At 41.0% G+C, this 576,716-nt stretch overlaps 1 protein-coding gene across 4 annotated transcripts; it reads left to right on the forward strand.

Moving 5' to 3' along the window:
- The first annotated feature begins 58,380 nt into the window (after positions 1 to 58,380).
- ROBO1 (roundabout guidance receptor 1) lies at positions 58,381 to 372,604 on the forward strand. Of its 4 annotated transcripts, XM_069945645.1 has the most exons (29): positions 58,381 to 59,132; positions 123,706 to 124,032; positions 252,211 to 252,368; positions 273,520 to 273,640; positions 281,805 to 281,943; positions 283,765 to 283,892; positions 293,678 to 293,802; positions 298,954 to 299,125; positions 303,231 to 303,436; positions 305,719 to 305,800; positions 307,862 to 308,030; positions 308,122 to 308,288; positions 310,526 to 310,647; positions 311,054 to 311,285; positions 313,299 to 313,420; positions 316,313 to 316,484; positions 325,004 to 325,201; positions 327,674 to 327,700; positions 333,216 to 333,258; positions 334,427 to 334,581; positions 340,103 to 340,438; positions 348,391 to 348,498; positions 349,689 to 349,833; positions 350,904 to 351,149; positions 353,490 to 353,899; positions 357,250 to 357,393; positions 367,208 to 367,504; positions 367,656 to 367,849; positions 369,657 to 372,604. In XM_069945645.1, exons 1-29 carry the CDS (start codon positions 59,072 to 59,074, stop codon positions 369,669 to 369,671), a joined length of 4,821 nt encoding a protein of 1,606 aa, XP_069801746.1. In that variant the 5' UTR covers positions 58,381 to 59,071; the 3' UTR covers positions 369,672 to 372,604. The 4 variants fall into 4 exon arrangements, with proteins under 4 accessions (XP_069801746.1, XP_069801747.1, XP_069801749.1 ...); XM_069945646.1 differs by lacking the exon at positions 327,674 to 327,700; XM_069945647.1 differs by lacking the exons at positions 58,381 to 59,132; positions 123,706 to 124,032 and adding an exon at positions 245,608 to 245,649.
- The last annotated feature ends 204,112 nt before the right edge of the window (positions 372,605 to 576,716 follow it).

Raw genomic sequence — 576,716 nt, forward strand, 5'->3', positions numbered from 1 at the left:
TCACGTCCCAAATGTGGCCGTCACCAGGGGGCCATATCCCCGCTGCCCCCCTTGTTAGATTCCTTATGGGGTGTAGTTTCCAGAATGGGGTCACTTGTGGGGGGTTTCTACTGTCCTGGCCGCAGAGAGGCTTTGTAATTGCATCATGGCAAGTCTCTAATGGGAATGGCGGCCATACCTATTTAGCTGGGGAAAAGGGACAATTCTAATTTATTTGGGGTTATTAGGCCAATTATTAGTTTATAAGGTTGAAAATGACAGGTGTCCATCAAACTCAATCTGTGTTGATCCAGAGGAAGGCAAAAAACCCTCGTAAGGCAGACGACAGTAGCTTTATCACAGGGGAAAAAATCCTTCCCGACTCCATAATGGCGATCAGAATAATCCCTGGATCAACGTGACCCCTGAAATAGGAATAAGGGACAGAATTTAGATAATGTAGAACCCCAATGACGTGTGGTACGCCTTGAAGCGATCCAGCATCCAGCCGGGGGGATCAGGACAGGTGGCACACTGGAAAATAGTGTCCTTCCTGATCTCCCTGTTACGCCACACTCTGCACTTCTTCTGGAGTCTCCTGTTCTCCAGTGTGGGGGACGTCACCTGGAAAATGTTGTCCTGGTGCGATACGGGGTCCCTCATATCCAGAAGCGCTGGTCCGCTCCATGGCTGCTAAATATTAGGGATCTATTACTGCCTCTGATTTAAATAAATAAATAATTTAAAAAAAATGCATAGGGTCCCCCCTATTTTTATAACCAGCCGGGTTAAAAACCAAACGACAGCAGCCTGGTAACACCAGGGTGTTAAGAGCCATTGTTTTAGGCCCTCCCCAGCCTAAATCTTACCAGCCTGCTGCCGCCCGGTCCAGGAGCGCCAATTTTGACGCTCCGGGACCACTGGCACCCGGATTTTCCCAGTACCCCTGGTGGCATTGGGTACTGGGGTAATAATGGAGGGTTAGTGTTAGCCATTTTATACCGGCTAACACTAGGCCCCGACTTAGTAATGGATTCCGTCTATTAGACGGCTTCCACTACTAAGTCTATAAAGTAAAGAAATAAACACAACACACAAGTGAATTTTTTTTTTATTCAAATTAAAACACCCCCACACCCCTCATTGACCATTTTATTAAATAAAAAAACAACAAACAACCGCTGGTCAACGACGTAGTCCACAGAATCCGACGTAATCCACAGGATACCAATATCTGAAAAACAAAAAGGGAGAAACACACAAAAAACACACAAACAGGAGCACAACACCCATCATTGTGAGCGGTGTTGTGCACCTTACAGTATGCAGCATCTTTACAGATCGCTGCTTACAGTCTGGCCCCCAAGGGGTTAAGGGAGGATGTATTGCATCCCCCTTAACCCCTTGGGGGCCAGACTGATGTCAGACTGCACCCATCCCAGCAAGGAAGGGGTTAAGTGACCCCCTTCCTTGCTGGGAGGGGTGCAGTGCAGGGGATGGGGTGGGGGGAGCTCTATACTCACCCCGATGTGTCCTCTTCGCTGGTCTGCAGCACAATGAAGTCACTGTGCTGCGGACCCGCTAATTATACGTGCGCTCAGCCGATCAGCCAATCAGCTGAGCGCACATATAATTCTAAATGTTTCTTCTAATAATGCTATTGTGATAACATAATTAGAAGAAACATTTGATGTTTTAATTAAAGTAAAGTGATGATTAGTACAGAATGCTCTATTGCTGGCAATATGAATTAACGGCTTACTGGGGCTTCCTGTACTAATTAATATTTAATTAATAAAACACATTTTCGTTGAAATAAAATCAGTTTTGTTGTTCAATAATTAAATTTAAACGAATCCATCATTGTGCAATTAAATATACTGTCAAAAAATAAATATATATATATATTTTTTTATATATATATATATATATATTTATTTTAACTGTATATTTAATTGCACAATGATGGATTCGTTAGAATTAAATTATTGAACAACGAAAGGGACTTTATTGCAAAGAAAATGTTTTTTATTAATTTAATATATTAACTATTAGAGGCATCGGCATTCGGCATCATTGCCAGCTATTTTTGAAGTACTCCGTACGGACCGCCTGTCAATCCACGGCCGCATTTCCAGCCGCAAACAATGGTCTTGTTCATTTTTTACGGGTCCGTTTACGATCGGGCCGTAGATTCATACATAGTGTGCACTGTGCAGCCGTATATCGTATACTTTCCAGCGTACGCATGAACCGGAAAAATCCGGCCAATGATTTACCGCCCGCAATACAGCCGCACAGATACAGAGTGTGAACCTAGCCTAAACCTGAACAGGTCCCTAAAAATATCTGATTTTGAAATTTTACTGAAAATTTGGAAATTTGCTGCTAATGTTTTAAGCTTCCTATTGTCTAAAAAAAATGAAAGATTGTTTAATAAATGCCGCCAACATAAAGTAGACATGTTGCTAATGCTATTTAATATATAATTTATGTGGTATAACCACTTTCTGTATAAGCAAAAAAGTTTAAAAGTTGGAAAAATGCATTTTTTCACATTTTTTCACGTTATTTGGTTTTTTTTTCATAAAGATTCGTTATGAGTATCAACTCCAATTTTCCAGAAATGTAAAGAACAATATGTCACGAGAAAACAGTCTCAGAATCAGCCGGATAGGTAAAAGCATCCCGAAGTTATTAATGAATAAAGTGACACAGGTCATATTCATAAAATTTGTCTCTGTCATTAAGGCCATTTCAGGCTCTGTCCTTAAGGGGTTAACAGCCAAATTGCTTACCAATCAAACTAAACACTATACCATCTCACATGTCAATGCTGTACCAGGGCCATATGTAACTCTACCTAATGGCAACTGATAGATTACCCTCATTATGAATAATTTTATTTATTTATATTTTTTGCATGGATTGAGCATATCTCCATCTTCTACCGCTGGTGTCGTACAATGGCTTTTCCGGTAAACCCAAGATCTGACATAATTAGCTGGTAAATCTGGTAAATCTTAGATTATTAGTTCATCCTATGTACAAAGTTACAGAAATGTTTGCCTAATAGAAATTATAGATACAGGGATGCCTTTTAGAGAAGACCACTCAAAGTTGCAACGGAAAGTTGTCTTCTATAAGGGTGGTCTTCTTAAAGGAATGGCCATTGTGCATAATGTATGGTGGACTGAAAATCTGTCTTATAAAATCTGTTCCTTTAAAAAGTTTCAATACATAAGGTTAAACTTAAAGGGAAACTAACAGGTTTCTGTGTCTTTCCTATGTTCCCCCAATTTGACTTTATTATATTATATTATATTATATTACTTTTTATCAAGATGATAATGAAGGTTTTTGGTGCACTGGTGGAGCTACTCTACTTGTTGGGACACCCAATCTGGCAGGTTGTACTAAAGGTAAATTAGTACTTAGTGTTCCCTGCCCTTTAAGCCCATAACAGCAGGTTAGATCTTTCCAACATGTTATTAGTTTTCCTTTAAATGCCTCATTCATCACTGTCCTGGCCATCAAAACAACAGACACCACAATGTAACCTAACAGACCACAGTGTAAGCAATTGGGGTCCATTGGGTGCTGTTGTTGTCCATTGTGGACGTATCTGTCATAGCTTGAATTATATTTTTGTGCCCCTATAATGGAAGAGAGTAATAGTATTCACAACACAGTCCTGGTACTAGTTGTAGACGTGGCAGTCGTTCTCTAGAAGGGAACCGTGACATATTTGACAAATCTGTTTTCAAAAGGATCCAAACATAATTACATCTGTCAGGTTTCTGTTTGTGTTCTGGTATTTGATGGGGGGGGGGGGGTCGCTTTTTAGACTGTGCTCTTTTAGCCATCAAAAATAGCATAATAACTATAACAATAGTGCTACTACTAGTCATAATAGCAGTAAAAATCATAATAATAATATTTCCCTGCTTGACCCCATCTATTTCTATGCCACATTTTATATTAGCTTTATAGACAGAGAAAGTTTAGTCGGGCAAATAAGGTCCTATAAATCCACAATAGCTAATTTAGATGATAAATGTAGGAAAATTGGAAAATAATTCAGTAACCATATCCAAGCTACTCGGCTGGTTTGTCCTAAAGTTTAACTTCAGTTCACATAATGATTATTAGGATTAAACAATAGCTTGGGTGAATATTATATTTTTCAATCTAATCCAGAAACTGCTTGGGCTTCACAAGAGTAAAATGTAGAATGTCTGAGCTCAGTACTTTCGATCTAGAATATCACGGAACCCAAGACGGTGCTGACAGATGTATTGCGTTTTAACTTTCAAATGCAAGAACAGAGGAAGAGTGTTTCCTTACCTCCTGTTTCCTGAAACACTCATAAGACAACATTTGTGTTTTTTTAGCTCCTCAAGGCGTTATCATGACTTCTCTGAAAAAGTCATCACGTTTCTGTTCTTTGTTGCTTTCAATCCAATTTTTCTCTTTACGGACTTCTATAAGATTTTGTTTTTATTTTAAAGACAAAAACAAGACTCTTGTAAGATATGATGCCTGTAATATTATCTTATATATCATTTTACATCCACTTGCCCAAATTGGAACCACATCTAAAGCTGCTTTTGAGTAGTGGCTCCACTGTTTAGTTTATTATTAGCAAATTGTCTAGAATGAAGCTCAACCACCAGAGTCAGCTTAAATAATATTGCATCGACTTCTCTAATATTATGTTGTCTTTGAAGCAACTGTCTTTAGCCACAATTTTTAGTAAAATTTTAAATTAGTTTTTAAATTATTCAGTCTCTGGTCAAGTTCAAATATTACTGAAAAAGTTAATCTGCTACATTGCGGTTGGGTGCAGTCATTAGCATCCTTGGATGTTGTTGGGTGAAACTATTACTATTAGTTGCTGTTGGGTGCATTTATTTGCATCCTTGGTTGTTGTTGGGTGCAATCATTTGCATCCTTGGCTGCTGTTGGGTGCAATCAATGGCATCCTTGGGTGTTTTTGAGTGTGGTCTTTGGCATCCTTGGTTGTTCTTGGGAGTGATCATTGGCAGCCTTGGATGTTTTTGAGTGTGATCATTAGCATCCTTGATTGCTCTTGGGTGTGATCATTGGCATCCTTGAATGTTGTTGGATGTGATCAGTGGAATATTTTATTGTTGGGTGTGATCATTGACATCCTTGGCTATTGTTGGCAGAGATCATTGGCCTCCTTGGGAAGTTGTTCATAGCAACTTTATTTTCATCTAGCTGAACCTTGTAAATTTATGACAAATGACAGATGTGTCCTATGCCTCGTGAAATTCTTAAAGGATAAGTCCGGCTGTATGAAGGATACCACAGGAGACAGGGGAGAGGATAACAAGCAGTCCTAATTTAACTCTCTTCGTGCCTGTGTTGCATCACATGACCAGCTCTGGGACCCCCTCCCAAAGGCATTTTCCCGGGTTGAGATAACATCATGACTCGGGGGAAAATGCCCATCCCGCCTAATGGACAGACCTCTTAGACAAATAGTGAGTGGAGCTCCCTGCCCCAGTCACTAATTGGCTAAATGGGCAGTCCATCAACTGGGTCATGATATTGGCTCTGGTGGATATCCCAGAGCCTGGTGGGGGTCCCAGAGCAGTGATCCATCACTGCAGAGGCACAGTGAGAGGTGAGTTGGTTTACTATTTTCCCCACTGTAGCAACAGCGTCTTTGGTGGATGTATTTGTGGAATTCAAAAAAGTTTCCTCTTTGCTAGCAATAAGATACTAGCATTTCAGAGAGTCCTAAAACCATCTTCAGGGAGAAGAACTATGAGAGTCCTAAAAAATGGCTCCCCAACAGTATTATTTTTATTTAGACACAAACATGTAAAAGCAGAAGTCTCAAAAGTCAGTTAAATAATCTAGGCTAAACATATAATAACTTTTTACAAACGGAATATTTAAAAAGCCGACATAAATGTTTATTCAGAATTTCCCATTGGAAGCATTGTTTAGTTTTTACCCCCCTTTCTAACAGTGAAAATGTTCACATAGCCATAAGTAACACAAAAGTAATAGTAATACATAATAGACACTTACTAATGGAAAGGAAAGCTTTGTATAAATAGAAGCCGGCTTTGTATATAACTAGTAGTTTGATGTATTTGACATTCGCTACTACTAGAATGAGGGATGGTTGGATGAAGTGTATCAACACTGTCAAACATTGGTGCTTTGTGTGTAGGAGCATAGTGCTGAAATTAGAGACATTGTAAGCCTCGAATTAGGGCCATGCATGCTATCCAATAACTATGACATATTGTATGAATTTCTCAAAAGGCTTTCTAGTTAGTTGACCATTTTCCAGTTCTTCACCTCCCCCCCCCCCAAGTATCATAATGATTTTCTTTCTCTAAAAATTTACAGTATAGTAATAATTTCAAGTATAACCTATTTCGCTATATTCGATTATGTTGTATTTTGTTAAATTATAGGTCCCAGTACTACAGCTGAAACATTTAATCTCTTGCCTTCTCTCTATAAAGCCCCATTCACATCTCACTTTTCCAGTCTGACGCCAGTATACATCAGGATGCTGGTAGGAAAGGTAAGCTAATGTGATGTAGACCAGGCATTAGGGTGCCGAACAAAAAAATTATACGTTCAGGAAATTGACCAAATGTAGAAACTGGTAAAGTGTATTGGGTAAATACGTTCTAAGGGCTTGCCACGGGTGCAACACAATATACATTGGCATTATTTTTGCTAGTACCCTCATATATGTCTGGCAAAAGAGACATGTGTAAAGGGCTTAACCTTTAAGGGGACGCTAAACATGTTATTGCACATGTCTTTATGTCTTAAACCAAGTCCTTCCATCATTATCATTCATTTATCCCTGGTAGTGCCTAAGTTATTGTTAACACAGTGTATATATGTTTTGGAGAAATTCATTGTCCCCGTAGCACAAGTGGTTCTGAATGAAATTGAATGCAATCAGAAGCTGGTTTTAGAAGCTGTCTGAGCACTCCCTTTGATAGAGAAAGTCAGGTACAGTACAGTAAGTATTCTGGGCACTAATAACTCAATAACCTAATAACTCCCAAAATCATACTGACAGATCTGTGAAGGTCTTTGGCATTGTGATCCAGCAAGGTGAAGGTAAGCTACAAAACTACATTATGAATTGAGTGAGACAACTTAGTGCAGTTCTTGATTTTAGATTCTATCTGTAACCAGAAATATAATACATTGAAAAGAATAATCAAATATATTACTCCAAACCCTTGTAGTAAATTACCTATATTTAAAAGGGCACTCCAGCAATGGGCATGGGGGGATAAAGGGTGCCCTGCTTCCCCCAACAATTCACATGCTAAGTTATTTAGGGAACCTATGGAACATGTAGCTGTGCAGTGGAACAACAGACCTCCCAGTATCATGTATCAGTATGATGCGAGGAGAGCCGAAAGTTTTAAAATCTTTGTGGGACTATACTGACAAAGCCACTGTACAGCTTTATGCTCTGTTGGGTCTGTAATTCACAAAGTATTTGGATGACCCCCTACCTAACAGACTTACATTAAAAAGTGCGTTCTGGTCCATCCACAAACACTGTTGGTAACTGGCAAGTCACACTTGGCAGCAGCAGGACTGGAAGTGGCTCTGTATCGGAGGACTGGTGCCCCCAGTAGGCAGGGGAGCAGGGCAGCCATTTACCCCCACCAGCCTTATGCTAGAAGGTGAAAATCCATTTGTTGCTAGAGTGTTGCTGTACATTGTCTTGAGTTTTCTAAGCTCAATTACTTTTAGGTGGGTGTCCTACCTCTGTGGTCAATTGGCAATACAGTAGTCTGTTGACTTCATTTGTCTATATAAAGATCCATTGACTGACTTGACTTTGAAGAAAAGTTGTTCCCACCATAGACTCAGCTATGAGACAGCCATGCATAGCAGCACCCTCTTTTCAATTGAAGCAAATACAAGAGCTGTGCACTGGTAGCCTGCATGAACATGAGGTTTGGATAGACAACCACTGCAGATATTCAATGAAAAGGGAAAATTCATGGTCAGCTAATATTCATGTTCCAAACTGGTTGACAGTAAACTAAACATTTATATTACCATCACCGCCCAACCCCCCCCCCCCCCCCCCCCCCAAAAAAAAAAAAAAAAAAAAAAAAAAAAATATATATATATATATATATATATATATATTATTATTATTTTACCTTGGGATATCCAGAGGCTAGAGGAAAATATTCTGAGATGGAACATATTAATAAATACATTCCTAGTGAAGTACATTACACCTTACACTGAAGCTTAAAGTAAATCACATGTGGATGACGCCGGCCTTGAAAAGTAACCTGAACTAGATGCCGGGGATTATTTGTCTACTTTCATGTGAGCATTGCTTTGTACCGATGGTTCTTACTTACATCTGAGTAAAAGTGTTGACAACAGTGGGAGCTATCAGCAGATATCAGCAAGATCTCCTTTTAATCTCTATAACCAGAATAGGAGCTTAATGCACTAGAGTCCACTGAGAACCTGTACTAACTAGAACTAGGCTAGCAATTTCAATTATCTCAAAGAAGGGTATCAGTGTCAACAGCATCACTGCTCAATATAATCTAACAAAGATGTGTTCTTTATATGAGAAGAAGAAGAAAGAGGGAGAGATTGAGAGAGGGAAAGGGCTAAGAAAGTTTGAGTTCTTCCATGGTGACCATTTCTCAACGACTACACAAACCTAGGTCTGGATTTATTCACAAAAATATTTTAATAAGATGTAACCTTCTACGATTTATGTTGTATAATTTAACCAATGGCAGGTCATTATAATGATAGTGGTTTGTTCAGGAACGTAGGTCAGATAAGACTAATTGTCCCTACTGTCCCTACTTTCCTTGTGCATTCCCATGTCCAAGATGGGAATACTCCATTAAATAAGCGCTGTTGTTTCAATAAACTTTGCCTAGATCAAGTTAACGAATATGAGAAACTTTGTAATATATCTTATCAGACAAAAATGCCTTCTCCTGTTATCAAGCATCTTCCCTGTCCCACTTACCCTGCTAAACTGTCTTCCAGTACAATCCTGTAGCTAATTTTGTGATCAAGTAAAGAGCAAAGCAACTCTATGAAACGAGGGGGTAGGAGGGGGAGTTCCTGGGTTCTTAGGCAAAGGGAAAGACAGCTATGAGACATCATTGTAAGTAAGAGATTTCACAGGAATTTTCCAATTTTCATTTTTGCATTTAATTTTTTCCCTCCTCGCTACAGTATAGCGCTTTTATTTTTCCATCTATAGGGTCATGTAAGGGCTTGTTTTTTTCTACTTTGTAATTAATTACACGATTTACTATATGGAAATAATATTCTAATGTTTTTGACAAGATTTGACAATATATTGACGATATATAATATGTCTATTTATTTTATTATTTTTGTGTGTTTTATTTGTAAAATGGGAAATGCTAATAGCAGCCAGCCCTAACCCTCTATGAAGTGAGCTAAGTTCCTGAGCCAACTTCATAGAGCCCCTTGGACACTATGGCTATGTTCCCACAATTGTTTTCCCTCTCCATATTTGAAAAGAAAAAATTATGTTCGTCATTTTAAGTTCAAAATGATGTCAAATTTTGCTGTTTGGCCCGAACTTTGGCTGTTGATGTATTCTGGTTCTGGTGGACAAATTGCCCTTTGGATGTGTCCTTAACCCCTTTACATCAGCAATTTATATATATACGTTCCTACTGCACATACCCCATGCAGTAGGAATGTATATATACGTTCCTGCTGTGACAGGGTTAATGATGTGAGCGGGAGCATAGCAATCCCACTCACATCAAAGTCCAGGGCCGCAGGTAATGAGAGTCAGCTGCGATCCCGCAGCCCACTCTCATTAAGCCCTTAAACGCTGTGATCAACAGCGACCATGGCGTTTAAGGTGCTCAGTGGCAGATCAGTGATCAGGACTGCTGCAGCCTGACCCCCTTACCTCCTTACCTCCATCCTGTTGGATGGGTGATCCATGTATAGAGTCTGCTCTCAGGCAGGCTCTATACAAAGATCGCCAATAACGCTAGAGATCATGGCACAAAAAATGACACCCCAACCAGCCCTGTAGGTGGAAAAATCAAAGAGCTATGGCTCTTAGAAGGCAGGAAAGAACATTGCAATAATTTGACTCGGACTTTTGTGCATCAAACGGCTCTGTCTTGAAGAGGTTAATTGAAAAATCCATTGAATTTAATAGTAAAAAACGGAGTAAGGACGGTGAAAAAATAAAAACTGTGTGAACAACTAAAAAATAATGTCCACTGTTTGCAAGATAAAATAATTGACATGATCTTTATTTTAACGTCCGCGTAGACAACATCCGTCATTTTATACACTCTGTGCATTGGATGTGCATTGACTTCAATGCATTGCAAAAAACAACGTTTTTTATATAGATAAAATGGACGCCTTTTCCCTTTTTTAAACATAGTATGAACATATCCCATAGCGTACTGGTAAGGCCTAGGTCTTTGAGAACAGGTGGTCATGCAATTCCGAATGGCATGGGTCATCTAGGGGTTAAACAGCATTGGGTTAACAACATATCATAAAAGCTTATCACAACTAAAAAACAAAAGTTTATGTCTGTCCATAATAATAATAATGTATCCTTTATTTTCACTCATACATAAAATAAACTAGGTATTGAGCTGAGCAGGTTGTGACCAATCACCAGGGTCACTAGTGACCAGAGAACTACATGTGTGCTCAAACATTGCCAGTGATCTTTAGCTTTTATTGGTTTAATAACAAACCTCAAGTGTTCTCATAAAGCACACACTGTTTATTTTATCCACTGCTGAACTCAAACGAAAACCGTGTTTACCCAGCTAATAGAAAACCACAGCTCTTTCAATGAGGATATATCCTAAAAGTGTCAAACCTTTACAGGCGATGGACATCTTTGCATTTTTATTCTTCATGTTTTGCATGAATTTTGCAGAATGAAACATCTCTGCAATAGATTTTAAAGAGCACGATCTCTGGTGGAGTGTAAACTGGCCCCAGTACCTTATAGCTCCTGCACACAGCATCCTGGCACCATGCCCAACAGTCTGCAGTGGGGCAGCAATTTCAAAATATAATTTTTTTAAATGCCTTCTGGCATCCAGTAGCTAGGCATAGCGGTGGAGCCGCATAGTCACGCTGCCTCCACCCTCCTCTCAGCCACTCACACTTGATTGGCAGTGCGAGCACTGGAATTTTAAAGGAAAAGTCGGGCGAATTTTTTTTTTTAAAGTATTGTACTGCCCCCCAAAAGTTATATAAATCACCAATATACACTTATTACTAGAAATGCTTATAAAGTTCTTTTTTTCCCTGCATGTACACAAAGATTAAAAAAAAATGTGCCAACACATTTCGGAATGACTATTTCTTAATCATGGCCCCTAATTAAGGAATAGTCATTCCGAAACACGTCAGCAGCATTTTACAGCTTTCTGCTGCTGCCGCTCCAATTCCATGGAGCGACAGCAGCAGATCGCTGCTATATGAGTCACTTGTCTTACAACATGTTGAAAGATAAACAACTACAACAATCAACCGACATCGTTCATGACGGCTGATCATTGTCTTCTATTACACAGGACGATTACAGCCGATAGGGCCTTTAGCCCAATCAAATGAAAACAGAGGAAGACTGGAGACTGAACCCACAGTGAGACCAGTCAATGAGATTGAGACTGAATGGAAATGAGCAGCTTGCTTGTATTGTAACACATGCAATAAACATGAAAAAAATAAAACTGTGTCTCTAAGGTTATAGTTGACAAAAAATAAATGAATAAAAAAAAATAATAATAACCTACATAAAATATTTCTACATAATTGTATAGCTTAGATTCTGAAAGGGAGACAATCACAAAGTTTTTCTCAGTAGGTTATGCTTTTGGGTGAGCAAGACGCCGTATTAAAGTTTTGCAAGAAATTCAGCACAAGGAACTTGAGAGGCGCACTAAGGAAATCTGAATCCTGTTTTCTATCTTTCTCTTAAAATATATAAAAGTCAACAGCAGCTTTAGACAAGAATGTGTGGAGATTAAGGTTCGGATGATGCGTGTCTTTTAAGATTGATTCTACTGGCACCAACAGTGAATCAGGGATTGATCTCGACAAGCATTTGGAAAAGTCATGCTGGCTTTATTCTCTTTTTATTCTACTGAATTTTCTTAACTGGAACAAAATTGGATTTTTGTATGTTGGTGTTTAGAGGAGAAATATACATTTAGCAATTTCAGTTAATCTCTTAGTAAGTCTATGTACTCTTGTTTCAAGTACTTGGGATCAAGGGTAGAGAGATATTGCGCCATTGGCACATACTGTAGGCTTAGGAGTTGCCAAATGTCAAAAGTTAAAAAAAGAAAATCAATTACAGAAATTCATCCCATTATGAATTTCGTGTATAGTCCACCCCTGGGCTCTAGTGCCTAAGTGGCATTGAAAGGTGGCAAAAGGTTCTATAAGCTTTTAGAATTCTTAACTAGGGCTTAATTTCACACCTACCCTATTTGTCCAAAAACAATCCCTTTCCCGGAAATATGCCATGGAAGGGTTTTTAGAGTAGGCTTTATATTTAAGCCTTACTTCAAAAGGAAGACCTAGTTACAGCCAGCGTCTACAGTGTTAGTTTATGTCACATGATGTCACAGAGATGGAGAATAGGCACACCTTAGCTACCAACCATCCCGGCAAAATGTACTTACCTCCTTCCTTCCTTGGGGAAACCATATTATAAAATCTCAGGGACATCAATTGAATTATAATTGACCGGCCTTGACAAAGTGATTAATTTAAGGCTTTCAGACATCGCACATTATAAAACCTAGTAAAAGAATAAAAAATATCTCGGTCTAACCATAATGCAGATGTCGCCGTAATGTTTTCATGCTATTCTCAATTTCACTTTGCAGTATAGGTTCAAGTAAAGAAGCTTGTTCATGTCAGCTGAAGGCTGTGTCCGCATCATGGACATGGCATTAAGGGATGAGCAACATGACCATTGTTCATACAGATGTCAAGGTTCATTGGCTCCCACTTTGGTGGACCTGGCGCTTTCATAAATTAAAAAAATCTCATAATTTCATAATAATAACCAGATGCAAATTAACTGGTGATAACAGCTGATATTAAGTAACATTTTTTTATGTTTTAGAATAACTTCCTTAATAGACAAGCCATATTTAATAAAAATGGTGTCTGAAGGTTGCCAGTGGACCTGTACTATTATTAACATCACACTGGAACTCCTGACAGAATAGAATATTAAAACAACATTAACAAAATTTACTTTGAAGGGGTTACCTATCCACAGGATAGGTCATAAGTAGAGATAAGCGAATCTCGAGCACACCCGAACACGACCCAAGTGTGCTTGATATTTGATCTGATCAGTGGGCGGTCTGACCACTGGAACCCCCATTAATCACTAGAACAGGGGTCCATACAAATGGAGCAATGGTTAGAGGGAAACTTCTATGGTGGTTACATGTGGTTTTACAGTAGTCTCTCTCCTCTGATGCATACTGATAGGTTTGATTATAGGAATTATTAGGGAAAGGGACTGAATTAAGTATTGAAAATCTATGTACAGTGCTACAGAATATGTTGGCACTATATATATAATAAATTATCATTGTTGACAAGCCAAATTCAAATAAGAAATATTCAATAGTTCCAATAGGTCCAATATCCAGTTCTATCATCATACATGTTGGTGAAGGCCTTTAAAATAAATCTGACACAAGGTTTATCCCCATTATTTTTTTTGCATGTGTTGTACTTACAATACAGCCATAGAAAATCCATAAAGAACAGTATAAACGGAATTCCACGTCTAAAAGCCATTGTGTCGGTGATAAAGCTCTTGGTAGTTGACAAAATCAATTTTTTGCTTCCAGGGATTGAAAACCATAAAATGATGGATTTAGATAAAGCTTGATATTTCATCTGTTATTGTCAGCGAGTAAGGAACCCAGGAAGGAGACAGTAACAGCCGCAAAGCCTCCCGATAGCATCTAATCCTTCAAAGCCCTTATCAGCTGTTTATAATTTTCGATATTTTTTTGCAGCCAGTTGGATGTAAATTACTTTTTTGGTGCTCAGTGTAGTATTTTATCAAGATCTCAATGCTGTCATAGTGTATCTAAGAAGTTTTAAAATACTCAGGTTTGCCTTTGGCTAGGCTCATATTGCATCAGAGGTGGCAAGTGGAGATGGCCGGGCTGCTGCATGCCAGACACCAATGGAGCACTGATGACTCTAATAGGATTCATCAGTTTTCTTTATGGTGTCTGTTAATTTGAGAGGATTTAACCAGACAACGGAGCCTGAATCATAGCTATTAACTTGGCCTTAAAGACCAATATGGATGGCTACAATTGCTTCTTTAAACCTAGACACAGCTAATATATGTCATCCAATGAACTCATAAGGGGACATTTAGGTAGACCGGCATACTGTGAGTATATTGGTCTTGAATAAATCTGTGCCCCCAATTGCCCGGCTGGATTCTCTTAGTATATCTGGCCTGACCTGCGCCTGCCCACTGTGAGCAGGTGTAAAACTGCCTATTTCTAGGCAGTGCCAGGCCGCATGGCTCATCTGTAGTTATCTGCTAGAAGCTTTTGATCAAACTGAAGCAGCGAGTGATGGATGGGAGCTGTAATGTATGGTGAATTGAGCATCTTTTGGAAATAGGACATTTTAGATACTATAATGAATGTATGTGTATGTACATGTATGTGTATGTACAAGATGTCCAAGCACAATCTAATCTATAAGACTAAATTTGCAGAGAAAGAAAGAACAACCTATTCTTCTTGAAAGTAGTTCTGTAAGAACAAAACTTTTTTCACAGCTTTCTTAGCTAACTCTTTGAGTGTATTGGCAGTGTGCCTGTCTGCAGTACAGTAGGATTCCGCACCATTGCTTGTAAATTCCCTTTTTACAATGCTGATCACATACTTTGTTGTGAAAACCTTAATCCATTTTCTGTTTTGAAGAAATCCTTTTAAACATATGGATGTTTTGCGCCTATTAAGCGATTTGGAAAAGAATGCTGTAATGTAGAGCAACCTACGACTGCATCGCTAAGAGGCTGCTTACTAATGTGATTACATGAGCGGGAAAATATACAAAAGCAACTCTGCCAACACATTGTTATCGGCTCTGACTACTCATTGTATATCAAATTGCAAAAACTGAAGCAACGGTTTCCTTTTTTTTTTCTTTTTTTTAATTTTAAATATGGAATTTACTTCAATGCTACGTTAAATCAGTATTTCTTAAGAAAAAAAAAATCTCTTATAGAGACTTCTCTTGCACTATTAAATCCTAAAGAGTGGTGCCCCATCATATGTAGTATTTAGTTCTGGGAGGTATGTTGAGCCACAACTCTATGAAAAACTTGTAATTGGTTCCAGTGTCCTTAAAATGTCATCCCAAAGTGAGTAATCATAAAAGATTAAGGAATATAAGCACAGAATTGTACAGATTAACTAAACAGAACTTGAGTATTTAGTAAAGGGCTGTTTCGGGACTTCTTTGTCCATTGGGCATTTTTGGGTAAAAAAATACACTATGTGAACATGACCTAAGAAAAACTAAGCAGGTCTAGAAGGTCTGCTGTGCTGGGACTTGTAGTTCATGACAGCAGAAAAGAGGATTGCTTTTACTATAAAAACTTTTATTAGACAGACAGACACAAAAAAACACACATGCACACACTCACAGATAGACAAACAGACACAAACATTCCCTAGTGATTTATGAAGGAGGGAGTCTCTTCCTTCTTCAGAAGATCCCCTATGCTACTTCTTATGTAACTCTGCCCACTAGCTTAAGGACCTGGGAGATCATGGTTTTTAAGCTCACTATTCACTTTTTGTTTTGTCTTTTATGTTTTGATGCTGAAATAAAGGAATTTACTTTTTAAGAAGCTGTGGAGATCAACCTTTTTTCCTTTTTTGGAGATCGTGGTTTCTACTTCCTGGAGTTTAAGGACCTTTAATGATGTCATTAAAGATCTCTAAACTCCTGAAAGTATGAAGCATACATTGGTAATGCAAAGCTGCTATTATCAATGTAGAAAAAAAAAAAGACAAATTTGGTCAGCTCTCCTAGAACACCATTCACACTAGGCAGGAGCACGTTGCTATGGATGAAGTTGCAAACACACAAAAACACAAAGAAATGCAACAGCTCACCGCAACGACAAGATACAGACCCACTGCAGCCCCCCCCCCAAAAAAAAAAAGAAAAAAAAAACTTCAAAGAAAAAACTTCCACAAAAATAATGAGGCTCTTGGTTACCGTTTGAAAATGTTGTAAACTACCCCACCACGTTACGGTGGCCTCATAAACGGGCCAGACCCTACACTGTACTATGGCCTCTCCATGGCATGAAATACGCCTTTGCTCTGGGCATGCAAGATCTGTCTTATACCAGCACAAGTAATTACACCACTTTGTTTTTTGTGTGTATTATCAATGTGGTGTCTGTCTCGAGTCCCTGCTGTATGCCAGTTTCAGGCACAGACAGGGACCAGTGATGTCCCTGCAAATTGATGTGAGCAGCATTGTAAGCTAATGTTGTAGTTGAGTAACAATGGCCTCTGAGAAGCCATTGTAAGTTGAATCTATCATACTGTATGTTAGAAACATCATATGTTGGGGGACCACCGTACAAAACTTTTTGTCTTTTAATTTAATTGGCTTATTTTATGGTGTGACCCCCCCCCTACCCACCTTTCTTCATAAGGAATGTCTACGATATATCATACAGTAGCATCTGTCAGCAATAGACTTTAGCATACACCAAGCAGATTCCAGTGGATGGAATAGATCCAGTGACAGTGAGGCTTTCGTGTGGCATTCTCAGAAATCTACACCATTTTCCTCCATGAATTACACCTATGAGCAGACATAAATCATGGTATATCAGGCGCTTAAGAAGGCCACACTCCCTCATGCATCCATTTTACATACATGAATGAATCCTTTGGGGGTGGGGGGGCAGGATTTATATCTAATCTGTGATCAACATATGTCTACAAAAAGTTGCAGATTTTATCAGAAGCCCCTGCCACCTATCAGGCTAGCAGGGGCTTGACAAAGCATAGAGGGGGTTGTGGCCCCTTAAGCTCCTTATATACCATGATTTATGCCTGCTCAGGTGTAAATCATGGTGAAAAGCTAAACCACTTCCAGATTTCTGAGAATGTTACAGTAAAGCCTAAGCTTCACCGGATTTACCAAGAGGCATGCTATAGTACATATAGAGTGTTGTCAAACTCGTAGTCTTCAAGGTATTGCAAAACTTTGACTTTGGCTCTTAAGGCATGGTGGGAATTGTATTTTTACAACAGCTGGAGGGCCACAGGTTTGAAACATGATTTAGAGTAACCCTAGATAGGAACACCAGACACACTACATGAAGCTCAATCAGTTGCACGCTTAGGGTCCATTTACACAGAAAGATTATCTGACAGATAATCTGCCAAAGATTTGAAGCCAAAGCTAGGAATGGATTTGAAAAGAAGAGAAATTTCAGGCTTTCCTTTATGGCATGATCTGTTTATAGTCTGTTCCTGGCTTTGGCTTCAAATCTTTGACAGATAATCTGTCAGATAATCTTTCTGTGTAAATGGACCCTTACTCCCATGCTACATGGGCTAAAATATAGCACAGTGCAGGACATACTGTAGCGCCACGGTCCCAGATTTGTCAAATAACCAGGTCAAAGAATGCTGCATGCAACATTTTCAATCTGGTACAACCATGCTGGAAGTAAGCTATACTGAATCACTGTACATCTGTGAATGCACCATAATGTCTGTAATATTCCAGCTTTTCAGCTAATACAAGCAAGGCATTTCTTTAATGAAAAATGCATGTCCTGTTGTCGGAATGAGCTAAGTGCGTCTTGCACTGTTGGAACATTTTACCGTTTCAGCCTGTTGTTCTTCAGACTAACAATAAGATTTAGCTGTGAAATATACTGTACAGCTGAATAACACCTGGAACGTTGAAACTTCCTTATTTCTGGACTGTGATATTCGAGCCTCTAGCCTCGAAAAATAAAACTGTTACTATCCCAGATGTGGTTTAAACAGTATCATTTTTTTTCAATCCTACCTATTCCTTATATTTTAATTGTACCCTGATGTGTCTTGAAATGTTAAAAAGGTTTTCTTTGCTCTCCGGTTTAATGAGCCAGCTGTTGTTTTAGAATGTAACTTCCTGTACAGGCAGGTGGTACTTTGTTTCCAGCTATAAACCAATGTAATGTTTTGATAAATGTGTTATTGAAGTACGCTTCCCTGGAAATTCGGATACTCCTCATGCTCCTTGACTTTCTAAGTGTCAGTAGATGAATTTTTTTTTTTCTAAAAATAAATCTAATAGTTTCCGTAAGAAAATGTAATTCAGATGACCTGGCTTTTATTAAACACTTATGAAATATGTGTTTATGGTTTCTCGGATATGTTTGCTTTATATCCAAGCCTCCAAATTCTACATATGATTCAATCTGTGATATTTACATTTCGAGGGGCAACTATGACGGTAATTGAAAAGTAATAGCAATTTTATTAAAACCAAATACAACTATTTTCTGTGTGGTTTTAAGTACACATATCAAATGGAAAGAAGTTATTAAAGTAGCTCTCATGGTTTACTGACTGGGTATCATTGCACATAACACAGAAAATTGTAAATGTCCAAGATGAGACCTTTTACAATAATGTTTTTTTGGGAGTGGAAAACTGTGTTTTACCTAGCACAGTACTAGATGACATGTGGAGGGAGAAGGGGTTACTGATGCACTGGGTTTGCAAAGTAATATGTAACACAAAAATCTGCAGCATCACAGCAAGGAAAAGGTTACAATAAACTGCTCTTGTTGCTGCTGTGGAGAAGCTAAAGGGGGGATTACACTGTGGACATACGACAATAGATTTTTGGCTTTTACTCCCCTCTCCTGCATAGAACTATTGCTAAATTTTGCCCCAACTTCCTGTAGTTTGTCCTGATGTAGTTGTTACTAGAGACAGATTTGCCTTGACAGACTGCAACAAAGGGAGACACCTGGTTACCAAGACTATAGAGCTGTAATTCTCTGGTAAGAAGTAATTTTTGGAAAGTTATGTCCATTACCCCTACAGCAAGGTCTGCTGTATCACATTATTACCTATGCTCGAACATAGGTCTTGGGCTGAAATGACACAATGGCTTATACATCAAGTCTACTGGTAGATTTTAAGGTCGTTGTTTATTTTAAGGCTACTTTCACACAATGTCAAATTTCTATCAATGATTAGCGATTAATAGAAATTTCACGTTGCATTAGAGTCAGAGGGAATTCCGGGCAGAGTGTATACACATAGGGGGACATTTATTAAGTCTGTTTCTTTTTACGCCGGACTTATAAATGTCCCTGCATCTCCGGCGCTACGGAGATTTACGTAGAGGCGGACTGCCTCTACATAAATCCCGTGCGCATTGGTGCGCACAGGCGAAAAGCTACGCCATCTGAGGACTGGAGTAGGTTTTCGGTGTACCTTTTTGCGGAATGGATGGTGAATCGCGCCCTCCATTCCGCCCCCTTCACACCCCCTCGCAGCCCCCCCCCCCCCCCCCCCCCCCCGACGTACCCGGCGGAAAGTGCCGATTTGCGAATATTTTATTCGCAAATCGGTCATTTGCGCATAAAATAATGCACAAATCGGCACTTTCCGCCGAATAACCCCTGTACGCCCGTTGATACATGTCCCCCATAGTATACACATTGGCCGGGATCCCTAGTGACCGCAGTAAAAACTGAAATGTCAGTTTTGTGCGGCCACTATTTATTGAATAGCGGCCGCACACCACTGACTGTTCATACAAAGGAAAATGTGACTCTGGCTATGGTGTGCTATGGTGAAACGGGATGTGGGCACACATGGGTGTGCCTGCATCCCAATTCAATAGAAATTAAGTTTATCCGGCCAGTACTGCAGACACTCAGCCTAGTCACAGAACGGCCGGTGTCTTATGTAGTGTGATCCCGGCCTAAAAATGTAAGATCGAGAAAGCTAAGACATATGGATTGCAGTTGGAGCAAGGTTTAGCCTAAGTTCTATGTAGGTGAGGGGAGTAAAAGCCAAAGAATGTCTGTAATATGTACCTGTAAGGTCATCAAACTGTTCCTCGAAGGTTGATCAAGAAGTATATCTAGAATGAAGAATTTGACAAATAGATTGAGGAAACTATGGGAGAGTTCTAGGCCAGTATCAATTGGCTACATTGGCTTACAGGCCATCGGCTATTGGAAAGTCATACATCCCACCTCTTACCCTTTGACCTTCATAGCTCCATCAAGGGGTAATTCCTATATATTATGGTCATAATAAAGCTAGTATGCTCTTAGCTTTTCTTTTCTTTAAATGCTGCCTAGTTTAACCTTATTTAATTCTTACAATCTGTCTCTTTCCCCCCTTAAGTGTTTCCATATTCATACGTTGTTTCTGATTTGGACAGGGCATAAAATCAAGAAAAAGAATTTGAGAAGCGCAATGCGATCTGCACTTGTCTCTCAAATTTTAACCCAAATAGATCATCTCTTGAAGAGGAGTTTACCAGAGCCGGTGTTTTGATGAATAAGTATATCATTTGTCATCAGCTGTGATGGTCTGCTGAAATATTTCATTAAATCTTCTTTCAAGTTTAATCTAACTCACAATTTCCCATTCTCTATTATTTCATATATAATTACACAGATCATGATTTCCATTATTTTAATAAAACATTTTGGAACTTGGTCAATACAATTCCAGTGAAAATAATCCAAGCGCAGATTGGTCGTAACTTCTCTCTCACCCAGGGTGACAATAATGTCTGGCCCGATATTAGACAATTATGTGTACTTTACACTTATTCCAGTTTGCACGGTAATTTCATCGCTCTAAGAATAGATGGAGCTAAGTTTAATGAAAACCTGATGGCGTTACGTGCTACGATAAATACCGATGGAGACGTCAAGTGATTTCTTTTGTGCCCTACACAATAACGGTGTATGATTACAGCCGGGATTGAACAAATTGATTTGACCAAAAATTTTATTTTTTCCAAATATCAAAAAATTCTCCAGATTCTTCAGAATCTGAACTTTAGTAATTTGTTTCAGATTCATTTTGTTCATTCTCCTGCACACTAAGCAGCCCCAAGGGACGGAATCTGGGGCTAGTGTACTGTACATGAGCAAGAATTCCTGCCTTTGACAGGAGTATTTGTTCCTGTACATACATGGGCAATTGTGGAGCATTTGTGGAGCAATGAGAGAACTTTTGAATCTGAATCAAGATCTCAAACAAATCTAACAGATTAAAGATCCACAGAATTGCACCCATAGCAAACCTAGGGAGATGTTTTCATCACTTTTTTTAATGTCGAAAATGACAATGATGAGTATTCACTTGCTCCATGCACTTAATATTGGGGTCATTTATAGGATTTTATGTAAAGGAAGAGAGCTATGATGCTTCCAGTGTAAATTTAAAAATATGGCTATATATTTCCAAAATCGAAATAGTACGTAAAGCACAGAATGAGTGACACCAGTGTGTTTCCACGTGTGGTCAAAATTTACACCCATCCCCTTTTACTTCCTAACACAGATTCAAAGGAAGAGCACACCCAGTAGCAGAAGGCTTCAGCCATCTTCTGCTCCCCAGACAACCACTTTAAGGTGGGGACAGATTCCAAATTAAGGCTATGTTACTGCACAGTAAAATTATGCAGTAATCATACCGGCTCGCGGTGCTTCCTGGTGTCCCCGGCCGTCATGCGTGATCGGAGAGCGGCGCCGGCAGGGATTCAGCGATCACATAGAGTAAAGTTTGGCCGGAGGAGGAGGGGGGTAGTGGAGGGGGGTGATAGCTGCAGAGTGATGAGCGGCTCCCCCTGCGCCCATCAGCAGCAGCACCAGTGGCGGCGGCAGCGGCGATAGAACCCAGCTACTACTCTCTCTGATGAGAGTAGCAGTTGAGCGTAGTCCAGAGCGGCGGTTTGGCGGGCGTTCGGTAGCGGCGGGCGTTCGGTGGCGGCGTGCTTACTGTTATGTACTGATTGATTACATTTATGGAATACTTTGGGGAGCAAGGACACTTGCTCCCCAAAGTATTCCATAAATGTATTCAATCAAAAACACTGTATACTGTATTACATGTACATACACATCCATTGTAATTTCAATGGAGTGTCCAGCAGGGACGCACTATATAAAGAAGTCAATGGTACTCATTGACTTCTATATATAGTGCGCCCCTGCAGGCGATCCATTGTAATTACACCCCCGGTTCGTGACGTCATCTCTTTTTAGAGAATCTGAAGTCTCCCTGATCTACTAAATTAAGGGAAATAGCCATATATGTGCATTTCCCATAATTAATGTACATTAGAAATTTGTCTAACTTTCCGTAAGTAATAACATATTAAAAAATAGTTTTGGCCGGAGTTGTCCTTTAAAGCAAAAAGTATTTTCAATATACCGTATTTTTCGCTTTATAAGACACACTTTTTTTCCTTCCAAAGTGGGAGGAAAAACTAAGTGCGTCCTATAAAGCGAAGACGGCTCCCAAGCAGTGCCGAGCACCGCATGTAAGCCGTCCCGCCCGCCCCCTCTATTGCCGCTCACTATGCATATGCATAGGAAGCGGCCCTGAGCGACCCCCTCCGTCCGCCCAGCCCACCCCTTCTATCCCCGCTCAGCTGAGCCGATCAGAAGCCCGGAAAAGTGCAATGAGCAGCACTTTCCTGGGCTCCTGATCGGCTAAGCGGCGATGGAGGGGGCCGGCTGGGCGGGCGGAGGGGGTCGCAGCAGCTCCTCTCCCGACACTCCGGTCTCCCGTCATCCTCCGGGCACAGGCAGCGGGGTACAGAGAAGCTGCCTGTGTCCCGGAAGTGTTCTGCAGCTGCAGTCTCTCTGTCCCCCGCTGCCTGTGCCGGAGGATGACGGGAGACCGGAGTTTTGGGAGAAGAGCTGCTGGGGCCGGCGGACAGGTGAGTAGTCTGTTTGTTGTTTTTCTGGTCGCAGGGGGGATTGGCTACTATGGGGGGCATTGTATGGGGGCATTGGCTACTATATGGGGGCACTGTATGGGGCATTGGCTACTATATGGGGGCACTGTATGGGGGCATTGGCTACTATATGGGGGCACTGGCTACTATATGGGGGCACTGTATGGGGGCATTGGCTACTATGTGGGGGCATTGTATGGGGGCATTGGCTACTATATGGGGGCACTGGCTACTATATGGGGGCACTGTATGGGGGCATTGGCTACCATGGGGGGCATTGTGTGGGGGCATTGGCTACTATATGGGGGCACTGGCTACTATATGGGGGCACTGTATGGGGGCATTGGCTACTATATGGGGGCACTGACTACTATGTGGGGGCATTGGCTACTATATGGGGGCACTGGCTACTATATGGGGGCACTGTATGGGGGCATTGGCTACTATATGGGGGCACTGACTACTATATGGGGGCACTGTATGGGGGCACTGGCTACTATATGGGGGCACTGTATGGGGGCATTGGCTACTATGTGGGGGCACTGTATGGGGGCATTGGCTACTATATGGGGGCACTGTAAGGGGGACTTGGCTACTATATGGGGGCACTGTATGGGAGCATTGGCTACTATATGGGGGCACTGTATGGGGGCATTGGCTACTATATGGGGGCACTGTAGGGGCATTGGCTACTATGTGCGGCACTATATGGGGGCACTGGCTACTATATAGGGCACTGTATGGGGGCATTAGCTACTATGTGGGGCACTATATGGGGGCATTGGCTACTATGTGGGGAACTATATGGGGGGATTGGCACCAATCACACTGCTGCTATCTCTAAACTGTGACAATGAGCAAAATATTTTTTTTTCTATTTTTCCCCCCTAAAATCAGGGGTGCGTCTTATCAAAAGGTACGTCCTATAAAGCGAAAAATACGGTAATAATTTTGGTATTATTTTACTGTGTGAAATGTCCCTCAATTGATTACAGAAAGTATGCTCATCATAGCAACCAACAGGCAAGCAGACAAGCAACTTTCCTTATTAGTGTCACCTGTGTTTTTGGCTTAGAAACCCATCTTAAAAAAAAATGGAAAATTCTTGCAGGTACAGCCCCATAGTAGGCACTATGGGGAGAGATTTATTACCAATGCACCCCTAGCGGAGAAGGTGCAGATTCTTGCCTTTTCCCTGGCGTTTACATGCTGTAACCCCTGCTGATGGGTGGCAAGGCGGGCAGGGGGCATGGCCTCCTTTTGCACCTAATTTATCAAGGTTTACACCAGGAATCAGGTGTACACCAGGTAAAAATCTACACCATCTCCAGGGCAGGTGTAAACTTTTGCACAATGCCTGCACCAGGGGCAGGGCTTAATGGATTCAGCAAGAGTGTGGAGTTTGGTGTGGAGAGATATAGCTCATGCCATGGGACATAGGAATACAGTTAGCACACAGTAATGTTAGATGACAGACAAAAACAAAGATCAATCAATTATCTATCAAATCAAAACAAATAAAAAAAAGTCTATGCCAGAGTCTACATATTTTATATGTATGAATATTCTAATAAAATGTGTCCAGTGAATGAAAGATATAAGATGTATTGTAGAAACCAAAACCATTAAACTTTTAGCATTGTATAGATTCAAAATAGAAATGCGGTCTCCTATAAAAATGTATGGACCCAAGATAAACATTCTATAAGGAAATCTGGTTTTGTTTCTCGACAGCAACACTTTTTTCTTACAGTTCATTTCTAACCATATAGTTTTAGCTGATTTTTATGTCGAAATCAGTTCCAAAAGCAATAAAGTAGCAATGAAGCCTCTATCTACATGGTTTTGGCATTTACTATACACTTCTTTAAATTTCAAAGTATAATTCTGTTTTTTCGGTTGAAACATGAGATTTCATTTGATGCGTAAATGTCTGAAGCCTTGACAGATCACAATGCGATTGTTTAAATATTTTTGGTGCCCCTCGAAACGACTGAGAATTTCATATATTATGTCCCGAGTCTAATTGCATTAAAGTGATATTATTCTAAACTCTAGGTAAACATAACCAAGCTGTAAAAACAAGGTGTGGGGCTTGGCTCTACTCTCTGTATGTCACTTAACATCTGCAAAACGATTAGGCTTTCTTAAATGAATCTCATTCCAGCTTCAACTACATGTATGAGGCTCTGTCCACAACTGCGTCGGAGACTCTGTTTGGAACCTCCACTGCAGATTGCATCATATTTGATAGAAAAAATAGGACTGCTTGCATTACTACATCTAAACAAGCTCAATATCAAGGGGCTCAGATGTTGGAGGTATCCATTGTGTTGCGGAATTGGTTGCGGAAGCCACAACTCTAGACATTGTAAAGGAAATTCCCGGCACTCACTCAGCATAACTTGCAATTATACTTTTATTCCATCCAGGGGTAAAGGTAAAAGACAAACAGGACGCGTTTTGGCGTGGTCCGCCTTTCTCTGAGAAAGGCGGACCACACCGAAACGCGTCCTGTTTGTCTTTTACGTGCACCTCCGAATGGAAAAAAATTATAATTGCAAGTTATGCTGAGTGAGTGCTGGGAATTTCCTTTACTGTATCTACGTACTTAACCACGCAGCACCACACTCCAGAGTGCCGACGACTTGTGCATACAACTCTAGTTATTGTCATTTACTTTGGAAAACATGGTCACTATCTCTTCCCTGTTTACAATCTATAGGGGATAAAAAAAAAATCACCTTTGAATCGATCACAATCACTAGAACCTACACAACTACAGAAGAGATGGAATTATATTGAGTATACATGCATGCTCCCCCTCCATACAATCTCAATGGCAGTTATGGATCAGGAACCTCATCACTGGTACTAGGGCTCACAGTGACCAAACATTATGGATAAGAATTCAATGTATTTGGTTGCAAAGTCCATTCTAGGGGAACCTGTCACCATTTTCCGTCTGAATGAACCAAAAGTCATCACAGTGGTCCTTGGTGGCTTCTTCCTGATAGATTTCTCTCTCTATACCCATATGGGAACTATGATTAGAGGAGTTAAACAACTACTGCAAAGTAAGGGTCCGATTAGAAGAAGCAATTTTCTCTTTCTCTCGTTAACGATAAATGATTTCAAACTAGCATTTTATGAACAACCTGAAATCATTCACAACAATATACAGAACTATAGTTGTTAAAGGGGTTATCCTGGGCTACAAAAACATGGCCACTTTTTCCCCTACAGTTTGCAATTAAGCTCCATTTACTTCAAAGGAACTGAGTTTCAAAACCCCACCCAAACTGGAGACAACAGTAGGGGGAAAGTGGCCATGTTTTTGTAGCGCTGGATAACCCCTTTAATATATTCTAGTATATGAATGATCGCAATAACGAACAATGTGTACATACACTGAAAGATTTGCAAACGATTAAAGAATAATTAAGTCTATGTTCACATGTCTTACATGCAACGGACGCTGTTAAACTGCTGGCTGGTTCCTACAGCCGATACCTCTGTTTCGGCTGCAGGGACATCCTCTTTTTACAATTGACTTGTGGGCACCGTCAGGTATGCCTGCAAATCAATTAGCCATTCACTTCAATGCAAAGTACGGCCACTGGCCGACTTTATATTATGTGAATAGCTATTATATCCGGATGCTGTTCGGTGGACAGCGTCGGGAAATAATATTTACATTATTCTTTAGAATGGGCGTTAAAATAATGATGTGTGAACAAAGAGGGCGGCATTGCTTTGACTTCAATGCAGTGCCGTCCTGCAGAACAGAACAGATGCTGATTCCATAGCAATTAGCATCCATTCTTTACTGAAATATTACGTAGTGTGAATATAGCCTTACAATAACTTTAGGGTCAGCTCAAAAGATGTGATCAACGGAAAACGAATGGATTTTCGTTAGTTGTTTGATTGATGATGCATACACGCGGAAATATTATCGCTTAAATTTGAATCTTATAATAGTTTTTCGCATTAATAATCTTTCCATGTAATAGGGCCCTTAGACATCTAGGAAAACGGAATTCATGTAGTATGATGTGAAAGATGCAAGTTTGCAGTTTTTTAGTAAGGAGAAAACACAGGTTGACGGTGACCCGCAAATTGCTACAAAAACATCAATTTAACATGGGTCACCACAAAGTCCTGGGACCCAACAGATTATAAGAAATGCATGTTTTTGTCATGAAAGAAGCTCAAAACTGCAAAAATTCTAGAACTACTGTATGTCTTTTATTTAAAAAAAATCCTAAACTTTAAATGAAAAGGTCTAAGCTGAGAGCATTTGAGCTGCGGAGAGGACACAGTTATGAGTGTTTATGGTCTTGTATGGGGGTCGAGAAGGGCAGAGTTTCACTTGCGTCTGAGGGAAGCAGAATGACTCTGCATGTTTCCAATTTGAGCACAATATCAGCCCATTTGTAAGCACAGTAGGACTGAAATATCACATTTTCAAGATGTTGAGAAGGAGCGAGAGAGAGAAGCAATTCCAACAGTATTTTTTTTTTCTTTAAGAAGTGCACCTACATATGGTGATTGCTTCCAGGGGCTACAGCAGTAATCCGGAGTATTCAGTCTAATAATATAATTGGTACTTAAGATATATTGGGTGCTGTAAATAAGGAATGCATATAGGAATGAATGAATGAATGAATGAAAAAAATAAAAGAAAAATATTTTATCTAGGAAAAAAAAATTAAATTAAAATAAAGGCAACCAAGTCTTCTCATAATCTGCTTTTTTCAGGCCTCCTTGATCTTAAATTAGGGAAGATGTTTTTAGAGAGGCTAGGGCTACCAGCAATCACTGTGTCACAACGCCTCTTGCTCTGCCTAGTCACATTGTGGTCTTATTGTGACTTGCAGGTGGCTGAACCCAGTGACAAATCAAATTCAAAATGGAAGTAGTAGAAGATTTGCAGGAAACATTATTTATCCAGCACTGTGAATGCCACTTTAGCGCTGCAATAGTTGTATTGCGTGTGTATGTGTATGTGTGTGTGTGTGTGGGGGGGGGGGGGGGGTAGCTGAACATCTCAGTATACAGTAGTGCTAAGCCATCTGGTATGTAAGTAGTATTTATATATGCATACCAAGTAACACTGGGGATTAATGTCACAGGGCAATTAAATTTGTGAATGTCTGTCAAACAGCTATCTTGCTGAACTTTGAGGACAGAAGGTGGTCAGAAACCCATTTCAATAACAAGTGTGTAGAGATGAGCACAACCAACTCTATGGTGGTATCCAGGGGCGTAGCTAATGTCTCCTGGGCCCTGGTGCGAGAGGCCAACTTGGCCCCCCCCCCCTCCTTTCACGACCAAGTGATGCTATTGTTGTGTGTGTGTGTGTGTGTATATATATATATATATATATATATATATATATACACAGTGGTGCCTTGGATTATGAGCATAATTCGTTCCAGGACCGTGCTTGTAATCCAAATCCATTCTTAAACCAAAGCAAATTTTCCTATAAGAAATCATGTAAATGCAGACAATTGGTTCCACACCCCAAATATATTTATTATTCTGTACTGTACAGTAATGGAGAGGATGGGAAACACAAGGGCTGACAGAGACTGCAGGGAACATGAAGGAATGAGCAGGGCAGATGTGGGCACATACATGCAGCACTCTCTGTCCGGGGAGAGAGGGGTTACAGCTATGGAGAGATTACCCCCCCCCAGACAGTCCTGTCCCCTGATGTAAGCCCCAGCCTGAAGGGGATCTGCTATGATTTGGAAGGTGTTTAGAGTACAGTGCTGTAGACCCCGCTATGCAGGCCATGCCCCTTCTCCACTCGCGCTCCCACCCAATACAGGAAGTTCTTAAACCAAAGCAATGCTCTTAAACCAAGTCACAATTTTGAAAAACTGTGAGCTCTTAAACGAAGTTACTCTTAAACCAAGGTACCACTGTATATATATATATATATATATATATATATATATATATACACACACACACACACACACACACACACACACCAAGACAGATATTACCTATTACCGCCATACTGTTACCGACCAAATCCTGTATACTGAGACCAATATTACCAGTAATACCAGTATATAGGGAGGAAACATTACCACCACACCACAACCACTACCATCACCACCATATTGTTACTGACCAAATCCAGTATACTAAATCACCTCATCCAGTCATATAGAGGTGGCCCCAGCTCTACACAGGCTCTATACACCATATACATTACTGTGCAGTTATATCAGGTGACTCACAGGAGACGTCTTTTCTGATCGGAGTTCTTTCCTTTTCATCATCTTCTCCATCCGTCCTAGGCCGTTATGAGAACTTCTCCAAGCCACGAATCCACAGAATCTGCCAGACAGACATATTAGGCTCCACACTCTGACACCATCTCCATCTCTCTACACACTGCACATCTGTACTGTCCCCTTTACACCCTCATTTAGTGGGTAGCCCTGACTCTATGTGACCTCCTAATAATATATGCCCCCCTCTGTGTATTCCCTCTCCCCCTATGTTGCCCCCCCCAAATAGATGGCCCCCTCTACCCCCTCCCTTATAGATGGCCCCCTCTACCCCCTCCCTTATAGATGGCCCCCTCTACCCCCTCCCTTATAGATGGACCCCTCTCTCCCCCCCTCCCTTAAAGATGGTCCCCTCCCCCCCCCCCTCCCTTATAGATGGTCCCCTTCCCCCCCCCCCGCCCTTATAGATGGTCCCCTTCCCCCCCGCCCTTATAGATGGTCCCCTCCCCCCCCTCCTTTATAGATGGTTCCCCTTCCCCCCCTCCCTTATAGATGGTCCCCTTCCCCCCCCCCCTCCCTTATAGATGGTCCCCTTCCCCCCCTCCCTTATAGATGGTCCCCTTCCCCCCCTTCCCCCCCTCCCTTATAGATGGTCCCCTTTCCCCCCCTCCCTTATAGATGGTCCCCTTTCCCCCCCTCCCTTATAGATGGTCCCCTTTCCCCCCCTTTATAGATGGTCCCCTTCCTCCCTCCCTTATAGATGGTCCCCTTTCCCCCCCCCCCACCCTCATAGATGGCCCCCCTCTTTCCCCCCACCCTCATAGATGGCCCCTCTCTTTCCCCCCACCCTCATAGATGGCCCCTCTTTCCCCCCACCCTCATAGATGGCCCCTCTCTTTCCCCCCACCCTCATAGATGGCCCCTCTTTCCCCCCACCCTCATAGATGGCCCCTCTTTCCCCCCACCCTCATAGATGGCTCCTCTTTCCCCCCACCCTCATAGATGGCCCCCCTCTTTCCCCCCACCCTCATAAATGCCCCCCTCTTCCCCCCACCCTCATAGATGCCCCCCTCCTTCCCCCCCACCCTCATAGATGCCCCCCTCCTTTCCCCCCACCCTCATAGATGCCCCCCTCCTTTCCCCCCACCCTCATAGATGGCCCCCTCTTTCCCCCCACCCTCATAGATGGCCCCCTCCTTTCCCCCCACCCGTACAGGCTGATAAAAAACCAAAACTTAACTCACCTGACATCGCGCTCCCACGTTGATCCTCACTCCTTCGATCTGTCCCCGGCTGCTGCGTGGCTGCCGGGGGTGTCGCGTCTTATCCCCGGCAGCGCGTGCATCCCAGAACTCCCTGCGCGCCGGAAACCGGAAGTCAGGGCCCAAGGCGCGCAGGGAGTTCTGGGATGCGCGCGCTGCCGGGGGTAAGACGCGACACCCCCGGCAGCCGCGCAGCAGCCGTGGGAAAGACGGAGCCAGACTCTTGTGACCGCAAGCAAAACAATGCTTGCGGTCACAAGAGTGATTGATCGGGGGGCCCCGCGGGCCCGGTCGCGGCGGCGACCCCCGCGACCACGGTGGCTACGCCACTGGTGGTATCTATGTTTTCCTGGACTCCCTAGGGCTGCATACAACTTCTTTAGCCGCCGGTGTTTAAATGTGGAGTGATCAGACACAAGCATGCTCGAGTTTCGCTCATTTACAGTGGGGAAAAAAAGTATTTAGTCAGTCACCAATAGTGCAAGTTCCACCACTTCAAAAGATGAGAGAGGCCTGTAATTGACACCATATGTAGACCTCAACTATGGGAGACAAAATGAGAAAACATATCCAGAAAATCACATTGTCTGATTTTGTAAGAATTTATTTGCAAATTATGGTGGAAAATAAGTATTTGGTCAGTAACAAAATTTCATCTCAATACTTTGTTATATATCCTTTGTTGGCAATGACAGAGGTCAAACGTTTTCTGTAAGTCTTCACAAGGTTGGCACACACTGTTGTTGGTATGTTGGCCCATTCCTCCATGCAGATCTCCTCTAGAGCAGTGATGTTTTGGGGCTGTCGCTTGGCAACACGGACTTTCAACTCCCTCCAAAGGTTTTCTATAGGGTTGAGATCTGGAGACTGGCTAGGCCACTCCAGGACCTTGAAATGCTTCTTACGAAGCCGCTCCTTGGTTGCCCTGGCGGTGTGCTTTGGATCATTGTCATGTTGAAAGACCCAGCCACGTTTCATCTTTAATGCCCTTGCTGATGGAAGGAGGTTTGCACTCAAAATCTCACGATACATGGCCCCATTCATTCTTTCATGTACCCGGATCAGTCGTCCTGGCTCCTTTGCAGAGAAACAGCCCCAAAGCATGATGTTTCCACCCCCATGATTTACAGTAGGTATGGTGTTTGATGGATGCAACTCAGTATTCTTTTTCCTCCAAACACAACAAGTTGTGTTTCTACCAAACAGTTCCACTTTGGTTTCATCAGACCATAGGACATTCTCCCAATACTCTTCTGGATCATCCAAATGCTCTCTAGCAAACTTCAGACGGCCCCGGACCTTTACTTGCTTAAGCAGTGGGACACGTCTGGCACTGCAGGATCTGAGTCCCTGGCGGCGTAGTGTGTTACTGATGGTAGGCTTTGTTACATTGGTCCCAGCTCTCTGCATTTCATTCACTACGTCCCCCCGCGTGGATCTGGGATTTTTGCTCACCGTTCTTGTGATCATTTTGACCCCACGGGGTGAGATTTTGCGCGGAGCCCCAGATTGAGGGAGATTATCAGTGGTCTTGTATGTCTTCCATTTTCTAATTATTGCTCCCACAGTTGATTTCTTCACTCCAAGCTGGTTGCCTATTGCAGATTCAGTCTTCCCAGCCTGGTGCAGGGCTACAATTTTGTTTCAGGTGTCCTTTGACAGCTCTTTGGTCTTTACCATAGTGGAGTTTGGAGTCTGACTGAGGGTGGGCACAGGTGTCTTTTTATACTGATAACAAGTTTAAACAGGTGCCATTACTACAGGTAATGAGTGGAGGAAAGATGAGGCTCTTAAAGAAGAAGTTACAGGTCTGTGAGAGCCAGAAATCTTGATTGTTTGTAGGTGACCAAATACTTATTTTCCACCATAATTTGCAAATAAATTCTTACAAAATCAGACAATGTGATTTTCGGTATTTGTTTTCTCATTTTGTCTCTCATAGTTAAGGTCTACATATGATGTAAATTACAGACGCCTCTCATCTTTTTAAGTGGAAGAACTTGCACTATTGGTGACTGACTAAATACTTTTTTTCCTCACTGTATGCAATTGAGCCTTTGCTCAAACTGCATTGCATCTAGGTATCTGCTATGTTTCAGCATTATCCATACAATAATATTTTAGGGTGGTTTCACATGTAACAGAATTACAGTGGACTTCAGTGCGCTGCCCCGCCACAGCCACTGATTGGATGAGCAGGACATCCAGACGCCGGGAGCCCCTAAAGCAAGCCGTAGCGGGGACCCAGTAATGTATGCTCCGGGCCGTGGAGGATTAAGCGGGCTGCATTTTACATACTCAAAGCGGGATGACAATTCAGCTGCAAGTATGTAATCCTATAAAGTAATTGGAATCGCAGCAAAATTCGCTGCAAACGCGCAGCGTAAAATCTGCTATGATTCCATTACGTGTCAACCCTCCCTTAAAAAGGGTTTTCAGGAGCAAATGTATAGCCATAGAATAAACAGAGCTAAAGATCTCCCACAGACAAATGCAAACAGTATACATTTATTAAAAAATTAAAGCCTTTTATATAAAATTTGCAAGCATAATATCTATGAATACTTATACTGTACTGCTATTATTATTATTATTATTATTATTATTTATTGTTTATAAACTGTAAATGCACCAAAATCTTGCATAATTTCACAGCTGTCATTGAAAACATTGTATGCAAAGGCAGCAGAATGGAGCATGAAAAGCTCATAATTGTGGCGCTAAAAATTCATATTCTACAATTACAGCTTTTGTTAACTTGTCATTTTAATTGTATATCATTATGATCTTTATATTGTTTTTTTTTTTTCCTTTTCTTTATACCCTTTGTACCTTTCAAAAATTTTGGCTAAAATTTTAGGAAATTGTGTTCTGTTTATATTATTGTTGTTAGACAAATCCCTAGTCATAGAGCAAAGCAGCTGTGTGTAATTTTCTCCGACTCCTCTCCTTCTATCGATAGGATGTTAAAGATGTCCCTATAACCAGAACACAGACTGTCATAAAGTTTTGTAAAGGTAGGCATTAAGATGATGGGTCCGCATTTTGCCTGCTCTTATTGAGGGTCATTCGCTTAACAATAATACATAGTGAAATTCCTTAATTCTGACATGTCATAGAGAGATGTTTGTGTGTGTGTGTGTGTGTGTGTGTGTGTTTGTGTGTGTGTGTGTATGTGTGTGTGTGTGTGTGTGTGTGTGTCGGGGGGGCTACCTCCTGTTGGCTTACACTCCACCTATCTCTTGTGGGTGTTTGAAACAGATATTAGTTGGATTCTTCATACCCAGTTTGTAGGCTTAATGCGAGTCCAAGAGAGGCCATCGCTAGTATAGGACCATCTCCTTCTTAGGGCACCTTGGTGTGCTCAATCAGCACTGTGTCTGTTTCATTCGTCTGACATCTGTTTCAGTCTTATAAAATGATAGACAGAAGTCCCAAAAGTCAGAAAGTCAGAACCTCAGCAATGATAAAATCATGGCATATTGTAGAAAAATGCCATCATTTTATAAATTTATACTATTGATACTATGCATACCATTTTTTCCCCAAACACACTGCCATGTCTGTTCATGGAATGTGCTTGGTATAGCACCTTATCTCCATTAAGGTAAATATGGTCAAATTGCATATTGGGCAGGGTAGGCGGCTGTCCGGGGGCCCATGGCTCACAGGGTGCCCCTCTGCCCGACATCAAAACATTGCTCCAGGGGGAGGAGATGTCTACATGTTGTGGTTGCCCTTTCTCTGCTCTGTGTGTCTACATGTGGTGCTCTCTGTCACTCTTTCTATATGTGGTGCTGCTTTACCTGTGTGTGTGGTGTACCGACCAATTAGTAAGTGATGAATTATCCCATCATCTTCCTGGCCCTGGACTTCTTCCACTTGGTCTGCAGCTGCACTGTGTGTGGTGTGGCACATGGCACAGTGACTTTATTAACATCTGCACTCCAGCACTCTAGTATATTCTGGGGGGGGGGGGGGGGTTGTTGCATGGCACATTGACTTTTTTAGGCATGGTATTATGGACTGTAACAATGACCACCATTGGCGAGAGGAGTGATGTGTTGGGTTGCACATGGCTGTACCATGACCAATGAGTTTCTTTATCGGATTTCATATGGATCTAGACAGTTGGATGTTGCTTGAATGTTGGGAGGGTTGGCAAGGTTGGAGGGGTTTTGACAGCTCTGCCCAGAGGCCCATAATGCTTTTTTTTTTTTTTTAAGCAGACCCTTTTTCAAATCAGTGTCACAAGGCAAAATTCTTTCTATTAGATATACTTTTCAATTGCTTGTTCAAAATTTCCGTGTTCACCAAACATGTCTGCCATACAGTGATATATAACAACCTTCCACAGAACATATGTTATTACAGCTTTTCTTTCCATTGTAGCTTATATAACAACATATGGTTCTGTAATCACAAATCGCTAAGCAGTACCCTACGTCATAGACTGGGTTTCATGGTAGACAAGTGCAGTAAAATGGCTCCAACCCCATCGATCATCGCTGGTACTCCAGACTGACATGTATAAAAAGCAATGTCTACAATGCATCTTCATAATAAGCTGTGGTTTCTCTGTAGATCTGTAAACGCCGGATAAAATCAAAGGGGAGCGCACCTCTCACAAACGACATGTCAGATGATCTGACGTGAAAATCTTACATTTGCATTACTGCTTACTGTGGAATTGCTGGATATATTACACAGATCAAGAAAAATGTGGGATTTTCAGCTGGTTACAGATTCCAAACCACAAACTATAAAGGCCGGCTACACCCTTCAGGAAATAACATTTTGTAAGTGAACATTCAGAAAAAGAACACAAGGGAAGGATCCTACCGTATCCAACAGAGTGACACTTAACTTTAAGATATAGCGGATTGTTACATTTAGACTCATTTAACAGAGCGGTATGGCTTGGATTGTTATAGTGATGTGAAGCACACTGTGAATAAGATACATTCTCTATGCCTATTCACATGATGAGAACAATGCACTGCGAGAAGATAACATAAAGGTGTCTACCAGCGTGATAGCTCAGTGCTCAATCTCCATACAGCTGAATGGGTTCACACAGAGGAACGCAAGCAATGAAAAGTAATATAGCCTATTATGAAATACATGGTGTTAGGAGCTATAAGTATTGCTATGTAAAGAGCCGTGATCTGAGAGTTTCTTTTAAAAAGAAAGACGCAGTCGGAGTGATTTCGAGAAAATTCTTTACTTTTTTTTAACCAAACTGTACAATAAGCTTAATGATTTCAGAACACGCAATGGGTACAAAGGCTTAATGGTTACAACACACACAGTGGTGCACTGACTTTCAGAATGGTACAGTACTTTAAAATTGATAAACTACATTTGTTGCCCTATAGAACCTCTGTGACCATTGTACTTATAGTCGAAAACGCTGAAAAAGTGCTAACTTTCTACCATGTCAAAATGGTTTGCATAGATCAATAGTACAAGCTGATTTAAGAAACATTGTAATACATCTTATCAGATAAAAAGGCTTCCTTTTTTTTTATCAAACACCTTCCTCACTAACCTCTCAGTCTTCAACTGAGCAGATGCCTTTCTCTGCTGCTAAGAGGATGCCAGCTCCATTCTGTAGTGTCCTAGCACACACACCATCTTCACCAGTATCAGGGCCCACTGAGGTCCGCACTATTTCCAACAAACCTCCCTGGAAACCCCCAATTCTCACTATTATAGAAAACAATATAGTCTAGGAGCACTGCCAAACAAGTCAGTCATCCCTCAACAACTGAGTACAGAAGGGCACCAGCAAAAAAGAACCCATATTGTATTATATGAACTGGCAAACATTGACAAAACAGTCCTTTGTGTTAGTGGCTGAGCAGTTTTAGTCCTTGTAAAGGGATAACCATTCATAGCCCCGTATGAATACACCAGTAGTTGGTTTACCCATGGGCACTTTCAAGGCGATACAGGTGAAGCCATGAGTAGAGGCCCTACGTGGTGGCACACAGAATCCCTACAGAGACACATTATAGACCTGTAATTGGTCTCAACTATCTGTCGCCATTTTCTTACCATAAGTAAGGTACTGTTATTAGTGTATTACCTATCACTGTAATAGGGCAAGAAATGGTGCATGTTACAATTTTACATTTACAAGCAGGGTTATAGGAGCTGTAGTTATAGAGGTCTAAGGGTGCCAGTTGTACCCTTGCACTGGTGCCTTAGTGGGTCAAAACACTTTATGCAACATAGAAACCATGTTAACTTGTGAGACCCAGTTACCCTTAGATGGCCCAACAAGACCTTTAAACAAACATCGATCTTGTAGATTGCCTTTCATTTACGACCCTATTACAAGGCTCGACTACCTTGCCGGGAGTGCTGCACAAATGTTTGCAGACATTGTTTATTGGCCATATATCCCCTATTACACTGGGAGAGGAGCAGCTAACAATTCATGTAATTTTTTAGCACGGTGAAATGGTGCATCATTGTGTTTTTGTTGGATGATCCCTGGGCAATATCTATCTGGTCGGCCGATAACTGGTTCATCTAATACAGTTTTTGTTTCGGAGCCCAGTAGCTTCAAATTACGGTAAGGTAATCTGTAATAAGGTACAATAAGTTCACAGTGTGCCCCTGTACAGGTCCTGTGTACATGTCTCTATATAGGGCCTTATCCAAGGGGGGGGGGGAAGAAGTTCCCTTTCTTCTAAAGACAGCACCTCTCCAATGTGGGTATGTTTTGGTTACTCAGTTCCATTAAGGTGAAAGAAGCCTAATTTCAAAACCCCATCCAAACTGGAGACAAAAGTGGTGCTGTTCTGGAAGAAAGTGGCCACGATTTTCTAAGTTTGGATAACCCCTTTAAGGCCCTATATATAACAAAGTTGTGTGCACAGAGACTGTCTTATGCTGAATAACCCCTTTAAATTGCATACCCTTTGTTAAATGGTAAAACTATTTTCTAAGTATGCTTGCAATCAGACATCCAAGTCTGCAGCTCCTCTCTTCCCTCATCACAATTCAGCACTTGCAAGAATGCCCAAAGTGGGCAATCCCATTAGTAAAGCACAGCATGATCATATGAAACCATACAGATTTTTCTCTGTTTCTGCATATAACCGCCATCACCTGCACAGGCCACAAATCTCGGAAGGCTTGACAGCTCGTTATCAACATAATATTATAAAATGATGGGTTCGTATATGAAAATGTATTCTGCATATCCATCATGTAAATATATTTGTGATCCAGGTTTGCTTGGCGATGGGTTTTAAGTACTCCTTCTGTGATGCATTTGTTTATATCCCGCAGCCCTTATTGATTTTATGAATGACCTCCTAATAGATATAAATGACGTGTTTCACATGTGATAGCTAAAATATCTCTTCATTAAATTTGAAGTATAGCGCTACTCCGTGGGTAATCGTATGGAAAATTAAGTGTATGGCGTCTCCAGCTATCTCCAAGCGGCGGGTGAAAGAATCCTCAGAAAGTGTAAAAATTATAAAATGCTTATAACCATATCCTGATCTGGTCTAGAATTTTTGACAATATTATAAAAAGCCCCTAAAAAATTAAGATACAGAAGTCGTCTTTATGTTATTATTAGCGCCTACGAAACCCAGATTAGTAGGCGAAAGGCAATCATTTACTTAACCGCTGCAATATTTATCTTTGTTTCCTCAGATACATTTAGTAGAAGTTCATTTATCTTCAATTATTTTCATGGGTTCTAATTAGTTTATTTGTTTGTTTGATTTATTAGATATTCTAGGTATGTGAAACATTGTTTTCTTCTATTAGCTTTATTAGATATTTGATCATGTAAGATTTTCTTTCCTGTGTTAGCTTACAGAGCTTTTTATCTTTTATTAGTTCTCATCCTCATGGGATTTTCGTGACTTTATATGACCTTCAGCTGCAAGGAGCTGTGTGATACGGTACATATAGACTTTTATGGGTTTTGTGCAGAATTCAAATTCACAGATAAAGTATGACACTAAATATTTAACAGTTTAACATCTTGGTTTTAACATATAAACCTCAAAGATGTAAAATAAAATTATTGGAATTAGTGGAAAAAAATATGAAGTCATCAATAACAAATTCCTCTTGTTACTTTTTTGCTTTTGGGCTTTTATGACATCTGAATTCTTTAAAGTTTACCTGTCATTATAAAACTCACAGAGACACGACAAAGGTTTTGATCGGTCTGGGTTTGAATGTTCAGACTGAGATTGATCAGAAGAACGATCCTGGAGAAGTGGCATGCAGCGTGGCCTCTTCCGATTCCATGTTATGTTACCGGACAGCTGCATAATGTAAATCTATGGGACCTTCCAAAGGACACAGAGCAGGAAGAGGAATGCACAGCCTCCCGGCTTGTTCTCCTGATTGGTCACGGTGCCAAGTCAAAAGTTTTTTATTATAACTTTAGGACCCAGATTCAATAATGACATAGTCATACAGTACAATAGTCTTATGAAGCTATGTACTTTAAACTTTCTTGAAGAAAGGTGACAGATCAGCCCTGTTGACCTTGACCTTTTATAAATGGGAGATCCAGACTGTTTGAAGCTATGCACCATTGGTTTATAAGCCATTCCTAAAAGAACTCTTTGCTTAGTGGTAAGATGCATTCTCATCCTGAAAAATGAGTTCATCATCTACAAACCTATTTTCCATTAATGGAATGAGAAAAGTGGTCAAAAATTTCACTGACCACCTGAGCATTGACCGTTGTGGTAATGATAACCATTTCTCCTGGTCCTAAGCTTAAATGATCCTAGCATAAATGATAGAAAATGTGATTTTCTTCAGGCGTCATCTTTGTATATTTCATTAGACTAGAACCAGAAAAATGTTCCAATGTTTTCTCCTTGGCCAATGCAAATTGGTGATTCATCACTTTCACCCAATCCTCCATGATTCTTCTCTTTTTCTTTCCTGTAACCTTGTCTTCAACCTTGTGTTACTGTTGGCTTTCCTTTGGCTCTTCTTAATGTAAATTCAGCTTGTTTCTTTCACACACATTGATCCCAGTTTCCCCCATTTGTTTTATTGTGCATCTTCTATTTTTCAGGTGTTATGTCTTGGATCTTGATATTTGACTAGTGTTGAGTGGTCTTGCCAAACTGTTCAGGTACAGCAAGGGGTTTGGCTGGAGAAGTTGGCTGCCACCCTATGAAGTCATATGGCTGTATCCATGTTTTTCTTGCAGCCCTAAGGTGGCATCCAGCTGGATGTCGAGCATTCAGGTTTGGCAGCTCTATAGTTGACGTCTTGCTTTGTCTACCCTAATCTTATCCTTAATAGCGTTTTAATATTACACACAGCTGACTGGGAACAACCAACATCTTCTTGAAAAAGATGTTAAAATTCCATTTTGAACAAGCTGTATAATCTTATTCATTGTTCAAATGACGACTCTCTGCAAGCACACTTGCACTTTCCCTTTTAACCAACCATTCGATTATCGGTGACTAAAGAAGTTGGATGCAACTCCAGGGAGTCCTGGAAAACATAGATACAGCCTATAGCCTATGTCTGTATCCATATTTTCAAGGCAGAATTAGAGCTGCACCTAACTTTTTCAGCCACCAGTAATCAAATGCTGAGACTTCTGGCTTCGGGTGGGCTTGAGCATGCTGCTCTCTTCTCTAATCTAAATGTATATTACAAGGTGAGTCCATAAAGGTCCACAAACACTTAATATTTATGTCGAACAAACCCGCAGCTCATGTGTATGAGACTTTTCCAAGACTTCATCAACTTCATTCTGCGAATTTCACTGCCCAATCCTTTTGTTCTTGATGAAATGTGTTGCAGCCAGAGCTGTCTGGTGACAGCTTATCCCCCTCCCCAAAGAGAACATTCAGGCATGCCAAACATTCATGTGTGTTAGGGAAGGGATAACTTTTATTGAAGGACTAAAGCCAACTTACTTTTTTTTCTTAGCACTCTCTACATGTCCTTATTTTTATTTATTTTTTTCAGAGTTCACATAATCAATTAGCCTCTAATTATGTAAACAACAAAACTACAAATGTGGGAACATTGCCGTAATACGATGGAAACCATCAAACCAAACCAAAAGCCTTTGGGAGTTTTTAAACACCTGAACTGAATTATTCTCCGACTCTGACATTTCTGTGTTTCCAGGAAACTATATTTGTCTTCTAAACTAAATGGATGCTATACAGCGTAAAAGAAAAAAAATATCTTGTTTAATCAATTTCGATGAGTTTTCGTATTAAACCCCATAACATTTTTATTTCTATTTAATATAATCTCAAGCCGGAAACTATTTCACCAGGGTAAACAATGTTATTTTCAACCTCCACTAGAGCATTGTAGTGACTTATAGAGCGGGGAGATAGACTCCTCCAGTTATAACTGGGATTAGAAAAACAAACACGAGTAAACCTCCCGCTATATAAAGCCTGCACGTATATGTGACCTCTGTATTTTAACAGCTGGACGTGGATTCACGTGAAGCTTTCTCTTACCATTTGACATGTATCTTTTAATATTAAAGTAAACAGTGCAGAGCTCATGACACGACACAACATTGTCCGAGTAAACAGGACTCTCCTTGTCGACTGATAAAGCACTTCCATTGCTTTTGGAAGAAATTAATAAAATGTGGCAATTTTCTGCATAGGTGAAGTTTGTTTTTGTCTGTGATCGGGGCCCCTCACACTAGTACTGGGAAACCAACTAAGACTTACAGCTGTGGTGGATTCAGTAGCAAAAAATAACAATATCATAAAGCTAAGGAAGCAAAGAGGGTTGATCGTTTCCACATAAATTAATGTTATTGTGCATGAAGGTATAATATCTTTTTATAACTACTCGGAGGGCTGAATTTCCTGTTTTGCAGAAATGAATTAAATAGAAAGTGGGAAATAGAACCTGGTTGTTTCTTGGTCCAGTTCTGAAAAAGGATCATTTTTTTTTTCCTTTCTCCCGTGAATAGCGCTGGAGTAGCATCTCGTATCACAGCTCAGTAATAGTCAAGTCAAGGATGCTAAGCTGCAATACCTGATGAAACCCATGGACAAAATAGATGCCGTTAAAAAAAAAACAATAAACACTCTTGTAAATTCTTTAGGGATGGTCCGAACCGAGTTCGGTTCGGGTTCGTACGAACCCGAACTCTCGGCAATGATTCCTGCTGTCTGCCCGCTCCGTGGAGAGGGTGGATACAGCGGGAGGACCGCCTGGAAAACTGGGATACAGCCATAGCCATAGGCTGTATCCCAGTTTTCCAGGTGGTCCTTCCGCTGTATCCACCCGCTGCACGGAGCGGGCAGACAGCGGGAATCGAATGCCGAGCGTTCGGGTTCATACGAACCCGAACCTCAGCAGTTTCGGACCATCCCTAAAATTCTTCCTTTCGAATCCTAAATAGGAATTGCTACTGTATGTTGAATCTGTATGCATTATAAGTAGGTTCAGCATATTCCCTCCTTTCACCCAGTTCTAAACTAGCTCTAAATAACAATACCAAATGTCTGTATTCAATGGCACACACAGCGAATTTTGAGTACAGAATCCAGTAAAGTTGCTTACAGATACTTGGTGCTGGGAACAGCCGAGTATACCGTGCAGGTGCAGCTCTGCTATTCCCTGCTAGTGCCCATATTGCTGAGTTCGGGCAGTAGCAGGCTGTGCCTGGTTAAGTGTATCTGTGAATAGCTTTACCAAATGCCATACCCTGGTGTTCTCTATTTCTGGCATTGCATATGGCACCTGGTATCCCTGGTAAAAAGAACTGAGAGCAGGGAGCTATACTGCACTAATATACAGCTAATGTGTACAGATTCAGCATAGCAATTTAGGCTATTTAGAGGTGGGGCATGGGTTAATTGTATAAGTCACTAAGGGCCTTATTACACCAACAGATTATTTGACAGATTTTTTTTAAGCCAAAGCCAGGAATGGATTTGAAAAGAGGAGAAATCTCAGTATTTCCTTTATGACCTGTCTCCTGTTTATAGTCCATATCTGGTTTTGGCTTAAAAAAAAAAAAAATCTGTCAGATAATCTGTTGGTGTAATAGGGCCATAACAATTTTTTTTTTCAAAAACGCTGTTTGTAAAACCACCCTATTTATACAATTTAGGATACAGCCACACCTAGCAAAAGTGTTTCTAGATTTTCTGCTCAAATGCAGAATTATGTATTTTAGATAGATTCCATAACGGGCGAGAATGTTTTCTGGAAGTTCTTATTGGAAATTCTCATTGTAGATACAGATCATGTGCTGTAAATGCTGGGAGAAATCTGTAAACTTTTCCACATGGTGAACCCCTATTCTTCTTGCACGAACTAGAGAGAATGGAACGGCTGCACATCCCATCTATGGCTGATACTAATGCCGCTAGGTCTATATTAAAAATCAACACCAGAGTGTCTGTATATGAATTGATCAAGCCATATTGCCCCGTGTACCACCGCGCAGGTCCTCTGGTCCACACGGGTCCCTACGCTAACTCCACACCGTGTCGGTCAGCGACCACCAACCCCGCAAAGCGTGCACGTGCAGGGAAGGGAGGCCATGGAATGGCCCTGCAACCCCAATGTCACAGGACCAGACCCAAAAAGCCCCACCAAAAACCCGGCCAGCACCACCGGCGGGGAAGGCTGCCCCCAAACGACATAAGTATGGATATGGTATTACACTTACCATTGCTGCTCTCACAGAATGGGGAAGACATAGGGTCCAGACATGTGAGCACAGGCATATCCTGCTAATTTTGGTCATGTGGGTCTTATAAAGGAGTGCTAGCTGTTCAGAGAGGGAGAACTGTGAAACACGAACTGGAGAGAATGGAACGGCTGGAAGGTACATGGGGCAGTATGGCTTGATCAATTCATACACAAAATTCTGATGTGTTTTTTATTTAGCCTAGGGGCACTAGTATCAGCCATAGGTGTGAGGTGCAGCACTCTTTTTCTTCCCTGAACCGCCCTATTCTTCTTGATTGGCAGTGACCCCAAAATAGCTCTCTACAGATGGGTGACTTTACCTTTACCTTTCTGGCTTGGCTTACTAAATCCTCATTTATGTTTTGAGGTTTCTTAAAGGAGAATTCTGGGCAGAATGATTTATTACAAACGTCCCAGTGAGGGTGAAAAAAAAAACAAAAACAGTGTTGGTGCCCAGAGCCATATTTACCACTAGGCAATTGTGATCCAGTACCTAGGGCAGCAACAGGGAACAGGGGGAAGAAAATAACTTTTTATTGTTTTTATTTTTTTAGTCTCCCACCCTGTTCAGATTTGCCAGTAAATCTGGTGTCTTTTCGAGGGGGGTGGGGGGTATGGTAGTCCCTAGGAGTCATGTGCTTTTACCAGGATTATTGGCCATACTCCTATTGGTTACCACATGAAGGTCTGGTTTCTACTGCATGTGGTGACGTACAGTAAATGTGGGAAAACTGCCTAAGACTGATCAGATATCAATATGATGTTCAGAAACAAGAAAATCATGATGCTATTTGGTGAGTGAAGATGGGGCGTCTGCAGGTTTAGTGCCTAGGGTGGCAGCAGCTGTTAATACGGTCCTACTGGTGCCCACTTTCCGATGCTGTCCCCCAATCCCATGCCGCTTCCTGGTTAGAGAGAGGACCATGGACATAATGTGTTAGAGCCGCTCAACCAGTCAGTGGCCGTAATGGGATCCCCTCTGTGCCGCTGACTGGCTATATGGGCCTGAAATGTCCCAATTCCAGGTCCCCTTTCAGACCAAGAAACAGCCAGGGACTAAAGCATTGGTAATCGGGTAACAGCACTGGAACCGGGGAGGTAAGTGCATGCCAATTTTTTGATCCTCCCTGACACTTTTATGAAAAATCAGTCTGCCTGGAATTTTCCTTTAAAGGAACACAAAAATTATCTTAAAGGGAAAACTACTTCCTAAAGGTGGTGCCAGAAAGATAACTTGTATATTCATTTTCCCTATTTTAGAGAACCATTTTTTTATTTAAAAGATTGCATTACAAGGAGACCCAACGGCCATTGTCTCTGTCTGAAAAGATAGACCTTCTTGATTTATTCCACCTATAAGTATACCCGTCTTGCTTCCGGCTGTTGGACCTGTTAATATTCCATAGATCCTTGGTAAATAACTTATGATGATAGAATATATATGCAGGAGTCATGCCAGTTCAGTCCTCTTGTGGCTGATGTCTGGCCAAGAGTGATCCAAGATAGAAATGAGACTTGTTTATTAACATATGTGACATTCCCCATGCCAGGCCCCTGAATGGCACTCTTCTAATAGATTGGTATTATTAAAATGAGCTAATTTGCATCTATTTTACACATTTATGCCATCGGGGCCGGTGTCAGTAGCAGGAAGACCTGGGTAGGTGCCAAGCCTCACTGTGCTTAAAGGGCTTGTGATGCATAGGATTAATATTGTAGAGCCTAGGGAGTCTAGAAAGACGGTCTACTGTGACCACACAAGGACATGCATACAGCTGAAGCCGGCCTTCTATGCCAATGTAAAAAATATATACTTTCTACAAGAGATAAAGAATATGCAACAAAGCAGTAAAAATGGTATTCAGAATAAATCATGTAATAAAAGTGAGACATAGACATAAACAGCGCCATGCATGGACACGTCTGGTATTGCATCTATTTCCTTGAAATTTACAGACCAGTGGCAAGAGGGTGCTGTGTCTTACCTGTTTCTCTGTTTCCCTGCTGTCTCCTCATTGATGCCTCACAATACAGAAGCGCAGGAATTCACCAGAGCTTGGATAGCCCAAGGCAATAGGGCAGAGGAGTACACCTAGAAGACATGCCCCTTTAATTTTGCAGACTGTGAATAAAAATAAGAATATACAATATACAGGTAGCATTATAACTGTTACAAGCACAGCTCACTAACATCATATACTGCTCATGGGGCTGGTTCTAGGTGACAGATTCCCTTTAAGTGTTATTCTCATGATAATTGTAAGTAAATTGCGACCCGCACTCAACACAACTGCCATTCATATTCAGGTGATATGTTAAACAGGCGGCAAACAAGAAAATAAACAAAGAAAAAGAAACAGAACAACAACGTGAATTGTGAGAAGAGATAGGAAGAGATGTGCACAAGAGATAAGGCACAGAGGAGCGGAAACATGATATCAGATGACTGCACATAATTCACTGACAACAAACAAATAGTGAAGACATATAATACACAGGGTAGATGGCAGCACACCACCGACCGGGCACGGGAACAAAAGAGTAAACTGAAATCTAACCGTACACCACAAAGCTCTCTAGCCCACCAGTCACCGATTGGGTGGTCTGTGCCCAACAACTATTTATTACTATTGTTAGAGTATCCTCACATTCTACTACAACAATATATTTTATAAAAGATATGCAGTACATACAATATAAATATATATAAATAAATAAATATATATATATTCCCACCCTTCCTTATCCCCAGCATAGAGATGCACATATATCATTAACAGGAAAAGGTTAGAAAGACTCTGCCAGTCGATTGGTAGCTAATTCTTCTGAATACATGAGGACAGGGCGGTTGAAAATAAACATATCAATTGTTCTATGTTAGGGATGGGGAACCTTCAGCCCTCCAGCTGTTGCAAAAATACAATTCACATCTTGCCTGGAGAGCCAAAGCAACAAAAAAAAAAAATATATATATTATTATTATTATTATTATTATTATTATTATTATTAATAATAATAATAATAATAATAATAATAATAATAATAATAATAATAATAATAATAATAATAATAATAATAATTAGTATTTTTTATTACTTTATCTATTTATTTATTTATTTATTTATTTGTTAATTTTATTTTTACACTAGCAGCACTAAGGGTCAATGTGATTTTTTTTTTTTTTTTTTTTTTTGCTGCTACCAATGGCTGTGTTTGGGAATCCAGACCTTGGTCCCCACCAATCTGCAAGTCATCTCCTATCCTATGAATAGTGAGAATACCCCTTTAACTTTATAAGTCCATGAAGCACAGGCCGTTCTGTGACCTGACCGGGCCGCACAAAACTGACATGTCACTTTTTGTGCGGCTGCTAACGATCCCGGCCGGAGTGTATACTATGTATATACATTCCGGCCGTGATTCCATAGACAGCAGCACAACATACATTTCCTATTAATCACGGCCGTCATTGTAAATCTGCCAGATTGTGGGAACATGGCCTAACTATGTAATATATCTGTGTAACATGTGATATTAATAGACAAAATGATTATCATTATGGACCATAAAATCTTGGCATCTATCGTCATAATAGTTGTCTCCTGGAGATATAACATTTATTAGGACATACGGACATCATAGATGATGATCTGCTACTCAGGTTTCGACCAGAGCTGATACTTTGAACAATAAGCAATATCTGCCTCTTCCATGTACAGCATTGTGTTGTCGCCCATTAATGTAAATAGCCTCTATAAATGACTACAGTGGCTGTTAGAGGCATCATCAGCATATGGAGATAAGCTAGTAAATCAGAAATGGGGCCTTTGTGAGCCAACCACTTTAGTAGCTTTCTATTTTTCCTTGTTTTAGAGTAAGGATAATTGAAACCATTATAGGTGGATCATTATATAGACATCTGACAGGTGCACCATTAGCATAATATTTGATACCACCATCCTATAAGTTATTATGCATCTCCTTTTTTTTCCATCTCTTACAATGCATACCAAATGTAATACTCGCCAGCAGTGCGACTCCACTGAAAGAATAATGTATTGAGTTTCCACTCAGGTACAAAGGAAAGGACGAGAACCTTGCATCAATGTTAAAATGGATTTCCCCCTTTGTTTTCTTATAAAGAAATAAGAGAATTAATATTTTAAAAACCCAGGAGAGCTCCCCATTGTTTGCATGTCACTCTCAGACACTGGTGGGAGACGTAGCCGGCGCGAGCTGTACATGCAATTTCCTGAATAAACAATCATGACATATACTACACTCTGTAGAGTTCATGTCATCTTTGTGGAAGGTGAATGAGGTTTGATCTAGAATACAATTGTATTTTAAAACATTGACTTTGTATGCAGAGCTCTATAGCCGGCATAAAACAAGGGCCGCGCATCGGGTCACTGAAACCTTCTGCCTATATTTCAGCTAATAGAAGGGCTGATCTCTATGTATTTGTAATAAACCTGGCTGGCTTTTCATAGCAGCTATAAAGTATACTGTAGTAATTGCATTTTGCATGCCTAACATGTCCTCTTAAAGTAGCTTGCTCCATACCATCTCTATTTTATAAGGAGTGAGGACGATAAGGCATAAGCTTTTTTTTTCTTTTCTATCCTTTATAAAAACACTAGCAGCAGTAATTGGCTAAAATGGAGGATGGGATCTAGATCCATGTGAGATCTGTAGACTTCTATATTGTATATTGTGCTGCCACAACAATGCATATTGCATATGCATAGATGAGGGAGTCTGCCACCAGGGACACCCCTCAGCGAGCCAGAGAGCAGAGACACTAACTAGCAGTTCTTACTTTGGCGGATTTGGTCCTTTCACGTGTTACATGGCTGCCATATAAAGGTTGCCATACACAGTTGGATAAGCATTTGTTTGGCCGACAGCTACCTTTCCCAATACCCCCATAAACTGAACATTCTGCATGCCCAAATGTTTATTTGTTCTCTATGGCGAGAGGAAGGGTAAGCCAATGTCAGACAGCTTTTATGGGGGTTTACCTTTACAAGTACAATAGGGCCACGCAGTATAAAACCAATATGCCCAACGCTTCTGCTCACTTAACCTCATCTGTCAGAAGAGAGTCAAGGGGATCCATAAACTTAAGACAACCAGTACTTCCAAAGTCAGTGGGTTTGGATGACTTTTGACAGGGGCATGTCAAAATGTTTGATCAGTAGGAGTCTCACTGCTCAGGGCGTCTCTGATCAGGAGAATGAGCGGGGAGACACATGCAGAATTAGTCTACTCTTCCCTGCTGTCAATCCACTCTGTCCAGGCAGCCCCATAGACCTAAACTAGAGCTTAAATGTTAAAATCCAACATGCCCAACCCCTCTTTTTCCTGACTTAAGCTACTGGGAGACAGTAAGGAGCAAGGGTGCACTGGCCCACTAGAATACCAGAGGATTCTTTAAGCTGTGACTCAATAATAAATGCCTACTGTGGTGCCCACCAAAAAATTTTGAAACCTCATTGGAGCTGACTTCAGAACCCTATTAACCCATGGGTGTGCAGTGATCACTTTACAGTGGACTTTAAAAAATATATAATGTTGGTCCACAGAATCATTTCATCTGGTGACCACTATAAACATGAGATTGCCGTGTCCTTGAACCCATATGCCACTGCTAGGTCTCTGAGGTTTATTGTGATGGGTTCTTTTATGTGTCTTAATGGGAGCTGCAATATTACTTTTTCACCACAAGATGTCATGGGTATTCCCCAGCACATTTAAGGAAATAGGGGTTAAAGTTACTTAGTATGTGCAGGAGAATAGTTGACAGCCATGTCTCACTAAGCCTATAAGAACCCTTTCTAAAAGGTTCTACCCTATAGGATGTGGAGTTGTCTCAACTGCTATCCACTAATAGAGAACTAGCCAAGCCTCAGCCCATACCTAGCTGGCGGAGTTTATTCCTTGGTCTTACTCAGCCTACACTACTGCTGTTTCTGAGAGAGGTTTCTACCAGGGCCTGGCTCCTGTGGCAAGGTGCCCAAGTGCCTTAAACTTTATTTTTACTAGGCATCTACTAGCAAGATTATAGCCTTCCAAACCCTAACAGGAGTAACTGAAGGGGGACCCAAACCTGTCTATGTCTAGGGAGACCATTCTTCTCTTGAAGTTCTTTAGTAAGTCCTTCAGCTACATAGAACTATCCCCAGTGTGTTGGTTACGATTGCTGCTTTGCCGAAGTACCCCGCTGACTTTGCTCAATCTCCTTGGATAATCTTGAGGGATTAGCTCCATCTGGATGTATGCTCCTGGGGCCTGTATTCCTTGATCTGGCACTCCATGATCTCTTCCAGCATTGGGTGGTACTCTCTAATACCATGGGTAAGTAACGCAAGAGTCACCCTGACAGAGTTCTGCACTACCTAAAAAGGTCCTTCCCGGTAACTTAGTCACCTTTACAGGTCTGCTATTACTAAAACTATTCTAGAGTCTTTCTATTCAAGTGTCCTTATCAAAAGTTCAAAAATACCTAAAAACCTATCTCCCATTTTCAAGGAAACATCAGCAATGATTCTAAAGTGCAAACTGCTTTGTGTAAACTTATTGCTACAGCTGCACTGTACTGTTACTTTACAAATTCTGCTAGTACAGCTGTTCAACTGGTTAAGTGCTGTAGACTCTGTGATTACTCAAATGTACCTATAAACTGCCAGAAACACCAGGGTTTACACCTGTACCGTCATGTGTTTAGATCCCGGGAGGGCATATACCACTCCAAGTCCCATGATAAGTGCCACAGTGATACCTTAACAACAAACCCTTGCAAGCAACACCTAGCACCCCTGGGTTACTCCAAGATCATAGATCATGTCAACGTAAATATCCAAAGCCTTTTACGTGACAGTAATTCATTTTGCAACTTTATTCTTTTGGGAGATTGGGAGAGGACTGGCGTTGCTCTTTAATTATTTTATGAGAAACATTTCCAGCCCTCCTTTGATAGTTGGTAGCTTATATCAATGTAAGTCATATCCTTAACCATAGAAACTGAACAATAAAAGTGTATTGTTTTGCCAGTTTGAAGAATAACAATATGCAAATGGCTACATGCACAAAAACCACAGGCGTCTGTACCGCGGCACAGCGCTGCTTTTCTTATTGATCAAAGTCCAGAGCCTCGGATGGGAGACAGACGTCCAGAGAGACACAGAAAACCTCTCAAGTTTTGAGAGAAATCTTTTCTGTTCCAATAAGCACAGCCCAACGCCGTGTAAACTATTAATATTTTTGGAAATCCTATAAGTGTGACCTCCGGTCAAAGTATAAATAATTAATCCAGTGATTAGTAAAATCTATGTGAAAAGCTATCGGTAAATCACAAACGTCCTACTAGCTTTGATCTCCCCGCGAGGCTGAAATCTGGGCATCTAGGAAACCTGCTGGTTGTTTTCAGACTTGCACTTTTTTTTCCGAGATGTTGATGTGTTTATCACTAAATTATTCAGGAAGGATGCCCATGTTGCGGATTCCGACAGTATGTTCCCTTGATCTCTGCATGACATCTTCTGTATATGCTAATTCTATTTGATACTTGATACATACGCATATATATACAATCTGCTAGATAAAATCACTATTAATCTGAAAAAGGAAATATTAAATATCTGCCAAGCTACCACTTCCATTAGAGTCTCATTCGAAAATTAGCTTTCCTAATGTTAAGTCCTAAGAGGAATGGCATCCTGATGACCAAAGCACATTGACATATATTACCATTAAACTGGTTGTGAGAGGTTAGCAAACAGGGTCGGATTGTTTTTTTTCTAGAAACAGCCATGTATTGCAGCTTCAAAGTTCGGTATGGAGAAACAGTTGATGCCAGACAAGTTCCATGAATATGCCTTATTAATTACAATGTATGGAAGTCATTAATGCACCATATAAATGCAAAAAACAATCAGGTGAACGATCTTTCAATGATCGCTTAAACGATTTTCCCCACCGATTTATCCCTTCGTGTAAAGGTTGATAGGCGGAACAAAACAATCGGCAATGCAAAATTGTTAAACGATCGATTGGACTGTGGACAGATTCCAATTAAAGCATATCTGTCACCCCCTGGCTTCACTACTGGATAGATATCAATGCATTTTTTCAGAGAATACCTTTTATGTTTATTCAGGCTTTGAAAATTGTCAAGGAGGCGGGCTTAGGGCATACAGCACAGTGATGTGTAGTGGTGTTAAGGCCAAGAGTACCTAGAGAACCTAAGGTCCAGTCCCTTGACACTTGGCACAAGGAATGCACTGAATGCCTTAATGTATCTAGAAGTGCTGCCAGCTCAATAGGTGGTCAAGGGAGACAGATTTGCTCCAAATTGAGCTGCAATTATATATATAGATAGATAGAACAAGAAGCCACAAAGTAGTAATTTTAAGCACAAACTTCCTTTAATAAAATCTTGCCATATTAGATCATATTCTACATTGCAGGGAAAGAAAAATCAAAAAAGACAAGGTCCATGAATCTGTCAAACAATATAAAAAAGAAAACCCCACAATGTGCATCCCCCGTTCCTACCTCTGAGGTAGCCCCCGCTGTCAGTAATTTATCAGATTTTTACCATCATTTTATTGGTAAACAATTTGTCACCATAAATCAATCAATGAACAAATCTAGAAGCTTAATCACTGTGACATCTGAAGATTGAATGTTCATTTACTGTCATAGTCCAAGGTCACATGCCCCAAAGCAAAGAGTAAGCTCCTTGGATTAATCAGACTCCACATGCTATTCCCATATTATAATAACATCTATTGCTATCGTCTATTCTGCAAAGAAAAAAATAAAAGGAAGATTTTTTTATAGGTATCCAAAGATTCCAACTTTTTTATCTCACAAATTTAATAAAATAAATGCCAAGTTGTAATAGACTTTAGGAGAGTCCTGGAGATATTTGATACTACTGGTGTTAGGACCATAGAACATTATATTAGGTAAGAACCTTTGGGCTATGAAAAAAATCATCAATGCAGTACAAGAGTCAAGGTGTTATTGCTTTCAGAGTCCACATCACATTATAACATATCTTATATTTGACTCCAAAGCTGCAAACAAGGTCTAAAAGAACAAACGTTACATGCAACATGTTGGTTTATGCAACCCAGTTTCTGTATTGTCACTACAGCTGGTGACACATGAAAAGATATGTTCTTATTTCACCCTTATCCCTCACTGCATCCACACAGCTCATCACTCCGCTGACCCTGTCATGGAGGAAGGATAGTCCTAGCATGGTCAGTATTCAGGCTTAAAAAGAATCTCCATCAAAAACTGCATAAATCCCACTAGGCTAAGGCAAGTCTCAACATTATTTGGTCAGCTTTATACAGTATGCCACAAAATGTAATACTTCAGTAGATTTAGGCATCTGTTCACATTGGTGTTAGGCCTTGGACGAGGTTCCATTGATGGTTTCAACTTTTTCCAGAAAGAATAGCACGGTCAAAATGACTTTAAGGAGAAGTCTGGCAAAATCAAAAGCTACACTGCAGGCAAGAGGGTGTAGGAATCATAAAAAAATGTATACTTACCCATCCCAGTGCCCCCACAGCACTACATTACCACTCCTGGACCCCGCCAGTATCATCCTGCTTTCCCTCCTGCAACGTCATGACCCAGGTAATAAATTGCCAGCTCTGTGGGTGGAAAACAGCTGACTGAGCGCACAATCCACCAGGTCAAGTACTTTCCCTCCTAAGTTGTGATGCAGCAGAAATCCTGGAGAAAATTAGTTCCGGCGATGGTCAGAGCTGGTGATGCAGCACTTTGGGGGCACAGGATAGGAAGTATACATTCTTTATCATGTTCCCCCTACCCCTTGCCTTCAATATAGTTTTTTTATTTTATCACACTTCTCCTTTAAAGGGGTATCCAGATAATTCTTTTTTATTTTTATTTAAGTGCTCAGGCTGTGAAGAGTAAATATAGCATGTGGTCACCTCCTGATGATCGTTTAGTGTCAGTCTGAAAGTGCTATCTCCACTGCTTGGTGATTCCAGTTTTCCATTCTGACTCATAAAATGTGCCAAATCAGCCAATCACTAGCTCATAGCTAGTCATAATCATAGTTGCAGCCAGTGATTGGTTAAACAGCATTTCCTATGTGTCAAGGCAGAGAGCATTGGGGACGTCGCTATCGGAATGGCAGCAGCAGGGGATCAGTAGCAGGTGAGTACAGCTATATTTATTTAGTCTTCACTTCATTTGCAGTCTAATCTATAGAAATAACTATCTAGACCTCATCAGAGCCTCCATTATAACTCAATATTGTTCAAGGGTCAAGGTTTGCATATGTTAAACTACAATCATGGCTTTTATTATAAATATGCAGGAGGAAACACTGAGAAAACATCTAAGCTCTATATGTAGAGCACAAGAACCAAACACATAATATAAATGTGGCAATAGAACCAAGCTCTGTACATGGAGCATCAGAACCTAGCTTCTAATATAACTACAGCACCATTACCGAGCTCAGTACTTAGAGAGCCAGAATCAAGTGCATAATATAAATGCAGCAACAGAACTAAGCTTAGTACATGGAGCAGCGGCATTAAGCTTATAATAGAACTACAGCACCATAACTGAGCTCAGTACTTAGAGAGCCAGAACCTGAACCAATCTCATAACATAAATGCGGCAACAGAACCAAGCTCAGTACATGGAGCAACAGAACCAAGCATATAATATAACTACAGCACTATAACTAAGCTCATTACTTAGAGAGCCAGCATCTGAACCAATCTTATAATATAAATGCGGCAACAGAACCAAGTTTAGTACATGGAGCGAAAGAGCCAAGCTTATAATATTACTACAGCACCATAACTGAACTCGGTAATTATAGAGCCAGAACCAATTCCGCAATGTAAATGCAGCAACATAACCAAGCTCACTAGATGGGGCAACAGAACAAAGCATATAACATAACTACAGCACCATAACTGAGCTCAGTACTTAGAGAGCAAAAAACAATCCCATAATATAAATGCAGCACCATAAGCAAGCAGTACAGTTTGTGCATCATATAAAACTTAGGAGACCTGTGTGGTGCAAAGTGTCCAGCAGCAAATCCCCCATCTTTCTGCAGTTTATTCTCAAACTGACGTTTTTAAGTACAAATACAGTCTCAGACTTAAGCCTAATGCAGCAGAACTAAGCTCATAGCATAAATACAGTAGCAGAACCAATCTCAGCCCAGGGATCAGTTGCAAACTCAGGTTAACCTGCTTCCATATAAGTTTGTACTCTATGAAACAAAACCAGCATGACCTTAGAAATAAATTCACCAACTATAGCATCCATAAATAAGCACAATGACTTTCATTGACTATGATTCTGATATGGGGAACACCCGCCTAGCATAGGCACAGTGATTGTTTCATGCCCCTGTATCAAACTGTACAACAAGCCACAGAGTGCAGCAGCCAGTGTCAGCTGCTATTGTGTTTAATCCTCCAGTTGCCTAATAAGACATAGCTGAAAGCGACTCTGTACCCACAATCTGCCCCCCCCCCAAACTGCTTGTACCTTTAGCTGCTTATAATCCAAGATCTGTCCTGCGGTCCGTTTGGCAGATGATGCTGTTATTATCCTAAAAAACAACTTTTAAACTTACAGCCCTGTGCCCTACAGGCGTGGCTTAGAATATCTGTGCCCTTACTTTGCACCACCCCTCCGTCCCTCCTTCCCACCCTCTTCATCATTAGGAATGCCACTGGAACATTTTCTCCATGTTAAACATTGCACAGGTGTCTTAATGATCCAGCCCATGTTCAATATTCACACAGGTGAGGAATAGGAGAAAATCTGCCTGGAGCATTCCTAATGATGAAGAGGGCAGGGAGGAGGGACAGAGAGGGTGTGCCAGCCTAATGCACACACAATCTAGGCCACTTCTGTAGGACACAGGGCTGCCAGTTTAAAAGTTGTTTATTTAGGACAATAACTGCATCACCTGCCAAACGAACCCCAGGACAGATCTTGGATTAAAAGCAGCTATCTGAAGGTACAAGCGGTTTCGGGGGGTCAGATTGTGGGTACGGAGTTGCTTGAAGATCACAGCCTATTTATTCAGGAGGTGGAAGCAGTCCAGGCAGCGCTATTGTACTTGTACTTATTGTCTGCTGCTGGCTGTTCCTGGGTATTTCATGCTGTTTTAGGCCACATTCACACAACGTATAACACAGACCGTTCTATGACCTGGCTGTGTCACAGAATGGCAGGTGTCAGTGAAGTTTATCCGGATAAACTTAATTTCTATTGAATTGGGATGCGGGCACATCCGTGTGCGCATGCTTCCCAATTCACCATTGCACACAATGGAAAGTGTGGCCGGAGCCGCACTCTCTATTGTGTGCACTGTCAGGGTTTGGGCGGCCGCTATTCAATGAATATAGCAGCCACGCAAAACTGTCAGTTTTCGTTGTGGCCACTTGAAATCCCGTCTGGAGCATATACTATGTGTATACACTCCGTCCGGGATTCCATTTATTGTTAATGCAAAGTATCATTTGAATTAATCACGGCCGTGGTTGCAAATTGCAACAACGGCCGTGATTAATTTAAAAAATACCTTGTGTGAACGTGGCCTAATGGAGGATTGCCTAGGCATACTTCTGAATGGAGTTTTGGCCTTGGCCTAGGCTGGTGGTGGTCAGTTGATTAGCAACACTGCCAATCGGGCTCCCACTTCCTTTCTTCTTCTTGGGCCTAGTGTAAAAAGGAGGAGTAGTAGGCGGTGCTGGATATGTGAGAGGGTAAGTAGGTGCAAAGAAAGTCATGACAACTAATCCATATGTAGTGGTGAACTGGGATTAATACCATACAAAAAAGTCAGGAGATAAAAAATAATAAGCCTAGAGCTGTGATATTTGACTTCTATATACTTACAGTGGTTGCAGGGAGTCTGAGGTAGTCTGAGACACACCTCCTGTCTATTTATTGGCTTTGATTTCTTACTTTATCCCTTGCCCTTCAGCTCTGACTCTTCTTATTGGCTGCTGTATATACTGGTTGCTGTATATACTATACAAACAAATCAGCAACAGGCTAACAACAAAATCAGTGCTAATCTTCATTATGGTAAGGAATGAATAAATAAAGTTCAGATAACTAAACCATAACTAAAGAAAAGAAGAATATTAGGCAATAACCGTACATATACTAGGATAAAAGCGCAGTAGTAAAGTGTAGTCAGGGCAGGCTATTTTAAAGCAGTGGTACACAATCTATGGTCCTCTAGATGTTGCTGAACTACAATTACCATCATGCTTTCACAGGTTATGGCTTTGTTCACACAATGTCAAAAATAGAGAAAAGGCGGCCGATTTTGCTATTTAAAGAAACGTCCAGTGCACACAATGTATTGAATAACAGATGTTTTTACCACGGACGTCAAAATAATGAACATGATCATTATTTCCGGACGTCTTTTGCAAACGGCGGACTTTTTTATTAGTTGTTCACACACAGTTTTTCTTTTGTCACTGTTCTTTCTCCGTTTTTATTATTAAATTCAATAGACTTTTCGATTAAGTCGCAATCAAAGGCCAATTAGTAATCCCAAACTAGACTTATGTACAAACAGCCGTCAGACAGCTAGGGAGGAAAGACAGCTAAATGCCGTCCGTTATTTTAGACTCAAAATGACTGACATCATTTTAAATGGAGCTGAAAAAACATTATGTGAACGTAGCCAAAAAGTGTCCACCTTTGCTTTAAAGCGACTCTGTACCCCCAATCTGACCCACCACAAACCACTTGTACCTTCAGATAGCTGCTGTTAATCCAAGATCCGTCCTGGGGTCCGTTCGGCAGGTGATGCAGTTATTGTCCTAAAAAAAAACAACTTTTAAACTTGAAGCCCGTGCCAAACGGGAGTATTTGTGCCCTAACTTTGCACCACCCCTCCGTCCCTCCTCCCCACCCTCTTCATCATTAGGAATGCCACTGAAACATTTTCTCCATGCTGAACATTGTACAGGTCCTTAACAATCCAGCCCATGTGCCGGGCTTCCACAGGTGGGGAATAGGAGGCAATCTGCCTGGAACATTCCTAATGATGAAGAGGGTGGGGAGGAGGTACAGAGAGGTTGTGCATAGTTAGGGCACAGATAGGCTATGTTCACACAACGTCAAAAATATTGTAAAGGCGGCCGATTTTCATATTTAAAAAAACTTCAGTTTTTGCCATGATTTAACTGACTGCAATGGCAATGCATTGAAGTCAATGGGAAGACGGACGTCCAATGCACACAGTGTATTGAATAACGGACGTTTTTACTGCGGATGTCAAAATAATGAACATGATCATTATTTTCAGATGTTTTTGCAAACAGTGGACGTTTTTTTATTAGTAGTTCACACACAGTTTTTCTTTTTGCACCTTTCTTTCTCCGTTTTTACTATTAAACTCAATGGACTTTTCAATTCAGCCGCATCCAAAGGCCAATTAGTAATCCTAAACTAAAATAATGTACAAACACCAGTCATTGCACTAAGGTGAGGTCAGACAGCTAAATAACGTCCGTTATTTTAGACTCAAAATAACGGATGTCTTTTTAAACGAAGCTGAAAAGACACAGCCATACTCCCATTTGGCACGGGTTTCAAGTTTAAAAGTATTTTTTTAGGACAATAACTGCATCACCTACCGAACGGACCCCAGGACAGATCTTGGATTAAAAGCAGCTATTCAAAGGTACAAGTGGTTTGGGGGGGTCAGATTACGGCCTACTAACCATGCAAGCAACTGCAATATAATATAAAAATAACAATAAAAAAAAAAAAAAAATATATATATATATATATATATATATATATATATATATATATATATACTGTATATATATTCATAGCATACATGCAAAACATGAATCTTTAAAGGACATGCAGTTCACCAGTGCGAACAGTAGATGGCAGCAACGAGCCTGATTTTTAAACGCATACAGGCTACATGTGTATCAACAACAAAAGAGCAGGGGAATTGTAGGCGGCTCCTTTAAGCAGAGTTGCTAGTAAGCTGCATGCATCGCATGTATAGAATGAAATGGGGATCTGCTCCGGTCAGAGCAGGAGACAGGAGGGATAAACACAGGACTCTACAAACTTCTCAGCCCTCTAAGAACAGGAAGACCAAGTGGATATTGCAGCATCCCCTATGACCACTGCCTCCTCCTGTCTTATTTCCCAAAGAAGGAGCAAGTAGAGAAGGATTGCAGAAGTTGATGTCCAGGATCAGCCCGGGTTGTAGGATCTGTGCAGCAGGAGGATGGAGGAAATGCTAATGTGATGTCCTAGCAGGGACTGTGGCACACTAAGGGTGGCAGCTAGACTTCACTCACAAGAGGATTGGCTATTTACATGTGCTGGGGGTCTTCCCTCCTTGGCTGATGAACTCACAATCTAAACAAGAAGTTGGATCCTTTTGGGAGCTGTTCTATAGTTTGGGAGATTATTTCCTGGTGGAAGCAAAAGAAAACTCTCTTTACCTTTAAATCTTGTGGGATTTCAGTATTTCTGGAGCTGTCTGTTGACTGGAAGTTCTCAGGACCCCCTCCTCCTAAGCATCTATGCCCACCACCTTGGGATTTTAAGGAAAAGCTTGCTTATATTAAGCTATAACTGGATATACAATTCTTGCACAAGGAATTATTGGGTATATAAAGCATATTTTTTGGGTCCCCCCCCCCCTGGTATGAGATTCCTATCTGACAGTACTGGACTACAATGATTGCAGCATTTGCTTACTTTTACCTGCTGTGTGGATCACTATGCATCTCATCATCAGGTATGAATGGGATGAGGGGGGGATATGTTCTATTGACAATATTATGATTTACTGATACAATGAATAGACTTGTTTTGTACTGTATAACCACTTGGTTGTTCTAAGAGGTTCTGCAGCAGCTTTGTGATTGACAAATGACTTCCATGATTAAAATGACACCAGATGGGAGGGGAGAGGCCAATGGGTATCCTAAAGCCTCCAAACTTCAGTGAGGTGCCTTGAATGTTCTATGTCTCATGTTCCCTGGAGCATTCATGTTAGTGTGATAATCCTATAATCAAGCCCAATTACCTGCCTAATACCTTGGTCAGAGGACTGTGAATGAGATCCCACTCCAGCCCTGGAGCATAGTGCATTGTGGTCTACAATGGCCAACTCTTCTGCTAGGTAGCATGGCTTGCCAAGGTCTTCAGCTCAGGGGTATAGATGAAATAGGACTAGGGGCAGGCATTGGGACCATGGGCAAAGCTGGAATATTTCTGGCTTGGGGTGACATGAACCCTTCTCTTACACATGTTAGAAATTAGTCTGATTATTACAGACGATCAGGTTCAGTGGGAAGAAGCCATTGCCTCCTCTCCTGGACTGGAGAAGTTTGGGGGTCTGCTAACTCAATGAAATCCAGGGAACAAGCTAATAGACGTGGCCCATTGTTATTCCAGCAGCAGGGACAAGTTTCAAGCAACAAGCTATTCCTCTGTAGTGTTTGTTGTAGCCCAAGGTTGTAATTAGAGCAGATCTGAAGGGGGCAACAGGAAACCAACCCCCACCTCTAAGTGTAGAGACAGATAATGCAGCAGGGCGCAGGGCTTAGAGGAATCCTAGAACTGGAAAACAGGATAGTGGAGAGTATCTTGTAGATATAAGATTCCCAGGTTGTACACTGACTATATAGAATATATACTGGCTGGTGGCTCGCAGTAAACTTTTAAGATGTTGCAAAAGTTCAGCATAGTTGAGGTCTGAACTTTTTGGGAGGAGAACAAGAGAGGAGGAGAAAAAAAAATCATTGTAGTTGGGTTTTCTTTGAATAGATAGTTGGAGATAGATGGAAAGATAGATGGATGTACAAAAATATAGATATGATATAGATAGATAGATAATAGATAGATAGATAGATAGATAGATAGATAGATAGATAGATAAGAGATATATGATAGATAGATAGATAGATAGATAGATAGATAGATAGATAGATAGATGAGCGAACCGGGTTCGGGCTCGAGTCCATCCGAACTCGAACGATCGGCATTTGATTAGTGGCGGCTGCTGAACTTGGATAAAGCTCTAAGGTTGTCTGGAAAACATGGATACAGCCAATGACTATATCCACATAGCCTTAGGGCTTTATCCAAGTTCAGCAGCCACTGCTAATCAAATGCTGAACGGGTTCGGATGGACTGAAGCATGCTCGACGTTCGCTCATCTCTAATAGATAGGAGATAGATAGATAGATAGATAGATAGATAGATAGATAGATAGATAGATAGATAGGAGATAGATAGATAGATAGATAGACAGATAGGGGGAGATTTATCAAACATGGTGTAAAGTGAAACTGGCTCAGTTGCCCCTAGCAACCAATCAGATTCCACCTTTCATTCCTCACAGACTCTTTGGAAAATGAAAGATGGAATCTGATTGGTTGCTAGGGGCAACTGAGCCAGTTTCACTTTACACCATGTTTGATAAATCTCCCCCTATAAGCCTTTAATACATTCACCAAATACCTCCAAAAGGCATATACATGAATACTATTATCTATTCCGGATGTAGGAATTGGGAGTGATATATTCAGTCTGCTCCTATACACTGTATATCTATATAACCCCAATTGGGTTATAGCCAGCATGTGACTGACCATTGGATAGGGTCAGACAATGAATGGAAAGTTGCCCCCACATACATCAGATCCTAGGTGCTTCTCCCTGATATTGTGAGATATCTAAAGCTCAGTGACATAAAGTGGCACCTTGTATCTTCTCTCTGTCCTATCTTTGGTGTGTGTATCTCTATAGCTATGATAGTGTTGGTGCTTGCTGTGGCTCAGGTGCTGTTGTCCATTTCTATCATGTACAATGTGGTGGGAAAAATGTATGTGATGTAACGTAGCGCCAACATATTCTGCAGCGCTGTACAGGGCTTACCTAGTCTTCCTTGCTTGTAATGTAGTTCAATGCAGCTCCAGCTTTTATAGGATGATGCTTGCATGTGTATCAGTGTTCCCAAACTCCCATCATGCAACTGTCAGTGCATGATGGGAGTTGTAGTTTTGCAACAGCTGGAGAGTTACAGGTCGGAGAACACAGAGATGTATACAGAATACTTTGAGGATATATATGGCAATGCAGATTTATTAGGAAGCCAATTCACATACACATGGCTTTAGAGCAGGGGTAGGGAACCTTGGCTCTCCAGCTGTTGCAAAACAATAACTCCCATCATGCCTGGACAGCCAAAGCTAAAGCTTTGGCTGTCCAGGCATGATGGGAGTTATTGTTTTGCAACAGCTGGAGAGCCAAGGTTCCCTACCCCTGCTTTAGAGTGTGAAAGTAAAGTTCATATAAGAAGCGCAGACTACCATAGAAGTAAAAGCTAGTCCTGAGATGTGCTCCATCTCTATAGAACACCCATAAGTTATTCTCACTAAATGACTCTACTTGTGACAAGACGACAGAACTTTTTGTCTGGCCCTGTTGGAATGTGCGGGTTACCTAACCCTAAAAGAAATAAATAACTTTTCTTCCTTGTGTCTCCCTCCTCCCCCCCCCCCCCCCCCCAGTTAATTTATGGTGGTGGATTAGCTTCAAAAGATTCCGATCACTCTCTGTGTAAAAGTTTATTTGCATGTTTAAAGACAATTGTCAGAGTGATGTATAGAGGAAGGGGAGATTAGGGGCAGATAAGGGGTTTGGGGGCCATTAGGGGCTGTTTGAATTTGGGTAACTGACCGCCTGAATGTTATCAGGACTCCTGTGTGTTTGTGTGGATGGAGATAATGGTTGCAACAGTATAGGGTCATTCACTGGGTATAGGCTTACCAAGAAGCCACAGATGTTGGGGGACTACTAGTGTCAGCATGCCCTACCAGCCAAATTACTTACAGTGTAAGCTTACTACTGGTATTTGCAACTGAAACAGGAGATAGCAGCCATGTCTTAAAGGGAATGTGGCATCAGAATTTTTTTTTCTTTTTTAAACATTTTTGATAGATATATTTTTTTTTTTACTTCACTAACTATATTATAAAATAATCCTGAAATCTTTCAGTGTTTTCAGTCTGACTACTAGGCCTAATATTAAAGTGAATGAACCATATTCCGCAATAATTTATTTTTTCCATATTACCAAGAGACGGTGCTTGGATCCTGGTTGTGCCGTCTTTTTTCCAACTGACTCCGGCCATCTGCGCCGCCTTTTCTATAGGGCTGCTTGGTGCACAGGAGGCGGGCCCAGTGACCCCATTGCACCCATGGCTCCTCCCCTGGGTGGCGCAGCTCATAATGAAGTGTGGGGAGGAGGTATCGGGGTGCTGCGCCCACCACCAGTGCGCTGAGTGGCCCTATTTGCATATAGAATAATCATTGCAGATGGTGGGAACCCAGCCAAGGTTTGAAAAATGGACGGTGCCACCAGGTATGAAAGAAATTATTACGGTACGTGGTATATTCACTTTAAGCTGATACTTCCTGTTCTGTCAGTGATGATACATTGGAGGCTGCTGGAAAGTGATCTGTATAGTATTACAGCAAAAAGTGACTAGTAGATAGAGCAGACAATAGATGACAATAGATGAAGCTCACTGATCAGCCTCCCCTTCCCTAGTAGAGGTCACAGAGCATGCTCAAAATGTGTCTCTATGTAAAGAATAGGGTCTGCAGATGTTCATTGTGTCTGCATCTATGGGGCTTGCTGTAAAGAGTATCACTAAATGCTACTAAAAACAGCTCAAGCAAGATGTCTGCCCCCATAATAATATACCAAAAATAAACTAAAAAAAATGCAATCAGACAGATTAGAAAAAAGGAATCCCAGTATCTGGTTCTAACCGGTAAAAATGAAGGTGATAGATTATTTTAGAAGGGGTTCCAAAGAAGTCCAATAAGACACTGCTATTATATGTGACTTATGGTAGGTGGCAGGCCCAGATTTTAGGAACTTCAAGGCAAGCTTATGAATTCAAGCACCATACTTATTGCTTGTGGGGTTTTATAGGATTAGAAGAACACAGCTGCCTTCTTTTAAAAACAGCAACACACGTGTCCTCAGGTTGTGTGTGATATTACAACTCTGCTCCATTCACTTCAATGGAGCTAAGATGCAATACCATGCACAAACTGAGGACAAAATTGGCGCTATTTCTGTAAGAGCTTTGCAATAATCACTAATGGCATACGGCACCAATCTTGTAACATGTATACATTTCTAAAATGTGCATCACATAGACTTCATATTATGTGTGGATCACATAATGCAACCACAACATAACTATTGCAATTTTGGTTGCGTGCATAGACTTTAGTGTACATTGCCTGTGATATGGTTCTTTAAAATAGTTCCATAATACAAAAAAAATCGTACCAATTTTTGACTTGCGACTTTGGTCATGTGACCAAATTCCTATATAACCTGATATGACTAATACTCACTCTGCATATCAGCTTTCCTCTTCTCTATGTAGGAGGCTTGGTAGTGTTTTCTAATAATTTTTGAAACCTTTTTATATTAGCTGGACTATTTGATATCACTTCCACCCCTGCACAGACCTCAATCTGATGTATTACCGCCATATAAATATAGATGAGGATACGCAGAGGCTTAGATTGCTTCAGATCCCCGCACACGAGCCTCATCTGCACTGGGGTCCTATCTGTTCCCTTTATGGAGGCGTCATCAAATATGGTTTATTTCTAATTTATGCATTTATTCCTTTTTTCTGTTCCTATTCAGCAAGGCCGTTGGCACACATGGGGCGTCATGTACATGAGCGCTGCTTATTGTCTGCTCTCAATGCCTTCTATTTATACACAAGGTTGAAGGACTTATAAGAAAAACATTTTTTTTTCCCTTCCCTCTCGCACAGATGGGATTGTAGCATGGTGTGGCATCATTTCAGGAATGTGATATGACTCCGAGGGCAGGTATTGTGGACTTACAGAATGCATGGCTATTTGGAACAAGGTCAACATTCTCATTTTATCCTGAGATTTATTTATTCTGTATTCACGCAGATCGGGTGCTCTGCAGCTGGCATAGATTCTTAAAGGTTTACAAGACTGTGACTTTTAAAGATCACGGCCACCTTTGTAGATATGCTATAGAAGTAGCTGGAACTTGATGAGAATCACTGAAAGGTACATGAATATTTCAAGAATAGCAAAACAAATAATAAAAATAACACTCCGTTCTCTGGAACTTTTTGTGTTTTTTTTTTTGTTTTTTTTTTTTGCTTTTTAAACATTTCTTTCGACATCTGATTTATACCTAATATCAATGGGCAAAAATTTAATTTTTTGTTTTCTGACCTACGGATACAGTAAAGGTTACATGTATGCGTTGCATTTTGGGCCACTGTTTTGGAAAGCCGTTTTAGGGCTCTAAAGCACTCATTGGATTCTGTTGGGTTTAATGGGAAAGTGGCTTTTTTCACAGATATTATTTAGTTTTAATTGTGGTCTTAAAATTGAGTACTGGGCCTTTTATCAAATGGTTATGTAACAAATTATGTCTGATTAGGGGCATAAACACCCCAGTTAAAAAAACAACCATTTTGGGGGCTATAGCTCTTGGAGAGTCCAATAAAAGGTCTAAAAATTAAAGCTGAAAAAAAATGAGCATGCGTAATGGTGCGTTTACACGAAACGATAATTGGCCCGATCGTACGATTAACGATGTCGGAGTAACGATTTTTTTTTTCATAACGATCAGCGTTTACACGGTACGATATATCGTACGGAAAATCGTTTTGCGATCGCTTAAGCCTATCTCGCACATTGGTTAAATCGGCGAACGACTGTTCACACGGAACGATCTGCGAATTTTTTGCAAACGACGAACGACGATTTGATAGCATGTTGAAAGATCAAAATGAACGATTTCTCGTTCGTCGTTTGATTGTTCGCTGCGTTTACACGTACAATTATCGTTCGAATTCGATCGTTATCGCGCAAATTCGCACGATAATCGTTACGTGTAAACGCACCTTTAAACACAGCTAAAAAGGTCTAAAATCTTAAGACGTTTTTGGCTTATGAAAATAACCATTTTTTTTGTGAATGCAGCCCTATAGTAGTAACTTTAAAAGGACTGTCCATCACCATTTTTTTATTTGACCAGGTTGGCTTAATAATAGAAAAAAACCTATACTTACCTACCATGACCGCCAACCACTGATGTACAGATGGTGCCTGGTCCTGCTGCACAGTGTTTCCTGTTTTCCGTTTAGACACAAGGTTGAAAGCAGGTAGTTTCGATCAGCAGAGACCAGTATGTGCAAATAGTTGCAGTGGGAGATTGTGACATTGTGAGTTCAGACACTTGCACTGATCGCTAGTGCTCACTCCTTGGCCTGCTGCTCCCCATGTCTCATTGCAGAGGATAGGTTCTATAAGGGGCCTATCTCCTGTAGCAAGATGAGCAGAACAGCAAATTATGTGGACTCTTTACCAGTTCTACTGGTTGTCTATTTAGCATATGACTTCAAAAAAAAACTATTATTATTATTATTTTTTTTTTTTTTTAGTAGTAGTAGTAGAAGTAGTATTTATGCATGTGGCACATTTGCACACAGGCTTCTTACTATCCATACGCTGCCATATGGTCCTTCTTTAACTACATGTGGCTCCATGATACATGATATTGCTTGCCATGATTTTTCTTATTCAATAAAATTGGAGCGATGCAAAGGTACAGGCCAATAGCAAGCAATGGGCCACATATTAGAGATCCACATAGTAATCGTATGTAATATGGCTGCTTGCATGTGGCCTAAAGCTACTTCTAGGATCCTGATTTAGGACTCAGGGAGAATTCACCCATTTAACCATTTCCAACACTTGGCAGATCTGGCAGACTCTTTTGGGGCAATTAATAGCCACTTTGGACATTACACTATGGTACACAGGTTGTGTTTTGTCCCTAAGAACTGGTCTTTGTTTGACAACTATAGGGTGGATGGATATATCTAACAAGAGAAGTATGATATATTTATAGGTCCATATCCCAATTTTTATTATTTTTACACTCTACAAAATTTCACCTTTTCTTATTTTATAAGTTGAAAAATAACTTTTTAGAACTAGTTTTGTCAGATTGTGTCCGGGAGAAGGTTGTAGAAGTGTACAAGTCTCTCCTCAGAGAACTACCCCCTTTTTTCCGGATTGCAGTTGCTGTGTATTTTTATACCCAGTTGGTATAATAAGGAGCACAGACTCCTCTTCCCAAGTGTTCATTAATTTGTAACATTATCTTGTCCCCATGCTTAAACTTCATGCTGAAATTGGGGCTGTAGCGCATGAAACCACCTGTCAAAATGTCAACTGAAAATAAAGCCCCCCATAGAATGTGTAAAAATATTTGTCAGCTTATCTCCATGGTATTTAAGAATCCGAGCGTGAAGTGTTGATTGGTATATTTTTGGCCAGATTTTGGTCATTCATCTTTCAACGTTGTACTTTTTCATTAGGAATTACCAAGTGCTGATCTATAGCGGGAAAAAAAAAAGGCAAAATGTAAGAATTGTTTCAATGTGCTTTTTAGCCTCTTCATTTGCCATATAAACAATATATAATGTCATTCAAGCAATTTCAGCTGTTGGAATGGACACTATATGGTTTGCCTAAGTCTCCCATCCTTCCCATACACATGAATGTTCATAGAGTTTCTTATGTGAATAAAAGCTCTAAAACATGGGCCGATGCTCATGAGGAAGTGAACGCCGACCTGTCAGATTAGCGCTTGCTTCCTCCTCATTTCCTGCTTACTGTCTGTGCTATTACGCAGACAGACATTGAGTGGGGGGGGGGGGGTGGAAAGCTACAGGGGGACTGCCCGGACGATCTAAAGACTGCTGCCGCCGCTCCTGTTGCTTGGACCCATGCACAGCAGACCATTACTGTGCTAACCATGTTGTAAAATTACGATCAGCCGACATCCTGCATGCCTTATTACAAAAAGCCATTATCGCCCGGAATAGGCCAAGTATGGCCAATAATCACATTATGTAATAGGGCCTTAAACTAGAGCTTACCAATGGATCTAATCACTTTCTGGTTTCTTCTCTGAACTGTGACCCTGCTGTTGCCAAGCAACAATGTGCACACTTTCTTACAATCCATGTTGCATGTTCAATGAAGACCAACCACCAATGCTGAAAGGACAGAGCAGATGACTTCAGCTAAACTGAGCAACCACCTTAACGGATGGCCAAGGCCGTGGTAAATTAGTCTATATAACTCAAATAGGACATTTTCAGAAATGCTTGTACCTGCTTCACCTTTGTGGTATAACTTCTTTAAAATCCTCAGCAGATTAGAATAACAGGTGAGTGGATGAGAATTTTTTCATCTAAGGCTAGGACTATAAAGAGATTTTGGCTAAAACAGGGGTAATGCAACCAAACATTACTTTTTCATAATGTATTGATGACATGCATTGCTTCTATGGTCAGTGAATGGGGTCACGTTGCGATCTTCAAGTTGCCATGACCTCACAGAGAGATACCTTGCACCTGCCAGGTCGTGGTCACTTCCACTTTTGGGTTGCATTGTGACCACGTTTATTTTCTGATCTACCTAATGCAACATGATGACCCTTGGTCTGCTGGCTAAAATTGCTCCAGCCTGATCCACATTCGTCAGACCTTTCCCACAGACTGGATATTCGATGGAGAATTTAGAATCCACAGCATGTCTTGTTCTCTTGTCTTTTTTTATATATATAGAGGCGAAGTCCACAGTGAATCTGAATTAAAATTTGCTCATTACACATTCAGAGACTCGCTGTCAATTTGTAACAAAATCTGCAACAAAAATGTTCCGCCACATCCGGACCTTGTCTTAGACATGTAAGGTCTAAATTCCGGTCGACAAGCATAAGGTCTAAAAGACAACAAGTCAAAGTTCACAAGAGGCAGAAATGGCAGGAGCTGGTGGTGTAAATGACCATGTAGTAGCCTCAGCGGCAAGAGCCAATTAGTACAAGTTTGTAATAGCTGAGATGTAACCTGAAGAGGAAGCGCAGAACATGTGGAAGAGCATGACAGTATATATACTCCTTATGTCGGGGTTCATTAGTGACTTTGCAGCAGATTATCTTTCAGCTTTTCCATCACTTATATAACACATGTGACAACATGGAGCAATATCCTTATTTAGTTAATTGCAACTTTTTATTTTTTATCATTAAAATACGAGGATTAGTCCGAAATCCAGTCTGGTTCTAAATGATAGTCAATCAGCTTTGGTTGTTTGTGACTAGGAATATATATATATATATATATATATATATATATATATATATATATATGTGTGTATGTGTGTATGTGTGTGTGTGTGTGTGTGTGTGTGTGTAAAGGCATATCGTAGACTTGATAGAAACCAATCAGACCTTAACTTTTTTTTAACATATTTTATGTTTAACAACACAAATTCATACTTGCTATGCATTCCTTGCAGTCCTTTCAAAATCAATAGTACAAACGATTGTAAGAAATATATATCTTATCAGAGAAAAAAGCTTACTTCTCCACTTATCTTTCTTTTCACCTCCTATTATCTCACACTATCAACTCACTAGTCTTTACAAGACGTATTAGCAGTTTACTGAGAGATCAGATTACATGCTGCCTGTGCAAGTCTACGGAGAGAAGAGTGGCAAGGATGGGCGAGAGCCAGAAACAAGTATTTTATTCTACCCTAGGTATTGATTAATGGCTTAGATTGATCTATAATATCCTCCATACTGCAGCTGCTTCTCAGGCAGTGCTATAGAGTTCCCCCCTCCTATGTTTGTGCCTTGTATGGCCAGTGATAGTAAAGCTTTGAGGGGTTATCCAGAGTTAGGAAATGCACAGCTACTTTTATTTTGCAAAAACAAGGCCACCCTTGTCCTAGGTTGTGTAAAGCATTGCTATTTTGCTCCACTCACTTCAATGGAACTGGCTTTCAAAACCCACACCCAAACTGAGGACAAGAGTGGTGCTGTTTCTGGAGGAAAGCGGACATGTTCTTTTTAAGCATGGATAACGCCAATAATTCTGTTTTACGTTAAAATATTCCAACTTAATATTACAAAAATCAGGTGGTGAAGGACTGCAGTCCCTTTAAGAGTCATATGATTGACATTACAGACGAGAAGCCTATGCATTACAACAACTTAGTGAGTTTGACAAAAAAAAAAAAGTCAGATTGATTGAGTTGTCCAAGAATATCTCCACCGAGACTCCTCCACGAAGGAGCAAAATTAAATGTGCAAAAGTAATTGTACATGTTCTAGTCAGATGAGAACAGAGAGGAATATGCCAGGGGTGCATTAAAGAGGAATGCTATTGATTTAATAGAAGTGAGGAGAGCCCAGATGAGCAATTAAGTTATGGGAATGTAACACACCTGGTCTGCCCATGAATGAAGTTTGTGAAATCTCCAGTTTCATATGATGCCTGGAGCACTAAATCACAGATCTATCACTATTTAATGTAACACCAGTACTCAGAAATATCCCTATATTGCTTTTAATGGCTCCACAAAAATGAAAATTACTAATGTCGAGCAACAGAAAGTATGTGAGAGCTCACCGCTCTGAAATTAACGTTGTCATCGACAGCCAGGACTTGGCTCTTACCCTGCTAGAGCAGTGCTGTATCCTTGTAAAAAAAAAATCAATGTAACTTTTTTTTTGTACATATTATTTGTAAAATTAATAAAAATTCACAATACGATGTAGATATTTTATCATGTTCTACCCCAAATTAAAGGGGTTATCTGGGGTTAGAAAAAAAATATGGCTGCTTTCTTCTGAAATCAGCGCCACTCTAGTTCTCAGTTTTTGTGTGGTATTGGAAATCAGTCCCATTTAACTAAATGGAACAGAGTTTTAATACCACACACAACCTGAGGTCAGGGGTTGGTGCTGTTTTTGTAACAAAGCAGCTGTGTTTTTTCTAATCCTGGATAACTCCTTTAACTGCAGTTTTTACCAACAACCCCCCACCCCTTTCCAAAAATAAATAAATAAATAAAAAATATTGCCTGTTCTGCAATATTATTTAAAGGGGATGTCTAGGATTAGAAAAGCATGGCTACTTTCTTCAACAAACAGTGCCACTTGTGTCCTCAGGTTGTGTGTGGTATTACAACTTAGGGCCCCATTACGCCAACAGATTTCTGACCAATTTATCTGACAGATTTTTTAAGCCAAAGTTAGGAATGGATTTGACAGTTTCCAGTCTTTCCTTTATGACCTGTTCTCTGTTTATAGTCTGTTCCTTGCTTTCGCTTTATAAATCCGTCAGACAAATTGGTCAGATATCTGTTGGTGTAATAGAGCCCTTAGCTCTATTCACTTCAATAAAATTGATCTAAAATATCAGATACAAACAGATAATAAGTGGCACTGTTTCTGGAAGAGAGGACCTGTGTTTTTTAGAGATGAGCGAACCGGGTTCGGGTTCGAGGCGATCCGAACCCGAACAATCGGCATTTGATTAGCTGGGGATGCTGAATTTGGATAAAGATCTAAGGTTGTCTGGAAAACATGGATACAGCCAATGACTATATCCACATAGCCTTAGGGCTTTATCCAAGTTCAGCAGCCACCGCTAATCAAATGCCGAAAGTTCGGGTTCGGATGGACTCGAGCATGCTCGAAGTTCGCTCATCTCTAGTGTTTTTCTAATGCTGGATAATGCCTTCAAGGGCAGCTTCACACGTACCGGATCTGCAGCAAATTTCACGGTTTGAGTTGAAAGCTGAATGGGTCCCATACACGCAGCCCTGGCCCCTTTAACCCCCCGGTTGCCCGTCCGCAGCCCTGGCCCCGAGCCTACATTACCTGCTCGGCGCCGTAGCTGTGTGCGACGCTCCCTACTCCCCTCGCTCCTCATCAGCCAATCAGTGCACAGCAGCGGTGACTAAAAAAAAAAAAAAAATGTTCCCCCCTGCTTCCTGGTGCTGCCCCCCCTGCAAGGTGCTGCCCTGGGCACTGGACCACGGGTGCCTAGTGGTAAATACGGCCCTGGGTGAGACCACTGGGTGACCTTAAATCTTCAGAGTAGAAAAGTGATACACAGGCACAACCTGGGCTACATTATTGGAATTGTAGGGGGCTTTGGCTGTCACACCTCCCCACAGTTATGTCCCATATGAATGAATAGAGTGGCAATGCATGACCAACATATATATATATATATATATATATATATATATATATATATATATATATATTATTTTTTTAATGATATTTTGATCTTATTTTTTTTTTTTTATTTGTATTTTACCCTTTATTCACTGCGGTGTCATTGTTTATAATACAATGCACCAAAGAAACAAGATCCAAACCTTGTCCACCAGACCTCTGTGGTTTATCATTGCTGTTTGTCAGGATTCTGTCAAGGTTTCCATCATTTTGGCAGCAAGAATAGGTCTGCATGCTGTGCCATTCTTCCCATGCCGTGATGAGACCTCTAAATGCCCATGAGAACAACGTTACTGGTTGATACATCTAACACTTCCCATGTAGCAGTGAACATTGAGTCAGTGACGTTACTCAGATCTGTACAACATCAAAATACTAAAGAAATTACAAACTTTGGGGGAGATTTATCAAACATGGTGTAAAGTGAAACTGGCTCAGTTGTCCCTAGCAACCAATCAGATTTCACCTTTCATTTTCCAACGAGTCTGTGAGGAATGAAAGGTGGAATCTGATTGGTTGCTAGGGGCAACTGAGCCAGTTTCACCGAACTCTCACAAAGTCGAGTCCTTTCCTCTATATCTATGGTGGCATCTTAGAGGGGCTCCCTGCACTGGAACATCTATTATCTAGAGCAGAACTACAACTCCCATTATGCTAAGGTATGATGAGAGTGGGAGCTCTGCAACAGCTGGAGAGCCCCAGAGCATAGAGAAAAGTCTCTAAAACCACATAATAAATAGAGTGTGATAGAGTCTGTATATTTCTAATAACAACAAGGTCATCTGGTCTCAATAATCCGGGCGAGAGCTGTGCGTGTCAGACCACGATAATCCCATCTGGCACTTACTGAAATTACAACATTGGGCATAACCCTCATCTATGTAATGGGTTCAGCAGGGCTCATATGCTGTACTTTCTGAACTGGAAACCTAAATGTAGCCATCATATACACCATGGTCCATGACATCCTAGCGGGACGCTTGGGAAAGGTTTGAACGGGATAGGTTACTTTGCCCTTATTTTAGTAGATACAGTAGACTTATTGTCCCATTCCATTAGCGTCTGATTGTGAGCAGTGATGAGATCTTGAAAAACAAAATTTGTTTACAAAATTATATTGAGAAATTACCTGTCACTTGACTATTCATTGTACTTTATTCCCATCTCAAGTTTAAAAGGTACTGGGTACATATTTTTCTTTTTTCTTTTAAATCGACTGCTTTTAGAAAGTTATATAGATTTATAATTTACTTCTACTTAAAAATCTCAAGTCTTCCAGTACTTATCAGCTGCTGTATGTCTTGCAGGAAGTGGTGTTTTCTTTCCAGTCTGACACAGTGCTCTCTGCTGCCACCTCTGTTCATGACAGGAGCTGTCCAAAGCCGTCCAAAGGCTCAGAAAACCTTTACTGCTCAGGACAGTTCCTATCATGGACAGAGGTGGCAGCAGAGAGCACTGTGTCAGACAGGAAAGAAAACACCACTTCCTGCAGGACATACTGCAGCTGATAAGTACTAGAAGACTTGATATTTTTAAATAGAAGTGAATTACAAATCTATATAACTTTCTGACACCAGTTGATTAAAAATACCCCCCCCCCGCAGTAGAGTACCCTTTTGAGTATGTTTGTACATACATTCATTCATCTAGCAAACTTGCCTCTTTCTCTTAATATGCCGCTCTTTTCCTTCTAGTGTTGATAAAATCATTCTCTAGGTTATTGACCACAGCTCTGCTCTAAAAGCAGTGATCCTTATATTTGTATACATAAACTCTATATCTATCTATGATATATATGTATCAGCCAGACCACTGCTTTAAGAGCAGAGCGGTGGTCAGTAACCAAGAGACTGAGCTATCAACACTAGAAGGAAAAGAGCGGCATATCAAGAGAATGGAGCAAATCGGCTAGATGAACGTGTAACAATAGGAATAAAAGAGCAGCATATTAGAAGGAGGCAAGTTTGCAAAAGGAATGTATTTGCAAAAAAATATTTAACTCTAAGAACCCTATGACTATGTTAGTTAGGATAGGAATACGCCTTTAATCATGGACACAAACTGACATTTATCACTGTATGCACATGAGCTAGCTGTCAATCACTGATTAGGACCACCCACTTGACTCCTAAGCATTGAAAAAACAAATATTTCAATAAACAAATTACAAGTTCTACTTTTTTCCCCTCTAAATTATACATCAATCTGTCCGGCTTCTCCTGTTCAACATGTCAGGATCCCTTTAATGGGGTGGGGAATTTGTCAGGATCCCTTTAATTTGGGCTGTCAGTGGTTTTTTGGCTCAGTTGTCTAGAGGAATTGATGAAACTCCCATTTACAAGCACAGAAGTGGATATAGAAACATCCCGAAACTACTATACTACACTGGGATATCTTATACTATACTACTAAGAAACCATACCCAAGAAGTATGTAAGAAATCATAATGTCCTGATAAAACCTATAAAACAATCCGCACATTATATTTTATCCTGCAAGGACCTAGAGGCAGAGGTCACCAAGTGTATACAAGAAAGTAGTGGTGTTTATTTAAGGAGGCAGCCATCCAGGTTTAAGGCGGCATCAGGAATGATTAAACGCTCATTATAGTCATTTTTCATGCCGTTTTCTCTGATACTCCAAATAAAGTCCCCAACATAAAAGCCCCCTTTCTGCCTGATAGCGTATGCATTTATTCAGCTAAGTCTTTCATTCCGGCTCAGATTAAAATAAAAAGCTTTCAGCCTTTCGCAGACCCCCCCCATCCCGATAGCAGAAAAAGGGCTTGAAATCCCTGGTCTATGACACTCAAAGCGCAAACGTTCAGAGGCTCTAAACACCAGGGAGCCTGAGCCAGAGAAAAGTCACACTTTACAGGAAACAAAAGTGCTGCCTGCCTGAGATCTAGTCACATTTCAAAGCAGTAATAATAAAGAGGAGATCCCGGCCCATGAGCTGTAACCATATCCTGGCTCCCAGGCCTGCATCCCCCAGCCGGTGGGGACACACTTCTACATCATTGTCTGCAGTTATAGGGCCAGATTTATCAAACATGGTATAAAGTGAAACTAAAGCAACCAATCAGATTCCACCTTCCATTTTCCAAAGAGTCTGTGAGGAATGAAAAGTGGAATCTGATTGGTTGCTAGGGGCAACTGAGCCAGTTTCACTTTACACCATGTTTGATAAATCTCCCCCATAACGTTCTGGCCTCTTTGATGTATACAATACGCAAGAATACAATGTACAGTTTTCATTTGTTTTTATTATAAAACTTTTATGATATATTTGTGTTAGAAAAAGTAAAGAGCAAACTTTGTTATCTGATAAGGCGGCAAAGTCAAAAGCCATAAAGCGTCTCACAGCTGAAGATGCAGTCGTAAATCCCCAGAGGGGGGGTCAGGACACTGGGCAGGTTCTCCTGCCAGTATATAGCCTCAGAGGTGATAACCTTGTTGTTATCTCATGGTAAAGGGGTTGTTCGCCCAATTTTCAACTGATGCCAGAAGGTGACAGAGATTTGGAATTTACTTCTAATAAAAAAAAAAAAAATCTCATTTTTCCAGTACTTATCAGCTGCTGTAGGTCCTGCAGGAAATGGTGTATTCTTTTTGACACAGTGCTCTCTACTGCCACTTCTGTCCATTTCAGGAACTGTCCAGATCAGTAGCCAACCCGCATAGAAAACCTCACCACTTCTTGCAGGACATATAACAGCTGATACAGGTACTGAAAGACTTGAGGTTTTTATTTAAAAAAAAAAAATAGAAGTACATTACAAATCTCTGTCACTTTCTGGCACCAGTTGATTTGAAAGAGAAACAATTTCGATGAACGACCCCTTTAATGGGGCTATCCAGAATATGGGATATGGGAAAGAAATCCAGATATTTTCTTCTAAAAGTAGCATAAGCCTTTTCCACAGGTTGTGTGTGGTATTACAACTCAGCGCCATTCACTTCAATGAATGTGAACTGCAGTACCACAGGCAAACTAGACACGAATGGCACAATTTAAGGAAGAAAGGAGCTACATTTCTAATCCTGGTTAACCCCTTTAAGCCAAGTTTGCACCTTATTTTCACTGTTTAGCAGTCGGCTTTCACAAAACTGCTACATTGTGGCTAATGGTCAGGATGTGCTACTGTGTAGCCAGATATAAGGAATGAGAGGAAGCATTTCTGTAATGTGCAGCACTTCCAGCTATAGCAAAGGCGCTGCAGCCAGCACAGCACCTATCTATCTATCTATCTATCTATCTATCTATCTATCTATCTATCTATTTATTTATCTCCTATCTATCTATCTATCTATCTATCTATCTATCTATCTATCTATTTATCTATCTATCTATCTATCTATCTATCTATCTATCTATCTCCTATCTATCTATCTATCTATCTATCTATCTATCTATCTATTTATCTATCTCTTGTCTATATTCTTTCTTTCTTTCTTTCTTTCTTTCTTTCTTTCTTTCTTTCTTTCTTTCTTTCTTTCTTTCTTTCTTTCTTTCCTTCCTTCCTTTCTTCCTTCCTTCCATCCATCCATCATCTATCTATGCATTTATCTATTAAATTACATATAAGCAATTCTCTCTGCAGTACTTATTCCTGTATCTAGGTTTCTCCCCGTTACATGGCTCCCACCAATCACTGGAGACATTTAGATGTTCCCCATGTAATCTAATGAGGAAGTAGTCCCCGTCCTCCTCTTCTCACCGTCCCTACATGAACACAGTGCCGGCTATGTGTGAACTCCCCATCCTCGCCCGCTGTTCACATTGCGCACATTGCATAATAAAGAAGGGGGAGAAACAGGTTTATGCACTTCTGAAAACAATAGAGCAGTCTGGACTTTTGGGAGCCTTGCTAAGCAAATAAGCAGAAATCCTATATCTATTGGTCCACAATAGAAAACATAACACAGGGGTTTATTTTTACAGCTTTAGGTTTAATGCCTTTGCCAGTATTCAGGGGGCTTTGCGTTTTATAGCTCCTGGTCCCTGATAAAGTCTCGGGTTGAAGTTGACCCTGCTCATAAGGGGTAAGAGTCAACTTCCTCTTTGTCTATAAAAGTGATAGCCTGCAGAGATCAAAAGCCTTCGCCTCCTCCCCTTCCATCTTGAATGAGGCCTGGTAAACAAGCATGGAGGCTGAAGTGTACTACATGGCATAAGTGGCACCATATCATTTTGCACCTGCATGGTCCCTTTGTCTCCTGCGTGGCTTCTGAGAGGATGATTTAGGAGCTTTCATGTGCACTATTATCTTTGATGCCTCATTTCCATCAGGGGTTATTATTTGCAGACAGATAAGCAAATATCACAGCATTTGACTTTGGCTTTTTGAATAAATAAAAAAAAAAAAAAATCATTTAAGTGCTCAAAATTAAAATAGAAAAAAAAAAAAAAAATGCCAAATCTTAATATATATATATATATATATATATATATATATATATATATATATATATATATATTAATGTAGTATAGAGAACTCCACATAAAGGGCAACCCAGGGGTGCCTATTATTTCCTGATCATTTACGATATAATCTACTCCTTTACTGTCATGTTGTAAAGATTATTCCCTTCATATAAGGGTGAACCTAAGGGATAGGGGTCCCCAATTAAAGCCTTGCCCCATACCAATTTTGCAGTGCCTGTGGAGAAGGTAAGCTCTGCAAAGGTTCATACAAGACAGAAGAAGGGATTTTGGTAGGGTTGTCTGTTAAAGGGGTACTTTGCTTTAGATCACCTCTTTTTTTTTTTCTTCTAATCCCCAGGAGGTCATTTTTCAACTAATAGGCAATTTCTTGTTTAGGGCCCCCGACCATTCAGCCGCTGGTAATGGGACCTGATATTGGAGTTTCATCCATTTTACTTCATGATATTCTGAACATTTTTTATTTTTTGCAGAATAAAGTTGAGTGACCAAACCTGAATGAAGTGGTAGAACTAATTTGGCTACGTCTAATTTGTATTAGTTGCCCTCATTTTCTGCTTAGTAGTCACTAGCAAGCAATGTTATCCAGTGCACCCAAAAGCTATTTATCTAGGTATGGTGTACATGAAGGGGGCTGAGCTGGAGTGCAAGGAAGAGCCACACTTAATGGGCCACTTATTTTAATGATGATAATAAGGGATTCTGGGGAGTGGACCTCCACCAATCATACATTGATGGCCTATCCTAAAGCTGGCCCCACACTTCAGGTAGTTGACTTTTGGCCTACAGCTTTGTCTAGACCCTCTTATATATTTATACACATGACTAGGTATGTATGAATGTGAGCTGAATTGGGAGAAAGAAGTAAGCACTTGTCTTGGCTGAGCATGAATGCGAGCTTAGTGGGGAAGGGAAAGTAAACGCAGCAATATTGTTGTTGAACGCTTAAAGAGGTATCTCTCCCAATCCCCCATAGACATGAATGCCTGGCTTGGAATGGAGAGAAAGGGGGTGAGTAGCTGCCAGACTAATTTGGTGGTAGCTTATCTACCCAAAAACTAAAGGATCAAGCAGTTGAAATTAATCATACTTGATTATTTGGGACTAGAGTTGGGAGCCCCTCCATACACAAAAGACAGTTGACTGGTCCGGACAAAATTTGGTTCGGCCAAATTATATCTGTCTAATGTGTATGAAGGCCTTAAGCCACAACATCTCTGGCCGCACTCTATCTCAGAGACCAGGACGGATCAGCCATATTGAAATCCCACATACCTGTCTCTCAGCTGACATCTACTGTCGATGGAGACCAGAGTGAGCTTTAGATGGTGGACTTGTGCCACCAAAATCAACAGGTTCATATTAATCTATGGTATATAAGCAATAAATTACAAGTCCCCTCTGACCCTTTTAATGACTTTGACTCTATGTACATTGTCTCCATTAGAAAAAGACCCCCATAAAGTAATACATGTAAGGCGGAGGACACAAAGCACACAGTTTCTTCTCATATAGTAGCATCCATGGATGGTAAACTCGGTAATGTTTGCCCAATGTGCAAATACGTTACAAGGTCTATTAAGAAACAACACTACTTTAGTTGTTAGGGAGATCCTTCTCGGTATCTTTGCTCCTGTCATTCAGATGTGTGGCTGCTGTCATAGTTGCTTCCTACTGTGCAGGAGGTCAAGTGGCTCTGCCATGGCCGCGTCTGTCAACAATGCTTCAACTGCTGAAGGAAGACCTGGCCTGCCGGAGGATCACCGACTGTGTTTGTTTGGGCTCCAGGAAAGAAAAAAAAAAGACCCTTTTGTCTAAAGAAAACATATGCAAATAGACTGTTCCTTTTAATGGAACCTAATGTCTGCTCCTTTAATTGTGCAGCTCCGTGACAGTGTGATGGATGATGCGGCCATTGAAATATATTGCTATTGGCCACACATCCCCGTTTGCACAGGGAGTCCGATAGCAATATATTTTAGCATGGCTTAAAAGATGCAATCAGCAGATGATTGGGCATTTTTTCCTTGGCTCCTTGCCTGATCACTGACACTTTTACCCAGGCCGATTATTGGCCAAAGGAGCGTTTCTAGCATTGCTCCTTGTTGCTAATCTGCCCATTTAAAGAGGGATTAAAGGGGTAGTTCAGCAGACAATGTTTTCTTTCAAATCAACTGGTGCCAGAGATTTGTAATTTACTTCAATTTAAAAACCTCGACTCTTCCAGTACTTATCAGCTGCTATATGTCCTGTAGAAAGTGGTGTATTCTTTCCAGTCTGACAAAGTGCTCTCTGCTGCCACCTCTGTCCATGTCAGGAACTATCCAGAGCAGTAGCAAATCCCCATAGAAAACCTCTGCTGCCCTTTAGACAGGAAAGAATATACCATATCTGTAGGACATATGGCAGCTGATAAGTACTGGAAGACGAGGTTTTTTTTAATAGACATAAATTACAAATCTCTGGCAGTTTTTGGCACCAGTTAATTTGAAAGATTTTTTATTCCTGAACTACTTAAGAATGCACTAGATTTATTACAGTGGCTCATCTTCAGTCTATCTAGTCTAAGTTTGCACGTTCTGTTAGTCGGTTTACCTTGATGCCAATAATGGGTGCCAACAAGTGGTATATTCTTGGCACCTTTAAAGTGTCCCTGTCATTTAGAAAAACTTCTGAAATTTAGGATCTTAGTGCTGAGACCTTCACCGATCAGCAGAACAAGCAGGGAGAAGCACGTAGTAGGACGCCTCACTTTTTGACTTGCAGTTATCTCCGTGCAGCTTCACTGAATGGCCCCATTGTAAGTCAGTGGAGCTGACCAGTGAAACAGCAAAACAGCAATGTTTTGGTGGGAATTTCACCTGTTTTTTGGCAGCTTTGATCTCCCCCACTGTGTATACATGCCAGTTAACCAGCCCAGGCAGGTGTAAGCAGAATGAAAGACCAGCATATAAGAAAGGTGTAAGAAAGACCAGCATATACTGGTCTTAAGAAGAAACCTAGCGGGGTAAGACACAACCAGTGTATTAAGAGACACTTGTCTGATATGACAGCTATAACCTGCATGAGCTAGGTGCCACCCTGGTGTTTCCCCCAACCGAGTGGGACTTAGGGGGCTACGTATCAGGGTGGTTTGGTGATCTCCCCACTGGGAGGCACCCCCTTGGCAATAGGCTTTCCTCCTCTGGAGGGATATCTGGCTATTCCCGTGTTTTGAGGCTCCACGGACCCTTTTTTGCATATTTGCATTTATAGGGGGTAATGCATCAGTGGAGACTCTTCAGTGAGTACTCCATTTGATTTTTTGTCGCTGGTCTCCCTGAGCTCAGCGATTGCTGTGTTTTGATGAGCTAGGTGCACCAGTATTGAGGTAATGTATATACTTTATTATTTTACACTTTTAAAGCAAGGGCTGCACGGACATCGCTAACAATCTCCATGCAGCTCTTGCTGCACGATTATCGAGCCACGTAATAGGTTCAGTAAACTAGCAGATTGGTGCACGTTTACATTACTAATCGGGCCATGTAATACGGCCATAAATTCACCCAACCCCTGGAGGTCATGTCCCTTCCCTCTAAGTACCATCCACTTCTTTGGACAGCAGCATAAGCCAGGCAAATGTGGAAAAAAAAAAATCCCTTCTTTTTTTTTTAACAAAATGTATGACTTAGTTTTCTAGGTGACTGGAGGGTATGGTATGTATTCCCTCCATTGACCCTTTGCTTTAGCAACTCAATCCAGGTGGTATGTGGTCAGTAATAGTGATGAGCGAATACTGTTCGATCAAATAGATATTCAATCGAATAGTAAGGTATTCGATCTATCGAATATTAACGAATAGTTCGCCGCATATTTGATAAATATTCGATAAGTGTTCAAATCCCCCAGTTTCCGATTTTTTACCTCCAATTGGTCAAATAGATGTTTTTCAATAATCGAATACTTGTTCCCATTGACTTTAATGGGATCGAATATTTCACCATTACTAATCTGACAAGCTTCTACCTACAGTAGTCTTGAAGTTCAGCTGTCATATGGTTTTACTGACAAGGGACATGCATAGATTAAACAAGACATATAGCAAAATTATACTATGCAGGTTCTGGTCATTGCCACACACCTTCTTGTAGGACAAGCATGCAGCATGAATATGGAGTCCATGCCCTTCTCCCTTGATTCTGTATAGAGGAGAAGCCCTTCACTGGTTTACATTGCCCATGGGAGCAGGGGGATGGGGCTAACCTGAGCCGAGGCCATCCCTCTCTATGATACATATGCCCTTGTGTCTCTGCATCTATGTGGAATACTCAGTACTCCGCGCTGCAATACATTACAGCTAATTGTTCTAATAATTATAATTTATGCATGCATGGCCAAAGGGAATGTGCAAGCGCTGGAATGAGTACACACAGAGAGCGGAGACCGTCAGCCCTGCGCTCGTAAGGGTTTATGGCTAAAAACTCTGCAGCCGCTAATGAATAAAATCTCAATGTGACATCAATTAACCGTCCGGGGTTATATCTTTTACCAGCGCCATGTCGTTTCTTATTACTTTCAGATTGTTTCGACTTGTCCTGCTATTTATATTTGTCTGTAGGATTTGGAGACAATTTGCGCCGGCCATTATTTAAAGGGTTCCATCTTACGGTGGAAAGAATTCTTCACATTCTTTGAATTTGCTGAAAGTGACTGGCGGGCTATAATGAGGGTAAAGAGGAAGAAAAGCTACAATGCCGCAGTGCAGGACACAATAGAGTAACGTGATACTTGTTAACTCCGGGTTCAGACATTTCAATGCGCACGCTGAAATAACTCTTGCTTCATATTCATAGCGCCATAAGTACAGGCTGGAAGCGTCTGGAGTGAAGGGGAAATGGGAAAGGTTTGGCTGCGCTGATCTGAGATTGATGCCTTCAGTATTAGCTTTATAAGACATAGGAGTGGTGAGAATCTAGACCTTGTTATTGCGTAGGTGCTGGAATTGTGGATATATATTAGGTCGGATAACTTTGCAAATGCATTACATATCATAGAATACGAGTTACATCCTGTATTATACTCCGGAGCTGTATTCACAATTCTGCAGGCTTCAGAGACTAAATCTCCCAGCAAGGTAATCTTTTAGGGACGTGTTTTAAGGTGGATTTTAAATGTACAATTCCTCCAAGGTTCCACCGTAGACAACCCTTTGACGTTACAGAAACATCACAGATGTAAAAAGTTTTTGTCATTGGATCTAATTGCATTTCTCCCCGATCTTCGTATACGTGAGCAGGACAGACTTATAAACTTAAAGGCATACTCCAGCAAAAAGTACTTCCTGCAGGGCATGCAGCAGATGATAAGTACTGGAAGACTTGAGATTTTTTTTAAATTAAGTAAATTACATATCTCTGCCTTTTTCTGGCATCAGTTGATTTGAAGCAGTAAAATTCCATCACATTTGATCCCTATCTCCACTGACATCATCCGTCGGTGAAGTTTTGGTGATCCACACACACTTTATACTGATGGCTGAAGCCCACCATGAGCAACTGGTTTGGCCAATATACGTATAAAGTTTGACCTTTACATTACCTTTATCTTAGTCACATGACTTTGAGCTGAGAGAAATGAAAAGTGGAATCTGATTGTTTTTTAGGGGCAACTAAGCCAGTTTCACTTTACATCATGTTTATCACCATGTTTTTGGGTTGACATCACTAGTTTGATTCCGGGAAATCCAAGACTCTTAGGCCTCATTCACACGATCCAAGCCGCGACCCCCTCAGTGATCTACGCTGTGAAAAAATCGGTCATGCCGGAGGAGGTTTGCGGTACGGATCCTGCAATAGAAGTGCATACCCCCCCCCCCAATATTACAGGAGCACATAATCTGACGACTACTCGACTATTTCCCCTGTGCCGGCCAGCTTACATGCGTTCACCGAAAGTCACGCGGGCTACGCTGGTTTGTGCTGGTGCCAGGAGGGACCACGCCACTCCCGGTGAACATGTGTAGCCGTCCGGCATGGGGGGAGTAGGCAAGTAGTTGTCAGATTATTTGCTCCTGTCATCTCTGCCGCCGGGCGGCAGAGGGGCTACTTTCTTTCGGGGGATCAGTACCGCGATCCTCCTCTGCACTAGGATATGTCCTGTTTTTGTTTTTGCAGTGTACATCACGGTGGGGGTCGTGGCATGGATCATGTGATTGAATGAATTGAATCAAATGGGCCCTAAAATTGTCTATGGTCCCGGATCCGTGACCACGGACAATTTTAGGGGACGTGTGAATGCAGCCTTAGGGTACTATTACACGGAAAGATAATCGTCTGAATTGGCCCGATTCGGCCGATTATCGCTCCGTGTAATAAATGCAACGATCAACCGATGACAACGATCATCGGCTGATCATTGATATAGGTTAGACCCTATTTTCGTCGGGCGCCGACCGTGCACCGCTGCGTGTAATAGCGGTGCGTGGCCAGCGACTAACGATATTCATTACCCATCCACGTTCCAGGGCTGCTCCTGCCGTTCGCTTCTCCCGGGGTCCCGTGCGCGCTCTAGCTTCACAGAGGCCGCTCAGCCACAGCGGTCCCGGCCTGTGATTGGCTGAGCGGCCTACCAGCTGACAGGCCGCTGTGAAGCTAGAGCGCGCACAGGACCCCGGGAGAAGCGGACGGCAGGAGCAGCCATGGAACGTGGATGGGTAATGTATGCTCTTGTTAAGCGATTATCGGGCTGTGTAATAGGCCCAGTAAACGAGCAACGATCTAGCAGATCGCTGCTCGTTTACAGGTATTATCGGGCCCTGCTCGGCCCGTGTAATACCACCCTTACTCTACCAGTTGATATCAGTGACTCCAATGTCTTCACTCCTTTTCTCACATAACTTATTTTGACTTGAAATCCTTATGCCAGTGGTTGCGCAATGATGTCACCTTACAGCTGTGTATGTCATGCGCCTTCTGAAAGCCTATTTGAAGTCTCCATGTTTTAATTGTACCCTGAAATTATCCAGCGCTTACATGATTTAAGGCCGGCCTTTGAAACATGAAAGAAAGTTCGACTACAAAAAGAACCCTTGAAACGCCATAAAAAGAGCAAGCTGTTATTACCTCTCAGCCTCGGTGCATTCAGCCGTAGATCAGGTGCTAGCCGTTTTGTTTATAATGTGTAAGGGTTTAAAGGTGAGATTATTCAGAGGCTCGGCTGGGCGACTCTTACAAATTTAACTTAGGCCCCTGCAAACAAAGAAGGACTTGTTTCCCAACTTGTCCGTACAATAAGAACGGAGAGCGAGCATTGCCCATGACTGTAGAAATGTGCAAATTTACTTGTTTTACAATAAATTACAACGGCTGACAACCGCTTATTTATGTTTCACGTCTCTAGAATAACCTTTTTTTTTGTCGGTCCTTTGTTCCAGCGTTGTAATTATTAACTATTAAGTATGCCGCGTCTGTCGCCGTGATTTGTATTCTTAAGTTGCTTTAGGAAAGTTGATTGGTTTTAAACCCGGTAATTATTCCACCTTTTTTTTTTTTTTGCTAGTAATGTAATGTAAGGATCCAGTGTCCACGGTGAACACATGACAATGCGCCGAAGAAATAAGGCGGAAAAGAAAACAAAAATATGTTGTGAATACGGTGTAATTATCTTTAGCCCGATAATAGATTATGACAGGCTGGAGGCGAGGTTTACGTAGACTGGAGAAGCTATTATTACAGGTAGAGGCAAATAAGGAGCACAGTGGATACTTATTAAATGAATGACAGTTCTGTAACAATTAGTATGGCGGCTTAAAGCGACTCTGTACCCACAATCTGCCCCCTCAAACCACTTGTACCATCACATAGCTGCTTTTAATCCAAGATCTGTCCTGGGGTCCGTTCGGCAGGTGATGCAGTTATTGTCCTAAAAAATTGGCATGGCCTAGAGTATCTGTGCCCTAGGCCTGCGACACCTCTCCGTCCCTCCTCCCCGTCCCTCCTCATCATTAGTAATGCCACTGGCAGGATTTCTCCTATTCATCACTAGTCTGAACACTGCACATGAGCCCTAATGATCCAGCACATGTGCAGTGTTCAGACAGGAGAAATCATGCCTGCGGCATTCCTAATGATAAGAGGGCGGGGAGGATGAACGGACAGGTGTCGCAGGCCTAGGGCAAAGACACTCTAGGCCACACCAATTTGACGCAGAGCTGCAAGTTTAAAAGTTGTATTTTTAGGACAGTAACTGCATCACCTGCTGAACGGACCCCAGGACAGATCTTGGATTAAAAGCCAAGACCATTCTCTCGGCAGTAGGAGACCTCATGTACATTAGGTGGTTGCTATCTCCCCTGATTCCCCCCACAACATAAATTTTCTATTAATCCCGGCCGTTGTTGCCAATTTGCAACAACGGCCGTGATTTATAGAAAATTTATGTTGCATTGCAGTCAATGGAAGTCAATGCAGTGAAGCTGAAGAGGTCACGTGAGCGCCAGCAGGATCCAAGTGCCGTCTTAGGACGGCAACGAAGCTGTGCCATGGGACACCGATCATCTTGGGTAAGAATATGTGGCAGCCTACAGCAGAGGGAACAATGAAAAAACAACAACAACATAAAAAAACGGAATCCTTCTTTGAATCCAGCATCTCCGTCCATTCCCATGGGAGTCAGTGGATGGGATAATACGTACAGTGATGCCAGAACCATTTGTATAGTTTGCCTATAGCATGACATGTTGCATGGTTCAGTTTGTTCACACCTCACTTTCAGCAGCTTTGTCTGACCCTTAAATGTGTATGTCTGATGGCGAGGAACTAACAAGCTGAAGCAGGCACCATGAAAGATGTCATGCAATAAGGAGACTAGATAAATGGTTCCAGCATCATTGCACAAATGGGGAAATCAAAATTTGTAGCTGTGTCAAAGAGTAGCACGGTATATTCAGGACTAATACAGAGAGATAGTGTCATCGAGAGAACCTATTCTCCAAAGCAGCTGCCTGGTGATTTACTGGTAGTTGTGGGTCTGGATCCTGACACCAGCAATCTGGATTGTCTCATTCTTACATGCATTTTTCCCTGCAGCGCCCACTTCAGTTAAACTGTAGTATTACATGTATTACATTGTTGGGCCTTGTATGCTTACTTTGTCTCTCTCTGCTCTAGTTCTTAGGGGAGTTTTTTTGAGTTTGAATCAACCATTTCTATTTAATCTCCATATATTTTAATGGTTGATATGGTTAGGTCCTTTTTCTATTTGGATCGAACATAGTCTAATAGTGACTATTTTAGTGACTGTGCTTGGTCTATTTCCCATTTGTTTTTTGGTGCAGAGTCCAAAAGGCTCATTTACTTTGCTTAGCCCAGCAGGGGTGTGACTATTGTGGTTGGTAACTTGGCACCCCTACATATAACATATTAGTTGTTATTTACCAGATATACTGTATGTGTAACTACTAGGAGTTTAAAAGGGTTCTTCTATTTAAAAAAAATCAAGTCTTACAATACTTATCAGCTGCTGTATATCCTGCAGGAAGTGGCGTTTTCTTTCCAGTTTGACACAGTGCTCTCTGCTGCCACCTCTGTTCATGTCAGAAACTGTCCAGAGCAGGAGAGGTTTCTATGGGGATTTGCTACTGCTCTGGACAGTTCCTGACATGGACAGAGGTGGCAGCAGAGAGCACTGTGTCAGACTGAAAAGAATACACCACTTTCTGCAGGACATACAGCGGCTGATAAGTACTGGAAGGCCTGGGATTCTTACTTGAAAGTTATTTACAAATCTTTATAACTTTTTGACAATTTGACAATTGACTCTGGAGTCACACATTAACACATTACTATTATTTTAGATGCTTTTAGTTTGGAGACAATGCTGCGTAATAACCCTTTAAATTGCTCACTGCTTCAACTTGTAGAGAACAATATTTAAAGATTCCACTTCTTCCCAGGATCTGTTTCCATTAAGATAATCTTGAATAATACCTTTTTGCTTTTCTTTGTGTAGGGATTGGAATCTTAATAATTTGTTTGTGATTGTGTTGTAGAGTAATCCGGCTCCACCCTGCATATCACAACAAAGAAGCCGAGTGGGTAGGCCCTTACCATTATATAAGAGCCAACAGGTTGGAGCAGGAAGTGCTGTGCGAGTGGGTTAAAAGTGCAGACATTGTCTCCGTGATTAAGTATAGAAGTGTCACAGGAAAAGATTACTTGTATTTACTCAGTATATTTGCCTTGTATTGTAAGGTCGTCATCAATTCAGCCAGAAGCTAAACCTTTTCTTCCCTTCTTGTGCTCAACTAACAATTATACAATTATTATGTCTTTGTATGGGTCTCCTTCTGCTTACATAAGAACATCTTGTGAAAATCAATGGCAAGGCTGAAGGAAAGATGGAATATGTACATAATGTTGGTAGCATGATACCTTTTTACTGAATAAGCAAATCAATGGACTATACAATTACTGAAATAATAGCTCTTCGAGGTTCTCATTTCTGGTAGAGTACGGTCCTTTCTGCGTCATCAAGAAATACTCTACTGACTATTCGCACGGATGGGGGGCTGCAGGGAAATAAACCTCTGGTGGTTCATGGTTTATAGAAATTGTTTAAGTAGCAGTTTGAAGTCTCCATCCACTGTCAGAACTGTAATATATGGGTCCTTTGTGGTGTAATATACAGGTCTCTTTTTTAAGTATTTTAAATGAAAAATAGGATTTTAAGTCTTTTTTCCATAAATACATAAATCTCTGGTGGTCACTTATTACTGCAGTCTGGTGTGATCAATCCATGTAAATGCATGGTCATCTATATAATGCCTGGCAGTCGTAGGTACATCGGAAGAGGAGTCACGATTACAAAGCAAATCTCCATTCTAACATATATATGAATTTAAATTGTCATTAATAGACAACCCCCTTAAAGAAATCCCTTATGCTGCCTAAACCATGAGCCATGAGTAGGGATGAGCCATCTACGAGTACGTTCGGGTTCATTCAAACCTAAACTCTCAACATTTCACTTCCAGTGGCTGAAGAAGGATGCCAGGAAAACATGGATACAACCATAGGCTGTATCCATGTTTACCAGGACTCCCTAGGGTTGCATCCAACTTCTTCAGCCACTGGTAATCAAATGCAGAGAGTTCAGGTTTGGGCGATACTGGAACCTACTGAAAGTTGGCTCATCTCTAGTCTAGATTGATACATCTCTTGCTGTTTGAGAATAGGTAGTGCAGACAGAAACCTCTGGGGACTGCCTCAGTGATTTAAGAATTGGGCAGAATAAAAGTGATTATAGGTTCCCATTACAGCTTACCTCTCACAAACTAAGAAAAAAAAAGTTTCATATATTATAGGGAGCCTGACTGAGCCAGAGAAGTACACACTTAGCGTATTCTCTCCTAGATCTGTGTCACGTGACCTGGATGGACTCCCAGTGAAAGTGTATTGAACCCACGACAGCACCGATACCGTGTTTAAATAATAATTTCTACTCCAAAACAGGCACTATGTCTTATTTTTGGGGTATGTCTTACTTCTTCCCCCCCGGCTGGGGGGAGAGAAATAAGACATACCCCCCCCAGACCTCGCTGGAATTGCAGCACGAGTGCAGTGGCGGGTCCTTGCAGCAGGGTTGTCTGTTGGGACATACTTTGTGCGCCAGGTCCTTGCGGTGGCAGCGTTGTGCGTGCGGGACGATGACGGCGTTGTGCGCCTGCGCCCCATGAGGGGATTAGGGCGGCCTTACTTTCGAGAGGTGCCCTATTTTGAGTGCCTTATTTTATTTATTTTTTTTTTTGGGGGGGTGACTAACTTTACTCTATAGGATAGAGTAGTAGGGGTGTCTTACTTTAGGAGGGTGTCTTGTTTTCGGGGAAACAGTATCATGTTTATGGCCTTTTCTTATGATAGGACTATTACTTTTCAAAGCTTGGGTATAGCTTCCAAGGAGTTTTTTTCTAATCTATGTTTCTTCGCTAAATAGAGCAAATTATGGACAAATTATGGAATTGTTAATAGATTTTTCATGAACTTCTACTCTTTAGTAGATCAGTAAGATGGGTTCCATTCTTTATATTTGTATCTTTAATCACAGATTTTATGGCAGTATATATTATCAGGAAGCAATGAACAGGTGGTCAACCACTTGATATGTCACTAAGGAAGTCCCCATTTACTTAGGTAAAATAGAAGCACTTGATATTTAACAGAAATATTTCATCACTTTCCGCCGAAAGATTCAGTAGAACGGCAATAATGTCATTGATAAATGTTGTCATGCATTAGTGTTGCCGGTCACACGTTGGTGGATATGGTATTCACAGTTTGCTTGCAGCCTTTTAATAATGGATCAGGCTTCCCAAACTGATAAAGTTCCTCCCCCGACGCTCCGCTCTGTCTTTACTTTTTGTAAGAGTGTGACAGGTGTTGCATGTAATAAAAACTTGCCTCAGGCCTCTCATCCTTAGACGATTATTATGGGAAAAGCTTTATTGGATGCTGAACGCTCTTCCCTGACAGAACTTTAACAAGTCTGTCGGTAAATGGACAAAATACTTTATTCTGGAGTTGATTAAAACGATTTACTTTCAGAAACTCATAAAGTCAAGGAAAAAAAGCAACTATGGTGTATAGGTGGCGAGACGCTCCGTGGCCTAAAACCTTCCACTTGGTCCGGATTCTCTTCCTAAATTACTAGTTATATTATTTATATCTCATAGGTGGGAGAACCTCTTCAGGGAATTTTGCGTATTGAAAAAAACGAGGGTCCCCTCCGGTGATGTTTAAAGGGATGTATGTTCCATCAGTAGACGTGGAGCTCTAATTATCTGACGTTAATATCAGATCCTATTGTAGATAGAAGATAGAAAAGAAAAGAGAACAAGGACCTGATGGAAACAAATAAAGTAAAATGAATGGTTTGTTCAGTCTTTTACTTTTCTCATTTTTGAAAAATGTTATTAGCACATCTTAGGTTTATTGAGTCAGGTGCCGAATTATTTATCATGATTATTCTTTTAATAAGTAGTAATAATGGTAAATCACTGCTTAATTAAATCACATTGTTCCCAATTCAGCAGCTGAAACTATGAATGTGGGGATACAATTGTGGACACACACAAAAGAAAAAAAATAAATAAATAAAAAAAAATATATATATATATATATATATATATTAGATGTGACTACATTGAGTGGTGGGGGATGCTGTGTAACATAAGTTGGGAGTATAGAGTTTCATGCAGTATGGAGTGGTCTATGTTCTATTTACCAGCTGGTGGTAGTCTGAGGTACAAAGGGATCTATCTATCTATCTATCTATCTATCTATCTATCTATCTATCTATCTATCTATCCAAGGCAAAATACTGCAGCACTCCAAATTTCGGTGAAAAAAAGTTAAAGTGGTTTATTCAATCCATAAAGCAGGCAATGCGACGTTTCAGTCTCACCATTGAGACTTTTTTCAAGCATGGTGAAAAATGGTGAGACTGAAACGTCGCATTGCCTGCTTTATGGATTGAATAAACCACTTTAACTTTTTTTCACCGAAATTTGGAGTGCTGCAGTATTTTGCCTTGGATATATACATAACGGTTGATCTCCGGTTTACAGCTGGCACCCGTGCATTTACAAAGAGTGCTGCGTTATTTGCTACCTTGTATCTATCTATCTATCTATCTATCTATCTATCTATCTATCTCCTATCTATCTATCTATCTATCTATCTATCTATCTATCTATCTATCTATCGCATTAGTAAACTTGCAACTACTTTTCCTACCGACACCTATCGATCTGGATCTCCCCCATAGACATGAATGTATTTTCAAATAAGAGATTTCATACAGTATGTGCTGTTAGATTCCTTGGCTAGATTGTCCTGATGTGCAACCTGTAGCTCTCTAGCTAAATGTAGCTATATAAGTCCGGCTTTATACCAATCTCTATAGCCATGATCCATGACCTGTAGGTCTCCAGCTAGTGTATGTATATGTCCAGCTTTAAAGTATATCAACCTCTATAGCCATGATCTGTGACCTGTAACACCCCAGCTATGCATATGGCCAGCTTTATACCGTATCAAACATACTACATTTCTTGAAACTCTTTAGAGTACCTCAAGCACTTCAAGCCCTAGGGGTCCTCCAGGTAATTTAGAGTAGCTAGGGTAGGCTATACATGAAGTATAATAGAAATGTATGTACCAGCTGGTGTGCATACATAGTGACGTGTAAGAGATGATCTAGTTGCTCATTTCCTATTCTGACCCTTGAACAATATTTCCACCTTGTAACTTCCCATCAGATATCCATGTCCGTAGGCACTGTGATTTATCATGAAGACAGAGCTCCTGACAGATCTCATGACATAGCCCGGGTGACTATAGAAGCTTCTACGCCACAGTATGGTCCTCTCTAGACACCCAGATACTTCATATACCTGCCTTTGTTATGAGAACTCCTTGATCTTCTCACATCTAGTTAATCTCTTTGTTATTTCTAATCAGTATCCAGGACGTGTTGCACCTTGACTGCTTAATGCTTATTAATGTTTCTCCAACAAAGGATGACAAGATGTGTATGATAAGGAGGTAGTGTGTGCGTGGAAACTTTGTATAAGCTCTGTGTTATCATACAAAGCACAAGTGCAAACAAAAGAAAACACATTTGTAATTACTCCGTGTATATCATACACCTGGGGACTTAAAGGGATTTTCCCACCATCGATATATGTAGTATGTAAGCAGGATACTCTATAGGTGGGGGTCCTTGAGGCGAGGTGGACACCGCATCATGACTTTGGTTATTAAGCATAATGAGTTACTCTTGAATTTCAACTTTTTATTTGGTTGTACTATATTTATATAATATTCTGAGACTATACCAAGTGATTTGTGGGGTGCTTCAGATCGAAAGAGGCATTTTTTTCAGATATAGAGCTACAAATATCTAGATGCTGAGTCTATAGTTGCCATTCTTGACAAAACCTATAGAAAACAGTGCTTCTAAGATGGAAAGGGGTCAAAGTTTAAAGGTACCCATACACACCCAATGGCTGTCAGCTAAATAGCTGTTTCGTCCAACCCTCCATGCCTATACAAATGCATGTCTAGCTGGAAAGGGGAGGAAGCCATAGTCAGAGACGCTTCTAGTTGATGGTTATCCTCATAGAGAACCAAAAAAGTGGAGCTTACATTCAACGTACCGGCTCCTTATTTTTCCTAAATATAGGTTGAGGAAGGCCCCCATATGGGTTTGTCCACTTTCCACTAATGTGTTTGGGACCATACAGGGGTATTCCCATCTGGGACATTTTAGACATATCCACAGGGTATATCATGAATGTCCCCTAGAGCTGGAGCCTGCTAGGATCCTTGGCAAGGAGTGATCAAGAAGTTAAAAACAGCTGATTTGGGTGAGTTATGCAATTTTCTGAACTCATATTAACTTTAATGGAAGTTCTAGAAACAGCAAAGCCCCACAAGCTACGTCTTTAACGTAACTCTTTGTGTTGGGTGGATATGTCTAGATGGGAATACCCCTTTAAGCATATGACACGGATGATAAAGATCAGGCTTCTAGAAAGATCAACTTATTTAGCTTCTTTAAGAGGTTCCATAGTTGATGGTATAAAGTTATATATAGACAGTACACAGCTTAATACCATCATACAAACAAAATCAAAGAGTAAATAGTGGGCAGAGACATGTCAGTGGTTCTTTTAAAGGGGTTATTCAGCGCTACAAAAACATGGCCACTTTTCCCCCTCTCTTGTCTCCTGTTCAGGTGTGGTTTGCAATTAAGCTCCATTTACTTCAGTGGAACGGAGTTCGAAATCCCCACCCACACTGGAGACAAGAGAGGGGGAAAAGTGGCCATGTTTTTGTAGCGCTGGATAACCCCTTTAAGGTATGCTAAGTCATGATTTTTTTTCTGGGTGTACAGGAGATTCGCCCTATAAATTCAGGGGTGATTTGCTACTTAGTTATGTGTCAGGAATTATACACTGCATGTGAATGGAGTTTTGGACAAACCATTTACAAACATTGAATAGTAGAGTGTTGTCGGATTTGATGAAAATTTTTGATTTTGATGACAAATCCAACATGTGTGAACATGCAGGGGTGAAATACAACCCATGTTACTCTTGTATAGTGTAGATACACAAATCTTGCTTATTAAAGTTAGCCTCTTCCTTGAGCCCCAGGCTTGGGAAGCCTAGTCATAGACAGTAAGCATAGGTGAAGACGGTTTGTAATGAACTAAAGATCTTTTAGTTTTAGTTCTTCAAAACACAGTACAGCCTCCTCGAAACAACATGAAATAGTAAATCTCCTTTCGTATGATTTATGGCTCCTGCCGTTACTAGTGTCTTTAAGTCGTTAAAAACCCCCAAAGGTCATGTCTCGCGTTGTCTGTTCCCGCTGAGATGACGCACCCGTCTTCTTAGAAATCATGCAAGAAACACGTTAACGCTCCTTGGATGAGAGTCAATGGATGTCGATGTCATTTCCCTTCTAAGACACCTCTTTGCATCCTGTATTCATTGGCTCACTGTCTGGGTCCTAATAATACTCCCAAAAGACGATGTTTCATGAAAAGAAGCTAAGTCTAGGGTTGTGTCCACTAAAGTCATCATGTCGTCCATCACCGGAGACTTACTCATCCTTCCAAATAAAATGACCTGTGATAAATGAGTCATCTGAATGGATGTCTTGGAAGCTGTAATCGAGTTCAGCTACAGACTATAGATTTTACTGTTTGTAGACGCACAAATAACCCGAAAAATGTCCGGAGCGTTGAAACCTGTGAGCGATTGGCTGAAAAGTTGTAATTTATTTCTGTTGCTTTTCTCTAAGGAACCTTTGATGATTTGAAAAGCAGAACTCGTCCAGGTTTCGGGTTTCTTCATTTCTGTTTTTTTTGTCTTTTCTTCCTTAAAGTAATAACATTTCTATCTTGCTCCACTGAGCAGTAGTACAAATCTGAAACCCTGTATTCACCAAGGGGCATGACTGGAATAATGAAACACGAGGGAGCGCTTGTTGCTTAATATTGCACACTTGTGAATGGAATGGTCTGAGCATTCTGTGTTTATAATAAATATAAAAGTGTCATGTGCATATAACATCTTATATATGAATGACTATAAGGGTGTAAGGGTTGATCAGTTTCGATCAAAGAAACACTTTAAGCAAAATTGATACCCTAAAGGTGCATTTACACGTAACGATTATCGTGCGAATTTGCGCGATAACGATCGAATTTGAACGATAATCGTAAGTGTAAACGCAGCGAACGATCAAACGACGAATGAGAAATCGTTCATTTTGATCTTTCAACATGTTATCAAATCATTGTTCGTCGTTCGCAAAAAATTCGCAGATCGTTCCGTGTGAACAGTCGTTCGCCGATTTAACCAATGTGTGATATATGCTTAAGCGATCGCAAAACGATTTTCCGTACAAAATATCGTACCATCTAAACGATGATCGTTATGAAAAAAAAAATTGACATCGTTAATCGTACGATCGGGCCAATTATCGTTTCGTGTAAACACACCTTAAGGGAAACATTGCATGCTATCTACCTTTTGAGTCAATTATCTCCTCTTCGAGCCTTGCTTTAGTTAAGTATGATTTTCTCTATGTGTTTCCCTTTAAGAAGGGGGCTCTAGATGTCCATTACTAGTAGGTCACTACTGGGGATAAATATGGTTGTGTCAAGCTCACCAGAGCAGGAGATTCTATTTTAAGAAACTATGCATTACAGCAACTGGACACCTGAGTTGATGTGCCCTAATATTTGAAGTGAGTATATTAGAAATTATGGGCATATACAACCCAATTTTGGTCAGCCAGTCCCATAAAAAGGAAGGAGCAGAGTACACTGAAAAGTGGTCATTTTCATTTCATTCAACCCCATTCCTAGGCTGTGGCTTAAAGGGAGATTTTATTTATGGGGGTCAATGCCCAACATTCCCTCCAATGCACCATTTTCCAAAGTTACAGTCCAGCATATAGAAAGAACAGAGAAGGAAGCGGACAGCTCCATACATTGCGTAGTGGCCATGTTGGGTTACTGCAACTCAATGCTCTTTCATTTCATCAAGAGCTGACCTGCAGTATCCCAGAGTGGCCACTATACAATGTATGAAGTTGCTTAATTCTGTATATACTAGAGCCCCAACTGGACCCCCTGTCCTCAGGACAGGCCATCAATAGAAAGAAAAAAGGCCCAGAAAATTGTAAATCCCTTTAAATGTCACCGTAATAAGTTTCCTGTTACTTTAACCCTTTAAGGACATGGCCTATTTTCGTTTTTACGTTTTCGGTTTTTCCTCCTTGTGTTTAAAAGGTCATAGCACTTGCATTTTTCCACCTAGAAACCCACATGACCCCTTATTTCTTGCGTCACTAATTGTACTTTGCAATTACAGGCTGAATTTTTGCATAAAGTACACTGCGAAACCAGAAAAAAATTCAAAGTGTGGTGAAATTGAAAAAAAAAAACGCATTTCTTTTATTTGGGGGAAATGTGTTTTTACGCCATTCGCCCTGGGGTAAAACTGACTTGTTATGCATGTTCCTCAAGTCGTTACAATTAAAACGATATATAACATGTATAACTTATATTGTATCTGATGGCCTGTAAAAAATTCAAACCGTTGTTAACCAATATACATTCCTTAAAATCGCTCCATTCCCAGGCTTATAGCGCTTTTATCCTTTGGTCTATGGGGCTGAGCGAGGTGTCATTTTTTGCGCCATGATGTGATCTTTCTATCGGTACCTTGATTGCGCATATACGACTTTTTGATCGCTTTTTATTACATTTTTTCTGGATTTGATGCGACCAAAAATGCGCAATTTTGCACTTTGGGATTTTTTTGCGCTGACGCCGTTTACCGTACGAGATCAGGAATGTGATTAATTAATAGTTCGGGCGATTACGCACGCGGCGATACCAAACATGTTTATTTATTTATTTATTTGTTTACTTTTATTTAAAACCTGGGAAAAGGGGGGTGATTCAGACTTTTATTAGGGGAGGGGGCTTTTTACTATTAACAACACTTTTTTTTTTTTTTTTACACATATACTAGAAGCCCCCCTGGGGGACTTCTAGTATATACACTTTGATCTCTCATAGAGATCTCTGCAGCATAGATATGCTGCAGAGATCCATGAGATCGGCACTCGTTTGCTTTCGGCTGCTGCAGCCGAAAACGAACGAGTGCCGAGCCGAGGACGGCGCCATCTTGGACGCGTCCCCGGCCGGCATCAGTAACGGAGATCGCTCCTCCGGGACAAGGTCCCGGAGGAGCGATCTCCCCCACTAGACACCAGGGAAACGTTGCCTCCGGTAATCGGAGGCAGCTGTCAACTTTGACAGCTGCCTCCGATTAGCTAATTAGCGGGCACGGCGATCGGACCGTGCCCGCTAATAGCGGCGGTCCCGGGCTACACACGGCACCCGGGATCGTGGCACTTCAAAGCGGGGCCGCCGCGCGGCCCCGCTTTGAAGTGCTAATGAGGACATAGGACGTACCGGTACGTCCTATGTCCTTAAGAGGTTAAAGTGTAACTGTCATTTCAGGGTCATTTTTCTGAAAACATTAAATATCAACAGTACAAGCGATTTTAAGAAACTCTGTAATAGGTTTTATGTACTAAAAGAGTTTCCTTCTGTAGTGAAAAAGCAATCTCCCAGCCTCCCCCCTCACATCAAATGAAGCAGGATTTCTGTCTCCATTATGTGGCTATGGAGAGGGGAGGGGCTGTTAGGAGTGACTGAGCACGGAGCAGTCCTGCACAGCACAACACCCTGCAATCTTCTCTCAGTAAGTTCATAGATAAGCACTGACCTTTCTGACCCCTGAATCCAGCGTTTTAGGTGCCCAGACAGTCTACAAACAGCTGACCTTCATGTCACCTCTTCCTGCTCCCTCATCTCCCTCAGCCCCTCCCCCCTTCATAGGCTTAGGGCCCTATTCCACGGGACGATTATCGTTCAGATTATCGTTAAATCGTTCGAATCTGAACGATAATCGTTCGGTTGAAATGCAGTTAACGATTAACGACCGAACGAGAAATCGTTGATCGTTTAATAAGACCTGGACCTATTTTTATCGTTGCTCGTTCGCAAATCGTTCGCATTGAATAAGACATCGTTCGGTCGTTCTCAATAGATACGAACGCAATAGCGAATAAATAGCGAAGAGAAACGATCGCAATTACGATCATAAGTAACGATTATCGTTCCATGGAAATGAGTGAACGTTTTCAGGTCTTTCGCAATAGCGGTCGTTTGAGATCGTTAATCGTTAACGATTATCCAAACGATAATCGTCCCTTGGAATAGGGCCCTTACAATGGAGAGAGCAGAACCCGTCTTCACTGGCTTCTCTGTAATGAAGACGTGTTTGCCTGATAATGCACAGATAAGAAGTCAGGGGAGAGGCTGGGAGATTGCTTCAGAGTACAGAAGGAGGCTTTTTTGGCTGATGAAACCTATTACAGAGTTTCTTAAAATCGCTTATACTACCGATTTCTGCAATAAAAAAAACATGACAGTTACGCTTAAGGATATTTGTAAGACTTCACAACTCTATGCAGATTTTACCCTAAACCCTAATAAGAGTCGGTTGTATAAATACATGGCTTCATGAAATCTTTATATGTAAATTACGCCTGTCATCTCATCCCCTCTTCTCCTCCTTTCTCTTTCTCCTAAATTACCTCCAGGGTGACTGACTGCTGACAACAAAAGTGGCAAAAACATACAGGAGAATGAAGTAATGTCAGAAGGAATTATACGTCTGCATTCATGGCTGTATGTGCTGAAAAGACAGAGTTAACTTATGCTTAGCAGGCATTTGCATTAAAATGTATCCGAAAGCAGCTTTCAAAGAACAGACATAGCAATTAACTTGTACAACACATTTCTAAATGGCGTCATCATTGTTAACTTGTGTGCAGCAGTGCATCAAACAAACAGATGTATTCTTGAGCTATACGGGGAGAGGAAATGGCATGTGAAGCATCTTACCATGTCGTTTTTATTAAACCTTATTTTTATTCTCTCCATGAAAACGTGTGGGGCTCTGCCTAGGTATTAATAGCAGGAATGTATACATTTCACATAGCTTTCATCATTTCCTTATGCTTAAGGGGGTTACTCCGAAGACTAAAGAGTTCACCCACTAGGAGTTGCTTGTAACCTACATTCAGTATGTGACTAGATCACCTCTGTTATAAAAGCATTAGCTGGGAGTGGTTGGGGCTTCGTATTGATGGTGGTCCTTCGTAATGGCTGTATGACCCTGGGGACTTTAAAGGGAACCTGTCACCCCCCCGTGCCGGGGTGACAGGCTCCCGACCCCCCGTTAGAGCCCCCTATACTCACCTAATCCCGCCGGGTCCCGCTTCTGGAGATGGTCGGGTCACGGAGATTTCAGCCGCTGCAGCCCAGCGCGCGCGCTGAGAGATGAGTCCAACGCTCATAGAGAATGACGGAGCGCTGGACTCTCCTGTCATTCTCTATGGGTGTTGGACTCATCTCTCAGCGCGCGCCGGGCTGCAGCGGCTGAGATCTTCATCACCCGACCACCTCCAGAAGCGGGACCCGCCGGGATTAGGTGAGTATAGGGGGCTCTAACGGGGGTCAGGAGCCTGTCACCCCGGCACGGGGGGTGACAGGTTCCCTTTAAGGCTTTTTTGTCCCATAAAGGATATTTGTTCCCGATCCATAGAATGGTGATCGGTGGAGGTGCAACCACTGGAACCTCCATAGATCACGAGTAGTGTTGAGCAAACTTGCCAAATGTTCGTCTGAACCCTGAACACTCAACATTTGACTTCTGGTGGTCGGAGAAGTTGGAGGTCACCCTAGGTTATCCCGGAAAACATGAATACAGTCTTAGACTATATTCATGTATTCCTGGCAGCCCTAGAGCTACATACACGAGCAGTGTTCAGCAAACTTTCCGAATGTTTGCGTTCACCAATGTTCATCTGAATGCGAACGCTTGGCATTTGACTGCCGGCGGTAGGAGAAGTTAGAGGTCACCCTAGGTAATTCTGGAGAACATGGATACAGTCATAGGCTATATCCATGTATTCCTGGCAGCCCTAGAGCTGCATCCATTTTCTCAAGCCACTGGGAGTCAAGTTTCCTCGACAAGTTTGCCCAACACTAATCATACACAATCATTCATCAGTCGAGAGTCCTTGCTTTTGTACATACTTTGCCTGGGCAATTGCTTGGCAACTGGGGCATGGCAGAATGCAAACCAGAAGGGTAGGGATTGGGAGATATGAAGTTTATTGGAGATTTAATTGATAAGTAAAGACCTTGGAAATGGAGAAAACTACAAAAAAAATTAAGAATTTATCCAATGAACTGTAGTTTTCCCAAAAAATTCCAAACTGCAATTATAATTTAGGAGAAATCAATGAACAAATACAATCTTTGACTCATTTCCTGATTCCTAAATTGCGGTCGAAGCAACTAATGTTATATTTGACCTGTATCATGTGTGTAGTGTGTATTATAATAAATAAATTGCAAGCTGATTGGGTCAAACACCAAAGGTCAATTACTTCCTTTATAACATAGTAGTGGCCCTGTATACAAGCAAATCTAGTAATTCTTATCATTAATAATATCTTTGTAACCACCACAATGAAGTATACTAGGTTCAGTAAATAATGAATGGTTCCAGTAGGCATAAATGCTCTCCTCACCATGACCGTCCTTCCTGCTACGTACGTGTGACCTTAGGTGTAAGAGGCTCATATGGATTGCATTATTATTCTGTACAGTGAATAAATCAGCCAACTTCAAGAAAGACAAATACTCAATGTAAGATAAAACCAAGATAAAGGGGCTTTCCCATATCATATCACTAGATTATGTCATCACTTTAGGATCGTGAAACTTTAACCTCTGGGACCCCCACAGATCACAAAAAAGATGAAGGCACAACTTTGACTCAGCACTGTAGGCCAGTATTAAAGGACATTAAGGTAATGTCTCTAAAGATAGTTCCAAATGTGGATTTCTAGTAGGTATTTTGTTACATATCCCTTATATACGGTATAGAGCTTGGACCTTTTTGAGGATCTTCTGGTACTAGTTGAGCTAGTTGGACAATGTTTAGAATGTGCACTTTGTAGATGATTGCTATTGTATCTCGATTTTACTGACTTATTCTAAAGGATACCTAAATTTGCCTTTAAAGGGGTACTCCGGTGAAAATCTTTTTCTTTCAGATCTACTGGTTTCAGAAAGTTTTTTAGATTCGCAATATATTTTTATTTAAAAATCTTAAGTCTTCCAGTACTAATCAGCTGCTGTATGTCTTGCAGGAAATGGTGTTTTCTTTTCAGTCTGACTCAGATTTCTCTGCTGCCACCTCTGACCATGTCAGGAACTATCCAGAGCAGTAGCAAATCCCCATAGAAAACCTCTCTTGCTCTGGACATTTCCTGACATGAACAGAGGTGGCAGCAGAGAGCACTGTGCCAGACTGAAGAGAATACACCACTTTTTGCAGGACATACAGAAGCTGACAAGTGTGGGAATATTTTTAAATAGAAGTTAATTGCAAATTTGTATAACTTTCCGAAACCAGTTGATTTGAAATAAAACAAATTGAAGGGGAATTAGTGATGTTGATTATGGTATCTTCTCTACCAGGATTGTGCTATAGTGCAGGAGGAGCTAACTAAATTAATATATAGTTTTGTAAGAAAAGATTTTGTAGAACTAGTTAATAATCCTTCAAATTCTTGTTAATTCTGGGCTCAGGAGTTCAGTGGGCAGTTTACATTCAGAGATAACTGTCAATCATTGAGTGAGACCGCCCACTGGACATCTAAGCTTAGCATGAGCAGCGATTTAAATTAATTAAGTTCTACAAATTTTTTTTCTCCCTATAGCAATCTGCTCAGCTACTCCTGCTCTCTCACATAACCCCGGTAGATCAGACTCGATAATTAATTTGATGGTTCCCTTTAAGAGTATTTTTACCAGTATTCCCTATCTTTTCTTATGTTGATAATTCAATTAAAAAAAGTTACATCAAACCATTTGACAGCACAGTGCTTTTCTGCCTTCTTTCAAACCAAAGTTTTCTGTTTATTGTGCTGGATTTCCAAAGTCTTTTATAGGACAAGTCAAAATAAAGGACTCCCTGTAGCCTGTGGGGCCAAAAAAATAAAAAATGAACTAAGTCATGTTTCATAAAAAAAAAAAAAAAAAAAAAAAAGTTCCTTACGAATAGAGTTGAAAGAAGGTACAAAAAAACCTCCGGAGCCTATAAAGCTTGAATTTTTGTTCTTTATTTTAAAGATTAAACATTCCCACAGCTATGGGAAACGATGTGAGATATAATGTTAGGTGCTCTACGTTTGATCGGTAACTTAAGATGGTGTGTACCTTTCTTCTAGGTAGGACCTTTTTTTTTTTTTTTTTTTTTTTTGGAAGGAGGGAAGAAAATTTAAATAGTTTCTTTTAGTAAGCCTACATTTCAGCAATTGTTCAGTTCACAGCTTTCAGCACATAGTCGTGGGCTCTTTAGTTGGGAGAAGAACAGCAGGCCGGTAATATGAGTAAGGTCTTGTGCATTTTAATTAGTTTAAAAGCCAGTGGTGGATAAAAGCTTGGATTTTCCTTCATTTTTATTTCACATTGACTGGTTTAAAGATGCCTTTGTCAAGCGATCTGGTTTACCCTAGCCTAAGTGACCATCTTTCTATAGAAGCCGCGTTGCTTAGGCCTGCTTTTAGTGGGGTAAAGGGGATTAGAAAAAGCTAATTAACAAGCAGCGAGATCTTTGAGATGCGAGAAGGGACGTTGCATCCATCCGTGAGAGGCAAATCTGCTCCGGAGACAATTATGCAGCTCCACCAATTAATGCCGGAATATTTTAGGCGCTCCAATGTGTTGGTTTACATTTTGTTCTCCTACTGGAATACCAGCACTGAGTCTTGTATACAGCTGGTCTGACAAGTCTGCCCGGTGTATATGTTTCAGAGTGTGTGTATGTATACGTATGGAAGATAGACCTATTCATATCCCGCCGGAGGGAACTGTCATCCTTACCTTTTTTTTTTTTTTTTTGGCAGCGACAGTTTCTTCAGTGTTCCGACCTTCAATAATCCCTTATATTTTAGTGTTAGAAGTCACTGTGGACAATTCAAGAAACAATAAATGTAGTCCTTCTCTCCTTTTAGTGTAAAAAGTTTCTGCAGGCAATTGAATTTGAAGCTCTCAAAAAATGTGGGAAAAAAAGGCAAAAAAACCCAACAACAACAAAAAACAACGGTTGTATTGAGAAGATGGCAATCTTCTTCTTGCCTGGTTCCACCAAGCTTGGGCATGTACAGTGATGCAGTTGCCTCTAATAGATCCTACAGTCCAGCCAAGGTTTTTTTTTTTTTTTTTTACTCAAGTGGCTAAGTACTTTACGACATCTCTTCACCTTTGAAACGAAGTCCCTTAAAGGGGTTGTCAGGTCTTTTTTTTTTTTAATGGATAAGAATGGTTTATAATAATTAAAGTCATACCCATATTACCAATATTACCTCTGCCAGATCCTGGCATCTGGTTCAGAAACATAGTACCCACCTTGCCAATGCCTCATGCTTTGGTTCTCAGTGCTTCCCGGGTTTCCCACTGGTTGATAGCTGACACAGAAATGTGACCTCTGCAGTAAATTACTAGCTGTTAGGGATCATGGTTGCAACCATTGACTTGCTGCAGTGATTCTATGTTTTTGTCGAGAGGAATGAGATCAGAGGCCATAGGAACTATTCAGTTTTGTACTCAGTACACTGTACTGAGCTTTTCAAAAATATAAAAAAAAATATGCTCTTCATAATTTCTACAGCGATATACCCTATTAAGGCTTTATGGGTGTATTGGTTCTATATCTCCTCTGCCACAAAAGGCAACACTAGTGTTATACAAGTCACATGATATGTGGGGGCCATCATCAGGACCCAGGAGCTTAAGATATATTTCTGCACAGCTTCAAAAACAGCTTGTTAATTACATATATATATATATATATATATATATATTTTTTTTATTATCATTGCTGTCAATAATTTGCATGACAGTAATTATTACATTTGCAATGTGTTAACAGGAGACGCATCAGTGTAACACTATATGATGACAGAGCCTTGTACCGTTGCTCTGCTAGCCTTAGCTCCCCCTTTTCCGGAGCCATATGTTTCATGATGTGAACATTTGGTTGTGACTTAGTCATAACTACAAGGATAATTAGCATATTGCTCTTTTTACATATGGATTGTAATGAAAAATATGCTATAATTAAAACAGAGACTAACACTGTCACAGTGCCACCGTACGTAGGCACAGACATTGTGAAAGCCATTGGGATATCGGGGATGATCAGGATGGAAATTTATAACATAGAAATCTATACATTCCGTCATTTAGTAATATTATTTATTTATCTGTTTGGTCATGTGATCATACCTTATGTAAATTTCCTAAACTGGCTGGAGTTACTTTATCACTATGTCTAACTACACGTTGGCTCCTGGGTAGCAGAGAGAAAAAAAAGAAATTAGTTTACGATTTGACGTTTTTGTTGAAAAAAGCATTATGAAAATAAAAGGCGTACATTGCTACAGTGTAAAAACTATAATGTAACAGTTTCTAAGTTTTAAGAATGTATGGTTAAAAATTTGGCCAACATAGGGTGTTAAACCAGGTCCAGCCACTACACAATGAATGGAGACAACTGCTTCAAGCCCGTTCATTGTGTAGTGCAGGTGCTGAACAGTTGCCGATTGTCGGTACCCCGCCATTCAGTGATTGATGAGCTGTCCCGCAGATAACACATCAGTATGTTTTAATTGTCCTTGGTACAGTGAAACCTCCTTATAACGGCCACCTAAACAAGTGGTCTTCTAAGGAGGTTGTCATCTCAACGAAGATGAAAATTGGTCACAGGAAACATAGTCTTTCTAAGGGGTTGGTCTTTTGGAGAGGTTTTACTGTATATTAACTTATCTTTGTAGGTAAAACACATAGACACTAAGTTGCTGAGAAGGCAGAGACTAATTACTATCATTTGCTTCCCAGGCTGGAAGAGTTAGGAGAGGCCTGTCATCAGCCGGGCCAAAGGTTCTAATTAATAGTAAGACAGATGTTGACTGTGTCTACAAAGCCCTAGTGTTTGTACATGAACCGCTTGTAAGAGTTAATAGACCTCTGAACCTGAATTAGCTTACAGTCAATAGCTAATTCACTTGTTCCCTGGCTTTGGCCATACAGCCAAAAGCAAACAGCTCTGACAGTTTTATATGGTGACTGACTAACCAGCTATTAACAATGAGATGTCCAGACCAACCTATTGTTTGCATGCTGTCTTCTGTATAGAAATCATGTGTAGGTTCATAAGGATCTACCACTCTTATTCTAACAATTTGTGAAATGTTGCTACATTCAGAGGACTCATTTTTTAACAATTGATTATAAGTATGAACTTACCTCTCACTGTGCCCATGGTAAGCAGCTGGACCCTCGCCAGAAGCCTGGCCTGGCTGATAAACTTGCCGTTCAGCCAATCAGTGACTGGAGTGGCGTCCCACCTCTGTCACTGACTGGCTGAGCGGCCAGTCCATCAGCGGGGTTGGGACATGTCAGCGCTGGAGATTACAGAGCCTGAGGGGGTCCAGAGTCCAGTCCCACCTCTCACTGTGGGCACGGGGAGAGGTAAATTAGTACTTGTAATCAATTTCCCCCCTGTCGGCTGCAGGATATCATAAATTGCCGCACTTCTCCTTTAAATATTAAATAGGGTGTCTTGTTCTAAGAACCCAACTTATTAAGAAATGTGTAATATTTTATTTCTCCAGTGGTGACAGTGTAGGGAAATTGAAAACATGTTGCCTTGTTTCCCTACAGATTACAGCTCATTGATAGGATCCCCAGCAGGAGGCCACTTTAATCTGTCTGTTTGTCAGGCAACCTTTCTTTTATGTAGGGATTATGCAAAAGTGGAGTTCCCCTTTAACTTAAGCTTCTTCACTTCAGTTCTTCTTGAGAGGTAGAGGCCATTCTGTTTCTTTTCTGGCACTGGGTGACAGTGATTTGGCCAAAAGTGTGGAAGTATATCTGTATTACTTCTAGGCTGTGGCCTACGAGAACATACTGTGGAGCTACACCAATAGGTTGCTTTGGGGCCTTCAGGGGGGATCCTGGGTTAATTGGATTGACCCCCCCTTGCTAATAAGTGAAGAAAACACATACAGGACTTCCCTTTAGATTACATTAATGGCAAATAATGAAGTAGGGCATTGCTCATGTCTAGTGAGCTCCTCTCTATTGAGCTTTGTTATGGCGCACCTTCTCTTCTGTGACTGTTGGACTTTGTTGCTATGTAGAAGCATGGACGTACTCTAAGCACTTCTTAGTCGACATCATGATTCAGTAATGATTCATACATACATGAAATAGTGTTATTCTTTCTAAGATGTTCAGATCTGGTGCATTACTGGTCATTATATAAGATAATAACCACTAAATATTACTTAAGAAATTCCTCTGCATTGTCTGACAAGTTGTTAAAACCCGATCTTTATTTATCCGCTGTGATTTATCAGCATTCTTTAGGAAATATTACTTACATCCTGGATCCTGTATTCTAAGCTCCTGTCGAGGGATCATGAAAACCACGATAGAGAAACATTTCTTATAAAGACATCCTGCACTTCCACATTTCACTTAAGATAGTGTTGAGAAGGAAAGTCTCACACTTGGTATTTTTTTGTAGTGTAGGTCAAAGAAGTTATCCCTGAAATTAAAAGTTATTCCATATGCACAGAATAGGGATAAGTAGCCAATTAGTGGGGATCTGACCTTCGTTGATCACAGGAATGGAGTCTGGTTGTCCCCTGAGTAAAAAAAAAATTGTGTATGCTCGGCCATACTATATCTGTGGGACTTCTTCTGAATATAGCCGATCAGTCCCAAAGAGGATAGAGCAGTTTTTGAGCATGTGCTCTGCCAGACCATTTAGCATTTGACCTCTGTTCTTGTAATTGGTGGGGGTCCCAATTAGAGATGATCAAATCTACAGTAGGAACAAAGATAATCGCTTTGTTCCTATCTACATTCTGCTCATCAGACTGCAGGTTTTAAAGTCTGCTCCACTTCGTGCCACTCCACCCTAGGTAGTGGGAAAAGATGGACCTGTTTGCCATGACTGGATCCATCTTTTTCAGCACCCGGGGAGGAGCGCCAGGGAGCGGAGCAGACTTTAAAGCCTAATGAGCAGAATGCACATAGGAACAAAAGAATTTGCTTCTATTGTAGACTCACTTGTCTCTAGTCCCAGTGGTCAGACCCCACCACTCGGCTAGTTATGCAATATACTATGAAGAGGGAATGACTTTTGTCGAACATGCAAACTAATCCCCTATCCATGAATAGCTGAAACCTATCTGATCTTGTGTGGCCTAACTGCTGGGACCACTCCATAATTTTGAGAATAGAGACCCACATTTCTTGTTAAAATGGTCATGCACATCACCACTCCATTCATTTACTATGGGAGCCGCAGGAATGTACACAGCTATCTTAGACTACTGCCATACAGAATACTTGGGTCCTGTTCTCGAGATATTATTGCAGGGGGTCCAAGCAGTCATACCCCTTGTGATGAGATAGTTATCCACTATCCTATAGATAGAAGATAACTTTGCAAGTTGAAACAAACCTTTCATAGAGTCTTCCTGCTTATCTACATCATGCTCTTCCTTGGCTGTAGGGCTAAGAGGGAGTTTACAGACATCCACAAAAAACTTTTGACTTTATTGTGATGTGTAAATGTCAATGCAACATGTATATGTATCCTAATCTAGCCCTGTCTCAGGATCACTGGACACTCCCTGCTTCATGTTTTATGACATGACCTACTGACATGTCATTACCCTTGTGAGAAAATCCCTTTAAGGTGTAGAAAAACCAGGACTGCACAGGTAAAACCAGGAATAAGGTATCCAGGTAATCAAGGGGATTATGCAGAAGAAAGACTGGAGAAGGGGATATGGAGCTTGTCTGCTGAGTATAAGTATAGGCAGGCATGTTTTAACAAAGCTCCGAGGTTAATCAGCATTCTTTACGTCTTGTCGCCTCCATTACGTTGGCCTATTTATACGCCGTCTTTGATGCTCCTGCTTGTTGTTATTTGTACTTAAGATCAATTCCCGGGCCCTGCTGTGGGCAGCATTACCAGGTATGACAGTCTCTTATCCATCGGCTTTGTACTCATCTGTTCTCCATAGCTATATGAAAAAATGAATCAAAATCCATCAGCAGGGGGTCTCACGGCCAAGCAGGGGGATGCTGTTCCGAATAGGAGAGTAAACTAAAAATACTTTGGTTACACAAGATTGAGCCGATACACAGATACAAAGCATCTGCTCAATGTGGCTTACTTCAACCGTCAAGTTTGCGAATCAAAAGACTCTTAGAAGGCAGAATAGGATGTGATGTCACAGGAATGTCAAATAAACACGAGAGTGGCCATTGATTCCATGTGTTGAGGCCGGGAAGTATGGAGTCCTGCGTGAGGCTTCCCACCTGAAGGCTGCTTAGAAATGACTCAGAAGACACCTTTAATTGCTCCCCAGTGCTCCTCCTTCCCCGTCACTCGTCTTGACTGGAGAGAAAAAAAAATAAAAATCTCAGAGCTTCAAGGGATGAGTCACAGTGGATTTTCCCCCATTTTCATGTTTCGCATCCTGTAATGAGGGTTTAGAGGGAGTTCATGTAATCTCCTAATAAAATGGTGACAGTAAAAAGCCTTGTCAACGGCTTCTTAAAGCTTTCAGTTCACATGCTTGTTTTGTCTTCTGTTTCTTGTCTCGAGGATAAAAGCTGTGATGGTGATTATAAGAAATTTGTTATCGGTTCAGGATCTTGTATGGTGTGTGTGTGCAAAATGTGTCACACTCTAATAGGTTAGACACAGATGGAAGTCATCTTTGTTCTCGGCTACACTGCTTGGTACATTACTTAATGAGGTTATATCCGGGCATAGAAAAAAAATGGCTGCTCTCCTCCAAATATTGCACCACTCTCGTCTCCAGGTTGGGTTTGGTGTTTTGTAGCTCAGTTCCATTTAAGAAAATGGAGGCGAATTGTAATACCACATACACCTGAGGACAGGGGTGGTACCTTTTTTCTGGAAAGTAGCTGTGCTTTTTCTTTTGTTATTCATGTTCTTGAGTTGAGATGTCGTAACCTCTTAACAGGAAACTACAATTAGTTTCATTGTTACCTATTTTTTATTATTGTAAAAGCCAGCATAACATTATATTAAAGGCGATTTTAGAAAAAAATTGGTTGGGGTCTGACCACTATGACTTTTAAGGGTTTGTTCACCATATATTTATTTTAAAAGGACCATTCTAGGAAACTAAGGAGTCCTATTGGTTGAACCCTAATGTTCTTGTTATAGAATATGTTTATCATATGACAAAACTTTAAAGCGTACCTGTCACTTTAAAAAAATAAAAAAAAAAGGCATGTCCCAATCACTTGTCAATAGTTTTGGTCAGGATTTAAACATTCAGAGTCGTACGGCTAGTACAAGCAGGGAGAAGCGCACGATTGAGCACTTTTTTCCCTGCCTCCTGTGGTCACGACACAAGAGAGTCCCATACACTTATATTAGGAGTCAGTTATGTGCACTAGGTGGGATGCAGAACAGGCCAAATGTCAACTTCTCCCTGCTCTATCTAGAGAAAGGTATCCTTATAAAAACCTTAGTATTATTATTATTATTATTATTATTATTATTATTATTGTTATTATTATTATTATTTTTTTAAGTGACAGTGCCCTAGTATTAACAGGGTATTTACCCTAGAAAAGGGGATAACCTTTGGGTATGAGCTGGTTATAACGTCCTTGGGGCTGGAGTTCCCTTTATGTAATTTCCTTCAGTAAAAAATAAATGGGTGTTAGTATTGATTGGTTTGTATAGTACCAGTGCTGTACCGATCTCTGACATCAGCCCTGATCCCTAAAGCTTACCATATACATTGGGTAAGAGTTGACTGAACCTGCCGGATTCGGTGGATCTGGCCTCCTGACTCTTTCATACTTCTATCCTGACTCTTTCATCTATACTGTCCTTTTATTTTCTTCTGGGTGACTAAATGATCAACACTCTTGCTTTGCACCAGGTTCTGGGCACATTTCGGCAATGTATTGAGTACAGCTGGTGGGACCAGCCAACCATGTAATGTGTGTTGGGGGGGGGGGGTCTTCCGACTTTGATAATCATTTATCGGGAGAGAGAAGGATTGGGCATGCCGGATTTCAACTACCCAATGGCTTGGTCTCAGAGAGTCTGTCAGTGCTGTCAGATTCCATGTCGGCAGAAATGATTCAGGGATCATTCATGCGGCCTGGCCCCTCGATTAATTGTGCTATGTAAAGGCACTTGCAGATGAGCGCTGATCTCACGGATCGGCACTCGTTGACATTGTGGCACTACCCCATGTCCAGCCATATAAAAGGACCCTCAGAGAGTAACTTTTTCCCCTCTTTGTACCAAGAATGTAATTGGAGGGGGGGGGGGGAGGGATAGATATATGCTGAACAGGTGTTCAGCCAACAGCTATCTTATGTGTATACCCAGCTTTATAGGGTTAGTAAACTAATCTCCCTCAAGCTACTCTCAGACACAAAATGACCTTTTTTTTTTTTTTTTTTCAAACTTATTAGTATGTTTTGTTTTGTACTGTACAGTGTATGAGTGTGCCATTTACAGTGTAGTTTGCTAAATGTATTCATGCAACAGTGACACCTACAGACCCTGAGAAATACGACTGGCTATAAAATAAAATGGCTACCAGTGTGTACATATGAAGTGCCGTACTTGTGGTAATGTAAAATCCGGTGCTGTCCCATCCCCAAGCTCAGTTCATTTTATTTATTATAAAAAGGGTTACAGTTAGGGACCCTAAACTTAATATTCTTAAATTAGGCTTAAGACTACAAAGTCATAGCATTAAATAGCTTGGATACAATTGGATACAGTCCTAGGAGACCTTAGAGTGTTATATGCTACATTTCAAGGTAATCAGGAAACTTTGGGAATTTCCTTGAATCATTCTTGAATCCAATGACTGATTTGTCTGAATTGGACCCAAAACTATTTTGTGGGAAATTTTCTTATTGCTACATGTGAGATACTATGGGAGTATTATAGCAACTAAAAAAACTAGTGTCTGATTGTGCGTGTGTGTAGGGTCCAACCTTTTGGAACGGGGACTCAACCTTCCCGTCTGAATGAAGCCGTGAAGGGGGCAAGCACAGTATTCATTTACTATAGAGTCGCTGAAGATAGCCCATAATCCCACACTGATCCTTTGGATAGGGTATATGTTTTTAATAATAGAAACAACTATTTACATTAATAAAAACATAACCAGTTATGCTTAAAAATGTATTCAGTTAGAGATTAGTTTAAAAAAACCTCAAGTTAAAGCCAGTTTCTAAATTCTTAAAGCGGCATTCTGGGATTTTTATTTTTATTTTTATTACTGACCTATTCAGAGAATGCAGTGTAAAATGCCGATTTTTTTTTTTTTTAGGTAAAAATACAACCATATTTTTATAATTACAGTTGTAAATAATGATCATGATCATTATTTTCTTAAAATACATAAGGGGAGATTTATCAAATCGTGTAACATGAAGCTGGCTCAGTTGCCCCTAGCAACCAATCAGATTCCACCTTTCATTTTCCAAAGAGTCTGTGAGGAATGAAATGGTTGCTAGGGGCAACTGAGCCAGTTTCACTTTACACCATGGTTGATAAATCTCCCCCATAGTATTTTCGTCCTAAAAAAAGTGTGAACATACCCTTATTCTAGAGGGCAGTAGCAGGAATTAGAATTCCCTGTGGCTTCTACTTTCTTTTACCATTCTACCAATACATACCTATTGGAGAATTACTGACAATCTTCTTGTCTGTATAGTGACAGGTTAGAAGTTTGTACTACTTAGAAAAAAAAATCCCCAGATATCTTTTTTGCACCTAGGACTTAAGTGAGTGACTTGATCAGTCCACAGCGGGGGCCTTGTTGGTGGTGATGTGTCATATCTCTTCTTGAGTGTTTTATCTACTATCCCGACCACACTAAATTATGTCCTGCAACAAGCACCAGACATAAAATGTAAACCCCGGCAAGAGTGGAGAGATTTTAGTGTGCAGAAGGCATACATCTTCCTAACAATGTAACTTCTGTCGTTTGGAAGCGCTCCAGGCTCCACAGGCACTTGAAAGTGTTTATTTTTAGTGACTTCTGTCTTCCCTTCAGATGATCCTAAGGAACCAATATAAAGTGTTACTAGAAAATCGAATCCGTGATCGTAGTTTACAGTGGTCGCTGCACGGTTTCTTTTGCCTTATACAGTGGATATAAAAACATGCAGTTCCGGAGGATTTGAGACGGGGGGAGTGTGACTGAAGTCTTATATGAAAAGTTTTTGAAAATTCAAAGAGCTAAAACTTTTATTTGGAATAATAGATGATTATTATTATTATTATTATTATTATTATTATTGTGCTGTACATCTACTAATATGCTGTTTATATAGGTAATATAGGTACACTCTAATATTTTAGCATATCAGTCAGGCATGTGGAGGGATTGAATTGATGGCAGTTTACGGGGAATTACTTTTTTTTTTTTATATCAACTGGTGTCAGAAAATTATTCAAATTTATAAATTACTTCTATTTGAAAAGCTCAAGTCTTCCAGTACTTATAAGCTGCTATATGTCCTGCAGGAAGGGGTGTAGTCTTCCCAGTCTGACACAGTGCTCTCTGCCACCTCTTTCAGTGACAGAAAGCAGAAGCAAATCCTTATAGAAAACCTCTCCTGCTCTGGACAGTTCCTGACATGGTCAGAGGTGGCAGCAGAGAGCACTGCGTCAGACTGCATAGAATCAACCACTTCCTGCAGGACATACATTAGCTGATAAGTACTGAAAGATGAGGTTTTTGAACAAAGTATATAAAAAGTCTATATAACTTTGTGGCACCAGTTGATTTTAAAGGAGAAGAAATCACCGGAGTTCCCCTTTAAGAAGCTGGCAATGGCATCAGAAAAGATAATGCTGAAGGTGTTATAGTATAGAGCATTATAGATGGGTGATTGTATCACATGGCTTTTTAGAGTTTACACATGGATGTTTCTATTACTAACATAAAAAATTAAATGAAATGATAGAGTCCATGGTTGTTCACCACTCCATTTATAGTTCTCATTGTCCTGGTTGTGTGGCTGGTGGCAACAAAGGTCCTCCATTCTTGTGTGATCAGTAAGAGGCCTATGGGATTATTAGGAGGCTATTTTTTTTTTTAAACTTTTTAGCGGATAGATGGAAAATGTTTGTGATGAGAACACTTTCTTAGGCTATGTTCACACGCTGTATGAGACCGGCCGTTCTGTGAACCAGCCAGGTCACAGAAGGGCTGGTCTCATTAAAAATAATCCCATCTGGTACTGCAGTACCGGCTGAATGATCTTTAGTGCTGCAGAGTTCTGATGCAGGCGCATCTGTGCAATCTGTTGCAATCGGCAACAACGGCAGTACTTTTACGAAAATATACGTTGTGTGAACATAGCCTTAGGGTGCATTCACACGTACAGGATCTGCAGCAGATTTGAAGTTGCAGATTCAAAGCAAATCGAATCTGGGCCATCAAATCCGCTGCGGATCCTGTACGTGTGAACAGACCTTCAAAAATTATATATAAAATAAAGGCAAAAATAAACATTGTAATTTACAAACTCCCAATTCAAGTCAAATAGACAATAAATGTAAAAAAAAAATCCTGGTGTTCGGAAGCCAATGGATAGAGAAAAATTCAGGTAGACAAGAAATATACAAAAATTCAAGGAGTCAGGTAGACAAGAAGTCTAGAAAAACTCCAGAACTCAAAAAACAAATTTGCTGCTAGCCCTTTAAATTTTTGAAGTTTTTTTTTTTTTATTATTATTATCTCTTTTGTTTTCATTGCACAGCTACCAAAACAAACAACTAATAAACTCTTACTTGTCTAGACTTGCGGAGAGTAAGAACTGGAAATTCCCTTGACCATTCTCTTTCTGAGTCACTCCTGAAGATATTCCACTAATAACAGGGAAGGGAACTGCCGTATTGGTGATCCCCTAATGTATCCTATTGGAGATGGAGGTGATCTTTTCCAAACTACCTACAAGAACTTATATGAGAGCAGCTCATCTGACAATCAGAAAGGAGACCATTTCCCTGTCAATGTATAGGCTAGCATAAAACATTTAGTAAGTCCATTGGGTAACAACATACAGCAGCTGTGTGCCTACAGGCCTAACTGCACATAATTAATCCCATAGAAATCCCTCTACCTTTCAGGAAAGCTCGCATGGCTATCAAGGCTTGTTTGTGTTGTAAGAGTTGTTTATAGTGCCATTTGTAATAGACAGAGATCTTTGATACAGAATTATAAGGTTTCTCTTCATCGATGTGACCGGAATAAAAACAGAAGACCCACTCTCTTTCCAGTCAACCCGGCTGTCTATGATTTTCTGTGTATTTATTGATGTAGGTTAACCCTGGTAACTGGCTCGGGGGGGAAAGTAACTCATCTAAAGAATTAACAAGAGTTTGTAAGGATATTCCAGCATTTATTTTAAATTGCATCTTCATTTACTAACATAGGTGAGATAAAAGAAGATAAAAAAGTACAACGGAATGCTTCTTTTATCACCAAGAACAAAGGCTTACATATCCTAAGTGTTTCTTTGAACTTTTTAAGGCCATGTTCTATTACAGTCCTTGCCTATTTCTTGGGGTTTTACAGCTAAAAAAAATTGCTCCTCCCCCCATTGGATTCTGTTTAAAACAGTGAGAAACCGGTTGTGTGTTCAAACACCTGTGAATTTAACAGCACTAATTGGCTACAATCTAAATAAGGAGACTAAAAATGTCCCAAATGTACATTTTTAGATGTTTTTTGTTTAAAAATAAAAAAGGGACATTTTTGATCAAAAAGAGTGTGTGAACATAGTCTAAAAGTTATGAGCCCTGGTGCTAGATCGGTGCTCACCTAAGGTTCCCGTGCTCGCAGCAGGTTTATCTGTCGGTATAAGGTATATGTGGCTCTCCCGACCAACCACCAACAGGATGTTGGGGATATAGGAGTAGGGCGGGATGGAAAGACACATTTGTTCTGGAAGAGATAGGCTGCAGTCAGAGCTCTTTGGTTGTGCCTTAACCCTTCCCATGGAGAACAAAGGATTACTTGGCCATGCTAAACGTTCCTATGTATAGGGAGGAAGGTTGGCATTGGAGGTAGGGGGTAAAGGCCAGGAGAGGTAACTGACGGCTAAACGATCATACGGCTGTCAGTTATTCAAGACATATGGCCACCAACTTCAGGAAAAGGTAAAAAAATAAAACTTCTGCAGAAGCATAACACATTACTTACCTATCTGTCCCAGTTTTGAAACTACCAAACTACCAAAAATCTTCCTGATTGAGCAGCTCCCAGAATGCAGTACTGGTTCCAGAATGTAATGCTTTCCCTCAGCTGTTCATCACAGTCCACAGTCCTTGCAGCAGTTGCTTCTGGCCGGTCAGAGATGGGGAATCACTCAGGGGATTGGGGGATCCAGCCAAGGCTCCTGTGACATCACGCCCTGCCCCCTGTCTGCATCATCAGCCTGATCTCAGCAAACACACACAATGGGAGACAGAGGGATGTAAGATTTGTCTTCTAAGGTGGAAGAGCAGAGGGAGCAGGAGACAATGTGAATTGGCACAGAGGCCATTTTTCTTCACTTCCTGGATTTCTATCAGCTACCAGTGTGGCAGAACCACACAGATATTGTAATACATTATATATACACATCTATATAACTTTTAATGTACTTTTAATAGTTTTTTTTTTGCCTTATGTGGAGTTCCCCTTTAATCAGTCACTGGTAGCAGATCTCAAATTACATGGAGAGATATGCGATTGACGGCAAAATATCTTTTTGACAGGTTTCATGATCGGCCGATGATTGGGCTGAGCTCTATTATACAGGGTGCTATCTGCCTCATTTGGCTCTGTGCAATAGGGCCTTATATCTTGGTGACTGTGCCCACTCTTTACAGTCGATGGGCGCTGGAAAAAGTTTTTAGGAAGTTTGGCATATGTCAAAGGCACAGTTAGCACAAAAACTGGTATAAACTGATCAATATATGTGGGCCCATTTACCTTCACTATAATCGATATTGATCCACATTGGTTATGACATGAAGACTGTGTGAATGGCCCGGGGGAAGGTTAGAGTTTGGGGGTCAGCACCTAGTCCCTATAGGTATTACAGACCTATAGACCATATGGAACATGGTATAATTTTTATTTCTTACAGAGCTTAGTGTATAGTTTTTGTTTCTTAGGGTAGTATTACATGGCCTAATGGGGGCCCGATAATAACTGTAAACGATCGCCGATCTGCTAGATCGACGCTCGTTTACTGGGCCTATTACACGGCCAGATAATCATTTAACAAGGGCTGCATGGACATCGTTACCGATGTCCTTGCAGACCTTGTTTAAATTGCATACATTACCTATCCATGGTCCAGGGCTCTTCTTGCAGTCCGCTTCTCCCCGGGTCCCACATGCTGCAGCTTCAGAGCGGCATGTCTTAGCTGCGGCCAATCATTGGCTCGGAAGCTGCAGCGCGTGGGACCCGGGATGAAGCAGAGCAAAGAAGGAGCCCTGGACCATGGATAGGTAATGTATGCACTTTGCAAATCGTCAGCCGTCGGCCGCGCACTGCTATTTTACGTAGCGATGCGAGGTCAGTGCCCGACAATTATAGGTCCAAACCTATATCAACGATCAGCCGATGATCGTTGTCATCGGCTGATTGTTGTGTTTATTACACGGAACGATAATTGGCCAGATAGGAACGATTTGTCCGATTATCGTTCCATGTAATAATACCCTTACAGAGTATAGTGTGGAGTTTTTGTTCCTTTAAATATATTTAAAAATATATATTATATTGTCTTTGCCTACCTCCTTATTAGATTTGTGATAGTTGGAAATACAGTACAGGACAATAGCTCTCCTTTGCCAGGTTTATTTTTTACCTGCTCGTATCATGCATGTGATTATTCCCAAGCAGCAAACACGAGAACAAACACAAATGGCTGGCCAAATAGATTGGCTTACAATATCTGGACATTTTGAGGAAGTCCAGCTCTGAACTGGGCTCTCATTCATAGCGGAGCTATCTTCTGTGCATGCAGATAACACGGTCAAGGACACAGCCGTTTGCATAAAGCGCAGGAGGCTGGATGGGTTGTGAAGGGGATTGAGTGTCATATCCTGGTGTGTAAGGTTCTATTACAACTTGTTATCAATGGGCGTCGGGAACTTGTGCAAGCATGGAATGAGTGTATTAAAAGCCCTTTAACTTCTGTCTCCCCCTGCCAGACAAAAGTCTGTAATGCAGCTGTTTGCGTATATATAGATCACGCGACAGGAGAGATCTCATCTGTCACCTCAGTCTGCTCATTCAGGCTGGTAAAATTCCAATAATCCGGAACCCTTGGAACTGCGGTGATGACGGATAATGGATAATTCTATCAATTAACATTACATTAAAAGACCGGAAAATGTTAATTTTACTTGGAGGTTAAAGGCTTCTTGTGACTCGTCGGTGAGTCATCTGTACCCCTTCTAATGTTTTATCGCCTCTAATTATTCTTCCCATCACATGACATAGAAACAGAACTTGTGCTTGTTTTATTTTACTACTTTTATGGCTTTTTGCTTTCTGGCATGTTTCCTTCTGTGGTTACATATGTGAGTTTTATAGGCAAGTCTTTCACTATATGCAGACCCAGGATGGTCGCAGATTTTATATACACCTGAACAGTAAGGGTCTTTGCCTAGAATCTAACCAGTTGAAGGATTGCAAATAATGAAATCTTTGGGTTCCTATACACCTTATACTTTCTCAGCTGTACCCATCACTTACAGTATGAGGTGTATACAACCACCAACAATTGATGTCTGTGGTGATAGGGTTCAAATTGACCCCTTTGTTGTGGGAGTGAAAAGCTGCAGCCAGAGCTCTCTGGCTGCAGCTTTCCCCTTCCCTCACCATAGAGAACAGGAATGGTTGTCCATGCCAAAAGAGACTGAAGAGATAACATATGTCTGTTACTGAAGGTGTATGGCCACCTTTAGACTTCCAGACACTTAAAAGGGTTGGCCACTTTATAGTAAAATAGTTCAGTGTACAGTATTAGTAAGTTTACTCACTGTACATACAAGCAGCAGCTTCCTGTGTGCCTCATAGATCTAATATCAGGTTCCCCTTCTCCAGGCTGTGCTGTCCTGCTCTGTGGTGAGGCTGTCCATAAGATGGCCGACATGGAGGAGCATGTGACCATGCTCTACCCCCTGTGTCCTCCATAGAAATATACAGGATCAGTGGTGGACACTGCGGGGCGGGGCATGGTCACATGCTCCTCCATGTCAGCTGTTTTATGGACAGAAACACCACAGAGCAGGACAACACAGCTTGGAGGAGGGGAGCCTGATTGTAGCTCTATGAGGTCCTAGTCCTAGATGTCATCGGAACCTTGGGCTTGCTTCTTATGTGGGGGGTAGCTATATACGTCATCGAATGAGAATTGACAGCCATTTCACTTAATACTCCTGTACACATAAATCAGCTCAGGAGATTCAAGTCTTCAGAATAGAAAGACCTGAGAAAGCTGCTAAAAGACACCTCCGGTAGTGGCTTGTCTCAAGCAGTTGAAATTCAATTTCTGATTCATCTCTCCACTGACATCATCTGTCAAAAGCCTCCATAAACTTAAGATGGTCAGACAAAATTGGAAGGTTCAGCCAAAACATGTTGGTATCTAATGGGATTGTCTGTTGTCGTGGAATAATCCGTATGAATCCAACATAAACAATACCTCTGTGTATGAAGGCGCGGTCTAGTCCCATACACTTTGTAGATTGCCTTAAAGGGGTTATCCAGCGCTACAAAAACATGGCCACTTTCCCCTTACTGTTGTCTCCAGTTTGGGTGGGGTTTGGAAACTCAGTTCCATTGAAGTAAATGGAGCCTAATTGCAAACCGCACCTGAACTGGAGACAACAGTAGGGGGAAAAGTGGCCATGTTTTTGTAGCGCTGGATAACCCCTTTAATAACGGCTCCATACAACTCTGTTGCTGCCATGTGTATGAGGCCAAGGACAATTATAACATTATATAATTATAACGGCTCCATACAACTCTATTGCTGCCATGTGTATGAGGCCAAGGACAATCGGCTAACAATATATAGTGGCCGCCATGAATGAGATTTGTAAATAAACGTAGAATTCCTCATTGTTCAATTACAACAGGTAAAAGAGAGGAATATTTCTGTCCGCTTCTAGAACATGGACCTTGATTGTTATAATGCGGCATTGTCTAAGCGTCAGCTTGTTATGAGTATTATCCCCGATGCTTCTCATTCACGTCCCTGTTTCCTGAGCTCTCTGCTCAATCACCGAGAACTCTTCATTCATCACTCCGCGCAATCACACAGATGTTGTTCATTTTGTTGACAGCTTTCTTTGCGTTTAAAGCATCTCTGGTGTGGGAAATCGTTTTTTTTTTTCTCTCTGTTACCATTTACTTCTTTGTCTGCTTTTCATTATATTTCACTCCTCGTGGTTGAAAATAAAGTCATGAGGACGAAAGACGAACGCTATCCTTTCTGTTTCTTATCATATAATCTCTTCAAGGCCGGGACTTCCCTTCTGTGCCGCGAAACATCGTTATAAATATGTATGATGTTACCCAAGGAGGAATAAATGAGGATCACTGCTCCTTTTGTTTTTGCATCTTGCGCACCTACTTCAATGCTCTGATAAGCCGGAACACATGAGAGACTATTGGAAGTATTAATGATACTTGAGCGTGTTTCCAGTTCATGCAAATACGCAACGTTTCAGAAACTTACTAGGTTTATACTTTTTTTTTTTTTTACATTGAAATTGTGTGCTTTCTGGTTTCAAATAAAGGGGCTTTCCATGCAATTTTTGTTACTAAGCTATCCTCATGATAAATAATCAATTTGAGATCTACACCAAGCATCTCCAACTTATCAGACATAGCTGTGGTGCAGGAGGAAGCAGACAGCTCCATACATAGTGTAGTGGCCATTCTGAGTTACTGCAGCTTAGCTTTCATTCACTTCAATGGGAGCTGAGCTGTAGTAACCCTGCTTGGCCACTACACAATGTATGGAGCTGTCTGCTTCCTGCTGTGTTGGTATCACAGCTATTGCAGGAGGGCCATACGTTGGATTCTGGTATTGAAGACCTTTCTTTAGAATAGATCATTAGTACATTTTCTCAGTAAAAACCCATTTATTTAATTTGGGAAAGCATGAGCTCATCCATTAGACATCCATGACATTTCACCAGTGACAGCCCTTTAAGGAAATCAACTCTTGAACACACAATTATAGTTGGGGAGCCAAGCCCCAGGGGAAAAAATTACTATTGGGGAGCCCCTCTAAAGGCCCTATTACACGGAACAACTATCGTTTAAAAATTTGCTTAAACGATCAAAATTATCTGTCTGTGTAACAACACCCAATGATCAAACGATGAATGAAAAATTGTTCATTTTTGTCTTTCAACATGTTGAAAAATTATGTTTGGTGGTTCGGTGATCATTCGCATATTTGATCGTCTAATAAGCCATTCGCCGATAAAACACGTTGTGTGGGTTGTCCTGAGGAACGATTAGCGACCATATAACGGCATAAAAGTAACAACCCCTTTGTAACCAGAGAGGAAGTGTATGATATATTCATAATATAAATGTATGCCCACAGCAGTCATCTACATAGCTAATCTACTGTCCTAGTTTGAGGCATCATTTTCTGGGCATGCAGAATGACAATATGACCTATTTTGTCCCAATTTTCATTTCAACTGTTGGCAGCGCGGAAGATGTGACAGCTTGGATGCTGCTAGTATGAGAGATAGGCTTCTGATCGGCACCATACCAGTTACTGATTGTTATTATGCAGCTGTAATACCTTTAATAAGGCAAGAGGAATATTACCCAACCTGCACCATTAATGGTGATAAATAACGCCAACCATCCATCTGGGTACGCCGTTATTGCTCCCGAGGCCCTAAACTCTATAGCGAATGGAGCATGAGCCTTATAGTTTTACTTTTATACAGAATACCATGAAGGTCATGTGTAACAAATTTGGATTGTATGAAATTTAATTATGTTCTATGGAGGAATCGGCTTTCTTATAAAGCTACAGAATTCTGCGTTCATGTGAATAATCCCTAGAAACTGGATGATTTTGAATGAAAAATAAATTGTATCAGTAAATAGCTTAGGGCACTCTGATCACACAGCTTTTTACAGCTCTTTGACAATCCCTCCTGATCCCAATATATGTGAGTTTATAGTTTGTCTGACAATTCAGTTAATAGTCAGATGGGCGTAACCAAGTGATGTAATGATTATACAGCCAGGGGGTATGTATTAGGCATACTTGCACCTCTATGTGAACATTCATACACCCTGACTGTATAATTACACCGATCACCTGATATTTACTCTTATTTTTAAAACTAAGCCCATCTGACTTTTAACTGAATTGCCAAACAAACTTTAAACCCACATATCTCTGGAATGAGAAGGCATATCAGGAAATCGTACAAAGGTGTGTGATCAGGGCACCATAAGCTAGTGAATGTTGACCCCACAGCAGCTCATTTTTCAAGGTTGGCTACAGATCTCCTTTAAGGGTTGGGTCCCATGGTGCAAAAGAGGTGACCAATAGATGGTTTTACCTCTACTACAGGAGTTTGCCCAAAATCATGCAGCAATTGTAACTGTCATTAAGAAAAACATTTGACATGTTTCAGGGATAACATTTTTTATTTTTGTTAGGGTCTCCCATAAGTTAGGATAATGAAAGAAACTTCACTTCCACCGTCAATCATCTCCATCCACCAGATTTATACACTTATAACAGAGTGACCTGGATGGAGATTACTGTCATTATTATCACTATTATTATTATTATTATTTTTTTTTATATGACACTGCCCATTTAAGTTATGCAGATTTAGGCTGGGTTCACACTATGTATGACAGAACGGCTGGTGTCGTGAAGTTCATCCCGGGTGCTACTGCAGTACCATCCAGATGAATTTAGTTTCTTTTAAATTAGGGATGTGGGCGCATTCGGATGTGCCCACCTCCCAATTCACCATAGCACACAATGTTAAGTGTGGCCGAAACTGCACTTTACATTATCTACACAGTCAGTTTTGTGCGCCTGCTATTCAATGAATAGTGGCCGTACAAAACTGACATGTCAGTTTTTCGTGTGGCCCCAAGGAATCCTACCCAGAGTGTATACACTCTGGCCGGAATGCCATAGACTTTAGTGCTATGTATATTTTTAATTAATTATGGCCGGTATTGCAGTTTATGATTACAGCCGTGATTAATTAAAAATATATGTTGTGTAAACTTAGCCTAATAATATAAAAAAATATACCATGGCAGAGAGTTTTTAAGGCTATCTAACATATGGTGCAAACCTAGACTAGACATTCCACAAATGCACCAGATTTATTACAGTGGATAAAACTTTTGCATCTTTACACTTTCTAGTCCAAGTTACAGTCGTCACACACCTTCCGTCAGTTAAATCATATATGTAGTAAAATATCTTTGCATAGAGATTTTTAGCAAATAGTCCAGAACCATTAGGTCCATACTCACGTCTCTGCTCGGTAGCTTGGTCATCTAGCCCTGCATCTGCATTAGACAGACCATAGCCATAAGTTGTGGCCTCCTTGAAGGTCCTATAGATGACATCTTTGGGTGACAGGTGCTCTTTAAAGTGTCTGGATTTGCGTTTCCTGTGTTTCGCTGGAGGCATTTTGCTTTTCTGGCTACATCTGCTTATCGTCTAGTAAATATGACACACCTTGTCAGTTATTAATGCGGAGAAGAAATTCAATCCGTCATATACGTGCACAGAAAGAAAAGGACTCGGTCATATAGATTACTATGTATTATTTACTAATGGGGAACCGTGCTGCGTGCAGATCTGTATCTCTCCATATAACAAGTTTGTCAAAGGATGTAAAATATGGTTATACGAAAAAAATACAAGATCTCCCTGATAATTGCTGGGTACAGAGTCCCTATTTTCAATAAATATTCTTCAGCATATAGCAAATCTGACAAGAAAATGATAGGATTGGTGTTGATTGCAGGATTTATATAATATTCCCGTAATCCATGGTCTCTTGTTCAGTGAAATGCACTTTTAATAGGACTTAAATTGTGCCTCAAATGCATTTAGAATTTTTTTTTTAATAACTTTTACATAAAGAGGAAGGTTATAATTCACTCATCAAGGTCATTACATGCCTTAGGGAAATATGTCACCGACATTCCTGCTAATACCGAGTATCTGCCAATCATGAGGATTTTAGATTCTTGGTGCCTTTTCATTTCTATGACTTTTCTAAGGTTTTAAACCTCAGGTCAAATTACAGAGCGTCATTCATGGAAATACAGTACTTGTTACATTATCTTGTGCTGTTAATCCCCGAGACAACAAGGAAGAGCAGAGGCATAATTCAAATCTGTTCAATGCTAAAATATTTTTAGGTCCCCCAGCCTACCATGTGGCATTTGTAATTCTTATGTTTTATTATGTAGAATCCCTTTGATACTATATGAATGCCAGCTCTAGGTGTAATTAATACTTCTGCACTCTATAGAGCCACACCCCCGAGGAACTTTTTTTTTCCTTATTGCATTTGACTTTGTTATGATCAACGACCACAAACATAAATGGAATAGATGTGTCTCTGTGTTATCACCTACCCCATACACATTAAACTCTTGGCCCCCTTCTTGTTGAAAGCTCTTAGTAATATAATTTTTTTTATGGAAGATAGTTGCCCTTGCGTTTCTTTCTATAATAAAAGTAGAGGGGTTCTTGACAACAACCCTTAGGGTATGTCCACATCAAGGAATCTCGGCCGGTCACCCGCCGCAGATTCCACAGCTTGTGGCCGCACACTTCTCCGCTGGTCCCATAGGCTTCACTTTATGATTTGGGAGATTCCGCCGTCCACCTGATGAATAAGCCTGTTCATCCTTCAGGCAGATGGCGGAATCTGCCAAAGCATAGAATGAAGCCTAAGGGACCAGCAGAGATGCGGAGCGGGGGCGAACTGCAGAATCCACAGAGGGTGATCCAACGAGATTATGTAGTTTAAGTATGTTTTAAGAGATCAGAACAAAAGTTATTGTTTTTTCTTCGGAAACAGCACTACTTCTTTTTATGAGCAGGTATTGCAGCCCAAGTGAATAGGACTCCACTCTAATACCAAGTGCAACAATAATTTACCCCCAAATGGTTATACCTTTTTGAGAATTTAGGTTACTGTCAAGAATCAGACGTTCCCTACCAATCCCTTCAGGTCAATGGAATTTCTGTGAAATAGACCCTAATGAGTGGTTTTTACAGCAAGATTTGAGGATTTCCTAAACACAGAATTACCTTTCTAAATGTTTGTTTTTCTTTCTAGGCTCACGACTTCGCCAGGAAGATTCCCCTCCTCGTATTGTGGAACATCCATCAGATCTTATCGTCTCAAAAGGTGAACCAGCGACACTAAACTGTAAGGCAGAAGGCAGACCAGCTCCATCAATCGAGTGGTATAAAGGAGGTGAAAGGGTAGACACTGATAAAGATGACCCCCGCTCCCATCGAATGTTACTACCAAGTGGATCTCTATTTTTTTTACGCATCGTCCATGGACGTAAAAGCAGACCGGATGAAGGGGTATATGTCTGTGTTGCACGAAATTACTTGGGAGAAGCAGTCAGCCACAATGCATCCCTTGAAGTAGCCAGTAAGTGAAGTCTGTTTGTCATTATTTTTACGTAATATAAAAATTGGTCATTATTTTTACGTAATAAAAAATTGGTCATTATCTTTACGTAATAAAAAGTTAGAGCTCTAATTTTCCAGTGGACTGAAAAGCTTTATTTTTATTAGCATTTTTTGCTACTATGTTCAACGGAGCATATTTTTAGAAAAGTTGATATGTTACCCATAATAACCAGACTATTTTTTTTTTTTACCAAAAATTGGATTCCTATGGATTCCTATGAGTAACACCTTTTCTTCTTTATACTGGGTCGTTACTTATTTAAGACACATCAGGTATCCCCTCTGTGCCCTAGGGTCTACTTACCCTGCCGTCAGTGGCTCTGACTGCACAAAGGATAGTTAAGTAGTGGATTCGCTAAGATTCATGGGAACTATGTGAAATATTAGAAAATAACTGCACAGATACAATTCCGTTTAAGCCAAAGACTAGACAGAAACTTGTGCAACAAGTCTGAAGAAGCAGGACAAAACCTGTGTATAGTCCCCATTGTACAATAAGAATTCACCCATGTCAGTTACAATATATCCATTGTCTACCAATGGGTGAGACTCTTGCAATAATGGTTGAATCACCAGCAGAATGCAACTCTACTGAGCTAAGATTGTACAGAGATAATGACTAGATTTACATATCTATCTTGGTTATAGATGAGCGAACTTCAAGCATGTTCATGTTCATTGAAACCCAAGCTCTTGGCATTGGATTACTGGTGGCTGAAGAAGTTAGATGCAGCCCTAGGGAGTCCTGGAAGCCATAGGCTGTATTCTTGTTTTTCAGGACTCCCTAGGCCTGCATCCAACTTCTTTAGCCACCAGCAACCAAATGCCAAGAGTTTGAACAAACCCCAACGGGCCCGGAGTGCTCTAATGTCTAATTTAATTTAATTCCAATGGGACATTGAGTTCATGATATAGGGAGGAGTCCTCATGTGCAGGACAAGTATCTGTGAAGCCCTAATATAAGGATTCCCTTATGTGGACATATTACAGCTATTACAGCTTTTGTATCCCTATTATGGCCACAAGTCCCAGCCTGAATATGAACGGCTGTCATTTTGGGTCATCCGACCCACACTCAGGCTGGGACTCAGGGACACAAAAATGCAACCATAATATGTTTCCTAAGGAAAACTCATATCAACACATATGTATGAAATACTTGAAGTAGTTCTCATCCTGGGGGCTCTGTATTTGAAAGGATATATATCCACCATATACTTAAAGTGGTAGTATCACTTTGACATGTCATCCAGGAGTCAGGCTACCTAGACTGATCTATCCATAGACAGATTGAGTGGCCAGCCAGGAAGTGAAGCTTGCGGCCATGTGCTTCAGCCTGCTATAACACGATGGGAACGGATCTTAGTCCAGGACGACATGTCAAAAGTTTTGCAAATGACACTAACACTTTAAAGGGAAACTAAAAGTAGGTTAAAGTACTTGAATCTGCTGTTCTGTTCCCATTGAGCAGAGGTAGGAACCTTGGCTCTCCAGCTGTTGTAAAACTACCACTCCCATCAGGCCTGGACAGCTAAAGCTTTGGCTGTCCAGTCATGATGGGGGGTTGTAGTTTTGCACCAGCTGGAGAGCCAAGGTTCCCTTCCCCTGCCATACAGCATACTGCCCTTGTTGCACTGATCAGCTCTGCCTGCCCCTCCTCCATGAATTTTCAACCAATGCTTTCCAATGAGGATCGGCAAAGTGATGTCACTGCAAAGCGCTGCCTCAATATTCATTAGGAGGGGTGGGTCAGATTAAGGCACTGAGGGAGATAGCCCTGTCCCCACTGTACCAAACTGCCTAATTTACATAATAAATTGAATATTTAACAAAAACGGAACTGACAAAGAAGGAAAAAAGTTACCTTCATTCTCAGCCTCCTCCACATTTAACTATGTACAGTCTGATGTGTGAATGTTTTGTGAACATGGTCACACACACTTTAGTATACAGTTGTTTAAATTGGCCATAAATGAGCAATGACAGCAGGCGAAGAACAAATTATCTTTCTGGTTACATTCCAAGAAAAAATTCTTTCCTGAAAGATCCTTCATAGACGTAAGTCCAAATTTTTTAACCAAAATGATAATCTATCATCATATGACTAAAATAATTGTTTATTGTTAAATTTCACCAACCTTTTTCTTTAATACCTTTTATCTAATATGTATGGGTGCCTTTAGAGCTGACTATTTTCTTTGGCCATCAAGAGAGACAGAGGTTTGAAAGTAGAGAGCAGGAATTAAATAGTTGTTGATTGAACTGTTTGTATGACCTTCAATAGCACCAGGTAACTCCGGGTTAAAGTGGGTCACCAATTCAAGAACTAGGGATTAGGCCATAGTGTTAGGATATTATCAATGGATTTGTAAGAGTAACAAAGAAATCATAGCAATGCATAGAAATGCAAACTTCATGTGTGATCACAACACTCAGCTACTTCACCTTGAGGTTGAGTGGTGGAAGAATTGGCTTTGCTGATCAGCTGGGAACAGGAAAACTCCTCAGTGTCTGGAAAACTTTCCATCCACCCTTTCACTGTAATCTTATCAGGATGACTTGGAACAGAAGCCGCTTGCGCATTTAGAAACTGTCAAGTGAATTTAATAAGTTGAAGTAATAACTTTGACTTTCTCACGAGCCAAACCAAACGGGACTGTTGGCATAATCCAGAAATACTAAACCGGGCTCTATCGTTAATTCACAAAATGCTGCGTAGTAAATATTTTATATCTTAAATAAGCAAGACGGCATTTTTCGAGTGAAACTTCTTGCCAGGGTTCATTTATTTTACACAATCACCCTAAAAAAACAACAGAAGAAGAACATTAAAATAAAACGTGAACTAATTATGTTCTCAAATTAGCAGTGGAGTGTCCCGACACTGATAGCGGGGTTCAAGTGTGTCTAAGCCTGCCGACATTGTTATTCTTGGGTTTATTATATCAATAAACAACATTAGAGTTTTTATTGGTATTACGGCATAAAACATATTTCATTGCATTCACTGCCAGTGCCAAAATGGAAGAATATCTGTGATTTAATAGTCAAGGGTGTATTTAATAGTTTATTGTGGCCAAACGCCCTGATTACTTGGCCTTAATTTCCGGGTGCAGAATTTGAACTATTATGCTTTTGTTTTTTTTTTATAAAAATCAGAGTTTAAAGCTGATGAATAATGCTGCAGTTTCTACTGCTTGTAAAGTCTTTTGTGTACCGATCACCACTGAAGTTTTTGACATGTCCTAGGGACATTTCAAAAGTTTTTGTTATTTGTGTTCAAACCCTGACCTAACGGCACAACGAGTGGGGAGGTGATCACTATGGGGACCTCGGTGGCCACCTAGACTTGCATTGGGACTCTGTCCAGGCCATGTGACACTAAGCCTTACTCTCTTAATTGGCCGCAGGGCAATGGATCTAGAGGACAGCAGTACTAAACATAAAAAAAAACTAATTGTGGCTTTCTTTGAAAATTCTTGCTAACCTATTCTCAGGATGGGTCATCAGTATCAGGGGTACCTGCATCGGGAACTTGTGGTGATCAGATGTTTGTCAGACCTGTGGATCTGACATACATGGTGAACAAAGCTGAAAGCAGAGAGCCCCATACATTATATAGTGGCCACACTGGGTTACTAAATGAGAGCTGAGCTGCAGTAACCCAGAACAGCCACTACACAATGTATGGAGCTGCTTGCTTCTGTGTACACCACTGCTAATTAGGTTTTTTTTTTGTTTTTTTTTTTTGGGGGGGGGGGGGGGGGGTGCTGGTGGAGGGGGGTTGGTGTCTGCAGAAAACCCCTTTAATATAATTCTTCTTCTGTACGATAGTTGAGGGGCATCTACCCAGTAGGTTCCTCATCATCACAGTGACATGCCGCCTACCATGCCTGCCTACCTCTATTCTTTCATAAATACAACCAAGACCCCTGTAGACCAAAGTTAATTCAACTTCTGCAATCATCCGTCTGAATATTTTTTGAACTCCCAGTCATAATTTAGTAACTTCCTATGTAATATGTCTTCTAAATACCATTATAATCTCCTTTACATTTGGACCCTCCAGGGTAATTTCGAAGTTGCCGAACTATATAAGAAACATGAAGAACATGAGAATCATAAATTATGTGCATCAAGACAAAAAAAAAAACTTAATGTAAATCCAGCAATGTCCCATTGTTTACTGTAATAAATCATTTATAGAGTGCGTCCAGATCCTTTCAGTAAAACTTGATTAAAGCTCTTTGAGGTCCCAGAATATTTTAAATGACTAACATATGTAGAGAGTCATATTATTCCACATATATAAATTGTTTATGAAGGTGGACAAGCGATACAGACTAGAACAAGTCAAGGACTTGTCCCGACAATCACTTTGCCTACATTTTTTTACAGAAGAAAGTCAAAAAGAACCTATAGCTCTTATAAAAGCTCAATGATGTAAGAGCAATTTAAATGTCACTTGCTATGAATAACATGTTACTTCAAAGTGCATTTTCTGGTTGTGAAGACAATTACATATAGTTAGAGCGACTCTATTGTGGATTTTAACGTTTTTTTTCATGATGGATTTGTGCTTTAAGGAATGTGAAGAAGCAATCATTTTACTCGGGCAGCACCAAAGGTATAAAACAATAAAATTTCCTGAAGAGAACATAAATACACCAACAGGAAATCAAATAGAGCAAAACACGTTGTATGCCAGGAGGGTCTAGTAAGGTATTGTTGGACTTGCTCAAATTTCCTCACGTACATGCTTACGTCATTGTGCCTTTATACAGTATGAGCTTTAGGTTCTTTTTAACTTTCTTCTGTAAAATATGTAGGCAAAATGATTGATGGGGCAAGTCCAGGTGCATATGAAATGACCATGGGGCTCATAGCAAAACTTGAAATGGGGTCCCACTCATGAGCACCTTCAGAAGCAAGTTCAGAACATAGAAAGGTTATGAGCATTTCGGTTTCGATGTTACAGCACAGGGGCGATGTAAACAGTCATGTCACAATATACTGTTGGAATAATACGTATGAAATAGTCGACAAGGTCCATTCTGTTGAATTTTTATTAAAATATTGTATTGCCCCCTAAAAGTAAAAAAAAATTACCAATATACACTAATTACGGGAAATGCTTATAATGTGTTTTTTCCCTGCACTTACTACTGCATTAAGGCTTCACTTCCTGGATAACATGGTGATGTCACTTCCTGGATAACATGGTGATGTCACTTCCTGGATAACATGGTGATGTCACGACCCGACTCTCAGAGCTGTGCGGGCTGTGGCTGCTGGAGAGGATGATGGCAGGGGGACACTGAGGGACACAGGGCACTGGAGGGACACTGAGCATTCCTCTGCCATCATCTTCTCCAGCAGCCACAGCCCGCACAGCTCTGGGAGTCAGGTCATGACATCACCATGTTATCCAGGAAGTGACATCACCATGTTATGCAGGAAGTGACATCACCATGTTATCCAGGAAGTGACATCACCATGTTATCCAGGAAGTGACATTTCTATGTTATTCAGGAAGTAACATCACCATGTTATCCAGGAAGTTAAGCCTTGATGCAGTAGTAAGTGCAGGAAAAAAAGCACTTTATAAGCATTTCCCGTAGTAAGTGTATATTGGTAATTTGTATAATTTTTGGGGGGCAATGAAATACTTTAATAAAAATTTTTGCCTGACTTCTCCTTTTAAGGAATGTAATCCTGTGCACAACCTTTAAAGTGCACCTATATGTTTTTCAGCTATGGGATGGACTGTACTGGGTATTTCCTCTATAACCAGAGACTAGTGACATAATGGACACACAAGGCACCATGTATCTCCTATATAAGTGATGTTTCCTTAGAAGCCTTTGTAGCATTCGCACTGGTGTACTCCAAACCCCTTTTATGAATATTTCATAGGCGCGGTAAGCATAGGTAAATATTTTACATACTTGAGCTTGCTCATTCTATTCTAGCAGTGATCTCTTCTACTTAACGTCATCAGTTAAGCTGCATACAGTCAGCATATGGCGGCTCCTTTCTCAATTTAAGCCGTTTTCTCCGGAGAAAGGAAAATTCCCCATTGACCTGCCAGACATCTGCTGGTTCTCTTACCAGCAACACCACAAGGACGGATAATGATATCTTCCCTGTGATTAAAAGAACAGGATCTAAAGAAAGCCCCTGGCTTCTGTCTGATTAATCAGACTGCTCAGCGGACGCAGATTTCCAAAGCTCGCAGTGAAACATTTTACTTTTTTTGTCGTAGAATATTTGATGGGGCATTGTAATATTTATTCTGTATGAACATTCATATTCAAATTCAGAAAAAAAAAAGAATTTGGGTTGAAATCCGGCATTGATCTTTTTGTCGGTGCAGTATAAAAGGACTAGAAATATCTGGAAAAGATCCCATACACTCAAAGTTTACTTTGTCCTATCACTACAAAACATTGCAAAATACAAAACCATGTTTTCCTGAAAATAAGACAGTGTCTTATATTTATTTTTGCTCCCAAAGATGCACTAGGTCTTATTTTCAGGGGATGTCTCATTTTTGCAAGAAGAAGAATTCACATACCACATGCACAACAGTGACAGAGCGTACGGCATGGTGGCTTCAAGCCACCAGCAGGAGCTCAACACAGCACAGTTGTACAGCGCAGCAGGGACAGTGTACAGTATGGCGGCAGATGACGGAATAAAGGCAGACTGTGGCAGCTATACATCTTGCGGTAGGGAACAACAGTAATGGCAACAGACAACAGGCCTCTAGATTAGAGATGATCGAACAGCACTGATGTTCAGGTTTGTACGGACTGGAACCATCAGTATTTGACTACCGCAGTCTTCCCGTTCTGCGGGGAAGGTGGAGACAGCTCGAGTCCCGCCTGGAAAACAGGAATACATCCTGGGCCATAGGTTGTATTCCTGTTTTCCAGGTGGGACTCGGGCTGTCTACGCGGGACGACTGCGGGAGTCAAATACCGATGGTTCGATTTTGTATGAACTTGAACATCAGCGCTGTTCGATCATCTCTACTCTTGATGCCTTGCCTGAACCTTTACAAGTGGCAGCCGCGGAAGGGAACATTGGCATTGGCAGCTTTTGGGGATAGCCCTCTAGTTAGTAGTTCAGCAAAACTTCGACTAAGTCTTATTTTTGTAGAAACAGGATATGTATTCAAGGTTTACCTCTTTGTTCCCATATTCCTGATTTATTCTTTCTACTCTATAACAATATGTATGTCTACTTAATAGTACCAACTCCTGATGTATATTATTCATTGACTCACCCCCATAAATACCATTTGTTCTAGCTCACTTTGACTCACTTTGAAATCATTAAACCTCACAGCGTAGTTGTGAAAATTTGAGGGATATCACAGACTGCACTTCATGTATATTGGAGATGACAACAGTCAGTTCATTCATTTGGTTGCGGAGTATTCAGACGTTTACCCTACACATATAGGTCAAGACTTTAATTGTCAGAATCAGGACATTTAAGGGAGTAATCTGGCTATTAATATCTATTCTCTATTCATAGGATAGGGGTATGTGTATGATCACAGGATCAACTGCAGAATACCCCATGATATCAAGAATAGGGTCCTGAGTCTTCCATCGGAATACCCATATAGCAGCCAGCTGGAAGCTCGCGTAGACAACAAAAAGCATGCATGCTATCACTCTATTCCATCGGGGGACTCAGGATCCAATTTAAAACCCCATTTAGATCATGTTAAACACATAATAAAGGAGATGTGTTGTCTCATTTTCCACTTTACTGCCTATTAGATATGATTGAATCTCGAGCATGCTCTGGTTCATCCAAACCCAAAGTGTGACATTTAATTACCGGTTGCTGAAGAAGTTGGATGCAGCACTATGGAGTCCTGGAAAACATGAATACAGCCTTTGGCCATTCACAGTAGGGGAGGTTCAGAACTTAGCCTCCCTCTTCACTGCACAATGACCACTGTATAATTCACAGAGCATGCCAAGAAACATTCCCATTGAAGTGAACAGGGTGAGCTCCAGTCTATTGTGCCTGTGTCCATGGGCCCTTGCTAAAACATCAGCTTGGGCAAGATGGTAACACATATGCCCAAAATTTATTTAAAATATACATTAGAAACAGAAATGGAAACAGAAGGAATATACATATAAAAAGAAGAATCTAAATGATGCTTGCACTGTAATAGGATATATGGACAGGAGTTGTCTTCATAAGATGAAATGGGGTCGTCCCCATATAAAAAGAAGAAATGGCTCAGAATATTTCAAAATTCTTGAAATATTTATTTTTGAATATCTATCCTTAGCATATTTTTTCAAAAAAAAATCAGTTTTCATACACTTAAAAATCTAATTCTAAAAGCTAGCCCTGGCAAAACAACAATAAGCAAAATCTAAACCTCTGTTCAAGAATCTTAAAAAATACAATTTTTGTCCCCCCCCCCCCCCCCCCCGACATTTTCCAGTGAGCATTCCTCTGCCATCTTATTAACATCTAGAAAATGGCTCCTGTAATCCTTGCAGCACATACAATCACATGTCACATGTCAGGCCCAAGAACAGACTGGGCCCAATGGGATCATATGCAGTGAGCCATGAGACAGTCTTATTATCTCTTGGCTGTGAAAGCGAGCCTGTCACGAGCGGGCATCATTGTGGGTATATGACCTGTATATACTAATTAAATGATGGATCAGAGGGAGAGACTTCATGCTCGCTCAGGCGTCATAAGATTTGAAGCTTTGTTAAATTGAGGCTGCAGGTGCTTAATGACACCGTGTAGACGGGTCTCTGGAGGGTAAAGAGTATATTTTAATCACATTGAAAATATTATTGCTATAGACTTAATTTGTCTCTCAACAACGCACTTCTACAATCTACTTGCCTGTGTTTTTACGTGAAATTAAAATAGATTGCCAGATGTGTCGACACTTTACATAAGCTGTGAAAATATCCCCTTGTAATGGCCGTATTTGGCTGACATTGGAGGTCTTCTCTAACGCTGACGAAAAACAAGAATATTTTTTGAAAATAGTGAAATGTTCTAGTCTGCAGACTGATGTTCTGTACTGTTTAGACTTTTAAAGAACGATCTGTGGTCAATATACACAAATTGCATTTTTTTTATATCTTGTATTGTAGCCTCAGGTGCAATGTTTTTATTTTGTTGGTACCCCCCCTGTTTCTGAGATACTGGGATTTTATTGTTTGGTTGACTACCAGTACTTTTCCCTGAATAGTCAGGTGGACATGAACTTAATTATATGAACATGGTGAGCCTGATTCATATACCGTCGGCCTTATATTTACTGACCCCCCCTTCCCAGCCAGATTCACACCCCTTTGTCTCATATACAAACCCTTCTCAGCCTCATTTACACCTCCTTAGTCTGATATTCACATACTTTAAGCCTGATTTTTACCCCCTCAGCCTCATAGTGCTATACCCTAGCCTGATTCTTATCCCTAAGCCTCACACCCCCTGCGTCTAAATCATGCCCCCTCAGCCTCATAATTATACCCCCTGAGCATGATTTACCCCCCCTCAGTCTCATATCCACAGCCCTCAGCATGATGTACACCCCTAAATCTTATTTACACACCATTGAGCCTGATTTATTTCCTTCAGACTCTTATACACACACCATCTGAGCCTGATCCTTACCTCTTGGTCTCATATTCACACCCCTCAGCCACATACTTACACCCCCCCGAGCTTAACATTCACACCACTTCTTTGAAGCAAAGTTCCCACCTACCTGGCTGTTTAAATAGATAGATAATCAACCAAATAATTAAATCCTTATGTCTCAGGAAGGGGGGGGGGGGCAGCAAAAATAATGTTCAATGGAGGCTATAGGACATTTTGCATTGACCACATGGCTCTGTGTACGTGTGAACAAGCTCTAGCACTGTAGGGCTTTGGATGACTACCACGGTTGTTTGAGATATACCACACCCATTGTCACTTTTAGACCAACATAAATTGCCAATATCCATCAATATGGGGAATAGGTTGATCAACTATTGAAAAAGGCAATGGGTGATAAATAATTGAAACAATTATTACGTGTCATCCTTCAAAGAGGGTTTGGATCTATCATGACAAGACCAAAACACGGGGAGATATGCATCTTGGAGCCTTCAAGACCTATCTTGGTGACCTCCTAGTGCAATGCCATGGGGGCTGTAAGCCATGGCTAGCCCTAGCCTGATATTTATGGCAGTGGCAATACTTCTGTACTGTGTTACTAGTCTGTACGTTGACCTCATACTTTGGAGACCAGCCTTTGCCCAATCGTTCAGCCGTTCTGCAGACATTGAGTCATTGTGACTTGAAAGGAAGGTTTAGTTGTGGTTACTGAGATCACAAGATCTTATGACTTACAGTATAAAACAATACATCTATGAGTAACCAGTTCCTATTCACAGATATACAAAGGCACGGATTATTCCCGACGGCAGCCGATCCAGACGACATCTCTGCCAAATTTCATATTTCTTAGTCACGGACGGCAACCACTTGAGGCCTGAGCCTCGCCGAAATAATCATTCATTCATCATTGAGATGCATTGATATGTGTTATCTTTTATTTCTCTCTATAGCACTGGTAGTTATTATAGCAGCACTAACCAATATTTGTTTTTCCATGTGTTTTTGACCCCACTATGGGCCTTTAAGTCTAGCTGCGAAATGATAAAGAATATCACTATGAGTAAACGCCTGTATCCGTATGTCAATGGAGTATTATTCTGTAATATTTCTTATTTCTCAGAGGAAACGACATAATTTCGCTGCTGTACCCTGGCCTTATCACTGCTGGACTGTTTTCATTAGAACTTAGGTTCAGATAAGCCATATGAGATGTGTATGTATGTACTTGAAGCTATGTTCTATAGGCTGTATATAAATAGAACACAAAAAAAAAAATCGGTAAAATACCCAATCCACTTGGAGTCTTCTATTCGTCTTGACACATCTTGGTAATAATCCTCCCATCTTAGAGGAGCACAGGGCTAATTAATAGGACGGGATAAGTCTATTGATTCAGGGTTATGTTCCTATTCTATTGGATTTCTAGTTATCGCCTGAGAAGCCAATAACTATGGCAGAGAGAATATAGAAGTGATGTATTAGAAGGTGTCTCCAAGCGCTGTAAAATGTATAAAATATCTCCAGTGGATTATTATGTACCTGCTTCCCAGAGCAAATCAGATCTACAGTATATGAGTTTCCATTAGAGGAGGTGGAGGTGGCTGTAGAGCATGGATAGAGAACCGACCGCCATCCAGCTGTTGCAAAACTACAACTCACATTAGCCAAAGCTGTCCGAGCATGATGGGAACCGTAGTTTTGCAACTCTCCTGACGGAAATTGTTGAGAGAGAGAAAGATTAAGCAGTTACAGTGCAGCAGGCCTGAACTTTTTTTAGGGCAGATAGGCTACTATCAGAGGAGTTCTTCCCTATTCCCATTGAGAACACATGTAAGTCATTGTATCAAATCTATTGTATATGACAGTTCTTTAATCTACTCTATCTATCTATCTATCTATCTATCCATCTTCCATCTAATCTATCTATTTATCTCATATCTATCTATCTATCTATCTATCTATCTATCTATCTATCTATCTATTTTCTATCTATCTATCTATCTATCTATCTATCTATTTATCTCATATCTATCTAATCTATCTATCTATCTATTTATCTCATATCTATCTATCTATCTATCTATTTATTTATCTCATATCTATCTATCTATCTATCTATCTATCTATCTATCTATCTATCTATTTTCTATCCTATCACAGTATATAGGTAGCACTATACCAGTAGTGGATCCGAGTGCCAGCAGGGACGGCTTTGACCAGGAGCCCGTTGTATATAGCAAGGAATTCCCCACAGCACAGCTTAGAATTCAAATGTTGTGATTTATTTCATATCCAAAGCAGCAATAAACAGTGCAACACAGCAAGGTAAGTCTGATGCGACGTTTCTGCGGCCACCGCCGCCTTTCTCAAGCATACCCACATGTACTCAACTACTCCCCTATATACAGGTGTGCAAAACAACAGTGAACAGTGATAGGAAGATCGAGATGTCACTCAAGTAGATTCTCGAATCAAAAACAGTGTCTCCTGTGAAACCTGATACTAGGAAGCCCATTTGCAGTCCCGGCTGGAGCTACACAAACAGTGAGTTCCGATCCCCGGAGGATTAACTCTTTCTTGTCTTCTAGTGGACTTTAAAGCTTTTTCCAAGCGGATGGACATTTTTTACACTGTTCTTATGGACACTGTTTTCACATATGGACACTTATATTGTGAGAGTATAGTAACATTACTGGATGACATTATAGATAATTATTGCCATCATTAGACACTGTTTTTGATTCGAGAATCTACTTGAGTGACATCTCGATTTTCCTATCACTGTTCACTGTTGTTTTGCACACCTGTATATAGGGGAGTAGTTGAGTACATGTGGGTATGCTTGAGAAAGGCGGCGGAGGCCGCAGAAACGTCGCATCAGACTCACCTTGCTGTGTTGCACTTTTTATTGCTGCTTTGGATATGAAATAAATCACAACGTTTGATTTCTAAGCTGTGCTGTGGGGAATTCCTTGCTATCTTCTATTCTATCTATCTTTCTATCTATCTATCTATCTATCTATCTATCTATCTCATATCTATCTTTCTATCTATCTATCTATCTATCTATCTATCTATCTATCTATCTAGGAAGTAAATTCAGAGTTACACCACTTCTGTATACTCATCCTGGTGTAATCTGTATATAATATATAAACCACATGAGGGGCAGGAAATGCAGACCCTGGTTACACACTGCAGCTTCTGTATTATTGTATACGAGTGCTTTGGACATGCCAGTAATTGCACAGGAATCTGAGTATTACGCTGTGTATTATACTGCTGTCAGAGTCTGCTGGACAGAGGCGGATGTGACTTATCAAGTAGCTTTATGATGCTGCTAAGAATCATTAAAAGGGAATGTCCAATATTTGAAAAAAATAAAAAATAAAATAATGACAGTATTCCTCTCCAGCCCCTGCCCATCCAGCACAGATGCTCTGGCAGCCGCCTGCCAGTCTTACAGGCTGTCAGCTGTCAGCATATGATCACTGCAGCCTGTCTGTTTCCTCATTGGTCAAGTGATGTACTACAATGCTTCCAGAGAGTATAGTGCCTGACCGCTCAGGCAAGTAGAGTTTTTTTTTTTTTTTTTGGGGGGGGGACATTTGTGACTCCCCTTCCCCAAATATTTCCCCTTACCAGGGAAGTGCCAGGGCCCACAGCACCTCCAGGGGCCCAGAGAGGGAGAGGGAGATAGTGTTCTATTGTTCAACCCCCTCACTGTAGTGGAGGGTGAGGACTGAACATCAGAAGACAGAGAAAGAGCAGGACCTGCCGGCCTCCTGCTGAGGGAGAGAGGGATAAAGGACCTGAATCACATGACTTGCAGGTCCTTAATACTATTGTGTGGAGATTGGATAGAAGAAGAGGGTGGAGCCTGAGCTGTAAGGGCTGTGTGTTTGTGTGTGAGTGTGTGTATGTGTCAGTCACTGCAGTTGGTAATGTGTGTGTGTGTGTGTCAGTCAGTAAGTGTGTGTTTGTGTGTGTGTGTGTGTGTGTGTGTGTGTAAGTCAGTAAGTGTGTCAGTAATTGTGTGTTAATAATGTGTCAGTAATGTGTGTATTAGTGTGTGTTTTCATAACGTGTGTCAGTAAGTCAGTCAGTCAGTGCGTAGTGGATTGATGGGGAGACCGCTCAGGCTCTGCTGCCCAAGGGCCCGCAAAAACCTGGAGCCGGCCTTGGATAAATAGAAAGATAGATAGATAGATAGATAGATAGATAGATAGATATATGATAAATATTGTACAGCATAGATAAATAGATAATTTATAATTATATTTTGTATATAGATTATTTATTTAGTGTTATCATCTATGTATTTGCCCATGCTCCTAATACTATTTGCATTATTATTATTATTATTATTATTATTATTATTATTAATAATAATTTTTCAGGTTTAACAATCCCTTACCATCCTGCTTCCTTTGCCATCCTCATGCTATGTTTTCTGGCTGAGGTTACTAACATTTTTTTCATAACTAACAATTCATCTTGTTGTAGAAGAAAGCTCTCCAGCACATGACGGAGTGATATACTGATCTCCCCTATCATCTTCACAAGTGATTTCCTGTTGTGCGCTCTCTCCAGATCTCAGTAGCTGCTGATCCCTTAAAGCAATACGTCCCCTCCGCTCAATTCTCTTTTCTTTTCATCGGCAATTGTTTTGTTGTGACAGAATTCAATAGGCCGGTATTTGTTTTTTTCTCTTCCCTTTGGTTGACTGAATTTATGTCATCTAAAAAACGCAGGCTTATTCTTCTCATATTATTTTTACAGCCTGGCTTGTTGTCAGTGCTCTTCCTATGAGCCGGGGCTTGGAGTAGAAGAAACGGATACTTTACGTGTGAGCACCACTGGATTATAGGACACTCTTCACCCATGAAAAGGACCTAAATTAAAACCAATTCATATGTAGCGGATGTAAGAGGCCATCTGGGGGCGGAAATGTGCGCCGAGCCAGAGCTAAATCATAGACATGAGCGCGGATACAAGTTACAATTTAGATTGTTACCTTTGGTCACTTTTGTGTGAAAGTGGGAATACATGCAGATGTAGCAGAGCTGAGATGGTTGTATAAAAAATTGTTCAATATCATATTATTTTTGCACTCCTATATAAAACCACCAGTTTTATATATCATCAATTCACAATGGAATGGGCCAAATTTAGTTAAAAGGTCACATGGTCTCTCCAGTCTGCCCTTATATTACCGCTTTTATTGCATCTTACAAAGGCGGAATAAATAGAATTGTCTTCTTAAAAAGAATTTATTATCTTTTATATCCGAGACCCCACTAAATCTCTGCTCTTTCTTGACCCCTTTCCTCGCCTGAAGAATAACTCAGTTGAAACAAATTGCAAAAGCTACATATGGCGCAAAATGCATTTGATATGTAGTGAGAATGTAATGCTAGTACTGCGGTAAAGACCGACACATATACAGAGTGGTAGAAGAACATGTGTTATTCAGGCTAAGAAAACTATGGTCGCTTTCTTCCAGAAACCGCATGACTCTTGTCTCCAGTTTGGGTGTGGTTTTCTGCACAGCTCCATTAATGTGAATGGAGTTTAATTGTAATACCACACATAACCTGAGGACAGGGGTGGCACTGTTTTTACAAGAATAAGGTTGTGCTTTTTATTAATCCTGGATAACTCCTTTAATATTAGAACACAAACCAGTGAGTTTTAAAGTGAATGTGTATCAGCTTCCACCCCAAATCGCCAGTACCTTACTCTAGTTGCACCAGGCCATGTACAGTCTCGGGGTTGAAATTCTTTTTGGGACCAGTATCGTGGCTAAAATCAAGTTTTAATGGGGACCTCATTGGGGCGGGGCCTAGAGAATCTGTGCCCTCGGCCTGTATCTCCTCACTCCCCACCTTTTTTCATTTATTGGCGCGCCCCTGGGCTGGAGAGAGGCGCTTAAGGCCTAGTGCGCAGATGCTTTAGGCCACGCCCCATTAACTCCCTGCCTCACCATGCTGCTGGAATAAAACTTGTATTTAACCTTAATACTGCCCCCAGGAGGAAGGCCGATCCCAGGACGGACATGTTCTGGCATGGTGACGACTAGAGAACTCTACCAGCAGTTTGGAGTTGGTGGCATCTGGTACAGATTCGCTTTAAAGGTGCTGTCAGCCTAAGGCTTGTTTAGCCAGCAGCTGTTCTTCCCATCACATGCACGCTTAGCTCATAAGGGTGTACATATGTTTTTTAGTGGGGAGAAGGGAGTGATCGCCTGCCCATCACCTTTATTGAGAACAAAAAGATCAGGCATTGAAATTCAACATATCCGATCACTATTTTACATGACCCTGAGATGGAATCTTTATAAAATAATACATCTTTAAATATATACATAGGATGCACACACACACACACACACACACACACACACACACACACTCAGAGTATACGCCAAAAGAAAAGTTTTCCTAAAATATAGTGCCCTATCTCCTACTGTTTACTCATTACCGAGGCCATAAAATAATTCAATAATCTATAGGACTTTATATTGACATGTGTTGCCTAATAGTCTTTTTGTTCACTTGTGTACCAAATGGTCCCAAGGGGGAAGATCCCCGGAGCCCTAAACACTGTAACCTCGGTCCGATGGGTAAAATTACTACTGTAAACAGATATAAAAATAGATGTATTGTTTAAGGATGCCATGGAGATGTGTGTTTGTGTGCTATTATAGACTGGTGTGGGTATATGTCAGGCACCGCACAGGGCATAATATTGCTATTATTTCTCTATATGTTTTATTTTAAGTGTTTTTTAGTGTAACACTTTTTTCGTAGTTTAGTAGAAATCCACTTCTTTTTTCCATGATGCTACAGTATTCTTGTTATCATTCCGATGAGAAAATAAAAAAAATTAAGCTCCACCCCTAAGAATGTTTGGGAACTCCCATGAACTACTCAAGATCGCCACTTTTAAAGGGGTACTTTAGTAATTTTTTTATTTTTTATTTTTTGGTGTATTCTTTCCAGTCTGACACAGTGCTCTCTGCCGCCACCTCTGTCCATGTCAGGAACTGTCCAGAGGTTTTCTATAGGGATTTGCTACTTCTCTGGACAGTTGATTTGAAAGAAAAACATTTTCCACCGGAGTACCCCTTTAAGCTAACTTTGCAGTCACAAGTTACAAACACTATAAGGGTTCATATAAAATTAATTGTAAATGTGCAATGCATTTTCTATCTCCTCCATTTTGAAGGAGAAGGTAGAGCTATGTCACCCTCTACAACTACCTAGATTTATTATAATGATATTAATAATCAATCTGTAGACCCTCAACCCCTCCCCCAACAGTCTTTGATGGGGTGGGAGTTTTCAAGTCCAATTCACTAGCGGTTTCTAGAGGTTTTGGGGTGTTGTTCTAGTAATTCAGGTAAATCAGCAGTTACAGGGTTAAACCCATAAATAATAATAAAAAAAAATCCAACTTACCCATCTCATTTTACACATTAGATCATGTTGAAAGGTCTGGAAATTCCTTGCAAGATCCATCATCAAAGTCTGTAGGCATCTATAGTATTTTGGGCTATCCGGTGTGTGCCATAGCCAAGCATCTTGATTAACTTTTTTATGTATGGAAAAGGGTTGTAAATGTGCTTAAACAACCAAATTTGCATAGGGTCCCCCCATCTAGCATGCATTATTGATAATATTGGTATTTTCTATGTGGCCTTTGGATGACCACAGGCAACAGGGCCCAAATGTGAACACTAATTTGATGGAGTATTTTTTTTTTTTTTTTTGTGATTGTTTCTCAAAGAAATATAAAGATATTATGTAAAAATTTGGAAACAATTGAGAAGTGAAGAAAAATTAATTTATTAGAAAAAAAAACTGTCATTTATCCAAATTATTCCCAATCCTTTTGCATTGATAAATTTGGACTGTGACTGCCTAGACTTAAATTATAATGTTCATCAATGTAATAACCCCAGTATAAAAGACGGCAAGCATGAGCTTGCTCTGAGATTTTTTGCTATGTTTTTTTATTATTTATTATTATCCCTTATGTACCTGCATCTGTTTTTAGATATGTTTTAGCTAACTATACTTGGCATCAGATGTGTCTGAAGCAATATCTTATTGATCTAAGATCATTCTTGTTGATTTAAAAGCAGCTAAGCACAGGCAAGACATGTGTTTACTTCTTTGAATTGAGTCTTCAAGGAGTTGATTAAGTATTGGGTTCTTGGTGATGCTGTTGCTTCGTGATTAGTGTTTAGACACAAGGTCGCTGTTTGTGTTGTTCTAGGTGGAGTCCATGTATAATTTTACCCTACTTAGTACTCATTATCGGGTATATAAAGTGCTGTAATGAATGTTACCAATGTTTTCGATGCTAAAAAAATAAAATAAAAAAAATTACACCCTATATGTTTTTTTTCCCTTTGGTTGTATATATTTACCTTTTTCCAGTGACCCAGTTCATGATGCTGGAACAACTGATTTTGCATATCCAATTGTCACGGTCATTAAAAAAAAATTCAATATGACACCGCAAACTGATATTGCATCGTTCCGAACATGTCAAATGACACGTTTCCCTTCCAAATGACCTTTTCAAGCTTTCTTGGGTTAAGCAAAAGGTCAGAGTTCTTGAACAGTTCTCTTGGAATACTGTATGTTCTGCATATACAGATGTTGGTCTCGAAATTCTTAGGTGCTCATTAACATTTTGTTCCGTAAGTTTCAGGATTGGTGTTACAATCTATGGAATTGTTGTTGTTTTAATGTTCAAGGTTTTTTTTATGTTTGTGTTAGAGAACATATGGTTAAATTGCCCTCATAAAGGCATTGGAAATAAAACTGAAAGAGTCATGTTGGTTTTAGATCTGCTTTTACTCCTTCTATTAAAACAAAATCTCACTTGCCAGGCATCCCACAATGCAAAGATCTATAAAGTTCCCCAGCCTGGCTTTCTTTATAGGATGACACATTCATTACCTACATTGAGTGATGTTGTGGTTATCCCCTATCCTCTATATAAAGAAAGAGTCACTTGGCTGAATCATCAGATTTAAAGGGGACCTGTCAGCTCTCCGTATTTGCTGTTTTACTATACACCACTATTCTTTATGAAATAACAACCCCTGAGGCATCTATTCTCTGCATTGTACCATTCCTCTGTTATTCCTTTGAGAAACTTCTGAGCAAATTGGTAACTGGGTGTAACCACATCTACAAATACTATAAATGCTGACACTCTCCAATCTGTTCTGACAGTGCCACACAGTGAAGGGACACACCCCCTTGACCAGGTAAATGTTAACACCCAGTTGACAATTTATTATTCATAGGTTTTCAGAAAGAATAACAGAAATTGCAAAACACAGATATCTATGTGAAATGATTTAGAATTGATGTTTAAAATTAGACAAGAAAGGTATATCCTCACCCCAGTTTTCCTGTGTGCTGTTATTGGCACCATCAGTTACAGACAAGTGTCATTAAGGCAGGCCTTAATGTTCATTGATTCACCTCTTCCTGCCTCATCACAGGGAGTGTGGATAACAGCAATGGACCAAGGCAGGGAGAGGAGGCTCAACAGATGCTCAGCCCCGCCTTAGTGATACTTGTCTCTAACTGATGGCATCAATAACAGCACACAGGAAAAAATGGGGTGACAGTATCACTGTAAATACATACATAGAAATATTTTGGATATGTCATTAATGTTGGAGGTAGGAATACCCCTTTAAAAGGAAACTATCATTAGAAAAGATGTCCCAAACTGTTTACTGTTTATTGTAGCTGTTCGACGCTGCAATCTAAAAAAAGAAAATTATTTCTGTCCTGAAGTGTCATGGAGGCGTGGTCAGGGCACGGAAGTGCATTGAAACATGCTGGACACACCTCTATGACTTCAGAGCTTCAACAAAAAGCATTTTTTAGGTAATTGCAGCCTTAAATAACTGCAAAAAAGGTAAAAGTCTTATTACCTATATAGCTAGGTTGCCATGTCACCAGTTTAGAATGTTTTATCTAACCCTATAAATTCAATACATGTAGGAGTGAGCAAAGTCTAATTGTTCTTAGGAAAAAAAAAATTGAATAGAAAATATTAGCATATGTACAGTTAATACGTGATCATAGGCAAGATGGCGGAACAAGACCCTGTTTTGTTTCCATCACACTATACAACCTTCTATAGAGACTTTGCATTAAAATCTTTCATTCATCCATCTTAATGAAACCTCAATTATGGGATCTAACCAGTTTGGCCTCTTTACTCTTACCGCTTGTCAGCATTGGCTTGGGTTTTCAATTCTTGGAATCGCTGCCCAATTGCTATTGCCAAACTGATTTTCTTGCCGGAATTGTGAGTTCGGTCCCTAAATTAATTTGTGTTACATTTCCCAATGTCCCGATGCTTCAATTCCATTATGCAAAATGAGGTTTTTGTTCACGTTGACTTCTACGGTCATCGCCGGAGAATTTAACTTGGGGAGATGGATATTTAATCTTCTCGTCTTCACTCTCGAACAATATAAATAACATTTATTTGTCAGCAATCTGCTGTAATGTCTCTTCAACTTAATTATACATTAGAGCGGCGATACAAGCAGTAAAACAAGAAAGCACAAGTCGTTCTTTGTTCTCTGACAGCTTAAAAAAAAAAAAAAGAAAGAAAAAGTAAAGCAGTGGAAAAAGCACACTTAGTGGTTTAATATAACGTACGGCAACATTTGTTTCAAAAATATTTACAGATTGGCTTTTGCCAAAATTCGTGACATTTCGCTGCTTTTTGCCAAAAATTCCCGAGTCCGCTGCCAATGAACTTCATTGTACACAATGTATTTCTCAACTTGTATTTCCAATCATAATCACATTTGTTATGTCGAGTATAAACCACAACTTTTGGTCCCGACGGTGTTTTTAGGGTAATTTGGATAGTCCGTGGAAGGACCCAAAGGGGAAATACGGACCCGGCAGTGAGCTCACTCTCATATAATGTAACAATGCGCCTGCCCTTCATAATGATGATTTTTGACAGGAAGCAAAAGTAACGTTCTCAAGGCAACTGAACCCGTCTCGGCATCGGGTCACTTTTATTGGTAAGATTGATGAGTTTAAAAGCATTCTCAATCTTTTGTTTAGATAGCCAGGATACACTACTGCCAAGCTGTATATTATTTCAATAAGCACATTTTGGCTGTTGTCCCTCTTTTAAGAACAGGGTTCTGGGAAGATAGAGGGAGCAGAGTAGCATTTCTTTCCCCCTTTTGTTTATCTTACCTGCCATTCATTGACATCAAAGTTGTTCTCCAAAAGTCGAGTCACACAAAACGTCTTTTGAATGACTTTTAATAGTAATGTATTGTTTAAAGGATTAGAAAAATAACTTCCACAATCTTGATTCAACTACAAGGGTAATAAAATACGGCCTGTAGTTAAAGGAAGACTCCAACGTTGCCCTGGTGTGAATGGAGACTTTGTATTGTTCACGGGGTTGAGGATACAACTATTCAAATCAGTTAACACTGGAGGGTTTAATCACTGTCATAAGAGTAATAAAAGTCATAAAAGAGGACAATATGGTGGGATTTCACTCTAAACCAAGGGTTAAAGGCTTGTTTCTGGGATTTATAGCCAATCCTTAAGCTGGCCATATACATTAGATAACTATCGGATTTGTTTGACAAACAGTTATCTCTCTAAATTCCTCAATCGATGAGGAGAGAGGGGGAAAGCCTTTGCCATATTACTCTGGTTGTGACTTATTTCCCTGAGAGCAGAAGTATTAAACATATTGAAATCCAACTCTATGATCTTTTTCTCCACTGACGTCATCTGTCAATTAACAGTCAGACATTAGATGGTCGCCTGAGCTGCCAAATGCAATAATCCTATGTGTATGACTAGCTTTGAGCTAGGCCTCAAAGTGTCATAGGGGCTGTCCCCACCCATAGGCTAAAGCTATGCAGCAGAAGAAAAAGGCAAGAGCTTTCTCTTAAACACTGTACTCCCTGTACTACAACAGGACATATGTAACTCAGGGCCCTATTAGGTGGTCTGTCTTGTTGTACACGAGTACCGATCATGCAGATTGGTGCCTATATACTGAGCATATTAAATTATCAGAATAAAAAAGACAACAACTTTCTCTAAAGCACTGCACTTCCTGTTTAACCACAGGACTCAAAACGTGCAACTTAGGGCCCTTTTAGAGGGCCTGATCTGCTGTAATAGAGTACAGGTCTTGTAAATCAGTGAGCCTATTACGATGCTCAATTATCGTGTCAGGAGGGCTGTATGAACAATCACTGGATCACCCATGCCATCATTTATCAGCCACACATCCCCTTTTTTGTGGCCAAAGAAGAAGGATTTCTTTCCACAGCAAAACCATGTTATTACCTAATGAATGAGGGTTTTCTTGTTTGTTGGCCGATCACTGGCCCTATTTTACCGGCCTGTTTGGCAAATTATTTTGCCATGTAATAGGACCCTTAGCCGTGTTCTCGTAGATGACTTGAGCAGCCATTCCAGCACATCCATCATTCATTGTTCTGATGATGAATGGGGATTAAAGGGGTGGGGCTACAGCAATCTCACATGGGGGACCTACACCATAAATAGGCCAACACTGTAAAATTCCCAGAAACCCCTATAAGGGTATGTTCACACTGAGGGGTTCCACGGCGGAGCCCCCTTCGCGGAATCCCACCTGCCTCTGTGTGTCAGTGGGATGTTGCACGCGGAATCCCATTGACTCACCGAGACCGGCAGAATTCTTCGGCGGATTCTGCCACTTTTACTCTATGTGAACATACCCTACGTGTTAATAATCTTGTGTAGCATCATAAGTGAATAGTAAATGTCCACATAAAAAAGTGCATATTTATTGTTTGCTTATTTTGCATTTCAGAAATGTCAACTTAGTATCACAAAAAGTTGTCGTAACATGAATTCGAGGGACTTGGTTTATTTTCTGGATTTCCTTCCCTTTACGACAAAAGCTCTATAGCAACCAGTGTTTGCTGTCATCATGGAACCTGCATCTAGGGAGGACATTTTTTTCTTTACTGAACTTGAAAAATTCAAAACATGGTGGACTGAAATGAGGGGGTTGAGGACTTTAAATGTAGCATTGGGCGCAGAACGTATAATTTGGGTGGAGGCAAATATTGCAGAGTACAGTCATTTTTCACTGTCATATTATGCTTTCCTTACATCATACAGTACTTCTGCTGACTGTAATGATAACAATAATCTGAGAGGGGCAGAGTTATAGGGGTACGTCCACTCTGATTAATAGCTCAGTACGTGTTGTTGACAGCTACAACAGAGTCACCAGGGTCTTTACAGTAAATGAGAATTTTGCTTGGTGCTTTTTATGCTTACTTACAAAATTCAAAAACTGAAAAATATACCAACAAAAATATGTAAAAATATTTAAACTTTCCAAAATGATATCACAATTATTGTTGGCCATAGAGATTTCCAAAGTATAGTTCCTAAATGTCTCGGCATTGTGGGGGTCATAGCTAATTAGAGCTTGTACTTTTAAAAAGATTAGGCAAGATAACCTACAAAACAGGAATTTACTGATAGCTATATTGAGACTATGTTAGGCTGTGTTCTATTGAGATTAGGATCCGTTTTAGGCTGTGGTCTATTGAGGTTATGATCAGGCTGTGTTTTGTTGGAACGTACAAATCACCTATGCTTGAAGCTCATTGACTCTAGTTTGAAGGCTACTTGATTTACCACCACCTAACAACCAAAGATGCCATATGCTTTCATTCCTTGTATAAAAACCATATGTAGTATATCATATGTCTTTATACCTCCAAACCTCTAGGGGTGCTCTTCTATCTTCATAGTCGTGTTTTTTTTTGTTCTGCTAAAGATGTTAGTGGGTCAGTCCTTCCTTGGCCTTCAGTGATATGAGCGGAATGTATCTGCAACCTCTGTGGCCTCTGTCTGCTACTCTTTATTTTATAGTATGCAACAGTTATATACTATTTTACACTAAAAAGCCATGTGAAAACACATTTCAGGCCCCAAAGTAAGACAATACATATAACTCTCTAATTCTGTTGAACTTTAGCACTGATAGAAGTTTGAATAATTTAAAAGAGGTAAAAAAAAAAAAAAAGATAAAAATAAATCTAAAAGAGGTAAAAATAAGCTAAAAGATAAAATCTCTCTCTCTCTCTCTCTATTCTGTGTATATATATATATATATATATATATATATATATATATATATATATATATATATATATACACATGCCTATAGTTATGTATTCCCTGCAGTTACGCAGTCTTTTGTTGAACCGAGTAGATTTATTTTATGGCCTGTGCTACACACGGTCATTCTGATTTAGTAACATGAAATAAAAGTAAGTGACCACAAATGCTGAAAATGAGAGAAAGCCGTACACTTTAAATAGGTTGGTGGGTTTAACAGCATCGTGTTAATGCACAATAGCGAACCCTTGAACTCTGGTCAGCTGGATTATATGGTTCACTGTGTAAACACAAAGAACAATGAGCAGTGACTCCAAGCATTCTCTTCCACTTGTGGTTGTATCGAATATATGGGAACCTTGATATCTTGGAAAATAGGCTAAAGGGGATAAAGTAAGTGTGTGTGTGTGTGTGTGTGTGTGTGTGTGTATACAGGGGATCCAAAGTAATACATGTATATACATCCATAAAATGTAAGCCTCTTGGTATACAACAGAATTGGGTAATTTAGCATTGTGTCAGCTATTTGTAGACTTTATGGTTTCATTCCTTACAAACATATTGTTATGGACGTGACCTTGTTTCAGTATTACATTACCCCCTTAAACTGACGAATCTGTATTGTATCTAGGGATACACAAGTAAGTCAAGAGTGTATATAGAGGAGAGGTTTAAAAGGGTGGCATTGTACAAAAAGGGGGAAGCATTACCCTGTTGTTGTTTACTCCTTACCTTTGTGTAAATTAACATTGAACAGTGGTGCCCCCTGTTGTTTCCCACCAAGGATGTGGACCTATAGAGGACTATTGAAAAAGGATGTTATTATAGGAAAGAGGCATTACCCTGTTGTTGTTTACCCTTTACATCTATATCAACTAGCATAGCAGTACGTTTTTACAATGGTGCCCCCTGTGGTTTCTCACCAATGGATGTGGACCAGAAAACGTGATCTGTCTATATAGGACAGGAACTAATGGCTGTGATTATAGGAGGAAGAGAGACATTACCTTGTTGTTGTTTACCCTTTACCTCTATATAAACTAACATAATAGTACCTTTGTAAAGTGGTGCCCTCTTTCTCTTCCCACCAAGGATGTGGACTGATTTACTTTATAAGGGTCTGTACAAATTGCAGCATTGTAGGAGAAGGGAGGCACTACCTTGTTGTTATTTACCCCTTACAATACCTTTGTACTGTGGTGCCCTGTAGTTAGTTCCTACCGGAGCCAAATATCGGAGCCGGAGCTAAGTATCAGAGCCAGAAAAGGACTGACTTTTTTAGGGGGATGGTCTGTCTCTCTCTTTTTTTTTTTTCTGTCCTACCCCTGCGGTACAGTCATTGTTGCTGTGATTGTAAATAGGGGGAGCTCTGTGCATGTTCATGAACCCCTAACACCAACAAATAAGTCTAAAGGAGACCCCCCTTTTATAAGCTTCACCGCAGCTACCATCTATGTGTTGATGTAGACTATAGGAATGCTTATATGCTAACAACACCGGCATATTACACTACAGATAGTCGGATATATATAAGCACTTTTTATTGAATTATCTAACAGTGTGATATAAGAGTAGGTGCTATATGAGCCAGCATTGCAGCTTACCCCTAGATCAGCCTTTTTCTGCCTTCAAGCATCAGACCTTTTGCATTTGGCTTATGTTAATGCACTAATAGCTGCTTCCCTAATTCTCCTTCAGAATTCCTTAGCCCTTCTTTCATGTACGTTTTTAGTAGGTGATATTTTTCTTTTCGTGGGAGAGAGAACATGCCCTCATACTGAAAGAACTTGGTTGATCTAGATCAGTATCTTTACGTCCTCACATCTGCAGGGCTTTGTGAGTGCCTTTTTGTACCTGGGTGTGGTCCTAGGGAAAGAGAGGAGTCTTTTGTGACTTGTACAAAGGAGCGGGTTTTATATTTTTACTTAAGCAGCGTTAATCCCCTTCTTCGGGAAGCATTTACCTCTGTCTCTCACTGAGAGTTTGGTATACTTTATGGAATCAGAAGAATGCCCCTAAATGCTTTTTAATGCATTTTCTCTTGTAAATTGTTAGCACTAATGCTTACCTCGAAGAAAACACCGTAGGACTCAAACATTTTACTTTTTTTTTATTTTGTACAGAGAAATTTAACAGGAAAATACAGCCTGAGGCGGAACAGAAAATGTGTTTTGTTTTGTTTTTTATTAATTTCACAGCTATAGAACGCAGAATATAAACTTTTAAATTAGATAGATAGATTAGATAAAAGATAGATAGATAGATAGATAGATAGGAAATAGATAGATAGATAGATAGATAGATAGATAGAGAGATAGATGATAAATAATAGATAGATAGATAGATAGATAGATAGATAGATAGATTAGATAAAAGATAGATAGATAGACAGATGATAAATGATAGATAGATAGATAGATAGATAGATAGATAGATAGATAGATAGATTAGATAGATAGGAAATAGATAGATAGATAGAGAGATAGATGATAAATAATAGATAGATAGATAGATAGATAGATAGATAGATAGATAGATAGGAGATAGATAAATAATAGATAGATAGATAGATAGATAGATAGATAGATAGATTAGATAAAAGATAGATAGATAGACAGATAATAAATGATAGATAGATAGATGGATGGATAGATCGATAGATAGGAGATAGATAGGAGATAGATAGGAGATAGATAGATAGATAGATAGATAGATGATAGATAGGAGATAGATAGATAGATAGATAGATTAGATAAAAGATAGATAGATAGATAGATAGATAGATAAATAGATAGATAGATAGATAGATAGATGATAAATAGATAAAAGATAGATAGATAGATAGATAGATAGATAAATAGATAGATTAGATGATAGATAGATAGATAGATAGATAGATAGATAGATAGATAGATAGATGAGAGATCCATAACCCCATACCTTGGGGGACTGAGACTATATTGCCATCCCACTTTCCTGTACATTGTAGGAGAAACCTATCCCCCTTGGGTTTCTTGCCCCATCTTGCGATAATGTTCTATATTCTATGGAGAGTTTTGTATTCACCAACCACCTGAATGGGGAATAGAACAAGCTGGAATTATACTGTATCTGTTTATAAGGTGGTAACATCGCTTTTTTAGCTATTTTGCAGTATATACAGCTGTCACTAGTACGGATCCTTTCCATCTGCACAGATCAAAGCTCCACCACATCTATGTATCCGCAGAGGTCAAAACATCACAAGTCGTAGTCTGTATGGACAGGAAGGACCAGTTGTCACATGGATTAATGATTTCTATGACAGCAGCAATTGTCATTGGATCCGCAGAAAGTTACCAACAAAGAACAAAATATTCTATATATCCGTCTGTCTATATTGACCTTAGCACTATAGATAATTATAGATGCCATAGTGTTGTGGATTTGTACGCTTACTCACACCCACATACAGTACAAAGTGGAGCATTTCTCTATCAATTCCATATTGTTCCCCGTGATAGTTGTGGTTTTGTCGTGCAATTACCGGTTAGTCAGGCGGTTAGACTGGTTTTCTAACAGTTAAAGCTGAGCCATGTAATACTGTTGCTGTACTCACAAATGTCCTTAGTAATTGATACAAGTAATAACAGCGAGTTCTAATAAAATAAAAGAGGGAGAAGTACCATCTCTGGTAAAGGCTAATGGTGCGTTTACACAGAAAGATTTATCTGACAGATTTTTGAAGCCAAAGCCAGGAATGGATTTGAAAAGATGAGAAATTTCAGTCTGTCTTTTATGACCAGTTTTCTGTTTAGTCTGTTTCTGGCTTTGGCTTCAAAAATATGTCAGATAAATCTGTCTGTGTAAATGCACCATAAGATGGTGCAGCATGGTGTTTGGTTGTTTAGGTCAAATTTAAGGGGTTATCCAGGCTTTGGAAAAAAATGGCAGCTTTCTCTCAGAAACTGGACCAGTCCTGTCCTCAGACTGGGTGTGATTGTGCAGGTCAGTTCCATTAAAGTGAATGGAGGAGAAGTGTAATACCACACACAACCTGAGGACAGGGGTGGCACTGTTATCCTGGACAAACCCTTTAAAGGGGTATTCCAGGAAAAATTCCCTTTTCCCCATCCAACTTCTGTGATGCACAACATATATAAGAAAATTCTATAACCCTGTGCTTTACAGTCGAATAGATTTGTAAACCTCCTATAGGCAAAATTGTATGATATTCACCCACATCTACCCAATGTGTTAGAATAATTTCCATTCTTATTCTTCTTATTATTATACATTTAGTAGATTGGGTTAATTATACCACCCGGCTCAGTGAGATTACCGCCACAGCTTAAACATTAAGTTGTCTTGAAGGCGTTCCAGCTTGTTTTACATTGAATTAAAACTGCACTGAAAATGGTCTTTTAAGGAGGTAGGTCTCTTAAAGATGTGCAGGATATAGGGAAAGTCCTGTGCATACCTACACACTAGTTAGCCATTAGATTAAAACCACCTGCAAGTGTTGTAAATATAATGTGTTGGATGTAGAAGAAATGGGCAAGCTCAAGAGCCTAGACAACATCTAGAAAACTTGGTCAGAGCTGGCAGGTATTGTGGGTGTTCCTGATATACAGTGGTTAGTACCTACTGTACAAATGAAGGAGAACTGATGTGACATGGGCACCCAAGTCTCATTTATTCTCAAGAAGAAGTAATGCTAGCCTTTTGATCTGATTCCATGTGACTGGAGGTGCAGTGTATCTCCTGAGGAGACCGCCAGACTGGCATATAAAGTCAAACAGGCTATGCAATGCTCCATGGGTAAAGAGTATGAAAATTAGCTCATTTCCAGAAAGGAAGTAACTTTCTTCACAGTGCCACCTACTAGACTTAGGCTTTTTTTACCCTTAAAGAGCCCTAAAACATGATTTGGGATTGTATGCCTGCTCAAACAGCTGTTTTTAGGGTTGTCAAATCCCATAGATGTAGTTGTAACACAGATTGCTGAAATGTTATTTCCGGCTATGATAGAAAGAAGTCAGAACATCAAAGTTTTCTGTGTATAAAACTGTGTTTAATAAATATATAAATTATATAAATATAAATCTGCAGACTGGACAGAGCACCTATGCCAACCTCTGTCCACCGTCAAAGCCATCTTTAGTGGGCATGTAAGCATCAGACCTAGAATATAAAGCAATGATAGATGGCAGCCTGGTTGGCTGCCCAAGTGTGTGTACAAGAGATATGGTACCAAGATGCAAGCTGGAAGAGGTAGCAGGATGCTCTGGAAAACGTTCTGCTAGAAATCTTGGGCCCTGGCAACCATGGATTCTATTCTCACACATGCCACCTACTAAGGGCTAATTCACACGATCCATGCCGCGATCCGGAGGAGCGTCGCGCACAGATCCCCTAGCCGGAGCCCCCCTCCGCCGCCTAGCATGGACCCCCCCCCCGGCTGCAGAGATGAGAGGAAAGCATGATGTGCTCTCACGGATCCGTGACCACAGACAATTTTACGTGACGTGTGAATGCAGCCTAAGACATTGTTCTTGGCATTAGTATTCTCTAATGTAATGGCCCTATGATTACCACTCTGCATAATAGCGACAATTATCAGCCGATTAAATGATCATTGGATGATCGTTTCTTTAGGTCCACCCCTAAAATCATCAGATGTCAACCGTTTATCACTACTTGTAATAGCGACGCACAGCTGACGGCTGATGATTGTAGCATAGAATAGTAAAGTATTTACTTACCTCTCCACATTCCCCAGTGTCCTCTGACCTTCCCTGGTGTCTGCAGCTGCAGGTCTGCCTTCTCTTCCCGTCTCTGCACTGACAGGTTGCTCAGCCAATGACTGGCCAAGACATGACCAAGGCCAATGTCTGTCAATACAGAGACGGGAAGAGAAGGCAGACCTGCATCTGCAGACACTTGGGAAGGCCGGAGGACACTGGGGAATGTGGAGAGGTAAGTAAAGACCTTTATGCCCTATAGTCGGCCTGTGTAATTGCTCAGTTAACGAGCACCGATATAGCAGATCGGCTCTTATTTACACTTTGTGATCTGGTTGTGTAATAGGACCCTAAGTGTTGACCCTATTTCAACATCATCTGCTCATCTCCGACTAAAACATTTTTAGCAAAATAATAATTTAAAACAATGCTATCTTTATGGTTTGTCAGTTGTTTTCTCTTTACAACTTAGCAAATGTGCAGCAAAAAGTAATTTTCCTACATTGTACCATTAGCAGATCAAGTCATTAATTACGATCTTCACTGCCAAGAACGGAATGTGTTAATTGTTTCATTATGAAAACGTTAGATCTTCGGCAGATGGAATTCTATTAAAAACATGGAGGTGGAAGAATCCCCCTACAAATGCCAACACTGATCTGTCCAGTGCCTTTAATCACGGGGAGCCAGAGTAGCTAAACAGAAGCTCATTTTGTAACCTAATTGAACAAATTTGGAATATTATGATTTGTTTAATAAGTAAATCGGTTTTGGATTGTCCATCGAGCATCTGCTACATTCTGCTACTCTCTGTTTTCATCAACTGAACAGGATTTTTTTTTTGTTCTTTTTTTGTTTGTTTTTCCCCATTGATTCATCAACTTATTGTAAAGGATCAGCTCCTCCATTGAAATGACAAAAACAAACAATGTAACATAATGATGTAGACACGGGGCATATTTAATAGGGGTTTCTGGCTGCCTGGCTCTGGGGTATATTTACCTATTAGTAATGGTCACAACCCTCTTGGGAACCTTTGCTTTTTGATCCATCCTAGAGTCATATTTACCTATTGTAGAGTATGAATAATGCTGAACTCTTTTACCAAATAAAGTGACTCTCAACTCATAGGGAGGGTTTGAAAAACACTATTATATAGTTGATAATAGAACTTTCTATAAATAACTTGGAGGCCATTTGTCGATTCACTTGCCATTGTTTTGCAGATGCAAACAATGGCGCTACAACCCAACTACCTGGTCCGTCAATGTGCAAGGCTGCAGAATCACATTACACTTGCTACTCCCTTCCCACGTCCCTGTTTATATACTTCTATGCATTGCTTGAACCTTTGCCCATGCTGCTGTAATCACAGGACTTTACAAGCTATAAACTATACCAATTTCCTTGGAACTACCTGCTTGGTTAAGATATTCAATTAATTTTTTTTGTTCTCTCACTGTTACTGTATGTGTTCCTGTAGCTAATAACAGCAGGAAAGCAGTAAAAGGGTTATAGTAATGTATTGCTACAGTAAAGGGCTACAGTAATGTATTTCTTGAACCAATTCCCAAGCTGCTATAATTACAGTACTATACTGATCCACTTGGAACAACCTGCTTTGTTAAGATACTCAAGTTATTTTTTTTTTTTTTTTTTGGTTCTGTCTCATTCACTGTATGTTCTCCTGTAGCTACTAACGGCAAGGAGGAAATGAAGGGCTACAGAAACCCCCAAATAGCATAGAATACTATATTTTAAAAAAATTGATTAGAAATTTGAATTTACAAAATGTGGTGCAAGAGGTACAAACGTGCTGTACCTCCTCATTTCCTTGATCTACCCAGGACACCATAGTCTTAGATAATGTCAAAATATATGTTATTGTCTAAATCCATGTCTGTTTTGGGGTGCGTTGGAGGAAGTAATGCTAAATATGCTGTAAAAACAATAATTACCTAAATTTTACTCATTTTAGTTTGTTTTATTTTAAATTGACATGACGGCTCAGTTTACTGTATAGCATATGACTACAGTGACGAATGTAAGAATTGGACAGCGCACCATGTATTATGTATTAAAAAACAGGACAGGTGGCAATCCGTCTTCTCTGAGCAGAGACAGCTGGTATTTTTGTTTGGCTTCATCAGTGTTGCTCGGTCTCGGCTCTCCTCCCAGCTGATGCTTTGCTTGTTAGCATATTCAAAGTTATAAATTATTCTGGCTACCAATTTCCTGATAGTTTGGGCAGAGACCAATATTTCAGAGTATTGAATATGCATGCTTTCATTTAGCAGGAGAAATCCTTTATGCTTTGGTTTGCTACATAAATTAAGAGGGGTTAAGCACCTTCACCGCTGAATAAAAGACGCTCTCCGCTGGTTATTATTGAATAAACTACAATGCAAAACAATATGGATTTTATCTGCTGACATGAAGCAGAGATATTGGAAATACAAGAAACAAAGGAAATGTTTGTTCTATCTATTAATCATCTGACATCAGATTCATTGTATCAGATTTCATCACTATGTAACTTATTGTAACTATGTGCTTATTGCATTTCTAATCTTCTCTGGTTTGTCATGAATTATATTATTATTATTATTATTATTATTATTATTATTATTATTATTATTATTATTATTATTGTTGTTGTTGTTGTTCTTATGTTTCTTATGATTAAAATAACTGTTGTTCTTAACATTCTTTTTTTATTGTTGCATCTTTAGCAAATGGCTTTATTTATGCGTATTGGGTCATTGATAGAGAATCTTTATGATGAATTTCGACAGGGGTCAATTTACCTTTATTATACTTTTATTTAGCTGAAATAAGTTATGTGATATAACTAATTGATACTGTATAAATCTCAAGTGCGCTCAGGTACGCTTCACTGGTGGCTGAAGAAGTTTAATGCAGCTCTAGGGAGTCCTGGAAAACATGGATACGGCCTATGGCTATATTCACACAACATAAGTTCCGTTCCATTACAATGCACTAGATTCCCACGGAACTAACGTAGTGCTGCCTTCTGGGGAAACCAGGCCGGAGTGTATACACATAGTATACACTCCGGCCGCGATCCCTAGCAGCGCCGTAAAAACTGACATGTCAATGAATAGTGGCCGCAGAAAACCCTGTAAGTGCACACAGTGGAGCCACCAGCTCCAGCCGCTTGCTCCATTCTGTGCAGTGGGGAGTTCTGATGCGGGCAGGGGCGCCGCAATCATGAGGCGACCTGAGTTGTCTGCCTCAGGCGGCGCCACCAGCTGTCTTCATGGGGGCGGCATTCCAGGGCCGCTTTAACCAGAGGGCACATGGTGCACGTGCACCGGGCCCACTGGTTAAAGGGCCCCCCCGAGCAGGCCGGCCGTTGCTATGTGCGACCAATGCGGTCGCACAGGGCTCCGGCCACCAGCCTGTCAGGGGGGAGCGCCATGGATGGGTAATCTACTTACCCCTCCATGGCGCCCCCTGCAGGGCCCCCCCGTCCTCCGCTGCCCCCGTCCGCTACTGCTGCGGCGCGTCAGCGCTGCAGCAGCAGCGACACTGACAGAGAGAGAGCCATTGGCTCCCTCCCTGTCAGTCCCTCTTGTGGCCGCACTTCCTGTGGTCACAAGAGGCCGCACTCTCCCTCTAGCGCCCGACGTCACTGGAGCGTCGGCGCGAGGGTGAGGGGAGTGCAGCCTCTTGTGACCGCAGGAAGTGCGGCCACAAGAGGGAAGAGAAGAGGAACGCGTGGACCCAGGTGAGTAACAGTGTTTGTTTTTTTCAATGTTATATGGGAGGGGGAGCACATATACTATGGGGGAGCACAGGGGGCTATATACTATGGGGGGCAGAGGGGGCTATATACTATGGGGGAGAACGGGGGCTATATACTATGGGGGAGAACGGGGGCTATATACTATTGGGGAGCACAGGGGGCTATATACTATGGGGGAGCATAGGGGACTATATACTACTGGGGAGCACAGGGGGCTATATACTATGGGGGAGCATAGGGGACTATATACTACTGGGGAGCACAGGGGTCTATATACTATGGGGAGCACAGGGAAGCTATATACTATGGGGGAGCACAGGGGGCTATATAGTACTGGGGAGCACAGGGGGCTATATACTACTGGGGAGCACAGGGAAGCTATATACTATGGGGGAGCACAGGGGAGCTATATACTACTGGGGAGCACAGGGGAGCTATATACTACTGGGGAGCACAGGGGGCTATATACTATGGTGGAGCACAGGGGAGCTATATACTATGGTGGAGCACAGGGGAGCTATATACTACTGGGGAGCACAGGGGGCTATATACTACTGGGGAGCACAGGGAAGCTATATACTATGGGGGAGCACAGGGGAGCTATATACTACTGGGGAGCACAGGGAAGCTATATACTATGGGGGAGCACAGGGGAGCTATATACTACTGGGGAGCACAGGGAAGCTATATACTATGGGGGAGCACAGGGGAGCTATATACTACTGGGGAGCACAGGAGGCTATATACTACTGGGGAGCACAGGGAAGCTATATACTATGGGGGAGCACAGGGGAGCTATATACTACTGGGGAGCACAGGGGGCTATATACTACTGGGGAGCACAGGGGGCTATATACTACTGGGGAGCACAGGGAAGCTATATACTATGGTGGAGCACAGGGGAGCTATATACTACTGGGGAGCACAGGGGGCTATATACTACTGGGGAGCACAGGGAAGCTATATACTATGGGGGAGCACAGGGGAGCTATATACTACTGGGGAGCACAGGGGAGCTATATACTACTGGGGAGCACAGGGGGCTATATACTACTGGGGAGCACAGGGGTCTATATACTATGGGGAGCACAGGGAAGCTATATACTATGGGGGAGCACAGGGGGCTATACACTATGGGGGAGCACAGGGGAGCTATATACTATTGGGGAGCACAGGGGAGCTATATACTATGGGGGAGAACAGGGGGCTATATACTATGGGGGAGCACAGGGAGCTATATACTATGGGGGAGGACAGGGGGCTATATACTATGGGGGAGGACAGGGGGCTATATACTATGGGGGAGCACAGGGGAGCTATATACTATGGGGGAGCACAGGGGGCTATATACTATGGGGGAGGACAGGGGGCTATATACTATGGGGGTAGCACAGGGGGCTATATACTATGGGGGTAGCACAGGGGGCTATATACTATGAGGGAGCACAGGGGGCTATATACTATGGGGGAGCACAGGGGGCTATATACTACTGGGGAGCACAGGGGAGCTATATACTATGGGGGAGCACAGGGGAGCTATATACTATGGGGGAGCACAGGGGGCTATATACTATGGGGGAGGACAGGGGGCTATATACTATTGGGGAGCACAGGGGAGCTATATACTATGGGGGAGCACAGGGGACTATATACTACTGGGGAGCACAGGGGTCTATATACTATGGGGAGCACAGGGGGTCTATATACTATGGGGAGCACAGGGGAGCTATATACTATGGGGGAGCACAGGGGAGCTATATACTACTGGGGAGCACAGGGGGCTATATACTACTGGGGAGCACAGGGGAGCTATATACTATGGGGGAGCACAGGGGGCTATATACTATGGGGGAGCACAGGGGGCTATATACTATGGGGGAGCACAGGGGGCTATATACTATGGGGGAGCACAGGGGAGCTATATACTATTGTGGGAGAGCACAGGGGGGGCTATATACTACTGGGGAGAGTGCACAGGGGGGGCTATATACTAATGGGGGAGCGCACAGGAGGGCTGTATATAACTGGAGGAGCACATGAGGGGCTATATACTACAGGGACACCTTAAAACTATGGAGGCACAGAGGGGTGTAACTATGTAGGAGTACAGAGGGGTGTAACTACTGTATAGAGGTACAAGGGACCTAACTACTGTATGTGTTGGAGCCTAAAATATTTGTCTGGCAGATTCTGGAGAGAAGATTCACAGCCAGGAGAAGACTTCAAGGTGGCCCAGGCTGGATGGAGAGAAAAAGAAAAGGTGACAGACTCTGATCGGAGAAGACGCCTCCGGTGAGTCACTGGATGTAACTGCACTCTGTTATAGGATTGTAGTGTTAGGGGTCATGATGTGGCGGTTTTATGTAATGGTATCATTGGTGATATCTTTCTGTTTTGTTTAGTGCAGTTTTTATGTAATATATAATCACTGTATGGTGGAAATAGTGTTATAAGGTAACTACTGTATGTATTGGGGCTCTTGATACAGTGTGGGGGCAAATTCAGTACATTATACAATGTGCCGAAAGGGAAGGGGGGGCCCACTCTTGAGGGCTGTGCACTGGGCCCACCAATGTATTAAAACGGCCCTGCGGCATTCAGTGGCAGACTATAATATGAGCGGTTCGGGCGGCCGCCCACATTATAATCCGCCACTGATTGTACCATGTACCGGAGTCCCCCTGCGCCCGGACAGCATCTGTAATGAGATGCTGAGAGCAGGGGAGACTGTATTCATAAGCGCCGCGCTGTAATAAATCAGCCGCGCGGTGCTGTTACTACAGCGCGGCGCTTATGAATACAGTCCCCCCCGCTCACAGCATCTCATTACAGATGCTGTCCGGGCGCGGGGGGACTCCGGTAAATGCATTCCACGTCCGTGATCCGTCAGGATCACGGAACGTGGGAATGCAGCCTTAGTCCCCCGGCTGATGTGCGGCTGCCGGAGGTGTCCCATCCTGTCCCCGGCAGCGCACGCATCAGAGAGATCCCCGTGCGCCGGAAGTCACAGCCACAGGCACACGGGGAGCTCTCTGATGCGCGCGCTGCCGGGGACAGGACGGGACACCCCGGGCAGCCGCACATCAGCCGGGACCAGACCAGAGAGGCTCGACGGGGGAACGGAGGGCAGGTGAGTTGTGTGCTGTTTTTAGTTTTTGTTTTATCTGCTGTGCAGGGGGGGGGGGGGAGAGGGGGACCATATATAAGGTAGGGGGGGAAGAGGGGGACCATCTATAAGGTAGGGGGGGAAGAGGGGGACCATCTATAAGGGAGGGGGGAAAGAGGGGGACCATCTATAAGGTAGGGGGGGAAGAGGGGGACGATCTATAAGGGGGGACCATCTATAAGGGAGGGGGAGAGGGAAGAGGGGGACCATCTATAGGGGGGGGAAGGGGACCATCTATAAGGGAGGGGGGAAAGAGGGGGACCATCTATAAGGGGGGGACCATCTATAAGGGGGGGGAAAGAGGGGGGCCATCTATAAGGGAGGGGCGGGAGGGGGACTGTCTATAAGGGGGGGGGGGAGAGGGGGACCATCTATAGGGGGGGGAAGGGGACCATCTATAAGGGAGGGGGGAAAGAGGGGGACCATCTATAAGGGGGGGCCATCTATAAGGGAGGGGGGAAAGAGGGGGACCATCTATAAGGGGGGGACCATCTATAAGGGAGGGGCGGGAGGGGGACTGTCTATAAGGGGGGGGGAAGAGGGGGACCATCTATAAGGGGGGGGGAAGAGGGGGACCATCTATAAGGGGGCATCTATAAGGGAGGGGGGAGAGGGGGACCATGTATAAGGGGGGGAGGGGGACCATCTTTAAGGGAGAGGGGACCATCTATAAGGGAGGGGGAGAGGGGGACCATCTATAAGGGAGAGGGGACCATCTATAAGGGAGGGGGGAAAGAGGGGGACCATCTATAAGGGGGGGGGGAGAGGGGGACCATCTATAAGGGGGGGGAGAGAGGGAAGAGGGGGACCATCTATAAGGGGGGGGAGAGGGGGACCATCTATAAGGGGGGGGGGAGAGAGGGAAGAGGGGGACCATCTATAAGGGGGGGGGAAGGGGGGGACCATCTATAAGGGAGGGGAAAGAGGGGGACCATCTATAAGGGGGAAAGAGGGGAGAGGGGGACCATCTATAAGGGGGAAAGAGGGGGGAGGGGGACCATCTATAAGGGAGGGGAAAGAGGGGGACCATCTATAAGGGAGGGGGGAGAGGGGGACCATCTATAAGGGAGGGGGGAGAGGGGGACTATCTATAAGGGGGGGGGAGAGGGGGACCATCTATAAGGGGGGGGGGGACCATCTATAAGGGGGGGAAGAGGGGGACCATCTATAAGGGGGGAGGAGGGGGACCATCTCCTAAAAGATCAGCACCCTCCTCTCCTGACATTCTCTGTGCTGCTGTGACCTGTCCTAAAAGATCAGCACCCTCCTCTCCTGACATCCTCTGTGCTGCTGGGACTTCTCCTATAGGATTAGCACCCTCCTCTCCTGACATCCTCTGTGCTGCTGGGACCTCTCCTATAGGATTAGCACCCTCATCTCCTGACATCCTCTGTGCTGCTGGGACCTCTCCTATAGGATTAGCCCCCTCCTCTCCTGACATCCTCTGTGCTGCTGGGACCTCTCCTATAGGATTAGCCCCCTCCTCTCCTGACATCCTCTGTGCAGAAAGGGACCAAACATTATGTTTATTGGGGACAGCAGTGGGGGGGGGGCAGTAGTGGATTATAATGTGGGCGGATTGACGGGGGGGGGGGGGGGCGTCATTCTATAGTTCGCCTCGGGCAGCAGAGAGGCTAGAATCACCCCTGGATGCGGGCATGCACAGATGCGCTGGCATCAGAACTTTAGAACCCGGCCAGGTCACAGAACGGCCGGTCTCATACGTAGTGCGAAAATGAACCAGATGAACCAGAGTCTGCTTTAAGATTTGCTCATATCTAATACCTACTGTATGACTATTCATGTAGAAAATGAGACCTTTAATTCAGGAGGCAGTTTTACAGTAGCATGAACACATAGGGGGAGATTTATCAAAGGGTGTAAAATTTAGACTGGTGCAAACTGCCCACAGCAACCAATCACAGCTCCTCTTTTCTTTCAGCACTGACTAAAGCTGAGCTGTGATTGGTTGTTGTGGGCAGTTTGCACCAGTCTAAATTTTACACCCTTTGATAAATCTCCCCTATAGAACTTCTGAGATCTAGAGTGGTCAGGAGAGTCACTTAAAGCAATGGTAATGCTTATTCTTAGGGTATGTTCACACTACAGATTACGCAAGTAAATTCCAAGCAGAGGCCATGCGTTAGACTCTGCTTGAAGTTCCGCCTGTCCCACTAACTCATATAATTTCTCAAGCTTAATCTGCTGTCAGCCAAAAGAGACAATGGAACAAGCGGAACTTTAAGCAGAAATTTACTCGCATATTCCGTAGTGTGAACATACCCTCAATAGTGAATCTGTTAACTGCAATTCAGGTTCCAAACTGCTGGCACTGTTAGCTGTTAGGACATGGAGACACATGGTACCTTTCATATATCCATCTGTGCTTCCATAATGTAGAAAAACGCAGTGCAGAGTATCAAAGAGGCATTCCCAAGCCCCTGAAGTGCTAAGGATCATAACACCTCTTCTTTACTTCTTCCATCACTATCGCTGCTTGATTGACTGTCAGGGCTGAGCTTCCAGCTAACTGTCAGGCAAACAGGGTCAGGGATAAGAGGACATACGAGGAGGGGCTGTACCCCTTAGCATTGTAACTTTGAAAAGGTATATTAAAGCATGTACTGGAAGCACAGACAGATATATAAAAGGGACCATGTGTCTCCTTGCCCTAGCAGTGTCAACAGTATAGAACTTGAACTGCAGCTGACAGATTTACTTTAAGCTACTAATGGAGGGGGCAAGGGTGGGGAAAAAAAGGTGAAAATTTAAGTTTCAAAATAATTTTTAGGGCGTGTTATAAGGGTACGAGAGATTAAAGGTTAACCCATTTAGGCCTGAGTCTAGTAGCGTTCCATTTAATGCATGTTGTTGTATTATGGATCTGTGTCATGTGATATAATATAGCCCCAAGTGATTGCTTTGGGTACCTATTGTATTTCTGTTTGATTGTTTATACCTTCCCAGTCTAGAGAGGGGGCACATGTTACAATCATTTCATATATCTATAGAGATCTATTCTTCTTTATAATACAAACACAATAGGAGCCTGTATTTTAATTAACATGTATAATGAGTGTCAGCTCTTGTACACTCTCAGTAGTGTCATATATTACTGTCTAATAACTTGTACAGTATATGTAAGATCCCTGATGGCTGCATTGAGTGAATAGGAATGTAGACACACTATATATAGATACTGTAGATGGCAGATCCGCGTGTGTATTATCTTTCATCACTGCGGAAATCTGACTACATCAGGCGTGACCTGATACAATCTCATGTACATTTAACATTCTTAGTGAAGATGTAATGATCTGACACGTATACATAATGAGCCGTGCTTTATGTCATGGCTAAAATAGACTCATAGACTTAAACTTAATGAACCTCTGTATACACGCGGCCACTCGGTGAGATATGGATAGTGTTAGAGATGAGGATATTTCTTTCTCATTCACTATGTGCAAAAAAACTTATATATAGGGATGGTCCAAACTGAGATCGGCGTGGGTTCGTATGAACCTGAACCCTCGTTAATGATTCCCGCTGTCTGCCCGCTCCGTGGAGCGGGCGGATCCAGCGGGAGGACCGCCTGGAAAACTGGGATACAGCCATAGCCATAGGCTGTATCCCAGTTTTCCAGGCGTTACTCCCGCTGTATCCGCCTGCTCCACGGAGCGGGCAGACAGCGGGAATCTGCTGCCGAGCGTTCGGGTTCATACGAACCCGAACCTCGGCAGGTTCGGACCACCCCTAGTTATATATATATATATATATATATATATATACACACACACATTGGGGGAGATTTATCAAACATGGTGTAAAGTGAAACTGGCTCAGTTGCCCCTAGCAACCAATCAGATTCCACCTTTCATTCCTCACAGACTCTTTTGAAAATGAAAGGTGGAATCTGATTGGTTGCTAGGGGCAACTGAGCCAGTTTCACTTTACACCATGTTTGATAAATATCCCTCATTATTTTAGGAAAATGGAGAATTTCTATGTCATTTTAAATGAATTCTCCAGGAAATGTTGCTAGACATTTATAATATCTAATTCAGGGTTTGGTGGGTGGGGCATGGCACAGAGATTCAAAGAACACCAATCACCAATGAAATGATCTCTCTGTCATGCTCCGCCCCCTAGGAACCTGCTCATGGATAACATAGTGCTTCTGTTCTTTTCCTGTATTCATTTACAATTCTTGTAGCTTGCCATGAACTTGGTGAACCCCATACATTAAGTTATAAAATAAAGCAGTTTTCAGCCTATAAATGAGACCTTATGAAAGTCATTCCTACTGCTTTATCCTTTGGCATTTTCACTGTAAAATACCGGATTTCTATTCACCATGGTCTTTCCTTGTTGTCTTTGGAAGCACTTGATCTTTGGGCCTGTTATTATGTGTGTGGTTTTTTACTAACTTTATTTCATGTTCCTTTTTTTGCTGAGGCAGCAGGAAATGTTTCCCGATCGTTTTTCATTTTCATTACAGATCTGCCCAGTCTGGAGGAACATTCCAAACACCAAGTGTTACAAATCTATCTGTAACTAGTAAATTGATCCAATATGATAAGACGTAATGCCGTGTACTAGTGTGGTATTTAAAAATATATACTGTATATACTGTATTGTGTATTATGCTTAGTGCAGGGCCTGCAGGCTTCAACACAAGGGATGTGTCTGTTCACAATCTGCCTTCTTACTTCATTAAATACAGTATATGTGATACATATACTGCACTTCTAACTGCAGCTTGCAACATATTCCACTGTATACACAGCAGCATACAGTGGCCTTCAAGCCCTGGTGCTAAAAACTTTAACGTTTACAGATATGTAAATTACTACTATAAAAAGGAAGTGATGCATCCTTTCCAGTCTGACACAATGCTCTCTGCTGCCACCTCTGCCCATGTTAGGAACTGTGCAGAGCAGGAGAGGTTTTCTATGTGAATTTGCTACTGCTCTAGACAGTTCCTGACATGGACAGAGGTGGCAGCAGAGAGCACCGTGTCAGACTGGAGAGAATACACATCTTCCTGCATGACATACAGCAGCTGTTAAGTACTGAAAGACTTGAATTTTTTTTAAAAATAGAAATTTCTTGCATATCTGTATAACTTTATGACACAAGTTGATATATATTTTTTTTTCCTCCTGAGTACCCCTTTAAGGAGAAGTGCAGCAAAACCTTTTACTAAAGTATTGTTTTGCCCCCCAAAAGTTATTATGGGAAATGCTTATAAAGGGGGAGATTTATCAAAAATGGTGTAATGTGAAACTGGCTCAGTTGCCCCTAGCAACCAATCAGATTCCACCTTTCATTTTCCAAACAGTCTGTGAGGAATGAAAGATGGAATCTGATTGGTTGCTAGAGGTAACCGAGCCAGTGTCACTTTACATCATGTCTGATAAATCTCCCCTAAAGTGCTTTTTTTCCCTGCACTTACTACTACATCATGGCTTCACTTCCTGGATAACATGGTGATGTCACGACCCGACTCCCAGAGCTGTGCTGGAGAGGATGATGGCAGGGGGACACTGAGGGACACAGGGACACTGAGCATCCCCCTGCCATCAACCTCTCCAGCAGCCACCGCACAGCTCTCGTTGTTTCAGATTGTTATCAGACCATGTTATCAAAGAAGTGACATCACCATGTTATCCAGGAAGTGAAGCCTTGATGCAGTAGTAAGTGCATAGTAAAAGTAATTTATAAGCATTTCCTGTAATTCCTGTTTTCCTGTAATTGTATATTGGGGATTTGTTTTTTTTTTTTTTTGTTTTTTTTTGGGGGGGGGGCAATACAATAGTTAAATAAATAAAAAAAAATCCAGACTTCTTTACATTTTTAAACTGTACCTTCTGTATTGTAAACTAAAAAATGGAAGTCAATGGTAAAACAGATCAAAACAAATGCACAACATGCATCTTTTTTTCCATCTGTGTTTTTGCAAAAACGGATGGAATAAAACATTTGGAATGCAAAAACTTAGTGTGAACCCAGCCTAAAAGTGCATGAGGGCTACTGTATACAATCTGCATTTTCAGCAGTAAGTTTCCCTTTACATATGCTGAACATAAAGACATCCTGCAAACTTCTGGGACATACACTACTCCCTCAGGCCCTGTATTATCCACATACAGGGCTTCATTTTATTCTAGATTATACTGATTAGCTCCTTTAGTTTTCTATAAACTTATAGCCTTAATAGTGATTGCTAAAATAACTTTTTTTTGTAAGTTAGTTTTTTTTTTTTTTTTCCATTGACCATTCTCCATTGCCTTTCCTATGGCAGCCTGCAGTCATTTCCTCGCTCATGAATGCCGGTTACGAGTCACTGCTTTTCCTACAAAGCGGAACCCAGGCTGCATACTCAAATTCAACTTTTGTCTTTTTATGTATCCTACAAATCAGGAAATACAAATGAGCCATGAACACACTGAAAACAAGCCATACGAGGGCAGCATGTAAACTGATTTCAGGCTGAAAACTGAATTGAGGTCATACAGTATATGAAAAAGTTGCATATTGGAAAAGGTGGCACTGCTTGGAGAAATCCTTTAGATTTTCTTCAGTTGCTTTGACACATTTAAAAAAGAAACAAATGCCGTTTTTTTTTTTCAGTTTACTTCTTATCTCTTTATGAATGTAACCTTTTTTTAATTATTATTATTATTATTATTATTATTATTATTATTATTATTATTATTATTATTATTATTTAATATTTCCCAATTAGAAATTAAATTCTGGTCTTTAGAACTCAGTGTAATCCATAGCTTTGATGGGCAGTATCCCTAGTGTCTTCCTAAGAAATGGCAATGAAGGTAAAAGATTCTCTTATACTACTACTACTACTACTACTACTACTACTACTACTACTACTACTACTACTAATAATAATAATAATAATAATAATAATAATAATAATAATAATAATAATAATTGCATATACATTTACTCCTCGATTACCGAGATGGAAAACATTTTTTCCCCTTCTATTTTATGAGACAGGTTATACGTTCTATATGTATTATAAGGATTAGAGATGAGCGAACCGGGTTCGGGTTCGAGTCGATCCGAACCCGAACATTCGGTATTTGATTAGCTGGGGCTGCTGAACTTGGATAAAGCTCTAAGGTTGTCTGGAAAACATGGATACAGCCAATGACTATATCCATGTTTTCCACATAGCCTTAGGGCTTTATCCAAGTTCAGCAGCCACCACTAATCAAATGCCGAAAGTTCGGGTTTGGATCGACTTGAGCATGCTCCAGGTTCGCTCATCTCTAATAAGGATGCCCAAAAGGCAAACACAAAGTCCAGCCTGAGACATCTCTGATTGTTACCTAGCTGTCTAGTTATGTCAGCAATTTGGTCCTATTCATGTACAGTAAAGATAGACTGTGAACTAGAAAAGACATCCCAAACTGATTACATGGCAATAGCTATGTAATCAGTCAGAAAATCCACAACTTTATTGTAGTTATCTAAGGCTACAATCACCTTATAAAATACTTTTTATTTTTCCTCTGAAGTGTCATAGAGACGTGGCTAGGACACTGAAGTGTATTGAAGTACCTGGCCCTGCCTCTATGACACTAGAGCAAGAATAAAAAGCATTCTTAGGTGGTTGCAGCTTTGGACAATGACAATAAATGTATGGATAGTCTTACAGCTTACATAGCTAAATAACCATTTAAACAGCTTGGGACATCTTTTCTAGATGACAGTTTCCTAAAAGTGTGGCATTACGGCTTATACTGGGCCAATATGCACTGACATTCCTTTTCTTTACTGTATGGATGAGAGTAGTAAATTGTGCTGTCAAACTTACTAATAATTCAGTCACCATTTTTGGGACATTAAAATGGATGGTCATTGTTAGTTGAAACAATTCCCCTGCGTTATTCCTAACGTCCCTGTAAATCATATATTTTACAAAAGAAATCACTCCTTACCTAAATATATTAGCTCTATTTTCTTCACCATTAGGTTTCTCCTTTACTATGTGCTGTCCACTGCCTGTTGTTAGGTGAATTCTGTCTCTAGACAAAATACAGGAATTGGGAGTGGGGTTAAGCATGTGGTAGGTGCTAGGAAAAGAAGACCATTCCATGCTGTGCAATGGTATGTACGCTATGCTGCCTCCTGTATTTAAAAGCCACAAAATTGTCTTCAGCAGCGTTATAGTATACTGTAACTCCCTCCTTGCTGTGATGCTGCTGTTTCTTTCATGTCCACAGATAAACTATAAAAGAAATCTGTCACCTGGAAATAGATGGCAGTGGCAATAGACACAAGGTCATCATTAGAAATATATCTGGAATTGGCACTCACCTAGGACATAGATAGGAGAAAGATAGATAGATAGATAGATAGATAGATAGATAGATAGATAGATAGATAATAGATATGAAATAGATAGATAGATAGATAGATAGATAGCTTGCTCAACACAACTAGTCATGTTTTAAAGGCGTACTCTGGGCTAGGGGGCTTTTCTGGCTATGGCCAGGGAGGAGGTGGATGAGGCCAACGATGTCCACTTACCTCCCCCGTTCCAGCACCGGGTCCTAGATCGCGCTGCTCCAGTCCGCAATGCCCAGCCGCTTCCAACCCACTCCATGGTCTCTGATGCGGGCTTAAAATGTGACGTTTTAAGCTCAGCCAGTTACTCAGTGGCAGAGGCGGGATCCCGGCGCTAAAATCGGGAAGGTAAGAGGACGTTGTTGGCCTCATCCACCTCCTCCCTGGCCATAGCCAGCAAAGCCCCTAGCCTGGAGTACCCCATTAAAGCTCTTAGAGGTCAAGTTTTGACTTGCAGGGTAGTTACATCCAATAGGTGACACTAGAGGAAAACTACTTTGCCTAAATTTTAAAGATGCCAGATAGGAGATAGATAGATAGATAGATAGATAGATAGATAGATAGATAGATAGAATGAGGGCACATTAGGGTGTGCCCAAATTAGCCATAACAGACAATGTAAAGTGTGGCTGGAAGCCGTACTTTACATTGTGCGCATAGTCTATTTGGTGTGGCTGCTGCTGTGTTTGAAGAAGTTTCCATTCTTTTTTTAAAAGAATTGCTATTGATACAAGACTGAAACTCTTTTCCTATGTAGCTTCATTATAAACCCCCATGTGAAAGATTGCAGTTGCATTTATAACGGTGGCTGGATGTCTGAAAAATTACCACTTATTGGCTTAAAAAAATGCTCAATAAAGTATCTATAAATACACATTAAGATTCTATTTTATATATAGGATAATAAGCAGAAGATTATGTAGTGGATGGAAAGTTGATCCACAATGGTGCTCTAGTAAATTGCACTTTCTCTGACAGAGTGGAATAAAGAGGATCTATTGAATAAGCCATGCTTTATGATTCTCCTATCCATCACCGGGGCTTAATATATTCAATGTTAATTGTTATCTCATAGTTGGCTGTAATCTTGGGCCGCAGCTTCTGACAGGAATCATCAGTTATCTGTGTTCCATTGTGCAAAAATTGCAAATTCTCAACGTGTTTTTTTTCTTCGGCTCGGGCTGTGTTTAGCATCTCATTAGTTCTTCAGCAATGACTTTCACTCACGACTTAGATAATAGGGAACAAAATAATGGCCTCCATTAAATACATTGGACTATATCAGACTGCTTTAGTGAGAATGTAACATTGAATGAAACCTTATGTCTCCCTGTCATTATTCCCAGAGCCCATTTATAATAATTGGTGTAGATTTTTTATTTATTTATTTATTTATTTGGGGGGGGGGGGGCAGCAAACTGGTGTTCAGATATGTGCCAAATTGGACTTTTTTTTTTTACATTTTTACTCCATGATGGTTTTTATTTTGGGGATGTGCCATAATATAAGCAAACAGGTTTCTCAATTATAAATAAGAAGCACCATATAGAAGGATTACTACCTTCTGGAGTTGTGCTATTTTACATATTTTTTTTCCCCATGGAGCACTGCTTGGCCTATGTGGATCTCTTCTTCTCTTCTTTCAGCTCAGCAGACTTTCCAGAGAGATACATTACTCCCAAAGACCCTCATCAAAAGTCTCTCACTTACCCAACCAGTACCCTGCTTTGTACTGATGAGAGTCAAGAATCCAAAAACTGCATTCAGATGAGATTCTGGTTTGGCTATCAATGCTTAGTCATTTGTCTTGAGTGAGCATGTTTGGTCAAGCATGGTGCTCGATCGAGCTCACTGCTTAGGTGCTCTGTATTCAAAAAAGTATTACCGCTGCAGCTGATGATTGGCTGAGCGGCAATAGTCAAGATAGAAGACCGGAGTAGTAAGTATAGTATAGCAAGTAACTTAACCCCCTGGCGGCCAGACTGTCACTTTGTAGGATTTTAATTTTACCAGCCACGCTCCCCTCTGCCAAGCAGGGGAGATTAAAAAATGCTCGAAAAAGGAGCACTCAAGCATTTTAGCGCTCACTCAACACTACTAGTCATGTTTCAATGCTCTTAGAGGTCAAGATTTTGACTTGCAGAGTAGTTACAGTACATCCAGGTGACACTAGAGGAAAACTACTGTACTTGTGTGGTCTGAACCACTTGTGTGGTCTAAACCTGTAGCCATACTCATTTACATTTGTATGAATTTAATTTTTGACTTCTGAATCAGACTACCCAGAGTTTGTTTGTAGTCTGTTACTGTGGAGACACATATTGTATAGTAGAGCTCCATAGGAGCTAAATACATAAAAGGTCATTTTAAATGTGATGTGGAAAACATTGCCTTATTTATTTATTTTTATTTTGAACCTAAGTTTTACATTCAGGAGCTGGTTATCTGAGGAACAATAGATTTGTGCTAGGGCTGCCACCTACCAGGACCTACCAGTTATTTTACTCTAAATAACCCCATAATACTTGCAATGTTGGAAGAAGGAAACCCCTTAGGTGCACTAAGACAATGTATACTTTGATTCTCCTATGGGCCCAGGTGGGCAATAGTATGTTGATTTTTTCTGACTTTTTTTCCTTGAAATTTCCCATTTTTCGAAAAAATATGATATCTACCCAGAAATATATCACTTTAAACTCTGGAGAACAATGCATGTTTTTATTCTTGGTCTCAGTTCTGTTTATTACAATCCCCGTTGCTGTCTTTTTAAATAGTTTTGCAGTTGGTTGAGATTTAAAACATATGTTTTAAGGTGTCCACATGTATAGAGTTACAAACTGAAAAAAAAAAAAAAAACTAAAAAATCTGCACTTCTGAACATGTAACATAAAATAAAAAATAAAATAAAATAAAATGCTTCTATTCTCAGTTTTCATCTCTTTGTCATTGGAAACTGTGCTGAAAAGACAAATGTAGTCCAGGACTTGCCTTTATTATATCAGGATGGCAGAGGTGGATTTTTCAGCTTTGTTTTATGTACAGTTTGGTTTTGGACAACAGTTTTTTTTTTTTTTTTTTTCAAGAAATCAGATGAGGCTTGCAGCTAATAGGAAGCATGCCTAAGAGGCCGAGTATGTTTCAGGACTTATAAATGGGGCTTATAAAACATGTCTGCTTAGCTTTACCTGACACTGTTGAATGGGGTTTTGTACATACAGGAATGCCTGTCTGCAGACGGCCTCATTTGCCTAGACTCGTGATTAGCGCTTCACTATACACTTTAATGAGCTTCTGATATTTAAGGCAAGAAGCCGAATAAGAACGGTTTATGATCTGTCACAAGAAAGCATCAAAGGCTTCTTATACAGCCCTATAAAAAGCATGCTCCACAGTAGATACAAATTGTAGACAACTATTTCAAGTCCATTTCATGCAGAATTAGTAATAGTTTGTAAGTGGATGCAAAATTGTATATAAAGCTTAATATTAGTATTTGCAGTCTGGTTTATGTACTGTATATGCCTCTTGTTTTCCCGTTCATGCCTTGAAAGTCCTGCCCCCCCCTTCCCATGTGTACTTTATTACTGTATGTGGGATAGGGGCTCCCACATGTACCCTGGACTGTGTGTGCACATCTTTTAGTTATGGCTATGTTTTGTTTTCTAGACTTTTGGCCCACCGTGTCGTATCCTGTTTCATTTTTCTTACATTTTTGTTACTTTTATGTCTATACTAGGAGGTCACAACTAGTAGTTGAGAATGCTGTGGTCCCATGGGGACTAGATTGATCTTGGCTGTAGACCAGTCTTACTATCTACCCTGCAGACCCTCCAGTGTCCAATGTAATTAGTGAAGAACCAGTAATTAACCAATAAAACAGCAAATAATCAATAGAGGCTTAGAATATAAGATGTCATAGCCACATCTTCTTCTGTTGTCAGAACCCTAGATTAAAATCGGTGAGGTGTATTAGTATGCATGGCAGGTGTTATAACAAAGTAGTAATGTTAAAAATGAGGGTACAAGCTAAAATGTACATATGGTATACATAATGGTATATACTCAACATACTGCAGAGCCTACTAAGGGGCTTACTGTCTATAATATCCCCTTATATTATATTCAGAACACGCCGGGTGGTCTATAGCCTATGTTAGCTGCAGTTCAGATTCTATAAGGGTTACTGTGATCTAATTTAGCCATGCTACAAAGCCAATCAGGATGTCTATGGTATATACTAGTCTATCATGGTGGCTATGGTTTATACTAACCACACATCAAAGCCTACCAAGGTGGTCTACCAGTATAATTGTGGTCTATTTTTTCCCTACTTCAGAGTCCACTAGGGTGATTATGGTCTACTATATTATACTAGTTATACTGTAGACCCTAATAGAGTGACTATGGTCTCTGCTAGCCATACTTCTAATTGTACCAGGGTGACTACAGTCTCTTAAAGCCATATTTCAGAGCTTACCAGGGTGAGTATGTCTCTACTAGCCATACTTCAGAGCCTACTAGGGTGACTATGGCCTCTACTAGCCATACTTCAGAGCCTACTAGGGTGACTATGGTCTCTACTAGCCATACTTCAGAGCCTACTAGGGTTACTATGGTCTCTACTAGCCATACTTCAGAGCCTACTAGGGTGACTATGGTCTCTACTAGCCATACTTCAGAGCCTACTAGGGTGACTATGGTCTCTACTAGCCATACTTCAGAGCCTACTAGGGTGACTATGGTCTCTGATAGCCAGATGACTATGGTCTATGCTAACCACACTTCAGAGCCCACCAGGGGGCTGCAGTCTATACTAGCTGTACTACAAGTAAACCTAATACAAAAACGAAATTACTTAGTGATAGTATTAGCTAAAATTAATATTAAAAAGAAAAGAAGAAAGAAACAATTTGTGGGAAATATGACTTAAATACTCAGAATCCATATGAGGGTTGATGTCATCACTTGTGAGACCACCACTCTCCAGTGTCCACCAAACCACAGCCATCAATGTTCCTTTAGCGTGTGTAGTACTGTATTCTCCAGAACTGAACAATATGTACAGTATCTTTAAAAAAAAAAAAAAAAGTGAATGAATAGTAACAGATTATTCCCAGCAGCTGTTTTCCTTTACATACATTAGTCAACATATTTTCACGTACTTGTATATGTTTCTCATCCAAGCTACTTGCTTCTCAATGTTTAGACAGTAACGCTCTTTAATGTCTGGGTTTCGAGAAACTTTCCGTGAAGTTTCAGCTGGAAGAACTGAACAGTTCAACTTGATAGTTAGAAAGGGGACTTATGGGTATTTCATCTTTCTGTGGTTTATAACTACAATGTGGTGTCTTTTACTTAAAAAAAAAAACATAAACTAAAAAAAAGTTTCTTGATAGCCCCTTTTCTTATTGAAGACCTACAGATGCTTAACCAGCTGAACCCCCCAAACATAAGCTTTTATATCTGAAAGAAGATGGAAATTTGGTCAAATGTTGTGATACTTTTTGGCAACGTGACTTTTTAAGAAGTACAGGAATTTAAATTGACTATGGTCGACTCACTTTTTGAGTTAAAAAAAAAATTACTGGAAAGCAGTTTGTAGTTTTCCAATAAGAATAAAAGGAATAATAATTATAATAATGATAGCAATAACTATTCTAGTACACACAATGAATGTATAATGATACATTACAGCCGTCATTCATCTACCCATTTCAACTCATTGCAGAACTGGCACATTGTACGTCTTCCATCTACAACACTGAAATAACAGAGCATAACAATAATGTACTGTTCTGTCAGTCTGCCGAACACTTACTCATTCTGTCACCAACTTCTGCTATTCTTCAAATCCTTTCTTCCAGTCCACTACAACACTTAATCTTCTCCAACACCAAGTCCAACGAGAGAGCAAAATGACTGATATATCACCAGTTCTGTAGAAATAATGGGTATGACTATGACTGTTTGTATTATTTTATAAAATAATTTATATTCAGATGAGTAAGGTCGTACCATTAGACAATTTGGGGGAGAGTTATCATGTGTCCCTTGCATACGCCATGGAAAAGGGGCAGATTTTCCCCTTTACTTTGGCATATACCAGATGTATCCCCCGCTCACCTGATGGACGGGCAGGGGGCCCACGGCAAGGTGGGGAGGAGGCATGACCTTGCCAGATTGCCCCCATTCACAAGTGTAGATTTGTTTTGCAACAGCTGGGCCAGAAGGCCGGCTTTGCAGAGGTGTACACGTCTTAGTAAATCCAACCGGGGAAAAAGGGGGCAGGGCTTTATCTAAGACTTGCATATGAGTACGCCAGTCTTGATAAATGTCCACCTTTATTTTATAGCTATGTTTTTCCAGGATGTTACCTCCAGGGTAACTTGATAGGATTATGTGTCTTGGTTGCCTAAAAAAAAAGGTAAAATTGAAAAGGTTATCCAGGAAATTAGAAAATTAGCCTTATTTCAACAAACAGCGCCACATCGGTCCAAAGGATATGTGTGGTATTGCAGCCCAGTCCCACTTGTTTAAACAAAGTTGAGTTGCAACCCTACATATAACCTGTCGGTGGGTATGAAACTGTTTTGGTAAAAAAGCAACCAGGGTCCTCTAATCTTTTATAAATCCCCCCCCCCCCTTTAACACTTCTGCATGTCTTGGTCTATTGTGTCACTTATCTTTTTCAGCCAAATCTTTATTCATTTATAATCATGGGTGGATGATCAGATGGCCACCACTTACCCTGACAATCATAGCTGATCACTAGAGATTTGTGCAACTTGACCTGCGGCAATCAGCTGATCGCTGAACCAGCTTTATTTCCTCCTGGCATATAAACTGTACATAAAGGGTTTCTTGTAGCATTTCTTGAAGATAATGTACAACATTAATCATGTTACCGTGTTTACCTTCACATCTGGCTTTCCTAGAATTGCGTTTGATGTTTGAATTCTGCTCGCGTACTTTGTGGCCACATGGCTTGTTCCCAATGGTTGTTGTTATTGTTGTTTTTTGCTTTCAATGTCCTGTAATAAAAATATCACCTGTAAAACAATACTAAAGTAATGACTTCAGGACACATTGAGTGACGTCATCCGCAGCTGTTTGAGAAATAGAAGATAAAACTTAATCCCGGCAGCTGGGAAAATCTCATCTGACACCATCTCGAAAATCTCCAAGTCGATGATTTTGCACCTGGCTTTGGCATTTAGTCTATGAAAGGTTTGCAATTATCAGCAGAATGTCCCTGAGTACCTTTTGGGGTTTAGTAATTTAATGCAAATGGATGGAGGGTAGGGTGAAGGCTGCCGTCATATTTTTTTATCAACTTTCCATTGTTTGTAAAAGAATAAAAATCCCATGAATTTTCTTGGTCTCGAAAGAAAACTTCAAGATATTCCAATGTCAAGTACATTAGTGCTCGAAAAGTGATGGGGATTATTGATAGGGTATCTAAAGCCCTAATATAACACTCACTTAGATTAATAGACATGGAACAGAAATAGGGTTTCCGTGTCAAAAAAAACCCCTTATACTTGAGTTTTTGGACTGCAATCAATCAGGAGAAGGGAGAAGTACATGTGCAGCGTGTTCACCCCCGGGTCCGTGTCATGTGACCTAGACAGACTCCCAATCCAAGTCTATGGGACTGCCTAGGTCTCAAACACAAAACAGGGAATAAAGCACTCAGTAGCTCCTCGTTCTACTGATCGATCAGGGTCCTGACCATGTGTTCAGACCCTGACTGTTTCGTAGAATGAGCAAGGAGACATCTAGTCCATCTAGGGTATGTAACATGGAGCCAGGAGTGAACTTTTGTTATGTTTCTCAAACATGGTTAAAGTTTTTATTGTTGAAACGTACATTTTAAATAATAACATTTTGCCTGCCGGCAGCCGCCACTAGAGGGAGCACACAGTAGATGGATTTCTTCAAAATTTAATATAAATCCTATTCTTAAGGATTTGCTCCCGCAACGTTTCTTTTGGCTGTTTTGCTGTATTTTTTTAGATAGCCATTACTTAGTCGCCAAAACATGGCCCTTTTATGGTGTAATTTTCATAAAACGGCCATGTCTTGGCGCCAAAATGACGACCATCCCAAAAAAAAACAGCAGTGTAAGCGTGTGAGTGCTATACACTCCTCCCCAAAGGTGGCACTCTGTTCCTCGCTTATAGTTGTTACCTACAGCCAGTTCAGCAAGAATTAAGCCAAGCCCCAGCATAAGACGTTATTAATGTTGTACCTGTAGACTGGCTGACTGGCATTGAGCAGCAATCAGAGTATGGAACATCATCAGACAACCCCTTTAATTCTATATGTTCAAGGAACCAGCAAATTTGGAAATCGGCATCAAAAAATGAGTTCATTAAAACATATTATGGACTTCCCTTTGGATACATTTATAGAAGAAAATAATTACACGATTCATAGCAAAGTAAAGAGTTACTATGTACTATATTTAGCAAAGGCTGCAGGGTAGTAAGTCAGCAGCAGTCATTAGGACAACCCCTTAGTCACCAGTTCTATAATTACATTTTTTTCCCAAGATTTCCCATAAAGTGTATTAATTCCATCCCCGGACTTAATTGCTTCCTCCACTTGGAAGTTTCACTTCATTACACATTTCTGCATAATTTATGCAGTTTGTATTTAGAAAGTAGAAAAGCAGAGTGAGTCACAAGGCAGCGTTATCCTTGTTACACAATGAAATAGACTTTCTATCAGTCCCGGAGCTCATTGTCGAGGTTGACATTCTGAATGACACTTTTCGGAAAGTGTTTGGATTCGTGTTAGCTGTTGTAGTCTTCCATTAATAACAGTAAATAGATGGAGTTGCTTAGGGCAACAACATAGAAAAGGAATAAGAACCAGACCTGCACCCTTGTTAATTAATACAATGTGATGAATTCAAATGTCTTGGACATGAAGTTTCTAAAGACTGAGGTCTTCATTGAACCCTTTCTCGAGAAAATCTCCATCTGTAGGGACGCGAGAGAAAAAACAGAAGCTCCTTATATGGGTATTCAGTATTTAGACCTCCGATATGTTAATGTTAACACCCGTGGTAGCTACAAAGTAGTTATTTTACTCAAAAAACATCTCCAAATATTTATATAACCCAGTCATTGAGTGTTTGCATTCTGATCCATCACTTTTGCTTTTACGTTTATTTGGGATTTTTCTGTCTTTTAAGATAGATTTTTCAAAAATATTACCCCGAGAGACATGTTCCTTGTGTTGATGCATGGGTGCAAGGTGGGATTATACCATTGTAAACAGAAACCCTTTTTAGGAAGTGGCATAAAGCTGGGCTCTGGCTAGTTCTCAGACGCAAGATGGCTTCCAGACAGCCCAGTGATAAATCATTGACGGGCTGTAAACCAAAGGTTTTAGGGCCAATTTCTCAACATTAATGATTGTGTACTTTCTGTGACACAGGATTATTTAACAGATATTTGCACATGGAAATGGCCTTGACTGGTCCAGATGGTGAAACTCAGCAAGCTGTGAATCATATTGTTTTCTTATTATGTGAACATTCTAGGAAATGTTTACAAAATAAGAGTAAACACGGTTAAATATAAAGAAGTTTGATTTTATTTTACTTTGTTACATTTTAAAAAAAAATACAGATAACTGAATAAACTTTACCCATGAAGCTTTTATCGCTCTCAGGGCCGTCTGCAGAGTTAATGTGCTACTATATTTGTTTGTGAAGTTAGACATCTATCCGTCAGACACAACATCTGATAACATCGGTTTTATGCAATATCAGACTTGTGATGTGCCTGTGTAAATTGAGTTGCTTATGAAGGATATGCTCTAGACCATGAATGAGGAACGTTTGCTCCTCCAGCTGTTGCAAAGCTACAATACCCATCATGCCTTCAATAAAATATCACAATTAAGGAAAATCAATTTCATTGATAGTGCTGTCAGGTTCATTCTACATTTTTCCTAATGTCCACATGAAGTTTTTAGGTCCAACATTCATTCTCTCAGTATATGGTAATAATGGTTTTGGATGCACTGTAGCCCTGTTTTCAAGATGTTCAAAAGTTCTGGTTGTGTGAGGGACTCAGGGACCCTTTGTTTTGGATAGGCTATCTTGTCAAAACCAAGTATTTGTACAATGCTTGCCCCTCCATACATAGAGGGTCTAGCAGAAACAAAAGGGTACAGTGCTCAGCTTAGAACCTCTGCCCAATCATTTATGCGTTTACTGGGGGTTTCAGCACTATTCAAAACTTTACATGTGTCACTTGTGATGTGTCAATTAAGGCAGAATGGTTCCTAAGGCCATGTTCATACTACGTATGAGACCGACAGCTCTCAGAAAAGATTATCCCGGCCGGTACTGCAGTACCGGTCAGATGATCTTTAGGGCCGTTGAGTTCGTGCATCCGTGCGCGTCCTCATCAGAACTCCCCACTGCTCACTATGGAGCGTGCGGCCAGAGCCCCTTGCTCCATAGTGTGCACTGACAGTTTTCCACGGCGCCACAAGATATCCTGGCTGGAGCGTATGCTATGTGTATAAGCTCCGGCCGGGATTCCATAGAAGGCAAAGCAACATGTATTTTCATAAAAAGTATGGCCATTGTTGCCGATTGCAACAAAGGCCGCACTTTACCAAAAATAGACGTTGTGTGAACATAGCATATCACCTATCAGCAATAGTCAAATATCACAGTCCCTAGAAACCATTCATCCTTAAAGGGCCTTTTAAAAGTAACATTGATCAGCATATGGGGTAAATGCCTAGTCCTTGGCTGATCGGGTCTTTAGCGCAAGGTATAAAATTTATCATTGTTGGCCACACATCTTCCTGTGTCAACAAGGTTACGAAAAATGGAAATTGAAAGCAAAGATATGTATATATTTGTCCTGTCAGTTTCCAGAACACAAGCAGCAGTGCATACTTACCATCTGCACTGCTTGTGATTGGGCATCCAGGTCTCCCATTCTCTGTCCGCCTTCTGTATCTTTAGGCTTCACCTCCTCCAGAATTATTGACAGCCAAAGAAGGTGGGAGCTAAAGATACAACTACCTGTCAGAATACTGGAGGCCTGGATGCTAGATCACAAGCAGCGTGGATGGTAAGTATACAATGCTGCTTGTGATCTTTAAACTAACAGCACAGATATATGCATATGTGTTTAGTAAGTTTTCTGGGCTGCACCGACAATACAGTATCATTTGTGCAGCTTGGCCCCCAAATTTGTCATACTGTGTAAAGACACCACAAAAGAGCCTGTAAAAGACAAATTTTCATGTGCAAAAGGACCCTTAAGGCCCTATTCCACAAAACGATTATCGTCCGTATTTGGCTAACAGCGCTCGTTTGCTCCTCACAGTTGGCCTGTGGAATAGGGCCTTAAGGCCCCCATACTCTTTCAAAAAAGAGTTGGCAAACCTTTCGGACCAGGTGACTGTCTAATGTTAGGGTAGAGAAGGGTCAGACATGCTGGATTTCAACTGGCAATCCTTTTGTTCTTAGAGAGATAAGCCACTGCCAAAGGAGTATGGCAGTGTCCCAAGCCAAGCATTTATGTGCATGGAGGAGTAATAAGTCAACAGCTATAGAAATCCTTTAGATATGATTGGTCTGGTCCACAGATCAATGCTAAATTTGCAGGAAGGTTTGCCATGTTGCTCTGCTACCATGACATTAGTCAGATTTTTCAAATAATTAGAAAACACAGTAAATTATATGGCATTTAACCTTAAGTGGTGGAGGTGATGTTGGGGTGTTATATAACTAAAGCAGGTAGATTTTGGTGCTCTGTGCCCAGATCCTATTATATAAACACTAAAATTAATGAAACACTATAATAAAAGACATTGAAATTGCCTTTACAAGCTGTTCCTTTAATACACTGGTTTTGCTTTGTAATTTTTCTTTTTTTGTGACTTCCCGCTTTTTGACAAGTTTTTTTTTTTCCAGTTCTTTGTGTTTGTGCTAATAGTTTGATTGGGGTTTATAATTGTTGAAGCCTTTTGAAATACAAATTTCTCATTTGCTCCTCTTAAACAGCTCAGTTCATCACACTCCTTTAATATGCTGAATGGCTGCGTACAGTTCTACAGCGCATTGGACTAATGCCAGGTTAAAACGACTGCGCACTGTACAATTACCGCATGAATAGAAAACATTGAAAAGTCTAATAGCTTTGTTAAATATTTTGCTGTCCATAAAATGTGGGTCTATTGTTACAGTAAATAGTTCTGCTATAGATCTGCTGCTGGTTGTTGATTCTTCGATAAAAAAAATGGATCTTGGGAACGCAACATTAAACATTGCAGGGACTTTATAATAAGGTCGAAAGGAGTTCATGTATGCACACATCAAAGTGCATTGCAAACCCACAGTTCTGATGACAGGTGCCTCTATATAGAACTATACGGAATATTCTGTGCATATGGGAAAAAGATGGGCAGTGACTTTTTACTGGACATTGGTATGCAATATTATTTTATTTTATTTTTTATTTGCATTGGCTTAAAGGAGTTATTCAGAATTTGAAAAATCCCAGATACTTTCTTGCAAAAACAGTGCCACCCCTGATATCAGGTTGTGTGTGGTATTACAATTCAGCTCCATTCAAGTTCAATGGAATAGCATACAGGCGTGGTGCTGTTTCTAGTAGAAAGCCATCTTTTTTTTTATTACTACTGCTATACAGTATGGCCATGTTCACACGTAGTATAACACAGGCCGTTCTGTGACCTGGCCGGGTCACATAACGGCCGGTGTTACTGAAGAACATCTCGGCCGGTACTGCAATGATCTTCATTTCTGGGGAGTTTGGATGAGGGCGCACTCGTGTGTGCGTCCGCATACCAATTCACTGCTGCACACAATGGAGCGTGCGGCCGGAGCCACACACTCCATTGTGTGAACTGGCATGTCTGTGCGGCCGCTGTTCAATGAAAAGCGGCTGCAGAAAACGGATATGTCGGTTTTTCATGTGACCGAAGGTAGTCTCAGCCGGAGCGTATACTGTTGCAACAACGGCCATGATTTATACTAAACATACGTTGTGTGAACATGGCCTATTACTAAAACTTACATTTTTCCAAAAATCTCAGCTTTCTGCATAAATATGAAACAAATTATGATGCAAGCATTTTCCCACAGTCAGTGCACATTTCCTTAGCTAGAACGTTGAAGAAAACAATTGTTCTTCTTTGTCTTCCTCCAGTAATTGTTTACAAGGGATAAAGGACTATTTAACCGCTATCTATTTTCCCTACAGGCTTTCACAGTCTGTTTTAGTCGTGTCTTGAACTCTTGTACTTACAGTCATTTATATAATTTAGGGCCGTGTAACTGACATGACCGTCGATTGTTATAAACGGTGACTACGTTGTTTTCTCAGCAGAAGAACAACCAGTGGCTGTCACCTAATATGTGGAATTCTTAGTGGGAGTTGGGATACAACTTTAAGCAAAATAGAAAAATGGCATTCTGGGAAATTCCCCAAATATTTTATTACACAGTAGGGAGCATAATATTTTTTTTCCGGTTAAACTTTGTTTATTATGATAGATGATAAATTTTTTACTGCTTCCTCCATTCAAGACAGGTTGAGTCTGAAAAATTTATTTTGGTTTTGGAAGAGAATCCATGGAAGGAATTTCATAGATTTTGTTGGTTTCATATGTCCGGGATTGGGATGTGGATTAACCCCATTTACATTTTGGCTCCTTTTTGCAAAGGGCTACCTGACATGGTTTTCCTGCAGAAAAGTTAAGAAGTGATAGGTAATTTATCGTTTGTGAATGTTTTTTTATTTTTTATTTTATCTACTTTAGTGAGCCACCACATTGATATTAATGGGCTGTAGACTTTTGCTTTTTTTTTTTTCAATTATACCCTTGGGGTACTATTACACGGAACAATAATCGGCCGAATTGGCCTTATCTGTCCGATTATTGCTCTGTGTAATAAAGATAACGATCAGGTTCTGACCTATAATTGTCGGGCTACGACCGCGCACCGCTACGTGTAATAACGGTGAGCCGCCGGCACTGACGATGTGCAAAAAAGAATACATTACCTATCCAGGCTGCAGGGCTCCACTTGCTCTTTGTTTCTCTCCAGGTCCCGCGCGCTCCAGTTTCAAAGCGGCCTGTCTCAGCTGACAGGCCGCTCAGCCAATCACTGGCCTGGACCGCCGCGGCCAGTGATTGGCAGAGCGGCCTGTCAGCTGAGACAGGCCGCTCTGAAGCTGGAGCGCGCAGACCCGGGGAGGAGCACAGAACAAGAGGAGCACTGCAGCCTGGACCGGTAATGTATAAAGTTTAAATAAGGGCTGCAAGGACATCGGTAATGATGTCACTGCAGCTCTTGTTAAACAATTATCAGGCCGTGTAATAGGCCCAGTAAATGAGCGCCGATTTAGCAGATCGGCTCTTGTTTACATTTATTATTGGTTCTTTATCGTCCCATGTAATAGTACTCTTAGACTACACCTTTGGTTGTAGCCTCAATAAGAGCTGCCATCGTTACAATAGACTAGAGATAAACTTAAGTTTACCAAACTGTTCTGAACGTTCGTTTGGCTGTCAGTCATGCTTCTCAGTCTTGTCATATACATGAACAGTGGGTTGTCTGTTTAAAAACAATATGGCTGGACAATTGAAATGTATCCCTGAGCCTTTTTCTACATCATCTATTAGGAAAGAGTTGGGAAGCTGATATATATACTGTGGACAATCAGTTGGTCCCACTGAAATCGGAGAGTTCAACTGACTTTTGAGTATATAAGGACTTTAACGTAGGCATACTTAATGATCAGAGATGAGCAAACTTAGAGTACTGTTGTGTTAATTTGAACTTAAACTGACCGCATTTGATTACTGGTGGCTGAAGAAGTTGGATGTAGCCCTAGGGCTGCCTGGAAAACATGGATACAGCCATAGGCTTGTGGGGCATGTGCCTCAGGTGACACTTTCCCTAAGCCATCCTGCCTTATCCATATTACTTAGGGCCCTATTAGACAAGCTGGTAGTAAGGAGCAAGCAAATGCCGACTTATCAAGTCAATGCATGCTTGCTCCTTGTTACCTGCTCACTGTCTGTGCTATTACATGCACAGACATCAAGCGGCAGGAAAAGGGTGGCCGTGGGGAGCAGCAGGAGGGGCTTCCCGGATAATCTTTAGATCGCTTGGGTGGCCCATACAAAGTAGTGGAGGGTCTGCTGCCACCACTTCTGTTGTGTGGACCGTCATTTTCATTTAAATAGAGCATGTTTTAAGACAACGATCAACCGACACTGTGTATGTCAGCTGATCATTGTCATAAAACATGCTCTATTATACCAAACGATTACCAGCCGTAACGCCCAGTAATCAGCAATGTATTTGGTGTACCATTCAATTGATTGGATCTGACTTGCAGTACCAGACATAGCCCATTAGCAGGAGTAGTGCTGGGGGGGGGGGGACTTTCCTAATATTTAAATAATACTTATAATGTGTTTAAATATTAAATATTTAAATTTTATGTTCAAATATTATTCAATCCTGATTTAATTTTTTTTCTTCAACTTACATTACTTTTACCTAAGTTACATTTCTGTACATTTATAGAGTCCTGAAATGTTGCATTTCTACATGAAAATATTTTCGCCGGGCCTCTGGAATTTTTGACCATTTGGTCTCCGTGCTTGTCAATCCATACATTACAGGACTGCGATATTCAATACTCTTAATGTCTCTCATGAATGCACAGCAATGAAACGAATTGTGAATAAGATACAAAGAAACCATAGAAGCATCGGAATAAAACACTCTTTGTTGTCTTCTTTATATTTTAGATATTTTTTTTATGGCCAAAACTGGAAAGAGCTCCAAACATATTAGAGACTGAGACGTGTGAATCTTAATCCTTGGCTTAATCAATAGTAGTCAGTCAATAGGCTGCAAGCTGAGTGATCTATTAAGATTTATCAATATGTGTATTAAAGAGGACATGAGCTGAACAGTTGTGCCCAGGGATGCAAGAGAAAAGCCTATGGGGGAAGGGGTAGTATGAAAGATTCCTTAGAAGGTACCAGCATTGTTCTATCGTAGATACAAATACTGGTGGCCCAGTGATCAATATCAGATCAGTAGTGGAGACCAACTCTTTGTACCCCTGCTGATCACTTGTTCGAAGGAGTTGTGCACCCTCGGTGGGACACAGCGGACTCTTCTTTGCTTATATTGGTAGTGGCTTGGTTATGCTTTGTATCAGCTGTGCAGGGTATTTCAGCTTGCTTTTGTTCATGGCATGCAATAGTATGGACTCATATTCACTCACCTTACCTGATTGTTGAGGTGCCGAGTGTGGGATCCATACTGATCTGGTATTGATGCACTATCCTGAGCATGTATTTTCAGTTTTCTTATCTCAGAAAAAAATGCATTGTTTAGTCAACTAGGACAAGTGCACATTGGGTCCAGAGTTGATTTCTAAATGTGTATTTTAAAGATGGCCACCAATCCATGACCAAATGGGCACTTCCAACATCGGATATCTCCTCTAGCGTTTTCTTCACTAATGTATTTTTTGGATATGTCTTTCTATATGACGTAGAAGTTTAATGGTGCGTTCACACCTACAGGATCTGCAGCTGATTTTCTTCAGCAGATTTCATTTAAATAACTGAACACAGCATCAAATCTGCTGCAGATCCTGTAGGTGTGAACGCACCCTAAACCTTATTTTACTGATGTAATCAGATATATTTAAAAGTGTTGTGCAGCACAGCAAAATATTATCCATTGACAGTATGTGTCTTTTATGTCTATGGCTAGGTTGTAGCTAGAAAGGTGGCCAGGGCACATTCTGGGTTTGCGCGGTTTACCAACAAGCCTCTTAGTTATGTTCAGTTCATAGAATAAGTAATAGGTATCTGATTAGTGAAGGTCTGATCACTGGGCCCAATGTCCCCCCACTGATCATGGGAGGAAAGTTCCATTGTCGACTAGCTCGGCCATTGCCTTATTCGCTTTCTATGGGACTTCCAAACATAGCCAAGCACTGCTGCTCCACTCACTTGTAGGACAAAGGACCTCCGTTCTTATGACTGGTGGGGATGCCACCTGTCAGAACCCTCAACCACCTACTTATCCTACTATTATAAAAAAAAATTACCTTGGCCTTTAGGTAGGAAATGTCTATCACCATCCACACTTTTTTTCAGCAATGCCAAATTTGAAGTCTCCATTATCCGTGCGAGATATATCAATCTATTTCAACTAGGTAAAATATGTAGACATTGATGAAAAGAAGAAGAAGGATGCCTCTTTATTTTCTCCTATAGGTTCCCTGGTTTATTTGCCCCCTTTAACAAGTAAACTGTATTACTTTATAATGTAACCAGACATTCTCTATTCGTATCTATTATATAATATAGCTAGATGGGAATGTGTGGGTTGTGATCATAAATGGCCATTAAAATTGATGATATACTGATTCCCGATCCAAAGAGAAACCATAATTGAATTTGATCTAGTTATTAGCCGCTAATGTTTAACATAGCAGAAATCACACTACGATTATTCAGATCTTCCCATTCCCCGATAAAAATAATTTGATACGGCTTCATGTAAAGCGATTAGAACAAGCCAAAAAAAAATCAATACAAACTGGAGGCTTATTAGTTCTGCTCTAATCTTCTCCTTTCTGTCTATGGTGCATTAGACAAGCAGAAGAATAAAAGAAGGACCCATTTGGAACTAAACTGCTATATCAGTCCTTTGTTCCAACGCTCCCTGTAGGCTCTCATTCACTGTGTTGCGCGACTATATTTTGGTACTTGAAACGCGTTAAGCTGTATGTAAATGAATGTACAGTGCAGCACGTTAATGTTACATTGAGCAGATGTCCATGTTTTATTTTTCGACGTGTCAGCATTAATAGATTGCTATAAAGGAGCAACGCAACTTACAGTTTATATTATTTCACCGGCGTTTAGAAGCTGCATCGGCAGCGACACTTTTAAGCCCCCAGACATCAATGTGAGAGAGAACATCACAGACAAAGCTTGCATTAACATAAATATACATATGAAAATAGAGCATCAGAAACAGCAAAGCGGTATATTTTGTCACCATGTGCTGCCCTCAGGTGGCTCCTCCACAATGCTACTTCACTATAATTGGGAACATTTATAGCCCGGCATTAGAGGGACGACGTCTGGAGCTATGGAATTATAAATGACTGTCAAAAGCTGAGCCTAAAGCAAGTCATTTTATCTTCTGGTGTCTTATGTTCCATGTCCAAAGCATGACTGCAGGAGAGATATTAATGGTCGATTTTCTAGTTTGTTTGTTTTTACAACAGAAGCGGGTTATTTAGGAGGGAAAAATTAAATCAGTCATTTTTTTTAGGTCGGCTAAATTTTATTTACAGATCTGCAATATAATATTAGGCAAGTGGAGAAATAGTCGCTAAACACAAACTATGAGAAAGTACACTGCTAGGTTTAGTAGAAGTAGCTAATTCTGTCCCCTTGAATGGATGCCTTGTCCGCCTATGCCGATTCAGGAGTTGTTGATCTGGGGGTTTATTCTGCAGAATTTGCACATGGTTTTTTTTTTGTTTTTGTTTTTTTTTTGCTATTCAAGGGCAATTGGCATTTACCATATTAAATTTTTTTCTGACTTTTTCTGGATCAACACAGTAAGGTTACATTGTAGTTCTTGTCTTTTTTCCCAACTTTATTAGCTATATAGCACAATTAGCCCTTAATAGCTCAAGTGGATGTAAAGTAAGTACCGATATAAACAGTGTATGCATTGCCGCTGATGTGTGCATTTGGTGGTGGGCACTACATGTCTACATAATACTGCTGATCTCACAGAATGGTAGTTCTTTAATGGTCATTTGGTGACTCTATCCAGCCAAGAAGAGATCAAGAAGTGACCAGGCATGCATATCACTTTATAAAACCATTCAAAAAAAGGAAATGGGAATGTCTCTTCCATTCTATGTGGTTACACTCTACAACTCCCATTGAAATCCTTGAAAGAGAAGTCCACCTGAACATGGTATTTAAAATTCCCACCTGCAACCCAAATTTATAAGTTACTGTACTTTCAGCCCCTTGCTGCTGGAAGTAGTGTAGTAGTAAGTAGTCATATCCAAGTTGGTTCCGCCAAGACCAGTTGTTTCTCTATGGGCGTCATTCTAAGTTGTGACGATTGAGAGTCTTCACTCTTCACTCGGCTGGGAAGTTCTACAGTGGGACAGCTACCCCCTTCTCACTCGGCTGGGAGGTTCTACAATGGGACATCTACCCCCTTCTCACTCGGCTGGGAGGTTCTACAGTGGGACAGCTACCCCCTCCTCACTCAGCTAGGTGGTTCTACAATGGGACAGCTACCCCCTCCTCACTCAACTGAATGGTTCTACAGTGGGATAGCTACCCCCTCCTCACTCAGCTGGGCAGTTCTACAGTGGGATGGCTACTGCTTTCTCACTCGGCTGGGCAGTTCTACAGTAGGACATGTATGATTTTAGCGACACCCGACTGCAGCTTAGACAGAAAGTAAAGGTCGAATGGAAGCTTAAAAAAAAGTTGATGTGGATGTTGTGGGTGTTCTCCTGCTCTGACCATGTTAAAATGAGGATGTTTATTGTTGAAAGAAAATAAATAAATAAAATCAAATAGAAAAGTATATCAATGATTTCTCCATGAGTAAAGTGGATGACAGCAAAAGAAAACATGGACTGTAAGTATATTTCTCTCTCACCAGATGATTATTTGTGTTGTCACCAGTGAGAGGACACATGCTTACCAGTCCACTCTATCTGTTTGTATAGCAATGTATTATACAATCTTAAAAAAAAAAACCAAAAAAACAATATTTGAGATGGATGCCTCGATTTTAACCTTCAATATGAACTCAGATCTCGCACACAACTTTATCTTTGATGTCGTCTGTTTATTTTCGGGTTCCTGTGGCGTATACTCAGCACCGCACAGGCAGCTGTTACAGCAGAGCGTCTCTTCATGAGGTTAGGGCACCGCAGCAAAAACATTTCCAATTCTTCTCAATTCACCAGACTTTTTGGGTGGCCTCGTATTAGAGTTATCCGAGATTCCAGAAGTGCTTTAACTCATCAGTAGAGTAGAGGATAATAAGCATGTGGGATGTGTGCCATTATATTCATTAATTCTAAGTATCTGTCCACCCCCTGGTATCGTGATGCATATTATTTAATGCATAGCTTCTGTGCTGCAGGCTATATTCTGCTAATAACTGTTTTCAATGGAGAATTTCGCTATAAGTCACGTATGTTGGAAAAGTCTACAGTCAGGCATTATAGATGTGATTTAAATTGCAAAAAAAAAAAAAAAAGAGTGATGACTATCTTATTGTAGCTGCCATTAAAGAAAACGAAAAGTTTTAACTAGGCTCAATATGTATGCAAACCTGATTTCCAGATGATTATTATTAAAGAAGCAGTTTACAAAAAAATATTATTGCCCCCCCGGTAGGCACTGGCACGTATACCCATTACAGCTGATCGGTGTCCCGCGGCACGGCTTCGTTCTGGTCCCGCGGTGCTGTTCAAATCCGGCGCACGCTCACACACACACAAAAAAAAAACAATATAACCAAGAATAAAAACAAAAAATATAGTTTGGAGGTACTTTACACATTTTTACACAAATTTACAGCGGAGTTCAAGTTCTGCAGCAAAATCTACTACAATAATCTTTGCTGTGTCATGGCCTATGGTACTGCAGCAGCTGAGGCCGGACAGCGCACTGATTGGCTGAGCAAGACATCAGTGACCCGGGAGCTGGAGAAGCAGACGGGACCACGGCCAGGTAACATATTAGCTTGTTCAAGACCTCCATCTGCTGGGTTAAGTGGGCACTGGCTACATTGTCACTTTGGGATTAAAATCCTCTGCGAGAATGCAGAGCCATTAGCCATGATGCGGTACAGAGCATTGCGGTGGATTTCTTGTGAATGTACCCTTGAGATATATATTTTATGTCATTTTGTCTTTCTTTCTTTACATGCCATTTTATATACTTCCCTAGAAATGAAATTATGCTGAGTGTTTGATAATCAAAACCTGTGTGGACTTTTAGGTCAGAAGGTATTGTAACGTCTGCCATACAGGGGAAACAGCAATACAATAGGTTGTTTTTTTACTTCCATCAGTTCAAAAATAGATTGTGCCAGAAGTGTTAATGTAAGACTTGGAAGTCTATGGAACTGTACTTGGCTATCTCCTTCAGTCTCATATACACCACAGATGCATTCAAACTCCTCAAGAACAATAGACTCAACCCCCCGTTCTAATGATCTTGGGGGTTCCAGAGATCATACATTTATTACCTATCCTGTGCATAGGTGATAAATGTTTTACTTTGTGGGACAACCCCTTTAAATTGTTATTATTCTCTTCTGTGAAATATAACCTAAAGAACATAAAGCTTAACAGTCTTTTTTATGCCTCCTTCAGTAGTTTATATGATTAATGGGTCTTCCTTGCGTCTAATAAGCAAACTTCCATCTGCTTTGGCTTCATGACAATAGTTTATATTGGGAGTTTCGAGGCGTTTGTAAGCTATGGTTCTCCAGTATCATCTAGTGGATTCAACCATCTGGAAATGGGAGACTCTATACTAAGAATCCAGCAGTTGTGATTCACATCCTGTAGTACAGATCTGCACTCAGGGCTCCTTCTGATGTGGTACACCCAGGTCACTGGTCTGAGATTTTCCAAACATATTAAGTATATTTTAAGAAATCAGTAGATTCTGGCTACATTTAATGTATTTTAGTTGTCTACTGACCCTATAAGAAAGCAAAGAAAACTTTTTGTGACCATAGAGTTCCTTCCCTGCATATTAATTATTAACCTCCAAAGTTTGCCAGCATTCAACATTTTCTGCCTATTCCTGCAGAAACAGAAGGGTTGTCTTGCTGAAAACTAGCTGAGGGGTGGGGCTTAATTGTTTTTGTCCTACTGCAGGCAGGACAGAGGGAGGAGGCTTCTTCTGCAGGCAGGGGAGGAGGAGAAGAGGTTGTCACTGATTTTCAAGTTACAAATGACAATTTTGTCTTGCCCCAAATGATGTGTTATTCTGCAAGACTTCCTTATCCTTACATTCCTGATACATCTAGCTGAGAACACAGGATTTAATTTCCTTCTAATTTGTTCCATTTTCATCTTGAGACTGGCTTAGGGGGAGTGGCTTAGCAATGTTTTGTCTTACAGCAGATATAGCATTGGGGGGAGGCTCCTGCTGCAGCTTGCTTAACCCCCTCCGGCCAGGGAGACTCTGGTGCTGACAGTTAACCCTATATATACTGTGGTTGGTATGACTGCAGCATCTAGAGGGCTTCAGACAGAGAATTCTCCCTCTATAGATCGATGTGATCACAGAGCCCCGATGGTAGCCATGGACACCGGAAGCCCTTAGGCAATAGAATGTAGGCCTAGCAATTCCTTTAATCCCTTTACTTATATAGCACCAACATATTCTGTAGGGATGCACAAATTTTGTCGAACTTCAAGCTGGTCCCTGTACCCACTGGGTCTAATAATCTAAATTACAAATATGCCTACCAGTATGTAGAGTACCCAGAGGGCAGAACATATAAGTTCCTCGTCTTTGGTTGACCTTTGGACTCCAGTGCTAACCACTGAGCCACCATGCTGCCCACCTATAACTGCTATACTGGGTCCATAGACATACATTTAATCATCTTTGGTCCTATTGTAAAATCTGTTACATACCCCCAAATCCCTTGTCTCCTTATGTGCCAAAGGAGCCTGTTTTTCTAGGGTTCAAGTACAACCTTTGTGCCCCATGTAATAATAAATAAATTTCATATTACATAACATGCATTAAAATTTTACTTTTCCCACCCATGTTAAGTGGTGTGATTATAAATAGCATTGACCTGTCGAGCCATATTGTGCATTAAAACGCATACTCTTCCTATCCGTCTAGCACTGTACATTATCTCTTGATGCTATAAACCAGCAATCCAGCTTTAATCAGGAAGACAATGTGAACTCTCTTTGCATTAAAACCATCCCAGGTCATGCCATTGGCTTTTTGATCTTTGTTTTTTTTTTCATCAGTGTTTCTTCTCTCTTTTTTTCCCTCCTCTGTTTGAGAGGCAAATATAAATCTTCTCTGCTGGGATTAATTTGCTACAGACTGCTAAAGCAGCAAGTAGTCACTGGCAGGAGATCGTACGCTGAGTAAGCAGCGTTTAAGCATCTGTTGACAATATGAAATTGGCACAAAAATAGTTGAAAAGCAGCAAACCAAAAGCCGTCATGACTGAAGGCAAACATTGGATATAAGGTAGTATCTTTGTAGTTGGATTGTGGTAAAACAATCCGCAATATCTGGAAGCGAAAAACCTCTAGTTTGCGGTGTAGGCAGTAGGAGGTACGGCTAATGATAAATGGCATTATGTTTAGATTTATTGAGGAGGCATCTCTTCCTGCTCATTCTCCTCTGAATGGAAAGTGTTTGACAAATCTGTAGACCAATTATTTCAGTGCAAAAAAAGGATAGCTGATAAAGAGTATTGTATGGATGGGAGATAAGAGGTCTCGGAGTTGGAGATGGATCAAGAAATGGTTTGTAGGCTCTGGATAATTGGCTTGGGTTTAGGGCCGCATTCACACGCATTGTTTTCTATGTGTTGTTACAGCTGCAGTACTAAACCACAGGGGCCACATATTGGATTGTAGCAAACAGTTAGAAAAAAATGGCACCCTGTTTCTAGGGCACGCTGTGAATTTTTCACTTGACTCAGTGGTAAAAATCACATTTAAAAAGAAAAGATGTCACATTTTTTTCTACTTTATGTATATGATTACAGAGCAGCTATCTTGCTTGTGCTGCTGCTAACAACAGCATTTAGAGATATGCTTTACAGCAGCTGTATGAACCAAAAAAAAAACTGTAGACCAGAGGCCATAAAATTTTATATATAGTATTATGGGCATGCACTGTGACCCATGCAGAGGTCAGTGTGCAGCGAGAGGGTCAGCTATGAAAATCAGTTTTTGGGGATACTGAGGTACTTTTCCTGTGAAATTAAATCCAAACAGAGCTTATTCTGGTAGTCTGAACACAGCCTGATAAAAACACCTGTATACAAATATATCTCTTTATACTTAAAGCTACAAACTGTTTTGAAAAACATTCAAAATAGTCAATCTTTGTACATATTTAAAAAACAAACAAACATGTTATTCATAGGTCCTTATTAAAAGTTCTGCTTACTTTTACTTCTACAGTCTCTATGGCTTAAATAATTATCCCCTGCAAACGTCCTTTTGTGTGCTCTCCTCTCTATCTACAGCCTATGTTAGCTGAAATGCATAGCTATTTTGTCTACATCCATTCTTTATGCTGATTTAATGCCCACTTTTCTGCTAGTATTTCCAACATCAGTAGAGCAGAAAGTCTTTGTGATTGGCTTTTATTCTGATTTATTCAGTTTTTTTTTAAATACATGTATATATATTTATTTATTTATTTTATTTTTTTCTTTCTTTCAATTTACAGGTGCCCATGGCCTTTAAAGGGGTTATCCAATCTCATAAAGTGATGACATATTGCAAGGATATGTCATCACCTTGTGTTCAGTGGGGATCTGACCTCTGGTACTCACACCGATCGTGAAAATAAAAGGCCATGCAACACTGCATCCTCTTCTGAATTTTTTCCTTGCACATCAAGTGAATAAGACTATAATGCAATTCCCTTAGCAGCTAGGTGGTCAGGGGATAAACATTGAAGGGGACTGGAAGGTGGGGTGATATTTCTCCTGATCGTAATGTAATGGTATGCCCTCCCTTTATAAGATGGGAATACCTCTCTAGAGGAGACCTATGGAACAGAATTATAATCCATAAAAGTCAGCTGTTGTTAAATTCTACATCTGAACTTACTACATTTTACTAAATACATGGATGATTGACATGTGCAGGACAGGTTCCTACATTCAGCATTACTTGTATAAATGATTGAATGAAGAATCCACCAACAGAGTGTCATGCATTTTTTTTTCCTCTTTATAATATCCCTACTGTTTCCCGTTCTCCGTTTCATGATAAGAAGCGTGTGCATAAACATGTGAGCAGAAGAAGCTTCTCCCGCTTTAATCCTCTAATTAGACTGTCCTGCACAGATGGCATTCAGACATATTTCCTTCTAAGGAAGGCGCGTGGTAGTCATAGTCATGAATTTTTATAAGGTCTTACATTTTTCAATTTTCCATGTGGGATACAAGATTGTGATATGTTTATATCCAGACTTAAATTTCTACTTGGTAATCAAGTTCATAATGAAGGGAAAAGGCTGCCAATTACCGTCCTTATCACTCTCACTTAAGCTCTTCACTCAAGGCCTTTTTATGTCTTATCCAAAAAAATAGTTTTGCATAATAGCATACAGTATGTATATACAAATTGGGTTCATTGTCCTCCGGTTGCCTCACGAACTACTAATTACAGACAGGGAGAAGCTCATTAGATTGAAGTTTTGTTTACTTAAAGTCAGTCGTCTTTTTTTTTTTTTTTTTTGCAACATCTGTTTCCCTACAGAATATCCTTAGCCTTAATTTGTTGGACTAATTTTTTATTTTTTTTTTATAGAACTGATTTTGTTGTTGATGTGAATCCAGGACAAAAGCAAATGAGAACTTATTTTGTTTGGAAAATTTGTGACAGTGTTTTTTAGTCCATTTTGTGGAGACAAAAAGTTTTATAGGTAGTCGGTTTATTGACTTCTTTAATGAAAATGATTAAAGAGTAATTAAAAAGAAAAAAAAAGTTTGAGGGATTTGGGTTGGAGAGACCATAAGCTAAATCTCAAAGGACATTACTCACTAAACCTTCTCGTTTTTATTGACTTTTTGAGAGAAAGTTGCCAATTTGTAATCAGGCTATGGTATGAAAGCATCCTTGGCTCCATACATGGAGAATCAATGGCTGAATGAATTGTTGGTTCTTAAAGGATACATTTTCACAATACACGAGGCAACTAGCGATACAAGAGTGGCTCCCCATTGCTTTTAAAGTAGTATTATTGAAACAACTCATCCTTTATTGACAGAATAAGGGATAAGTGTAAAGGTCCCCATACATTTTATACTTTTGTGGGCCATACCCATCACTTGCGGCGTGTTCGGCAGTCGGTATAAGGTGTATGGGGCTCTCCAGCTAGTCCTCCGACAGATAATGCCAGTGGAGATAGTGGTCGAGCGCGATGGAAAATCACTCTCAACCCCTTTGTTCTGGAGAGATAGACTACAGCCAGAGTACAGCCAGCACTGCGCTTGGCTCTCTTCAGCAACTCCACAGAGAATAAATGGATGTGCCTCTTTATTTAAAACAGTCAGAGCTTCATTTTAAAAGGTGGAGCCTATGTCCTATACTGTGGATAAGGGATAAGTCAGTTAAAGTTAAAGTCAAAAACCTCTTTCACTATCATAATTTTCATTTGTTCAGACTCTGTTCAGACTTTAAAGAAGTGTGCTTGGTGTGTTCTCTCTCGGCTTTGTGTCACATGACCGAGTTGGTCTCATTATACAAATCTATGGGACTGTCACACTCACATAGACACAGTAGTCTATGTGGCAGCACACTTCTCTCCCAGATCGGTCTAGTGGTCATACAGAATCTAAACACTCAGACCCCGAGCTAGGGCATGTCAAAAGTTTTCCATAGTGACAAGTAAACTTTAAAGTGCTCTAAGTTGAATGTATGCCATACATAACTGACATATACTGAATAGAGTGTCTGAAATGTCTATAATGATTGTATCTGAAGAAAAGTGACTACAGAAAAAAATTCTTTCAATGTTCAGTGTGAACATTTCCTCGGCTTCTTTAATTCAGCAAGATAATTACATAAAAAGAAGGGCGGCTATCAGCTGCCAAATGTTTCAGTCTTACCATTTGCTTGGCTTTTAGCATAATTTACCAACCTCATGTGCCATAGCTTGCTGAGGAATATATGATGGATTTCAATCATTGTAATTGCGGGACAGCTGGAAAGTCAAATCATCACTTGACAGAAGAAGGTGAAGGTGTCTGGAGTAGGTTTCACAATAATGACAGCGATATACTGATACTCTCCGTGATTAGAGAAGGTGTTTCATCAGATGTTTCAAAGTGACCCCCAACATCAAAATGCCATGATCTATGAAAGATTGCCTATCAGACATCGGTCTATCTCGTAACCAAAAAATAAGAGGTGCCCAATTTTTTCCAGCTGATGTTTTATGAGTCGCAGTTTGTTTAATAAGAAATACCAATAATTTAAAGGGTTATTTCAATCATAGACATTTGTGGCGTGTCTTTCTGGGACCCTCACCTTTCAAAATGTGGGTTCCTTGACCCCCCATCCCAACCACAATGTGGATTGGGGTTATGGACACTATAGGATGTTATTCCCTTTAGGAAGATACCTCAGTAGTTTAACAAGTGGGAATCCAAAAGAACATAATCTAAAAATGTCTATTGGTGCTATACTATGATGGTGTCTGTTTAACATGGAATTTGTAAGGATCCATGATACGACTGTAAGTCTTTACTTCAAGTTCACACAGTGCACATATATAATGTTTAGAAAATGGTAAAAAATATTTTTTGGGTGGCTAGACTATTGTTTTTCCTCCATTATGATGGGTTCCACATTTGCATCACTTCATTTTCCAGACCTTTGCAGTGACTGCAACATAAATCTGAATGTTCAGTTAAAAAAATAAAATAAAATCAGCCATTACCACCAATGATTTTATTTTTCCTGGCAGCTTCTATTTGTATGTATTTGCCGATAAATAGTAAAAGGATAAGATGGTTGCCGTTGCTCGCTAAACAAATTTGTAAAATACAAGACGTGTTACAATTTTGCTCCATCTCTCTGTTATCTCCAACTAAATATAGTCATCATTTCTTACCTTTCAAATAGCACGCATTAAATTGGCTGGGAGCAATTGAAAACAGACATTACCAGAAAGTGGCCCATTTTACTTGCACATTAGGCCTCGAAAGTTGGTTTCAAATTTTATAATTTGACATTTATTTTTGACGTCTGGATGTAATGCAGGAATAAAGCATAAAACTGCCAGAGGCGTCATTACAACCCTCCGTTTTCTCTCCCCAAAGTCATTAAGGAATTTCAGTGACAATGTTAAAGTGCCAAGCGTCTACGGTTCTTCGCCTGCATTCAGGAAAATACTCTAAATACAAGGAATGTTTCATCCTGACACTTTATACTAAAGCCACATAAGTGGCGCTGGGGTCCCGTGCTTGGAGGCCAAGTAAAAATATCCACTGCATACTTTTAGGAATGTCATAATATTGTATGCTGCTAAGCAACCCCGAAAGAATTCTTTCTGTCAGCAGGGAGTTCCAAAATACTCAGAAGTCGGGGGAATCGCTCCCCTGATCCAAATCTCTGAAACAAATATCTCGGTCCTTCAATGAGGGCTCAGATTTTGCCTGCTCGATGGGAAATAATGAACAGCGTGCTCTACAAATTTGCTGATACTGTTTCATGGCTTTGTTTCGTCGCTGTGTTAAAGGTGAACGTGGAAACATATTGGCTTCAAAAATACTTTTAAGTAGAATGTCCGTGAACCTGAAAATCAGAAAGAACAGAGAGTAAGTGTTTACACTCCATCCTCGCAGGGAACATCACGGCTTTTATTCCGTCACCACCTCATTACCTTTGCAAAGCACATAGTTTATGCCGGTACTTCTAACACTTTGTCATGTTCCAAACAAATAGACCTGTAGCCTGCCACCTGCTTCCCTGAAATAATGCAGGCAAAATGTGTTGGGGGGGGGGGGGGTTGTGTATCCTTAGACGAGTGAACTTTGAGTACCCTTGGGGCACTGTCAGCATTTTATTAACGGTGGATGAAGAAGTTGGATGCAACCCTCAGGAGTCCTGAACAACATGGATACAGCCTATGAACTACGACTGTATTCATGTATTTCAGGCAGCCATAGGGCATTCGACTTCTCCAGCCACCAGTAATCAAATGCTGATTTTGGATTCAGACGAACCTGAACGTACATGAAGTTTGCTCATCTCTATATAACATATACATTATCTGTGTAATGTTGAGGTCTATTTAGAGAGGGAGCCTTGTGCTGATTCATGTTCCTTATGGAAAAGAATATTAACGGAAGATGATATGAATCAATGTTTCTACTTGCTCTTGTCCCCTATGGCATTATTTTGTCATAATTTCATGTTATTCAGGTTGATACAAAGTCCATTATACCATAAGTTGGGTTCAGTTATTTTACTTGTTATGTGTGATTCCACCTTAAGTTAACTAAAAAGTTTGCACCATCTTTAGGACTCCATACTACGATACTATATTAGTTAGCTGGTATAAAAAAAATTACACCGCTTGCAACAAATATCTCAATTTAAGCTCTAGACCCATTCTTCTTTAGCACCATCACTTTTCAGAACACATTACCTTCGCTCTAGAGAATATTTGATGATAACGTCTGAGGAGCTCGGGATGCAACAAATCAGGCGTGTTATATATCTGTCTAAAAATGCCCATGCTGAAATGAAATAGCGGCTGGTCCACACCAGCTATCACCATGTCATAAATTTCAGAAGGAAACAAAACTTTACTTTCCCAAACTATTTGTCTTCTTCACAGTGAAAAAAATTGTACAAGACGTTTTCCAAAATGTCTACGAAGGTGGAGATGGGTTGTGCAGCATTAGTTTAAAAGGAGACTTTTTCCGAGACGAGTCAGATGATCTGAGGTGTGATGAGTACTTTAGACTGAATAATCATGTCTGAGTAGGTCAGGGGATGTTTCAGGGTCGCCGGATGTCAGAGAACTTGAAAATGTTTGAGATTTCTTTGCCTCTTGACTGCTATGATACTTTAAACAACCAGGCTTGAACTTTTCGTGCACTTTACCTGTTACTATATTTGTTCTGATGAGGAACTCTAACATAAAAGATAGAATATTCTATCTGAATTATTTCATAGATGCTAAGGTAAAGGAAAAACAATTTTTTTAAAGAGTTACAAAAAAGTCATTAAAAAAATGTTATATACAGGAGGCATGTCAAAGGTTTTGATGGGTTAGGGTCTCAGTACTGAGACCCCCACTGATCTGTAACTATAGCCAGGAGAAGCATGGTGGCACACCTTACTTCCCAGTTCACTGTTTGATCTCATTGCAAGAGATTAGCTGCATCATAATGTTAAGAATCCCGTTTCCTGCAACGACATAGGATCAAGCACCGAGCTAAGGTGTGAAGTGCACTGCTATGCACTTCTCCTAGCCATATCTAGAGATTGGTGGGGGTCTTATCATTGAAACTGTGACCCATAAAAACTTTTAAAATGTGTGACACTTTTTTTTTTCTTAATGGCAGTAAGGCCACATTCACACACCCGTAGTGCAGTCCGTGGCCGCGGACCGCACTACCGTATGTGTATCCGTAGTGCTCCGTGCTTCACGGAGCACTATGTTCACACATCATTACCCCAGCGCAAAAATACGGTCCGCATTACAACATGTGTGAACAGGGCCATAGGATAACATTGGTTTCATGTTCTGTCCGCAATAACGGATGTGTGAATTAGCCCTCAGGCTTAAAGCTGGCTTCAATGTATAAGAAGTGTGTTGGGTAGACGGACATATTAAATTTTTTCTAAAGGGGTTATCCAGGTTTAGAAAAACCTAGCAGATCTCTTTCAGAAACAACACCACTGTAAGTTGGTCTAAACTTAAGCAAGGCAGTCTGAGGCTACGTTCACACTATGTCTTTTTAGACAAAATAACGTCCATTGTTTTTAAAATAGCAGCCGTTATTTTATAATGACGGCCACAAATTATGTTCATGAACATTATTTGCGGCCATCATTATAAAAAAAAAAAACAGAAGTGAGAGCATCGCCTAAAGACGTAACAAATCTATCAAACAGCCTGTGATTATTCTTGATATATTTTTAGACTGTGCATTGTCTAAAGGCCATAATAAATGAGTGTCAGTCTCGCTAACTCGTGCTCGTATACTGAGCTTCTTACCTGGCTTGGTAAACGTGCGGTCAGGCCTTGTGATTATTCATGCCGCCCGTTCCATGTTAAACCATTGGCCACAGATCCCTTGATATACAGTACAGGGAGATGTGCAGTCGATGGCAGTCAATTTTGCAGCCAGTTAGAAGAGCCTGATCATCTAATGAACAAGCGTTTGATCTCGATCTATTACACAAGATGGGACCAGTCTGCTTTGCACAATAATTGGGCCTTAAGAATTAGACAGTATTAGCCTGGGCCAATATCCTTATCCTGCCATGCTGTATCTTAAAGCTAGCAAATGTCTTAGTGGCCACTGGTCAATAAGACATTTTGTTTAGCCATTCGAGAACAGTGAACTTTGAGTATATTTGGGTTTGTATGTAGACCTAAAGCCCCTATTACACAGGGCGATGTGGAGAGCAAGTCAGCGCCCACCTGTCAGGTCAGCGCTCGCTTGCTCCTTGTTCCTCCGCGCTTGCTGACGGTGTTATTTCACGTGCTGTCAGCCAGCAATGAGGAGCGGGTAAGAGCCGCAGGAAGCTGCCCGAGCAATCTTCGGGTCATCCAGGCAGCCCTTAGGAGACAGCAGCGGTCTGTCGCAACCGCTCCTATGTCGGCTTATCATTGTCCTCTATTACACAAAACAATTATTGGCTGTAATGGCCGATATAGTTTGAATATGGCCAATAATCACTTTGTGTAATAAAGCCTTAAGGCCATTGACTGTATCCATGTTTTCCAAAACTCCCTGCTTTCCAAAACGGGCTGCATCCAACTTCTTCTTCCACTGGTAATTAAATACAGACGAACCGGAACGTACTTTAAGTTCTCTCATCTCTAATAGCCATCAAAATTTATCTCAAACAGATACATAATGAGCATGGATAGCAGAACATAACGGGATTAGCACATGGGACAATTTGTATCAGATATCACTTTATATTCTAGTCTGTTTTTTAAACTTTTTGTGTATTATTCATCTGCTAAGTGCAATCTCCGTAAAGAGTTTTGTTTGATGCCCTTTAAATATTGTCGGATGTCTCTTTGAACAGATAAGATAGTGGCATATTCATAAGCAGGAGTTGTACAGCCTTATTCCTGTAAGCAGACATTGGCTCATAAGACCGTTCCTAATTACCAAATAGCTCTCCCCATAGCCGAACAATCCGCAGAAGACATTAATATTATATCGATCTTATGTTCTGGTGAGAAGTAAGAAATGAAGAACAAGAAGGAATAAACATATTGGTCCTTTGATAAGAAATATGAACATCAAAGCACAAAACAAACTGCGAAATTAATTAAATCTTGTTTTGTCTGTTAAAGCAAAACTAATAAAGCTTGAAAGGAGCTATATTAAATGATATCAACAAGATAACTTCCGTGGAGTGCTGGAAAGTAATTAAAACCTGGTTATTCCTTTATCTGGTCGCTTTTTGTCATCTGGGAGAGCTCTTGGGATGCCGGTATAATATAAAAGAATTTACTTTATCTCTTAATGAGATAACACAGAGGCTCTGCTTATAGGGGAAGAATATATTCCACTAGTGGTCAATCTCGTGGAACGACTTATGTCAGTTTGTCAAGATACACTGCATGTGTATAGGAGTTTGCCCTGTATAGATCATCTTCGCTGCTGGGACCTATGTGATCAGCTGTGGTCTAGGAAGAAACTTTAAGGGTTGTGTTTAATATCCCTGCAGCACCCCTACTGGTGAAAGAAAGAATTACACACTTAAAATAATACCTAGACCTTCCAGGTTCCCAGGTCCCCCCACAGCAGGAGATACTCCTTATTGCAACTTCTAGATAAGGGTCTAGAACAAAATGGGCGATTTCCCTATACTCACTTGAAATCCCCATTTAATGTTATTAAAATTATTTTTAGGAGTACCCCAGAGGGGAAAAAAATTTCAAATCAATTATAAACAACCAGAGCAGGAGACGTTTTCTATAAGGATTTGCTACTGATCTGGACAGTTACTGATACGGACAGAGGTGGCAGCAGTGAGCACTATGTCAGACTGATATATATACAGGTACTCCAGTGGATGATAAATGCACATCATCAAGTGATGATGTTCCACAATTAGTACTCATCCCAACTAGTAATCACGGAGATCCCCCATAATATACATATCTACAAAAATTGGATCGACACCCGTATAAAAATCAAAAACTTCTTTATTTTAGACAATAAACATAAAATAAAATAACCAAGAGGCAATTCCAAACATGAAAAGAGTTCCAGACCAAGTGATTAGGGACATACGAGTGTTTTTACTTATAAAGTGAGGCTATGTGCTGTAAACAATATTCGGAGAAAAAAGTGCAAATAGTGCAAACTGATTGCTATTATAGCTGTATATGTAGCGGACCACAGTGTACTAAGGCATGTCTTGCTCTACACCCACATAGTGTTCAGTCAACTGTGTCCCATCAATACCATATCTAAACAGCACTATCTATGAGCTTCTTAGTGCATAAAGGTCCGCACTAAGCTCAAATGTGAATATAAATACACATATTGCACAAGCGCTCTACAAGTTCATTACATCTTACCCATAAAGTCACCGGTCTGGTCAGTTCCCCAACGCACGTTTCGCGATCGTAAAGCGACCTTTTTGCTTCCTCAGGGGGCGTTCTTGCTTCCAGGGGGCGTTTTTGCTTCCTCAGGGGGAACGCCCCCTGAGGAAGCAAAAAGGTCGCTTTACGATCGCGAAACGTGCGTTGGGGAACTGACCAGACCGGTGACTTTATGGGTAAGATGTAATGAACTTGTAGAGGGCTTGTGCAATATGTGTATTTATATTCACATTTGAGCTTAGTGCGGACCTTTATGCACTAAGAAGCTCATAGATAGTGCTGTTTAGATATGGTATTGATGGGACACAGTTGACTGAACACTATGTGGGTGTAGAGCAAGACATGCCTTAGTACACTGTGGTCCGCTACATATACAGCTATAATAGCAATCAGTTTGCACTATTTGCACTTTTTTCTCCGAATATTGTTTACAGCACATAGCCTCACTTTATAAGTAAAAACACTCGTATGTCCCTAATCACTTGGTCTGGAACTCTTTTCATGTTTGGAATTGCCTCTTGGTTATTTTATTTTATGTTTATTGTCTATGTCAGACTGAGAAGAATACACCACTTCACGCAGGACATACAGCAACTGATAAGTACTGGAAGACTGGAGATTTTCAAACAGAAGTTAATTACAAATCGCTATAACTTTCTGACACCAGTTGATGTAAAAACAATTTTTAATAATGATAATTTATTAACATTATATAGTGCTGACTTATTATACAGCGCTGTACAAGGCTTTTTATTACTTACTTTGGTCCCTGTCCCCATATGGCTCACAGTCTAAATTTACCCATCTATGTTTTTGGAGTATGGGATGAAACCAGAGTACCAGGAGGAAACCACTGCAAACACGGGAAGAACATACAAACTCAAGGGGGGAGATTTATCAAACATGGTGTAAAGTGAAACTGGCTCAGTTGCCCCTAGCAACCAATCGGATTCCACCTTTCATTTTCCAAAGAGTCTGTGAGGAATGAAAAGTGGAATCTGATTGGTTGCTAGGGGCAACTGAGCCAGTTTCACTTTACACCATGTTAGATAAATCTCCCCCCAAGGTCTATATTGCTATATACACATATTAAGACCTGTTAGAGTTAATTGTTATTGGCCGATGTTCTATTCCTGGGAAAGTTTAGGTCCAATGCCTATTTTCTCTCCATTGTTCTTTGTGTATTGTCCTGCAGTCTGCTTCTCATAAAGCCGATCATACGTGTCTGTTAATCGCCGGCCAAGAAATTATGAACTCGGTTTCCACCAATAATATAATCGGATGTCTGACGCCTCTGACATCACCTTCTCGGAGGAAAACATTCGACTTTGTTATTGAACCAAACATGGCATTCCCCTAGTGTCCAAGAAGGTTTGGGAGCCAACAAAATATCACTGGCATCTAGAGTGTATGGGTAGGCGTTGCACGGATGTTTGGACCCTTCTAAGATTTGAAAGCCGATATCCAAGGAAGTCTTAGGGACAGACAACATGTAATAGTTTAATTGAATTACATTTTTTATTTGGGAATAACCTGCTGCCGAATCCGAGTTGGCTTGTAAAATCCCTTTTCCCGACAGTAGCTTTGGGTTTAGTCACATCTATCCTCCGCCGGATCAAATGCTACAAAAATCACATTATCATTCATAATTTAGAACGCTGTTAACAAATCTTGTGTAAGGCAACATGCCGTAAGCTGGGCAAATATCTGCAGAAGCGTGGAGCGAACCACGGGGGAGAGAAAAGTAAAACTCATTTGCAGATTTAAAAAATGAATGTATCCTTCTGTGATTTATGACTTGTGTGTAACATGTGAAGTGACAGGAGGAAATAGTTTAGTAGATGAAGTGACGGAGGAAAGGGACCTAATGTGCCTCGGCGTGTTAAAACCAGGAATTCAGGCTTGGGGATATACGCTCTCCCGTTCATGCACTTTGGGACTGTAGTGTTTTTCTACTGTATATATTAGTCCTGAAGACAGTTAAATAGTATGAACAGATATATGCAAAGTATACAAGACGGCTTTCTTTTTTTTTTTTTTTTTTTTTTACTTTTTCCATATAATGTTTCTATTATTTTACCTTAGAATTTGTTTTGCTACTTTTTTTTGCTACTTTTTGTTTACAAAAAAAAAAAAAAAAAAAGATCCAAGTGTAAATCTTAAGGAATGTCTGTCAATTGGATTTGACTTTGTGGCATTCTGGTAAATCATCCACACTTAATCAAAGGGTTTCAAAGGAGCCTCGTATGGAGTGATTAGGTGGGAAGTCTTGCAGCTAGTTCTGCCACACCCAGTTATGTCTGGCTCAGCTCATTGCTCAGGATAGTGTGTCATTCCACAGCAAAGTTTAATTAAAATGAGGCTTATCCTTTTGAAGAAATGAAACCTGTATTGATATTATCTTTTCTTTTCTTTTTTTCTTTTTTTTTGCATCCGTACCAAGCAGAGTTAGCCTGTGACTGTGATCGCCCCCACATCACTACCCAAAGTGTGTACAACATGTCACTTTTAATTAGCTGTAACTGTGTATTACTATAAAAGCTTTCCTTTAGGGTGCGTTCACACCTACAGGATCCGCAGCAGATCTGCAGCAGATCCGCAGCAGATTTGATGGTGTACATTTGATGCTGTGTTCAGTTATTTAAATGAAGTATGCTGCGGATCTGCTGCGGATCCGCAGCAGAAAATACCCTGTGGATCCGGTAAGTGTGAACGTACCCTTAGGCTATGTTCACACTACGTATATGTCCGGCCGCGTAAAATTTACGCGGCCGGACATATAAGTGTGAAACTCCGGCCGGGGATTGACGTAAGTTGCGACCGGCTACATACGGTCCGCGAACTTACGCCCGTAGTCTACTTACACTTCCCGAGCGCCGTACGTAGCGATCTTACAGCGGTCTTTTACTTGGATATCTTCGGCTAGCCCCGGACACCCCTTTAGAACCTTTTGGATCGGCAAATCAAAGTGCAAAAATGAATAAATCACCACTCCGTACTGGACCGCATGTTACGCTACGGGCGTAAGTTACAGCATTTCCGTCCTGAAACAATGGTCTGGTTTATTTTTTATGGCGCCGCATACGATCCGGGCGTAAGTTCTTACGTAGTGTGAACTGTGCAGCCGTAGATCGTATACTTTCCATTGTACGCAAACTACATAAATCTCCGGCCGCTTATTCACAGAACGCACTACGGACGGAAACTGACGTAGTGTGAACATAGCCTTAATGTGCATGCATGATTGTACATACCATGGTAACCAGACCATGCAGCCACAATGGAGCATTTGAGGAGAAGAAGTGCAGTTCTGACTGGTCCTATAATTTTTGTAAAGTTGCCAAACATTTGTGTTCAGCCGACTTAAGAATAGTGATGAGCGAACATCCCGATGTTCGGTTCGTATCCTGAACACCAGCATAAAAAAAAAGATTGTGATCGGTTCGTGTTTGTTTTCACCGAACATTCTCCAACAAATAACAAACGTACAGTAGACGTGTACGTTTCGTCTACGCACATGTGTACAGACAGGTGCAAAGCGTAAATTACGCAGTTGCATACATATTGCGTACGTTTTGATCTAAAGTGTCACACATGCCTACAAATTATCAGGCGCAAAGCGTAAATTACGCAGTTGCAAACGCTCTCAAGTTTTAATATGTTCGAAAAGGATTGTTATAACCATTCTAATCATCAAACAAATTGTTAGTAATCGGCGAACAAGAACAATTAGCGTCATGTTCGTACGAACATTTGAACATTTACAAACATGTTCACACGTCATTACTTAAGAAGTTGGATTCATCCCTAGGGAGTCCTGGAAATAGGCCATAGCCTGTATCCATGTTTTACCTGGCAGCCCTAGGGCTGCAACCAACTTCTTCAGTCACCGGGAGTCAATTGAAGAGAGTTTAGGTTCGGCTGAACCTGAAAGTTTGGCAAGATCACTCATAGCTGATAAGGACTGTCTACTACAAAAGAACTGGCTCACAAGTTACAGTAATGGAGGGACTTTTTGCTCTAACATGATATAATGGAGCACACCTACGGAGCACGCCTACAGACAGCTTGATGCTACCAGGACTAATGAAAAATCTATACCGAAACCTCCTATCCACCATGCACTATTTATTGCTCTAACATTGTTGTCTTCTGTATGGCTGAAAAGACCAAGTTCCATTCCTATCTTTACACATCATATATGTTTTTCTTTGTTATCCCTTTGTAGGCTTTTGATGAATATCCCTTTCAACTTTGGGTATAGGTTTTGCAGCTCAGTTCCATTGTAGTGAATGGGTTGAATTGTAATACCACACGCAACCTGAGGATAGGAGTGGCACTGTTTTTGCAAGAAAGTAGCTGTGCTTTTCCTAATCCTAGATAATCCCTTTAATAGCATTGAATTTACAATCCCTTAAACTGCTCTCCCTAGTTTTACCCAGTACCATTATGGCAGCCCAATGGGGCCACATCTCCAATATGATAAAGGTTACCCAACAAATAAACAGATCCCTACCCCTATCGGCACTCGTATACATCACATAATTTTACAGTAGACGATATGATTTAGTTTAATCTTCCTTCGCCACCAGAATTTTAATTCAATAGAAATCTGTTAGTTCTTGACCTTTGTGTCTGTAAAAGACTTGGCCGCCCGTTCCCGTCTCTCATCTGTCGCTCTATTATCACCAATCTAAGCTGTCATTTTCATCAGCAAATGGCATATGTGACGGAAAAAAATGTTTTCCCTTAATGCTACCTCACGCTCCATGCAAGCGTAATTCTCTTCCTATGATGTATAGGGGATTGTGTTTGCCTATAAAATAGAAAAAAAAAAAGACTATTCCATATGAAAGGATTTATAATATGGCGGGAGGGACAAATTGTGGGGGAGATAAAAAATTCAGCGTCTGGGGTAAAGTAATGACACTGTATGTTGTACAGGCAAATAGCATGCAGACAAATGTTTATTTGGAAGCTGAAAAGCAGCCTACGGTCACGGCTGACCAGTAATGACCTGCTGAAAAACAGAATGATCCATCTGCTCGGCTTTTAACCCATAGCGTGTGCATCAACAGGGGATTATTAACACCCAGCAACGGGCAACCAACTAATATTATGTATGTGATGTATTTCACCTATCATTAACTGCTGGAATAATAAGCCTTCTCTCGAGTAAAAAGAGATCATGTCTGTGTCAGGACTTTTCCATTGTGAAAGATAAAGTTTGTGAACACCCCCCTATCAAGAAGAGCGATGCGGGTGCGACGGTTCATTTTTCATCCGGTTATTAGGAGAGAGGTCCTGATGTATAGAGAAATAAGGGCGGCAAACGGAGCATGGTAAAAGTTAAAAGCATAATGAGGCAGTAACTTTGTAACCATCGACTTCTATTTATTTCCGTGACTTATTAGGTAATAAGGTGTTATACAGTTTTTTATATAGTGTGCTGCGGTACAATTACAGTGATGGCGGCGAACATAGAGAAAAGGAATTACGATAGCACGGAATAGTTTCAGAACACCCACAAAAAATAGGATTTATTTATTGGTTTGTTTATTTAATTTGCAATTTCCAATCCTAAGGGCCGTAATACATGGGACGATTATTGTTCGAGAAATCGTTAGATCGTTTGGATTTAAACGATAATTGTTTTGTGTAATAGCAGGCAATGATTAAACGACCGATGAGAAATCATTGATCCTTTGATAGAATCTGGACCTATTGTCATCGTTAATTGTTCACAAATCGTTCAAATACCATTCGGTGTAATAACACGTTGTTCTGTCGTTCCCTGGTCTATCAGTCAGGAAAGGGTGAGCTCAAGAACAACCGTAAGTAACGATCATCATACTGTGTAATAGGTGAACGATTTAAGATAGTTTGTTGTAGCGCCTGTTCGAGATCGTTTATCGTTAATCGCAGAAGAATTGTCCCAGGAGTATATGGACCAGGAGCTCCACCTGAACTCCAATTCCCACTCCAAAGGCATAGGACTGCCTCTTACAGCCCCACCATGCCACAATATGTATATATATATATATATATATATATATATATATATATATATATATATATAAAATGTTTCCCGCTTTTTCTGTTTAAGGTTCATAAAAAGGTTTATTTAAGATTAGAAAAAGTACAGCTGCTTCTTGCACAAACAGCACCACTCCTGTCCTTAGGTTGTGTGTAGTATTACAATTCAGCTCCCATTAATGGAACTGAGGTTGAAAACCCACACAGCAACCGAGGACAAGAGTCATACTGTATCTGGAAGAAAATGCCCATTTAAGTCTGGATAACCCCTTTAAGTCTTCCACTAGGTGGCAAAGTAGAACAAGTTCTTTCTATTTGGAGGAGAGCTACTTTGCATACTTATTTTCCCATGAAGCATTGCATATGCCAAATCGCTCGTCTTCACAAACTACCATCTCACCCCTAATACTTTAAATGAAGAACTTTGGTGGAATATAAGGGAAACTTCTAAAAATAAAATCTTCAGGCCATAAATGTCCTAGTCCCTGGATCTTTTTCACACCATAGATTTCAGGTCTTTGTAGCTTTTCTCCATGATTTTCTTGCGGCTTCAGTGTCATGTGTTACTTATTATCTGTTAACCATTAGGGACTTTTACCTGATCAGTGTAAAAGAGGAATTCCTCCCACTATCATCAGTGACCACCGCCGCAGGAATGTAAACAAGTCCCTGGCATCCTCTCCCAGTATAAACACATTTTATAACCCATTTTACAATGTTTGTTACATGGAGAGGGCACATTGTGGTGGAGACATAAAAGTGAGCCCTCGCAAATGGCTGCTTTACCTTCCACAACTATATAGATGCATATATTTACTGAAGCGGAAAGCATTAGCAAAGGTTCATAGTATACTCATGCTAAAGTGGAATTCCATCCATCTATACAGTCATATAGTAAATGTCTATAAACACAATAGTGCTTTTTCACCATTGATAAAAATTCACCTTGAAATCTGTATGTCTATTAAAATCTTAAATTTGTCCTAATTTTCAATGTTCTTTACTAGAGATAAGCAAACCTCGAGCATGCTTCAGTCGATCCGAACCCGAACTTTCGGCATTTGATTAGCGGTGGCTGCTGAACTTGGATAAAGCCCTAAGGCTATGTGGAAATCATGGATATAGTCATTGGCTGTATTCATGTTTTCCAGACAACCTTAGAGCTTTATCCAAGTTCAGCAGCCCCAGCTAATCAAATGCCGAACGTTCGGGTTCGGATCGACTCGAACCCGAACCCGGTTCGCTCATCTCTATTCTTTACGCATTCCATTCCCCTTTACTTCAGCAGGCAAAGGGAACAAAGGAAATAATTCACATTCAAATTAGAGACTGATAGTCTACAGAGACTATAGAGGTTGCCATAGCACATCAATGGCTAAAGGTAGTATACTTTCAACCGCTCAGCCTATAGCCATTCCTCCTGATGGAATCATACTTATGTACACTATGTTCAGCTGAGCGTGCAATGTGTCTTCAATAGAGGAAAGGGGGGGGGGGGGGGAAACACTGTATGGGTAGCTTCACATGTACCGGATTTGCAGCGGATTTCACGCTGCCAGTTTTCATTCCGCTGCAGATATGTGACCCGGCCCCTTTAACCCCCTGCAACCCCAGCCCGAAGCATACATTACCTGCTCGGCGCCGCGGCTTCCGGCTCCCCTAGCTCCCCATCAGCCAATCAGTGCACGGCCGCACTGATTGACTGATGAGTAGCGAGGGGAGCTGGGGGCTTCACACAGTTGCAGCGCCGAGCAGGTAATATATGCTCCGGGCCGGGGCTGCAGGGGGTTAAAGGGGCCGGGTCATATTTCTGCAGCGGAATAAAAATTCGACTGTGGGTATGTGACCCCATAGAACTTCTCAAATACCGGGATTCGCAGTGGATTTCGCTGCAAACTTGCAGCATGAAATCCGCTGCAGATCCGGTACGTGTGAAGCTACCCTAAAACAGCTTTGGTAGCACAATATTTCCAGCAGCCTGATCCTTTATTTGCCCATAAAGGAAAGTCAGGACAGTAGAGCAATCATTGGGTTAACCCAATAATAGTATTATGGGTATATTCACTACCCCGGCACATCCGGCTCTCATCCACCATCAAGACCTATAAAGTAATCTGAAAACCCATCTCTTTAAACTAGGCTATAACCTATAATAATTCTGCACCACTCTTTGACTATCTGCCCCTCCCTTCCCTTACCTTGTAAATTGTAAGTCCTCACTGGCAGGATCCTTTATCCCCATGTACCAGTGTGCATTTATCTTTTTCGTGTAACATGTTTTTGCTCATGAAATGTCCCTGTCTGTTAACCCCTATTGCTTGTAGAGCGCTCTGGAATTATTTATAAATAAACAAAAAATACTACTGTATTTTCCGTTGTATAAGACGCCCCATCCACACTGTATGGGACGACCACTATAAAAAAAAAAACAGTTAACTCACCTGGGGCCCATTCCCAGCCTTTGCGAGTCTCCTGGCCTGTTCCCGGCGCAAGCAGTGTGATGTACACTGACTGCGCCGGGAATCCCCAAAGCTCTCCCGAGCAGTCGAGCATCTCATCGGAAGAGCTCGGGGATACTCGGCTGCCGGGAGAGCTTCGAAAGAATGACAGGGGCTTCGGGTACTTCCAGAACGGGCCCCAGGTGAGTTAACTGTTTTTTTTTTCTTTTATTATTATTTAGCTGCAGTCAACCCCTGCCTGACCGGTACTAATAATAATAGTTCAGGGTTCCATATCTCAGCAAAGTGGGGGTCTCAGAGATGGGACCACTATGTAAGGAACATAAGGGTCCTTATTTTCTCCATCACCTGTCGGGAAGTGACGTTACATCTCCATGCACAAAAGATAGGCGGTCCCCCAGGGTTAGGCCGACTTTGCTCTATGTTTGGACACCTTACAATGGTCTAAAGATTTCTCTCTCCTATGTGAGTCAGTCAGCATTAGAAATAATCAGACATTTATTTTCCCTGTTACTGACTTCAGACTTCAAACTCCATACATTATTAAATGTAAAAGAAACATATATAGGATCAATAGTAGGATCCAATAGTAGGGGGCACATCATCCTCATACATATAACACTAGTTTCTGCATATAATAAAGCCTGTGCACATCTTTTACCTAGCAAACACATGCTGAATTTTACAATATTAATATAATATTAGACAATGAGATGTTAAACCCATAGGAGATAAGGGTACGGTTTTGTGGTAAAAGGCCACATTCAGGCCTGCACTAAAGTATCTTTGTCTATTCTGGGAAAAAGGCTTCATGCACACATTTTTCAGAGCGAGGGGCAAAGCACATTATCGCCTTCTCCATCATTGTTGGACGTGTTAAGATCTGAGGCGGCCAGCTGGAGCAGCTGTGTTTCCCCTTGGATCATGAAGCTCCAAAACTTTCATCTCTTTTGCTGTCTCAGCTGCTCGTCTCAGGCAGAGGCTATCCCATAATTCAAACTCATTTCAAAGAAGTGTAAAGAACCCTTACGGAATTCCTCTAGTTGAATTTTCTCACAACAATATGTATTCTTAGATGGCAGTTTAAAGAAGAAACGCGTTGATGCATTCAATTTGTTTTTTTTTTTCTAAATATTTATTCTAATGAGTGAGAATGTAAACAGAAGACGCCCGTCATCCCCTCTAAAGCTGCGTTAGTCACTCATTACATTGTAAACTACTTCACCCTGACCCATAGGGATATTGATTTTGTCGGTTGTGACTGTTGTAGAATAAAAAAAAAAAAATCCAAACAGTGACCCTTTGACCCGATGTAACATCAGATTCCATTGAAGATGTGTTAGCAAATATATTTTTCATCTGTTCGGGTCCAAAATTGTTACTTTGATTGCAGTTGGTCAGTCAATAAACTGGTCAAAGGTTGGTAAGGGAAACCGCAAAAGCTTTCAATCCGCCTACTGCAGATTTCTAGAGGGAAAGTTACTTGAGAGTCTGGTTTTTGCAAACACTTTAAAGGGCTATCCAGGATTAGAAAAAGTATAGCAACTATCTTGCAAAAACAGCACCACCCCTGTTATTAGGTTGAGTGTGGTATTACAATTAGGCACCATTCACCTCATTTAAACGGAGCTGGAAAAACTCTTCCAAGCTGAGGACAAGAATGGGGCTGTTTCTGGAAGCAAACAGCCATACTTTATATGGATAAACCCTTTAAGGCTATGTTCACACTACGTATTTTTTTAAAGACAAGAACGCATATTGTTTTAAAGACAAGAACAGCCATTGTTGCCGATTAATACAATGATTCTTGTCATATGAAAGCGTTGCATTGAAATCAATGCAAAACAATAGCCATTGTTCACACAGTGTGTTGAACAATGGCTGTTGTTTAATACACTGACTTTCTGTTGTTTCCAAATCACAGTATCGGCCATAGGAACATGTTAAACAGCAGCACTGCAAACAATGGCCGCTGTTTAACATAGTTTAAACTTAGCCTAAGGCTGATTTTACCTTATTGTGATAAGTATACATTTTTTGCATCTTTTGGGTCTTCAAACATGCGGTCAGGCAGCATAATAAAGATTCTGCAATATGCCCATATCATGCTACTGTGAAACCGATCTTAAGATATTTTTTTGAAAATTTTTATTCTTTTTTTTTTTTACCCAGAATTGCAGTGACCAGATGTTTGTAAGTTGAGGTAAGTGAATTAGGTTTTGTTGCGATCTAGAAGTGGCTATAATATGACCAGATGTTCAACCATCGATTGTTGGGTCATGGTCTTGACCACTTGTGGATTGCAATGCAATGCTATTCACTTACAGTAAAAAACAGTAGAATTAAGGAAGTGCAACATGGCAGTCGTTGGCTGCACGTGCCATTGCATGGTTAAGCTACACACTCTTGGGCATTGCTGTCTTTGTCCTGTTAATCATGGAAGTCACAAAACCCTTGTCACTTACACAGTAATGTCCTATCATAAACATATATCATATCGGGGCAAGATTGAATATCAAAACAATTCAGAAATCTTCCGTAATTGTTTAACACACAGTATATGGCGATGGTAAATCTAAAGAAACAACATCCTTGGATGTCTCCTAAGTGCATGTATATCTGCAACTCATTTGCATTTTGCGTCCGTAGAAGGTCGAGTTTAGAAGGCTGTAATTACTTCCACTTATAGGATGTAACCATTAAGTAATGGTTACCCCTACTTCAAAGACATTGATGTAAAGTAGGCCTTTTCTGCATGTGCAAGCCCTTTGGAAGAAGTCATTTGTGTGGTCATGTGAGCTTTACATCCGTTTTTAAGATCAGTAATGAATCTTAAGTTGAAACTAGCGTCTGTGACCAGAGGGAGTTATCCTGCTTAACCCCATATAACCGATATAGTCTGTGAGTTAGAACATAGCATCTTCAAAGAGAAGTGTTCCACATGGTGTAAGATCTCCTGTCCTTGACCTCCTAGTTTAAAGTAAAGGAAGATTGATGGTCATTTACGAATTGTGCCAAAAATACAATATGAGCTATCATTTAAGCAGGGGTGTAGCTGGAGGTGGAGACAACCAGGGTATGTACCTGGGGCACTGACTACCAAGAGAGGATCCAGAAAGTCACTTTTATATATTGGGCTAGAGTAATAAACTGGACATTTGCCCTGAATTAAAGAATGACAAGTGTCAGCTCTCACTTAGGATGCATTGATTTTAGAGAACGTGCACCATGTGGTGGCATATGGAGTACCTGTGGCTTCAAACCACATTATATAGCCAACCGCATACAGCTCTGACATATGCACAATCTGACTGTGTTCTGTATGAGAGGTGTTTTTTTTCTATAAATTCCATTAAAGGAGAAGTCCGGCCATTTTTAAATCTAGAAGCCGGCAGTGACCGGGAGAATTTAATCAAACGTACCTCTCCAAGTGCTGGTGGTCAGCGTCTGGACCAACCTCTGGATTCCCGGCCGGGCTCTGGGATCACCAGTGCTGACATGTCAAGACCCGGCCAATGGACTGGCCACTCAGCCAGTCAGTGACTGAGGTGGGATGCCCCTCCAGTCACTGATTGGCTGAGCGGCCAGTCCATCAGCCGGGAAAGGCATTTTCCTCCAAGTTGAGATGTCATCACAACTTGGGGGGGAAATGCCTTCCAGTGGGGATCCTGAGATCGGTCCCACCGCTCCTCACGGGAACAGGGAGAACTAAGCTCCTGCCGGCTGCCAGATTTGAAAAATGTCCGGACTTCTCCTTTAATTTATTTGTTATAAATAATCACATTGTGACATTATAAATTCTCCCCAACCCCCCGTCCAACTTCTATATCGGATGTAAATTTCTAGATAATGAGGGCTGTTAGTTTTGCTGAGTTGCAATGGGATTGCAGCCTATTCCATAGACCTAGATGAGCTGTATCAAGCAATTTGCTGAGACTTCTAAAAATGCTTAGTAATGAAGACTATCTACAGAGGCGGTCAGTGAACTAGAAGAAATTGAAGATCCAGCCATGTAGCTCCTTAATTAACAATGGGGAAAAAAAAGCCTTCCTGCTTTATATAAACCACAGTTACAGCTTATCTCTGTTTGCTACACTGCTTTCCTCCCGGTGCACCATCCCTCCCTACATACAGCTCCCAAATCACAGGGGATTTTTCCTATCTCATATGTGCACCTATGCGCAATAACTATAACTATAACCATAGCAGCTGGTATGGGTTCAATATTCCCTGAATATTTCACCTTTTTGTAGGCTATACACCCATAAGCACATTTCATATTATGTCAATTTAATATGTCAGGTTTTTTTTGTGCTTTGAAGGTCACTCAGACAGTAAGAGTTTTTGGTTATGGTAAAGAGTAGCTTTGAAGCTTGTTTTTGCAGTTATGTCCTATAAAGGTCAGCCAGACAGCATGATCAGTGGATGAATATGCTAAAGGGAAGCTTTAAAAAAGAGTGCCTAATTCCTATGTACAAATACTCACCTATCCCTATTCCCACAATTTGCCTAGACTTGCAGGCTAGAATAGTGCTTTTGTAGACCATGAGGCTATAGAGGTTTGTGGTAAGTGGTAAGAAAGTGAACATTTAAGCATTGAACCAATAGTTCTGCAGCCATGCCACAGTTTTTAAGCTTATCTGCATTCTAACCTGCTAATAAAGGCCTTGAACATAGTTTCTATAAAAGATAAATTATTATTATTATTATTATTATTATTATTATTATTATTGTTCAAATTTAAATATAAACTCCTCTGGTGTTTTTCTTAAGAAAAAGGAATTATACTCACCTGCCCTGATCCTCCACAACTGCTGTTCCTACGTCTTCTGGTATCCACTTCTGATGTGCAGGAAATACCCGCTAAGACAGTGCATCACTGCTATGAATAATGACTAGCAGAGCAGGTACAGTATTTCTTTTAGGGACAACACATTAGAGGAAGTAGGAGAATGTCGAGAAGCAAGAACTGGGAGCCATTAGAACAGCAGCTATAAGGGATCAGGGCAGGTGAGTACACTCTGTTGTCTTTTCAAAGCAACTCAATCCATTTTACAACAATTTCTATAACTAAAATAACCCTTTAAAGTATAAGGTCATTGCAGCAGGGTTTGGCTTTTAAGGGTGATTAATCACCTAACAATGTGCAGCATCATGGCCGATGAAGCTGAGTAAAGACAGAGGCTCTACTTACAGAATCACTACATCAAACTGTTTTGGCAACATAACAGCTTAAACATCATCCTCATAGCGCAACCGTGATTCTTACAAAGGCACGTTCTTCCAAACATCAGCTCTAAGGCCGTGGCGCGGTATTGAAAACATATCTGAAATATCTTGATTAAAGACAGCAGTATTGGGTTTTTGCCATTAGAATAGAAAGGCTGAATTGTTACTGAAATCCCAAAGAGTGAAGGACTCTGGTATTTGTGGTGAAAGGAAATTGAAGAGAAACAGAACATTTGGATTCATATTTCATGAAATAATGTGTGTGACAGAATAGAAAGGCAGACTGGGCAAAAATTGACATAATTCCCCCCCCCCCCTTTCGAGTGGAGAACGACAGATAAATATGTCAGTATTAACAAATGCGCTATTGTGCTGTATGCATAATGCATTCCTTTTACTGTGTCAAAAATGAATATACCCGTGGAATGCAAACACGGGCCCTCCGTATGCTTCTAATAGGGAACCTCTGGTTGTTTATATAAATCATATATAAACAGCTAATAAAACAAACACCGGTTATGTACAGTACACTCTCCAGATGTAAACTGCTTTCGGCTTACATGCTCGTCCGAATCCGGAATGCCGATTGTAACGTATGGCCAGATGTTTGGAATTTTCACTGATGATCACACATAGCTTGGGAAATGCTTTCTACAAATATTGCTTTTTCGGTAAATAGCTCTTCCGAATTGCTATGGGATTGAACAATGCTAAAATGCTGACCTTGAGCGTGATAAACTTGGAAGTAAACATTGTAGCCTTTCCTCTATAATTCAGTCCTTTTTTTTTTTACTTACTCTTTTGGCTGATGGTATTTGACAGGAATATTTTTAAGCTATGAATTGGGATATAAATCCAGACAGGAGCCGAGATTAGGATAAGGCTGGCCACACACTCTTTTGGCTGATAGCCATCTCTTTCGAACCTCATAGTGACTGAGCATGCATATTGTCTGAATAGGGGGAGGGGAGAAGACCTCTGCCAGACACCACTGGCGCCAATCTTTTTCCCCAACAACAAAAAGAATCAGGCAGTTAAAGTCCAATATCCCCAATCCTTCTCTCGTCCAGCATTTGCCGTAGAGTTTGAGGGCTACCATAGAAATTGGATGGTTGGTCAATTTCAATGTAATTGAAGAGTGGTCATGGACAGAGGGCTAACATTAGGGTAATAATCTGAAATTGGGGTCCCAACTATGATGCATCATTTATAGTTTGGCCTCCTTGAATCTCAGTCCAGCCTCTTAAAGGGAACCTGTCACCATGAAAATGCTACATAAGCTATTGGCATCATGTTGTAGAGCAGATAGATTAATTTTTATATTTATAGGAAAAGATTCAGTATAACTTGTAATTTATTGATAGAAATCCATTGAGGGACATCACACACTGGACTCCTTAATACAGAATGAGCAGCGATTTCTGTATAACACGTTATACAGAACCTTTTCCCACAAAGATATATATCAGTCTGCTCATCTCCTCCTGCTCTATAGGAGGATGGTCACAGATTAGATAGCATTTTCTTGGTGACAGGTTCCCTTTAAGCTGCCTATACACTTAAGTCAAAAGTAGGCTGCACCTGACAACTTTGGCATGACCAGTCAACTCTCTAAACTGTATTGGAGCCTCCAGACTCCTGGAGGGTTGAACATGTAGGATTTCAAGTGTCCGACTCAATTGTTCTTACAAAGATAAGCCACCACCAGAATTTCCTGGCGGTGTCCTACCACTTCTCACTGTATTTAGAACACATGATTGTTCGGTGATTGGGAGATTGGCTCTCTAGAACATTTGGCCAACAGCTATAGAAGGTGTATGGGCACATGTATTTACTTATGTGGTGGCCAACTTTTGGGACCCCTAGTGTTGCTGCGGATGAGGTGGCCATACACATTGGATTATTATTGGCTATACCCAAGAAGGGTCCTAAATCCCCCTCCCCACTTAAATTGGGCTGTTGGATTTCAGCACTCAGAATCATTTTGTTCTCAAGGCATACGTTTCCACTAAACCCTGCATTTTTAGCGGGATCAGCTGACCACCTAACCTCCACCATATTCCTACCTTCTTTTGTGCATTAGAATGCATTAGAAAACAGAAAGCAGTTCATCCGCCCACCCGGTTGTAATGTATAAAGAATTCTGCTAATGACGTGAATTATTTTTCTTTGTATATCTCAATGTATTATTTATCTTCCCTCTAAACAGTTTGTGCTTGTATATCCTTTTTTTTAAATATTGTATTAGAACAGTACACACATTCATCTACCGCCACATTGCAGTAAAATAAAGAATAATGAGAACTTTCTATCTCAGCAATAACATTTTACTGTAATGGATACATAATCCAAGGACGAAGGCAAATCATTGTAATATGTGAACATCTGAACTCCGTGAAGGCAGCAGAGGATCTGAGTTCCTTAGAGGGGACATATTGATAGTCTCCTATGTGCTGTATAATCTCATAAATTATTTAGCTTTGCTTGTTGATATACTTTGTTAAGACTTTTTGTCAAAGTGCCAGCGTTTAACTTTCTAAAATGAAGTTTTGTCCCTATGACATCATGTCTCTCTTCCTCATGGGCTACTTACAATGTATGAATGTTATAGAGCTGGTCTTAAGTCTAGATATGAAATCACTCTGCAAGTATTTTAGATTAATTAAAGCCAGGGTTCACATTGTCAGGGGAGTTTATGTGCGGACTACTGTCCTAAACAATCATTCTGTGTTGAAGTAGAAATGTAGCAGAGCTGATTTTGTCACGTAATGGTTTCTTCTATGCAACGTTGACCATACACCTTCACTAGCTCTCAGCCAGATGTTCTTTTGGCCAAAAACTATTCCTACACATGGCCAATGGGGAAATGGACATAAACTGTGCCAGGCAACTCTTTAAAGCGAATGTATCATCAGGTACATTGTGGTGCTTTTTTTCAACTTAATGGATTGGTGTTGGCACCAGAATGCCAGTGACTCAGTCCTTTTTTTTAATTACCTCCCAGTGGCTGAGCTCTGTGCCTTTTGGGAGCACTGTCCTGCCCCGGATCACTGGGGGCAGGTCTGCAGGCTAAGCAGCCAGTCCATCAACCAGGTCATGATGTCGGCTCAGGAGAGATCCTGAAGCCCTGCGGGGGTCCTGGAGTGACGAGCCCGTGCTAGAGAGGCACAGAGACAGGTGAGTAGTAATAGTTTAATATGATCCTCGCCTGCCCCTGCCTTTCATTAAATAGTCACCAGCGCCTGATTTTCTCTTTAAAGGGGATTAATCTTCCGAGACAGGCCCCCTGAACCCACCCAACCTGCGGACAGGGCCCAGAATACATACCGGCTCCTGCGCTTCCCTCTCCCAGTTCGGAGATATGGCCATCGGCTAAATTTGCAGATTAACTGAAATGAGTCCAATGGCCATAGGAAATCACTGGAACATCTGCATACTAAGCCGACGGCCATATCTCCACTGCGGGGCTGAGACCGGGAGTGGGAAGCACAGGAGACGGTATGTATGCCGGGCCCTGTCTGGTGATGGGGTAGGTTCAGGGGAGCCGCCCCGGCTAACAGGTTCCCTTTTAAGGGGTTATCCAGCGCTACAAAAACATGGCCACTTTTCCCCTTACTTTTGTCTTCAGTTCAGGTGCGGTTTGCAATTAAACTCCATTTACTTCAATGGAACTGAGTTTCAAAACCCCACCCAAACTGGAGGCAACAGTAGGGGGAAAAAGCCATGTTTTTGTAGCGCTGGATAACCCCTTTAAGCATTGGACCCCAAAGCAGCTGTTATATATGCTACTCTTGCAGATATGGAAGTAATAACCAGAGAGGAATTTAGTAAAAAGAGTCCATGAAGCACCTGTATATTGTGTACCTTTTTTTTTTACTTCTCTATCTACAAGAAGGCTGCAATTTCCATTCCTTTTGGCAGACGGAACCTCTTACTGCTTCCAATGGTTTAAATCAATATAAAAGTGGATGTAGCATGAGAAATTACCAAGAAACATCTTCCTGTTCCTCCAGACTCTTTTAGAGACAGGCTGAAGCTTTACATCGATTCCACATCCTTTGCAATTGAGTCACTTCAAAAGGATATTTACAGTCCATCTGTACTCATTTATGTCAGTGGCATGACATTTTTCAACAAGGCTCGAAGCTGAAACATTATTGGCAACATATGTAATCGTTTCCCATATTGGAAACACATTTATTTTCATTATCCTCTAATAAGGGCTGCAATTACCTATGACAATATTCTCCTATCAACGCTCAAATTGGAATATTATGATACAGAATGACTATGAGTCCTGGGAGATACCAATTTAGTTATAATAAAATAGCTTCCCTGTATGAGAATGATAAGCGTTGAGTATTGGAGGAGGAATCCAACACCGTGCGCAATGCAAGCAATGAAAGAAGAGCCATACTGCAGGGATTTGGTGGATGGGAATGGAACATATAATGTAAAATCAGCATAAAATGTAAATGCGTAAGATGTCAGAGGTGGGATTTCAGTGTTTAACAACAGGCTCCCTGCTTGCTCGACAAAAAACATGCACGCAGGGGGCCTGGGGTGTAGCATTTTGTTTAACATTATACCTACCTAGTATACCCCCACCCCCTATAGTAACACAAACTCCTCATAGTGCTGCATATTGTGGCCCCTGAATATAATGGTACCACATACTGTGCCCTCTGAACATAATACCGCCACATACTGTGCTCTCTGAACATAATACCGCCACATACTGTGTCCTCTGAATATAACAGAGACACATGCACTTTAAGCTGTATTTCCATTAAACCAGGAAACCCATTTCCAAGGTTTGAAAGAAAACATATACATTTAAAGAAACTTCAACCACATGTCATCCCAGTTCTAACAGCAAAAATTGGCAATTCCATGTGTACTCACACAGGGGGTATGTTGCAGATTTTGCAAAGAAGAAAATCCACAGTCATTTTGCCACTCAAAAGGTTTTAAATACAGTGTTTTTATTTATTTATTTATGTATTGTGCTTATCTAAGTACAACATAAACACATATGGAAGAGATTTATCAGACATGGTGTAAAGTGAAACTGGCTCAGTTGCCCCTAGCAACCAATCAGATTCCACCTTTCATTTTCCAAAGAGTCTGTGAGGAATGAAAGGTGGAATCTGATTGGTTGCTAGGGGCAACTGAGCCAGTTTCACTTTACACCATGTTTGATAAATCTCCCCCATAAACACAATTAATGCATATACGTTATTTTTCAGCTATTTCTTCCAATTTTAACATATACATTCACAGCTCAGCTGAGCGTACATGTATCTGGAATGAACATTGCTGTTTGATACCTCTGGAAGCGCCTTATGTCTCCAAGACAAATAATTGAGCATGTTGAAATCCAGTATGTGTGACCTTTCTCTCCCCCCACACCTGCCATTGGGTGGAATGGGGAACCCCTACACAGGCTGTTTCAGCAGACTTTAATATAGAGCAGAGAGCTGTCACGTAACATTGCCATTAACATAAAGAGTTTGTTTAAATCAGTTGGTGTCATTAAGTTACACAGACTTGTAAATTACTTCTATTCAAAAATCTCAAGTCTTCCTGTACTTATCAGCTGCTGTATGTCCTGCAGGAAGTGGTGTATTCTTTTCCAGGAACTGTCCAGAGCAGGAGAGGTTTTATAAGGGGATTTGCTACTGCTCTGGACAGTTCCTGACATGAACAGAGGTGGCAGCAGTCTGGAGTACCCCTTTAAGCTGCTCATAAATTGCTTGGACTGACATTAACTTGAACAGCAACATAAAAATCGCCCCACACAGCTCTGCTACATCTGTACATACCTGAGCACATTAAGCCTCCTATCTAATCACCACTTTTCCACAATGTTAACTAAATTGGCGACAGGATACGTTATCATGTTTACAGCTATCCAGCCTTTCCTTAGTATAATGGCTCACAAACCAACAATCTATTGTGTGAACCAACAGATCTGTCCAAAAAAAAAGAAGCCTTGTTAATTGAATCCACCATGTGCAAACAACATGCCTCTCTATTTAGCTGCGGTCGGGGCCTTGAACTGACTAGTAAATATGTGCGTCTGATAGTCCGCTGTATGAAATGAATATACAGAGGTGAGCTCAGCATTGGGAGGCAATGTGTTAGTCAGCGCTGCTGATAAGGATATGGGGTGATTAATGACTATGGACGCTCACTGTTCTAAAGAATTAGAAGCCGCACAAGATAAGGAGATGTGAATAGCTGTGTGGTCCAGATTATACACCTATTGAGTGCCATCCCCAGGGGGTAGCTTGGTAGCTAAGAAATGAGAGATAAAGACTCTTATAGATCAGGTAGTTTGTTATCATTCTACCTTCCATTACCAGTTCTACCAGGGCGGCGAGTCCCAAAATAAGGAAGAATAAAGGTAGGTAAAGGACATTGTGTGGATTAAGCAATAATCATTCAGACTGAGATCAAGGTGTAATGTTTTTCCTTGAGGAGATTGTCATAAAGATGTATAGAGACTAATAGGCCATTTATGCTCCACTGGGAATGCTGGGAAGAGAGGGCATGCAGAGTAGCTCTCTTACATCATCTTATTAAAGGGGTTATCCGGCGCTAAAAAAAACATGGTCACTTTATTTCAGAGACAGAACTACTCTTGTCTCTAGTTTGGGTGCGGGTTTTGTAACTTTGTTCCATTAAAGTGAATGAAGCTTAATTGCAAACCGCACCTGAATTGGAGACAAGAGTGGTGCTGTCTCTGAGAGAAAGTAGCCATGTTTTTCTAGCACTGGATAACCCCCTTTGAGGTAGATTCCAACTAGGAGTCTCAGAACCTGACTGGGGATATATGAAGGAAATTCTTGCTGTCTGGAGAGATTTCCATCTTGGCATATATCTCTGGTAGAGTAGAACACAACTGGAACATGCTTGAGGTGCGCTTATCTCTATTCCCCAGTCATCAACTGTTGGCTGACAGTTATCTCCCCCATCATTCCCATACACATGAATGATTGGCACGGCCGAACACTCCCGTGTTCTTTATGGGGAAGGGAGGGGTAATCGCCAGCTAGAATGCTGTGGCCCTGGTGTATGCCTCTGAGAACAAAATGGGTCAGGCAGCTCTTTTCTCCACCCGCGTCATTTGTCGGTGGAGTCGAGCCGGTGGAGTTTGTCGTTTAAACCCACCTACAGCTGCCAGTTTGGCTGACTTTAGTATGACGTGTATGGATACCTTTAGACTGCTAGTTGGAGTGAAACACTGACTAAAAGGCAAAGATACCTAAGTTATATAAGAGCTACTCTGAACTACTTTCTTGCAATAATCTTAATGTTCTGTTTAAAGTCTTGATATATTGGGATCAATAGAGCCATCAGTTTTTCTCCAAATAAAAAGGCTGAGCATAACCAATTCCTAGGTAATATTGTTCCACCCCCAATCTTATATATGTAATTTATAGTAGTTGCACCATCTGTACAACCCCTTCTCTATAGTGACAATCAATATTATATAAGTCATTCAGCACTCAGTTATAATACTTTTCACGCAGGCTAAGAAACTATAAATCATGTGATTATTCGTCTTCGAACCCAGATTACTTGGGGAGACATGCTGCCAACCAACACATATTTTATTATGCACAACACATATAGTTATTATGCATCTGATTTTGCGTATATGGTATATGATTGATTCAATGAATAAATATTAGTAGGAATGTTCAGTCCTGATCAGAAGCCTATAATAATGTGCTGCCTGTGATCTGCAGATCGTCTTAGCTGTGGGCGGCCACTGCTGGAGGGATCTGGTATTACAAGTCACCGCTTCAAATTTTGATGGTTATGCCAAGTCCCCCAGAGTGGAGCTAACTATAAAAGTCTCCATACACATTAGAAAACAGTTGACCAAAGCCATTGATCTTGGCAGGATAAGACAGCTATCTAATGCGTATGGTGGCCCACAGGGAAGCATTAGATATGTTGGATTTTAACTGCCCAGTCCTCTTGTTCTAACAGAGATAAGCCACCACCAAAGTAGTCTGTCAACAGCTTATACTTCTTCTCTTCATCTGGAACTTATGAACACTTGTGTATTCATGTGTATAATGAGGACAGATTGGGGGAGATTTATCAAACATGGTGTAAAGTGAAACTGGTTCAGTTGCCCCTAGCAACCAATCAGATTCCACCTTTCATTTTCCAAAGAGTCTGTGAGGAATGAAAGGTGGAATCTGATTGGTTGCTAGGGGCAACTGAACCAGTTTCACTTTACACCATGTTTGATAAATCCCCCCCATTGCGTTTATCTGCCCTTTCTATGAGCACATTTAGTCTTAATGGATAAACCCCTTTAAATGCACATTTTGTATCACATACTCTTTCTTGCATCTATCATTCAAGTGTTGCAGGTGGCTTCATGGTCTAATATCTGACATAGTACTTATAGTATACCCTATAATTACTTCAGGCATGAATATACTGCACCCACGATGAGGGCAGGAGCCATGGAAACTGTATGGAAAGAGAGAGCTACATATTTTCAGATCTTAGAGCCACTGTATACGCTTCATTGGCCATTGCATATGAAGTCATTCCCTAATGTAATGTCATTATCAGAATTACTCCCAATGGAACAATTTAACAATAACAATTATTCCCACCTGGAACTTCCCGATCCCCATATAGACCTATTAGTAGATTACAGTTTGCTATTTCTAGCAGTCTGTAGTCTGGTATAACGTGAGACATAGACCTCATCCCTGTATATTAGTGTATATTAGTGTTCTCAGCCCCCCCTTCTCCTAATAGTAACATTATGTCATGGCGGCTCCTGGCTTTCCCTAATATAGTCATTAATGTGACCGTTCGGTATAAAGTTCAGCTGTGAGATTGGAAATGCCAGCTTATAATCACATTAGACAAGATGAATCATTTTGCTTCACGTCCTGTGGAACAATGAATAAATCTGATGACTGTGATTACACGTATCTGATTAGAAAGGCTCGGGCCATTTGTATTGTCTGGGATGTCTAATGACTTGAGCATGCCTCTGCGCTGTTGCGATAACTTTGGCTGGCAGCTGATCACAAGAGACGCGATGAGATCCTGTTTGATCCTCTCTGTTGCAGAACACATCTGCGGAGGTTCATGCGGCCATTGACATGTGGTTACAATTTTAGGTTTGGTGTCTGCTGATACTATAAAGATATGTCCGAGGATTGAGAAAACATCTGCAGGTTCCTTGTGGACTTGTTCTTACTTATGATTCATAAGTATATAGTGTTTTACCTTGAACAGACCTCTCATTGCTTAAAGGGGTTCTCCAAATTGGACAATCCCAAGGGTCACTTGACAATACCCAGAACCTAAAGTGCCTCCTGCTGGGACTTCCAGTGATCAGATGTAATCTGTAGGAAAACCTGGTTGTAATTGTTCAACCTCCGGCAGTGCCCCCACTGGGGGAATAAAGTATTACATGAAGTCTATAACAATTAATGGATGTGTTATGCATACAGGAATGGTCCTCCAAAGCGAGGGACGCTCTTTGTAAGCTTTATCCACTTTGACCAAGAGATGAGGGTCCTTTTCCCATAAAAGTTATCTACTATCAAAGTAGGGTATCTAGGTAATTCTGACTTAAAGAGAACCAATCAGCCCAATCATCCAGTAAAGGGCCTTTATGCCTGTCAATCATCCCCTCTGAACACGCTGACAGGCAGAGAGCGGTGACTACACATGGGCGGGATGGATGACTACCTCCCCCCCGCCCCCCCCCCGCCACCTCTGCCAACCTCTTTTTCTCCAGTATACAGATTCCGCTGCAGCCACCGGTATGTGCCACGGCTGCTCCAGGAAACCATATCAGGCCAATTGGGCTGATTGGTTCCCTCCAACCAGTCAGCCCAATTGGGCCAATTGGATAGGGACTAACTAGAGGATCTTGGGGGTCCAGCTACTTGTGACAGGGACCCCCCCCCCCCATATAGAGTGAGTGAAGCAAAGACCAAGCATGTGAGCATCCTCTACCCCCACCATTAGTTAGATATTCCTTTCCTGTCGATAGGAGATAATAGTATTGGGTTATCCCCTTTAACTCAGAATTACCTAGAGAAGTAAATGAAAATGGGCGTTCAAAACTGGACAGCACCTTTTAAAGCTATATAATAGGGAAAGACAACCATTACAAGTACATTTTCCATGTATCTTTTTAGTTCGGCCTACTTTTGGAGACTCCGAGTGCAACCATCATGCTTGTGATTCTAGCATCTTACAAAGGTCATACATCATACAGCATTCCCTGGCTCCTCCAATAGCCATGATATACTCCACATAATATATCTCTACAACTAAGTAACATTTCTGTACAACGCTCTATTGAATTATATGACAACCTAAATGAAGGCCATATTGGCCGGTGTCCCAGAAGCCAAAAAATTAGTTAAGTAGAATAGAAAAGAATGACTCACATCTACAGGGGATTCCTTTATTTAGTAGTGAATGCTCAATAAGCAATATTCACCAGAGATCCCTGGGATATATGACAGAAATCATGACCTTAGTGGGGTATGGGATGTAAAGTTGCTCTTGTTATTTATGGTTTGTCCAATATGAGGGTTTTCTTTCATCCTGGAGGTGAGCTAATTTGAATATTTTGTTCCCATGGAGCATTGCCTGAAATAAGTCTCCATAACTTAACTGGGTCTCTTCAATGAGTAATCCCTCTGGGATCTGGTGGAATTAATAGGCTGTGGCATAGTTCAGATTCTAAATTGATGAAGACACAACCTTATTCAATATGACATCAGCCTCAGCCTTATCAGCGCGGAGCGGCAAACTTGTATTGTCTAACTGAACTGATAATGACAAAAGTATATTTTGACTGCTATGAATCTGGAATAAAGCTGTGACCTGCATAAAGGTGTCTTGTTAATCTTTTCTGAACTTATCATATAGTTGTATAATCTTTTATTGTTTTGTCTATAGCCAATTTTAGACTGGTGGCACATTAGCTTATAAGACTTATTTGTATTGTATCTCCCCTATTACACAGGGCAATGTCAGCGTTCGTTTGCTTCTCATTCCCCACATGCTGCTGGCGCTATATATCACTCATTGGCAGCGAGTAAGAGCCGAGGGGGGGGGGGGGGGGGGGGTCGGGGAGGGCACAAGGAGCTGCAGGGGGGCTAGCGATCACTTGGGCAGCCCATAGAAGATAGCAGCAGTCTGCTGCCGCCATTCCTATTCCACGGAGTGACGGCAGCCGATCGTTGCTATCTTAGTCGTTCAGCCGACAACGTTTATGATGGCTGATCGTTGTCTTCTATTACACAAGATGATTATCAAGCCAAAATGGCCGGCAGCGACTGAAAACGGCCGATAATCGTTTCCTGTAATAGGGCCTTTATTGAATTGGTCATGTCTATAGTATCTTTGTCCATGGTATTTTATTTCAGACCCTGTTACTTTAATGGTCCAGAACTGCAATACCAGCCACTACCCCTGTACAAAAGTGGCGCTGTTTCTACAAAAACTCCGTTCTGATATATTGTGAATTGTACATAAATAGTTAACCTAGCGAGCACGGCCATAGTAGCTGATTTATAGCCAGACAGGTATAACACGGATCTTTTTATATTTATTATCCCGGACGTGTCTGCTTCTATTAATCAGTGGCCATTCAGAAGTGCAAGACCAAAGCTTTCCTGGGCAAGTACCTGTTAGAGAATTGATGAAGCATTTAGTTTATTTCATTCTGCATACATTGTTATCTCTATTGTGTCTGCTTAATGGTTGCAGACATATTTGTCATACATTATAAACCGGCTCAGTAAAAGAATTGGCGTGTAAGTGGTCCTGGCAAGAGCCATTAGGTAAAGGATTATTACACTTGTAAACTTTTAAGTGCTACTGCATGTTCACCTCTATCCTCCATTGCGTCTGCACATTACATGCAATGATGAATTAATGTCACGTTATACAACCAGGTAGATGGATGACAGAAGGCAATACCAGAAATATGTCCATTATCCACATAGGAAGCAACAACGTGGAAATAAGAATTTGTCGAATTAGCTCACAGATTGGCAAATTGTCCATTGTTGTAAAAGTATGGGCTCCACCAAGCAATAAAGCGATACTCTGGCAAACATATTTTTCTTTCAAATCAACTAGTTTCAGTTATATAAGAAAGTTATATAGATTGTATATAGGCTGATGTAGGCCACGAGCCGAAACGCCACGTCCTCCTGTTTGTACCTGTATTATGTGATACTTCAATAAAAAGAACACTTAGAATTGGTGAGTGCCGGGATCTTCCTTTACTATCTGCTGGGACCAGTTCCAACCACGAGCATCCCCCCTCTACAGTGTGCCGTCTTACTCCAGTAACACGATAAGTACAAGAAGACTTGAGATTTAATTTACAAATCTATATAACTTTTTGAAACCAGTTGATATGAAGGAAAAAGATTTTCACCAGAGTACCCCTTTAAAGGAGCATTCCATACTTAAAGAATATATCCCCTATAGTGAATTTGATTGATGGGTGTCCAATGGCTGTCACAAAATTACAACCAAAAGAACAGTCCTGTAAATGAATGGGGATTCAAAGCATATCCAAGCTTAACTGATGACCTTCTCAGTTGGGAATAAGGCCATGAAAGTTCTAGGTTGCCTCATAGATGTCTGAAATATAGACAATACCTATACTAAGCCATGCACTAGGATGTCCAATGAACGATCCACCATCAATGTTGAGCTGGGGGCTCAAAGATCCCCTATGCAGTATGGATAAAGGAGCAGGTGAGTCCATCACTGGCCAAGAGGACTTGTGTGATTACTCCTTCCTGAACAAGTAAAAGACGGAGCCATCATGAGTAGTATTGAACGTGAACCTGAACTCTTAACATTTGATTCCCCATGGCTGCAGAAGTTGGATGCCAACCTAGGGAATCCTAGAAAACCATAGGCTGTATCAATGTATTCATAAGACGGCATCCAACTTCTGCAGCTACAAGGAATCCAATTCCGAACATTCAGGTGCGGAGAATGTTGTTAAACCTGAACAGTTTGTTGGTCTACTCAACACTACTCACGAAGGCTCCTTCCTTTACTTGGTCAGGAAGAAGTCATCTTGCCCAGTTAGGGACACAATGTTACACCCACTATCTCCATTTGAGCATGGGATGTTATAGTCGTTGGCTCGGCAGCATATGCAAGTCTGCAAGTCCCCTTCAGATGACCGAAATAGACATAGAAAGGCAAGCTGAGAAAAGAAACCCAATCAATGGAGACTGTAGGGTAATGGTCATCCTGTCTCATTTCTGGAACGTTCTACAGAAGCACAATCCAGTGTGTGTGTAGGTAGCCTGGCCTCGTGATATGACAGCCTGCGAGAACGGCTTGGAGGAGATGCAGAAACAGCTTCTGTAGTCCTGGTCACAGTTAGGTGAGATAGACATAAGACAGACCGGCACAAATGTGTGCAGCTAACAAGACATTGCATATCTACATGTCACTCATATGCCTTGTGGGTTATATACTGCTTTATAATGTGTAGTAGATATATGTATTATTAGATTCATTCAATGTGGTTCATATTAGGTCACTTAATATGAACCTTGTGGGTCCTGCTGCTAAATATAGTCCCATTCGCCATTTATATTGCTGGCTTCTTAGGTAACCAATGTTACTGGTACCCCGCTACTCTTTGTAGCCATGTCTCTACCCATATATAAGCTATTAATGCCAAAGTAAACATGGGCTCCTTAGCAAAGTCTGTTGCAGTCCCATTAAGGGTTATTCCAGCAATGCAGTTCTTTTATAGACTTGGCGTGCAAAAAAAAAAATGTTTAAACAAAGAAAAGAAAAGAAACTATACTTACCTAACCCAATTCCCCAAGTCCACGTTTTTCCCTGCCTATTCTGCCCACTCAGCCAATCAATAATTGAGGTTGGTCACCAGTGCTGCCAATGATTGGTTGATTGGGCTGTTCCTGCAAAAACACAACATCAGAGGAAACAGGATGAGCTGGATATCAACAGAGATCAGTGCTGTCTGACTGTCAGTTGCGGGGGATTGGGGTGGTGAGTATTAGCTGTTTTTTTTATTTACAATGCAAGTACATTAAAAAATAAATTATAATATTAATAAAAAAATCGTAGAACCTGATTAACTCTTTAACCAGATGCACTAATACACACACCATAAATTGAAAACTCTCCCCATTAGTGTTGTGCTGTAGCCATACATACCTGACAAAACAAAGATGGACATGATTTAGATATATAGACATTTTGGCTCAATTTAAAGGGTTTGTCCAGAATTAGAAAAACATGTCTGATTACTTCCAAAAACAGTGCCTTATCAGTGGAGCATAACTATAATACCGGCCATCACCATCAGCAGGCGCTGTGCCCTGTATAGACAAAAACAGATTTGTTTTTGCAACCAATCGGAAATAAATATATATTTTTTTTCCCTTTAATATGGAGAATTTGGCATCTGTCTTCTTTTTTTTTTTTTTTTTGCCTTTCTCTGGATCAACCTGGGTTATAGGTTGAACTTGATAGACCCTTTTCTATTTCCAACCTTATCAACTATGTCATTATGTAACTATGTCACGACTTCACTTTATGGCAGGTTGCACTTTTCTATCCAAGTGTTATTTCCGAGAAAATATATTCAATAAATCAAAGAGTTGTATAAAATATGATTCATGAATATGTAAGATCTCCTGATTTGCCCAATAGCACTTGGCTGTTCTTTCCACAGCACATGTGCCATATGTTATTATTTCGCTCATTTGCTTGTGCATTCAATTTAACATGCCCCAGAAATACAAGGATCCTCGAATCCCACTCACAGCTCTAACAAATGGACAAGAGCTCGGTATTTTACCTTGAAGTAATCAGTACTTCTTCCCCAGCAAGATATTTCCCTGACGTCTACTGACTTAAATGTCACGTACAAGATTTACTTCATAAGACTTGAGGAAATTAGAACATGGGGTTGGAGACAGAAATTACATATCCAGGCCCGTGGTCAAATTTCGCTTGATCATATGTTTCAATTTCTCCCATTCGAATGAAAAATAGTCCTTTTCCTATTGTTTGGCAACTTAGTCTTTCGAGGCCCTTAGAGCCGGTTCTGTGAACTTTCCTTTTTCTTTTTATTTAATTTCAATTTAATTTTTTTTTATTCTTTGCATTTCCTTAGGGAAATAATTATGTCAAGTTCCTGCAGTGTGAAAAAATGCCACAAGTTTGAATGCGCTCCATATTTTTATGTCTTGTGGCATTGATCCCTTGCTACTAATAGCGTGCAGTAGGGGAGGCTTGCTTCCCTGTTCTCTGTTATCTGAAAAAATGTTAATAAGAGGAAGCGGCATGGTTGTTGTTTTTTTCTTTTCTTTTTGTCCACGGCTCGGATAGTGCAGTCAGACAAAAGCATAGTCATTTAGATTTGCTGTGCTAAATCAGCCTGACTTTTTGCCTCCAGGATTGTGCCTGTTCACTTTGTTAGCCGGCGTCTAATTGGAACAAATGTTTTTTATTTGGCGAAAAGACAGCTGTGACGCTAAGGAAACCTATTAATTGAACCCCTCCAATAATAAAACATTGTTACCGAGATGCTTCTTACCAGTAGCCGAGACGTGATTTCGGGGAGTCAAGAGTCAGATAAATTGGTGGTATTATGAAGGCAATTGAAAACACTCATGATTTATTTATTTGTTTTTTTTTCCTCCACTTTTCTTCCTAGACGCTTGCTGAAGATGAGGTTATGCTTTTAACTGGAGTTGTTCTCGGCTTTCAAAAGAATGATCCCGTCACAGATAATCATATTTTTGGTTAGCATAGAGATTTCACTTATTATATAGGATAAATGAGATTGGTTTTATGGTCTGGGTGTCTGTAACTTTAGCTTCAGCAAAATCTACCCTTAAGCCTGCCTTGCGCTTCTATAGTTTTTGTGGTATTTGTTTTTTCTGCTGATGGTATGTACCCACTTCATGTTTTCGCCTACTATCTGAGGAGGAGGGTGTATTAAATTACCTTGAAATGAATGTGTTGTGCTGCCTCAACATATCTCAGAATAACAACCTGTGTTGGGCTCCCATAAAGTCGGATCAGGTGTGTATGCTCATAGCTATTTTCCCTTAGGCCTGTGCACACAATGAAAATCATTGCATATTTTGTTATGTCAGTTCAGCACCAAAAAGATACCCAGTTATTTTAAAGGAGAAGTCCAGTGCAATGTTTTTATTAAAGTATTGTATTGCCCCCCAAAAGTTATACAAATCACCAATATACACTTAATAAGGGAAATGCACATAAAGTGCTTTTTTCCCTGCACTTACTACTGCATCAAGGCTTCACTTCCTGAATAATATGGCGATGTCACTTCCTGGATAACATGGTGATGTCATTTCCTGGATAACATTGTGATGTCATTTCCTGGATAAAATGGTGATGTCACGACCCGACTCCCAGAGCTGTGCGGGCTGTGGCTGCTGAAGAGCATGATGGCAGGGGGATGCTCAGTGTCCCTCCAGTGCCCTGTGTCCCTCAGTGTCCCCCTGCCATCATCCTTCTGGCCCTGTAATGGACTGTGTGTTCCTGTATACAGGACAGCCTAGCCAGGAATACAGCCATCGCTATCACCCCCCCCCCCCCCCCCATAGACTTTATGGACTATTACCCATTCCACATAATTGGCTGAATTCCCAGCTAGAGTGACCTGTAAACAGGAACAGAAAGTCTGTGACAGTATGTATGCCAGAAAACAGCAAAATAGCTAAATAATCGTATTTACTAATGTTTGTTCTTTCATTAGACGGTTGAAAATAGGTTTTATTGTCATAAAACCCCTTTAAATAAACCTTTAACACGTCACACAGGCATGTAAAACTTTTAGATCTACTGAGACCCCCCTCTGATTGTTATATATAACAGGGTAAACCATCCTGGTTATATCTAGAGATCAGTGAGGGTCTCAGCGACTAATTTATCATTTTGATGTATGTGTGCAACAGCTTAAAATTTTATTTAAAGAGGTAGTCTGAGCAAGGGCTATTTTTTGCAAACTTACCTTTCTCCAATTGCCTCCGCAATCTTGACACTCCATCCCCTGTTCAGCCGCTTCCATGTTACTTTAAAACAGCCCATCCCTGGCTCAATATAGGAAATAACTGCCCAGAATATCTCTTTAAAGAGAACCTATCACCTAAAAATCACTGTCCCTATTATTAAAGGTCCTATCTCCCTAAGTCTATTCCTGAAGATACAGACTGCCTTTGCAGTCTGTATCTTATTCTTTACCTAATCCTCTTCTTCGGTGTAGTAATGCCGGGGCGCCGCCATCTTGATGACGTCACGCTGGAACGCACGTGCGTTCCAGCGTGACGTCATCAAGATGGCGGCGCCCCGGCATTACTGCACCGGAACAAAGGAGTAGGTAAAGTATAAGATACAGACTGCAAATGCAGTCTGTATCTTTATGAAGTCTATTTATGAAGATACAGACTGCATTTGCAGGCTGTATCTTATACTTTACCTAATCCACTTGTTCCGGTGGAGCAAGGCCGGTGCCGCCATCTTGATGACGTCACTTTGCGTTCCACCGCTGGAACGCAAGTGACGTATTCAAGATGGCGGCGGCCGGCCTTGCTGTACCGAACAAGAGGATGAGGAATAGTATAAGATACAGACTGCAAAGGCAGTCTGTATCTTCATTTTGTCTATTTATGAAGATACAGACTGCCTTTGCAGTCTGTATCTTATACTTTACCCAATCCTCTTGTCCGCTGCCGGGCGCCATCTTAATTTAGTCACTTGCGTTCCAGCGGTGGAACGCAAAGTGACGTCATTAATATGGCGGCGCCCCCGGCATTGCTGCCACTCTGCATGACGGGAGCTTCCTGTCTCGCGCCGGCTCTTTTGAAAAGAGCCGGCGCGAGACAGGAAAGTAAAGTGTGTATATCTCAAAAATACAGTTATAAAAATAATTAAGTGTATTTGCAAATATTAATAAAATTTAAATGTACAGCTAATTAGCAAAAAAAAAAAAATTTTGAATTTCGGCCATGATTGGTTCTCTTTAAATAACAGTAAAGGAAAAATGCTGCTTTCTTTCAAAAACAGCACCATTCTTGTCCTCAGTTTGTTTAAGGTATTGCAGCTCATTTTTATTGAATTTAATGGTGCAATCACATTCTGTACTTCCTAAACACAGGAGTGATGCTGTTTTTGAAAGGAAGCAGCTCTGTTTTTTTTTATCCTGGATAATCTCTTTTAGCTTGTTGTCTGCTGAATTCTCTCCTGACATGATCTCCCGCTGCTGGGACCCAAGGCAGTCACCTGTGGAGGAAAAGCGAAAGCAAATGTTCAATTTCTCTGTAGTGCCACCACAAGAATAGGAAGCATTACAAAAATCCCACATGAATCCAATGTAGTTTGGAATACACTTTTTTTTTTTTTTTTCGGGCTACAGAAGCATAAAGCAGATTTGTCTCCATTTGTTTCTCCCAAAAAAAAAAATTAGTTTAAAAAAATCTTGCTAAGCCGCATAACTAGTTAAATCAGCTTACAATACAGTTTCTCTTTTTATTTGCCAGGCACATGTACAAACAGAGCTGAAGTCATTACTTCCTCTCACCCTCCATAGACCACCAGTTCATCCAAGGCAAACATCTTGCGAGCATACATGTCTTGGAGCGTGCGTCTTTTATAGGCATTCTTGTAGCTCTGATGGCATTTTTTATGCTAATGTTTACTCAATGACCTTGGAAAAAAAACGATTTCAATACAGTGTTCATGTCTGTTATTATGTGAGCGGAGGACACCCACTGACAGTAAATAACAGACTGTCTTTAATGATGTTAGTTTGCCTTGCGATACAAGTAAATTACATATCTTGTCAAAGTCTTCCTTGATTACCTAGTTGTTTCTGAAATGTTCAATTATCAACACATATTCAATGCTTTATTTTTTATTCTTTTATATATATTTTTTTATTTTTTTTATGCTGTTAGAAAAGTCTTAATAGTCGTAATTATCGACATTAAAAGTTTCTCTCGAACAGTTTCCATTAGAGTTTCAAAAGTAGTACTTCTATCAATTGGTTGTTAATAGGCAAGTATCCTGTAGTTAAGAATTATTCACAAAGCTCGATACCACGGTATGGTGTAGATTTGATTATTATTTATCAAAGGAAATATTTAGCAGGTAAATTGAGATTTAATAGAGTCTAAATAGAGAGAGATTGGCCAGTGGTGAGACATCTGTTTGCCCCATGACCACTAGAGATGAGCACAACTCGAGTCCTATCGTTCGGCATTTAAAAAATGGTGGCTAAAGAAGTTGGATGCAGCCCTAGGCAGTATGGAGCCCAAAAGGCTGTATCCATCTTTTCCCAGACTCCCTAGTGCTGCATCCAAATTCTTCAGCCACTAATATTGAAATGGTGAACTAATGGTATGCTAAGGTTGCTCTGATCTCATCTCTTATTACCACTTTTGCTCTACATTTCAGCCCTTTCACGAATAAAATAGAGCATGAAAAATATTGACTACAGTACTCCACCAAGTATTGAGTACTCCACCAAGCCTAGTGACAGAAGCAAAAAATTGTGAGCCATGGTACTCAAGAACAGCAATTTCTGGATTGAGGTTGACACAAGACCTTCCCTTCCAGCCAATCAGTGGCTGAGGGTGGACACTACTGTGGGATTTCCCCCATTAACCAAAATAAAGATTGGTGTCCTGAAAGGTAACTGGTTCCCTACAATTCTTTTTTTGATCACATATAAAACTGAGTTGCTTTGAGGAAAATATCTTTGAGATCTAATTATTATCCAGGGTGAAAAATAAAGATTAATATCTCAGTAGGCAGTGGGGTAAAATAACATTTTGTAATATTATATTGTCTCCGTATATTAACACTGTTCTGTAATTGCCTATTTTTATTATTTTCTTGGCCAATTAAAGAAGACATTTAAAGGCCTAGATATTACAGGAAGGGCTATTAGAAGGGCTTCCTAGACTGGGAACAGGAAGAATGGTCTTTCCAATTAAAGAATTTAGTCTCTAGGTATCAATAGTTGCATTCTTACTGGTCCGTGATGAAGTCGGTTTAGGCAAATGACTTCAGGATGTGTGGCCTCTTGTGGCCTTTCTCATATTTATCTGACAATTGCCAGGCTTATTTGCTGTGATAATAATACGATTAGTTACATCCTGGTGTTAGTTTAATGACCCTCCTAGATTAACTTGTGATTTCATAGCTATGAATAAAATTGTCCTACACCGGTTTCCAGTGTCTTGGTTGGGCTTGAACCCTGGGCCAATTGCAAAATGAAGCTGGTGAAGAAGAAATTACTAAATAAATTGGAAAAGAAAATGTTAGAAATAAGTTGACATAACATAGAAATTATAATTATCCCAGTTTTCCAGGCGGTCCTCCCTCTGGATTCGCCCGCTCCACGGAGCAGCAGACGGCGGGAATCATTACCGAGGGTTCGGATTCGTACGAACGCGAACCGAACTCGGTTCGGACCATCCCTAGTCTTTACTTACCTTTCCCCCAAAATAAAAAAAAAAACTTATTTTGAACTATTATACAGATGGCAGGAAGTGAAACTGTATGTATGGTCTCGAGAAAGCTGCTGTTCAGTGTTTCAGCTGAGATTTCCTAGCCCATTCTCTTAGCTTTGAATGAAAACTGGTCAAGTGTCCAGTCAGAATACTGCTAGAGATGTCAATTATTGGTGCGGGGAGGTATTGCCTCTTGGCACTTCTAAAGGTGGTGGCCAGCACATTAAACTAGGGTTACCGCAATCAAGGCTTAGAGCAGGCCGAAACACGTCTGAAATTACCCATTAATATGCCATTTTTTGCTTGTAACGATTTTATATTTTTTTAAAAATAAAGTACCAGAATTTTATTGGATCTCTAGAATACTTCTTGTTGCACTTAGTTCCAAGATGCCCAACTGGAAATTGCCCATGGGTGAGGTCCTGTGCATTTCCAAGCCAATCCTATGAACAGCCTGACCATGAGTGCAAGCAATGGATTACACTTAAGTTGTAGCTTGAACTGTTAAAAGGGTTATCTGGGTAACAAAAACAATATTCGAAACAATTCCCCTTCCCAATGCCACCCTATGTCTAACATACATGTATAACCTATCTTGCACCCTTTCCCTTTTTTTTTTATTCTTATTGACTCTTGTATAAAATCCTCTACTCTGGGTCCACTCTGACCACGCTCAGCTCCCTCTTCCCCCCTTCCTTTGTAGTCACAGGACATGTGATCTCTCAGGGGGCCGGGTTAGCTTGTCTATTGACTTGGTAACCTAACCTTACATATTCTGCACCATCTCCATGCACCTGTGCTGCTTTCATAGACTTACATGTGTCCCTGAGCCTAGGTCAGCTTTGCATATTGTAAGTGTTATGGATCTTCTTCGTGTCTGGAAGTCTGCAGTCAGCAAGCAGAGATCTAAACCTTCACTACACCCCCATCCCCAGTAAATAGATGCCTGTTATGCAGCACATAGCTACACCATGCACCCTCAGCTCTGCTACATCATCAGCTAGTATGGAATACATATTAGGGTGATGTGATGCAAAATCAATGAAAAAAAAAGTCCTGTGTTAACTGTGCAATTGTAATGACAGCAGTGGGCAGGAAAGAAAGCTAAGGGGGTGAGTACGCAAATGGACCAATCAGAGAGATGCATGATGGGAAATTTAGTTTCCTATCTTGGTTATAGATCAGCTTTTAGAAAAACTTTTATCTCAGGAATGACGGCAGCTAGAAAGACAGGAGGTGGCTCAAAATACTCAGGGGAACTTGGTGATTAGGAGCAGCTAGCATTTCATTTTTTCGCTCTTAGGTGGATAACCCCTTTAAGATGGAGAACCATTTAATATATAAGTGGAGATGAATTCTGTTGGCTGAATAGCCTTCATCTACATAATAATTGTACAGGCATTAGAGTTCTCTCCATCTCTGTAGTGTTTTTACACTTCTGTAGAAAACATCAATGTCACCCGTTAAGGTGTCATTAATTAAATCCTTTGATACCTTTGTGTGTTCCAACAAAAGTCATTTTTCATGCTCACTTTCTTAGCTAAAAAGGGGTTATATTTTAGGAAGCTCTCAGCTTTCAGCAGGCCGATGCTTTATTCCCCGTCATCTTATTTTCAGAATAGAAATGTTTTATACCAGACTAAACTGCAATTTTCCACCCTAACAATCATTCACATAAGAGGGGGATCAGGTGCTGTTTTAGATGGCAAGACATAATTGTAAGAGGTTGTTTTTTTTTTTTTATATATTTTTTTTCTTTTTCATCGGTTTAATTTAGCGGAAGTGGTTTGATTAGTACTAGTTTGCCATTGGGTAGTAAAAATGGAAAACGTATTAGATAACCTGCCGGTAATTTACCTTTCACTTTCCGCACAATAGACTCTGACAGTTGGATCGATAAAAATAAATTTAATGTTTAAAACTAATTGCAATGATGAAAAAAAAAAAAAAAAAAAAAACGTAAAAAGCATATAATACTGGAATTAGTATAGAAGCAAAAGAAAGCTAATCTGTGGAGAGAACGCGCATTCGGACCTTAAATCGGAACTTGGAACTTTGCAAAATCATTACTTTTAGTCTATGTAATTTACAAATTATGCTGTTTATGTAATAACATATCATTTTTAGGGGTATTATTCTAACCAAATATTATTGTGCTCATAACGTGACAGGAGTGTGGGTTACTGAGGCGAGTAAAATCAAACCACTGCGTAAGAGGTAGGCAGGAGACATAGATTTTCCACCATTTAACGGTGTCAGTTAGTGATGAATTTATAGGGAGAATCCAAAGCTATAATTTATTTTTGTACGTTTGTTATGTAGAGGTTGAATTTATGGTGGTTTTTATTCAAATATGTGTTTATTCTAAATCATAGAGTATTGTGAGAAGGGATAATGTTTTAAAGCAACAGTAAGGTATAATATTAGGTGTCACTCCTTTATGGCTGCACATGGAGCCCTGGAACCTTTGCCACTGTAGGGTTTCTCTATATGGCACCATATTGTATGTTAAAGGACTAAATAAGGTTCAGGAAGGAAGTGTTTTTAGGGAGAAAAAAACTGAACTTAAGAACAAGAGGATACAGCGAGAGGTTAGTTAGAGGGAAAGATCAGAAGCAACGTGAGAAAATATTACTTTACTAAAAGAGTAGTAGATGCTTGGAACACACTTCCAGCCAATATGGTAGGTAAATCTACAATAACAGAATGTAAACCTGCCTGGGATAAGCATATATCTATCCTAAGATAATAAGAAGGGAAATACTAATAGGGCAGACTAGATGGACCCAGTGGTCTTTTTCTCCTGACAATCTTCTATGTTTCTATTTTTTTTCCCATTGGAAAAACATTTACTTCTTGTCCAGCATTGTCATAATAATAATAAAATATCTTGGGTCCAACTATGTTTAGTCTGACTTAATAGCAAGCCAACTGCCTTGAAAAGTCACGTATGACAGGCTTTGGTCTCCTAGTTTTTTTTTGTTTTTTTTTTAATAAATTTTTATAGATTTATTTATGTAGCAGGTGTAACTTTGGTTTTGATGCATCATTTGACCGAGTTGCACTCAGAAAGGTTGTTCTTTTAGGTAAACTTACTATAGTTGGCCACGTTTACACAACGTACTATCTTGAAAAGAACAGTGTCGGTGTTGGGAAACTGGACGACAAAGGACAGGTGCTGCCCTGGCACCTGCCCGCTGTCCCTGCCTAATTCCCTCAACTGCCCTAGGCAGCAGTGGACAACTGGTCAACAGTACCTAACCTATTTTAGTGAACACTGAACAAAGACAAAAGAGACAAAAACACAATAAATCAGGGTCAGGAGTCCGGGTCAATAACTAGTGGGCAGCCAGCACCAAAAGAGTAGTCAAGAGTCAAAAGCTAGAAAGTCAAGATACCAGTAATACAATGCAGGAACAAACGCTAGGTCAAGAGGAAACTCAGGGTATGAGCTTGTATCGCAGGGAAAGAGGATGATGAGGGGAGTAGTCTTATGGAGACTGGAGTCCCAGACCCATACCATCATTGAGGGAAGAGACCCCAGCCCCTAATCATAGTTGACTGGTGGTGTCAGCCCCCAGTCATAATCACTAAACTAGAAAAACCTAAAGCTGTTCGGCTGGGCAACACGTAAGGATGCCTGGTGCGCCAATAACAACCAGCCTGGCCGGTTGTCAGGGACGCACGTTCTTTTTAAAAATAGTGCGTTGTGTGAACATACCCTCAGTATACAAGTTCTATCAGATGCCATAGTACAGACCTGTGGGGGCGCTGTGTATCTCTATAAAGGCTCAGAGGGGCTGTACTAGGTCCTTAAAGCTCATATTGAAGACTTTTGTAGCCTATTTTGTATTGTATGCACCCTCTATTTTTTTTAAAGTCCATCTATTTTTGAACGAAAAAATTGAAGTTAAGTTAAATTGCTCAAACTAAATTTATTATTTTAAAACCCTTTGGGCTTTTATGTTACCTTTCTGCCTATTTTGTTACCATTTACAATTTCATTCAGATATTTTTTCACTTGCATTTGAATGTTCTTTTTGTTTTTAGCCATTATTTATTGTACACCTCGGTTCCATTGGTTCCATTAAAGTAATGAAGCCAATATTAAATTATGTTTAGATAAAAAATTGGAACAAGATGCAAAATCAGCAACTAATTACGGTTAACCTCTCATAATGAGTCGGTTATACTGGCGAACGTTCCATTACCTTGGGATCCACATTTATTCGGACACATTTAATAGGCATTAACACAGCTTGTACACACAGATGCTGGATACATTGAGAACCATCTGTTTTAATAACTCTACCTAAACTACCATTAAATTCTTAGTGAAATGTCATACAATATGATCCCTTTGGCTAATGCGACTTTTCAGAATCCATTGCTTTAATAAGTGAAATGTTTTGCTGCTACAGGTAAGGGATTTCGTAGATGTCTTTGTTGTGCGATTTGTACAGAGTAGTTTAGGGTTGAACAGCTTATGTAACATGTGCAATTAATACCCCCCCCCCCTCTTTTTTTTTTATTTTTTACGTTGCCCTTTTTTTTTTTAAATCAGTTGAATGCTCATTCCCTGCTATTAGCCCATGTAAAGGGCCAGGGATCAAACAAGAAAATGTTTGTCATTGGCTGATTGCATCTTTTGTGTGGCCAATAAAATAATTGTAATTGGCGGCCCATGGCCCTGTGTAAACAAGAGATATGTGGGCGGTAATGATGAATTTCATGGCTGCACGAACGATCAAGACATTATTTATGTGGCCTGTTCCCTCGATTTATCGAGCTGCCGAGAGTCTCTGTAAATGAACGCCGATCACAGGGATCGCTGCATATTATCTGGCGTCCTTTGCTAGTGTTAAAGTTCATACCTTACAGAAAGGGCTGACTGAACACAAAGTACAGATTAGGGTGGGGTCACACTGCGTTTTTGCAATCTGTTTAACGGATCCGTTTTTTTTAACGGTCAAAAAAGTAGTGTCAACAGTACTTTATTGTGCGTAAAAAAAACGCATCCGTTTTGATCCGTTTTTTTTTATAATGGAAGTCAATGGAAAAACAGATCAAAAACGGATGCACACAAATGCATCTGTTTTTTGCAAAAAACGGATCAGTTAAACGGATGCTGAAAACGCAGTGTGAACCTAGCCTTACTAAAGTACTGTCCTATAAAAAAAAAAAAAAAAAAAAAATCTGATAATCTCCATCAAACTATTTTGGTTCCAACAATGCCTATAGTCAAATTAGTATGCGCTTTTCCTGAGAGCCCTCAGCATATACCCTGTTTTACCCTTAGGTCAAAACTTAACTTTTAATGTTCTGATTTAATATCAATTATGTGCAATGCAAATTAAATTGCTGCCTCTTACTCTTTATAGTGCAACTGTGTCAGCCGACACTGTATTATCTCATGGAGGCGGCTATTGAGTTAAGGTGGCATTGGACACTATCCCCAGCCGGGGTGGTAGAATGTCCGATCGCCACAGATACTCCTGCTGTGTGTACCTGGTGAATATCACAGTAACCCTTGTGGGACAGAAGCATGCACTTGTCACTAGCTTGCACTGTGAGTCCCAGATATGTATCGTAGGGAACACCACAGTGAGCCCTTACAGGGCAGAGGCGCACGGTTGCTGCTCGCTAACTCCATGCTACTTCCGGTGCGATTTTGTATACGCTCTTCCCCCGCTAGTGTTAAGTTCTCAATACGCCATTACCCCTATAACTGAGTTCCAAACAAGTATTTTAAGAGGTGCAATAGTTAAAATTATGTCAGTGTATTGCCCGTCTCGCTGGCGTTTTCAAAGTCACGGCCAAATGGTCAAATTAGGGCTGAGACCATATTACCTATATGTGTTTTTCACACTAGCATAATACAGAAGCATTTTTTTTTTTTTTACATCTGTACTATAACAGGAGGTCCTGACCTGGCCACAGATCTGGTGACTAGGGATGGTACGAACCAAGTTCGGTTCGGGTTCGTACGAACCCGAACCCTCGGTAATGATTCCCGCTGTAGCCATAGCCATAGGCTGTATCCCAGTTTTCCAGGCGTTCCTCCTGCTGTATCCGCCCGCTCCACGGAGCGGGCAGATGGCGGGAATCTGCTGCCGAGCGTTCGGGTTCATACGAACCCAAACCTCGGCAGGTTCGGCCCATCCCTACTGGTGACCTATCCTGGCAAATGAGACTTGGACCTATATTACAAATCTTCCAGTACTTATAAGCTGCTATAGTCATGTAATTCTTTTAAGTCTGAGACAGTGATCTCTGCTGCCACCTCTGTCCATGTTAGAAATTGTCCAATAAAACGGTTTGCTCCTGCTTCGACAGTTTCGGACACAGTTGGAGTTGATCGTAGTGTTGTTCCGTTCACTTGAAATCTGCATTCCGATAATAACTCCTAAAATTGCAGTTAATCTGTTAAATTTACTTGTCATTTCCCACTTTATTTTTGCTTCTACACATACCATTGTAAACTCGGAAGCCATCTATGGCATTGTATATACTATAGCCACGACAGAAGGAGAAGATGGGTACACATAGTCATCATGTCTAGGCCGTGTTGACAGTGATGTAAAATTGGATTATTGCTTTTGTCAGATCGTATAGAATGTGCTAATAATTACGTAGCACCAAATCCTGTCTGCTTCCCCCAGAGGAGGTTGACAGTAAATATCAGCGGTAAAAAGAAGTCATTGCGCCTTGGCTGTACACCTCGGTGGCGGAGCTCTCCTGCCAGCTGTACATTGTTACCGCTAATGAGTAATTATAGGAGGAGGCAGATTATAATCTGTAATCATCGGCACTACTCCAGTCTAATCAGGAAGTGTAGACCATAGAAGGCCATCTACAGGAGATGCAAATGGGAAGGTTTCCATAGCGATAGCATATATTTAACGAAACATTTTTAAAGTGATTTTGATTTTCACAGTGAAATTACAGAACAAGAAAAAAAAAAAAAAAAAAAGCAACATGCTGTATCTATATATCTGTACAACCCTGCCTAAAGAGTCACTGGCTTTGTCTTGTGAGTGCCATTCATTGTGATCGATGCTCATTTACTGGACCCATATGGCTCCATATCAATGATTTCATTGGCTGCACAAATGATCCAATCAGCCTAGGAATAGGCAAAAACAAAACAAAAAACAATGCTCTGGAGGACCTGACATAGAAATTAAGGCAGCCGAGTGATTTCATGAAAACCTTGGAATTCTTCATTTTCACTATGGTGACATTAGGGGAGTTAAACACTTTCTGCTAGATTCTTCATCTTATTAAACTGATCACTTACATTAAACAAACAAAAAAAATGCTCATGCAACTTTCAACTTTTAATTAGTGGCTCCATTCACTGAACATGCCATTTTCAGATGCATCATCTCATGGGCACACAATTCAGTGCCGTTTATTGACCCAGGTACACTTCCTTTGCTACCTCTTTGTTTGTTGGACATTGGGTCATACTAATTATAACTTTTGGAGTCTGCTGTTTTTTTTGTTTTCTTCTTCTTCTTCTTCTTCTTCTTCTTCTTCTTCTTCTTCTCCTTCCTTCCTTCCTTCCTTCCTTCCTTCCTTCCTTCCGCCAGTTTATGTTCTCTGATGAACTTGGGAGTCTCCAGGGGAAACATGCTGGGACTTAATTATGGGCTAAGAATTGTTACCATGATGACACTTTAATTTTTATTTGCGGGTATTACTTGTACAGACCTAATTTCTTCTTCATTTGTTGGTGGGCTGAGTGCCATTATAATAATTGATCTAGAGGGAGATTTATCAATCTGGTGTAAAGTAGAATTGTCTTAGTTGCCCCTATTAGATTCCACTTTTCATTCCTCACAGATTCTTTAAAAAATGAAAGGTGGAATCTGATTGGTTGCTAGGGGCAACTAAGACAATTCTACTTTACACCATGCTTGATAAATCCCCCCTTTATGTTTATAATGTATTTCTATTAAACATTATATTTTGTTTACTGCAATACAGTGATAACATCTTTCTCTCAACATCCTAATACACACAAATTCTTAATCAGGCATCAAAATTCAGCATGCTTGAGCTATTTGTTGCCCTGATATCTGCCAGGGATTGATGAGGGGCTCCTGTACATATTAGATAGTTGATCAGTCATCTATACACATTACATAATAAGGCAGTCCTGTCAAAATAAACAGATTTTTTTTTTCTACTATGTACGTGGACTTCAACTTTTGCCAACCTGATGGTCAGATTTCCTATTGACATTGTCACGGTGATGGACGGCACCAGATTTTTATAACTAAGAGAGAGTCTCCTAATACAACTCCACAATAGGTGATGGCAGCAGTCAGGCTGTGTCTGGCTTTATATGCACAAGGCATAATACATGAAATTATTACCTCATGAATTACTGTGTTGTTTTTGTGGCGTGTGAATTATGAAGGAGGACGCAGTGAAGTATTTTGTTTATTGATTGTTTATGAACTTGTTCCGCTCTTGGTTTGGAACATTGTTGCTATAGCGACAAGCAAACAAGTTTCTAAAGCTCCCGGAGGGCTACGGCTTACACTCTGCATCCTGTTTTTATTTTTCCAAAAATGTAAACAATGAAGGAATGAAAGTAAAACATATTGTCAGCTGTAGAAAGTGTGAATGCTGCTGTCTGTGGATTGGCGGATGGTAATATTCTCATTTTTCTTCTAGATTTTTTAATTGCAATATTGTTATTTTTTTTTCTGCAATCACAATCATTTGAAGTAAAAAAAAAAAAAAACTAAACTGCCGCTGTACTCACCAAGGTGTAGTGAAGCATCTGCCTGACCTTAGATCAACTAAGACAAATGAATATCGATTTGACATGCCATAGCTGTCAACTCTGTTTGCTAGCTTCATTTAGAGATCTCTAATATGAGGTACTGCTGTTCACTGAAGTATATAGGAAATGTGAAAAATAGCTGATCATCTAGGTTCTGCTTACAGCACCTTAAAGGGGTACTCCAGTGCTGTACCCATCACCTTAAAGGGGTACTCCAGTGCTGTACCCATCACCTTAAAGGGGTAATCTAGTGCTGTACCCAGCACCTTAAAGGGGTACTTCAGTGGGGGGGAAATTGTTTTCAAATCAACTGGTGCCAGAAAGTTGCAGATGTGTAAATTAGTTCTAATTAAACATCTTAAGTCTTCCAGTACTTATCAACTGCTGTATGTCCTGCAGGAAGTGTATTCTATCTGGTCTGACACAGTGCTCTCTACTGCCACCTCTGTCCATGTCAGGAACTGCCCAGAGCAGGAGAGGTTTTCTATAGGAATTTGCTACTGTTCTGGGCAGCTCCTGATATGGACAGAGGTGGCAGCAGAGAGCACTGTGTCAAATAGGAAAGAATACACCACTTCCTGCAAGTGGTGGAAAACTTGAGATTTATAAATAGAACTGATTTACAAATCTGTATAATTTTCTGGCACAAATTAATTCAAACATTGTTTTTATTACAGGAATAACCCTTTAAAGAACCCTTTGGCCAGCCCGGTATTTCCCCAGCCACGGCCTGGCCACGACAGGGAAATTGTAGTATATTCACTTATTAAGTGGGGTTATAACCACCAGACCTCCACCAATGAAGCTATGTTGTCATAACCTAACAATATCATGAGGCAATTCTTCTAGGAAGTCCCCTTTAAAAAACCCTTTAAACACCCACCTTCCCATAGACAAGTGATGAATCATATTTATTGCTGTGATTGAGTCATTGGAAAAATTTTCTATGTGTTTCTGAGTGTTTTTAATCACTTGGTTTATTTTAGTCTTATGTCAGACCTGACCATTGCATTGGGCAGTAAAATCAGACAGTATGATGCAACTAAGGACAGTAAACCACAAGAACCATCTGTGAGAGGCTTTAATGCTTCCTTACTGATGTAACCTATCATATAACCTGTCAATGGTTTATATCAAGAGAAACCTGAGCTTTATATTTATGCCATTTAAGCAGCTATTAGTCTAAAGCAATGGTCTCCATCCTGTGGTTCTCCAGAAGTTTCAAAACCACAACTCCCAGCATGCTCTGATGCCCTGTGCCTGCTCAGAGTTGTAGTTTTACAACAGTTGGGCAGCCACAGGTTGGAGATCACTGGTCTAAAGAGAGAATGAGCACTCCATAAGCTAGAATGCCCACTACATTTGTAGCACCCGGTTATACAGAAACTACCCTCATTGTTTATAATAATAATAATAATAATAATAATAATAATAATAATAATAATAACTATAATTATTATTATTATTATTATTATTATTATTATTATTATTATTATTACTATTATTATTACTATTATTATTATTATGTGGCTTTTCTTTCCAGAATTAAACACTTTCTTTGTGGCTGTCAGGGCATGCTAGGAATTTAGTAGTTTTGCAACAATTATTATTATTATTTTAGATTTTTAAAGCTAAAACCAGGAATGCATTTGGAAAGAAGAGAAATCTCAGTCTTTCCTTTATGACCTGTTCTCTGTTTATAGTCTGTTTCTGGCTCTGGCTTCAAATATCTGTCGGATATCTGTGTGAGTAAAAGGACCCTTTGACAACAACAGGATGGTGATCACTGGTCTATAGATAAAGTGAACATTCCATGTGCTGGCAGAAGCATGCTCACTATATTCTTTAAATATGTTAGATATCTGCGGAATCTGTTGGTGCTCTGCAAATTATTATTATTATTATTATTATTATTATTATTATTATTATTATTATTATTATTATTATTATATTATTCTATCTTAGCTATGCAGAAAATAACCCTTTTTATCAATATTATATATAATAATTAGGGATGGTCCGAACCCGCCAAGGCGAATACAGCGGGAGGAACGCCTGGAAAACTGGGAAGTTTTCCAGGCATTCCTCCCTCTGGATCCGCCCGCTGCACAGAGCGGGCAGACAGCGGGAATCCGATGCCGAGCGTTCGGGTTCATACGACATTCGGACCATCCCTAATAATAATCTTTTAAAAATTATATTTTCTTTTTTGCAGAATGATAGCCTGCATATTTTGCAAGTCTCAGTTCATGCTAGGAATGATAATTTTGCCACCATTGGCCAGCCACAGGTTGCCGATCACTGGTCTAAGTATAAAGAAAAAATCCCATGTGCAGGTGTATGCTCACTATATCCTTTGTGTCCTAGATGTCAGGGCACATTGATATTTGTAATTTTGCAACATTTGGGGAGTCATAACCCTCATATTTTGTTATCTTTATCAATAGTCCACAAAAAATTATCTCAGCAGCACTCCCAAAAAAGTCTTAAAGTGCATTTATCATTCCATTAAGTGTGAACAGCAGACAACTTTTTTCTTTTGCAGAATGAAAGAATAAGTTCTTCTCACACTTCTTATAATGCAAATGCCATGGAAAACAATGTAGAATTATTCCTGCTGTTTGCAAAAGAAAAATATCCAAGTCATAAAAATAAGAAGCATAAAAATAAATAAATAAATAAATAAATAAATAAAATTCTCAGTTCATTTATATTTTTAACTGCACACTTCCTGTTGTCTTGGTAGACTTCTTTATATCAGGCTACTATTATAAATGTGCTTGCTTGCTGCATGTCAAACAAGTTTAATAATATGAATCCAAACGGCAGTGTGCTTCCTGGTAGGAGCGAAGTCTGTACAGATAATTGAATACATTTGTTTCTGGTTAGGAGTTTGTGTCTCCAAGGCAAATTGGCATTTTCTTTTTGTGAGACAACAGACAGTCATTAAGTGAGTTTTGATTCTATATGTAGATAGTTATTTTCTTTCTTTAGCTTGGAATTCTAGGCTAAGATTATGAATTTCATTTTTCTTTTTTTTAATGTGCCTTTGACATTTCATTGTAGGCTTCATTCATATATAAATATTCCCCAGTCTTTCTTGTACTCTACTCTGTACTTTAGATTTTTTCTAAGCCTAAAATTTAAATAGCTGTCCCAGATGATCCAGACCTCAATGTTTCTTCTTCTTTTTTTTTCCACTTGGTTACAGTGAAATTGATGAGCTTAAATAAAAGTAGGTCAAACGTTCCACCATCATGTGAATAGTTCCCCCCCCCCCCTTTACAAGAATAAATGACATGAATTTGAACATGTAAACAACTGGCAAAATATAAATGGAAAAAAAAGAATTTATTTAGATTTTAATTTTAATGAGTTCACATGAGATTTAAGTAAGGCTAAGCTGTAATACCTGTCACAACCAGGGTGGCGCTGTTTCTGGAAGTAATCAGCCATGCTTTAGCCCCTTTAAGGTTATGTTCACACAACATATTTTTTATGACAAGAACGGACGCTGTTTTATTAAAAAAAAAAAAAGGGTTGCATTGTAGTCAATGGAGATAATAGCCGTTGTTCATACAGCGTATTGACCAACGGCCGTAGTTCGATACAGCCGTGGAAATAATTGAAATAATGTCAATTATTTCCTGCTGTTCTGCATAGATGTCAATGCAATTTTATGTGCAACAACAGCAGTTGTTTGACACTCAAGACAGCAGCCATTGTTTTTGAGTGCCAAACAACGTCCATTGTACATACATTGTGCGAATCTGGCCTAAAGCTAATCTATCACCTAATGCATTTATTTATTTACTGACAAATCCAGGTACTAACACTTTTTTTTACTAATGCATTCATAGTTCTTTTTTGTATGTGTGCACTGTACATTGTTATAGGGGCAGCCATCTTGCATGAGCATGACTTCGAATGAGATGTCTTTGTTATCTAGGCAAGTTTAGGCCAAATTTTAGATTTTTTGAAAATGGGTAAAATTTAGAGATGAGCGAACCCTGAGCATGCTCGAGTCCATCCGAACCCGATTGTTTGGCATTTGATTAGCGGTGGCTGCTGAAGTTGGATAAAGCCCTAAGGCTATGTGGAAAACATGGATATAGTCATTGGCTGTATCCATGTTTTCCAGACAACCTTAGAGCTTTATCCAAGTTCAGCAGCCGCCACTAATCAAATACCGAACGTTCGGGTTCAGAAGGACTCAAGCATGCTCAAGGTTCGCTCATCTCTAGTAAAATTATGTAAGGTTTTTACATGATAACTTGGGCCTCAGTTGCAATCACAGCTCTACCGTCATCGAGTTTTGCTCAGGTAGTTTTTCCAAGTCCGCAGTCTCTTCATTAAGCTGCAAGTTTGTTCCCAAATCCTCCTTTATTAGCCGTTAATTAATGAATTGCATAATGAAAGTTGTCAGCAATTTGGAGGAATGAAATATGAAGCAAATCGGAACAGATTTGGCAGCGGCTGCTGGCTTCACCATTTTCTCTATAATATATCTTGGATACATGCGTGGAATAATTTAATCAATGTTCTAATTAAGCAGTGCTAGAAAATTACATTCTGTGCGTCGCTTCAAGGTGATTTTAGTTTACAGGCTAGACTATATGGCATTAGCACTTTCTATTAGACTAAGTAAACATATATGAATGACCTAGTATTTCATGGTGCTTCTACATTACACCGTTGTATAGTGAATGTGCCCAAAGGCCAGAGGCGTTTATATATATCAGTTGATTATTTCACGTTAATCGGTCCTGTGAAATTTAGCAATGATTGGTTTAGCTGACAAAGGCCGGACATTCCTCATCTGGAAAAATTATTATGTTTGAAATTTTTTAAATCAATTGTGTTACCTGATTGTTGGATGAAAATTTTTTGTGAACGGACGGTTCCATGGAGTATTTGTGTCTTCTGACTGGACAGAGGAGCGCTAGGCTGCTGCCAGACTTCTCTGGTAGTGGCTTATCTGTCTGAGAGGTTGAGGCTGACCTGTTCCACAGTGCTGTATAAAGGTTATCACAGCCAGGGACTGATTAACTTCACCATAGGCCCTGGGCTGTTGACCAAGCTTGGGCCCCCCAACTCTACTGTAACTATGGCAACACTAGAGTGTTGTTCATAGCACAAGATAGATAATCTCATGATGCCTTGATTTTTGCAAAACCGTGTAAAAAAATAGCGTTTTTTGCAAACCATGGCAGAACTGTAACCAGGAGACAATATACCACTGAAAGTATAAGTCTTTTTGGGTGGCCATGGGCCCCCCCGGAGCTCAGGGCCTCGGGCTACAGCCCGCAAAGGAACTATTATAATCTGCTTCTGATCACATCAGACCCTATGCCTGTTGGAGATAACACTCTAAAGGCCCTACTACACTAAGCGATTATTGGCCATATTTGGCTGATTACCGACAGTTCTGTCCGATAATCATTAGGTGTAATAGTTCTTGTTCATATGCGACAATCAGCTGACATAAAAGATGTTGGATGATTTTTGTCTTTGAACATGTTTAAAAAGAAAGACAATGATAGAAGCAGCCCACCGCTAACTTCTACGGGCTAATCCTGCAGATCCCTGCAGATCCCCGCTCGATTTTAGTGCATGTAATAGCACCGACAGCAAGCAGGGAACCTGGAACAAGTGAGTGCTGACCTGTCAGCCCTAACACTCCTGGAAATGTCAAGTCCTGAGTTCAAATCCAACAGCTCAAGGCTACAATACTAACCACTGAGCCACCATGCTGGCAGTTGAAGTCCAACATGGATTCTTCTCCCCCCTGACATCATCTGCCAGAAGAGAGTCAGAAGGCACCATTAGTTGAGCAGTCTCTCCTAATATAGGTGTAGGCCTTTACAGGAAAGAACATTCTCAGTACATTTCCAGATTGTTTTCAAAATCCCCCAGTGGTGTGAGTGTTGACCATTTAGTCACCCATAAGTATATCCATTATGGGAGAGCTAATGGGTTCTGGAAAATCCGTTGATCTTTGTAGGTGGTAGGAAGGGACCCTGTTCTACATTCTGTACTTAACCGCCCACCATTCTACATCTACCATGTGCCGACCAGCAATGTCTCTAATTACAGGCTGTGATATAATCCTAATGCTCTTCCATCCATAAGAAGGATGGTTTTATGAGGTTCTAAGTATAGGTTTACCAACTACTATATGGGTCTCTGCTTAAGGTATAAAACTTAACAATGACTTGCAGGCTCAGAAATAACGTGCATACATACAGATGTACTGTACAACTATGGGCTGTCCTCAGATGTTTGTATTAAGGGTCTTTCAAATAAAGAATAGTGTTCTATAGTCATATTAACTATGATGAGATATTCTATAGAATCCCACTGTTGACTTTTTCTTACAGTTGATTTATTCACTAATTTGTATGTATTTGTCTGTTTTTCCACAGTTCTGAGAGATGACTTCAGACAGAACCCTTCAGATGTGATGGTAGCAGTTGGAGAACCTGCTGTGATGGAATGCCAGCCTCCTCGAGGTCACCCAGAACCTACAATATCTTGGAAGAAAGATGGAACACCCATAGATGACAAAGATGAACGAATCACAGTAAGCAAAACAGAGGTTTCTTTAATTATCTGAAATGCACATGTATTGACATTTAATTGGAGAGTTCAAGGAATTAAAAAAAAATACATTAGGGCCAAGGCAACCAAATAAAATACATAAGTGTATGTGTGTAGGGGGGGCATGGGGAGCTGAGGCAGGGGATCTAAAGATTGTCCAGGGAGCCCATAGGAGATAGCTCCTATTGCATGGAGCGATGGCTAGCAGACCGTTGTTTGCGCTCAACATGTTAAAAATAGACAAGGATCAGCCATAGGGATGGTCCGAACCCGCCGAGGTTCGGGTTCGGATGAACCCGAACGCTCGGCATCGGATTCCCGCTGTCTGCCCGCTCCGTGCAGCGTGCAGATACAGCGGGAGGACCGCCTGGAAAACTGGGATACAGCCATAGCCATAGGCTGTATCCCAGTTTTCCAGGCGGTCCTCCCGCTGGATCCGCCGGCTGCACGGAGCGGGCAGACAGCGGGAATCATTACCGAGGGTTTGGGTTCGTACGAACCCGAACCGAACTCGGTTCGTACCATCCCTAATCAGCCGACATCGTGCATGTTGGCTGATCATTGCCTTTTAACACCAGTACACTAAGCAATTTTAAGCCATAATGGTCCAATATGGCTGATAATCGCTTGGTGTAATAGGGCCTTAAGTGATTATGCATTCTTCAATGGCTACATTCACACACCCATAGTGCAGCCCGTGACCGCGGACCGCACTACAAATGTGCTCCGGAGCATTACATTCCCACTTCATTACCAGTGTGACCCGGGCCGCAAAATGCAGTCCGCATTACATGTCTTTTTTTTTGCGGCAAGGATCACGGCCCCATACACACGTACGGATGTGTGAACTGGGCCATTGAATATCATTGGCCCTATGTTCTGTCCGCAATTGCGTGGGTCTCCCCAGGTGACCATCCCTGGAGTTGTCACTGTTAGCATCAACAGAAAAAGATGAGTTGAGGTTTACATATAACAGCATAAAAGTGATAATCAGGAATTATGATCAAGTGGAGACAGGGTCATGGCAGGAGGAATTTAATCATAAATGTAGGTCAGGCATAAATTGGACAAGAAAATATGGTCAGAAAAACAAGAGTTGAAACCATGAAGAAAAGGAACTACGATGCAGACTGGAGCCAAATGGACGTTATTACTCAAACCCAATATTGTTTGGGAAAGACTTTCATAAGGCTGTATCCATGTTTTCCTGGACTCCCTAGGTAAATTGGCATTGACCAGTGAGATTTAACACATGCACAAAACACAGCAGAGACATACAACGGCAGCCAGGAGAGGAGAATGTGATGTAATTTGATAACATCATCTGGAGGAGATGTCTCATCCAATAATAGAGTGCAATTGTGTTCCATTTGGTTTTGTCACTGAAAATAGACTTTAAACACCAGGCCAACATGTTGTACCCCTCTAGGAAGCCCAGTGTCTCCAGTACCTCTTATATACCATCTTTATATCACAGATACAGAGTAACATAAAAATGAACACTAACAGCACTGCTGCGTTATACCTATTCCATACACATCTTCCCGTTCAGGCTCCAGACTAGTGAATCTTTACTCTACCAATAATTGTCTATGAAATTTGGTGGTAAATTTCATTGGGAAGCAGACACCATGGGCACATTTAAATGTATTGCTGCACGATTGCTATTCATTTTATGTATTTCCTTGTGGTTTGACAAATTGTACAGAGCCTTAATATAATTTCTCCTGTCGTGGTAACAAATGGACTCCTCACTGCATAGGACTTCTCACCAAATTTAAAGAGACAGTCCATCAATCAGCATTTACAATGAATGAGCCGTGCGACTTCCTTGCCAGAATTTACTTGGAGTCAAAAGAATTCTATTGATAATCTGAAGTCATTTCTCCTGGCGGTCGCAAACTCCCTGTTTCGGTGCATTTTTTTTCTTTTCCAACTATATTTCATTCCAGACCTGATGCAATTAAATGGAAAAATGTGGAACTCGGCTGATTGTTGATAAGTATTTTTGATTATACTAAAACAGTGTAACAAGATGTTAATCCATATGCTTAGGAAACAGCAGACACTAATACCGGGCTTTTTTTCCCTGCTTGTGCCATCTGTTCTAGAATTAGGATCGGCATTATTCAGTTTTGCTGATAAAGGACAAGTTACTGATTTGTAGTTTCTCAATCATTATAATTAAAATATGGGACACCATGGGGATTCCTGGGATATTTATTACTGTGTATATCACCGCAGGAGACACACCATTTCTTTATAAATATGGAGGCTCTGGACACTTAGGTAAATGAAAGAAGTGCCACGGTGCCAAAGTGAATCTGAAATATATGTTCTAATCTATAAGATTGGATGTTTTATCGGATGATAGGTGGATTCCTTTATGGATTACCTTGCGGCCAGATGACTTGATTTTATTATTAAAGGTCTATAACAATAGAGATCATTGATCCTTAAGGCAGCCCCCATATACAGGGCTTTAGATATGTGTCAATATTGTCAGAACTGGTTCGGCAAAGTCTTTTGGCCGTTTTCACCCCCTCTTTTTTAAGCACATGAATGTTAGCTGAGACATGTATTCTGGTGTATAGAGGGATCAGGAGTAGTGATTGCTGAACGTTGCAGGTCAGCAATGTTTATCTCATCCAAAACACACACCATTTGACTCCCGGTGGCTGGAGAAGTTGGATGAAATGGAAAAATGGCTACATGGCCTGTGGCTATACACATGTTTTCAAGGACTGTCTAGGACAGGATACAACTTCTCCAGCTACTCGCAGTGAAATGCGGAGTGACCAAACTAATCAGGAGAGAGAGAGCTGTCGGCCAACAGTTATCTTGGTATACCACCATCTCAAGATTAGAGGTGGCTGCAGACTCAGGCTGTGTTTACACAGAAAGATTTATCTGACAGATTTTGGAAGCCAAAGCCAGGAACAGACTATAAACAGGGATTAGGTCATAAAGGAAAGACTGGGATCTATCCTTTTTTCAAATCCATTTGTGGCTTTGGCTTCCAAAATCTGTCAGATAAATCTCTCTGTGTAAACGCAACCTAAGGGTCCTATTACAGGAAGCGGTTTTTAACGACTAACGATAAACAATCGAAAATGAGATTGCTTATCGTTAACCTGAAATCATTCACCATATTACACAGAACGATGGTCGTTAGTTACGATTGTTACTATGATCGTTATTGCAATCGTTACTATGATTGTTTATTCCTTCTGATCCTAACAAAACAATGAACAATGAGCAATTACACTGAACGATTAGTGAACAAATGTGGAACTTGAGCGAAGGAATGTGGAATTACAGCGAACAATTAGTGAACGATTCATAATAATTTTAGGTTCAGATCTAAATCAGCGATTAACGACATATGAACGATTTTTCGATCGTTGCCTGCAATTCCACAGAACGATTATTGTTTAAATTTGAACGATATAACGAATTTTCGCACAATAATCGGCCCGTGTAATAGGGCCCTATAGATCTCCATACACTCTCAATACCTGACTTGACGTATCCTTGCCACAGGCACAGATAGACCATTGATTTTAACGGGCACCATGTCAAAAATATTATTCAGTCAGGGACCGGGAGTTCAGATCTACTAACAATCGTAATATATAGCTGGGAGGAGTGCTCAGCTAAGCACTTCACTCCCCAGGACACTTTGATCCCCGGCTCGCTACAGGTGATTAATGTCATAAACTTATAATAGAGTTTGACATAAAGCTGGGGAGTGAAACACTTAGCTGTGCACATCTCCTAGCTCTGTCCAATGATTAGTGGGAGTCTGAGTGTCCAGGTCCTGACCAATCAAAAGTTTTGACATATCTAAAGCCCCTATTACACACCCTGATTATTAGAAGCAAGTGAGTGCCGACCTCCCTGTTCCCTGCTCGCTGTCTGTGCTATTACAAGCACCGACAGCGAGCAGGGAGGAGCGGGGGGGGCGCAAGTAGCTGCAGGAGGGGCTGTCCGAATTATCCTTAGATCATCCGGTTAGCCTATAGAAGATAGCAGTGGTCTGCCACTGCCCCTCCCATTGCACGTCATTGTGTTGTGCATGTTGCTTTTAACACTACATGTTACACCAAGCGATTATCGGCCATAACAGCTGATATTCGGACAAATACGGCCGATAATCGCTTGGTGTAATAGGACCTTTATATGTTGCATTTCAAAAGTTTTCTTTAAGTAACATGGACCCTTTAACACTTCAGTAAACAGTGGTTTACTGCAGAATATTGTCTTACAGAACTATGGGAAAGTTAGGCAGAGTGCAGATTGTTGTTTATGGAGCCTGTTTTCCTATGGGAATGCTGACTGCAGATCCCTATATTTTGCTGACAGAGCTGCAGATTAACCACAAGGAGTTCAAAACTCCCTAAAATCCTGCAACGCCATGAGATTATTGGATCATTCCCATCGCTAAAGGGGTGAGAAAAACCTTGTATTAAAGATCCTACTATTCTGCAACTCTATATTATATATACTTAGAGGAGACAAAGGTGGAGCTTTACTTTAAAGTAATAAAATCCATATATAAAAGAGAAAAAAAAAATCAGTTTTAAGGCATGTAAATAAACAGAACGTTCTCTCTCTCCTCTTTAATGTGGTTTGGTGTCTCTGCCGTAATGAGGTTAAAAAGTGTTTTTCCCACCTGCTAGAACAAAGACGCGAGTGAGATCAAAGGCCGGCGTGTTCTGCTCAACACCTGAAGAATTCCAATGTGGGCTTATAACGCTAGTAACATTCTGATTTGACTCCCTGTAATCGCCACCTTCCCTCCTTTCTTCTGTAATCTTGTTTGACACCGGGGGTCATATTTGTTAAGTGATAAGAAGTGGGGCAGAAATGAACAGGTAGGAAGGGTTAAATAAATAGGCCAAGGAGATTACTACTGAAACCTGGTGCGTAAACTCTGTAACGTTGGCTTTGTGTGCTGATCGAGAGCAAATATTCTGCAGTCAATATCTTGAGAGATGGGCGCCTAGAAAACCGGAGATAAAAGATTTTGTGTATCTTACATTTTTGCTATGTATTTGTAAGGCATTTTCCCAAAAATTAAAAAATCAAAACTTCTCAACAGATGTAGCTTCCATGACAGCCATCTTGGCACCATGACATAATAATCCCACTGTGTGCTGGGGCTATCAGTGCTAAGTGGTTGTAATACAGACAAGTAGGATATGCATGTATGATTGGCTAGGGTCCTATTATGTTTTAATACTTTTTTATTGAAAATGTTCAGTTTTATAACAATCAGGTATATAAGACACACACAAGAGTAACAGGAAAAGTAACAAGAAAGGTTAGGCGGACAGGCTGCATTCAGATAACATGTACGGTGACAACTAATGTCCATGGGTGTAATGACCAACCAGGGCTTGAAATCTATTGGAGATCTCGTCAACAGGACCAATGCACATCATCCAAGTCCCTTTGTATTGGTGCAATCGAAATAAGCAAATATTAAATGCAGACAGTCCATGAAAAATAACAACCTAAAAGGAACCAGAGAAGAACGGGGCAGGAATAAAACGGATTCCACTGATAATGTTATAAAAAACAACAAGAACACAGTAAAGGTAGAAGAAGCGCATAGTAAAGGTATGGTCACGGTGGGAGGCAAACCAAGGTCATCATTGGTGGGTCATAGACAGTCAGAGGTCTAAGACTTACAGTAAGGACTCAGGGTCCATTTGTTCCAAATAATTCTGAAAGAATCTGAGCTTAGCCTGGAATAAGAAATAAGTTGTTCCATAGTGTAAGTGTTGTATACTATCTATTACCTCCTGGATCGCTGGGACAGTGGGCGACTTCCAATGGCGTGTAATAATTAGTCTGGCGATATTGACAATTTTGCAGAATAGGGTCCTGATTGCAGCTGGAACGTCATGAAGATCCAGAAGTACCATCGTCTGTGCAGGGGAAAGAGTAACCTGTATACCCAGCACTTCAGATAACAGGGTGTTCACAGAGGACCAATAAGGTGTAAGGCAGGGACAGTCCCATAATACATGAATTAGGGAGCCAATATTCCCACAGTTGCGCCAACAAAGGGGGGATGAGGAGGGATAAACATGATGTATTTTTTGTGGGGTAAAATACCAGTGCAGTCTAGTTTTTAGTAGATTCTCCCTTTGGGGTACTGCCATCGCTGATCTGAGAGACCATGTGTAGGCCCGTAACCACTCCTCCGCAGAGTAAGACTTGTGCAAGGATGTTTCCCATTTAACAATCGCAGAAGATTTCGTAAAATTAAAAAAGTCTCCCAGTATGTTATAGAGAGGACGGAGTCCTTTCAGGCAGCCCAAAAGAGAGTTGTGAATCTCATTACTCCACCGAGGATTGGAATTGGGAACATTAGATATGCAGTGCCTGATTTGTAGATATAAGGAAAAATCTCAAGGAGGAATATTGAATTTCCTCTGTAAATATTGTAAATCGTGCAATACTCCATCTCTGCCCAAGTCTTTCACCTTACATACGCCCCTGGACATCCATTGTTTCAGCAGTGGTTTGGAGGAAGCTGGCAAGGCCCCAGACAAAGCTGATAGGGGAGTTGCCAGTGACATCACTGAGCAGGGCACACCACGTGAGGCGTGTGCTTGACACCAACATTTGATGCAGGCTCACATAGGTAGGAAAAGGGCAAAGTTTTTGCTCTTGGGCTAGGGTCATATTACACGGGCCGTTCATTTTAGACCCTATTACTACGACCCAATTATTTTAGTATGCAAGCTCCGATCTGTTAGATCGGCGCTCATTTCCTGGACCTATTAGATCACCCGATAATCGGGCAGTAATGTCCATGCAGCCCTTGCCCAAACACCTGATACCTTACCTCTCCCCACTCCCGTTTTTCTCTCCTGTGCTCTGCAGCTTCCCTGTCCTGGCAGCAGCAACGCTGGCCTGTCAGCTGACAGGCCGCTCAGATCCTGCTGCCGCTGGGCCCTGAGATCTGCTGAGCACAGGGGAGAAGACTGGGAATGGGGAGAGGTAAGGTATCAGGTGTTTGAGCAATCATCATCTGTCGGCCGCGCATTGCTATTACACGTAGTAATGTGTAGTTGGCGCCCAGTGATTTTAGGTCCAAATCTAAACCAACGATCAGACGATGATCGTTTCATCAGCTGATCGTTGTCTCTAATACACGGAACGATAATCAGCCGAATCGTTTGGTGCTCAGGTCAGGTCACCTATTTTCTTACCCCTAGCTAGGTTTTATGGGACCCAGGTTGGGAATCGCTGTTCTACACAATGGTGATCCCTTCTTTGGGAAGTTGAAAAATTCTATGGAACAAATGTGAGATTGTTGTTTTCTGACAACCTCTCACACCTATCTAACAGATAAGAGAATTGGTTTTCTCTGACCAAAAATTTGACATAAGGGCTGAGGAGCTGCAGGGCATTCCTGGCTGGAGGGGGTGGCACATGATTGAATACCAGTGTCATATGACGTCCTCTCCGGGCCGCAGCGCCTGCAGCCTCTGTGGCTATCTGTCTTTGTACACAGTGCAGCAGTTTATTATACCAGTGTTCATGAGTACACCATTTTTTTTTTTTTTTTTTTTTTTTTTTTTTTTAACAAATGATAATTGTGAATAATTTCTCTCTTCCATCATATGAATCTTATTCCACAAATACCCTTACTCACAATTCATATAAAATACAATGATACAGTGTTGACCAAAATACATGTTACAAAGTCCATGTTAAAAATCCATTAGAAATAAAGTATATTCTCGAATGAATGAATGAATGAATGAATGAATGAATGAATGAATGAATGAATGAATGGCATCATTTTTGGAAAAAAAAAAAAACTTCTGGTAAAGGGGTAAAGATGATAAAAAAAGTTTTTAAATCAACTGGTGTCAGAAAGTTATACTGATTTGTAATTGATTTCTGTAAAAAAAAAAAAGAAAAAAGTCTTCCAGTACTTATCAGCTTTTATATATCCTGCAGGAAGTGGTGTATTCTTTCCAGTCTGAAACAGTTCTCTTTGCTGCCACCTCTGTCCATGTCAGGAACTGTCCAGAGCAGTAGCAAATCCCCATAGAAAACGTCTCCTGCTATGGACAGTTCCTGACACTGAGAGAGGTGGCAGCGGAGAGCACTGTGTCTGTGCTACCACTTCCTCAGGACATACAGCAACTGATAAGTACTGGAAGACTTGAGATTTTTTAAACAGAAGTAATTTACAAAGCTATATAACTCTCTGACACCTGTTAATTTGAAAACATTTTTTTTCCTCCGGAGTACCCCTTTATATTTAGGCTATGTTCACACAACGTATGAGACTGGCCATAATTCACCTTCACCATTTTGGGTGTCCTCCAGGTTCTGGACTCCTGAGCCCTTAATCCCCCATCAAACATTTCCTTATCTGGGAGAATCTCCCATAATTTGGTGCTAAAACAAATGCCCTGGTAAACATTTTATGAGATCATAAAGCGCAGACGGCAGTGCCCTCCTATGACCCGCTGCACTTATCAGACCAGATAGAGAAGGTTTCTCTGTGTTTTTCCCCCCAAAGCTTTACAGTCTCCAGTTCCCTCCACATACTGGTGAAGTATTTGATCTGGTCCTATGATGTCTATCTCATGCTAATAGCTCCGGTCGCGCTTTACATCTAACTGCTTTTGAATTGGATCACAACCCGTACAAAGCAAATGTCGGCTTTAGAAGAATCTCCGTTGCGCTATTCATGCCCCGCTCCGCTCTCCTCCATGCTCTCACCTTCTGATAGCAGATTGGCTTATCTCCAGGACAAAAACTATTAGCATTTGAATAACCTTCTTTCTGGACTATCTGTGTAGGCAGTGGGAACATTTTATCAAGAGTGACACTTATTTTCAGATTTTTTTTTCATGCTTTCTGTCTTCAGGCCTTCTCGTAGGATAATACATTGATGGATCTCGGGTCTGAAATGTGAGCAAACTGTATATTAAAAGGTTCTCTGAATACGCATGATAAGTATATGCGGCCACCATTCTTTAGTACAGATCAATGGGGTAGATTTATGAAAACGATCTAATATATGGATGTCAAACTTGCACCCCTCCAGCTTTTGCAAAACTACAATTCCCATCATGTGTGGACAGCCAAAGTCAGTTGTGTAGATACTAAGGAGGCAGACCACGCAGCTGCTATGGGGCCAGAGAAGCAGGGGGCCCAGACCTCCCCTGGCAGAACGGGCCTGCCTCCATGGTACGGCCAAAGCAACCCCCCCAAATGGCATTGCTCTTCAGAGTGGTGTGCACCACCCCCTAACCTTTCCCCCCTCCCCCTGGGATGACACAGCTCTCACAGCATGTCAACCCCCCACCCCCAGGACGGCGTGGCTCTCACAACTAGGGCAAAGCAATCACAGAACAATGTGTTAATGTTTCTCTAAACCAACCAACCCCTCCACTGCATGGACCTAGCGGCTGTGCAGCTCTGAATAGCCCCCCCCCCCCTATTAGTGGTGGTGACTGGTAGCTAAGATTTGTACAGCTATGTATGCAAATATCATAAAATAGAGCTAGAGTTACCATCAAGCCTTATGCACAAAAATCTTGATTTTAGCTTATAATATTTTGTACATTATAAAAAGTCACACAGGACAATGCAGCCTTGTGCCCTGTTACACATCTACTATACATAACAGATGAAAAACAGTAGAATTGGCAGAATATAACCATATTCCTACTGCATCACTATTCACTCTTTTTAAGGAAGCACAATGCAATATCTGAAAAGTTATATTTATAACCATACCGCTTTAATGTTGTCCTCAATGAATGCCTGACAACAATATGTTGCATATCAAAGCCCCAAGCAGAGGAGAAGATCGAGGACGCCCATTGTGGAGGCTTCGGAGATTTACTGCTGAGTATAACAGATGGGAAAAGTGACATTTACTTAATTTATAGATTGTAAAAGTGTGTTTTTGTCTTTATTACAATTAAAGAAAGGGCTATATCTGTCTGTGTATGGTTATAGATAGGTATTTAGAAGAGAGAGAGAGAGAGAGAGAGAGAGAGATGATAGATAGATAGATAGATAGATAGATAGATAGATAGATAGATAGGAGATAGATAGATAGATAGATAGATAGATAGATAGATAGATAGATAGGAGATAGATAGATAGATAGATAGATAGATAGATAGATAGATAGATAGATAGAACCACCAATGACTTTGTCACAGTTGCCCAGACAAAAGACAAGGTGTTGTGTTGGGAAACTTTGGAAGCACTACGGCTATCAGTAATACACTAGAACTAACCCTAAATTGAGGGCACGGTAGTGGTACCTATATAATCAGAACCATGGCTGGCACTGATATAAGCAGTCATTCGGGTGGTACTATTATAGGGTCACATAGGAGCGTTGTGACTCTTGTTCTTATGGGGGCACAATGGTTGCCATTTCATTTGTCCTCGACTATTGAGTTGGGTTTTATCTTGAATTCTATATCGCTCATTCAATCATGCAGAATTTCTGATACCTCAGTTAGGTTCACCTCCTATTAATGCTGGATAGGTGAGTCTTATTATATATAGTTAAATTGTACACATATTTATATATATAAAATCTATCATGAAGTCATGAAATTTTGCAGATGAAGTAGATTTATCCTTGTTTCCAGAAAATGGATACCCGGCTATCTCCAGTCTTGTATACATGAGCCCCGTTCTGGGGATAAGATAGTATTGAGTTTTAATCAGGAAACTGTAAAATCCCCCCGCTGCCGGACAGACTGGAGATACCAGGAGGCAGTGATAGCTCAGGGCTTATGGCCAGTTATTATCCGTATATGATATATGATATTATCCTTCTATTTGATACTTGTTGCTACATTGCTGGTTTAAACATTCAGTAGAGTTTACCAAAATCAGCAAGTGGGCCTATATGAGCTAAGCAGACATAAGGTTCATTCCAGGCAGAGTACGTTATCTCCTCACTATTGGCAGCTCATACTGTGGCCATAGTGTCTGCTAGAGCTGTATAAATCTGTATTGGTACACAGTTACCATCTACTCATAGTCATCCAAAGAGCTAGAGTTTGTGTCAGTCTATGCTGCTTTTCTTGCATTAACTTCATGAACAAGAGATGACAAGGACAATCCTAGGGCTGGGGAAAAATATACAGGATAATGTTTTATAGAACTTGACATCCACTGATAATAGCTTTTCCCTGCATCATTCTGCAGAAATCTCAGCAGTCAGTCTGCACTGTACTTTCCATTCATGAACCAGGAATATCAGGATGAATAACAGGTCTCACTGAGAAATTAGTTTAAATAGTGTCCATAAGCCTACACAGCAGGGGTAGGGGATCTTTGGCCCTCCAGCTGTTGCAAATTACACTTCCCATCATGCCTGGTGTAAAGTAGAATTGGCTCAGTTGCCGCTAGCCAATCAGATTACTCCTTTCATTTTCCAAGGAATCTGTAAAGGATGAAAAGGGAAATCTGATTGGTTGCTAGGGGCAACTGAGCCAGTTCTACTTTACACCCCTTTGATAAATTTCCCCAATGATCTTTAATTGCTTAAAGGGGAATTATCAGCAGGTTAGATAAATCTAACCTGCTGATAGCCCCCTATTGCACAGAAGACACCGAGGAGGAGGGTATGTCTCTAACCTTCCTCCTCAGCACCATTCCTGTGCTGTTAGCTGTATAATCCTCGGCAGAGCACCGTTGGGAGCACTGCCTCACCCTGACCTGCCCACTACATTGATTATCATAAGAAGGAGCAGCCCGATTGGAGCTCTGGGGGCAGGGCAGTGCTCAAGACCGAGGATTATACGGCTAACAACATGGGAACGGCACAGGGGAGGAAGGTAAGGGACATACCTTCCCCCTCGGCACCCTGTGCACAATAGGAACATATTAGCAGGTTAGATTTGTTTAACCTGCTGATTGGTCCGCTTTAAAGGCATAATCTAGACTTGGCCGTATTCTTTCAGAAACAGCACCACTCTGCAGTTCAGTTCCATCCAGCTGAATGTAGCTGAATACCAAATGCAACCTGAAGACAGGATAGGCACTGTTTTTTTTTTTTTTTTTTTTTTTTTTTTTTTTTTGCAAGAAGCCCTGATAATCCCTTTAAGTATCCTCCCCTTTCATTTTGAGTGACAGGTCTGACATTGCTTACATCATTGAACCCCTTTAGCACTCCTGCCATTTTTTGTAATCTTGGAAAACTCCTTCATAAAGAACAGTTTAATGAAATAGAACATGGATATTATCAGCCAACATTACCGTAACCTATTGGGACCTCCTGAAATAGACTAAAGCCTCTTGTCTTAATGGTCATTAGTATTCTTATAGAGAAACCTGTAAAAGACGTCTAATCAGACAAGTATCTTCCATTCACTCCTTATGAGCCCTGGGCTGATTAGATGCTTCCAGCGTAGAGAAGAATGGCTGGAATGAGACCATCAATGTCATGGAGGTCTCCGCTCTGTTATACGGTGTATGTATTCACGGCAGGCTACGTGCTTGGGATAGATAACCTCCGAAGTGCACACATACCATGGTGCCGGGTAAATCCGCAGAGATGTATCCAATTGTTTCTATCAGATGACACGCTTAAGGGCACTGAAATGCAGACATGTCAGACAGCAAGTTCAGTGCGAGTTCATCAACTACTGATCATGGGATGGTCGACTTCAAAGATGATTCTTCACAGTTGTTTGGATCCGAGTAAAAGACGTAACCTTTTCTCTTCGCTGAGACTTGCCCACGTGTTACAGTTTATCCTTTCTGCCTTCCATCAGAAAACTCATCTCATTTTTTTTCCTCCCCAGCCCATGTTCTGCCATATGACATGTGTGAAACCATTTCCATCACAGCTTCATGTGGAAACCATTTACCAATTACTGAACAGTCCAACTGTAAAATTGTGCAGTATGTTCACACATAGGAGGCCCCATGGTAGAGTTATGGATAACTGTAATGTGGAAATTATAGGGGAAGTTTTCTTATGTAATGCACAAATACTTTGCTATAGATGTAGCAGTGCCGTGTGGTTACCGTCTACTTGTTCCTACTTGCTAGAAGTTGTATGTTGCTTCCCTCTGTGATTTGCTTCATTGAGTTAAGGCTATGATCGCATCTAAAGAGCAAGTTTGTTTGTGAAGGGGTATACTAACATCTACTTTGGAGTACCAGTGTCAGATCATTTGAGTTGGCCACATTTTGGCATCAGGGGATCCAGCTAGAATACGAAGCAATAAGTTTTCCAAAGTTAAATAACAGTATCATAAAGTATATAAATAATACTGCCAATTGGTGCCCATATAATAGTGCTGTATAGTAAACATATCAGTCCCAAAATAACAAATCTATTTTGTGCCCAAATTAAACCCTTCATACCATGATACCCTTTCATGGATTCCTTAACTTGACCACTATAACAACATTGCATTTCTTAGCCTTCTTTGTCAGAAACACATATAGCAAAGCAACAAGTGAATAAAATGTCATCAACAAAGACAAATCTCAAGAACTTATATTGTATTTATTTGAAATTGTTTTTAGTGGTAAAAATCATATGATATTACTAAATCACTTATCCAACAAGTAGCACGCTAAGGGCCCAAGGGTTTTTTAAATAGGCTGACCGACTCCAAATCACAGGGATCTGGATTGGTTACAAATGGAAATGAGCAAACTAAACTGAGATTTGTTTCAAACTTCGTAACAAGTTTACTTTGTTAAAGAACTGGAGTTTTGGAAAGTTTGTAATGAGTTTAATACACATAAAAAAACAGATCCAATGCTTACCTGTCCTGATCCCAAAGTGTCCTCCTGTGGATCTCTGGTGTCCCCCATTTATCGCAGCCTCCTCCAGCCCGCTCATCCAATCACTGACCGAGGCAGGACAGCACCACGGCCAGTGATTGGCTGAGCAAGCTGTCATTCTAGTCTGAGGAGTGACAGCCTGCTCAGCCAATCACTAACTGACTGAGATGGTACAGCAATGCGGCCAGTAATTGGCTGAGCAGGCTGTCACTCTAGTCTCAGCAAGGAAGTGGAGGCTGCTGTGATAAGTTGGGGACATCGGGGGAGAGCAGACAGATAAGTAATGATGAGCAAACTTGCTGAACTGCACTTAAACAGCTTGCAGTCACTCAGCAGTTTTAGTGTGGTCCGTTTAAAGAGGTATTTTGGGAAAAATCAACCTTTTACACTATCCACAGGATAGGTGGAAAAGTAGGAGAACACAGGGGAAGGGGGTCTAACCTCAGTACCACCTGCCGATCTCTGTATCGAGCCCCCGGCCTCTGTATCACGTGCCGTACCTGTGGCTCTATTCATAATACAGAAGCCAGGGACCCGATACGAAGATCATCAGGAGGTACAGAGGTTGGACTTCACCACCCTGGGAGCTCCTATTTTTCCTCTACCCTATGGATAGGTAAAAATTTCAGTCTTCCTGGAATACCCCTTCAAGGTTTGTTTCGGGCGAACCTGCTGAACCAAACTTTTAAAAAGGTTCGGTCATCTCTCGTTACAAAGTCAACTCCAAATGAGCTTGTTTTCTTTGGTGCCCATTTCTATGTCTTACAATGGATCCTTTGGTGCTATCGTTGACCAGCCTAACTGTGCACTCCAACATTTTCCTTATATAACATAAAGTCTTTACTTTGCGTTAGCGATCTTCACAGGAACACAACAATACCACAGTGTCATCCCTATCACCTTTATTGCTATGTAACATGAAATGACCTGAACCCATTATCTCATCCAACTTTTTGTCCAAAACTTTTTTGATGGTTCTCCATTGGGTAATGAGCATGGCCGCATGTGGCCACATAACAGTATGTGGTGTCTGAATATAATCTTTAAACTCACCTCAATTTCTTTTTCTTCCCCTAGTTTATTATGAGCCAAGTAATTGTCAGTGATTTATAGGAAAACACCTTGCTTATCACTAGAAGGAATCTTAATTAACAAAGGAATCCATTGTGGTTTGTGTATTGTTGAGCTGTAATATGTTTTTTTTTTTTTTTCTTCCGTACAGCTCATCATCTCCTGCATGGAAGCTATTATTCATACAGTATATTCACCAACGCTAGTTCATTGATTCATAACATTTTAAATACCTTGTTAACGTAAAGTCTCAGAATCCCAGGGGGTCCTTTTATAATTGGGTAGCATAACTACATACTGTGTATGCTTATTAGATTTCCTTATTTAAAATTACTTAATTTCAGAGTGGTTTAATTCAACTTTAAAGGGATATTCTTATCTTAACTAGCATAGTTATAGTTGCAGGGCTAGTAAAGTTAAATATTTTTGCAAACAACTTCATTTAACAAACTTAAAAAAAAACAAAACATTTTTATCGTTACACCACACTATTGTTCTGCAATGGCTTGTCCCCATAAGTGAACAATATAGAGCCTCAAAGTAAAGATCTGATATTATGTTGGGTTTTGCCCCCCATCACTGAAGGGTCTCTTGTTTCTTTCTTCCTCTAGAACCTTTCCTTGCCACCTAATATCAGAGAAAATGGGAGTAACCAGAGTTAGTCCATCTTTCTCCATGGATCCCATATCTGATACATAGGTTTGCAACATTTCAGTACCTTGGACCATTGTTCTATATGGGCTCTACTGCAGTTGGATGGAGTTTTGTTCCAAGGGAAGCATAAGAACATGTGGTGTATTGGGTTCCTAGTTGTCAGGGATAGTGTTTAGTGGACTTACCAAACTGTTTGGTTTCAGCAGTATTTTCCTAATCTTAAAGCTCGGCATTTGACTCCAGGTGGCTGGAAAAGTTGGATGGCACCCTAAGGCTGCCAGGAAAATGTGAATACAGCCTATGGCTATGTTCACACTACGTAAGATGGCAACAACGGCCGTACTTTATACGCCTGTGAACACTGCCTTTACTTCAATGGGATCCCTCCCGGAGCATATATACATTGTATACGCTCCGGCCTGGATCCCGTTCTGGCGCCGCAAAGAACTGACATGTAACAAACCCTCTGGCCGCTCGCTTCACTGTGTGCTAGTGGAGGTTCTGATGTGGGCGTGCGCTGATGCACCTGCATCAGAACCATGCAGCCAAAAGATCATCTGGCCGGTACTTGAGTACCAGCCGGGATGATCCGTGCAGAGACTGGCTGTTCCGTGATCACGGAACAGCCGGTCTCTATACGTTGTGTGAACATAGCCTATGGCTGTATCTATGTTTTTCAGGACTCCCTAAGTGGGGCATCTAACTTTTTTAGCTGCTGGGAGTTTAAGTTTAGAGAATGTTCCTGAACTCGAACATTTCAGCAAGTCCACTCAACACTAGTCTTGGACCATTATTTGTGATGAAGGATTGTGATGGTCTAAGTCAACACAAGTCTCTGTTTTATTCAATTGATAGAGAGGTAAGGGATACACTGGTGGACAATCCCTTATCTTGAAATGTAGATTAAGGGAGCATGAACCAGGAGTAAGAAGGTTCCAATGCGATTTGTACCATTGAGGTCCCTTTCCTACATCTTCTCAGAAAAATGATAAGACTCCTTAACACATGTCCTTTTTCTTTATATACATGATCTATATGTCTGAAGAATGAATCATGATTTATGACAGAAAAATTCTTGGATCAAAGTTTTAGGCTCAGTGACTGAATCCTTTACTCTGTGCCGTTACGTTGTTACAACAAGCAGAATGACGGGAAAAAGGAACAACATGATTTATGAATGACTGTTCATAAAAATAAACGGAAGAAAATGAGAATTCAATGAACCCCGCTTTCAAAGACATTACATTTTCAAGTTGAGATGTGCTTACACCAAACTCGAGAAAAGTTTCTATGCAAAACTCTCAAGCAAGAACGATAACTGATATTGAACACCTGTTCTTTACAGTCCCACGGACCATCATGAATACTGCTCTGTGCAAACAATTCAAGTTATTACAAGTGCCTCAAATATTTGCTGCTTGCACACAGATTCAGCTATCTGATGAAGAATGGAAGCCTTTGAAAGCATCAATTATAATAATAACTTACAGATGGTTAAAATATGTCAGACGAGTTTTACTGTATACTTTGGTAGCAGACTACCTTCTCCATCCTCCCAACCCTCATATTAACGTACACCATACCTATGGCTGATTTGCAGCCAAAGCTTGATGGGAATCAGTGAACTAAAAGTTCACCTTCTAATCTGCTGACACTGTTAGATAGTTGTTAGGTCAGCGAGACACATGGCACCTTTAATATATTCATCTGTGCTTCCATAATGTAGAAAAAATGTTTGCATTCTCCTGTGTAAAGTGTCAAAAAGACTTCCTGTTGGACAAATTGGAATGTCTTCTTGATTCCCATTTTTTCTATATCCCTGCCTAATTTGCAGACAGCCGGGTGAGGAATGGAAGGGGGGGTGAAGAGACAACACAGCCTGCAGCATTTAAAGGTAACCAATCAGCCCAATTGGGTTGATATGGTTCCCTGAAGCGCTGCATAAAGCTCCTGAGCAGCCCGCGGCACGTACCACTCTCTGCCTGTCAGCCCGCTCGGAGGGGATGATTGACAGGCAGAGAGGCCAGTAACAGACCTCTCTGCCTGTCAATCTTCTCTTCCGAGTGAGTTGACAGGCAGAAAGCCCCCTTCCTTGGCAGAGAGCGATGACTAGACACGGACGGGGAGCCGCCCAGATGACTACCTCCCCGCCTCTCCCTGTCAGGTAATAAAACTTGTTTTTCTCCAGTATAAAGCTCCTGCAGCAGCCCTGGCCATTACGTGCTGTGGGCTAATCAGGAGCTGTATACTGTGCTCCAAGGGAACCATATCAGCTCAATTGGGCCGATTGGTTCCCTTTAGTGAGCTTGGGAAAGCCCATTTGAAACTTTGCACCAAAGAATAAAAGAATTGTTCTGTTTTATGGAAGCACAGATGGATATATGGAAGGTACCATGTGTCTCATTGACCTTAAAGCTGTCTAACAGTGTGAACAGTTTGTAATGGTTGAGCTACTATCAGACTCCTCTAGTGGCAGCTTATCTCCCGGAATAAAAGGATGGAACATGTTGAAATCCAATATGTCTGCCAGCTGCAGTCAGGAGGGAGTGGGGAAGCCACCAGTTGGTTGGCTGGCCCAACTAAAATTGATATGTAAATATGCCTCCTTGGTTTCGGTATACTATATGGGCTTATTTTTATCTCATATTCTGCCGATTTAACCCTGATATATTTATACGTGTTTTTCCAAAACAGAAAAAAAATTGTTTTGTGAACACGTACAGTACTTGCATGGCACGAGTCCCCCATCTTCCCTTTTAGTTCTGATCATGTTATTTTAGTCTAATGAAATCCAAGCTGTACACCACATCGGTTACAGCACAGTTACATATGGGTGGCTCATTTTATCATCCATCTTGACCTCCCGCATATGGTCCATGTTCTTCATCTTTTCAACTAAGATGAAAAGCAAAGCTCAAACATATGTTGCCTATGGAGATGTGTCGGCGAAATTGCTGCTTTTCCTTGGAATTTCTCTTTTGCTAATGACATAAGTGAATTTGGTGTTTTATATGTTGCAGTATACATTTCAAAGCATTACATTTCAGCCTACACAATCTTTAGATATTTCATTTGTAATTCAGATGAAGGAGCGCGTCAACACTTGACACTTCTCAGCACTTTAAATACTGTTTGGTGTTTTAATTACTCGGATATATAAGAACATTTAGAGGATTCCCCGATGTTTAATTAACATATGTCTTTGAAATTGTTTATGTCAAAATTGGGTTAAGTCAATAAAACGAGGATTCCCTATCGGATCCGAATGTGGTCCTGAAGACATGAAACTAATTGCTCCATTCCAATAAGTGACAGGCTTTCTATGCATTGTTGTAAATTGTCTCTCATATCCCAGAAGGTTGTGCTTTCTTGGTGCACTAGAAGTATTTGATATTCATTGTCTTATGTGGGCTTTAAATGGGTTGTCCAGTTTAAAACACCAATTACACCATGTTTTATTATGGAATTCTAAGGTAATATAGAAGACCTCACGATTGGATCTTCATTCTAAGCCAGAGTAGAGAACAGTTACAAAGTAGAATAAATTGCTGTGGAAGACCTGTCTTGTATTATTCATTGATTTAAATTAGCAATTTGTAATGCTTAAAGGGGAGTTACAGGAAAAATCAACGTTTTCCTACTTACATCATAAAGGAAAAGTAGGAGATCTTGGGGGGGGGGGGGGGGGGGGGTCTGACCTCTCTACCCCCCGCTAATTTCCATAGTGTGCCCTGGCTTCTGAATTATGAAAAGAGCTGTGGGGACGGCACATGACCCCCGGCTCTATATATTCCTATGGAACAACGGAAAGAGCCGAGTACGCTGGAAAAGCATTGTACTCGGCTCTTTCCATCGGCTCCATAGGAATAAATACAGCTGCGACTCACGTGCCGTACCCACAGCTCTGTTCATAATACAGAGGCCGGGGCCTGATACGGAGATCGCCGGGGGGGAACAGAGGTCAGACCTCCCGCGACCTACTAAAAGTAGATTTTTCCTGGAATACCGTTGTGGTGTTACTGTAGGGAAACGGAACACTTACTACTTTTCTACAGATTACAACAAATTTCTTGCTGTCCTGGCAGGATGACACTCAGTCAGCTTATTGTCATGGGACCTTTTTGGCAAAAAAGGGATAACAGAGAACCCTTTTAAGCTCTTCAAAAAATTATTTTAGGGAATATAGAGTCAAAGAAGGCCAAAGACTGGTGTTTCCTCTTAGGAAACCACATCATTCCAGTTCAGTTCCCTTTAAAGAACTAATACTATATTTCCCTTTGAGACAGTACAAAAAATATTGCAAGCTTCTTTGGTTATGTACGTGGCTCCTGAATGTTGAGTCTCCCATTCTTATCTAACGTAAGATAATGTCTGGGAATGGACCCCTTTTCTACAGGGAGCCTGATGACAATAGGGAGACATCACATTATACCATCTAAAGATTTTGCCTACTCCCCTCTCCATAGCACAGTAGTATCCAATCTTTATGCAAATGGTACATATCATCTACACATAGTACACAATATTCAAATATATTATGGTATCTATATTTAACCTCCCCCCCTCTATACATGCCTATAGTGCCTATAGGTAAATATTGCCTTGAGCATCAGAAGATGGATCCAAGGTTTCCGCCATTTCCCTTGCCATATACCTATTATAATTTGGGCTTCTTGCGTAGATAATAGGATAGTTGTATAGGGTAAGGATGCATATACAGTTGCATTTCTGGTCAAATTCAGCTTGTTCCCAATGCCAAAGCAGTCACTGTATATTACATTATGAAGTCTGCACAAGTTCATGGTGCAGATCATACACTATAGGCATCCATCAGTATCCATTACTCTTAAGCTGTAATGTGTGGCTTCCCATCATGTGGCATCAACCAGATCTGGTGCACAGTGCCCAGTTACATAGCATGGATTTGTATGTGATCTCGATTTCCTTTCTAGTGCCGTTCTGTCCATCAGTGTAGACAATATCTTTGGTTTTTCTGCTTCTTCAGATGTTTCTCTGTGCATTAACACATGCTACATTTCAGCCATAAGACCTGGTGTAAAAGATACAAGGGCTATTTTTGTCCCTGCGTTTTTTTTTTTTTATTTGCTGTATACCCATTTAATGATGTGCACTCAAAAGATTTCCGTCTATTAGAGCGTCAGGGTTATCCATTTGAAACAGCGATGAACATGCGACTCCAAAGATCCCCAAAGGCCCCGACAGTTGTGGACGTGAAATCTTATACTTCTTCTCTACCTGAACACTTAATCTTACTCCACTCAGTCACATCACCATCCGTCTTATTTAGTGCTTGTGAATGGAAGGAGTGCATGGTCTCCTAATGAGACTACCATGAACGGAACACTCCTCTCACTATGCACTGGATAGCTTCTGGGGTCTCTGGATAGTAGACATTACAGTATATCAGACATATATTCTGTATATATGGTTTAGACTACTACTATACTGCTACAGACATTTAAAAGAAATGGAAATCTAATGTAGTACAAAATGTGTAAATATGTTTTTTAAAATATTATTTATATATTTACAAAATAATAAGATTCAATCCACAAATCTTTTTTCAGATACGAGGAGGAAAACTTATGATCACCTACACAAGAAAAAGTGACGCTGGCAAATATGTGTGCGTTGGTACCAATATGGTGGGTGAAAGGGAAAGCGAAGTTGCTGAATTAACAGTATTAGGTAAGACTTTACTCTAGTTTTCATTATCATCAGGCTATGTTCACATTATGTAAGAGACCGGCGTCCCGTGACCAGGCAGTGTCACGGAATGGCCGGTCTCTGAAAAGATCCGTGTGCGCCCGCATCTGAACTCCCCACAACCTACTATGGGTTTTCTGCGGCCGCTATTCACTGAATAGCAGCCGCAGATAGCTGACATGTCACTTTTCTACAGCGCCGCTAGGGATCCCGGCCGGAGCGTATATTATGTATATACACTCTGACCGGGATCCCTTCAGCCTGTAGCACTACGTAATATCCGTAGAAATCACGGCCGTTGAAACAACGGACGTGATTTACACGTAACTTACGCAGTGTGAACATGGCCTCAAGCTGTAACTAAAATTTCTGTGATTTTAATATGAATTGCAGTCTTTTCATTACTAGGTACAGTGCCATACATTTTGTTACACTCAGTTAGGGGGCTGTTAATATTACAATTTGGCTATTAAGGATGCTATTTGAATGCATAAAAACACATTGAAATATATTATCTGTACCCACAGACTTTAGTTAAAATAGTAGTAGTGCAAAACTGAATACTTTTGACATTTTACTTTCTTTATATCCAACCTATCAGATATTGAAAGTCTAGCCTATGAATGACCCATCAATATTAAAGCCCACTTAAGGTTTAAAGGGGGTTATCCAGCGCTACAAAAACATGGCCACTGTTCCCTTACTGTTGTCTTCAGATTGGGTGGGGTTTTGAAACTCAGTTTCATTGAAGTAAATGGAACTTAATTGCAAACCACACCTGAACTGGAGACAACAGTAGGGGGAAAAGTGGACATGTTTTTGTAGCGCTTGATAACCCCTTTAACCCCTTAACGACATCGGGCGTAAACTTACGCCCTCGCGCCCTGGTACTTAGCGCATCAGGGCGTAAATTTACGCCCGATGTTTCCCCGATCGCTGCGTGTTCACACACAGCGGTCGGGGAAGATGGCCTGCTATAAATCATAGCAGGCCATCATAGCTTCACGGCACGGGGGGTGGTTAACACCCCCCGTGCTTACGATCGCCGCTATTGGCTAATCAATTCAGATCAGCCAATAGTGGCGATCGGAACCTTTCCGGGTCATCGGTGACCCGATGACCCGGAAAAAAATGGCGGTCGGTGCTGTCCGAGGACGGCGCCGACCGCCATTACTGTAAAAAGTAATGTTGATCGCCGTGCCACCGGCCCGATCGCCGTGATCGGGCCGGTGGCACGGCGATCAGAGTCCCACAAAATAATAAATACCTGCCCTGGACCCCTCAGCTAGGTAGCGGAGGGGTCCTGAGCAGGTATTTGTACATTACTCACCTGTCCCGGGCTCCTGATCGGCGTCTTCCGGGTTCGCGGCGTCCTCCGTCATTACGTTCGGTCTTCGGGTCTTTCCGGCGGTCCCCGTCGTCTTCTCTCGGCTATTTTCGGCTCCAGCCTCGTCAATTTCCGGATTTTGCGCTCTGCTGCCCCCTAGCGGCTGATATGTGTAATACACTTATCAGCAGCTACAGGGATATTCAGAATATAGAAAAATTTTTTTTTTTTTTTTTCCAAATTATTTTTTTTCTATTTTCCGCACCCTATCGCCGCTGAGTGTTGATCAGCATCGCACGAAAGTGCGCTGCTAATCAGCAACTCCTCCTTTTTGGCGTAGGGTGTTTTTTTTCTGTAATCTACTGCCACGGTCTGCTTATAAGTGTCGCGCATAAGTGCGGCATTTATCAGCAACGCCTTTGTTGGCGTAGGTTTTTTTTTATACTTACTGTAAAAAAAACACGTAAAAAACACTACATTACATTGAATAAAGTTTGACACTACACCACTACATACCCCATATACTAGTCCCCATATAAAGATGGCCCCCAGGGTGTTTTCGGTATCGGACGCATACGCTATTGTTGCCTCCGACACCGAAACAGCCAGTGAGGATGAATGGGGGGATCCTTCTTTCCTCCATTCATCCTCATCATCCAGTGACGTGTCTGGGGGTAGCGTAGCGTACGCTGCCCCCCAGACACGTCTTTTCCGCCAGTACCGTCCCAATAAGAGATGGCGGTATGGAGTGAAATTCTACTAACTCTGTGAGAGTACCTCAGGGTACACTTACAGATTTGGGGTACGTGCACACTGCGGAATGGCGAAGGATAACCCTTTGTGCATTCCGCAGCTGGCACCCGCCGGCGGACTGATGCGGGCGCGCGTCTCCACCCGTGTCAAAGACTCCATGTTATGCATGGGCGGATTCCGTCGTCCGTCCAAAGAATGAACACGTTGGACGGAGAGCGGAATCCGCCCGTGCATAGAATGGAGTCTATGACACGGACGGAGACGCGCGCCTGCATCACTCCGCCGGCAGGTGCCAACTGTGGAATGCACGAAGGGTTATCTGTCGCGATTCCGCAGTGTGCACATACCCTTAGAGTGTATGAAGGGACACCCGAATCCAGCCCCAGATGCCCCCCTCCCCCCCCCCCCCCCCCCCCCCATCCTCGGAGTTAGTGGGAAGGTCGTCCGGGAACTGATCTTCCCACTGCTGGAGAAAGGTCACCACCGGTACGGGGATAACTTTTATACCAGCGCCCCCTCTTCCGGTCCCTCGCTGCCCTGTAGCTTGCGGCACGATCCGAACATATCAGAAGTAGTAATAGCGCCCTAATATTTAGCAGCCATGGAGCGGACCCAGCGCTTCTGGATATGTGGGACCCCGTATCGCACCAGGACAACATTTTCCAGGTGACGTCCCCCACACTGGAGAAAGGGAGACCCCAGAAGAAGTGCAGAGTGTGGGGTAACAGGGGGATCAGGAAGGACAACATTTACCAGTGTGCCACCTGTCCTGATCCCCCGGCCTCTGCATACCGGATCGCTCCAAGGCGCACCACACGTCACTGGAGTTCTACATTATCTAAATTCTGTCCCTTATTCCTATTTCAGGGGTCACGTTGATCCAGGGATTATTCTGATCGCCATTATGGAGTCGGGGAGGAATTTTTCCCCTGTGATGATGCTACTGTCGTCTGCCTCACGAGGGTTTTTGCCTTCCTCTAGATCAACACAGGTTGAATTTGATGGACACCTGTCATTTCCAACCTTATAAACTAATAATTGGCCTAATACCCCCAAATAAATTAGAATTGTCCCTTTTCCCCAGCTAAGTAGGTATGGCCGCCATTCCCATTAGAGGATGCCATGATGCAATTACAAAGCCTCTGTGCTGCCAGGACAGTAGAAACCCCCCACAAGTGACCCCATTCTGGAAACTACACCCCATAAGGAATCTAACAAGGGGGGCAGCGGGGATATGGCCCCCTGGTGACGGCCACATTTGGGACGTGAAAATGAAAAAAATGGTATTTTTTATTTTCTCGGCACATGTTTTACGTAAGTGCCTGTCACCAGTGGGGTCCATATGCTCACTGCACCCCTTGTTAGATTCCTTATGGGGTGTAGTTTCCAGAATGGGGTCACTTGTCGGGGGTTTCTACTGACCTGGCAGCACAGGAGCTTTGTAATTGCGACATGGCCTCCATCCTCCATTCCAGCCTCTAAATGGCGCTCTGTCCCTTTGGTGGCTTGCCCTGTGCCCATATGGCACATTATGTCCACATGTGGGGTATTTTCGTACTCAGGGGACACTACCCTACACGTTTTGTGTTCATTTTCTTTTTTAACCCCTTGTGGAAATGGAAAAAATCAAGGCTAGACCAACATTTAGTGTAATTTTTGTAAAATTTTTACTCTAAATCATTAATCTTGTCATGATTTTTTCATTTTCACAAGGGGCTAAAAGATAAAAAAAAACACTAAATGTGTAGAGCAATTTCCCCTGAGTACGGAAATACCCCACATGTGGACATAAAGCGCCATGCGGTTGCAGGGTAAGCCTCCGAAGGGAAGGAGCGCCATTTGGTTTTTGAAGGCTGGATTTGGATGGAATGGATTTTAAGGGGCCATGTTGCATTCAAAAGGCCTCTGTGTTGCCAAGACAGTTGAACCCCCCCACAAGTGACCCCATTATGGAAACTACACCCCTCAAGGAATGTAACAAGGGGTGTAGTGAGCATATGGACCCCACTGGTGACGGGCACAAATGTGGAACAATGTGGCGTGAAAATGAAATATTACATTTTTTACACTATAATGTTGGTTTAGCCTTGAATTTATCATTTTCACAAGGGGTTAAAAGAGAAAAAAACACACAATATGTGTAGAGCAATTTCCCCCGAGTCCGTAAATACCCCACATGTGGACATAAAGCGCCATGTGGGCGCAGGGCAAGCCTCCGAAGGGAAGGAGCGCCATTTCGTTTTTGAAGGCTGGATTTGGATGGAATGGATTTTGAGGGGCCATGTTGCATTCAAAAGGCCTCTGTGTTGCCAAGACAGTTGAAACCCCCCACAAGTGACCCCATTATGGAAACTGCACCCCTCAAGGAATGTAACAAGGGGTGTAGTGAGCATATGGACCCCACTGGTGACGGACACAAATGTGGAACAATGTGGCGTGAAAATGAAATATTACATTTTTTACACTATAATGTTGGTTTAGCCTTGAATTTATCATTTTCACAAGGGGTTAAAAGAGAAAAAAACACACAATATGTGTAGAGCAATTTCCCCCGAGTCCGTAAATACCCCACATGTGGACATAAAGCGCCATGTGGGCGCAGGGCAAGCCTCCGAAGGGAAGGAGCGCCATTTGGATTTTGGAGGTTGGATTTGGCTAGAATGGATGATGAACGCCATGTCGCATTTACAGAGCCCTCGTGCTGCCAAAACACTGGAAACCCCCCACAAGTGACCCCATTCTGGAAACTACACCCCTCAGGGAATCTAACAAGGGGTGCAGTGAGGATATGAACCCCTTGATGACGGGCACATTTGTGCCATGAAAGTGAAAAAATGAAATTTTTCCCTTTCACGTCACATTGTTCCACATTTGTGCCCGTCACCAGTGGGGTCCATATGCTCACTGCACCCCTTGTTAGATTCCTTGAGGGGTGTAGTTTCCAGAATGGAATCACTTGTGGGGGGTTTCCAGTGTCTTGGCAGCACGAGGGCTCTGTAAATGCGACATGGCCCTTGAAATCCTTTCCAGTGAAATTCAGCTTCCAAAAGCCAATTGGTGCTCCTTCCCTTTGGAGGCTCGTCCTGCGCCCCCTTGGCACTTTATCGCCACATGTGGGGTATTTCCGTACTCGGGAGAAACTGCGCTACACATTTTGTGTCTTTTTTTTCCTCTTATCCCTTTAAGAAAATGAAAAATTGAAGGCTAGAACAACGGTTTAGTGTAAAAAATAAATTTTTCTTTTTTCACGCCATATTGTTCGGAAAATCTGTGAAGCACCTGTGGGGTCCAAATGCTCACCGCACCCCTTGTTACATTCCTTGAGGGGTCTAGTTTTCTAAATGGTGTCCCTTTAGGGGTGTTTTTTAGGTTTTGGCACCCCAGAGCCTCTGCCAACCTGAAGTGGTACAGTCAGAAATGACCAAATATAACGGAGGCGTTGAAATTCACTAGGCGCTCCTTTGTATCTGAGGCTTGTGGTTGCGTCAAATAGCGCAATAGGGCCACATATGGGGTATTTCTGTAAACTGCAGAAACGGGGCAATAATTATTAGGGTGCATTTCTCTGGTAATAGGTTTATAATTATGAAAAATATTGGATTACAATAAAATCTCTGCACAGAAAATTAAAATTTTCAAATTTCTTACACACTTAGCTTTTATTTCTGTGACTCCCCTAAAGGGTTAAAACACTTTCTGGATATGCTTTTGCAGAGTGTGGGGGGTGCAGTTTCTGAAATGGGGTGCTTTGTGGGGCTTTCTAACATACAGGTCCCTCAAATACACTTTGAACCTGAACAGGTCCCTAAAAATATCTGATTTTGAAATTTTACTGAAAATTTGGAAATTTGCTGCTAATGTTTTAAGCTTCCTATTGTCTAAAAAAAATTAAAGATCGTTTAATAAATGCCGCCAACATAAAGTAGACATGTTGCTAATGCTATTTAATATATAATTTATGTGGTATAACCACTTTCTGTATACGCAAAAAAGTTTCAAAGTTGGAAAAATGCAGTTTTTCACATTTTTTCACATTATTTGGGTTTTTTTCATAAAGATTTGTTATGATTATCGACTCCAATTTACCAGAAATGTAAAGTACAATATGTCACGAGAAAACAATCTCAGAATCAGCCGGATAGGTAAAAGCATCCCGAAGTTATTAATGAATAAAGTGACACTGGTCATATTCATAAAATTTGTCTCTGTCATTAAGGCCATTTCAGGCTCTGTCCTTAAGGGGTTAAGGTGTCTTCCCCATAAAGAAAACCTTTTTCCATATAACCTATTAAAGTTAGTCCCCTGCTTGTGCTACCAGACTAAAGCCCAAGTAAAAGCAGCTCCTAGTCTTGTAGTCTTGGCATACCCATCTTTTTACATGTTTAGTTTTCCATAATGCTACTTATATGAATGCCTACAGCTTCTACCAGCATTTTACAGCTTATAACTTGGGATTCTGTGAGCTGGATCCATGGCGATCAGCTGAACTCTGGGTTAGACGAAGCTTTCTTCATGAGATAGTCCCCCTTTAAATAGAAGTGGGCACTGTCTCTGGTGCAGCATCAAGGGTTGCTAGAGGGTCAGCAAATGAGAAAATTCCAATGAAATTCTATTATGTACCAATAATCTCAACAAAATGTTTTTTTTTTTTTTTTTTACCAAATAACTATCTCCTCCCAAAAACTTTTAAAAATATCTTTATCTTAAGTTTATGAAAGTAAAGATGTATTGACTTACATATTGAATTTACTACTTAGCTGCAAGATTTGTAAAGTTTAAAGAATTCCAATTTGCTAAAAGTTCTAATTCCGTGATCTAGGCCAAAAGACAAAAAAAAAAACCTCTTGAAAATATTGTAGATGACATGAAACCGTCAACAGCAGATAAACAATGTTAGCTTTTTCACAAAACATCTAGCTTTAATCTAATTAGTTTATTCTGCGTTATAGCGGCACAGAAAAAAAAAGTCCCATAGGATAAAATGCTTTTGTTGAAACAGGTGCTGTTTGTTATTTTTGGCTGTAATAAGTGAGAGAGAACATTTTAGTGATTGCCTGTCATTATAATTATATCTTCTGGAGAAGAGTATTAAAGAGTATTACTAATCCTGGAAAGAAAGTAATCATCATTTTTTGCATTCTCTTCATGGTGATAGTAGAAGTAGCTAAGTTGGGCTGCAATTATATATGTAAAAATAACAGTATTTAAGCTCACTGGGTTATTGCGTTCTGATTTGTCGCAGCTTCCGAAAGTGTCATGTTCCATCTTCTGATCAAAGTGTAAAATGCGCCCTTAGGAGCAATTATTAGTGTCTTCTGACCAGGATTAGGCCACAAAAACGTAAGGAATCACTTATTGACTGGCGATGGCCGGCTAGATTCATCGTCTTTTAGGATTCATCGTCTTTTAGTTTACTTGATTAAGGGGGAAGATTTTTTCTGTGAAAAATATATATGATAGCAAGACGAACTGGAACAACTGTGGAACAGGTGGTGCCCCTGTAATTGAAACTACATGATCCAGTCATGAATAAATAAACCTTAACATTTTCATCTAATCCGCAGTCTTGGTTTTACACCTTGACTATCGTCAAGGGCGTTAAAAAAACTTTTTCAGCTATTTCCTGGTATTTTAGAGCTGATTTGTTAGCTTGTCCAGGAAAGCTAAGTTTTGGCATGGTGAATGTTGGTAAATCAGGAGAAGATGGCCACCCTACCCCTGGGCCATCTTGCCCCTGATGATGTGTACGGGACCAGCTTATCTGGCAATTACCAGAAATGCCAGATGGCCAGTTCGGCCCTGAACACCATTTATCCCCTTCTAGTCATTATAATAAACATGCATGTGTGACCAAGCCTGGATGCATATGGGGGAATTGAAAAAAATAAGTGCTGGCCACCAACGCATTTGGCTAATATTTACATATGTCAACAGCTTTAGGTATCTGCCACAAGATTTCTAATTTCTCAATGAGTTATATAATGTTTGTGTTGATGAAGTTGTAATCCATTGAATATAAATAAAACATATATTATCTCACTAGAATTACTTTGTATTTACTAACAGAAAGACCATCCTTTGTAAGGAGGCCAAGTAACATGGCAGTCACAGTAGATGACAGTGTTGAATTCAAATGTGAGGCTCGAGGTGACCCCGTTCCTACTGTTCGGTGGAGGAAAGATGATGGAGATCTGCCCAAAACAAGGTACTTCAGACTTTCTTTTTGGACACAAAATAAATAAATAAATACCAAATAATCTATTATTTTAAAGGATGTCTTAACGTTACATATTGGTCATATTAGAACCACTGTGGTACCAAAACATTTTCCTAAAGTGACCATAGAGGTAAGGTTTTTCCTTGAGCACTATAAGGCCGGGTTTACATATGTGCGGCGGCTTTTCCCTCCGGCGCAGGAGAAAAGCACCGGAGGGAAAGGCATCACTGAACTGATCCCATTCTTTTAAATGGGACAGATCAAAATATGTGGCGGTGAAGTAGTGGCCGCCGCATCACCGGATGTATCATGCAGCGCCGCACTCATTCAAACAAATAGAGTGCCTGCCTTGCCGGGCAGGACACATGCCGTTCGGCTCTGGCATCCGGCGTTCTGCCAAAGAGCAGCACAATATATATACATAAACATATCTCTCCCCCTGTGTGCTCTCCCCCTCCCCTATAGCACCCCCCGTTGCTCCACCAGTAGTATATAGCCCCCTGTTACTCCCCCAGTAGTATTTAGCCCCCTGTGCGCTCTCCCACAGTAGTATATAGTCCCGCTGTGTGCTCTCCCCCAGTAGTATATAGCCCCCCATGTGCACTCTCCCCCTCCCAATTAGCCCCCCTGTGTGCTCTCCCCCTCCCATATAGCCCCCTTGTGTGCTCTCCCCCTCCCATATAGCCCCCCTGTGCGCTCCCTCCTTGTAGTATATAGCCCCCTGTGAGTTCCCCCAATTAGTATATAGCCCCCCTGTGCGCTTTCTACCGGTAGTATATAGCCCCGTTGTGTTCTCTCCCTCAGTAGTATATAGCCCCCACGTGCGCTCTCCCCGTCCCAATTAGCCCCCCTGTGTGCTCTCCCGCTCCCATTTAGCCCCTCTGTGCACTCTCCCCCTGTAGTATATAGCCCTCTGTGAGCTCCCCCAATTAGTATATAGCCCCCCTGTGTGCTCCCCCGCAAATCCCATTGAAAATGACAGGAAAAAATACTGGGGGAAAAAATGTCAACTGATGAGAGCAACTTGTGACAACTGATGGCAACTGATGGAAACTGATGGTTTTTAATGAAAATAAGGATAGAAAAACTGATGACAACTGATGCATTTTTGGCATCAGTTGTGACATCAGTTGTGGTCAGTTTTTAGACAAAAACTGCAACTGATGCAAACTTATATATGTAAACCCAGCCTAAATAGTCTACTGGGAAAAAGTTTGGCAAAGTAGTTCACCTTTTACTAGGTGGCTTTCCCTTAAGGCAAAGTTTAACTCCTCTATGAAGCCTTAGAACATGGCTTGGAATTTAGTAAGCCAAGCCAGAAACTCCCACAGAAGGCAGACTTACAGCTTTCTACAGATGGGTAACTCCACCTTCTGCGGAAGTTTCTGACTTGGCTTACTAAATCCCCAACCATGTTCTAAGGCTTCATAGAGGAGTCAAACATTGACCTGAAGGGAAAGCTAGTTGGTGTCAAAAAGCTCCCTTTTTCGCAAGTGGCTATTGGCATTCTTTAATTCCGACTCTGATTGTAGACACATTTACCTGAAGTCACATTTGGCTCTTAGACTCTTTGCATGTGACTGCAGCTGATTCCTTTAAAAACAAATATGGACTAAAGGTACTATAAATGTTAAACTATTTAACTAAAATAATGTGACTATTTCCTATGTAGAAATGATTGCAGTCATAATAAAATATCTTCACATAAATGTGGTTTAGAGAAGAATGTTCATCTGATCATGGCCAAAACCTTACCACTAGACACTTCTACATATTATTTCTGATTTACAATGTTTTGACACCCTGAAGGTATGAAATCCGGGATGACCACACATTGAAGATTCGGAAGGTCATAGCGGGGGATATGGGATCGTACACGTGCATCGCGGAAAACATGGTTGGCAAAGCAGAAGCATCGGCTGTTCTTACTGTTCAAGGTAAGACATGGAGACCTAAGAGTAGATAGACAAGACATCCACTGGTGAAGCTAATAAAAGAATAATGTCACTTCCTATACCGTCACTAAATGACGATACAATTAAGCCATTAGAGATTTATTTTTCATTGCAATTCATATTTACATGTCAAATTAATTTCACATTGATGTATATGTTTTTCTTGTGACTTTTATATTTAGGTCACATTTACATCCCGCTCAGAAGCAATATATGTCAGTCTCCGCTGGATGCCAGTACAAAGCCAATAATTCATCTTGCGGGGATCTTGATTTGCATAGAAACTCATTTATGTTAATTACCGTAGCATATAGATCCGGAATTATAGAAATTCTCTATGTAAGGAGAAGCATGGCATTCTTACATTAACCACTGGTATTAGGGAAAGATGTTGATTTATAGATCCAATGGAGAAATAGGAAAATGCAGATAAATAGACGTTTATACTGTACTTGCTGGACAACATAAAATCACCTAGTGGTTGTAATGGGGATTGCAGCCACGTGAGGGTATTGCTAGCATATCGGGATAAGGTATCGAATTGGTATTGTGAGTCCTTAAAGGGTTTTCCTGAGATGTTTTTACTTGTTCACCTATCCACAGGATCTCGAGAACAACACAGCGACTCCTTTGTTTCAAATGGAGCCACGGATCATTGTGAATACTTGCTGCTCCATTGTTCTCTATGCAGCATTGGACATAGCCAAGTGCTCCATTGAGAACAAAGGAGTTGGGGTGCCATCCTAAACACCCCTAGGGGGCCTAGGGGGCAAACCCCCTGAGATCCCATACTTGTCTCCTATACTGTAAATGAGGGGATAAGTAAAAATAATTCAGCAAACCCCTTTAATGAAATGTGGAGAAGGGTAAAGGTGTTCACTACAACCCAATATATCAGCTCCCTGTATAAGATCAGCGTCTATTACACTATACAATACATAGGCATATTAATCTTTTGTGGGAAGAGGCCATCTGCATGTTTACAGAGTAGATTATTGGCTCTGAACTTCCGACTGTAATCTGAAGGTTTTCTTCAAAGGAGGTTAAGAGCAATGTATCTTTGAGGGTTAGTGTTTAGCGGGATTTAGACTTTCATCGCTTTAACCGTGTTTACCTTTAGTATTGATCCTCTATGATAAAAGGATGATGAAAAGAAGTACATTCCTGGCCTGGATATGCCTGGCCTTCACATATCACAGCTACCACTCATCTCTTCTTTTATTCTATAGAAGCTAACATATCACATACATGGGAGTTGTTATACAGCCCAGTAATGCAATGACAAAAAGAGGGAAGCTTAGCCAAGGGCAACCAATCCAAATCTAGCTGTATGTACATAGGTATTGTTACCAATCATACAATAAATCTTTTTGTAGTTATTCAGAGAGATTTGGAGGAGAGCCTTTTATGTCAAAGAATATAATAGAGTTCAAAATGGTGCTTATTGATTAGGGAAACTGCTTACCCATGTCCTTGGTGCTGTTGGGTCTGTAGGCACAATGGCCACCTTTTTTTATAGAGACTTATAATCTGAGCTTCTATGAATATGGAACAGCCCTAAAGGAAGATGCTTGTCACAAAGGGAAAGGGAAAAATATGGATCGCTATATGAATGAAAACCACATACGAAAAATTATCCACAGTTTGGATAGTATAAAACTTGTGTCAAACCTAAAGGAAGCTTAAAGGGACCTGCCGATAGAGCCTAACAGGGGACATTAGGCAAAGGGACATCATGCTTTCAATACCTTACCATACCCCCTCTTACCATACCCCCAATGAATCCTGAGGCTTTTTCTCTGCAGTGGCTATCACTATAGAAGGGTGGCCTGAGTATTTATTTGGGGTATGGTAAGAGGAGCAGTCGACCATTTTGATGCACCAAGGGGAGCTCTGTCCAGTACGCTGAAGAGCTGCATTTGGATATTACTAAAAGCTTATTTCATTGAAACAGCCCCTAATAAAAATAATATGGCTCTACCTAATGTACCCTATTGGGCTTTGTCAGCAGGCTAGGGGCCTACATCTGTCTTTAAAGGGGAATTATCAGCAAGTTAGATGAATGTAACCTACTGATATGTCCCTATTGAACAGGAGACGCCGAAGATATGTTTCTTACCTTCCTTTTCGGCGTCTTTCCAGTGCAGTTAGTCATGTGCTGCACAGTCCAGTGAGACCATTAGGAGCACTGGGGCACCCGTTAGGAGTACTGCCCCTCCCCCCATAGAACCTATTAGCCCCCGTCAGCCCGCCTCTTTCTAATCATAGATAATGAATGGAGCCGGTGGGTCGGATGGGGGCGGGCAGTGCTCCTAACTGGTACCCCAGTGCTCCTAATAGTCTCACCAGACCGTGGAGCACCAGGATGGAGGTAAGAGACATACCTTCCTCTTCGGTGTCTCCTTTGCAATAGGGACATATCAGAAGTTTAGATTCATCTAACCTGCTGATAGTTTCTCTTTAAAGTGTACTTGTCGTTAAACAAAACTTTTTATGTTTTACAAGACCCTTAACGGATGAAAAGTATAAGCTGGTAGAAGCGTGCGGAAGTGGGCATCACTCCCACGCTTGCTGTATTCTTTATCCCAGCGCTTCTCAAACTTTTTCTACCGGAGCCTCACACAACAGACCAAGTCAATGCCTGGGCCTCAGCACACTGACCAAGAGGGTGCCTGGGCCTTACTACATGTGGTGAAAGTCCATTTAAAAACTAAAAATAATGCTAGGGCTACCTGTCACCCATCTCCCAAGCTCTAGATACTAATAAAGCAAGTACAAAATAAATTAATAATGTTGCTAAAATTGAGATTTTTGCAAACAACAAAAGGACTGTGGAAATCATACTTAATTTTGTGAAAACTGGAGAAGCACCGCTCTATCCAATTGTACTAGATGGGCTCCATTAAAAGTCCATCCTGTAAAACTGGAGGGGGATCACAGGTTGCCCACATTATTTTTTCTGAATGGGGCTCCATAGAATTTCTTGGAGGTGGCTCAAAGGATCCAAAAATGTTGGGACTTTTGCTCTAATATGTAGAGTAAGCCAATGAGGTGCTCATCAGGGCTGAGGAGTCGTAGCCAGTTTTAGGTGGTCAGAGTCAGAACACCTTACAAGTCCCTGAGTGACAAGTGGCACCAAAGTTTCATACTAATGTAAGCAGATTACTGAAAAGATTTTATACTTTATAAGATGAAGTTCTCAGTTCAAAAAATAAAAAAAAAAGATCTTGAAAAGTAATGTTTGTACAAGTCGTCAGACCTCACACATGACTTATGTCAACTAATATCATATTTATTATATCTCTTGGAGAATACCCTTCCTGGAGAAAGGTGAAGCTGTGCTTGTATATTATCCTTAATTATATGAATTTTCCTTGTATTAGGCTCCATTCATATGGTGTTATTACAGCTCTAAATAAGGTTGGAGAAAGCAGGAACACATACCTTTAAACAAAAAACTCTAATCCCATGATAACATCCAATTCTTTTTTAAATTTATAGTATTCATCCAGAGTTATATAATGTGTCCCTGTTAATGCTAAGGTAAAGGATGCTATACTCCAATACTCCAAATGTATCTGGTAGGGCTCATTAGTGTACCTTAATGGTACTCTGGAGAAAAAAAAGTTTTCAAATCAACTGGTGTCAGAAAGTTGTATAGATTTGTAAATTACTTCTATTTAAGAAATCTCCAGTCTTCCAGTACTTATCAGCTGCTGTATGTCCTGCAAGAAGTGGTGTATTCTTTCCAGATCTCTGCTGACACATCTGTCCATGTCAGGAACTATCCAGGGCAGTAGCAAATACTCATAGAAAACTTCTCCTGCTTTGGGCAAATCATGTCACGGACAGAGGTGGCAGAGAGCACCATGTCAGACTGCAAAGAATACTCCACTTCCTGCAGGACATATAGCAGCTGATAAGTACTGGAAGGCCTAAGATTTTTAAACAGACCTTGTATACTTTTCTGACACTAGTTCATTTGAATTATTTTCCAGAGTACCCTTTTAAGGCACGCTTACTTATTAGAAGTAGGTTAATGGTTGAACAACAATTGCCTAATGAACGATTATTTTGCCATTGCAACCATACACATTTTAACCCATTCAGGCCATTATAGTTGTTCATACTAGTGAAACATAAACAATCACACCATGTGATTTCCATTCCAAGACAATGTTCGTAGATTAGTTTCTATCAGAAATTCAATGCCTAGGATTGAATCGAAATACAGGGTTGGCCTAAAGTAGGTGGACAGTATGTGTAATAGGGTTATAAAGGGGGAGATTTATCAAACATGGTGTGAAGTGAAACTGGCTCAGTTGCCCCTAGCAACCAATCAGATTCCACCTTTCAATCCTTACAGACTCTTTGGAAAATGAAAGGTGGAATCTGATTGGTTGCTAGGGGCAACTGAGCCAGTTTCACTTTGCTCCATGTTTGATAAATTTCCCCCATTTCATAACCCTATCACACATACTGTCCACCTACTTTTGGACCACCCTGTATATATGTGTGTCTCATCTTCATAAGAAGCTTTATGTATAGTTTTGAAGCATGTGTGGAAACAGTAACATATTAGGGGAGAACAGACCAACTCCATGATGATATTGCTCAAGGCTAGGCAACAATCTTGGCCAATGAGCCACCACCATGCTAACTGAATTCTGGGTAATTTTTGGAAATTTCTCTGTTTAGTTTTTCAGTTCCGTAGAAAATTTGAAATTTTTTCACAACTTTTTGGATTGAACATCTTGAATAAAGAGTTGCTTCATTTGTAAGGGCCTTACCAAATGGCCTTAATAAATGGGAGTCCACCTCACAGATCAGTGGCTTAGAAAACCTGCAGGGAGGACTGCACGATCAGTAACCAGATGCGGCCATTTGCTGTCATCACTTGTTGGTCGCCCATCTCCGTTTATACGGTGAAATGGGTGGCTGACGGGCAATCATTTTTTGATGGGTCAAAACAATCCGATCAGTGCTTGCCCAATCATCGACTGATCGTTGTCCTATTATGCAGGGCGATATCAGCATGTCCCATGCTATATTGCTCTTAGTTTTTAGTATTTCAAGGTAAAAATGGTTCAAAATGTCCATGATTATGTATGGAGTATGCATGAAGCCAGATATGCTCTCTCTCACTATCTCGCACTTGTTTCTGTATGTTCCAGTAAAGCGAACAGCTGTGAAACAGATACAAGCCTTAATATGTTAAACATGATGTGCTGGGAGTTTTCGTGTCCTGGGGAAGTCGGTTTTAATTTGTGTCCTTGGCACATTTTCTGTAGCGCTGTAAATATTTTACAGATTTTCATTAGATGTATGACACAATAGTCTCTGTTGTAGATTATCCTCTAGTTGGGTAAATGACCTTTGGACGGTAATGGCTTAAAGGGCCATTATCCTAAATATACTCAAATTACAGAAGTGAGTCAGTGTTCATTCCAGGGAATGAGTACTTTAGTGACCGATTCAGCGCCCAAAAATCTCATGAGTGTAAGTCTATTGGAATCAAAGGCAATTCAGTATTGACAATAGGTACCATAGGTGTCTTTTGTCCCTTTAGATAGACCAAATTGAGCCCCTATGTTCCCACAGGTTGTTTCTGATGTGATTATTATTTATTTTATTATACACTTTGTAATAAAATCTATTTCAAAACCAATGAAACCAATGCTTGTGGATGGGTTTCCACAGCCACTTTGTAGAAATAGGTGAGATATCACTTATTCTAGGAGCAGAATCAGAGAAGATTTGCACCATTAAATTTCTATGGGACCAACTCAATAGAATTCAGCTGTGGGTTTTTCATACATTTGCAGCAAATCCATAAAATTACATATGGATTCTAGGTCTAATGTAGTAAATGAAAAAAATCACTGTCCACCCCCTTTGTTCTGAGAGTGATAAGCCCCAGCCAGAGATAGCATCTCCGGCTAAAACAGTAGCATAAGGCTATGTTCACACTACATAATTTTTCAGTAAAGAACGGATAATAATTGCATTGGAATCACTGTCCGTTCTTTACTGCAGATGTATTGTCTGCAGGAACACCCTGAATGCGCCTGACGGCCATACCCTCCTCTCCCAATAGAGAACACAGGAGTGCCCGGCTGTACCAACTGTCTCTGTGTAATGGGAGGATGGTGGCTGGATGAGAGAAATAACTGACGGCCAAAGAATTGTTTGGCCATCAGTTATTCAGGGTATATGGCCGTCTTTAGACTTTTGAAACTCCTTTTGCTTAACAAATGTCCCAATTTACTGTATTAGTCTGGAATGAGACTCTGAAGTATTTTACACCAAACTTTTCCAGGGAATCGGCATACTCAGAAAGCAGAATAACTATTAAAAGACTAATGAATCAATGACCAGTGCATTACATTTGGGTTCAACAATTCATACAGCTCTAACAATGGTTGGATTTGATACATTTCCTCCTATTTTCCTTTAACCTTAGTAGATATTGAATGAAATCTATGACTGGGGTCCTTGTTTTAAAAATTTCAAGTAAAAAATATGTTATAGAAAGCAGAATAAACTTTTATAATCGTTATAATTTTTACAATCAATTTATTTTGTCATTTTATTTTCTTGTTTATCATTTCTTGCATTTTTTTGTTGTTGTTTTTTTATGTTTTCTGTTCATTTTATTTCACACATTTTTTTTTTGTTTCTTTTTATTTTTTAGTTGTTTCTGGTAAGTTGGAATTTTCTTAATCATCATTTTCCATTCATCCCGTTATACCATGGCTGGAATGCCACCCCATCATCTTCCTCATCACTGGCCTCTATTACCCATCAACCTCTTATGTTTCATTTGTCACGAGCAAACCAGAAATACTGGTGGGAATTACATCTGCCTGAGAACACTGGTAATTGTGACAAAGTTATAAGGTACTGTGCTCCTGATACTCTCTGGACCATATAGTTGTCCGTTTTATTGAAAGCAATCTGGTTTAAAGGGAGCTGTTTCTTTTTCTATCTTCTAACATATTTCTTTTAACATACTTACTATAGAGTGCTTTATGTTGCAATGTAAAATAATAACTCTGATGACATCATTAACGTTTCTGTGTGCACTGGAAAAACTGCACAAATCCATTGTACATTGCGGGAGAATAGTAAGACCATTTGATAAATTTAACAAAAATTGAATTGATATAAAAAGATGCGTAACAGCTTAAAAGGGTTATCTAGAAAAACATGGCCGCTTTCTTTCAGAAACAGAATCACTCTTGTCCCCAGTTTTTTTTTTTTTTTTTCTCAACTTGATTCTATTGAAATGAAAAATCCTAATTGCTAAACCCCAGCCAAACAGGAGACAGGAGTCATGTTGTTTCTGGATGAAAGTGGGCATATTTTTCTAATCCTGAAAAATAATAAACAAAACAAAAGTTTGAAAACAATACTTAACGATAAATGTCCTTCAAAAAGTATGGAGTCCTCTTTGTTGAAAATGGGTAAATAGTCCCTGTGGCTGATTTGGAACTCCTTTATAATTTCTTTTATTCATGGCTAGGTTCTCATGGGTGGGGCAAACTTTTGCAGTGGCTCCGCCCATTTCTCTGCCGAAACTTCTTAGCCTATAAATTTGTCCAAACTTGATTTCACTTCTTTTCTATATGGTATAGAATAAAATGCTGGGCTTTCATATTCCGGGATTGGAGTGGGATACTGTGACAATAACCAGATTTGGAATAGTTCCCCTGTTTTGATATTTCTTATGGTTGCTCTTCTTCTATGTGTCCCTGCCTATTCAGTAATGATTAACTAAACCATCTTTTAATGTGCTAATATCTAACTGTAGCTTAATACAAAGCAGTTTCTAGTCCCGACTGTATATACTGTAAAGGACATTGTTTCCTCTATATACTGCTACAACATTTTATATGTAAATCAGGATAATTTTTGAAATGCAAACTTGGTATGCAAAATTCTGAATACTTGCCCCAAGCCTTTAGATATCTCGGCATGAACATTATTTAATGTGCTGAGGGAAAAATTATATGGCATGAAGGCAAATAATTCCACACGGGTGGGCATCAAAGCTGATTTAATAAGGAAATTTTCTGTGGTCGTCAAAACAGCCATAACAGTCCTATGGCTTTGACTAAGTCATTCTGGCTTGTTCCTTATTCCACTGCATTGCTCTCATTTTCCATAACTCCTCTTCTTAGTTTGTGAATCCTTTCCTTTTCTTTATGAATTGAATTTTCCGTTCTTTTTCTGGCATCAGCTTGCTTCTCTAATTCTAAGTTGGTAAAGTTAACAATAATGTGCTGTGAGTATTAAGTGACAAATGACATGTACAAACCATACTGTATGCAGTATGTTAAATATGAGTACAGAAAAATATGCATAGAGTACACCACCCATAAGACCATGTTTTCATTCTGTAGAAGGTCATTAGCAGATAGTTTTGGCTAACCGCATGGTAAAGGAGTAGAATGTCTTACATGAATATAATGTGTGATGGCCCATCAGATTCCTATGTACCACCCATTAATTGTTTAAATTATTTTTTTTATGAATTGAAAAGTAGGCAACTTTCTGCATGTCAGAGAGACTTTCTGATCTCTCATTGTTAGAGATAACATCAAGTAAGGGGACACACTAGTTCAAAGTGTAGACATAAGGTAGAGAATTTTTGGAGGGCAGCTCATACAGGCTGTCGATATAGGGGCAAGCATACAAAAACAGTTTCCATGTAAGAATCAAATGATCTGTGTATAGGTGCAGAGAGAAAGTAGATATCAAAAATTGTTGTCCCATACTAAGTACAAAGAAAGACTAAAAAATGTGTCCATGGCCTTTAGGTTGACACTCAGTTCAGATTTTTTTTTCTCTATTCCAGTTCTACAGCAGCTCAGGATTGAGGATTAGTGTTGAGCTAACTTGTCGAATTGTTCAGGTTGGGCAACGCTGGGTATTTGACCTCCGTTGTCTGGAGAAGTTGGATGCCGTCCTAGGTCTGCCAGGAACACCTGGATGCAGCCTATGGTTTTATCCATGTTTTTCAGGACTCCCTTCTCCAGATGCTAGAAGTCAGATGCAAAGCGTTCAGGATTCAGAGAATGTTGCCAAATCCAAACAGTTTGGCAAGTTCGCTTAACACGGTTGAGGACCCATTTTGTTCTTCTCAGATGTCCACCTCTCTAATTTCATTTTTCTGTATCCAGAACAGTCTCGCTTCATAGTTTAATGAACACTAGCGTAATATATGAATAATAAGGTTTCATAGTGGCTCATAATCAAGTAGAGGTCACAATAAACAATAACTTAATGAAAAAACTTAATTTCTCTCTTTTAAAGTGCAGATTTTTCCATTTTATCTCCAGGAGCAACGTCATATTTCCCTCTAAGATAAATAATTGTTACTGTACCACGAGTAACATATGGTTTTTTACACATCCTGTTTATCGGCTGGCTGAAGTGACCATATCAACTGTATAAACCAACTAAAAGGAAACAATCTGCTCGAAATCGCCCTTAAGGCAAATGCAGATGTGTAATTTCAATTCTCCATTTGTGTTGTTTTATAACGTAATGGAGTAAAATGCATTGGCCCAGCTTCAACTCCCAGAATACATTGAGATAGTTTTGACTTCTAGAAATCCACTGAGAGAGTCAAATTCTTGATGAACTGAACAGACCAGGCTACCATGACATTCATTTTAATATCATTTCAAAAATTGCTGAGGAGGAGGAAAAATTAATGGTACCTTATAGGCCACTTTTACTGACACATATATCTTTTTCAGAACCTCCAAATTTTGTGGTGAAGCCTCGCGATCAGGTGGTTGCATTGGGACGTACGGTCACGTTTCAGTGCGAAGCAACAGGAAACCCTCAACCAGCTATCTTTTGGCAGAAGGAGGGCAGCCAGGTAATGGATTTTAATAGAGGAACAAATATCCATGAAATTAAATTGATATGCATCAAATCTCCATCACGTCGTCCTTGTAACTGCTTTAGCGTGAGAATAGTATTGAATTACTGTAAGCACCTTACACATTGCTCCTATTGATTTGTCGCTGAGGACGAACATCAGCTAAATTTGGATATCAAAATGGCTGTCATCGAGCTAAAGAAGGCGCATGCATCATCACCGGCAGCAGATCCATAAATGAAGTGACAGGTACAATTTATTTCACATTAGACGTGTATTATTCCAAGATAAACAAGGGTTTGATTACATCAGTTAAAGGTCATCCATTTATCAAGCCGCAACCTAAGATTTCTCATTACACCACAGAGTGTTATGTAGTTTCATGCCTATGATGCGGCTTTTAAAATAGATATCCGCATCTCGTATGGCAAAAGAAAATACAGCAAGGTATTTGTAAAGGGCATATATGCACTGATCTGACATAGCATTAAAAACCGCTGACAGGAGAAGCAAAGAACATTGATTATCTCGTGATACTGTCACTTGTGAAGGCTTGAGAGATACATTAGGCAGCTAGTGAACTGTCTTGACGTGGATGTGTTGGAAACGGGGGAAATGTGATCTAGTAGACTGGAAAGGAGCGAATTGTGATTGCTAGATGACTAAGTCAGAGGATCTCCAAACTGACAGGTGTGGTAAAGTGCTTCAAGTATGCAGTGGTTAGTGTCTACCAAAATTGGTCCTAGAAAGGGCAACCAGACAAGGTCATGAACACCCAACATTCATTAATGTGCTCTTCTTCCAGTAAATCCCCACCTTTCTACTTTAAAAGATGTCTTGCTGCCAGATATCAGAGATGACAGTTTTACTTTAAAGTATACCTGTCACTTTAAGAAATGTTTTGACAGAGACAGGTCAAATGTTTTGATTGGTCAAGGTCTAGGTGTTCAGACTATGACTGATCCCTAGATCAGAGAGTAGGAGAGAAACATGCAGATAGATGTGTGTGTACCTGCGACCTAAACTGTTCCATAGACTTACAGTACATTGAGATTTTTTAAAAGGGACAGTGCCCATTTAATAAATTTAATAAACGTTAAATCTATATTCCATAAAAAAAACCTCTAAAATTAATTAAAAATTTGGTATGTAATTAATCCACAAAGTCTCATCAGCACAAGAAACAATAGTGTGTGGGTGCATGTCTTACCAAACCAGACCCCGGTTCGTATGGAATAGCAGAATAGACAAAGGAGACCACACTTCCAAGAAAATTTCACTTTTTTAACTGTTTTTGCACTGGTGTGATTAAAAAAAAGTGAAATTTCCTTGGAAGTGCGGTCTCCTTTGTTTATTTAGGTATGTAATTAAATACAATAAACCTCTGTTCACAAATATTTTATAGCTCCCATTTAAGATAAGATAGTGCTAGATCTAGAACACAGTGGACATTGTCAGCGTCCAATGACTTACAAATTGGAATATCATAATGGTGCACAATCCACAGCCCCCTACCTCTTGCATAACTACACTTCCCATCATGCCTGGACAGCCAAAGGATGTTTCGGTATGAGGGGACTTGTAGTAGTGCAACAGCTGGAGGGCTACCGGTTGTGCAGCACCCGACTTTTAGGTTCAACCAATATGTCAAATTGAGAATATTATGTGAACATAGCCTTATGCAAAATGCAAAAAAAAGCCTAACAAAATTTTATAAAGTAATTAAAAACTTTGTTACTTGAGCAGTAAAGTATATATATATATATATATATATATATATATATATATATATATATATAAAAAAATAGCATAGAGTTGTATAGAATACAGAGTAACGTTTAAACATTCAAATTATTAACACTTCAATTTTTGTGTCTTTAAAATTATTGTTCCTCAGTATTACAAAAAGGCTTTGTGACAAGTTCCCAATCACCAGCTATGGGCTAGAATAAATGTATATATTTCTTTTCTGAATAATAACCAAATTCAGAACTTTCACCTCGAGATATAATAGAGCAGGTATATTTATTGGAATGATAATACAGTTGTAGCGGCAGAGCTTAATGACATCTTACATGTGTATTTTGTGATATGTTGCGGAACGCATTGAACTGTGAATATTTTTGCATATAATTAAAATGGGGGCTGCGCTGTAGGAAAGGAGATAGAAGGGTGGCTGAGCATGCCTATTGCTCTAGAACATAACATTCCTATCTCTGCCTCTGCAATTTGTCTGTGACTGTCCCTGGGGTATAGTGAAATGAACTGGTAATACATTTAGTCATTTTTTACTTTTTTTTTTTTCTTTATCAAGAATTTTGACTGTACTTAAACATAAAGGTAAATAGAAAAATCCATTTATATTCCTAGTATTGTTTTAAACAATGTATATTTTAGATGGAAAATGGGATTTCTACTCAGTAATGTATGCTTAACACATCTGAATAAAAATCTTCTTTCCTATTATATATGTATTTACATATAAATGGGTAAATAGGTGTTGTATTAAACAGGGAAAAAGTCGTGCAAATAAAACAAGATTTTATCCACTTTTTTCATGTTATTTATTCCAAGCACTTTTTTATTCATAGATTTTTCTTTAAAGGGGTTCTCCAACCTCTAAAAAACAATGGCCATCATATTAGATCGGTGGATTTGACACCCAACATCTACCCATCTGTGCTTCAACCTCTTTGAACAGCTGATCAGTGGGAATTCCTTGGAGATGAGCCTCCACGGATCTGATATTGATGGCTTATCCTTAGGATAGGCTATGAATTTTAGAAAGCTGTCTTACACAGAAAGATTATTCGGCAAAAATAGTTATAATTAGGGATGGACCGAACCGAGTTCGGTTCGGGTTCATACGAACCCGAACTCTCGGCAATGATTCCCGCTGTCTGCCCGCTCCGTGGAGAGGGTGGATACAGCGGGAGGACCGCCTGGAAAACTGGGATACAGCCATAGCCATAGGCTGTATCCCAGGTTTCCAAGCGGTCCTCCCGCTGTATCCACCCGCTGCACGGAGCAGGCAGACAGCGGGAATCTGATGTCGAGCGTTCGAGTTCTTACGAACCTGAACTTCGGCAGTTTCGGACCGTCCCTAGTTATAATGTTCAAATTTATTTGAGGTCCGGCAGACCTCCAGCCAAAGGTTATCCCTAATCCTACAGAGGCATAACTAAAAGCCCCAGGATTTTTTACTAATGTTTATAGGGCCTTTAAAAGTCCCAAAGGTCCTTTATATGGCCCCATGAACATTAGTAAAAACTGAGCCAGACCTGTTTACCGGCCAAGTAACTAATGTGTATGGGGGACTTCTAAATGTCCGAATGCCCTCCCCTCTAGACTGAGAATACAAAAGTTTGGCCATTTGGCTCTTACAAGGGATCACTGAGGGATGATGATGGTTTCAAAAGTAAGACATCCTGGTGGTCTCTTCTAATGCCATGAGTTTGCATTTCTACTATATTTCCCACTTTTTGTATAGAAAAGCCATTAGGCTGTTTTGAGAACCTTAAAGAGATTGGTCTCTTCCGTTATCCTAAATGGTCAGTTTCTCAGAAAAGGTCCTTCTCTACAGAGTTTGGCTATGTTCACACAACGTCAAAAATAGAGAAAAGGCAGCCGATTTTGCTATTTCAAATAACGTCCGTTTTTGCGATTCAACTGACTGCAATGGCAATGCATTGAAATCAATGGAAAGATGGACGTCCAATGCACACAATGTATTGCATAACGGACGTTTTTGCCGCGGACATCAAAATAATGAACATGATTATTATTTTAGGACATCTTTTGCAATCAGCGAACGTTTTTTATTAGTTGTGCACACATAGTTTTTCTTTTCTCACCGTTCTTTCTTTGTTTTTACTAATAAATTCAATGGACTTTTCAATTAAGCCGCACCCAAAGGGCAATTAGTAACCCCAAACTAGAATAATGTGCAAACACCAGTCATTGCACTAAAGGGAGGCCAGGCTGCTAAATGATGTCCGGTATTTTACACTCAAAATAACGGACATAATTTTAAACAGAGCTGGAAAAAAATGTTGTGTGGACATAGCGATACATTGTAAGCAAACAAGGAACACAGGATTTTGGGCACTAGTTCTGGAAACTAATACGTTTTTCTCCCCTCTGTGGCAAAAACACGGTATTATAATTACTAAAGTACTGAATAAAGAGACTGTAAAGGTTTATAAATAGAGAGAGGTGAATTTGACATGATTAGGATTTGCTCTGAATTTCAGAAAAAACTATTGGATTAATTAAAATAAAAAAAATTGAGATTCTTTTTGGATTTGTTTCATCCCTGTTCCTGTACACTGTGGTCCAGAGGTAAATGGTTATGCTCTATGCATTACAGCTGTACCCAATGTTCTGTGCTCAGCCCAGCCACTCGGTGTACTGTACAGGAGCAGGGACATTTGCCTTTCACAAGACTTCCTGTTCCGATAAATGCTGTATATTGAGTATCAGTCAGAATCGGAATTTGAATCTAACAGGCAGATTCTCAGAATCAGATCCAAAATGAATATAGGGAGATTTATTCATCTCTATGTGCAAATATTACAGATGAGCACAGCTAGAGCAGCTTAGGGCCCTATTCCACCGGACGATTATCGTTCAGATTATCGTTAAATTGTTCGAATCTAAGCAATAATCGTTCAGTTGAAATACAGTTAACGATTAACAACCGAACGAGAAATCGTTGATCACATTATAAGACCTGGACCTATTTTTATCGTTGCTCGTTCGCAAAACGTCCGCAAATCGTTCACATTGAATAAGACGTCGTTCAGTCGTTCACAGTAGATACGAACGCAATAGCGAAGAAATAGCGAAGAAAAAAGGATCGCAAATATGATCATAAGTAACGATTATCGTTCCATGGAAATGAGTGAACGTTTTCAGGTCTTTCGCAATAACGGTTGTTTGTGATTGTTTATCGTTAACGATTATGTGAGCAATAATCGTCCGGTGGAATAGGGCCCTTAGGATCAATTGTTCGAATACTGGACGATCGGGCATGCTCGATTTTCGTTCATCTCTAATAAATATCATAGCACATACAAATTATAAGTCTTTATTGTCATGTTCTGGCCAGAATTTAACACCATCAGGTTTCTCTTTTTGTCTTTCTAGAACCTTCTCTTCTCCTACCAGCCTCCTCAGATATCCAGTCGTTTCTCAGTGTCTCAGACCGGTGACCTCACGATCGTGAATGTACAGAAGTCTGACGTTGGTTACTATATCTGTCAGACTCTTAACGTGGCGGGCAGCATTACAACAAAAGCCTATTTAGAGGTTACCGATGGTAAAGTACAAAGTTTTTAATTCCAAAGCTTTCAAGGACGGGGAGGATTCCCTTATCTATGTAGTCCTTCTCCTTACCGAGCGGCCTTGCCTAGCTTCTCCCTGTTTTACAGCTTTCTCGTGCTTTTAATTATAGTTGTTTGGATTGTATAATGGTCTTTCAGTGCCAGGAGCGGACTCTCTGGCTCCCTGATGTGCCTAGCCTCAGCGCAGCGTGTGTGACTTTTCTGTAGTTGTAATGCTAATATTTTAGCAATATCATATCTGGAATATATTAAGCTTGGTGATAAAAAAAAAGTTTATTGATCTTATAAGAAATATATTTGGAATTGATTGGCACATAACTGAAATACCAGGTCTAGGAACGGTTCATAAAAGTCGCGCTGCGGTTTTGGCACTGCTATATTAAAGATGGAATTAATATAGTAAAATAAAACACACCTACGGGCAGGTTTTACTAATCCATAGGGGCCAATATTACTAGTACAACCTGTGTTTCTTAAAGGGAATGTATCACCTATATATATTTTTACTGATCAGGGCCAAATACTGAAAAGTGTTCATTTATGCATTCCGTTTCTATTTTCTAATTGTAAATTATTTCATTTTATTTTTTTTGTACATTATTATGGAGGCAGCCATCTTGCCTTAGCTGTTTTTAACTTCATGGCTTGCTGATCACAATAATTTTAAGGGAGTGTTTTGGGCCTTATAAAGAGGTCATTTTGCAGGGAGGGGGAGGCTGAGCTCTGAACATCAGCTATTATCTATTTTGGCTACTAAAAATAGGTAAAACTGTATCATCTTCCATTGATGAACAAAAGAACTGTAAGGGTGCTAGCATATGGAAAGCATTGTAGGATATGCACTGTTACAGAAGTTACATAAATACTTGAGACAGGAAGGAGCTGGCAGCAGAATGCAAAGAAAATGTGGCTAAGCTTCCATCTAGTGCCATGAAATGAGGGATATCTGGAATGAAATGTGAGAGTTTTAACAGACAAAGGAGTTCCAATAAGCTGTTCCAATATATTAATTACAGTTCTGCTGTGAGGGATAAAAACAAAATTCATTCTTTTTACTATTCCTGTTTTACATTCTTTGAATTGTTTTTTTTCCCTTCATCAGTCATTTTTATTTTCTTTTTTCCATCTATCGCCACCCTCCCTCTCTTTCTTGCTTCCTCCTCTTATTTCTATTTCTTCCTGGGATTTTTTCCACATTTTTTTTAGTCTTCTGTTACTTTCTTTCCATACATCCTTCAAATTGCTTCCTTCTACATTGCTTTCCTGTTTTTACTACTTTTCTCCTCTGACCCTTTTCTCCTTTCTTTCCCGCCACAATTCTTTCCACCTTTATTCTATTTCCTTCCTATGTTTACATCTTTTATTTTGCCTTCCTTTTTTGCCTCCTTCCTTACCTCTCCCACCTTACTTTCTCCCCTCTCTTCTTTTTCCTCCCCATTCCCTTAACATACCTCATCCTACCTCCTTTTTCTTCCCTTCCTTCATTCATTTCTCCCTTCACTCTTTCTTTTCCTCCCTCCCCATTTACAAACCCATTACAGCTCTCATTTATTCCTTCTTTTCTTACTACTTTTCTTTCTTTCCTTATTTCTCCTAAATTTATCATGTTTTTGTCTTAATTTTTTTCTTTTCTCTCTACCACCTTTTCTGCTCTTTCTTCCTTCCATTCATCCATCCATCATTTGTCCCTCTTTCATGTCTTTCCTTTCTTCTGTCTTCTTTACATCCTTTATTTCCTTCCTTCCCTCCTTCCGTCCTCCATTCATATTTTATCCTTTCCCCTTCTTCCATTCCTTCCTTCCTTTCCTCCCTTCCTTTCTTCCTTCCGTCCATCCTCCATTCATATTTTATCCTTTCCCCTTCTTCCATTCCTTCCTTTCCTCCCTTCCTTCCTTCCCTCCCTTCCTTCCTTCCTTCCTTCCTTTTCTTCCTTACCTCTCCTTCCTTCCACCCACCCACCCTTCCTTCCTTACCTCTCCTTCCTTCCTTCCTTCGTTCCTTACCTCTCCTTCTTTCCTTCCTTCCTTCCTTCCTTCCTTCCTTCCCTTCCTTCCTTCCTTACCTCTCCTTCCTTCCTTCCTTCCTTCCTTCCCTCCCTCTCCTTCCTTCCCTTCCTTCCTTACCTCTCCTTCCTTCCTTCCTTTCTTCCTTACCTCTCCTTCCTTCCTTCCACCCACCCACCCTTCCTTCCTTACCTCTCCTTCCTCCCTTTCTTCCTTCCTTCCTTCCTTCCCTCCCTTCCTTCCTTTCTTCCCTCTCCTTCCTTCCTTCCCTTCCTTCCTTCCTTTCCTTCCTTCCTTCCTTCCTTCCTTCCTTACCTCTACTTCCTTCCTTCCTTCCGTCCGTCCTTCCTTCCTTTCTTTCTTTCTTCCTTCCTTCCCCCCTTCCCTCCCTTCCTTCCCTCCCTCCGTTCCTTCCTTCCTTCCTTACCTCTCCTTCCTTCCTTCCCTTCCTTCATTCCTTCCTTCCTTCCCTTCCTCCCTTCCTTCCCTTTCTCCCTTCCTTCCCTTTCTCCCTTCCTTCCTTACCTCTCCTTCCTTCCACCCACCCACCCTTCCTTCCTTACCTCTCCTTCCTTCCTTACCTCTCCTTCCTTCCTTACCTCTCCTTCCTTCCTTCCTTCCTTCCTTCCTTCCTTCCCTTCCTTCCTTACCTCTCCTTCCTTCCTTCCTTCCCTCCCTCTCCTTCCTTCCCTTCCTTCCTTCCCTCTCCTTCCTTTCTTCCTTTCTTCCTTACCTCTCCTTCCTTCCTTCCACCCACCCTTCCTTCCTTCCTTACCTCTCCTTCCTCCCTTCCTTCCTTCCCTCTCCTTCCATCCTTCCTTCCTTCCTTCCTTCCCTCCCTTCCTTCCTTCCCTCTTCTTCCTTCCCTTCCTTCCTTCCCTTCCTTCCTTCCTTACCTCTCCTTCCTTCCTTCCGTCCTTCCTTCCTTCCACCCTTCCTTCCTTCCTTCCTTCCCCCTTTCCCTCCCTTCCTTCCCTCCCTCCGTTCCTTCCTTCCTTACCTCTCCTTCCTTCCCTTCCTTCATTCCTTCCTTCCCTTCCTCCCTTCCTTCCCTTTCTCCCTTCCTTCCTTCCTTCCTTCCTTCCTTCCTTCCTTCCTTCCTTCCTTCCTTACCTCTCCTTCCTTCCTTCCTTCCTTCCTTCCTTCCTTCCACTCTTCCTTCCCCCCCTCCTTTCCTCCCTCCCTTCCTTCCTGTATTCACCCCTTCTTCTCTCCTTCCCTTTCTTTTTTCTTTCTCACAGTCATTATTTCCCAAGTACCTTCCTCATCTTCCTTTTTTCTATTTTTTCCCCCTCTCTCACAATTTATCACTTAGAATCTCAAAGAAACTGGTCATCTCCCTCTGTCACTTTAGGTCACAGATACCAGTATGAACGTCACCTTATCCAAGAAAACTCATGTATCCTGTTTCATTATAAAATCTCTTCCCTTCACCGACGTCATCCCTAATGATGACCATAAACAACTCTACACTTTACCTCAAACACATCACTTACGGAAATTGAGAAGATAGCCCAGGACTGCTTTAACATTACAAACACAGATGCCAAATGCAAAACCGAGATCTCTCCTAAAGTTGGTAGATGAGAAGCGTGCTGATGTTCATTTCTAGCATGTCATCCAAACATCTGCTTTTGCATTAGGCTAAAATGGAGAAAAGCTGGGAAATGGATCGTTGTGCAATGAACTAATGTTTTTCTTTCACCCCACTGTGTCATTTGTTGTGGATAAGACTGGTGAAACTCTATATTTTGCCACTCAGCACTTCATGCTATTAAGTCATTGGAAGTGAAATGAAAATTCCTGTTCCATTTCTGAAGTCTCCTCTTTTTTCATAGGATGCTTGGAAAATGCCAGCAAGTTGTGCACATCTTCTCCTTCAGACGGGAGATAGTGTTTCAGTATTCTGTGTCTTGCTTATCGTGAAATTCCCCCTGAATAATGCATGATTCCTAGTTTAATTACTTGCTTAATTATCTTTAGCTTGTTTCAAAGCCTACAGCAACTACTGCTGCTTGATTGATTAGAAAATTGCTCCCAGTTGCAGACATGTATTTCCTGTTGTTTTCTTTGGCAGTGGTCGCCGACCGCCCCCCACCAGTTATCCGCCAAGGTCCTCAGAATCAAACAGTAGCTGTTGATGGCACTTTACTCCTGAGTTGCGTAGCTACGGGGATCCCAGTTCCCACCATCCATTGGAGGAAAGATGGCACCCTGGTCAACACCCAGGAATCTCGCATCAAGCAGCTGGATACAGGAGCACTGCAGATCAGATACGCTAAGGTGTGGAGAGAACAACAGAAAAAAGGCTCACATTTTCAGAATTTGTACTTAAAGAGCATCAAATAAGATACATTTTAAGGTCATGTTCACACAATGATTTTCAACGGCCGTTATTGCATACTCAAAATAACGGTAATTGTTTTGAGTATTTAAATAACACATTGTTCAAAGCGAATGTACCACTAGATACATTGCTTGGTGTTTTTTACATGAACAGTACAGTGACAGCACAGGGATGCCAGTGCAGCGGTCCTTTTTGTTAATTTATGTTCGACACCAGTCGCATGGGGTTAAGCACAAGGGCTCACCGGCCCCCAGTGAGACAAAACCTGCTCCCATCTGTGACGCGACTCCATTATAATTAATGGAGCCACATCACACGGGGGGGGGGGGGGGGGGGCAACATCACACTGGGGGCCGGCGGGCCTGTCTCCAGTCCTTCATGTCAGGCCGGTGCTCAGTAATAGACTGGCACCATGTGCCATAACCCGGACGGCAGTTCAATAAAAGGACCAGGCCACAGGCTTCCTCGCATCTGCGCAAATCTGATTTCAAATTTAGGCTCAACTTGGTGGCTTTTTTTAAAGTTCCATTTAATGTTGTATAAATAACGGTAAAATGACGGCCACTGTCTGCAGATGAAAATCAGTTCTGTTAATGCGAATGGGAGTGTTTCAGAAGCAAATCCATGGAATTACTGCAAGTTCTATTCAGATGAATGGGAAAGATGTAGAACGCTCTGCCTTTTATGAATCCGCCCTGTGGCTATGTGCACACTGCCCAAAAAATACTGTCTAGTTTTGCCCATAGCAACCAAACACAGCATGGTTGCTATGGGCAAACCCAGACAGTTTTGGTTTCAAATTGATACATCTGGGCCACAGCTTTTAGGCCTTTTAGGATGTAAATCAGTCCAACAGATGAGCCTTGGAAATTATGTGTGAATGTAGCCTTATAGGGAAAACGTAAAAGTCGTGGTTCAGCCAAGTGAGAATGATGTGTGCTGTCATGATGTGTGCTAACCCTATCAGCGTATGGGTATCCATGGTTACGACCACAACAGGTTAGTTCCAGGTACAAGCCCCTTTCTGATTCAGTAGAGCTCATAAATGGAATGGCGGTCTTCTTTATGCATATCCAAACTTCTGTTGGTAGAAGGGACTGCACGCCGAAAGAGTCAACACACATGATGACAGGTACGCTTTATGGTATATACAGCAGTGTGCTACGTCAAGGGAGTTGTTTCCTTGCATCTGGGGTCCACTCCTTTTATTAGCCAGGGTTATCTGGTGTGGAATCCCAGCAGTTAGACCCCCACCAATTACCTAGGTATCCCCTATCCTATGGATAACTTTAAATTTGGGAACTACACAATGAGTTGTTCACCTTTTTTTTTTTCTTTTAAATTAGCTGGTGCCAGAAAGTGCCAGAGATTTGTCATTTACTGCTATTAAAAAATATTGTCTTCCAGTACTTATTAGCTGTTGTATGTCCTGCAGGAAGCGCTCTCTGCTGACACCTCTGTCTGGACAGAAACTGTCCAGTGCAGTAACAAATACCCATAGAAAACCTTTCCTACTGTCCAGACTGTAAATAATACCACTTCCTGCATGACATACAGCAGCTGATAAGTTTTGGAAGACTTGAGTTTTTTTCACTCACCCACTCGCTGCTTGGAATAGCGGAGGCAGCGAGCAGGGAATGAGCTGACAGTGCTCGTTTACTCCTCTCAGTCGTCCCCTGGAATAGGGGCTTAAGGATACCTCAATAATGTGGTGGTGAATGGCATCATAGGGGGGTATGTGTAGTGTGGAACAATTGGGACTCTATGTTGTTTATTATGTACATTAGATTTTAATGAGAATTTCCTTTATTTATTTATTTATTCCATAATTTTTATGTTAATCATTTGACATTAGAAAATAACACATTTTTCCTATATCATGTGAAGAGAATGTGCACAGCAGATGTCCGCGGCACTAATGCCTGTAAGTGGCTGCCATCCTCCGCCGCCCGGCGCTGCCTATGTCCTCTGACATAAATTTACTTTCAGCAAATATTTGCGTGTATAATTGTGTAATTACACAGATAAAGGTTATTATTAATTCTCCTTTACAAATAAAGTCGTGTATTTTGCCACTTCTTTGAAGTCATGAAACAAATTGGCCGCCTGGAACAGCTAATAGCTCTCCATCCAAAGCCAAACGCATCCTCAGTAATTGCTTTTCCATCTCAATGCATTTCTGATCGGCCCAAATACTAATTTCAGGCTTTCTTTTCAGCTAAGTGACACGGGCCGATATACCTGCACGGCGTCCACGCCGAGCGGAGAAGCCAGCTGGAGCGCTTACATCGAGGTTCAAGGTAACTCCATCTAAATTGTCGCTTATGTGTTCACATCCTTTAGTCGATTACAGTGGTATATAGCGTATACAGGAGGGCATATTTTTTCAGATTTCTTCATAATCACAATGTGAGGATGTAGCTGAGCTGAACTTGCTATTTTGCACTTGCAGTGGTATTATAGTGTGCTTCTATAAGGCTACACGTAAACCAGACACATAATCTAATCTAGTTATAACTAAGGAGCTGTAATTCATAAACATACCACCGTGTGGAGCTACAGAGCACATGCATAGTTAGCACTCCATTCAATCTTTATGGGGGTTCCAAAAATTACCAAGCACTGAGTTTGGCAATGTTGGGATACCTAATAAAGGATTATTCATTTGGAAGAGATTTGTCCTCCGTTCCTGGGATTGGTGAGGGTCTCAGTAGTCAGATAATGTTTGATGATTAGAATATCCAATCGACCAATTACTCATGTAACATATATGGAGGCCTCCTGACTTCCTCTATGCCTTAGAACTGCTGAGAAAACTGCCCAGCTTGTTGGATTTAAGGCTATGTGCACACTGCGTATCAGACCAGCCATTTCGTGGCCCCGGCCGGGTCACGGAACGGCCGGTCTTAGCCCGGATCATCCCGGCCGGTACTTAAGTTCCGGCCTCAGAGCTCCAATGCGGGCGCATCAGCGCGCGCCCGCAACAGAGCTTCCCATGGCACACAGTGAAGCAAGCGACCGGAGCCGCTTGCTTCACTGTGTAAACTGACAGGGCTTTCTGCTGCCAGAATTCACTGAATTCCGGACGCAGAAAACTGACATCTCAGTTTTTTCCGGCGCCGCATGGGATCCCGGCCGGAGCGTGTATGATGTGTATTGAAAATAAGGCTATGTTCCACCCTCAAAACTTCGGCCGTAGTTCTGCGCTGAGAACTATGGCCGTAGTTTTACTTAGTGTGAACATAGACTAAAAGTGTAAATACTATTGCTCAAATAAACTGGTTTCAGAAAGTTATATAGATTTGTAATTTACTTCTATTTAAAAATCTTTCAGTTCTTGTCAGCTGCAGCATGTTCTGCAGGAAGTGATGTATTCTCTCCAGTCTGACACAGTGCTCTCTGCTGCCACCTCTGTCCATGTCAGGAACTGTCCAGAGCAGTAGCAATTTCCCATAAAAAAACCTCTCCTGCTCTGGACAGTTCCTGACATAGACAAAGGTGGCAGAAGAGAGCACTGTGTCAGAATGAAAAGAAAACACCATTTCCTGCAGGACATATAGCGGCTGATAAGTATGGGATGACTTGAGATTTTTAAATAGAAGTAAATCACAAATGTATATGACTTTGTGACATCAGTTGATTTGAAGGAAAGAGATTTTCGCTGGATAACCCCTTTAATACTGTGCTACAAAGCATAGTGCAGTGGCTTAGCCAAAGTGGTCACAGATGTAACAGTGGAGCTTAAAGAGGCCCAAAGGCAACAAATAACATGATTGGTGGTGAGGGGCCCTATTAAACATTATGGGGGGAGATTTATCAAACATGGTGTAAAGTGAAACTGGCTCAGTTGCCCCTAGCAACCAATCAGATTCCATCTTTCATTTTCCAAAGAGTCTGTGAGGAATGAAAGGTGAAAGCTGATTGGTTGCTAGGGGCAACTGAGCCAGTTTCACTTTACACCATGTCTGATAAATCTCCCCAATGTATATAGGTCCAGGAACTTCAAGTAGCACCTTTTGCATAGTGACTTGTTGGTTCTTTCATGGCATCCAACTTTATTTCCAATGAACATGAATCCCATTCCTGGAGAAATTACCAGTCTGCATCTGTCAGCAATTGTTATACAGTATTTATGGGGGTATAGATAGAAGTTAAATAACAAGTAAATTATTGGCATCTTGTACTATGGAGACGACCATTGCCCTCTTCTGCCAGCTGCCATCTCCAGATCAGAATGGTATAACAGATGTATCACATAGGACTCTACCCCTTTAAACTCAGCAACCTGCACTATACTGTACAATGCCCCTGTATTTAGCAGCATTATTTGCTACACACTCTGATCATGTATCTTCCATTAGAATTCGGTGTTCCGGTACAACCTCCACGAGCCACTGATCCCAATCTTATTCCGAGCGCTCCATCAAAGCCTGAAGTCACCGATGTCAGCAAGAATACTGTGACCTTATCCTGGCAGCCAAACTTGAATTCTGGTGCAACGCCAACATCGTACATCATAGAGGCCTTCAGGTACTGGGCGGGATGGGAGATACTCTATACCATGTATTACAGTGCGTCTGCCAGTATCATCACTTCTATGTGGTTTTTATTCTTCTTGTAGCCATGCATCTGGAAGTAGCTGGCAAACAGTGGCGGAAAATGTCAGGACCGAATCTTACGCTGTCAAGGCCCTGAAACCCAACGCTATCTACCTCTTCCTAGTGAGGGCAGCTAATGCATATGGACTCAGCGACCCCAGTCAGATATCCGACCCTGTAAAGACACAAGGTAGGAAACATCCTCTATTACATCAGTTTATCATCTCTAACAAGAGAAAAGGGTCTCCCATAGACTGAGGACCAATCCAGTATTTGTAGCTGCAGCTCCATCCAATGATATATAGTATACAGCTCCCATAGACCTCACAGCTGGCTGTATGGATCCATATGTAGAGAGCACCACCTTGTGGTCACTGCCTGCAGCCACGATTATATCATTTATCAATTCAGAAAACCAAAGCTCTCCTATACAGATATAACAGAGATATACAAGGAATCTGCACTAAAGTCTGACCCTAAAAAGCCATATTGATTGGGGATGACGGGTTTTTTTTTTTGGACTATATTCTTTCTGTTCTTTCTCTCTCCGTCTATTATCTATCTATCTATCTATCTATCTATCTATCTATCTATCTATCTATCTATCTATCTACTGTATCTTCTATCTATCTCCTATCTATCTATCTATCTATTATCTATCTATCTATCTATCTATCTATCTATCTATCTATCTACTGTATCTTCTATCTATCTCCTATCTATCTATCTATCTATCTATCTATCTATCTATCTCCTATCTATCTATCATCTATCTATCTATCTATCTATCTATCTATCTATCTATCTATCTATCTATCTATCTATCTATCTATCTACTGTATCTTCTATCTATCTATCTATCTATCTATCTATCTATCTATCTATCTATCTATCTATTATCTCTCTCTCTCTATCTTTTATCTGTCTATCTATCTATCTATCTATCTATCTATCTATCTATCTATCTATCTATCTATCTATCTATCTATCTATCCGTCCCACCCCCTCACCCCCATGTGAGATAAGGACATTGAGTAGATTTGTGCATGTAACTCTATATCTAGCAGGCTTGTTTGAACTGCAGAATTTCTCTGATATCGTCCTCGCACCAGAATAAACATTTCCAATTATCAGTTTGTCTGGATCTGTCCGCAGGGAAGGGTCAGAACACAGTGGACTTCTGTAGGAATTATTCTGCAGCTTTACTGAGTTCCCCTGTAAGTGACCTATTGGGGGGTGACTCAGGGGGATATAGGATTCCGGTCACCCACACCACTTCTCTAAATGGGTCAAACAAAGTACAGCTGTGGATTATGTCACCGCCGCACTCATTTATATTAACTGTTGACCGCTGGAAAATGTAAATGGATTCCTTCTTAATAAAAGAGTTCTCCACCTCTAGATGACTTCATTCAGATGGCTTGTTGATGACCCCCACAGCTATGTAGTAAGGCTTTCACACTGTCACCATGTTCTGCCCATGATTTATACCATAAAAGCCCCCTTACCCCCGCCCCTGTGTGCGTGGGTATATATATATATATATATATATATATATATATATTTTTTTTTTTTTTGTTATTCAACAGCGATTTATTCCTTAATGTTTGGAATCTAGATAGTTCTACAGGTTCTAGGTCAGGGATGTCAAACTCTGGCCCTCCAGTTGTTGCAAAACTACTATTCCCATCATGCCCAATTATGTTCTAGGTAATGTTCTAGGTGTAACATTTTAAAGCATGGTTCTCAGAAAGTTGTGCTTAGAAGGTTGTTTTCCACCTCTAGATGACTTCATTCAGATGGCTTGTTGATGACCCCCACAGCTATGTAGTAAGGGTTTCATTCCGTCATCGCGTTCTGCCTACGGTTTATACCATAAAAGCCCCCTTACCCTCGCACTTGTGTGTGTGTGGGGATAGATGATAGATAGATAGATAGAAAGATAGATAGATAGATAGATAGATAGATAGATAGATAGATAGGAGATATATAGATTAGAGATATATAGATTAGAGATGGTTCTAGGTCAGGGATGTCAAACTCTGGCCCTCCAGTTGTTGCAAAACTACTATTCCCATCATGCCCAATTGTGTTCTAGGTAATTTTCTGGGTTTAACATTATAAAGCATGGTTCTCCACATACTGTTCAAATATTTTATTTATCAGCTTTTCCATATTTCTAGGTGTACTAGCAGCCACAATGTCCTATACTGTCTAGATGTAGTTCTTAGAAGGTTGTGCTTGTTCTTGATGTGAATGTTCTAGGTATCCCTACTTATTCTTAAGGCAAATCTATTGAATCCCTATCAGGGTAGTTTAGTGATAGGAGGTGTTGCTTGCTCTGAAGGATTTGCAGCTTCTTGAGATGGGTTCATTGACTATGGATCAGATCTAGTCCTTATTTATGTCACACCTTCATCCTTACAGATGTCCCCCCTACAAGTCAAGGTGTGGATCACAAGCAAGTCCAGAGAGAACTCGGGGATGTGGTTCTTCACCTTCATAACCCGACCATCCTGTCGTCCTCCTCAATCGAAGTGCATTGGACAGTAAGTAAATAAATGAGTCAACGACCATTGCGGATGCAGATGTCCTCCGAGGGCTGTAAGAGGCTGTAAGTCCTAATCACTGGTACTAGATAAGGTTTAATATATTACAAGATCTTCATTCTTCCTATTAGCATTTAGATTGTTCCTGCCTGGAATCTCTGTATCTGGATATATACATGGGGGGAGATTTATCAGACATGGTGTAAAGTAAAACTGGCTCAGTTGCTCCTAGCAACCAATCAGATTCCACTTTTCATTCCTCACAGACTCTTTGGAAAATGAATGGTGGAATCTGATTGGTTGCTAGGGGTAACAGCCAGTTTCACTTTACACCATGTTTGATAAATCTCCCCCATAGAATTAGCAGTGGGGTTAATATAAGATGTGTTTCTTACCTCTCCCGCAGGTGGACCAACAGTCTCAGTACATCCAAGGCTATAAGATCCTGTACAGGCCGAGTCCGGAGAATCGGGGGGAGTCTGCATGGTCCATATTTGAAGTCCGAACTCCAGCAAAAAACAGCGCAGTGATCCCTGAGCTTAAGAAAGGGGTGAACTATGAGATCAAAGCCCGGCCGTTCTTCAATGAGTTCCAAGGAGCTGACAGTGAAGTACGGTTTGCCAAGACCCTGGAAGAAGGTAAGCGCCCCTCCCCCTGCTCCTACTACATGGTATGAGGTTAGGCTGATTACTGTTTGTTGCTTTTTCTTATACATTTTAAGAGGTTATCATTTTGCTGATTGGAGATTATGTGTTCTAAGCAGAAATCAGATCAGATACTTTACTAGGATTATATATGTGTATACTATATTCTATGTGGAAGGATTAGGCTGATTGGGGAAAGCAGATTTAAATGAGTGGTTATATCGGTGATCACAGTATAAAATATTCTCAGCCGTGTGTTAGTGTATGCTAGCACTGCTATATTGCTCTTAGGAGAATCCATACTTGATGCTAATTACAAGCTGATTACACAGTGTCCTGCTGGGGGCGCCAGTGATCAGCTGTGATCTGTGGAGGCGTTAAAGGGAAGGTAACAACAAGTTCACACATAAGAACATTTTGGTATAAAGTAATAGGGATGAATGAGCAGATAGGAAAAAAACAACATCCGCACAGCAAGCAGCAAAGGTTACGCTATGAGAGGAAAGCCTTTACCTTGAATGGACAAGGGAGATCACCTGGAGAGTCACAGCTCACAGGTTTTCTCAGACTCACTATCTCTCTTCTCTCTCGCTCTAACATGTTAAGCACAGCCCCCCCTCCCCATCCCCCTTCTGTGTTCTGTCCTGGTCATCCTGTTGGTAGACATAGATTTCCCCTTTAAAACAGGCAGATGCCGAAAAGCGAGACACCTAATGACCAAGAAAAAAGAAAGAAAGGAGAAAAGTGAGACACCTAGTGGCCAAGACTTGAAAGTTGTTGTTGTTGTTTTTTTTTTTCTCTCTCTAGAGTAAGCAGTAATTTTTAGTAAATGAAATAATTTACAGAAATGTTAGGAATTATAGTTACTTTCACATAAAGATAAATTTTTGGAAATGCCACTTAGATTAGTAAATCAGTATTTTTTTCCCTCTCAAAAAATAATGCCCCCATATCCACAGGTTGTATGTGGTATTGCAGCTAAGCAAAGGCTAGGTACTGTATCTGTACAGTTCCTTTAAGGGTACAAACACACACGTTGGACACAGTGTGCTGCCCTGCCACAGCACACTAATTGGCTGAGCGGGACGTCCACTCGGGAACCCCCGAAGCAAGGCAGATCGCGGAGCAGGTAATGTATATGCTCCAGCCGGCGGGGGGTTAATGGGGCGATCTCGCAACATACTAGCAGCAGGATGTCAATCCCTCTGCGAGTATGTCTGCCCATGGACATTACAGGGCAGGGATCCGCAGCGGATCTCGCAGCAAATTTTCAGCGAGAAGTCCGCTGTGGATACGTCGTGTGTGTTTGTACCCTAAATAAGAAATCCCACCAACTTTGAGATGAGTTTGATGGCCATAGGAAATTACTGCTCACTGGTTGTTACTGGGGTCGTATCCTGTGCATAGAATCCCAATACAGTTTATGGGATTGTTTCATTCTTGCAACAATCTTATTGTTAATAATGTTAATGTGACACAGGGAATTTTTACACTGATTAGTGATCCATGGACAACAATCAGATACTGTAGAATGAGTCTAAACATTCACTGTTTAAATAAAGTATACAGCCCCTTTAAGCAAGACCCCTGTAAAGTTCATCATGCTGAATGTTGGCACATTATACAAAGAGCTGCTGATCCCATAATTCCAGCTCCTGGAAGTGCTCAGAAAGGGATGATCATGCGGGTGGTGAGCAATATCAATGAAATACACAGCACGCAGCCTCTCCCTGACCTGATATAGCTGATAACAGAGAACAGTAGCTTATATTCACATGGTAAGGAAAAAAGTACAAGGCCATGGAGGAGGTTATCTTTCTATCTATCTATCTATCTATCTATCTATCTATCTATCTATCTATCTATCTATCTATTCATTTCTCCATCCATGTATCTTTATCTATCTTATATCTATAAATAAATGATCTACACAAACTAGGTTTGCTCTTCCAAACTCTTTATCTATCTGCAAATAACCCTATTTTCTCTTATTTCCTCTACCTTCAGCACCCAGTGCCCCTCCGCAGAGCGTCACTATTACCAAGAATGATGGCAACGGGACAGCAATCATAGTCACGTGGCAGCCACCCCCAGAGGAGAACCAAAATGGTTTGGTCCAAGAATACAAGGTATTGGATTGGAGCTGGATAATCTCTATGGCTACCATACCTCTTAATTAACCTGTTAGCCAGAACCAGGCACCTCATCCTTCTCTGCGGCAGACATATCTCCTTGGCGTCAGCCGAGTCTTGTATTTGCTCAGAAAGTCGAGGAGAACAAAATAAAATGACATTTTGGAGCCATAAATATCTTTTTTGTTAGCAAGCACCTCGCCTGACATTTCATTTTTAATTTAGCTAAAGCCTTTGTTTTCCTGACACAATAAATGAGGCTTCAACTGCAATTTTTCATGGTCCTATTTTAAGTGTCCTTCCTTTCTGTGTTCTGTATATTTACATTGCCAAGTATAGTCGGGATTGCGCTATAGTACAACCAATTATTGCACTACTTTATAGAATTTGAGAAAACTTGATAACATTTATTACAAATGAATAAAAAAGTTGTGGAAAAATCCCACTATATTCACCTACCTAATTGGAACCAAACATAGCAATGGGAAGTACATGTGTATTTGTCTCCATCTAGTGGTGAAAGGGGAAACTTCACTACAATAAATAGACCAGAAATTTGATCCAGAAAATTCCTGCAAAAAAATGAAACAGAAAATTAAGATGTGCTTACTGTGACAGTGTAATTATTGCCTCAACTCATAAAGCATTAGGGTACCAAATGTCTGGGCAGTCTGTGAAAATAAAACGCTATTTAGTTACTTTTATTTAGCTTTTAATTATCTCACTATGTAGACTGGAAAGTAATTTGTGGGCTTATTTGTTGTTTATTTATTTATGTTGGTTTATTTATAAAAGGTTGTTTTATGTTTTGATTATTTATTTATTTATTTGTGCATAATTGGTTTATAAAATGTTCCTAGTAAATAGATTAAGAGAATAAATACAACACAGCAATGCCACTCCAACTCCACCAACAGGTCATATTTTTAGAATTTTCTTAGTATTTCATAGGTTATATGATGATACTCATCATATCAGTGCATCAGGTATTATCATAGGTGTTGTTTGTATGGGATATCCTCATAACATGATCTGTTGGTGGCCACGAGGACTGGAATTAAGAAGCACTGATAGATAGATAGATAGATAGATAGATAGATAGATAGATAGATAGATAGATAGATAGATAGATAGATAATATAGATAATTGATTTATTGATGATTAATTACAGATATGCAGTGTCTCGGGTTACTGGTACTGATGTTGGACCTGCTGGTGTTTTGGGGGCTACTTGTCACTGCGGCCAGGAGTGGTAACACCCAGACCTTGGTTTAGACTAAGGTGAGGTGCTGGGTGTAGGTGCAGGTGTGGGGATAGAGATGACAGAGTCCCACTTTAAACAACTTGTAGACTTTCCGTGAAAAAGGTTTCTTAGTGCAAACAGTTACAAACAGTGCTCAGGTACTTAGTGAAAAAATAGTCAATACAACACTTCAACAGGTAGTTAGGTGAATTGATAGAAGAAACAGTAAGAGGTGTCAGGGACCAGATAGGAGGGCCCTTGCCTAGTGTACTATGTACGCTGCCTGAATGTGGTGAAGTGTTGAGAAGTGTTTGAAGAATTCCTTGTACTCACATATAGATGAGTCTCTGGGTGGAACTGGCTTGTAAGAACCTTCCTATGAAGCTGAGCATCTTGTCTTGGCACTGTGCTCTACTGCAGGTCCAGTCTTGAGCTTGTCCGACCCTTTTCTAAGGAGTTTTACTAGTGCGTAGGCAAGGGTGAAGACTCCCTCGTCTCTGGTTTCCCTAGGGGTCTTGTCTAGCAATCTATGAAGGTTGGGAAGCTAGTGTCAGGAACAACTATATACACGTTCTGCTTGGCCTGTAGCCTGGCACTAACTGCTAACTAAAGTAGTTACTAGAGAGGATGAGGTGTGTGTGTGTGTGTGTGTGTGTGTGTGTAGTTAGACCTAAGTGTTAGCTGTAGCTGTGCTGTGTGAGAGTGACATCTAGTGGCTGGAGTAAGGAACAGCGGCCTCCTGTCCTAACTTGTGACACTGACTAGAAGGAGAAACTTTTACCAAGGTGTAAGAAGAGAAAATATCTGGTGGGACACGATAGATAGATAGATAGATAGATAGATAGATAGATAGATAGATAGATAGAGAGATAGATAGAGAGAGAGAGAGAGATAGATAGATAGATAGATAGATAGATAGATAGATAGATAGATAGATAGATAGGAACCATAGTCTATGGGTCTGCTGTGCCTTAGGCCAGTAACTCCTCTGTGGGCTGAACCCTGCCCCCTTGTATAGTGGTTACACAGCTGAGCTCCGCTAACATCCTGAACATGCCCACTGTATCCACAAGCAGAGCAGACACCGTCAGTGATGGCAGCCGCAGCCTGACCTGTCACCCTCAGCAGACGTATTGGTGCTGTCATTTTGTTATTAGTTCCGTAACATCACTCTATAGGCAATGCAGATCTGTTTTGTGCACATAGAGCTCCACATCCTTACACACAGTTAGTGATAAGTCTGACTCATTCACCTTTGTTAGCGCTATGCCCTCACATATGTCAGAATATATACCTGTGACCATGTTTTGCTTTACTTTATGATGTTATATATGTTTTATCTGTAGGATAGAAGATTCTCTATTCTGCCCCACACATATATCGTATACTGTTGTAGAGTAGGCCATATATAGTTATTAGCAGATGTCATCTGTTCAAACCTATAACCCTACTATATATTGGAATACTTGTTTTTGTACAATGTAGTGGCAATAATAAATGTGAATGAGGCCTCAATGAATATGGATTATCCAGCTAGTATTACAACCAGTTGGAACTGTACACATCTCTATGTAGTGATCTCCAGTGTATCTAGAAGGCCTATTCTTCTGATTGATTGTGCATTTTGTCTTTCTTTGTTTTCTAGGTTTGGTGTCTTGGCAATGAAAGTCGATATCATATTAACAAGACTGTGGATGGCTCCACACTCTCTGTAGTCATCCCCTACCTGGTGCCTGGCATCAAGTACAGTGTGGAGGTGGCAGCGAGTACCGGGGCAGGACCGGGGGTGAAAAGTGAGCCACAGTTCATCCAGCTAGGTGAGTTATAGAACAGCGTCCGATGTAACATCATCCCCACAGTACAGTGTAAGGTGCATGTCTGCATTGTATTTGTAGGGGTTCACCTCTGCCTGCAGCATGAGAGATAGATAGATAGATAGATAGATAGATAGATAGATAGATAGATAGATAGATAGATAGATAGATAGATACCCAGGCTTGTGCTGTATTTTTATCATTGAGGAGGTTTACACCACACTAAACATTTTTGAAAAGATGGGCACTGTATGGTATGAGGGGGCCGTGGCCGTGGCAGCCCAATAGGTTAAATGTTCAGAGCTGACAATTCCTGACAATTCTCTTTATTGAATAGGACAGAGGTATTGTTCACACTAGGACCAGAGGAGTAATATTTCCTCTTGAGGAGAGTTTTATTAAAGACATGGGGAGGCCATTCATGTCTCACTTATAATTCAGGGAAGAAGGATATGTAAAGCAGCTTTCTGGCACCACCTTTTAAAGTTTTCCATTCAAGTTAGCATTTTACTTTTTCTAAGAAACCCTAGAAGATGATTGAGAAATCTTTCAAATCAACTGGTGTCAGAAAGTGCCAGACGTTTGTAATATACTTATATTAAGAGATCTCCAGCCTTCCAGTACATATCATCTGCTGTATGTCCTGCAGGAAGTGGTTTATTCTTTCCAGTCTGCCACAGTGCTCTCTGCTGCCACCTCTGTCCATGTCAGGAACTGCCCAGAGCTGAAGCAAATCTCCATAGAAAACCTCTCCTGCTTTCTAGACTGGAAAGAAAAGTCCACGTCCTGCAGGACATACAGCAGATTATAAGTACTGGAAGATTTAGGATTTTTTTTAAGTAATTTTTTTTTCCTGGAGTACCTCTTTAATAAACATCATTAGTATTATGCATCGCTAACCATGTGAACTATAACATTATTATGTTTTTCATACCAGTAAACTAAGGAGATCCAGCTTGAGTGAGAGAGGCAGAATTTTAATTATAGATACACAAGTCTCTTTATAAATCGCCCCCGCCCCCCCCCCCCCCCCAATCTTTTCTGTACTTTCATCTATATTGCTTAATAGTACCAACAAATAGATTGAAAAGAAATTAAAAACTCATAAACAGAAAAATACATTTTTTAAAGGGGATGAGAATAGGGAGCCACAAAAACAAATGAAAAGAAAATGGAAAATGTTACACCCTGCATTTTCATTTTTCACCACCAGATGTCAGTAGAACACTGATGTATTGCACTCACTTTAGCAGTATTGTAAATTATTAAGATCAAGGCTATGGATTCACGTGTTGTTAACATTATACTAAATATAAATTAAAATTCTTTATATTCTATATTTAATCATTAATTCATGAATTAATTCATGTGCCACTGCTGTTGCTTATTCTATACAATATATTTAATTAGAAAGCAGATATGAGTGTGTTATATATAAAACATTGCAAACTTTTTTTTTTTTGGCATCTATTTTATCAATTGCAATCAATTGGCTGTCCACATCAGCCAAATACTACTGTACTTCTCTATTTTCTATGTCCCATTGGTATATGAACCATCTATGATAGCTTCCAGTGTAATAAAGTCCACCCCAGTCATGTGCTTCCACCAGAGCTTTTAAAGGAATTTTGCCAAAACCCTTTCATTGTTCTTAGTAAAATTTCAACAACTTACCGTATATAAAGCCACGGGATTATGATGTAAATACTGTTGTCTTAAAATTAGTACTCTGTTCTGCTATTCTGTATCTCATCCCAGTTTAAGCTGCGGTACAGTATAAGATATAGAGTGGCGGTGTAAATTCATTAGTCATGGTACATTTCATATGGGTAAGCCCAGCTGGCATAATACTAGCAGCCCTCATAAAACCCGATCCACCCCCCACACTACCTCTCACAAATAGCCGTGAAATCAGTAAACCTGGAGATACAGCCGGGGAGGGTGGAGGCGTTATTGCAGAATGCTGAGCTGCTTACACAGGTGTAAGCGTGATCCCATCCAGAGAAGATATTTTATGTTGCAAAAAAGCGAAATGCAGGAAAAGGTACAAAATGTCTGCAGTTATCTGGAGACTATACGACAGAGTCCCTCCAAGCATCCTAAGTGCCAAGATCCCTCCCACCATTCTATGTGCCAAAGTCCCTCCAACCATCGTATGTTTTCTCTTACCATCCTTTGTGCTATGATCGCTCCATCCTATGTGCCAAGATCCCTCCAACCGTCCTATGCACCAGGGTCTCTCCAACCATCCTATGCACTGGGTCCCTCCATCCATCCTATGCATCAGGGTCCCTCCAACCATCCTATGTGCCAAGATCCCTCCAACCGTCCTATGCATCAGGGCCCCTTCAACCATCCTATGCACTGGGTCCCTCCATCCATCCTATGTGCCAAGATCCCTCCAACCATCCTATGCATCAGGGTCCCTCCAACCATCCTATGCACTGGGTCCCTCCAACCATCCTATCCATCAGGGTCCCTCCAACCATCCTATGCATCAGGGTCCTTCCAACCATCCTATGCATCAGGGTCCCTCCAACCATCCTATGCATCAGGGTCCTTCCAACCATCCTATGCATCAGGGTCCCTCCATCCATTCTATGCATCAGGGTCCTTCCAACCATCCTATGCATCAGGGTCCCTCCAACCATCCTATGCATCAGGGTCCTTCCAACCATCCTATGCATCAGGGTCCCTCCAACCATCCTATGCATCAGGGTCCTTCCAACCATCCTATGCATCAGGGTCCCTCCATCCATTCTATGCATCAGGGTCCTTCCAACCATCCTATGCATCAGGGTCCCTCCAACCATCCTATGCATCAGGGTCCTTCCAACCATCCTATGCATCAGGGTCCCTCCATCCATCCTATGCATCAGGGCTATTTGTGGGCCTGTGCTATTTATAACACTACTAAATAGCAGATAACTAACTGATTGCAAAGGGGTCCAACCTCTGGGAGCAACCACACTCTTGGGAACGGGGCCCCCCTGCTTTCACTAGAATGGATTAGGGGGTAATGCAGGTGCACCACCACTCCATTCATTCCCTATGGGGGCAGCAGAAATAGCTGAGTATAGTGTTTGGATGTGCCCCATTAAGAACTTTAAGAATTCCAAAACTCTCTCAGCTAAGTGGCTGGCAGTGACAACACTGATACCATCGGAAGTTTTTGGTTTTGGTATTTGAGGCAATAGATGAAGCAAAGCATTGATAGAAGAGACGTATGAGCTGACAAGTGATTTGTGATATACTCTTCACTACCGATGTATACCCAGTATACACGTTCCCACACTTACTGCTGTTGCTTACCTTTATTACAGGGTCTCACCATTCTTGCCAAGTGTTAAGTGCTGGCGGGATGCAGTAATATGCTCCGTCAGATTTACAAGCACTTATTGTTATTGTTGCAAGATACACAGAACAGGGGTTATTGTGTCCCATCGGTCAGTCACAAGGTATTAGGGCGGATTGGGACCGTGATTCATTGCTCATTTAATTTATTTACTCACTTTTAAAGCCGTGAAGGAATTCATCTTGTATCATTAACAGCACTGAAGTCTGATGGTCTTAAAAGGGCACTAAAAGGCGAAACTGTATCGGAGGTGGGGGGTGGAATATATATTTGTCACTCTACAAGAGGTTCTGCAAACTGGCCTTAGGGGGGAATACAATGTATTACTGTTTCTGTGCGGTTCTGCCACACTGGTAGCTGATAGAAATCCAGGAAGTTAAAAAAAATGGCCTCTGTGCAAATCCACATTGTCTCCTGCTCCCTCTGCTCTCCCACCTTAGGAGACAAGTCTTCCATGCCTCTGTCTCACATTGTGTGTGTTTGCTGAGATCAGGCTGATGATGCAGACAGGAGGAAGGGTGTGATGTCGCAGGAGGCGGGGCTGGATCCCACAATCCCCTGAGTGATCCACCATCTCTGACTGGCCAGAAGCAGGTGTTGCATTGATTTCTTTGATTGTGCAGAAGTGTGCAGTGATATTAGGGCTGTGTTCACACATGTTGGAGTGTCATTGCAGTACTGCAGCGTATTCACAAAAATGATGCAGTAACACAAGTAAATGATGCTAAATGGCAGAGAGGAACAGAGCCTTATTGTGAGGCTCAACTTGAAAGATAACAGATGCTTGATCATAATATGTGCGTGGAAATGAAAAGAAAAAAAAATCAAATACGTTCTTTACTTTATTCCAATATCAGCGTTACAGGTAGAGAATACAGCATGCTGTGTGGCGTTACAGGTAGAGAATACAGCATGCTGTGTGGTGTTACAGGTAGAGAATGCAGTGTGCTGTGTGGTGTTACAGGTAGAGAATACAGTGTGCTGTGTGGTGTTACAGTCAGAGAATACAGTGTGCTGTGTGGTGTTACAGGTAGAGAATACAGCATGCTGTGTGTCGTTACAGGTAGAGAATACAGTGTGCTGTGTGGTGTTACAGTCAGAGAATACAGTGTGCTGTGTGGTGTTACAGGTAGAGAATACAGTGTGCTGTGTGGTGTTACAGGTAGAGAATGCAGTGTGCTGTGTGGTGTTACAGGTAGAGAATACAGTGTGCTGTGTGGTGTTACAGTCAGAGAATACAGTGTGCCGTGTGGTGTTACAGGTAGAGAATACAGTGTGCTGTGTGGTGTTACAGGTAGAGAATGCAGTGTGCTGTGTGGTGTTACAGGTAGAGAATACAGTGTGCTGTGTGGTGTTACAGTCAGAGAATACAGTGTGCCGTGTGGTGTTACAGGTAGAGAATACAGTGTGCTGTTTGGTGTTACAGGTAGAGAATACAGTGTGCTGTGTGGTGTTACAGGTAGAGAATACAGTGTGCTGTGTGGTGTTACAGGTACAGAATACAGAGTGCTGCGTGGTGTTACAGGAAGAGAACACAGTGTGCTGTGTGGTGATACAGGTAGAGAATACAGTGTGCTGTGTAGAATTACAGGTAGAGAATACAGCGGGCTGCGTGGTGTTACAGGTAGAGAATATAGCGTGCTGTGTGGTGTTACAGGTAGAGAATACAGTGCTGTGTGATGTTACAGGTAGAGAATACAGTGCTGTGTGATGTTACAGGTAGAGAATACAGTGCTGTGTGGTGTTACAGGTAGAGAATACAGCGTGCTGTGTGGTGTTACAGGTAGAGAATACAGCGTGCTGTGTGGTGTTACAGGTAGAGAATACAGTGTGCTGTGTGGTGTTACAGATAGAGAATACAGCGTGCTGTGTGGTGTTACAGGTAGAGAATATAGCGTGCTGTGTGGTGTTACAGGTAGAGAATACAGCGTGCTGTGTGGTGTTACAGGTAGAGAATACAGTGTGCTGTGTGGGTGGGTGGGACCACAATGAAATCATAAATTACTGCAAATAATTCAGTAACACAATGAAACTGCAATGTGTGAACACAGCCTAGATGTTCTGCAACAGCTTTGGGCGGGGAATAGGCAGGGTGGAGGACTGTGATGAACAGCTGAGGGAAAGCATTGCATTCTGGAACCTGTAGTACTGTGTACAACTGATAAACCAGGAAGTGCAGAAACACTTTCAAAACTGGGATAGGTAAGTAATGCTTTATACTTCTGCAGAAGTTTCATTTTTTATAACCTCTACCTGGAGTTCCCCTTTAACACAAATCTAATCTGAATGAAATCTAGTGGCTTAGGTGATAGAGCTTAAAGGAGACGTCCAGCCGTATGAAGGATCCCACAGGAAGCAGGGGCAGGGGAGAGGATAACAAGCAGTGCTGCATGACTGGCTCTGGGACCCCACCGGAAGGCATTTTCCCCCGAGTTGAGAGGATTTCAGGAAAATGCTCCTCCCAGCTGTTGGACAGCCCCCACGGCCAATGAGTGACTGGAGCAGCGTCCCACCCCAGTCACTGATTGGCTGAGTGGCCAATCAGGTTGTGATGTCATCTCTGGTGAATATCCCAGAGCCTAGCGGAGGTTTCGGAGCAGCGATCCATCTCTGCAGAGGCACAGGGAGAGGTGAGTGGATAAGGTTTCTGCATTTGGGAAAGAACATCCTGTGGCCAAGCTTCTCCTTAAAAGCAAATGTTCCACCTTAATGAGAATAATAAGTTGCACATTCCACCATATAAACACCGCTACGCTAAATCAGCCATTTCCTGTGATATTCACCGGTATTCACAAATTCAAATGAAGTCCATTGTGCACTGGAGGCGGGCCCAACACCCCAGTGCAAATATATCTCCTCCCCCCAGGTGAGGCGCACTGTCTCTTCTTACTAAGACCCGCCTTCACCTTCCTGCCCAATCCGGTCTGGCTCTGCGGCCTATTCTCGAGCACCAAACTGCTCTTCACTGACATCCACAGTCCGTCTCCATTGGTGCATAGAGCGTAGTATAAACCTGCACAGCAGGGCTCATGCCCCTCTCTGAGGACTGCACTCGAGAACAGGCTGCAGAGCTATCTAAGATTTCTGTTGTGAAAAGCTGCCTCCCTGATAGAAACAGAACAGCCCAAAGCTACTATGCACATCAGACAGGGAAACATTGGGGTATGGTAATGGGACAATTATAATTAATGAGAGGGCAAATTTATACATAGAACCCAAGACTAAAGGTGGTCATAGACCTTCAATAAGTATTGGCTGATTGATCATTTCTATCCTCCCCATAAACAAGTTCCTGTGTTCTTTATGGGTAGCTATGTTCAGCTCTGGTGATGGCTTATCTATCTGAGAACAAAGGGGTCTGAGAGAAAAATTCCATCACATATTACCCCTGTCTCCACCAACATCATCTGTCAGTGAAGTCTCTGGAGACTCCCATACACTTTATACAGATGGCCAAACTCTCCTTGGTTGGTCATCCACATGAGGTTCAGTAGACAGGCTGACATCTGTTTGTCTTGTGTTTTGAATGGTCAGAGGAAGATAAGACATTGCCAGACATCCATTGTAACTGCCTGATTCTTCTACAATCAGGGAACAGTTATGACATTGGACAGTCAGCCATCTTTGGCTGTCCAGATATGATGGGAATTGTAGTTTTGCATCAGCTAGATTGCCACGAGTTTGACACCTGTGCATTAGGTGGTTGGCCTCACCGACATTAGGGTGGGTTCCCGAGCGTAAAATTTCAGACGGATTCCATAGCTCATCCCCGTTCACGGCCGCGCCTCTCCGCCAGTGCCATAGACACCATTCTATGCACGGGCAGATTCCGCATTCAGCCAAAAGAATTGACATGTCAATCCACCTGCCTATAGAATGGAGTCTATGGAGCCGGCAGAAAGGCGCGCGGCCGTGAACGGGTACGAGCTACGGAATTAGTCGGAAATGTTCCGCTTGGGTTCCTTAGTGTGAACCCACCCTCAGTGTGTTCATTTGCAATACACTAATATGTATGAGCTGAAATACATCTCCAGGGATTTTTTAAAATATTATTTTTACTTCTGTATCCCTTTAACACACGCCATGAGAATTCCTTACGGCAGAAAACACAACGAATCGTTAGCTCCGAGACTTGACAGAAAGGTATTGACAAGAAGAAAGAACTGTCATAACAAGGCTGACGTCCCGTCATATATTCTCCCTGCTCAAAGCCTTGGGATGATGCTTCAGCACCAGTTGTTTTAGATGCTTTATTACTCTTTTCAATACCGTTAATTTGCTTTCATGTCTTAACATATGTTTAGCTCCAAGCAATGAAAACGACTGAACTCTGAACAAAGGCGGCTGAACTGAAAGGCATAAACAATAACACAGGCACTGTATATTACGGACACGGCTGCATCTATATTGCAGCATTACTGGACTGCAAGATTTAAAGGGGTACTCCGGCGAAAATCTTTTTCTTTCAAATTGACTGGTTTCATAAAGTTATATAGATTTGTAATGTACTTCTATTTAAAAATCTCAACTCTTTCAGTACTTATCAGCTGCTGTATGTCCTGCAGGAAATGGCGTATTCTTTCCAGTCTGACACAGTGCTCTCTGCTGCCACCTCTGTCCATGTCAGGAACTGTCCAGAGCAGAAGCAAATCCCCTGTCCTGACGTGGACAAAGCTTGCAGCAGAGAGCACTGTCTCAGACTGGGAAAATACACCACTTCCTGCAGGACATACAGCAGCTGATAAGTACTGGGAGACTGGGGATTTTTGAGTAAAAGTAAATTACATATCTATATAACTTTCTGAAACCAGCTAATTTAAAAGAAAAATATTTTTGCCAGAGTATCCCCTTAAAGGGGGGGGGGGGGGGTAAATAGGCTCCCTTGTAATTTATAAAAAACATAAACTATAAGAGCACAGGGTACTTGCCGAGGATTTAGATCTCAGATCTCAGGCTGTGACATGGCATTGGGGTTCACTGCTTTAGTGCACCCTTCTGGCACTTATAGAGGAAAGCTAAGCGATGTCTGTGGATTTAGAGATGTATTTTGGTGTCATCATCTAAAGTGACCAGCAGATGGCGCCAGATGTAGATATATCTATGGCAGCACTTCTTATTTTGGATCTATCAGTGATGAATGTAACAAAATTATCTTTTTTCCCCATAGATTCCTTTGGGAACCCCGTACCTCCCGGTGACCAAGTAAGCCTGGCCCAGCAGATATCAGATGTGGTGAAGCAGCCAGCCTTTATTGCAGGGATCGGAGCTGCTTGCTGGATCATCCTGATGGTGTTCAGCATCTGGTTATACCGCCATCGCAAGAAACGCAGCGGACTTAACAGCACCTATGCTGGAATACGGAAAGGTATCCAGAACCTATGAAAAATGATAATATATTTAAAATACCACACACAGCCTGAGGACAGGGGTGGCGCTGTTTAAAAAAAAAAAAAAAAAAAGCTGTTTTTTTTTCCCCAGTGAAAATGCTTTAATGCTGAACAAGACCTAATATCTAAGTAGATTGAAGAGCCCATACTTCTTCTGATGTACTTATCCAGTATATTAATACTACTGTATATTTAATCACTTCTGCTATATTGGTTATATTGCAATACAAGGACACGGACACAGTATTTGCAATGCTGGGATGTGATACAAAACCCTTGTTCAGGTGTATACCACAGCTGCAGGTATACACATATATTGTGACCCCAGGCCCTCCGACCACAATGAACCCCCCCCCCCCCCCCTTCCTCCCCCTACTTGACGTGTCCTTGTGAATATAAATTGCCTCTTTATTATAGAATAAATTGAAAGCCCCTCTTTATGTTGGCCTCTTACTATGGGGGTGGTGTAGGGGGCATTGTTTATGTTGTAGTTTTATTGTTTGTATAACGTATCCAAAAAACAAAGACTAGAATGGAAATATTAAATTAGGGTACAGATTGCTAGAGATCAAGGACGGCCTATATACTGGGACAAAGCCAGGGCCAAGGCTGAGCGGGATGAACAGACGGAGCCTGAAGAAGTCATAAGGCTGGATTCCCACGCTGTATTATACGTATATCACAGGGCAGGAACACCTTGAGGATTGTTATGTTGTGCTGGTGTGCTTTAGATATGGTTTTACTGGGAAGATTTGGGTTGATGCTTAGGGTGTTATTACACAGCCCGAGGGGGTCTGATAATACCTGTAATGATCACCGATCTGCTGGATCAGCGCTCGTTTACTGGGCCTATTACACGGCCTTATAATCGTTTAACAAGAGCTGCATGGACATCGTTACCGATGTCCTTGCAGCCCTTGCTTAAACAGCATACATTACCTATCCATGGTCCAGGGCTCCTCTTGCGCTCTGCTTCTCACCGGGTCCCGCATGCTCCAGCTTCAGAGCGGCCTGTCTCAGTGGACAGGCCGCTCAGCCAAACAGTGGCCGCAGCAGTCTAAGACAGGCCGCTCTGAAGCTGGAGCGGACAGGAACCGGGCAGAAGCAGAGTGCAAGAGGAGCCCTGGACCATGGACAGATAATGTATGCACTTTACAAATCATCAGCCGCCGGCCGCGCACTGCTATTACACGTAGCGATGTGCGGTCGGTGCCCGACAATTATAGGTCCAAACCTATATCAACGATCATCCAATGATCGTTGTCATTGGCTGATCATTGTGTTTATTACACAGAACGATAATCGGCTGGATAGGGCAGATTCGGCCAATTATCGTTCCGTGTAATAGAACCCTTAGTAACAGCTTATTGTCATGTCCTGTAGCATGCATGCAGGGAATGGAGAAGTATACTCCCTATTAGGGCTCCATACAATGCAAAATTATAATATCATTTATATATAAAGAACATTTCAACCAGGACTGTAGAAAGTAGATGGAAGTGATCTATGTAATGTCGGTTCAGGATCCTGTAGTCCAGGCTGGGATGAGGGTTTACTGACAAATATAAACTACTAACTATTGTCAAAGCATGGCTGAGGCGTAACATGCCTGTACTACAATGCGTAAGTAAGCAAACAGATTCAATTACAAGGCTAATTACTAAATATTACACCCCCATCAAAAGTTAAAGGGTTTATCCAGAATGAGAAAAACATAGCCACTTTCTTCAAGAAACAGCGCCACTCTTGACTCTAGTTTGGGTGTGGTATTGGGTGTGAATGGAGTTGAACTGTAATACCGCACACAACCTGAGGACATGGGTGGCGCTGTTTTTGCAAGAAAGTAGCTGTGCTTTTTTCTCATTCTGTATATATATATATATATATTTATTTATTATTGGCAAGGAACTTTTTTTTTCACCGTAATGCTGCTGTTTTACACATAGGCAATCCAATAAATCTGTGAACTCCTAGTTTTATATACTCACATGAGCTCCGAACTCTATACCCCATGATGTATCTACTACCTATAATTGAGTCCGGGTTCTGAATCGGAGCCTATTCCCTGTTATTTATCCCTTGTACCTGTTCACTCCCTTGTAATCTGCCATAGAGCAGAGGACGCCGGCAGTACGGCCGCCACGCTCCCTATTGATTAGGATAAGATTTATAACCACCACAAACAACCCTCTTAAGCAGCGTCTTACCTCCATTATTCATATAAGAAATAAAAATTGAACTAACAATTAATTGCCGGCGAGGCTCGCATACTTTGAAAAGCACTCCGACTGCAATCACCAGGCCGCCGCCTGTCCCCCGCCTGGCCGCTTGCCTACCTCTGATTTACCGTATGTGCCTGGATATGTACTAATTTGAGATGTGCACTTTCTTCCTTTAGCTTAATAACCTTTTTTGTTGTTTTTTTTTTATTTTTTATTTTGATTTTTCAGTCCCGTCTTTTACCTTCACACCGACAGGTATATAAAGTATTTGCACTTTCTTTCTTTTTGTCTGTCTTGCATGTGCTCTATAGTGATATGCTTTCGGTATACTGTCCAATATTCTGGGGTTTGCTGCACTGGAAATGCGAGGAGTATTGGAGAGGAATCTGATTGGTTTTCTATGCAATAAATAGTTATGTATGCTCTGAGTGCCCTCTGGGGTTTGGGGTTTATAGGCCACTGTTTTGCATTAAAGGGGTACTCCTGTGGGGGGGGGGATGGTGTCAGAAAGTTATATAGATTTAGATTTTCTTGTATTTAAAAATCTCAATTCTTCCAGTACTTATCAGCTGCTGTATGTCCTGCAGAAAGTGGTGTATTCTTTGTAGTCTGACACAGTGCTCTCTGCTGCCACCTCTGCAAATGTCAAGAAGTGTCCAGAGCAGCAGCAAATCCCCATAGAAAACTTCTACTGCTCTGGACAATTCCTGTCACGAACAGAGGTGGCAGCAGAGAGCACTGTGTCAGACTACAAAAAATACACCACTTCCTGCAAGACATACAGCAGCTGATAAGTACCGGAAGAGTTGAGATATTTAAACAGTAAATTAAATTACAAATCTAATATAACTTTCTGACACCAGTTTTTTTAACACAGAGAACCCCTTTAACACAGAACAGTGGCCTATAAACCCCAAATCCCATAGAGGCACTCAGGGCATAAATAACTATTTATTGCATAGAAATTTACAGATCTGCATAACTTTCTGATACTAGTTGATTTGGGGGGTATTGCTGGAGTTCCCCTTTAAACAGCTATAGCTCCATTTTTAAAGCCAAGCATTTTCTTTATATGCCCTTAAAATAAATGGTACCATAGGACCCTTAAAATAAATGTCCGCAACCATAGGACCCTCCTAAACACTTCCCCTAGGGGTTGTATAATCTTTTTGGTGCACACAATCAAAGATGCATCTAATGAAAAAACTAATGGGCCAACAGCTCTTAAAGATATATGGCCCATGGTCCTATGTATGGCCGCCACCTCTGCAAAAGACAGGAACTGTCCAGAGCAGTAGCAAACCCCCCACATTAAAAAAAATCTCCAGTATTCCAGTACTTATCAGCTGCTTTTTGTCCTGCAGGAAGTGGTGTATTCTCTCCAGTCTGACACAGTGCTCTCTGCTGCCACCTCTGTCCATGTCAGGAACTGTCCAGAACAGTAGCAAATCCACACACAAAACCTCTCCTGCTCTCCAGAATAGAAAGAATACCCCACTTCCTGCAGGAAATAGCAGCTGATTTTAATTTAATTTTTTTTTAAATAGAAAGTAAATTACAAATCTCTGGCACTTTCTGGCACCAGTTGATTTAAAAGCATTTTTTTTCCCTGAACTACCCCTTTAAAATAATGCCACCAAATATTTCAATAAAATTGCTCAAATCAAGAACATTTTGGCAGCTTATAATATTTAGATTTTAGTTTTTTTTTCCTCCGGCTGAGAATGACATATGATCACCTCGGTAAGTCCCTAGACATTACCACAATGGCCCTTTAAATAGGGCGCACTTTCTTCTGAAGAAATATGATTGCCTTGCACTTTGCATACCTGCGCACCTGTACACAGATTTCTGAAAAGAAATTGCAATTTTCAGTCAGGTATTTAGAAGAAAAATGAGATTTTTCAATACCCTCCCTTTGCTAAGACTGCATTTTGTGATTGCGGCCTAGCATCTCTGGTGGCGGAGCCGCCGCACTTCATTGGCAATACCTCAGTGACAGATTTAACACTGCCTCTTAAGTTTTAATCCTGTTATTGTAATCACTGTGAGCAGTTATCTCTGCTTTGCAGGCTGCCAGCTTGGAATTCTTCTAAAGGGCCCCCGATTTGACGTCTTTCAAACATATTCCTAGTCAGAAGAAGCATAGCTGTAGACTCCATCAGCATTTTCCGTGCAGCTAATCCCTTTTAACTCTTTGCTGGAATGCAATGCTATTTTCTAATATCTGACCTGGGTGGGGGTGGTGGGGGGATGCTACTGCATGCAGATAACCTACAATGAAATTGTACTGTTCTAATGGGAAAACCGAACAGATGATATGAGATGAATTCCGATGATTACTTTTTATTCAAATTCAAAAATAATTGAAATGGATCCATTTGTGTGACTGAAGGTGGGTGAAGGGGTTTAGGTTCGGGAATAGATCCCAGAATCCGCTGTGTTCATGTTAATCCGGTTTGATTGGAATTATTCTCATCTTACTTTGCCCGACCACCTCACTGCAGGTACCACACACCGTCTTCACGGGTTCCTAATGGTTACAGGGCCCATCTTGAGGATAATCTCCATAATAAAATGCTTTGTTCTGCCGTAATGACTCTGTGATATCATTGCTGGTCCCTCTTGAAGTACAGCCTTGGACGAGGCGTAGAGTAACTTGTGTAGAGAGGGAGGACATGTTGCTTTTTGTACATGGAAATATCTCGAGGCTACAATGACATGCTTTATTTTATGTTTTACATAAAGAAGTCAGGCTTAGATCCAGGATTTATTGTAGTAAATGCTCCCATTCACATCACGGTCATTTACTGGGGCCTGTGCCATACTATAGAGCAGGGATCGGGAACCTTCGGCCCTCCAGCTGCTGCAAAACTACAATTCCCATCATGCCTGGACAGCCGAAGCTTTAGCTTCGGCTGTCCATGCATGGTGGGGATTGTAGTTTTGCAACAGCTGGAGGGCCAAAGGTCCCCATCCCTGCTATACAGTCATGTTGTGCAGATTAGTAACAAGGATCCATACTTCACAGCTTGTGCCGTTAGGTATTTTTACCTAAAAACATTGACTTAAAGGGGTACTCCAGAGGAAAAAAAAATATTTCTAATTGATTGGTGTCATAAACAATTATACAGATGTAAATTACTTCTGTTAAAAAAACAAACTTGTCTTTCAGTACTTATCAGCAGATGTATGCCCTGCAGGAAGTGGTGTATTCTTTCCAGTCTGACACAGTGCTCTCTGCTGCCACCTCTGTCCATTTAAGACACTGTCTAAAGCAGGAGAAAATCCTTTTAGCAAGGATTGACTGCTCTGTGCAGTTCCTGACATGGACAGAGGTGGCAGCAGAGAGCACTGTGTCAGACTGGAAACAATACACCACTTCCTGCAGGGCATACATCAGCTGATAAGTACTGGAATGCTTGATTTTCTTTAATAGAAGTAATTTACACATCTATATAACTTTCTGACACTAGTTAATTGGATTTTTTTTCCCCTACAGGTTACTTCTTTAAAGGGAATCTGTCACATTGAAAGCAGTCTGTAGGTGGCATGTTCTTAATCAGAAGTACTGAGATTTATATTCATATTTGTAGGAAAAAAATTAATGTAATTTGCCATTTATTCACCTTACCTCATACTGGGCTTAGGAGTCCGGTGGGCGTTCTTCCTTGATTGTGCATACAAAATAACTGTCAGTCATTTATTAGGACCACCCCCTGGACTCTTACTTCTAGAATGAGCTGAAGTTTACAGAAATAAAAGCAACACTGAATCTTACCCCACATATATGGATATACGTCTGCTCAGCTCCTCTTGCTGTATAAAATAATATAATGCCTACAATATTAATAGGATAGGTCCCCTTTAAGAGGAGCATGCACTGTATGACAGTACAAAAAGTAATTTCCCTAAGTCCCCAAAACTTCTGCTTTAATCTGCCTTGGGCATCGGCTATAGCACTTCCCTTTAATGTTAACCACAGAAATTTATGATACCTGTAGTTGACTTTATAACTAGACCTATAAACTTGCATTCATTTTTTTTTTGCTTAATAATGGACATTGCCTATCTGCCATAAATCAGGCCTTACCAGCATTTACAAGGCTGGACACATAGTGAGAATAAACATGTCATACATTCATCATATATTCAGGAGCTTGCCACTCTATAGATAGGGGCCTCAAGCCTATGGAAAGAGACAGTTCATACTTATATAGAGAATAAGTGTATGTAGAGACTAAGGGCTACTTATCTGGCGGTGTTAAAGGGGTTATCCAATGCTACAAAAACATGGCCACTTTCTTTCAGAGACAACACGACTCTTGTCTCCAGTTAAGGTGTGGTTTGCAATTAAGCTCCATTCCCTTAAATGGAACTGGAGACAAGAGGGATGCTGTCTCTGGAATAAAGTGGCCATGTTTTTGTAGCGCTGGATAACCCCCTTAAAGGAGGAGTCAGGTGAAAATTTTTATTAAAGTATTGTATTGCGCCCGAAAAGTTATACGAATCACCAATATGCACTTATTACGGGAAATGCTTATAAAGTGCTACTGCATCATGGCTTCACTTCCTGGATAAAATGGTGATGTCACGACCCGACTCCCAGAGTTGTGCGGGCTGTGGCTGCTGAAGAGCATGATGGCAGAGGAATGCTCAGTGTCCCCCCAGTGCCCTGTGTCCCTCAGTGTCCCCCTGCCATCATCCTCTCCAGCAGCCACAGCCCGCACAGCTTTGGTAGTCGGATTGTGACATCACCATGTTATCCAGGAAGTGACATCACCATGTTATCTAGGAAGTGACATCACCATGTTATCCAGGAAGTGAAGCCTTGATGCAGTAGTAAGTGCAGGGAAAAAAACACTTTATGAGCATTTCCCGTAATAAGTGTATATTGGTAATTTGTATAACTTTTGGTGGGTAATACAATACTTTAATCACAAATTTTGCCGGACTTCTCCTTTAATAGGAAATATATCACCATCTGAAAAATTTCTGAGTGTTTCCAATCAATGAGAGCTTTAAATATCTGCATGAAGGTCTACACCAAAATCCTACATGGTACATTCTGCTTGGATTTGTAGATTTGTGAAAAGTGTAAAGTGAAACTGGCTCAGTTTCCCCTAGCAACCAATCAGATTCCACCTTCCATTCCTCACAGACTCTTTGGGAAATGAAAGGTGGAATCTGATTGGTTTCTAGGGGCAACTGAGCCAGTTTCACTTTACACCATTAATATCCCCCTATATTCATGTGACTAAACACTAAGAATGCAAGGTTCATATTAATAAAAATAGATATAATATACCGTACTTAGATAGAGGGAGAAAGAAAGAGAGAAAGATAGATAATAAATTAATAGATAGATAGGAGATAGATAAAAGATAGATACAGTATTCTATATCCTAATTGAAGAACCAAGTTCTCCTATTTTTGGAGACATTCTTGACAATCTTCCAAGCCGTCCTTGAGCAGAACAAGCTATCCATTATGCTAAAAATGACACCCTAGAATCCCAGCGATCAATCTCACATCAAAACAAGTTGTCATATCCCTGGCCTCAGTCCTTCATCTTTAAGATTTATCCCTCCTGTTATCAGGTGCATAGAAAAGAATAGATTCCGAGGGGAAATGACACACTAAATATATTAAATACATTGTCCATGAGCATCTGCTGATTGACCAAACACTGTGAGTAACGCGGACGCCTCTTATCCATCTTATTGCTGCATCTTCATCGCTAACATTTTTATTTTTGTTTTGCCTTTAGTGGCGTACCAGCGCGGCGGGGAGGCTGTGAGCAGCGCGGGAAGGTGAGAAAATATATATTTCCTGACAAAAAAAATGTACATCTTCTGTCATTCTGTTTTTATAGTGAACAATGAGCTGCAGGCTCTGTTTTATACCGAGAGGCTTAAATCTTGCGTTTATGTCTCCTCTGAAGAAGCGTCCTGCGTGGGGCGCTCATATATTATTTATTCTTTTTTTTCAGCATATACCTTGCATAATTAAGTGATGCGAGCAGCGTGTCGCCGATTGTATCTGTCAGAAAACATGTGTTTATTAACCAGACTGGATATTGAGTGTTGGGCAGTGTAGTATTATCATGTGCGACCACCAGAGGGAGCACTCTAGCCAAGAAAAAAAAAAGCACAATTCTATTAGGTTAATGATTTCTTCTAACCCGTAAACGTGTCTAGGAAAATATTTAGAGACCTAAACTAATAGTATTACGCTTACTATTTCATTTGTGATCTCATATTTTGATATATTATATTGCACTTTAAATTGTATTTGGATAAACTGCGATATTAAAGGGCAAAGTGTCTCCTGTTTGCATCTAACCTCCGTCAGCCATTCCTTCATATTTCACCGTGATTGAAACTACATGATTTCTGCCCTTTGGTAGAACATTTTACAGACAAATGTTACCTGAGCTGTTATATCGAAATGCTGTTATTTATAAGTGGGGGGGTGAATTGGAGCTTTAGTGAACACATCAAATCATTTTAGAATAAAGGTATCCATGCTGGGAGCTGCTATTGTGAATGGATGCCCTTTGACTCCCTTTTAAATATATATCTATAGAGATACATATAATATGTTACCAAAATCATACACAGCCTATGTAAATTGTCCCTATAATGTATGATTAAAAAACTACCTGCTGCAAGCTCCTAATGGAAGATGTCTCTATAGTGCCACCCTGTGGATGTAAAAGGTACTGCAGCAGGTTATGTTTATCCCAGGGGTCCCAAAGCTTTAGCTTAGGCTGTCCAGGCATGATGGGAGTTGTAGTTTTGCAACAGCTGGAGAGCCATAGTTCCCTACCCCTGCTTTATGCTAATTTTATGCTTTTATGCAAGTGGTAAAGTATTCATCTAGAAGTTGGAATATTTACTGATTGATTTATGTTCATGCTTTCAATGCTCACCCATGGATTATTCTTCTATTTAATTGCTTATTTGTTTTGCATTGCAGACCAGGGCTGTTAAATATTGCAGAGCCTGCAACTCAGCCATGGCTTGCGGATACCTGGCCAAACACAGGCAGCAACCACAATGAATGTCCTATTAACTGCTGCACATCAGGGAACGGAAGCAGTGACAATAATCTGGCCACCTACAGCCGACCAGGTAGGATGCAGAAAATGTACTATGGTAACTGTAATACCACACACTACCTAAGGACAAGTGGGGCGCTGTTTTTGGAAGAAAGCAGCAATGTTGTTACAATCCTGGATAACTGGTTTACTGCATAGTTATCTGTATCAATTATCAATACATAATGATCTATCAATTATCTATTTTCATATTCCTTATTTGGGGAATTTGGGGTTAATAGAGGGCAGTCCTCTAGTCAGGATCTTCATCTCTCGGCCTCAATAAAGAACATTTACATAGATTGTCTATCACTCTGGAGGACCTGTCCTGTATTGCTCAGGCAACTCATTCATTTCAATGGGCAATAATGGGTAATACTTAATGTCCCCTGTGGGGGCACTGCAGAGAAACTGAGCACTTAGTGCCAGGTTTCCCCACAGATTACAGCTGATCTTTGGAGTTTTACAAAGGGGATAGTTTGTAATCATTTTATTGCCAGGTAACCTTACTAACATCTAGAGATTGTCCAGATAGGGAAAATCCCTTTAAGTGATATTGAAAACTTATTCTGCTAGGATGTTATCAATTCACTCAGCTCTTATATCCACTTTAGGGAAAGCCGGCTGACATTATAACATGGATGGTGTTATTGTTGTTATTGAGATCTGCCAGAATTCCAGATAGATCATCTTTATGATGTCAGTGTGGAGAATACAGCATTCCATGATTAGGAAGTGTTAAGTTATTCCTCCACCTCCATCTTATATACTGTTGGGGCCTTTATTTACTTTATTAGATTTAGAGGGCCCTTGTAACCTGAAATAATCAATCCCACATGATAGTCCATATGTGCCCTTCCAGCTAGTAATGGAGACCTCTCATCTTAGGATTCCAGTCTTTTCACCATTGGTCAAAGTCTGGATATAGAAATAAGGCAAAATGTACCGTATTGGGTTATTCCATGAATCTTAAACATTCTAAAAGTCCCAAAAAGTTGTAAATAGGAGCTTTAAAGCAGGGATGGGCAAACTTCGTCCCTTGCTTTGTCTAGGCCTAATCGAAATTTTAGTTTTACAACAGTTGGAGGGCTAAGGGTTCCCCTGTGCAGTGTCTCTAGCATATAAAAATACCTCTATCTGTTATGTTGCTCCTCGGTGTCCCCTATTTGTGACACTGACAATTATTACCCCTAGGGGGCAGTCTGTAAAGAGAATCAGTCTCCTTCCTCCTCTGGAGCTGACTATTTTTAAACCCAGGAAAATGTACTCAAAGGTCAGGAGTCGTCTTATACCCTGGGTGTCGTCTTATAGGGCGGGTGCTGAAAAACGTCTGAACTGAACTGTAGAATCAGCGGTCACCACATACTTTGTGTGTGTGTGTGTGTGTGGGGGGGTAAAAAAATGGCTGCATCCCCGCCGTATGTCGCGACCATATGAGGGGCAGAGCAAGCTGCAACGTCCGAGACATACAGTAGAGTGGTGCTGTGCCTAGAAAAACACACATCTGTCACCGGTCTGGCCCAACCTTATATCCTACTGCTATTGCTGTACCGCTTTCTCTGCCTCTCAGATCTTGCTGAAGTCTGATGTTTATTAATTTTTATTTGTCCTACGTTGGAAAAGGGGTAGTATTATACAGTATGTCCCAAACTGTATAGTGTAAATGGAGAAGTTGGGGGTCATCTTATATGCTGGAAAATACAGTGAAAAGAGAGAGAGAGAGAACAATAAAGACTGAGTAGCTCTCTATAGAGTTCATTATAGTAGTCAAAATGTACAGCTTCACAATCCCATGGCTATACTGTCATGTTACTGCAGCGACTCTGGTCTTTCCATGATAGGCAGCATAGAAATCCATTTCTAGTAGCTGCTCTGTAGCGGATTGCTATGCAGAGACTGTGAAGAGAGTAACTGAGCATGTGTGTCCTCTAGCCATCAGCACAGTAGGTGGACGTGCATGTTGTTATACACTTTGAACAGCTAGGTGGCGCCATACTATGTAAGTAAAAGTTACAGCCTTTCATTGGATAATTCATACATATTGTGTAAATAGCAAGCATTGTTATTGTTTATTGCCTATATACAGAACATGGTATATAACGTTTGGACAACTTTAACATTTAAATCAAAAGGAAGGACATTTGTTAGTTAACTTAGGCATTTAGAAAAGATGAATTTCAGCCTGGAAAAAATCCTTGGAGATTGTCCTGAGCTGTAATTTTCAAGGTATTTGCTATACGCTATGTCTATTGTCCCCAACATTTTGTTTGGATTAAACCTTTAGAAGCTAGACATTCAGACAGTGTTAAATCCCGACCCTTATTCCCAGAAGTAGCTACTTATACAGCAGAATAGCTCATTCACATGTTGTCAGAGCGGAGTGGTTTACAAGCAGCCATTGTTTTAGTGAGCATGTCTTTATGTTGCCTTCCATGCAGAGCACAGTCCCCTATCCTTCGCTGATAAGCTTTAATAGGGACAAAACAGGCTTCTTATAGCTGGCGTCTAGTTCATACCAAGCTCATGCTTTATACAACCCATAAAGAATATTGTACAGTCAATATATACAGTTTATTTGCATGAATGTCCAGCATAGAACTCTTCTTTCTAAATTTGTACTTAAAATTTCTTTTCCCTGCAAGCAATAATATAGGTGCTTACTACATATTGTTATGGTCCTATTAGATGGCCTGATCAATAATGTAAACATGAGCCAATCTGTTAGATCGGTGCTCGTTTACTGAGCCTATTACACAGCTCGATAATCTTCTAGCAAGGGCTGCACAGACATCATTAGCGATGTCCGTGCAGCCCTTCCCCCTAAACTTCTAATACATTAACTCTCCACGCTCCCAGTCTTCACTTGCTGTCTGCTAGCTTCCTAGAGCATCGGCTGCAGCTTCAAAGCTGCCTGTCTGAGCTGAGTCCAGAACAGTGATTGGCTGAGCGGCCTGTAAGCTCAGAGACCACTCCGAAGCTGCAAGTGCAACTGAAGACCAGAGTCGTTGAGAGGTAATGAATTAACAGTTTGTGCATTGGCGGCTGATGAATTTGTTGTCAGACCATTTGACACAATCAGCCGATGATCGTTGTCATTGGCTGATCGTTGTCAATTATCTCTGAGTTTAGTAGGGCCCTCACAGCTGTCACTTTTTTAGTACAGAAGGAAGCTCTTTTTTTTCTAATAAGATCATTTACAAAGTGTTTTTTTTTATAAGCAACCAACAGAAAGAAAAAGCCAGAATTGTGAAAATAAATAAAAAATGTGCATCCTAATAGAACAATTATATACAATCATTCTTTAATCTACAAGTTTAAAACTTTCACTGTATACAGAAACATTCAAAATGAAAAGACCATGCTACATCACCCGCACATTCCGTCAGCAAAATACAGACTTCCTTAGGAATGCAGTGTAGACCCGCCTCAGCCAGTGATTGGCTGAGCAGGCATTTCCTTGTATGGAAACACAACCAGGAAATACAAAAGAACAGGGACTCTGGCTTTATTGGATTGGCAACAGCAGGGAACTGGGAAGGTAAGTATTAAAGATGAGTGGCCCCAAGAGCAGGACACAACAGAAAGTACACACAGGAGAAGGGATAGTAATTGGTTGGCACAAGTTTTTGTTTAGCTGTAACCTATTGATCAGAAATTAAAATTAAAGTGTCTAGCTATACTCAGTGCTTGCCTGTTACTTTGTAGCATCTATAGTCGAGGGCTGAAATCCTAGGTTTAATAAAGCCTCTCATATTCTTTGATTTTTCTCACTGAATGTCCCCTTTAGCAACATTGTTCTCGAAAGCGATGTTGGTGCCAGAAATTGTAAATGCACAGCACATCGTTTATGGCGGCACATAATATTTTACGTGAACCACCACAGAAAAATTACATGAAAGAATGTTAATCTGAATCAGACACATAAAGAACGTTTTATATCACTTGCCGAGATTTAATTGTGTCTAATCAGCAAGAAGGGACCTAAAAATGCCCAGGTTCTATATTTCCAGGCCCACACCTGTCTATGATTAGGACTTGGACACTATGAACTTGCCACGTCTGGTACGGGTTTAGGCTGCAGTAAAATCCAGTCTTGTAAGACTCTTAATGGCTCCAGTTTTCATATGTAAAATGATATTGGAGTCTATGTGTTAATGCTAATTACTATTTAAAACCAGTGGTTGATTCATAATAGATCTCATAGTCTATAAATTACATTTGTTATGCCAGGGAAAGGTTATTGTTGGCCCTTCCACATTTCTCCAAATTCTTACTCCTTCAAAAACATTTATTTGAGTTGGATTTACTGAACAAAACCTTGTATTGGATAAGGTTAAGGGATGGTACAGCAATATATTATTTTTACTTCTTAAAGTGGCTGGGATGGGCTGAATAAAATAAATAACAAAACAACTGTACTGTTATGGTTGTTCTTCCAGTACCCTTTCAGTTCTGCTGCCATAATTCAAGTCAATGGTCACTTAGGATACTATTACATGGGCCGAATACGGCCTGAGGATTTTAGTATAGGAGCGCCCATCTGCTAGATCAGAGCTTGTTTAATGGACCTGTTAGACGGCCGACAATTGGGCAGTAAGGACTGCATGAGCATCGTTAGCGATATCCATGCAGCCCTTGCCTAAACACCTGACGCCTTACCTCTCCCCGCTCCTGGTCTTCTCTCCTGTGCTCCGCAGATTCCCGGTCCTGGTAGCGATGCGTGTTCGGCGTCCAACAATTTTAGGTCCAAAGCTAAATCAACGATCAGCCGCTGATCTTTGTCATCGGCTAATCGTTGTCTCTATCACACTGAGTGATAATTACTGACTATCGCTTCATGTAATAGGGCCCTTAGTCAATCAATGTCTATTAGCTAGGGCATTCTTAGATGGAGCAATCAGATCGGCGGTCATTTATAGAGCTTGTTGTAAAACTGGATCATCAGGCAGGGAGAGCAGCATGAACGGTCGCACTTGTGCAACCCTTTGCCGCCATCACTCGTCCGCTGCATATCCCCTATTATGCAGGGAGATGTGCAGTTGTTGAGTGATGATTTTTTTGACTCGTCAAAACAACCCAATCAGCCCAATGAACGAGTAGTTGCCCATTTGTTGGCTGATTTCTGGGCCTATTACTATGTCGCGAGGCCTATCATCTTAAGTCAATCACTGGCTGAGGCTGGTCACCACTGTTTCTACTGACTAGAAATATGGCTACTTTTCTTTGTGAAACTTCACGAGAAAGTAGTAAGCAGTGGGGGTCACGCACTGGGGGAGGAACAATGGCAAATGAGTATTTTTTTTTTTTTTCCTTTTTAATGTCAGTATTCCAACCTGGAAGTAATAATACATCGCTGGATAACCAATATAGGAATTGTATGAATGGAGTGCCAGTTGAATGTGCATTCTTCCATACAGGTCAGCCTATGCAGCTGCTGTAGGCTTCCGGACTATCCCATGTTTGTCTTCTTTCCATTTCAGTGGGTGGTCAGAGATGTGACCTCCAAAGTACTTTTTTAATACTAATATTTTATTTATTTCTTGTCTCCAAACCAGCCGATTGCATAGCAAACTACAACAACCAGTTGGACAACAAACAGACTAACCTGATGGTACCCGAGTCGGGTGTTTACAGTGACGTGGATATAAGCAACAAAATCAACGAGATGAAAACCTTCAATAGCCCAAATCTAAAAGACGGTCGATTTGTCTCTGGGGCCGGCCAGCCCACCCCTTATGCCACCACTCAACTTATTCAGTCAAATATCAGCAACAACATCAACTCGTCCAGCGGGGACGTAGAGGAGAAGCACTGGAAGCCATCTACTCAACATAAACCCGATGTGGCCCCGATGCAGTACAACATTATGGAGCAAAATAAAATCAACAAAGGTGATAAAAATTTCCCTACCCCATACACAGCGAGAACTAACCTTACCGTGACTGAGAGAGTAGAATATTTTATGTGATTTCAGGACAAAGATTCTCTTATATTTTTTTTTTAGATACACTTACTGCAAGAATGGAATGTTTTTGAGTAAATTTGTTACAAAAGTATATGAATGGGGGCATCAATGTTGCATGGGAACCTGTTCATCTAAAAGGGAAAACAATGAAGTCGGAACTAGTTCCAAAACTGACTATATGTCAGATACTATACAAGGGGTTAAAGAGAGGAAAGTAGCCATCCGATTCTGTTGGTCTGAGTATTTACTATGCTCTAGTTTTCATGACATGACTATGTTGTCGTTATTGCTAAATAGTAGACAATACTACATAACTATGTGTTGTAGAGAAAATGAAAAAGCCCCACTCACTATTTGTTGTGCTCCAATCATTATTCCACTGTAAAAAACATCAGACACAGTAAGGACAAAACTTTCGGCAGACGCCAGGCAGGTATGGTTACAGCCTGTTTCACGCTCTCGCACTTCAGCGGACGTGAGGGGTGGTCCGTAGAAGCGTGAGTGCGAATTTTTCATTTTCCCTACAACACATTGATTTGCAAGTCTATTCTGTGAAGCCGGCACCACTAGTCCCCATTCCCAGCCGAGCTTCCATGCCATGCGTTTTTTGTAGTGCCAACCTACCTGACTTTGTAATACTACATAACTAAATATATCATGGACAAAATCTTAATATCATTAAAATATTATGGGGAACACTCATGTTGTATTTTTCTTTCAGGACATACAGTAAAGGTTTCTAGCAGTACTAAAGCTATTGGCCTTTGTGATTTGCTAACCTTCTACCATCAACTGGTTGGCTTATATTTTTTCAGCGAAACTACAATTCCCATGAATCCTATCAAGCTTTGTCTGTGCAGGCATGATGGGAATTTTAGTTTTGCAGCAGTTGGAGGGCCACAAGTTTGATGCCTGTAATCTTAAAGGGAAACTATCAGCAAATTAGACAAATCTACCCAGGTTAGATTCCTCATGCTATAACATTCTCCAAAGTAGGGGGATCCAGATTATTATGTGAAATAGTTCTCTTCTTTAGTACAAAGACAACACTTCCTGTGATCAGCTTCTGCCAGTCAGAATTATCATTGATATGGACCGGAAGCAGCCAGATGTCTATATGAATATAAATGCATTTTTTTTTGTTGTGACCGGAGAGACACTGTATGACATTATGTCATCTTATGATGTCACCAGTTGTGACTGCACATTTCTGATTGGGTGGCATGACACTTTGTCATTACATCATTAGGCTATGTTCACACAACATCAAAAATGGAGAAAAGGCAGCCGATTTTGCTATTTACAAAAACGCCAGTTTTTGCTGCGATTAAACTGACTGCAATGGCAATGCATTGAATTCAATGGGAAGACGGACGTCCAATGTGCACAGTGTATTGAATAACGGATGTTTTTACCGCGGACGTCAAAATAATGAACATGATCATTATTTTCGGACGTCTTTTGCAAACAACGGACGTCATTTTAAACTGAGCTCAAAAAACGTTGTGTGAACATAGCCTTGTGGTTCACTGGTTTTATGTGAACTCCTCACTTTCATTAAATAGGTACTCCGGCATAAAAAAATTACGTTTTCATATCAAGCAGTGTCAGAAAGATATATAGATTTGTAAATTACTTCTATTTAAAAATATCAAGTCTTCCAGTACATATCAGTTGTGGTATGTTCTGCAGGAAGTGGTGTATTCTTGCCAGTCTGATATGGTGCTCAGTTTTCCTTCTGTGTCCTTGGCAGGAATGCTCCAGAACAGCAAAACTCCTATTGAGCACTGTGTCAGACTGGAAGAATGCACCACTTCCTGCAGGACATCAAGCAGCTAATAAGTACTGGAAGACTAGAGATTTTTTAAATAGAAATAATTTACAAATCTGTATAACTTTCTGCCACTTGTTGAATTTAAACAATAAATATTGGAGTACACCTTTCAACATCAATTGGGTGTAAGCCAAGAGCATGTTGCAAAAGCTTTTTTTTAGTCACTTGTTCTATATTTAACACAATGTACATGAGGTTGTTGCTTAAAAAACTTTAAATTCCCATCTGTGCGGCTGGAGAACTCTGCGCTTGCCACTTCTGATTATTACTTTTATTGGAAGGTGAAGTCTTCTGGGGATCTTGGGCTTAGATCTTTTTAATAAGAAGCACAGCTTTTCCCAATCTCCCACGACTTGCGCAGAACCGTCAAACTACTATACATGTAAATGGAGGAGATCGAGATTAACAGTGTCAAAAAGTTAATTAGCAGGCGGCTAACCTTTGCAACTGAATTTAGTGCCGCAAATAATAAACCACAGATGAAATAAAATCAAATAAAAGAAAATTAATATGGCCAGATTTGATCTAAATGTTATAGCGGGTGAGGGATTGGGTGAGGAAAGAGGAGATATTTAATTCATGAGGGGGATTCTGTACAATCGCTGCACGCTCAACCTCTGATGGAACACAGATCACTATCGGAACCTTCCTGTATTCTGCATGGGTAATTGTGGAGACATCAACACTTATCAATAATAATAATAATAATAATAATAATAATAATATCATCAATCTGTCTCTACAAGGTTCTGTTTTATTGTTTTCTTTAATAACAAAACAAATGGTGGAAAGATCGATCTTTTATTGATTTGAAATAGATGAATAGATATGATAGATAGATAGATAGATAGATAGGAGATAGATAGATAGATAGATAGGAGATAGATAGATAGATAGATAGGAGATAGATAGATAGATAGATAGATAGATAGATAGATAGATAGATAGGAGATAGATAGATAGATAGATAGATAGATAGATAGATAGATAGATAGACAGATAGATAGATATAAGAAAGAAAAAGCAAGCAGCACTGCTTAAGTAGAGGTTGGGTGCCAGCGGTCAGGTTACCGAAACGTCGTGTTGTTTGGAGTGCTGTGTTACAATGAATAAATAAATCACTGAACTTTTTTCACCTTGACCTTGTGAGTGCCGTGGACTATCTTGCTGCTAGATAGATAGCTAGATAGATAGATAGATAGATAGATAGATAGATAGATAGATAGATAGATAGGAGATAGATACATGATAGATAGATAGATAGATAGATAGATAGATAGATAGATAGATAGATTGTAGTTAAAAAGCTACAATCAGTCGACAGGCATGAGGTCTTTTAACATGTTGATGGTCTGCTGTTTGTCGCTCTGAGCAATAGGAGCAATTGCAGCTGATAGCCGATGACCTCAATGGGTAGCCCAAACAAACTATGGAGTTTTCGGGCAGCCCCTCCACTGCTCCCACTTGTTGTCTGTGCATGTAACAGCACAGACAGTGAGCGGTGAACGAGGGGGAAGTAGGTGCTGAACTTTGCTGCTTGCTTCCCCCTCATTATTGTGCTGTGTAGTACGGCCTTAGGGATTCGTATTGCTGTCCTCTACACAATGGCAGATAAGAAGACGATAACTATGGCAGATCTTTACATGTATTAAGTAATATAAATACAGTAGATAGATGGATTAAGAGACTAATTATTGGATGAATGGATAGATAGATAGATAGATAGATAGATAGATAGATAGATAGATAGATAGATAATAGATAGATAGATAGATAGATAATAGCTATAACATAGATAGATAGATAGATAGATAGATAGATAGATAGAGTACACATAGATACTTGTGTGTGTGTGTGTATGTTTGTATGTGTGTGTGTGTGTGTGTGTGTGTGCGTGTGTAGAATATAATTTCCTGTAGATGAGCCCCATCTTGTGCTTTTTGTTTCCCGTTGGAAATAAATTGATATCAGACGTAATGTGAGACACCGGAATGTTCCGCGCTCCTTTCCCCAGGGCACGTTTCACTAATGTAATATGTTGAGGTAAAGAAAAAAATAGGTATGTCATTTTTTTTTTTGTCTAGAGCTCCAGGCTACAGTACCATGCAATCCACTCTAATAAGATGATTTGCAGCAGTCCTGTCCCTGGGATCCAGATCAGTGCCAGCTTTGAACTATTAAACATATCTCAGTGACTCGCCACCTCGTAAAGTGGAAGGTTCCCCAGTAAAAGGCGGCGTCCGCTCACAGCTGCCTGGCTGTTCATTGTACATGACCTGGTTTACCTGCACGGCACAGGCAGACCTTTTGTGAGCAAGGATCAAGCTATTTGCTGCTACCTGCCTTTCCATTCACCACAAAGGATTCTTTTTGGAGCTATTTGTGGGTTGTAATAGGAAACAACAATGGACGGGCGCTTAAGAATAATTGACGTTCAGCCCTCTCTAATCATTTCCATGTGAATTTACTTTTCTTTTTTTCTTATTTAACATCTGGGTTATTACGAACAAATTGCAAAATTAGAGGATCGCACATCTGTATGTGACAATTTCCAAATGAATTTTCAGTCAGTTTCATATGTTTTTATTTTTGATTTTTTTTTTGGAGCCTTTAGAAGCTGACATATTAACACAGCTGCTGTTGTATTATTTACCCTGCTCGTAAACATGACGGACATCGCCTGAGAAACCAAACATAAAAGGTTGCTTGGCCTTCAGCGGTAAAATGCTCATCCTATGATTGTGGGTCCTTTTTATTTCTAATAATTTGAAGTATATTAGAAGAGCAGATTACCAGATACAGATGAGTCAGTGAGACTATTTTCAGCGTTCAGATGTTCCTTTGCTCCATCTGTGGATTTTGCATGGAAACATGGATCAGGTCATCTTGCAAAAGGCACGCTACTTTATTTTTTATGCTTCTTCTTCATCCCCTTCTCAAGACTGAAGGTCTTATTGTACAGGTCTTTAAATCATGGGTCAGAAGCAAGAGAGAATATGGCCAAATGGCCCCAAGTAGTGATGAGCGAATAGAAAGATATTCGAATATTCGATATTCATACGAATATCCCGCGAATATTTGAATATTCGATCGAATATTCAATCCCATTAAAGTCTATGGGAACAAGTATTCGATTAGTGAAAACATCTATTTGACCATTTGGAGGGTGAAACCGGAAGCTGGGGGGATTTGAACGCTTATCGAATATTCATCGAATATTCGCTGGATATTTGTACGAATATCGAATATTCGAATATCTCACTATTCGATCGAATATCTATTCAATCGAACAGTATTCGCTCATCACTAGCCCCAAATATTATTTTCTAGGCTTTACGTTCCTAAAGGGTAACAGCAGGTTGAGGGATCGGCCATCTCTTGGCGCAGTATAGATGGCAGGGCCCACTGTGTGTGTTTGCTAACAGGCCAATGTATATAAAATAGTTTATTGTCTATTACAGTATGTTTATACTGAGCAAATGTGACGGAATTCTGCAATGGAACTCTCCGCCACGGAATCCCACCTGCCTCAATAGAGACTGAGATATTGAGATATAGTCAAACAGATAGAGACGCTGTTTGACACTGAGGTACATGGGATTCCGTGGCGGAGAGTTCCATTGCGGAATTCTGCCACATTTGCTCAGTTTGAACATACCCTTATTGTAGATTGGAAGCCCAACAACAGAGCTCCGATATATATTTCCTATTTACAATTGATAATTAAGCAATCGTGCAATTAAGCAATGGATAATTAAGCAAAAGTGAACCAATCGGAGTATACCCATAGATCGAACCCTACCCATATGGGATTGCTAAGAATTCCTGTTCTATACACTGATGATCACAGAACCCAGTGGCTTACCCCTTTCTGAGCAAAGATTAGATGATAGATGAGAGGATTAGAAGATTCTGACATATAAAAAGTATTAAAAGAATTAAAGGGGTGTTCCCCTCTGAAAAAAACAAGATGCTGAATCAATAGGCATTCAGGTTTGAGTTCAGCAATGTTCTCCAAATCCGAACGTTCCATGGTTGAGGCCCTGCAGAAGTTGGATGTTGCCCTATGGAGTCCTGGAAAACATGGATGAGTCTAGTACAATGAAAAGAAGATGCACTCACCAAGGATGTCTTCCCAAACTTTTAATTCTTCATCTTAGAAAACGGACATAGTGTGGACATGTAGTGAATGGAGTGGTGACAGACTGTTTCATGCACAAAGGCGCTTCTACGGTCTGTAGAAGTGCCTTGGTGCGTGAAACAGTCTGTCACCACTCCGTTCACGTAGTGTCTGCTCACTACATGTCCGCACTATGTCCATTTTCTAAAATGAAGAAATAAAAGTTTGGAAAGGCATCCTTGGTAAGTGCAACTTCTTTTCATTGTATATGTGGATTTATCGTGGATTTTTCAAGTTAGCACCATCGATGTTGCCGGTCTAACAGCTGCCCACTAGTGGTTATACACATGTTTAGACTTACCCGTTGTGCCGCCTACCCCTCTGCAGTTCAGGGCCTTGGACCTCCATCATCATATGTTCTGCTCAGTTGCAGAACCCTTTGATTTTTTTTTTATATTTATTCATCTGTAAATGTCTTCTCCACATATATTTTGCTGTGGCTTTTTTCCCCACTCTGCTAAGAACCGCCAATTTGTTGGTGCTGATAGCCGCAATAATATGTTCTAGTGTAATTGGTTGCTCCATGAATGAAAAAGAAAACTGAATTAGTCGACATTACAAAAATCCTGGAGCCACGGCAGCCTTTATTAGAGCAATGGCACATTCAATAGTGCAGCTTGTTGCTATAGATTAACCCCCTGCCGCATATTACTGTGTACAATGGTTTGAGCATATGCTGCGAAGTGAATGGAGGAAAGCAGGCTCTGGTAATGACACATTAAAAGAGAGAGATGGACGTACCTTGTGACCTCCATGCGGTGTCACTATAAGCGCAACCCTAAGACCGCAGCTGTTGTCCCCGTCCTCAATCACGCAATGTAAACACTAATCTCGCCCGTGTACATTGCATTAATACCTATAGGATGTAGCATGTCTCTTAATGAATACTTGTTGACAATGTACTTATGCCCCGTTGTCAAATAACCTTTGCACATCCTTCACCATGCTCCTCGCATCTCTAATGAAGGTGCACCACAATGGCCGCTCTCTTCCTTCTGAAGTCTTGTGCTCACAGCAAGCCAAGGTCTTTATGGTGTTTCTTTAATCCTCAATAATAGTAGGCAGCCGCTGTCCTTACACCATCATCAATCACAGTGTTCTCAGTAGGATGCAAGGAAAATATTAGGTTAACGGTTTGTAATTTTTTTTACGTTTTGTATTGGAAAATGGTTATTAATACTTTTATTTTATTGTTTTTTTATTACTCTTATTTATATGCAAAAATTTAAATCTAAAAAAAATTATTGTACACCCACATAATACTATCATAATTTAAGGATTAACATGCACAGCTTATTAAATTGTTCTATGGTACTGTAGACTTCTATGGGTCCATAATGTGCTTTGTATGAAAGGACACAAAGATGCCTTAAAGGGGTCTTCCAGGCAAAAATGATTGATGACCTATCCTCAGAGTAGGCACACCTGTCATCCCCTCTGATTAGCTGTTCAGGCCCACACTACACAGTGAACAGGGCTGGAAGCAGATGGCTCCATTCACTGTGTAGTGGCCAGACTTGGTTACTACAGCTCAAGTGCCATTCACTTGAAGTGAGTTACGCATTACCACCACCACACAGTAAATGGAGCCAATCACAGGTGGTCAGCGGGCATTCTGGCAATCAGTGATGGTTGACCTATTCTTGGTAGCTCATCAGTTTAATATTTGAAGTATTCATTCCTGTAGACATTGCGTCTAGTGAATACATGTTTCTTGATGAGGCGCCATATGGCTTCACCATAAGCAAGGATCCACCATAGTGCTTTTTACACACTGCCTAAACAGCCAGACTGCTTTTTTCTTTCTATTATTATGCGTGTGATTTTATTCATTTTTATTTATTTGATTTCATTTGTATTTTAGATTATAGAGCTGCAGATACCATGCCGGCCACCATCCCTTACAACCAATCCCATGATCAAAACACTGGTGGATCGTATAACAGTTCGGATCGAGGGAGTAGCACATCAGGTAAATAGATCTACTGTATAGATAACCAAATATTATTTTATATTGAAATACAAAATATTTTAATAATTGTAAGGTTTAAAGGGGACTCCTCACATAGAAATGCCGTCCAATATGCAGGCATTATGGCAGTATATAGAGCAGCTGAGCAGATTGATATATAGTGTTGTGGAAAAACTTCCCTGATAACATGTTGTTTTTTCATGTAAATCTCTAGTCATTATCAGCTATGTAGTCAAGTGGGTGGAGCTACTCAGAATTAGCTGAGATTTACATGATAAATGACAAGTTATCCAGTAATTTTTCCTTCAACACTATATATCATTCTTCTCAGCTCCTCCTGCTCTAAAACATGATGTCTGCATATTGGACTGTGTTTTCATGTGACAGAATCCCTTTAAGAGCAATTTAAGTAAAGTTTTGATGATTTCTCCGGCATATTTCACTCTACTTCTGTGGATCTTGGACACGGATTCATCCTATTCAGTGGGCTTATCAACGTCCTCGGTAGGCGATGTGATTTCTATGCTGAATACGTGTAGGAAAAGCGTCAAGAAAAGATTTATCCCACAGTTTACAGTGTAAATTGTGTTGTGTGGACCCATTGAGAACAATGGGACGTGTAATGTATATGCCCTTATAATCTTGGATGGAAATCAATGGTGAAGATTTTCTTATTTCTATCAATTATAAATTTTGAGTCATTGTGATTTTTTTTTAATTCAAGCTCATGTTGCTGCATTAGTTAAATTTTTTCCCTAAGAAAATCACTTAATTTAGCCTAAAACAATTTTTCGACAAGTACAGATGATGTATATTCAGTGACTTAATGCAACAGTGAAACCTTAATAGATCATATCAGATCATGCTGTATTTTAGGTCTCGGCAATTAAATGGTAGGGGGAAAAAAAAACAACCGAGAAAATCCGTCCACAGCTCATTTGTTTTAGATGATAATCTATAATGCAATTAATTGCTTGAGGAAGATCCCTGTGAATGGTGTTGCTTGTAAATTCCATTTGTGACTTTATTGCGTTTTGGGTATTTATTAGCTGTAAATGTAATGGATATATTTCTGGGGTAAATTATGAGATTTATTGTTATAACTGTATAAGGGGGTGATATATTTTGCAGAAATAGGCCTTAGCCTATTATAGGCATTGAATATTAAGCAACCTTTTATTTCTTTACAGGGAGTCAAGGTCATAAAAAGGGAACTCGTGCTCCTAAAGGATCTAAGCAGGGCGGCATGAACTGGGCTGATCTATTGCCACCGCCACCGGCTCATCCACCGCCACATGGTGCCAGTGAGGAGTATACCCTGTCAACGGAGGATGGGTAAAGCAATCTGTTTATACAGTCCTTAGATTTTTCTGATTGACGACCCCTGCAGGCTAGCTGATGTATTGCAGCTGGTTGCTTAAAGTGAAACAATCTGCAGGTTAGACACTTCCAACCTGCTGTTATGTCCCTATAGCACACGGGGCACTGAGGATGAGAGTACGTTTTTTACGCTGATCCTCAATGACATTTTGAGGAACTCTGTAGTTTATTAGATATGTAAATGAAGTGGCTTGGAGCACTGGGGGCAGGACTACCACCCTTAGTGCACTGATGTGCCATGGTCGTCCCATCACTCCTAATGAATATTGGGGCAGCGCTGTGCAGTGACGCCACTCCGACACTCGTCACTGCAGAGCACCGGATGAATATTTATTAGTAGAGGCGATCCAGTGCACCAAACCGCCTCATTTACTAATAAATCTAATAAACTACAACGTTCCTGAATAGGGATGAGGACTAAAATCTTTTTCTTTCATATCAACTGGTTTCATAAAGTTATACAGATTGGTAACTTACTTCTATTTAACAATCTTCAGCCTTCCAGTACTTATCAGCTGCTATATGTCCTACAGGAAATGGTTTCACATTGCTCTTTGCTGACATCTCTGCCTGAGACAGGAACTCTCCAAACCTGGAAAGGTTTTATATGGGGAATTTCTGTTGCTCTGGACAGTTCTTGTCTTGGACGAAGATGTCAGCAGAGAGCACTGTGTCATACTGGAAATAATCCACCACTTCCTGCAGGACATACAGCAGCTGATAAGTACTGGAGGACTTGATATTTTTAAATAAAAGTAAAATACAATACAATACAATCTATATAACTTTCTGAAACCAGTTGATTTGAAAGAAAAATATTATAGCTGGATAATCCCTTTCCCTTTAAGGTTAGAAAATGACCTTCATTCTTAGTGCCCCTTGCGCTAAGTAGACATATTGGCAGGTTAGATGCTTCTGACCTGCTGATAAGTTTCCCTTTAAAATGCATAAAAGCTTATTAAAGATTTTTTTCTGTAAGACTTTTTTTATACAAGTACTCTTATGTTTATCATTGATATTATCAGGTTTGACAGAGAACTGCCATGTCCAATGCCACCAACAAGAATGTATCTACAGCAAGATGAGTTGGAAGAAGAAGACGAGCGAGGTCCTACACCACCCATACGCGGGGCTGCTTCTTCTCCAGCTGCTGTGTCCTATAGTCACCAGTCCACGGCCACCCTTACTCCATCACCTCAGGAGGAGCTCCAGCCCATGCTTCAGGATTGTCAGGAAGATCTAGTACTAGCTCAACATCAGCTTGAGAGAAGGTAATGTCACCAGCATAGCTCCATCAAGAACCATAATCAACCATGATTAGAGATGAGCGAACCTTGAGCATGCTCGGGCTTGTCTGTACCCAAACTCTTGGCATAGACTGTATCCATGTTTTCCAGGACTCCCTAGGGCTGCATCCAACTTATTCAGCCACCGGTAATCAAATGCCAATAGTTCGGTTTCGGATGAAACCCAAGCGTGCTTGAGGTTCGCTCATCTGTTGCCATAATCAAACCAGAAAACATTATTTATATAACCCATGATTATCTTAAATATTGGCCCTCAGGGTTAATACTTGATCCTCCTTGAGTCCTGCACCAGGCACCCCCAGTGGTGGAAGATGCAGTCAGCCAGGCAGTTCACCTGTTGGGCCCCTGCAAAAGGAATGTAGCTTTTACATGGCAGCCATTCAGATGAATATACAAAACAAAGATGGTTTGGTTCTACCAGAATGGGAGCCACTTGTAGAGAATAGGTCTTCATTCTGATTCACAGTAGGGGAGCCCCAAGCAGGGACCATCCAATGTAATATCTATATATGTATATCTATAATTAGTATAGACGGGGCTTGTCTTTATAAGACAACCCCTTTAACTTTCACAGTGTCCAGAAAAGAGCAAACTAATATGTTGAAGTGTCCACCCTTATCTTTCCTTGAATTTAGTTGACCAGGATTAGAAAAAATAAAACATGACTACTTTCTTCCCAGAACAGCACCATTCTTGTTGTATGTGGTATTACAACTAGGGATGGTCCGAACCGAGTTCGGTTTGGGTTCGTACGAACCCGAACTCTCGGCAATGATTCCCGCTGTCTGCCCTCTCCGTGCAGCGGGCGGATCCAGCAGGAGGACCGCCTGGAAAACTGGGATACAGCCATAGCCATAGGCTGTATCCCAGTTTTCCATGCGGTCCTCCCGCTGGATCCACCCGCTCCATGGAGCGGACAGACAGCGGGAATCTGATGCCGATCGCTCGGGTTCATACGAACCCGAACCTCGCCAGTTTTGGACCATCCCTAATTACAACTCATCTCTATACACTTAAATGGAACTGAGCTGCAATACTCCACGCAAACTGAAAACAGGGGCGGTGCTATTTCAGGGAAAAAGATGCCATGTTTTCTTATCCTAAATAAGCCCTTTAAAGCGAATGTACCATCAGTACATTCGCTTTAAGGTTTGTACGTGGATAGAATGGCGCAGGAAAGCCGGTGCCGCAGTCTCTTTTTTTTTTAACCGCAGCTGGCATGTACAGCGCCTTTCTATTCTATAGCACTGGTGGTAGGCCGGCCCACCCACAGTTTGAGAAAATTCCCTCCATTCTATGACGTAGCTCCGTTAGAATCAATGGAGCCTTTTTATAGAGGGGCAAGGACATCCTCTTACTGGGAGCAGGCCGGCCCACCTCCAGTGTTTCAGCCCCGGCCCAGTACCCGTGGATAGAACGGCACCGTAAATGGGAACCGGGCCGGGGTTTAAAAAATGGACCTTGGCACCGGCTTCCCTGCGCCGGCACCGATCTATCGCTTTAAAGATACCAATTCCTCACCATACAAAGTCAGTGCTATATTGATACATATTAGCAAAATGCGACTACTTGGTGGACACTTTGGGGGGATATTTATGCAATCTACAGCACTGGTGTACGCCAGGGAGAAGGGGCAGATTCGGCCCTTCTTCCTGGCTTATGCCAGCCTACACCTGATGAGCGGGTGGGGGAGGCCTGGCAGTGGGATGTAAAGATGAGGAGGAGGCTGGTCTTCATAAATTTCCCCCAAGGTTCTTAGTAGTATTCTATACACTACTAAATACACTACAGAGCTATACACAAAATATGACACACTCAGCTCTTCTACCCCTTGCTCTAGAAGATTTCCATACGATTCCAATTCCGTCAGGAGCACAGTTACACAGTGTTTGTGAGAATTGTGGTTATAATGTTAGTAATCGCTGTGCTATTAAGCTGAAATGATGGTTTATAACTGGTAAATATCATATTAAATATTTCTGGCGTAAATAATTATTTTCAGTAAAATGAGTCCGGAATATCTCCCGACACATGTTCAGCATCTGTTATAAAGAATTGTTATGTTTTCAATTTATTTTCAACACTACCAGAAAGCGCAAATGGTTTGAAATATTCTGGAAATCTTTAGAAATATTAACTGCAGTGAATGTTTTTGCCATCAGGTGGCTTGTGTGATCATTATGCATCAACATCTGGTAACACCACTTATGTGTGTACTGAAAAGCTATTCCTGCCACATGTCTGTTGTCTAAAAGCACAAATAAGGGACGCTATGACTTTAAATTGACTTTATGTAATCTGCAGGCGACATCAAATAAGTCCCCCTCCTCCGCCCAGGCCTATATCGCCTCCCCATACATATGGATACATTTCAGGACCGATAGTGTCTGACATGGATACAGATGTCCCAGAAGAAGAAGGGGATGAGATGGATATGGAGGCGACAAAGATGCAAAGTCGCAGACTTCTGTTACGTGGCTTAGGGCAGACCCCCGCCTCTAGCGTCGGAGATCTAGAAAGTTCTGTCACAGGCTCGATGATTAACGGATGGGGTTCTGCCTCCGAGGAGGACAATGTCTCCAGTGGGAGGTCGAGTGTCAGCTCTTCGGACGGCTCATTTTTTACTGATGCCGATTTTGCACAGGCTGTTGCCGCCGCTGCAGAATATGCAGGACTGAAAGTAGCAAGACACCAAATGCAGGAAGCAGCAGGTGGTAAGTGTTATACATAAGAAATATGCATGGCTAAAGTATGTGCCTCCCTCTTGATGGCTTGGATAGGAAAAGATAAGAAAAAACTTCAAAAAGTGGGGGAAAAAAAGTAAAAAGTAGAAATTGCTTTGGTGTTTGTTTAGTTTAAATATTTAGAAAATTAAAATCACTGTTTAAGGGATGGGCATCATCTGAACAGATCCTAAGGGACTGATCAGTTACATATAAGAGTGTTCCAATAATAATTGGAAATATTCTTCACTTCCTGTCTAATTTGCATCTTTTAGTAGACTTCCTCTTTCTGTTGTACACTCTAGCCAGGAATTTTACCAGCTCTGTCTCCCTCCCGCTACACCTTCTTGACTATAATACATCCCACTACACATACAAGAGTCTCCCTCACAGTAGGCAGGACATGTACAGTATTTGGCTGTATTCCTCACTAGAGTGTCAAACAGAAAGCCTTTTACAGGACGTACTGTACACCAGACAGATTCGGCAAATAAAGACAACAAAGCAGACGGAAAGTATGGAACGGCTCAGAAAGGTTGTAAAATAACTTTATTTACCAAACATGATTTAAAATAGGTTTCATCATTAGAAAACCACTTTAAAAGGGGTATTCCCACCTTAAAAAATGTATTGCATATCTAATGTATGAATGGAGGTCTTCCTGAACCCCTTTACACTGTCTATTAAGAGGCAGATCAAATCTTAAAAGGGATTGTAAATCCTAGTGCTAAAGCAGTCCTGCATGTCCCAGAGGGGCAGACATTAAAGGAGCTCTTGATAGAAAGGAAATTGTTTTTCAATCGACTAATGTCATAAAGTTATATAGATTTGTAAATTATTTCTATTACAAAATCTACAGCCTTCCAGTACTTATCAGCTGCTGTATGTCCTGCAGGAAGTGGTGTGCTTTTTCCAGTCTGACACAGTGCTCTCTGCTGCCACCTGTGTGCATGTCTGGAACTCTGGAGTAGTCTGAATATCTGAAGCAGTAGCAAATCTCCATAGAAAACCTCTCCTGCTCTGGACAGTTCCTGACATGGACAGAAGTGGCAGCAGAGAGCTGGAAAGAATAAACCACTTCCTGAAGGACATAAAGTAGCTGATAAGTATTGGAAGTCTTGAAAATTTTCAATAGAAGTAATTTACAAATCTGTATAACTTTCTAGCACCAGTTGATTTAAAAACACCCCCCCACACACACCTCCAGAGTACCCATTGAATGCCTCATCCTGTAGATATGCTATGCGTCTATAACATGTTAGCAGCAAAATCAGTAAAATTTTGCCTCTAAGTAAGATTATTTGGAGTCACCGAATCTACGTAGCTTCAAACGTGACCAATTACCCAATGTATAAACCACACCGCACTTCGAACATATACCCGACAGCTATGATAGGAAATTTACCTATTGATGTAAAAAACATACATATATACGATTCAGTAAGTGGGTCACATTTTTTTTTCATGTCTGCTTTTAAATGCTTTGTGTGCATGTAGGCTTATCTGTGCACTTATCCTTATGTAGGCGTTCAGTAATGCCTTTTATTTAACTATAGCTGAGCGTTTCTTAGCCATTATTGCTTATTTTCCTAGCAGTTGCCTGACTCTCTGCATATTCATGATATTGTGCCATATGTGATATCACAATGCTGTATTATAATGGGCTATGGATGCTGCTGTTACTGAATTAGACACTTCAGGCAATCCTTTTGCAGTAAACATGTTGTCCTAAGTGCAGGCAGCACGTTATAGAAGTGGAGGAGCTGAACAGATTGATATTGTTTTATAGGAAAAGATGTAATATGAGTTGAAATTTATTGACTAAAAGTACTGCTTACTTTGGGATTAGGTGTCCAGTGGGTGGTCCTAATCCGTGAGTCATAGCTTAGGTGTAATATAGTTGCCAGGAATGCCCACTGGACTAAAAAAAAAATCCTATCAATCCTACCAAGCCACAGAATATATGTCCTGTAGGCACTGAGCAGTGATGCATACAGTACTATATGCACTGCAATTCACTTAAAGTGTTACTGTTACTGTTATTGTAAAAGAAAAAAAATGAAAAAAATTTGGACGTGTCACACAGGGTCTGGGTGTTCGGAACTACCCTAATCGCTCAGTAAAGCCAGAAGAATTCTGCAGCTGGCACTTCTGGTTCCTGGTTTAGCATCTCCTTTCTCTGTCTAGCCATTGGTGAGGATCTGATTACCCAGACTTCAAGGGGAATCCTGGGTCCTCAAGACTGGCATACCAGTACGCCAGTTTTAAATAAAGCCCTGCCCCTTTTTCTCCATCCAGATTTACTAAGAGGCATGAGTCGGCTGGCTCTCTGCCCGGCACAGGCATTGCGCAAAAATCTACACCTGCAGCACTTAAGCAGGTGTAGATGTTTGCCCGGTTTACTCCAGTTTCAAGGCGTAAACCTTCATAAGTCAGGAGCGGCATGAGCCACACCTCCTCCCCGCCTTGCCCCCCCCCTTCTGCCTGCCCATCAGACAAGTGGGGGATATGGCAGGCATACGCCCCTTTTTCGTGGCGTACATCAAGGGCCCACAGTGATAAATCCCCCCCCCCCACGTGACACTTTTTTTAAATTGACAGTAACACTTTAAACTACATGAGACAAGGGCACCCTGCTCTTTGTAAGAGGTCATTCATATTGCACGGCAAGGATAGGGGACCTCCAGCTCTCCAACTGTTGCAAAACTAAAATTCCCAACATGCTGTGCAGGCACAATGGGAATTATAGTTTTGCAACAGCTGGAGGGCCACAGCTTCCCCATCCCTGCTGTGCTATATGCGTGGCTGCTCACTACAGTACATTCTCTTGTCCGGCCAGCTGTGCTTCAAGTAAGGGTGGTGCTACAGTTGATGTTTGCCCCATCCGTATGGGGGGATTATTTCTGGAATAAGAAAGTAATAGAGGGACTCATCTACAATCACAGTGTCTTTTGCTCTAGAAAACCCAGCCTGTCCAAATATCATATGGACAGCAAATGGTTTCAAAGAAAACTGTGTAATGATTAATGTCTCCTGCGGTGGCGCTGCAGGAGAAATGAACACTTGCTTCTAGATATCTGCTGATTCTTTTATTCTTCTTAAGGGATTTTTCAATACCGAAAACAACTCAAAGCACCACGGAAGGGGATAACAATTATACAGTGAAACGTAATAAATCAGTGGTAACATTTATAAATTTTGGCTTAGGGAACCATGATACAATGCGTTCGATCACAGCACTCCATGGCTTGGGCAGATTCATCTGTCAGACAGGAGCCTTGTAGTCATGGCTAAATATATAGCATTACATGTACTTACAGCTTAATGTTCTCATTTGTTAGGACGAAGACATTTCCACTGTCCCAGACCTACAAGCCCGGTGTCGACAGACAGTAACATGAGCACTGCCGTCATGCAGAAAAGCCGCCCAGCCAAAAAACAGAAACACCAGCAAGGACATCTACGGAAAGATGTCTACACAGATGGTGAGATTCATTTAAATACAATACAATTAGGTTTTTATTACAGTTCTGTCATTTCATTGCATATGGCATGAATGGAGCCTTTCTCCTTTTTTTCCGAGCTTGTATTTTTTTTTAAGTCTAATTTATTTTTAATGTCTTTTAGAACTTTTTACTATGTTAATGAATCATTTTAAGCTGTCAGTGGATGGCACCACTTTGCAGTATTGTTCTCTGGAGACAAAATAAGTCTACCCGTTGTTTTCATAGTAGTAGTGATATCATAAAGGAAATGAAGTACCCTGTTTCTGCTTCTTTTCTGAGGCAACAGGAAGAACTTGTATGTTTTTGCAAATGGGGATCATATATAATTTTTCAGTTGTGTGTTCTTGCATTTTACTGATTTCCAACAGTGAACATTTAAAGTGATACTGTCACCCCCTTCAGGTGCCATTTTCGACACCACCAGGTACTGTGCCTGCTCTATGTTCCAAAGTACCTTCGAGAAAGGCGTCCTTTTCCTCCTTTAGGTAATAAAATGCTTTTAATCATTGGTGGACAGTGCCATCAAGGCGGGGCTCCTCGGCCGCTGAATCCCCTTTACCCTTCTCTGTCTCGTGCCTGCTGCTTTAGGATCTCCCTTTACAGTGATGCCGCAAGGAGGCGTAGATTACAGCACCAGGCTGATGCGGGAGGGGGCAGAGAAGCCCCACCTTTGTGACACTGTCCACCAATGGTTAAAAATAATTTTTAAAGGAGGGCCAGGACAATTTTATCAAGGGTATTTTTGGAATAAACAGCAGGCACAGGCCTGATGGTGCAGAAAATGGCACCTTCATGAACAGGGGAACTTTTACTTTGAGGGGTAAGCTAGCAAAAAACAGAGTTTTATTGGGTTTTCCCATGATGAAGGCCCTAGGAGCTACCTGGATTCACCATTGACTCCATTACATATTCCTTAACCCATCCCATGATAAAATGTAAAATAATATCTTCACTATCTTAGACCACAAGGTCTTTTTTAGGAAGATTTTTTAGGAAGATTTTAGGAAGTTTTGACCTAAGAAAAACTCGATTAAATGGGCAAGTTGGAGCTGAGAGGTCCTTCTTTGTTTTTTACCTAGGGACCCATTTTTTATAAAATAGTGCAGTATTTGTTTATGTCTGCCTACAATTTATTCTGAATGATACTAATGGTGCGTTTACACAGAGAGATTTATCTGGCACATTTTTTAAGCCAAAACCAGGAACAGACTATAAACAGAGAACAGTTCATAAAGGAAAGATTGAGATTTCTCCTCTTCCCAAATCCATTTCTGGCTTTGGCTTCCAAAATCTGTCAGATAAATCTCTCTGTGTAAACGCACCATAAGGCTACACCTCTTTCCTTAATCTTGAGTCATGAATGTGGCAGCACTTCATTTCCCATCTAGACATGCTTCTCTGTTGGCTCCCATCTAAAGCTGCCTATACCTCTTCAACAATGATCATTCGGCCAACAGTGATCTCTTCTGGCCTTCCAAAACACCCAAACATTTGACATGGCTGAACGTTCTTGTGTTCTCTGAAAGGAGGGGTAAGCCACATAAGAAACAGCTCTGGTACCATCTTTTCCCTGCAAGAACAAAAATCCATCATGCCTGACCTGTCTCTCTATCAACATTACCTATCAGTGGAGATTCGGGAGGCCCCATACATCTTATACTATTGGATCGGATATGCCGATATTAGCATAAAGTGTATGGTTACCTTAAAACTCATGTGCCCCTCCAGTCCATCAACTCTGCTACTGTGTTCCTCTGAAAATAAAACCTACCCCAAAAATACAGCTAAGCTTCATTTTGCAGGCAAGAAGGCTTAAAATATAAAAAATCCAAAAATAATCCCTAGTTACAGCCAGCTGACCAGATCCCTGACACTGGGTGGCTGAGCATCAGCCAATCAGGGCCAGACTTGGTAGGCTCCACCCCCACCTGCTCATCACAAGCTGCAAAGAGGCAGAAGGGGTAAGAAGATGCACAGTTGGGGACATTGAATATTGGGGGACGGAGAGTACATGGGCAACTACAGAGGGGGAGTGATGTATACAGTATGGTGGGCCTTACTGCAGAGAGGGGAGAGAGGTATACAGTATGGGGGGACCTTACTGCAGAGGGTGGATTTATACATAATGGAATGACATTAAGAATTACAGAGGACTGAGGAAGGTATACAGTATGGAAACTACCTGCAGAGGGAGAGGGGCTAAATACAGTATGGGGGAACAACTACAGAGGGGGAGGAAGGTATACAGTTTGGAGACTACCTGCAGAGGGCGGTGTATACAATATGGGGGAACAACTACAGACGGGGAGGGATGTATATAGTACGGGAACTACCTGCAGAGGGGGATGTATACAATATGGGGGAACAACTATGGAGAGGGAGGAAGGTATACAGTATGGGGACTACCTGCACAGGGGGGTGTATACAGTGTAGGGAAACAATTACAGAGGGGGAGGGAGGTATACAGTATGGGGACTACCTGCAGAGGTTGGTGTATACAGTATAGGGAAACAGTTACAGAGGGGGAGGGAGGTATACAGGAGGGGCCTTACTGCAGAGGGCGGATTTATACAGAATGGGGGAAGAATTACAGAGGGCTGAGGAAGGTATACAGTATGGGAAATACCTGCAGAGGGGGATGTATACAGTGTGGGGGAACACCTACAGAGGGGGAGGGATGTATATAGTATGGGAACTACTTGCAGAGGGGGATGTATACAGTATGGGAACTACCTGCAGAGGGGGATGTATACAGTATAGGGTAACAACTACAGAGGGGCAAGGAAGGTATACAGCATGGAGGCCAAACTGCAGGAGAAATTACAGTAACAACAGTGGGACATACAGTATGGCGGCTTACTTCCATATAGAGTTGGGCTACAAAAATAAGCCCTATTTGGAAAATGATCCCTAGCCCTTTTTCAGAAAGGGAAAAAAAATAACACCCGGTGTATAAGACGACCCCGGTGTATAAGACGACCCCTATTGTGTATAAGACGACTATTGTGAAGATTTTCCTGGGTTAAAAAGTAATCTTATACGCAGGAAAATACTGTGTATATATATATATATATATATATATATATATATATATATATATATCGTCTTATACACCGGGTGTCGTCAGGCAGGTGCTGAAAAACTTCGGAACTGAACTGGAGAATCTGCAGTCGCCACATTGGGGGAGCTCAAAACAGCCGCAGCTGCCGCTTGAAGGGTGGATCAAGCTGCAGGCGTCCGGGGTATGGAAAAAAGGTACGGTAGAGTGGTGCTGTGCCCATAAAGACCCACCTCTTTCACCCGTCTGGCCGCCCTTGTATCCTACTGTTATTATTGTACTTCTTTCTCTGCCTCTCAGATCTTGCTGCTTTCTGATGTTTTTTATTAACTTTTATTTGGAGTGCGTTGGAAAAGGGATAGTCTTATAGGGCGAGTATATCCTAAACTCTATATTTTAATTGGAAAAGTTGGGGGTTGTCTTATACCCCTAGTTGTCTTGTACGCCGGAAAATACGGTATATAAATATACATATGACCCCTTTTGATTTTCGGAGAAACACTAGTTGTACTAGTGTCGGTAATGGTAATAGTACTATTGGTTCTGATAATAGTAGTAGTAGTAGATGTAGTAGCAGCAGTGGTGGTAGTAATAATGGTAGTAGCATTGATACTTGCTCACATACTACACTGGATAGATGAGACACAAGTGGTGATACCAAGAAGCTGGAGTTGGATTTGCTTTGCCTTTATTAGTGTTACATTGCTACTGTTATTATTTTTATAAAAACTAATTGTTTTAAGATGGATTGTAAAGCATTACACTATCTTAAGTATTCTATTATTCATGCTGTATGATGTATTCGCTGGAAAAATGCACAATGGGACAATTACGAGACTTGACCATGGATTATACTTGTATCTTTACCAGAGCTATTAGTCCATTATGTAGTATGGCTTCCAGCTTTCCAATGCATATATCATATAAAATCTATCTATGGATAGCATAATGATGAATTATTTTAATTTTGTGAATGATGGACGGCCGCTGTGAGGACTAATAGTTTCGGGAGGGCTCTTATTGGCAATCAATGCACTTTAGTTGCTGACACTAAATATCACTTGTATTGATTGGAGATTGAAGGCTATTATTTGGAAATATTCTGTTTGCTAAGATTAAGCAAATATATTAGTGGAAAGGTTTTCTTAAACATTAGTTTCTAGGACAGTGCCTGTTTGATCTCCTCGATCAAGTGGGGGAGTTTATCTCATATAATCCTACTATAATAATGGGCCTTTATAAGCTTACATAGGATAAAGACCCGATAGCTATCCCATGCACTTAAGATGTTAGGCTATTGTAAGAATATAAGTTCCTAAACTAAGTTGTTTTATTTAGGATTACCAAGACTTTCACGACACCTAAATGTCTCTATGATGTTATACATGATGATCTAGCGAACAGTACATAAGATACACTGATAAACATATATGGGTGCTAGACTCCCCTATTGCCTTTTTCCAGCATGTAGAAAACTCAATAAGTGGATAAATGTTTTACCATATTGTCTACAGCATCTATGTATACCTGGAAGTCCTCTATGGTCACAAACTACCGACCCATTGTGATTTTAGGGCATGTGCACACAGGGTAAACCAACTTTTTTTGCCATGGTCAGGAGGTTAATGTGGGTGGTGGTGGGGGAACATCAGCTATAGGAATCCTAATAATATATCCTCTGACAATGCACAATTGCTTTTGCATTTATCATTTCAGACAATACATTTTCTTCTTCGATATTCTACCTGTTTATTCCCCCTTATTTTTTCACCATGTTTATTTCCCGATCTGCAGCGGCGATACCGACCCTTCCTACAAGCCGATGCAATATTTATAGTCATACAGATGAAATGGCACATTTGAATAGAAATAGTTGTGCAGATGACATTTGAAAAAAAAAAAAAAAAAAGCTGAAAAATGGCATGGGGTTTATTGAAACCTTTATTACTGCAGATAATCTGCTTACTGTAGCCTAGTGCTTTGCATCTTGATGGGTTAAATGTATCCTCTCCCTGTCCTACCCATATGATGATATTAGATGAAGAAGAATGAAGATGGAGCCGAGCTGATTCTATCGTTTCACCGTTAAATCAAACATCATCATTTTTATCCAACGACAACATGTGAATGATATATAGAATCCTTGCTATATGGTCCGATCCGGCATAAGTCATTCAGGTCAACGTCTCGGCCTGGATGTGATCGGAGCTGATGTCTAAAGTGTTGTTTCACGCAAATTTTGTGCAAATAAACTTGTAGCCTCTAATCATCTGTCTTCATGCCTTCACACACAATATCGACCTGGGCTGAAAAGGTAATTCTTGTATTCCCAAAAGGGCACGGAAGGAAATGCAAACAGTGGGCTAATGTTTGAAGAAGAAAGCCCTTAATGAAAACGCCTCAGGTGGCGCACCTAGTTTTTTATTAAACCTCTACATTTCTGCCTCTTCTCCCCTTTCAGATTAAGAGCAACGATGCAGCTCTCCTGGAAATTTATGTTTAGTCCATTTTCCTATTTTTTGTCATCTTGTCAGCCTTAGTAAATTTGCTGAAGGGGAAGCGCCGTCTCCTGCCTCTCGCCTCGCCGCTTGCCTCTTAGCAACAACAATCTGATTAGGAATTTCATTACCAGTCAGCAATTTTTCAAAGAGGGGCATCATTTTCCATTATCATATGAAAGCTTAATATTATAGATCCTTATCAATGGCTACACAAGCAGTTTTTATGTTTTTTCTTCTCCTGTCTGAGAGTCTTAGGCACTTGATAGACAAAAAAAAAGGGACAAAGCGCCCAGCATGAAGAGCGCAAGTAATACCGGTCAACGACTCCTTCCAAAATTATCAGTACTTTAGCCTGAGTATATGTTCAGGGGTCTGGATCTGAGATTAGACGACATTTAACACAGACATGACAGTACACCTGGACAGCGCGGCTCCTTACTGTCAATAGAACTGATATGCTGGAAATTTATCTGATAACACAAGGTTATTGCAGCCGGGATAGCTTTCTAATAGGAACTCATTGTGTACATTATGGTCATAGAGGGAGAAAGTAACAATAAAAAAGTTGTTCCAAACTTATGCCTAGATTAGAGATCCGGAAGCTAATTTTATACAGATATGATTTCAGAAACCATTTATATTATTATTATTATTATTATTATTATTATTATTATTAGGCACACTTTATGATAATTCTTTTATATCTTTTAATATTTTTATTGAATTTTTAAAGAAGTCAATAATACAAAGAGTATAAACAGTAAGGAAAAAAATAAAACAAAAACAAATACAAGATGTTTGTAGTTCCTAATGTATTTAGCCTTTATGGATTGAACAATCCAATAGATTAGAAATAGTTCCATCACAGCAATATCAGTTTAAATAGGTTCTGTATCAAATTTGCCCCCTTTTAGATTATTGTAGTTGGGGCAGAGTTAAGGCCCTTATACACACGGATTTATCTGACAGATATTTGAAGCCAAAGTCAGGAACAGACTACAAACAGAGAAGATGTTATAAAGGAGAACAGAGAACAGGTCATAATTTTGCCCTGTCAGTCCCACTCCTGGTTTTGGTTGACCGAACGATTGACAGAAATACTATGTGTGAACGTAGCCATAGGCTGTATCCATGGGTTTTTTTTTGGCAGCCATTGTGCCTTATCCAACTTCTACAACCATTCAGTTTTGAAAAACATTGATGAACCCGAACAGTTTGACATGTCTGTTCAATACTACTTGACATAGGTTGCCAACACCGTATAAGCTTACTCAGTTAGATCTGTCTTGGAAAGGTCTTTAATATGAATGCAATACCCTAAACCTATGCAAATCTAGATGAAGTTGGAATTTTGATTGTCAGAGAATCAATCAAAAGTCTCAGTACAGTGCTATGAAATATGGTCCCATACTATAGATCTATAAAATGTGGGTATACTAGTACTGTTTATAATTGACCTAATACTATCTGTCTGTCTAGGATCCTCTCCCTAGGAAGGAGTTACTTACTTGGCAACTATCACAATTGTACCAAGATAATCTTGTGAACAGGGTTGTAAACTAGGCCCAAAAGTGGTCCTTTATTTAAAACATCTTTGACATTTTTGAACTTTTAATACAATGGCATTCACAGACTGTAGTTGTATAGGGTCTTTGGTACCTTGGGGCAGCCAAAGGCCCACAAATAGAGATTAGCGTGACTCAGGGACATTTCCCCCGTGGTTGATGAAGTTGGATGCAGCCCTAGGGAGTCCGGGAAAACATGGATACAGCTTATGTCCTATGACTATATCCATGTTCTCAAGGACTTCATTCCGCAGCATTAAACTTCGTCAACCAACGGTATTCAAATGTCGAAGGATCGGACTTGAGAGTAACACTCATCTGTAGCCATAACATAACATAAGAAGACACTAGCATTGTAAATCGCATATGGTAGGCAGGGAACCCTGGTACAAAATTTCCCCTTGAGATCAAGTATATCTTCTGGTACTTCTACTAGCCTTTCTCTACCTATATCACTGGAATGCAGACTACACCTACAGAAAAAAGATGGTGTATTTCTAACAAATAATTTACAGAATAAGAAAAAAGAGAGCGTCTGTAAGAGGCCATTATAATGCACCCTGCGTTAAAGCAGTAAATGTGATAAATGTGATCAATATAAATAGTGCCTTATTCAGCATATTGTCTAAAATGAACTCCCATTCCCTCCTAATGTCAACGCCTCAATTAGTCGCCCGGTAATGTAAGTATAAAGAGTAAATTTATGTCAAATTAGAAGCCGCTGTCGGGAGCTTATTTAGCTTTTATTCACACTAATGATCATTTGGATGGTGCAGGCAGTTATTGCAGCGTAGGGAATATTTACCATTTTCTGTTCTTTATTTTCGGTACTCTTATTTACAGTTTTTCTGGTTATTTAACTAAAGTGTTAGAGACCCTTTAGATTAGATTTGTATGTCAAATATTTGAACATTTATACCCAAACGGAATTATCTTATGATTTTATACATTAGATAAACATAGCAGAAACAGTGCCACACCTGTCGTCAGGTTGTGTGTGGTATTACAGATTTGCTTCATCCACGATAATGGAACTACGCTGTAATACCGTACACAAACTGTGAACAAAAGTGGCACTGTTTCTGCAAGAAGCAGCCATGTTTTTCTAAAACACTATAGCTGATTAGCACTATCCACAAAGTAATGACATCTACATACTGATATGTCCAGCCTTACATTTCCTTTCATTTACTTCAGTACTGCAACTTCCCATAAAAAATAAAATAAAATAAACACAAAATTACACATTGCTATTATAAGGTCTCAATGGGCTTCATGTTCATAACAATCATTGGGCGTCCACACATAGACACATACAGCACATACATCTATTAAACAAATCATGTTATTCTGAAATACTAATTAATGGTGATATATTGATATATGGGGATATATAAAAATTAAAGATATGTTATGAAAGGACCACAACTGGAGCATGCTTGAGTCCGATTGTTTCTCCGATTACCGTGGCTGAAGAAACTGGAAGGAGCCTTTTAGGAGTCTGGAAAAACATGGATACAGCCATAGACTGTAGGCTGTATCCATGCTTTTCAGAACTCCAGAACTTCTTTAGCCACCTGTATTCAAATGCCGAACGATCAGACTTCTATGCACAATTAACCCCTTTAAGACCGAGCCCACTGATGCATGGATGTCTAGGTCAAATTTATGCAATGTTCCTCCCCGCCTTCTAAGAGCCATAGCGCTTTTATTTTTCTACCTACAGGGCTGGTTTGGGTGTCATTTTTTGCGCCATGATCTTTTCTTTTTATTTATGTCTTATTGGTGTAACAGAAGTTTTTGATCACCTTTTCATTTTTTTCTGATATATAATTTTAAAAATTCAGCAATCCTGGTGCCCCCCCCCCCCCTTTCATTTACGCCGTTCTCCGTGCAGGAACAATGTTGTTATAGTTTATTAGGTCGGACAATTCTGCACGCTACAATATTTAATTTTTTTATATATTTTTTTTATAATGGGCAAGGGGGTATATTAGACTTTTATTTGGGGGGGGGTATAAGGTTTTTTTTTTTTTTTTTAATACATTTTAAAACTTTTTTTTATTACACTTTTTTTTCACTTTAAAACATGAAATCAATAGATAGCATATACTGATCTGTGCAATGCAATAGCATAGCATAGATCAGTGTAATCGGGGATCTATGTATAGAGCGTGCCTGAAAGCAGACTCCATGCATGGTTGGCCAATTTGACAGGAAGGAGGTAAGTGGATTAGCCCTGCCTGTTGGTACAAGTGATTGGGATGTGCAGTAGGAACGTATATATACTGATTGCTGATGTGAAGGGGTTAAAATTGGATATTAAATTGGATGTTGATAGTTTAAGGGTCCATTTACACAGAAAGATTACCTGGCAGATTATCTTCCAAAGATTTGAAGCCAAAGCCAGAAATGGATTTGAAAAGAGGAGAAATCTCAGGCTTTCCTTTATGACCTGATCTCTGTTTAAAGTCCATTCCTGGCTTTGGCTTCAAATCTTTGGCAGATAATCTGTCAGATAATCTTTCTGTGTAAATGGACCATAAAAGCTTCTAATTCCATAAAATAAATCAATATTCTATTCATGAGGTTAGTGTGCAGATCAATACTGAATGTAATAGTTATTATTTTTACATAGTTCATATGCATTTTTTTTAACTTCCTTACAGATTTACCACCTCCACCATTGCCGCCTCCAGCAATTAAATCCCCCACTGGACCATCCAAAGCACAACTAGACATGCGTTCTGGCATGCCGCAAAAGTATACAACTGCCGAGCAAAGATTAGATAGACTGGCGGAGAGAAAAGGGGTCAACTACAGAGGGAGAGATGGAGCAGAGAGCAGACAGCATGGAGAAGTCCGGACTAATTCAGGAGAGAGAAGAGAATCTGTAGATCATTTAGATGGGAAGATGAAAAGAGCAAAACCAGGAAAAAGAGATGGGACGCCAACAAAGACTCAAGGTCAGCAGTTTTCTTTGTATTGATAATAAAAATTAAGGCGTGGTCATAAAAAGACAGCGCTCTAGTATTTGACTACTACAGATGTCATTTTATTTTTGTACATATTTACGTTTCTTCTGAATATTTTTCTTCTTTTTATGTTTTTGTACAGAGGACATCTTACCATATTGTAAGCCCACATTCCCTACATCGAATACCCCTCGAGATCCCAGCTCCTCTAGTTCCATGTCTTCAAGAGGATCTGGGGGAAGACGGAGAACAGATCAAGCGACAGGTCGAAGAAATGCAGCAGAGATGCAGCTGTTAGGGACTTATGAAAGAACCTTTGACGAAGATGAAATAGAGGTAAAGTGCATTATGACTACGTTTTTGTATAACACAATGAGATCTCATTTACAACTGTTCTCTTCAGAATTGTGCAAAAAATACAGTGAAGTATTTGCTTAGTCCCACAAAAGGCATAATCTGAATAAAGACCTATATAAAATTCCAATAAAAATCCATGCATCTAAATTTAAAAAAAAATTCCATTTCCATTTTGATTTGGGTTTGTGAACCATTCGAAAAATGCAAATGACTCTTCAAGTAATTGACTTCATCAAACATTGTAGTGCACAATTCAGGGCAGGAGTTTACACTCTATATCATACATCAATTGTATTTTTACTACCTATATAAAAGTTCATAGCTACATTTTCGACCCATAGTTTTATTTAGTACTGATAGATTCTTTTCTAATAAGGATCCACAATTATGAAGATGATGAAAGGCATTGTTAGCTGTGGTCTCCAGCTCTCTTAAATATGTACAATTTCTTGATCTACATGGTAAACACACATTTTTATGAAGGGCATGTTGGGAAACATAGAAGCAGCATTAGTACCATTGCCTTAAATTGGCAAGGTCCCTGGAAAACACCGGCATTGTTTTTATGTTATTTCAAATCTTGTCTGTGTTTCTTCCACGTTCTCCAATATCCTTCCAAACCTAAAAAACATGATTGGATTTTAGAAAGTTACATCAGGGACAGGGCCAATGTGCATGTCTGTAAAGCACCATAGAATACATTGGCTTTAGAAATAAAATAAATAAACTTGTGTGAATCTTTGGCTCATCCATATATCAGTTTTTTTTCTTATGGGATCTCAGAAATCAGGATCAGTGATGTCCTTGAAAAACCATCAGTGTGGCATCAATGATGCATCAAATAACAGATAGGAGGGTGATAAAAGTCCACTGGGAGGAGCCTGCGTAGTGATTGCCAGACAAGGCATCGGTAAATAAAGACAGTACTCCAATGGTGCGTCCATATGTCGTCCATTTAAAAAATGGACCCATTGACTTCTTTTGGAGTTTTTGGTACACAAAAACAGACCGTGTAAGTACAAGTCCTACTGGGAATAAATCACACAGATCTATTTTCCAAACGGATGTGTGAACGACTCTAAAGAAATCAATGGTTGTTTTTTCTGTCTGTAAATCAGTCCTTAAATTTGTCTGATTTACAGGCAGGAAAAACTAATGGTGCCTGGGCTTACATATGATCACTTAAAATTATGGTCTCAAAGTTGCCGTTTTATTTAAAAAATAATAATAATTACATTGGACTCCAAGTGAATTTATATACATCTATTATATTTCAAAATCAAATATTGTCATATTGTCAGTGTATGGTCATGAACTTTTTTGTTTTAAATAGAGATGTAAACTGGCCTAAAGCGGATTCCTTTCTCATCTTTTCTCAGCCCGTATGGTTTAGCTTATATGATAGATTATCAGTGATTAAGACCATTACAGTGATTTCAGATCACATCTTCTACTGCCGCTACAGTGAGCATGACGCGAAGAACAGCTAAAGTCTCTTTGAAATAACGTCTTTCGACTTGTGCAATTTAATTTCCTGCCTTTAAATGTTTCTCCCACTGATCTTAATTGTAGGCATAACAGTCACCGCAGCTTAACCCAATAAATCATACCGTGCAAACAGAGATCTTATCATTTTTACTTCATTACAAAAATGAATCGAGGATCCATGGGAATTGAAATATTATGTTGCCTTTTGCACGGGCGTTAAAGTGACTCATGGGAAGTTGATCGAGAACATTGGACGGAGAGAAATATCCATTCTGACCGTGTCATTTTTGTTTTTCAGGAAACAGAAAGTTGAAGGCAAAAGATGGAGATGACGGTAATGCTATCAGATAGTAAATCCTTCAAGATGCCTCAAGACGAATGACGTTATGCCAGAGATGCTGTTCAGTGCAATCAACTTATACATGCCCTTTCATTTTATACCCATGATAACGGCTGAACACATTTTTGCTTCATTTGTTTACACTCTCTTTGTATAAGACCACCTGGACATTTACCTCTACCCCAAAAAGCAGCACTTACCCCTGGCACCTTCGTACCGCTCAGCCAAAATGGCAAGTTATAGCATCTTGGGGGTATTGGTGCCAAGAACGCTGTTTTCAAAGAACAGACAGCAGAAGGTGCCAAGACTGGAATCTAAAGCTTGTTGCCATTCAAGCCACGTCTGTTGCCTGTCAAGTCCTATGATGAAGTGGCGCAGAGCGTTTCTTCTGAACCACCAAAGCACCGATGTCCATCCATAGTTTAAAGCAACCACTTAGACAATGAAAACCCATGAACAGATTTCCACCATGTTTGCGACTGAGCATTGGGGTGCATCAAGTGAAAATGCATTGAACCAAGGATGCTTTCATTGTAGGCCTGAAATTACTGTTCAGCAGTATTGACCTTCATAAACCTAGATATATTAAAAAAAAAAAAAAAATCAGTATGGAGGTGATTTTGTTGTAAATATGTACTTTTTTTCATATGTTCCTGTGGTACTTGTCTCCCCCCATGTCCATCATTAAAAGTATCTTTGGTATTACATCCTAATGATTACGTGGAAGTCAAGCCAGCTGAGTACCTGGTGGTCGTGGGATACGTTAAAAAAAAAAAAAAAAAAGAGAAATCTTACAGAAAATCATTTATTTTTCCATTCAACAACATTTGTAGGAAAATAAAAGAAGAAAAAACAAAAAGTGTAACATTTGTAATAAACACCGAGTAAGAAACTGCTAGCGCTATTATTGATTGACCTGTCCTTACGAGTCAATCCGTTGAAAGTTAAAAAGAAAAAAAAAGGAAAAAAAAAAAAAAGTGCCACTTCAGGAGATTTGGTTTGATATGGTTATTTTGTAATGCACTGTTTTGTTGGTTTTAAAAGCACAATCACTAAACTTTATTTTTAAACCATTGCAACTATTAACCTTTTTTTTGTCTTTTTTTGAAAACTGTTTAAAAATCATTATTATTATTATTATTTTTAATGCGTTTTTGTTTAATGCTGAAAGTTATTTGTTGGGCCGTTATAAACGTTACCTGGTTGAAAACTTTTTTGGGTTTATCTATGTCTCAAACAATAAGCTGTGTCATGTTTTCTATCATTACTGGCTGAGGAAAATCTAGTTAAAAAAAAAAAAATTTCTCTGAAATTTTTATTGCACATCTTCTAACGCTTATTTGTACCATATGGGGCACTTAATACACTGTATCCTGACTTAACTATTAAAAAAAAAGTTTTCAATATAACTAGTATAAGGGCTTTAGACAGGTAATTTTATTTGGTCATTGAGTTCTGATCAATGACATAGCAATTTGATTGGCGCTCTTTAAAGGAACCTTGACACTGGGCAGTTGTTGCAGGGTAAATGGCCAAATTACAATTATTCCTGAGGTTGCTCATTTCCATTGTTGTCGACTGCACATCCCCTGTCTACCTGGGTGTATATGATACCGAACAACGATAATTTTTACTGCCACATAGACGATGCAAGCAGCCGACTAATGAGAGCGCTTACTTCTTTGTTGGCTAATCAAAGGGCTTTTTACTTGGGCTTTTGACATGCCCTATAGACATGTTGAAAGTTTCAATTGGTGGGATCTGAGTGTTTAGACACTCATGGATTGGTAGAGCGAGTGGGGAGGAGTGCTAACTTAGCACATTCTCTCCCCGCAGCAGGTAAATGACTTCTATAGAAGTCTACAGAACCGTCTTCTGCAGTGAAACAGAGAAAGATTAACTCAACCGTGTACTTCTCCCTACAAAAAACCTGATGGGGTCTGGGTCTCCAGTTGTTTTTTAATTTATTTTTTTAATCGCAGATACCCTAGAGTCTGGGCTAGATTTCAGCAAAAAAAGTTTCATAAAGAAAAACCCTATTCGAATTTGAAAATAGACCCTTCCTAGACTTCATAGCTCAGATATAAACCAAAGCTCATATGGTAGTGTGAACAGAGCCTAAAAATGTACACTTTCCAAATGAATGTAGAATTTTTATATTTTTCTTGTGTTGAGTTGGTTTATTTCCATAAAAAAATAAAAAAAAAAGTTTTTCTGCCAGCGGTTTTATTGAATTCCAGAAGAGCAAAAACATCAAAACCAGATTGAAAGTGACTATATTTATTTGCATAATCTCAGTAATTATGTATGGCTTTTTGTTGGGTTTATTAGTGGCGTCCCCAGTCCATCTCAATTCACATAGATACCACCTATCTAAACATATCAAGTGACCTCATCTGCAGTGACCCTATGGTATAAATAAGTTCCTCCTGTTCAAATAATTGTTTCTTGGTACAAAATCTAAACTAGATAAAATGAGACAGAAATCATAAAATAAAATAAAAAAAAAAATCAATTTCACTCAAGTTGACTTTTTCAATTGGTTCTATTATAATCCTGCAAGGAATGTTTTGTCTCTGTATCTGCTTTATATGATGTACCTTGTCATTGGTGCTAATGCATAAATCGTTTTTTTTTTATTTTTATTTAACATGGCGGCCTTAAGGTCTCAACAATCCGAACATAACATGCTTTGTTACTTGGTTATTATGTTCTTTACATGAAACAAGAAAGCAAGACTCTAAAAGACTCTGACAATTGTAAGGGATCAAACCATGTGATTAATTTTAGTTATTTTTCTTTTAAGAAAACATCTTATTTTTAGCCATAATTATTATTTTTTTTTTTCAGATAATCCAAAACATTAATTTTTTTGTCACATTATTTATTAAAACTGTTCTCAAGTATGTTCTTTGTGTACCGTTGTTTTCTTTCTTCATTTTACCATGAAACATGGCCTGGTAATTACACTGCTGTTTTACACAAAGGTTTTGCTTTGGTTGTTAACCTCTCAATAAATCCTGATGACATTCTGCTTATCTATGTGTGGGAATATCCGGTTATTGAAAAGAAATATATGTTATTCATGGGAATATCTATTTAGTAGTAGCAGAGTTACTAGATCATTAAGATATGTGGACTTTGTTGCAGTAAGTGTACGGACAACCAAGTCGCAGGTCTAGCCTGACAAAGCCTATTACCAAGGCTTCACATCACCGGAGGAGGAGGAGGAACGGTATTTATAAGACTATAGAACTGGACAAATACATGTTGAAAGGTATACCACATCAGCAGATTTCTACACATAGTAAAGGAACCACTAAACAGAATTTATTATCCGGCAGTAACTAGTCCATTTTGAATTGATTACTCATGTTTTCAACTCTGTAAAAATTCAAAGTGTAATAATATTTAAAGGTTTATAGAATTCTAGAAGATGGTGACAGTTATATAATACTCCAGCAAAGAGAAAGGTGTAATGATGAATTACCGAATCACTGCTGTATTGCCTGAATACTTTGATAAGGTGGAATTGGACTGGACATTTATGTTGTATTTTAAAAAGATACTCTGACATCAGGTAAAAAAATAAAATTAGAAACAGACTGTTTAACCCCTAGACAACCAAGGATGTACCAGTACGCCCTGGAAATCTGTCCCCAAACGACCCTGGGCGTACCGGTCCTCTTCGGAGCGCGCTTCATAGCAGGTGGGGGCCGGCTGCAGTGAGCAGCCCAGCCCTCAATGTTAATGACAGGCTGCAGCGATCACGGCGTAGTGTGTCATTAACCCCTTAAACGCCGTGATCCTGTAAGTTACAGGGTCAGTCCCCTGTCACTTACTGATCTGGACCCCCACAGTGTGACTGCGGTGGTCCCGATCATTTTAACTGATTGACAGAGGACTCTCACCTTCCTCCGTGTGGTCCAATCAGCGCTCTGATTATTAGGTCTGCCACAGGCAGGCTTACACAGCAGAGCGCCTATCACACTGATCACTGCTATGCCTATGGCATAGCAATGATCAGTGTGCATAATGTAATAATTGTATGTAATATTTCCCCAAGGGGACTTAAAATGTGTAAAAAAAAAGGTAAAAATGTCTTTATAAAAGCCCCAAAGCCCCTGCCCCAATAAAAGTTTAAATCACGCCCCTTTCCCATGATATAAATCAAACTTATAAAAATAAATAATAAGCATATAATATACCGTAGCATGAGTAATGGCGAACGGCGTAGAAGAAAAGAGGGAAAAAAGCTCCAGGATTAACGATTTTTTGTTACATTATGTATAAAAAAAATTTTTTTATAAAAAGTGATCAAAACGTCCGATATTCACAATTATGGTATTAATAAAAACTAGAGACCATGGCGGAAAAAATGACACCCCTTACAGCCTCATAGGTGAAAAAAATAAAACCGTTATAAGCTTCACAAAAGGACCATTCTATAAATAATTAATTGCAAAAAATAAAAAAAGTATTTCACTAAAAAAATATATATATATATAACATTAGAGAATCTGTGTAACCTGCATATGGTTGTGTTCAGACTGACCTATAGAATAGTGGTATCATGTTGCTTTTACCATATAGTGCATTACGTAGACACAGGAACCCCCCCAAACGTTACCATATTGCATTCTTTTTTACGATTTCTCCAATTTATATCTCCATAAATAATAATTTTGGGATTCCATCATACACGTTATGGTAGAATAAAAGACACCATCACAAAGTACAACTATTCCTGTACAAAACAAGCACTTACATGGCCCTGTAGATCTTAGAGCTCTTAGAAGGGGAGGAGGAAAACACAGAAACAAAAATAAAAATGTGTGTGGTCCAGTCATTTTGGGCTTGGTCCTCAAAGGGTTAAAAATATAGCAATGCTTACCTGTGTGCCCCAGTTCAGTTCTTAGGGTCTTAGTTCTATACTTGTACCTGGTTGAGCAGTTGCTCAGTACCTCAATTCCCACAATGCATTGCTTTAACTCAGCTCTTTGTTACAGCCCTTCTACTTTGCCTACTTCAGCACTCTTGCTAGTACTCCACCCAAAGCTATTAGAAAATTTGTCATGACAGACTACTGCAATAAGTTTGCACCTCCTGCTGCAATCACTTCCATCTGCTTTTTCCTTAGCATCATTCAAAACTAGGCAGAATGCTGTAAACACAAGTCATTCTCCCTAAATGTCTTTCTATCTATCTACCTTTCATGTACACAGATGAATCCATGTTTTTCAGGACTCCCTAGAGCTGCATCTAACTTCTCCAGCTGCCAGGAGTCAAATGAACCTGAACATTTGTATAGTTCGCTCGTAACTAGTAATTTAGCTTTAGGGGCTGGGCAGAGATATTGACATCACTCAAGGGGTAAGAATAGAGCTTAGACACCAGATCCAGCCAAAAGTTCTGTGACATCAAAGGATAATTCATTGTCTATGGAGAGAGGGAGAAGCAATAGTGAATTTTGACGTGATTGTTTTATTTATTTAAAATTTTCAGGCACTGGATTATTCCTTTATCTATAGACCAGTATTCCTAATGTTGTTCAAAGCTTAAAGGGGTGCTCCAGCGTGGGGGCACTTTTTTGGGGGGACCGGGGAGGAGGTGGCTGAAATAAAAGACGTCCACTCACCTCCCCGGTTCCAGCGGCAGGTCACTCATCGCGGCGCTCCGGTCCGGTCTGCTTCCTGGTGTCTGACGCCGCCCGAGACCCTACGTCTCAGGGCCGCTCAGCCACTCAGTGAAGGAGGCGGGATCCGTTTAAAGTCCGCTCGGATCCAGCCTCCTTCACTGAGTGACTGAGCGGCCCTAAGACGTAGCATCTCGGGCGGCGTCAGACACCAGGAAGCGGCCAGGAACCGGGTACCGGAACGCCGCGATGAGTGACCCGCCGCTGGAACCGGTCCCCCCCAAAAAGTGCCCCCACGCTGGAGCACCCCTTTAAACTTCTTAGTGCTGCTCTATTATGTCCTTTATTCTGCTTCTTCCTCTGAGGGTACACTATAGGGCAACAGAGTCACCTGTATGTGTACGAAGAGTATGAGAGACTCTATGATCAACCGCTTAGCTGAGGGACAACAGAACATTGTAGATGGAGCCCATATAAAGGAAAACTGGTAAAAAAAAATCATATACAGGTTATATACATTACTAGCCAAAAAAGAGATTTCTATGGTGATGCAAGGGCCCTATTCCACAGTAACGATAATCGGCCGGATCGGCCCCATTTGGCCCGATTCGGCTGATTATCGTTCGGTGAAATAGAGAGAACGATGAGCCGATAATCGTGTCATCGGCTGATCATTCATTTGGGGCCAGACCTAAAATCATCGTTCCCCCACTGCGCATCGCTACGGTTGAATAGCGGTGCGCGGCGGGCGACCGACGATTTGACAAGCAGCAGCAGCATACATTACCTGTCCAGGCTTCTTCTCCACGCTGTCTTCATCCCCGGATCCCGCGCGCTCTATCTTCAGAATGGCCGGTCAGCTGACGGAGCGCTCAGCCAATCACAGGCCGGGACCGCCGCGAGTGTGGCCTGTTAGCTGACCGGCCATTCTGAAGATAGAGCGCGCGGGACCCGGGGATGAATCCAGAAGAAGTCTGGACAGGTAATGTATGATGCTGCAAGAACATCGGTAACAATGTCCTTGCAGCCCTCGCTCAACGATCATTGGGCCGTGGAATAGGCCCAGTAAACGAGCGGCGATCTAGCAGATCGCTGCTCGTTCACATCGTTGATCGGGCCCTCCTCGGCCCGTGGAATAGAACCCTTAGTTTGGTTCTGTTGAATTGTAGGGGTCAGGGTCTTGTAGCTGTAAATCTGATGCTACAATGCAGCATGGGAATCTGAGCTGTGAGCAGCCAGCCCGAGTCTGCTATTATACTCAATGGTTAATTTTTTAGAACATTTTATCTACAAGAAAACAAGAAGGAAAATATCTGATCATAGGAGCCTTTAAATCATCTTTTTCCATCAGATAGTTAATGTTATATTCTGTGTTCACATGATGTTTAATGGTTCAGTTTGATGCATAGTGCAGGAGGAATACATTATACAAATGCCTGTGGCAGATTACATATAATGGCCTCCCATAGGGTCCCATTGTACAAAGACTATACTGTTAATATATGCTGCATACCTGTCATATGAATTAGAACCAACTATGTTATTCCATACTTTTTCCCCCTTTTTTTGACCCTAGCAGCTTCTGTCCTTACTATGAATAAAGTCCTGTCACCTTTTTACTTCTATACACCCCTCAGTCCTTGCTCTTTCTTCCATGGCACCTGTAAGCTTCTGACAGAAGATAGGAAAAGCAAATGGATCCGGTCAGAAGATGTAAAAAGTACCTATAGCCAATAAAAAAATGAGATTTTACTATACTATAGAGAATGAATATCAGGAGATGGGCGTGATTATACAGTCAGGGCAGTGGCTTGGCTACCAAAGAGGCAGGGTAGGCTGTTGCTATGGGGCCCAGGGGAGAAGGTAAGAGCATGTGTCCTTCTGTTTAACCCATTATGTTCTGCAGTGTGTAAGTGACCCAATGTTTACTTATATGCTGCAACACAAAAAAGGGTTTACAAGCAGAAGACAGAAATCTCTCCTTCACTGCTCTGATAACCTCTGACCTCTGTTCTCCAGCTGCGCAATAAAGTTGGAAAGAGAAATATGCGAAGCTCGGAAGGTCCAGTGCAGAGGTCAGGGGTTATCAGTGCACGAGCAATAAAGCGAATATCTCATTGTCTTCTGAGCTTTGGGTCACTTAAAAACTGCAGTACATAAGGGATTAAGCAGAAGGTAGTCTGCTCCTGCACCTATGTATTTAACCATAAAGGTTCCTAATGGGTCCTTATAGGTAAAAAACTGTGGACTGTCATAGCAAGCCATCGGCTCTCTGCTCTGCCAGTCACTCTTGCGGCAGCAGCCACAATATCGCAGAGCATTCCCTATATATATATATATAGTTCTTTGTGTTGTGTGTGTAGGGGCACTGGGGCACTGTAAGGAGCACTACCCGCCCCCATAGCACCAATCCACCCCCGGCCGGCCCGCCTATTTGTATCATTATAAATGGAGAAGACCATCCAGGGGTGGGCCATTTTGGTGCTATGGGGGTGGGGCAGTGTTGCCAAATGGTCTTACTGGATGAAGCAGTAAACAACTAAGTGCACGGTAATGGCACTGAGGATGAAGGTAATACACATAACATGCTCCCTGTGCCCAATGTGCAATAGAGGGCTATCAAAAGTAGACTCATCTACTTACCTGCTGATAGTTCTCCTTTGAGTTGTAAGATGTGGCCTCCCTGCAGTCTGATTTCTTCTATTACTCCAGTTCTGATCCTTATATCTCTATAGTAAGAGTTTTCAGCCGTAACAAGGGTATATACCACTGTACAGCACAAATATCTCCTCCCCTCTAAAAACAATGTAATAGTCCTTCCTAGAAAACATTTATACAATATAGGGCCTATGGCTGTATCCATATTTTTCCGGACTTCCTAGGGCTGCATCCAACTTCTTCAGTCACCGGTAATCAAATGCCGATTGATTGGATTCAAGCATGCTCCAGTTGCGCTCATCTCTAATCTTTCTATAAAAATAACAATGTAGCAAAGCTGAGCAAATGTTCTGCCTCATATGATAAGATGTTAAAATGAAGAAAGCACTTAGACAAATCCAGTCACTCCCCGCACCACAACTCCGAAGAGTGCGCCATAGTAAATGACTATCTGCTGTATGCATTCAGCAATTTTCTTGTCTTATTTCCATGACTTTTACACAGCGGAAATAGCTTGAACATTCTCCCGGCTACGTCTTTAAGTACACAATTAAATAGCATCGTACTTATTCCTCCAGAAAAGCGCTAAAAAGTGACTTTAAGTATAAGAACGCTTCTCCCGAAGGACTCTCATCATCAGTATTCTGTGCGGCACGCGTAATACGGGGTGCACGCTTAGCGGTATTTTACACATCATATGTAAATGAAATTCTGCTCGTAGCATTGTATAAAAAGTTAAAGTGGTGAAAAACTGCAGAGCTTTTAAGAGACATAAACAACACATTACTGTACTTCGACAGCATTGCCTCGGTGATCCTGGCCGCTGTACTGTTTACAGTCACGTGGTTTGTTTACCAATGGATATAATATAGACATAGGGGAACTATCAAGCTGTTTATTTAAAGGGCTGTTTATTTAAAGTTTAATCACTTTAGAAATTAAAAGTATATATATATATATATATATATATATATATATATATATATAATTGTTTCAATGCCTCAACATTTTTTATTTATTGATTTATTTTTCTAGATACAGGTTTATTGTGAGTGGGAACACATTTTAAAGACGAGTGGATACAATTGTATACAGTCTATAGATACAATTGTATCCACTTGTCCGCTGAGAGCAGAGCCAGCCGCGTAAGTGTTCTCATTCACTGACAACAAATGCAGACCCTGTTCATAGGCGTTTTTTTTTTTTTTTTTTTTTTTTTTTTTTTTATCTAAGTTAGAAAGTACATCATAAAAGCTGTATAGGGTTATATTAGCTTGATGGAACCCAGAGTGTCCTTCAGTGTCTATTAAATGGATGTCAGAATAGTCTATGGGTGACATCCATTTAATGTCTATGTCATGAGCTTTTCATGGTGTATATGTTAAACAAATACTATAAGTCAGGGGTAGGGAAGCTTGGCTCTCCAGATGTTGCAAAACTACAACTCCCATCATGCCTGGCTAAAGCTTTGTCTGTCCAGGCATGATGGGAGTTGTAGTTTTGCAACAGCTGGAGGGCCATGGTTCCCTCCCCCTGCTATATGTAGAGATGCAACAGTATGGCATCCATATAATGTATAGATGAAAGCTTGTGGTGATGCTACATCATGGTACTGCTGAGTAGCTCTTGCACCTATGTAAAGTAAGCAGCAATGCATATAGTTCTGTATGCATCACCGCTCACTACTGTAAAAGAGCAGGGAATCTTGCTATAGACAGAAATCCTGTATATGATGCTGTACATTCATATTGCAGATTTCTACATACAACCTACCACATTAGTGGCTTATATGTTGGAGGTATACTTCAGCATCCTGCCCAAAAAAATGTATGTCCCCATATATTTCATCATACTAGCACAGGGCCCACTAAATATAATGGGCTGTACATAGGCAACTAGTGATTACATTGGTCTATTTCCCAAATGTATACTTTTATTTTTCTGGACTTAAAAGATTAGTTGACTATTAACTCGCATCCTGCAAAATAATACTAGTACATTTGTGAAATGGACTGTAAGAAGTTTCTAGTTGACTACACATAGGGGAGATTTATCAGACATGGTGTAAAGTGAAACTGGCTCAGTTGCCCCTAGCAACCAATCAGATTCCACATTTCATTCCTCACAGACTCTTTGGAAAATGAAAGGTGGAATCTGATTGGTTGCTAGGGGCAACTGAGCCAGTTTCACTTTACACCATGTTTGATAAATCTCCCTTATAGCCTATTGAATTCAATGGGCCCTCCCCCAGTACACTGGGATTTATTTTTGACAGAATACTGATGTATACTTTTAACATGCTGATAGGAGAACAAGATAATACAGCATCACTATATGTTCTATTATCTCGAGGGGTTCCAGCTTTAGATGACACGAGCACAGGGCCGATTCTGGGGTTTCTGCCGCCTGAGGCAAACCTCAGGCGGCCGCCCCGAGTGATGTCCGGCATCCCCCCCGCAAACCCCCCCCCCCCGCCCCCCGGCAGCCAGCCGCTCACCTGTCCCACGCCGCAGCCGACCCGCGCTCTCCGCTGTCTCCACATCCCGTCAGTTCCCGCGATGTCACTCTGCAGCTGTCACGGACCTCCAGGCTGTGGTGAGTGAGTGGGGTGATCGGGTCGCGCAGGGCGGCCCCGTGCAACCCGATCACCCCAGCGCGTCCCCCACCGACCCCGGGCACTCACCACAGCCTGGAGGTCCGTGACAGCTGCAGGGTGACATCGCGGGACCTGACGGGATGTGGAGAGCGCAGGCGACGGGACAGGTGAGCGGCCGCTGTCATTTTTGTTAAGTATCACTTAACAAAAATGACAGCAGGGGGGACATAATGCCGCCCCCTGCCGGACCGCAAAATCTGCCGCCTGAGGCGGAAGGCTCATTCCGCCTCATGGCAGAAGCGGGCCTGGACACGAGGAGGTGTTTTCTCACTTTGGTCGTCCTGAGAGGATGACGCAGTTGCATCCAAACCTTCTCAAGTCACGCTTAGTTCTCTCAGGTCACTGGTATATGGAAAGACATCCTCGATGGAAGATAAGGGTTAACTCCTAATGTTATGAAGGTTCACACAACGTTTTTTCAGCTACGTTTAAAATTACGTGCGTCATTTTGAGGCTAAAATAACGCACGTCATTTAGCTGTCGGGCCTCCCCTTAGTACAATGACGGCTGTTGGTACATTATTCTTGTTTGGGGTTACTAATTGGCCTTGGATGAGGCTTAATTGAAAAGTCCATTGAATTTAATAGTAAAAATGGAGAAGGAGCGGTGACAAAAGAAAAATTGCTTGTGAACAACTAATAAAAAACGTCCGCTGTTTGCAAAAGACGTCTGAAAATAATGACCATGTTCACACAACGTCAAATATAAAGAAAAGGTGGACGATTTTCACATTTAAAATAACGTCTGTTTTTGCTGTGATTTAATTGACTGCAATGGCACTGCATTGAAGTAAATGGGAAGACGGGCATCTAATGCACACAATGCATTGAATAACAGAAGTTTTAACCGCAGGCGGCAAAATAATAAACATGATCATTATTTTCGGACATTTTTTGCAAACAGCGAATGTTTTTTATTAGTTGTTCACATACGGTTTTTCTTTTTCCATCGTTCTTTCTCCGTTTTAAAGATTAAATTCAATGGACTTTTCAATTAAGCCGCACCCAAAGGGCAATTAGTAATCCCAAACTAGGATAATGTACAAACACCAGGGGAGGCCAGACTGCTAAATAACGGACGTCATTTTAAACGGAGCAGAAAAAAATGTTGTGTGAACATAGCCTTTCTCTATTTTTGACGTTGTGTGAACATAGCCTAATGCAGATTTGAACATTTTGTGGAGAACAAATACATTGGTGCAGCAAAAAAATGCGTCAGTCTGTAAAAATTAAAAATAATAATTAAAAAAAAAAAAAACTATTTTTTTAAATCAAAATGTTGCCATGTATACTAGTCAGCTACTATGCCCTTATAAAGTTCAGAGAAATTTCATGGGTGGCCACTAGATGTCAGGCATGAGTTTCAGGTAAGGGCTGAAAGTTCATTTGGATAAATGGTAAAGTAATGTGTAGGATTATTAGACCGCTGAAAGCATTGCAAATAGATATAATCTGTAGCTCAATCTTTTCCTGTTATTGTTTGAGCTTTTTTTCATTTATTATTATATTTTTTTTTACTTAGTATCTAATTATTTTGCTTGTAGTTCCAGAACACATTACATTCTATAGAATATGGGCTTTTGTGGTTGTTATTTTTATTAAGTGTATATGTGTAGGCTTGAGAGGTGAAAGGAAAATACAAATCATTATGGGTTATAAGTTATGTGTATTATACATGTATGTTCAGCTGAAGAAACAATGGATGTATACATTCATCATCATACTGTGCAGATTGTGTAGGAGTTACTCTTTAACTACTTCAGTGCTGAATTCTTTCTTCTTGTCTTCTCTAGCACCTCCCTGCTACATTTAGAAGTGTGGCCTATCTATCTATCTATCTATCTATCTATCTATCTATCTATCTATTTCCTATCTATCTATCTATCTATCTATCTATCTATCTATCTATCTATCTATCTATCTATCTATCTATCTAATCTATCATAAATCTGAACAATGAATAGCATTTAAATGTTTTTGATAAATTATCTATTTACTTACATAGTAGTAGTCTGGTGTCACCTGGTGTTCAGGGTGTAAAGCAATATGCACATCCACCTGATGAACAACCTTCTGGAGGACACACATGCTCAGTGACTCCCCCTTCAGCCAGGTCATAGTGATCTTTTATTCACTGCAAGGCAGCCAATAAGTCAAGGGAGAAATTTATCAATTTATTATTTAATAGTGCAATGGGTTGCTGTAGCGTGTGTAGCTGTAGTGTGGAGACCGCAGTGTAAATGAGCCAAAAAGTCACACAGTTTTGCACAATTAAGTATTGTATGTATACATTTAATCATACCAAGTTTACCTTATTAAGCACATAGATAAAAAAACACAAAAAAAGTAAACTGACAGGGGGATACACAGCAACAAAACCCCACAGATGTACAGACTGTATATATTACTTCCCGTGGGGGTTTGTTGCTGTGTATCCCCCTGTCAGTTTCCATTTTTTGTATTTTTTTTATCTTTGGAATTACTAAATAATGTAAATTTGGTATGATTAAATGTATACATATGTTCAGCATTTTTTTCTTTTGTTGGTTAATGATATAAGTTAGTGCGTATGGACAAGATATTGTGAGTTTTTTTGGAGGGAATATTGTGCAAAATGTTAAACTTTTTAGCTGTTTTTAAATTTATGGCCTCCACTCTTGAAAAAGTGTGTCATAAAAGTGATATGGCTACACTAGCCTATTGGAGTTTTGCTATAATAATTTACACCAGTGATCTGATGTAAATCATAGTTGATGCCCCAGTGAAGCTGTATTAAGGATCAGCACTAGAGATGAGCGAACCGGGTTCGGGTTCGAGTCGATCCGAACCCGAACGTTCGGTATTTGATTAGCGGGGGCTGCTGAACTTGGATAAAGCTCTAAGGTTGTCTGGAAAACATGGATACAGCCAATGACTATATCCATGATTTCCACATAGCCTTAGGGCTTTATCCAAGTTCAGCAGCCACCGCTAATCAAATGCCGAAAGTTCGGGTTCAGAAGGACTTGAGCATGCTCGAGGTTCGCTCATCTCTAATCAACACCTTTTAAAAAATCTGCCCCAAAGATTCCACTATATAACCATAACCCTGCCCCAATCTCAGATGTATCCTATCAGCCCTGATCATTACCTCAATCACACCTCACTTTCCCTAAGTGTCAGGTTGGGACCAGGGAAGACAATGGCCCTAGAACTTGCACCCGTCCCAGCTGTCCCTGCCTACTTGCCACAACAGCCCTAAAATGGCAGCGGACAACTGGGCGGCGTTCCCTAACCTGAGCAAGTGCAACACAAAGAAAGAAGACAGATGTACAAACACAATAAGGGGACGTAAACAGCGCAAGTCAGTAACAGCCGGTCAGCGAGGTACAGAAGAAAAATCCAGAGAACAGTCTAAGTCCAAGCCAGAAATCCAATATCAGAGAATAAGTCAGAATAACACGCTAGTTCTAGATACTCTCACAAGTGAGGCTCTATCCCAGGCAAAGAACTTGAGACAAGTGAAAGTACTTATAGGACTAGAAGTCCCAGCCCAGCCCAGATACCGACAGCTCACTGGGAGAGTCAGTTGTCAATCAACAATCAGTGAATTCACTACACCTTGTGCTAATCGGCCAGGGAGTAACACACTGGCCACTGCTACAACACGGAATAGCAGAGAGGTGCAAAACCTGAAAAGTAGTCCAGCTGCTATGGACGCCGAGCCGAACGCACAGCCCGAGTCCTAACACTAAGACTATATTCATATATGGCATTTTTGTTCGTTTTTTTGCAGATAATTTCCCATTATTTTATACAATGTAGAAAAATATACCAGGCACTCACTGAACTTGCTTACCCATTATTTTGCTGCAAGTTGCACATTTGTGGTAATCTGGAGCCATTGTGCTTACATTCGATGCAAAATAGTGGGGAAATCACTGTAAAAGTGCATTATTTATGCAACAAAAACAGAAGAACACACACATGTTGCCTTGTTGTGGTAAATGATGCAGCAGGTGCTTCAGATGAAAACTGGCAGTAGTGCTGGGGGAGGGAAGAAGGCAGGGTGGGAGTACTGTGATGAACAGCTGAGGGAAAGTAAAGCATTCTGAAACTTCCAAGGATGCTGCATTGACTATGTAGAGAGGAGGGGACTGTAGAGCTGTAGACAAAATTCATTTAGTAATTCTGCTGTTTTCGATTTCCTATCAGTTCTGAGGCACGCAAAAGAAGCTGAAGCCAGTCCTATTAGTAATAACAGTATATTAGTAAGTTATATATGTTAAGGTGATGGCCTTAGTTAAATGTAATTTTCTTATACTGGATAACCCCTTTAATCTCTGATATCTGCTGCACAGAAGAGTCTCATTCCTCAGTAGTTACCACAGCATGTCGGTGCACCATAACATATACTGTATGCAATTCATTACCAATAAATATCAGCAATTGTCAGCGGCCGAGCTGCGCGCTTTGTTCCCTGCTCCATTGCAGTGCTCCCTCTGACAGTGCCAACAGCGTCCCTGGTGACTGGCCCGGCCGGCGCTGATAGCTGAGAGGTGTGTCGGCTCTTTCTAGTTATCTGCTGCATCCGGGGCTTCCCTGCCTCCCTGGTTGAGCGGCACAGCTGTGTAATCAAAGGGAGATTGACAGTTAACAGCCAATCAGATTGTCCTGTTGTCCTGGGATTAGAAGCCCAGCACCTATAAGTATCCTCCCCTATCCCAGTACTTTGCCTGCGATAGAGCTTTATGCCTGCGATAGAAACTTATGAGAGTTTCCTTGACCTAGCATTTGTTCTGACTGTGAGTTTGGTTATTAGATTTTGGCTTGGACTTTGACTATTCTCTGGATCCCGTTTTTGTACTTCGCGGACCGCCTGTTTCTGACTTGGACCTCTGACCATTCCTTTTTGTGTTTGTTCGTCTGGTCTTCGTTTTTGTGTCACACTTTGCCTAAGTTAGGGAACACCGCCAAGTTGTCTGCTGTCGCCTAGGGCAGTCAGGGCAAGTAGGCAGGGACAGCTGGGGTGGGTGCCAGTGCTAGGGCGGCAGTTGTCTAGTGTCTTCCTGTTCCAACCCTGACAGCAATACTTCTATCAATGGTGCAATGGTCCATGGTGCACTATGCTGTCTATTGTCCGACTCCCTATTTCTGTATGTACTGATCAGTGATACATATAGTACTGCTTGCATCACTGCTCACTGAACAGTTGTTGGGGCATGGGCTCTTGCATAGAGTACTGTCTGGATGATCACTAACCTCACAGCCCCTCCCCACAATGTTTTAAAGAAGCACAGCTTTCCAACAACCAATCAGATTTCATTTTTTTCTGAACTCTAAAGGATGAAAGATGAAATCTGATTGGTTGTTCAAGGCAATGTTATAGTTCATTTTTATAGTTTGATAAATCTCCCCCTTGTGTTTGTACAAAGCAATCCCAACATATAACACAGTAAGTTGTATACGTGGTTGTTTCGCAAATCCCTGTCTCTGCATTAGACTTCTGGTACACCGGACTGAAGGCTTCCATTTCCAATTAATTTAAGACTGGACAATTTTTAATGGATTGAAACATTCGCCTAACAGAACTTAACGCTTTTCATTGATTTCAATGCGATCTGTCAGGTTTCCGTAGTATTACTTCGTGAAATAGACCATTGTAAGTTGGCCCGTCAAAAGCAAAAGGAACCAAATAAAAACACACACACACACACAAAAAAATCCATTATAATAGATTAGGGAGTTAATGGAGATGTTTCACTACATTTTTAGTATAGAGATAGAGAAAAGATACCAGTATAAACTGGTATGGGAAAATGAGTGCTACATGTAGTAGCCTGGAGTTAGGGGATCTCAGGGAGGATAGATGTTACGATGAATAAATGGGGTGCATATATATATATATATATATATATATATATATATATATATATACCCCATATATATATATTATATATATATATATATATATATATATATATATATATATATATATATATATATATATATATGTCACAGGCTGAGTGGTAATATCTCTGCCTCTTTCTGAGGTAAATACTGACACAGAGGTTAGAGAGGGGACCACACCTAGGTGTTTGGTGATGAGGGTACTTGTAGTTCCCCCTGGGGCTTCCCTAGCCCTTGATGGTGATGAGGTGCGGAGAAAATCAGCCAAGAGAGTTGAGGCAGTGAGGTGCAACAGTGACTTTTACTTACATAAGAAGTAAATAACTTGAACAGTTTCTTTATGCTTAATATCTACCTATATGCCCGACTGCCAGAGATGGGTCACTGTTGTTACACTGGAGATTGTTGGTGTAGGTGGAGTCGCCATTTTGTGAATTGGATCGTGAACCACAATCCAGTGGAATGGGAGTCCTTTAAGGGTATCTGGGCCAGGCAATAAGCCACAATGTTTTGGGTCCCAAAAATTGCTAAGGGTATGTCGAGAAGTTGCCCCTCAGTGTGAATACCTTGATGAGTAAGTAGATCAGGCTCTCTTGGTAAGTTCATCAGATCCTTGCTCATTAACTCTCATAGGTCATACTATCTTCTTTAGTTGTTATGCTGACTCCAATAAATCTCCTCACAGAACTCTCCTCACAGGCTGTAGTCTCCTCAGAGGATGTTACTCCTACTACAGCTGCGCTCAACTACCCAACTAACTAACTTCCTGTGTCAACTGCCCCTTGAGAGGATCTCATTAGAATAGCTCCGCCCTCTTTCTGGACCCTTCTTCAAGTCAGTGTAGTGCACTAAGCAGGCAGTTGGTGTTGCTATGGTAACTCCCTGCTCTGGTGATGACCCATCTCCATCATGGCTCCTCTCTATAATGCAATAAAGAATAACCAATACATTAATAAATATGTCAATATGATATAGGGTCCATTATCTGCCCAACCTTAGGGAAACCCCCAAGTCCTGTACACTACATACACACACTTTGGAGGCTATAGTGTTTTATTTGTTAAATACTTTATTTTTCTAATTGCTTCTTTTACACTACTTTTTTTTGTTGTTGTGTTGGATATATCTAAGGTCTCATGCTATTCACTGCAAAGCTGGCCAACACCTCCTCCTTCTGTTGCTAGAACCAGACTTACTGGAAAGGTTCATTCCTCTAGGGAGAGGGGACCTTAGCTTTTTTGCAACGATTGGTTCTCACGCGAGAAGAAGTAGATATGGGAAAGTCCTCCTTCGTAACTCACTTTAGTAGGACGCTGCCTGAGAAAGTGTCATGTGGCCAAATCTTTACTTCCTCCCGTTTGACCATTAAATAACAATGTTTACCCTTGCACTGACAACGTACATCAGTGTACATTGTTTATCAGTGTTTGGCAGTGTGACAAATAAAGTAGCAGTGCATACGAGAAACATATAATACCCAAACATGGTTCAAGATTTTTGCTATGGTATTCCTCAGCCACATGATATCTTAAGACTGGGGAATGGGTATCAGGACACTGCATTAGAGTTCCAAAAATCACTTTAAGGGTAACTTCACATGTACCGGATCCGCAGCTGATTTCACGCTGTGGATTTGCTGCAAAATCCGCTGCAACTCCTGGTATAGTTAAGTTCTATGGGTCATATATCCGCTGCAGAATTTTCATTCCGCTGCGCATATGTGACTCGGCCCCTTTAACCCCCCCCCCCGCCTGCTCGGCGCCATGGCACGGCAGCACTGATTGGCTGATGAGGAGCGAGGGGAGACGGGAGCTTCAAACACAGCCACTGAGCAGAGCAGGTAATGTATGCTTTGGGCCTGGGCTGTGGCCGGTTAAAGGGGCCGGTCACATATGCGCAGCGGAATGAAAATTCTTCTGCAGATATGTGACCCATAGAATTCACTATACCAGGATTTTCAGCAGATTTTGCTGCAAATCCACAGCATGAAATCCGCTGTAGATCCGGTACATGTGAAGCTACCCTTAAAAATAGGCCTTTGTGGCTGTCAGGACCATCTTTGCCACAGGACTATTAGAAATATTGAGTGATCTGTGGCTTCATTTACTGAAAATATGTGCCTTTATCCACAAAGCGGGATATCCGTCCATCGCTGTAAAGCCCACCCTGCTGCTGATTTCTTGAATGATATTGCAAGGTACAGCTTCAGCAGGAAAAAACTGTTTAACAATGATAGATAGAGGCAGGTCGATGGGCTGAAAGGCCGGCACACCCTCATCTTCTCGTAGATAGTGGTCATACTACTGGAGATCATGGACATATGGCTATGGAGGATGATCTTCTGACTTTGAGGGTGCTCCCCAGTGGGTGGCATCTGATTCTGGGTGGTCCCCAAGAATTAATTCCACTGGTGGGCCCTAGACTCTCTACGCTGACACTGATGTTAAATCTAGTGTATTACAAGTCAGCGCTAGTACAACCAACATAGTTATGAACAGCGATGATTTGACATTAAATTGCTACACAGTGGAAGTCAAATAAGGAGGTGATGCCAAAAATCCCAGCCCTGGAGCACGACACAATGCACCCTCTATAATAACACAACAATTTCACTTTATTCTACAAAGCCAAAAATGTTTGACACATATTCACTTTCATGAGATTAGAGATTAGAGATGTTCGAGCACACATTTCAGGGAGCAATTAATACGTCTATAACTAAATAATGTGTAATTATACAAGTATAACAATGGGAAATGATGTTTTACTAAGAAACGGGGGAAGACAAGACTCTGCCTGTGTGGAGATGGGATGTGACTCATTAAACAACTCATCTTGTGTGCTCCATTTATTTACACATCTTCCCGACACCTACACAGTTTCAGATCTATAGAATTATACATTTTCAGTCTCAATACAGTTTTAATTGAATTATCTTTGATTTTTTAACTTGTGTTCATTTCCCTCACTTGCTGTGGCAGGTAGTGGAAATTCATTGTAAGGAAATTTACGATGTGTACTTGAGTCCTGTATACATAGTCATGAGACCAGTGATTTTACCTTACGAAATGAACATAGATTTCCTATTAACTCTAAAGAATTGGAGGCTATGTTCACACAGTGTAAAAAAATCGGAAAACTATGGCCATAGTTTCCATTTAAAACAATGACCGTACTTTTCAATCACTGCAGTGAACACAGCTGTCAATGCAACACCAGCCGTAGTTTTCTCACACAGTGTGCAATACTGACGTTGTTCACGCGGCCGTAGAAAAAAAATACTTGCCTATTTTCTATGGCTGCAGTGAACAGCATGTATGGGTACGGGCCCTGAACTGTACATAGGGGGTGGGTTACTGTATCATACAGCCATGTTTTTAGGGAAACCATTAGAAATACCACTTTGGCCATATTCGGCTGTCAACAGGGTTGTCACCTGACTGTCTTAGGATATTGAAAATATGAAAAGTGGCATGTCATTGTATCTCTATATAACTGGGAATATTTTTCTTTAAAGGGATTAACCATTTTAGGGAACCCATTTTCTTATACCTTATTAGATAATTCAAAAGATGCCAATATACTTTCAATAACTTTCGGCCAAACAATCAGGCAAAAGTTATCTCTTCCCTCCTTCCCATATGCGTGAGTGTTAGTCAGTGCTGAATGTTTATGTGTTTCCTATGGGGAGGGAAAAGTCAAAACCAGACCTATGTGACAATGGCTTACTCCTTCAAAAACACAAGATTCGGGAAGGGAAAATTCATCAGCCCTTCTCTCCACTTGAGATCATCAAGTGTAGAGTTGAGAGGCCCCCATGTACCTTACAGTCGGCTAAGCCTGTCCCTAGTATAAAGTATACAGGCACCTTAGGTTAATAGTGGGGTGTTCAGATCAGAAAAGTCACCACATGGCCAAGTAAAGTTGTGGCAGTTCACAAAAAGAGTGTCTCTGAAGGACCTGTTCCATCAATTAATTCGAATGGGCAGTCAGTGCTGCAGAGAAACTGAACACCTACCATCATGTTTCCCTACAAATTACAGCTGATTTCTAGGGAGTTAACCATGACCAGTTTATTGTGACAAGAACCTGCTAAAGCCATATTACACCGGGGAATTATCTGCCAAACAGGCTCATATCATTCTGTTTAATAAGAAAAGTGATCAGCCAATGAATAAGCCAATACTCACTCTTTGGCTGATTGAGTCACTGTCACAGTGTCACTGCTATTTAATTTTTATTTTTTTTAGACAAAAATCAATAGTACAGGCGAATTTAAGAAACTTTGTAATTGGGTTTATTAGCCGAAAAAAGCATTTTTATCATGAAAAAGCAGTTTGAAACTCCAAAACAGGACAAGAAAGAATTAATTTACAGCTACATCACTGAGCTATCTCCACTTGACAGTCAGCACTGACCTCTCTGACCTCTTAATACAGCTGTCACACAGGTCCCACTGTGTAATCCTTTGTTCTCTGCTCTCTGCTGCCGACTAATCTCCCTCCTTCCTCCTCCCACCTCCCCTCTACAAAGAACAGACAGGGGCATGTCTGATGTAAACCAGTCGAGATTTCCTGATAATGAGCAGTGAATGAAAGAGGTGGGGGGGGGACCTGGGGAAAGGCTTTTTGAATGCAGATAACGGCATATTTTCCTAATAAACCCAATTATAGAGATGAGCAAGTAGTGAAATATTCGACTTTCGAGGATTTGAATCTAATAGACACCGATATTCGACTATTCGAACAAATATTCGATCCCATTATAGTCTATGGGGGAAAAAAAATTGCTGCATTTAGAACTCAAAATTCGACCACTTGGAGGTCACCTCCCTAAACGATGCAAACACCTCCGGGATGACACTGGGAAATTGGGGGGGGGCATGCCTGGGTGCACCCAACACCCCAAAATCGCAGTATAATGCCACTCTCTGCAGTTGTGAAGGAAAAATATTTGCGAACGCTTTACGAACATTTATGGCAATGTTCACACATTTCAGTTGTATTTCCTGCGCAGTGTTACATACATGATTCCAATGTGCGTCTGCAGAGCGACATGTTATTTGTGCGTGTCACGCGTAATGCTGTACGAACGTTACTGGAACAGTATGTATGACGTGCCTTTTTCTGTGCTACTGGAACAATATGTATCACGTGCCTTTTACTGGGCTACTGAAACAGTATATATCAGGTGCCCTTAGTGGGCTACTGGAACAGTATGTATAACGTGCCCTTAGTGGTGTTAAACAGGGACTCTATAAGTCACTTGTACACACAGGGTCAGGCCCGGATTGGTAATCTGGCAAAGCGGGCAAATGCCCGCTGGGCTGCCAGTATTACCAATCCGGGGGCCGCTGGTCCTGGCCCCCATGTGCGCTGGCCCTCAGCAGTGGCTGCAAGAATAGCGCAGCCGGCCGCTGCATTATTCATTCAGCCTCTGCAGAGGGCCGGTGTCCTGGCCCTTTAACTGTGAGCGTTCAAGATGATTGCTCACAGCTTGCAGCGGTCTCTGACTGACAGAGCCAGGAAGCTATTGGCCCCCGGCCCTGCCAGTCACTCTTGTGGCCGGCCGGTCTTCATAACTAGAAGATGTCAGGGCCGGCCCGGGGCCGCAGACGTGCCGCGCGCAGACATGTCTGCAGGCACATCTGCAGGCACCTACAGCAGGCCCCCAGCGTCTGACGTCACTTCCCTGGCGCGCCGCTGAGGACCTGTGAGGAGAGACGCCGCCGCCTCGCTGCAGCAGGGAGAAGAAGCTGCAGACTGAAAATCCGTGACCGGGAGGAAAAAGCTGCCGGTAGCAAGGTGAGAGATGAGAATGTTTGTTTTTTTTAATTAACCCCTTCACTTGTGGCCATGGGGGGGGCTATTCTATATAAGGGGGATGCAGGGGGGATATTCTATATTGGGGGGGATGCAGGGGAGGCTATTCTATATTGGGGGGATGCAGGGGAGGCTATTCTATATTGGGGGATGCAAGGGGCTATTCTATATTGGGGGGGATGCAGGGGGGCTATTCTATATTGGGGGATGCACAGGGGGGCTATTTTATATGGGGGTTGCACAGGGGGGCTATTCTATATTGGGGGATGCACAGGGGGGGCTATTCTATTTTGGGGGATGCACAGGGGAGGGTATTCTATACGAGGGGTTGCACAGGGGGGGCTATTCTATATGGGGGATGCACGGGGGGTATTCTATATGGGGGGATGCACAGGGGGGGTATTTTATATTGGGGGATGCAGGGGGGCTATTCTTTATTGGGGGTGCATGGGGGGGGGGGGGCTATTCTATATTGGGGGGGATGCACTGGGGGCTATTCCATTATGGGGGATGCAGGGAGGGCTATTCTATATGGGGGATGCACGGGGGGGGGGGCTATTCTATATGGGGGATGCACAGGGGGCTATTCTATATTGGGGGATGCACAGGGGGGCTATTCTATATGGGGGGATGCATGGGGGGCAATTCTATATGGGGGGATGCACAGGGGGGCTATTCTATATTGGGGGATGTAGGGGGGCTATTCTATATGGGGGGATGCATGGGGGGGCTATTCTATATGGGGGATGCACAGGGGGGCTATTCTATATGGAGAGATGTGCAGCGGGGGGATATTATATATGGAGGGATGTATAGATGAGGATGTTGCTGGAGCAAGAAGCCTAAAATGTCTGTCTGACAGATCCCGTGGAGAGGAGTCATGGCCAGAGAAGCCTTCATGATGGCCGGAGCCAGATGGAGAAGAAAAGGAAAAGTGGACGTCTCTTCATACAGAGAAGACACCTGTAAGTTGCAGGATGTAACTGCACTATAATAACTTATAAGGTCTGCAGAACCTTTATACAAATGGAATCTACCTCAATAACAGGGGTGTCAAACTCAGGCGCTCCAGGTGTTGCAAAACTACAATTCCCGTCATGCTTTAGCTGTCTAGGCATGATGGGATTTGTAGTTCTGTAACAGCTGGAGGGATGGAGTGTGACACCTGTGTTCTCTGGTCACTGCTTTGGGAGAATATTGGTCTTTATATAGTGGCTGCTATTAGGTGACAGTATAGTGGTATTATCCAGTCACTGTATGATGAGAGTAGTGGGCATGGTGTATTCTGGTATTATTGGTAATATTAGTGTTGTATATAGTGGATTGTATTCAGTCACAGTGTAGCGGTATCAGTCATTATGTGGTGGTAATGGCAGCGCTCATGGTTTGGTGATATTATTTGTTACTTATATACTGGTAATATAGGAAATATTGGTAGGTTTGCTTAGTGACAGTATGGCAGTAACATGTACAGTATGGGGATAATATTTGCTTACTGGTGTTATTAACTATGACAGTTTTATCATGCACAGAAAATTTGAGATAGATAGATAGATAGATAGATAGATAGATAGATATCCAGTAGGAAATATCTATCTAGCAGCTTATTATGTATCTTTGATTACACATGAGATCACAACCAGCAGACACATTTTAATAATTAAAACCTTACTACTTATACTGCCATTATATGGAGTGCAGACATAGCCAGGATAAAAGGGATAAAAAAATATAGTAACTTTTGTCCAAAAACAGCACCACCCTGTCTTCAGGTTATGTGAGGTATTACAATTTGGCTCCATTCACTTCAATGTAACTGAGCTGCAATACCTCACACAAACTGAAGAAGACTGTGGCACTGTTTCTGGAAAAAAGTGGCCATGTTTTTCTCCTTTAAAGGGAATCTGTGAGGTCTGTACCAGGTCTACGGCTGTAGATCTCAGCAGACAGGTGTGAGCAAGATATCACTGACAGGACCTTTAGTCCAGTGTAAACTTTTATAATTGTCCTTTTCATTAGCAACTAAAGTTTCACAACAGCAGCCGCAGCAGCAGCACCACCCTATACGTCCATCAGTCAGAGCAGGCAGGGGCGGGGAAGAAGGTGCTTCTGTGGCTCCTCCTCTGTGACACTTCAGCTGGTAATGAAAAGAATGATTATAGAGGTTTACAATGGACTAAAGATCCAGTCCCTGACCTGTACGCTTGGATCTACAGCTGTGTACCTGGTATAGACCTCACAGGTTCCCTTTAAGGGCACGTTCACACCTAATCATTTGCATATTTGATGCTTCTGATGTAATCAGTTGAAATAAACACATAAATACAGTATGCCGCATCAAATCCACAGCAGATTATGTTATAGCATTATTTTTAGGTGCTGATTGTGAGGTTCACATGTTTAAGGAAGTAGTGGGGGACATGGCTAAATGAAGCAGAATTTGCTACAGCGCGTATTTTACACGGCTATCCATGATATGGTATGTGGGCTGCTGGGGTTTGACTGCCAGGGCTGATTTTAAGTCCCAGTCCGGCCCTGCACAGGGTACTGGAATGAATACACCTGCTGATGCTGATGCTGCTGTTATATCATCTATTTCTTAGCACTGAGAAGTGCTTTGGATTCAGAGATGACTTTTTCGCTTGATCTTAGCCCTGAAAAGGACTTTTGGGTTCTGTAGTAATCCTGCCTAACCAAAGCGCTACTAAAACCTCTCTCTCCCTGCTCCAAGATCTCTCCCTGACTAGGTTGAAAGTTCATATGCGGTCGAGAGGCGGGAGCCAAGTATTTAAGATTCGAGGTCATGTGGTTCAGCTATCCAATGAGGGTAGACGCCGTTTTCGCGATGCGTGCGTACTCCCAGGGTCCCTCACGGTCTCCCTGCATGGTCATTGGATTAAAAAAAGCGCCAACTGCGATGGGAGGGCTTTCGAATGTTTCCCGCGTATTCGCTTCACTACTTGATTGAATTTGAATCTTTCAAATACTGCAATATTTGATCGAATACCTACTTGATAGAATCGTATTCGCTCATCTCTACCCAATTACAAAGTTTCTTAAAATCGCCTATACTATTGATTTCTGCAAAAAATTTAAACCACAGTGACACTTTAATTCTATCGAGTCTATGTGTTTGAGTCATTCAGGAACTTCTGATCCTGTTCCAAGCTTACCTGTAGAGCATCACGTTCCCCGCTCCCTGCACATTACATGCCTTCCCTGTAACAGTCTTCCTTGTTCATAGATTACGGTTTGAATGCGATTGATTATGGTTGGAAGCCCAGTCCGTCACTTTCTGCCAACAATTACCCAAAGCCGAAAACAAGACATGAAAGAAAACATAGAGCACCAGTAAAATGCAAAATATTTGTTTTCTCAATAAAATGGCAAGAGACCATTCCATTAGGGCCTGGCACGACGTTGCGTCTTCCCGAACGTTTCCTACTTTATTCTAATTGTTTCTCTATTGCCAGCGTTCTGATGATTGAGCAGTGGGAGAGAAACACATTAATCACTCATAAAACATTGAGATTAATCAGATACACTCATTAACTACAAAACCAATCACCAGGAAGATAATTTGTCTTTCTTCATGTGAAAAATACATTTATTTTCTAAATGATGCAAGATACTTTATGATGTGTTAAAGATGATACCTATCTTGGAATAGGATTTCATTATCGTATAGAACTTCAGGGATGTTTCCTTTGGGGAGCAAGTTTAATAATACATAGTCGTAGTGGTTGCTTCTCGTGTCCCGTAATTCACTTTGAGTGACTTCAAGAATGTTCAAATGAAGGTTAAATCAACTGGTGTCAGAAAGTTAGACAAATGTGTCCTCTGTCCATGTCAGGAACTGTCCAGAGTAGTAGCAAATCCCCATAGAAAACCTATCCTGCTCTGGACAGTTCCTATTACAGACAAAGGTGGCAGAAGAGAGCACCACATCAGACTGGAAAGAATACACCACTTTCTGTAGGGCATGCAGCAGCTAATAAGTATTAGACAGATCAAAACGTTTGATATGTTTCTATGACATGTCAAAAGTTTTGCGAAATGACAGTGACACTTTAAAGGGGTTGTTCACCTTTTTTTTTCTTCTTTTAAATCAACTGGTGCCAGAAAATACCAGAGATTTGTAATTTACTTATTACTTATTAAAAAAAAAAAAATCTCCAGTTTTCTAGTAATTATCAGCTGCTGTATGTCCTGCAGTAAGTGGTAATATTTCCAGTCTGGAGAGCAGAAGAGGTTTTCTATGAGTATTTGCTACTGCTCTGGACAGTTCCTGACATAGACACAGGTGGCAGCAGAGAGCACTATGTCAGACTGGAGAGAATACACCACTTCCTGCAGGACATACAGCAGCGGATAAGTACTGAAATACTTGAGATTTTTTTTTTTTATAAAAGTAAATTACAAATCTCTGGCACTTGCTGGGCCCAGTTGATAATTTTTTATTTTATTTATTTATTTTCATTTTGTGAATTACTCCTTTGACCTCTTAAGGACGGAGCCAATTATCGTTTTTGCGTTTTCGTTTTTTTCCTCCTTGTGTTTAAAAGGCCATAGCACTTGCATTTTTTCACCTTGAAACCTAAATGAGCCGTTTTCTGCGTCACTAATTGTACTTTGCAATGGCAGATTTAATTTTTGCATAAAATATTCAGCGAAACCAGAAAAAAATTATATGTGCGGTGAAATTTAAAAAAAAAACACAATTTTTTTTCTTTGGGGTTTTTTCCTTTTTACGCCGTTTGTTCTATGGAAAAACTGACATGTTATATATGTTTCTCAAGTCGGTACGATTAAAAAGATATGCAACTTGCATAACTTTTATATTATTTGATGGCTTTGAAAAAAAGAAAACCTTCTACAGAAAAAAAATGTTCCTTAAAATTGCTTAGTTGCCATGCCTATTACGCTTTTATCCTTTGGTCTATGGGGCTGTGTAAGGTTCACTTTTTGCTCCATGATGTGTTCTTTCAATCGGTACCTTGATTGAGCATATGCAACTTTTTGATCGCTTTTTATTACAATTTCTCTGGATTTAATGCGACCAAAAATGTGCAATTTTTGCACTTTGGCAGGTCTTTGCAATTATTCCGTTTACTGTGCGAGATCAGGAATGTCATAAATTGATATTTCACGCGATTACGCACGTGGCGATAGCAAACATGTTTATTTATTTATTTTTAATTACAAAATGGGAAAAGGGGGGGGTGATTCAAACTTATTAGGGGAGGGGGCTTTTTTATTAATAACAATACTTTTTTTTTTTTCATTACAATTACACAGTAATTAGAAGTTAACAGCTTACCGCAATAGCAAGATACAGACCCACTGTAGTGGGTCTGTTTCTTGCCATTGCGATGAGCTGTTGCATTTTTCTGTGTTTTTGTGTTTTGTGCAATTTCAGCCATAGCAACATGCTCCTGTCTAGTGTGAATGGTGTTCTAGGAGAGCTGACCAAACTTATCTTTTTTTCAGTAATTAGAAGTCCCCCTGAGAGACTTCTAATACAACTACACTGATCTCTCATAGAGATCAATGTAGCTGTATTACACAGCACCGATCCATCAAATCTGTGCTCTATTGCTTTGGTCTGCTGCAGACCAATGCAATAGAATACCAAGACGGGATCAGCGTCATTCCGACGCTGAGGCCTGACTCGGTGAGATGAAAGGATCCCGCCACTAGACACCAGGAATGGGCTGCAATTAAGACAGTTAGATGCAGCTTTCATGTTTGACAGCTGCATCTAACAGTCTTAATTAGCAGGAGAGGCGATTGACCCGATCCCGCTAATAGCCGCGGTCCTGTGCTGCAGATATCAGTCGGGATCGGGGCAGTTCAGAGCGGGGTCTAAACACCTCTTGTGGACGTATGCCATACCCGTACAGCATATGTCCTTAAGAGGATAAAGAGTATCTGTCATTAGAAAAAAAACTTTGGACATGTCAAAAGTTGTTATTAGCCAAGGTCTGAGTGTTCTGACTTTGACCGGTCAGCAGGGGCGGATTAACTTTACCATAGGCCCCGGGCTGTTCACCAAGCCTGGGTCCCCCACCCACTGTAACTATGGCGGCACTAGTTTGGTGTTTTAAGTACAGGATAGATAATTTCATGATGCCCTGATTTGTGCAAAATTGCACAAATCCTGTATCCAGGAGACATTACACCACTGAAATTATAAGGCTTTTTGGGTGGCCATGGGACCCCCAGGAGCTCAGGGCCCAGGGCTACTGCCCAAAAAGGACCTATTATAATCTACTACTGCCGGTCAGGAGAGTGGGATGGGACACTTGGAGCTCCGGCCAATGACAGGAGACCTAACTCTCCAGAATGACATCTTTCAGGAGAATTTCTGAGACATAGCTGCCTGTGATTGTTTGGTATTACCTGCCTCACCAGGGTTACCCTGCATTCTTATCCTGCTTTCCTGACCTGTTTGTTCGTTTCCCTTATTACGTCCCCAGATCCTGATTTTATAATTTGCCACTGTATGTGTATGACCCCTGGCGTGTTTCTTGGGCTTTCCAGTTTTAGTATTTAGTAGCTTAGCAGTACTTGGCTTATTTCCGATCCAGAATCTGGACCACTAACAGACCCTGCACTTGGTCAGCATAGGGAACATCGTCCATTTGGCAGCTGCCACCTAGGGCAGGTCATCCAACTAGGCGGCGGCAGTGGGCTGGGTTCTATTCAGGGCTTACTGTTCCCCTACTATGTGAGTGAGATGACCCTATAAAATTACATTATGGGGCCATCTCTGTCTTGTGACAGGAGAGAATCTACTGAGCAAGGACTTCTCCCAGCTGGTTCTCCTGATCTAAACCCTGATCCTCATGTATGTCCCTAATTAAGAATTGCTAAACAGTAAGAACTTGTATATCTGTTCTCTGAAACTTACAAGACTAGACAGTAATGTTTTCCATGGTCGCAAACTAGGGATTGGTGTGTTATCTGGACAGTCAGGGCCGGCCTTTGGGGTGTGCGACCTGTGTGTCACATCTTGTTAGTATACCCCAGACTGGACATTCCAGCTGCGCTGCACAATGAAGAAAGGTAAGAGATTGCTTGATAGAGAGTATTGCCTGAGTGTAGAGAGCACTGGTCCCGTCATGGCAGCTGGAGTGCAATTTGTTTAAGTTTTAGTTCAGATGAACCCGAACTTTGCCTCAAAGTTTGGCAAACCTGCCATACCGAACTTTTGAAAAGTTTGCTCATCTCTACTTATTTTATACCAAATAAAAAAATAATAGCCGTTTTTATTTTGTATCTACTATACCTATACCATAACTATAGAGACTCCACAGGCACACGATTCTGACCCTACAATGCATCACGTTCATATATTTAGATTTACAGCCGGGATATTATTTTTCTTTTTGGCAGAAATGTAAAAATCTGAAAAACAACCATCAAGGCCATCTGCAGTATAACATTTATACTCTGTAAGAGGGTTATAAATAACCACATGGAAGAAGTTTGAAGAAGAAACTTTTCAGACCATACATCATTGAAACATTGTTGATTCCATGTTAATTGGGTAGAATAGCACACATATGTAAGGCCTAGTTGTTACACACGGTGTAAGGCCTAGTTAAGAGGTAAAGACAATTGATAGCACATGAATGCATCCTGTACTGTGTTTTCTAGTGCTTGGCTTAGAGAGTCCTACCTTCACCCTATGTAGTTTACATGCGGCATCTGACAGCTTTATCTCTCTATTCGCAAAAGAGATTGACAATCCAATTAAATTACATCTGCTAGAGGTGAGTGAAGGGGTGCCCGTCATCCCGTCTGTGTTCTCATCACGTCGCTCCCTACAGTGCTTCACTGGCACTATTTCTCAATGACATGTAAGTAGCCTTGGAAATGTTTACAGTACAGAAGCATGGTACAGAATGATTATTTATTTTCATTACTATATACAGTATGTTATGTAGCACTTTTCTCACTGAGCCTATTTATTCTAATGTGGCAGTGGCACTATAGCCGCAAGGGGTGCCGTATTTTATTTCCAGATACAAACGTTGCAGGCTGGATTGGTTTTTTACCTATTTAGGGTGCGTTCACACGTACAGGATCTGCAGCAGATTTGATGGGGCAAATTTAAAGTTGCAGATTCAATGCAAAGCAACTCTGAGCCATGGTGCTCTTGTACCCAGCCTGTGAGCGAGGAGTCATACGCTATACACATTGCCTCTTTTGCACATGCAGCAGTGAGCAGGGATGCATACACTGTATGCACTGCTGCTTACAATGCGCACCCAGCCTGTGAGCAGGGAGACATACGCTGAACACATTGCCTCTTACTTTGTGCACCTAGCCTGTGAGCAGGGATGTATATGCTGTACACAATGGGGGACATTTATGAAAGGTACGCCGGAGGCATACGCCAGGGAGAAGGAGCAGATTTGCCCCTTCTTCCTGGCGTACGCCTCCCGTACGCCCGATTGGTGGGTGTGAGATGAGGTGCGGAGGAGGCATGGCCTCCTCCCGCGCCCTTATTTATCATGATTTACGCCTGCTGCTGGAAGCAGGTGTAGATTTGGTACGCCGGGCGCAAATTCGTGTGTCTGGCCGGATTTACTAAGAATCGTACGCCTCTTAGTGAATCCTGCCTGGAAAAAGGAAGCGGGGCTTAATATAAGTCTGGCGTACTTGTACGCCGGTCTTTGTAAATCCCACCCCATTGCCTCTTACTTTGTGCACCCAGCCTGTGAGCAGGGATGCATACACTGTATACTTTGCCGCTTACCTTAAATTATTGGGACAAAGTGCTCTTGCACCCAGCCAGTGAGCAGAGAGGCATACAATGTATGCATTCCTACTCAATACTGTTCAGGACCAGAGAGTCCAGTGGTTGACAGGAGTGATTCAAGTACAAAAGGAACAGGGCTGGTGAAAGTCCTCATAGAACTCTATTACGTATATTTATACCAAATGTATTATAACCGTGGTATTAATAGTCATATACTCTACTAGTTCATTGTTTGGGCTAGGGGGGCAGACATTCTATACTAACAGTGTATAGAATAATGGCTGTAATTCATAACGCCCATCAAAATAATGAACAAAAAACAGCAGTTTTTTTCCCACCTTTTAACACATTGTTTTATTTTCTCTCAAAATTACGGCTGTATTTTGGTATTATTTCCTGTGTTGAAGATAGCCTTACAGAGCTGTAACAATACAATGTACATTTTGGCTAGGTTTACACCTGCCACACACCTTATTCATTGGAGGAGAACAAAAGTACAGAGCCAGGGGAAACCTTACATGTCATTCTCAAACCATGACTGATGGACTCCATTGACTTTATTGGATTCTGTTAGGTTTCACTCACAGTGTGCAGCATTTGGCTATCAAAATGATGTGCGTTTTTATTGGATGGATGTCATTTAAGGGCAAATAACAATAGATATTTTGAACTAACAGTTGCTATATAAATAATGGCCGTTGTTGTGAAATAATGGTCGTTATTTGAAAGCTGTTTAACAAAAATGGCCATTATTTTGATGAGGTGTGAACATAGCCTTATAATAGAAACAGTAGAAATAGTGCAGTATGCTGGGCTATTATTCTGGATTTTTTAAAATTACCTGCAACAGACCCACAAACACAGACGTGGACCGAGCCTCTCCCTTTCCTTAGACATATATACAGTATATATATATATATATATATATATATATATATATATATATATGCTCATATAGAAAAAAAGGAATGAAATCCGTTTCAAGGAAAATGAGTACTTACATCTTAAAGTCTGTAAACGTCAAGGGGATTAGAGACAGCCTGGCCATTTTATGAATGTCAGAAGACAAGCTGCAGTTTGCATTCTTAATGGTGTTCCATGTACAATATGTGTCCTTGTTTTATTGCGTGTGTAGTAATTCAGCTGAACTCAGGCTTTTACTGTCTTTCGCAGTCTGTTGAGTCCTCTGAGATTCTCTTCACAGATAAGCAGTTGGTTAAATCTTTTTACCTTGGTTACTGGTCTAATTCTTCCCAGATCAATAAAGTCTAAAATGAATTACTGTTGAAAGGATATTGCACCTGTAAAGCAAGTTAATAGTGGAATCACGCTGTGCCTCTCCCCAGTGGTGTGCAGTCTTAGGAATCCATGGCTTGCTCATACTGTAATGTCTATTGACTGGGGGTTTATAGATTGGAAAATGGAAAAGAAGGCCCTTTCGAAGGGATAAAATAGAAAAGCATGTGTTTCCTTTGCAAAGTCAAGTTTAGTTTTTATGGACAAGTTTGTTAAGGGGTCTAAATTATCTAGAGCTTGTATTTGCAGTTACCAATACATTCAGTTAACTGAGATTTTGGTATATAATATAGTATGCATGCTGTACAGCACAGGGATCGGACCAGATTGATACATAGCTTATGGGAAAATATTCTGTTTAATTTCTATTTCAGTCATCTATTTCTCTAGGAGTCCAGTGGGTGGTCTCACTTATTGATTGGCAGTTGAATGAGACTGCCCACTCGACTCTTAAACCCAGAATGGACAAAGAATTGCCATGCAAGTTATATTAAACATTTCCCCATAAAACTAATTATCAATCTGTTTAGCTTCACATTACATTGTATAGATTGGACTGGATTTGTATGTGTTATTAGTATTATAGTCTTAGTATTTCAATTGTAAAAAAATTTTGTACCCCATAAAGGAATTTCCACCACTGCTGTCTATGTTGAACTGGAACATATTTAAAGGAGTATTCCAACTTTATTTTATCTTTGATCCACAGAATAGAAATGAGATAGGGGGGGGGGGGTCTGACTTCTGGGCCCTTCCATAATTTTCAGAACAGAGCTCTGATCCTTTTGTTTTGAGTGAACTGGTAGCTCAGCTGCATTAATTGTCTATGGAGCTGCCAGAGATGCTGTGTAAAATGTTTGGCTCCCATATAGAATGAATGGAGTGGTAGTTTGGGTGCCGACGCGCTGCTCCGTTCAGAACAAAGAAGTCAGACCCCCACAATCCCATACTATCTCCTATTCACAGGATAAGTAAATTTAAGACAAAATACCCCTTTAAGTGTTTCCCAACATTCGACACAAATTGGTTTGCCAACAGGTCGTGCTGTGAAAACAGAAGGAAGGGGGGAGACAAGGACATTGGGCCTTGTGCTAGACCCCCGGGCTGTCGGTACCTACCTGCCTCAACTACCCTAAGTGGTTCCCTTTCTGTGCCACAGGTGAATGCACAAAACGTGGACAAGATAAACAAACAATTTAGAATACAGGTGGTAAACAAGCCAAGGGTCACAAACTGGGCATAGGGCAACGAAGTGCAAAATCAGAACCAGAAGAATCGTCAAATAGCAATGGAAGAGGGTTAGTTTAAACAAGATATAAAAGACAGGAGGAAATGCTAACACACTCAAATTAGACTATTGGCCAGTATGAGAGTCTGGGCTAAGGATATTTATATGGAATGTCAGGAACCCGTCCTAGGCATGATTGGACAGATCTCCGATATCCCAGCCACACAGAGAAAAGATCAAAAGAAGCAAGAGTACGAAGGAAGTATGTCAATCACAGGAGCAAAACCCAACTTAACAGTTTGAAGGCCAAAGAAGAGATGGATGTGGTGCAGATTCAATTAACCACAGCAGAGAGAAATAGAGCTCTGTTCAGACAGTATACAACAAGAAACAAACAAACAAACAAACAAAAAGCACAAGATCATAGCCAAACATGCCTCCTCCACAATAACTTTCAGCCAGAAGATGGCACAGACACCTGAACAGGTGCGGATGTTACACAAATGAAATTTGTGTAACATTTCAGGAGCTGGGCTGTCCTCATATTTGGTTAGTGTAAATTGCTATTTGCAGCCTTTTCCCACCATGTGTAGGTGGCATTAGGAATTATTCACTACCATGCCAGACATCACAATGATATTAACATACATACATACAAGAACAGTTGGTAAACCATACCATAAACCATGGCCAAGATCCTCATGAAGTTTACCGGTCAATCTGACATTTGCTAAAAGATTGTTTTAGTGTCTGTTTTTCCAGGGCGCATATCAGCCCTTGGCTACTGCTCTAGAAGTCAGCAATAGTGAACACCTAGAAAGAGACAGAAAAAGACATTTACATGTATTGTGAATTCTAGTGGATACAGTCAGGATTAAGATGCAGAACCAAACCTCCTCAAAACTCTACTTCTAACAATTGAATAGAGTCAAATATAATAGCAAATAAATAAATAAATAAATAAATATTAATAGGTTCTCACACTTGGATTTCATCGAAAGCCACAGATCTATTTAGTATAAACCACAATATAAGAAGAAAAAAATGGTACAGAAAAAAAGTATCTGAAAGGATATACTACAAAGGTGAAGGAACCCAACGTGTATCTTTGCTGCTCCATGCAGCTTCACCAGTGTCCCCTGCATGGCCCAGATGCCACAGATCCTTGCCGATATTTGTGATTCAATATAATTGTTAGCCTTCTAATTACTGTAATTATTTTTATTTTTGTTTTCTTCTTTGTGTTTTTGACATTTGGCTGTACCCTCCTTTCATGTGCCGCATTATGGACTTATTATCACAGAGGGGGTCACTTATGTATACTGTTTTGTGCCCTTGATTGTATTCTAATTTTAATGGTTTTTAACCTTGTCTGTTGCTATTCTATATATTCTAAACAGGTTTACTTTGGTATGTGTATTTCCTTTGTTATACTTGGTTCCTCTCTACGTGTTTTTTTTATATATTCATTTATTCACTAGTATTTGATGTTTCTAACATGTTTGTTAGGGAAAGAAGAGTAGGCTGATGTGTACAGTACAACTCTACAAACACAAGTACTAAAACCATCAGCGATTGCAATGACAATAGACAACAAAATGACCATCCAGCCACAATGGGATAAGTGTTGTGTCTGTAGAAGCAGGGGGCGCTCCTGTGTTGCTTCCATACAGTGGCTTAATGATGATGATGCATGGGATATAACTGTGATATTACTAAGTTATGATTTTGTTGGGTAGACTTAATCACATAAATTCAAAGCCAGTTAGAATTAAGGAGAAATTGTCACTATTCTTACTATTACCTACTGTAGTTCATTGCACAACTACTACAGACAACCAGAGTCGAACTGGCCCATTGGTGGACTGGAGGTTCCCCTGGTGGGTCCCCCATCACCCCCCCCCCCCCCCAACAAACAAACGCGCACTGACTGTCCCAGGCGGCAGGGCCCCATCAGTTAGTGCTACAGTTAGTGATACAGTACTGCCGCTGCTTCTCTATCCAAGCTGTCATCTGACTGGGCCCCAGGTTCTTCCCTTACCCAGTCAGATAACAGCATCAGCTTTCATGCTCTGATTGTTCCCCAGGACTGGCGGCATTGCATCTAAGTTTGAAACAGTATACGCTCACGCTCGTGATATACAGTAACTTCAGGGTTGTCATTGTGATTGACCTAATGGTGAGCAGGAGCCATAGAACGACTAACTACTGTTGGGGAGATAGTTTGAGAACAGGGCCGCCATCAGGAATTTCGGGGCCCCATACAACCGAAGTGTCTGGGCCCCCCACATTAATAAAAAAAAAAAAAAAAATTGTGTGTTTGCCCCACGCCTTGCTGGGAGGTATAATTTGGTTCAGATCAATTCTAGAGAACTGGCTCATATTCCCCATTTTCCCCAGTGGCTTAAAATGTAACCTCTGTTATACAGTTATAAAATTGTAGAAATTAAATGTGAACAAGGTGCAATTCAAATAGACACTTACTTGTATAGCTGCCTCTTGTGCTCTGTATGCAGTGCATTATATTCACCCCTGCAACGTACAATTTATAGCGTGTCTACAAGCCCAGCGGGGCTCATTATGATGGAGACTAAAACTTATACAAGAGTGGGGTAGGGGTTCCCCTGTATTCAGAATGCTGTTGAGTACTAGGCAATGCCCCGTTTGGGGTTATTGAATTTCGAGGGTCTGGGGGGGGCTGTTTGATTTGTATATGTTCACCAATATCCCCCCCCCCCCCGGTATGCTCACTAACATAGAATATGTTGATAAGGCTAATATAATGAGGCTGTTCCATGTTAGTGAGCATATACAAATCACCCCCCCCCCCCCCAGGCAGACTAGTTTAGCTCACCCAAGCCAGTGATAGCGAATACATGGCGGTGAGAACGCTTTCTAGGAGATCCTGTTTGTGCAGCAGAGGTGTCTTTATCCTGCTCTGCATAGACCCTCGAAATTCAATAATCCCAGATGGGGCATTGCCGAGCACTCAGCAGCATTCTGAATACAGGGGAACCCCTACCCCACTTTGTATAAGTTTTAGTCTCCATCATAATGAGCCCCGCTGGGCTTGTAGACACGCTATAAATTGTACGTTGCAAGGGTGAATATAATGCACTGCATACAGAGCACAAGAGGCAGCTATACAAGTAAGTGTCTATTTGAATTGCACCTTGTTCACATTTAATTTCTACAATTTTATAACTGTATAACAGAGGTTACATTTTAAGCCACTGGGGAAAATGGGGTATATGTGCCAGTTCTCTAGAATTGATCTCACACACAGACACCAGCACACATGTATACAGACACCAGCACACATGTATACAGACATACAGACACCAGCACACATGTATACACACATACAGACACCAGCACACCAGGGCACGATGAAGTTTGAACTTCTGCAACCTGGAGAAATCACCTGATATCACCTGCAGTCCTATGTAACACCACATAACACAGTGGTATCTCTGAGTACAGATAATGTAGTAGATTTCACCTGCAGTCCTATGTAACAGCACAGATAACACAGTGATACCTCTGAGTATAGATCATGTAGTAGATGTCACCTGCAGTCCTATGTAACAGCACAGATAACACAGTGATATCCCTCTGAGTACAGATAATGTAGATGTCACCTGCAGTCCTATGTAACACCACAGATAACACAGTGATATCTCTGAGTACAGATAATGTAGTAGTCACCTGCAGTCCTATGTAACACAACAGATAACACAGTGATATCTCTGAGTACAGATAATGTAGTAGCTGTCACCTCGGGGCGCCCCTACTAAATGATGTTCTACAAAATAAGAAAAGTGTCATACAGTGACTCACCGGTGACGTCTTCTTTGATCTGAGGCGTCACTTTCCCTTTTCCTCTCCATCCGGCCCAGACCTCCATGATGATTCCTTCCAGATACGTTTCATCCCCTTAGAACCTGCGAGACAAACAATTTAGGCTCCGCACATTTCTAGCAACTTCCTTTCCTTTCTCCCCCCTGTAGGCTCCCATAGTAACTGCGCTGTGTGGGATGTCCCCTGTATGTAGGATCCCCTGCTGTGCCCCCTGTATGTAGGATTCCCAGCTGTGCCCCCATGAGCTAATAATGCCCCTAGAGGTGGCCCCCATGAGCTAATAATGCCCCCAGAGGTACCCCCATGCACTAATAATGCCCCCAGAGATGCCCCCATGAGTTAATAATGCCCCCAGAGGTGCCCCCATATACTAATAATGCCCCCAGAGGTTCCCCCATGAGCTAATAATGCCCCCAGAGGTGCCCCCATATACTAATAATGCCCCCAGAGGTGGCCCCATATACTAATAATGCCCCCAGAGGTGCCCCCATATACTAATAATGCCCCCAGAGGTGCCCCCATATACTAATAATGCCCCCAGAGGTGCCCCCATATACTAATAATGCCCCCAAAGGTGCCCCCATATACTAATAATGTCCCCAAAGGTGCCCCCATGAACTAATAATGCCCCCAGAGGTGCCCCCATGAACTAATAATGCCCCCAGAGGTGCCCCCCATATACTAATAATGCCCCCAGAGGTTCCCCCATGAGCTAATAATGCCCCCAGAGGTGCGCCCATACACTAATAATGCCCCCAGAGGTGCGCCCATACACTAATAATGCCCCCAGAGGTGCGCCCATACACTAATAATGCCCCCAGAGGTGCCCCCATATACTAATAATGCCCCCAGAGGTGCCCCCATATACTAATAATGCCCCCAGAGGTGCCCCCATACACCAATAATGCCCCCAGAGGTGCCCCCATACACCAATAATGCCCCCAGAGGTGCCCCCATATACCAATAATGCCCACAGAGGTGCCCCCATATACTAATAATGCCCCCAGAGGTGCCCCCATACACCAATAATGCCCCCAGAGGTGGCCCCATATACTAATAATGCCCCCAGAGGTGCCCCCATACACCAATAATGCCCCCAGAGGTGCCCCCATACACCAATAATGCCCCCAGAGGTGCCCCCATACACTAATAATGCCCCCAGAGGTGGCCCCATATACTAATAATGCCCCCAGAGGTGCCCCCATACACCAATAATGCCCCCAGAGGTGCCCCCATACACCAATAATGCCCCCAGAGGTGCCCCCATACACTAATAATGCCCCCAGAGGTGCCCCCGTAGACCAATAATGCCCCCAGAGGTGCCCCCATATACTAATACTGCCCCCAGAGGTGCCCCCATACACTAATAACGCCCCCAGAGGTGCCCCCATACACTAATAATGCCCCCAGAGGTGCCCCTAAAAAAAACAAACATCCTACTCACCTAATCCGCGCTGTGCAGGCAGCAGCTCTTCCTCCTCTTCTTCGGGCTCCATCTTGCGAGCCGCAGGGACGGGACTTCCGGCAGACGTGATGACGTCACATCATCACGCCTGCCGGAGGGGCACATGACCACGGCCCGGCCTCCCATAGGCTGCTGGTATGAAGTGCCGGCAGCCTATGGGAGAGAATACAGGAGGAGGACGCTGACAGGTCCTTCTCCTGTATTCTGATCGCTTTGATGTTCCGCCCGCTGTGCGGGCGGAACATTAAAGCGATCAGTGCATCCCGAGAAGCTGCGTGGCCGCAGCTTTTCGGGATGCTCAAAAACAGTTGGCAAGGGGGGCCGTGCGGGCCCCCCTAGCGTAGCGGTCGGGGGGCGGCGGCCGGCGGGCCCGCCGGGCCCCCTACCGTGTCTCTTAGGGTCCGGGCCCCATACGGCAGTACCACTTGTACTGCCCTATCGGCGGCCCTGTTTGAGAATACCAACATAGAGGGTTGCCTAAAGGGTGAATACTATCTACTGGCGGACCCAGCTAACAGGGTATACCTACAGGACCTTCATACAAGGTGAATACTTTCTATATGGGAAATGTTACCTACTGGGTGTGTGTGTGTGTGTGTGTGTATGTGGGGGTGGGACGGGGGGCACTTACTACCAATGGGGATTACCTACAGGGGATGGTTTCATGAGGGATATCACATATTGGGAGCCTACCTGCACAGAGAGTACTATATGGCCTAAGAATTGTATAGATGCACAGCGGGGAGCTAACTATTTTATGAGGACACAGAAGGGGACCTAACTACTATATTGATGCACAGAAGGGGGCACAATATGGGAGAACAGAGGATTCCTGTAGTGTATGGGCAGGAACACTAAACGTTGTGTTTGGGAGAAGTCATCATGACGGCTGGGCAAGATCGAGAAGAAAGAGAAAAGTGAGCGAGTAGACATCACCTGTCAATCACTGGATGTAATCTACGTAAATATAGATCAGTGTATGGGGAAATACTGGTCTTTGCACTGTCATTTTTTTTTTATTTTTTTTTTAGTAATGTTATATCAGTATTAGTAACTATGTGGTGGTAATTGTGGTGGTGAAGGTGTAGCAATAATATTTGTTTCTTATATGGTATAACTGGTCTTGTTGGCGGTATTATTGGTTTTGGTATACTAGACATTAGTAATGGTAACCAAAAGCTTTTAGTTTTATATTTATTTATTTTATTTATTTTTTCATAGTTTTCATATCTGAGTTTTTGTCTTGATGTTGGCAGTGAGCTGTAGAGTTTTTTTGTGTGACTGCAATTCCAGTCATAGCAATATGCTTCTGCCTAGTGTGAATAGTGTTGTAGGAGAGCTGATGAAATTTGTCTTTTTGTCATCATTTATTAAAGGCGCGTGCTCTCAGAGACTACCTTTCCCAGCATACCCTGACAGCTTCTCAGAATTACCTCAGGTAGTTTGACTGAAAACTTATTTACAAGGCAGCTGTGAACATCCTGGATCCGAGGAATCTAGGATAGGACTAGGTCAGCATGTTGCTTCTCACTTGGATCATTTCCTCCGGTTGGCCCCAGGTACCCCAGTCCGACAATGCTGGCAACCAAAGCTCTGGCTGTCCAGGCATGGGAATTGTAGTTTTGAAACAGATTGAAGGGCTGTGAGTTTGACACCACTGTTGTACTTGACTCTGAGAGGAGCTTTATGAGTGTATTCTGAGACTGTGTGGATCTTAGTGCCTGCAATCGGACATGTATCTCCTATCCTTTTGACAGGTGACAAGTTGGTATGCTAAGACAATCCTTTTGTTATAAGTACCTTTTGAGTTGGAGTCTGACTACTAGGACCACCACCAATTATGATTAGAGAACCGCTGTTTTGTCACACAAGTGAATGGAGCAACAGCTTGCATGGGCAACGAATGCTACAGCCGCTATTTCTGTATCTCTGGCACTCCAGTAGTGGGTAAATGGATCAATCGTGCTACACAAATCACTTGGGCGACAAGAGGCCCCTGTTCCAATAAAGGACATTTATCACCACTGATGGAAGGAAAATTGGGAGCAAAATTTATTTTAGAATCCTTTATCAAAGGATTAAGGTTCAGGCTCATTGCTGTATTATGGCTGTGTTTTGTATGGAGCTGTAATAGGGCTCCTATAGAGGTGCATGAGGTTGTCATGAGCCTCTTATTTCAAATAGAAAAAATTGGAAGTTTATCTGTAAGATGCTTTATGTATAGTGATGAGTGAACTTGCTGAATGCCCGGGTTCGTCTGAATTTGCATTTGCCTCCAGGTGTCTGGAGAAGTTGCAGAAGATCTAAGGCTGCCAGGAAAACATGGATACAGCTTATAGCCCATGGCTGTACCCTTATTCCAGGCCATTCTGAAGCTAGAGCGCGTGGAACCCGGGGGGGGGGGGGAGACAGAGAGGAGGAGAAGCCCTGCAGGTAATGTATGCTGCACTTCTCAAATCGTCGGTCGCCCGCCACGCACCGCTATTTCACTGTAGCGATGCGCGGTGGGGAACGATGATTTTAGGTCTAGCCTAATGAACGATCAGCCAATGACACGATCATCGGCTGATTGTTTTCTCTATTCCACCAAGCGATAATCGAGGGAGAGAGAGAGAGGTATGAGCGAAGCCAATCTGAATAATTCTGATTCCCAGAAAACAGGCATTAAATTTGCTTTGTATCAATTCACAAATTTGTCTGGTTCGCTTCGCAAATTTGCTAAACATGGCATTCGCAATGGCACCCACACATGTTAGCTTACAGAACTGTCTTTTGGTGGGAACAAGGGCTTATCCATACTCCCTTGCGTCCAGCCCCACTGTGATGTCAGCACCTTCCCCTCACCCTTTATATAAGGTGATTGGCTTCCTGGAGTCGGCCAGTCGACTGTGTATAGTGGAGAGCAGGTTGCAGCAGGCAGTTAGAGCAGGGAGAGAAATACAGAGAGAGATAGGGACAAAGAGGAAAGGAGGTTGGATTGTCGGTGCTTTTCTGTGGAAGCAGTGAAGCCATTGTCCACTATACCAAGTAACTGGGTGACTGTTGTTCATTATAACAAGTCACTGGGTGCTGGGTGTGCATTATAAGAAGTCACTGGGTGCGCATTATAAGAAGTCACTGGGTGCTGGGTGTGTATTATACTAAGTCACTGGGTGCTGGGTGTGCATTATAGGAAGTCACAGTAAACACAGTGTCCATCTTAATACCTCACTGGGTGCTCATTTACCAATGTCCACTGCTGTCCTGGGAGAACATTGATATTACGCCGCTGATCCAACAACGTCCACTGCTGTCCATTGTGGAAATTTAATGGTTGACAGGCTGATTGACATTTTCCAGTTTCCAAAATTTGTTTTTATGGGATTTGCAAATCTTCATAAAATTGGCAAAACGAATTTCAGAGTGATTTGCTCATATCCCTCTCTCTCTCTCTAAACTTTATAAAGTATTAATGCACCTGGTCATACCTATTGGATATATGATCTATACTGCTATATAGGGAACACCATTTCTCACTCATGGGGAGTAAATGAAATAATCCTCCGCTATAAGACTCAAATATGAGTTCACATTCACGTTAGATTATATTAGAGGACCTCCTAGAATCATGTTAAGTCCTTTTACTGTTCATACTATTATTTAAAGGAATGCAACTACCTTGGAGCCTCCCTTGATAGTGAAATCCAGTATTACATGTAGAAAACACCATTCAATGTTAATGGTAAGGGGCTCCAGTTTATAGATGAAGGCTATAATTTAGCTTGTCAGGGGTCTCTTGGTACTAGAAGCAATCAGCTGTGCAGTGCAAGGCCAGAAAATTGCAATATCCGTGAAAACTCTGCAAGAGGAAACAAGGGGTCGTAACTTTATAGCCAACTACAATATTACATTTATTCTGTAGATGGTGCTCCTTGGTCAACCGCAGCAGAAGATTGTTCTGCTAGTGAAAATATGATATTTAGCTAAAATTATTGCTTTTTGATATATTAAAAATTAAAAAAGAAAAGAAAAGAGAAAAAGGATTGGGAGGGTTAAAAAAGATACTCAGGGAGACTAAAGGTAGGGGGCAGGAGAGATCATGGAAATGGATGTGTGTAAACACATTTGCAGAAGGGTGAATATATAGAATATATACTGTGTATATACCATTAGATTAGTTGGCTAGGTTTTCCGTGGAAGAGGGAGAAAACTTTCAAAGCACAAACTTTTAAAGGGCTTGTCTAGGATTAAAAAAACATGGATGCTTCCTTCCATTGTCCTCAATTTGGGTATGGATTTCCAACTCAATTCAATTGAAAATAATGGAGTTAAATTGTTATGCCTCACACAAGCTGAGGACAGGGGTGGTGTTTTTTGTTTTTTTTTTGCAAGAAAGTAATCCTGGAGAATCCCTTTAAGAGAACAGTCAGTAATAAGATGTGAGGGTCTGCACTATTCAACTCACATTAGCCTTGTAAAGAACATATAGGTGCTCTAGGAAAAATCTGCTGAGGGTGGTGCAAGTATAAAGCAGATAAAGCAAAGAAACTATAGTCCATCCAACTATGAAAAAAGGAAAAAGATCTGAATGCACTCACCGGTATAGCAGAAAAATATCTTTATTCGTTCCTAGTGCTCTTACGACTTTGTTTGTGCAGGTGGAGGATGCCAACACCCTCCACTGATGATAAATGAAATGAAATAAAGATATCTTTCTGCAATACCGGTAAGTGCATTCAGATCTTTTTCCTTTTTTCATAGTTGGATGGCCTCTAAGAGTGTTATCTAGACCCCTAAGGTACTCAGCTGTGTGGGTTTGGGGTAGGCAGATGCAAGTGGGTGCACAGGTGGTAAATAAGAGGACATGGGCTTGACTTACCTTTTGCCATGCTGGGGAATGCCCTCCTGGACTTTTCAGTCTTGTTTACATATTAACAAAAAGACAAATCTAGTTCTGTAAAACATTAAAATAAAAAGGTATACCTGCAATCCTGATTAGAAGCCCTATGTCTCATATTTACACCCAATTTCTCCTTCTCACATGTCCACTTTAAAGGGGTTATCCAGTGCTACAAAAACATGGCCACTTTCTTTCAGAGACAACACGACTCTTGACTCCAATTCAGGTGCGGTTCGCAATTAAGCTTCATTCACTTCAATGGAACTGAGCAGCAAAACCCCGTCCAGGCTGGAGACAAAAGTGGGGCTGTCTCTGGAAGAAAGTGGCCATGATTTTGTAGCACTGGATAACCCCTTTAAGCATAACACTTAGGAATAGTGAGGATGGTGGAGGTGTAATGCGGAGGGCGAGGACTGAGGTGAATGGCAGAGGTGTAATGTGGAGGGGGAGGACTGAGGTGGATGGCAGAGGTGTAATGTGGAGGGGGAGGACTGAGGTGGATGGCAGAGGTGTAATGTGGAGGGGGAGGACTGAGGTGGATGGCGGAGGTTTAATGTGGAGGGCGAGGACTGAGGTGAATGGCGGAGGTGTAATGTGGAGGGGAGGACTGAGGTGAATGGCGGAGGTGTAATGTGGAGGGGGAGAACTATGGTGGATAGCGGAGGTGTAATGTGGAGGGGGAGAACTAAGGTAGATGGCGGAGGTGTTATGTGGAGGGGGAGGACTAAAGTGTATGGGGGAGGTGATGGAGGGGTTGCAATGCTGGGGGGGGGGGGTTGGTCAGCCGGAGGTTGGGGGCCCAGTTCACAGCTCTGCCAAGGGGCCTATAATCCTGTTAGAAAGGCCCTGAATATGCCAGTGCTGCTCAATCCATGTTAACAAGTCAATACAAATAATAAAAGAAGTGAAGACGGCACTCATCATTGCATGTTCATAACAATCCGGCTTTATTGGGCAGATACAGGTAGCGAGGGAGAGGAGACGGGTGGCCAGTTTCGCAACTCTGTGTGGCTTTAACAAACCCTCCATTCATTTATACATTTTTATTTACACCTCCCTAGGAATGATTACCAATGCAGGAGCCTGCAGCTTCACAGAAAGATTACAGACAATTTCCTGCCAGCCATGACTAGTTCGGATGGAAACGCCGCCCTGATGCCTACTTAACAAGTAATTGGCACACAGCACAGGTAATGATTACAGTATGTTTTCGGGTACAAGCAGGTCATGTAAAATGCTTTAGATATATATGAAATGAGACATTGTTAGTCTATGTTCACATAGTTCCGTAAAACTACAGCTGTTGTTGCCGATTGCAACAACGACCAAAGATTAATACAAAAATATATGTGACGTTGCCGCCTATGGAACCCTGGCCGGAGTGTATACACATAGTATACACTCTGGGGGGGATCCCTAGTGGCGCCGCGAGAAACTGACATATCAGTTCTCTGCGACCGCTATTTATTGAATAACGGACGCAGAAAACCCTGTCAGTGCACTTTGTGGAGCAAGCGGCTCCCTCCGCATGCTCCATAGTGTGCAGTGGAGAGTCCTGATGCGGGTGCGCATGGATGCATGGAACGACCGGCCGGGATGATCTTTTCTGACACCCGGCCCTTCCGTGACCTGGGCGGGTCACAGAACGGCCAGTCTCTTGCAAGGTCTGAACATGGCTTTAAAGGGGTTATCCAGTGCTACAAAAACATGGCCACTTTCTTTCAGAGACAATGCGACTCTTGTCTCCAGTTCAGGTGTGGTTTGCAATTAAGCTCCATTCACTTCAATGGAACTGTGCAGCAAAACCCCGCCCAAGCATGAGACAAGAGTGAAGCTGTCTCTGAAAGAAAGTGGCCATTTTTTGTAGCACTGGATAACCCCTTTAGGCTGTTATTTCCTTTATTACTAGAGATGACCACAACTCAATAATGCTATTGGCTGTATCCAGGTTTTCCAGAACTCCCTAGGGCTGAAACCAACTTCTTCAGCCTCTGGTATTCAAAGCATGCTCCAGTTGCGCTCTTCTCTATTCATTACCCTGAATTTGGAGGATTGGTTCCCTTTACTGCTAAATTGTATAGATGAAGTTTTAACCAGGAAGTACACAAATTACAGAAAGAAGCGGTCTAACATTGCTTCAATCTATTAACCTGGACATCCATTACCTCCACATCATGCAGCTAGGTATTTACAATACTTGTTCATTGTAAAAAAAAAAAAAAGGCAATTGCCCTTGTGCTCCCTTTCACCATTCCTCTCTGATTCAGTGATATTTTCTTGTTACAAGGACAACTGGAACCATAAAACATAGTGTTAGAATAAAATATTTAATCTAACCCTGACATTCTTCTGCTTCTCTTGTGGAATGTCATATTTCTTTCCTCGAAAACAGTAAAAACCTCATCCCACGGCTTGCAGTCAATTACCAAGGACCCCAAAAAATCTCCAGTTGTAAAACAGAGCATGGTCCATTTCACTTGTATTTCATCATTTTTAGCTCTTTCCTTGGTCATGTGTGGTTTATCTATTGAACTGATTTTTAAAATCCATGTAAATATGTATTTTATGGGGCCTAGGTATATATCTGCCTAGAGTGATCAGGCAAGCAGATATTGAGAACAAGAAGAGTCTTTGAGAATCAGAAGGAGTTGATTTGTCCAACACTAAAGCTTGGTAATGAGGAGATATTTCCAAGGAATCAAGCTGACATCACAAAAATCAAAGATGGTAATGTGCTTTCATCTTGAGTAAGGAACAAGAAGAAGACAAGGTATCAATCTCATGGAGTGAATCAGGAAAAGGGCAGGATAACATCTGTCTGTCATGAGACGAGATGGGTATCTTGCCTCATGTGGCAGATTATATAAGTCTGAAGGGAAACACCGACCACCTCAGCATAAGGAGTGGCCACTCACTTCAGTACACAAGCAAGAAGTCCAACAAGAGACAGGAGTCTCTGCATCTGTGTACAGTATATAGTCCATTGTGTTCCCACTGGGTTCACACCTTGTTTTTGCAACCTGTTTAACGTATATATGTTCTATGGAAAAAGCAGATGCAAAAAAACAGATGCAATTGTGTGTTATCCGTTTAGATCAGTTTTTATTAAAAAAAAAAAAACAACAGATCGAAACGAATGTGTTGAATGGATTGCAAAAATGCAGTGTGAACCCAGACTAAGTTGTTTGTCCAATACATCCTGCAAAGAGGAGTCGTGGCAGGAAGAAATTTTCCTGGCGTTTTGGGGTGGATGGAGATGAAAAAGGAAACTCTGATCAGAGAACCCGCCACCCATCAGTCACTGGATGTAACTGCCCTGTAATCACTCACAGCAGATGTTTTTTAGAACCTGTGTGGTGCTGAAATATGGGAGGAAGTAACTGCATGTGTACTACTGGAAAACAGACCATCTCTGATACTGGAGAGTATAAAAGAGCAGTGCACCAGGCACTCAAGGGTGTGATAACAGCATTGAGAGTATGAAAATCATCTTGTCACCACTTTGCACCCCATCACAAGTCAAAAATATCTTGTGGTCCGCAACTGCAGATCTGACCACGTAAGATTAGTAAGATGTTCTTTATTCCACCTCCCCACTGTCTGTCTTGGGTTTTTCTTCTAGTCCCTCTCTTGCAGCTTCCACCATAGCTGCAGTTCCTGGTCTGTCCTCAAGGAGTGATGCACGTGCACTGTCTGCAACTCAAAGGGCCAGTGTGTGCCTCTCTAATGTTTCCTCCACCTTTTCACCTCTGGCTTAACCTGTTTAAGGCTGCTCATTATACTCACCTGTTCCTGAAAAACATGCTTTACACATAGCGCATATACCTAGGGCTAGCCCTGACACAGCTCGTTTTCTCTATATATTCATAGACTGTTTTTGATATATAAAAAAAACTACATAATTTGTAAAGATTATGTGAATTAGCATAATTAACCTTTACTATGAGTGTGACTACTCGTAATGCTTAAGTGACATTCGGAATCTACAATACAGGGAAGGTATAATAACTATTACGTTATGGGCTATTTGTTTTGGAAAATATTTTAATTAACATTATGAAAATTGAACAGGAGTTTCATGCATTCCTTCCAAATGTTCTTCGATGTGCTCGGTATACAATAATACTTAACATTCACTGACAGGTAATGAGTATCATAACATTAACAAGAACTATTAACCATGCATTATAGTAATAAAGGAAAAAATATGCCCAAGTAAATTGACTTTGCTGACAATAGGAAAATGCACAGTTATATTGATTTATTGAATAAAGTAGAAAAATGAACTTTCCTGGTAAACAAAACCCTTGTAATTAAGATTAGATACAGTACTATTGATGCCAATAAGAAACGGGTATAATTCAGAAGTACTTGGCGAAAAACTGTTATTATTTTTACCCTTTAAAGAGTTAAAGAGGATGTCTCACTACAACAGCCCCTGTCCACATCTCTTATAAGGCTGCGGACGCATCTGTCTTCCCTGGCACTGCTCTCTCGGGCTCCTTCCAGCCTCCACTCCTGCTTCCCGTGTCTTGGCCCGCCTCCTATGGTGCGCACGTGCCAGGTGTTTCAGATTTAAAGGGGCAGTATGTTCTTTGGTAATGCACTAAACACTTTTGACTTAAAAGTTTGCACCTGTCCTGATTTTCCCTTGTTGGTGCCTCTGCATGCTATCCCTTTGCAGATGGTCCCAGCCCTCCGTGACTGCTGCCCGTGACTCCTGCCTGTGGTTCCCGCTGTCTGTGACTGTTGCTCTGGTTCCAGATGTGAGAACTGCTACAATCCTGCCTGCCTACATGTCTCTAGCTGCACCTCACCCGCTGCCACTAGCAAGCCATGCCAAGGGTAGCAACCTAGGGGTTGCCTGCCACAGCAAGTCCAACCCACCTTGAGGTGGGCCTTGGTGAAAACCAGCAGCCCCTTAAGGTACTATTACACGCTCCATGTAATAAATACAATGATCAGCCGATGACAACAATCATCGGCTGATCGTTAATATAGGTTAGAACCTATAATTGTCAGGCGCCGACTGCGCACTGCTACGTGTAATAGTGGTGCGCGGCCGGCAACTGACGATATACATTACCTATCCACGCTCCAGGGCTGCTCCTGCGGTCCGCTTTTCCCCGGGTCCCGCACGCTCTAGCTTCAGAGCGGTCTGTTAGCTGATAGGTAAAGTATATAGTTTAAGCAAGGGCTGCAAGGACATCAGTAATGACATCAGCCCTTGTTGAACGATTATTGGGCCGTGTAATAGGCCCAGTAAACGAGCGCCGATCTAGCAGATCGGCACTCGTTTACAGTTGTTATCGGGCTCTTATCGGCCTGTGTAATACCACCCTTAGTCTCCACTCTCTGGTGTGGCTTTTGCCATCACTAGTGGTGGTACAGCAAGTCCATAACTACTGCCATAACAGAATAAGTAAAAAGTAGACTGTTTTGATTACACAAACTTTAAATGTTGGAGTAAAACTCTGTTTGGAATTAAAATGTATCTCCAGTGATTATTAAAGTCAAGATTTTGCACAGGGATGTGTTTCTGAGTGCCTGTGTTCTCTGCTCCTCACCACCATGGGCACTTCTGCCATGACCTCAGGTGTCGCCCCCTAAAGTTATGGCCTCTAGCACTGCCCCCTGCTGTTGTAAACCTACATGGAGAGGGGCTGCCTTCTGGGGTATTACCTACTGAGGGATGCCTACATAGGGGAGCAGCTGCCAACAGGAGTTTTACCCTCAGGAGGGAGGCCTACATCTAGGGGCTACCTACAGGGGCATTACCAGCATGGCGGATACGCTTTACTGGGGGGCTAGCTACCAGGGGGATACTAATTACAGGGAGGGGAGAGGTTTTGCATGTGGGTACTTTCTACTGGGGGCCTAACTGTACAGAGAGGCCTAAATACTATATGGGAGCACAAAGGGTCCTTGATACTACATAGGGGGCACAGAGGGCACTTTGTTACTATATCTGCTGAAGCAAAAAAACTAAAATGTTTCTTCGGCAGATTCTGAAGAGGGAAGTCATGTTTTTTTGTACTATACAGACCCACAATTTGGCTCTTTTTTATCTGCTGTGATAAATAAAAGCTTTTTTAAACTCTCTATAAATGCATGTTCTTTGGATTGCAATTTACACTCATTATTGTCTGTTTTCTGACTCTTTTTCTTTTTTTTTTCAAAAAGTCAGAAAACAGGAAGTCGTGTGTATCCCAGGCCATCTGAGCACTCACAGAGAGAAGGCAGTCATGTGACTGATGGACACATTAAGACGTGACTCTCTGTACTGGCCGGGATTCCTGTGTTTAGTCTGTTTTTTCCAACCAGATGAAGTCAGAAAATCTGCCTTCTGGAGACTGGACCTGGATTTCTGGTAAGTACAGCTTTGTTTTACAGCATGATAACAACAAAAATAATGAATGTTATTTGCAAACTTTCTTTATATCGCATCTACTGTTGATTTAGATTTTGAAAGTTATAACTAAAGTGACACTTTAATCTATATATGCTAATACTATATACAGTAAGCTCACCGCTCATTATTAATACTTTATATCCTATTGAAGATACTTCTGCAGTTCTAGAATCTCTATACTTGCGTTTGTAAGAAGAGGTTAATACTATATGTTTCTATTTTTTTCTCACTTTAATGTGAAAATTGAGCAAATGTCAGCCATATATTTATTTTTCTCCGGAATCGTTACTCTTTGGCTAATGTCCTATTTGGCTGAGACATGTTGCATCTTTTTCACCAGACAATAGAAATGAGAAAATCCTGCCAGTCAATAGTGCTAATGATAACATTTAGTAAGATGGCACAAAGCTTCCTGCAACAATAACCAGATCTGGCCTGACACCATTAGCTGCGTACATTTCTCCATAAACAATTAGAGCATTTGTTAAATACAGTATTGAATGTAGGGGAAAGTTCATTGATCGAAATGGAATAAAAATGTGGATCCATTCAACGCAGCCTTCTATTAGGCAAGATCAATGTATGCTGAGATCTATTCTTTTCAGATTAAAGGAGGAGCTCTGCCCCTATGTGACTTGGGTGGCCGAGTGCCTAAGGGGGTCAGGGGTCAAATTATACAATTTTCTAATATATTTTATGTTTTAATTAATTTCTATGTTTGCAATGCACTTGTCTAGGCAATGCTCTGTGTGCTAAAAATTGCAAGAGCAGCTGCTTAGAAAGGTAGTTTGCTATAAGGTATCAATCTAGAGTTCAAGCTGTTTGGCACACAGATTATTGCCTACATTATGCTATTTAACCATTTAGATGCCACTGTCATTTAAGTGACGTTACTAAATATTGGTGGTGGTATAGGGGAGGTAACTGCTGTACAGTTACAGTAGAGCTGTACTGCTCTACTGGTTTGGCTTTGGGCCACATCGGGGAATGGAGTCTAAGTGCAGTCCTAGTCTTAACCCTTTATTTCAGGATGTGGAAGCTGGACTTCTGTGGCCAGAGGACAACAGGTCACTCCACAAGTGTGGTTCTGGTGTAAGCAGTCACTGCTAGGCACAGGAAAACGGGCCAAGTAAAAGTAGTTATCAGAAAGAGAGCACATTACCAGGAATGTGACAGGTATTCGTTGTGAGACAGGCTAAGGGTCAGGGCAGGCAGCTTCAGAGACAGTTCAGACAATCCAAGTTGACAACAGGAGAGGCACACAGTAAGGCAGGGGGGTCAGGACACACAGAGTCAGCAGGATCACAGAAACACCTTTGCTTATACCCCTATTCCACGGAACGATTATCGTTCATAAACTCGCTCCAACGACCGCTCGTTAACAATCACTAAACAATTTTTTAGCGAACGATAACCCATAACGTGAACAAATATATGTAGTGTAACGATTATTTTGCGGTCGTTACATGGTCGTTTAAAACGTTTGCCGGGGGGGATGATGACCATACAACACACCTACTTTTTTTTAAACCTTTTTACGAACAACTGAAAGATTTCTAATTTTACAAAACGATTAGCGAATTATCTTTCAAAGACCAACGACTTTTTTTCGACATGCTGAAAAACAATTTTGAACGACAGTATGACTATTTCGCCTTTGTTGTTTGCACCAATTCCACGAAGCGATTATCGTTAACGAGCGGTCGTTGGAGCGAGTTTATGAACGTTAATGGTTCCGTGGAATAGAGCCTTTAGATTCCAGCACAGGTGGAGCTAGTTTAAATAGATGCAGGTGGCTCTGGATTGGCAAATGGCAGTAGCAGGTGGAGACAAGCTGCCTCTATACAGCTGTTGGCCTCCTAGTAGCCATTGCACCCTTGTTGTCAGAGGTGTCATCAGAGCAGAAGGAGGAACCTAATGTCCTCCACATAACTTAGTGAAGTAGATCTATGTCTGGTGTATACAAGTGCATGTAATTAAAAAGTCTTACAAAATTACAAAATGTACAACACGTTTCTGGGTCAATTTGACCCCCTTCATCAGGGAACTGGAAAGGCCCACAAACTCTGTACATGTTTAATAAATACTTTCTTATAAAGATTCTTTATCTACCCCCTCCTGTATACACTTGGTGCGGATATACTTCAGTTGTATTAACTTTAGAATCGGTGTACTAAAGTCACTGCTGCCCCGTATTGATTTCTCACCCCCTGAGCACGCATGCTCCATTGTGTGTACTGACAGGTCAGTTTTTTGCGGCACAGCGAGAGATCCCGGCCCGTGGTATAAACTTCAGCTAGGATTCCCTTAGCCTGCGGCACTACGTAAGTTCCATAGTAATCACGGCCATTGTTGCAAATTGGTAACAACGGCTATGATTATTACAACACTTTCATAGTGTGAACATGGCCTAAAGCTGTAAACCTGTGAAAGCTAAACTTAATGGCAGCCATCATACATAGTGGCAAGTATACCATTCAGTATATACAACTCATGTCAACTCTATTCCATAAAGGAAACTCTCATCAAGATATATAACATCCATTCGGTAATGGGTTCTAGGGATATGTTAGCTGTATATACCTGTAGCATAGAGTATGGGGAAACTGCAAGTGTAATCTGAAGTTAGCTTTACTTTAATCATTACTTTTACTCAGGATTGCATTGTATTTTTTTGAAAAAATGAATATATATTTTATACAATGAACATGTGCTGTTTATGCATGATAAATAGGGCAGTCTAGGTGTGGTTTAGTATTCCATTTCAATAATTCATATTGTGCAGACAGGACTGATCAAAATTGCCCTAGATGATAAAACTACTGTGGGGTAATACACAATTGCCACGGAAATAGCTATAGGAGGTGTAGAGAAAGCAGTCATACACAGGCTCTGGGGTCCTATAAGGAAACACAGATTATATATATATATATATATATATATATATATATATATATATATATATATATTATACTCACTCCATTGCAGGGACTTAGAATTATATATATATATATATATATATATCTCTTAAAAAATTCAAATTTATAATTGAACTCAAGCTGCTATATGGAGAAGCCATTTACTGTACATTACCGGCATAAATTTGCATGTGTGGGTTCATTACCCCCAGCCTGGAGCTCGATGATATTTTCATGTCATTAGACCGATCCGCCAAGACATTTGTATATTTCCTTCAGCATCACAACAATCTCAAGGGTAAAGCCTGGTAACAATAGACCCATAGCCATTATATATACATCCCAATCAGCCGAACTTTTAATACTCATTATGGGAAGAACACTTACTTAAGTCTGAGGAGCATCGTTTACATAGATTTAATTTACATTGGGTCTTATAGAGAGGGCGTAGGTTTTTGGGATAAGGCTTAATACTCTATTAGAAATCTCGGAGCACTTAATGTACAAACGAATCCTTTTAGTATTTGGGCTTCTGTGATAAATATGGAACATTTATTAATTCATCATTGTACTCTCCTACACAAGGCATTTCAATTGCCCGATTCCAATTGATATATGGTAGCATTACCATATCATTTAGATTAGCGTTCCAGCTACACCACTCAGCAATTGCTTTTATTAATTGTATAACCAAATAAGGCATCAAATTTATCAAAGGCAGCAGATAATGTATACAAAAAAGTGCAGCCGGCTGAATATCACGGAGGAAAATGAAGTGTACCGGAATGTTTAGCATTCTCAGGCATTGTAAATGTACTGCAAATACCACACATGCATAATGCATCAATTACTGAGGATCGCAGTTACCGAATCCCATTATCCTAAATATAAAGATATTAGTAAATGCCAACTTTTATAAGGACAAAATACGTAACGGTAATGCCAAGAACATAACACGAGAGGTCATGCATTAGAAGTGTCATTTGTAGGACATGGTCGTTCATTTCGGGAGGTGCTGGAGGCTGTAACATTAAAACACGTCCCTATAGGTCTGAAATTTGTTGTTTCTTGAATGGATGGTGAAACTTCTACTGGATGAAGACCATCAGTTTATATGTTTATATGAAATAGGCTATGCTGACACATCGGGATCATAGCGAGGGAACAAATCCATCTATTAACTAGATCAAGGATGGGGAACCTTTAGCCTTCCAGCTGTTGCAAAACTACAATTCCCATCATGATGGGTATTGTAGTTTTGCAACAGCTGGAGGGCTGAAGGTTCCCCAACCCTGAACTAGATGGCTGCATTCCCTGATATGTTCCTTAAGGGGATACCTAGCTATATAATGACAGCCAAGCCATTTCCCTTTTGTTTTAATGAAAATATTAGGATACCCCCTCAAAGCCAATCTCAGTTTATGGCTATTTTCACACATTTTTATTGTACGGGCGTCATTTAAAGACAAATAATGGGAGTTTTATAAAAAGTATATGGCTGGAAACCAGGCAGGAACCCAGGCACAGTATATAGCTGGAACACAAGAACATGGGCTGGATATACAGCAGGAACCCAGGCAGGGTATACAGCTTGAACACAGGTAGGAACTCTGGCAGGATACATGAACAAGATACACAAGCTGTATACAGGCTGGTACCACACACTAGGGTAAACATGCAGAGGCTCAGACAGAAACCAGGGCAGGTGCAATTATATTTACTGATGAGCTGCAGAGCAGCATCCAATTAAGGGTGCTAACACATACGACTGATGCGCAGCAGATCTGCAGCAGATTTGATGGTGCAGATTTGATGCTGTGTTCAGTTATTTACAAAAAATTCACTGCGATACGTTGTGTGTGAAGCGACCCTTAAGGCGCATTGACCCTTTAAATGTAGCAGAACTGACGCACATGCCCTAAGAGATGGGGCCGTGCATGCTGACGAAAGGAGACAGTGGCCAAAGTGGAGACAGGTAAGGAGGCAGTGTCTGACAGGTAGGAGGATCAGACACAGTTGAGTAGCAGGGGTCCTACTGTACCTATTGTGTCTCTTATTGTCTATAATGGTAAGAGATTATTTTTGTTATAAATGAGTGAACTGATCTTGGTATTAAAATGATCAAGATGGTCATACCACAATACACAAATCAGACTTTTGGTCGATTGCCTATTGAGATTTATGATGAGAAAACCACAATAAGTTGTGTTTTTTTTTTTTTTTTTTTATGATCTTTTATTTAAAATTTTCAAAGTAATACAAACAATCCAGGTAACTATTGTTACCTAACGGAACAAGTCATGACAGGGCTTCAAGTTAGTGTAGGCCGACCATGTCATGCAGTACAATAACATACTTACATACAATCAATAAAACATAAACCGAAGACAGAAACAAAAAGAAGAACAATGGCTGCTATTATCATGTATTGCACTTCCCAGCGAGATCCTTCCAGTGATAAGGTATCTCTCTATGCCCCTTGGCTAGACTAGTAAGTAGGCTTACAGGTTGTGCAGATTAAAACTGGTTAGCATTTCCCGTGACCCGTTTCCTGGGCTTAAAGTAGTCAGACCATTAAGCCCAGTTAGATTTAAGTTGTGTTTTATGAACATCTGGAAATTTTTCTAGGAAAACCAGACAAGTCTAAAATTGGACATATGGACCACTATAAAGATATTTATTAATAAATTGTTTTGAGAGAGCATCATATAACATAACCTTCTGCATACGATGCTTTATTTCTTATTCATAGACCAAGACCAGTACAGTTTTACCTGGATGATCTGACAAATGAAGAATAATCGCTGCTGCCTCCCCAGTTTGTACGCTAGGATTTCCTGTCTTGGAGATGTGTCATTTTTGCTGGTTGCCGCAGGATGACTGTATAGAATGAATGCTGAATTGACTTTACTCCTTAGGGCATCCAAAAAATCTAATTATATTCTCTCCTCAACCCAATGTTCAAGCTGTTCAAATATCCTGCAGCAACCATTGCAGTGTAAACAATAGGTATGTACAAATACAACATCGAAATTGCTATATGCCATTTATATACATATTCATGGAAGCTCTAGCTTCTACTACGTAAAAGTACGGCGTGGAACACTGCCTATTCTTGTGTGGGATCCCAGCCGGAACGTAGACACATTGTATACACTCTGGCCGGGATCCTATGCGGCGTCGCAAAGAATTGACATGTCAGTTTTCTGCGGCCGCTAATCAGTGAATTGCGGCCGCAGAAAGACCTGTCAGTTCACACAATGAAACGAGCGGCTCTGGCCACTTGCTTCATTGTGTGCTATGGGAACGGCCGGTCTCTTACATAGTGGGAACATAGCCTCATATTGTATCATCTTATAATGTATTGTATATGTATATTTACAATTTTCTAGGGTGACTGTCCGGAAGTTAGGATTCATGGCATAGGCAGGAGTTTACTCCTCCACCTCTGGTTACCCTGAAGGTCTAGCAGTGCCTCACTGCTGTTGTCTGTCACACTGAAAACTGGTCTGGCCTCTTCCTCAGCTAATCCACAACTTAACTAAACTCAGGAAGTGGTGTGTAAGAGAGTGTGTGTAGCTAAACCTTCCCCCTGCAGCTGTGTCCTGGAGAAGTGTGACACCTAGTGGTGGCAGTAATGCACAGCAAACTACATACTTCAGCTGTGGCACCTGAAATAACTGCTTTTACCTGGGTGTGTCAGAATAAGAAACCTGTAGTGGGACACTATATAATCATCCTAAGAATAAAGGGGCTGCAGTCCCATTGTCCACTGCACATGTCGGGTGTCTTTACAGTGTCAGAGAGGTGGTGGCACTATACAGAGAAAAACATTAGATGATGATGACACCAGGACCCTTAGTCTCGGAGATATGCTATAACCTAATAAGTTGGGTTATCTGTGTTGTCATGAACATTCTTGGAAAAATACCCCATTACAAACTTGTTTTTGCTTTGAGCTATAATACCAGGGTGAAGTACACTGGGAATGGATTGTGTGCCGGGCAGATATATAAGCTATATCATTTGCCTGAAGCATTAGTTGAGGGAAGATGTCATCTGTATGTGTCATGTGTTAATAGCACACTGCAGGGAATCCTCATAGCCATCATTTAGGAGACATCTATGTCTGCATATACCTAACATCTTGGAAAGTTGATGCAGTGTATCTGTAAACAATTACACTACTTCTTCTACCAGGTGATAGATGGAGAGTAATGTACTCTATGCGGGTGACAATACAACATTATTGAGCAAATAAAAAGTACCGTCCTGTTACTTTGTGTGTGAACACCTGGTGTTTTAATCTCCATCTTCATAGCTTATTTTAATGCATTTATCTTTAAGGCGGAAATGATCTTTAAGGCGGAAATGTTTTCATGTAATAATGTTAAGAGGAAGAGGTTCCTTTACCCTGATATATTTAGTGGCCAGTAACACTTAAAGGAGTATTCCATTCAAACATAACTTAGGATATGTTGCTGCCCACGGTGAGACTAACAATTCCTTCCATACTTGTTATTATCTATTCAATCTTCTTCCCCCAGTTCTGAGCTGCTGCTTTCTGCTGCAGACACACAAATCTGTGTGTGAGCTTTTCTCTCTGTCTTCCCCTCCTCCCCTCCTCCTCCCTCACTTCTGATACAGCTGATGTAAAAAAGTCCCTATCTGCAACTTTGTATTGCCAGGAGGGATGATCACAGTAAGTTTATCAACAGCTTGACCTCAGATTAACCCCTCCCAGCATAACAAAGAAGTTACAAAGTTGCAGATAAAGCCTGTCAGGAATCTGTTTACATCAGCCACCCGGGAAGGGAGGGGGGAGGATGTGGAGACTAATAGAAAAGCTCGCACACAGATTTTTGTGTGTCTTCAGCAGAAAGCAGCAGTTCAGAACTGGGGAAAGGAGACTGAATAGATAATAACAAGTATGGAAGGAATTGTTAGTCTCACCATGGGCATCAACATACCAAAAGTTATATTACGTTGATTACCCTGTTAATTCTCAATTTATAAACAGATTTCCAGGAAGATGCACAAAGGAACATGAGAAATCTAAATTCTATGAAGAAGTGCTACATACTTGTTATACATTAAACACAAGTTTTTAAAGGGAATCTGCTACTAGGTTTATGCTGCCTTAAATGAGGGCAGCATAAACTAGTCACAAAAATGCTGAACAGATTGGGGTATTACATCATTCTGTTCATGCAAAAGAGGAGCCCGTGGAGCCTCAATGAAGAGTCTCAAAACACAGGACTAGCCAGATATCCATCCAGGAAGGACCCAGCCAAGGGGCAGCTCCTGTTAGGAAACCATCAAAACCACCATATTAAGTGGCCCTATAAGTCAATGTAATGACAGGGGATAAACCAAGTCCAGGTAACCATCAACATACAGCTGTTTCGGGGTGTTGCCCCTCATCAGTGTGGAGCAGGATTCTAGCTATTTGGAAGCAATGCCTAGTAGAGCCATAAGAGAAACAGATTGCTGAACTCAGGGAGACCAGCCAAACGACAACACTGCCGGCTGCTAGTGAAAGCGTTCAATGCAGTGAAGTCCTAGGTGCATTGCCCCCTGGGAAACATGAATATGCAAAAGAGGAGCCCGTGAAGCCTTAATGAAGAGTTTCAAAACACAGGACTAGCCAGATATCCCTCCGGGAAGGACACGGCCAAGGGGCAGCTCCTGTTGGGAAACCACCAAAACCACCATATTAAGTGGTCCTATAAGTCAATGTAATGACAAGGAATAAACCAAGGCTGGGTAACCATCCACATACAGCTGTTTCGGGGTGTTGCCCCTCATCAGTGTGGAGCAGGATTCTGGCTAGGTGGGAGCAATGCCTAGTAGAGCCATAAGAGAAACAGATTGCTGAACTCAGGGAGACCAGCCAAATGACAACACTGCCGGCTGCTATTGACCTGTCAGTTCACACAGTGAAGCGAGCGGCTCCGGCCGCTTGCTTCACTGTGTGCTATGGGAAGCTCTGATGCGGGCGCGCATCAGAGCTCCGCCGCCGAAAGATCATCCGGCCAGAGATGATCCGGCCAGAGACCGGCTGTTCCGTGACCCGGCTGGGGTCATGGAACGGCCGGTCTCATACGTAGCAGTCTATTGTGATACGCTGTTTCCTTTAGTAAAGGTCAAAGTATGTTCTAGTTTTCTTCTTCATAATTTGGGCACTATTTATAGTTTGGGCAAAGTATAGTGTTATATTGGCTCTACATGCTGGTGTTTATGTAATACAGTGTAGAACGTTTTTATTTTTGCTCTTTATAGTGCCATTATTTGGGCTCAGTATAATGGTATCATTTGAACGTATCATCTCGTTTCAGAAAGTTATATAGATTTGTAGTTTACTTCTATCTAAAAAATCATGTCTACCCATACTTACCAGCTGCTTTATGTGCTGCAGAAAATGGTGTTTTATTTTCAGTCTCATACAGTGCTCTCTGCTGCCACCCCTGTCCCAGACAGGAACTGTCTGGAGCAGGGGAGCTTTTCTATGGAGATTTGCTTCTGCTCTGGACAGATCCTGACATGGACAGAGGGGGCAGCAGAGATCACTGTGTCAGACTGAAAAGAATACACCAGCTCATAAGTACTTGAAGACTGGATATTTTTTACAAAGAAAAAAATACAAATCTATATGTATTTCTGAAACCAGTTAATTTGAAAGAAAAAGATTCTTAATGATAACGATGTTAGTTACACTATACCTTTACTATGAATCCCAAGAATATGGAGTATATCTATTGAGTTAATATTAAGAACATCCAGACCCATAAAACGTTAATTTTGAAGTGAATAATAACATTATTAAATAGTGAGCTAATAGGAGGAAATGGAACTCTTATTTTTATTTCAGAATCAGAATTCAGAACCAACTCGAACCTCCGGTCAAGGATAAGAAACAGTCAAGCCTTAATCCTTCACAATGTAGATCCGCACTTTTTATAAAAACACATTTGGATGGAAAACCTCCTGAAAGATCCATTTATCCTTTCCCGGCATATTATATCTCCAGAAGTTCTAAATGTCTGGAAGCCATTGGCTATCCTCCCCTACTTTATCATTGTGAGATAATATTTATATTTTAATACTATTTGCTTCCAAGTCAATTGCACTGAGCAGTGTGAGTCTATATATTGGTTTCTTATAAATAAGTTATGTTAAATTATGATTTCATTTTAGGAAGCAGTTCGGGATTCATAAATAAGTGATAAGTGCTTATAATATTTGTTCAGATTTTGATATTTTAGATTTGCATGTATTTATGAAGAGGGCAATCTTTCATTCTATTTTTTTTTTTCTTTTAAGGGTATGAAATGGTCACTTGTGGAAATACATCTCACATTCATACATTTATTAATGCACGGACGGGTTGATGATAATAATAATAATAATAATAATAATAATAATAATAATAATATGAAAATCCTAGATGTTAATGGTCTTCTCCTTTTATAACTAATTGTGCTAATAATTTGCTATTTTTAATTTTCACTCTAGACCACCGGCTGTGTGGGGAGTTTTAAAGGCAAATAATTGGAAGCTAATGTTAGAAGAAACAGATTATGCTCCTTAGATGTTGTTCACATTTTCAGCATATTTAGTAGGAATCTTCTGAGATATACCTTTGATAGAAGGCTGTAACCTATCACACTGTATATGCATGATGATATATGTTGCTAATAAACTCCCACTGTAAATAAATGGCACATAGGTTGTTATTAGATGTATTATTTAGGACCCCCTTTTAGCCTCTCTTAGGTGGAATAAGTCATTTGGATATGTTAGGCATTTACAGGAGGTCGGGGTCTCCCTGGATTATAGTTTTAAATTTAGTGTAAACATAGCCCTATCTCTGAGCAGTCTATGTTTTTGCTATGGCACCTGGTAAGGCATTTGAGAAAGCAAATAAAAAGTACTTTTTGATGTTGCTGTGATAGATAAGAGACAGGATAAGAATGCACATAGGAAGGACCCCATAGAGATGCTAGTTGACCTCTTAAATGGTAGGATTTATGGGGTTATCTCAGCACACAGAAGTCCAGGAAAAGACAACAGGTAAAATATTAGGCATCAAAGACTTTTTTGATGCATGTTGGTAGGTAGGTAGTTTTTAGTCCTAATTGGCTGGGTAAAAAAAAACAGATGAATAGTAAATGTCCCCCATAGAGTAGTTAACTGTAGGAATAAAGGCAAATACAAAGACAAATATGCAAAACAAGAGTCCGTGGAGCCTCAGTTGCGAGTTCCAAAACATGGAAATAGACAGATATCCCAAGCCTGTTGCCACAGGGTGCCTTCATGATGGAGAGAGCACCACACCACCCTGATAGTTAGCCCCTAAAGTTCCACTTGGTTGTGTGTATTGGAACATAAATAGGGAAACAACGGGGTGGCCCCTTTTTGTCAAAGTCTAACTTAAGGTGCGAGTATTGCAACATGACAAGGGCTTGCCAAGGCAGGCTTCTATCCACAGACAGCCGTTTCAGTGTATTTGCCCCTCGTCAGTGTGGAGCAGAATTCTGGCTAGTTGGGACAATGACAAATCAACCAACAAAACACAGTAATCTCTGAACTCAAGGAGATCAGTGAAAAAATTCAAATGAAGTACTCAATCAAGAGTCTCGACTAATGCCCCCCCAAATTTAAATATGCAAAACAAGAGTCCATGGAGCCTCGGCGGCGAGTCTCAAAACACGGGAATAGCCAGATATCCCTAGCCTGTTGCCACGGGGTGCCTCCATGATGGGGAGAGACAAAGACAGCGCAAGAAGTAACAAAATGTACTTATCTATAAGTCAAGAATACAGTTGTCTAAGGGGAAGCTCTCCACTGGATAGATATTCAACATACGCTCAGATTGAGAATAGTCTCTTCTATATATGATTACACCATATTCAGCATAAACAGTTGTTTTAGAATTTTGTGGTTAGGGCACACTATTTAAAGTTTTACTGTCATTTGTAATTATTTATGACACGTCTGATGATATGTCAAAAGTTACTGTTGAGACCCACTGCAATCCTCAGATACTGGTAGGTTTGGGAGTGAAGTATAGAGTAGAGGTTTTCTATAAGGATTTGCTACTTCTCTAGACAGTTTCTGTCATGGACAGAGGTGGCAACAGAGAGCACTGTGTCAGACTGGAGAGAATGGAGAGGATAATTTTGTAACACCGCTTTATTTTTAAAAATATTTTTTTCTCCTGTAGCCTTTTAATGTGCCATACCAGTCTACTCTGTAAGCCGTACTTTATGCTGGTGTCGGTTGGGTGTCGGTTCTCGAGTGACGTAACCGCACTGGCACCAGGGCAAGGGGAGAGCGGCCTCTGGTGACTGCTGCAGTGCAGCCACAAGAGGGAAGAGGGGAGGAGACACTGGACCAAGGTGAATAAAGTGTTTGTTTTTTTATGTTATATGGGAGGGGGAGAGTGCACGGGGGGGGGGGCTATATACTACAGGGGGAGAGCGCAATGGGGTGCTATATACTACAGGGGGAGAGCGCACAGGGGGGCTATATACTACATGGGGAGAGCGAACAGGGGGCTATACACTACATGGGGAGAGCAAACAGGGGGGCTATATACTACAAGGGGAGAGCGCACAGGGGGGCTATATACTACAGGGGGAGAGCGCACAGGGGGGGCTATATACTACTGGGGGAGAGCGCACAGGGGAGCTATATACTACTGGGGGAGAGCGCACAGGGGGGCTAGGGGCTATATACTACTGAGTAGAGCACACGGGCTATATACTACAGGGGGAGTGCACACAGGGGGGCTATATACTACTAGGGGAGAGCGCACAGGGGGCTATATACTGCAGGGGGAGAACAAACAGGGGGGCTATATACTACAGGGGGAGAGCACACAGGGGGGCTATATACTACTGGGGAAGAGTGCACAGGGAAGCTATATACTACTGGGGGAAAGCGCACAGGGGGGCTATGTACTACTGGGGGAGAGCACACAGGAGCATCAATTCTATATGTAAATAGTTCAACAACCTTTGTGAAAAGTTAACAAAAAACACGTTTACTACTGATGTTCAGCTCGGATCTTCACCTGACAATAGACCTCAGTAAGTGGACCTTCACTAAAAAATTTTGAGTACTCCTGGTATAGAGAAAGGCCCTGTAATAGATTTTGGATTGAGTGAAAAACATCTCCCTCCTACTAGGAGATTTAGGTTTACGCCCCTAAAAAACCCAATTGTCAGATCTTTTCCGTGCTCCCAGCACATACAGTACTGTAACTTTTACAATTTAATTTAATAATATTAATAATAAATGAATAATAAAACAGGACATGTTCTTATATTGTACTGACTAGAAATGCAATATGACATAACAATAGAAGCCTTCCCTTCAGCTTGTAAATAGAAAACCTTCTTCAGTCTCCCTGAGATAAGTTATGCAGATACGGAAACCAGACATTTTTTTTTACAAATTGAGCTGAAAGAATAATAAAAGTGTCGGTCAGATTAATTTAAGAGATCACGATTCAATGGTTTCCTGAGGAAAAAAAAATTGAAAAAAATCTTTATTTGATTACCGTCAAGATGAAGGAAATATCATTAGATAAAACGTCATTAATATGTAAATTGCAACATTCTGATTAGTACTCGCAGGCACCTTTTGTTAGGAAACGAAACGGAAGAAGCTAATCAGATTGAGAACATTTGCATAATAAAAACTCAGTGGTGGTAATATAACATTGTAGGTAACCGAGAAATATTATATTTGTTTACCTTTTTTCTTTTCTTTTCTTTTTTTTTACATTTCACCACTTCAAGAGTTCAAGAGTATGGAAAGTGCCTTGACATGAAAGCCAACTTTTTTACTTTAGATGCTGGATTGAGTAATATATATCTGTCTAAGCAACTTTTTGGCTTTCTTAAATAAAATATAGAATATTTTGGAGTAGACAATTGTAACCACAGATTTCTGTATAAATTCATGCAGACACAGATCCTGCCCTAACCCCCCCAAATCCCCTCGTTGCCCCCAGTACAAATGAAATTTCATTACAAATTTCAGGGGTTGGTAATTTGGTAAGACAGTAATTATTTTAGTCCCTGATACATAATTCATGTCTTTCAAGACACTTTAATACATTTGATACGTTGTCACAATCGTGTGATTAGATCAAAAAGTATGCTTTATGATTAATGATTTCTTTGCTTCAGCCTAATCGTTCAGGAACAGAATTGTATGATCTAGCTCTAGAAGGCTATGTTCACACCCTATCAACATAGTGTTTTTATTGGATCGTGGTCATTTAACGGCCGTTAGTTGCCGTCCAATCGCAGCCATCCAATAACAACAGTTGTCCTCTCAACAGTGTGTGAACAAAGCCCCAAGCTAGCCATACATATCAGATAAAATTTTGGTGATACTGTCTAATGGCCCTTTACACTGAGCAAAAGAGGCCTCTGCACACTGGATATAAGAGGCCTCTTTTGCTCAATTTTCATGGGCCCTAACAATTAAATGTGAATGGGAAAGGGAGGTGGGTCTCCTGACTGTAGATCTGTGTGATGATCAGATAGTTGGATTCCAACTGCCGGATCTTTTTGTGTTTCCTTGGGATAGGCAGTTGTAAGAAGGGTCTTGCAGGGGTAAAGTTTAGATTTATATGGAGTGGATTGGGAAAGATAGCTGTCAACCACCAGCTATTCTAATGTGTATGGCCAACATTCCCTGGGAAAATATGTAATAAGCTGAGAAGGGACGCTCTCTATAGTTAGCTATAGGCAACTACCCAGTCAGACATTAATCTTAAGTTATGTTTCAAGGCCCTTTTAAGGAGTCATAATTCCACTCAAGTGATTGTTTTTTGTAGGAGGCTTTTCTTTCTGGAAGTGATCTAACTTGCATTTATGTTTATTTCTAAGATTGTAACCCTGTCACGGCAAATGGGCATTGATACCTCAATGCCCAGGTCATTTTAGGACTTCAGCTTATGGGATCATAATGATCCTGTAAGCTGAAGTCCGTAGCTCTGCCCCCTCCCCTCTGTCCCCTGCCGCTGTTAGAAGCTTGCTGTTAGCGACAGTGAAGAGAGGGGAGGGAGCAGAGCTTGTCGCCATGCATTGCATGCCTTACCTGCCGGGAAGCCTTGCACTACCATCAGGGCTCTGCTATCAGATTGCAGAGCCCCGGTGGTTACCAGACAGAGAATTCTATCACTGCAGACGGAGAATTTTCTGTCTGCAGTCATATAGATGTTGAAGTTGTGCCAACCACAGTATCTATAGTGTTAACTGTCAGCACCAGAGCATGGCTCGGGTGCTAAGAGTTGCAGCGCGTCCCTGGCTCTCACTGACAGCCGAGACCCACCGCGGATGACACAGGCACAGCTTCTGTGCCTGTGTCGTCCGGGATTGTAAATTAACCTTGCTGCGAAATCAGCCTCCTTAACTTCCTGCATCCTGGTGAATATATCACCCCATCCGCGCTCCAGTTTGTTCTGTAGCTCACAGCGTCCTGCTCAGCCAATGACTGCGAAATCAGCGTGAAAGCCACTGCGATTCAGCTATTGTGTATGTTTAATTTTATTTTTTTTTAGATTTTTAAAAACGTTTTAACCTTTTTATATGCTTTTCAGTCCCCCTAAGGGACTTTTGAAAGCAGTCATTTAAGTGTACAGATCAATGCAGCTCATATGCCCAGACAGACAAAGCAAGATTTACCAATTGTAGACCGATCTTAATGATCAATGTTTTGGTTTTGGCTCTTCGGGCGTGTGCCCAATACTTTCTGTAATTCAGGCAACAGGCTATTTGTTGACTGAGTGGGGTAACTAACTTTGTAATAACTATACAGTGACTGCCAAGCATTGGAATACTGCATGAATTCCCCCAACTGTTGCTAAGGTGACCTATCTTCATTAATAGCATTCAGTAAATAGGTAATGAAAACGTTCCATTAAATAACAAAGTGACTGCAGTGTTTTCTATCAATTGAATTTATCAATGTCTAGTAGATCCCCCATAGAGTATATTTATTTATGGCTTAGTAATACTAATCTTACTGTGTTGACTGCCTTGGGGAGACACATACTTTCCATATTGATGTGGCATATTCACGCTTCAGCTCTGCAGCTGTAACTAATATACCTTTGTATTGGGTATATTTTCACCAATGATTAAAAAATAAATTATATATATATATATATATATATATATATATATATATATATATGTGTAAAACTGCAACTTTAGTCTTCTCAGCTTTTCTGTGGATCTATAAATACAAAGGAATAAAAATAAGTATACGACTGGATAGAATTAGGTTGTTATGACTTGAGCTGGAGTGTGTTGGCTTCTTAGTGACGTTCAATGTTTGTGGATATGGGAATTTGTCTCCAGTATTTTTATGCCTCATTTAGTTGGCGGGTTATAGTATAAGAAGTCTAGTCTGCACGCTGGCTTGGTGGTCAGGTTGTCCTTAGAAACCTCTGATGTAATGGAGGATTTGGTTAAGAAACCACAGCTCCAGCTATAAAGCCATGAAAATATAACCGACCTGTAATAAGTTATTATGTTAACCAAATGAGGGGGGAGGAGGAAAGTAAGAAAAAATTCCATTTATTTGCAAATCTCTTTTTCAATTATGTAATTTCCTACAAAAAATGACTCTGGTGAGCAGTACCACTAGGGCATACAGAAACAAGGTGTTATCATTTCTACAGACTTAAAGGGGTATTGGGGCTTCTTAGGGAGACATGTAGGTCATGCAATGCCCACCTGGGGCAAAAAAATGTCTAAAAGGAAAAAAAAGAAACGGAAAAAAAAAAAAAACGTACTCCCTGGTGCCACCTGGTTTGACCTCCACTTGGTGACACCAGAAAACTAGGGTTCCACTAGGCCGGGGGGATAGGACTGGGGAGTTGTAATGTAGAGGAAGAGGATGGAGGATGTGTAATGTGGGGGGATAGGACTGAGGAGGTGTAATGTGGGTGGATAGGACTGAGGAGGTGTAATGTGGAATGAGAGGACTGAGGAGGTGTAATGTGGAGTGAGAGGACAGAGGAGGTGTAATGTGGAGGAAGAGGATGGAGGAAGTGTAATGTGGAGGGATAGGACTGAGGATGTGTAATGTGGGGGGACAGGACTGAGGAGGTGTAATGTGGGGGAACAGGACTGAGGAGGTGTAATGTGGAGGGATAGGACTGAGGAGGTGTAATGTGGAGGGATAGGACTGAGGAGGTGTAATGTGGAGGGATAGGACTGAGGATGTGTAATGTGGGGGGACAGGACTGAGGAGGTGTAATGTGGAGGAAGAGGATGGAGGAAGTGTAATGTGGAGGGATAGGACTGAGGATGTGTAATGTGGGGGGACAGGACTGAGGAGGTGTAATGTGGGGGAACAGGACTGAGGAGGTGTAATGTGGAGGGATAGGACTGAGGAGGTGTAATGTGGGGGGATAGGACTGAGGAGGTGTAATGTGGAGGGATAGGACTGAGGAGGTGTAATGTGGGGGGATAGGACTGAGGAGGTGTAATGTGGGGGGACAGGACTGAGGAGGTGTAATGTGGAGGAATAGGACTGAGGAGGTGTAATGTGGAGGGATAGGACTGAGGAGGTGTAATGTGGAGGGATAGGACTGAGGAGGTGTAATGTGGAGGGATAGGACTGAGGATGTGTAATGTGGGGGGACAGGACTGAGGAGGTGTAATGTGGGGGAACAGGACTGAGGAGGTGTAATGTGGAGGGATAGGACTGAGGAGGTGTAATGTGGAGGGATAGGACTGAGGAGGTGTAATGTGGAGGAAGAGGATGGAGGAAGTGTAATGTGGAGGGATAGGACTGAGGATGTGTATTGTGGGGGGACAGGACTGAGGAGGTGTAATGTGGGGGAACAGGACTGAGGAGGTGTAATGTGGAGGGATAGGACTGAGGAGGTGTAATGTGGGGGGATAGGACTGAGGAGGTGTAATGTGGAGGGATAGGACTGAGGAGGTGTAATGTGGGGGGATAGGACTGAGGAGGTGTAATGTGGAGGAATAGGACTGAGGAGGTGTAATGTGAGGGGACAGGACTGAGGAGGTGTAATGTGGGGGGACAGGACTGAGGAGGTGTAATGTGGAGGAATAGGACTGAGGAGGTGTAATGTGGGGGGACAGGACTGAGGAGGTGTAATGTGGGGGGACAGGATTGAGGAGGTGTAATGTGGAGGAAGAGGATGATGGAGGTGTAATGTGGAGGGAGAGGACTGAGGAGGTGTAATGTGGAGGAATAGGACTGAGGAGGTGTAATGTGGGGGACAGGACTGAGGAGGGGCAATGTGGAGGAAGAGGATGATGGAGGTGTAATGTGGAGGGAGAGGACTGAGGAGGTGTAATGTGGAGGGATAGGACTGAGGAGGTGTAATGTGGGGGGATAGGACTGAGGCGGAGCAATGTGGAGGAATAGGACTGAGGAGGTGTATTGTGTGGGGATAGGACTGAGGAGGTGTAATGTTGGGGGACAGGACTGAGGAGGTGTAATGTGGAGGAAGAGGATGATGGAGGTGTAATGTGGAGGGAGAGAACTGAGGAGAATGGAGGAGATGTAATGTGGAGGGAGAAGATGGGTCAGGTAATGTGTGTAGTGTGGGTGCGGATGGGTCAGGTAGGGTAGTGTGTGCGTGTGGGGGTGGGTCAAATGGGGTAGTGTGTGGGTGCATAGGGGTCAGGTGAGGTGGTGTGTGTGGCGATGGATAAGGTGAGGTAGTGTGTGTGTGGGGGGGGGGGTTTGGTGGTGTGGTGTGTGTGGGGATGGGTAAGGTGGGGTAGTGTGTGTGTGGGGGGGAAGGGGGTTAGGTGGGGTAGTGTGCGTGGGGATAGGAGTCAGGTGGGGCAGAGTGGGGGTGGGGTGGGTCAAGTGGGGTAGTGTTCCGAACATTGGTGAGTAATGTAGCCGGGGGGGATGGGGGGTTAGTTGCGGGGGCCTGTGCCCCAGATGTTTTAGAACCCCAGCAATGTCCCTGACTAGGAATGAAGGATAAAACTTCTTAACTATCTGAAAGCCTAGTGAAGGGAATGCCTGGACAGATTATGATGGCAGAGGAGGAACTCAAAGGTCTTGGTATCAATAAAAAGAATCATTAAAGGAGTAGTCCGGGGATTTTGAAAGGGGTAGGGGGGAACTTGATAACAAGTACGAACTGACCTCTCCATGTGCCTGTGGGGAGTGGCAGAGCTAGCCTTAGGACCCCTACTGGACTCCTCTCGGGTGCACACGTCATGACCTGGCTTACAAGCTGGCCGCTCAGTCAGTGATTAAAGCAGGTCCCTTTGGCTGAGCGCCCAGTCTATAAGCCGGGACAGGGATTTCGATGTCATCACAACTCGGGAGAAAATTCCTTACGGCGCGGGTCCCAAGGCCACCCTCACCACTCACCACAGGCACGGGGAGAGGTAAGTTCGTATTTCTAATCAATTTTCTCCCTGCCCCTACCTTCTGCCAGGTTTTTATAATTCCCGAACTTCATCTTTACCTGGTGCCATTTTTAATAATGGTGACTTTTAATGTAGCATATGGGCTTTTGGAGCCCCTTTATGCAAGATGGTCCTGGTGCAATGGCTATCTCTGCACTCAATATTTCTTATAATTATGTGATGTCATTAATCGGGTATTTATTTATTTATTTATTTTTTTAAATCAACTGGTGTCAGAAAGTTATGCAGATTTGTAAATTACTTTTAAAATCTCAAGCCTTCCAGTACTTGTCAGCTGTTGTATGTTCTGCATGAAGGAGTGTATTCTTTCCCATCTGACACAGTGCTCTATACTGCCAACATTGTCTGTGACAGAAACTATCCGGAGCAGGGGAGGTTTTCTATAGAAATCTGCTACTGCTCTGGACAGTGCCTGACACAGACAGAGGTGGCAGCAGAGAGCACTGTGTCAGACGGTGAAGAAAACTGTACTTCTGAAGAGCATTGCTATGAGTTGTGGTATGCAAGGTAAGGTGGGGAAGACACGCAGGCAGTGAACCCTACATTTGTCCCCGCCCACTGTCTCTGCCACTTGCCACAATCAACCCTAGGTGGCCACAGACAACTGGGTGATTGTCTATAACTTAGTTATAGTGCCACACAGAATGCAGACACAAACAGACAAAAAGGTAGGGGAGGTCAAACAGTCTAAGGTGACAACTACCAGGCAGCAAAGTTACAAAATGAGATACAGAAAATAGTCAATAAAAAAGTCAAAGGGTCAGGGCAGGCAGAAACCCAGGATAGTCAAAGATCATATGCAAGGGTCAGAAAAGCTAGGAATACACACAGAGAATAACATGAGGATGCTTAGCTTGCTAGATTTAATAGCCAGCGAGGGGTTAATACTATGGAGATGATTTATAGCAGGTCAGGGGTCTGGTCCAGAACGTGATTGTACCATCCTCCTGATCTCCAACCACAGACACTTGATAACAAAGCATACTGACTGACAGGAGACTTGCCGGTCACAGAGATCACCAAAGCAACAAAGTTAACTGTGAAGAATCCAGAAAGAACTCAATAGGTAGAGACGGATGGAGCTGATAAACCAATTAACTAAGCAGAAAAGCGCAGTCTTGATCTTGCTTTATGATCTGAGGACCATGCCAAGATCCCAACAGGTACACTCCTTACAGGCATAAAGTAGCTGACAATCACTGGAAGACTTGAGTTTGTTTTTAAATAGAAGTAATTTACAAACCTGTATAATTTTCTGACACCTGTTAAATTTGGAAAAAATTTTTTTTCCCAGAATACCCCTTTAATACTATTTCTAAAGTTTGTTTGAAAGTTTATTAGCTGTGCCCAGAATTCCCTGCTGCCGGAGCTTCAAAAATCTGCAGAGGAGTATTCATATTCTGCTGCACTGCCACCACAGGAGAAGTAAGGCATTGCACTGTTACTATTTAAAGCAACTCTGTACCCACAATCTGACCCCCCCCCCCAAACCGCTTGTACCTTTAAGATAGCTTCTTTTAATCCAAGATCTGCCCTGGGGTTCGGCAGGTGATGCAGTTATTGTCCTAAAAAACTACTAAACTGTCCTAAACTGGCAGCGCCGTGCCCAATGGCCCTGGCTTAGATTGTGTATGCATTAGGCTGGCACAACCTCTCTGTCCATCCTCCCCACCCTCCTCATCATTAGGAATGCTCCAGGCAGATTGTCTCCTATTCATCACCTGTGTCAGCCCGGCACATGGGCTAGATCGTTAAGGCACCTGTGCACTGTTCAGACAGGAGAAAATGTTCCAGCTGCATTCCTAATGATGAAGAGGGTGGGGAGGAGGGACGGAGGGGTGGTGCAAAGTTAGTGCACAAATATTCTAAGCCCCGGCCGTTGGGCATGGAGCTGCCAGTTTAAAAGTTGTTTTTTAGGACAATAACTGCATCACCTGCCAAACGGACCCCAGGACAGATCTTAGATTAAAAGCAGCTATCCGAAGGTACAAGTGGTTTTGGGGGGGGGGGGGGGTCAGATTTTGTGGGTACAGAGTCGCTTTAAATCAATTAGCTGTGGATGTGATACTAGCGCAATGGAGAATACTAGTCAATAAAATCTGACTTTTTATTTCTGATCATAAAGAGATAATACCTTCCTAGGGAAAGATTATGTCCATTCACGATTTTCGTAAGCACATAGAAAAATAATTGGAAATACTGTAATTCCTCTTTCAGTCACAACATTTAGTAGAAGCATCAGACTAGAGTACTTGTTTCAGCATGTTTCCAGTGTGTCGCGAATAGATCTGCAGAAATACTGCTGATTTACATGTTAATTACAAGGGATAAAAGCATTGACCTTGTTAAGGTAGTAGTTTGTTTTAATTTGTGCTTTCATTAGCGAGGCTCTTAAGTGCAAATTACAAATTATATCCAGAAGTTCAATCTAGTCTACAGCAAGGCGTCCATAGAGCTGCTCCTTTGTTCCACTGAATTTTAAAAAGCAATGTGGCCTTACTCAAAAGAGAAATTGTCAACTATATACAAGGTGACATAAACGTCTCCAGTCTGTAAATAGGAAATATTTATTCCCTACATGGAGAATCACGCAGAATAATCTATTAACCCTTAGAGGACCAGGCGAATTTCAATTTTTGCGTTTTCGTTTTCCCTCCTTGTGCTTAAAAGGCCATAGCACTTGCTTTTTGTCACCTAGAAACCCACATGAGCCCTTATTTTTTGCGCCACTAATTGTACTTTGCAATGACAGTCTGAATTTTTTCATAAAGTACACTGCGAAACTAGGAAAAAATTCAATGTGAGGTGAAATTGAGAAAAAAAGCATTTTTTTTTTTTTTTTTTTTTTTTTTTTACGTTGTTCGCCCTGGGGTAAAACTGACTAGTTATATATATATTCCTCAAGTTGTTACGATTACAACGATATGTAACATGTATAACTTTCATTGTATTTGATGGCCTGTAAAAAATTCAAACCATTGTTAGCAAATATGTATTCCTTAAAATCGCTCCATTCCCAGGCTTATAATGCTTTTATCCTTTGGTCTATGGGGCTGTTTCAGGTGTCATTTTTTGCACCATGATATGTTCTTTGTATCGATACCTTGATTGCGCATATGTGACTTTTTAATCACTTTTTATTACAATTTTTCTGGATTGGTTGCGACCAAAAATGCGCAATTTTGCACTGTATGTGGTTTCCATTGTTCCCTATGCCAATAGCTTCTGATAGCAGCCCCTGCCCCTGTATGTGGTTTCCTTGGTTTTCTATGCAGATAGCTTCTGATAGCAGCCCCTGTCCCTGTATGTGGTTTCCATGGTTCTCTATGCTGATAGCTTCTGATAGGAGTCCCTGCGCCTGTATGTGGTTTCCATTGTTCCCTATGCCGATAGCTTCTGATAGCAGCCCCTGCCCCTGTATGTGGTTTCCTTGGTTCTCTATGCTGATAGCTTCTCATGGGAGTCCCTGTGCCTGTATGTGGTTTCCATGGTTCTTTATGCTAATAGCTTCTGATAGCAGCCCCTGCCACTGTATGTGGTTTCCATGGTTCTCTATGCTGATAGCTTCTGATAGGAGTCCCTGCGCCTGTATGTGGTTTCCATTGTTCCCTATGCCGATAGCTTCTGATAGCAGCCCCTGCCCCTGTATGTGGTTTCCTTGGTTCTCTATGCTGATAGCTTCTCATAGGTTTCCCTGATCTGGTAGTTAATTTGTTTTGTTGAAAATGTATTATCAATATAAATAACACAAATAATCTTAATCTTAAATGTTAAAACTTTTGCTTTTAATTTTATTTATAGAACCCCCAATATGTTAGAACACATAACATCCTAATTCTCAAATTACTAACCAGCATGCAATGCTCTGTGTTCTTCATTGCTCAATTAATATTCACTGACATCTAGGCAGCTTCACATTCACTGGCCAGGGCAATCTGCACCTGTCCCAGTAAATGTGAAGTGACTGCTAAAGCACACAAAGTATAGCTGGCCACTCAGTAAGTACAAGAGCAGGGACTTCCGTCTTTGACAGGAGTCCCTGCTCATGTATTGATCCACCTAAATCACAGCCTTCTTTTTTGTAATTATTAAGAACTATACATTTGTATAGTAATACCTAGTGTCTAGTGGTGACATGTCTCAGAGAACAAAGGGATAAGGCATTGATTCAATTCTATCACACCTGACCCCCTTTTCCACCATTTGTCAATGGTGTCTTGAGAGATGGCCACACACTTTATACTTTATACTCCAAACTCGTATGCAAGTATGTATGCGACCTTAAAGTGACACTGTCACCTCCTTTTTGCATTCTGACATCTCTACACAGTTGTAAAGGGTTAATTTAGCGGTTTTCATACCTTATTTTATATCATACGTCATGGTGCTTGTTCACGTAAAAAGTTATCTTTTATCAACTGCAGATTGTGTTAAGTGGGCTGGGCCTCGCGGCATTAGCGCCACTTAGCCCCGCCCACAATGCCACAGTTGGCCCGCCCCCTCGTCAGCCATTGGAACAGGCTGGCCGAAATATCTAGACCCCACCCCCTTTACGTTGGCTAACCAATGGGCACCAAGGGGGCGGGACCAACGGTGCCGTTGTGGGTGGGGCTAAGTGGCGCTAATGCCGCGAGGCCACGCCCACTTAATACAATCTGCAGTTGATTAAAGGACACTTTTTACTTGAACAAACACCATGACGTATGATATGAAATAAGGTATGAAAAACGCCAAATTTACCCTTTACACCTGTGTAGAGATGTCAGAATGCACAAAGGGGGTGACAGTGTCATTTTAAATCAAGTTTACCACCGGTACATAACTTTTATGATATTTACATGGGTGTGGTTCAAAGAAAGGACAGCGGCACTGACATGTCTGTGTCTGCGCTCCTCTATCCATGTAGATATCAGAAAAGCGATGTACTTGTGGTACATAAGAAAACTGTAACTTGTCCTTTGAACAGTGGGTATAGGGTGTGTGGTGTTGGGACGTATCACCCATATTCAACAAGTGGTAGCAGCTCTAATGCTGGTGAGTATGTGACCACTTGTAGTCACCATTGGGCTTAGTTTGTTACCTTGAGTGAGAGGCAAGTGTCATTGTCATCTGTGGAATATTATTCACCCCTTGTCCTGCCTGTCACATAACAATGGCAGAATAGGGGTCATCTCTGACAGAAGCTTAGTCATTATTTCATATAAACCATCAGAATAACAAGACATCCATATCATTTTACAGATGACATATGTATTAGCTTCCGTATTCAGATAATCACAATCTCATTTCAACATGATACATGATAGAACATTTGCTTTATTTCCAAGATAAAAAATGAAAGTTATGTTTTTTTCCTCAAACTATCATTTATTTATTCACACAGAGCCACATTGCCTGGGATATAATTCACTGTTTATTACTGACAACTGACTTTATCTTGTCACATTATGGTCTTATCATAGTATTACATCTGATATTGCTGTCAGCGTGTTTGTGGCTTCTTCCTGTGATCTATCTACACTGATTCTTCATTTTCAGTAAACACTGACACCATGGTTCCTATATTAAATTAATGTGAACAGATAACTTAAGAAGTCTTCTTCATTCTACATATATTGGATCATTTAATGTCTGACTGCATGATGACGAGTTCCTGCCGTGGATGCAGAATCTTCTCTTATTATCCTCAGAATATTTTCATTTGTTATTGAAGTCTGTTAAATTTGATGTTTTCTTTTCCAAAAGAATATTGGTACCATGTTAGCCAATGGCATCCTTGCATATATCACCCCTTTAAATAGCTATCTTGATTCAGTGTTATGGATACTGTTGCCCATGGGTTGGATACAAATGGGCAGAATCTGTTTTTCGAAATGAGGTTCTTTAGGGGGCTACCACGTGAATTTCTACAAGTTCCAAGGTGCCGCATCCGCCATTGATACCTCTCCCCCCCACAAATATAACCAACATAACAATGATAAATAACCACACACAATTTAGTGGAAAAACAAGGCCTTGGTTCTCTTTAGGGTTCATAACAAAGATATAGGGGCAGATTAATCTAACATGGTGTAAAGTGAAACTTCCCCTAGCAACCAATCAGATTCCACCTCACAGATTCTTTGAAAAATGAAAGGTGGAATCTGATTGGTTGCTAGGGGCATCTAAGACAATTACACCTTACACCAGTTTGATAAATCTTGATTAAATTCTAAAACTGAGGGTCACAGTTTTGACTGAGTGGTGATGGAGAGTTTCCTGCTCCCCCTATCTCCCTCCCCTGCCAGTCTGTGTTCAGTGCAGTCTGGCTGTTAGAGGACCAGTCGGATCACCCTCTGGATCAGGACTCTGGCAGCTCATAAGAAGTTCACTTGTGCTTTTGGGCATTGCTTGCCATGGTCTTTTGTAACTCTGGAGTTTTGTATTTGATTGGAATGCTTGGTATTCTGACCTCTTTGCCAGCTCTTCTTTCCTCTGCTTTTTGCATGCTGTTTTTGTACTTTTCTGCTACCTCAAGTTTGACTTGTATCTGCCTGACTTTTTGACTCTTTGTTGCTTTTGTCTGTCTTGTCTCGTCCTGTGGTTCACTAACCCAATGTAGGGACTGTCAACCAGTTGTCAATGACCGCCTAGGGTTGGGCTGGCAAGTAGGCAGGGACAGTCTTGGGTGGAAAGCTAGCGTTAGGGATCACACTGTCTGTCCCTGTATTTCATCCAGGTCCTGGGTAGGCATGAGCGAACCAGCCGAGGTTCGGGTTCGTCTGATTACCGCTGTCTGCCTGCTCCGTGGAGAGGGTGGATACAGCCTGAGGACCATCTAGAAAACTGGGATACAGCCTATGGCTATGGCTGTATCCCAGTTTTCCAGGCAGTCCTCAAGGTTGTATCCACCCTCTCCACGGAGCTGGCAGACAGCGGGAATCAGAAGCCGAGAGTTCAGGTTCATACGAACCCGAACCTCGACCAGTTCGCTCATCCCTAGTCCTGGGTTCCCTTACAATGGCATTGTTATTAGGGCAAGAGTATGGTGGTAGAGGTATTTGATCATTTTGCACTGGTTAGGAAAGCCAGCTATTTAGACTCTATACAGTATTGTTGTTGTTAGTACACTGGCTGGTACATCATTGGGGGCATCAACGGAAGGTACTAAAGAGGGCATTATACAACAGAAGGTCTTTCCATTGTAATGCTTAAGAAGCAGAAGCATCATACACTCTTCCTTTGTCCTGTACAGAGGGCATACAGCCGCACAATATTAACTCCGCTCTCTGAAGAGATGAGGGTACTTCAATGAACTTAGGACACAGGTTATTTGTAATGACATCCCATCTCGAGCCTAATACGGAACAGAATGTAAATCTGTAAAGAATGTGGTGTAACTAATTACAATAGACTCAGATAACTGAAACCGTAAAACCCATAAACAGAAGAGACTTTTTATTAAAGTCTGCCTGTTGTAAAGGAGATCTGTCTGCAAATCCATCTTCCTGACAATCTGAATCTTTTTCTATTCCTGGGAAATATTTGACACCATCAAAGTGCTAGAGAAAAAAAAACAACTTCTAAGGCATTCATTCAAAGCTAACATTTTGTGCTGAAATATTTTGACATGCATTCAGCAAGCGAAAAAAAAAAAAAAATCCGGCGTTACGAGGCAACAATTAAAATCTAACAATCACAACACCTGCGATTTTTAATCTTCCCTGCAGTCAAAAGGCATGTAGAAAAGAATATGAACCCAGATGCGAACAAGCGGGAACGTTCTGCGGTTGTATGGAAGTGGGAAATTTGGATGAGAACAGTGCATAATGCTAGAGATACGACACTGGGTTTTGGCCTCATCTCTCATCTGGCTTGAGATGTTCTATGTTAGCCTAGGGCAAGAGACAAAAGAGAGATAGGGTTGCACATTGATGTTAGCACTGCCATAGACTGATAAAAAAATAACCTGATTTATACATGTAATAATACCAATGGCAATTTCACCCAATACTTTGCCACTGAGCAACAAACCTGCTAAAATCCGATTTGCAACCGGCAAGCCGCTGTTTGCACGATATGGAAACACATTATTCATCTTGGAGAATTGATTAATCAGTATATTATTGTGCTGCTTTATGGCTTCTGTCCACTTAACGACTCTTTTTTTCTTCTTCTTTTGATTCAAAATAGGATTTTATTGGGGGCAGTCAAACTTCGAACCGGAATGTGGGGTGGGAAATATGCTGCGCCTGTCAAAGATGGATGATTTATTCAAGGTCTACAAATCAAATGCCCAGAAGAAAATATGGTCTATTACACTTCAAAAATCCTGGAGTTCTGGCAGAAGCGGGGTTTTAATGTTTGCTTTTCTAGATATTAGCAGTTGAAGCATAGTTTAGCCAGTATAAGGAAAACGTATTTGCCCCCTTTACATATGTCTTTTATTATGGCATGCGGAATCTTTAAACAAAGTGTAACATTAGAAAGAGAAAACCTGAATAAACATATAACAGAGTGTTTCAAATATTATTGCTGATATGGTGTGTAGAAGGGAAGAAATAGGGTTCCTACTGAATAGTAACATTTTACCTCTGTTTTAAAAACAGCAACCTAAGCATAATATTAGAGTTGTGGTCAACATTATTGTCACCCCTAAATATTTATATAATATTTATTTATTTAATTATTTTATTTTATTTTTTTCAGGAAGAAAGAATACAAGATATAATACAAATACAATACAAAAAATATAATAATAATAATAATAATAATAATAATAGACAGTAATGCCAGCCTAACTAACCTGTGATTAAGAAGAAATCACAGGTCTGTGCTTACAGTACATGATTTTCATCAGCCTATGGCTATGTTCACACCAAGAAAAAAAAAAAAAAAAAGAGGCATCCACTTTTTTTTTTTTATACAGTGGCATCTATAATTACTACATTTTAATTGACCTCAATGCAATGCATTAAAGTTAATGGAATTGCGGGCATCCAATGCACACAGTATATTAAATAATTTTTTTAATCAAAATGACAAATGTTATTTTAAATAATAATAAACGGAAAGAAAAAACATCATGTGAACATAGCCTATGAATTATGTCCTCAAATAGGTATTACAGAGAGTAAGAATAAAAAATAAATGCAGCTTGAGTGGCTGTCACTGATGTTGCCATCATGGTTGGTTCAGCTGTTGGTGCTAGTGCAGCTATGGCCATTTACCATGTCCTCATGTGTTTTTTTTTTTTTTTTAGCACCACTATAAGTAATATATGGCTGTTTAATGGAAATGTGTCAGAAAAATGGTTTAGATCAAGTTTCCATATTAAACACCTTTTTTTTTTTTCATTGGGGAGACATCAGATTTTAGTGATCCCTTTATTATCCCCACAAACAGTATTTTAATAAAATGTGACAACCGTGTATAGGCTGCAAAGGATCCACCCTTCACAAATCGGTAATGGTCATAACTCCCCCTTACTACACACTGAATTCACAGATCAGAGAAACCTGTCCCATAGGATCCCCTGTATTCTCTTTTTTCCTAAAGTCCATTTGGCTGCATATTTCTTATTGCTTAAACACAGATTAGAAAAATAAGACATGTTTTGGCGTCTGGCTCTAATTGGTAAAAAAAAAAAAAAAAAAACACACACAATTCCCTTAAAGGGCACCTCACTTTCTGCTCCATATAGACACTATGGGGGGGATTTATCAAATATGGTTTAAAGTAGAATTGTCTTAGTTGCCCCTAGCAACCAATCAGATTCCACCTTTCATTTTTCAAAGAGTCTATAAGAGATGAAAAGTGGAATCTGATTGGTTGCTAGGGGCAACTAAGACAATTCTACTTTACACCAGTTTGATAAATCTCCCCCTATAACTTGTTTTGATGGGGCAGATACTATACTGTGACCATCACATGTAAGTAAAACCACACCTATAGGCATTGGCCAGTGGCCGCACAGTGTTGTGGCGATGTCAATAACATCATACAGCCATTGGACATGGCATATGGGTGTGATTTTGAGATATGGTAGCTCTTTGCAGAAACTTAGTTGACTGGACGAAAGGAAAGGCAATTCTTCTTTGGTTTCATGGACAACCTCTTTTGTGTCAATGAAACATTCTCCCCCCCCCCCTCCCCTCCATGATGATTTGACTGGACCAGAGCTGAGGCATAGAAAAAAAAAATGATGAAGCTTCGTGGACCCTGGAAATTAAAATTGGGTCAGATATAGTATGAAAAGTAGAATTGAGCAGACCTGTCAAACTGTTCCAAGTTCCAACTGTATCCAATTTTTTCTGGCAGCCCTAGGATGGCATACACTTTCTGCAGCCGTGGGGAATCAAATGTCGAGCGATTGGGTTCAGAGAAAACTGCCGAACCCACACAGTTTGACAGGTCCGCTCAACGCTAATACATAGTCCATCCATGTTGGAAAACATACTTTTTTAATATACTTTATTTCCTCTAAACAGAAGGTCAATACATATAGTGTCAATACACACCCCACAAGTCACCGAGGTTCCAAGTCGGATCGGTGTAATTGTATTCTCGAATTTGTTATTTTTGGACACAAAGTAATTCAACAAGGTCACTATACCATTGTGAAATACCGAAATGTGTTTTTACTCTGCTAGGAAACTGCTTGTTAGACAAGAAATTAGTATGCAATTCTCCCTACATGGAAATAAGGAAAAGCATACAATTTGTCTAGAGGAGACAGTTTGCCTTTTTCTACCGCCTGCCAGTGGCACTTATTTAGGACTGTAATTAATAGGCGATTTATTTAGTCAGCAAGTTTTTTATTGTCAAGAAAAACAGGGCTATTGTCAGACCCACTATTAGTGATACTGACACAAACTCAAGAAGGGAGTAAACACAGTGACAAGATAAGAAGATTTTTTTCCTTTCTCTTTTCTCGAGCCTTCAGCACATTTCGACTTTAATGTATTATAAGTCTCTTGGCAGAAAAAAAATGTTCCCAAGCCAACACTGCAAAACGAAGTCCTCACAACCTCTAATCTTATGCCGTTAAACTATGTTATTTTCTATTAAAATTAGAGCTTTCGGAGTTGTAACAGATGTCTTACATAGACATAGCCTATTACTGAGGAACTTTAGGTAAATGAAGTTTAACCCAAATGTCTCTCTCTAGATCAAGTAAACTGAGAGGCTCTGCGGTGCGAGATGACATCTGAAGCGCAAATTATAGTATGTTGTCTCCATGATACAATATAGAAGCAGATTTCATTTTCTTAGATTTTCCTTTTATACGCAAAAAAAGGAATTCATGATATGATTAACTATTCTAATAAAAATCAGATCGCTGACGCAAGAGCCCTATTCTTTTTTCTTCAGAAGGAGATTTTGAGAGTTGCTAAAATAATACCATAGTTCTGCATGGAAATCTCAGGTAAAAAACAAGAATCAAGTTAAAGTGTACCTTATAACTTTCAAAATCTAAATCAACAGTAGATGTGAAATAAAGAAAGTTTGCTATCTATATATAATGTTTTTTTTTTAGTTATCATGCTGTAAAACAAAGCTGGACTTACCAGAAATCCAGGTCAAGTCTTCTGAAGGCAGCTATATAACAGCAATACTTACCTGTATCCAGGTCCAGCCTCTGGAAGGCAGCTTTTTTGACTTGTGCTGGTTGAATAAAACAGACTAAACACAGAAATTCTGGCCAGTACAGAGAACAGCTCAATGTGTCGTTCAATTACATGACTGCTTTCTCTGTGAGGGCTCAGATGGCCTGGGAAACACTGGACTTCCTGTTTTCTGACTCTGTGAAGAGTCTGTCAAGAAGGTAGTTAAAGTTTTACCTAGCTTGGACATTTGTTGCCAATGGTATTTTTTGTCTATTGACCCCAACTTCTTAGCACCATTGACCACCATATGTGTTTGCATTTGTGTCCTCCAACGTTGCCAGTTCCTTATGGAATCCCAAGTCTCTTTAGAGTCAACTGTAAACAGTTCATCCTCTAGGAAATATATATGAGGTCTGCAGCTCTCCAGCTGTTGCCAAACTTCAGCTACCATCATGTCTGGACAACCAAAGCCAAGCTATCAAGTAATGGTGGGAATTTCAGTTGTGCAACAACTGAAGGCCCACGTTTTTGTCACCTGAGCTCTAGGCAATCTCCTCTTGTCTCTCTAGTGCTACCCATATAAAGGTAGTATCTATAACCCATTAAAGTCTGTTTGTAAACAAGCACCAATCTCATTCACTATCCCTTGTTCACAGAGCCTTCAATGTATTTATCAACAAGCCATATATCCCCCATTACATGGGGAGATGTGTAACTGGCACAACTTTTTTAGTGGGTCAGAATGGATGGACACTCATTCGTTGGCCAATATATAGTGATGTCAGCCTGGTCTGCCAATAATTTCCCCATGTAAAAGGCCTTCCCTATACTCCCAATAATTTAATAAATTGTTAAATAAGCCCCTTTTTCAAAGTAGACCCTTTATATTTTTATTTAGACTGATACAATGCTAAATATACAGTTGCTGTATTCATTATGCAATAGCTGCCCACTTTTTTTTTTTGCAGGTATCTAACCATCTTGGAAATGTGGACCATAAGCGATTGAAAAGTCTGATGTCCCCCTTCACTAAACCAGCCCTGGCAAATTATCAACTTAATTGTTTCTTTTTTATTATTTTTTTATTAAGTGATTTTAATATTGCTGGTATGGAGGATGTTGTTTTTTAATAGTATTCCAACCATTGTTTTAAAAAACAACATTTCCCAGCGATTCCTAATTATTTTTTTATTTTACACCTTTGAGCAGAAGGATAGTTTATCATCATAGAATAAATGCTGTTTCATGTATCTTCCTCACCCCATACAGAATGTACGTGACAGATCCTAGAAGCTACAATATCTCACACTGTATTAAACAACTTATAAAGAAATTTTCTTTAAATCCTGCTGGGACATGAGAAATTGAATGGTTTTTACAATGGCATTTATCTGAGTTTGGATGTCTTTTGCTATCTAGTTTGTTCATTTCTTCTAGAAATGATTCTGCACAGAGTTGCTGATCTTGCAGAATCAGGGAAACTGCCTGCCACAGCTACCTCCTTGTTTGACATATAATAATTATGGTAGATATAGAAATTATACTGTCCCTGTGGTTTACTATCCACATTTTAACTATTTTCTCTACCATTGTGATCATTTTACAATGTGCATGCAAGATATTTGGGAAAGCCTGTCTTGGTTTATTAAGACAGATATAGAGCCCGTGCTGATTCTTCTAGTTACTTATTTGGCTTAAAACTCTGTTTGATTAGTTGTCACAATGCACCAGCCTCATCCATTCCCCTCACATATTGTGCCCTGGACTTTCTGCAAAGCCATACTATTTTGTGAACTCATTAGCAGATCCTATATAGAACTATAGGTGGCCAGGTAATGAAAATACGGAAGACTTGGAAACATGGGTCAGGACTTTGCCATGAGACTGAGCAGCCACAGATTGGTCTACCAAAGGATTCTTTAGTAAGCCCAGGGTCTCACACAGTAAAGAGTCCAGACTGGCCTACCAAATGATCCTCCAGTCTGCCCAAGTCTTACACAGAAATTAGTCCAGACTGGCCTACCAAAGGATCCTCTATTGTGCTCAATCACTCACACAGTAATGAGTCCAGACTGGCCTATCAAAGGATCCTCCAGTGTGCCTAATCTCTCACACAGTAATAAGTCCAGACTGGCCTATCAAAGGATCCTCCAGTGTGCCTAATCTCTCACACAGTAATAAGCTTTAGCTGTCCGGGCATGATGAGAATTGTGGCTTTGCAACAGCTGGAGGGCCGCAGTTTGGAGACCCATACTATAGACTATATACTTTGGTTAAAATAGAATCCTATAGATAAACAATTAGTACACCTACTAGTTCATTAATGAAGTCTAAAATAAAGTCTGCTCAACCTTCTTAAGATAAAAGAACTTGATATGCCTTGAGTATATAGAGACCAACAAAAATAGGCAAAAGAGAAGCATACGTAAAGATGCCCTTTTTTTGACCTGTCAATGATTTTTTTGTGGATGGAACCTTTACAAATTTATTTGGATTTTTTTTTAATATTCCTAATGGGTCATTGTATCCTTTATAGGCTTTTTATTATTTATAGCAGCAAATATATCTCTAAATGCCTACAATTTGGAAATTATAGTGTTAAAAAAAAAACTCCTGTAACCTGTAAGAATCTTGGAGTTGGTGAATGCAGCCCTCCTGGGTGGACTCCTCATTAAAAGGGGCTTCTATATATAATGATTGTAGGGTTTCATGCCAATTGTATCTGTAAAGTGTATGTGGATAGGACGCTCTGACTTTTCTAGTGTCAGCAAATCCAGTTTATCACATGTACCTAAATTGACAGCTTGTTGAAGTAAATCCGTAGGTGGCGACTTAAAAGAATCGACTCATCCAATCTCACATGTGTAATGGATAATGATGGCATGTATATGTTATGATTTATAATCTATGGACATTGATACAATTATCCTTTCATTATGGTACATAGATTTATCTGCTCAAGATTAAGTCTAGTGTTGTGAATGTAATATATGGGGGATATGGGTAGCTCTACTCTAGACCCATTCTCTTATATGTCAAAGAAATTCCTCCATCACATGTCATAGAGCCAGGTGAGAATATGCCGACTCCAGGCTCGTTCTCCTGATTGATTGCGGTCCGAACACTCAGACCTCAATGGTAGTGCCTTGTCATAAGAATAAAAATCACTACCAATAAAACCCCTTTAGGCTATGTTCACACAGTGTGTTTTTTTTAAAGACCAGATCGGCCGTTGTTGGCGATTTAAACAATGGCTGTTCTTACCTTAAAATAATGCACCACATTGAACTCTATAGGAAACAACGCCCATTGGTTACACACTGTATTGAACAACGACCATTGTTCCCCCTAAGGCCGTACAAATATTTGACACAACCGTTGTTCCCCCTCTGTCCACACAATGTATGGCCGTTCTGATGGCCGTACATTGCATAGACTTAAATGGTTAATTGGATTGCAGGCACACCCATATGCGCCCGCAATCCAAATAAAATAAAATGATGTTCCTGTGGCCGATATGGTAATATCGGCGGCAGGAATATGTCAAACCACGGCTATTGTGTAAACATAGCAGTAGGTGTATTGAAAATTGTAGCAATGCAAAGGTGTCATATCTGTTGTCAAGACATACACCATGATAACTAAATATCCCCCTTTCCTCGAACCGTACAAGTCAACTGGTTGGTAAATTCCCATCTCAAGTGCCCCATTCCAATAGCGTCAAGAAATGCATTGAGTATCATTTATATTATATATTCCCATTGCCCATTGTCCATCCAGTCTGTTGAGTATTGTAACTTAGACGTAAGTTAGATAGCCGCCTGTAATTTCTAATGTAAAATATTACAGTAGCCTGGCTAATGGAGTGTTGACTTCCTGATGGTTTTGTAAATGAGCCAGAACTCCATCGGAGACTCATTTATTCACCAAAGTGAGAAATTAACTGGCCAAATGTTATTGTAACGCTTTTATAGTGTTTGTGTTATTCTAGACTTAGTCTGTGTGATATTTATAGTTTTTATACATTGTATACGTTATGATAGAGTCTTGATTGTAGGCTGGTTATAGGGTATTCTATATAGTCAATGTTTACGTACCATTCCCAAGAATACTGTGTGTGCAATGAATCTTTACTGCATCTAAGCCGGGTCCTATTCTTTTTCTGCTCTTGAAATACTATGGTAGTCACGACACAGTCTCGAGAAGATCAGTGACTGTTGTCAAGCGTAGGAATTCACTGATGTTTCTTGTGCTGTCATCCATCACCTTAATGAGCCAACAAACCACTTTGAAATTGATGTCGGTGATCAAATTGAGTCGAGCAGCATCTCTTTATATAACTCCACAATGCATTCAGATGTTTACACATGTGACCTAGACCGCATGCAAAGATGGAAACCTTATTATCTTCCTAATGTATCTAGAACTTCTATCCCCCATCCAAAAATAAATGCATATTTAATGGGACGTACAGACAACAATGCACATGCATACCGCGGCCGTGTAACGTAATATCAATTCCTAATCAGCTCTATTGAAATTTTATTCCATTTTGACAAATAGGCTATTTCCATGTCCTCATTTAGTCCAAATGATATTGGTCATGCATACTGTAGAATGAGGTCAGTGACTAGAAACACCAGAAAACAGGTTTGCATTAAGACATCAATCTTTTCCCCTCCCCAGTTAACTTGTTTCCCCCAGTTAATTTGCTGCAGAATATCGCATTAATACTAAGAGACAATGTGGGGATATACATGCCATCTCATGCACATGACTTTATTATTGTAGTATGGGGTTTATAGGAATCTCGAGGGCTATGTTGTACTTTTTTCAGAGATTTGACAGTGAGAACATATTCTTTCGTATAGGATATTACAGAGGTGGAGCTTCTAGGTGAGAATACAACACCAAATGGTGGCACACGTAGTCAATATGGATTAGTGAAACAGACCTAAAGACATAGAAACTAAACATACAGGGTTTTTTCAAATAAAAATATTGCATGCAAGAGTCCAAACTTCCATTTTTTCCAGTGAACATAAGTTTATATGTCAGTAGACAGGAAGTAACCCACTCTTAAAAACAAAGGGTGTCAAAAAACTCAAATTCTACTAGGTGCATTATTAAAATATGTTTGACACATCTTAAAGTGACATACTGTCCCAGAAACATGTTAGTAGTTGCTGTTTTTGTCCTAAGAGTATGTTCATACTGAGCAAATGTGGCGGAGTTCTGTGGCAGAACTGTGGAATCCCGTCTGCCTCAGTGGGACACTGCTTCTCTATGGGAAAGCTCGTATGCCTCCGCTCCCGCCACTCTCTGCGCAAATAAATTGGCTTGTCAATTCTTTGAGTGGAGAGCGCAGACACATGAGACAAAGAGAAGCAGTGTCACACTAAGGGAGACGGGATTCAGCAGCGGAGAGTTCCGCCACAGAATTTTGCCACATTTGCTCAGTGTGAATTGGCCCTTAAAGACGGATTGTTGCTCTTGACCAGACTGTTCAGGTTCTTGACACATCATAAAGTGGTCCAGTCAGCAGGAAAACAGGGGTGTGCAATGCTAGCTAGGGCTTCTCATCAGGATTCCAGGCATACCTTTTTTTATGCACCATATTTCTTTCCAGCATTGAGATATAAGCCTTTTTAGTATTTAAATCAGGCTTAAAGGACAACTCAGGTGAAAATCTTTTTTCCCAGTAATTAAAACACATTATTATAACTGTAATATGCTTCAATCCCCTATCTGCCCCTCTTCCCTATCTTTTCCCCCCTTAACCCCCACCAGGAAGTGAAGTAAACTCATTCTTACCTAATGACTGTTGACCCCAGGCTTTTCTGTGGCAGACATTTTGTGACAATGACATCATCAAGAGGGAATTTGATCCAAGCCCTATTAAGCCGGCCTCTGGAGCTTCATTTCACTTTTTTTTTTAATCAGCGCCAGAGTTGTCTTCAGAAAGTCTGGAGGGCATTTTTGCAGTACAGCAAGAGCCCAGGTATGTTTAGCCCCTGTCCTTCTCATCACTTCCCCTTGGCCTGCTTGCATCCACCTAATCAATTTAACTAACAGCTACTAGATTAAGAGGGTATGGTAAGGACTAAGCTTGGCTTTTGCTATGATGAAGAACACCCCCCAAAAGGCTTATAGTATCAATTCCCTGGCTTAAAATTGTTTGCCCAGAATTATGATGAAAAGCCCTGTCTAGTCAGGCCCTATTTACTCCCGTTTTCCTGCTGATGGGTCCTTTTTGAGTCTTTCTTGAGATATCTCTTTAAAGGAGAAGTCCCACCAAATAAAAAAAAAGTCAGGAAGCCAGGGGGATGCGGGAAAATAATAAGCAAACTAAAATGACCTATCCTTGTGCCCCGTACTGCTGCTCCCGGGTCCTGTAACCTGCAACTATTCTAGCTGCCACATCACATACCCAGCTGAGTGATTGCCCTCTCAGACAATCGGTGATTAGGGTGGCTGTAATGTTACAGCTGGAAGAGCTGAGTACATGACGTACCTGGTTTTCAGTCAAAAATGACTTTTGGTGGCGGCCAGTGGGACCCGGGAGCGGCGTGAGGACAGATGAGTTTAGGTTGATTTTTTTCACATCCTTTTTTTAAAATTTGCTCCTTTAAACACTTATTTCTAACTAAACTTAGGGGGTGATTTATCAAAGGGTGTAAAATTTAGAATGGTGCAAAGTGCCCACAGCAACCAATCACAGCTCAACTTTCATTTTACCAGAACTGAAGGCTGAGCTGTGATTGGTTGCTGTTGGCAGTTTACACCAGTCTATATTTTAAACCCTTTGAAAAATCTGGGCCATAGTGTCTATGGATTATTTATTTATTTTTTTGCAATGGTGCCAATGTAGATCTGTATCAAACCCTCCTATGAAGACAAACCGATAAATAATTCACAATACTCTGGATATATACAGATTTATTTATTTATATATTTATTTATTTTTCACTAAAAGAAAAAGAATTTCCACTACAATGTAAAAGTCATAGTTAGATACAAGTCCTTATGTCTCAGAGACTGATATTAATCTCTAGAAAACAGCTTGACAGTCAATCTAGTCCCCTTTCTGTTGCCATAGAGACCAGCTTACCTATAGTCCTTACGGTGGGGAATTATATACATACAGAATATGAAAAAACCCTCAGAAATCAGATGCATACTGAAGTACAGTCAATGCCACATATGCCTCTATGGCCTCTATATGCCTTTATGGCCTCTATAGCCATAATATGGCACTGAGCATATCTTAAAAGGGTTGCCCAGTGCCAATACACTGTAAAAAGTATTCACCCTCTTTGATCTTTTTTTGTAAGGACCAATACCACCTGGTCCTAGGAAACGCAATGCCTTGTTCCACTACATTCAGAAGCTGCAACCAAACACTTCAGAAAACTAGAGATCAGTCTTTCATATGATTGTTCATTGCTTGATACCGATACATCTCTGCAGAAATATTTTTTCAGCCACATTGGAGCTGAGTTGTACATTTAAAAATTTGTACCTGAATTTCACTCAGGACCTTGACTAGACCATACTTGCATTTTGCATCATTCAGTTCATGCAGAATTGGACTTGTTCTTGTGCTTCGGACTCTTATCTGGTCATATAACCTTCTGTAAGGTCACATTTTAATCTGTTCAAAAGATTTCATCCTAAAATTGTTGGGAGTAATCAAAGTGTCTAACTTCCCCATGGATACATCTGATTAGCCCCTTCCTAACATTGCATTGCTCCTCTGTGTCCTGTTGGCAAATACAGTTTATTCCCAGGAACCACCATAAGTCTTATTGCTTGGGTGCCATAGTGTCTAGATGCAAATTGGTCCTGCTGGTCTATATAGTGCAGACAAGGGCCTTGTGACCCGTATTTGAGTATCAGTCACCATCCCTGTACTTTTCTTCTAGCCAGTATTATATTCCCCAGTCTTCCTGGTTGACCCTGTGTTTCATGCATCCTGTCTTACCCTTTTTCCCATTTTCACCATTACTTTATATCTTCGGTTTGACCTCCTGACTTCGCATCTGCTTTGCCTTCCAGACTAGCCATTCCTCACTGACCATCAGGTTCTGGCCCATGGTCCATATTAGAACATCTTTTTGCCATTAAGTGACTGTTCTAAAGACTATTGCAGGGTCCCTGGTGAAGAACACAAGGATAATAGCATAGACCCCACACTTCACTTTCAGCTCCACATTGATTGCAGTGCAATGTACCCTTCTCAAGGTTAATCTAGCATCTCAAGGTCAATCTAGCAAACAATTCAGTGCTTTTCTAGTTTTGTTCCTTCCAGCATTACATGATGTACTAGGAAATTTAGTAAGCCGGGATCCTTTGGGAAACGTCTCCATTTTGAGATAATGCCATCAATTTTGATTTGTCCAAAAGCCTTAGAAATTGATTTATATTTTTTTTCAGATGACTCTAATAACATTTTTAGCCCTTCAGAAATCCCTTTTTATGAACTGCTTGTGTATATCATCTAGACCACATCAGACTGATAAAATTGGTCCATATAAGTGATGTTTAGATTCAACCTTGTTGGTTCTAGTAAACTATTGGGATGTATTATCTAACTGAACGCAAATATTAATTAGGTTACATGGCTGGATTTAGGTTACTGAAGAAAAAAAAGTTTTTTTTTTGTTTGTTTTTACCAAGGCTTAGTGGGTGTTGGATAGGTTTTGTTTTCAATAAAAAAAAATATATATCCACAGTATAGACTTTGAAACACAGAAGACTGTTGGCAGAAAAAGACCACCTGGTCCATTTACTGTAGTCTGCCCTTATATTATTTCCTTATCTTAGGATAGATATACAGTATATTTATCCCAGGTCGGTTTATATTCACTTACTCTAGATTTACCAACCATCTGTTGAAAGTTTGTTCTAAGTATCCATTACTATTTCAGTAAAGTAATTTTTCTCAAATTTATACTGAACTTTTCCCCAACTAACCTCAGATTGTGTCCCTTGTGACTGTTTCTTATTAAGAACAAAACAATTTCCTCTTAAACCTTATTTAGGCCTTTAAAATATATTGAAAGGTTTTGATCATGTCCCCTCTTTCCTCCTTAAGGCTGGGTTCACACTACGTATATTTCAGTCAGTATTGTGGTCCTCATATTGCAACCAAAACCAGGAGTGGATTAAAAACACAGAAAGGCTCTGTTCACACAATGGTGAAATTGAGTGGATGGCCGCCATATAACAGTAAATAACTGCCATTATTTCAATTTAACAGCCGTTGTTTTAAAATAACAGCAAATATTTGCCATTAAATGGCGGCCATCCACTCAATTTCAACATTGTGTAAACAGAGCCTTTCTGTGTTTTCAATCCACTCCTGGTTTTGGTTGCAATATGAGGACCACAATACCGACTAAAATATACGTAGTGTGAATCCAGCCTTACCCTGGACTACACAGATTTAGTTTTTCCTGCTAGATTTTATGCCTCACACCTTCCACCATTTTTGTAGCCCGTCTTTGGACCCGTTCTATTTTTTCAATATATTTTTGTAGGTCAGGTCTCCAGAACTGGACACCGTATTCCAGATGTGTCTCACTAGAGCTCTATACAGCGGGACCACAATCTCCCTCTTCCTACTGGTTATACCTCCAGCTAAACAGCCCAGCATATAATTGGCTTCACCTAACACCTGGTTGCACTGTTGATTGTCAGAAATCCATGCAGTGTCCCAGAGTAGGTTGGGTCCCTGCTGTGTTTCTTGCCCACATATAGTCAGGTATCTTTGTATAGGACCCTCTGGGTGAATGGCATCTGCACTCTGCCTGTATTTCCTATTAATACTAGTATTTTCTATTTCTGCCTGTGCGGTATCCCACAGATAATTGCCCAAGGCACCTGTCGCAAAGTTCTCTCTTCTGGTTAAGTATTGATGAAGGTAGCATTCTGTAAGTTTCACCACTAGGTGTCAGGGTTATTTCTAAACCTTGGTAAGTGTTGCTTAGCTGAAATAAGTAAAGGGTTACTATTTTCCATGTTTCACATGGTCTGTGCTGTCCTATAGGAGATATTTTCTCTTCCTCTATCTATCGCTTGCTATACCTAGTAAGCCAGTGTTGACAGGAAGTCAATTGAGTTGTGTTAGCGAGTTGGTTGAGACACACGTGTATGTACTAGCCAGAGACACTTAGTTTCTTCAGTCTATCAACTATTTCTACTATGTAGTGCTAGATACTACAAAAGAAGGACAAGTCGGGGATAAACCCAGCCCACGCCTAGAACTACTCTGCAAAGTGCAGGGCAGTATCCTACAACACAGAGAACTAGCCTGGATAGAACAAAGCAACCAGAAGCTCTATGTATTCTATCTCACAGTGCAGGTGACACCTGCGGACACTTAGCTTCACCCAGGTAACAACGACTGGGGCTTGTCTCACCCTACGAGGACGGGTAACTCGACACTGTAGGGCAGAACATGGTCAGACAACATTCTAAACATGGGCACAAGTAACTTCTGACTCAAGTATTCTTCTCAAGTTCCGGCAGAGCACAGTACTACTTTGGGTTGGGACTCATGACAAACTCCTCTTCTCTATACTGCTCCACTCTACTCTAAACTATCCAAGCATCCCTACAACTACCACTATTGTATGTTGTATTTTTATAATAAAGTATGTGGTTTTAAACTGTTAAACTAGCCTCAATATGGTTCTTGTTGTATAAAACACTATTGTATGCAGCACTTACAAGTATCTCTCATTACAGATCCAGTGAAGCACTAATGTTTGTAACAAGATACACGATCTACTGTCAAAGTGTTTGGTATTTCCAAGAGACTGTACAGTAAAGCTGTTCTATTTATTTATTTCTTCCTCACATCAGCACCAACACCTATACACATCCGCTATACACCTTGGGTCTTTTTCTTATTTTCTGTTGGGGGCGGTACCGATAGTCCGGGAGGGGCAATTTCCACTCAGGACTACCATGACAAGAGCCCAAGAGACCCATCACAACCTGGCAGGTCACTGGCCATTGGGGAAGAGTACGAACCAGCCATATATCTAAAACGGGTACCAACATAACACCTGTGAACTAGACTCCCACTAAGGGCAACATCTGCAATGAGTTTGTATGTTCTCTCCGTGTTTGCGTGGGTTTCCTCCGGGTACTCCGGTTTCCTCCCACACCCCAAAACAACCATTAAATATATATAAAAAAAAAAAAAAAAAAAAAAAAAAAAGGCTTGCACTGGCATCACGACAATTACACCATCACTGGTCTTGTACTACACTGTAATTACACCACATCTGCATTTTTTATTTTATGTCACTAAATGTCACTGTACTGTATGTATTGTATGCACAGTTAAAGAAAAGGGTTAACTGTCCAACTGTCACTAATTTGTGGGGAGATATTCCCCTGACCAATCGATGAGCTGGGTGCCTCAAGTGATTTGGCCAATCACTGTCCAGTATCAAGGCCTTCCTGTTGTGTTATGCCCAATCAGGGTTTATTTCATTCCTTGAGGGGGATTGAGCGAATTACTGAGAAGATTTATATAAGGGAGCTGCTGTCATGGCTTCCCTTATCCCTTATCAAGACCCCAAAACAAGAAGCTTATTATTTCTTTCCAGTCAACCCCATCTTAGCCATGTTTGGCTGGAGGCATACCAAGGATGCTGAGGAACAGGGACTGAAGGGAGTCACCGTGCTCTGAGGGGATGATTGACAGGCAGAGAGGTCCGTTACTGGCCTCTCTGCCTGTCAATCATCCTGCATAGCCTGCCAATATGATTAGGGATTCCCGCTCCCCACATGTACTTTTTTACATTTTTAAAAATTCAGCTGCAGTTTGCATTATATGGACCTTATATATTGTGATGTTAAATAATTTTCCATATTACTGACAACTCCAAGAATATCAACCTTATTGCACACTTGTGTCATCAGCAAACAAACAAACCTTACCTACCAACCCTTCTCCTATGTCACTAACCTTACCTACCAAACCTTCTCCTGTGTCACTAACCTTACCTACCAAACCTTCTCCTATGTCACTATCCTTACCTACCAAACCTTCTCCTATATCACTATTCTTACCTACCAAACCTTCTCCTATATCACTATTCTTACCTACCAAACCTTCTCCTATGTCACTATTCTTACCTACCAAACCTTCTCCTATATCACTATCCTTACCTACCAAACCTTCTCCTATGTCACTATCCTTACCTACCAAATCTTCTCCTATGTCACTAAACTTACCTACCAAACCTTCTCCTATGTCACTATCCTTACCTACCAAACCTTCTCCTATGTCACTTAAGGCCTCATTACGCCAAGTGATTATTGCCCGCAGAATGGCGTGCTACCCCTCAGGTGTTTGCACTTCATTGATAACAAGGACAAATTTTTACCCTAACTTTAGATCGGTGGGGTCTCAGCATGGGATTCAGATTTTCATCCCTTACTCTGTGGATAAGGAATAACATGTTGAGACCCCCTTAATAAATCTATCCCGTAATATGAGTATATATCTGTCCCCCCGACATACCTATTTCACAACTTGAATAGTTAACAGATGTATATATATATATATATATATATATATATATATATATATATACATACACACATATACACACATATATACACATATACACACACACAATTTAATGCCTGGCAAAAATAACACCAAAAAAGCCTCAAACAACTGAAACAAAGTCATAAAAAGTATAAACAGGGATGAGTGCAATAAGTCACTGAGTACAGTTAAGTCAGTTATTAAAAAAAATGGAAGGAATGTGGCACACTTTTATATCTTTCTTTATGGAAAACTCTGATATCAATAGAAAACTTCTCACTTGGCATAAGATCTTACTGCGCAGATAAATAAAACACATGCAAAGTTAATAAAATATACAATGTGCATACTTATCCTTTAATCCAAAACAGCCCTCCAGTTGGCTCCTGCCATGTTACTTCACTTGCAGGATCAACAGTTCAGCTCAGTCCTGTGCATCCGCTATCAACCTGCCCTTCTGTCCATAAAAGTTACATGTCTTCTAGAGATAAGCAAAATGTTCGGAATTTTGGTCCGAAAGCAGTTCGCTCTCTCGTCATGCCTGTGATCCCGGCCGCATAGTTGCGCTCCCGGGAATATGCGGCCAGGATATTCCAGGGAATCGATGTTGAAATCCCAGGAATATCTTGGCCGCATATTCACAGGATCGCAACTATGCGGCTGGGATCACAGGTATGACGAGAGAGCACCGATGTCGTTGGACCAAAAGTCCGACGGTCCACTCATCTCTAATGTTTTCACCTTTTTAGACATTGTAAAGCCTGTAATATTCCCAGTATCAACTGATGGTGACCGTTAAAGATGAGCGCCATTCGAGCATTCTTTCCGAACCGAGTCTGTGGCATTTGCTTAGCGGTGGCTGAATAAGTTGGATGCAGCTCTAGAGAGTCGTAAAACACTAAAACATGGATACAGCCTATGGCTGATGGCTGTATCCACGTTTTCAAGGCAACCTTAGGGCTGCATCCAAATTCTTTAGCCACCACTAATCAAATGGTGCGCACTTGGGTTTGGATAAACCCAAGCAACCTGAGTTTCACTCATCCTTAGTCAACACAAAGAGAATCCATAATACTGAAGACCTGGTAACAACCCATTCTTGGTTGTCCAGAGGGGTCCGTGGTCTTTCCACCAACATTCTTGTGGGCAACTGAACCCACAGCTATCACTTATAATCCATTATTCACTTTGATTGAATGAATGCCTTTGTGCTCCACATGCGTACCAATCCACATCCCCGCCATTACCTCTCTGAGGTTTGCTATCAAGAAAGGGCAATGAATTAGAGATGGGTTAGTATGTGACGGTATACTATTACAGTCAAACATAGTTACATAGTTGAAAAAGACAGACATAGCTCAGCCTATACTCCTACTTTGTCTATTCAGAGGAAGGCAAGTAAAATGAGGTGAATGCTGCTTGCACAGTATCGGGGGGAAATTCCTTCTTGACTCCAAATGTGTCAATCAGGATAAATCCCTGGATCAACATCCTGCCACCAGAAATCTAGTAGCTATTACCTGAAAATGAAACCAGGCTCCCCTGCAACTTGTGTAATGTAATCAGCCATAACAACATGTGACAGAGTCACCCTTTACAGTCATAAAGTATATCTGGCCATTTAAAAATCTGAGGGTAATCTAGACATATACAGGGGGTCTCATTTAAGGAAACATCAATCTTGCCATGTTGGTGACAGGTTTCCTTCTCCCATTAAAGCTTGTGTCTTACCATTCACCATAAAAAAAAAAATAATAATTAAAAGGTTGAGATATCACAGGGACACAACAAAAGTTTTGATTGGTTATGGTCTCAGCTGATTAAAAGAATGAGTGGGGGCACCATCGACTTATAATGGAGCCGTCTCAACAGAGATTACTAAGTGAAATGGACTATGGCATATGCCTTTCCACCGGCTCATTCTCTTGATCAGTAGAGACTCAGCAGACGACCACTGCGAGGACTCTGAGTGTTCAAAACTTTTAAGATGTGTCCATGTGTGTCACAGCCGCGGCGGCGTCCCGCGTTCCGGGCCGCCGCCGCGACCGCTTCCTGCCCCATGCAGCAGCCGGTGTCCAGAGTCGGGGACCCGGCGCTGCTATCACCTCGGCCCCGGGGGGCGCCTCACCTCTCCACGCTCCTGTCTCCCGCTGTGCCGGCCGGCGCGCGCGTCCCCGCCTCCTAGGGCGCGCGCGCGCCGGCTGTCTCAGATTTAAAGGGGCAGTGCGCTCCTAATTGGTAGTTGCACCTAATCACTTCCCTATAAATCCCAGCATGCCCTGTCCCCTGGGTTGGAGCCTCTACATGCTTCCCATAGCGTTTGGCCCAGCTCCCTGTTGTTCCTGTGTCCTGTCCGTTACCTGGTCCCAAGTCCCTGTTCCTGAGTCCTGTCCGTTACCTGGTCCCAAGTCCCTGTTCCTGGTTCCTGTTCCCCTGTCACTCCACCTGTTCCCGTGTCCAGCCTGTCACGTGCTCTCTCATCTGCAGACTATTGCCTGTGCCATCTCCTGCCACGCCTCGCCTGCCGACACCAGCAACCAAGCCAGGGGTAGCGACCTGGGGGTCGCCTGCCGCAGCAAGTCCATCCCGCCTTGCGGCGGGCTCTGGTGAAAACCAGCGGCCCCTTAGACTCCGCTCCCTGGTGAGGTTTGTGCCATCGCTGGTGCCGGTCCAGTGGATCCACTACTCCGGGCGTTACAGTAGGCTCCAACCATGGATCCCGGCGAGGTGCCCGATCTCCGTGACGTCGCCAGAGTGGTCACTCAGCAGGCGCAACAAATCCAGAAACAGTCACAGCAGATCCAGCAACTCACTGCCGCCTTACAGCAGCAGACTACTGCCCAGCGCACACCACCTCCTGACGCTTCTTCTTCACTCCGACTGGCCCTCCCAAGCAAGTACTCTGGGGACTCTAAGTTGTGCAGAGGATTCTTGACTCAGTGCACCATGCACATTGAACTTTTGAGTAGTCAGTTTTCCACCGAGCGCTCTAAAGTGGCTTTCATCATCAGCCTATTAGAAGGTAGAGCCCTGGCCTGGGCCACGCCACTGTGGGACCGTGATGATCCAGTTGCTGCCAATCTCCGGGCCTTCCTATTTGAGTTTCGCTCCGTCTTTGAGGAACCTGCCCGTGCTTCTTCAGCCGAGACTGCTCTCCTCAATCTCTCTCAAGGCAGCTCCTCTGTTGGTGACTACGCCATCCAGTTCCGCACCCTGGCAGCCGAATTGGACTGGAACGAGGCCGCCCTATTGGCCACCTTCAAGAAGGGCCTGTCTAGTCGTGTGAGAGACGTGCTCGCTGCCCGAGACCTGCCTACCTCCCTGAACGAACTCATTCTACTGGCCACCCGAGTTGATACTCGTTTTTCGGAGAGGGAGGAGGAGGTTCGGCATGAACATTTACTAACCCGTTCCCGTCGCCATCCCCAGCTGGCGCCAGTTTTCCAGAATCCTGACCTTTCGATGTCCCAACCCTCTCCTGAGATTCCTATGCAGGTGGAACGGGCTCACCTGACGCCTGATGAAAGAATCCGGCGCCTGGAGCAGAATCTCTGTCTCTATTGCGGTGGTTCCGATCACTTCCGGCTGGGATGTCCCCTACGTCCCCAAACATCCGGAAAATGCTCGCACCTAGGTCCGGTGGGACAGGTGTCCCTAGGTGTGAATGCCACCATTCCAAGTCTGTCTATGCCAGTTTCCATCCGGACTCCCTCAGGACAAAATCATCAGACTACTGCCTTCCTCGATTCTGGGTCAGCAGGCAGTTTTATTGCGGCAACATTGGTCCAAAGATGGCGGCTACCCGTGACCCGACTAGCCAGGCCCCTGACTATCTCCTCGGTCACAGGCGAAATTCTTACCGACCGTGTGTACTACCAGACCGCACCTTTAGTCCTCCAGGTGGGTCCTTTACATCAAGAAGAGATATCCTTCTACGTCCTGCCCCATTCTTCCCCCGCGGTCCTCCTGGGACTCCCGTGGCTGCAAGAACATGCCCCTCAACTGGACTGGAGAACCGGGGAGATTCTCAGTTGGGGTCAGGACTGTTCCAACCAGTGTCTCAGGTCACCTCAGACCAAGTGTACTATGTCGTTTCCTGTCCCAGCCAAGCCTCTACCCGACCTACCGGCAGAAGACCAAGACTCGGCGGATGCCTTCTCTGCCGAGGTGTACCCTCTCTCCGTACCCAAGACTAAGGTCGTGTCCTGTCACCACCGGGAGAACTTACAGAAGGTCCTCGTCCACAGACCCACAGTCCCCTGCCATGTTTTACCGCCTGATCGCCTAGCACCAGTCGTCACCTCCTCGCTTCGGAGAGTACCCCCCGGAAAGACTCATGTTCACCCTGCGCTTCGAAGAGGTATTTTGAAGTGGGGTCATTCCTCGTTGGAGGCCGGGCACCCTGGAGTCCGTAAGACCGGCCAACGGATCTCTCGCCACTACTGGTGGCCCAGTCTGTTTCAAGATGTCAAAGACTTTGTGGCTTCCTGTGCCATCTGCAGGCAAGAAAGAGGGGGAGGCCAAAGGGGGGGGGTACTGTCACAGCCGCGGCGGCGTCCCGCGTTCCGGGCCGCCGCCGCGACCGCTTCCTGCCCCATGCAGCAGCCGGTGTCCAGAGTCGGGGACCCGGCGCTGCTATCACCTCGGCCCCGGGGGGCGCCTCACCTCTCCACGCTCCTGTCTCCCGCTGTGCCGGCCGGCGCGCGCGTCCCCGCCTCCTAGGGCGCGCGCGCGCCGGCTGTCTCAGATTTAAAGGGGCAGTGCGCTCCTAATTGGTAGTTGCACCTAATCACTTCCCTATAAATCCCAGCATGCCCTGTCCCCTGGGTTGGAGCCTCTACATGCTTCCCATAGCGTTTGGCCCAGCTCCCTGTTGTTCCTGTGTCCTGTCCGTTACCTGGTCCCAAGTCCCTGTTCCTGAGTCCTGTCCGTTACCTGGTCCCAAGTCCCTGTTCCTGGTTCCTGTTCCCCTGTCACTCCACCTGTTCCCGTGTCCAGCCTGTCACGTGCTCTCTCATCTGCAGACTATTGCCTGTGCCATCTCCTGCCACGCCTCGCCTGCCGACACCAGCAACCAAGCCAGGGGTAGCGACCTGGGGGTCGCCTGCCGCAGCAAGTCCATCCCGCCTTGCGGCGGGCTCTGGTGAAAACCAGCGGCCCCTTAGACTCCGCTCCCTGGTGAGGTTTGTGCCATCGCTGGTGCCGGTCCAGTGGATCCACTACTCCGGGCGTTACAATGTGTCATGCCCACAGCCAGCTTACACCTTTCACATATGATAACACAGGTCAACAGCATTTTTGGGGCCAAAGATATTTCAACGAATTTAGGGTAACTTTGGGGTGCTGATTCTGAATATGTCATCAGTTTTGCCAGATTGGCTCAAGTTGAGAATTTTCGTGAAATGTGTAAAAAAAAAAAAAAAAGACGTAATTTGCTACACGCGCATTAACTTTATTGCTATTGTCATGAATACAATAAATTTTACAAAGTAAATGTTGATTTTAGTTTATTTTAACTAGTTTTAGAAAGTAATCTTCAAAAATGAACAAGACATGAAAAAAAACTTGAGCCAATCTGGCAAAACTGATATCAGAAACTGATATCAGAATCAGCACCCCAAAAATACCCCAAAATCATTAAAATATTTTGGACACCAGTAAATTTTTTTTTTGTTGTTGACCTGTGTAATCAATGGTGCGGGCCGGATAAATATCAATATAGGGGTGGGATGGTGCTACTAATGGTGGACCATAGAGCAATTGATTGCACCGGAATGGCGCTGAGGATGAGACATACATTCATCCTTGGTTTCTCCTGCACAATATGGGGCTATAAGCAAGTTAGATTCATCTATACTGCTGATAGTTCTCCTTTAATGAGAATAATAGGATCCCGCCTTACATATAATATGATAGTACAACTGTTAACAATTCTAGCTCAGGCTTATCATGCGTTTATAAGCTATAATCTTGTATACTATAGTATTTGATCTTCCAGCAAGATTAGTTTTGTCAGCACAATAAGAAATGTGACACATTTTCTCATCAGACCACCAAATAAAACGTGTAGGAATGACTTCTTGAAAAGTTCCATCCGTTGCTTTCCGAGATAAAAGTACAAAATATAAACCATCATTTTCGAGAACCAGCAAAGAACAAAAAAAAAAATAAATCAGCATATTTTAATTTGGAAAACTGTGGTTTTCATTAGACACGCTTGCTGTCATTTTTCAAACCAGCTTTCAATCTCCTACATAAAGCTGGAGACTTATGCAAACATTTCTTCTGTCTATAAATAATAAATTATCCCCAACAAGGAAAGGAAATAAAGTAATGGGGATATGGAAAGAAAGAACAGCAGGATAACCAGAAATGATAGGTTTTTGACAGTCCGTCGTACCCACATTGCATATCAGAAGAAGTGTTACACTAAAGTAGACGACTAGTGAAATATAGACAGTATGTAAACATACACAAAGCTTTCCTACAATCACAATAAACACAAAGCACTCTAATAAAGGGATGATAACAATATTTGTATTCATAATATTTGGTATTTAAACCAGTGTGATCACATTATTTACATAATATATATATATACATATATATATATATATATATATATATATATATATATATATATATATATATATATATATATATATATATTCTATACCCCCCCCCCACACACACACTTAATTTGGAAACATATATAGTTTTTTTTCTTACAAGATTAGTATGATATTGAAGTCTGCCTCAAATCCCAATGATGTCCCTGCTTGAACTTGTTGTAATGCAGGAGGACAGACTACCCAGGGTCCAAGCTGCATGGTGCTCATATAACGCATAATACAGGAGAGTGTTCTGCAAATCTCCTATTCAGGTAATACAGGTTGTAACGTATACAGTATAGGAGCCTAGGAAACAGAGATCATGTGTTGTCTGTTATGTTATATGAATAAATGTATATATATATATATATATATATATATATATATATATATATTAAAATATCTCCTCCAGATGAGCACTACAAAATATTAACCCCATTTAGTTTTTTTTTGTCTTTTAACGTCCAAATTATTTGAAATCAGATGAATTTAGATGAATGGAATGTTTTGTTTTTACTTGCAGGAATCCTGCAACACACTGGGGCTGATTTACTAATGGCCATTTTTCCTGCCTGTTTACTGTTCCGCCTTATTCACTGTGCCACACAAAAGTGCTGGAAAGCTGACTTACTTGTTATTTTTGCCTAAAAATCTGAAAAATGGGCGTTGGGTGACTGTCCCTTTAAACCCACTACAACTAACATATTTCTCAAACAAACTGTAATTGTTTTCAATGGGTTTTGCATTCTAAAAATCAGCCTTCTCTAGTGTGGTGGGAAGATGGGGGGGGGGGGGGGAGATTAACGAAGATGGTGTACGCTGGTCTTATATTAAGTCCTTTTTATGGCAGGATTCACTAAGAGGCACACACGCCCGAATCTGCGCCCGGCATACCAAATCTACACTTGTGGACAGAGAAAATGACTGATAGAAGATGAAAAAAAGTAATTGATATGTATTGTGGATTTGCACAAAAAAACTAAAAAAAAAAATTATTTATATATATATATATATATTTATTCATTTCAAAAGAAGCTGTTGTTTCAAACAACCCCCTCCTCATATGTGATTCCTAAAATATTTTTTCATCCTTTCATTCACCAGAAATGACTCCTTTCCCCAGTAAAAAACAAAAAGAAAAAAAAAAAAACCTATAGTTTAACCCTCAGAAGACCCGGGCAATTTTAATTTTTGCGCTTTTGTTTTTTCCTCCTCGTGTATATAAGGTTATAGCGTGTGCATTTTTCCACCTAGAGACCCAGATGAGCCCTTATTTTTTGCAACACTAATTGTACTTTGCAATGGAAGATGTAATTTTTGCCTAAAATATGCTGTGAAACCAGAATAAAATTATATGTGTTGTGAAATAGAAAAAAAAACATTTTTTTTTTATTTGGGGGGGTTTTGTTTTTACGCTGTTAACCCTAGGGTAAAACTGACTTGCTATCTATGTTCCTCAAATTAGTACAATAACGAAGATGCAACTTGCATATGTTTTATTTTATTTGATGGCTTTTAAAATATTAAAACCTTTTAAAAAAATATATGTTCCTTAAACTAATATTTCTACTAGCCTGCTATAGAAATATCATGTGCAGACTCTCGGGGCAACACATAGAAAATGAGAAATAGCTAAGCACATTGGAGGGGTCTCTAAGGTACTCAATAACAGCAGTGAGAGCCCCAGGACCCTTGTCACCACCCTTAAGGCTTAAAGGTGCACTCCAGACGGGAGGGCTTTTTTTCATGAAAGCGAAAATGATCAATTACCTCCCCGGTTTGAGCGCTGGGTCCCACATTGTGTTACTCCAATCTCCAGTCTCCACCCTCTTCCTGGTCTATGATGTGGTTTGAGATGTGATGTTTCAAGCCCGCTCAGTCACTCATCGGCAAAGATGGGACGGTCTTAAACCGCATCATAGACTAGGTATAGGCCGGGGACCAAAGCAGCAAGATGCAGAACCCAGCGCTGGATTTAGGGAGGTAAGTGGACGTTGTTGCTATCATCCACCCGTTCCCGCAATAGTAAAAAAAAAATAATATTATTTTATATATCCCCCCCCAAAAAAAACAAAACAAAACAAAAAAAAACAGCATACAATTATGTAGAGTAATCATTCATTTCCAAGATATACCCTCTAGTGTAGTGATCTGGTCTCAACATGTCCCTGCTGCCTAGCTTATGCTGCAATAAAACAATGTAGATTTTGTGTGATTAATATATAAATTCGGCAGTATACAGATATCATATTTTCACGTTGGGAAATAAAACTGACTAATACTGCAAATCATTTAGATAAAGCAAAACAAAACCAATTTCTTTTTCTAATGAAAATCTACAATTCATTTTTGTTGCTACCAGTGTATTCAATATCAACCACGCTATCGTGAAACATTGAGTATAAATTGGTCCCGTCACATACGTCTAGAGGAAACATCTCTTTGGTGGTTATCACTTGTGCTGAAATTCATTTTTCCCCCCGAAACAAAATCTAGCTAATTTGTCTTGGCCGCGGCGGCTTAGCTCACTTGTGTATTATTATAATGGGCAGGCAGGTGAAGCTTAGGCAGCAAATAAATGCTCAGTGATGGTTACTCAGCGAGGAATCTGATGAGATATTCTGCAGAACCTGTACCCGGAAATTACCGTCCAAAGGGCCATTATATCAAAGGCAAAAGTAGTATCTTCGAGCCACACCTGGTATAACCCATTGTTCATAACTTTGCAGAGTATAAATCACTATAGTATTTTCTTGATGGCTAAATATACATGATATCAATATAAAAAATTGTACATGAGAAATAGATATTCAAAATACAAATATTTGCATCAATTTTTCTGTATATCTAGTGTAATTTTTAAAGGGGTACTCTGGCATTTTCTTCTTTTCAAATCAACTGGTTTCAGAAAGTTATAGAGATTTGTAATCTACTTCTATTTAGAAATCTTAAGCCTTCCCATCAGATGCTGTACGTCCTGCAGGAAGTGGTGTATCCTCCCCACTCTGACATAGTGCTCTTTGCTGCCACCTCTGTACAAGACAGGAACTGTCCAGAGCAAGAGAGGTTTTCTATGGCCATCTGTTACTGCTCTGGACAGTTCTTGTACCAGACAAAGGTGGCAGCATAGAGTACATTACAAGTCTATATAACTTTCAGAAACCAGTTGACTTAAAAGATTATTATTATTTTTTTTTTGCTAGAGTACCCCTTTAAATAGTAAAAGTACAGTATACTGTAAGTAAGAAAGGTATACACCCTAGTTCAATACAATCCTGGTAGCAGGTAACTATTATCTCTGAAGTAGAACAGCAAAATACACATCGGTGACGATAATTAGTGCCTTCTCCACTTCACTGTACTGTGGGATTAGGTTTAGGCAATTATGATTGTCGTCCATATTTGATTTAGGACTCATACAAACCACCAATTTCATTTGCATATAGAAACTGAATGTAACAGCTCACTAAATACTACATTTTGCTGCATAAGAGGTCAGCTTACAGGGTAACTCTGGTGTGAAAAAACTTTTGATACAGTGCTGCAGTTATATAGAAAATAATAAAAAGCTATTCTTACCTTACTGCACTCCCCCAGTGTCCTCCTGTAGTTTTTCCAGGTTGCCCCCTGAACAATCCCACTGCCTATTCCGAGATAAGAGCCAGTGATTGGCTGAGCGGGCTGTTACTGGCGAGCAAAGAGATGGCGGAATCGTTGAGTAAGGACTTAGGGACACTGCAGGAGGACACTGGGGGAGTGCGGGCAGGTAGGAATAGCTTTTTATTATTTTCTATATAACTGCAGCACTGTATCAAAAGTTTTCTCATTCCAGAGTACCCCTGTAGATAACACTTCAAGAATATACAAACTTTTTAACACTTTGATCTTTTTTTTTTTTTTTTTTTTAATTATTGTAAATATATGATTTTTTTTTTTACACATTTGCAAGTTTGTTCGCAACAAACTTGCATGATGATCAATAAGGCCACTGCATTCAGCAGGTTTTCTACTTTTACAAAACAGGTAGGATTTGTGAATACACGCCCTTTTTAAGCTTGGTTCACACTATGTATATTTGAGGCTGTATTTGGTCCTCATGTCAGGTCCTCTTAGCAACCAAAACCAGGAGTGGATTGAAAACACAGAAAGGCTCTGTCCACACAATGGTGAAATTGAGTGGATGGCCGCCATATAACGGTAAATAACTTCCATTATTTCAATACAACAGCCGTTGTTTTAAAATAACAGCAAATATTTGCCATTAAATGAGGGCCATCCACTCAATTACAACATTATGTGAACAGAGCCTTTCTGTGTTTTCAATCCACTCCTTGTTTTGGTTGCTATACAGCCTCAAAAATACAGCCTCAAATATACGTAGTGTGAACCCAGCCTTAAGGTGTACAATCCCTGTTTTTAAATCAGTGTCAGTTCCAGTGATTTAGTGAAGATACCTGTATGTAGGCACAGCCATAAGCCAGATGTACTGTATAAACACTGTACAGCTTGAACTTTTAATTTTAGGAGGTGTTGTGCATCTGATTTTCAGCTAGACTTCTAGCCTTAAACTGGATTTTTTATGCTTATGCCTTAAAGTAAACATACATTTCCATGCAAAATTACATGAAGGTGCTGGCATGCATAATATGGTAAGTTACATTCTGACAAAGTGTCAAATATATTTATTCATTATGGCTGTGGGGTGTAGCATTATATATATCATATATATATATATATATATATATATATATATATATATATATAATCTTTTTTTAGGTTTCATTTCTACAAGTCAAAATATTACAATTGTTTGGCTACCTGCGTTAACAAATGTCCGGAAATCCTTGTTCTTAGTTCTATGTACAAAAAGAGCTGATATAAAGGATAGGCTCAATAGGCAGTTGCCCAGTGCACTCTTAAAGGGGTTGTCCGGCGATAAAAAATTATTCACAGAATAACACACATTACAAAGTTATACAACTTTGTAATGTATGTTATGTCTGTGAATGGCCCCCTTCCCCGTGTCCCACCACCCCCACCCGTGTACCCGGAAGTGTGGTGCGCTATACATTACCTCTCACGTGCCGACCACGGTCTCCGATCGTCAGCAGTGACGTCTTCTTCGTGAGTCCGGCGGATCTTCCCGAGTGCCGGCCACCCTCTGCAGCGTCATCCGAAGCTCAGCCGCGATTGGCTGAGCATAACTGTGCTCAGCCAATCGCGGCTGAGCAGCTGATGACGTGGGCGCGTCATCAGCCGCTCAGCCGCGATTGGCTGAGCACAGTTATGCTCAGCCAATCGCGGCTGAGCTTCGGATGACGCTGCAGAGGGTTGCCGGCACTCGGGAAGATCCGCCGGACTCACGAAGAAGACGTCACTGCTGACGATCGGAGACCGTGGACGACACGACATGCGGTGAGTATAATGCACCACACTTCCGGGTCTAGCGTGGGTGGGGGGAAACACGGGGAAGGGGGCCATTCACAGACATAACATACATTACAAAGTTGTATAACTTTGTAATGTGTGTTATTCTGTGAATAATTTTTTATCGCCGGACAACCCCTTTAAAGGAGTACTCCAGTGTTAAAAAAAAAATTGTTTTTAAATATATTCTTTGCAGTCTGACACAGTGCTCCCTGGTGCCACCTCTGTCCATGAGAGGAACTGTCCAGAGCAGGAAAGGTTTCCTATGGGAGTCCTGGGCAGTTACTGGCATGGACAGAGGTGGCAGCAAAGAGCATTGTGTCAGATTGTAAAGAATATGCCATTTCCTGCAGGACATAAAGCAGCTGATAAGCACTGGAAGACTGGAGATTTTAAAATAGAACTAATTTATGAATCTGTATAACTTTCTGATACCAGATGATCTGAAAACATTTGTTTTTCTCCAGAGTACCCCTTTAAATGAAGAGGCACAATTTATTATGAAAATAATAATAATAAATAATAATAATAATGTTTTTCATGTATTTTATACACCAGTTGTATGCCATGTCTACTGTGTGCTAAAGTTATGATAAATGCAGGTATTTCTTATATTGATGATACTACACTTTTATAAAATGATCACCTCTTACTGTGCATGCATCTGAGGAAGAGGTCGGTCCGGCCTGGAAACACGTGCTTTCACCCTTTTATGTATTGTTTTATTGTCATTAAATTTTATATTCCATATTATCTGGCCCTTGTGGTGGATGACCTGCACCTACTCACCTGTGTTTTGGAGGTGTGGTTGCTGCAGCTATTAATCTGTAGTTCAAGATTAAAGGTGGTGGAACGCAATGTAAAACCTCTTCATCAGATAGGCTAGGTTCACACAATGTCAAAAAAACGGCCGTTTTTGATATTTTAAAAAACGTCCAATTTTGCCTTTATTAACTGACTGCAATGGCAATGCATTGAAGTCAATGGGAGGACGGACGTCCAATGCACACACCGCATTGAAAAACAGACGTTTTTACATCGGCAAAAACGTTTTTTTAAATGCGTTGTGTGCATTGGACGTCCGTCCTCCCATTGACTTCAATGCATTGCCATTGCAGTAGGTTAATAAAGTTTTTTGACGTTGTGTGAACCTAGCCATACCACGAACCCCCTTCTCCATATTTATATACTCCACACTAATTATCACCAGCAACGCAGTTACTATTTAGAGTATATATACAAAAATGCCCTTGAAAGTATCAAGTTCCTTCCACTATCTAAATGTTTACAAATATTGGACAAATTAATGAAGAATACAATGTTTTGTAGGGTACAAGAAAATTGGATCGGTGCCATTTCCCCATATGACAAGGCATATGTTTTCATTAGGATGTCTGCTGATCCATTTTTAATGTGCTGAGATTGCGTCTTCACCAGTGAATATTCCAAGGAGTGGAGACCATCTCCCGGGACTTCAGAATCTCCAGAGTTAATTGACTTACAGCATAAACAATATTTTATTCATTTATTATAATTAGACATAATGGGAAATACAAAGTATCTGTTCATTTAGTCATTTCTTATTAAATCGGTCAGTTTATTGCTTTCCTCTGCTAATTGATCAAAATGATCTCTTTATTTATGGCATTTTAGCCTAATTTAGGGCAGAATGGTGGGAGGAGGGAAGGATACTATGTGTACTATAGATGAAAGCAGTATTAACCATTTAGTCACAAATAGTTTTACAAAAAAAAGGATAAAACAATATATATTAGTTTTGATGAATTTTTTTTGGCAATTTTTAATTTTCAATCCCTGGAAGTCTTCATCCACTGACTCCACCCAGTAGACATAATAGCTGTGATCATTTAAAAGGCTTGGTTCTATATTGGATTTACACATTGCCCAAACATGACTTCTCATCACCATGAACTTGCTACTTTCAGGCCATGTTAAGACCTTGTAAGAGACCGGCTGTTCCGTGAGCTTTAGCGGACGGCCGGATGATCTTTAGCGCCGCAGAGTTCTGATGCGTGATCTCAGAACTTCCCACTGCACACTATGGAGCAAGCGGCCGGAGCCACTCGCTCCATAGTGTGAACTGACAGGGTTTTCTGCGCCCGCTATTCACTGAATATCAACCTCAGAAAACTGACATGTCAGTTTCTCGTGGTGCCGCTAGGGATCCCGGCCGGAGTGTATACTATGGGGGAGATTTATCAAACAAGGGATAAAGTAGCCTTGGCTCAGTTGTCCCTAGCAACCAATCAGATTCCATCTTTCATTTTCCAAAGAGTCTGTAAGGAATGAAAGGTGGAATCTGATTGGTTGCTAGGGGCAACTGAGCCAATTTCACTTTACACCATGTTTGATAAATCTCCCCTATGTGTATACACTCTGGCCGGGATTCCATAGGCGGCAATGTTGTGTATATTTTCGTAATAATCATGGCCTTTGTTGCAATCGGCAACAACGGCTGTAGTTTTACAAAAATATTTATAGTGTGAACATCGCCTCACACTGATATCTTTTTGCCTCTTCTACTCCTCTGATAACTGTAGTGGAGGCCACACTGGTTGTCAACGAGCCTTTCGGCAAGCAGGTACTGTATAATAAAGAAACAGATTTACAATGGGCTCAATATATAGTGTTACTTAGTATAGTATATATGAAAATGAGTATGTATTAAAGTTCAATAACTCACAATTAAAGAAAACCGTGGCTCTATCCAGGCACGGTTGTGTGTGTGTGTCTGTCATGATTATACAGCAGAGCTGTATGTGTGCGTGTCATGATCATGCAGCAGAAATATGTGTGTACAGCAGAGCTGTGAGTGTTATGTGCGTACAGCTGAAAGGCAACACACTTTTTAATCAATAATTTGGCAATAAATATGTACGAGGTTTCTCAAGTCTCCCCATCTTCATCGCTCAAAGTTCTAAACCTTGTGATAGTTCCATTTTTCTCTATTTTAACACAGGACTACTCATTGTTGTGCAACTTTATTACAACTGTGATTTGACCGAATAAAATAGCTCTGCCCAGGGGCCGTAATGCTGTTAAGACGGCCCTGAGGGAGAGAGAATGTCACTTTGCATGAAACTTTGGTTCACCCTGTCACCCCCAATACACAGGGCAGCAGCATCCCCTAATACACTGCGCAACAGTACCCTCCAATACATAGGGCGGCAGCACCCCCAATACACTGGGCAGCAGCATACCCCCAATAAACAGGGCAGCAGCACCCCCAATACACTGGGCAGCAGCACTCCCCAATACACAGGGCAGCAGCACCCTCCAATACACAGGGCAGCAGCATACCCCCAATACACAGGGCAGCAGCATACCCCCAATACACAGGGCAGCAGCATACCCTAATACACAGGGCAGCAGCATACCCTAATACACTGCGCAGCAGTACCCTCCAATACATAGGGCGGCAGCACCCCCAATAAACAGGGCAGCAGCACCCTCCAATACACAGGGCAGCAGCACTCTTCAATACACAGGGCAGAAGCATCCACCAATACACAGGGCAGCAGCACCCCCCAATACACAGGGCAGCAGCACCCCCCAATACACAGGGCAGCAGCACCCTCCAATACACAGGGCAGCAGCACTCTTCAATACACAGGGCAGAAGCATCCACCAATACACAGGGCAGCAGCACCCCCCAATACACAGGGCAGCAGCACCCCCCAATACACAGGGCAGAAGCATCCACCAATACACAGGGCAGCAGCACCCTCCAATACACAGGGCAGAAGCATCCACCAATACACATGGCAGCTGCACTCCCCAATACACAGGGCAGCAGCACCCCCCAATACACAGGGCAGCAGCACCCCCCAATACACAGGGCAGCAGCACCCCCCAATACACAGGGCAGCAGCACCCCCCAATACACAGGGCAGCAGCACTCCCCAATACACAGGGCAGCAGCACTCCCCAATACACAGGGCAGTAGCACTCCCCAATACACAGGGCAGCAGTACCCCCGATGCACAGGGCAGCAGCACCCCCCAATACACAGGGCAGCAGTACCCCCCAATACACAGGGCAGCAGTACCCCCCAATACACCCAGCACTTGTGCACATAAGAGGAGAAGGACATCACTGTGCATAAAGCTCCAGGTCACCTTTTCACCCCCAATACACTGGGCAACAACCTTTTCCAATACACCGGGCAGCAGCATCTTCTAATTCACCGGACAGCAGCATCCCCCCATACACTGGGAGCAGCATCCCCCAATACATCCAGCAGTCCTTCACATATGTGTGCACAGGGGAGGAGAGCAGCCCTGGAGCTCCACGCACAGTAACATCATCCCTTTCCAGGTGTCCGATGCACTTGGGGGCATAAGAGACATGCCAGTCATTCCTTCATTCCGAGCAGCCTGTGCCTAACAGGGAGCTATCAGCAGGATAGATTTGTCTAATCTGCTGATAGTTCCCCTTTAAGGGTCTTATATGGGGTCTGAATTGTTTGGTGGGTAACAATGCAACACTTAATACTTCTCAGCTCTGCAGCCTTATAGATCAATCGGTTTAAGAGGATAAAAACATCTTGTAAGGAAACTTTTTATAGTGAATAGGAGGACATTTTCACAATCAACACATTCGATTATAATGGAAACACCAGGTAAGGCATAAAATCCCAAGAATACTAGAACATCCCCCCCAAAACACTTCTAACTTTCCTCCCTTCTCTGACCTTCATTCCCGTTTGGGTAATTATGGACGGGCAGACAATGTTATTTGGTCATTTTCTTCTGTTCTACTGGGAATTATACTATTAAGTCATTTGTTTAGGGGTTCTGAGACAGCTGGGTGATCATCTCTATTAGGGTACAGTAATATTTCCATATGACAAAAAAAATTGCACTTTTACCAATCTTATTTATACTGCTATTTTTTGTATTATTAATATTATTATTGGTTTGAAATAAATTGCATGTTCTCTGCTTGTGTATGGTGATGTTAGCCTTAAGGCAGATTATGAATAGTACAGAGGAATGAATCAATATTTCATCATTTTGAATGCAAAAACATCATTCATTCAATTTAATTGCATATTTGTTTATAAAAAAAAAACAGAGCAAAATAAGACATAGATTACATTGAGAACAAAAAATCTTCAGTAGGGAAATGTGACCAAATATTTCACAAACAATGCTTTGTAGCCCCATAAGTACTAGCTTTTTAATATGATATGGATTTTATTAAGCAATGAGCCATCGTTGGACAGCTGTCTTCAGTTGTATAGTAAGGAAAATGATGAAAAAAAAATCATATAAATATCAAATTTTTATTTCTATCATATTATATATTAATAAATGGGGTTGGCGCATAAGTCTTTATGACCCATAAGTCTTGGGTCCTCCAATTGGAGAGTCTTTCATTGTACAGGCTTGCCGCTCTGGTATCTACTCAATAATACTGTAGGTTAGTCTTCCTTTTTGGGCAATCAAGCCTTGCAGATATTAGGAAATGAATTACAAAAATTGGAAGATAACCCTCATAGTAAACATAACCTTTATCTGCTGCAGGTGTTCTGTCACAGCCCTTAAGACTATGACACCACCAATAACGCCCTTTTGAATCCATATTGTGCACCCACAGAATACAAGTTCATGCTGTTTACACCAGATATAAACCGAACCATCTATATGGTTTAACAGGACTCATCACTCTAGATGACCATCTGAGTTATGGCCAAGGTCCATTGTTGTCTTTTCTTGGTTCATGAAAGACGTTGTTTTAGATAATGTAGATTCATCAGGGTCACCCTAGTTGGTCTTTGACTATTGAACCCCAGTCAAGATATGCTGCATGGGTATTGCAAAAGTTTTTCTTGCTTGCCCATTGTTGTGCTGCCTGGTCTGTTGGTCCATTGTTAATCCTAGTAAACTCTTTGGAAACAACCTAGTGGGGCTGTTTCAGAAATATCAGCACCACTTCCCCAAGCCCCAACCATCCCCAAAACCACCCAAGTCCCCATTTACAGATGTAGCAGAGGTAACGGACGCATCTAGTTAGCGCACTGTAACTCTTACTGTTCACTCTGGTACCCATGACTAGCCAGGGTTGCCTTCTTGTGTGCAGAGGACAAGTCAGTATGTTAATTCACTGCCAATCTGATACAATTTTCCCAGGCCTAAACCAACAATCACTGCCATGTGGGAAATAAATCTTAACTTTTATCACCATAATAAAAATGTCCATCAAAAATAGGAAAAATGTCAAATCATTAAAAGGGACAGCCTTGCATGTCTTTTCTGCCTAGGACAGGAAAGCAGAAGTACCCAGACATAGAACAATCAGGCTCGTACACCTTTGCTGCCAAACCACCTGCCCATTCCCGTTTGCTCCCTCCTTCCCTTCCACCATCCTTGCCCCAATACCTTGACTAGGTACAGGGACTACCATCCATAGTATCTGTGGTTACACCATATTGGTGCAGCAACTTGCTTTTTTATATTGGCATTTGGCCAATGACTGATGGTATCACTTATTTCATTTTTTTTTTTTTTACATCTTTATTGTGGTAACACAAGTTAAATTTTATTTCCCACGTGGCAGTAATTGTTGGACAGGTTAGTATGTTATCTGACAATGAACTGTGATGTAATAGCAGTAATGTGCTATTGGTAAGGCACCAGCTCCTAATGCAATGTTGTCACATTGTAAATTCTCATTAAACAGGCAAAATGTGGCTACTATGGGCCCCTTGAAAAAAGCCAGAGCTCTTTTTTGTTCCATTCCCTTCTTTATACAATTTTTGATTGCATGTAGAACTCTAACAAGGGGTTAGAAAATTAGCCAAATGACTTCTAGGTTAAAGGGGTTATCCACCTAACAGCGGAAAAAATGAAATGCTAGTTGGTCTTACTAACCAAGTCCCCCTGAGTATTTTGATCTGTCTCTCTAGCCACTGCCATTCCTGAGTTACAAGTTTTTTTAAAAGCCAATCTATAACCAAGATAGGAAACTACATTTCCCATCATGCATTTCCCTGATTGGTCCATTTATGTACTCACCCCCTTAGCTTTCTTTCCTGCCTACTGCTGCCATTACTGTACAGTAAAGAGAGGACTGTTATATTCATTGATTTTGCATCACATCATCCCAATATGTATTCCATACTAGCTAATGATGAAGCAGAGCTGACCGCACATGTTGTAGCTATGTGCTGCATAAAGGGCATCTGTTCACCAGGGGGTGGGGGTTGTAGTGAAGGTTTAGATCTCTGCTTGCTGACTGTGAATGAAAACATTCTAGTTCCATCCAGACTCTAAGAATTATCTATAACACTTACAATATGCAGAGCTGAGACACAAAGACAGGTACATATGCCTGCATTCACTGACAGCAAGCAGAGATAGAACTAAGTCTATGGAAGCAGCACAGGTGCATGGAGATGATGCAGCTAATTTCTCCTGGGGGTCGGGTTACTAAGTCAATAGACAGCTAACCTGGTCCCCAGAGAGGAGATCACATGCCCTGTGACTACAAAGGGAGGGGGAAGAGGGAGCGTGGTCAGAGTGGACCAAGAGTAGAGGATTTTACACGTCAAGAGCCAAAAAGAATGACGAAAAAAACAGGGAAAGGGTGCAAGGAAGGTTATACATGTATATTAGACATAGGGTGATATTGGGAAGGGGGATCGTTTAGAATATTGTTTTTGCTACCTGGATAACCCCTTTAACAAGCATAAGACTCTTCCATCCTTGCACTATAACGGGGGTCTGATTTATGCTCTAAGCCCCTTCTCTACTATCCACAGCACTGTAAACAGGTTGCAGTGTGAACTACTGGCACTATAAGGGTCTTAGTCCTGGATTATATAGATGTTTCTGCTAAGACTAATTTAATATTTCTTCACTGTGGTTAAGTTACATGAAAGGATTATCCAAGTTTTACAAACTAACAAACATGGCTGTGTATTGTTTCTTAATCATCTGTCAAATGTGTTCATGTGTATAGCATTATCTCAGAGGAGAAGAATTCCTGGGGCTGTTACGGTTGGATCAGATCTTCCCTGACCCTTGTCCTTCCCTCGGCTCACATACTTTACTTCTTAAACTTAAAATACAATAGAAACTAAAATCTACACATTGATAGCCGGGGGGCACAATCAATGTGTCATAGAGGATTTAAATTGTATCCCTTAAATATTTTTAGTAGTGATGACTTTTACACCTCGGCATTATACGCGATTATACTGAGCATTTTATCATGTATTATTCTTGGCGTCCTCACAAATGTTTCTATAATGAAGAGGAAGAATTACAAATAAAAGAGGTTTACAGCCTTCAGATGTTTTAATTTATCTTTTCTCCTAGTGTGGCTCACTGAACTTCAATGTTAATCGGAGACGAGAGAAAAGCTGATTTCATTTCCATTATTCATCCTTTGTCGTCATCACCGAGGTATTTGCAGCCTTGATCTCAATGTTATTGTTTCTCCTTTTCTTTTTATGTAGACATGGGGACTGTCATGTACGCCGCCATCTTTTGGCGCTGCTTAAAGGGGCCATAAAGACGGAGGTAGAAAAGAAATTATTAAGATGGATTGGTTAAATGATATTAGACTGCTATAGTCTATTAGGTTACAAGAGCCACAGCTCAAAGGGAGATTTTCCAGGGAAATATAATGGATGGTCTTTCTACACTATAGGACATTAAAAGAGTTCTCCAAGCTTAGAACAACATGGGCGCTTTCTTCCAGACCCCCCCCCCCCCCTTCCTGTCCTCAGTTTCGGTGTGAGTTTTACAGTTCAGTTCCATTGAAGTGAATTAGGCTGAATTGTAATACCCGAAACAACCTGAGGACAGGGGTGGCGCTGTTTTCACAAGAAAGAAGCTGTGCGTTTTCTGAAACTGAATAACTCCTTTAATAGTTGATCTATGACACCACTGATCAGCAAAGCCAAGGCACAATTTCTCATACTATTATTACATGTACAAGTATTGTTCTACATGACTAATTACTATTACTACTACTACTACTACCATCATTAGACAATAACAGCCAACGGCTTGTGAAAAGACTGTTTTCTTTTTTTTTTTTTTTTTTTATTGCATAATTTTATATTAGGCAAAGAAAAAAAATACTGAAACTTGAAAAAGTGGCAAAAAATAAAATAAATCAATAAAGAATATATATCTCAAAATATTATAGTTCTTACTGCAGTTGTATAGTCTTATAATAGGCTAATACTTTATGATAACAAAGGATCACACCATTAATTATAGGTGACCAAAACAGCTAACCCCAGTGACCTTTACACAGGTCTATCTATTCAGTGGTGAACACAAGACATAATGGCAACAGCTATGAAACATGGGGAAAGTATTTGACTAGAGATGATCAAATTAATCTGAAATGAAAAGGATTCTGTCCCAATGTAACAAAAGAAGAGATTCATTTCGGGAGCTTTGTTTATTTCTAGATATGACTAAATGGTGTCCATTGCTAGAAATGCCTTTGATGATGTGTCATTGATTGTGTGTCACTGTGAGAGTACGTGGGCTCTATGTAGTCGGTACTGGTTTACGGCCAAGCTAATTTTTTATATGTTAGGCTGGACTTTTGTGTTCATGTTTTATGTATATGTTTTATTATGTGTTCCTTGGTCCTAATACACTTTATTAGTTTATTTTTCCCTTGTGTATATATTAAGAGGTACTGTACACACTTATTATTACACACAATGAATTTGCTTTATGGCTTTATTTGTGTGCTTTAGGAGTGAGTGCCTTATCTGCCTACGACAGGGATGGGGAGCCTTTGGCCCTCCAGTTGTTGCAAACCTACAATTCCCATCATGCCTGGCTGTCCGGACATTATGAGAATTGTAGTTTAGCAACAGCTGGAGGGCGGAAGGTTCCCCATCCCTGGCCTACAACATCAAACTACCTTCTCCGGGGCCTTGAGTAGTCTACCGGTGTTACAAATCATTTGGTAATGGTATCGGTAATTTACTGAGATCTGAAAAAGATTCCCACAACTTAAGTTTCTATTTGCACCCGATATCTATCTATTTCCTCATCAGCCTTAATTGCTAAAAAAAACTAATGAAGGAATGTGCGGAAATCTCATTACTATTCATTTTATTTTTCTAAGTGATATAATTTCCAATTAAGCTCATCATTTTATTACCTTGTCGATGCGTGAAGTTATCCGGCAAGATCAAATTTAGTTTTAATGATTTCTGGGGTTTGTTTGGGATGATAACACGTTCCATAAGGTTGTTTACGGGAAAGAAACATAGCATCTTATTGTACGTAAAATGTTATCCATAGACATCAGAGTTAAAGGGGTACTCTGGCGACAATATTTTTCTTATAAATCAACTGGTTTCAGAAAGTTGTAGAGATTTGCAATTCACTTCTGTTAAAAAATCTCATGTCTTTTGCAGTACTTATCAGCTGATGTATGTCCTACAGAAAGTGGTGTATTCCAGTCTGACACAGTGCTCCCTGCTGCCACCCCTGTCCGAGACAGGAACTGTCCAGAGAAGGAGATGTTTTCTATGGAGATTTGCTACTCAGTTCCGAACATGGACAGAGGTGGCAGCAAAGACACTGTGTCAGACTGAAAAGAATATACCACTTCCTGCAAGACATACAGCAGCTAACAAGTACTGGAAAACTGAAGATTTTTAAAAAGAAGTAAATTACAAATCTATATAACTTTCTGAAACCAGTTGATTCGAAAGAAAAAGATTTTCATCTTTAATATAACATGATTGTTCCTCCGATCAATGGTCATGGTCATGAACACATTCTATGTATAAAGCTTCTAATATAAGATATACATTCACATACATTTGTCATTTATAATAGTTTTCCTTATTCTTTTTATACCCTAATGTGTTTGGTTCATCCATAGAAAGGGCAAGCCCAGACGTCAGGGGGCCACCGTAACAGAGCGGCAAATGGGCCCTACCATCTTCCTTTTACTAAATGTATTTTTCTACCCTATAATAATGTCATTTTTATAATAATAACCAGGGTGGAGAGATCTGATGTAAAATCACACATGAATAGGTAATATGGGGCTCACATATAGATTGCAAATGTGCAAGGTTAATGGGAACCATTTTTACATTTCGATGCTTTTTCTATTTCAGATGAACACATTATGGAGGTGCATTACCAAGCATAGAATACTTAAAGAAGAGGCTCTAGCCTGTTATAAAATACAGCATTCATGTGGCCATCATATATTTACATGTTAGAGTTTCAACTATGTGAAACCAGGCTATGCGTTAAAGGGATTGTCTGGGTTTGTAACATTGATGGCCTATCCATGGTATAGGCCATCAATAGAAACATAGAAGATTGTCAGCAGTAAAAGATCACTGGGTCCATCTAGTCTACCCTTTTAGTATTTCCCTTCTTATTATCTTAAAGGGGTACTTCAGCAGGGGGGCACTTTTTTTCTGGGACCGGGGAGGAGGTGGCTGAGGGAAAAGACGTCCACTCACCTCCCTGGCTCCAGCGGCGGGCCCCGCATCTCGGCACTCCGGTGGCCGGTTCCTTGGCGCTTCCAGGTGTCTGACGCGGGCCCGAGACGTGACGTCTCAGGTCCGCTCAGCCACTCAGTGAAGGAGGCGGGATCCGTTTCAAGTTTCACGTATAGTCTCGGGCCCGAGTCAGACACCTGGAAGGGGCCGGGAACCGGCCACCAGAGCGTTGCTATGCGGGACCAGCCGCTGGAACCGGGGGGGTGAGTGGACGTCTTTTCCCTCGGCCACCTCCTCCCTGGTCCCAGCAAAAAAGTTCCCCCCCCCCCCCCCCCGCTGGAGTACCCCTTTAAGATAGATTTATGTTTGTCCCAGGCAGGTTTCCATTCTGTTTTTTAGATTTACCAACCACATCTGCTGGAAGTTTGTTCAAAGCATCTACTACTCTTTCAGTAAAGTAATATTTTCTCATGCTGCCTCTTTCCCCCAACTAAGGTTTCAGTCATGTTCCCCCTTCCCCTTCTTTCCTCCAGACTATACAGATTCAAATCCTGAAGTCTTTCCTCACAAATCCTCAAGTCTTTCCTCACACCCTCCACCATTTTTGTAGCCCGTCTTTGGACCCGTTCTATTTTATCAATGTCCTTTGTAGGTGAGGTCTCCAGAACTGGACACAGTATTCCAGATGTGGCCTCACCAGAGCTCTATACAGCGGGATCACAATCTCCTTCTTCCTACTGGTTATACCTCTAGCTATACACCCCACATCTACTGTAAGTGGTGGGCTGAGCTGCAGTAATCTGGCCACCATGAGCTTAACATCTTTTTTTTTTTCTTATTTTAAAGTTACAGTAATGCTTAAAGAGAATGTTTTACCTAGATTTTCTTTTACTGAAATCTAGTCTGAATCTAGTCACATACTTGTTCTTTTTTTCTAATCTGCTTAATTTTTTTGCTTTTCTGCTTCTATTAAAAAAATCTTGTACTTATCCAGCACTTATCATCTGCTGTATGTCCTACAGGAAGTGGTGTATTCTTACCAGTCTGACACAGTGCTCTTTGCTGCCATCTCTGTCTGTGACAGGAACTGTCCACAGCAATAGCAAATTCCCATAGAAATCCTTTCTTACTCTGGACAGTCCCTGACATGGACAGAGGTGGCAGCAGAGAGCACTGTGTCAGACTGGAAAAAATACACCACTTCATGCAGGACATACAGCAGTTGATAAGCACTGGATAAGTATGAGATTTTTTTAATAGAAGCAGACTGGAAAGAATGCACCACTTTCTGTAGGGCAAACAGCAGCTGATAAGTCAGAATATTTTGTAATGCAGTCAACTCACTGTGTTAGTATTCACTGTGTGTTGAGATGCTCACTAGCGCTGTATACAAAAATGTAAATGCTGTTAGGTATGTGGGGGACGCCCTATATTCTCCCAATTATACAGATCATAAACTAAACATATAGATACACCCGGCACAGACTATTAGTGGGTCAGTCAGAATAAGGAGGGTCAAGATTATATAGGTGACAAATACCTGTATAGAAATCCAGCTGGAAATGTGAATAGAACACTTACACAGATGCCGATATCAATGGAGTTCAGCCGAAGTGCACATCCAGCTTTTATGCAGTGTAGAGATGGTGAACAGGGAGAAATCTTGTGAACTAGGCGCACGCTCCGGCCAGTAGCACTGCACAGAAGTTCACAGAGTCCAGTTTTCCAAGTCACTCTCTTTAGGTATGGATCCTAGTGTACACGGACACTTTCATCAGGGATAGGGCTTTTCCTTGGATCCTTTTTTAGCCCACCTATTGCCAGGGTTTATTTACATTATGGTGACTACTGTTCAAATCCCTCCATGTTTTACTAAACACATATGTTTAATGTGTATTGGAAAGTCCACTTCAAATAGTTTGTTGTAAATAGTGACCTTTTACTTATACTTGTGCTTCTTCTCTCAATTTGCATTGATTGCATGGTATTTCATCAGATCATTTACATGTCCCCGCCCCTTTTTTGTTGCAATGTGTCAGTGCTGTTTTTGTTTTGTTTCACAAAAAGGCAAACAGTTCTAGATCTACATATAAGCCTTGTGGGGCTAATGAGTTGTGGGGCTAAGTAGTCACCATAATGTAAATAAACCCTGGCAATAGGTGAGCTGGAAAGGATCCAAGGAAAAGCCCTATCCCTGATGAAGGTGTCTGTGTACACTGAAATGCATAGGATAACTTCTGGCTTGCACTAGGATCCATACCTAAAGAGAGTGACGTCACTCAGAATCCCACTTTTGCCACGGAAAACTGGACTCTGTGAACTTCTGTGCAGTGCTACCGCCCGGAGCGTGCGCCTAGTTCAGAAGATTTCTGAATTGCCCCTTTAAGACACATCCACAGAGCATTGGCTGTCAATCACAGATGAAGAATACAACTGCTCTCCCTGAATTACCCAGTGCTGTAGTTTTATAGGAAGGGTTAAGAAATAAATTTAAAAAAGCTTCACCCACGGTGTCCTTACTTTCCACATGATGTGTGCAGTAGCGTAATTTGGTAGGGGCATAGGGGGCGGCCGCTCCCAGGCCCACATAGGCAGGGGGCCCACTGATGATTTGGCCAGTTAATGTTGTCCGCAAAAGCTATTGCTTTTGCAGACAGACTTAACAAATGTCTATTGGCTGTAGGTGGCACTTAGCCAGAAACCAGTGCTCCTGGGGGCCCACACGGCTACCGAATGTTGTGTCTGACCATTTAGCTGTATGCCCATGTATGCGAGGAGCACATACAGTTTAATGCAGCAGGGTGATTGACAAGGCGAGGAGAGCATTGGCTTTCCACCCTGCCAATCACTGTTGTGGCCACAAGATGCTGTTTCTTCACTTAGAGCTGTGGAACATGAGTGATGTCACTCGTGTGCTCACAGAGCAGGAAGAGAGTTGACATGAGAAGACTACAGTACAGCAACCTCACAGCAGGTAAGTATGTTTTTTTCCCTTAGTTATAGAGGAGGAGACCTATGTGGGTAGGTGGGGCTAACTCCTGAGAAGGATGTTATTTATGGAGGTTGGGGTATGGGATGTGCTGGCTAACTGAAAAGGGGCTACCTAATTTGGAGGTACAGTCTACTCACAGTGGTGGTGGTGGGTGTCTAACCACCAGGAGGATTATCAGGGAGATTACTGCTGGGGAAGGGGGGTGGCTGCATGCGGAATACATACACGGGGGGATTACCTACATGAGATGGTGCTGGAGGGGATGCCTACATGGAGGATACTACCTTTTGGGAGGGGGGGATTGCCTGCACAGAGAGGTCTATATGCTAGATAGATGCACAGAGGGGAGTCTAACTTATATATGAGGGCACAGAGGGCCCTAACTACTTCTACTCCTACTACTACTACTACTACTTACATGGAAACAGAGGGAAACAATAACTATACTGGGGCACAGAAGGCCTAACTACCATATGGATGCACAGAGAACCTGAATTTCAACATGAAGGTACAAATGGGCCTGACTACTATATAGGGGTTCACAGGGAGGATCTATCTTCTATTAGCTGCTCTCATATACCCTGTACACCATGATTATCGGGGCTGATTTCTCCTACATTATTATTGTCATGTATTGTTTCTATGAATTAGTAGATGTAATTATTCCATATAGTTATGTTGCAGTAGTCTGGCTTTTTTGTATATAGGTTATTTTGTATAGTTGCCTTAAACTGCATGGGGCTATTTATTATTATTACCCAGCATTTGTACTATACATTTACTCTATTGGTACTGCGGGTATACCCTTCGGATGTTGCTAATTTGGTCATTGACCATCAGCTATGCTGTAGTCCTCATGCTGCCCAATAGATATTAGACAGATAGACATGAGATAAAGAGATAGAAGAATGGATGGATGGCTAATTAGAAAACAGAAACAGCGCCACAGCTTCCTCCATGATGTTTGTGGTATTACAACTTGGTTTTATTCTCTTTTAGTGGAACTGAGCTGCACTACCACACCCAATGAGACTCACTCGCCCCCCCCCCCCCCCCCCCCAGGCTGAACCCCTAGCTACACCCCTGGATGTGTGCGAATATTGTAATTGTTAACTTCATCAGGAGTGAAATTGAAATTGAAGAACTGTCTCACCTCATGCAGTTGTGTAAATGTAAATGTAAGAATATCAAACAATAGACTAGTAAATGATCTATGATTTAATAATGTCAGAAAAGTTCAGTTTAGTGGAAATATATTGTTCGTCATAATCTCTTCCTTCTCCCCATAAATTGATCTCGATCTACCCTGAGCAAGCAACAGGTGGCGTATTAAGAAGTAGCGCAATCTCTCAGCTGGACCCTTTCTATGTTTGCAGTGTGATATGTTTTATGTGATGATTTTAATTTATTTTAAGCAGGAGTGGTCAGCACGCCATCAATTTCAACATTTTACCCATTACATTTCGCTACAGTTAAAAACTGACAATCCCACCAGGAGTTTATCTAAATACTTTTGATCCTTAATACATTGCATTAGTCGACTATTATTCCTGGTTGATATAATCCCGCTTATTATCAAAGTTATAATTACTTTTTTTTTTTTCAAAATCACTCTCAATACATGTTTAGTTCTAAGGATGAAAATCACAAAAAAGGAAATTCAGAGGCAAGTTATTTAAAAAAACAAAAAACAAAACAAAAAAAAAAACAATAATAATAATAAGGCTATGTTCACACAATGTAAGTTCTGTGGGACTCACGGCAGCACGCTCTATAGTGTGCAGTGGGGAGTTCTGATGCAAGCGCGCACAGAATTGGCGACATCAGAACTACGGCCGGTACTGCAGTACCAGCCGGGATGACCTTTTCAGAGAATGGCCGGTCCATGACGTAGTGTGAACATAGCCTAATAATAATAAGTCACAGTAACAACAAAAATAATAATAATAGTCACACTAACAACAGCAATAATAATAATAATAATAATAATAATAATAATAATAATAATAAATAATAATAATAATAAAAAGAAGAAGTTATATTGTCGGGACCTGTCAACCATCCAGTATGTATGAGGGGGCCACTAAACTCCCCAAAGATTAGTGAAAAGACGGATTGGGCCATTGGATTCCTATTGCCTGGCGGTAGTTTATTCTCCTCTTCCCATTGAAAAAGGAATAGGAGCAGGAGAGATAGCAGCCTGCTGAAGTACAACAAAGTACAAAAGTACAACTTAACCCCTAAGTGACTGTCCATCGGCTTATTTTAGGCCTTAGTGACCACACAATTTTTTTTTTTTCCCAAGGGCCAGAACCTTTTTTTTTTATTACTCATTTAGGCTACTTTTCAACTACATTTTTTCCTCTCCGTTTTTGAAATGTCTGTCATTTCACCGTTAGGCCGCCTGTCAGTGCAATGACGCCTGCTGGTAAATTATTCTAGTTTAGGGTCCGTTTACACAGATTTGAAGCCAAAGCCAGAAACAGACTATAAACAGAAGGAAAGCCTGAGATTTCTCCTCTTTTCAAATCCATTCCAGGCTTTGGCTTCAAATCTATTTGTGTAAATGGAATCTTATGGTGTGTTTACACAGGCAGATTTATCTGACCAATTTTGGAAGCCAAAGTCAGGAATGGACTTGAAAAGACAGGGAATCTGTCTTTCCTTTATGACCTGCACCCTGTTTATAGTCTGTTCCTGGCTTTGGCTTCAAAAATCAGTCAGTCAGATAAATCTCTCTTTGTAAACGCACCATTAGGTGAACTAATTGGCCTTTGGGTGTGTCTTTAATTAATCTTTATATTTTGGCTTTTTGATCACTTTTTTTTTTTAACCTTTCCATAAGCGGATTGAGAAAATACAGCATTTCATTTTTTTATTTTTTTATTTTTTTTTTAAACAACAATCACCTTGCTATATAATTAATGTTATTGATTGGAGCCAATTTCATCCTACAACAGGACAATGACCCTAAACACACCTCCAAATTGTGCAAGAACTATTTCCAGCAGAAGCAGGCAGCTGGTATTCTATCGGCAATGGAGTGGCCAGCGCAGTCACCAGATCTGAACCCCATTGAGCTGTTGTGGGAGCAGCTTGACCGTATGGTACGCCAGAAGTGCCCATCCAACCAATCCAACTTGTGGGAGCTGCTTCTAGAAGCGTGGGGTGCAATTTCTCCAGCTTACCTCAACAGATTAATAGCTAGAATGCCAAAGGTGTGCAATGCTGGAATTGCTGCAAAAGGAGGATTCTTTGACGAAAGCAAAGTTTGATGTAAAAACAATGTTATTTCAAATACAAATCATTATTTCTAACCTTGTCAATGTCTTGACTCTATTTTCTATTCATTTCACAACGTATGGTGGTGAATAAGTGTGACTTTTCATGGATAACATGAAAATTGTTTGGGTGACCCCAAACTTTTGAACGGTAGTGTATGTAGGGATTTTATGTCACAATTTATTTTGCATAGGGAATATACAGTATGTAAATGTATTATTTGATGGGAAGGTGGGTTGTTGTTGTTTTTTTTTTTTACTTAATTTTAGTTACACTTTATCTTTTCACTAGCTTCAGTGGTGCAACTTAACCAGTGATTTCCTGATCACTGATACAATACAGTGAACTGCTACTATAGTACAGTGAATAATGTCAGAATTACTCTGACAGGCAATCTATATAACCATGTCCAAGCACAGCTGTATAGATGCAGACCAGGTCTGGGGCATGAAAATGTGTCGCTGGACTGCCTATGAAGTAGGAGAAAAGGCAGAACCAATACATGCCATAGTCATAATTTGACTGTGGCATGTGATGAGTTAAACTAAGAGGTTTCCAAGAGAAATAACAGAATAATGCTAAAGTACAAAGTACTATAAAACAGATGTTCCTGCATTCCAATATCATGGAGGATATAAGCATTATCCAAGAGAAGAGATAGCAGCAATAAAGTGAGGTCTTTTTTTACCTGGTAATGATACTTTATAATCTGTGTGAGGCTGAAGGTTCCATGTGAGCAACTTCTATGGAAATTTACTATTTCTCTGGACAGTACCCCAAAACAGCTGTCTGTGGATGGAAACTTTGCTTGGGTGGTTTGCTTGACTAGAGACCTTCCTTGGCTTGGTTGTTCCTTCCCAGAGAGGATCTGGCTACCTTACTGACGTTGAGAAAAATGTGACGGTTTCTTGGCAGTATTTTTTGCATATTTGACTTCCCAGGGGGCAATGTCCGCTGGCAATCTCCACTGTGTTTTGTTTAATATTCCTGAGGTCAATCAGCGTTTATGTGCATGCACTTACAAGGCTTTGCTCCCACTAGCAAGAATCCTGCTCCACACTGATGAGGGGCAAACACCCTGAAACAGCTGTCTGTGAATGGATACCTTGATTGGATAGTTTCCTTGACTGGAGACCTTCCTTGGTTTGGTTTCTCCTTCCCGAAGGAAGGTCTGGCTGACTTTGAGAAACACAGTATAGTGTATCCACAGTATTTTTGCATACTGGACAGTTCCTGACATGGACAGAGGTGGCAGGAGAAAGACTGGAAAGAATACACCACTTTTTGCAGGACATACAGCAGCTGGAAGACTTTTTATTAAAAGTACATAATAAACCTATATAACTTTCTGACAAAAGTTGATGATAATTATTATTATTATTATTATTATTATTATTATTATTAATTTTATTATTTATATAGTGCAAACAGAATAAAAAAGTACCCCTTTAAGAATCATCCCCATAGGTATAGGTGATACAATATTTACCATAGGTTGGGCAACCAGCCTCAGCCTTTTGTTCGGCTTCAAGCCATGGTAGCATTTTGAAGAATGTGCAAAATAGACAAAAAACATTGGGCAGGCTTCATTTCCCATTAATATTCCTTACAATAAATGTGGATATTGAATTTATGCAGCATAATATTGGCTGTAAGACACAGCTTGTTTTAGATTATCTTAGCTCCAGGCACAAACATTTACGATTCTTCATAGCACTTGAAAAATAAAAATGGATTAAAAACTAAGTAGGTCATACATTACTAATGCAGCGTTAGAGACTGTGCTCATTTTAGCAAGGTGGCAAAATCTCAATTCCAAATAAATCTATTCATCCCCACAATCCGGGAGAAGCAGAAAAACAGACAATTCGTCACAGTGAAATAAGTTTCAATAAATACATGTAAAACTTTTGCAATAAAAAGACGACGGTTCTCCCCAAAGCTGCTTAAGTTTGAGAAAATGAACATTGGAGAGGTTTTCGACTTAGCTGTAATAGCTGTGTTTTATTGTGTGATATTAGCTTTATAATCTTTTAAGCTAAGGGTGTTAAGGAAGCAGATTCATTTACTTTATGTTTCTGTTCCATGCATGTACATCTAGTGAACATGACCTAATTTACACTGCATGGTACAAGGATATTTTGGATATTTTGAATCTGATATATGCTACTAGTACTATCTAACTATCTATCTATCTATCTATCTATCTATCTACAGTATCTATCATCTATCTTTCTGTTCATGTTTTGGAGAATTATAGGGTGGTCAATAGGGGCCACAATCACCCACCCTTCCTGCTTAGACCGTCTCTATCAATCCAATCCATCTATTTATCTATCTACAGCATTTTTCTATTAACAGAAAGCCTTTGATACAGTTCCCCATAAAGAGTTGATAGGGAAGTTAGAGAAAAATGAACATAATCCCTGGATAGTTCAGTGGTTTTGTTTTGGCTGAAGGATAGATACCAGAGGGTTATTGTTAATGGTGTATATTCCGAGCAAAGACTGGTTACAAGTGGTGTACCACAATGGTCTGTCCTGGGTCCAATAATATGTTTTTAAGTGACTGAAGAGATGGTTTGGTAGGTAAGGATAGTGACATAGGAGAAGGTTTGGTAGGTAAGGATAGTGACATAGGAGAAGGTTTGGTAGGTAAGGATAGTGACATAGGAGAAGGTTTGGTAGGTAAGGATAATGACATAGGAGAAAGTTTGGTATGTAAGGATAGTGACATAGGAGAAGGTTTGGTAGGTAAGGATAGTGATATAGGAGAAGGTTTGGTAGGTAAGGATAATGACATAGGAGAAGGTTAGGTAGGTAAGGATAGTGACATAGAAGAAGGTTTGGTAGGTAAGGATAGTGACATAGGAGAAGGTTTGGTAGGAAAAGATAGTGACATTGGAGAAGGTTTGATAGGTAAGGATAGTGACATAGGAGAAGGTTTGGTAGGTAAGGATTGTGACATAGGAGAAGGTTTGGTAGGTAAGATTAGTGGCATAGGAGAAGGTTTGGTAGGTAAGGATAGTGACATAGGAGAAGGTTTGGTAGGTAAGGAAAGTGAAAGAGAAGAAGGTTTGGTAGGGAAAGATAGTGACATAGGAGAAGGTTTGGTAGGTAAGGATAGTGACATAGGAGAAGGTTTGGTAGGTAAGGATAGTGACATAGGAGAAGGTTTGGTAGGTAATGATAGTGACATAGGAGAAGGTTTGGTAGGTAAGAATAGTGACATTAGAGAAGATTTGGTAGATAAGGATAGTGACATAGGGGAAGGTTTGGTAGGAAAGGTTAGTGACATAGGAGAAGGTTTGGTAGGTAAGGTTAGTGACATAGGAGAAGGTTTGGTAGGTAAGGTTAGTTATATAGGAGAAGGTTTGGTAGGTAAGGATAGTGACATAGGAGAAGGTTTGGTAGGTAAGGTTAGTGACATAGGAGAAGGTTTGGTAGGTAAGGATAGTGACATAGGAGAAGGTTTGGTAGGTAAGGTTAGTGACATAGGAGAAGGTTTGGTAGGTAAGGATAATGACATACAGTAGGAGAAGGTTTGGTAGGTAAGAATAGTGACACAGGAGAAGGTTTGGTAGGTAAGGATAGTGACACAGAAGAAGGGTTGGTAGGTAAGGATAGTTACATAGGAGAAAGTTTGGAAGGTAAGGATAATGACATAGAAGAAGGTTTGGTAGGTAAGGATAGTGACATAGTGGAAGGTTTGGTAGGTAAGGATAGTGACATAGGAGAAGGTTTGGTAGGTAAGGATAGTGACATAGGAGAAGGTTTGGTAGGTAAGGATAGTGACATAAGAGAAGGTTTGGTAGGTAAGGATAGTGACATAGGAGAAGGTTTGGTAGGTAAGGATAGTGACATAGGAGAAGGTTTGGTAGGTAATGATAGTGACATAGGAGAAGGTTTGGTAGGTAAGGATAGTGACATAGGAGAAGGTTTGGTAGGTAAGGATTGTGACATAGGAGAAGGTTTGGTAGGTAAGGATAGTGACATAGGAGAAGGTTTGGTAGGTAAGGATAGTGACATAGCAGAAGGTTTGGTAGGTAAAGATAGTGACATAGGAGAAGGTTTGGTAGGTAAGGATAGTGATATAGGAGAAGGTTTGGTAGGTAAGGATAGTGACATAGGAGAAGGTTTGGTAGGTAAGGATAGTGATATAGGAGAAGGTTTGGTAGGTAAGGATAGTGACATAGGAGAAGGTTTGGTAGGTAAGGTTTGTCTGTTTGCTCATGACACATAAGTGTGCTAATCCTGGAGGTGTCAGTAATATGGAATGGAAACTGCAGATCAATGTTTCCAAGTATAAAATAAGACACTTGGCACTGCAGTGTAGTATAAATTCAGTATCAAATGGTGTTTACTCCATCAAAAGTCTTAAAAATCACTTTTCTTAGGGGTACCATGATTCGCAACATGATAGCGCCCAGTAGACTTGGTGTTGGGGAAAAAAATCCTCCCACACAGACCAGGAATAAACCTAAAGGGGGCATGTACAAATGTAATAAAAAAAACTGCCGATGTTGTGACAATATGGCACATGATGTGAATAAATTTAGATCCCAGGCCACGGGCGAAGAATTTTTTATTAAACAGCATTTAGATTGCTCGTCTGAATTTGTGGTATACCTGCTGAGCTGTGAATGCGGTCTGCAGTATGTTGGGAGGACAACACAATCCTTCCATAAAATGATAAATAGCCATAGATTTAATGCTAAAAAAGGGTACCTAAAACACAGTGTATCTAGGCATTTAGCAATGGAACACAAAAAAGATTTTAGTAAGATTAAAATAGTTTTAATCAAACAGATTTTGGTGGATTCAACAGATAGATGGGCTCGTTTAAATAAACGAGAGTCATATTGGATCTACAAGCAACAATATCTATCTCCTGAAGGTTTAAATGAGGCCATAGAGCATTTTTAAAGTATTAATTTCATACCATGAATTTTTTTTTTCTCCTTTTTTTCAGTTTTTTTTTTTTTTTTTTTTTTAAGAGATTTTTGTCTTGAGTTCTACTTGCTTAATAAGTGAGTATGGTTTAATTTATTTAATTTTTCCATTTAGTATATTTTAGTTGGGGATGGTCCGGGCCTGCCGAGGTTCGGGTTCGTGCGGGTCCTTGCTCTCGGCAGTGATTCCCGCTGTCTTGGCCCTCCGTGCGGGGGGTGGGTGCAGCGGGGGGCAGTCTGGAGAACCAGGATGCAGCCACAGCCATAGGCTGTGTCTCGGTTTTCCGGGCGGTCCTCCCGCTTTATCCACCCTCTCCGCGGGGGTTTGGGTCGGTGGAGGTCATTGCCGGGAGTCCAGTTTCGTGCGGGCCTGGGCCTCGACGGGTTCGGGCCATCCCTAATTTTAGTGTTTTTCTTTCTTTTTTTTTTTTTAATTATTATTATTTTTTTTTTTTTTATTAATGTATATATGTTTTTTAACATTTAGGGTACACTTTATTATGATTTTCTACATTAGTGATTTTTTAGCAATTTTTTAGTAGCAGGTGTATATATTTAAGATTATGGTAATAATTTATTGTATTAATATAAATGGCTGATAACTTATTGTATGTACTAATATGCCGGGTCTATGCATTTATGTATGGCTTATAATTTATTGTATGTGTCAATATGCCGGGTCTATGTATTTATGTATCATATATGCTAATCATGGGAACAGCTTTATGGAATGATTTTATTAATATACTGATATCCCAGTGTATAATAGATGTAGGATTGCCGGCTCTTGAACTACTACAATGAACTAAGAAGCACTGTGTCACTTTACGTCAGGATGTTTCCTAACTCCCTTTGTAAATATGACTAGTGCAGACTTTAGGAGGGGGCGGGAATTAGTCCCTCCTGTTTGAGAACTTTCGAAGTAGTCACATGACCGGCGCCTCTCATGTGATGCTTCATGTGAACGGAGCCATGTGATGCATCATGTGATCGGAGCCATGTGATCGGAACCGAGTGATGCGTCACATGATTGGAGCCTCTGGGAAGGACACCGGCATTCTGAAGATCTGCAAAATGGACTTATAAGATACCAGAGACTTCTGTTTTATATCCCTTGTGTTTGGAACTGCTGGACATTCCATAGAGGGATGAGCAGGATGCCCAGATTACACTGTGAAGGACTTCATTTATGCTCAGCGTGACCCGGAAGTGGGTTGCAGTTTTCTTAATGGTGGTTAAGTATTTAAGTGGGTCAGTGTTGTTGCATACACATGCCTGAGGAAGGCTCTATCTTATGTGTGAGCCGAAACGCGTTGCGTCTGTTAATAAATACCGCTTGTTATGATATTATGCCGCTTGATTCTCCTTGGTGGTGTATGATATACTGGATTTCCCTACACCTGCGCCAGGCTCGTTTGGAAGGTTCTTTCCTGTCCCAGTTGGTTGCTGCTGGGAATAAGCTCTACTGCTACTATCAAAAGTCTTGGAAAGAGCAATGTTTCATCCTCACCAGCCATGATGATGTTGAAACATTGCACTTTGTAAGACATTTGGTGGAATTAACACAAATGTTAAGTAAACATGCTGAGTTGAGTAAACTGAGGGGGCGACGTTTCGAAGACCTCATGTCGTAATTTTCAAGCAATGCTTGAAAATCATCTATCTATCTTTCTATCTATCAATCTATTACCTATCTATCTATCTATCTATCCATCCATCCATCCATCCATCAATCCATCCATCCATCCATCCATCCATCCATCCATCCATCCATCCATCTATCTATATCTTGTTTCTTCTTATCCCTGTTGTATGTAAATATCTCATTTCTATTTATCTTTCTATGTCACCATCTCATTTCGATCCCACATCTATTATACACCACATTTTTGCTATTTTTTTGGTCTTTATTTCTTAAAATTCTACAAAATGTTATCAGTTACTTTGTTGTAGAACGCTAGATGCACATTAATTGTATATTCATTGATGTTTGGGCACAAGTCTTTAAATGTTAATATGGCCTGAGGTAACCATATGGTGTCTGGGATGAAAACTTAGCTGAGATTCTCATTTTCCATGGGTCTCTGCCAGCGGCCTTTTTTTCTCTTAGAAAATCATGATCTCAGTGTTTCAATAATTAATGTTCTTTACAATATCATTTGCTTTATTATTTATCTGTGGAGAAGATCACGCCTGCTGCAATCTACAATATATGTATTGTAACATAATGTACAAAATCCCTGATGTGATGGAAAGACAGGGACTAATATTCCTGGACCTGTGCATGTTAGTAGGATGATACATAAGATAAATATTAGAGTTCTTTTTAATGGGTAACTAAAGTATGTATACTCGGAAGCTTTCCAGACCACCTCTGGTGGGGTTTACCATAATATCTACAGTCACATAACTAGACACAACTGGTGTCTGGTGTGAAGTGTAAAGTTCTGGGGCAGTAAATAGTTGGAGTAAATCAAAGCTATTTTTATGAGTATTTTCAACCTTTAAAAAATGTGTGAACAATTTCTTTTGGAGATGAGCGAATTTACATTAATAATGTAGCTTCATTAACTCAGCAGTCTGCTTCCTTTGAAGTCTTACCTCCCCGGGTGCCTGGAAAAGCTGTATCCAGTCCTGGGAAACTTCTCTTGGTTTCCCAGGACTGGATGCAGCTTTTCCAGGCACCCAGAGAGGAGCAATGTGGAAGTGAGTTAAAAGGCAGCTGGCCTAATAGCAGACTGCTGAGCTTTGTTATTACGGTAAATTCGCTCATCTCTAATTTCTAATTCTTTTTTAGCCAGTTGTACATGGGAAAACACCAGTTTTTTTTTTTTTGTTTTTTTTTTTAAGGCTGTGAATACAGCAAAAAAAAGTTTCCTTACGAGCTATAAATGGCCTGAAAAATGCCACTTGTTACCTTAAAATGGTATAAAATTAGTATATAAAAAAAAAAATATATATAAACCTATAGCATATATAAATAATCTATTATATATATATATATATATATATACATATAAAATCTTTAGGATAGATAGGACCTAGTGTTCCTGTAGCTGTGTTTGACATGCAACCATCAAACACATCATGCCACAGTTGTCTTGGGTGGGGGTGGGGGGGGGTTGGTTGTATTTGTTAACCTGCATCATTGTACTGTGAAGTTCCTTTTACATCTTCGTAGTGGCTACAGTCTGATGAGGTTCACAACTGACACCTTAGCCGAGTAAAAAAGTTGCTGGTGAAGGTGTTTGTTGTTTACTTTTTAGGATTTGACCTGACCAGGGGCGTAGCTAGGGGTCCAGCCAATGGGGGGGGGGGGGGGGGGAGTGAGTCTCAGTGGGCCCCCAACCGATTATGTTACCCATAGGGAACCTCAGTAGATGACAATGCTTTACAAATAATAAAGGGTATTTTCTACTACATTATTCATAGAGACGTTCTACATTTCACATATATAACCATGTCAAAATTAAAGAGGCTTTCCAGCTTTGAAAAAACAAAGCTTGGATGGGGTAGTGGAACCAAATTGTAATACCACAAACAACATAGAGGAAGCTGTGGCGCTGTTTTGTTTTAATATTAGCCATCCATCCATTCTTCTATCTCCTTATCTCATATCTATCTGTTTAATATCTATTGGCTGCCCCTTGATAAAGCTATATCAGCAAAATGTACAGTACGTCAGGATTGGCACCAGGAAAGTTACAAAGTAATGAGTGAGTCTGATTTTTCACTTATTTGAGACATAAAGACCTTGCAGTCGGATAGGCAGATACTGGATAATGTGAGCATTTGGTATGGATAGAAGTGACTTGTATTGAGTAACCAAGCCAATTATAGTAAATACCTATAGTAGTTAGGGCCCTCTGTGCCCTCATATAGAAGTCAGACTCCCCTCTGTGCATCTATATAGTATTTAGGTCTCTCTGTACAGGCAAAAAAAAAAATGCTAGTATCCTCCATGTAGGCATCCCCTCCAGCACCATCACATGTAGGTAATCCCCCCGTGTATGTATTCGCCATGGGGGCACCCCCCTTCCCCAGCTGTAATCTCCCTGGTAATCCTCCTGGTGGTTAGACACGCACCACCACTGTGAGTAGACTGTACCTCCAAATTAGGTACCCCATTTTCATTTAGCCAGCACATCCCATACCCCACCCCCCATAGATAACATCCTTTCCAGGAGTTAGCCCAATCCACCCACATAGGTCTCCTCCTCTATAACTAAGGGGAAAAAGCCATACTTACCTGCTGTGCGGTTGCAGAACTGTAGCTTTTTCCTTGTTCTGTGAGCGCACGAGTGACATCACTCATGTCCCACAGCTCTAAGGGAGGGAACGGCCGCTTGTAGCCAGACAGTGATTGGCAGGGTGAAGAGCCAATTTTCTCCTCACCTTTTGAATCACCCTGCTGCATTCAACTGCATACTTTCCTCGCATACAAGCACATACAGCTAAATGGTCAGACAGAACATTCGGTAGCCGTGTGGGCCCCCCTAGGAGCACTGGTTGTTGGCCAGGACCACTTACAGCCGATAGAAATTTGTTAAGTTTGTCTGCAAAAGCAATAGGTTTTGCGGACAGCATTAACTTGTGAAATCTTAAGTGGGCCCCCTGCCTGTGTGGGCCCCGGAGCAGCCACCCCCTCTGCCCCTACCAAATTACGCTACTGGACCTGACTCTCCCTTTTGATCTCTGCCTATTCTGACCTGTATGAATCCTGTTCTGCCAGTCCTGATCTCGGATTTGTACTAGTTTCTGTTGGTCCATTCTGGTATCTCGCCTCAGAAACTGCAAGCCGGTGGTGTTGCTGTTGGAGTCTACTCCAGGGAAGTGACCTGGGAATTTCCTGCACTACGTCTGGACCCCCATGAGGGCTGTTTCAAGTTGAAAACTCTTTCCATGTTCTCGCCCAGAAGCCTAACTGAAAATTAACTTGTTCGATTTTTTTTTTTTTGTTTTGTTTTGTTTTCTATTTGAGGCAGGAAAAAGCTTGATAACAAAGTGGCCATGAGGGAAAAGCTATAAAGAAAAGCATCAATGTGTTTTATCTCTTCTGTAAAATATATATATATATATTTTTTAACATGGTGTAGAGAAAATGTTGCAGTCTCAATCCTAGCTTTCACAGAGTAAAGCTAACTGTCAGGACTGGCAGGCGTGGACAAGACAAGAGACAGTGGGCCCTAGATCTGAACCCACCCACTGTCACCTGCCTACTTGCCTCAGTCGGCCCTAGGCGGCCGTGGAAAACCACGTTGACGTTCCCTGCACTAAATACGTGCATACTGAACAAGACGGACAAACAACACAAAAGAATGGTCAAACAAGCCGGGTCCAAAATCCAAACAGGCAATGCAGTACAAAATCAGCAAGCAAACGGGTAGTCAAAAAGTCAGGCAGGAGGTCAGGGATCAAGTCGAGCAAAACAGAGGGATTAGGAGTGGGGATCGCAGGAGTAGACAAGGGAAGCTGGGATCAGGGTATTAAGCTAATAACCAGCACTGGAACTCTGTCTTAGCTTCCTATTTATACTGAACCAGAGCCCAGTCCGAATCCCCCATTGGACCGGCGCTCAGATATCCAGGTTCCAGATAGGCAGAGATTCCTGTCAGTCTAAAGACCTACTCAGCTGGAAAGATCAAGTCTCCTAGGAAATCAGATTAACTCCCGCATTGCCAGGTAGCAGAGAAGCAAGCGGGTGTGGCACACAGAAGCAAAAGCAGGTTCAGTTCACACCAGGTTTCAGCACAATCCTGACAATAACAGTACGACAGGCAATACTTAAAAAGCATCAGACATTTGGGTCAATGTTCTTGGTGTATGTAAATGCATTGTTTTTAACCCCTTCAGGACCGAGCTCATTGATGCATGGATGTCCCAGTCAAATTAATGCAATGTTCCTCCCCGCCTTCTAAGAGCCATAGCACTTTTATTTTTCCACCTACAAGGCTGGTTGGGCTGTAGTTTTTGTGCATCATGACAGACCTGTATGCCAGCATATACTTCAGCATACACGTTACATGGACCAAACATAGTCTACTTGTAACCAGTCCATCACTTCTATTAGTAGGACTTATTCGCATGGTCACCTGCACTTTGTAATCTCACAAAATAACAGTTTAGTTTTAGCTATGGGCCAAAGTGATCACTAATAAACTAAGGCCTCATTCACACGTCTGTAGTACAGCTCGTAATTGCAAACCTGCCAGAAGAGTTTGTAATATTGTTCTACCCATCACCACTAGTGATGGGCAAATAGTATTGGATCAAAAAGCTATTTGATCTAATACTATGCTATTCGCGCTATTCGTTTTCGTTTGAATATTCGTACGAAAACGCTATAAAAATTTGATTTGCCCTCCCACCCCCCTGCCGCTTTTCTTCAGCCAATAAACATGCAGGGGGGGAGGGACAGGCACTAGAAATAGGCAGGACTGTGATTGGCTGGCTAAACCATGTCACCTCCTGAGTATACGAATAGGTGTTTTCAGATTCGTGTCACTTGCTGGTTGGAGCTAGAGAGGGAAAGACTGTATACCAGGGAGAATTAGAATTAGTCGTTAGTTCTGATCGTTATTGCGAACGTTACTACGATCGTTTACTCCATCTGATCCCAGCAAAACAATGAACAATGTGCAATTGCACTGAACAAGTAGGGAACAAATGCGGAACTTGAGCAAAAGAATGTGGAATTACAGCGAACGATTAGCGAACAATAGTTAGCAAACGATAGTCATCCTGTGTAATAAGGCCCTTGGGTAGGAAGGGACCCCCAAAAGTTAGATGCAGCCAGGCATTCTTCTCCTGGTGTCCCAGATGCATTCCTGAGGTGTTGGCATCATTTCCTGAGGTGTCATGGACTTGGTGACCTCCAAGTGGTCGAATATTGATTTCAAAGTCCAGATTATTTTCCTCCCATAGACGATAATGGGATTTAATATTCGCTTGAATATACAAATATCGGGGGCTATTTGAATCGAATTTTGAATTTTGAATTTATTTTTTTTAAAGATTTCACATGGGACAGAACTCCATGATAACTAGTCACAGGTTAGTCTTATTTTCGGCGTGAACCCTGGTTGAAGTCGATGACCAATGCAGAGATGTTTTTCAGGGGAATTCACCCATGACCCATGTGGAGATATACTGTATACACTCTGTATATGCTCTAAGTATAGCGCCAAACAGGATTCTTTTACTACTGCATACTGTTGAACCTCATTGTTCCTCTATGTCATGGAGACGTGTCAAAAGTTTCGATCAGCTGAGTTCTGGATGCTCAGACCCTCACCGATCGCTATAACAAGATGAGAGAAGTGTGCAAATGAGTACTTCTCTCCTCAGCTCACACCTTTTCCCATTTGGCTGCAAGAGACTGGCTTTATGGACTAGCCATAGAACCTGTTTCCTGCAATGGAACAAGGAGAATAGGGCTCGCCAAGCATTTTTCCTGACTTATTCTAGTGATCTGTGGTGATCTGAGAACCTATCACACAACCGATCAAAACGTTCTTCATATCTTTATGACAAACGTTTCTTCAAATTGTTTTAGAATTACCTTGTTATATTACTGAGAACACGACAGCGACTACTCTACTGTTGCCCTTCTAATATGTTATATGGCCAATCATAAGGCACCAAAGGGTCAAATGTGGCCCCTGGTTTATCCACTGGATTTCACTGACATAGGCTGCTGCTATTCGTATCTATGTTATTATGGCATATTACTCTTTTGTATGACTATCTCTTTTTTATCTCCTATTACAAATGGTAGAACCAGATACCAGCACCGAAATCTTCATGAACAGAGCATGTATTAGATATGACACCATGATAATGGAAAGGAAATTACTGAAATTGAATTCTCCAGCTCAAAAGTGAGCAATCATTTTTCTTGAAGGGAAAATGTTTTCATGTGTCGGCTGAGTCAGCGGTCCCTCATATATGAATTTTATGAAAGATTTAGCAGCACAAGTGGAATCAAATACAGGTGGCTCTCCGAGGGTGAAAACTGTTACAGAGATGAATTGATCCATCACACGTAATGTGTGAAGGCATGGGGAAAGTGCTGATCACTCAATTTATTCTACAATGAAGTACTTTTCATACATTGTTTCTACTTGATGAGTACAATAATGCATGGGCCGAGGCAATTTATGGGGTCAGTGTTAACTCAACATTCAACCATGATGATCCATGTAATATGTACATTCTGTCTGTTTACTTAGCATAATTTTATTCTAAGGGATGGAGCCAACTTTATCATATTGGGAAACATTGTTTTAATGCTAAGCAGGTGATGTGGTAGAAATGTATACATATAGATATAGATGGGGAGAGAGAGCATTATCTACTATAAATTATCAGAATATCTTTAAAGCCAAAGGCATTGATAGGGACAGGATTGTGGGACCCAAGATATATGTTTTGTATCCCCCCCCCCCCTTAAAATATATGGAAGACAACATATCCCCCACTCAATAATTTTCACTCTCCATGTGCCCTCGGTGCCCTAGTGCCCTCCAGTTAATAATAATAATGCCCCTCGGTGTGCCCACTCTCTCCAATAGTGTCCTATGGTTAACCTCACTTACTAATAGTGCTGGCTTAGTGCCTCAACATAATTAATATGTTCCCTCTATAATGATGCCTTTTACTTTATTTCACTGGGTAATGATGACCTCTTAGTGCCCTCTCAATATAAATACTCCTTAACCCCTTCAAGACCGAGGTTATTCGTGCCAGGATGTCAGGGCCAAATTAATGCAATGTTCCTCCTGGTGTCCCCCACTGACTGCAGCCCCGCCACGTCTGACATGTACTTCTCTCAGCATTGACAGCCTGCTCAGCCAATCAGCGATGGGACAGTGTCATATCTTGGTTAGTGGGGGACACTGGAGAGACAGCAGTAGGACACTATGGGAGCACAAAGAGGTAAGCATAAAATGTCTGATATGTTTTCTAATAGAGCAAAAACATATAAAAAGTTTTTAGTGGAGGACCCTTTTATTGATGCTTTTTTATTTGCATTAGGGTTCCTTATGCTGCGTTTACACGGAACGATTATCATTCGAATTTGCATGATAACGATCGAATTCGAATGATAATCGTACGTGTAAATGCAGCGAATGATCAAACGATGAGCGAGAAATCGTTCGTTTTGATCTTTGAACATGCTCTTAAAATGTTGTTCGTCGTTCGCAAAAAAATTGCAGATCTTTCTGTGTAAACAGTCGTTCACCGATTTTACCTATGTGCGAGATAGGCTTAAGCGATCGCAAATCAAATTTTCCGGGTGATACATTGTTCCGTCTAAACGCTGATCGTTCTAAAAAAAAAAATTGTTACTTCGAAACCGTTAATCGTACGATCGGGCGAATTATCGCTCCATGTAAACGCAGCATCAGTGCCTTTAGTCAGTAATTATTCATTTGTAATGTCCTCCTTACTGCTGGAGTTTCCGTTGTGTCATGTAGTACCCCTCCACATATTCAGTATTGATGCCCCCTTAGTACTAACGTCTGTTTAATCTACACCACTTACTAATAATACCGCTTAGTGCCTGTCACTATCAGTACTACTTAAGCCCTGAGGCAGGACTGCTGCAGTCACTGATTGGCTGGTTGGACCTGCAACGTCTTGACACCAGAAATGGCTAAATAGCGGGATTGATCGATAAGATGCGGTGCCACAGAAGCCAGAGAGGTAAGTGCAGATTATTATTGTTAAATTATCTATCCCTGGACATATATTAAAAAGGCTCTGGTCCAAAGTACCCCTTTAAGTGTGTGTGGCTACCTCAAATAGTGGACAACCTGTGGTTGTTAGCTAGGGACAGTTAAGTTGTGCATGCTGGTCCATAAAGAACATCAAGGGGGCACACGGACACCCTACAAGCAGGGGTGTAACTACAGGCATAGCAGCCATAGCGACTGCTATGGGGCCTGCCAAATAAGAAGGCCTGTTAGCCTACTACTGCAATGCACTGGGCCCCCTGAGCTTTCATCATTTGCAGCACCTGGAGCATTTGCAGTTAAATGTTAAAGGTTATGACTAGTGATGAGCGAGTACTAAAATGCTTGGGTGCTTGGTACTTGAGACGAATATTTCCAGATGCTCGTTTCGAGTAACGAACCCCATTGAAGTCAATGGGAAACTTGAGCATTTTTGCAGGGGACCCAGAGGTCTGTCTAATCGTACCTTTATGCCAAATTCTGGGCAACAGCCCGGTGGTCAACCTCAAGACAATAGTGCTGACCGAGACCAAAATGGGCAAGGCACCAAGGCACCAAGGTCAAAGGCCTGAAGGTCACTTTGAAGGTCAAAGGCCTTGGAGAGTGTTCCCTGCCAGTGCCTGACAAGCTGACTGCTCTCCCCTCCGCCCCTTTATTACTGACTTGTCTCCTTAAGTTAATAGACTGACGAGGGCTGGGACATGACGCCCCCTGAGTACTTCAGCAGTTGGGGTAACTTTCCCAGTATCATGTCACTCACCACTTCTCCCCACCACTTTTAATCTGGCGACCGAATTGAAAAAGAAAGCAACCCAGCAGAATAAGCTGCAGATGACAAATGATACTGGTCAGACTGGTTTTTGAAGGTAGTCGTATAGAGTCTGTTTTTAAGTGGTGCTTTATGATGTATACTACCTCTTAAACAGGACAATGAGCAGTGAGGTTCTATGCAGCTGTACTACAAATCACAATAGCAGCAGCACCAGCCGCAAAAAAAATAAAATAATAGTACTGAGGACTTCTTTGGGGTCTGTATGCAACACCAGCTGTCCCCTTTCTGCCAGCAGTCGATCACCACAGTGTGCAGCTAAGATCGTGGTAGCTGCACTGCAAGTCCCAGCTAGCAGCCTGGAGTACTCCAAACATAATACAAACTTTAAGCCCTTAAAAGGACTGTTGTGTTCTTTGTCTAGTATCCCTTCCTACAGGAACGCTTATTCCCTTCCCAACACTCTCTGACAGCAGTCGATCACCACAGTGTGCAGCTAAGACCGTGGTAGCTGCACTGCAAGTCCCAGACAGTAGCCTGGAGTACTCCAAACTAAATAAAAAATTTTAGCACTTACAAGGGCTGCTGGGTTATTTGTGTAGTATCCCTGCCTACAGGAACGCTAAATTCCTTCCTAACACTGTTTCTGGCAGCAGTCGATTACCACAGTGTTCAGCTAAGATCGTGGTAGCTGCACTGCAAGTCACAGTCAGCAGTCTGGAGTACTCAAAAAAAAAAAATTTAAGCCCTTACAAGGGCTGTTGGGTTCTTTGTCTAGTATCCCAGCCTATTGGAATGCTAATTCCCTCCCTAACGCTCTTCCAGACAAGCAGCAGCTCTGTCCCTATTCTCTTCTAGCATGCATGTGGGGCGAGCACCGTCGGCCCAGATTCTTTGCTATCGACATGTATGGGTCCCACGTCATCGCACAATGTACAAAAGAGTCCCCTGCATGTTTATTTGCTGAGAAATTGCACCCAAACTTGCAGGAAAAGGATGATGCCATTTTCTCGAGTATCGCAAGATGCTCGTCCGAGCATCAAGCACCATCGAGTACCTTAATACTCGAACGAGTACCGAACATGTTTGCTCATCAATAGTTATGACTACACTTGACGGTTTTGTGGTCAGTCTGAGGGGGGAATCAAAAGTTTACTATGGGGCCCAGCCATTTCTAGTTACACCCTTGCCAACAAGATGGGAGCAGATTCCCGGCAGCATGGGTTGGAGGCAATAGGATGGCTGTATATGCTGGGTGCAGTAGTGGAACGCTCGCATTCCACCTTCCATAGCTTATACAAATGATAGGACACGCCAGAGATGGATCGTACTTTGCAACATATTTAAATGGGCATGAAAATCGGTGCAAAAAAAAAAAAAATAATAATAAACTAGTGCAATTTTTCTTTTCATTCTGCATTTTACCCAATATCATAATTGGTTAAAATGCTAATAAGGGACAACTTGTCCCTCAGCCACAAATGCCAATGATGATGTTTATAATAAAAGAAGGCTAAATGGCCTGAAGGGGTTAAGATTCAAAGACCATAAGAAAAGAAACTGAGATGTTTTATGACAACTTCAGAAAAAGGAAATTACAGGGTCATGTCACAAATATTCAGACGCTAAAAACTCTGTTGTTATAATATATGATAATGTCCCCACATAAAAATCATGATAATAAGCTGGGCTTAATTGGAGGGTAACAGCAGGCCGCTCAATGTAGATCTCATTTGTTCTACATGTTATTTGGTGATCTCTTCATCATTCCCGTGTACGCTCTACCTCGCAATTCCTACCAGTATTAACCTTCTGGCCTCAGCCATTTCAGTGCAGAGTCTAATGGCATTAAAAACAGAGACAGCTGTCCTTTTTGTCAGGTCCGTCTTGAGCAGAGGCAGAGGTTGCAATTAAATTTTCACACTGGGTCTAGTTGCTATCCAGATGGCTGTGGAAATAACTATATGTAAAGCTTTTCTCATTCATATCAAGTGAATTGTGATTCCTGCTATAAATGTCCCTATAACTATTACTGTATGCTTTTATGGGCTAAATGAGCAAGGGAATGTGAATCCGATGTCTACCTTGAAAGCAGTGATGATGTTGTATGTAACATTTCAACGATTATGAGACCCACTGCAATGTCTGTAACCTCTCTTCCCTCTGGATCTCCTTACACACAAGGCCTAGGTGAGGCCTACTATATATATATACAACCCCTATAGCTGTCTTTTGGCATATGTATTTGACTTAGCCCAAGGGTTTCTTTTTATAAGCTACTGAATCATGTATACATATATAGCAGTGTAAGGCTATGTTCATTTGCACAACTTTTTTTTAGTAAAGAACAAACGCTGATTGCAATGGAATCAGCTTCCGTTCTTGACTGCAGGGGCGGCATTGCATTGAAGTCAAGTAGCCAAATATATACAGTGCTTGACTATTTTTGGACAGCCTCTATCAAATGTATGGATCCATTTATTGAAAGAAAAGGGGCCCCCAATCTGTAATCAGTGGGGGTGTATGTAGTTTCACCCCACTCATCTGTTATTTATCTCCTATCCTGTCAATAAGGGATTATTTTTAAATCTGGCATGATCCCTTTAAGTAAACTGTAAATTTTTGCATTTTCGTGTGGGGGCTGGATTTAATATTTTCTAATTGTTACCATCAGGATTTATTTTTATATATTTATTTTTAAAATATATTTTGGTCCTAGTGACCTTGAAGATGTGATCCCTTGGCTGCTTGTAGAGTACTCTGCAACACAAATGTATTGGAGTCATTGGATTAGGGAGCCATTAGAGACCACAAGAGCAGCACCTGGCATTACACCACCTACAGGGCAATTACTGTGGCATCTACGTCTAGGATAGGCTATCTCCAATCCTGCCTGCTAATGCCATGAATCTGATGTAGTTAGCAGCTAGCATCTGCTAAGTATGGCGTACTCTCCACTTGTGTTGAGCTGACTTGCAGAACTGTTCGGGTTCATCAACATTCTCCAATTCTGAGCACTTTGCATTTGACTCCCAGCATCTGGAGACGTTCGATGTCACCCTAGGGCTGCCAGCCTTTCCAGGACTCCCCAATATAACTCAAATGAAAATTAACTTGGCTCGGAAAACGTTGCCGAACCGTACAGTTTGACAAGTCCGCTCAACATTACTCTCAACTCCTGACCCGCTCTACACTCATTGACCCGACATTTAAGGTAAAATATAACTTTAATTGATACAGTGATTGCTTTCTGTTACTTAAATTGAAAAAAAAAAAAAAAAAAAAAAAAAACACTTCCATCATGTTAAACTTTTCTAATCTCAATCATCAACTACAGTTGTATATATAACCCAGAGTATACGCCTGTTTCTGAATGTTAGTATAGTAAACATTCTGCCATAACAATTTATTGGGGTAATTCATCCCATAGTTTGCCCTTTTCAAACTATATTGTACATTTAATTTCAAAAATTAATCAAAACGGTTTAAAAAAAAACCAAAAAAAACATAAATCGCTTGAAGACTTCAGAGTGTTATTTTGGTCAGCCAGCGACAGACTGTCATCGTCTGGAAAGTATTTGTCTGTTTTTAAAATCTTATCTTCATTTGCAGCTGCTGCTTAACATTGAATTTTGTTTCTCGGCTTACATTTAGCCAGCGAACCCAATTCTGTTAAATTTAAAGTAAATGTTTCACCAATTTTTTTTTTTTATTATTATTTTTTACTGATTAAAGCCAGATACTGAAATGCACTTTTCTAATCTGTTTCTATTCTTCTGATAATACATTTATATTTACTTTATTTTTCGGACATTGCTGTAATTGCAGCCATCTTGCCTTAGCTGATTTACCAGTATTTAAAGGAATGCTTTACAGCAAGCATGTAAAGAGCTCATTTTACAGGCAAAGGGGGATGCTGAGCTATGAGCTTCATCTATTTTGTTCTTTTTGTGTGATATAAAGATTATTTTATAATATAAATAGTAAAATAAAAAAAATATAAAAATATATTTACCTTAAAAATGTAATTTAAAAAAAAGTTTTCAAATCAGTGAGCTGCAAAAAGTTATACAGATTTCCAGTACTTATCAGCATCTGTATCCACTACAGGAAGTGGTGAATTCTTACCAGTCTGACACAGTGCTCTCTGCTGCCACCTCTGTCCGTGACAGGAACTGTCTAGAGCAGAAGTTTTCTATATGGATTTTCTAGAGCTCCTGACAGTTCTTGTTATGGACAGAGGTGGCATATAGAATTAAATTTCTTTAGATTACCCCTTTAAATAACAGGTCATTATTCCCTTTAAAGGATTAGGAAATATACTTTATTTGGTGCCCAGTGAAAAGATTTTGGCATGAATACTATTTGATGAAAAAAACCCCTGTATGTTTATTGTCAAAGATTGTATAAATATTGTCCCTGTATGGAACTGTATATTTTTGACACTACGAATAAAAATTGGAAAAATAAAAAAGAGTTTGGCATGTTATTCGGAATCTATGATGCTTTCCCTTTAAGCGGGTATATGAAATAAAAATACTTTATTATTTTGTGTGCTCACAGCTACGGTTATAAGTCAAAATAAAGCCATGGACAGTGATAGCTCAGGATTGGAAACACTCAAACCCCTATTTGACACAGAAGCTAATAACTTTCATTACTTTCTTGTTTCTACTATCACAGCATAAATTTTTTATTGTGACATATATTTTGCCTGTAATCCTTTTATTATTGTTGTAAAGCCGAAAGCTTTAAGTACAATTTTCGCTCGGGTTTTGTGCACTTACTTTTGTTTTAAAAATTTTTCTCAGGGGAAATTTAAAAATGCTTCTTGCAAAGATATAAAACATAAGACAATGGAATACAATTTGATTTTACAACATTAAGTTTATGAAGCTTTTCACAGCAACTCTTTTATGAGAAAGCAAGCTGTAATTTTTTTTTGCCCACAGTACTTCTATCTATGGATGTGTAGTGGTTTAATTACTGAATTTTGCGGAAACTACTTACTACATGTTGTGGGTTGGAAATGGATGGCTAGTAAATGTGTGCATGGATTTCCTTGAATTGCATCTCAAAGCAATAAATTAACCTTTTGGGTGCGCTAAGATAACCTAAAGAATGTCCTCCCACTTACAATACTACTTATTCTCATGGATGCGGTGGCATCCTGTGCCCTGGGGCAGGTGCTCCCGCCGAACCTGCTACTTCTCCTCTTCTACTACTGCCGGGGCATGTTGCCTCTTTTGGCTCCTTGGGGCGCCTAACCTCTCCCCACTCCTCTTTCTGGCTCTCCTGCACGACGCATCCGCACCTGCTGGGCTTCTCTACATTTAAAGTGCCAGTGCACCCTTAATTGGCTGCAGCCTAAACCCTTCCCTTATCTAAAGGGGTAGTGCAGCGTTTAACATTTATTCACTAAATAACACACATTACAAAGTTATATAACTTTGTAATGTGTGTTATTTAAGTGACTGGCTCCCTTCTCTGTCTTCCCCCCACCCCGGAAGTGTGGTGCATTGTACTTACTCCATTGCTGTTGACCCCGGCCTCCATCTTGGGTCGATGATGTAATCTTCGGGAGGCCCCCCTCTGCCACGTCATCAGCTGTTCAGCCGCGATTGGCTGAGCACAGTTATGCTCAGTTATGCCGGCCTCCCGAAGATGACATTGTCGACCCAAAATGTCGTCCGGAGTCGGTGAGTATAATGCACCACACTTCTGGGGTGGGGAGAACATGGGGAAGGGGGCCATTTACTTAAATAACACACATTACAAAGTTGTATAAATTTAATGAATATATGTTAAACGCTGCACTACCCCTGTGAGTCCTGTATGAGCTTCCTACTGTGTTACCGCATGCTGACCAGTCTACCCTGCCTCTCACCCGTCACTGCCAGCAAACCAAGCCAGGGGCAGTGACCTCGGGTTGCCTGCCGCAGCATCCCCTTAGACTATGCACTCTGGTGCAGCTTACACCATCTCTAGTGGCGGTCGAGTTGTTCCACAAATCCAGTCATTACACTTATGTTGGGATCACTACTCATCAATCTACTTGTTTTTCACTAATTCAAAACCAGTGTTTAAAAAAAACTGGTCAAAAGATGTAATTTTATATTTGGTATGGAAAAAAGAGTCAAAGGAGTTACAAAAAAGCATGATTGCTTTCTTCAAGAAATAGCACCTCATCTCAGCTTGGGTTTCACTGAAGTGAATGGAGCTGAATTGCAATACCACACACAATCTAAGGATAGGGGTGGTGCTATTTCTCTAAGAAAGTAGCTGTGCTTTTCCAAATCCAGCACAACCCCATTAAACCTACTTAGTTACTTAGCATGCACTAACACATTGGAGTATGCCTAGTTATAGGGGCCATAACTATTATCTACTATTCATTGTCCCCGTTAGCCAGGATACTGCTCCACAGTGATGAGGGATAATACTCTGAAACAGCTGTCTGTGGATGGATCCCTGGCTTTGGTATTTCCCTAGTCGCAATACTTGCAACTGAGTAAGACTTTGATGTAAAAAGGGCGACCCTGGTATTTCTTTGTTTCCCAATACTCACAACTGAGTGGGACCTAAGAGGCTACCTATCAGGGTGGTTTGGTGATCTCCCGACTGGGAGGCGCACCTTGGCAACAGGTTTCCTTTCCTGGAGGGATATCTGGCTGTTCCTGTGTTTTAAGACCTGTGACCAAGGCTCCATGGACCCAATTTTTTTTGCATATTCAATTTTTTAAGAGGGCAATGTATTAATGGAGACTCTTGAACAAGTTCTCCATTGATTGCTGATCTCCCTGAGCTCAATGATTGTTGTGTTTTGCTGGTCAACCATTCATTCCAGAATCCTGCTCCACGTTGACGAGGGGCAAATACCCCAAAACCTCTGTCCCTGGATGGATGCCTGGCTTGGTATTTCCCTTGTCATCTCGCAATACTTGCAACTGAGTTAGACTTTGATGTTAAAGGGACCACCTTGGTATTTACCTATTGGGAAATCTGCCTGTTCCCGTGTTTTGAGACTTGTGGCTGAGGCTCCACGGACTCCCCCCCCCCTTTTTCTTTTTTTTTTGCATATTATAGGGGGTATAGAGTTTGTGGTCCCTTCTAGGCCCTAAAGTTTAAGGGTTCCAAAAAAGTTTCACATGAGGGGGACCAGCATTAAAGTGTCAAACATTTTTTGACATGTTATGAAGGCATGTAGGTGTGAGAGAATCCAACAGCATCCAGTGGTACAGCAAAAGATGAAGAGTTGTATCACATAGCCACATACAGCCGTAATATTTTCACCAAGAATGGTCTTTTTTTCAAGCATACAATCAGGTATGGCCATGGGGGTATACATATATGAATGTGCAACAGTGGTCACAGTAAACTGGCATGAGATGGTTAAACACTATACTTCTAAAGTATACATATGCAATCCATGAACCTAGAAGGCATAAATTAAATGAATAATTGTACAGATTATCATGTAGAAACAGTAATTTCCCAATAGTATCTGCATATGCGACTATGAAAAATAAATACCTGTGAGCCCCCCCCCCCCCCCCCCCCCCCCCTGGCGCTTTGCAGAATACGGTCCTCACTGGTATTTCCTTTTCACAGTTATATATGCAGATAGAAGGGATGTATGAACGCTATATTGCATATTAATAAGGTAATACAGTGCTACTTACTTATAATTTAGCATTTTTCTGTAAGCAAGAACACTCACTAGAATACAAAGTCTGTACAGGCTTTACTCCACTACATGTATACACTGATTTGTCTCTAGGCAACTCCTATATACTAGACGCCTGTCTTGTGAATTATTCATCTCTGTGAAAACTACTTCTGTCAATTTACACGGAATAAATGTTTGATCATGTCTGATGCTATAGCTCATATTTATGACATGTATATCTCATGAATGTCTGATTGGAATTGGTTCTGACTGCTGGGAGCTCCACCAATGTAGGAACATGTCTGATGCTATAGCTCATATTTATGACATATATATCTCATGAATGTCTGATAGGAGTGGGTTCTGACCGCTGGAACCTTCATCAATGTTTGATCATGCCTGATGCTATACTTCATATATATGGCTTATTAATCGGATAACCCCCACAAAAAGTCTAATAGTCGGGATCTGACTGCTGGGACTGCCTCGGACCTCCTGAGAATACAGGTGCCTGGTTCCCTATTCTTAGTGAAAATGTAGCTGTACATGCTTGGTCAGCCATTATAGTGTGTGGGAGATTGCAGAGTAAGGACACTTGCCTGTTTTATCTAGCATTGGTATTAATAGAGAATGAAAAACACTATAAACAATCCCTTAATGGCCCATTACGTACTAATAGTTTAATATGGACCTCAGGATCTGCATCTTCTACAGCTGACACCAACCAACAGTGACTGTTTAATATTTTAGATGCTATAGACAAAAGTGTGGTATCCCACTATTAAGTGCCTTATGCACCTGTTGCAAAGTTCTCACTCCCGGTTGAGTTGTGATGAAGTAGTCTGCAGTTTCGCACACCTATTTTTCCCCTTTCTGTGGGTGGCGGTACTGATAGTTCGGGTGGGTCAGTTTCTACTCAGGACTACCGTGACAAGAGCCCAAGGGACCCACTACAACCCGGCAGGTCACCGACCATTTGGGGAACAAAGCCAGTCACACAAACAAGCAGGTAACAACATCACACCTGTGTGCTGGACAAGCACTGGTGTCACAACAATATACCATCTTTGGCTGAGCTAAAACAACACCTATACCTGTACCTCACCACAAAAGCAACTGTGACATCCTGGTGATTGGACAGCCCACTCTGCCATCTGATCAGCCCTCTCTCAAATTACTATTACAGATCATACAAACTATAACTTTAATGTGTCCCTGTAATTAAAAAAAAGAAAAGTGACATTTACTGTAGGTTTTAAATTAACTGGTGTCAGGAAGGTATACAGACTAGTAAATATGATGTACAACAGAGAAACAGATGCTGGGCACTCACCGATCTTGCTCAGTTGGAGAATCTTTATTCATGCAGCATGCACACAGCAATAAGGGGGGCAGGTGGAGGTGAGGACGCATTTTTCCCAATAACAGCTGTTTCACACCACCAAGGTACTTCTTCCAGCCAGGGGTGCTTCCTGGCCGGAATAAGTTCACTTTTCTATATGTGTCTCAAATGGTGCTGGCTACCACTCTCATCAAGCTATACAGATTAGTAAATTACTTCTATAAAATATCTTAAGTATTCCAGAACTTAGCTTCTGTATACCCTGCTGGAAGTGCTGTATTCTATCTAGTCTTACACAGTTCTCTCTGCTGTTATCTCTGACCTTGCCAGGAATTGTCCAGAGCAGGTGTTTTATGGGGATTTTCTACACCTTTGGACAATTCCTAACATGGACAGGGGTGGCAGCAGAGAGCACTGTGTCCGACTGGAAATAGTACTCCACTTCCTGCAGGACATACAGTAGCTGAAAAGTAGAGATGAACAAACTACGGCTTTATACGTGTTTTACAGGCAGCCTTAGAGCTGCATCCAACCTCTCAACCTCTTCAGTCACCTGTAATCAAATGCAGAACATTCAGTTTTCGATGAACATGCTTGAAGTCTACTCATCTCTACTGATAAGTACTTTTTTTTTTTTTTTTTTTAATCTCTGGAGTACCCCTTTAATGTGCTGGGGGTCTAAACAACCAGACCCTGACAGATCAGATTTTGTTTTTTAATTATAGGGACACTTTCAAACTATAAAGTTTAATTTAAGCTTTTTTTTTTTTAACTTTCCCAGTATTCCGTGTTAAGAGTATTAAATGTTATAATGAAAATGTAATGTTACATCATCAACCCTGTCTCACTATAACACCATCCTAATCAAAGAGTTTCCCATATGAACTTTAGTTATCACTGGGAAATTTTTACACCTATTAAAGTTGAAAAACGACAGCTGTCCACATAGTTTAACCTCTCCCGGTGGTCCCTAAAGTTTTAATATTAATTTGTTCCGGGACGCCTTTTGTAACTTGAACTTATTGTACTGTAACTTGAGATTGTTACTCTATGGAAAACTAGTAATTGATTTTGAATCCTCCAAATGTCAGCTCAAAATGAAGAGTAAGGAAACATAGGAAGATATCTAGTACAGTTAAAAACAAGTTCTTACATATAAAAGTCAGAAAAGCAAACTGAAGCTGGCGAATCATATTGGCAGCACCTGCAGAGGGCAGTAAAGGACATGTAGCATAAATTGACCAATCAGTGCATGCACGTCAATAAAAGAGACATTGATTGGTTAGTTTTATCCTTGAAATGAGACGGCTCATTGACTGAATCATCCGATGCTGGAACACTGCTTATTCTTGAATGGGATCCCGGCCGGAGCGTATATATACATCGTATCGTATCGGATCCCAAGTGGCGCCGCAAAGAACTGACATGTCAGCTTTCTGAGGCCGCATTTCAGTGAATTGCGGCCACAGAAAGACCTGTCAGTTCACACAATGAAGCAAGCGACTTCAGCCGCTTGTTTCCTTATGTGCTAAGGGAAGTTCTGATGCGGGCGCGCGCTGATGCACCCGCATCAGAACACTGCGACCGGAAAGATCATCCGACCGTGGTCATGGAACAGCCGGTCTCTTACGTAGTGGGAACATAGCCTCAGATTGTTCACAGCCTAAAACATCTATTGGTACTAACAGTAATTTATGTCCATATTTTTGCTTTTTAGTGTACCATATGCGAAATGAAAGCCAAGTTTTTGTCAAAGTCGGTACACCCAGCATGGAGGATAAGCCTGGCAAAGTATGAGACCATCGGACCTAAATATTCACCTAATTATAACAAACACAAAATAATTTATCAGATGGTAACATCACAATGACGTTCATTTCATGTAATCCTCTAATAATACCGCTGAAAGCAAAGTACAACTGTAGATCAAAGCGGTGGACATCTGGAGAGCCGTACCTGACAGACCAGCGGTGTCCCAGTTCACACTGAGCCAATATAAATCAAAATGAGGATAGAAAGACAGAAAGGAAGAAAAAAAAAAACAGGGACACATCAAAGGTTGTGTGTTTAATACCTGCTATTGATTACTCCCGGCTTCCGCGTCGAGGCCTTGCGGCACATGTTGATTTACATAATGAAGGTACTGTTATGTAAATGAATTATCAGCTGGAATACACAGTGAAATGGGGAAGAAATAGATGAAAAATTAAGTATGAGATGCTGGATATACACAGCTGGATTCTGGCATTTACCAGGACGCATTGTAGATTGACCTTTCATATACGGCCCTGAAGTAGACAGACATGCTGGAAACATCTGAGAGCAGGGTAGTATCTAAGAGTTTAGAGGGTCAAGGGGCTTCTTCTCCAGGGGCACAGCTATAAGAGGTGCAGAGAACAGATGAACCAACCTGCCAGAAAAGTAAAAAAAAAAAAAGAATTGGCCAAAAGCCACTGTGCCATATAGAAAGAAATCAGCATTCAAATATAGTATGGTAAATGAGTTCCATGTTACAGACCTTAGGCCTTGTCCATACAGCCATAGTTTTCTGTCTGCAATGATAAATCTGCAATAATAGGCTGTTTGGGACACACTGTAGTCTATGGGCCAATGAACACAACCTTGAATACTAATGTCGAAACGCATTAGACGGAAGCCTGAACTGCAAAAAAAAAGACCTGAACTTAAACAATCCAGAAACTTTAATCCCATACACGTACAAGTAAATAGTCTGTGATTTCGGGTGGCACATTCATGGATGCGTTACACAGACCGTACAGTACATTATGGTCTCACCCACTAATGTGTAGATGAGGCCTAAGCTTTGGCTGTCCATGCATGATTGTAGTTGTAGCAGTTGTAGTTTTGCAACATCTGGAGAGCCAAAGGTTCCCCATCCCTGCCTTAGACCCCGAAACTTTAAGTAAAACCCCTCTCTTCCCATCCACTACTAAAGACCCTTGTTTGAGCAGATCCCCTTTTACTTCACTGACAGTAAAGATTTTTTTTTTCCTTTGAGGCGCCTGTTGATTATAATATCATCCATATTCCCTGTTGCCTGATTACCATGCCATAAGATAAGTCATAGCTGCAACCAGGGCTGGCTCCAGGTTCTTGCAGGCCCTTGGGCGACAGAGCTTCAGCAGGCTCTTCATCTATCCACTATGAACCCATCATCCACACACTATGCACAATCCCTTGAGACACCACTGACATACAGACACTGACACTTACTGACACACATTACTGACACAGACACTGACTGACACACACACTTACTGACACAGGCACTTACACACTGACAGGGACATTACTGACACAGACACTTACTGACAGACACATTACTGACACAGACCACACATCACACACACACTGACACACATTACACCCACACACACACACTTACTGACACAGACACTGAATGACACACACACATACTGACACAGCCATTACTGACTGACTGACTGACTGACACACACAGCACTTACAGCTCATTCTTCTCCCTCTTTCTCTCTGGTAGGCTTATCTCCACACTGTAAGGTTGGGGACCTGCGGGCTGTGTTATTAGGTCCACCATTTTCTCTCTCTCTCTGTGCAGGTCCTGTTGCTGTGACTTGTGATGTTTAATGCTCACCATGCACTACAGTGAGGGGGCTGAACATAAGAGCACCAGGCCCCTCTCTCTGTGGGCCCCTAGAGGCGCTGTGGGCCCCAGCTCTTGCCCGGGTAGGCCCTGTGCTGACACTGACACTGGTTGCAACATTCCAATCATATTGATTACTTGCTTTACAAAAAAATCTCTAACCCAGGGGCAGATTAAAGTGTCACTGTCGTGAATTTTTTTTTGCAGAAATCAATAGTCCAGGCGATTTTAAGAAACTTTGTAATTGGGTTTATTATCCGAAAAATGCATTTTTATCATGAAAAATCAGTTTGAACTCTCCCCCCTGTCTTCATTGTTCTCCTATGGAGAGAGCTAAAGAAAAGACCAAAACAGGACAACAAAGAGTTAATCTACAAATCCCTCACGGATATCTCTTGTGACAGTCACCAGTGACCTGTCTGAGCTCATATTACAGCTGTCACCCAGCTCTGTGCCTGTAATCCTCTGTTATCTGCTTTCTGCTGCTGGCTAACTCCCTCCTTCCTCCTCCCCCCTCCCCTCTCCCTAGAGCAGACAGGGTACGTCTCCTGCAACAAGTCACAATTTTCAGATTTTTCAGAGTGGATGAAAAAGAGGAAGGAGGGGGGGACCTGGGAAAAGGCTTTTTACATGCAGATAATGGCAGATTTGGCTAATAAACCCAATTACAAAGTTTCTTAAAATCGCCTGGACTATTGATTTCTGCAAAAAAAAAAAATACGACAGTGACTCTTTAACTTTACCATAAGCCCGGGCTGTTCACCAAACCTGGGCCCCCATCCCACTGTAACTATGGCAGCACTAGCGTGGTGTTCAAAGTACAGGATATATAATGTCATGATGCACTGATTTGTACAAAATTTCAGTAAAAAAGCAGCATTTATTTGCAAATCATGGCACAACTGTAGCCAGAAGACACTACACTACTGGAAGTATAAGTCTGTTTGGGTGGCTATGGGCCCCCCAGGAGCTCAGGGCCCCGGGCTGCCACTCGAAACGGACCTATTATAATCCGCTACTGCCCTTCTCTTCGGCCTACTCTGACATTGGGCAGGAGGACCACTGCTGCATGCCAGACAAACAGCTGGCAAGACAATTGTCCAATGCCGAGCAAGGATAACGCACCTCTCATTCTAACTCATAGGAGGGTTGTCTCTTCCCTTAGCAACTGCCTGGCATGAAACATTATCTTTCCACACCTGCTGTCAGATCAGGCAGACAAGGGCTGGGCAACCCCTTTAATTTTACATGTAATAAAGCATATTATTTCCTAGACAGAACTGTACCATACTCTGAAATTTCTCAAGACATGAAGCAGACAACTTAATAAAGAGAACCAAGTATTAAGCTACTATTTGGTTATAGATACTTTTTATTACTGTTTGATCAAGAATATCCGGTAATTATGATCACATGAGAAGTCACTATAAACACCATAACATTGTGTATGTTCTCCAGCTTCAACAATACGTACACAGCTCAATTGTCCTGATATTTTTCCAGTTCATGACAGTACACAAGCACCAAAGTAAAGAAAAAGTTTCAATGGCTCTGGAAGACAATACCCTTGGTAGCCTTTCTTCTTCTCTTCCATGATATATCTTGATTACTATCTGTATTCTCAGGTTGGAAACACAAAGAGACTAAAAGAGCGAATAATCTGCCAAATAAATGACAAATAAATGAATTTCGCCGGTGCGCTGCAATTCTGCCGAGAGTCTATAGAAGAAGATGAAATTCTTTCCCTGGGAGTACAAAATATTGAGTGTGGAGCACGGATGACAAGAGAATATCCTCCGAATATTATCATAGTCTTATCCTTCTTCTCGGTATTCATTTGCTCATTTTCATATAAATGAATCATGCGGGTGCAATTGGGGAAAATGTCAGTGCCGCGATGATTGTAAAAAACATGACTTATGTTATGAACTTCCCCTAGTTCAAAGCTGCTATCATCAATGCTATAAACATGGTACAAATCAGTATTCTGTCACATCATTCTGTCATTACTGGAATCAATCAGATTTCAATCAAAGAGAAGGTGGCGTCGGGACATAAATTACCCCTTAATGTATGAAGAGTAACTTAATGAACAATGCATATAGTCATTTATTTTCCTACAAATTCAAATAAAACCTATAATAAGTGTAGTTAACAGCGGGCGCAGACAATCCGGTCAGTTCTATTAATATTACCCTTAATTATAGTTACAGGATATCGGGGTAATGCCGCATTGTGAAATATAAGGATGAGAAGAGTAACCCAGGAGCTGTATTAACCACATATTCTAGAGGGCGTTATATTGGGGAGGAACCTGTCAACTCTCCTGATATGTCTATTATGGCATATATATATATATATATATATATATATATATATATATATATATATATATATATATTCTTTTATCTTCTAACAATAACAATTCTGGAGCATTTGGATTATGTTGTCCCAGTTATTCCTCCAGGACATGCAGAACTAAACTGATAACTGGGCATGGTCAATATGATGGAACCATACTGTACGCACTAATACAACCCGTGCTCTGTAGGCTCTAGAGCAAATTTGTATGGATTTCACTTTAATAAAACCAGCTACATTAAAGGGCTATTTAGTTTTAAAATCAGTTGGTGCAAGAATTGTAAATTACTTTAAAAAATAATGATATTTAAGTCTTCCAGTACTTGTAATAATAATAATAATAATAATAATAATAATAATTTTATTTGTATAGCGTCAACAGATTCCGCAGCGCTTTTTTTTCTATGCATACAGTACAGAGGTACATAATACACAGTTAAATTGGAATAAATAAAAACATAAATAAAAACAAAAATACAAAGTATAGACGAGACCTGCTCGTTGGAGTTTACAGACTATAAATTTTCGTTGACACCAGGCATAAGTGCTTTATTTGTCCATGGTCCAGCCATTGTACATAGTTAGAAATACAGGATAAGCCAGTAACAACGCCAATGTCTGATGCAAGTAAACATATAAAGTGCAGGAACCGTCAGAGATAGAGCAAGGGAAACAACAGAAGGGGGAAACGGTTTAGGGAATGTTATAGGCGAGCCTGAAGAGATGAGTCTTCAGGGCACACTTGAAACTGTGAGTATTGGGTATGAGTCTGATGTGTTTGGGTAGGGCGTTCCAGAGAATTGGTGCAGCACGAGAGAAGTATTGGAGGCGGGAATGAGAGGTTCTGATTATGGAAGATGTTAAGGTTAGATCATTTGCAGAGCGCAGAGCACGGGAAGGATGATAGGTGGAAATTAAGGGGGGAAATGTATGGAGGGGCAGAGTTGTGGAGAGATTTATGGGTGAGGGTGAGGAGTTTCAAGTGGATTCTGGATTTAATGGGTAACCAGTGCAGTGACTGGCACAGAGGGGAAACGTCGGTATAGCGGCTGGAGAGGAAGATGAGTCTGGCTGCTGCATTCAGGATAGACTGGAGAGGGGAGAGCTTAGAGAAAGGAAGACCAATTAGTAGGGAGTAACAGTAGTCAAGACGAGAATGGATGAGGGCGACAGTCAGAGTCTGAGCGGTGTCAGTGGTGAGAAATGGGCGGATTCTGGAGATGTTTTTGAGATGAAGATGACAGGAGCGTGTAAGAGCTTGGATGTAGGGGGTGAAGGATAGGTCAGAGTCTAGCATAACCCCCAGACATCGAGCCTGATGCACAGGAGTGATGCTAGTACCACAGACTGAGAGGGAGATGTCGGCTTTAGGTTTGTTAGAGGGAGGAAATACCAGAAGTTCAGTTTTGGAGAGATTAAGTTTGAGAAACAGAGAGGTCATAGTGTTAGAGAGAGCGGATAGACAGTCACTGGTATTTTGCAGAAAGAAAGGGGAGATGTCGCGGGAGGAGGTGTATAGCTGGGTGTCATCAGCATAAAGGTGGTATTGGAAACCAAACCTGCTGATGGTCTGTCCGATGGGGGCTGTATGTCCAGCAGGAAGTGGTGTATTTTTCCAGTCTGACACAGTGCTCTCTGCTGCCACCTCTGTCTGTGACAGGAACTGTCCAGAACAGAAGAGGTTTTCTATCGGGAATTGCTACTACTCTAGACAGTTCCTGTCATGTACAGAAGGGGCAGCAAAGAGCACTGTGTTAGGTCATGTTCACACAACGTATCTTTTGCATAAATTATGGCTGTTGTTGCAATTTGTAACAACGGCGGTGATTTATGCAAAGGATACATTGTTTTGTGAATGAATTGAATCCCGGCTGGAGCGTATACACATAGTATGCGCTCTGGCCAGGATTCCATCCGGACGCAGAAAACTGACATGTCAGTTTTCTGCGGCCGCTATTCAGTGAATAGCGGCCGTAGAAAACCATGTCAGTGCACACTATGGAGCGGGCGGCTCCGGCCGCACGCTCCATAGTATGCAATGGAAAGTTCTGATGTGGGCGCACACGGATGCAACCTCATCAGAACTCTGCGGCTGCAAAGATCATGTTTTCTGAGACCGGCCATTCCGTGACCTGGCCGGGTCGCGGTATGGCCGGTCTCTTACGTTGTGTGAACATAGCCTAAGACTGGAAATTAATTTACAAACCTGTATAACTTTCTGAACTTAGTTGATGAGGAAACTATTTTCTACTCCAGAATACAACTTAAAGTATTCTATATTATCCTTTGTGATACTCCATTCTCATACTGTACAGTATTTTTGGTCAGTATTTTGGTCAGTATTTTTCTACCAAAACCAGGAGTGGATTGAAAGCACAGAAAGGCTATGTTCACACATTGTTGAAATAGAGTGGATGGCCGCCATTTAATGGCATATAATGGCTATTATTTCAAAACAATGCCTTTTTATAATAACAGTAATTATTTTTCACTAAATGACGGCCATCCCCTCAATTTCAATAGTGTGTGAACATAGCCTTTCTGTGTTTTCAATCTCCTCTTAGTTTTGGTTTAAAAATTCTGAGCAAAAATATGATGTGGGAAAATAGCCTTAAGTATAGCCCAGATTTACTTAAACTGAGTCCTCATATGGACCAGAGTAATCACAGGCTGATTGGTAAAATCTGATGCATTTGAAGACTGCCTAGTACAATTGTATATTGGCTTACTTCAAACTTGGTTTGTGATTATTTGTGCAACCCAGCCACTTGGTTGATTGAGCTGTGTAAAGGCTATTTAAAAAAAAATTGCAGATCACAGGGATGGGAGCATTTTTTTTTTGTAAAACTTTATTTTCATTTTTGTTAAGGTTGCGAGTAAAGGGCCATAATAGTAACAAACTGTGCTAGAAAAGAAAGTTGCTCTAAGACCGCCCTGAGATAACCCCAGTGTACACGGTCGAACGCCTTCTCAGCGGCAAGAGAGATTAGCAGAGAAGGCATTCGACCGGTGTGTGCCACATGGATTATATTTAAGAATCTGCGGGTACCATCAAGAGTCTGGCGGACAGACACAAACCCCACTTGGTCTTCATTGACTACCGATGGGAGAATACCCGTCAGCCTTGCCGCCAGCAGCTTTGCATAGAGTTTAGGAGCGGGGTGGGTCTAAAGTTGGGGGGGGGGGGGGGAATCTGTCGGTTTCCCTGGTTTCGGGAGGGTCACGACCACAGCCTCCAACATTTCTCTAGGGGGTAAGTGGCCAGCCGCAAAATCGTTAAATATTCTGGTGAGATAAGGTGCTAGTAAGGGGCAGTATACTTTATAAAATTCATTTGTAAGTCCATCAGGGCCGGGGGACTTGTTGGATTTCAGGCTTTTGAATAAGGCAGTCACTTCTGATTCTGTAAAAGGAGTGCTAATATGTGACGCCTGCTCGGCGGTGATAGTGGGGATATGGGCTTTATCCAGGAAAGTAGTAATAAGGCTTTCAGTAGGTTGGGGCGTGGAGCTATCGTCCTTGAGGTTGTATAGCGAGGAGTAATATTGGGCGAAACAGTCCGCTATACTTTGCGGATGAAAATTTTTTGTTCCAGAACTACTGTAAACAAAAGGGATCCTAGTTTTGGCTTCTCTGCATTTCAATCGTTTAGCTAGCATAGAGCTAGCTCTGTTTCCCTGCCAGTAAAAATTAACTTTAAGTTTACGCAAGGCCATATCATATTTATACAAGTTTAGAGAATGCAATTTGCCGTGTATACGTGCTATCTCAGCCGCTCTTTCCCTGTCGTATTCACTTTTGTTTTGCCTATGGAGAGTATCTAGGGTAGCTTGGAGGGATAGCTGTAGTTGGGCCCGCCCTTTTTTGTCATAGGCAGTCTGACTTATAAAGTGACCCCTAACCGTTGCCTTAAAGGCACACCATAGGATGCTTTATGTCGTGGCGCGTGTGTCATTCAGATCAAAGTAGTCTTTAATAGCAGTACTTGTGGCAGGTTGATATTTAGGATTTTGAAGGATATTGTTGTTCAGTCTCCACAGGGGGGTGGGATGACAGGGAATTTTTTCTCTAAGTTCCATAGTAATCGGTCCGACCACGTGTGAGACTTTATGTCTGGGGCCAATACTAGCGGTAGTGTGTGTTTATCAACCAGATAGAAATCTTTTTGGGTATACAGGGTAGATCTTATGGGGAAAGAAGAAGAATATAAAGTCTGTGGGATGACACAAGCGCCATGCATCGAAAAGCCCCATCTTTTGGACCAATGAGAAGGCTGCCGTAGGTTCGACAGTTGGGACAGTGGAGGTGGAATCCATGGACGGCCATAGATTGCAGTTAAAGTCCCCTGCTATAATGGGCAATCCTACCGTCAGGCTGCCAATTTTGCGTAAAGTGGACCTTAAGAAGGCGCATTGTTTCCTATTGGGAGCATACAACGTGGAAAGAAAGTAGGCAACGTTATTTATTGTGCATTGGATAATAATAAACCGTCCCCCAGAGTCCACCCCCACCATTTGTTTCTGAAAAGCAACTGTGTCTCTAATGGCAATAGCCACACCACCTCTTTTTTTTTACAAGCCAGTGAATAAAAGATATGTGGGTATCGTTTATGTTGTAATCGGTGAGAATCTTTGTCTAGGAGGTGTGTTTCCTGTATGTATAATACATCAGTGTTAGAGGATAGCTCCTCCTTCCACACCATGGATCGTGTATAGGGAGTGTTTAACCCTTTAGCATTAATAGATAAGAACTTAAGGCCCATTGTGAATTAGCGGGGGAAATGCTCTAGGGTTGCCTCTCCTATTACTATATAGGGAGCTACTAGAGCGCCCTTGTAGGTCAGACAGTAAATAGAAATCTCTATTGTACAGAACTCGTCCAGTGATGGTAACAAAATAACAACAACAGAACAAGTACCAGATCATCTCTGGGGAGCACAAACAATTATGCAGTAGTAATAACAGTAATCGTGCATAGCGTACGTAAACGTACAGGGGGTTGAGTAGAGAATGTGAAAGCAGTATCAAAAAACATTGAACTGTGCTGGACCACAATTTTGACAGAACAGAAACCATAAACAATACCAGTGTGCCTTACAACCAGGCACAAGTAACCTGAGATAGAACATGAAAAAGGCACTTCTTCTATGCCTGAGATTTAGAGAATAGGGACGTGGTGCTTCACTTAGGTCTGCGCCTCCTGTTGGACACCGTCGACCACTCTTCCTGAACTCTGTGTGGGCGTCCTGATGGCGATATGGAGTCGGGGTTGTCCTCACGGAGTAGATCCCATTCCTTACACAGGCGCAGTAATGCCTCAGGGGAGGTCACAATTTTCTTGGCACCATTGTGGGAAATTATTATCTTCACTGGAAATCCCAATTTATATGTTATATAATTGTCCCGAAGCAGTTTAGTTCTAGAGGAAAATTCCCGCCGTCGGCCTAGGGTTACCGCTGACAGGTCAGTATAGATGGAGATATTGCTTAACCTTTCTGGCAATGTCAGGTGTCGGCGTGCAGCTTCCATTATTTTTTCTTTTATGTGGAAAAAATGAATGCGTGCAATGGTATCCTGAGGGGTGGAAGCAAAGATGTTTTTTGGCTTGGGGAGCCGGTGAACACGGTCTATGAGAAGGTCCATAGCGCTAGCCTCAGGGAGTAGAGCTGTAAAGAAATCTATAAGGTATTCTTGCAATACTTCAGCTCTAACCTCCTCCGGTATGCCCCTGAATCTCAAGTTGTTCCGCCTTGAGCACTCCACCATTTCTGCTATTTTTACTTTTCAGGCACTTACTTTATCTTCCAATGCATTGGTAGTATCCACTACCCCATTATGCGACTGCATGAGCTCCGCCATTTTAGTTTCAATATGAGAGATGCGGGCCCCTATAGCCATAATATCCTTGTGCATAGATGTAACATCAGCTTGGAGGGCAGATTTCATGTTATCCAGAAGTGCTCACACCAGCGCTTTAGTTATCGGTGATCTGGAGGCACTTGGCTACGGGGAGAGAGCCTCAGGAATCATGGTTAGGCATGCCATGTTAGGAGGGGAAGATGGCGCCTGCTTACCTCTACCCTCCTTGGATCTCTGCTCCGTGCCGGTATTTTTGCTGTGCCTTACCAGGGGCGAGTGTCCGTGGCTGTCTGAGGCAGATGAGGAGGTCAAGGGTGAGTTCCCGCTGTCGTAAGGAGTTATGGGTAGCTCCAGAGAGGACCGGTCCCGTTGTGTTCCGTTTTAGGTATTTTTTCCCAGTTTTATGTGAAAATGTTCCCATCAAGATCATGACTATGCTCTGATCCTATAAGCACAAGTACAGTATATTTTATTGTTCCTTCATATGTTTTTTCATGTGTTATATGTTCACAGATTGTAGAATTATCCTTTATTCTATATTGTTTGTTCTTACACAATGGTTCTTTTTTGTTACCTTTCTATGACTGTATACAGTATGTTACCTCCTTTGATTCAATCCGAAAGATTTATTGTGAGATGGAGTGTACTATCTATCACCTGGCAACGCTGCGCTAATCATGTCTCTGAGATGACAGAATTTATCCTGACTACTCCATTAAATGCTATTACGAAATTCCAAAAAATAGAGGTAATAGTTCACATTGTTACATAGTGTATAAAGACATTCAATTGTTATCTACATTCCAGGATTCGGCCTACAGAGATGTAATTCAAGTAGGTGAACGCTCCTATTATAGCTCCAATGTATAGAAAGATGTCTATATTAGGCTTTCCATTATATCCTATCTCTTTGTGCTTCCTGCTTGTGGAATTATAAAGGGTCTTTTTAGTGTGGTTCTTTCCAGCTTTTCTTCTGTCTTGGGCATTACTGAGAATACTGTCTGTGTAGTGTGCCAGTAACACTACAGCCTTCAAACATGAATCAGTTACTTGATATTAGACCTTTATTGTTTGTTTATTGATTTATTTTTTTTAATGAGGATAGTGGTTCCTTTAATTTTATGGGGTGTATTTTTGTGGTGTCGAACCACAGGTGTTGCTATTGGTTACACCCTTCGCAAAAATCTGTACTTGTCAGTAAAAGTGATAATGTAGTAGTACCTGAATTTTGCCACTAGATATCGTTGTTGTGTATAACTGTACCTAAGTATTGTACGGCTGTAGGAACTAGTGGGTTACTGTTTTTTCTGTATCACATGGATCTGTGCACCAATGAGAGTTCTTTCTTTTTCTCACCTATCATCTTTCTCTTTGCATCTTTCACATGCACTCCTAACCCACTCACAGCACATTTTATATAGGCTGTAGGAAGGAAGTCACATGGGTAGAGGAAGTGTAGAAGAGTCTTACTTTGGATTCTGTAGAGGAAGGACGCAAGCTAGAATGCTCTCTACAGCAGTCAAGTTGGGCCTTGGTTCCTTCCAGGTCCCCAGGGGAGTTGTGGTCTAGACGTTAAGCAGAGCACATCTATATGCGAGACCTATGAGAAAAAATCGAAAAAGGAAATAACGGTAGTGGTAGACGGACTGAGTCAGGTTAAAAGACTAAGTTTTATTTAGATATACAAATGTAAAAAGAAAAAGAAAAAAACAACAAAACACACAACAAAGCTTAGATAGGAGAGGGGAGGGAAAGGTTAGGACTGTGAGGTCAGGAGTATTGGATACTAGTTCACCCTGCCTCGCTATGTAGGAGCCGCTAGAGTCAGGCGCCCCCCACAGCTAGCGGAGCTAACCCTGCACTAGGTTGGTGCTAAAATCGGGTAGTCCCACTAGTAAGCATTATGAAGTCATGTCTTTTCAGAGATAGAGAATGATTTGGACATATATAGAGAAAGAGATTGTGGATGTATTTGGTTTATCCACTCAAGTTCCAAATGTAGGTATATTTGTTTTGTCCACTGGGGTTCCAACGCGTTTCTCCTCCTCGTTCTCAACCTGTTGTGGTGACAACGTGGAGGTTCATCAGGGAAGATGTGGACTTCTTTAGTGCATACGAGCACTTAAGTAATGGAGGGTAATCTCATATATATATATATATATATATATATATATATATACTTCAGGCTGTCCAGACAATCAGTAGGTTCTTTGGACAACTCTTGTACGGGTCCTTGTAGATAAAGGACAAGGTACACACATAGAAAGATACCCAAATTCCTGTGGACTCAAGGATAAAGATGGTACGGCGGCGTATGGTTGTGCTTCTGGTCTCTTACGATTATTCCGTGCGGTTCTCAACCTTAGAAGATGAGGTTTTGTTAGGATGCTGTCAGGTTTCCCTCATATGTGGGATTAGTCCGTAGAGAGATAGGGGGTACACAGATATTGCCGCGTTGCACAGGAGGGATTCAGATCTGGTGTGTGCGTAGGGTTCCGGTCTCCTAGGACGCCGATCCGCGTCTCGTTTGAGATCTTTTTTTTTTTTTTTTTTTTAGCCTTACAGTAACTTTTATGCCAAATCAATTTTTTGTTGTTGTTTTTCAATTTCATCACACACACATTTATTTTTTTTATTTTGTATTTTATTTTTTGTTTTTTTGCTTGTTTCTCTGTATATTATTTAGTAAAATGTAAGATGCAAAAATTGGTTGAGGAGTGAATCAGGACAGCACTTTTTTCCAGTTTTTTTTATGATATATTAGTTACTGGAAATTCCAAGTAAACATAAATGTAGAATATTCAATACAATTGTGTGGTTTATCCCCTGTTTACTACTCACAGCAAAATTATTGAACATATTCCCTTTATACAAATACAATTATAATCTGACTTTTTATGTGTTCATTTCTTTAAGTTAATAATGCAATAAATCATCAGTGGATAGCAGCGGCCAAAGAATCCATGTTAATTATCTCCTAGAATATCAGTAAAATATTAGAATTCCATATCGCTAACATTATCATGTCAAGCTATTTTATTTCAACATGTCCTTGGATTAATAAAGCCAGACTAGAAGAGGACTACGGCTCTCATTCCTAATCTGCTTTCCAGTCTGCAGTCATTCCACTATAATCTTCTAACAATGTAGATCCATAAATTGCCTCATATCAATTATGCTATCATTGGCAGTTAATTGCAAACAAGTAGTTGTATCGGCCGGTCTCTGGTGTCCTGAAATGCGTTCAGATAAATTATCCTCGAGAATGATGTTCAACGACTGTGAATGACATATTCACCTTCTGTTCACTTACAAAGGACAGATAATTCTGTAATTGAAGTTGTGTTTCCTTTCAACTTTATAGAAGTAGAGAGTATGAGTATTTTTACTCTTAAGTATGAGTATTGACCTCTCTTTTTTTTTATTTTTTTTAGTAGTTTTAGGTCTTGTGCAATATTTTTTTCTGTTTTGCTAATAGGCAGACTATAAGGAATCTACCTGCTTATGCACAAAGCTAAAGTGTCAAATAGGTGTTACCAAGTTGCAGCATGTATTGTAACTGGCCACCTGTAGGCCATGTTCACACTACGTATAACACTAGCCTTTCTATGACCCGTACGGATCACAGAGCGGCCGGTGTTACTAAAGATCATCCCGGACGGTGCTGCAGTACCGGCCGGATAATCTTCACTTCTGGTGATTTTGCATGTGGGCGCACCTGAGTGCGCTCGCGTCCCAATTCACCGCTGCATACATTGGCTGCACGCTCCTTTGTGTGAACTGACATGTCTTCTGTGGCCGCTATTTAATGATTAGCGGCCGCAGAAAACTAACATGTCAGTTTATTGCCCAGCTGGATGGAATCCCGGCCGGAGCATATACTGTGTGCTTATGCTCCGTCCGTGATTCCATTCATTCACATACAACGTATGTGTGGTATAAACCACTGATTCATACAACACATAAGTTGTGTGAACATGGCAGTAATCTGTATACCGGTGTTACCGCTTTCTCTATTCCTGTCTGTGTTGATAAGAAGGGCACTGCTGGAAAATTCTCTTTACAGAACAGGAAGTCTCAGCTTAGTTTTAAGCTCCTATTACACAGGGCGATGCAAAGGAGCAAACAATCGCCGAACTGTCAGGCCAGCGTTCGCTTGTTTCTCACTCCCTGTTCACTGCTGGCGCTATTACACGCATCGGCAGAAAATGAGTAAGGGCTGGGGGGCGCGGGGATCTGCAGGGGGGGCTGCCCAGGTGATTGCTGGATCGTCCAGGCAGCCAATAAAAGATAGCGGCAGTTTGCCGCCGCCGCTCTTGTTGCACATAGAGACGGTAGCATATCGCTGCTATCCTCAACATGTTGAAAGACAACGACAAGCCAACATTGCGCACTAAGTGATTATTGGCTGTAATGGCCGATATCGGTTAAATAAAGCCGATAATCGCTTGGTGTAATAGGGCCTTTAGACTTAGTAGTTTGAATTGAAACAAATTCAAGCAAATCTACCCCTTATTGCAGTTGCAGATTGCAGGTGCAGTTAGTAGTTTGCTCTACAGTTCAGTAAGACCATTAGGAGCACTAGAGCACAACCTAGGAGCACTGCCCACCCCCATAGCGTTGATCAGCCCCCAGGCTTCCTCTCTAACTATAATCAATGGAGCGGTGCTATGGGGGCAGGCAGTGCCCTTAACAATCTTACCGGATGGTGGAGCAAACTACTAACAGCAACAACTGAAGAAGACACAAACTGTAGCAAAGATATTTCCCTTCATTATTAAATGATCCAATGATTTACATGGTGCAGACAAGAAAGATCCGGCGACAGCTGTTTCACACTTATTGTACTTTTTCACAGCGTTTTCACAGGGCTGTAAAAAAGCACAATAAGTGTGAAACAGCTGTCGCCGGATCTTTCTTGTCTGCACCATGTAACCTGTTCGATCATTTTAATAAAGAAGAGACCTTTGTTTGCTACAGTTCAGTGAGTGCCACGTCTGTGTCTTCAGACTACAATTTCTATCATTTCTAGACAGCCAAAACTATAACTTTGGCAGTCCAGGCATGATGGGAATTGTGGTTTTGCAACAACTGGAGGGCCACAGTTTGTAGACCCATGCTATACAGTATATGAACTGTTTTGTTTTGAAAATAAGGTTCTACAGCATGTGATGTCCGTACTACGCAGGTACAATACTACCATATAATGCCAGCCAGTGTGCCCTCCACACTGTAATAGTCATATAATGTTTTACATACAGATCCAACCCCCTATACAATGCCAGTGACGCTGTTCTCCTGTATAGTATCAGCCGCATTAGTCAGCCAGCCATAGTGCCCAACAATGCCAACTAAAGTTGCACTAATATAGATGACAAGGCTTTTACTGTAGTGGCAGCCAAAGCCTTTATAATTTAGCAAATTGGTTGTGTTGTGAGTCCAGCATTGGACAGATACAACAACTAAGGTTGAAGCTGTTGGTTGAACTCATTACGTTCAACACTATTTCTCCCACCTCCTCCATTTAGTGCCTCTTTAATGTTGGTGCACCAGCTGAATTCCTGCAGTCTGAATTTTACCAATAATTCAGTGGATAGGTGATCAATGAAATGTATGGGAATATCCCTTTAAGGGTCAGTTCAGACGTACAGACTCGCAGAGTAAATCTGGCTGCGAGTCTGTCAGGTCCTGGCAGTTCACTGTCAAAACATACTCGCAGCGGTCGTAACGACCGCTGCGTGTATGTAATTCTGCCGGCCCATTAACCCTTTCGGCTCCCGCTGCTGCTGCCACCCCTGTGTCTGTATACATTACCTGTCCTGGCTGCACGGGGTCCCGGGCGGGAGAGCAGTACGCCGGGACCCCGTGCAGCAAGGACAGGTAATGTATACAGACTCAGGGGCGGCGCTGCGATTTACGCTGCGAGTCTGTACGTCTGAACTGACCCTAAAAGAAAAGCCATCTCCTCAACCTCTTCACTCATGTCATGTGATTGGCACGTAATACCCCTTCTGTAATTACTAATCCAATGTAGTTTTGCCCATGAATATGAATGTCTTCCTTGCGGAATGTGAAGTATGCTCTAATTCCCTTTTAATTCTATGCTTATAGAAAACAGGGGACTTGAGTGCATCAGTGTTTAATAGAGACAGATTACCCTGTGATATTAATGATATTGTGCATTGCAAACTATGGCTTGACAGTTAATTAAATCACTGATGCATTTTGCCTATAAGAGAAAACATCTGAACTCATTTATTATGACAAAGAAAGCGCCATGGATTCCTTACAAATAAATCTAAAAGGTTTCATATTTATAAAGCAATAAGCTAATAAATGCTGAGTAATTCTGGATAAATTAAGGAACGGCAACTATTATTTCATCCAGTGAATTCATTACTTCTCATATTCTGGATTGGATCATAACGTGTATCGGATTTCAATACCGTGTTCTACCTCTGTATCTCATTTTGTACATTGGAAAAATAATCTTGCCTCTTTTATTGAAACTTGAAGGGGTTGTTAGTTTTAAGCAATCGGTATTCTTGTGTCCTTAGGAGGGGGTTATAATTAAGAGCCTCTTCTATGAGAGCTCATGGCTATGTATATGTATCGTATCTATACATCAAGTCCATCATGGAATTTCCATTAAAATATCTGAGTATTATCAGCACAGGACCAAAAAGGTAGTGTTTATCTTTAAAAGGGTTGGCCCTAAGTAACCTGTATCCCTGGTTGGGATTATCCGCTGGCACCATTCAACATATTTTTGATGTGCTGCTCTATATTACTACATAGATAGATTGATAATGAATAGATAGATAGATAGATAGATAGATAGATAGATAGATAGATAGATAGATAGATAGACTGCTATAATATTGAATAATATAATATGAATCCTTTAAATATTGGTATCTTTCAGTTGCATTATACTGACATTCAGTTCTTTATGCTCAGATAGAACACGACTGATCAGTGACACCTCTACTGCAAGGATGTGACCAGGAGTTTTCATACAAATAGAATTTCCCAGATATAATTTGTTCCCCATGAAGTGATCTATTTGTATATTATTCCTATGGTAGTTTCCTAAGTGCACCTTGAACAGTTCCCAGAGGGAATGTGTTGTGAAACTTTTCTTGTAATATCATCTAAACATATGTTCCTATATAAGCACATAGGATGCACTTACACTTACCAGCTGCAAACACAAGGCTGCAGATTTTCCATGCATTTAAAGCAGGGATTAAAGCAGCAGCGACAGCAATAATAAAGGGTTTCTGCACTTCTGCCTCCAGTTTTCTTGTTTTTGCTCCATTGCATCAAAAATACAAAATAAAGGAGCTTCAAAAACTAATTAGATTAGTATGAAGCAAAGAAGTAATATGTGACTGTATGGTGTATAAACTGAGTTTATTCATAGTCTGTAAACATAAAGCAGAAGCTCCATCAACCTAGAACATATAGGTCTATATTGAAGCTGTAACCAGATGTTACCAGGAATATCACTGTGAAACTGGAAAGGGTTAAAGGGGTAGTTCAGCAAAGATTTTTTTTTCTTTCAGATCCACTGGTGCCAGAAAGTGCAAAAGCAACACATTACTAAAGCAAGTCTTCCAGTACTTATCAGCTGCCTTGTCTTTCTCTTGGACTGGACATCATGTAACCGGTAGAGCCAATCAATAGCATTAGAGGTCACAGGCCATATTCCTAGTATTATACTGGTGAGCGGTGAGGCCCGAAGTAGGGCCTGTGACCACTGATGCTGTTCACTTGCTGCAAGACTGGGGTGCTGATTGGAGCCTGAATGATGGGTCAGCATTGGATGGGAGACATGAGTTACTGTTTGTTTGTTTGTTATTTATTGTTTCGGGATCTTTTTTCAAACATTTTTCAAAAATAGATGATCCCTTTAAATATGGTTAGTAAGGAGCAGAGTGTGTGTTCGTGTTATGACGTTATTAACTTTGACTCCTGTTGTGTACTAGAGAGTTGCTATTCTAGTTTTAATGCCTACTTATATTGGTTTCTGCTTTCTAAATGTTTATGTGACTTGTTTGTGATACTATTCTACTTTAAGTCCTGGGGGTATATCAGCAATAGGAGCCACAGTTAGGTCCCAGGTAACTTCTATAGTGATGTACAATGCTGCTACTCCACATACTTTCCCAGTTCAACCTGGCAGTTCAAGTTCAGTTCAAGTCTAAGGCTATGTTCACATACTGTCAAAATGATGGTCGTGTTTATTAGACTGTTGTCATTTAATGGCATATATCTACCATTATTTTTATACAACAAACGTGATTTGTATAATTTAGCATTAATGAAGAGCATATCACCCTTATAAGGACCCAGGATGTCAATGCATTACCTAGATAGTGCCTTGATTACAATGGTCATAGTGTAATGTTTAGTTTCCTCTATGGTGGCACCTTATCTGAACTAAACTCTTGCTTCCAGATTTGTCATCAGATTATACTCTTTAGGCTGGGTTCACACTATGTATATTTCAGGCAGTATTTGGTCCTCATGTCAGGTCCTCATAGCAACCAAAACCAGGAGTGGATTGAAAACACAGAAAGGATCTGTTCACACAATGTTGAAATTGAGTGGATGGCCGCCATATAACGGTAAATAACGGCCATTATTTCAATACCACAGCCGTTGTTTTAAAATAACAGCAAATATTTGCCATTAAATGGCGGCCATCCACTCAATTACAACATTATGTGAACAGAGCCTTTCTGTGTTTTCAATCCACTCCTGGTTTTGGTTGCTATACAGCCTCACAAATACAGCCTCAAATATACATAGTGTGAACCCAGCCCCCAAGTGTCAACAAAGTCATAGGATTATTGCAAGTAATGGGTATCATATAAGATTATTATTATAACGGCACCTCAAGGTTGGCAAGGACATTTTGGACATATTTTAAAAGAAGACATCACAATCTTTGGAGCATAATTGGTAAAGAGATTGAGAGACCTGTCCAAGGTCCTCAAGGCCAGAATATATCTAACAGCCTCCCTTATGATAAAAGATGGATCTCTGGATAATAGGTCTAATGTTTTTTATGATGGGAATATAAAGGTATTTAATTTGTTACGGAGAACCTTCTATCCCGGCTATGGCCAAAGCTCTATGCAATAAATTCTGTGTCCTTTAAATCTTTTCTTCGTACATTGTTCGTTGAGTATTGTATTATTATATCCTTCACTTCAAGCAATGGGAGCATCGTCCAGTTTACTTTCTAAGTCCCACATTTATTACCAGGGTGTGGATCACTTCATCATTATAACTTCATTACTCAGAAGAACATTAGAAGTGAATGATTCCAAACATCGTCATTAAGTTCAAAGACACCACAAGAGGACAATGGAATTGTGCAAAGAAATAGAAAATATTAAACTGTGGTATTATCATTTAACATTGACTGAAGTCACATAGTAATTGTTAGCCAACACCTTAGCTGAATACGTAAGTAACTTTGCTCTTGATCCTGTTATTAAATTCCCCTGCCTGGAAGAACTTCAGTCTCCCTTACAGAGAATCGGTATATAATACAGAGAATTTACATACCTTATAAATCCCTCATTAACACTGGTGTCACCTTAAAGACTCCTCTTAATATACTCGTATACTCGTGTTGGTGGTTTAAGAAAACTTTCTTAATTGAAAAAGTTTTAGTTTGTCTCTTTTTAAATTACAGTCCATTGGTTGGGGAGAAACTTGGGTGATGATCTAATACATCAAGCGATGGTTAAATTGATATATATATATATATATATATATATATATATTTATATATATTTATTTTTCAAAGAAAAGGAAATGTATTTTGCAACCTACTGTAGGTGCTTTAGTAATCTATAGATTTAGGTGGATTCGACATTGAAAGTGGGCATGGACATCCTTTAGGGTATGTGTCAGGAGCGGCCGGCACGCTTGGCTCCCGATGCTACTGGAGCATTGCCCATCCTCCTGGAAGCCCCGGCAGTAACCCTGGCATCCGGCCTGGCCGATTGCAGGGGGCGCACCGTAGGGGTCCATAGTTTTCTTGCCACGACCAGGGCCTCAAACGCCCCCCCCCTCCCGATGAATGATTCAGGTGTTCCGCATTATGGTTATGCTGACTGGTGGCTGGCACCACCAGTCAGCTCTGTGAGTGGGTTTAGGGCCTAAGTCTCTGCCCCAATCACGCCCTAGAGATGGGACTCGGGCCTCCATAAGACTACTGCCCCCATCATGCCTCCTTGCCTGCGATAAAGCCTTCTACTGTGTGCCTAAGCTAGCAATTGTATCCTGACTGTGTTATCCTACTTTCTGATTTTGGCTTGACTCCCTAACTCTCCTTCTGGTTCTAACTTTGTACTGCAACGACCATGTGTTACCGACCCGGCTACTAGACTCCTCATTCATTGTGTTTGTATTGTCTTGTCTCTGTCTTTGTGTTTCACTTATCCAGCATAGCGACTAGTTTTCAGGTTGGGGCAGGCCTGTTAAGGAATCGACAACTCCAAAAGGCAAGGACAGCGGGGCAAGTGCCAGTGTCAGGGCTTCACCTTGTCCTTTTTCTTGGTGTCCTGACCTATGGTTAGTGATGAGCTCATTTGACAAACGCTCAGCATTTGACTCCTGGTTGTTAAAGAAATTGGATGCAGCCTATGGCTGTATCCATGCTTTCCAGGACTTTCTAGGGCTGTATCCAACTTCAACAGCCACCGGCAGTCAAATGCCGAGCGTTTGGTTTCAGTAGGTTCGCTCATCACTAGCTATGATCACAATATGGTGCTTGCGTCTGTCGTTCTGTATGGCTGTCCTTTTGACACCCTAAGACGGACATCCAAAAATATGTCCACAAAATTATATTGTGTGAACATACTGTAGAGTTACAGCGCTCACAAAGAACTTTTTCTTAGCACTAAATTGTCTTATTTCAAGACGTAAACATTTGTACTTCTCTGTTGGCAGAGCTATATGGGGGTTTGCTTTTGTAGGAGGATTTGTAGTTTTATTGGTAGCATTTTGGGGTACATAAGACTTTTTAAATTATTTATTTTCTATTTGCCTAGAAACAATTCCTTACGGGCCCTGCCTCTAGCAGAAGGAATAAAAAACATGGCAGACCTGCGGAACTACATACACTCCCCATCAGGCATGAAACAGGCATGAAAAAAATTGCAATCGTGTTATCAGGATATCTCTGGCAGTGACAGAACCACTCCCCCTCCCTTTTAAATACTGTAGTTTTATATCATTTACGTCATTCTTTATTTTCTTCGGGATGGGACACCTTTTAAACATCTTTATTTAGCGTTTTCTGATTTTTTTTCTCCTACTTCCTCTGATTTTATATACATATATAATTACTGTTTGTAAGCAGCATAATCATTATTGCACACGGTTGTGATTACCTGCAGTTTTAATACACTTGCGGTTTTCCATATAGAAATCTAATAGAGAAAAATGCTTCATAATTTTGTGATTACCATGTCAGATAGAGTATGCTGCAGTGTTAACCCCTAAATGATCATCTCTGCCTATTGCACCAGTTGGCCCATTTGATAAGGGCCCTATTACACGGCCAAATTACTTTCTGTAAGCAAGCACCAATTTCCTAGATTGGCTCTAGCTTACTGAGCCCATACAAAGCCTGATTATTGGGCAGCAAGGGCAATGTCCATGCAGTCCTTGTAAAAAAGAAAAAAAAAACTCCTAAATACCTTTCTAACGTCTGCTAACTTAAAACTGCTCCTGGCACTGTGTGAAGTCACAGGCCGCTCAGCAAATCACAGGGGCAATGCTGCGGCGCTGTCTCAGTTATTGGCTAAACAGCCTGTTTCTTCAGACAGTGCCAGGAGCGGGCCGAAGTTAGCAGGACGTCAGGAAGAGTGGAATGGTATGTAGGAAGTATTATTATTATTTTTTTTACATAGTTACCAGCCGTCAGCCGCGCATCACCATTACACGTAGTGATGCACACCCGTCACCCAATGTTCTCAGGTCCGGACCTAAAGAAACAAGCAGCCGATCATCGTTTCATCAGCTGATTGTTGTCTCTATTACACAAAGCGATAATCGCACGAATCGGCCTGATTTGGCCAATTATCGGTGCATGTAAATGGTCCATAAGTCTGTAGAGACATCTTCTCTATAGTAGGTACATGTTGGGTGTTCAGCTACCAGAGACAAGCAGTGACCTTGAAGATAAGGGAGAGAGGTTATACCCGTGTTCCAAATTTCACATCAGTAAGCAGAAAAATAACCAATGCCACTGCTTCTAAAAGATCGAGAGGTCATGTGATTGCTGCTTGTCCCCAGAATGTAGAGTGGTTGGATCTTGAGAGACCCTGATTGGCTGTGCCAGTGACTAATCACTGTCATCCCTTACAATGAAGTATCCTATGGACACCCCAGTTAGAAGAGGAACCTGTAATGTAATATATGTATTAATCCAAATGTATTTCATGTTCCACCCATAGAGGAAATCAAGCTGTCAATGATTTTATATAAACTAATAGGATAATTATGTGCAAAAGTTAATTCCCATTCTAAATTACTCTGTTAATTACAACATGCCCGATACAAAGAACCTGTTAAAATGTGGATAATAACTGTGAATTAATTTCTATAATATTCTCATTTACAAGGAACTTTTCACTTTGAAGCCTGAATCTAAATCATTGAGTTCAGAATCATTTGGGTGTTATAGTGGTGGCAGTCAATGGGGAAAACTAAAAATAAGTGGAAATCTGTAAAATTATGTCAATTCGCCCAAATAATTACATTGACTCTGAAATAGAAATATATTTAATCGTGATTTTTTTTTAAATTTAAGTTCCTTTAATTCTACAGACTGAAAATGTTAAAAATGGGTCTACTGTATATTATGCTGTATGTGACTTTATTCAAGACAAATGTAAAGGCTTTTGTGTACCAAACATTGTTTGCTGACCATTTTGGCTCCTTTTTCCCCTCTGATATGGCTTTTTAATGCAAATTCAATGTACAGTCCTGCTGCCTACGTTTCCCATCATGTCCTTGTTAGGCTTTGTTCCACTTCTTAAGTGGTTACTGTTGTTATGGGAGTACTGTCCTAATTTACATAGCAGAACCTCCATTGTATTCCTATGAGATGCAGCTTTATACTTCTCACCCTGGTTTCCTACAGGGTAAGATACCTGCAAGCTCTTACAATCAGGAGGCAAAAGAGAATAGTGTTAGGCCATGTTCTCATGTAGTAAAACACCGGCCGGGTCACAGAACGGTTGGTGTCAGAGAATATCATCCCTTCCGGTACTGCAGTACTGGCCGGATGATCTTCACTGCCGCTGAATTTGGATGTGGGCAAATTTCCGAATTTCCCACTGCTCACAATGGAGCATGCGGCCGGAGCTGCACACTCCGTTGAGTGCACTGACAGGTTTTCTGTGACCACTATTCAATGAATAGCAGTTGCAGAAAACTGACATGTCAGTTTTTTGCAGGGCCGCTAGGGATCCCAGCCAGAGTGTATACTATTTGTATGCACTCTGGCCGGGATTCTATAGAAGGCAGCACTTCGTAAGCTACGTAGTAATCACGGCCGTTGTTGCAAATAGGCAACAACGGCTGTGATTATTACGAAACTGACATAGTTTGAACATAGCCTGAATCTGCATCCTACAGGGTTCACTGGAGATTCTGTATATTTGATGCACAATAGTTACAAAGGGGAATTAAACTCTTCTAACCCAGAAAACAGAATCTCCAGTGTATTCCTATGAGATGCAGCTTTACACCACTCTTATCTGCTGCCTACTTTTGAAAGATATACTCTACCTGTCGACTCTTATAAACAGGAGGCAAGGGAGAACAGTTTGAAGCTGCATCTTATATGGTTCACTAGAGACTCTGTATATTGCTCTGACAATAGTTACAAAGAGTTAAAAAAAAACCTCTTTTAAATCACATAGCAATCTACGGTGTATTCCTATGGGATACAGCTTTACACTACTTGTCTTTGTCTTATGCTTCTGAATGATATATTCTCCCTGTCAGCTCTTACAATCAATAGGCAAAGGAGTGCTTTGTGAAGCTACATCTCATAGGATACACTCTTATAACACTCACAGGTTAAAAAGTCATGAGAGTTTTGTTGTTGTTTGTTTGTTTTAAATTTGCAATCATTGTATGAACTCCTGGTCCCCTGGATAGGGCACTTAATACCTCTTTAGTTGCATTTGCATTCAATGCATAGAGCAGTGTTTCCCAACCTTTTCCACCTCGGGGCACCCCTTAGAAAAATTGTTTAAGCTCGGAGCACCCCTACCAAATAATGTTCTACACAATATAAAAACCGCCATTCAGGGACTCACAGGTGACGTCTTCTTTGATCCGAGATGTTACTCTTCGTTTCCTCTCCATCTGGTCCAGACCTCGGTGACAACTTCTTGCAGCTACGTTTCATCTCTTCAGAACCTGCCAGACAAACATATTAGGTTCTGCACATTTGACTTTTTCACTCCTATAGGCTCCCAAACTGTCCATGCTGTGCCCTCAATATAGTGATCATGCCTCCTGCTGTACCCCCCATATAGTAATAATGCCCATGCTGTGCCCTCAGTATAGTAATAATGCCCATGCTGTGCACCCCCATATAGTAATAATGCCCCTGATGTACCCCCATATAGTAATAATGCCCATGCTGTGCCCTCAATATAGTAATAATTCCCATGCTTTGCCCTTAATATAGTAATAATGCCCATGCTGTGCACCCTCATATAGTAATAATGCCCATCCTGTACCCCCATATAGTAATAATGCCCATGCTGTACCTGCCATATAGTAATAATGCCCACACTGTGCCCTCTCCCTGCTGTGCCTCTCCCCCATGCTGCCCCCTCAGTATAATTGGCCCCTGCTTGCTGTGCCCCCACCTATACATAAAAAAACAAAGATCCTACTCACCTAATCCGGGCTGTGTGGCTCCATCTTGTGAGCCGCGGGGACGGGACCTCTGGCAGACGTGATGACGTCACATCAGCACGCCTGCCGCAGAGGTCACGTCCCGGAGTCCCATAGGCTGCTGGCATGAAGTGCCGGCAGCCTATGCGAGTGAATGTCGGAGCAGGATGCTGACAGGTCCTCCCCCTACATTCTGCTCAATTAAATGTTCCGCCTGCTCACTGTGTGAGCGGGCGGAACATCAAACCGATCGGTATATCCCTAGAAGCTGCGCGGCCGCAGCTTCTAGGGATATTAAAGGGACAGTGTCGTATTTCCCACCGGGGTCCCGCGGCACCCCTGGCGGGTTCTCCCGGCGCCCCAGGGTGCCGGGGGACCCTGGTTGGGAACTGCTGGCATAGAGGGACATGCATTGTTCCCCATGACGTCTGCACAGATCACAACACATGGAAGTCAAAGAGTCCTCTCCTGACTACAGGTTCCTATGGTTCATGTGACCTCTTTCAAGCATACTGTATTTCTTACTGCTGTCAATACTGGTTTTGGGGTGATGAAAAGCCTGTAATAATGTAAGGGAAATAAAAAATTAAAACATTTGAAAAAGAAAAAAAAATTGGTTTTAAATAACAAATGTAAAAAATAAAGAATCCAGTTGGCAAAGTCCCTTTAAATAGTTAATCTTCAATATATGAATGACTGTGATATCTAATCCTGATACATGTTAAATTTTATCACTGTTCTCCTGTATGTAATTTGCATAGACCTACCTCTTTTTTTCCTCTGAACATATGCAAAAATGCATCTAATTTCCTAACGGTAAAAACAATGAGGTCATTGGGCAATATCAAAATCCATATGGTTTTTTGGCACTCATCTAGGGACATGCAGCTGTGACACCTCTCTATACATAAACACTGTACATAATTGCATTGCCAAGCTATTTATACACTTTATAGCTAGGAAGGACTGTTAATTACTGTGGTTACCAAGATTTAACTCTTGGAGTAAGAATTTTTAGGATAACACATTTGGAAATGTATTCATACCATATGCAATATCATTTTATGCAATCTAACAAATAATTATAGTATATAGTAGTTTTTTGTTTTTTTTTTAAACAGGTTTATTTAAACAACGAGATACCAGACGGCAATACCTAAGATTTTTCAGCTTTTTACATTTTTCTTATTCACTCAGCTACTTATAACAACTACATGCAAAAAGTTAACAAAAAATAATTTTATTTAAAAAAATTAATACCGATCAAGAGGTGGGCTTGCTCCCTTAAAGCATACCTGTCGTTTCAAGTGACTTTCTAGGTTGTCCTGTCTGTATACATGGGCAGTAACACTATAACTGGCCATATGTTATCTTGTATATGATATTTTACAGCAGACAGTTGAAGTTCTTCTAGTATCTACGACCGCTCTGTTAATACATCTAGTTTACACAAGGTACGGTCACTGTATTTACTGGATCTACCAGTAGTTGTTCCAACATATTTAAAGGTGTAGCAGCTTGCAATGGCTACAATAAATTGATTGTAGACCAGCAGTGTGTGTCTACTGTGTCATGGTGCCAAATATACTGTATGGTGGGCACCATCTAAATTTGGGTCCGATTCTAAAGAAACCAGAGCTGCCATCTCCTCCCTTGTCAGGTTATTATAAAAAATGAAAGGTTTCTTAGTGAGCTGTTCCAGTGGCTGCTGAACTTGGATAAAGCCCTAAGGCTATGTGGAAATCATGGATATAGTCATTGGCTGTATCCATGTTTTCCAGACAACCTTAGAGCTTTATCCAAGTTCAGCAGCCACCGCTAATCAAATGCCGAACGTTCGGGTGGACTCGAACCCGAACCAGGTTCGCTCATCTCTATTCCCTATCAATACCCAATTCTAAACCCTCTTGTTTTTCCACCTCAGCTTCCGTGTAAAGAGTTGCACATCCTTAGTCCAGGTGAATGCCTCAAACTTACTAACCAGTGCAAAACATAAGCCCTTAGAGAGCACTGTGATCTCCGTAAGTGCTAATATTCTAGGGGCCAGGTTAATCAACTGGTTCTTATTGTACCCTCCTGGCGCTTCCCACTCCATAATCTCTGAGTGTTTGCAGCCTCCATTTCTAAAAAAGAGACAGAGGAAGAAGAGGCAGCTGGGTTTGGAGCCACTACTGCAGCACCCAATGATGAAGAGGAGGGCACTGATGGCACCTATGGACCATCTCAAGTCCATTGTGCTCCTTTTTTCTGATAAGCACTCTTCCCCTGTCTCTTCTCCCTTTCACACTTTGTATCTCCTGATCGGATAGGTCAATGTCAGAGGAAGATATGTTAGTCTCTCCTGGTACTGCCTGGGTATGTACCTGAAGTGTACGCCCTCTGTTCTTTAAACTCAAGGAGATCCTGACGAAATTGTTTATGTTTTCTTTCAAGTTATTTTGATTTATCTCAATGGAGGTTTGCAGTTTTGCTTCTCTCCTAGTAAAGTCAGGATCTTCCTTGATCTTAAGCGTTTATTCAATCCATGTATTTTGTTCTCTTTTACTTTCTTTCAATGTCTCTTTCTCTTCATCCAGTAAGATCTGCATCAACAATAGTGAGCTCTCAGTGAGCCCATTTTCCCCACTTTGTCTGCAGATCATTGTTTTGTTGCATGTAGACCCTTGGGAATTAGACTGGCTGCTGTGTAACTTTCTAGGGATTTAATCTTCAGGACAGTATGGATATTATCCTAATAGCCTTTGTACAGGTCACTAAATATTTGTTTCAGATTTTGGGCACTTCCCACTGTATATTCACAACCAGAGAACACCTTATTTGCATCAGACTACCATTGTCAGGAATGTGCAGTAGCCTGGTGTGAACTTGGCCTGTTTTTACACTTGTGTGACACACCCTCTTCTCAGCTTCCAGCAATGCAGGAGTTACACTAAGCTTTGCTAGACTTGATTGCTGCAGCTGAGCAAGTCTTTTGATTGACATATTACTCAGCCTGTCTGGAACCTTGAGGATCAGAGCGCCGGTCCAATGGGGATCCGGACCGGTTCTGATCCTCATAAACTAAAGCTGAGCTAGTCCTTCTCTGCTGGCTATTAAGGTACATATCCTGATCCCGTCTCCCCCTTTCTATTCCTGCGATCCCTGTTCCTAATCCCTCTGCTTGCTCGACTTGTTACCTGACCTCGCGCCTGACCTTTGACTACCCAATTGTTCTTTGATTTTGTACTGCGCTGTCTGTTTAGTTCTGACTTGGCTTGTTGATGACTCTTTGTTGTGTTTGTTTGTCTGTATTATTTTGTGTTACACTTATACAGTATAGGGCACGTCTTTGTGGTTGTCTGCAGCTGCCTAGGGCTGTTTGGAGCAAGTAGGTAGGAACAGTGGGTGGGTTCAGACATAGGGCCCACTGTTTGGCCTCATCCCTACCTCTCTATATGTTCTAATATGTCAACATGCTAGGACATCCCTCAATAGGCTCCAATGGACATCACAACCACAGGGTGGTCATACATTGACATAGTACATAGCATATACATGTCCTGACAGCGTAGTGAAGTATCTTTTTACCAAACCACTGTAGTCACCTTATGCATGCATGTTGTGTACATCTGTACATGAACTTCATTGAGAGCAAGAGGTCCAATGGTTAGGGTGGCACTTTGGTGGGCTGGGGGGCTCCAATATCGCAGACCTTAATCCAATTAAGTATCTGTGGGGATGGAAAGGCAACTCAAATTCATCAATCTGAAGCATGTAAAAGATCTGCTGTTAATGTCTTATTGACAAAAACCGCAGGACACCTTTACAGTCCGGGCATAGATACGTAATAGCTGTAGAGGGGTAATTTTAATGTTATGGCTGTTTGGTGTACAGTATGTTTGGTTGCTGCAGTGGGTGTATGTATTTTAATGATGTTTTGCTTGTCACGTTAAGAAGGATTGTTCTTGTTACAATTCAAAGCATGGCTTTACTTGATGAAGTACATAGTGAACCTCAGCTCGCCATTCATCAAGTCCTTATATAGAGACCTTTAGATTTTTAATATCATTCATCAACCTCAAAAAATGTATTTCCTTTACCTCTGCATGCCGAAAATAAAGCCGTAGGTGAATTTGTCTTCTGTCTTCAATCATATGTTATTCTCTTCCTATGTCGTGTTCTAATGCTTAGTTCTACAGCGCTTCTCAGTGACTCCAGTACACTGTGGATGCACTTTGATTAAGAAATCATACAGACACATTTATTTATTTTTTTTATTTTTTTTTAATTTTACTAGAATATTCAGTGTTTATTCACTTCATTGACTCTGTAACATTGCCTTTTATTTTGCTGGCATGTTTCAAGACTCCAAAAAGTGAAATGTCAAAAGTTTTGTATATTTTAGAAAAATAAATGACAATAGCAGCAGACTCCTCCCTTGCCTCTGAATTGCCACATCAAAGGCTCCAGGATGACGGGTTCTAATGTCGTCACGACTTGAGGGGAAAATGCCCGACCTGGCCGATGAATTGATCCATCAGCCAATGAGTGATTGCAGTGGTGTCCTGCCTCAGTCACTGATTGGCTGAGCGGGCGATAGTGATAGGGGGAGCCAGCGCAGTGTACTGTGAGCCATATTGTGTGCAGTCTGAAGGCAGAAGCTTTGATCCTTGTGGAGCATAGTCAGGTTGAAGCACATGACATATAGCTGTAGGGGCATCTGATGCAGAATTGTGCTAAGGCTCTGTTCACACGGCGCAAAACTGTCAGAATTCCGCTGCGGAATCTCACCAGCTTCCGTGTCATAATGACAGTCTGTGGGAGGCTTGTGTGCCTCCTCTCTCCACGTCTCTCTGCGCTGAAGAATGGACATGTTCCCATAGACTGTGATTATGACAGGGAGGCTGGCGGGATTCTGGGGAGGAGAATTCCGCCAGTTTTGCTCTGTGTAAACGGAGCCTAACAGTGAATAACTCCCTGATCATTGCTAAAAGCTGAGGCTTTTGACATTTTATCTCTGTATGTTTAAAGGGGTTTTTAAAATTCAAAAAATATTTTTTCATCCAATGCTTTTTTTTTAAAAATATAAAACTTTGTAATTTACTTTTATTAACATTCAAGCTTTCTTTGATTTTTCAGTACTTTTCAGGAAGCTCTGTTCTCGCAGAGCTTTATCAAGCGTTCTCTTCTGCCTCCTGTCTTCTGGTCGTGTCCGCACACATACAGTATAACCTGCTACACGCTCAGCAGGGGCTTGTACTACCATGTATCCAACACACTAGGTTAATGAAAAAAAAGTAATATTCCGAATCTAAGGAACGAAAGGCGGTAACATTTGCTGTGAATAATATTGCAGATTAAACTTTTTTCCCTTTATGCTCAGTTCTGCTTTACAAGAAATATAGAATAATGCCAAAACTTTTTGCCTTCCTTAAGTGAAAGAAATACTCAATTAAGGGTTTTATTTTTGGCAAGAAACATTCATTAGCGTAATGGACCATATGTGATTTGTAGAATGGTAAAGTGTTAAATGCTCGCTCTTCATACGGTGTAATATGCAGATTGTATCCGTTTATGTTCTGCAGTAGAAGGAATGGGATCTGAACCGAGGAGTAATTGCTGCCTTGGAAATGACTCATGAGGACATGAGGTTATCCATCTATAACACTACTGTTTATTGATTGCCATATCTTAAAAATAGACTGTAAATTTCACTCTATACCGTGCTAATACATATGCATTGACAAAAGCAGGCCCTGCCATTTCTACATAGCTCAGGGGAGCCCGGCCAGAGGCATGACTAGTAGTTTCTGGGTCCTAATGCAGAATCTACACAGCTCACCCCTCCTATCATGTACCATTGATGATATTGGTGTCATCTTATGTAGCCCCTGTAGAATCCGAGCACCCACAATTATATTCCCAGGTTGACCCTCCTCACTTGTTGCTGTGTACAGCTTCTTACTTTTCTTAGAAGGGAGATGATGCCCAAGGCTCATGATTCTCATCAAGGGTGACTAGGGTCTACCATATAAAGATGGGCTCTGTATGAAAATTTACTTAACTCATAATCAATGGGATCTGATAGGTATTGCGCTATTAGAGGGGAACTATCAGCAGGTTAAAGGAATCTAACCTACTGATATGTCCTAATAGTGCTGGGGACGCCGAGGAGAAGGGTATGTCCTTTATCTTCCTCCTTGCTGCTGTCCACAGTCTGGCGAGACTGTAAGGAGCAGTGGGGGCGGCATTAGGAGCACTGCCCGCCCCCCAAAAAGCCAATACATTAATATGCCAATGTGAATCATCGCTAAGGAACTGGGTAGTGCTCCTAACGCCCCCCCCCCCCCCACCCCCAGTGCTCCTCATTGCCTCACTGGACCGTGGAGCACAGGGCTAGCTGCACCGGAAAAGCTGCCGAGGAGGAAGGTAAGACACATACCTTCCTCCTCTGCATCTCCGTGCAATAGGGACTTATCAACAGGTTAGATCTGTCTAACCTGATGATAGTTCCCCTTTCAATCTGATGGATTAGAATTCACTCGATAACTTTCAGGAAGCCAGCCTAAAAGAAAATGATCAAAAAAGCTGCTGCTATAATTTTGGTAAAGGAAATAACATTGACTATCTTGTGACTATCTTCTTAGAAGCAATAAAAAAATTGACACATTTAAGGATCTGACAAAGGTCGAATTGTGATGGGTAGATCTAGGTCAGGGAAACCCAAAATGGAAGGTCTTGTAGGGTGCTACCACCATCCACTGGTTAGAAAAAGTGGTCTATGGAAAGGGAATGGGTAAGATGGTAATGGGTCATGGCCTCCTAAGTCTTGCCCACCTGGCTACCAATACCTATAGTAGCGTTGAAGATGGTAATGCTGACTATGGTAGATAGGTGTCAGAACAAACAGGGCACCATGGGTGTGTGCATATAATTTACCAGGGAAAGAGATAGCACGATGACACACTATGAGAAGTAGACATTACAGCATAAGCAATGGGCAATGTCCTGTAGGGAAACCTTGGTTTCCTAGCCATCCTGTGGTAGTTTCTGTGACAAGTATCTATCACAATAAACATTGTACACATCAAGTGTACCCTATTCATTGCAATAGACAGTGGACTCTTTCACTAGCATAGTATCATGACCATACAGCAAATATTGGTCAGGAATGGTTTCGGGAGAACAGGTTTGACTTGGAGAACATCTATGGAATGTGCTAAAAAATAATATACATGGAGGCTTCACTTCACAACTTATATCTATTGCTAATGCTAATTGGTAAAGAAAGAAAAAAAAAAAAAAAAACACAGAGGACACCTTAAGAGAATTCTGTGTCGTGACAGGCCGGAACAGTTTTAGAGCCACACAATACTAGGCAGGTGTTTTTATATATAGTATGTGTTACATTCATACTGTAATTTCAATTCTTGTTTCTGTTCCTGACTACAAGATATATTACTGGCAGCAAGTAACGGATACGGTATCTCTTAAATCAGACATTCCCTTGAACAGCAGGCACAGAGGTGAGCTGGTATAGGATGCTGTCTGCCGCTGATTACATTTCCCAGTCTCATTTCTTCCTATCAGTCGTCTCTAGTGTTTAAAGGTTTCTTTCAGTTTGCTCAAGAACAACTTAGTGACAACCTGAGACCTGGTTGTGTGATATATTTGCACTCCTCCTGCTGCTGCTGATGCAGCTCTTATTTTCTCTTGGTAACACTTGGTAGAACCGCAGCGTTGTGCCGCTTTTTGATGTTCTGTTTTCTTACAGACTGGTTTAACCTTAGCTGAACCTTTGTAGATGAATTATGAAACATCAATGAGAGGAGTTTGTCTATGTTTGTTTGCCAGGTAGCGGGAGAAATATTGCCAAACACTACCTGAAGAATCAGATTTTTTTGTTTACCTTATGAGAAAATTGGATTTATTCGCCTGAAGTCAAATGAAAAGTCTAATAATAATAATAATAATAATAATAATAATAATAATAATAATTAATATTAACCATTTATATATAGTGCTGTCATATCCTGATCTATTTTACAGTCAACTGAACATGATATGCATATGTATTATGTATCACACTAGTAATACTACTAATATTACTAATCATCATAATAACAATAGTACTTTTAGTTCTCACATGTAGATTGCATATAGTTGGCCCTGTTCCTCCACAGCTATTTATATTCTTTGGCGAGTGTTGTGTTTTCTTTTTTGAATGTTATATTTTATTGTGCTTGTATTTATAAAGCTCTCCCAAATTTTAGATGTTTAGTAGTAAGTGACAATTGAATTAAAGGAGTTGTCTAGTCAGTACCAATCGATATATTCCGCACTGTTGCACAATTAGAACTGCCTCCACTCCACCAGACATCACCAGTCCCGTCTCTCAACATATGCAATACAAAAATACGTGTGAAGGAAAAAACAGGGTTTCTCACCACCATGTAGATTCAATTGATCCAGCAGTAACCTTCACGCTCCGGAGATCCGGAGCAAAAATACTCACAATGCCTTCATGACATATATTTCTTTATTTTCTTTTAGTAGCATACTAAAGCTCACAACTGATGTACTCAGACACGGACACTCAGGTACGTCCTCACCGCGGACGTTTCGGAGGAAACAAACTCCTCCTTCCTCATGCGCGGGGACGCAAGGGGCTGGACAACGTTATATGGATTACACAATTAACTCTATAACAACATGCTGAAGCAGTTAAAGATATATACAGTATTGCACATAAAATCCAATATAACACGCATGATCCTAGGAGGAGAAGGTTACTGCTGGATCCATTAAATCTACATGGTCGTGAGAAACCCTGTTTTTTCCTTCACATGTATTTTTGTGTTGTCTAGTCAGTGACATAAATATTTTTGAAGTGGTCAGTTCAGCTTAAAGGGGTGGTGCGGTATAAAGCATTATCTCACTAAATAACACACATTACAAAGTTATACAACATTGTAATGTGTGTTATTTAAGTGAATGGTCCCAGAGGTGGGTCATTGCGAAGGACACTGACGGAATGGGCATTTCCTGCTTGTTAAGGGGGCTTCTGGGAAGTAGAGGCCTGGGCAACTTCTGCATGTCAGCAGCAGGGAATGTGTGAGCAGAGTAAAGATTCCCATATACCTTCAATAACTGACAGATGCACAATCATTCAGCTGTCAGTTATTTCTCCCATATGTCCCATATACAGGAAGATTTAGCCAAATGATCCTGTGTTCTTTGTGAGGAAGGGAGAGTTAAGCTACAGCCAGTAAGCTGAGACTGCAGCTTATGTCTCCCAGAACAAAGAAGTTGGGCGGTGATTTTCCATCATGCCTGACCCCTATCTCCACCAACATCATCTATTGTTGTCGATTGGGAAAGCCCTATACAGCTTATAACGACGGCTCAACCTGTCATGAGTGGCGGTGTAAGCGTAAGGTTTATGTGGACCTTTGGGCTAGGTTTACACTACATTTTGTGGTTCCAAAAGACTGATGGAAATACTATGCGTGAACATAACCTAAGATTATAAAATGTAGAGGTTAAATGTTAAATCAAAACCAAAGAAAAAAACCCTAAATAACCATAAACCACATACCAAAATTAATTTAACAAAATATCAATTCTTTATTAATATATGAATCCCAAACCTATCCCATAAAAACAACATATACACATGAGACACTTAAAAAACATGGTGCAGGGGATCTTAAAAAGTCTATATCATCTTGAAATACACCAGCAATGAAGAAAGGGGACAAGACAAACTATGATAGCTTACATAAATAATGGGATCTCAAATGGCTTAAATCAAGTATCTAAAGTGCAATGTGCAACCAATATCCATCATAAACCAGTACTGAGTATAGACAAGGGAATAAATTTATACATCACATGGCTACCATTGCCATCCCAAAAGTAGTAAGACCTCAGACCAGTGCCAGATAAAATGAGTCCCAGTCCCCTTCTAATGCGGCCCCTGCACCTCACCCTCCAACGCGTTTCGTAGACCTTTCTCAAGGAGTGGTGAAATGTGCAGAGGTGGGCATACTTATATATCCAGTACTGTCATATATCGGCCTATAACAAGCCGTGATCATAATTACCTGGCGCTCCGACGCCATGCCGCCCCCATCCGCCAAGACCACGCCTGCCACGAGGCCGCATCACCAAGGACGCACACCGTGCGCCATTAGCGGTGCGAGCGTCGGACCGGAAGTCGTCACGGCGGGGGGAGCGCATGCGCACCGGAGCGCTCAATCACGGCGGCCATATTGGATAAGGGAGACAGCTCCGGATTTGCCCATAAGCCGTCACTATGAATAATTGAACCATGTAACCCATATACTAAAGCATATTCCGCTGGAGATACTAATACTGGAAGAAATAATAATGTAGTATGGAAATAATGTGACAAGGAATGTCTTGTGTAAACTTAAAGTGTAAGACATGGTATATCCATGAAATAAATATGTGTCATACTCAAAACAACGTGAGTTATTAGGACAAAAATTGGAAAAAAATCTAGTGTGAATAAAGGCTAATTACATGTTAATGAGAGTGCATGTGAAGCATATGTGATATATTAATATGAAATTAGTGCAAATAAAAAATCCAAAATAAACAATCCTAAATATAAATAAAAGAAAAAAAAAAAAAAAAAAAAAAAAAAAATAAAATAAAAAAAAAAAAAAAAATATTTAAAAAAAAAAAAAATATATATAAAAAATAATAAATAAAAAATACTAAATAAAAAATAATAAAAAATATAAATAAAAAATAAAAATAAATAAAGATGAAAATAAATAATCATAAATAATAATAATAATAATAATATAAAATAAATGAATATAAATAATTGAAAATAAAAAATAAAAAGAGAAAAAAGAGAAAAAAATATAATAACAAATAAATAAAAAGCAGTTTGTTGGATCATCGCCATAAAGTGCATGCGTGCATTCTATGTGAAATAAAAGTGAAAGTGTGAAGCAAAACTGAAGTGAAAAAAAGAACTGCCATTAAAAGTGCGCTGAAAATGCATAGGTGCTTGAATACATGAGTGCATATTAATTGATGAAAATGAAAAATAAAGAATAAGAAAATGTTAAAAGTGATAAGTGCATAAAGTGACAAAGTACCATAAAAAATGCCAAAAGTGCAAAAGTGTGCATTAAAAAACTTTGCCCTAGTCTCCCTATACTCACCAAATCAAAACCACCAATTAGAACCAACCAGTATTGCAAGCTAGGCCGAAGTCTCCCTATATTTTCTATATCATAGCCGCCAAACAAACCTTCCAATATAAATATGTGCCCACCTATATCTTCTGCACCACAATTACTCAAAAAACACCCCAATTTAAAACCTATAATACATAGGACCCTAGAAAGTATTTGAATATATCAATCAGAAAGTATTGGCTTCACAGAAAACTTGAGAAAGTCCATTGTTCATTCAAACCATCCGGAGAGGTTGTTTTCAACTTCGTCATCCATTTACATTCACGTTGTGCCAGTAATTTTGACAGATCCCCCCCTCTGGATCCAAGACGAACATGATCTATTCCTCGTACCCTCAATTCTTTCCATTGTCCTTTATGTTGTTATGTTATGTTGTGGTGCAGAAGATATAGGTGGGCACATATTTATATTGGAAGGTTTGTTTGGCGGCTATGATATAGAAAATATAGGGAGACTTCGGCCTAGCTTGCAATACTGGTTGGTTCTAATTGGTGGTTTTGATTTGGTGAGTATAGGGAGACTAGGGCAAAGTTTTTTAATGCACACTTTTGCACTTTTGGCATTTTTTATGGTACTTTGTCACTTTATGCACTTATCACTTTTAACATTTTCTTATTCTTTATTTTTCATTTTCATCAATTAATATGCACTCATGTATTCAAGCACCTATGCATTTTCAGCGCACTTTTAATGGCAGTTCTTTTTTTCACTTCAGTTTTGCTTCACACTTTCACTTTTATTTCACATAGAATGCACGTATGCACTTTATGGCGATGATCCAACAAACTGCTTTTTATTTATTTGTTATTATATTTTTTTCTCTTTTTTCTCTTTTTATTTTTTATTTTCAATTATTTATATTCATTTATTTTATATTATTATTATTATTATTATTTATGATTATTTATTTTCATCTTTATTTATTTTTATTTTTTATTTATATTTTTTATTATTTTTTATTTAGTATTTTTTATTTATTATTTTTTATATATATTTTTTTTTAAATATATATTTTTTTTTTTTTTTTTTTTTATCTTTTATTTATATTTAGGATTGTTTATTTTGGATTTTTTATTTGCACTAATTTCATATTAATATATCACATATGCTTCACATGCACTCTCATTAACATGTAATTAGCCTTTATTCACACTAGATTTTTTTCCAATTTTTGTCCTAATAACTCACGTTGTTTTGAGTATGACACATATTTATTTCATGGATATACCATGTCTTACACTTTAAGTTTACACAAGACATTCCTTGTCACATTATTTCCATACTACATTATTATTTCTTCCAGTATTAGTATCTCCAGCGGAATATGCTTTAGTATATGGGTTACATGGTTCAATTATTCATAGTGACGGCTTATGGGCAAATCCGGAGCTGTCTCCCTTATCCAATATGGCCGCCGTGATTGAGCGCTCCGGTGCGCATGCGCTCCCCCCGCCGTGACGACTTCCGGTCCGACGCTCGCACCGCTAATGGCGCACGGTGTGCGTCCTTGGTGATGCGGCCTCGTGGCAGGCGTGGTCTTGGCGGATGGGGGCGGCATGGCGTCGGAGCGCCAGGTAATTATGATCACGGCTTGTTATAGGCCGATATATGACAGTACTGGATATATAAGTATGCCCACCTCTGCACATTTCACCACTCCTTGAGAAAGGTCTACGAAACGCGTTGGAGGGTGAGGTGCAGGGGCCGCATTAGAAGGGGACTGGGACTCATTTTATCTGGCACTGGTCTGAGGTCTTACTACTTTTGGGATGGCAATGGTAGCCATGTGATGTATAAATTTATTCCCTTGTCTATACTCAGTACTGGTTTATGATGGATATTGGTTGCACATTGCACTTTAGATACTTGATTTAAGCCATTTGAGATCCCATTATTTATGTAAGCTATCATAGTTTGTCTTGTCCCCTTTCTTCATTGCTGGTGTATTTCAAGATGATATAGACTTTTTATGATCCCCTGCACCATGTTTTTTAAGTGTCTCATGTGTATATGTTGTTTTTATGGGATAGGTTTGGGATTCATATATTAATAAAGAATTGATATTTTGTTAAATTAATTTTGGTATGTGGTTTATGGTTATTTAGGGTTTTTTTCTTTGGTTTTGAATATATAGAGTGAACCCTAATTGCTTACTACTGGTCAGAGACCCTAATATAGGTTTTTGTGTCTTGGTTTAAGGTTCTCTGAGAAATAGAAACATGGATTGGAGAAGTAGAGATAATAGCTGGCTCTCCCAGGTATCCAGCATTTTTAAGGACCCAGAAAGTGGTGAAACAAGTGATATTACTAATGATGTGTTGGCAGACCAGAGGCAATTAAAGGATCTGCTTTTTAAACGTACCAGGACATGGTGGAATAAAACCTCGTTGGAACAGTATTATGCCAAAAACCTGATACCTCGAGGTTTGAGAATACAGGTTTTTCCTTCATTCCCAGTAGATGATACTGTACTCTGTAAGAAATGGGAGGAAGCGTGTAATACATGCTCCAAAACATTCCTTGAATTATTGATTGGTTATGACCAGAAAACTCTAGAGAATTTGGAGACGCAAATTGGCACCATTCAAGAAAAAATGCAACAATCTATGAATACAGAGTCTATCAACCAGTATCAACAGGAAATAAATGAGTCTTTTCTCAAATGGGAGAGAGAGATACAACAGCGAAAGGCAAGCAAATTTCAGAGGGATACGAGTGACTACCACCAAAACAAGGTATATAGGTGGAAACAACAGAAAGTACTGTCCAGATCTAATTCGGTGATGTCTATACAAAGCAATATATCTACTAACTCACAAACGAGTGGGACGAGTGGTCAGTGGCCCAGGAGGGATGTAAGGAGAACATACACAAAACGGAAAGAGAGAGTATCTGGTGATGGCGAACAACGGATGGACAACAAGATGAAGGTAATCAACTTATCGCATCATGTACTTACCCCTGAACAATTATCTGTTCTATCTTTGGGACTTACCTTTAGTCCAGCATCCCATTTTGATAGTTTTGAGGCAATTAAGGATGTTTTTCTGTTTGCTCGCAAACTGTTATTGAAGAAACATTTCTTAAAGCAATCTGCTTCATCTACCTTTACAGAACAGGAGGAATTGGAGGTACTCCGCGTATTAGAGGAACTACTTTTGGAACAGGAAAACACGAATGGGGGTAAGTTTCCTGATTTTACCAAGAAAAAATCCACAATGTTTCCTCCCTTGAACTTAAGCTCGCCGGTTGAGTTTTTTGTCAAAATGGTGATACAGGATCTAAGGAAGATACCTGAGAATAGGAGATATGACAATCTGACAAATGAACAACGTAAAGCCTTGAAACAACTAAAACAAATTAAGGATGTGGTTTATAAACCGGCAGATAAGGGAGGAAACATTGTGGTATGGCCTTGTGACATGTATGAGGCAGAGGCCAATAGGCAGTTGGGTGATCGCAGCTGCTACAGGAAACTTACTGAGAACCCCTTGACCGTTTTTAAAAAACAATTATGTGACATTTTGGGATGTGCCCTGAGAAAGGGCATAATTTCAAAAAAAGTGCATGATGGACTAGTGGTCGAGTATCCTAGAATTCCAACCCTATACTTTTTACCCAAGGTTCACAAAAACATCCTCACTCCACCAGGAAGACCAATTGTCTCCGGTAGAGGAGGACTGTGTGAACCGGTTTGTCGGTTTCTTGATTATTATTTGAAGCCCTGTGTACAGGATTTACCGTCCTACATTAGGGATTCGAGTGAAGTTCTGCAGAGACTAGAGGGGGTCGGATTGGAGAAGGATGTGTATATGGTGTCTTGTGATGTGGAGAGCCTATACACCTGTATAGATCATCAGCATGGCCTGAGGGCATGTAGGTTCTTTCTCATCAACAGAGGTCTGGATTGCGATTTGACTGATCTGTTGTTGATCTTGTTAGAATTCGTTCTTCATCATAATTTTTTCCTTTTCAGGGACAGATATTTTTTGCAAATAAGGGGCGTGGCCATGGGCGCGACTTGCGCACCGTCGTACGCAAATTTATTTTTGGGCCACTGGGAAAAGGAAAACGTATTGACATATGACACCGCATCATATGGAGAGGTAATTATGTGGATGCGTTTTATAGACGATATACTGTTTTTGTGGCAAGGGACAAAACAAGGCCTTGAAAGATTTATTCAAAATCTGAATGATAATGCCTTGAACATCAAACTAACATATGTCATTAAACAAGATTGCATCGACTTCCTTGATTTGCATATTTTTGCAGATAATCAGGGTATGTTACATACAAAAGTCCATCGCAAGAGTACCAGCACCAACTCTCTACTACATGCCAAGTCATCGCATCCAAGACACGTGGTGAAAGCCATACCCACTGGTCAGTTCCTGCGGGCTCGCAGGATATGCGATTTGGATGGAGAATTTGAAAAAGAATCCAGAGAAATGGAAATGAGATTCAAACAGCGGGGTTATTCTTCCAGAGATATTGATGCTGGAATTTTGAAGGCAAGAGCATCACAACGCCGGGACCTGTTGAGACCGCAACAGAAACGTAACAATGATGGTTCGATCCGCCTCATCACCAGATACCATACGAGATGGGCTGAAATGACTGAGGTACTTAACAAACATTGGCCAATTTTGTCACATGACCCTGATTTACAAAGGATTTTGTCTCCAAGACCATTAATCACGCCGAGACGTAGTCGTTCTTTGCGTGATGAATTGGTTCAAAGTCATTATGTTCCGGCTAAATCTAATTTTATTTTTCAGACACGAGGCCCTAAGTGGGGATCATTCCCCTGTGGGAGGTGCTCTATCTGTCCACATGTTATCAGAACTGACCGGTTTGTGGATTCTATGAAGGAACAAGAATTCCGCATTGTGCACCATATTGACTGTCGAACAATTGGAGTCATATATTACGCCACCTGCCCATGTGACTTAATATATATTGGAATGACCACTAGAGATCTAAGAGTGAGAACACAGGAACATATTCGTGATATTAAGGCAGCTATGAACATCCCTTTGGAAGACATTTTTGCCATTCGACAACTCAAACCCTTGGCCCGTCACTTTCGTGTGAAACATAAAGGACAATGGAAAGAATTGAGGGTACGAGGAATAGATCATGTTCGTCTTGGATCCAGAGGGGGGGATCTGTCAAAATTACTGGCACAACGTGAATGTAAATGGATGACGAAGTTGAAAACAACCTCTCCGGATGGTTTGAATGAACAATGGACTTTCTCAAGTTTTCTGTGAAGCCAATACTTTCTGATTGATATATTCAAATACTTTCTAGGGTCCTATGTATTATAGGTTTTAAATTGGGGTGTTTTTTGAGTAATTGTGGTGCAGAAGATATAGGTGGGCACATATTTATATTGGAAGGTTTGTTTGGCGGCTATGATATAGAAAATATAGGGAGACTTCGGCCTAGCTTGCAATACTGGTTGGTTCTAATTGGTGGTTTTGATTTGGTGAGTATAGGGAGACTAGGGCAAAGTTTTTTAATGCACACTTTTGCACTTTTGGCATTTTTTATGGTACTTTGTCACTTTATGCACTTATCACTTTTAACATTTTCTTATTCTTTATTTTTCATTTTCATCAATTAATATGCACTCATGTATTCAAGCACCTATGCATTTTCAGCGCACTTTTAATGGCAGTTCTTTTTTTCACTTCAGTTTTGCTTCACACTTTCACTTTTATTTCACATAGAATGCACGTATGCACTTTATGGCGATGATCCAACAAACTGCTTTTTATTTATTTGTTATTATATTTTTTTCTCTTTTTTCTCTTTTTATTTTTTATTTTCAATTATTTATATTCATTTATTTTATATTATTATTATTATTATTTATGATTATTTATTTTCATCTTTATTTATTTTTATTTTTTATTTATATTTTTTATTATTTTTTATTTAGTATTTTTTATTTATTATTTTTTATATATTTTTTTTTTTTAAATATTTTTTTTATTTTTTTTATTTTTTTATTTTTTATTTTTTTATTTTTTATTTTTTATCTTTTATTTATATTTAGGATTGTTTATTTTGGATTTTTTATTTGCACTAATTTCATATTAATATATCACATATGCTTCACATGCACTCTCATTAACATGTAATTAGCCTTTATTCACACTAGATTTTTTTCCAATTTTTGTCCTAATAACTCACGTTGTTTTGAGTATGACACATATTTATTTCATGGATATACCATGTCTTACACTTTAAGTTTACACAAGACATTCCTTGTCACATTATTTCCATACTACATTATTATTTCTTCCAGTATTAGTATCTCCAGCGGAATATGCTTTAGTATATGGGTTACATGGTTCAATTATTCATAGTGACGGCTTATGGGCAAATCCGGAGCTGTCTCCCTTATCCAATATGGCCGCCGTGATTGAGCGCTCCGGTGCGCATGCGCTCCCCCCGCCGTGACGACTTCCGGTCCGACGCTCGCACCGCTAATGGCGCACGGTGTGCGTCCTTGGTGATGCGGCCTCGTGGCAGGCGTGGTCTTGGCGGATGGGGGCGGCATGGCGTCGGAGCGCCAGGTAATTATGATCACGGCTTGTTATAGGCCGATATATGACAGTACTGGATATATAAGTATGCCCACCTCTGCACATTTCACCACTCCTTGAGAAAGGTCTACGAAACGCGTTGGAGGGTGAGGTGCAGGGGCCGCATTAGAAGGGGACTGGGACTCATTTTATCTGGCACTGGTCTGAGGTCTTACTACTTTTGGGATGGCAATGGTAGCCATGTGATGTATATATTTATTCCCTTGTCTATACTCAGTACTGGTTTATGATGGATATTGGTTGCACATTGCACTTTAGATACTTGATTTAAGCCATTTGAGATCCCATTATTTATGTAAGCTATCATAGTTTGTCTTGTCCCCTTTCTTCATTGCTGGTGTATTTCAAGATGATATAGACTTTTTATGATCCCCTGCACCATGTTTTTTAAGTGTCTCATGTGTATATGTTGTTTTTATGGGATAGGTTTGGGATTCATATATTAATAAAGAATTGATATTTTGTTAAATTAATTTTGGTATGTGGTTTATGGTTATTTAGGGTTTTTTTCTTTGGTTTTGAATATATAGAGTGAACCCTAATTGCTTACTACTGGTCAGAGACCCTAATATAGGTTTTTGTGTAAATGTTAAATCAACCTGTTTAGATTTGAAACAGCTGTGTCTGGTCTTCCAGCGCTAAGCAACAAAGCTTTACAGTGTATGCTTCTCCACTCAGTGAGTGTATTGGAGCAGGGACACCTGCCTTTGACAGGAGTCACTGCTCCTATATGTTATATTTGTGGCTCTTAAAGGTAAGAGGAGTGCATCATCCACTAACACTAACTAGATGCGTTGGGCAGGCAGTCTGCAGACAGAGCAATGTACTTTATGCCTCAGAGTACAAGATAAGGGGGTGGCTGCCTTTTTATAGGCTTCCCCACTCCTGTACAAATCTGAATTCAATCTAAAGAATGAACTAAGCCAGTCTAAGCACATATCTAACATTTAAATTGGATTAATCAGAACCTCAAACACATTAGAAAATGTATTTTTATAAAAATGTGTGTATTTATTTACTTATTTATTTATTCTTTGTTTATAAGAAAAACATTCTATAGAACAAACAGAAGCTGTGGTTTTGCGTTTATCCACAACACTATAGAACAATAGCTTCAGCAAGGCAGCTGGTGAAATGACCTCACAGGTGGGGAAAAATTTATTTCCTGACCCCATACACTGCAATTTTATTGCTTCCCTAGATCAATCACGTCAATAATGCCATTTACTAATAATAGGAACACAATACGTTCATGGCAAGATAAGAATCCAATCCATTTTTAAGGCTATTTATTCCCTGGGAGGAATTGCCTACACAATATCATATCACCGGCTCTTAGTATTTATGTATTTTGCAATAATACCTTTACCTTACATATAATGTTACGTGTTACATTCATTGTTAACAAGCAATAGTGTGGTGTATGGGTTATGGGTAACTATGTATGGATATGTAGCGGGAAGTACATAGATAAAAACAAATCCACTGCACAAAGCAATCTTCATATGTGCACATTGCAAATCTGCACATGCATTATAGATTGTTGTTGGTTAAAGGCCTGCTTGGCCAACAGTTATTTCTACTACAGCAATTTTTTTAATGGATGCCTGGTTCTTCTTCCCCTCTCCTGTCAAGGGATAGTTGGGAGGAACCCAACTCTCTGTTCCTGCCAACACTGGTGGCTTTGGTCAACCTCCCCATGAATAAGGACCTTGAGTGCCTGAAATACGTTGGTGCTAGTGTGTTTTTCAGAACTGTGCTGTTGGACCTAATAAAGTGCGATATCTATTTTTTTCCAATTGGATCCATGCTGGATTTCCATTCAGGCTCCTAGTACAATGTGGTGGTGGGCTAGGCTATTTTCATTCGTAGGCTACCAGCAGAGTTTCCATTGTGTGCTCTATATTATGAATGAATAAGGAATGTATGAATTTATTATACCTCTGCCCGGCTTATTCTTCCATTATCCATATATAGGGACCAATATAATTGAAAGCTTATTGTTCAAATACAGTATATCAAATATTTTTGAGCTAGTTGTGAGCAACAGATTTTATCTATATTATATACCAGTGTCACATCACCTGTCACTGTACTACTGTCTATGATAGTAAGAGTGACAGTGCTGGGAAATCAATAGGAAGTCTCAACTTAGTTTAAAGGGGTTATCCAGCACTACAAAAACATGGCCACTTTTCCCCCTACTGTTGTCTCCAGTTGAGGTGCAGTTTGCAATTAAGCTCCATTTACTTCAATGGAACTGAGTTTCAAAACCCCACCCAAACTGGAGACAACAGTAGGGGGAAAGTGGCCATGTTTTTGTAGTGCTGGATAACCCCTTTAAGGCCTAGTGGCCAAAATGGAAACTACAAGATTTCAGGGTTATTTTAAAATATATACTGTATGTATAATATACAATACATAAAGTCAAATATATAGTACAATGGAAAAATGTTAAAAAAATATCACCAAAAATTCCTTAAAATAATTATAAAAAAGCATTAAAAAATAATATATATATATTTTCTTTTCATTTTCTAATTACACACTCCCATTAAAGCTATATGCATAATAATGTAAAAGGTGACACATGGAGCACTCTGCCATTTCTTCTAGAGAAAATACTTCTTCAATACAGCACGTGATTGAGCATGCATCATTTTATTTATTTTTTTTTTTTTTTGTATTGTATTTGTGAAGTATGGAGTATGAAAGACAGAAGGAGGAACAGTAGGTCAGCACCCACCTGTATAGTGCTCAATCACATGCTTAAGAAAGTTCATTGACTTGTATGAAGCCGTAAAATGGCTTCAGGCCTAAGAAAGAGTAAGCATTGGCCTTATTCATATCAATGTCCATAGTGTTTACTGAACCATTCTGGGTACATTTAGATATCATACACATCTATGTATATTCTGTATACAGTCTCTTAAAAAAAGTGATAGCCAGATTTCTTCTTATTGTAGTCAGCTGAAGGACTCATATGTTTGCACATCATTTTCTCACAAAGCTTCTTTCCCTCTTGTCTCGAATTGCTTAGAGCAAGGAATGTATTTTCGTGATCTCAGAATTCTTAAATGCATTTCTATTGATTGTACTTGTTTAATACGCATTATGTGATTAGATGAATAATGAACCCGTTCTGACTGGCCTCCATTCTTTCCTGTTTCACAATAGCAGCTAAAAGGTATGTAGGTTGCATGAGTGGAAAACAGCTGTGTTTGCTGAAGAATTCTGGGGGGTTTCAGCAGCCGTGATTACATTGGCGTCCAAGAAAAACCCTCTCATCCTGGCCTATTGAGATGATAGATTACTGTATTCAAACAGTGAGAAATAACGTTGTGTCAGCCACTGCATAAAACAACACAGCCATGAAGCTCTACAGGATACTGACCAAATGGCTATTTTTTTTTTTTTTTTTGCATGTGCCAGAAACTGAACACTGAATATGTTTAAGTGTGCCTGACAAAACATTATAAAATAGAGTTGCCTTTTCTTTATTAGATGTCATATATTTCTACTGTTCCTTGTAATATCGTAGTGAGTTATATTCAGAGACTTCAAAGGACTGTCCAGTGATATAAAAAATACTACTACTACTACTACCACCGCCGCTGCTGCTACTACTACTACTACTAATAAAAATAATAATAATAACAATAATAATAATCATCATAATTAGTGATGAGCGAATACTGTTCGATCGAATAGATATTCAATCGAATAGTGAGATATTCCAATATTTGATATTCGTACGAATATCCCGCGAATATTCGATAAATATATTTCACCCTCCAAATGGTCAAATAGATGTTTTTCACCAATCAAATACTTGTTCCCATAGACTTTAATGGGATCGAATATTCGATCGAATATCAAATATTCGAATATCTCACTATTCGCTCATCACTAATAATAATATAATATTAAAAATTATAATAATAACAATCTGTACTCACCTACTTCATTCCACTAACAGTATCTGGTCCCCACTTTTCAGCACTGCCCGATGATGTGTTGACAAAAGGAAGTCACTACCCTGCCAATCACTGGCTGCAGCAGCGAGTCCCCTCATTCAGTGATTGGCTGAGCAGGAAGTGGTAAGCAGCAGGGACCAGGCACCAATAAAACATTACCAGCAGGATATCATGAGAGGTGAGTACAGTTTTTCCATTTAGAAATAAAAATATATTGCAAGACAACTGGTTTTACATAGTGCTCCTGGGCCACAGTGCAAAATTGATAACAGGGCACTCCACCTACTTTGTGCCATTTTAAATACTGGTGTCGTCTTACATGGCAGAGGGACCACTGCTACCCTACATCTCCCATAGCTGCTCTTGTAATTGATGAAGTTATTTATGGGTAGTGGGGATGGATGATAAGGGTAGTAGCACTGGTTTTGCTGGCGTGAATATTTGGGGCCCAAGCCCCGAATGAATTCAGTCTAGCCTTGAAAGTTTTTTTTTATCCCACCAGCGCCAAAATAACAGCAGACGGGGCCTCTAATAGATCACTATCAGAGGCTCCAGGTTGCTGTTACTTTGGCGCTGGTGTGTCGCGGGAGTGGGATCAGCCAAACCTTGTTGGCACCACTTAGTGCCGGACGTAGTGTGTGTGTGGGCTTGTGTGTGTTGGGGAGTCAGGTGGGTAGTGTATGCATGGGGGGTCAGGTGGGGGTGTGTGTGGGGGTCAGGTCAGGTAGTGTGTGTGTGGGGGGGTACGGTGCGGTGGTGTGTGTGTCGGGGGTCAGGTGGGGTAGTTTGTGTGGGGGGGTCAGGTCGGCTACTGTGTGTGTAGGGGGTCAGGTTAAGAGGGGGAACTTTATAACTGGTGGATACAGCAGGTGAATTATTACTATGTAGGGGGGCACAGCAGGGGCATTATTACTATGGGGCACAGCACTGGACATTATTACTACATAGGTCACAGTCGGGGTATAATTACTATGGGGCAAAGCATGGGGGGCTAGCCTCCCAGAGGCTGTGTGTACAGGGGTGGCTGTGAGAAACTGCCCGGGCCACTCTTGCAGTGGTGTGCACCACTAGGGTGTACCGCTACCAATGACAGTGACCCTGACAGGAGCCCAGGGCGAGTGGCTGCCTGTGTCTGCTTAGCCGCAGGTATTGTGGAAGCAATAGAGCTGGGTTAATAGAGTGGTCATTAGGGTTACTAGCTTTAGCACTGGGCTTCTTCACTAACCGCTTATGACAGCACTCAGAGTGCCCATGCCCTGGATGTTTTAGGACCCTAGCAACGCCCCTGGGTAGTAGTGCTTCCATCAGACATCCCACACTCCTTGGGCAACTTATATTCATCTGCTAAACTTGTCCTTTCTCTTCTCTCTTCTGCCCTCAAACTTGGTCTGAACTCAAATGCAATGACTCAAGAGAGGTTAGACAAGAATATCTCTGCCTTCCGGAAGGTTCCTGCAGTGATATCAGTATTTATAGTACAGATTTATTTCCCATTTTTAGTGGTGTGGTGGTGATTAACCAGATTTAATCTTGGGTTTCTGCAATGAAGCACTGCCTCCCCCAGCATATCAATCGAAGTAGGTAAAAAGTTTGTGGGGTGGGGAAAAAGTGTTGAAAGGTCTAAAAATTCTACTAATAACAAATATACAGTATGAGGAGTGGAGAAGGTAGGGGAACAGAAAAGGGCAGATATTTATGTATACTTGTTTATTAGAGATGAGCAAACACCAAGCATGGTTTACAGGACTACCTGGGGCTGCATCCAACTTCTTAAGCCCTCGACAATCAATTACCGCTAGCTCAGGTTCAGAGGTTCCCTCATCTCTATTGTGTATAGTTTCTATGACTGGCACACTAAAGACAGCTCTCCTTTCTACAACAAGAAGTTGAACAGGGGGTGTCAACCTTTTTGATAAAGAAGTGTCGCCCTATACTCTGTAGAGTAGTATACTCCAGCCATGGCTTGCTTCATGACAATATATTGTTCTTGGACACCTTGCAGGTGTCTCCCCAGTTGTTGGCAACTGCTAATTGTATTGTGTATTTTCTAACATTTGCAATGTCTTATACTATGGTAAAAGCCATACATTATACTAACAGTACAGACTGAGCTAAGAGCCATATCATTAGGCTAAATAATTAATAGAGGTGCCTTAGAGCCAATCACTTGCTACCATGGTCTATTTGCTATGGGTTGATTTACAAATAACCTATTGGACTATATTGATGATGTGTCCATTGTTTGCAGTGATAACATCTGTTATAGCTGTTGTGTTAGCCACGAGAGCCCTGTCCTCTGGTGAGTCCAGTGAACCTCCGTATGAGACTGATGAGAAACAATTGCTGGAAAGCTAGAGAAGTCAGAAACTGCATCTAGTTAATGCTAAAGATACCTTTAATTCATTTATTTCAATTTGAACAGTATATTCTGAAATACATAACAGACAACACGTATACATGACACAGGAAAGACGCTCTAATGACTATAAATTACCGCCTTATGTTACATCCATCAGGAATAATGAGAGCCACCAGAGGATAGAGAATGAAATGTACAAATCTGTTATTATTTTTGCTGAATATTTCCAAGAGGTTGAGGGTCAAACATTGCTTGTGAATGTTGATAGGAAACTGTTAAGACTGCAGTAATAATATTAGCATAATAGTGAAATCAGGAGCAGGGCGAAATGAATAACGCATCACATTAACGTACAAGAATCCGAGAGATGTGTCATTCTTAAGTCACTGTTACGAAAGACCTTGAGCTTGATCTTAGAGCTGTCTATGAAGTATCCTCTAGTGACCTCTCTTCTCGACTTATAATGCTATAGTATATGAATACGCTATGCTACTACATTATTACTGGTGGAGATTCAACCTTTTGGAATGGATATGCAAAATAGCTCTTACACCTTTCGAGCAAAGAAATGTTCCTTCAAGTCAACTCTGGCTCAGTCAAGGAGCCTTAGAACATTGACTTGGGATGTTATGCCAACCCAAACAATCTCCCATCTGCAAACAGCTGTTTCAGAGTTTTTGCCCCTCTTCAGTGCAGAGCAAGGTGTTGGCTGGCTAGTGAGAGGTCTATCGACGTGGGTCAAAGGGGTAGTGGCTTTCCTTAGGGAGAGCCCGTCATAAAGACATGTGGAGACTTACAGACCATTGCTGCTCCACTGAGAATTCTAGGAAGAAAGAATATGCAAAATAACTCTCACAACTCTTGACCAAAGAGATGTCCCTTCAAGTCAAGTCTCGCTCAGTCAAGGAGCCTTAGAACATTGACTGGGGATTTTATGCCAAGCCAAACAATCTCTCCAAAAGGAAAGATTTACCATCTTTATGACCAGTTCTCCCTAAGCGAGTCAATACCCCTTTGACCAAAAAGAGAATGAGGGATCAGGGTCCTTTTGCTCTTTCTTTGCACTGAGGTTCTACTGTCTATCTACAGCTACTGTATATTCAGTGAATATATGCAGTTCCTGGGAAATTAGTGGCATGTAAGAAGAAAGAATACAGAAGCCACAGTGGGAAATGGTAGTGTGTCCCTTTTACTGTGCTTTTGGTGATTTTTTTTGGCGATATGTGTTGGAAATATTTCCAGATAAATTATTTCAAGAAAAGGCTCTGATTTACTGCTGTCGACATCGGTATACATTGTCACGTGTTGTCATTAAGTTATCATGGGACAAAAAGAAAACAACAAAAAAACTCCATTTCTTTTGGCCCAAAATAACCCAAATTGTTCATCACATTTTTGCAGATGATACTAAACTGGGTAAAGTAATCACTGAGAAGTATAATGTTATATTACAGAAGGATTTTGAGAAGCTGGAGGCTTGGGCAGATAAATGGCAAATAACGTTTAATGTGTATAAATGTAAGAGATCTTTGTAGTGGTCTTTTTACACCTTGGTCTGTAACCTTGACAAGGGGACAACCTTTACATCTAGTGAAAAAAGAAGGTTTCCCCATCAGCACAGACGTGAACAGGGAGACTATGGAACCCTCTGCCAGTCTTTTACAATATATATTGTATAATTTTGCAATACTCCAGCGGCCACCTAGTAGTTGTAATGCAAATTAGAACATGTTGAGTGTTCTGATAACATGTCAGAATTTTCTATTGGAGTTTGTATCATGATGGACTGGAATGATTAGCAAGAAAAGACTCTTATTACCACATTATTAGAAGCTGAGATGCTATAGTGGCTGAAGTGGACAGTTGAACCCCCAAATGCTACCCTTAGAGCTAGAACAAATGTGAAAGGAGAAGGGCTGCACGATAGATTCGTTCTAGCTTCCTAGGGAATGGTAGACAGAGGCCTGTGATGGTACATATGACACTGAGACTCATGGTGCTTTAAAACAGTTACCTTTACTCAACTTCGTCCTTAGACTGGTGGTATTGGAAATCAACTGGTGTATTAGAGTTATACAGATTTGTAAAATGCTTCTAATTTTAAATCTCAATTCTTCCAGTACTTATCAGCTGCTGTAAGTCCTGCAGGAAGTGATGGATTATTTCCAGTCTGACATTGTGCTCACTGCTGCTACCTTTGTCTGTGACAGGAACTGTCCAGAAGAGTAGAAAAATCTCAGTTGAAAACCTCACCTGCTTTGAAGAGTCCCTGTGTCGAACAGAGATGGTAGCAGAGAGCAGTGTGTCAGACTGGAAATAATACATCACTTCCTGCAGGGCATACAGCAGCTAATATGTACTAGAAGGATTGAAATTTCTAAGGGTCCATTTACACAGAAAGATTATCTGACAGATTATCTGCCAAAGATTTGAAGCCAAAGCAAGGAATTGATTTTAAAAGGGGAGAAATCTCAGGCTTTCCTTTATGACCTGATCTCTGTTTATAGTTTCGGGCTTTGGCTTCAAATCTTTGGCAGATAATCTGTCAGATAATCTTTCTGTGTAAATAAATCCTGAATAGAAGTAATTTACAAATCTATATAACTTCCTGTTACCAGTTGATTTGAAAACACTCCCCCCCCCCATCGGAATACCCCTTTAAGGGGTCACTATGTATCATCTACTAATATATGGTAGTTAGCACAAATGCAATTAAACAGTATAGAAGAACAATTTACTTTAGGTACAATAGGTGATACTCAGTTGATAATTTGTCAAACACCTGTAGTAAGATGTAATTCCATTAATTAGAATGTATAAATAACTATTAAAAGTAGTGTCTAAAATCTGAATAAGGGTACGTACACACTTACTGGATCCGCAGCTGATTTTCTGCTGCAGATCTGCAGCAGATCCGCAGCAGATTTCATTTAAATAACTGAACACAGCATCAAATCTGCACCATCAAATCTGCTGCAGATCCTGTAGGTGTGAACGCACCCTATAGCTAAATACTACAAAGACTGGAATAGGTTTGGGTCTGTATTATTTTGATCTTCCATCTGTCCCTTTATCTTGCTTCAAATTATCTACCAAATTTTGAAATTTCCAATGTATGTCACTGGCAGCAGGTCATTCCAAATCTATCATTAGTTATGCTAATTGGAAAGGTATCCCAAAATTGTCAGGAGACCAACCATTTATGGTCCGATATGATGTCAATGTTTTTTTTTATGTTATGTACTGATGTATATTGTATTTATATTTATCTTTTCAGCTACACGATTGACTTATTAGGTGTCCTGCTGCGTGTAAATGAAATCAATAAATCACAAAATTCTGGATAATGAGCAGAATTTGTCAAAGCTTTAGGAGTGACCCTATTTTGGCATATTTCCATATAATCAGCGATCGCTAATTCATTTGTATGGCCTTAGCTTAAAATCACACAAAATACAATTCCAGATGAGTTTCTATCTCAAGGTTAATATTTTTGCCATTGAATTTTGAGTTTTTTTTTTTTTTCTTTCTTTTTAAATGCAAAAAGTAAAAATCAGTAGCGATCCCAAAAATGCTAATTCATTTAGATTTTGGAACTTCATTTTTCAAGGTTATTGAGAAAAATTGAGTCTTGCAGGTCACACAAGATTTATGGGAGAGAACAATAGTTTAATTACAATTATTGGTTCTGCTGCCAAGTATCATTAAACAAATATATCTGTCTGTTCTACAGATTAATTAAAGATCTTAATGTGTGGACAGAAAATTTGACTAAAATACCGATTTAAGGCAAGGTATTGCCGAATATAATAAGTCAAATGGGTTTGGTAATTCAGTAGACACCATATCTGGCTTATCAATGTGTACAACTTATACTGTATTTATTAGGTGGGTTCTGGACAGGAAAATGGACCCACTGCTGCATGTGACCTATGGTGGCACGAAACGGAATCGGCAGGTTGTCTTTTTGGAGTAGTCCCTAAAATTGCAGATGCAGATGCAGATGGCATCTCCCGAATGTGGTCCTAGAATCTATAAAAAGAAGGAAATCTGAGATCAAGGCTTAGTTCAGGGCAGGCAGTAATCAAGAGGCCAAGTCAGGAAACATTTTGGCTAAAATCCAAAGGAGGTAAGAACAAACTAATGAATTAGAACCAAGAAACCTTGCTGTTCATGCCGGGAGTGGTGGTTCTGAGTAGTTTTAAATAATCAGAAGTGATCAGATATAAGTGGAGCACTAATTGGTTGACATGCCTGTCTCTTTAAGATGTTGGTGATCTTAACCCTTTGAGGACCAGGCCCAAAATGACCCAGTGGACCGCGCAAAATTTTGATCTTAGTGTTTTCATTTTTCCCTCCTCCCCTTCTAAGAGCTCTAGCACTCTCAGTTTTCTATCTACAAGCCATGTAAGTGCTTGTTTTTTACAGGAATAGTTGTACTTTGTAATGGCGTCTTTCATTTTACCATAACATGTATGATGGAATCCCAAATATATTATTTATGAAGATATAAATTGGTGAAATCGTAAAAAAGAATGCAATATGGTAACGTTTGGGGGGTTCCTGTGTCTACGTAATGCACTATATGGTAAAAGCGACATGATACTATTACTCTATAGGTCAGTCCGGACACAACCATATGCAGGTTTACACAGATTCTCTAATGTTATGTATATTTTTTTTATGAAATCCTTTTTTTTTGGCAATTAAATATTAATAAAATGGGCCTATTGTGACGCTTATAACAGTTTTATTTTTTCACTTACGGGGCTGTATGGGGTGTTATTTTTTCCGCCATGATCTCTAGTTTTTATTAATACCATATTTGTGAAGATCGGACGTTTTGATCACTTTTTATTGATTTTTTTTAATATATAATGTAACATAAAATCGGTAATCCGCGCACTTTTTCCCCTCTTTTCGTGTACGCCATTCACCGATCACAATGACGCTTGTTATATTTTAATAGATCGGACAATTACGCACGCTAAGGTATATTATATGTTTATTTGTTTATTTATTTTTATATGTTTTATTTATATAATGGGAAAGGGGGGTGATTTCAACTTTTATTGGGGGAGGGGGTTTGGGGTAGTGTAATAGTGTTTTGAACTTTTTTTTTTTTTTACAAACTTGAAATCCCTTTGGGGGACTTTTACATTCACTAGTTTGATTTTTACACTGATCATTGCTATGCCATATGCATAGCATTGATCAGTGTTATCGGCGATCTGCTCATTGAGCCTGCCTGTGCAGGCTCAGTGTAGCAGATCGCTGATCGGACCGCACGGAGGCAGGTGAGAGACCTCCGGCGGTCCGTTTCAACGATCGGCACCCCCGCAGTCACACTGCGGGGGTCCCGATCGGTAAGTGACAGGGGACTCCCCCTGTCACTTACACTTAAACGCCGCGGTCGCTACGTCACTACATGATGGGTCGTCTAAGGGTTAAGGCAAAGCAAAGGAGACAAACATGAGACTGGAGGTGCTTTAGGGCCCTGTTACATGAAAGGGATTATCTGCCAAATCAGTTCAATTCAGGCAGATATTATTCGGTGAAGTGCAGTCAACAATCAGCAGAGGAACTGGTTATTGAATGATCGTTGTGTCCTGCTGCCTTTTACTTTTTTTGCCTGCTCGCCACAGCCACCGCTGACGTGATTGGCTGAGCGGCCTGTTACTGAAGAGACTGCGCCAGAAGTCTCAGAAGTGGCTGCAGGTAAAAGGCATCAGGACATCAGGGGAGCATGTGTATGTAAGTATTAGAGATGAGCGAACCCGAACTTTCGGCATTTGATTAGCAGTGGCTGCTGAACTTGGATAAAGCCCTAAGGCTATGTGGAAAACATGGATACAGCCAATGGCTGTATCCATGTTTTCCAGACAACCTTAGAGCTTTATCCAACTTCAGCAGCCCCCGCTAATCAAATACCGAACATTCGGGTTCGGATCGACTCGAACTCGAACCCGGTTCGCTCATCTCTAGTAAAAACCCTGGACCCTGACTTCTCTCCGCTCCAGTCCTTTATTACTTGTTTTTTTTTTTTTTTATTTTGCTCCTCAATATGCTTGTTTTGCACACTCTATATACTGTACACTTATTCTTCATTATTTTTTCTTGGCACGTCGTCTTGAGTATGTACTTAGCACTAGCACTATAGTTATATAGCTAGGTATCATGGCATTAATTATAGAATTTAACTTTTGGTTGATTGTTCTATTAGGGGCAGACTTTTTTCATTTTTGTATCAGGGTCCTGGGATCTGTCCATCACCTTGGACTGTATTATGTGGTGTTATATGTGATTTTAAGTTATTTTAGATGCTGTGTTGTGTTATTTGTAATATGTTTTTTTTTTTTTTTTTATAAAGCATTTACCATAATGATTATTTTTGGTTTAGTCTGCTGGTTACTTTATATGACATACTTCTGTTCTTCTCTATGGGCTAAATATATATCTTTATTATTTCCTATGTAAAAGCAAGGGTTTCACAGGAATCGCTAACAATATATCAATATATACAGCCCTTGCGTATGATTATCGATCCGTGTATGGGCTCGGTAAGCGAACTCCGATCTAGCAGATCAGTGATTGCTTACGGTGCTATATCAGGTTGTCTAGTACGACTTAAACATTAAAGCACATTACAATTGTAATGAATTAATACTAGCTCTGACTTCTATGTACAACTGATGGAGTCTCAGTCTTTGAAAGCTTGTCTATTGTGAGTGTGAGCTGAGAGCATTTTCAGTCCTTGGAAAGGTTAACTTTAAAAGGTCTATATTAGTTTTGTACAAATGTCAGCCCTGAAGAAGAAGCTTAGGCAGTTTACATTGTGCAAGGCTTAATCCCTGGAGCAGACGCCAACTATAGCATGGGGGCTCATTCACCACTTCACTAGATCTTAAAGGGGTTATCTAGTTATGTAAAATATATGTTAATTTATCCCCCTCCTGGAGACTTACAAATTATTCCACACGTTATTACCTTTTCAGTCTTCTTTTCCAATTTTGAGTCACCTGCTTTCTGTTGAACACACCACCACCTTCTAAGACGACTCATGTAAACAGCCCCCTTGATGGCTAAGGGTGGGTTCACACTACGGAATTCTCATGGATAATGTCTGCGGAATTCCGTTGTCTGTCCGCGCGCACGGACGTGCGCCTTTCCGCCGGCTCCATAGACACCATTCTATGGGCCGGCATATTCCGCTATCAGCTGAAAGAATTGACATGTCACTTCTTTCGGCGGAATACGGCGGCCCATAGAATGGTGTCTATGGAACCGGCAGAAAGGCGCATGGACAGATAGCGGAATTCTGCAGACATTATCTGCGAGAATTCCGTAGTGTGAACCCACCCTAATTATGCACTCTGTGAACCAGGGAGGGTAATCTAAGGTCAAGACACTTGTAACCAGGATAATCTTAGGTCAAGACACTTGTGACCTTGCAGTGATTAACCCTCTCAGTATAGAATTAGCTGTTGAGGAAGCTGTTTACATGCGCCACCTCAGAAAGGAAAGGGGAGGAGGGGAAGACAGTGAGAGCAGCTCACATACAGTTTCCCTAGAAGTGTCATTGGGTCCTGCACCCAGTTATAGAGTAGGGATCTTTCAGACCAATGAAGCCTCCGAAGTGGGATTAGAGGTACAATTGATTTGATCCATC

The sequence above is a fragment of the Dendropsophus ebraccatus genome, chromosome 11, assembly GCF_027789765.1.
Source record: "Dendropsophus ebraccatus isolate aDenEbr1 chromosome 11, aDenEbr1.pat, whole genome shotgun sequence".
In the NCBI taxonomy this organism is placed as follows: Eukaryota; Metazoa; Chordata; class Amphibia; order Anura; family Hylidae; genus Dendropsophus; species Dendropsophus ebraccatus.

Excerpts from the sequence above, each read along its gene's own strand:
- ROBO1 (XM_069945645.1), top strand. The coding sequence starts at position 59,072 with ATGATTGCAGCATTTGCTTACTTTTACCTGCTGTGTGGATCACTATGC. Across the intron at positions 325,202-327,673 it reads CTATGCTGGAATACGGAAAG|TCCCGTCTTTTACCTTCACA; the intron begins GTATCCAGAACC and ends TTGATTTTTCAG. Across the intron at positions 327,701-333,215 it reads TTTTACCTTCACACCGACAG|TGGCGTACCAGCGCGGCGGG; the intron begins GTATATAAAGTA and ends TTTTGCCTTTAG.